The sequence below is a fragment of the Canis lupus genome, chromosome 34 (genome assembly GCF_048164855.1).
Source record: "Canis lupus baileyi chromosome 34, mCanLup2.hap1, whole genome shotgun sequence".
Classification (NCBI taxonomy): Eukaryota; Metazoa; Chordata; class Mammalia; order Carnivora; family Canidae; genus Canis; species Canis lupus.
In genome coordinates this window covers 15,595,436-16,113,644 of record NC_132871.1, presented here as the reverse complement: position 1 = coordinate 16,113,644, position 518,209 = coordinate 15,595,436, and the positions used below count along the sequence as shown (strand labels likewise).

The following is a 518,209-nucleotide window of genomic DNA, read 5'->3' as shown; positions in this document are numbered from 1 at the left end:
GGGAGACTGCTTATCGCTCTATGTCTTTATTATTTATGTCTTTATTTATTAGCCTCTCTTTGTCTCTCATGAATAAATAAAATAAATCTTAAAAGAGAGAAAAAAAGAAGAGAGAAGAAAGAAAGAAAGAAAGAAAGAAAGAAAGAAAGAAAGAAAGAAAGAAAGAAAGAAAGAAAGAAAAGAAAGAAAGAAATGCTCTAACAATCAGGGAAATACAATTTAAGAGCATAATGAGGGATCCCTGGGTGGCGCAGCAGTTTGGCGCCTGCCTTTGGCCCGGGGCGCGATCCTGGAGACCCGGGATCGAGACCTGGGATCGAGTTCCGCGTCGGGCTCCCTTTGTGGAGCCTGCTTCTCCCTCTGCCTCTCTCTCCGTGTGACTATCATGAATAAATAAATAAAATCTTAAAAAAAAAAAAAAAGAGCATAATGAGATACTATTCTAGAGAGCTGCATTTTGGCAGTACCTAGCAAAGATAAATGTACATACTTGGTGATCCAGCTATCCCAACCCTGGATACATATTCCAGAGAAACATTCTGCACAGGAGATGGATAGGAGGTATGCAGTGTTTTTTTATTGTTCATCACCGAAGAAAAAGATGGATAAAAAGTAGAAGATATACATTGAATAAACTCTGCAACAGTTAGAAATAATGAACTAGATGTCCACACAGCATGACAGAGAATTGTTCAAAACCATGGTGTCAGGTGGAAAAAGAAGAAAAAAATCTATGGCATAAATAATTTGTATAAATTAAAATTTTATACACATAAAAAAACTATATAATTTTCCAGCTTTATTGAGGTGGTATAATTAACAAATAAAAGTTGTATATATTTAGATGCACAATGTGACGTTTTGATACACATATAGATTGGGAAATGATTACCACAATCAAGCTAGTTAACATAGTCATCACCTCACGTGTGTGTGTGTGTGTGTGGTGAGGACATTTAAGATCTACTCTCAACAAAGTTTGAGTATACAATTCAGTATTACTAACTATAATCATCCTGCTGTCCATTAGAGCTCTAGAGTTTATTCATCCTGTATAACTGGAACTTTCTACCATTTATAATTTTAAAGAATACATTAACAGCCAAGATAATCACAAGGGCATTCTCTAGTTACCTATGTCTGGGCTAGGGGGAGGACAGAGAGGGAAATAGAGGAATTACAGTTGCCAAAAACAAACAAAAGATGGGACTTGTGTAGATGGGGAGTTATCCCAACTCTCTGGCCCTAAGACCACCCATCCCCCAAATAAAAGCTTTGTAAGGAAGATTGGTGTTAGCCATTGTAACAACACTTACTGTCATTGATAGGTAATAATGTGAGGAAAATTTAGATGAGGATGATGCAAATTTTATGAAACAAAAATATTTTGTAGGGATCTAATCATCCTTGTAAATTAGGTGAAGTTAAGCATTTCTCGAATCATTTGCCTAATGTTTAATCAGTTAATGGCAAATACAAACTACAATTTCAAAATGCAGTTTTATAAATGTTTCAAGACATGATAGCACTCTATATTTTCCTTTTATGTTTATCATTATTTAAAAATTTGTTATGGAGAACATAGAAAAGTATACAATTCATAGTTGTATATTCTAGCGAATGGTCACAAAGTAAATATATCACCCAAGGCAAGAAATGCAATAGTACCAGAGAAACCAGAAATCCGTTTCCCAACCCCAAATACTACATCCTTTCTCCTCCCCAGTGACATTTCTGTCTTCTAGCGCCATAGCTTACTTTTGCCTCTTTTTGAACTTCAGTTTAACACTTTTAAATGCCTTCGTACAGGGGCACCTGGGTGGCTCAGTTGGTTAAGTGTCTGCTGTCAGCTCAGGTCATGATCCCAGGGTGTTGGGATTGAGCCCGACATCTGGCTCCTTGCTCTGTGGAAAGCTGGCTTCTTCCTCTCCCTTTGCCCCTCTCCCCTACTTGTTCTCTCTCTAACTCATATAAATAGATAAAATCTTTTTTAAAAAATGAAAAAAATACCTTAGCACAGCAGGAATTTGAAAAATAATCTAAGGCTAAATATTAAGTTTATACCCAAAACTTCATTTTATTAGTGGCATTTAAAATTTTTTGAAATTTTTTTGAATTTTTATTTATTTATTCATGAGCGATAGAGAGAGAGGGAGAGACACAGGCAGAGGGAGAAGCAGGCTCCATGCAGGGAGCCCGTGGGACTCGATCCTGGGTCTCCAGGATCACACCCCGAGCTGCAGGTGGCGTTAAATGGCTGCACCACCGGGGCTGCCCCTTGAATTTCAAACTATTCATTACTAATGTATAGAAACCATTTTTATGTGTTGGCTTTGTATCTTATCAAACTCACTTATTAGTTCTAGGAGCTTTTTGTAGCTTTCTCAGGATCTTCCATGAGGACAATCATGTCATCTATGAATGGGGATAGTTTTTTCCTTTCTCATTTATATGCCTTTTATTACTTTTTAATGCCTCATTGCACTCACTAGGATGTCAAGTATGGTATTGAAGAGCAGTCATAAGAGCAGAAGTCTTTCCCTTGTTCTCAATCTTAAGGGGAGAGTAATTAGTCTTTTCACCTACTAAGTAGGATGCTTAGCCATAGCCTTTTTGTAGATGTCCTTTAATAGAAGTTCCTTTCTCTTTCTAATTTGCTGAAAGTCTTAACTGTGAATAGATGTTAAATTTTATCTCATTCTTTTTTTCCATCAGTTGTTACCATCTTCAGATTGTTGATAGGATGGAATACATGGAGTTTTGATTATTGAAACCAGCCTTACATTCCGAGCATAAACCCTATTTCGTGATGGTGTACTATTATTTTAAAATATATTGCTGGATTCAATTAGCTAATATTTCATTGAAGATTTTTGTATCTATGTTTATGAGAGATATCAGTCCGCAGTTTTCTTGGACTGTCTTTGTCAAGTTTTGGTATCAAGATAGTGCTGGCCTTATAAAATGAGTTGGGAAGTATTCCTTCCTCTTCTGTTTTGTGGAAGACATTTTGCAGAATTTGTGTTATTTCTTTAAACACTAGATGGAATCAAGCAGTGATACAATCTAGGCCTGGAAATTCCCTTTTCAGAAAGATTTTGACTATGGATTTAATTAGTTTAATAGTTTTAAGACTACATAGATTACTTATTTCATGTAGGGTGAGTTTTGGTAGTTTGAGGTTTTTGCAGAATTACTTCATTTTGTCCAGTTTTTACATGTATGAGCATTGAGATGTTCATAGTGCTCACTTACCCTATTAATGCATATTTAATCTATAGTGATGCCCTCATTCCTGATCTTGGGAATTTGTGTCTTTGATCATTTTTCTTTTCAAACTTCTAAGATGTTTATCAATTTTATTGTTTTTTCCAAAGAACCAGCTTTTGGTCGTATTTTTTCCCCACTTATGGTTTAATTAATTCCCACTCTGATCTTTATTATTTCCTTCCTTCTGCTTCCTTTAGGTTTATTTTTCCCTTCTCTTTTTTGTTTATTAAGGTGGAAACTTAAATAATTGGTTTGAGATCTTTTTCCTTTCTAATATAACCATTTATTTTATTTATTTTTTATTTTTTATTTTTTACTTTTATTATTTTTTTCTAATATAACCATTTAATGTTTGGAGAGTTTCCTGGTTTTTCTTTTAGTTATTGACTTCTCGTTTAATTCCATTATGGTCAAAGAACATATATTGTATGAGTCAAATTCTTTTAAATTTGTTAAAGTTTATTTTATGACCAAAGATATGGTCTGTCTTGGTGAATGTTCTTTGTGTACTTGAAAGGAATTCATATTCTGCTCTTGTTGGATGGAATATTTTATGAATGTCATTTAGATTAAGTTGGCTAATGGTGATTGTTCAAATCAGCAATTATATAATCTTGCTGATTTTCTGTGTTCTGTTTCAATCAATAACTGAGTGAAGAATGTGAAGTCTTCAACTATAATTGTGAATTCACATATTTCTCCTTTTAGTTCTGTTAGTTTTTGCTTCATGTTTGAAGCTCTGCTGTTTGATGCATACATATTTAGAATTGTTATGACTTCTTGGTGAAATGATCATCATATTTTAATAGAATTACCCTCTTTATGCCTAATCACTTTCTTTGTTCTGAAGTCTACTTTGTCTGTAATTAACATAGCCACTAACTTTTTTTCCTGTTTTGAAAATGTGTACATGGTACCTTTATTCAATTTTTTGCTTTAGATTTATCTATATCATTACATTTGAAAAAAGTTTCTTGGGTATAGTATATAATTGGAGCATTTAAAAAAAAATCATTCTGTGGCACCTGGCCCTCTGAGTCTGAAGAGCATGAGATTCTCAATCTCAGGGTCATGAATTCAAGCTCCACATTGGGGATAAAAATTACTTAAATAAAATTTAAAGAAATATTCTGATATCTATATTTAAACCATTTACATTTAATGTAATTATTTATATGTTTAGATTTAAGTCTATAATCTTAGTGCTTGTTTTCTGCTTGTAAGTCTATGTTTCTGTTTTCAGCTTTGTGAGATCCTGAGCAGAAAGCCTAGAAACTCCTTTCTAGGTTTCCTAGGTTTCTGACTTACAGAACTATGAGATAATAAATTTGCATGCTTTTAAGCTGCTAATTTTGTAGTAATTTGTCATGCAGCAATAGAAGATAAATATAGGTCTTTTGCCACATAGAATCAGTGTTAGCCTGTATGACCAATAGAATATAGAGGAAATGACAGTGTATTACTTTGAAGTCAACCTCATAACAGCTCTGTGAAGAGGAATGGAAAAAGCTAAGCCCTCCTGCCAACAGCCAGGATCATTTTCTAGTCATATGAGTGAGCCACCTTAGAAGTGGATCCTCTAAACCCAAACAAATCTTCGGATGTCCGTAGCTCCAGCTGACATCTGATCACAACTTCAAGAGAAATCCTTAGCTCAAATCATTTAGCCAAGCAACTCCTGAATTCCTGACCACAGAAACAGTAAGAGAGAATAATAAATGATTATTGTTTAAGCCACTAAATTTTAGGTCACCTTTTAATGCAGCATTAAATAACTAATATATGGCCTATTGTGTGCTAGGCCACTGTTCTACATGATAGGAATATAGCAATGAATAAAGCCAAGTGCCTTCTATCATGGAGTTTATATTCTACTTTAAAGGAAGAGATGGAAAATATAAATAGATGAACATATGCTTTGTCAGGTTTTAATAAGTGATGGTAGAAAAATAAAGCAGAGTGAAAAGATTGGAAGTAAGGGAGAGGTTTCTGTAAGATGGTCAGGAACACCTCTTTGATAAGTAGAAATTTGAAAGTGACCTGAAGTGAAAGATCAAGCTACACAGATATTTTGGGGGCAGAACATTCTAACAGGTGGAGCTTCAAACATAAAGACCATGAGGTGAGAGTGTCCATAGGGAGTGAACATTCTAACAGGTGGAGCTTCAAACATAAAGACCATGAGGTGAGAGTGTCCATAGGGAGTATGAGGAAATTGCCAAATATGTGAAGAGTTCTGTTTCTAGTTTTTTTTTTTTTTTTTAAGATTTTATTTATTTATTCATGAGAGACACAGAGAGAGAGAGGCAGAGACACAGGCAGAGGGAGAAGCAGGCTCCATGCAGGGAGCCCGATGTGGGATTCGATGCCGGGACTCCAGGATCACGTCCTGGGCCAAAGGCAAGCGCCAAACCACTGAGCCACCCAGGGGATCCCTGTTTCTAGTTTTAATTGATACATTTCTAGAATGTTTGGAATGAGAGTTGCCAGATTAAATACCTGATTCCCTGTTAAATTTGAATTTCAGATAAATAATAATTTTTGTTTTTTGTATAAGCATGTCCCAAATATTACATAGATATATTTACTAGAAGGTATTAATTATTTATCTGAAATTCAAATTTAACTAGACATATCTTGAATTTTTATTTGCTGTATATGGGAGTCTTATATAGAGCAAAGGAAAATCTGAAGACAAGCCGCTAAAATGATTACGAGGATGGAAAACACGTCTCTTTGGAGGAATGATGAAGGAGTTCCTATGTATATTCTGTAACAGGGAAGGCTAAGAGGATGCTCTCTTTCCTACCCCTAAATTAGGGCATATATCAGGCCGGCTGCTCAGCAGGGAGTCTGCTTCTCCCTCTCCCTGAGCCACTCTCCCTGCTCATTCTCTGTCTCTCTCTCTCTTACTCACTGTCTCTCAAATAAATAAATAAAATACGTAAAAAAAAAAAAAAATAGGGCACACAGTAGAATAGAAAATGCACAGGATGGGGCACTAGTATAGTTAACTACCTTCTGGATAGCTTCTTTCAGATGTTTTGAAGGTACTGGAAACTAAAACGTACTAAATCTATGTATGTCTTTGGACAAGCATCTTCATAGGTCCAGTAAAACCATAGTGCTGGGTTTTACTGAGCTGGGTGGTTCAGTGGTTGAGCGTCTGCCTTTGGCTCAGGGCATGATCCCAGATTCCCATATCGGGCTCCCTGTGGGGAGCCTGCTTCTCCCTCTGCCTATGTCTCTGCCTTCTTTCTGTGTCTCTCATGAATAAATAAATAAAATCTTAAAAAAAAAAAAAAACATAGTGCCAGATAATATCTGCAATCCCTTTGTCTCCAGTGCTTTGAGATTCAATGAATGGATAGAAATTGCACAATAAGTTGTTTTTTTCCATCTCCACAGAGAATAGCGCAAAGTTGATGAGTCTTGCAATGAGAGAATTGATTAAACGTAAGGAAGAATTTCTTAACTGAGAGACAATTAATCACTGGAATGGCTTTTAAGGGAGGCTATGGAGTCTTGCTCCCAAGTGATCTTCAGGAGGAGGTAGCAGCTGTTATGGGCAGCACAGACTCACAGAACACCATCTTGGAGTGGGATGACTCAACCTGCTGGCCTCTTGAGGTCCAGATCTTGAGGGGATGATTCCCTTTTGGTCTAGAGAAGTAGAGGGAAATGACCCTTGATTACTCTTAGGAGTTGTACTGCTTCTCTAAGACTCATGATGTTATTGTAGCCCTCAAACAGGCTTTCAAAAGTGTCCTTTAAAAAAAATATTTAAGGGATCCCTGGGTGGCGCAGCGGTTTGGCGCCTGCCTTTGGCCCAGGGCGCGATCCTGGAGACGCAGGATCGAATCCCATATCAGGCTCCCGGTGCATGGAGCCTGCTTCTCCCTCTGCCTGTGTCTCTGCCTCTCTCTCTCTCTCTCTGTGACTATCATAAGTAAATAAATAAAAAAAAATTTTTTTTTTAAAATAAAAATAAAAATAAAAAAAATATTTAAATTCAATATAGCAGCATACAACACCCAGTGCTCATCCCATCAGGTGCCCTCCTGAATGCCTGTCATCTAATTATCCCATCCCCCCAACCATCTCCCCTTGTGCAACCCTTTATTTGTTTCCTAGAGTTAGGAGTCTCTTATGGTTTGTCTTCCTCTCTAATTTTCCCCACTCGGTTTCCCTCCTTTCCCTGATAGTAACTTTCACTATTTCTCTTATATAGAAAATATGCATTTTGATAAGTTCTCCAACTGGTCCATATGCATACTGCAATTTGAGAACCACAGGCATTTAGAAATGAGGAGCTTTCTTGTTTTACTATGAATAGGCCTTTGAGACATATATAGTTTTGCATGTGGTGACTGAGATCCCTGCCTAAGCTTATTTCTGGAGGGGAAATATATATGCTAAGAATGGAACCAGACAATGGAGATGCTAAATGATTTAAAGAGGATTTTGGTCAGGACATTCTAGGCCAAGGGGAAGCATAGATGAGAGGGAATGAAACAGGAGTTTACTTAATCTTAACTTTTGCCAGGCACTCTCATTACAATAAAAAACTATGTCTTGAAACTATTTTTGTCCCTCTTTATCTTCTTGAAATTTTCTATCCAATCTTTTAAAAAAATTTTTGAATAGTACCTTTTTTTAAACCAAAGAGAAGGGTTTTTTTTCCCCCCCATTCTATAATCAGAACAGATTGAGGACCCAGAATATCCCAAGGAGCCATGGGACGGACAACCATCTCTTCTTAAATTTTTTGGAAAGAACCAATGGAGCTGGTAAAAATACAATAGAGGAAGATCTCAGGGTCACCTAGGAGGCAATTCAATGCAATTTAATATTATGAAAAGAATCCAAAGGCACACAGCATTCCCAAGTTCCACTTTGACCCTGTATTTTAAGAGTTGTTGCAAAAGTCCTTGGTGAGGAAGAACTAGGAAGGAAAGACCCAAATGTAGAACATTCCAGATTTCCTCTCCATGCCAGTGTTTACTGTTTAAGCAATCTCAATGAGGCAGTTAAGCCCAAATAGAGTAAATTCATCTTTTAGCCCACATCCACAAAACTTGCCCCAGAGTGGGCTGCAGCTAGTCTTTGCCTATAGTGACTCCAAACTGATTCTAAACATATCTTCCAATAGATTTACACAAAATAAATTTTTCCCTTGGCAGAGCAGCTTGGTTTGATTTGGGTTATTTGACTACAAAAGCCCAGAGGCCAAGCATTTGTTTAGAAATATTAGGATCAGCAGCACAAATGAGCTTTTTTTGTGAAAAGTTAAAGATTTCTCATTTAGGGAGGGAGTTCACAAAAGACCCCATTAGCCAAGCCTCACCAGTAATTAGTCTGATTTCTCAGGCAAGAGGCAGGCTAATTGTCTGCCATCCATTCCAGAGGCCTAGAGACACTTTAAAACCTACCACCCATTGAAAAATATCTTTGGAGAACTTCCTGCTGTGTCTAAAGTTTTTTCTATTAACTAAATGTTCAAACTGAGATCAATATATGAAAATATTAACAAAATGGCTGATTATAAAGTGTCTTTTCAGATGGCAGATCGGAGGGCCTGTTATGACACTCAACTATAGAGAAGTAGGAAGGGGCTGCTACTTGGTAAACGATACTGTGTAACAAATGTCATTATCCAAATTTTTTTTTTTTAAAGATTTTATTTATTCATTTATGGTAGACACACAGAGGGAGAGAGGCAGAGACACAGGCAGAGGGAGAAGCAGGCTCCATGCACCGGGAGCCTGATGTGGGATTCGATCCGGGGTCTCCAGGATCACGCCCTGGGCCAAAGGCAGGCGCCAAACCATTGCGCCACCCAGGGATCCCCATTATCCAAATTTAATACCAGAGGAAACTGACGCTCAAAGGAGGTAGATAACTTTCCTGAAGTCACACGATGAGTTCGTGGCAGCGCCAGGATTCAGTGAACCCAAGGGAGCGTGGTTTCCACAGCCCAGCTTAGGGTCAGCAGCAAAGCAGCATGGACCCAGGGGTGTTGAGGCTGGCTCTTTGCCGGCTCTCTACAGACTTGCAGGATGGTCTAGTTGTCATCACGTGATATCTCAGGGACGGAGGCCCTTAGTCGGGTGGGTGTACCCGATAAGGCCAGTGTGGAAGCCAGTGTAGATGGGCCGGCTTGGGTCAAACATGGCTCAACTGAGAATCTGGACTCCTCTCCTCAGTGGCCCCTCTGGGTTGTATGTGCGGAAGCACAGGGCATGTGGACTCAGAACAGAGTCCTTGCGGGGAAGAGGCTACATTTAAACTCCATGCAGGAAGCTGCAGCAGCACTGGTGCCGGACACTTCAGAAACGCCCAGAGATTTCTCTCCAAGTATATGACGCGAGACATTGGCAGCTCTGGTGTAGACAGCTCACTCACTTGCTACCCCCAAAACTTTCTTCCTGATGCATTCAGGGGTCCCCAGGCTGCAGCACAGCACAGTAGGCAGACAGCACTGACCGCACGGCCACCCTCTCTTCTCCTGACACCAGGGGGTGGCGCTGTCAGCCTTGGGTGGCTGCTTGACTCTGCTCTTGCTCCTCCATCGCAGTGCCTCATGACCTCTGTACTTCCTCTCACGCTGCACCCCAATGCTGGGGTGAGGTGAATCCCCTTCGCCTTCTCTTGTATTCCCAAAGCTCCAGCAGACCTCCCATTTCTTAAAGAATTTTCATGGGCTGTGCTCTCTGTCGGTACCTCCTTCAGTCTCATGGGCTACGGAACCCCACAGAAATGGATCCTCGATGGGCCTCTCCTGCTGGCCCCTCAAAAACACCCAGATGTGTCTGAATATGTAGTAGAGTATGAGGCAAGTGTGTGCGTTTTAGACGATGGGGGATCTAAGACTTCATTATTAAAACGCTGATTCCAAGGCCTTAGCCCCAGACGCTCCGATTTGGTGGGTCTGGTGAGCTTGGGCCTGGAGGCTGCATTTTCAATACGCTGCTCAGGGCCTCGGGCACAGAAGGCGTTTGCGCTGCAGCTCTGCCCCGGGTCGGCTGTCCGCGTCCTTCTGTCCGGCTGGGTGCCCAGCTCCTGGTGGGCAGGGTGATGGCTCGTTCTCCTCCACAGCTGGGTGTCTGTCCCAGTGCCGGCACACAGGGGACACCTGTAAAGGCTGCGGCGTGGGTGGGTGGAGGTACTGTGTGAGGGGGCCAATCCGGGTTCCAGAACTGTCCGAGGCATCCTCCTGTCCTTGGTGCCCTGCGGTGGCGGCAGGCCTCCCTGGTTCCCACGTGCTGAGGGCAGGGTTAGACGGCGGGGAAGAGAACTTCAGGAACGGAACCAGCGCCCAGGAGGCAAACGCCGTCGGGGCACAGGCATTTAAGGCCCGGACCAGAATCCGCGTTGGCTCGAGGAAGTGTGTCTGGAATTAGGACGGAGAGGGCGTCAGGCAACCCCAAAGACCGGGCAGCACGCGGCTGCGCGATGGCCGCACTGCAGGAGGAGGGTGTCGCCCTCCGCCCCCCGCCTCCGGCCTCGCCCCCGGCCTCTCCACGCCTTCAGGGGCTCCTGGCGGGGCTTCATCATTCAAGGGCACACTCTAGATTCTTCCCGGTGCTTGTCGGACACCGAGACGGTTGACCCAAGCGGAGGGATCGGTAATTCTCATACAGAGATTCGGCCTTGCTGCTAAAACTGTCCAAATCGCCCTGCTCGGTGACGCCGCAGAGCTCCTGCGTGTGCGTGTGCGTGTGCGTGCGTATGCGTGCGTGTGCATGTACGTGCGTGTGCGTGTGCGTGCGTGTGCGTGCGTGTCCCGTCCTGACCACACAGGGGAGGAAGGCCTGAAGGGACCGTGGCTCCCGTCGGGGACGCTCCCTGGAGCAAGCAGGCCTAGTGCCGGTCTCGCGCTCAGCCTTCCTCCCATGGAGGAAACCCTCTGGCGGGCAGAAGCCGGCTGCCCTCCCGCCCTCCCGGCCAGGATGCCCGGATGCCCACATACCCGGATGCCCGGCCCTCTGGCTCCCAGGCCCTTGGGACCGAGGCGGCGTCCGGCGCAGCTGAGTGGGCTCCTGGCTCCCGCTGTTGCAGGGCCCTCTCCGGCCTGCGCGCCTCCCCGCCACGCACCTGATCGCACCTGATCGCACCTGATCGTTCTCTTCCCGACGGCCCTGCCCCCCGCAGGGAGGGACGCCGGCCTCCGCGGTCGCCGCTGACAGTGGCGGGGACCCCTTGGCCCCGGGGCCTTCGACCCCGCGCCCCGCTCAGTGTGGACGCGGCGTGGCGGCTGCCGGTCGGGGCCCTGGGAGGCCGCCCCGCAGGACGCCCGCGGGACTTGGGGGACAGCGCGAACTGCGCCCCGGCTGCGGGGCCTGGGCCTGCGAGGCTTCCCGCAGCTGAGGCCCCCGCGCCCCGCCGGTCCGGAAGGGTCAGGGACTGCGTGAGAACTGCAAAAACTGCAGCTGTGTTTTTGAACATTTTGTTTGGGAACAATTTCAAACTTAGGAAAAAGTCGCAAAGATAAAAACAGTACGGGACGGACGCCCGGGTGGCCCAGCGGCTGAGCGTCTGCCTTCGGCCCAGGGTGTGATCCCGGGTCCCGGGATCGAGTCCCGCGTCCCGGGATCAAGTCCTGCACTGGCTCCCGCAGGGAGCCCGCCGCTCCCTCTGCCTGGGTCTCTGTGTGTCTCATGACTAAATACATAAAATCTTTAAAAAGTACAGGAGCACCTACCTGGCCTTCGTCTAACCCCACTTGCTTTATTGTTTGCATGTTTCTCCTCCACTCCATATATATGTACATTGATGTAAATGGTTCAGAGAAGATGTCATATATAACATGTATCTGTACTGATTTATGCCTCTAGCTGCACACAGGAATATATGTACAACGTAGTTTTTTTCCCGAACCATGTAAAAGTAAGGTCCATAATTCATGGACTCCTGAACATGCTGCTGTCTTCTGTGAATAGGGGCATCCTCTTACATAACCATAGGGCTGACATAGTGCTTTTATCTGCTCCACCCGCCACACGCCACTGTTGTTAGTCGACCAGTCCATGTCCTTTTCGGCACCTGGCTCCAGGCTGAGGGCTCACGTTTGGCTGGCCTGTCTTTTTAGCCTCCTGTAATCTGGCTTGTATGAGGTCCATCCCCTGTGTCTCCCTCACACCATTTTTTTCCCTCACAAATTTGTGCGTCATCCTTGTGCACGGGCTTTATTCCGACTTGCGTCTATCTGCTGCCCAAGAGAGTAGCACATGCCGTTTTGTTTTGTAGCACGTTCCTCATTATGTGTTTGGTGTTTCCTCTGGTGAGATTGGCTGTACAATCTCAGCCAGAAAATGCTGGCCAGCTGAGATGTGTCCTATCCCCCACACCTGGAGCCACATGATGTCATCTGTCCCACGTAGATGATAGTTTGGACCATCCAGTCATTGGGTATAATGTCTTCGTTGTCTGCTCGCTGGTTTTCTTCCTTCCCTTGACGCTAGTAAGCAATATGTGGGGAGTCACTGCCACATGCGGAGTTGGTGAATACACGTGAGGTTTGGCGGGGGTGAGGTGCAGAGCTGACGGCCAAGAAAGAATTCTTGAGACGTCTTTGGTGCAAAAAGGTGGTTTTATTAAAGCACAGGGACAGGGCCCGTGGGCAGGAAGAGCTGCTGGGCCTGAGGGGTGGCTGGTTATATATCTGGGAGGCAGGCAGGTAAGAAAAAGGGAGATTTTCAACAACTTTTTAAAAAAATATTTTATTTATTCATGAGAGAGAGAGAGGCAGAGACACAGGCAGAGAGAGAAGCAGGCTCCACGCAGGGAACCCAATGTGGGACTCGATCCCTGGTCTCCAGGATCATGCCCTGGGCTGCAGGCAGCCGCTTCAACTGCTGAGCCACCTGGGCTGCCATAAATTTTATTTTATTTTATTTTATTTTATTTTATTTTATTTTATTTTATTTTATTTTATTTTATTTTACTTTATTTATTTACTTATTTATTTATTTAGACACTGATTTTTTAAAAATATTTATTTATTTATTTATTCATGATAGAGGCAGAGACACAGGAGGAGGGAGAAGCAGGCTCCATGCCAGGAGCCCGACGTGGGACTCGATCCCGGGACTCCAGGATCGCGCTCTGGGCCAAAGGCAGGTGCCAAACCGCTGAGCCACCCTGGGATCCCCTTATTTTTAAGTAATATCTACACCAACATGGGGCTCAAACTCACAACCCTGACATCAGGGTTCTACTGACTGAGTCAGCCAGGTGCCCCTCAATCAATGAATATTTCTTGAGTAGCTACTATGTACCTAGAGAGACAGGACACTAAGCTGGAGATAGGGAGGGGGAAAACTTCCTAACAATAAAAGGAGAAACAATTCTATTCTGATTGGGTGAATAGATGAAATATTTACTTTTCCTATCACTAAGAAAACATATAGCCTCTAATGATGTTTAGAACTATAGGATCTAAGGGCACCTGGGTAGCTCAGTCGGTTAAACATTTGCCTTTGGGGGCAGCCTGGGTGGCTCAGCAGGTTAGCGCCACCTTCAGCCCAGGGTGTGATCCTGGAGTCCTGGAATCAAGTCCCACATTGGGCTCCCTACATGGAGCCTACTTCTCCCTCTGCCTGTGTCTCTGCCTCTCTCTCCCTCTGTGTGTGTCTCTCATGAATAAATAAATAAAATCTTAAAAAACCGTCTGCCTTTGGCTCAGGTTGTGATCCTGGGGTCCTGGGATCGAGGCCCGAATCCAGCTCCCTGCTCATCAAGGAGACTGCTTCTGCTTTTCCTTCTGCTAATGCGCTCTCTCTCTCTCTCTTTCAAATAAATAAAATCTTAAAACAAAACAGGATCTAGTCTCCTAAAAGAAAATAACTTTTTTCTTTTACTCTAGAGAAAGAAAATAAAGAAACATAGGCTGATCTTTAATTACAATTGATCACTAAATCTGTGAGATATGGGGCTGCTAAAAGGGTGGTATTTTACTTTGACATTGGGCTTTATAGCTGGACACACTGCAAACCCTAGAGTGATTTGGTGCTTTCCTATGCCCTCTGTCTTGAGCTTGTGAAAAATAGGTCAAGTAAGCCAGAAGCTGCTCAGAAGGAAGAGGCTGGAAAGAAGCTCACAGGCCAGCCTGTCTGGGGAGGAGAAGGGGGGCGGCATGAGATGCAGGCTCCAGGACGAGAACCCCTGCCTCTCCAGGGGACCCCCCTACAACCATTGTGCTAACAGATGATGGATGCCTCAGCTGTCCTTTGCCAGTGGATTTTTAGGGAATGGAAGCAGCAGGGCTTTTTCTGAGCCAATGCACAGACTCCTGGGAACAGTTGAAGTTTCTGCTGTTTAAGGAATTAAATGGTTGGAAGCTCACTCATCCATTAAAAATGCTCCCCAGGATTATACTGAAGTGTTGGGCGGGGGTTTTTCCTGGTACAGAGAAATTCAGAGGCGGATGATGTGCCACAGAAGAGGCTCCAGAGAAAAAGCCCTGCTTGCGAGCCATTTCTGTAGGATGGGAATATGGTGTCTGACAGCCTAACTTCCCCTCACATCCAAACCTATGGCACAAAGTTTCTTCTTCCAATAAGGTCCGACACAAAAGCTCATGCTTTTAGCAATTCTGGCTATATTTTCAGCCAGGCGGATCCCCATGATGATATAGAAAGAATGAAGCACAACAGAAGCCTAGTCTCAGTCTTGGGAAACCTACCATTTTGTCATCCTTACCAATACAGGACAGGGCCAAGAATCACAAAGTAAGAAAAATGAAATAAACCAACCAAACCTGAGAAGCCAGAATTGATGTTACACAATGTTCCATTGGTTTGTTTATACCCTATTTTCAAAAACAACATTAGAGCAACTTTAGGTTGTTTACTTGTGAAATCTTTCAAGGCCCCATTCAGAATCCATTTACATTAACTTTATACATTTTTCTCATCCATCATCCAAACTCTCATATAAAAAGCAATAAATAATTAAATGTGGAAGAACCTACTATAGCAAATAGTAACTGACAATAGGAAATGACAGGTGCCAACAGGATGGGAGACACAAAAACTATAATAGTGTCAAGAACTTAAACCAACCATGTGGACTCATTTATTGTAGGGTTAAATAACCCTTGGAGTCTTTTTTTTTTTTTTTTTTTAATTTTTTTTTAAGTTTTATTTATTTATGATAGTCACACACAGAGAGAGAGAGGCAGAGACACAGGCAGAGGGAGAAGCAGGCTCCATGCACCAGGAGCCTGACGTGGGATTCGATCCCGGGTCTCCAGGATCGCACCCTGGGCCAAAGGCAGGCGCTAAACCGCTGCGCCACCCAGGGATCCCCCCCTTGGAGTCTTAAATCTATATAGATTAGGCCATTTATGATAGTTTTATGAGTAACCTGGAGTCTCTAGGAAAAGAAAAAAAATTATGTTCATTTTGCCTTGTTTAGGAAATTGAAATATATTTGTTTAGGAAGATTTTTGTCTCACATCATTAAAATTCTAAAGTTTTCTGTTTAAATGATTAAACATTCAAGTATTGGAAGACTTAGTCATCTAGAAAGACTCATGGAACAAGGCTCAAAGAAGCCCAGATAGCAAATTTTTGGCTTGAACACAAGTGTATTTGGTGTTTAAATCAGTTAATTCTTGGTGCAAATTATGCTTCTCATCTTGAAAGGTATAATTTGGGACTTCACACAGACCTCTCTGCAAATAGCATTAATATGATTCATACAGTGATGAATCAGAACCTCAGGATCAATTTTTCACTTGGAATCCATATGGGCTTACAAATAGATTCAGTGCCTCTCTAAATTAAAAAGGAAATTTAGAAATAGAATTCAAGGTGTTTAATCTACTACACCTGTGTATCTTTTTGGTTTGGTTGGTTATGCCCTGGACCCCTGAAATTGGCTGAGTCTTTGGCACACTGGTCATAGTCTTTGGCTTCTAAGAGTCTATCCCCCTTCTTACTTGGAATTTTGGTGAGAAGATAGGCCCAAATATCTTTCCTAGACCATAAGGGTATAGGCATATGACCCAGGATTGACCCAGAATTGACCTTGCCCCTTGAATCCACAGGGAGTGTGCTAATAATTGGTGAAGCCTACACTCTTTTAATAAGATAGGGAAGGATGTTGGGGGAAATGACTGCCCTTGGAAAAAAGCAAGGTAGCTTGTAGGGCCAATTGCCTGTGATGTAATGTGATGTGATGTGTGACAGAAGGACCCCTAGTGTCATACCTTGAGGTATGAGTGATAGTGAGCCAAGGGAAACAGAGATAATAACAGAGAGAGACTCTGGATCTGCCCTAACATTTATATACGAGGGTGGGGCATGTGTTGGATCTAGTGATACAAAAAGTGAACATAATTTTGAATATAATAGTAACAATAGTATCTAATATTTTCGAATGCCTATTGTATGCTAAGGAACTAGCATGAATTTCTTATTTAACACTCATTGTTAACATATGTGGTGCAGCCTATTCATATCCCTGCTTGACAACATCAATCATGACTGCTATCTTGTCAAATCCAGGGACCATTCTTAAGTCCTCATTTTGATCTTTAGTGGCATAGAATATATTAATCTCTCCCTTCTTTGGGAGACTACCTACTTTGTTTTCTAAGACATTATATTCCTTGGTCATCCCATTTTCTGGCCATGCTCTTTCTTTTGTGATCTACACTTTCTCTGCTCTCATCAGTTATGTAGGGGAATATCTTGTCTTCCTAAGCCCTCACATGCTGTATAGGCAATCTTGTAATTTATAATCCCACCTATATATTGATAAAGCTCAAAAAAAAAAAACAATTTACTGAGTAGTTTCTAGATTTCAAAATCTTTTCTAAGTGTTTCACTATAATAACTCATTTAATGCTCAACATCTTGAAGTAGGTCCTATTATCATCCTGGTTTGATAGATGGAGAAATGGAAGGAGAGAGGCTACTCAAGGTCACAGTGGTAAGAGGAGGTGGAAGCAGAATTCCAACCCATGTGGTTCAGCTCAAGTGAGTACAGAGCTGGAGATTATACAACAATGGAAGCCTTCTTTAAGAAAAAGAATACAAAATTATAAGTAAAAATTAAGTAGAAAAGTGAACATGTATTTAGAATGAGAAAAGAAATCATAATAAACTGAAAATTTAAAGGGCTGGCAGAGGGTTCCACTTTTGGCTAAGATGGAATAACAGGCACCACATTTGCTTCCTACCATATACAACTAACATTGCCACAAAATAAGTGACACAATGTTTTTTCAAAAGATTGGATATCAATCAGCAAAGGACACTAAACTCTAAGAAATGGGAAACAAATGAAATAAACCTTACAATTGCGCCCAAATTACTTCATTGAGTATTTCCAGGCTATAAGACAAAGAAGAAAAAACTAGGCAGAACCAGATTGATTCCCTGGATAAGAAGGCTGAACTGAGGGTCTGGGGCAAGGCAACTGAAGTTCACAGAGTACTGGAGAGGACAGAGCTGCACAAAGAATTCCAAAGAACAGATGGTTCCCTTTAAGTATTTGGCAGAGCACTCATCAGTGTGTCAAAAGGACCAGAAGGAACAACGCCTGGAATTTGTACAAGACCAATAATAGTATCTCCTCCCACCACACAGACTGGAAACCTCATAATTTTCAAAACATTAGGTAAAATTCTCAGAGGCACATTGCCTAAGTAGTGGGAAATAATTAACTCTAGACTGAAGACTGGTCTGCTCTCACCTAGGAAATCTTAAAAACAAGATGAAAAAGAATCAAACTGTTTCCTAGTAATACAACTGCGTCTCAGAAAACAGCCGATGATATTTATAGCAATTAAAAAATATCCAGCAGCCAACAAGAAAAATCCACAACTGGCATTCAATAAAAAATTATCAGGTATCAATAGAAGCAGGAAAGTATGACCCATAAGGAAAAAAAAAATTTATAAAAGTCAACCTGGAGGGATCCCTGGGTGGCTCAGCAGTTTAGTCCCTGCCTTCAGCCGGCGTGATCCTGGAGTCTTGGGATCGAGTCCCACATTGGGCTCCCCGCACGGAGCCTGCTTCTCCCTCTGCCTGTGTCTCTGCCTCTGTGTGTGTGTGTGTGTGTGTGTCTCATGAATGAATAAATAAAATCTTAAAAAAAAAAAAAGTCAACCTGGAACTTATATAGATGTTAGAATTGGTGGGCAGGAATGTAGGACAGTTATTATAACTGCATGATACATATTTTAAAAGGTAAGTAAAGACATGAAAGTTATTAAAAGATCCAAGTTAAATCTCTAGAGATAAAAACTATAATGCCAAAATGGAAAAATATTAGAGAGACTTAATGGCAGAAGAATTGATTGCAGAAGAAAAAAGTAGTGAACTTGTAGACAAAGATATTTGTCAGTTCTGAAATGATGTAAAGAGAGAAAAAATAATTTTTAAAAAGTGAACAGTGCATCTATATACTAACGGACATCTTCAAGTGGCCTAATATACAAGCAATTAGAGCTCTGAAAAGGAAATGGGCAAAGAAAAATTATTTGAAGAACACGGGTCCCCAATTTCTCAAATCTCATTAAAACTACATGGAGCTTTAATGACCCCAACCACAAAAAATGAAGAAAACCATACCAAAGCACATCATAATCAGATTTCTGGGAAAATCTTAAAAGTGGCTTACAGGAAAAAGGACAATTACACTCAGAGGAACAAAGATAATAATGACAGCAGGTTTCTCATCAGAAAAACACATATACACGCACACAAGCAAAGCACATGACAGTGGAGCAACATGTTAAAAGAATCGAAAGAATAAAAACCTCTGTTAATACAAGATTTTTATACCCAACAAAAATAGCTTTCAAAAAGTGAAGCAAAATAAAGACTTTACTGACATAAAATGGTGAATAAATTTATCATTTATGGACTTATAGTACAAGAAAGTCCTTTCTTTAATTTAAGAAATTAAAGGAAGTCCATCAGGCAGAAGAAAAATGATACTGGATGGAAATAAGGATCTAAAAAAGGCTAAAGAATATTGAAGGTGATAACTACATGGGTAAATATATATGACTTAATCTTATATTTAAACTTAGTTTTATAGATGATAATTAATTGGTAAATGCAAATCAAAACCACAGTGAAGTACCACCAGGACAGCTATGGTCAAAAAGACAAATAGTTACAAGTATTGATGAGGATGTAGAGAAAATGGCACCCTTATAATTGCTAATATGAGTGTAAAATGGTACAGCTGCTCTGGAAAATGGTCTGGCAGTTCCACAAATGGTTAAACGAGAGTTGCCATATGACTCAGCAATTCTACTTGTAGGTATATACACAAGTGAAATGAAAACATATATCCACACAAAAACATGCACGAGTGTTGTTGACCCCTAAAAAAAGATAACCAGTTATTTTACCAGTAAAATGAGTTTATTTGGAAATACCATTTTACCAGTAAAATGAGTTTATTTGGAAATAGCAGAGAATTGCAATTTGGGACATCCAACTATGGGGAACTATAGGCAAGGTCAGAGAATAGAGAAGAGGGGTTTGCTTTTAGGAGGGAAAGAAAAAAGCTGGGAGGGGCTGTTACAGCTTCTCATTGGCTGGGCTGTTGCTGGGCAAGGAGGAATTCTTCCTTCTTCCTGATGGAGTATGTAGAGTGAGATTCTTTCTGCTGGGGAATGTGAGCTATGCTTCTCACAGTGAGTGGTAGTGCTTGAGAGGTAGTACATCAGAGCTCCTGGCTCCAGTGTAAATGGGGTTTCCTTTATTTATTTTCAGAGTGTTCATACTAACAGTATTCATAACAGTTCCAAAGTGGAAACAACCCAAATGTCCATCAACTGATAGAGTATTTAGAAAGTAATATATTTATATATGGAATATTATTCAGCAATTAGAAGGAATAAAATACTAATACATATTACAACATGAATGAACCTTGAAAACATGCTAGGTGAAAGAAGCCAGTCATTAAAGACCACATATTGTATGATTCCATTTATATAAAATGTCCAGAATAGGCAAATCTATAGAGACATAAAGAAAATTAGTAGTTACCTATGGCTGGAAGGATGGAGCATTCGATAGATATAGGCAAAAGGGGTTTCCTGTGATAAAAATGTTCTGGCATTAGTGGTAACAATTGCACAATCTCGTGAATATACTAAAAAATACTAAATTATACACTATCAAAAGGTGAATTACATAGAATGTGAATTATATCTCAATAAAGTGATTATAAAATGATAACTATTTAAACAAAAGTAATAATTAATTGTGAGTTTTGTAACATATATATAAGTAGGATGCAAGAAACATAGTATAAAGGCCCAGAGGGGGATCCCTGGGTGGCGCAGCAGTTTGGCGCCTGCCTTTGGCCCAGGGCGCGATCTTGGAGACCTGGGATCGAGTCCCACGTCAGGCTCCCGGTGCATGGAGCCTGCTTCTCCCTCTGCCTGTGTCTCTGCGCCTCTCTCTCTCTCTTTGTGACTATCATAAATAAATAAAAATTAAAAAAAATAAAATAAAATAAAAAAAAATAAAGGCCCAGAGGGAAGAACTGAAAATACACTCTTGTAAGGTTCTTATACTCTACATAAAATGATATAATTTTACTTGAAACATATCATGCTATATTAATGATGTAGAGCACAGCCCCCAAAAGCTAACACTAAAATAAGAAAACAAAGAATCATAGTCAATAAGCCAAATAAGGAGATAAAATGAAATTGTAAAAAGTACTCAATTGAAAAGAGGTAGAAAACTAGAGGGAAAAGAATAAAGAACAGATGGGTCAAATAGAAAACAAAAAACAAGATGATAGGGTTAAAGCTAGCTTTATCAGTAATCATATTACATACAAATAGTCTAACACTCCAATTAAAAGGTAGAGATTGTCAAATTGATAAAGGAAGCAAGAACTAATTATGTGTTGCCTGCAAGAAATGCACTTTAAAGACACAAATAATATAAAAAAATGCAAAAAGTTTACTGTGTTAATATCATTCAAAATAAAGCTGAAATGGCTATATTTATATCAGACAAAACAGATTTCAGAGTAAAGAGTATTGCCAGGGATACAAAATGACATTTTCTAACGGTGAAAGAGCCAGTTCATTAAGAAGGCATACAAATCCTAAATATTATGCTGCTACTAACAAAGCTTTAAAATACATGAAGTGAAAACTAACAAATGTAAAGAGAAATAGACAAATCTTTGATTATAGCTAGAGATTTCAATACCCCTCCCTCAATAATCAATAGAATAAGTAGAGAAAATAAGAAAATCAGTGAGGATATAGAAGACCACATCAACACTACCAGCCAAGTAGACCTAACTGACATTTAGAGAGCTTGCCATCTAATAAGAGCGGAATGAATACACATTCTTTTTATAGTCCATTTACTAAGATAGACCATATCCTGCAGCATAAAATAGTCCCAATACATCTAAAAGGATTCAAGTCACTCAAAACATGCCTTGTAATCATAATGGAATTAAATAGGAAACCAAGAAAAGAAAGATCTCTGGAAAGTTTCCAAATCTTTAGAAACTAATGAACATACCTCTAAATGGATCAAAGAAGAAATCAAAAGGAAAATTAGAAAGTATTTTAATCTGAATGCAAATAAAACCACAACCTATTGAAGAGCAGGTAAAAGCAGCTTACAAGGAGTTATAAGGGGTCCCAAGGAAAGTTCTGCGTGTAATAACGGCTATATTCACTATCTTAATTGTGATGTGTGATTCACTCTCTTGAGGATGATAATTTCATGGGTTTATAGAAATTTCAAAACTTACCAAATTGTATAGTCTATGTGCAGTTTATTCTGCCAATTATATCTCAATAAAGTTGTTTAAAAAGTCATTTAAAAAGCTGTCAGATCCTGCAAATATAAAATAATCCAGAAAATAACATATTTTCATTAATTAACCTTCTGACACATCTCTGAAGTACTTTTTTCCTAGAAAGTTTTGCTGAGTTCTCTTTAATTGCCTTTCTATAGGGCAAAGATTTTGGAACATTATGTCCTACAGCTAGAATTGAAAGAATTCAGTCTTTCCTCTATCATTGTTAATCAAAATTTGTATTTGAAAAAAATTTGTATTTGAGAAAAGCTTCAAACTATTTTACTCCACTGGTGATACTTATGCATTCTGCTTGGGAAACATTAGGCATCACCAGTATAAGGTGAATCAGACACCCTAAGATGAGATTTGCATATGTCTTTATTGATGATGTACTTGCTATTTTTAGTGCTTCTCTAAGATTGGGCCCTATTAACCCAGGAGCTTTGATATATTCTCTTTTGTGCAATTTCAATTGTATAAGCTGCATTTTAAGTAGAATTACTGAATAGGTAATTAAATAGGTACCAGGCACTGTTCTAAGTACTTCAGGCATAGCAGCAAATGAAATTAGCAAAAAAACCCAAAATCCTGGTCTTCATGGAGCTTACATTTTAATGGCAGGAGAAATAAAGTAATAAAACTCAAAAGGTATAGTATGATATACTATACATTAAGTGCTATGGCAAAAAATAAAGCAGGAAATGAGGATAAAGGTGGAATTTTTTACAGCAAGGTTAGAGGAAGCCTCGCTGAGAAGGTGACTTTTGAGAAAAGATCTGAAGAATCTCAGGGTGAGAGCCATGGGGATATCAGGAAGGGGAGAATGTTCTGTAGAGGGACAGCATGTGCAAAGACTTGAGGCTGGCGTGTGTGGGGAGTAATGGGGAGGGGAATGAAGTGGCTCCCGCGGGGTGAAGAAGGTGAGAGAAGTAGGAGAGGAAATCAGAGAGATATGGCGTCCAGAACTGTAGAGAAGTGCAGTTTTTACTCAAGGGTTGATGGGAGCCATTGCAGGATTCTGAGCAGATGGGTGACATGACCTGATTTGTGTTTTAATGCTATTGCTGTAGTGGGTTGAATAGTGGCCCCTAGAAGTTTTTCATGTCTTAATCTCCAGTCCCTGTGAATGAGAACTTATTTGAAAATAGAGTCTGTGGACACAGAAACACCCAGAGACATGGAGAAGAAGACAATGTGAAAACGGAAGCAGAGTGATGTGACTACGAGAACCAGGGAGGCCAAGGATTGCCTGCAATCCTAGAAGCTAGGAGAGAGGCGTGGAACATCGAGATCCTCCCTCGGGAGCCTGCGGAAGTCAGCGCCTCTGCTGACACCTGGATTTCAGACCTCTGGCCTTCAGAACCAGGAGAGAGTTCAATTTCCATTTTAATCCACCAAGCGTGTGGTCATCTGCTACGGCAGCCGAGCTAATGAGTACAGTAACGTTGGCTTCGGTGTGGAGAGCTGACTGGAGGGTGAGCAAAGGAAGCCTCTCAGGAGGCTGCTGTGACAGTCCAGGTGACACAGCGTGTGCTTGGAACACAGCGGTGGCGGTGCAGTGGTGAGAGCAGCCACGTTGCACAAGTAGTTTAAAGGGAGAGCCAAGCGGCAAGTCGGAGGTGGGGTGTGAGAGAAGGAAGCTTGGTGGGAAGGTGAGTGGAGGCTAAGTCGCTAAAGAGGTGGACTGTGCTGGTTCTTAAGTTCCTGTTTCTCAGCTCCTGTCCCCCTGCAGACCGCCTTTCAGCTGTGCCAGCTTGCTCCACATGAGGCTCTGCCGACAGGAGGTGCTGGAGGGGACTGCCAGCCTGAGGAAGGAGGGGGACATGTTCCATCATGTCCCTGTCAGTGACACTGCAACTGTAGCCGGTTCCCATTTCCTCACACAACCAGAACCAGCCTCACTGGGCCCCCTCAGAGGTACCAGTGCCAGTTGCCTTTGGTTCTCTCCTCAGAGGTCTAGCTCTGTGGGCCCCTCCTATGGGTTCAGATAACCCCAACTCTTCTTTCTGTTGGCCAACCTCTTAGGGTAGTGGCTGCTTCCAATGCTGACCACCATAGTGCCACCTCAAGGGTCCTCTTTGGCCTTTTCAGTTAACAACAATTTATATTCAACTCTCTCTGTTAAAATACCTGTTGTGGTTCAAGTTCCCAAACAGACTCTGACTAAAGCCGAAGGCGTCAATGATGCCAAGAGGCCGTGGGAGAAGGTCTGGAGTTTTGGTTTGGACAACTTCCTATTAGACAGCGTGAGGTATCCAGGAGCAATTTGGCTCTGAGTTTTGAGTTTCGGGGAGAAGTCTGGGCTGGGGACAGCAATGTGAAAGTCACCAACACAGGCACTGAAAGCCACAAATCGCAAGCCTATCTGGAGACACTTTGGTCTTGTTTTGCTTTTTGATCCCAGGGTCTCAGCACAGATCTTGGCAGAGAGAGAGGCTTCGTAAAGATTTGTTGAATGAAGGATGCGTGGTTAAAAGAATCAGCGAGGGCCCTGGGTGGCTCAGTCGGCGAAGCATCTGCCTTCGGGTCAGGTCATGATCCCGGGGCCCTGGGATGGAGCTCGGAGTCCAGCTCCCTGCTCAGGGGGGCCTGCTGCTCCCTCTCCCTGAGCCCCTACCCCCTGCTTGCACTCTCTCTCTCTCTCTCTCTCTCAAATAAAATGTCAAAAAAAAAAAAAAGAACCCACGAATGGCTTAATGGAGTTGCTGGGCCTGCAGTAGTAAGCTGCTTTGAACATAAAAGAAGTTTCCTAGAAGTGGCCGCTTCTGGGACACGGGGATCATGCTGGACTCAGTGTCCACTTGCGCAGGCTCAGGTGCGAGACCGGGTGACTGGCCCCAGAGAAGAGGTTCCCTCGAACAGCAGGTGTCCCCTTGGAGTTTTTTGGAAACCAAGGCTTCATTGCTTTTGGTCCAAAACCAGCGTTTGGCAAAGGAGCCTCCAGGCTGCAGCAGTTTACGGCAAGGCCGCGCCTGGGCTTCCCTCCGGATAGAACCTGGCCTTATGTTCAGCCTCCCTCCCTTCCTTCCTTCCTTCCTTCCTTCCTTCCTTCCTTCCTTCCTTCCTTCCCCTCCCCGCCCAGCTTAGGTTCCCGTGAATTATTCATTATCCATCCCTCCCAGGCCTTTGTCGCTGGAGCCGCTTCCTCCAGGCTGCTCTGCCCTGCGGTCTGCAAGCCATGGCAGGTAAGGGCCTGCTCCTCAGCCCAGGAGGGGACAGGCTGCCTGGTCCCGGGTCCCAGTGGCCAGGAGCGCGGGGGACAGGTGTGCCCAGTCCTCAGGTCCCCGCGGCCAGGAGCGTGGTGGGACAGGTGTGCCCAGTCCCGGGTCCCGGTGGCCAGGAGCACAGGGGGACAGGTGTGCCCGGTCCCCAGGTCCTAGTGGCCAGGAGCGCGGGGGGGACAGGTGTGCCCGGTCCCGGGTCTTGGTGGCCATGCAGGGGGTCAGGTGTGCCCGGTCCTCAGGTCCCCACAGCCAGGAGCGCAGGGGGACAGGTGTGCCCGGTCCTGGGTCCCCATGGCCAGGAGCGCGGTGGGACAGGTGTGTCTGGTCCTGGGTCCCAGTGACCATGCGGGGGGACAGGTATGCCCGGTCCTCAGGTCCCTGCAGCCAGGAGCGCGGGGGACAGGTGTGCCTGGTCCCCAGGTCCTAGTGGCCAGGAGCGCGGAGGGACAGGTGTGCCCAGTCCCGAGTCCTGGTGGCCACGCGGGGGGACAGGTGTGCCCGGTCCCGGGTCCTAGTGGCCAGGAGTGCGGGGGTGGGGAGGGGGGGACAGGTGTGCCCGGTCCCGGTGCGGGCCGCGGGCGTCCAGGGCCCGTCCCGATTCTGCTTTCCCGCCCATCCCCTGCAGCAGCGGCGCCTGCGCCGAGCAGCGAACGGGACCGGCCGGATGGGAACAGCCCGGGGTAAGAGGCCGAGGCCGCAGGGCCCGCTCCCCGCCTGGGGCCTGGGCGTTTGCTCTCCTCCAGAACTGTCTCCCTTTTAAAAAATAACCCAGGCGGGGCCGCTCACCACGTGACCAAGCTTGGGTCGGCTGCAGCGCAGAAAACTGCACGTGAGCCGGGGGTTTGAGTAAATTCGATTTGAAATAGGATCGAAAAGTGCTCACTGTGCCCCCTCCGCGTGTATTTCTGTTGAACGTGATCTTGTGAGAAATATGCTGAGCAACAGCTGTGAATTTTAGTGCAACTGTGTCTGCAGAGTGAATATGAAATGTTTGCCTTCCTTCTGCTTGGGTCCTTTGGTGACCCGATGTTTGCTGTGCTGGCTGTGTCCCCTGCTCTTGGGGGGAGGGGGTCCTGCTTTCCAGCCCTCCCTTCCTCAGGCTGTGGGAGGCCTTGCCTTGCAGGGGAGCCCTAGGAGCATGCAAGAGGGGGGGGTGTCCACGCCGGAGGCGCCACAGACCCGGTGCTGGGGGGCCGGGGGGAAGGTGGGAAGCGGGCAGGCTGCTGAAATGCTCAGGAGGTCTTGCTCTGTCTCAGGGCCTAGAGGAAATAATCTATTTGTTTTTTCCTCTCTGGTCCCCAAATCTTAGCCTGCAATCAGTCTCCCCACGTTTTGGGAGGGCACCGGAAGGTGGTGGAAGGAAGGAGGCCTTGTCCCTTCTCTGTTCAGGAGAGGCTGAGCACCCTCCTCCTCCCCATCTCCCATGGGGCGTCTGCAGGGCAGAGGGGCAGGTGGCCCATGGACGACCACGTTGTGTCATCGGGAGAGGAGGGTGAGAGGACAAGATTCAGGACAGTGGAGCAACAGAGAGGCGGTGGCTTCCCTTCCTCTTACCACAGTCCCTGCTCCCAAACTGATAGGTGCCCTTTGGCGGGCCGCGAAGCAGGGTGGGAGCACCCTCCTGGCAGCTCACCTGTAGACAAGGGGAGATGGGGACAACCAGGGGCCTGTAATCAGGAAGCATTCACAGCGAGTCTCCTGCCCTCCCAGGCCCTGTTTTAGTGTCCACACAGCCCACTGGCAGGCACAGCCTTTCTTTGAGAATTATATTATGATTTTTAAGTGACTACAGAGCGTGTCCTATGATCACAGACGCATCAAGAACTCAAGGTGTTCACCTTTGCTAATGTTTAACAGAAAAGTGGGTAACTGGGCCCATCTCCCTTCCTGTGGGGAAGCAGAAGTAAATTGAGCAAGAACATTTTCTTCTGAGGCAGTGGGCTCTGTGAGAGCCAGGGGCGGTGCTGGCCCTCGCCTGGAACATTCGGTGCAGTCAGCTGGGAGTGGTCCTTCCCAAGCAGATGCTTCTTCTCCTGCGGACCTGAACACTTTGTCTTCTGGTCCCCAGGACCCCAGCCCATCCCCAGACCCTCAGGGGTGTCTCCTTCCGCTTTTGGGAATGACTCTTGGTGTTGTCAAGCCCTGGGTTGGAAACATGAAGGATGCTTTCTGGGAGGATATCCAGGCAGGTGGGGGGTGGTGGGACCCCTCAATGGGGGTTGTCAGAGACTTTGTTCTCCTTTTCAAAGGCAAACAGTCATTCACATGAGATCAAAACCTTTGCTAAAGAGTGAGAAATAAATTTAGTTGTCATAAGGTATTTTTTGTATCATAAGGATTTTTTGCCTGAAAAGATGATATATTTTGGTATCTTGGCTCTGACACATGGCTTGGGTGTATTTTTAACCAAAAAACATTCACTGTAGTACATTTGAATGCCATCAATCTGCTTTTCTTCAGTGATGACCTTGGGCTCAGCCAGAGTCTTTGGCTGGATTGAGATTGGGTACTTTCTTTCCTTTTTGCCAAGTAAACCCTTTTAATGTCAAAATAGGAGGTAATGTGACAAGTGAACCAGGTATTGGAATATAAGCATAAAGAAAAGCCAAAGAAATGTGTAGTCAAAAATTCATAATAGAAATTATTAAAAATTTTCCAACTCTCTATACACTGCTAAACTCATAATTCCTTTAAAATTTTAAAAAAATAAGTATTTTCTTAAACCAGTCAGGAAGCAGTGATGCTTTTTACAATGAATAGGCTCAGTGTAAATTTTTAGAGGCCTTGGGTTTGTGGGCAGGTTATTGCAGGATTGGGTTAGTTTATAGACACAGCGTGCTTGGAAGGACAAGCAGCATTGAGGCTTTGGGCTCATTAATTGGCTGGCCCAGGACCCTGAGAGTGGTGGATCCTGGAGCAGAAGGAGACCTACACTGATTTCAGGGAACCTGCCTGCTTGCCATCTCTCCCTCGCTGTTTCTTTGCTTTAGTCACTCTGTTTCTTTCTGTTTGTTTCTGTTTCTGTTTCTCTCTTTTTGGTAGACTTTACAAAATAGAGTATATAATTGCAGACACACACACACTGAAAAACTTCTGGGAATATATACCCCCTGATGTTTTCACAGTTACCTCTGAGTGAGAGGATTACATAAGATTTTACTTTCTCCTTCATATGTGTCTTTATTTCTCAGGTTTTTTTCCAGTGAGTATATATATCTTTTTTCATCAGAAATTTTTGATAAAACCAAGAAGTAGGGATGTGAAAGAGCAGGTTGCCCAAGATTCTCCCCCCACTCAGCTGTGATATCTGTTTGGGGTAGAGACAGCAGTTTGTTCACTGTCAAATCCACAGGCCTGGCATAGTGGCTTTCACGGCATGGGCTTCGACATGTGTTTGTGGGACGAATAATTAGAGAAGGAACCAGGATGAAAAGAAGGTGATTTTGGAGGAAGCAGCTTACTGGTCAGTGTTCAAATGATGCTGCCAAAGATTCAGTCTGTTTGACATTAAAAGGACAATGGATTGAAACTAAAATGCTCTAATTGGATAGAACTTACAAAGGATCTAATAACACTCTTCATTTTAAGCCCTGTAGTCCTTTGTTAGAGAGAATATTAGAGACGAGATCCAGACGTGGTTGTTGCTGTAGAAAAGAAAATCTGGCATATATTTTTTAGCCAAGAGAGCCTTTTGTTGGAATCCTAAATACCAGTATTTGGTCACATGCTAAAAATATCTATAACAGCAATTGTGGGATGAGGGGGAAGCTCCATCCTCTCTGAGTTTGACAAGACTGTTTCTTTCAAGGGGAAATAATGGACTTAGCTGGTGCCAAGCCTGCTTGTGGAGGGAGGAAGCTGACCTTACAGTCTCCCCATTCCACACAATCTGGGTGTTCAGCCAGCCGGGACTTGAGGTGTCTGCCTGGCTCAGCAAAGTGCCCTTGCAGGTAGCTCCCAAACTCCCTGGAAGCAGGCGGCTACAAGTATCTGATCTGGAGACTACAAAAGTTTAGCCACTTAGGAAACATTAACCTGCTTCAAATGGGAGACTCACCCCAGCTACAACTCTAATAGGATGTTAAAGGTCTGCCGAAGGATCTTTCCAGAAACTCCAGTTCTACAGCAGAACACTCTGGGGTTTTAATAGTAGAGAATCCACATCCACAGTCTTTCTCCTCAAACCACTTACCTAGTTGTCCTGTCTCCTCACAACTCAGTTGTCACTCTGGTGTTTTTAGAATATCTTTTGCTGAGTTGCTTAGAAAAAAAAGAAACAATCAGTAATAACTCACAGAGCTTCTGTTGGTGATAATTGTTTAAGGACTTGGGTGCAATTCTTGCTTATCAAGTGGTCACTTTGCTTACTTGGCAGGACGAAAACCATTTTGTGAGCGAGTAATTTTTATTTATTTTGGTTCTATAAAAAGACCTCAACTTTTTTTTTCAGGGTGAGTCCAAAGCAAATATATTTTTAATATCAAAATAATTAGAAAACAGACTGAAATTTCAACAAAGGGATTTCTCAAGCACCTTGTATGCGGGCAATCTGTGGTTTGCTGTCAGTCTATAAGCTGATGTGTCTAAGATCTCCTGAGCACTCATGGAAATATGACTGCCTGTGAATGGTCTTTCTCCTGCAGATGGATACCTGCTGGGCATGGATGGGTGTCCTTGTGTGTCCCTGCTGCCATCCTGCTGTGCTTATTCTAAACTTCTCTTCAGCCTTGCAACCCATTTGAAAAACCAGAGCCCTCAGAATGGAGACAAATGGATTTAGAAAGGCCCTGACCTTCTAAAGCCTTTGTGGCCACTCCTGGCCAGCTGGGAACTGTGAAAAAATGTCCATTCATCTTCCCTGCCTCCCACGCTCTCCCTGTCTCTCCCTATTCAAATATAAATTTGCTAAAATGGTTAAAAGAGTAAGTGAGTAAGTAAAAACAGTACTGCTTCCTGTGCAGAAATTACATGCTTGTTTTGATGAGGGCCATTTATTTCTTAGATGCTTTGCTGCGCATTATATTGTCTTTGCAGTCTGCTGAGCCACCTTGATTAGAACTGGGAGGAAATTATTTCTGAGTGTAATTTTGTGCTTAATTTATAGATTTGATGCCCATGTTTTTATCATTATTTCTGCTAGCTTTTAAAACCCTATTAATACTTTAATTATGAATTTTCTTTGTTTTTATAGCCTGAGGCTACTTGATGGGCAGGCAGAGTTTTATAAATAAGTAGATACGGTTCACTTACAGAGAAAAAGAAGAAAATAATCGGAGAAAGTAAGCTATGTGGGGGAGTGACTATTATCAGTTTCCTAATTTACTTTTTTTATTTTTTTAAGATTTTATTTATTTATTCATGAGAGACAGACAGAGAGAGGGAGAGACACAGGCAGAGGGAGAAGCAGGCTCCATGCCGGGAGCCTGATGTGGGACTCGATCCCAGGTCTCCAGGATCATGCCCTGGGCCGAAGGTGGTGCTAAACCACTGAGCCACCCTGGCTGCTAATTTAAAGGAAGATCTGCCCATAGCACAGAGCTTTGCAGACCTGGTGAGACTGGCTCCCTGAGGTAATGAGCCTTCAGGAGCACCTGTTCCACCCCATGCTCTGGACACAAGTCCTGAGCCCTCGCGTGTACCTGATATGAAAAAGGAATAAAGTGGCACAGAAGCCTGAAGGCCTGGGATGCTAGTCTTGACTGATATTAATTGGTCATGTGAACTTGGGCCAGTTGCTTTCTCTAAGCCTTGGTGTCTACATCTACAGAAGTGTCAATAATAATATCTGTTTTTCCTGTCATTATAGGAGCTTTATTTTTTTAAAAACACAGAGAGAGAGGCAGAGACATAGGCAGAGGGAGAAGCAGGCTCCCTGTGGGGAGCCTGTTGAGGGACTCGATCCCAGGACCCTGGGATCACAACATGAGTTCAAGGCAGACGCTCAACTACTGAGCCACCCAGGTGTCCCATTATAGCAGCTTTATAAGGGAGAAATGACATAACAGATGTGAAACTACTTGTTAAACTGGGGAGAGTTGTGCAAATACGAGGCTGCAGCCACAAGCCGACAGCTTCCGGGCCAGGTACCAGCTGTGCATTGTATTTGGCCAGCACTGTATTTTTAAAAATAGACCTAGTATCTAAAAATAGAACAATTTGTGGAACATTTTGGGCTTCTGGCTTCGCTTGAAAAACCAAACCTTGTGACGACCTGCACCCCATTTCTGTGTGGCAACAGTTGGCCTGAGTTGAATTGTGACCTTCGCTTTAGATGGACCACATGCTTTCCAGTTCCCTTCATCTCTGCTCTTTGCTGATGACGGTGACAACACCAGGGGTTCTTTTTGCTATTTGTGTGCCTGTCTGGCTCCTAAGTGGGGTGTCCGTTAGAGTTCATGACACTTGAGGAAGATGTTGGACAGGCTGCTTTGATTTTGTGGCAAAAACCATTGGATTTGGAGTGTGAAGATCAGAGCTAAAGCCACACCTCTGGTATTTTTCAGCTGGGACAACTTGAACAGGTCACTTGACCTTTCTGAGTTTTTTTTTTTTTATATGTATAGGGGAAATTGGCAACTGCCTCATAAGGTCTTATTAAGGCTTTACACAAGAGGAGGACCTGAGCTTCTAAATAAGAATGAGCAATACATTTACATCCATATTAGTAGCTATATGGGGGATTTATTACCTCAATGAAGCATTATGTTACAAACAACCACAAAAATCTCAATGACCTCTAGCGATCTACACTATTTTTGCTTAGAAGTTTATAAGTTGGATGGGTGGCTCTGCTGATCTTGGCTGGGCTGTCATGTGTCTGGGGGCCTTTGCTGAGATACGTGTGCTGATTCAGCTCTGGTCCATGGGTCTCATCCGCCAGCAGGCTAGCCTGGGCTTGTTCTCATGGCAACGTCAGAGGAACAAGAGGGAGAAAGTGAAAATGTGTCGGTGCTTTTTCAGGTATATGTTTGTGTTATATTTGTTAACATCCCATTGACCACAGTAAGTCTTGTGGCTGAACCCAGAATCAAGTGTTGGGACAGAAAACCCCATCGAGAATGAGAAGGCACTGCGAAGTTATATAAAAAAGAGATCCAGGGAGGAAAGAGGATTTGGAGCCATTTTTACCATCAATCTGTCAAAGGAAGGGTAAGCTACACTCCTGAAACAAATAAATTCCTAAGCCATATATTGGTTCAAAAACATCATTCTTTAATGGTACAAGTCCTGGCCAGGGGGCAGCTCTCCTCACATAATGATCCAGGAATCCAGGCACCTTCCACTGTCTAGCCACATCATCACTTAGGTCCCATCATTGTCACTGTCAACCCAGGATATCAGGGGTTGACAAACTCCTTCCTAAAGGGCGAGGTAGTAAATATTTTAGAATCTGGGGGTCATATGATTGATTTCTCTTGCAACTATTCAATACTTCCCTTATAGTGCAAAGGAGCCATAGACCATGTGTAAAGAAATGAGCATGAGTGTATTCTGATAAAACTTTGTTTACAAAAATGGACAGCAGGCCAAATTTAGTCCAGGAGTCAGAGTTTGTTAGGCCCTGCCCTAGAGCTATAGGCCTGGTAGATATTGGGTGAACCTTCTAAGTTAATGTAGGCGATAGTTTTATTAAATATTTTGGCCACAGGACAAGAGAACTTTCTACTAATCCATCCTGCTGTATCTATTTCTTTGCTATCTTGGACTGAACCACTAAATCAATTCTCACATACACAGTTTTCATACAGCAGCTCCCCACTTCAAGATACCAACTTCTGTGTCAGTGAAGATAACTTAACTGCTAGCACCCCACTCCACCCCAAACCCCAAGATACATAATAGCATGAACACATGCTATTCATGTGTGTAGGAAAATATGTATGTAACAGTTAAGGCAGGAGTTCCTGGTTGAAAAGTCTCTGTCCTTTGACGTGGACATTCAAGATTGTGAATCTACTTCCTTTCCCTCTTAGGGCCTTCCCACCCTTTCATTTTGGCCTGCCTCTAATGGATAAAAGAGGAAAGAGCCTGGAGGAAACATATCTACTTCTTAAAAGCTTTGATCCTCAATGGCACATGTTACTTCTCATTTTCCGCTGTGGATAATATAGACACGTGACCACACAAAAGTGAAATAGAGGCTGGGAAATCAGTCTAACCACATACCAAGCTACTATCACATTCTTTCTGTGAAAGAAAAAAATAGCTTTGGGTGGACGGTAGTGTTCTTCAATTCTTACAGAATGATTCTTAGACCATAAATATCCTAATGCCTAACATAGTGCCAGGAATAGAATGAATGTTTGGTAAATGCTTATGGAAGGAAAGAAGAAAGGAAGGGAGGGAGGGAAGCTCCAGTGTATGTGGATGCCTGTCCATTTACCAATAGACACATCTATAATGTGCTTCCCCGTTTGGCATCATGGTTTATTCTTTTCAGCACTAAGTAATTATTTGTGTCCCTTGATTTCTATAAATGGTATACCACAACTGTACACATGTTCTCTTTGACTTTTATAAACCTAGGGGGAAAAGGATTAAACATTATTCATTTAACTTAAGGAATTAACTCATTCAACTTGTCAACTAAGTGTGACAATATAAAAGCAACTGAATCACAGCCTCCTTCAGTAGCTGGGGTCAGAGTCATTGAGGGTTCACAGAATAGTGAGAGTGTGCCTGTGTCTTTCCCTTGCACCTTTAAAGTATATCTAAGTGGACTTTATTGAGGCCACCTTCATCACAAGCCCTTGAAGGAACCCAGATGGCATTCTCCAGGTGCTGCCCAAGTCTGGCTGAGGGTGAGGCCTCCAAGTACTTTTCTCTCTGGCTGCACATATGCCACTGCTCTGCTCAGTAGCCTTTCACTACCTTCTGCTGTTTTGGTGACTGTGTGGGACTGTTCTATGTTGGAATCTCAACAGATCCTGGCATCTCTACCATTGAGGACAGCATTAAAGGCCTAGGGACTGAGAGATCCTTGGCATAATGCTGAACACAATTAATGTGGGGAGGGGAGAGAAGGCTGGAAATCATGGTCACCACCCTACCTTGCTCAGGGAGAGGGAGAGCAGGAACAGAGAGGTCTACTGGTCCAACTTAACATGATGGGAAATGGGCTGCTATCTGCTTTGGGCCGTGCCTCAATGTGCCCACTAGACTAAGGGTCTGAACTACTGCCTTAGCCTCACCTTTTCTCAGATGGTTGACTTCCAGTGGTAGGTATATACGGTCTGCAGTGAGGCACAGTGAGGACTGACCAACGATGAATGATCCTTTGGCTGGGGCTCCCAACTATGAATGGTGATGACTTATTAAAACAGTGCCACAGGCCCCACAAGCACCACATCTAGGTAGGGTATGTGGGTCTACAGAGGAAGGGATAGTAAACCTTTAAAAAAAAACAACAATAATAACAGCAAACCAATTTCCAGATAATATCAAATCTGAGCAAAGAACATAACACCCATCTAATTACTTGAAATAAATGGCCCAGGAAAGAATTCAATATTTGTCAGTCTGGTAGTGCAAAAGAAAATTTATTTTTGAGCATTTTGACATTGGCATTCTAGCCTGAGTGGAAAGGATGGGCCACAGGCTCTATATCCTGTGTTGTTCATCCCAGTGCATCCCACCACATCTTTTCCATTTCATGACATAAGTTCATGCTGAATGCTTCACAGTCCTCTTGTGTCTCTTCAAGTGGAATGCTGGCTAAGCTGTAATCACTTCAGCAACTACCAAAAAAACTACACAAAGATATACAGTGAGAAAATACATGAACAGACTTAAATGGAATACTAAAAAATGTTCAAATAACCCAGAAGGAGGCACAGAAATGGGAACTAACTGCAGCTAATAGTAATTGAAAGCAGAAATTGTCAGACTGAATGAACACACGCATCCATACACATAAGAACAAGAGAGGAACTAAGTAAACAACCAGAAAACAGTAAAACAGAAGAGACCCAAATCCAAACTTACCAATAGTAATGTTTATACCCATCACCTACATCTTGTCACTTCAAATATAGTCATGCAGGGCAGCCCCAGTGGCACAGCGGTTTAGTGCTGCCTGCGGCCCAGGGCGTGATCCTGGAGACCCGGGATTGAGTCCCGAGTCGGGCTCCCTGCATGGAGCCTGCTTCTCCCTCTGCCTGTGCCTCTGCCTCTTTCTCTCTCTCTGAATAAATAAATACATAAATCTTAAAAAAAATAAAAAAAAAACAAATATAGTCATGCAGGTACAGGATGGGACAAGATTGTATTAGCTTTCTGTGCTGTGTAACAATACAAATTTAGTGGCTAAAAACAACACACATTTATAATCTCACAGTTCCTGGAGGGCAGCAGTCTGGGCGTGCCTGAGCTGTGCTCTCTACCTCAGGGTCTTACCAGATTGTACTTGGCTCTACGCATCAGCAGGTTCTTTGGCAGAATTCATTTCTGTGGGACTGAGGCTTCAGTTTCTTATACACATAGATTTATCATCTTAAAAGAAATGGGCTAGTTAAAAAGAAAAAAAAAGAAACTAGCAAAACTAACCCAAGATAAAATAGATAATATGAATAGTCTTATAACTATCAAAAGTAATCAAGTCCATAGCCAAAACCTTCCAAATACCAGATGGTTTCACTAAGTCCCACCAGATATTTCAAAGAAGAAATAAATATTACGTAATCTCTTTCAGAAAAAACAAAAGAAACACTTAACTCATTTGATGAGGCCAGTACTACCCTGATATCAAAACTAAATTAAGGCAGTATAGGAAAATACTCCACACCCATATCCTCATGGACACAAGAATCCCCAACAAAATATTAGCACATCAAATCCAGCCATACAGAAAAAAAAAAAAAAAAAAAAAAGAATACTACACCACAACCAAGTGGGATCTGTCCTGGGAATGCAAGGCTGGTTCAATGTTTAGATACAAAACAACATAATCCACCCTATTAGCAATTGAAAGGAGAAAAAGCACAGGATCATATCAACTGTTGCAGAAAAAGCATTTGAAAACAAAATCCAACGGTGATTTGTGATTAAAAATTTGCAGTTAACTAGGAATAGTGGGGAACTTCTCCACCTGATAAAGGGCGTCTACAAAAAGTCTCAAATGTGGCAAAACCAATGAAGGCTGCTTAGATCCTGGACAACACTGCAACCAGACGAGGTTGCTTTCCTCATCCTACTGTGGTCCAGCGGTAAAGTCCCAGAAAACACCACTTCCAGAATTGTGCTTGTTAGTTCTGACAATCCAGAGACTAGTGGTTGGTGAGGACAGAAGTGCAGCAAAAGTGAGCTCTGCTCCTTATACCACGTAGCATCGGCATCAGGACTGCACACTGGGTGTCATTCGTGATGACATTGTGCAGGAAGAGCATGGTGAAGACAGCATTAGGCTGGTGGAGAAGCAGGTTGCTGACCAAGGACAGAGGCTCTGTGAACAAGGCCACGCGGTGGGAAGCTGGCAGGGCAGCTGAGCCTGGGCACGGCCTGGAAGCTAGAACTGGCAGTCAGCCCCACCCAGGGAAACAGCAGGGACTTAGAAGTGAGAGTTCTGAAAGTCAGTAAGTAGTTTGGGGTTGAGTCAGAGCAATAGAACCAGCTGGAACACAAAGTAGCACCAAGCAACAAAGTGCCAAGAAAGGGGCTAAGGAGACCAGGGAGAAAAAAATTTTTTTTGGTAATGAAGGGACTCAAATAAAAAGCTTTCTTAATTAAAGTTACAGCCTGCCAGAGATTCCAAACAGGAGAGTCATAAAGAGAAATGTCTCATGAAGGTTATCCTCGTGTGCAGATGGTGCATTCAAATCTGTAGTCAGGGGATCCCTGGGTGGCGCAGCGGTTTGGCGCCTGCCTTTGGCCCAGGGCGCGATCCTGGAGACCCGGGATCGAGTCCCACATCGGGCTCCCGGTGCATGGAGCCTGCTTCTCCCTCTGCCTGTGTCTCTGCCTCTCTCTCTCTCTCTGTGACTATCATAAATAAATAAAAAATTAAAAAAACAAACAAACAAACAAAAAAAAACAAATCTGTAGTCAGGCTCTTTTGTTTTTGAGCTTATTCCTGTCAGCCACGCTTCCCATACTTTCTTCTTAATGACCTGGAACTTCTGACTTTTCCAAGCTCTTCCTTGAGAAGTTCTGTCTTGGGCAGCCCGGGTGGCTGATCGATTAGCGCCGCCTTCAGCCCGGGGTGTGATCCTGGAGACCCGCGACCGAGTCCCACATCGGGCTCCCTGCATGGAGCCTGCTTCTCCCTCTGCCTGTGTCTCTGCCTCTCTCTCTGTGTGTCTCTCGTGAATAAATAAATAAAATCTAAAAAAAAAAAAAGTTTGGTCTCTCAGTTGGTTCAGGCAGAAAAAATGAGAAGTTCAAAGATGAGGCCAAGGTGGAAGTATAATTTGGGGGGTTCTAATGTTTGGCACATGACTCAAAATGGGTATGGGATATCTTTTTCTTCGTTCTACCAGAATTGCTAATGAAATGCTTCAGTTTAATTGCTCGGAGAGTGTGTCAAAGGAATGCTTACCTGTAGGCCTACAGTTGAACTTCTCTAGTTCTCAAGATGCTCTAAACAAAGAGAAGCATAGACTGTTGCAGAGGAGAAGTGGTGTGGAAAAGCCTCCAAGAGAAAGCAGCTCTTCTCAGAGGAAACCTCCCAGAGCTCTCAGTGGCCAACAGAACCCCCAAGTCCTTACTTGGGAAGCGTAGCCTGGGAGGCAGTGTGGTGTGGTGGAGAGCACCCCAGCCTGGGAGTCCGAGAGCCCGGGTTTCAGATCTGTGCTTGCTTCTGTGGGCTAGTGGTCACGGTGGGCTCTGGAGTCTGGCAGTCTGGGTTCAAAGGCTGGATTTGCTGTTTTCTCCCTCTCTCTCTCTCTCCCTCTCTTTTTCTCTCTCAAATAAACAAAATTTAAAAAACATTACGTGGTTCCTAGGGCAAGGCCCTCTCTGGTGCCAGTTCTCTCCCTTGTAAAGGTAGAGGGCTGGGTTAGGACATTTTTCTCAAAATGTGGCCTGGAGACTTCTAGCATCAAAATAACATAGGGTATCAGTTTAAATAAAACCCCTTAGAATGGGGCCAAAAGATGGGTATTTGAAAATGCTTCCAAAGTGATTCTTAGGCATGTTTATTCAGTTGTCGCCTTCTGTATGCAATTAAACAAGCAGTAGTGGGCATTGAGGTGCTGTGGGAGGAAGGAAGGGTGTATGCCCTTCAGGGGGCAGGTGCCCCTCTGACCCGTGAATGGAAAGCCAGGCCAGAGCAGGACACAGGCTGTGCCAGTTCCTGCTCCCTTCAAAGTGGGAATTACAGCTGTAGATGCATGTGCAGCCTTTTCTATGAATGTTCAGACTGGTCGTGAAATCATCCATGCAAAGTCCCCTTCCCACTTGTATGGACTCAGGTGAACCCTTGAATCTTGGTGACAGTTGCATTTTAAAAAGTCACTTGTTGGGCATCAGAATGAATTGCTCCCTCATCTATGCCCCCATCTGCATTATTTCTGCCCTATTTTAATTTGTGTCCTCCTGTGTTACAGTGAGTACCACGTGCCTCTCCCCTGGAAACAAGCACCCCTCAATTCAGGCCAGCCTCTTATCCATCTTCGTGTTCCTCTCTCCTCGCTTGCTCTAGCATTTAGCATGGTGATTTGCACATGGTCATCATTTTATAAATCTTTGTTGAATGAATCAGCAGAGGACCCAGTTTGAACCGAGTCCCTGGGATGGAGTTTCCCAGCCTGTGACCCCAGCACGTACGCTGTAACTGATGAGACCCACGGACACAAAGGCAGTGGAAAAACCCTGCCTCCATCACAAAAGCCTTTGCAATATTAATACAGTGGAAGATATAAATCTTAATTAGTAGCAGGAAAAAGTGATGATGTCTCAAGGTTCTCAAAATGTCAGCTGGTGGCTGGGCAATCCATTCATTTGCAGCCACTAACCATTGCACTGTGATACTGAAACCAATACTGCTCATTAAAGGTGTAATGACAATCAGCCAGATCGCTGCTAATTGATTCTTAATACTTCAATTACTTGTTTTTATGCCAGTTGAATTTCATCAAATGGGGTCAGCAAGTACAACGGGGCTTATAATTTTAAAAGGATTTGCATGTATCAGCTTTTATGTGTATCTTTTACACAAAATCCAAGTGAAAAAAAAATACCTCTATTTATATATACTTTACTCCCTCATTAAAGCTTTTGGAAGGTGAAGTTAAATTTTTGATGACAGATATAAATGTTTCATCAACAAGAGGGGAATTTTATTACTTTTAGATTTTGGTTCCATATTCTATTTCTTTATCATATGCTTGAAAATAATCCTAGGTTGTTTCCTACCTTGAGAAAAACTTTTGGTTGATCATGGAGCTCCCTTTCTCCATCATCTTGTTTTTCCCTTCCTGTCATTGATAGGTGTTCACGGGAAAAAGTGGTTTACAGCCTCTCTTCACCCCTGCGATGTGGTTTCTTCTTCTGCTGTTCAGGGTCTTTGAAAGCCACCATTAGCCTTCACTAGCTAAGTCAAGTGGCTGTTTCCTGTTCCTCAGTCTCTTGGTAGCCTTTATCACTACTGACCGCTCTGTCTTCGAAACCCTGCTGTCTATGGCTGGGATCCCCACTAATCCCTGTGCCAGAAATATCCTATGGAAGTGAGTTAACAACCTGCTAGTCAGGCAGGCAATATGAGCGCAGGGCCTACCGGCTTAATAGGGCAAGGAAAGTTCTGAGGCAGAAGTGGTGGCTTCTTTCCAAGAGAAAGCCAATGGCCAGGTGGGTTAGAACCCCCTGGAAGGGATCCCTGGGTGGCGCAGCGGTTTGGCGCCTGCCTTTGGCCCAGAGCGCAATCCTGGAGACCCGGGATCGAATCCCACATCAGGCTCCTGGTGCATGGACCCTGCTTCTCCCTCTGCCTGTCTCTCTGCCTCTCTCTCTCTCTGTATGACTATCATAAAAAAAAAAAAAAAAAAAAAAAAAAAAAGAACCCCCTGGAAAAGGAAAGGCCGTGGGAAACTCCAGTTCAATTCTGGGCCCACATCAGTATTTAAAGGAGCAGAATGAGAGCACGTCTCTGAGAAGGTAGGTAGATATGGGATTTCAGATGCAGAGCAGGCTGTGTGCAGTCAAGTCTCCAGAGGTAAAGAGAGATTTCTCCACAGAGAAACCCAGCCCTAGAAATAGGATTGGCAGGAAGAAGAGAAAGCAGGCCCCCACCTGGTTTCTGTGGTACGAGACCCAGGGCAAGTCCCTATGTGGAGTTGATTGGAGAGCCCTCAGTTGGGTAATGATTTAGAAAACTTTCCCGTTTCTCCTTTACTATCACTACTTACCACATACATGGCTCTTCTGACACCAAATCTGTGGATTTTCCACACCAAGCAATTCTGATACTAACCACTTAGAGTTACAGCTGACCTAATAGGTTAAGGGCTGTGACTCTCCCCCCACCACACATGCACACTTCGGACGCCAATTGTAAGTAGTAGGCCTTTAGGTTACTCATAATTTTTGTCCACCTTGGCTACAAAACTGAGGTTCCCATGACCTCCTCCTTGGAGCATCTGCTGGAATGCTTCATAGAACTCAGGGAAGCACTTACTTACACTTACTGATTTATTATATATAAAAGATATGATAAAGGATGCAAGATGAAGAGCCGAATGAAGAAATACATAGGTTAAGGTCTGGAAGGGTCCCAAGTACAGTAGCTTCTGTCCCTGCCTATGGAATCAGAGTGTACCACCCTCCTGGCATGTAGATGCATTCACCAACCCAGAGCTTCACCATATAGGCATGATCAATCATTAACTCAATCTCCAGCCCCTCTCCCTTTCCTGGGAGGATAGGGGGAGGGGTTGAAAGTTCCAAGCTGCCAATCATGGCTTAGTCTTTTTGGTGACCAGCCTCCACGCCGAAACTAGCCAGGAGCCCACCAAGAGTTGCCTCATTAGAGCAAAAGACACTTCTGTATCACCCAGGAAATGTCAAGGGATTTAGGAGCTCTGTGTCAGGAACCAAGGTTAAAGTCTAAATATTGGAACAAAGAATGCTCCGAGTGTTTTTGAGGATTTAGGAAATTATAATGTTTTAGGAGCTCTGTGCCAGGAACTAGGTACAGAAACCTATATACAGATTTTCTTCTATTATTTCACAGGTAGACTATGTGGACAAGGCCACTGCTGACCAGGGTCTTCTCCTCTTTTGACTTTTGGACATTTGAAGAACAACCCTGCTTGCCAGCTTATACCTACAGTTTGCAGATGGCAGCCTGTAGGAGCAGAATGAGAGCATGTCAAGATACTGGGGAAAGCCAGACATTGCCGTGGCTCTGCTTGGTCTCCTTTTCCCATGTTTATTCTTCATCTTTCTCTCCCTCTCTGGTATTTTGGGCTTGATGATCTGGTCTCTCTAATAGCTCCAGTTGGAGAGACCATAGACTGTGGGGATTGAGTTAGGCAGACCCACTCTGGAAAAGCTGCCCCCTACTGAGCTGTTGTAGGTCACAGTTTCCCCATCTGTAAATAGCCTTACTTGGTTGTTGTGAGAATTACATATAATAAGGCATTAGAAAAACCCAGAACAGTGGCAGTCACATCGCTTGGTCATTGCATTTTAAGCTCTTCCTTTCCTCCATCCCCATATCCACATTCTCCAGCCATGAACTCATCCCCAAGCCCTGGGTTTCATACCTCTAGTGGACTGAAGGCATCAAATGGATGACTTTCTCTTTGTCAGATACTCTGCTAACCCCTGATTTAGTTACTGGGATTGTTCCATTTCAAACAAAGAGAGACTTACAGATTGTATAACTTGCCCAAAAGTCACACAGCTAAATTCAAAGTCAGGTTTGTTTGACTTTAAGGAACTCATACTTTTCATATCTACATTCGAACTCATCTTCCCCAACCAGACTTCCTCCTCTCCAGAGGAAGCATACAGATAAAAAAATTTCAAGTTCTCTTTGCCTTTTTCTTTCTTATCACTTTTGGCATCACCTCCAACCCCTCATTCAACCACTCATCACTTTATCCAGCTCATTATACTTCTAGTATGTCCCTTCTCTTCTCCTTCCATCATTGACCTGACTCAGTGCTTAGCTCCCAGGGTTGGGATTCTTAATCCACTTACAGGAGGTACATTGTCTCCTGGTTCCTTGCAAGGCATAGCACTGCAGTTCACAGCATAAACCCTGGAGATGGACTGCTGGCTGTGAATACTGGCTCTGCCCCTTACTAGCTATGTGGCCACAGGCAACTGCTCTGTGCTTTGGCTTCCTAGTATCTATCTTGAAGGGTTATCATGAGGGTCAACTGAGTCAGTGTTTATACAGCAATTAGAACTAGGCTCAGCAGTTGAGCATCTGCCTTTGGCTCAGGATGTGATCCTGGAGACCAGAGATTGAGTCCCACATCGGGCTCCCTGCATGGAGCCTGCTTTTCCTTCTGCCTGTGTCTGTGCCTCTCTTTCTCTCTCTCTCTCTGTCGCTCATGAATAAATAAATAAAATATTTTAAAAGGGTGGGGTGTGGGGGGGAACCTGGGTGGCTCAGCAGTTTAGTGCTGTCTTTAGCCCAGGGTGTGATCCTGGAGACCTGGGATCCAATCCCACGTTGGGCTCCCTGCATGGAGCCTGCTTCTCCTTCTGTCTGTGTCTGTGCCTCTCTCTCTCTCTCTCTCTCTCTCTCTCTGTGTGTCTCTCATGAATAAATAAATAAAATCTTAAAAAAAAAGAACTATATCTGCTACATAGTAAGCAGTATACAAAAATATATAAATTGTGACCAGATGAATGGTCCTCGAATGCTGATTTTGGAATTCTCTTAAGAAACTTCTTAACCGGGATCCCTGGGTGTCGCAGCGGTTTGGCACCTGCCTTTGGCCCAGGGTGCGATCCTGGAGACCCGGGATCGAATCCCACATCGGGCTCCCGGTGCATGGAGCCTGCTTCTCCCTCTGCCTGTGTCTCTGCCTCTCTCTCTCTCTCTGTGATGACTATCATAAATAAATTAAAAAAAAAAAAAAAAAAAGAAAGAAACTTCTTAACCCTAAAGAATTCAAGGCCAGGGTTATCCTGAGATATTTAGCTAGGCTGACCCTGCTGCTCCCCCAGAAGAACTCTCTGCTGGCTCTCATTGATCAAACATCCCTCGAGCTTTCCAGCTCTGAGCCTCACATACCTGATTCTTAACCTACCCTTCCCTCTCCTGTTCTTATGCATTTATCCAGGTCCCCTTCAGGATTCTCCTTTTCCATGCAATCTTCCAGCCCATAGCACTGGGCCCTGCTGGGACTTAGGGTGTATTGCACTCATTTTGTAATTCCTTGTGACCTCCCAAGTGATATGTCTTATATTCCATTCTTCTGCATTTTAATTTAATTTGTCACAATACTTATGTTTTGCCTACAAGATTTAATTATATATTTTACAGAGGTAGAGACCCTACCTTTGGCTTCTTTATGTTCTCCACTGTTTCTGGGAAAATATCTTGCATGTTATAGATGTCCTGTAAATATTTGTTGATTGCATCATGAACCATTTTAAACAAAAAAGGTAACATGAAATTTAAAAATAAAATCAAGTGTTACTTGATTTTTAATGAGATCTTTGTTTCATTTTTAAGATCTGAAAGTCTTTAATTAACAATGCATCTATCTTATTTCAGTAGTTTGAAACAGAAGATGTTAGTGTTATAGTACTTTATTGTTTTCTTGGAGTGTTACACAATGTGTAAATAGAATAGTGTTTGACTAAATTATTTATAGTTGGATATTTTAGTGCATGAAGGGAACATTGTTTTAAAAATGGCCAAAAGTGAAGTGAGAAGAATATAAATTATCACCTAATTTAATTATAAGATTACATAGAAAACCTCAAGAAAACTTAGCATCATTTAATTCTCCTTGCCTTTGGGAAGAATCAGCAATTTCAAATCTATCCATTGAATCTATAGTTTGTTTGTTTTTTCCCTCTATCTCCTTCTCCTCTCAACACTCAGCTCACTCTAGTAACCATTTAATTTCCAATGCATTTCCCTAGTAGAATTTTATCTATAACTTTAAGATTTTAAGATACCCTAAATCCAGGGCACCTGGGTAGCTCAGTTGTTTAAGCATCTGCCTTCAGCTCAGGTCATGATCTCATGATCCTGGGTTGGAGCTCCCTCCACCCTCCCCCCCCACCCCCCCCCCCGCTCAGTGGGAAGCTTGCTTCTCTCTCTCTCTCTCTCTCTCTCTCTCTCTCTCGCTTTCTCTGTCACTCTCTCTCTTAGATAAATAAGTAAAATCTTAAAAAAAAGATACCCCAAATTCTATCAAAAGGCAGAGTAAGAAGAGAGGGGGGAAAGAAGGAAAAATAAAATAAATACAGTTATTCTTACATCTGGTAGAACTCTAACATTGCAGATCAGGACCAAGTCATGTCTCTGGTACAAGTCATTTATTTAATCTTCTTAATCTTTTCTTTGCACTGAAAAACTCTAGATTCTTGAGCTTTTTTCAGGAACTTATTCTATAGCACTTTAATTTTATAGTTCTCTTTTCACCTCTCTACAGTTCCACACAAAAGTAACTAAATGGAGTTTCTGATACCCAGTACTTTTTCTAGAAGGAACTTGCTTCATTGGAATCTATCCTCCTCCCATTTCTTTTAGTGTAAAGATGAATTGTACAAGAACTAAAGGAGTCGTGGGGTCTGTTCATTATCCTAAATTAGCATGTGTCTGTGTATGTACTGTTCTCTCAAAAGACCTAACTTTATCCAACATCAATAAGAGATGCCCAAACTCTCCTCCAGGACTGGGGCTTGGGTTTCTGGGAACCTGGCCTGATAGAGAAAGTAGAATGGGCTTATGGTGAAAACATGGCTTATAGCATGGCAATCTTAAAGACCATTTAGTCCAACCTCTTCTAGTTGACATCTGTTGTTTTGCCCATTCAGTATCTTTTCTCCTTTCACCTAGGAACACAAGTCCCATTTTCCTAAGTGGAAACCATTCCAAATGGCTTGAGTGGAACAGACCCTGCCCTCATCTCGCAGGAGTGGGTATTTACTAAGGCCTGGCCAATCAGAGAGCTCCATTTCTTGATTCATAGTGATTGGTTCCGGGCTGGACACATGACCCATGCCCGACCCAGCTAGGTCTTCTTGAGACATTGCTCTTGAGCTGTTAGTCCACTGAGGGGACTACAGATGGGATACCCTGGGTTGCTGGTGGCTACCTGGTTTTCATGAAGAGATATCCTGTTAAAAGGAAAACTCTGATCAAATCTTTTGAGTGATGCCTGAAATCCATCTATCACTGGACATTTCTGGAATGTGAGCCATGGAAACAACCTTTTAAAAAAAGGTAGCTTAACTTCTCCCCTCTTTTCTCCTTACCTTTACAATGACTACCAGTAAAATTCTCTAACTGATCACAAAATAATTCTGTAAAAAAAATTTTTTTTACCATAATGGCTACAGAGAAATGCATCTTCACCATCACCTGCAGTTCTAACCATGAGAAAAAGAGGGAAAAAAAGCTTCTTGAAGTTATGTTTCTGTCACTTATAAATGGTATCCTAATATAGGTCTCATTTTCATACATGAGGACACTGACAGCCAGACAGTTAAAGTGACTGCAGTAGCCTCTAACTTAGAATTCTTGCCACCAGGTTGAGATCCCCGCCATCCTCCTTCCAGCCTGCTTCTCCCCTTTTCTCTTTGATGCCAGAATAATCTTTCTAAACCACATACATGATTGTGTTGTCTCACTCCTTATGGTAACCAGCAACTCTCCAGTTGCCTATATTTGCAGCATGGCTCATAAGACCTTGTGGAAGTGGGTCTGTCTATGTCTCCACACCCCCGCCTCTGCTTCTGCTGGATGATGTTTAATGCTCCAGCTAAGGTACTTGTGCTTTCCCAAGCATGTCATGCCAGTTTATGCTTCCTTCTTTTGCCACCTAGAATTCCCTTTGTCTGGAATGCTTTTTATGTCCTATGCAAACTTTAAGCTTTTATTCCTCCTTCAAAATTAACCCAATACAAAAATCAGCCCAGTCATCACCCTTTCCCTGAAGGGGCTCAGTACCTAATTTGAATTCAGGTAACTTCCCCAAGGTAACTCGACAGGTAGCCAGGAGTAGCACCCAGGTCTTCTGACTTCCAGCCAAGTGCTTTCCTGCCCCTCATGATCTGGAGCTGGAAAAGCGGTGAGCCCTTAATTCTGCACTGTTTACAAAAGCACATCAGTGGCACAATCATTCCCCTCCCCGACATCTGGGACGGGAGCAGCAGACTTCATTTTACAGGATTTTTAATGTGCTACCAATTATTGCTCTCTTTCAGATTATGCTAATAGTATAAAATGCACAATGCTGCTCATTTTTCTCTAATCTGTTCGTACATAGTGGTAGCTCCTGGCTCTAAGCATCTGGCCTGCTAACTGCATAAAATATAATAGTAAACATGCTGTAAGTTGTAATGAACTACTCGAATGAAATTGTTTCTGTATAATCAAGACACTATTGTTGTTATTAATAATATCTGCCATTGTGAACAGGTGCCTGGTCCCCTATCTGGCCCAATTAAATAAGAATTGCTGAGGGTAGAGCCAGGTCTTGTGTTTTTAAGAGCTCCTGTGGTGATTCCAACATGCAAGCAGAGTTGAGAACCAAGGAGGTTTGGGGGGCTATCTGGCTAGGATTTACAAACTTTTTGAGCTATGGAACAAACAAACAAAAAATTATAAGGAGAAGATGTGACCTATTCTAAGAGTTATGAAATAGATTTACTTTTTAATTGCTGAGGCTAGATATTGTCTCCACCCCCAAACACTTTTTCTTCATTTTCATATTTTTTCCTCATTATCTTATTAAAATATCCTCATAATATGCAGCCTTATTGCCAGGACAACCTGGGGGAAGGGGGGGTGCGTGGGCAGTTGACCTAGTTAATTCAACCTTTCATGAAGACTTTGTTCTACTTGATCATACGTGGTGTTCCTGACTCTTCTCATTCTGGCAGTGGGAAGAATTTTAAAAATCTATAAAAAGGATCTGGCTTCTTTTCCCTCTTCCCTTGGTCTCCTCAAGGTCTCATTGGCCTGTACCTTCTTATCTAAATGCATTAATTGAATCATTTTGTTTCTATATCTGACTTCTCTTAAATAATAGATTTCTCCTTAAGAGAGAAATGGGTTAAGGTAACCCATATCTAATGATATTTAAAATTAAAAAATAGTTAAAAGATAATCCTCATTTGATTTTGCTATTTGCCTGGTATACATAGAGTCAGGCTCAAAGTATTCAGAGTGTATATATGTCTTGGCAAGTGGCAACAGGGCTTTCCTTGTTTTGAGACCCACATATGGAAAACCAAACCAAACTCCACAGAGCTGTTCTTGGGCTTATGAATACTGTTCTATATTTACCCTTTCTCTTGTTCAGACTTCATTATTTCCACTTCTCCAGTTTTCCCTTGCATTGGAGAAGTCAATCCATGTTCTCCTCCCGTATTCCCTACTCACAGATCTCAGAGCCCAGGACAGAGCAGTATCACAAAGGGGCAACAAATCTTTGAGTGCCTCCAAAATGAGTTATTTAAATCAGGCACAGCCTGTGTTCTAGTGCTTGTGAAGAATAAAAATGGAATTCATTTAAAAGTGTTCCTAAATTCATAGTAACTTATGACTATGTGTTTCTCCAATATCAGATGGTAAAAGTGGAGGGAAAAATTTATGAAAATTTTTGGCTCTAACCAATGAGACTCTGTCTCATTTTCACTGTTGTGCATCCAGATGCTGGCACAACGGTGCTCCTCTTGCTCTCACTCTCCTGGCTGTCTGTGCCCACTTTACAATCATCAATTTGGTGAATTTAGAGCAAAGTGCCTAAATTTGAGGGGTGCAGCATTCTCCCCTCAAAGACAAGGGTTATGCTGCCATGATTCTCAACCAGTTATCTGTGCTCTCCCAGGGAGAGCAGATGGAATCTGGGGGTGGCATGGGACATAGCACAGGCAGAGATGACTTGAAAAGAGCCACAGTGATGTCTGATATTTTTACTCCTGCTCAGCTGCTTGAGGAGTGTGATTTGAGCATTGGAAGGTGATCACTATTTGATGGCAAGATCTAAGAGGGTGAAAGAGTTGGGTGCTATTTCATCCAGGCTCCTCTTTTTGTTTAGCCAACTACTATTCGTTCACCGAATTTTCCTGAGTTGCTCACAAGTGCCGAACACTGTATTAGGCAAACAAGAGAGAAAACCAAAATAAATATAAAAAAAAAATATCAACAACTCCATCTTGGAGTATGGAGAATAATTATGAATGGAGAAGGCTGAGCAAGCCCGGATGGGGCAGTTCTTTACCTGCTGGTTCTGGTCTTCTATTTATTCAGATCCACAATGTGTGTTTTCCAGAACCACTTTGGCTTCCTCCAAATGGCTTTGTTTTATATATTTTCCCACAACTCGAGCCACCTCTTTTTATCTTTGCAAAAGAAATGTTATTTGCAGTGGCAAAAAAAAAAAATTTCTCGGGGAGCTGCCTGGGTGGCTAAGTCAGTTAAGCATCTGTGTTTGGCTCAGGTCATGATCCCAGATTCTGGGAATTGAGCCCCAAATCACATTGGACTCCCTGTTCAATGGGGAGTCTGCTTTTCTCTCTCTCTCTGCCACTCGCCCATTTGTTCGCATGTGCTCTCTCTCTGTCAAATAAATAGATAAAATCTTTTTTAAAACTTTATTTTTTAAAAATAATTTATTTATTTATTCATGAGAGACACAAGCAGGCTCCACGCAGAGTGCCCGACGTGGAACTCGATCCTGAGACCCTGGAATCACGCCCTGAGCCAAAGGCAGACGCTCAACTGCTGAGCCACCCAGGCATCCCTCTTGTTTTTCTTTTTTTTTTTTAATGCAAATAGAATTTGCTCTAACAAGTATAAAATGATTATTAATAATTTAGAACTTTTAAAATTATGTTAAATGATAAAGTTCTTCAAGCATATAGAAGAGAGCAAAACATTTAAATCTAAAATGAAAAGAGGGATCCCTGGGTGGCGCAGTGGTTTGGCGCCTGCCTTTGGCCCAGGGCGCGATCCTGGAGACCCGGGATCGAATCCCACGTCAGGCTCCCGGTGCATGGAGCCTGCTTCTCCCTCTGCCTATGTCTCTGCCTCTCTCTCTCTCTCTCTCTCTCTCTCTGTGACTATCATAGATAAATAAAAATCAAAATTAAAAAAAATAAAATAAAATGAAAAGAAATCCTATGATCCATTAACACTATTTCAAGGTATTTAAGAAAGAAAATACATGTCCACAGGAAAGCTTTGTACAGGACTGTTCATAGCAGTTCTACTCATAATAGCCCCAAACTGGAAATAAGACACATATCCACCAATAGGAGAATGGATAAGCTGTGATCTAGCCAGAAAAGGAATACTACTCAGTACAAAAAATGAACATAAACAAGAGAATTATTGATAAATGTAATAACTTGGGTTGATATTTTAAAAAAAATACACTGAATGAAAGAAGCCTAACACAAAAAAAGTACATAATGTAGAATTCCATTAATGTGAAATTTTGGAACTAGCAAAACTCACCTGTGTGATAGAAATCTAATCAGTTGTTATGTCTGAAGGGGTTGAAGACTGCCTGGGATTGAGATGCACTTGACAAGATGAGATTGAATGGTACACATAAGATCTGACCATTTCACTCTAGGTAATTTATGTTGCAATTAAGAAGTAACAAAATTAAAGGAGAAATTTTATAAAAATAATATGTTCCTGTCCCTTTCCCCAGGATCTTGACAGGGTCTTGAGGGAAAGCGACAGTCTTACTCATTTTTTATTCTCTTTTTATTTCAAAGTTAACAACAGAATAAAGATAAAATGTTTGTTGAATGAATAAAGAAGGCTAATATCCTGTACTCATATAGTGGTTTCATATTCACAGTCTTAGTTAATCCCTGTAGTCACCCTGACTCTACAGATAAGGCTCAGAGAGGTAATGTGAACCACCTGCGGGCACATAGCAAAAGCGTGGAGGAGGTAGAGACTTGTATGTAGGCCTCCTGATAATTATAATCATCTGACTCCAAATCTAATACTGTATCCATGACAACCCAGTTTATGACATTCAAATATTACTGCATTGTTTTCTTTACTGTCTTGTCAGCTCAACATATATTAAGCACATGTAACTTCCACATTAAAAAAAAGTATAACAAAAGTTAAGAGGTAAGATTTAGCATTGTTTAATAGTCCTTTAATATGAATTCCACCATATTTAATCTTTTTTTCTGCTGATTTCACAGGTGATTTTGGTAACTTCTGGCTATAAATATCTCACCTAGGAAGTAACTGAGAATGAGAGATAAAGAGAAATCCTTTCCGTTGTTTTAAATCAGGTTGTCATTTAAGCTCCTGAGTAAAGCAGATTTTCAGGCAGCCCTGCCAATATTTAACAGTGTTGGCTAACAAAGAAAACCCAGAACTGACTGTCCATCTTTAACTTTCTGGGCCAGAGGAAACCTCTCTGCACTGAATTTAATAATAATTAACCTCATGTCAGTACAACAAAAATCAGCATGCAGTTGATTTAATGCTGCTGTGCCCTTTTAATGTATAGGTAAGAGGAATTGACTTCAATTTATTCAACACCTACTGTGTTGGGAGCCTGATGCATTATGTTTGTTTTGTCTTTAATGCTTGCAACAATAAAATGAAGTAGGTACTGTGACCCCATTTTACAACTGGAAAAAAATGGAGGCTCTGAGGGTTTAGTATGCCTTATTCTAACTGGCCAAGATCTTACAACTAGTAAGTGGCCAAAGCCAGGATTCAAACTCTGTCCTCCTTCACTCCTAAAATGTGTTCCATCTGCTATGTTACTTCTGTGCTGCAACTCCCCTGGATACTGCTTGCTGCTAACTGCCAGCCATAGTTTTTAGAAAGGGTGGCAGATAGAATTATTAATAGCTTCTCAAAGATGTCCATATCCTAATCCCTAGAACCTGTGAATGCTACCTTACATGGCAAAAGAGACTTTGTAGATTGATTAAATTAAGGATCTTGAGATGTAACGAGCACCCTGGATTTTGAGGTGGGCCTAATGTAATCACAGAGATCCTTGTAAGGAAGGAGGGTTCGGGGGTTAGAGTTAGAGAGATTTGAAGATGCTATGCTACTGGCTTTGAAGATGGAGGAGGGGCCACAAGCAAAGGAACGCAGGTGGCCCCTAGACACTGGAAAAGGCAGGGATCCTCTACCAGAGCCTCCAGAAGGAACACAGCTCTGCTGACATCTTGAATTTAGCCTACTGATACCTATTTCAGACATCTGACCTCCACAAGTATAAAGTAATAATTTTGGTTTTTGTTAATTTACAGTAGTGGTAGGAAATTAATACAGAAAGGCAGAACAGTTATGCAGTACAAAAATTATCTTGACACTTTAAGGGAGCAAATTAATGCTTTTCTTTTAGTAGGCTGTATCTTGATTAGGTATCCTTATGGCTGATAACAAATTAAAATATGCTTATACCATAAAAACATTAGTAAGATAGAAGAAACCACACTGTCGAGGCTTCTCTATAGAAATGGCAATAATAAACAAGGTAGGTTGCATTAAAATTCATAGAGTACTGAAATAATTTGCTAATCTATTACTTTCTCTACCATGGTGGACTCTATCTCTTGCCATCTTAATTTACAATATTTATTACACTCATTCATCATTCACTTAGCAATGACCAGGTGCCTACTATGCAGCAATAATCATACAGATATATGTGTAGGGATAGAGATAAGTGAGTAGATAAACAGACACAGGTAGTGCCCTGAGTTCTGACAGGCAGATTTTCATTTTCAGGATTAATTCACTTACCATCTTTGAATTAGGTGGATGTATAAATGTTTAAAAGTTTATCAGGTATCTGGTTACAAGAGAATATAAATAATTCAATATAGAAAATTACCTCTTTAGAATTGATAGAAGTGGCAGGTAATATAAATTTAATATAATATAAATGAGGAATTTCAATTTTATACTAAGTTGCTTTGATGATTAATCTTTTTTCGAAAAAGGAATTAAAACTCCTACCACTGAAAGAACACTCTGACATCTATTAGATCTTATAAAAGTTTGATTTATTTCTTTGCTATCAGAGTTCATTTTGAAAGTTAGGAGAATATCTTGGTGTTAAGTGATATGAAAAATCATTCGTGCAATATAATGACTCAGTTGGAATTCAAAGTCTCAGTCAAATTGCAGAGCTGCTCACTTATCATTACACTTGCTTAGCAGGGGACCAAACGGTTGGTCCTGATGGTTATGAGGTGCTGTTTAGAGCCTAGATTAGTAGAGAATTTAACTTACATCTGACTTTGGCTTAAGAGTGCTATTCTAAGAGTCCAGTATTCTAAGCCTCTTTTTTCCCTATTAAATGAGGACATGTTTTCTGAATCCTTTTCAACTGCTAAAATGGTATTTGATCCTAAAAGACTAAACCATAGTTCAGTTGGGGTTTCCCACCACCATCCCAATCCCAAAGTAGTTTTAATAAAAGTATCAATTAATTATCAATTAACAATATACCCAATCTAGTTGATGTGTAGTGATAGGACACCTCCATATTTAAGGACTTTGCTACCTGAGGTTGGGGAATATGAGTAAATAAAAGACGCAGAGGACCCATCCAGTGTTTTTTGTGTGAATCATGAAAGCTCTGTAGCTTTGTGAGCAACTGTACTTTTGTGACCATTAGAAAAGTTTTCCTTTTCTCTGGATATATGAAGCCTCATGCCAGGGCACATGTGTTTCACCTCCCTTTTGTCTCCTCAGCTGGGTGACTTTGGGCAGTGTACAACCTCCCCAACTGTACTTAGCAACCACATAAGATCATCCCCACTTTATAATCTAATTGGGGAGATGATACTACTCTGTATTCAGTTCTTATAAATTACTTCTAATAGGTGCATTGCTAATTCAGTTTGGATCAAATCAGAGGAACTAGATTTTCATTCTTAACAGCTCTTGTGAGGAAACCACCATATGGCTGTTTGCAAACTGTTTTGTCAAGTTTGTTTTTAAATATTCAAAGTATGAATTTTACAAGCCTTGCATATAAAAGAGAGGTTGCTAAATCTCATCTATTCATTTAGCAAACATGTTTTGAGAACTGCTGCCAGGCACTGGGAGAATGGCAGTTGATGGTAAAGAAGACAGCCACCATTTCTGGCCACGTGGATAAATGGTCTTGGGGGGTGGGGAAGTAACAAAATAGAAACACTTCAGATCCTGAAAAAGAGTCTTGTTGTTTGCTAATATCAGCGACCTAGTGAGCAGGAGTAGTTGGGGCAGTGATTTAGATGGTTTCCAAGGAAAACTTTTCCAGCTGAAAAAAAAAGGTGTGGAGCTATGGGTATGCAGATATGTGTATCATCGCACTTAGCCTTTCTTCTGATTTAGAAAAAGAAGCTGTAGGCCTCCCCTTGAAGAGATTGGATAGGCAGTTAGAGAATGCCAGCCATACTTAGAATTAGGAAGGCTAATGTGTTGGTCTTCCTGAGAAGACGTAAGCAGGTAGTTAAGACTTCAGAGGCTTCTCCCGGGGAGAGCTTCCCCAGGGGGGCTGTGTGCATGCGTGTACCATGGACAGTTCTGAAACCTGAGTAAGAAAGAGAAAGGTCTATGGCTGTCTTTTATTTAGAAAAAGAACCAGCGATCGAAAAAAAATGCCATTTATGCAAGAAATATTCTTCATATATTTAAGTATTTCTATTTATTTTGATCATTCTCTAGTCTATGCTATTATGTTTTCCCAAAAATTTATGCATAAACCTTGAGAACAAATTCTTTTTTTTTTTTTAAGATTTTATTTATTTATTCATAGAGACAGAGAGAGAGAGAGAGAGAGAGAGAGAGAGAGAGAGGCAGAGGGAGAAGCAGGCTCCATGCAGGGAGCCCGATGCGGGACTCGATCCCAGGTCTCCAGGATCACACCCCCAGGCTGCAGTCGGCGCCAAACCGCTGCGCCACCGGGGCTGCCCAAGTCAAATTCTTTGACCCAACAATTGATCCAGGGTGTTAGCCTAAGATCATCAGGTATGTATACAAGAATGTACCTCACCTGCAACGTGTTAGAAATGTACATTCTGGGGCTCTTCCCCACAACTAATGCCTGAGATTCTGGGTTTGGGGCCCAGAAATCTAAGTTTTACAACTGTTACGGGGAATTCTGATGCACTTTAATGTTTGAGAACCACTGCCCTATAGTGATGATTCCTAAATTTTCCTGCACATTAGACTCATCTGAGAAACTCTTAAAACTGTTGGTGCTCAGAGCTACACTCCAGAACAATTTAATCAGAATCCCTAGTGGTGGGACCCAGGAATCAGTGTTTTAAAATGTCCCAGGTGATTCCAATGTGCAACCAAGTTGGAGAACCCACCACCTCACAGGATGCATTATCTGTGTGTCTAGGCCACCTGCACTATCTTGTATTTTTTTCTGTAACACTCATGAGCACAAGGAATCTGCTTTATGTCACCAGGAACTATTACACCCTGGTACCACTGAATGGTGACAGAGTGAATCCAACTGTGGTGTGTTAGAAGGATTAATTTAAAAATACTAACACCAAAGGATTTCAACATGGTGTTATCCAAAATATGATTGGGGCAATCTCATATTAGTTCATGATGAAGGAAGATGGTCCTTTACATGACAGAGGTTTAAAAGTGTAGGAACGACTCCCCCAGACACCCCCTTCACCCATGTAGATACTTGACCTACATCAAAACCACTGTCCTCAGTCTTCGTCTTTTTTTTCAGCCATTCTTTCCTTCATGTTTTTTCAGACACAGGTGAACTGTGTGTGTGTGTGTGTGTGTGTGTGTGTGTGTGGCAAAACAGGTGAACTCCAAGCCCCCTCATTTTTAAAATTTCAAGTTGAACGCATTATTTGCAGCCAAGTGGCTGCTCCACTTGGGACAGACTTAATATCCAGAAATCCTATCTCGTTGTTACCATCAAGATCTACTTTTTTAAAAAGTACCAGCTGATGACTTTGGCTAGGTTCTCATTTGCTTAGAATGCCATTTGGAATTGAGGGATAAAACACATGAAATGAAAATATGGATATTAAAATAGAGCAGAAAATGGATTGTTTAATCCTGCCAAAAATGCTTCTGTTTAGAGTAAAACTTAATAGAATGTTCCTTTGGAAAAATTATCCAGGGGAAGAAACCAAAAAGGTAGCTTTTTTTTTTTCCCCCTCTTGCTTTGCAATTCTTTTTTTTTTTTTTTTTTTTTGCTTTGCAATTCTTTAACCACATAGCGTAGTGCCTGGTACTCCATAAATAGATTGAAGAGACTAAAAGGTTAATCTGCAGCAAGTCATTTTAAAATGTTATGCTTTGCTAGTTTTGAAAGAAAGAATTTAAAAATTAAAGTCTTTCTTTTTGATGTACTTACCTTCTGAAAGTATTTTTACTTGTGGTGTGTGTACACTTGTGTATATACATGGGCACATATGAATGGACATGACAACATTCTTGCTATTTCTAGGTTTCTGGAAAAATAAATTTTATGTATAGATTTTTAAAGTATGTTTATTGCCTTTGATACATAAATAAATTACATTCATTCTTCCATCCTTCATCCAGTCTGTCATCTCTTTCAACATTATACAGCCACAACCAGGCCTTATGTGAGGTCTGGGGTATGTGACCTGATAGGCATCGTCCCTATCAGTGTATCGCTGACCACGTAGTGATGTCAGCACCTGCAAAAGTCATTTATGACATTTTTTTTTTCTGGGTTCTTGAGTTGTTGCTGACTTGATACATGTATATCTTATTTTTGATATTATATTATTATCAATACTATTATCATCTTGATATCATTATTATATATTTTTGACACCCTTTTTCCCCTGCCACTCTTAGATGAACTTTTTAAACAAGCTACCTTCCAATCTTATTCCAGAGCAACTGACAGTCCAGAATCAGTTGGTGATTCTACAGTAACACAAACTAAGTGTCCATTCTGCAAAACGTCTCCTTGGAGAGAACAAGCGTTAAACTACATAATTCGTGGATTTAAAATCTTCATGGTGCTTTATTATTTACCTGCATTAAAAAGAGCAGCTCAACAAATTTAAAATTAATAGATTCTATCAGGTTTGCCTATTGTTATTTTTGAGGCCTGTTACAGAAGAGAAATTATGCAAATGGCTGTGAGGCTGCTGCTACTGCACTCACACTGGGAATGCATTATATATAACTCGTTTCTTAGAAACACTTATCTGGAGCAGATCAAGCTCTCAGCCATTTGCAGGGGCATGTCCCTTCTTTCAGATGGTCCACTTTGAACTAATAAGTATTGTTAGAGGGTTGAGGTAGGAAGTAGGAGGAGGGGGGGGAAGGAAGGCAGGATAAATTACTGGCACTCCATAATCTGGAAGGGCCAGGGGAAAATCCTTGGTAAAGATATTTTAGTCAGTCTCCTGAAAAGGCTGTCAATGACCTTTGAAACTATATCCTGCTGGTCTTCATGTTCTGCTCTTTCTTGAGAAAAACTGCTAGCGTCAAATTTTAACCTTCCAGGCTGCCTGAAAATTCCCCCATCAACTGATTCCTGTATACCGATTCAACTTCATCTCTTGATTATGCCTATGACCCTTCTAATGGAACCAGGTCTTTTTCATATCCTCTTCATTTGTTCATTCATTTATTCATCTGGCAAACAAATGGGATGACCAGTAAGTTCAGTCCAACTATATGATGCTATATAATTGTATAAGCTATAATGTGAGCGTCTATTATGTGCACTGTGAGGGATACAAGAACACAGAACATATTATCCTTATTCTTAAGATTCTTAATGAGAGTAAATGGAAACACAAAAGGTTGCCCTGACCAGCAGAGGAAGATCTTCATTCTCTAAGCCATGCTCTTTTTTGAAAAAAAATTTTTAATTAATTAATTTATTTTTGATAGTCGGAGCGGGGGAGGGCAGAGACACAGGCAGAGGGAGAAGCAGGCTCCATGCACCGGGAACCCGATGTGGGATTTGATCCCGGGTCTCCAGGATCGCACCCTGGGCCAAAGGCAGGGGCTAAACCGCTGCGCCACCCAGGGATCCCCTAAGCCATGCTCTTATAACTGTATCCTCTGAGCACTGACTCTTGGCTGATTTCCTTCCTGCCTAGTACACTAATCCTTTTCACTTCTTCCTTCAAAACCATACCTAAATTTACTCCAAGAAGCATTCCCACTGGAGTCTTGGTCCTGGGTTGAAATGGACTCTTCTTCAGAAATTATGGATGCGCTAATCCAAAGTTACTTGGCTCTTGCTGTCTGCTGCTTTGCAATCTTCATTTTATTCCACATGGGCCTCCATGCCACCTTGACTGACCAGAAAAGAAGCTCGCTGCAGGCAGGAAGGCCCTACCTTCCTGTTCTTAGCTCCTCCTCATCTTCTTAGCCTGCTGCTCTGCACATAGCCCACATGCTACTGAATGCTGTCTGTCGACAGTCACTTTTCCTTCCTTGGGAATCGAGATCAGAAACTCATGGAATGTTCCCTGGGTGCATTTGCTGCTCACAAAAGTGAACCTGCCTATAGGCTTTGTTTAGCCCTTTGCTTAGAAAAAGATGATTAGTTTGATTGTGCCATGTCTAGAATGAATGGGTGATGCAACCTAAAGTTGGGGGGATATAAAATTGGGAGATACTACATAATGTGCAAGTGGGACCTGGGAATATGGGTTTGATTCTGCTGCTTCTGCTGGTAGGAGACACTAAGTAGATCATTGGGTTCACAACCAATTAGCATCATGTTCATCTTGACTCGCAGGGAAGCAAAGCCACCGAGGATTTGGTAGATTTATCAGCCCCTCCCACAGAAGCTGTCTGAGGCTAGCCACTTGGAACCTGGCAGGAAAAAAGTCCTCTGGTGACAATGTGTCTGTCATACATTCTGGTCCGTGTACTCCTCGAAGACACCATTTTCTGGGCATGAAGTATTCTGCTGCTTTTTGGAGTGAGAAACCAATCTCGGATAAGCCGGATTCAGAAAATAGGTCATTGGTGTGAGTTGCAATTATTTTCCTTCCAGCTTTCTTCTGTGCTTGCTTTAGATTGCTTTTCTGCAAAGGGCAGGCGCAGCTGGCCTTGGCTGGTGTGCAATAGAGGCCCCAGACACCACTCCAGCCTCAGGCCTTTGTGAGGCACCACCCAGATTCCTGGGGCCTCAGCGCTAGCATCTATCTGCCTTTTGTCCGGGCCGTTAAATTCCTATTAAAGTCGTGAACAAATACCCTCTTTGAGTATTGATTTTACACACACACAGACACACACACAGCGTTGTTCATAGCCACTTGATTTGCCACCTGCAGTTTGTAATAGAACGGACATGTGGGATTATAAACCACTTTATTCTGCACAGAATTTCTCAGCTTGGGGCCAAATTGAAGGGCATTAGTCATCAGTAATTTGCAGTTATTTTTAATGTATTTCACTCGGAGAGGTTTAAGGCAGCTAAAGCTAAGATAAATTTCCTTACACTTTGGTGAGGAAGTGAAAAATCTGATCATTTAGTTAATCATGTGTCATAGCTGCGCTTATGTATTGTTCCTAAGTGAGTGCAACATCGTGACTGACTTGTGATTTGGTAACATGACAATTTGAATGATTAAATACATTCAATTATGCCACGACTCTCCCCCGCCCCCCCGCCCCCCCCCCCGGCCCAACCCTCAATATTTGTATAGGTTTAAGGTTTAAACTTCACAGAACACTAGAGAAGGGCACTTAGAGAATCACCCTGTGAAATGCCAGTTCCTGACCTGTCTTGCCCCGAGATTCAGTGTCAGCGGCCCCCGACTTGGGCTAGGGCAGTGAGCGGCGCCTGCAGCCAACTCTGGGAAGCAGTGAGGAGTTCAACCACCACCTTCTTCAGAAGAGGAAACCGAGGCACAAAGAGATGAAGAGACCTAAGATATTTGCCAGGATCCCAGAAACAGAAGCCTGCCGCCGCAGGCCAGCTGTCCTGCTTCCCGGTTCAACGCATTTCCCACCAGCCAAGCGAGAAATCCTTTGCTTCTCGCGCTCTGCTGGGGAATTAGCCTCGCACGGTGCGGCTACCTGCCGCTTCCGCGGGCGCGGAGACCTAGGTCCCTCCACGCGCACGCGCAGAGCGCAGACCTGGTTCCCTCCATGCGCACGCGCAGAGCGGACGGGAGGCCTTCCGGTCGGCCCCGCGGCTGCGTCCCGGCCTCCCTCCTGCCGTCCCTCTCCCTGCTCCCTCACCCTTCCACGGCCACCGGCCCAGCTCGAGGCTCCGGGTGAGATTCAACAGCAGAGAAGCAGCCCACAAACCAACTTTCCATGTCCTCTGCTGCCGCTTGGCACTCGGCACAGCGGGCCCGCCCTTCGCCGTGGCCCCTCACAAAGCCGGCCTCCCCTCTCAGGCGGTGCTCCTCCTCGCTCCTGCCCGGGCCGCAGCCTCCACCAACGCTGGGGATGCCTCGCTGACCCCCGCTCACCCGCGCCTCAGGCTTCCCCGAGCGTGAGCGCGGTGGTTCCAGAAGTTTCCGCGGAGGCTGAGGTAAGCAAGCGTGCCCGGAAGGGAGGGAAGGTGCTGCCAAACCGCCTGGCCGGAAGGAGCAGGAGAACACTTCTCACCTGGGAACAGCACGGCCGACCAGACTGGCCCGCAGGCCGGAAGGAAGGGACGGCCAGGGCTGCGCCCGACGGCAAGATGGCGGCAGCGGGCGCGCGGGGAGTGGAGTGCGCGGCCAGAAAGGGAGAGAGGCACCTCTCCGCTCTGCGGCGGAAGGGTGGGCTCTGTTCTGGGTGCAGTGGCATTTCGTACAACTTTGAAGAAGACCCCACGTGGGCGGCCTGGGTGGCTCAGCGGTTGAGCGTCTGCCTTTGGCCAAGGGCATGATCCTGGGGTCCTGGGATCGAGTCCCAAGTCAGATCCCCGCAGGGAGCCCACTTCTCCCTCTTCCTGTGTCTCTGCCTCTCTCTGTGTGTCTCTCACGAATAAATAAAATCTTAAGAAAGAAAAAGACCCCACTCTTAGTGTGGAGGACAGACTGCGGTGGACGGGAACAGAAGCCATTGGCCAGAGGGAGACTGAGGCTGTGGGTGGGAGACGCCAAGGTTGCGCGGGGGTGGGGGGGTGGGGGAGGGGCGGAGAGGCAGCAGGTAGGGCCCTGGTGGAGGTGCCTGGCTGAGGTGGTGACCGGTTCTTTTTCTCATTTGCTCAAATGGCTCTGTGGTGGCTTGTGGTGTCCCCGGTAGGCGTTGTGGTTGTGGCAGACCTCCAGATTCAGGAATTTATTTTTAGAGTAGAGCTGACAGGACTTATTGATTGTCCACGAGGAGTGCCAATTAATTACTTACATACAGGTAAAATAATTTGGAACTTGTTAGAAACAAATCTCAGTAAATTTGAAACTTTTTCTTCCCATCCATCTATCGCCTTCAATGAGAAAATCCTGTAGTTTTCCATTTTGATGCACGATACAGCTTGTTGACTGTCTTTTTTTTTTTTTTTCTTTTTTTTCTTTTAAGATTTTCATGTATTTGTACCTGAGAGACACGGAGAGAGAGGCGGCTCTCTGTGCAGAGCCGGATGCGGGACTGGATCATAGGACCCTGGGATGGCTACCTGGGCTATCCAAGCCAAAGGAGATGCAACCACTGAGCCACGCAGGTGCCCCTAGCTTGTTGACTGTCTTAATCAGTTTGGGCTGCTACAACACAGTGCCATAGACTGGGTGGTTTAATCAACAAACTTATTTCTCATAGTTCTGGAGGCTTGTAAGTCCAGATCAAGGCCCTAGAACAGTTGAGTTGTTCCAGAGCCTACTTCCTGGTACACTTTGTCCTCACATGGCAGGGAGATGGCAGTCATCTCTCTAATGTCTCTTCTTATAAGGGTATGAATCCTTTTCATGAAGTCTCCATTCCCATGACCTAATCATCTCCCAAAGGTCACACCTTCAAACACTATGATATTGGGGATCAAGGCTTTAATATATGAATTTTGGGGTGACACCTTAGGTAAAAAGGTCTCATTTACCGGCCTAAAAATAGATTTCACTTGTGGAAACAATCATACTTTACAAAAACCACGAATAGCTGAAACAGCATTAATAAATAGAACACATTCTGTAATATCCTTGTTTTTACTTAGAAAATAACTTTATTTTTCTGTGGTGAAATCTTATGTTCCACGTTGAAAAGTCATTGCTCATACTCTGGAGTAAATCAATTGTAAATAAAGAAATAGATACGAAAATAGTGTCTGTAGCAATTAGTGCTTAGAACAAATAAACAGGATTATCTGAGAATAATAGAGGAAATCACATGGGGTGGTTTTTAACTCCTCTCTACCATTGTTTCTCAAAGTGGGTGTGGAGCTGAGTGGGAAACTTTAAAATTACTTGAAGGTCCTTGATAAAAATATAGATTCTTCCACCTACTATTGATTCAGAATTGCTGGGGGGAGTGGGCCTAGAATAGGCATTTTAAATAAATTGCTGGGGGATTTTTTATGGGTATTACTAGGTCCTCCCAAACTCTCCCAACCCTGGTTCCCATCCTAAGTCCTTCTTTTTCCAGCCTCTTCTATCGCTCCATCTGCCTGGCAAGCCTACCCATCTGTGTGTAGCCAGCTCCAGCTTCCCCTTAAGGTCCGTCCAAATCAGATGCCATCCCCAGATCCTCCTGGCTGGATGGACGGTCTACTCCCCCATGTTGGCTCTACTTAGTATATAGTTTACAATCTATAAGTATATAGTGTAACTTATTACTGAATGGTACTTATTACTGAATGGTAACTTGCAATTGAAGCTGTATCTTTTCACTGTGTGAACCATATGCCCACTGAGGTCAGGACCGAGTCTGATTCATTTTAAAGTTTATCAGTGGCTTGCTCAGAGTGGGTACTCAGTATGCATTTTGTGGAATTGTCTGGCTAAGCGTAAGCCTACTGTCTTTGGACTTTGGATTTCTACCACTTGACCATGTACTAAGTGTCTCAATTGTAGCAGGCCAACTTTGTACTAAGATTGGACAACCGGTTCTGTGCTAAAGTTCATGTTGTAAAATGAAGGTAACACAGGAATGATGAGTGAGAATGCAGGCTCTGCCAGCTGCGGTGGAGGCAACCTGACAGAAAGGCTCCCAGTTGCACTATAATTGAATGAGGATTCCCTACAACCGATGTATTCAACAAGACATCATAAAGAGAGTGGAAAGACATCCCAAGTGCTTTGCTTGGAAAACTTAAAAAAAATCCATTGTGGTCATACCTGCTGGAACTTAGGAAGGCATTGCTCCTTTTTTTTTTTTTTTTTTTTCTGCTAATAAACCTCCTACAGTCTACTATCTGCATAGCCACCAAAGTAACTTGTTAAAACATAAGTCAGGGTTTGCCGAAGTGGTTCGTTGGTTGAGCGTCTGCCTTTGGCTTAGGGTGTGATCCCAGCATCCCAGGATCAAATCCCACATTGGGGTCCCGGCAGGAAGCCTGCTTCTCCCTCTGCCTATGTCTCTACCTCTCTCTGTGTGTCTTTCCTGAATAAATAAGTAAAATCTTTTTATTTTTTATTTTTTTTTAAAGAAAAAGATCGTGTCAGATCATGTCCTTACTGCTCCTATCCCACCAATGGCTTTTGACCTCAGTCTCAGTAAAAGCCAGTTCCTTAACTTACAAGGGCTGATAAAGACCTGTGTGGTTTATCTGCTCCTCTCCTGTCCCATATCTCTCTGATCCCACCAGCAGTATCTCTCTCCCTTGCTTATTCCAGTGCAGCCACAACTGGCTTCTTGCTATTCCTTGAATATGCTAAGTAAACTCCTGCCTCCAGGCCTTTGTACTTACTGTACCCTCTTTCTGGAACAGTTTCCCTCCAGATTTTTATTCTTCCATGTTTTTCCTGTCATTTTTCAAACATCCTGCTCACCTGGTCCTGCTACCACCCTGCCTACCACCCACTCTGACTTTCCAGTCACCTTTCATACTTTATTTTTCTCATAGGTGTTGATCTCTACCTATCATCTATATATGATGCTCATTTATTTTCTTAATTGTCTATCCCCCTATTAGAATATAAGCTCCATGAAGCCATGGTTTTGGTCTGTTTTGTTCATTGTTATATTTTCAACACCTGAACATGCCAGACATGTAGCAGATGCTCATTAAATATTTATTAAATCAATGAGGCAAAGTGGGGTAAACAAAAAGATTTAAATCCTGGCTCTAGGCTTAAATTCCTTAACATTTCAGTGGATCAGTTTTTTTATCCGTAAAGTAGAAATAGTAATAGTGCCTCATGGATATATGACATCTGGTATAGCGTCCAACATCCAATATTTACTCAGTAAATGTTCCCTATGACAGATGGAGTTTTACAAGTCATGAAAAGAGTGTCTAGTGGTGATCCTATTTTCCAACTAGCAGATTTTTCCAAGATGTAGTAATAATATATTTTGGAAAAAAATAATGTATTTTGTGCTTTCTGTTTGCTGGGACCACCGCACAACTTTAAGGGATGAGTACTTTCATTATTTCCATTTTATGGATGAGGAGACAGAGGCACAGAAGGGTTGAGCAATTTTTCCCTTGCCAGTAGTAAGTGTAAAAGCTGGGATTTGATCAAACTCAGGACTAGAGACCATGTTCTTTACCTTTTTTTTTTTTTTTCTCCACTGCTTCTCACTGAGTGAAGCTGTTGGAAAAGAGAAGAAAAGGAGTGGTTGTCAGTTGACTTACTTCCTCCATAGTAGCATGAGGAGTTCAAAGATAGGTGGTGTTGGTTGTTCTTTTCACCTCTTTGGTGGAAGTAATTCTTTTGCTCCAGCCAGATCCTGTCAGGACTCATTAATTCCCTCTCCAGCTGCCCATGGTCTCTCTGCAATGCTTTCAATTAATCCTTCTTACCTGAAAGCAGTGCTGGGGATGTCTTTGTCTTAGTGGAAGGGGGCTTGTACGTAGTAACCTGGACACAGAATCCTGAAATATATGGAACCATCCTAGATAATGATGGGCTTTCTTTCTTGAATTTCTTTCACACAAATCCCATTCTACTAATCGAAGGCATATACTTTCTTCAGGGGTCAGCTAAAGTCATTGCTTTGAGACTCCTAAGATTCAGCGCTCTCAGTTTAACTATATTCAATCTTCTTTGTTTCACAAATGTTTGTTGACTGATAGCTCATGTAAATGCAGAGGGGACTCCTATGACTTAGTCTTTTCCTTTAAAGTGCTTGGGCCCTCGTTTGGCAATTGAGGTTTATTCACAGGGTGACACCACAGGCCAGCTTATCATATATGAGCACTATAAAGTTTCAGGGGAAAAGGAGATGCCTAATTGTGCAGGGATAAGGGAACATGAGCTGGCTCTTGAAGGGCTGGTAGGATTCGTGATTAATGGATAGGGTGGAATGAGCACTTCTGTTGGTAGAAATCATTTGAACAAAATTAAAGGTACTGACATCCAAGGATGATTCAGGAGGTGGTGAGGGATTTGGTTGAAGTTCATCATAAGCTTGATACAGGGAAATAAAAGAAGTTGTAAGATAGTCTTAAATATCTGACTGAAGAATTTGGACTATAATTAATCTAGCAGTAGGAAGCCATCATAGGTTACTCATTTAAGCAAAGTTGTGACATGAATGGATCAATGGTTGTATGTGTTTATCTGCAGTGATATTTACAGTTAAAAATGGTTATGAGTTGGGATGGTGGGATTTTGAGTGTTGTAGTATTCATTCATTTTTCTTCATTTTCTTAATGCTCTGTGAAACTACAACTCTTGGGATCCCTGGGTGGCGCAGAGGTTTAGCGCCTGCCTTTGGCCCAGGGCGCGATCCTGGAGACCCGGGATCGAATCCCACGTCAGGCTCCCGGTGCATGGAGCCTGCTTCTCCCTCTGCCTGTGTCTCTGCCTCTCTCTCTCTCACTGTGTGCCTATCATAAAAAAAAAAAATAAAAAAAATAAAAAAAAAAAAAGAAACTACAACTCTTGTGTTTTAATTAAGATGATCTTATTGGTTCTCAAAGTTCTGTTTTTTTTTTTTTTTTTTTAAGATTTTATTTATTTATTCATGAGAAACAGAGAGGTAGAGACACAGGCAGAGGGAAAAGCAGGCTCCATGCAGGGAACCTGACGAGGGACTCCATCCCAGGTCTCCAGGATCATGCCCTGGGCTGAAGGTGGCACTAAACCGCTGAGCTACCCAGGCTGCCCAGAGTTCTGGTTTTCAATCTTGTATTCACCAAGAATTTATTGAGCACTTATTATACAATGGGCATTTGCCTATGAGGCAGAAAAAATTATGACGGCATGGCCCCTGTACCTTAGGGCCCACCGGTGGAGAAGACCAACATGTGAACAGTAAATGTCAGGCAATGTGGTAACTGCTAGAAAAGAGTACATGATACAGTGAGACCATAAAGGAAAGGTCACCTCTAATGGGAAGATTAGGAAGGCCTCCTACAAGAGATGACATCTACACTTACTTGAATGGGTTCTGTGTGGCCATGTGCAGATAGGTTCTGTTTGTTAAGGCCCTAAAGATTGGCCTAGTCTCTTACCAACCTTTACCATTGTATCACACACTTGCTTATATGTTAGTTTGGAATTATACTGTAGTTTGTTAATGCTTATATGATGTTTTCTTATTATATTTAATATTTGTGCAAATTTCCCCTTTCTCTAAACTTGCACTGTTCACTTCTCAGATTTCTTTTTAAAAGCTGTTCTCTAGGTTTAAAAGCATTCTTCCATGATTTGTAATTCATATGGAGCATACTATAACATTTAGACAAAATATTCTGAATAACATACTCAGAAATGGAATTCTTCATCATAAATTTTCTCTCAGGTAGAAAATGTTGCTGGACAAGTTTCTATTTAAATCATACTTGCTAGGCTTGACTGATTGCAGGAGTTCACAGGGTACATGCTTCAGACTGCTTCATTTTCAGCAAGGTAAGGCTGCATCTCTACTATGGAGTAATGCAAGGTATTCAAAAAGGGTAGGCCAGGCTCCTTCAGGGTTGTTAGGAATTAAAACCAGCTTGTGAGGGTCTTAAGTTGGCTTGTGAGAAGAGGCAGTTTCTTAGAAGAATGAAGTAAGAAACTTCATGGACGTCCAAGGACAGACAAAGCTTATCAAGCCTCAGAAAGCCTGGATATAGAATTGGTAGTAAATCCATTTGCCAGTCCTCTTTTAAGCATGGTCCTTTTGATTTCTTCCTTCTCTGCTTTCCTCTTCTCAAGATGGGCTCCTGCAGCTTTATATGGTGTCTGTTTTCCCATGACCTCAGCAGGTCTGAGTGAGAATAATCTCCTCTATAGAGATCTGTTTGCTAAAAAGAAAAAAATTATTTTACTTTTAAAATAAAATAATACATGCAATAGCCAAAAAAAAAAAAAAAAGTAGTATAGAAAGGTCTAAATTTTCTAAAAATCATATTAATCTCCCTTTTCTAATTTCTCTGACTCCTGATACCTCTTCCTAAAGTTTAAGAGGTTTTTGGGTAGTTTTCTGGAAAATACATATATAAAGATACACAAATATAGATACACATACAAGGGCATACACATACAATAGCTATAAGTGTAAATATTCCTTTATTTACATAAAATTCTCATCTTTACAAACTGTTCAATACTTTTAGAAAACCGTATTTATTTTGTTATTCTTTCCAATTAATTGACACAAAACTTATTTTATTTCTTTTAAATGGTTACATGTTAGATAGTATTTCATTTTATGTAATTATTATGATTTGTTACATAATCTTTTCATAATGATGGACCTTAAAGTTGTATCTGGTTTTCTATTAGAAACAGTTCTACAATGAACATCCTTGTATATTTGTCTACTAGAAGTTTAATAGAGTTTCAGCTTTTACATTTGTTCTGTGATCAATTGAAGTTAATTTTTGCATATGAGAGGAAAAGGTGGAGGTTCCTCTTTTCTTTCTGTATATGGCTATACAATTGTTTCAACATTGTTTATTTGTTGAAAAGTTTTCCTTTCTAGTAATATAGAAATATGATTGATTTTAAAATATTCACCTTGAATTTTATAACTTTGATAAATTCACTAATTCTAGTAGCCTTGTTATAAATGTCCTCAGATTTTTTATGTAGATGAACATGTCATCTGCAAATAAAGTCCATTTGCTTCTACCTTTCTAATCTCCAATCTGGTTGCTTTTCTTTTTCTTGCCTTATTGCACTGCCTCCCCTACAATGTTGAACAGAAGTGGTGAGAGCAGACGTGCTTGCCTTGTTCCTGATTTTAAGGTGAAAGCATTCTGTTTTTCACCATTAAATGCGATGTTAACTCTAGGTCTTCTGCAGTTGCATTTATCAAGTTGAAGAAGTACACATATATTTCTGCTTTGCTGAGCATTTAAAAAAAAATCCTGGGTGGATGTTGAATTTTGTCAGGTGCTTTTTTGTGTCTATTGAAGTGATCATAGGGTTTTTCTTTCTCAATCTGTTAGTATGGTGAATCTAAATTTCCTCCTCTGATTAGAATTAAATTTAAAATTAAAAGGTACTGGGAACCCTGGGTGGCGCAGCGGTTTAGTGCCTGCCTTTGGCCCAGGGCGCGATCCTGGAGACCCGGGATCGAATCCCACGTCGGGCTCCCGGTGCATCGAGCCTGCTTCTCCCTCTGCCTATGTCTCTGCCTCTCTCTCTCTCTCTCTGTGTGTGTGTGACTATCATAAATAAATAAAAATTTAAAAAAATTAAAAAAAATGTAAAAGGTACTTGGAAAAAAGTTTTATGTTACGTATGTACTTTGATATATATATATGTTGGGTTAACTATATTGATTGTATGTATTTCCTACTATTTTGTCTTCTTCTGTCATGATTGGCTGTGTCTGTTATTATTGTTTTGTTGGTTCTAGGTGTTTTTTTATGAATTTCGACAGTTTTTAGTGGTGAATGATTTATAACATACACAAACACATTATTGATTTAAATTCTGGAGATTTCAATAGTGTATAGAACATTTCCTGGTGCATAATAATTGCTTAGTATATTATTATTATTATTAATTATCATGTACAAATAATGCTTTATGTTTTTTAATAGTTTTTGCCTTAAATTTGCTCTTTTGTGATATTAATACTATGACTCTTTTTCTTTTTCTTTAACATTTGCCTGGTTTATCTTTGATGTCCTTTTTACTTTTAACCTTTCTGAGTTAGAGTTTCTTGGAGAGTTTTATTATATTTTTAAAGATATTTGTTTTTCTTATTTATTTTTAAAGATTTTATTTATTCATGAGAGACACAGAGAGAGAGGCAGAGACATAGGCAGAGGGAGAAGCAGGCTTCATGCAGGGAGCCCGAAGTGGGACTTGATCCCGGAACTCCAGGATCATGCCCTGAGCCAAAGGCAGACACTTAACCACCCAGGCATCCCTTGGAGAGTTTATTTTATTTTATTTTATTTTAAGATTTATTTATTTATTTATTCAGAGAGAGAGAGAGAGAGGCAGAGACACAGGCAGAGGGGGAGAAGCAGGCTCCATGCCGGAAGCCCGACGCAGGACTCGATCCTGGGTCCCCAGGATCACACCCCGGGCTGCAGGCGGCGCTAAACCGCTGTGCCACCGGGGCTGCCCGGAGAGTTTATTTTAGATGTGGATCTGTACAGATTTGGTTTGTTCTGTATTTTGGTCTCATTAAGAAATGTATGTATTTTAGGATGAATGCTTCTTAATTTACATTATATTTTCTGTTTTATTTTTAAATTGTTTAAAAGATTTTATTAGAGGGAGACAGCACAAGTGGGAGTGGGGGAGGGGCAAAGAGAAAGGGACAAGCTGACTCCCCATTGAGCAGGAGCCTGCTGGGGGGCCTAGATCCCAGAACCCCAGGATCCTGACTTGAGCTGAAGGCAAATGCTCAACTGACTGGGCCACCCAGGAGCCCCAAATTTTTGTTTCTAATGATTTCCCCATTCCCAACCCAAACTCATCTTTTAGCCATGGATTGTCTTTTTTTTGTATGGGTGTATGAATGTATGCGTCATATAAGAGTAAGTGTACTTTTTTATGATAATGTCAAAAATGGTCTCTCTCTTTTTTTTTTTAAAGCAGTTTCTTTTATAAATTTACATAGTGGTTTAATCTCTTTATCAATTAACTGTTGCTTACTTACTGAGATGGATAAGAAAATTATCACATACACTTTCTCCTTATTTTTGCTAATGTTGTCATTTAACTTGGTTAACTTTATAATTTCAGATAGTATACTTAATCCTCAATTTCTTGATTTATAATCTTTAGTAAATAAAGAAATGTGAGAAAATTCTAACTTTATTTTACCCTCTACCTCTCTCCAAACTGTTGAATTTGGTTTATTATTTTTTATTGTTGAAATGTTTAACAATCTGGTGTGAAATAAATGTACTTCATACTGTTGTTTAGCCTAATTTTAATTTTTTTTTTTTAATTTATTTATGATAGTCACAGAGAGAGAGAGAGAGGCAGAGACACAGGCAGAGAAGCAGGCTCCATGCACCGGGAGCCCGACGCGGGACTTGATCCCGGGTCTCCAGGATCGCGCCCCGGGCCAAAGGCAGGCGCCAAACCGCTGCGCCACCCAGGGATCCCTGTTTAGCCTAATTTTAAATGTATATAGGTTCAGTTCTCCCTATCATACTTTTTCCTAGAATTCCACATTTATCTCTTGGTTTGCTGGATTTGGGGCGCAAGTCATTTTTTTTTCCAAGTGGGACTTATGGAGTCATTGAGCTGTTGCATGTCTGAAAATGTTTGTTGTCTTTATGCTTGAACAACAATTTGGCTAAATATAAAAATATTTATTCACAGTTTTTTCTCCTTCAGAACTTTGTACTCATGGGTTGTGTATTTTAGTGTATTGAGTATTGAGTGATGCTGTAAAGGGAAGCCTGAGCTTTCGTTCTGTTTTGTTGCTTTTGGTTTTGTTTTGGGGGGTGTGTGTGTGTATGTGTGTGTGTGTGTGTGTGTGTGTGTGTGCGCGCGCGCGCCTGTGTTGGTTCTGTATACCTGACAAATTCTCCCTCTGCTGTGGTATTCAGTAACTCTATCAGGAAATGTCTGTCTCTCTGAGGCTTGTTCATTTTGCTCCCTGATGTAGATAGAGGTAGTAGACATTAGGCGCAATCATGTTTTATGGATATTGATTTTGTTCTTTTTGAAATATTGTTTCAAATCCTGAATTAGAGTCATCTCACCTGGCAGGAGGCATCTTTCCTGCATATCTTTGGAAATGCAATCTGCTTTAGAATGGAACCTGGTTATTTCTTCCACTTCTTTTAATGACCCTCAGAGCCTAGTTTTGAGTGATTATGCAATAGTTTCTTAATGAATTCTTATTGAAGGCATAAGTGAATGAGCCTTGATTCATTTCCCTGCTGCTAATTCTCCCTCTCTGATTACTTCTTTTTAAAATATGGAGTATGCTGAGGTTTTTCAGCATTTTGTCCATTCACCATCTCCCAAACCCACCACACTTCTGGGAGAAGAGCTTGGTTGAGAACAGCAGTGACTGTGAAGTCTTCCATCTCTCACTTTCTCTGAATGCTGCTTTTCAAAGATTATGGCAAGAAAAAATGTATCATTTCTTTTGTTTTAATTATTGCTAATATATTTTTGTTTTGTTTGCTGGATTTCAACCTTTTTGTTATTAATATTGTTCATTCATAGTTTTAGGAAAACCTGACTTCACTGTTCCATCTTGCCCCAGAAGTCATAAGGGTTTTCTTTTTTTTTTTTTTTTTTTTTTTTTAGATTTAATTATTTATTTATTTATGATAGTCACAGAGAGAGAGAGAGAGGCAGAGACACAGGCAGAGGGAGAAGCAGGCTCCATGCACTCCATGCACCGGGAGCCTGATGTGGGATTCGATCCCGGGTCTCCAGGATCGCGCCCTGGGCCAGAGGCAGGCGCCAAACCGCTGCGCCACCCAGGGATCCCGTCATAAGGGTTTTCTAAACAAGTTTAGAACCTCAAGAGCAGAGTTGAGTTTGTTATTCTAGCCTATATTTGTCATAGAACCTAATCTAGGGCTTGCATACATTTAGCATTTAGAAACTATTTACCAAATGCACAGTAAAAAAATTTTATGGTAATTTTGTCTAATCTCTGACCTATTGTTGAAAGAAGGCGAGATGGTATATAAAAACTAGGTCACCAGGTCTAGTTTTTGATTAATCCAAAGAAGTGACAAAGCACAGGGAAAGAGCCATAGGACATGGAAGAAATGGCTACACTTCAGAATGAGGATATTTAGTGCTCACTTCAACCCTGGAAGAATTGAGTTCATCTATTTGTTTTTAACCCCATGTTGATGTCAGCTATTAGAGCCTCTGAAAGGACACAGGTGAATGAACAGGGAATTTATCAAGAACATTTTCCTCCTTTGGATTAGGGTTTTTGTTTTTGTTTTTTTCCTTCTTCAGTAAATACATCAGTTTTAAGGGGACCATGTGGAATTTGTTCCATGGATTCCTTTTTTTTTTTTTTTTTTTTTTTTTTTTTTGCCAGAGTCAAAGCTCACTTTGGACTATTTTTTGTTTTCCTTCTAGGCCTTTCACCAGCTGCATAGGGGCTGCCTACCCAGCGTGCTCATGTGTATTACTTTCTTCTTTTATGTGTTTTTAGCCTTGGGCAGATTCAACTTTATGCCATTGGACAGTTTCTTTTTCAGGGACATGATGAGAAAGATTATAGATATTTGTGGTGATGAGTCTTTTTGCTCATTTCAGTGTCTTAAATTGATGTTCTTCCTCCAGGAAGAAAGAATAGGAGTTGGATGGACAGAAGAAGGTCACTTGCCTTCTTCTGCCTATTGATTTTCCTGTGCTGTTCAGCGGTTCATTAGCTTCTTCTAACTATAGTTCTGTGTTTAATGGCAGTATGGGCTGGGACATCAGCCACAGAGGGCCACTGACTGTGCCTCAGTCAGCTAGAGGTGGAATGAGAAGGTGACTTTCTGGCAGTATGAGTGTGGGTGCTTTAGAGTCAAATTCTGGAGTATGTTTTTGTTGGTTAAAGGTTTATTGTTTCTTACCCAAAGTGCTAACCTGCATGAGACTGGGAGACTTTTTCGAATATTATTGAAGGTGAGATGGTAGGGAAACTCTTAAGGGAGGTAGGATTGACCAGGTGTATAAATCCCAGAATATCCACTGACAATCATTTAGTTACACTAAATTTTTAAAAACTTTTTATTATGGAAATTAAAAACATACAAAAGTAAACAATATAATAATGAATCCCCCATGTCCTCAGCTTCAGTAATTACTCCTCATGGCCAATGTTGTGTCAGGCATGCCCCTTCTTGTTTTTTCCTCATATTGTTGTACCTGTAAATATTTCAGTGTAAATTGCTAAATGATAAGGAATCTTTTTTTTTTTTTTAAATTTTATTTATTTGAAAGAGCAAGCATGAGCAGGGGGGAATGGCAGGCAAAGGGAGAGGGAGAAGCAGACACTACCCGACTGAGCAGGGAGCCCAATCCTTGGCTTGATCCCAGCACCCTAGCATCATGACCTGAGCATTAGGCAGGCGCCTAACTGACTGAGCCACCCAGGTACCCCAAAAAGGAACCTTTTTAAAAAACATAACTACAAACAAAATTAACAATGCTTCCTTAATATTATTTAATAGCTAGTGATCTGAATATCTTATAAATGTTATAATTTAATGTTTGTTTTTTGTGACTCCTCACTTTATTTCACATTTGATATGTATTTTAAGCCTCTTTTAACCTCTGTCTCAATTTATTTTTATTTGCAACTTATTTTTTGAAGAAATTGGATCGTTTGTCTTGGAGAGTTTCCTGGGGAGATTTAGAGTCTGGATTTGGTTTATCATACACAGATGGTATTGTGTACCATGTACTTTGTCTTTTTGTATTGAAATATAGTTGACATACAATGTTACATTAGTTTCAGAGTTACAAATAGTGATTGACAGTTTTGTGTATAATGAAGTGGTTATCCTGCCCTTTTCTCTTCCTGTAAATTGGCAATCCAGAAGCTTGATTAGATTCAGTTTAATTTTTTTGGTAATACCATTTCTTCCATTGGGAAGCCCAATGTCTGACTTTGTGTATGTATGTGAAATTAGAAATCTATGGAATCATGTTTGACAAAACCTAACTATAGTGTATTCTGTGGCTTATTTTTTAAAGTATGCTGTCTGCTGATAGATTGAAACCAAAACTCATAAGGAAGTCTAAACATTCAATCCTGATAAGATAAAGCAGCAGCTGTACTATTAGTTTACAGCCGTATGTGCAACTCCTCACTGCAGTGTGATGTGTAACCTGGGCAAGCCACTCCTCTCTTGTGAGAGGGATCTGGAACTGAGCTGCTCTCTGGTGGTGTGAAACCTGCCCCTGCTGTTAACAGCAAGCAAAGATCATGTTTGGTCCATTAATACTTATCAACAGAAAGAATATTCTCAACCACAATAAAGAGATATGGCTTCTGTCCTCTAGGAGTTTGCCTTCTCAAAAGAAAACAAAATAAGAAAAATGACAGTTGTTCTTAACTTCCAAGGGACTGTGTTACCATAAGGTTAAAGTCTCTTACTAAATTACTAAATCAATCAATCAATCTCTCTCTCTCTCTCTCTCTCTCTCTCTCTCTGCTTAAATAATGAGGAGTTTGGCTGTTTCCTAGATAATTGGCTAATCATGTGTGACAAAGATAGGAAAATATTCCTTAATGTTATATAACCCTTTTCACACAATGGGGATATCCTTCCCAGGTGATGTCATCTTTGCCTTGCTAATAGATATTAGCAAGGGTTTGGGTACAGTAGGAATAAAGGGGACAGCAGAATCTTGCTCTGAAAAAGTAGTGACTTTGATGAGAAATCCATTTGTGTTATCGATTTACATAATACTACTACATACAAAAAACAAAGTGTTCATCAAATCTTTACTTTAGAGCAACTGCGCACATAGACGTGTCTAGGCTGATAGGACTTCTGATTGGTTTGTAAACTGCTCAAGCTTACCCTGCGCTGAAAAATGTATCATTTTCTCTGCCACAACATAGGAGTCTGTTTGTCGTTCAAAGAGAGTAGCCTGTGTAACCTGAGTTTTGTAGCCTCCTGAGGTTACTCCTTCATTTCAAGTCCAAATAAAGGATGGGGTTCCTATTTCAGGAATTGTAGGAAGCCCAGGTGCCTCCACAGAGACATATGAGGTTCTGCAGAGTCCTGAGGTCTCAGATTCATCCTTTTACTTCAGACTGCCCCTGGCTCTTCTTTGCTTAATCCTGACTATTTCCATGAGGTCAAGCTCTGTCTATCTGGATCCAGGCACAGACTGCAGAAGTGCAATCTCCCCCAAGGTTAACATTCTGAACAGGAGCAGCTTTTTGGCTCTCAGAAGGGCTATTCCAGCTACCTCCCTTGAGCAGATTATCACTACTTTTATAGAGCAGTAGCATAAGCAGCTACTATTTGGTCTGAGTATTTAATCAAAATCATCAGGGAGTTGATAAGGTCAGATACTGATTTTAAAGTGAGAAGGACTGGCAACCCTGTTACTGTGCATCTGTTGTGTTACACCTTTATTTAACCTTATCTCTGGATCCCCAGATGGACATGATGGGCATGGCAGGGGAATCTGATCTTCCCTCTGTTCACCCATCTTTTTTTTTTTTTTTTTTTTATTGGTGTTCAATTTACTAACATACAGAATAACACCCAGTGCCCGTCACCCATTCACTCCCACCCCCCGCCCTCCTCCCCTTCTACCACCCCTAGTTCGTTTCCCAGAGTTAGCAGTCTTTACGTTCTGTCTCCCTTTCTGATATTTCCCACCCATTTCTTCTCCCTTCCCTTATTTTCCCTTTCACTATTATTTATATTCCCCAAATGAATGAGAACATATAATGTTTGTCCTTCTCCGACTGACTTACTTCACTCAGCATAATACCCTCCAGTACTTCTTTTTTTTTTTTTTTTTAAATTTTTATTTATTTATGATAGTCACAGAGAGAGAGAGAGAGAGAGAGAGAGGCAGAGACACAGGCAGAGGGAGAAGCAGGCTCCATGCACCAGGAGCCCGACGTGGGACTCGATCCTGGGTCTCCAGGATCGCGCCCTGGGCCAAAGGCAGGTGCCAAACCGCTGCGCCACCCAGGGATCCCTTTTTTTTTTTTTTTTTTTAAATTTTTATTACCCTCCAGTACTTCACTCAGCATAATACCCTCCAGTACTTCACTCAGCATAATACCCTCCAGTGTTCACCCATCTAACTGTAGATGAGTCCCTCTAGGTGAGTCGCTTTTGTTCTGGCGGGGACCAGAGTGACATCCATTAGGTCAGTGGGGGTATTTAGCTTCCATGTGATTGGGAGTATTTCCATCATAGAACTTTTAAGTATTTGGTGCATTGGTGAGACAGTACCATTGTTAACCAGCTAAATCCCTTCATTCTATTCTGTGGAACAAATATCACAGGATCAGGCCTAGGGAGGACTGAATTGCCTGTAAACGCTTGTGACACCAATCTAGGTTTTATTTTCTTCATTTGTAAAATTGGAGTGTACTGGTTTGCTAGGGCTGCCATAACAAAGTTCCCCAGACTGAGTGGCTCAAAAAACAGAAACCTATTTCCTCACAGTTCTGAAGGCTGAAGTCTGAGATCAGAGTATTGGCAAGGTTGATTCTTCTTGGCTTTTGCATCACCATCTTCCCTCTGTGTCTTCACATAATCTTCCCCTTGTGTATGTCTCTGTCCTAATCCATTATAAGGATACCAGTCACATTGAATTAGCACCCTGCATATAACCTCATTTTCCTTAAATGCCTCTGTAAAGGCTCTGTCTCCAAATGTAGTCATATTTGTAGGTACTGGAGGTTAGGACTTCAACATATGAATTTGGAGGGAGGATAGAATTTAGTACATAACAGGGAGTAAGGGTGGGGTGGGGTGGGGGTGCTTAAACAGTGATTTTCTAATAATACTCTGAGAAGGACTCAAAGACTATCTCAGTTGCTCAGTTCTGAGAGGTTTCCCAGGACATAGGATTTTCAGTGCTGAAAGTAAGGCAGTCCTAGGCGAACCAGGATAGTCAGTCACTCTGCGTGTCTCCCATGGGGCAAAGGGTCCCCCAGCCTGCCTCAGCCAGACCTGCACTGCTTCTTTCAGCTTAAACATCAGCATCCTAAGTGAGATTAAATTTAACAAAAGGGTTTTGTGGCTCAAAATCATTAGAAAACCACTTGATTCAGTGGCCTCCAGGGTCCTTTCCTGATGCCACATTCTGTGATTTCATTTGCATACACCAAATCCCAGCCATTTGTCTGAAACTATTAACTGATTGGAGTAAAACTAATTTGATTCTCATTTAGTTCATGGCTAAAAGTGAGATAAAACAAAACAGGAAACTGTTAAGCTTTGCCTATTCTGAAGTAGAACTTGGTACTATGCTTTTATGATGGCAGATGCCCTCTCTGGGCTCTAATTATGCTCACTTTATTCTGTCTCCATCTCCTAATCATAGTACCAACTCTGTAAAGTGGATTGCATCACTAGTGGCAGCAGTTCCATGATGCAGATAAAGAAATCAAGGTACAGAGAGACAAGTAGCCAGTTCACATATCATCATTGGTCAGGGAAGGGCCAGGATCATGCAGACAATTTGACTTGAGCACTACTGTCAGACCACTGAACCCAGATGTGAGCATCTCTGCTAGTGGGGGAACTGGCAAGTGTAGGGACTGCACTGGCAAGTATAAAGTAATTCCATCTAGCTGATGGACCCGATTCTTCTCTCCAGAAAGCACATCTCAGTATCCTCCCCTAAGCCCCCCCCCCCCCCCCCCAGCCTGTCTGGCCCTGACCAGTACCCCTGGATGGTCTAACTTTTTACTGTTGTAGAAGCTAGGCCTGTAACAGTTCTTCAAAAGTGTCAAGAGGTTTAGGGGATCTCACAATAAAGAACACTGAAACACATAGAGACAGAGTTTCCTTGCTCATTCTTTTTCTGGTCTTCTGATAATGTTAAGGAAAATTTTGTGTTTGTCTATAATTCCCCTCTATCATTTGATGATCTATCCCCCCACCTTTTTTTTTAGAAAGAGAGAACACTATCTGGCTGTGCTCTACAAAACACTTTCCTGTTTTGTAGCAGTATCTGGTTGAACTTTTGAATAGCTCTTTATTGTTTCTAGCATAATCATCTTTTTTGCAGCTAATTTTGATGTTTGGCAAATGATACTGGTTTTCCATTTAGGGTAAAGAAAAAGTGCCTTAAAAGATATTTATTCATATGAAAAAGCAAGTAAAAGATGAAGAAGCAAATAATTTAAGCATATTTTAATAAGTAATAGCATAGGTAATGTACAGATGGCAAAAATAGTAAAGATTGTGATGAGAAAGATTGATTTTGTAAAACACTGGCCAGGAGGAAAGGCTGGAGTTTGTTTGAATCTTGAAACCGGCAGATGAAAGGCAGGAGTTATTTGACCAGCCAGTCTTTTGGGGTCAGTTCCTCAGCTCTTGAGGTGCTGACTGTAGGTGACTGTAGGCTCCTTTGGAGCCTGCCAGGTGAACTCTGGAAAGACAGGTTCTTTCTAGCATCAGCCCTACAGTCATTGGGATTCTATTTTGTTTTGGTAATGGTTTTCAGTATCTTTGAAATGCCCCCATCACAAAGGGTAGGAATAGAAACCAAATTCTTGTGCCAGGTCAGAAGGCTGCACCTTGGGAAGATGCAGTATAGAAAATAATTAGGATTACAAGTGCAAATTGAAATGCCCAGGATGGGACAGAAATGCTCACACTGGGTGGCTACCAAGCCACTTTGTGAGGATCGGATGCCATGACTCTTGCTGTTGGAGCCTAATTGGCTCCTCCCCTGTGGTTAGAAGCAGACTGGGTTTGGGACCCATCGTCAAGGAGCAACTGATCTTAAAGGGGCGTTTTCATGGAGTCAATCTTGGGTGACTTTATTTGCCTGTCAAGCTTGCTACCGATACTTAAAGTACGTGAACTTCCACAGGGCTGTGTTCTTAGTAAATAGGCAAAGTGAGTTTGCAGTCAACAAAGTGAGTTTGTTGACTACTTAGTGTGATTTCCACACGAGGCTGTTCCTGTATGGATGGAGTTTGAGCTTGGCTAATCCTTGCAGGACCCAAGACCTGGTCAGCAATGAGCGCTATACTTTGATGCCTGCTAGAGTCACAAATTCCTCCTACCTAGCAGCCTAGACTTTGCACATGGAAGTTGGAGACTGGTGTACAGCGACCATCAGGGAGGCCTGCTCGTGGTTACCAGACCCTGAGCAGGAAGATCTTAGATCTTTAGCTTTCAAACACTTACCTCCCACCCCAGCAGCAACCTAGAGAACTGTCCAGTCATGACCAGACATCCTCTTTGGCCCTTTTGCTCCTTCTTATAGTACTTGTATAATCTCCTCTTTTAGAATCATGTTTTAAAAGGTATTTCAGAGTCATATTGCCCATTCCTCCACCTTCTACCCCCATTACTTAAGAAGGTTTCAAATACCTTTTTAAAAAAAATCTACTTAAAAGAGGAAAATGAAAAGTACCATAATGCTGCTAATTAAGAAATAATACTCTTGTTCAGAGAGGTGCCTGGATGGCTGAGTGAGTTAAGCTGACTTCACCTTAGGTCATGATCTCAGGGTCCTGGAATCCAGCCCTAGTTCGGGCTTAGTGGGGAGTCTGTTTCTTCTTCTCCCTCTGCCCACTCCCCTGCCCCGCCCCTCATGCTTGCTCACATGCACGCTCTCTCAAATAAATAAAAATAATTTTTTCTTTTAAATTTTATTCATGAGAGACACAGAGAGAGAGAGAGGTGCAGAGACACAGGCAGAGAGAGAAGCAGGCTCCCTGCAGGGAGCCTGACGCAGGACTCGATCCTGGGTCTCCAGGATCACGCCCTGGGCCAAAGGCGGCGCTAAACCGCTGAGCCACCTGGGCTGCCCAAAAATAATTTTTTTTTAAAGAATATTTTTGTTTTGAAAGCCCACCGCCCCTAATCTTGTGGTACATTGCACATAACGAACTTTTCTCTCCATCAGGAAACATCTGTATGGATTGTTTCATTACAACCACACAATGCTTGGACTTGAATCACTTCCAGATCCTACTGATACCTGGGAAATTATAGAGACCATAGGTAAAGGCACCTATGGCAAGGTCTATAAAGTAACTAACAAGAAAGATGGGAGCCTGGCTGCAGTAAAAATTTTGGATCCAGTCAGTGTAAGTAATGGTAGTAAATTGCAACCACAGTGTAATGTTTTGTGGACATTGAGTTTTCAACTTCTTTCCTCTAGGGATGATTTTCATGAAACCTGGCATGAAATCTCAAAATGACTCATGATTTGTCAGCTCATCTGAATGAAGGGACTCCATTTGGAGTTAAAAAAATTCCTTGAATTTCTGTTTCTTGTCCATATTACTGTTGTTTTTGTTTTGACCTTTTGGGTTCTTCAAAAGTTATTTTCTTGGAAAGAGTAATGTATTTCATTCCCTTATATAGAGTCTTGTGTTTTTGTAAGTTACAAAGTGATCTAGACTTGTGGTATTCATTCATCTTAGCCTGGCATCTTTTTTCAGAGTGCTGAACACCTAGGCTAAGCTGGGTTGGGTCCCTTCAAGCTACTTCTCCTTAACTGCTTTGAAAATTCAGACATTTTAAAGTAAAAATAAATACTTATAATGGTATTATTAAAGAAGAAAGTAATAATTGATATAATAATTAGACGGTTTTAATTGGGATATGAATGTCCATTGTTAAGTATTTTCAAGATACAGTAATGATGACATTAAAATTACAGAATAAATATGCTTTATTAAGTGATATCATACCTGTATTCTTCCTCACATGTTAGACTTAATCCAGCATGCATTTTTTACCCTGTATAGGATATGGATGAAGAAATTGAAGCAGAATACAACATTTTGCAGTTTCTTCCTAATCATCCCAACGTTGTAAAGTTTTATGGGATGTTTTACAAAGCGGATCACTGTGTGGGAGGACAGCTGTGGCTGGTCCTGGAGGTAAGAGACTCCCATTGGGTAACCATCCATTTAAACAGAGCACCAGGGACAAGCAGATGCATTGTTGCCTAAATAGTGTAAGATACACACGTGAGGAGTTGGTCCCTCCTGTGCATCACAAGTACCTTACCAGATGTGACTTTCTCCTCTGTGATTTTTACAGGTAGGCTGTGTACAGAAAATGTTCACGTTTCTCTGCTGCAAAAGTTTAGTAATCTTTTCTTCTCATACAGAGTGTATATAGGAATGCAGTTGGAAAAGGATAGTTTTTCCTTAAGCTGGGAACATTTCATAGAAAACATGTTCCAGTTGATGGCAATTCATTTTCAAAAATTGCTAACCCAGGGTTTATTTGGCGTGGCAAGTTTGGATTAGCCCATTCATGTCCATTAATCTTCATTTTAGATTGGGTTCCCTTAAAACAGACTCTTGAGCATCACCTGTGGCAGATTTATTGGCGAGTTCTTGGAGGAGCTAGACCTGGAAGTGAGGAAGGCAGGACTGGGCAGGGGAGACATGGAATAGCAGTGTGATCACAACAGAGGCCTCTGCCCATTCTCCAGAGATGGAGAGCGTCCTGGATTGTATCTCTGCATCAGCCGGTCAAAGCTATGTGCCGCCTTGGGAAGGGGTGTGACTTAAGGGGAAGCAGTTTTCTGTAGCTGGTGGAAATTCCTAGTGAGTGGTACCGCCAGGAGCTGGGAGCAGGGAACAGCCAGTATTCCAGGCAACGTCTGCTCTAAAGAGAGAATCTGAGAGGAGCACCACTGTATTCACTGTAATCCTGCCTTTTTGCTTTTTTATTAATGGTAATGAATGTGTGTATCTGGCTGCAAAAGAGTCCGTTCCCTACAACTCTATTCCCATGAGACTTAAAGTGGCAAAGATGTAATAATGACAATATATGAAATTAGTATATTAGGATAGGTCTCTTGCCTCATGCTCACTAGGCCCACCCTCATTTGTTGTGAATTCTTCTCTGAACAGAGATGCTTCTATGCCTGACTTCACATATGCAGCACAGGAGCATGTGTACACATGAGAAAGCTTAAGAGAGAAGCACTAAACAAGAGGTCAGGCCTCGATACATCATCTAGCCTCTAGTCCACATCTTTTGCCTGGCTCTGAAGAGGCCTGGGCATGGAACAATATATACTGGCTGCCATGGCAACCGTGTGTAGGGAATTCATTTGTTATATTCAAATGGGATAATCTTCAGGGAAACCAGTTGGAACATTTCTGTCATATCAATTGCCTTCCTCAGAATATAAATATGTAACGGGTTTTGGTTTGCAGAGATCATCTTTGTCTGTTTGGTTGGCTGGTTGTCATATAACATATTGTTATAGTATCTTCTTTTGGATTTTATTATTCCCTACCCTCTCCCTGAGAATGTATCTTTTATCCTGCTGATGAGCTCTAGAATGACATTAATTTTTAAAATGCTGCTTTTCTTGGGACATGGAAAGTATGGTTTCTAGGGTCTCTGATTATATTCTTCTTCAGCTCTTTAAGATGTTTTAAACCTCATTACAATTTAATAATGGAAGTACAGTGATAAGAAATCTTAGATTCAGTTGGTTTTTACCCCCTGACTGATAGAGGCTCTGTATTCAAATGTGGAGAACTGGAACTTCCAGGAATTTTCTGATGCCTTAAAAGGGGCCTCTCCCCTTGATGTGACCAGGTAGGCAGATGGGCTGCTCGTATCTGTGGTCACTTGGAGAATAAATGGCTTTTCCTGATGAGGAGTGCTTGAACATCAGCCCCTCAGGTATGGGCAAGTCAGCCAGAAAGGGCTGGGCATGGCCTTGAAAGATGAGAAGGAGCCCGGAACTATGAACTAAGCCTCCTGCAAATGCTCCCCTGCAGACTATCCTTTGCTTTTTTTAGGATGACCACAGGCAGATAATGAGGCTGCCCTGAGATACTGAATTATTCATATCTCAGCAATACAATATGCTGACATTTGTACCTTTTTCAAGTTGTTTCGGACCATGCCAAAGTTGGTAGTGCAGGGAACCAGATGTCCAGTGCAATCTTTTCTTGTCCTGGAGTGGGATGTCTTTGCCATGCTGCTGGGTGGTGAGGGATGTCCAGAGCCTACAATATGCTTATAGAAAAGGGACTCCGGGGCTCTTAGAACTGCCTGGAACTTCGGCCTTTCTCAGGTCAGCTCCCTGGTATTCATTTGAGGAACAAAGGAGTTCCAGGGAAGGAGTTACGTGGCAGAACTGGGTGGAGAACCACACTTCAGAACCTTTCTTCCATCATGTGTTGCTACTGCTATGCATCATGTGTTGCTACTGCCTATGCATCTGCTGGGTCCTTGGAACACAGACTCGGCTTCTCTGGCTGGGATCAGCAGTTTCTGGACACACACACACACACACACACAAACACACACACACACAGCAGGAAGACCATGATGGTCTACATACCACCTTGACCATTTTGCTTTATTTGCTGTTTTTTTAAGGCATGCTTTAGGAGACTTACACAATAAAATTATGGTCTGTTTAATATTGTTCTTCTTGCTGTGTATATGGAGATTAAATTTATGTTACTTTTGTTCTTTCCTTCCTGAATAAGTTAGAGGACCAGTGCGAAGCTATTCTAGAGGATAGAAAAATGTTATTAATAACCCCCTTAAATCACCACAACTCTGAAAAGAAAAGCAAATAAAAGTGTCATTTCTGAAATTCATTACTAATTATTAGCAGAAAGTAAACCAAAGCTTTCTTTCATGACAGATACCTACTACATTAGAAAGGTATGGAGAGAAAACACACATCATAATGTTTTGGAAAATTTGTGAATAAGTTTAAAATATATTAAATTTTAAAAATCTGTAAGTCCTGTTATTTCTCACCTAAATTAAATATAGGAATTTAGACCTTTAAGAAAAATATAATACTCAGAAAAAATACCTAGTGTGTGTTAAGGCATAAACTACTTTTCTCTTTTTTCCTTTTAGCATAAAATGTTCAGCAGATAGGAACTATTAATTTAAGCACAAATCACATGTTCATCTTAAATGGTTTGGAGTTGAGAGCACATAAATGAGGCTGTAAAGTAAAATATATTTTTTTTAAGTAAAATATTTTTAAAACTGGATAAAATAAATAGCTTTTTTAGAAAAATCAGTTTTTTTTTTTTTTTTTTTTTTTTAAATCAGAGACCTGTGTATAAGTTCAGTAACTAAGCCAGGTTGAAGTGGGGGAAGACACCTTTGTCCAGTTTTTGCTTTATTTAAGGGCCTGTGTTTAAGTCCAACATAGGCCTGAATATCATTGTAAGTGTTATACTTTAAACCATTTTCATCCACTGATACTGTGGCATGAATCAAGTTTATCACCTTAACAAAACAGGGTTGTAGCAGGGCTCTGATGGATTGGGATATAGGACAAGTACGTTTTGGATGGCCAGAGATGGTTAGCAAGCACTGCTTCAGATGCTAGCTTCTGGCAGGGTTCTAGAATGAGAGTCACTGGATTGCTGGGGATCAGGAGGAGAGTGTAGAACCTTTGGGAGTGGAGAAGAGGGGGACCTTTGAAATGCAGCAGAGTTGCCTCCTATGCACATGTACTGTGCTCAGCAAAAGCAAGAGAGAATTATAAGCTGAGGAGTGGGAGTGACTCTGCCCACCCACCACCCTCCTCAATAAGCATGTGACCTGGAGAGAGATGATATGGGAGGTGAGTCTCCGGGCCCACCTACCTCTTGGGGTGGTAGTGACATAGCTTTCATTGTAGGTGCAAGCCATTGACTTCACCTGGTGTTGGCAAAATGAACACTATCTGCCCCAACGGTGTGGTGGAGAAATATGTTGTTCTGGCCTTACTGAGAGGTGGACAGTGTCCAACACAGTACTTTCTACTGTTATACAGGGCTCTTGTCTCACAAGTTGAAGAATAAATCTTGCAGACACAAAAGGGTGAAGCAAAGTGAGAGTTTACTAAATGAAAGTGAAAGCAGAACAGAAGGAAAAAGCTCTCTAGAGTGAGAGGGGTTCTGAATGGGTTGCCATAAAAAAAAAATATATATATATATATATACACACACATATATATATATATAAATGAATGGGTTGCCATTGTGGGCTTTCAGTGGCAGTCTTTTATGGAGAACTGACTGGGAAGCTGTGGCCTTGAGATTCTTGTGCTATCTGGGTTTGAGCAAGTATTATTGATAACATCCTTATTGGCTTACTTCATCTTTGAGATCTTGTCATTTTCTGTGATTATAATACAACTGTCAAAAAAAAAAAAAAAAAAAAAGTACTCTCTAACATTCAGGGCCAGTAGTTTGTTCCCATTATCCCTGGGTTTGTCTGTCTCAGCATTTCTCCACTTCTGAGATTGCTGTGAGCTTGGTCAGGTAGCCCCCTGTGTGAGCCAAGTCAGGGGGGTCAGGAGCCTCCTATCTCTCTCTGTCTAGACCTTAACCCTTTCCTTACTCACTAAGGCATCTTACTGAATAATTTTGATGATTCTTGACCTTGCTTTATGTCCTCTATAACCTAAAATCCTTGAAAGATTAAAATCCATTGAACAAAAGGGCACTGAAAAGAAATTCCTGTTAATTCTGCAGTCTGACTAGGTCAAATCAGCATGCCAGTACAGAATCTACTTGAAAGTTGGAGCTTTGACTAGAATAAAGGTCTGGTGATTATAATGCATGGGCCATTCTTTAATAACATGGAGGAAAGTTGATGGCTTATTGAGCAAGGAACATTTTATTGCTTGAAATTATGGCCATCTTAGCAAATGCACATACTGTGATTGAATCAATATTCAACGGTGTTTGGGAAAATAGATGTGGTACATAAATGATTTTTCTATTTTTCTTGGTTTGGAGCAAAATGCTCATTAAATTCTAGATGCATCCAGCTGCCACATTTCCTCAATGTGAAAGCCGTACGAAAGAAAGCAGGGATGGAGACACACCTCTGTTTTTGAATCTGCTGGCTGGCAGAGTAGGTGGGAATGAAGGGCTGCATTTGCCAACCTTCGGGGTGGGGCAGGGGGGGTTCGTTGCCTTCTTACAACTCTAAGGGGATTATTTATTTGATGCATTTAATTGTAATGTCTTGTCATGCTTTTGAAATGTTCATTTCATTTCACTGAACATTTACACAGGTAGGACAGTTGTCAGTGTGTACCTGCTTTCCTTTTTTTTTTTTTTTTTTTGTACCAGGTACCCAAAATCCTTCTTCTGTAACCCGCAGGGCTGCCCTTTAAAACTTTACTGGAGGGCTTTTCAATTTCACAGGACAGCTTCCTCTAAAGGTGCTGTGAGCCGTTTAATTATATGTTTTTTTTGTGAATCACAGGAAGTCACACAGTTCTTAAACTCTGACATTTAGTGAACAAAAGGTACCTACCAAGTAAGATCCTTTTGTTGTTTTTAAATCCACAGCTTTGTTTTGATCCTGCTACCGAAATGGCTGCTCTTAATCTCCCTTTATAGGTTCTAGGAGCTATGAAGAGAGTTTCTAAGTTGGCTACCTATATAAGATATCGTTGAGTAGGCTTGTGTTGCAAAAGTGGCCACAATTAAAGTAGGGCAGGAAAGACTAAAATGAGGTTTTGGGGGAAAATTCCAGGGTTGTGTTAGCTTGGATCATCACCCAGCATTTAATTTAAATTTTCTCTTGTAGAGTTTTATAGAGTACTTGCAATTCAACAAAGCATATGCCTCCAGGAGACAGGAGCCAGGCTGAGGGGAGGTCCTGATGAAAGTGTTATAGTGCCTCGCATTCCTATTACTGCTTTTGATGTGGTTTGAAGTGGTGAAGTTCAAAGCCAATGGCCGAGAAAGAATTCTTGAGGTGTCTTTGGTGCAAAAAGGCCATTTTATTAAAGCATGGGAACAGGACCTGTGGACAGAAAGAGCTGCACTGGGCGTGTGAGGTGTGACAATTATATACGATTTTCTATCCTTGGAGGGGAGGGTGATGTTACAGGTCTCCAGGAAATTGAGTCTGTAGTTTTCCTGAGATTGCTTTTTTCTTGTAAATCATCAAGACAGTTGCAAACTGATGGAGACTCCTGTCCTGCATGATTGCGATCTCTATCAGTTAACCATTTGTTTTTCCCTTTCCTTTGTTGTAGGGCAGCCATAAGTGCATGAGGAATGTTACATATAAACCACTGAGGGAGGGTGCAGGGTGTTAGCTTGTGCCTTGCCCTCAGCCTGCCCTCTGCTCCCTCATCACTTAGGCTTTAGAGGATCAAAGAACTTTATTGATATTTCCCTTAGTCTCATAAGATCCCTGGGCTCTCTGTCTTCTTCACTGTCTGCATCCAGTTGGCCAGAAATTATAGCAGATTCTATCTCATAAAAGCCTCCTGTATCTGTCTCTGAATCTTCATCCTCATGACTCTTGACTTTTTGACCCTTCCTTTCATGACTTCCTTTCATGCTTCTATACCTCCTAGCAGGTGTCCATTTTCTGTTGTCTTCCTGTTCTGTGTACTCTCCAGTCTGCTGTACAGGTCTTTCAGACTACAAATCTGAATAGAGACCTCTTGCCTTAAACCTGCCGATTGCTTACCATTCCTGTCCTGTGGTATTATAATACATGTGTGTATCATAATAAAATCTGTACTCCTTAGCAGGGCACACTTGTCATTTCCTGTTCCCCATCTTCCTTCTCCATCTCCCTGCGCTCTTTGTTCCAACAGTAGCTGATTATTTAGAATTCCCCTTCTTGTCCATCTACCATAAACTCATTTGTCTTTTAAATTCATTATAAATGTTACATGCTGTAAGAAGATTTTATAGTCTGTGTCCTCCTCACCCTGTCTCAGCAGAGGCCACCATTCCCTCTTTAGTGTCACCACACTCCCTTAGGCACACCCCTCCTTCCTTATGTTATATCCTAATTACTCGTGTCCGTTACTGGTAGTGAGCTTTTGGAGATCAGGGACTGTGTTGAATTCATGAATGACTAATAAGTCATAAACTGGACAGTCACAAACTTAAGAACAAGGAGGTAACTTTGTTCAATAACTGAACTTTGTTCTTGAGCCCCCAGCCTACCTAGAAGAGACAACTGATCTTAATTCATTCTGTTAAACTTAGTTCAACTGAGTGACTTCTTTGATAAGGGGCAAAATCTACTATTTATATCCCATTCTCAGAGTCTAAGTCAAAGCTCAACCTTTTGGGTAAAGGATCAGTTTGTTTATTTTTATTTTTATTTTCTTGTATATTCTTTCATTAGAGTTCGATTTGCCAACATATACCACGAGTGCTCATCCTGTCAATTCCCCCCCCTTAGTGCCCGTCACCCAGTCACCCCATCCCCTCACCCACCTCCCCTTCTACTACCCCTTGTTCATTTCCCAGAGTTAGGAGTCTCTCATGTTTTGTCACCCTTTCTGATTTTTCCCACTCATTTTCTCTCCTTTCCCCTATGATCCCTTTCACTATTTTTTATATTCCCCGTATGAGTGAAACTATATGATGATTGTCCTTCTCCAGCTGACCAGCTGACTGACTTCACTCAGCATAATACCCTCCAGTTCCATACACATCAAAGCAAATGGTGGGTATTCATTGTTTCTATAATATTCCATTGTATGTATATGTGTGTGTGTATATATATATATACACACCACATCTTTTTCGATTCATCTTTCGATGGACACCGAGGCTCCTTCCACAGTTTGGCTATTGTGGACATTGCTGCTATAAACATTGGGGTGCAGGTGTCTTGGCTTAAGGGTCAGTTTCTTTAGAGCCTCTTCTTTACTCTCCATTTTTCCTTCTCCCTCCCTGGGTGGCATCTGGATCTAGGTACAACAGATGCTCATGTAAAGCTATAGCAGTGAGGACAGGGGCCTTTTGAATTGTGTGGTGACCCCTAAGTCCCTGTACTATCTGACTTTGGTTTCTCCCCATGTCCTTGGTTTCTGATATTCCTTCTTATCCTGAGGTCCTCACTCTCTTTGTCTTTTTCATTTATACTCTAGTCTTGTTCCTGTCCCCAGATGGAGCATAAAGTTCTGAATCTTCTGTAAGTCCTGAGTGAGCTGTAGGGAACTGTTAAAATCCCAGCCTTGGTCAGCCTCGCTCTCTTACTGCCATTTCCATTCAACATGGACACCCCTTTGTTGGCAAGAGGTTCCTGTGAAGAGGTCTCCCCTTAGATTTACAAATGAAAAGAGGGCTATTTTCTTTTCTTTCTTTCACAGAGAGCAAGTGAAGGCAGAGACTCAGGCAGAGGGAGAAGCAGGCTCCATGCAGGGAGCCTGTCTTGGAACTCAGATCCCCATCCCCATCCGGGTCTTCAGGATCCGGCCCTGGGCTGAAGGTGGCGCTAAACTGCTGAGCCACCCGGGCTGCCCTGAAGTTTCTATGATAATTGTGCCCTTGTTTAGAACCCCTCAAGTGGTAGTATTGTCATGTCCATCTTGTTCTCTCAAGCTTTCCAAGCTCTAGGTCACCAGCTCCAGAAGGGCTTTTCTTTTTCTTCAGAACTTCCCTTCTGTCATGTCATGATCATCATTTGACTCTCATCAGTTCTCTAGTATCTGTTCCTTGAAATATAGATTCTAGTTTAAGGAGTTCTGGAAAGTTATTTTTGTCTGTTGAAAGCTTAGCTTTTAATACAGATCATGGCACTAAAAATATATTCGTTGCCGAAGGGGATATTAGATTGAATATTGAATGTTATTTGCATGTCTGGGGTCATGTAAAACATTGTCATAATCAAAAGAATGTGGAATCCTTTGAAGACATTACCCTGGTACTCAGTGTTAGTACCATCAGAGTGATCAGTGTTGAATTACAAGTTGTATCTGACGTTGGTAATTCCAAGGCTAGATTCCAAGGACACTTTAACTGCAAATTGGTGGGACCATCGTAGCTTTCAATACATTTCGCTGCTTTTAAGGTGCCTCCTAAATCATTCCTGATAGTAATTTTGTTGTAGTTTTAAAGATTGCTAATTCTGTATTAGATTTTTAATCATATACTATTACTTTTGATCAATTTAAATAGTAAAAAAATTGGCAGATTCAGATCTAGGTTATTTTGATTGTTAATGTGTATGCAAGGTATCTGCCATGTATGTAGCAGGGAATGATACACAGGTCAAATAAAAACATCTCACCTTTGTTAAAACATTATAGGTATTTATAATTAGACGAGATCGGGCACGTTCAGGGTGGTATGGCCGTAGACGGTATTCATAATTATAGTGAAATAGATCCTAATGTATTATTTGATAAAGAGTTGTCTTCTTTTAAGAAAGGTGCTAATCGGGCAGCCCAGGTGGCTCAGCGGTTTAGCACTGCCTTCGGCCCAGGGCCTGATCCTGGAGACCCGGGATTGAGTCCCACATCGGGCTCCCTGCATGGAGCCTGCTTCTCCCTCTGCCTCTATCTCTGCCTCTCTCTGTGTGTGTGTGTCTCTCATGAATAAATAAAATCTTTAAAAAAAAAAGAAAGGTGCTAATCTGTGTTTATTCATAATTCCTTGTTTATGAAAAGCCAGTTGACTCAAGCAGACACAAACCAGGGGGACCCCCCTCACTGTTCACTAGTTAACTCTCCCAAATCGCAAAGTACCAGAAGGAAACCTAGGTCTAAAGTGGGGTCTTATAAAAGAAAGGATGGCTCTGAGAATCTGAAGAAGGCTCTGAATTTTCTCAGCAGAAAAAATGCAAGATGTGTATACAACATGCTACCTACAATTTCAGGGTATTTACATGTCCTGCTCAAAACAAATAGAACCTTTGATTTAAGATGGCAGGTAGCAAGCCCATACCTGCATATTGACTTCTACAGTTAGTAAAAATTATCCTTGAAAACTCTTAAGTTTCCATGAAAGTATAGTATGCTTGGCTCATCTACTCTCAAATCTCAGTAATGTATAATACTTAAAGAGTAAATATGCAAGATATACTTTTACAGTGTTTTTCATTACAGAAGAAAAAGAAGGACATAAAGTTGCTGAATGCCTAAGGTTGAGTATGAGAAGGTTATATGCACAAATGAGGCAACTCTACCCCATAAATCTGACATATAATGGCAATTCTAGAAAGAACTGCTGTGGGGCTTCTGATGCCTGTAGTGCTAGCCCTGGAGACAGGAGGGTTTGAAATGAAATTCATTTCCTCCCAAAATGTCAACAGCATTCATCTTTGCCTCTTCTGGTCTTCTCTTATCCTTAAAATATGTGCATGTTTTTTTTTAATAGACAATATTCATGTAAAATGAAAAATATCCAGTAAGCCACCATGATTACTCATATGCTCTCTTTCAAATGTCTAAATAATTTGTACTTTTATATTTTACTTGACATGTACTTTCACTTATAAATCATTACCCTGAATAATACACATAAATACACTAGGTTTGACTATATAATGTAAATTTGAAGTTTATTCCAACCTGGAGTTTTGTGATCTGTAAATTTACTACATCAGGTCAATAAGCAGTTTTTCTTCTTAACATCTTTTTCTTTTTCTTTTGTATGTGTTCTCCTGCTGTATCTCTCTCCTTGGCACCTCCTCTTGCAGTTGTGTAATGGGGGCTCAGTCACGGAGCTTGTCAAAGGTCTACTCAGGTGTGGCCAGCGATTGGATGAAGCAATGATCTCCTACATCTTATATGGGGCCCTCTTGGTAAGAACCATCAAACTGGGGATGACATTAGAGGGGGCAATTTGTAATCACTGATCACCATTGTGTATTAACAAGTGGAAATGGCCCGGTAATATGCAAGGTGTATAACAGCAGGGAGGTGTAGCCAAATGTGGATGTTGATTGGATTTTTAAAGGTAGGGTAATTGTTTTAAAATAACCATTCAAATTTCCCCTTTCTCTTTCCTGTTGTTTGGTGGTGGTGCGATACTATGCAGGGTCTTCAGCATTTGCACAATAACCGAATCATCCACCGTGATGTCAAGGGGAATAACATTCTTCTGACAACAGAAGGAGGAGTTAAGCTCGTTGACTTTGGTAATGACTGCTTGTCGTTTGTTTTCATGATGTGTGCACTTTAGCCCAAGGCAACAATTTATTGCAGTCTCAGAAGACTGGGGCCTCTCTGCTATCCCATAGGCTGAGGGACTTTTCCAGTCAAACAGACTGGAGAGTGGGGGGTTTACCAGATGGATCACCCTAGGAGATGCTGTTTGTTAATCTATTTTCAGCTTTAGAAGCAGTTTTATTAAAGATAGAAAATAAAAGTGTTTCAAAAGAAGAATTTGATGGAAAAACTTAGGTTTTCTGGGAAGAATTTTACGTCTCAGGGCTGTTGTCTGTAATTTACATTTCGTCATTTCTTCTTTTGCATATGAAAAGAAAGCAGTTTGGTCTTTCAAATGACTCTTTCTAGCCTCAGGCATTCTTACTCCCAGTGAGCAGAAGGTAAAATAGTCCTTTGGGTCTGGCAGCTAACATCCCTTTAAATTGTGATTATTGCAGCTACATGTGAGGCTGGTTCAACTGGAAACATTAACAGGAAATGGAAGTGTGAGAGGAAATGCAGAGCAATATTACCTAAGGCCAGCGACCTATTAAATATCTCCTTGGAACATTCATATATTGATATTCACAAACCAACAAACCATTTGGTTTTCCTTTATAAATTATTGAATGATCTAATCTTTTTTCTTTAAAGATTTATGAGAGAGGCAGAGACACTGGAGGAGGGAGAAGCAGGCTCCATACCAGGAGCCTGACGTGGGACTCAATCCTGGGACTCCAGGATCGCGCCCTGGGCCAAAGGCAAGCGCTAAACCGCTTGAGCCACCCAGGGATCCCCTGATCTAATCTTCTAAACGTGTTCAACAACAATTAGTACTTCAGTATGATTGTTACAAATAATGAGAAAACATTTACAGAAGCACTTTTTAAAATGTTCTTTATAAATGTAAAATAATAGGAGAAAAGATTGATTTTGAATATCCATTGTTTTATTCTTAAGAAAGAATTCAGTTTTAAAATGTATCAGTGAATGATTTGTTCAGAAGAAATAACTCAGAAATAAATGAAGTTACTTTAGGTGTATTGGTTTATTTTCTAATAGGGTAAGAAAAGAAAATTAGCAGAGGGATACTTTGTTCAAGTCTTATGCTCCTCCTTCTATATAAGGAATGGTGTAACCTATGAATTTGCTGTGGATAACATTAGAGATATATTTTACACTTGATCTGAAGGGCAGTCAATGTATAGTGAGAGAGCCTAGAAGGATGAGGATGGGGATTCATGCTGATTTAATCTACTCCCCAGTTTTGTGGTTTGAAGTGAGTCTCCTAATCTTGCTAGTAGAACATCCTAAACTTCCAGTTGCTTCAAAAGAAATTTCTAGAAATTAAAAACCGAAAAGTAAAGTTTTTTTTTAAACCAAAACTATAGGGCAGCCCTGGTGGCTCAGCAGTTTAGCACTGCTTTCAGTCCCCAGGGCGTGATCCTGGAGACCCGGGATGGAGTTCCACGTTGGGATCCCTGCATGGAGCCTGCTTCTGTCTCTGGCGCGCGCTCTCTCTCTCTCTCTCTCTCTGTCTCTCATGAATAAATAAATAAAATATTTAAAAAAAACCAAATAAACAAAATTATACTAGAGAATTTGGCAAAATAAATTATCCATGGCCAATAGAGTTTAGAGAGCCCTCTTTGGATTTCTAATAAAGAATGTAACGTCCGGCAGCCACCCATCCAAAACAACCCATGACAAATCTCTGCCTGATTCAGGTTTCTAAGTTTTCATCATCAATAGCATTAGTAGCAATGCTTGTTATTCTGTTAATGGCTGCCTTAGATTTCTGCTTGGTGTAAAAGAATACCTTATATTTGTAAAATATTTTATAATTTTTAGGTTATTTCACATACGTTTTCTTATTTGATCTTTTAGAAGAATCCTTTGTGTTAGATGTAACAGGTATCATTATCCCCAATTTGAGAATAAGAAAATTGAGGCTCAGAGTGAGGGGATCTGCTTGAGGTCATACAATTAGGGAAAGGCATAATTGGGATGGAAAATAGGTTTTCTGACTCCTAATCCAGTACATCTTTACTTCTACTTTATTCACGCGTTATATAAAGACAAAAGCTGTCTGAAAACTACGATAGATAAAATACGTTAGAATTATATTAAAATTCAGGTCCTTAGCACTGAGCCCTAGATAATAATATTATTAGTCAACTTCTTTTTCCATTTGGCAAACATGGTTTTCTTGCCAGGTTTCCAGGCCTCAAGGTAAGATAAGGGACTAAAACCTTTTTATGTTTACACTGATGCTCTATTATAGATAACACATGCCGATTTTTTTTCTCCATAAAATGAAGCACCATTTTAAGAAAGAAATCACCTGAAATAGTTTGGAAATATAATAGGAAGATATTTTGGGTTTAGTTTTTGATATTTTCTTTTTTTTTCAAGATTTATTTATTTATTTGAAAGAGTATGCACATACGTTGGGGGAGGGGCAGGGAGAGGGAGAAAGAATCTCAAGCAGACTCCCCTCTGAGCTTGGAGCTGGATATGGGGTTTTGTCTCAGGACCCTGAGGTCATGACCTGAACCAAAACCAAGAATTGGATGTTTAACCGACTGCACCACCCAGGTGCCTCTTGGTATTTTCTTTTGATTCCAGTTTTGTAGCAATACAGATAGGAATGTTCTTTAGCAGAAAAAAAAATTCAAATGATTTAGATAGAGTGGTAAGTGCTCCCACACAGTTATTGGCAAACTTCAGTGTGTCAGCTGAATCTGACCTGCCTCTTGTTATATGACCTGTGAAAGAAGAATGGTTTCTACATTTTTAGATGATTGGGGAAAAAAGATCAAAATTTTCAAAAGTGAAAATTATATGCATCTATAAATAAATTTTTATGGAGACACAGCTACTCTCATTTGTTTCTGTGTTGTCCATGACTGCTTTTTTGCTCTCCATTGGTAGATTTGAGTAGTTATGATAGAGACAATAAGGCTTTCAAAGCCTATTGACCATCTGAGCCTTTATGGAAAAAGTTTGCCAGTTTCTGGTCTAGCATCCTCCTCTGTTCTCTGCTGAATTACAATACCCTTTTCTTATAGGTGTCTCAGCTCAACTCACCAGTACACGTCTACGGAGAAACACATCTGTTGGTACCCCGTTCTGGATGGCTCCTGAGGTAGGCAGAAGGCATTTATTATGTTTGTTGAGTGTGTTGGCACTATTCCTTTTTATGGGAAAGTCATATGCTTCACAGAATTTTCAGAACTGTAAGTTCTGTTTTTGGGGAGTGATAATGAGACACATAATCTCAGAAAAGCAGGGTTAAGTCATAGCTAGCCTATAGGTTACCTTCATGCAATTAGAAAAAGGTATTGCTTCCAGAAAATGCAGCCCTCTCTGGAGACAGGTCATGGCTTGGCAAGTTCACCCAGCCTTTGTGTAAATTAGAAAAGGTCACCTTCCCTGCATAAGTGCAGCTCAGTGACACATGCTTGGTAATGAGAAAGATTTAAGCTCCAAGCGGAGTACAGCACTATATGCAGAGGTGCTGGTTGTTTTTTGTTACCAGGTAGATAGCAGCTTCTCTTGTGTACTTTTTTGGATCTCTAGTAAAACCTGGGATTTGGTTCTAATTTAGTTTTGGCATCTCACCCTCTGTGAGATGATGTATGTAGTAGTTTGGGGAATTTTCCAGCCAGATAAGACTTACCCTGAAACACTGGTACAGCTTTGCTTACCTAGTCAGCATTTAATTCCACAGTACTAAGGCCTGTGCCCTGAGCAGATCTCTGGATTTAAGGAAATGGATGCTTTTAATAAGAGGACTCAGGCAGTCAACCCCCTAGAGGCCCTACCTTCATTCTGTCCCCATGGCTGTTCTTCTATGAGACTGTGCAGGTGGTCTCCTAGCAAAGTAATCAGTTCACACCAACTGATGAAAGTTTGTCTGTGGTCCTCTTTCATACTTGGGTAATGGATAGGCCCATTTTGGGTAATGGATTGGCCCATTTTGGAGAAAAAGAAAAGCCCTGCAGACTCCAGTGTTTATGCAAATGTTAAATGTTTATTTAAGATTCTAAAAACATTAAACTAGATATAAACTCCTTGTGCCTTATATTTATAGAACTATAAAACTAAAAGGAAAAAATTTGTTATGAAAAAGCAACAAACCCGGTATCATTCAAATAAACACTTTTAACTTAATGAGACAAATGACACTATTTTATGAAACTCAGTTGTCCTTTGTAGTATGACTGTATTTTAGAGCATGACAGCATGTATTATTTTAAGTTACTTTGTTATACTTACTACTATGTACCATGTGGTGACCCAGTTCTCCCACCACTTGACTTTATTTCAGCTAGTGTGATCTTTGTTCAAACAGCATCCCTTTGGTCTCTAACTGGTACATTTCTGTTGGCTTATGCCTATTTAATAACTAAACATAAATAGGGGTACTGAAATTGTGAGGCAAATGGTCATCCAGATGATTTGGAATATGTTATCACTGTTCCTCCCATTTTATTGCTAATAAAATTATCATTGCTACAAAAATGTAAACATTTTCATAGGGACTTTGTGAATCCCACTTTGAGAAACCCTGTAGGACAGAATCAAAACTTCTTTGGATGGTGAACAAAGAGCATTTCATGTTTCAGCTTCTCTCTCCCTATCCAGCCTCATCGCAGGTTACTGTTCTCCAATTTACTTGTGCTTAAGCCTCAAGAGTAGTGAACAAACAACAAGTTTACGCCAAATCCATGTTGATAGAACATTCCTTTAAATCCTTTCATGCATTTTATCTTCTTGAGTAGCCCTCAGAACACTGAAACATGCCTCCTCAATCTTCAAGTCTCAGCTCAAATGCATCTCTCTCTTATAGGAAACCTTCCCTAATCCCTGGATGACACTGAAGCTCCTATCCCTAAATTTCTGTTGCAGCCTTTACAGCGTCCATTAGCATACTGCGATCATCCCATTGTAATTGTCAGCAGGGTCTAGGGATGTCCAGCTCTCATCATAGTGCTTGATACAGAATAAGCTCAATAAGCATTTGTTGGATAATTGAATCCATTAGTAAAAAGAAGCCAAAGGAGAAGATGAATTTTGAGGGTAGTTTGAGGAGGCTTTGGTATTAACAAATTTCTCTGTAGATTTTGATCTATCTGTTATTAAAGCATAACTTGATACAGAATAAGCTCAATAAGCATTTGTTGGATAATTGAATCCATTAGTAAAAAGAAGCCAAAGGAGAAGATGAATTTTGAGGGTAGTTTGAGGAGGCTTTGGTATTAACAAATTTCTCTGTAGATTTTGATCTATCTGTTATTAAAGCATAACTGAAGGGTGACATAACACAGAGATGGTGTTGTTCTAACTCACAGGAAGCTGGTGTTCCCAGAATCACAATGTAAATAAGAGAAGACTGCTCTTGGCTTTCTACATTTCTCAAGAGGTGTTTGTGACTTCAGTTTCAGCCAGGTTGAATAAAAATATGTGGAATGTTTCTGTAAGGGGCAGTTTAGTGGTCTGTGGTGAGCCTCGGATTGTCTGGAACCAGTTGTGTTCTCAGCAGGGAAAAGCCAGCATGGCATTCTACTGCTGTAGTGGTTAAGTTGAAGTAGGCAGATGGCAGTGTGGAGACTTGGACAGTGCCTTTTGGCAGCAAGTGCCTGATTGCTCATGCATGCCTCAAAGATTCTCTCAGGATGTGTGCTTGTGCCCGGTATGCTCTGGGTCCTAGCCTGCAGTTCTTGGGACTCAAGCCTACACAATCCTTATGTTTTTTTATGTGTTTTTTTTTTTTTTTAAGATTTTTATTTATTCATGAGAGACACACAGAGAGAGGCAGAGACACACAGGCAGAGGGAGGAGAAGCAGGCTCCATGCAAGGAGCCCCATGTGGGACTCAATCCGGGAAATCTGGGATCACACCCTGAGCCAAAGGCAGCTGCTCAACCACTGAGACACCTACGCATCCCTCATGTTTTTATTTTCTAAATGGAGAATTACTTTTTCCAAAAATGCTTCTTTTTGCATCATAATTCTCCATAAGAATGTCCACAGGAATAATCTTCCATGCAACAGTTTGATTCCACAAACGTTTATACTCTCCCTGGTGAGCAAAGCTTTGGGTCAAAGAGCAGTTCTTGAAAGTAGATAATCAGCAGTGGTTCAGATGAACATTGTCTTCATATAACAGCCTGTACAATATATTGATTTTAATATGCTTTCACTTCTCTAGTGTGAATAAGTGGTGTTGAGATTAAATATGACAACAATGCATGCAGAGCCAGTACCAGTGGAATGAAATCATTGCAAGTGACCAGCACTTTTATTTTGAAAATACAGCTGAAATATCCTTGATTCTATCTAATTTTGAGAAATGGAACCAAATGATTCTTTTCCCAATTTTATTTCCATTTTTATTTCACTAGCTTGAATAGCTTCAATAGGCTATACTCCAAACCAGGTAGGTAATAGAATGTGACCATACCACAATCACATGTTGATGAGCAGTCCAGATGCACAGTTCACTGGGGCAGCTCAAAGCTGCAGCATAAATTGACTCTAGGATTGTCATCCCTCTTCACTTATTCCCTCTCACTGCCCGATTTGGATACTACTAAAGTTGAACAATACTGGGTAAAAGTATCAACTCAGCAATATAAAATAAGAAAAATTCTAGGGGTGCCCATTATGTGATAGTACTTCATACTATGACTCAGAGAAGATAAGAGGGAAAGAAAAACACTCCACATAGAAAACTGTATTTAACAGATTACCTTAAGCAAAGTGACTTAATAGGAAATTAAGTTTCTTGAGTAAGGACAGAGGTTGGTGGTTGCAGTTTGTTGGTTCAACAGCTACGTGAAGCCATCAATAATCCAGGCTGTGACCACTGCAACCTGCATGGCTTCTCTGAGGGACTAACTTGGGGGCAATTGTGACAACCTTGCCTGTGAATATCTGAGGGGCAGTAGTGGCTCCAGCATCCCAGTAACCACCAGGGAAAGTACCCCTGGTACAAACAGACATCCCCCTTTACTTCCATGAGGCTGATCCTGTGTTAAGATTCTCTTCCTGTTCTGGGGTTAGAGGCTGTCTTCTCTGTGTTAGTTTTCTAGGACTGTCATAACAAAGTAGTACAAACTGTGACTTAAAACAACAGAAATTCATTATCTCCCAGTTCTGGAGGCTAGAAGTCCGAAATCAGGGTGTCAGCAGGATTTTGCTCCCTCTGGAGCCTCCAAGATCCTTTCTTGCTTCTTCCTAGTGTCTGGTGGTTTGTTGGTATTCTATGGTCTGTGGCTGCATGTCTCCAGGATCTTTCTTTGTAATCACAAGGCACTTTCCTGTGTCTCTGCCCTGACATGGCCATCATCTCATAAGGACACCAGTCCTTGGTGTACTAAGCATGACAGATTGCCTTCCCACATGGGTATTCAGCAATTCAGCACCTTCAGAATTTTTCTGTCCTACCTGATCTCTAGCCAAGTGTTAATTATCTCCTGAGATGTTTGACTCAGGTTACCTCTCTCAACCCTCTGATTACTTTGAGCCTCTGGTCTCCCTGCCTCTTACTTTAGCCTGTATCTTAGACATACATATATGTATTTTTAGCACCGTCTTCCTATTAGCCATGTTTATTGTCTCTTTTCTCCTTTAATGTCTCCTGATAGCCAATTTCTTATAATAAATAATATGTGTAATAGTATCACACATTTGCTTAGAATTTTTACAAATATATTTTTTTAAATGCTCACACCTATCTGTGAGGATGCCAGGCTAAGTGCCCAGGGACTCTTAAGTGGATAAGTGGATAACTGTGACTAGAATCTAAATGTTGTGACCCACTGAACTAGAAGATTTCCAGTACAGCTTATGTCAGTGATTGGTATTGCTCAGCTAGTATTTGCATTACATGCATGCCTGGTAACATCCTGGTCTATAGCAAAAAGGGATACAAGTCTACTTTATGTGTATTTATGGTGATGGTGGGGGGTTTGGGAAATGGATCCTTCATCTTCCTTTCCCACAATCACATATAGCAAAGAATTAAACGCTGTTTGTAAATGACTAAAACTCAGGAATAAGGACAGAAGTGTCAATATTTTTATTTGGGACATTTGTAGACTGTTAGAATAATGCCTTATAGTTAAGTGATATGCATGGGTGTGGCCAGCCTGATTGGTAAAACATTGAAATACTTCCATTCTGGATGGTAAGTGGCTGGCATCCAGGGCCCCTGGAGTGCTCCAGAGGTGCCTGTCTCTTTCCTTCTGACACCCTAGATCTCCTAATGGTTTGATCACTACGGGTAATATCTGGCAAGCAGGGGACCTCAAGGACCAGCTTCAGTGCCATGAGCCAGCTGAGTGTCACATAGTTTGAATACTGCACCGGCTAAGCAAATGTATGGTGGGAAGGAGACTTCCACTTGTTGAGGATCCGTTAATGTATCAGGAACCAGGTTAAGGGATACTTAACACATTGTCATTTTAACAGCTCTCTATACTAGATGCTATTTTCTCCATTTTACCACTGAAGAAAGTGAGGCTCAAAGAAGTGTATAGGAGAAGTCATGCCCAAATCCACATACCTAGAAAGTACTGGAACTGTTTGGCTTTTCAGAGAGCATGGGGATGCAAGTCCCATTTGACAGATGAAGAAACTAAGACAGGCAGAGGCTATTCTCTGTGCTAGTTGAGAGCAGTCTTGGTCCCAGAATTCAGGCTTCCCAGCCCACCAGCCCCATACTCTTTCACTTTAGTGTGTTCACAAAGGGTGTTCAGTATGCAAAATGTGTGCTGAGACAGCTCAGACAACAGAGACACGCAGAGATGTAGTGGAAGAATGCTCTGAAGTTGAAGCATGAGACACATCACTTTAAAAGACATACACGAAGGACCTATCACCTGTAATTTATAGTTGACTGCACTTTGCAGTCCTACAGTGAGAGAAGCAGCCCATATATTAAGGATCCAATTTACATGGCATCTTCCTAAAACAGCTAAAGAAAGGTCTGTTTCTGTATTCGAAAGCAGACTTGTGGATAAAGTAAACATTTGCTTCTTTTTAGAAAAAAATTTTTTTTTGTTTTTACTTCCATCTGCTCGTTGTTGCAAACAAGAGCTAATCAGCTGAGCAGAGAAACAGATGTGCTGTGACGGCTCCAAAACTGGGTCTCTCTCTGCCTGGAAAAGGGTCGTTGACAGGGGATGGTTGCCATAACAACAAGCTTACACCAATGCAGAAGTATCACAGGCTTTTTACACCACTCTTGCCTTCATTAATTATGCCTTTCCTAGCTAAATGATACAATAAATGCTATTTCCTTTGGCAGTGCCAGGACTAGAGATGACAAATGAGATATTTTGTGTTGAAGGGCTCAGAAAGCCACAAAATGCCACAGAACTGAAATATTATTGTCATTATTACCATTTTGTTTCCTAAGCTCTAGCCAATGGATTTGGTCTCCAAATAAGAGTTAACATTTATTGAATGCTTACTATGTGCCAGGTACTAAGTGTATTATGTTTTCTTTTTTTTAAGAAATGACTTTTCAGGGCAACCTGGGTGGCTCAGCGGTTTAGCGCTGCCTTCAGCCCGGGGCCTGCCTGATCCTGGGGACTTGGGATCGAGTCCCATGTTGGGCTCCCTGCATGGAGCCTGCTTCTCCCTCTGCCTGTGTCTCTGCCTCTCTCTCTCTTTCTGTGTGTCTCTCATGAATAAATCTTAAAAAAAAAAAAATGACTTTTCATTTTTTATTTATTTTTAATTGAAGTAAGTTGACACACAATGTTAGCTTAAATTCAGGAGTACAGTATAGTAATTTGATAACTCTATATGTTATGTTATGCTCACCATAAGGGTAGCTACCATCTGTTACCATACAATGTTATTAAAATACCATTGACTTTATCCTCTTTGCTGTGCCTTTCATCCACATGACTTATTCATTACATTGCTAAAAGCCTGTACCTCCCACTCCCCTACACCCACTTTGCTCATTGCCCCACCTCTCTCCCTTCTGGCAACTACCAGTTTGTTGTCTGTATTTATGGTTTCATTTCTGCTTTGTTCTTTTGTTTTGTGTTTTAGATCTATGAATAAGTGAAATCGTATGGTATTTATCTTTCTTTGACTTATTTTACTTAGCATAATACCCTCTGGGTCCATCTGTGTTGTCACAGATGACAAGTCTTATTCTTTTTTATGGCTGTGTGATACTCCATTGTGTATAAATACTACATCTTTATCTGTTCACCTACTGGTGGACACTTGTGTTGCTTCAAATCTTGGCTATTGTAAATAATGCTGCAGTAAACATAGGGGTGCAGATATCTTTTGACATTAAGTGCTTTTTATGAATTAATTCATTTATAATCCTGACAATAACTCCTTCAAGTCAATGCTATTTACTAGTCCAATGTTTCAGATAAAGTAAGTCCTAGAAAGTACTGTTCTTGTCCTTGGACAAGGTATTATGATGTTACCAGGATTTGAACCCAGCTATTTAGCTTCAAAATTCTTGCTCTTAACTACTATACTAGAGCAAACTGTGACTACCAGTGTACCAGGTAAGATATAAATTTTTTCAGTTTTAAAAATATTTTAGATAAGAATTATCCTTTCTAATATGTTCAGGAAAATGTAATAATTCAACATGACACTAGAAGTCAATGTAATTAGTGCCCAAGGGAAGGATCTGAAAAAATAAAATGACAGAGTTCTTCAGAACAGAATTTAGGATATTTGGATTTTAGTTTTAGCTCTCCACTCATTTTTAGAAAGTGGTTGTGGTTCCATTATTTTAATATGGCTTCAGTTTGGGTAGGAAAGTTAACACAAATTTTAGAGTCAGACCTGGGAGCAAATCTGAGATACCTGCCTACCCATCTAACTGTGGACGTCAGGCAAGTTACTGAATATTTGTGATTAGTAAGATAGGGAGAAGTTAAAAGAGGTAGAATGAGAAGGAAAAAAAAAAAAAAACAGCTTCAAAGGACACAATTAAATGACATCCTGAACATGTTTTGTGTAGTCCCTAGCATAGTAAGTACTTTAAAAAATATTGCCTGAACTTCACTCCTTCCTAACTTGTTCTCATCTGTAAGAAGAGATTGGCTTGTGTGGTTTCTGCCTCCAAGCTACTCCCTATTTTTCAGAGAATATTTATAGTTTCTAGGGAGAAAAGCCTTTTCTAGCTTGCATATTCCATTGCTCTGGTATTCCTCTGATAATAAAGGCTGGATCTCTCCCAGCTCTCAGTAAGTGTGATATGATGAAAAAAGGTGAGAACATTAGAATCCATTTTTACCTGTTTTAAATGGCTGGGGCCTATTGGGATTCCATGTACCAGTCATATCATTGTAAGGGATGCAGGTTCTGTTTGCTCAAAAGATTCAAGTGAAGGGTTTAGAACCCAGATCAATGGCCAGAAGACCTATGTGTCTTCCCCCAGGACATTTATTCCTGAGATTCTGTAACCATTTGCCTTCCCTGATTCCCTCCAGACTCCTATGTCAGCTTCTAAGAGACAGAAGGAGTCCCTTCCTTCTTGTTTTGGGCTGACCCTGCCCACATCCCCACAGTGGTTCTGCCTTGAATGGCTCTGAAGCACAACCCAGGTACTTGGGGTCTTGTGGGTGAAGGGCCCAGGGCAAGGGTGAAATGACTTGAGTGCAGCTCTAGCCTTTAACCTCCCCTCAGGGACCTCTCAGCTGGAGCTTTGCAGGGAAGTTGAGTCATGTGTCATATGTTAATGCAGAGGTGGGGGGCTGGCCCTGGAGGTAGTGGTGACTTGTCATCTCCTCCTAGTGGATCTAAATATAGAACTCTATCTGAGGGCTTCAGCTCCCACATGTGCAGAAGCATGTGAGGCCAGGAGCAGAGGCCTCATATCCTCTCTACCCCCACCTTCCCCCACTCAGTGCTGAGCAAGAAGTATCAAAATAATGGCTCCTGTGAACATTTGGAGCTTTCCAGGCTGTCTTCCCACTCCTCTCGGGTGGTGAGAAGGGCCAAACTGTTCTCTCATAAGTACTTGCTGAAGGAATTTCAGACCTGGCTTTGGCTCTTCCTGAGCTTTGAGACCTAGATTACCTGGTAGCTTCTTTCCATCAATGCCTCCATCTGCCCTGCCCAGGGCCTAGGGGCTCAGCCCCATGAAAGGGAATTCATGCCTAGACCAAACCCTGCATTTGGTCTGATGGTCCCTGAGCTGGAGGAGAAAGCAAAGGGAGGAGGGTATTCAGCCTTAGGAATGGGATCCCAGAGGAGCCTTGGATGGGGGTGAGGCAGGAACAGGCAGTGCCTGGGGAGACTAGTATTTGTGGTGCCCTATTACGTCCCGGTTTTTTTCCACACCTTCTTTAGTTTTAGAAGGTTAAAAGAAATCACTTTTTGGTAGGAATGTATGACATTCCCAAGGGCATCCTGTTTTACATGGTGACATCAGCCTATTAGAGGACAGAATCCAGAGACTACTTGCAAATAAAGGGCTATGCCTATGTTGAATTGTTCAGATATTCTGTTTGATTTGCTTCCCCTCCTATTTTTCAGATGTATTATGGAGGAGTAAAAGTTTTTTTCTCCTCCATTAGCTTCTTATTGTGGGCTCATGCTTCAGTTCTATTACCTACTAACTGTGTGACTTTGGAGAAGTTTTTTTTTAACCTTTCTGAATCTTTCCTTTCTGGGATAATAAAACCTGATCTAACAAGCTGTAAAATGAACTGAATTGTAGAACTGCTACTCATTCTTTTCCTTGAGTGTACTCTGGTAGAGATGGAGCACTAGTTGGCAAAGAAAGGGAAGGGGCAGCAAGGAAGTGAAAGGTGGCAGTAAATCCACCTGCTTAAGTGAAAGGTGTGCTTACATACTCCCAGTATGGAAATTACTGTGGCTGTGGCTTATGGTATATGAGATCTTTTTGATGATGACCCAGCATTCCCTGTTTAATAAGAATTCCCAAGAGATTCCTCACTCAGGAGGTGATGGGGAAACCATGGAGCTTGCTCCTGGTATGGCCACAAACCAGCTTTGTAATTCTGGACAAGTCACCTCCACACCCCCACCCACCAACTCTGGGACTTCATTTTCCAAGGGGGAATGAATCCAAAGGTCCCTTCGAGCATCCATCTCTGGTGTGGGGAAGCTGCTGCAGCAGGGGAGGGCAGTGGGGTTACCCTGGGTTTCCAAGCAAATTTGCTCCTTTTGAGCCTTTTTTCTTTTTTTTAAATAAACAACAGACATTTATTTCTCATAGTTCTAGAGGCCATAAGTCCAAGATCAGTGTGTCAGCAGATTCAGTGTCTGGTGGGGCCTGCTAGCCTCCTGGTTCATAGACATCATCTTCTCACTGCATCCTCACATAGATTCAGAATGTTTTGAGTACTAAAGACACATACAGAAATTTGGGCACACTAATTTACCTTTCACAGAGGAGTTCTGTGAATACTGATCCTGAGTTCAAATATGGGGCTTATCACATAAATAAGAATAAGTGACACATTCTTGGGGCTTTGGGGAATTTAAGTACAAAAATCAGTGTTGTATGCTGGCCTCAAACCCAAAACCAGTCCCCCTCTAACCTCCACTACCATTGTGGGAATTGGTATGGTTCAAAACAAGGGTTCATTAATTTGAACCTTGTTTTATTTCTCCAAAGGCATAAGTTGAATGTTAGCAATCCTGAGAAAAGTCTTATAGAACATTGTATTTTAGTTGGAAACCTTCCTGAATTTCATAAGGCTAGTATAATTTAAACTATATCTGGCCATTTCTCAGTATACAAAATATAGATTCAATTCTAGCTTTGAGTTTTATGAAAGAACCAAAAAAAAAAAAAAAACCCCAAAAAACTCCAAAACAAAACACCTCAACTCCATCATTTTAGTTCTTCTAGTCCACCTCCCCTTTGCAAAAAAAAAAAACAAAACAAAAACAAAAAAACAAACAGGCAAATCTCATATATATATCCTCTCTTGAAGTTATATTTCATCCAAGGGAAGAGACTTCATTTGTTTATTCAGTATCTCAGCTTGTAACACTTTATGATGTTTGTATGTAAAACTGATGAATAATATTTGCTATTAGAGTATTTATAACTGAAACGTCCAATTCCAGAGAAGTTCTATTTTAAAAATCTTTAAGATCAATAATATATATCAATTATGCTGCATAAAACGCATAAGCAAAACTAGGAATCCTATTTGCCTGCCTATACCTTTCAACATCTTATTTGCCAGTGTGTTGACTACATTTTTGGGCTCAAGGTCAGCCAGGGATTAATAGCTTTAGGTCTATTTGCCTTGCCGATTTTAAAGCTGAATTTAGCTCTTGAAATAACAGCATTTTGCCTGCGTACTTGAGTGAAATTTTAATATTGAGCTTTGGTTATAATTTTGGATCACATGATCAATTCTAGTAAGGTGAGAAATCAGAACATGTAAGGCAAACCTAACTGCAGTTTTAAGATATTTTAAAATGTTAGTGGGAAGATGAGATAGTCTGAATAACATTTATTGTTTTTTAAGTTTGGTAAGTTATTTTTTATAAGTATAAAAAACATTTTTCCTTGTTAGATGGTGCTCCTATAATACTACTTGCATGAAAGTATTGATTAAAATCACATTATTAAAAGAGTTTTCAGCCTACCAGCTCTTTGATATATAACTTGATAAATGGTTTAAGTTAAATATCTTGTTGGAGAAATCTAGGTTTTCTGAATGCAGGAGCTCATGTGTTACTGTCTTTTATCCCCTTTATATCTAATCTAATACAGGTGTTCTTTTCAGATAATAAAGACCTCGAGATGAGGAGAGACTGCTTTGTCCCCTCAGGTTCCTATAGCCCAAGTCTTTTTGCAAGAGATAGAAAGTGGATCTTACTTCTATCTTCAGAGCTTTATCAGCAAGCCCTACTCGTGTTCTAGGCTGAAATGAAACTATAATCATGGAGCACTTCAAGGGATTGTGATAGCTTGAGAAAGTGAAAGTATTACCTGTAGCCTTGTGCTTACAATAGAAAGGAATATTGTTGGGAAGGGAATTTCTTTAATTCTTCTTGTATTAATCTCATGGGAACCTAGTTTTATGACTGAGACACTATCTTTAACCTTCTAATTTGTTGATGAAGAATCTCAACGGCCAGCAAATACTCTGGATGAATGAAATGATGAATGAAATAAATCCTTGAAAATTTAGGCAAACTTTTCAATACTTATTTACATTTTCAAGACAAAAAACCAGATATTTGCTTTTTGTTATAGAAATAATTCATGCTCCCTCTAGACACTTTAGAAAATGCAAAAAGGGTTAAAGTAAATGAGATAGATATTACCCATACATCAGTGACCCAGTGATGTCTACAACTAACTTTTGATGCCATAGAAAAAGCTGGATAACCAGCATTTTCACAAGCAATATGTCAGACAAGGCCCAGGGAAAGGGGTTGCTAGGTTTGCATGGGAAGAGGTACAGGGAGATTAATTTGCTAAAGTAATCTAGTAAGGGGATAGCAAAACCAAAATGAAAATGCCTGGCTCTGGGATTTTCTTTTATCAGCCAGAAGTACAAACCTTTTCTACAATCCAAGAGGTACTAACAGTTGTTTTTCTTTGCCATTCCCTTGGTAACTGAGGAAAAGGTCAGCCATCCTCAACAAAAATCAGCTGACCACTCCCAAGGGTAGATGAGGAAATGATATATATCAAAGCAGTTGTATTATCAAGTTGTGGATTTAGTTTTACCCCCTTAACTCCTTCAGGAAAGGGGAGAAGGTGCTCCCTCTGTGGGGTGGGAAGGAATGACAGGGCAGATTGAGAGAGTCTGGAACTTTGTTAGCCCGAAGAAAGCAAAGAGAACTACCCTAACAAGGAAGATTGACTCTGCTCCAAAGACCAGTAGAACTAAACTGTTAGTGAAAACTTATTTCTTGTTCTCATGCCCTTCCAGAAAGAAAAGTTTTTGATAGCCAAGGTGGTAATGACTGACATTTGGGAGGCTCAGGCCCACCTCCTGGTAAAATAGCTATTGCCATTGGGCAGTATGTCTGCTAACGCATAGATATCGCTAGTAATCCAAGCATTAGTGCTTTTCTTCTTCCTAAAATAAGCACCAGTGTAGTTAAGTGTACCAGAAAAGCTGTAAGTTCCCATTTCAAGGTATGAACCCAGACATGCTCCATTAACCAGCATCCAAACAATTGCTCTGTCACTGAAGCTCATCTTCCCTAACAGAGGCATTATCACAGCACCAGCACATCTTTTCATAGACCTAAAACCTTTTACAAAATATTGGCAATAAAATCTCTAAGGTGCCAGCCTTCTGGTTCACATTCCACAATAACCTGTTTACTCTAGCCAATTTGCATGGAGAGGTTAGCCTCTCTGAGATCAACACTAAGCTTACTTGGAAACTGTAAAGCCATAAGAGAATAAGAGCTGGAAGGGATAGCAGAGATCATTCATTCCCATCTTTTCATTTTATAGATGTAGAAAGTGAGAGCCCTATAACTAGAAGTCTCAGCTCAGAGTTTTTTTTTGTTTGTTTTTTGTTTTGTTTTTTTTTTTCAGCTCAGAGTTTTCAAGGGACTTTCCCAAAGGCACTCAGCTGGTAAATAATGTAATTCAGACTTTCTGATTCCAATCTGAAGAGTTTTCAACACAGCTTCTTTGAAGTGTGCCACAAATTGTTGTGAACAGGAAGGGAAGAAAGATAAGAAATAATCCTTACCCTGGGTTACTTACGTTTACTTCAGGGGTCAGTTTGATGATATCATCAAGGCTCTGGCCCCTTTAAAACATTTTTAAATGGGGATCCCTGGGTGGCTCAGTGGTTTGGTGCCTGCCTTTGGCCCAGGGTGCAATCCTGGAGTCCCAGGATCGAATCCCATGTCGGGCTCCCAGCATGGAGCCTGCTTCTCCCTCTGCCTGTGTCTCTACCTTTCTTTTTCTCTCTATCATAAGTAAATAAATAAATCTTAAAAAAAAAGATAAAACATTTTTAAAAATGATGAGGTTAATAGTAGATTAACACCAAGTGGATAAAACTATTAAAACTCAGAAATAATATAAATACTCAGTGATATGCCAGAGACTTGAGGATTGTTAAAAGTGGCTCTGCAGAAGTATGTAAGGATTTATATAACCCTGAAACTCCTTGAGATTCAGATAATATTTTAATCTTGGAGCCATTAGGGCACTAGCAACTACTGCACTAGGACTCTGTCTCTATTTTGATTCATCTAAGGTTATGCTCTTAGCCTTTGCCAGGTACACTAAACATTTTGTAACTGTCCATATACATGTCTCATGGGACACTCTAGAAGGCACATTCTCTTCACATCAACCTCCCAACATGCAGTAGGACTTTGAAATCAACTCTGGAGAATCCATTCTTTATAAAATTAGCAGGTTTTCTATTCACAACACTGGATTAAAATAGATACACAAATCTGTTAAAATTCATGGTAACCTGATATCTGCTTCTGGTACTTACAACTGTGTTTTAAAACTACAAATTTTGACTAGTTGTGTTGGCATTTGACAATGGGAAGATTACAACGTATAGAGTTCTGAAATGTAAGATATACTTACTAGTCACTGAAAACATGTATTTTATTGTTACCCTTTAGCATATATTCTGCTTCTGATCTTAATAGAATTTTGCTTTTATTGCATTTACATGTGAAAAAAAAGTGAGTTCCCAAGAACACAAGTGATTTTTCTGTATCTGGAGAGGGGTTGAACTTGTTATACTGTTTGCCAAACTGACTTCTCTTCCTGATATCCCCAATGGCACCATCATTCTTCTGATCACCCAGGATCAAAATGTCTTCCTGGGTGCATTCCTTTCCCTAACCTCCCATATTAAATCCCTCTCCAAGGACGCCTGGGTGGCTTAGTGGTTGAGTGTCTGCATTCAGCTTGGGTTGCGATCCCGGGGTCCTGGGATTGAGTCCTGCAACAGGCTCCCCTCAGGAAGCCTGCTTCTTCCTCTGCCTTTCTCTTTGTCTCTCATAAATAAAATTTTTTTTTTTTTAAATCCCTCTCTGTATTAAGTCCTGCAGGTTTTCCCTTGAGCTCCCTCTTACACCTATTCTATCCTCGCTGTTCCACTGTGACCCACATCATTTAGACTCCTATGACTGAAGCAGACTCCAGGTCAAGGAGCATGTCTCCTTGTGGTGGTCGAGGTATGAGAGAATGAGGTGTTGGGGGTCCTGGCCCTGAGTCCATACCATCTCAATCTGTCTCTGTCCACTCCTTCAATATGACTTACAGAACCTGGGAAACTTGGTCTCAGCGCAATATACTTATTTGCCATTGTCAGGCTCCTTTTCTTAGTAGAATATTGGAACATCTGATTCAGAGAGCACTTTGAAAGGTTGCCTTCTCCTTGAGGCAAGGGAACTAAAGACCAGCGGACTATCTAAGCATTCTTAACTCAGCTTTATTTTGCCTAGAAATAAGAATGCTGTGCTAGGGAGAATGAGATGACTTTTTCTCATTAAAAAATAGTTGTAGATTTTGGTGTTAGTGATAAGGAACTAGATCCAGGATGTGTTGACCTTAGTCATGATGCATCTATGAATCCCATCACGCATGTAGCCCACATAAAGGTCTTTTACTTCTGTGAAGGATTGGTCCTACCAGAGACTGCTTCTGAGGATATGGGAGTTTAAGTGATAAAAATCTCAAGAAACCTGGTTAATTTATCCAAAATATGAGTGCAGAAGCTAATAATTATTTTTTTTTTAATTTTTAGAAGCTAATAATTCAACCATTCTTTGGACTTAACCTTTATTGTGTAGAACACTTACCATATTATAGTAATTTGTTTACTTGTCTCTTCTCTGCCTGGGTTCAAATTCTGACCCTGACAATGACTAGCTGTGAGTAAGCTGTTTAACTGTGCTATCCCTAGTTTCCACATCTTTGCAAAGTGATGATAGCACCTACCTCACAGAATGATTGTGAAGATTAAATTCAGTGTGGATTTAACTTTCCCTAGTACCATGCTGACTCATGGGTACTCAATAATTGTGAATTATTTTAGTAGGAAATTTTTCTGTAAACTTCTTTGGAAAGCCAAGCTTTTAAAGAATTTCTTTATTGTATTACAAGAGAAATTTTGGGAAGAGAATTTTCCCAAAAGACACATTTCTATTAATCAGATAGAACTGAAGATAATGTCTGTCTGTAAAGAGAAGTTGAAACCACATAAATGTTTTGAATATTTTATGACTGCATTTATGAAACGTTAGGATATCTCCATTCCCGCATTTGGATGGGTTCTTGGAATTGCCTTCTGTGTCCCATCCACAATGGCTAGAAGCTGATTTGAATTTTCTCCCAGAAGGTGTGGACCTGGGGCACTAGATACTTTTTGTTGTCTTGTTTCGCCTGGCATGGTCTCCCTCCAAGTATCCCAAGCATTTGGAGCTCATATCCTTTATTGTACAATGTGTACATGCTAGTACACATTGTATTAGGACACTTAGAGTTGACATGGTTTGTCATTTACTTATTATAGGTTCACTTTAAATTGTAATTGGCCTTAGCTTTTGTTGGGGAAGGACAGAGTCTTATTTTTCTTTCCCTCATAGGAACATGTAAGAATGGTGAGCTATTTGCTGATTGATAGGTCTAAAATTATGTTTGTTCCACATGTTTAGAAAAGTCATTTCTGAAAGGGAAGGTGTTGAATAGCCTTCTCTGGCAATAAATAGTGGTGTTTCTCACCTGATTGGGGCATGAAAGTGAGGTTTTGGGGCGCTTATGAAATAACTTCTGCTTCTAAAGTTGGAATTATTTGAACTTTAATTTGAATGCACATTTGAAAATCACGCATTTGGGCACCTGGATGGCTTAGGGTTGAGCATCTACCTTTGGCTCAGTTTGTGATCCTGGGGTCCTGGGATCAAATCCCACATTAGGCTCCCGGCAGGAAGCTTGCTTTTCCCTCTGCCTCTCTCTGTGTGTCTCTTATGAATAAATTAAATCTTTTTTTTTTTTTTTTAAAGAAAGAAAATCATGTATTAAAAGTATGGCAGGATATTATGTCAGGCTAGTCTGTTCAGAGGATGGAGCTTGTATCAGACCAGGGATGCAGGTACATGAAAGAATGTACTTCAGTTCTTCCCTGAAGAAAAGGTGGAGGACAATTATAGTAGCAAGAGCACCAGCTCTCAGGCAAGATGGTAGGCATATTTGGCATTGCAAGTCCAATTAAGTGGGTCTGGCAAAGAGCAGGTATATAATAGTTTTCTGTCACTGCCATTATAATATTGCACACGTGAGGCTTAAAACAACACACATTTATTCTCTAGGTCAGTCGGTATGAGACTTACCTGGCTAAAAGGAACTTCTCCATCTGGAAGTCTCATAGGCATCTCAGACTTAACCATCTCTTAAATGGACATGCCTTTTAATCTAAAGCTGCTTCTCCTTCTGTCTTCCCCATCTCACCATATACCAGTTCCATTCTGGAATTGCTCATGTCAAAAACTGTCAACTCGTTTTCAATTCCTCTTTCTCATAAGCCCCAGTCAGCAAATCTAGTTGGCTCTACCTTCAAGATGATATAATCAGTCTGATTATTTCTTACTGTCTTAGTTTGGATTCTTGTAGGAGCATTTTAAGTGGTTTTGCTTCTTCTACTCATGTCCCATTTTAATGTATCCTCAGCATAGCAGCCAGAATGATCTTGCTAACATGTAGGCCAAATCTGTCACTCTGCTCTTATAGCCAGTTGGCCCATTTTACTCAGAGTCAAAGCCAAGTACCTTCTGGTGGCTGGACAGGGCAGGCAGGCTCTTCACTCTGTCCCCTCAGTGCTCTTCACTGTTGTCATTTGCCTACCTCATAGGCTGTGTGGAGCAGTACATCATCAGACCTTCACAGTGTCCTACCTGCCTATAGCCAAGGGTCATCCTTGGTTGAGGAGGCAAATTTTAGGTCAAATAGGGAGGGACACCTGGTTCTTCGACATTCTCTGGTTCACCTCCGCCTTCTTCCAACCCCACGTGACAGCCACGAGTCTCAGTGGAGGGGTTTTTTCTGTCTATCAAAAAGTTGATAGAGATTTCCCCACAGGGTTCCATGTTCCCCAGATCCAGGGACAAGCCCAGGGGCATTTTCTGGTTCTGCTGCTCTTGTACACAGTAAGGCCAATAACTGAAGGGGTAGCTGCTACTAAAATACAAACCAGTTGTTGGAGTTTGAGGAGGGGCAAGTGTTCTTAGAAAAAAGGGATGGGAGGGAGTGGTTCCTATTTTATGTTTAGCGCATCAGTCTTCCAAACATCTTTCTGCTCAATTGGCCACACTCCTGGGGATTTTGTGCAGGAAACAAGCATCTTTGCAAACTGTTCCTTGCTGTTGAATTCAGCTGCTGGTAATGAAGTGAAGGATGCAGACAAAGCCTTTCCGTAAGAAATGTCAGAGCAGGCTGAGTGAGGTATCCACTCTTGTGCCTCTACCTGCATTGTGCTTGGTACCTAGAGGGTTCAATGGATGTTTGTTGTACTGAAATGACACATTTTTAAAAAGTTAATGAGCATACTAGATGATAAGTCAGTCACACAAATAAGGTCAAGATAATACATACCTTATTTTCCCCGGGATTCACTCTCAGTGTAACCAAAGGAAATAAGAGGGGGCTAAGATCATGCAAGGGCCTTTTAGGACATCCCAGGTACCAGTTGGGGTTGATGTGTTTTGCTTTTGTCTGATAGGTCATTGCTTGTGAGCAGCAGTATGACTCTTCCTATGACGCTCGCTGTGACGTCTGGTCCTTGGGGATCACAGCTATTGAACTGGGGGACGGAGACCCTCCCCTCTTTGACATGCATCCTGTGAAAACGCTTTTTAAGATTCCAAGGTAGGACACAAGATGGCGCTCTTGGCTCATTAGTTCTTTGTGAGAGGGCTGCTTAAGAGGGATAATAAATAGTTTGTAAACAATTTCTGGCCAAACCTGAGAAAGCCTAATTGTAAAATGTATTTCTTTTGGGGAAAAGCTGGGTGGGGTGGTGGAGGAAGAAAGAGGATGGATATTCCCAAAAGATAGCACATCCCAAGAAATAAAAGGACTGTGTCGTAACCATTGCATTTATTTTCAGTACTCTGATTTTTCCGAGATACTTGTTCACTATGCTTTGCAGGACTAAACATGCGATTTTGGATTAAGTAATCTGTCTAAATACTAGTGTTTTCTTTTTAATTGTATAATCACATCTGATCGTTGTTTGAATCTTTCTCGAGTATTCAAGAAAATTTGAGGATAAAAAACATGTATTATATTTTCATATCCACTTGAGAGCACTAAAAAATGTCAGAAAAGTGAATCAGTTTATAAGACCTTGTCTCCATCCCCTGATTTCCATCTCAATGGGACATTGTGCTGAAAGAGGTCTGTTTGGAGGGTATTTAAATACCAGTATATTTTCTATTGTATGTATTCATTAGGGGTTTGTACAAGAGGTTTGGTGGTTTGTCTTGCAGCAGAATCAGGCTGCTGTTTGGCTGCTTAAGCCTCTAGTTACAGAAAACGAAGCAATCAGGGAGTTCTGTCCTGGCCAGGTTGCAGATTAAGAGATTTGTACCCTCCACATTTCTCTTTCAAAGGAAGACTCTGGGCAGGCTGAGCCGGAGCTGGAGCCTGAGCTGTTTAACTACTTTAACAATGCAAGTGTTAACCTTTCGTTATCTGCACAATCACACAGCCTTTAAAAATTTCTTCTGATTGCAATTTGCATTTCTGATTAGGTCTATTTATATGCAGATGAGGCTCTGTGGCATTCATCATCATAATATTATCGTTTTATACCTAATCCAGATGTGAATAACCACCCACCATTATTCCAAAAATGATTCTCACCCAAGTCTGGGTTGGTCTTTTTGCCTTTGCCAAAGTACAAAAACAAGTCCAGGCAATTAGAAGAATAGATGACAAAAGCAACTGACTTAAAATTAATAGTATGGTGATCATTCAAAATGACGTAAGAATGCAGGACCGGGACGCCTGGGTGGCTCAGTTGGTTGGTGTCTGCCTTCCGCTTGGATCATGAACCTGGTTCCTGGGATCAAACCCTGCATAGGTCTCTCTCTGCTTGGCAGGGAGCCTGCTTCTTCCTCTTCCTCTGCCTGCCATTCCACCTGCTTATGTGCGCTCTCTCTCTGTCAAATAAATAAATAAATGAATGAATGAATGAATGAATGAATGAATAGAATAGAATAGAATAGAATAGAATAGAATAGAATAGAATGCAGGACCAAGAACAGTATTGTATGCAGTAACATGTCAGAAAATGAGAAATGGAATTTGGGATGATTTGTGTGTATGCTTTAATATTTTACAAATCATTTACTTGTCATCATTTATTTACTGTGACCAAATAATTTCCCAAAGAACAGAATTAAGGTGTGGCTTCTAATTAGCAAGATATATGTACTTTTGATAAGAGATCATCTACATGGGTGTACTTTTCTATGTTTTTAAAGTATGTGTTTGTGTACAGACCACCTGTTCAGAAATTTCATAAGGTAGTAAATATGAAGCAGCTTAGGAGGTGTGTGTGTGTGTGTGTGTGTGTGTGTGTGTGTTTAAATAGAATCTTTATCTCCTGTGACTCCTCTGAGCTTCTGTGCCCAGCCAAATCTCTGATCTCTAGTAATCTCTACACCTCACTTCTTCCATTTTGGGAGAAGCTTCTAGAGCTGAAGTACAAATAACCAAACCCTCCCACTGCCTCCCTCAGGACAGAGTGAACCCCAGGAACAGGACAATTGCTAGAAAAGGATCTTAGGGGCAACAAGGATTCTTATCCTAAGATAGGTTGAAACTTTCTTTTTCTCCTAATGTAACCTCCTGCCCTTTTACCATTTCTTGGTCTTGCACAAGTGATGAATCAGATTGAATTAGGTAATGTCAATAATAATCAGTCATCAGATCCTCAGTGTGATTATATGTGCTGAACACTTGAGTTGTCCCAGCCTTAACAGCCAACTTGACATTCCTAGGCAGAAAGAATGGAGGTAAAAAAAACAAAACAAAACAAAAAAGGTAGCATAATTGCATATACTACACAGCTTTTTATACTCATCAAGTTATTTGCTTAAAAATTACCCTGTCAGAATCATGCAGTTCTCTTATGAAGTATTATGGATTGACCAAGCATGTATGTACACGTGTATACTATTTTAATTTTGAGTGCTAAAAATGTACATTTCCTCAGAAAAGCTCTTTGTTAGAGATTAGAGAAATTAAGCATTTATATATTTTAAATAGGCACTCAGATTATTTACCTGTGTGTTTCATGGGGTTCTTTCTCTTACTCTCCTTCTCTCAGCATTTCTCTTCTGAGAAAGAAAAGAAATTGACAAGTAATGACAAAAATCCTTTGAATCCGTTTATTTTTTTCCTATTTGGTTATGAGTGCTTTTGGTGTTCTAGAATTCCCTTCAGTTGGACAATGAGGCCCAATCCCAGAGTATTCTGGGATTCTGAACACTGAATGTGGCTTCCTCCTTTGGCTTTCCTTACTTACTTCTTGCTTACAGTCTCCTTTACTGGAAACAAATTGAGTAAATTACCAAAATAAGGGAAGAAAAGAAAACTTTTACTGAGTTAGGGAAGATGTGACTTTCACAGGTTACAAAGGACTTAGGAGTTAATGAAGTGCTTGTTACATGTGAGGTGAAAGCCTCAGATGTCAACAAAGCAGATAATTCTATAGGTTCCCTGGACGCTATCAGGAAATATGAAGCAAGACCTGCCTGGATGTGGTTGACTTGCCTGCACACAGATCTCCTTGCTCTTTCTCTCTCTGCTTCCATTTCTTTTGGAGCACCTTCTTTCTTTTGACCTTCACATTAGAAGATGACACATGGAGTAATCGTGACCTGTCTTTGAAATACTGCGTGACTCACAGTCTTTCCTACATCACAAACACATACAAATTATCTGCTGACTGTGACAGCATCCACTATTTGCTGAACCTGTCAGTATGTGTCATCTTGTCTAACGCCTTTGCTCCAAAAAAAGTCACCCTTCTCTGACAGTCGCTGCTCTGTTGGCTGCTATTTTTTTCTAGGAGTTAGAAGAAAAGAATGAAAACCATTTCTTTGGGCATCTGTGGATTTGACAACGTCTCTCTGGTGACTCTCTCCTGAGGACTCCTTTAAAATTTCAGAGACTTAGAAGGATCTTGCAGATGACCTGGATATATTTTCCACTTAAAAGGACATCTGTTTCATAGATGTAATTATAACAAGCCATAGAGTTAGAAGAAATACACAATTATGTTGTCTCTTGGCAACCAGATATCTTTCCTTAGTTTGGAATCTTTGGCTAATGACCTCTTTGATCTCCATAGATGGGAGTCAGAAAGGCAGTGGGGATCAGTGTGAGTGTATTTATTGGACAAGGACTAAAAGTTGTGTTGCCAGTCCATTTATTTGGGGCCAAATACAGGCTGACTATTTCCACTGTCTTCCCACACATTGAGTACTTGAACTTTGTTCCTTGTAGAAAAATGCAGAATATTTTCAAGATTCCTAGCCAGGATGTCTTCTGCTGGGAGTGGATGGGACAGAATGGCCTGAACATTCTAGTCCCCAAAGCCAGTGATTTTCCCTTCCTAAAAAGAAGTTTCCCTGCAGTACACTGAAAAGAGAACTCATGATAATTACCAACTCATGTTTGGACTTGTTTTCATCACCAAACTTAGGTTGTTTCAAACTGTACCTAAACTGTACATTATTTTCCTAAGCTTCCATAACAAATTGCCACAAATTTGATGGCTTAAAACAACACCAATATATTCTCTCACAGTTCTAGAAACTAGAGGTCTGAAATCAAAATGTTGGCAGAGCCGTGCTCCTCTGAAAGCAAAGAGGAGAATCCTCCTTTGCCCCTTCCTACTTCCAGTTACTTCTCGTATTCCTTGGTTTGTGGCAGTATAATTATAATCTCTGCCTTCATTTTCATGTGACTTTCTTCCCTGTCTTTTTATGTCTTTTCTATCATGTCCTATAAGGACACTTATTGGTTTTAGAAAAACTCATCCTAATCCAGAATGATCTAATCTTAAGACCCTTGTCTTAATCATATCTGTAAAAGGCCCGTAACTCAAATGAGGTCACATTCTCAGGCTCCCAAGTGAACAAATCTTCTGGGGGCCACTGTTCAACTCACTATACCATCAACTTTCATGTTGTCTGAATTTCCTGAGAAACTAATTTGGGGTAAAATCTAGGATAGCTAAACTATGATGAAAAAATAATAGATTTAGGGCTATTTGGCAGGTACAGTGCTATGTGTTTCACAAATATAAATGCATCAATTCCTACAGTGACCCTGTGAGGTAGATACTATCACCAACCACCCTTTTTTCTGGAGGAAAAAACTGGAAGCTCAGGGAGAAAGCCCCTGGTTATGTACCTATAGAGGAAAATGGTTTGAATCTGAGAACTTTGACTCCAAAGCCCACGTGTTTTGTGACTACAGTTGATTCTTGGACAGCATGGGAATTAGTGGGAATCCATGGTTGAAAACCTGTATTTAACTTTTGAGTCTCCCAAAGCATAACTACTAATAGCTTGTTGTTGACTGGAAGCCTTACAAGATAACATAAACAGTCATTTAACATATATTTTGTATGCTATATGTATTATATACTGTGTCCTTACAATATAGTGTCCTTACAGTATAGTAAATGAGAAAAGAAAATGTTATTAAGAAAATTATAAGGAAGAGAAAGTACATTTACAGTACTGTACTTTTTTTTTTTTAATTTTTATTTATTTTATGATAGTCACAGAGAGAGAGAGAGAGAGGCAGAGACACAGGCAGAGGGAGAAGCAGGCTCCATGCACCGGGAGCCCGACGTGGGATTCGATCCCGGGTCTCCAGGATCGCGCCCTGGGCCAAAGGCAGGCGCTAAACCACTGCGCCACCCAGGGATCCCCAGTACTGTACTCTTTATTGAAAAAACATTTGTATGTAAATAAGACCTACTCAGTTCAAGCCCATGTTATTCAAGGGTCAGCTGTACATTGAAAAGTTAAGGCCCTTTTTAAGTTATACTTATTTGTTTGATGAATTACGAGGTAAGCACTTAGGGGACTGGAGCATACAGAATTAAATAGGACACCCCAGTCTTTAGGAAGCTTATAATCCATCATCATTCTCCTTGTTCCCAATTTAAACTGTCACTATAAACCTGAGATCATTTTATTAGCATCAATGATTGTGTCAGCCATGAAGTTAAAGAACAGAAATCACGAGTGTCATCACAGTTGAACATAGGCCTTCCTTGGCTCATTGATTGATTTATGACCCCCAAACCAAAAATCCCTTCCTTTTCCAAACTTCCTTTTAAGTAACTGCCTTCTAGTTCCTAATTTGGAACACTTAAGACAAGTATTTGAACTAAAGAATTGTAGAACGTAAGTTATATAAAAGCAGAGAGGCATTTCAGATTATCATTACTGGTACCCAGAAGTTCCTATTGTATCCTAACCTCCTTGGAAAACCTGCACCTGCCACATCAGGGCTATTTCTTTTTTTTTTTTTTTAATTTTATTTATTTATTCATGAAAGACAGAAAGAGAGAGAGAGAGAGAGAGGCAGACAGAGACACAGAAGGAGAACCAGGCTCTATGCAGGGAGCCGGACCTGGGACTCAGTCACTCACGCCCTGGGCTGAAGGCGGCGCTAAACCCCTGAGCCACCCAGGCTACCCAAGGGCTATTTCTAATATAGCTAGAATGCCCTCCCCTTTGACCTTCCTTTTTTTTTTAGTGGGAAAAACTCACTTCGGTTCTGGAGTAAATGGAAATCTGTTCCTGGCATCCTCTCATATATTCTCTCATGGAAACTATTTTAAATGATTATTTAGGAGGAGGCAGTGTAACACCTGAAGTTTTCACTTTGCATTATTAGACCCTTGTGGCCAAGTAGAGTTTTATGGTTCAGTTTGAGGAGTTAGCCTATCTCTAGAACTTTATGCTTATGGGAAAAAAGCTGTCTAAGCTCTAAACTACCCATTCACAAAAGTGTTTTGGAACACAGTGTGCTGGGAATTTGGGGATGCCTATGTCTTCTAACCTAGGACATCTCTAACTGTTCACTCTGATTTAGGCTCCAGTTGAACGCTTAAATTATAAGGCAGGGTTTTTGTTTTTGTTTTTCTCTCAGGAAGAATGCACTTTTACTGTATTCTTCCCTGTTCACTGTCAGAGGTGGAAAGGGAAGAAGTTGGATAGCAAAAAAAGAAGAACAAGGAGGGGAAATCTAAAAGGATATTCCTGAGGTTCCTGGATGATGTGGGTGGTGGGCTCAGAAAAGATAAATTCCCAGTTGAAATATTTGTGAGTTTAATTGAAAGGTTTCGTCAGGGATCCAGTGCCTACAATTAACTCTTGTTCTGAGACAGAATCCTTGGGCTGAATTTTTATCAAATTTCATTTGAATTTCTATCATTTTTTAAAGGTAAAGATTCTTTTTATTCTGACTTTACTAATTCACAAGCCAAATTGTTCCGACGTGGGAAGCCTGTTCCTCAGCTGTGAGAGGATGCAGAGGCAGCAGGGAGCCCTGAGTCACCAGTAATTGTCTTACTATTACAGAATTGTCACAGGACATTTTCCCTTAGGGCTGTGAAATATAAGGAAAAGAAATTAAAACTAAACTATTGTTGTTGAAGTGTAATGAGTGAGGGGGGTGAGTGTTTAATGGCACAGTAAGGCTAGATTTGCCACAGGGAATTTTGGTTTCTCTTCACCAACCCAGGTTACTTAGCTATTGGCCTTTTGAGCAATGAACTCTCACAATCTCGGCTTCACTCATAAAGCAAGAAAAGCTAGAAGAATTAGCATCATTTAGCATTTATTGAGTGCCTAACAGGAAAAAAAAAAGTTTTGAGATACTCCAGTGGAAAACAGTAGTCTTTTATGAATCTTTTTCTTCCCCCCCCTCCCTTTGGGAGATGTCTAGTCCCATTTTCAGTGGATTGTGGTCCCAATCCCTCAGGATGCCTTAGGGGTGCCCCTTCTCCCCCTGGAGTCTCCTCTCCATTTCCTTAGGAACACAGTAGCTGGAGGCAGCTGGAAGAAATGCCCCAGAAGGCTTTCACTCTGTGGAACATGTTTCCAAACTCTTTTTTAATTTGAGTTGAGCAGCTGGGGCTGTTAGTTCCTGTGGAGGTGCAGCTTGCTGCCCCCCTGTATACTGGCAGGCAGAGAGAGTTCAGCTTTACAAGGTTTCATTTGGGGATCAGGTGGCAAAGCAGAAGCGTGCCTTCAGGGACTGCTAGTCCCTATCCATGTTGAGTAAGAAGCTTATCCTGAGAGAAGGGAAAGGCTGGAGAATGAGAAGTGTTGATTTACAGCACTACCCATGCTTTCTCCCTCATTACCCTGAGTTCATTATTTTGGCACCACCAGTTTGACTAATTCCAGCTTAGCTCCTAAATGATGGAGAGATGAACAAAGACGGTAGACAAGGCAACAGAGCTCAAAATAGTACCAAAGGGTTTGAAGTACCCTAGTTTCCTCTTGATTCCAGAAATAAAATGAAGGCGTAAAGGTGAGAAATATTTATAAACTGCCTTCATAGGTTGGCATAGTGGTAGGGCAGGGCAACACAAGTATGAAGAGAGATAAGGTAGCAATATGGAGGAAGGCTTGTCACAGCTGAAGCTGTCCATTCCAGGAGAGTCCTGGAGTCAGATGACATCGGTGTCATCAGAAAGAAAATATAGCCTAGTGGTCAAGCATTGGTTTATCAGTTATCTACTAGAATGTAACAAACCACCCCAAAACTTAGTTGCTTAAAGCAGTAATCATTTATTATTTCTCATGAGTCTACTGAGTCTCAGGGTGGTTCTGTGGATCTTGGCTGGGCTTACTGTGGTCAGCTGGGGATTTGGCTGGGGATTGGCTGGTCTAGGATGGCCTCAGCTAGGATGTCTTGGCTCAGCTCCATGTGGTTTCTTATCCTCCAGTAGGCTAACCAGGGCCGTTCTCACATTGGTGACCAGGTCCCAAGCCTAGATATGGGAAGGGGTAGAAGATTGGCCCATTTTTGCAATCAGTTTACCACAGATAAGTATTCTACCGTCAGTCTATGTGGGTTCACATACCAGCTCTACCACCTTCAAGGTGTATGAACTTGACCAAGTTACTTAACGTCACTGTGCTTCAGCTTCCTCCTTGGTAAAATGGAGATGTGAATACTATCAGCTACACAAAATTGTTGTGAGCAGTTAATCAATATAAAGTGCTCAGAACAGTTTATAGTAAGCATTTGATTTTTGCTGGGTGCTACCAAAGGAAAAAAAATCTTAAGGCTATACTTGTACCTTATATAGGTTGAACATCAAGAATTGTTCCCTTGTACCTCAAGAATTGAAAACTTCTATTCAAAAGAGCAAACCATGAGATCAGTCATTTGAAAGTTTAAGTGATTGATTGATGATTATCTGGGGAATTGAGGGAGAATGAAGACTGATTTTCAGTAAATCCTTACTACTTCTAGCCTGTCTGAAGCACTTTGCCATGAATACCCATTGTCAGAACTCTTTTGGTAATAGACACGCTCCTAAGAGATACAGACTCCCCTCCTACCCCCATACACACCCATGAATGTGATGACAGCAACTGCTCATTGGAAGCAGAGCTGGCCTTAGTATCCCCTCCCACTGTGTCTGCAATGAGTGGTGGTGCTGTCATCCTCTGAAGAGAACTGAGGCCACAGTGCTTTTCTTTTCCTATTAATTCCATCTTTGTGGTGGCTTTGTGCTTGGCAGATGAGTTGTGTGAAGGGGATTTGGCTGCCTCCCTCTACAATGTCCCTTTAGCTCCCTTGATAGGTACAAACTTCCCCCAGGTTCTGGAAATTTCTTGTCCCTGGGTAAAGGGGCAGGAGTAGGAGTTCTAGGCATCACAGAGTCTAGATTGGGTTCCATTTTGCTCCCATTTTTTTTTTTTTCCCACCAAAGAGAATGACTGTTTTCTGTCCCAGCCTGGAAAAGCTAAAAAACATTGACAAATGGTGATAGAAACCCAAGCCTGTGAAGAGGATTGTAAGGAGAGCACTTAGTTGTTTCAGATGAGTTCGGGTTTCTTGGCTGGGAGGAGTGATACCTCAGGTACTGAGAGAATGTACAGGTAAGACTGCTGATCCCCCCTGTCAGTGATCTTGAAAGAATTCTGCAGAACAGGAACAGCGTTTAAAGACTGGGGAGGGAGGATATGATACCATTCTTCAAAAAGGGGAAGAAGGCAGGTTCTGCAGATTACCATCTGGTGAGCTTGACTTTCATTATGGGCTAATTACTAAGATTTTTTTTTCTTAAATAGTTTGTGAATTCTTAGAAGAAAAAGTTGTGATCACTAGGAATTAGCATGGGTTCACCAAGACATGTCAGATTAATGTCCTTGTTTGGCATTATGGTGAGACTGGTAAAAAATAGAGACTGTTTTAGACATACTACATTTGTAATTTTGCCTTTAGGCAAAATCTGTTTTGATATCTGTGGTCAAGAAGGAGAAAGATAGGCTGGTGGATAGTGGTAGTGATGGATCATACCTAAGAAAGATTGTATTAAGGAATACTGAGTAATGGTGTCAGTGTTAACATGGCAAAGGAGGTCCTGGAGGCCTTGGGCGGGGTCCTTCAGACCACCTTTCCTGTTGAATATTTTAAAATTTGTAATGAGTTGGAGGACATTGGTAGCCTGTTGGTCACATTCATGGAAGGGCAGCTGGTATGTTGGATGACAAGCTTAGAACCCTTAAAGATCGCAGTTGTCAAGAACAATGAGGGTTTCTAACAAGCAACTCAGAAACCCTGGTGAGCTCTACAGGCTGAAAGCCATGACTTCATAACCCAACAGGGGAAAAATGAATTTAATTGTGGCTGTAAGCCCGATAAGAGTCAAACAGTAAGATAATCCTACATGGTTAGCATAAGGCTTAATTGTCAGAACAAATACCACCCCACCCCCACATTGGCTGTGTCCCAGTCAGAGCCCCTTTGGAATGATGGCTTCATTCTGGGCACCACACTCAAACTATTACAAGACAGTCTTACCCAGGCAGAACTCTAATGGACCTGAAACTGGCATTTCAAACTGGAGTGGACACCTGGGTGCTGTTTCTGGTCATGCTCTGTCACCAGTCCATAATTTCATCCCTCAGAGGGACAGAAGTGGCACCACCCTTAAGCAGAATGTTTTGTACTCAGATAAGTGGGCCTATTTAAACAGCTTTCTTCAGTATCCTCCCTGCATTCTGAAGGAACTCAGTGCAGAGGAATGTGAGTAGTCCACCCAGCTGTATGGGTCTCTATAGCAGTTCCCTGCAGGAGTGAGTCTCACCCAGGACAGAGTTCCTTCATTTTAGCTGTAGGTTAGAATCCCCTGAGCACTTTTAAACAATACCAACAGCTGGATATCACTCCCAGAGATTCCTATGCAATTGATCTGGGATCAAGAGCAGTATCTATATAAATATATGATTAATTTGCACAGATACATATTTATAATAACATGCATATTGTTTTATATTTCAAAGTTTCCCCAGATGATTCTCAAATCAAATTTTTTTAACATTTTATTTTTAAGTAATCTCTACACCTAATGTGGGGCTTGAACTTCCAACACTGAGATCAAGAGTTGCATGTTCCACCAGCTGAGATAGCCAGGCACCCCTCCCCAGATGATTGTAAGGTGCAACCAGGATTGATAAAATCCTTGCCCAGAAATAACCATTAGACTGATGTTTGTTTGTTTATATTTCAAAGCTATAATATCTGCTGGGAATTCTGGTTCCTGCCATCTCCATCCCCACTCTGTTGTTGAGAGTTGCAAAAGACAGATGATAGAGATGAGAATGTATTGTATGTTATGAAGAATGTAAGAGCAGAAAAGAGAATTTCTGCAGAATAGTCAACTATGACTGCTTTGGACTGAATTGTGATGTGTCCCCCACAAAAAGGTACCGTAAAGTCCGAACCCTCCAGTACCTCAGAATATGACCTTATTTCGAAAATGGGGTCACTGCAGATGTAATTAATTAAGTTAAAATGAGTTAAAATGCTTCATACTAGAGCAGAGTGGGCACTTCATCTAATAGGACTGGCATCCTTATGCGAAGAGGGAAATTTAGACATGGACACATACACAGAGACACATGATGATAGAGACACACAGGAAAACAGCAGCACTGCCAGATGCTAAAGAATGCTTAGGCTACCAGAAGCTGAAGAGGCCAGGAAAGAGCCTCTCCTAGAGCTTCAGAAGGAGTATGGTCCTGCTAATGCTTTGATTTTGAACTTCTGGCCTCTGTAATTATGAGGGAATGAATTTCTATTGTTTTAAGCCATCTAGTTTGTGGTATTTTGTAATAATAGCACTAGGAAGCAAATACAGTAATTTTACTAGTTTTGAGTCCCTTGCTCTTGGAGCACTGACAAGGGCATGATTAAGAATGGGAGTTGGAAAAAGCATAAGATACCTAGGAATAAACCTAACCAAAGAGGTAAAGGATCTATACCCTAAAAACTACAGAACACTTCTGAAAGAAATTGAGGAAGACACAGAGAGATGGAAAAATATTCCACACTATTATTCTACCATAATGCCATTCCACATGGATTGGAAGAATTAATGTTGTTAAAATGTCCATGTTACCCAGGGTAATTTACACGTTTAATGCAATCCCTATCAAAATACCATGGACCTTCTTCAGAGAGTTGGAACAAATTATTTTAAGATTTGTGTGGAATCAGAAAAGACCCTGAATAGCCAGGGAAATATTAAAAAAGAAAACTATAGCTGGGGGCATCACAATACCAGATTTCAGGTTGTACTACAAAGCTGTGGTCATCAAGACAGTGTGGTACTGGCACAAAAACAGACACATAGATCAGTGGAACAGAATAGAGAATCCAGAAGTGGACCCTCAACTTTATGGTCAACTAATATTCAACAGAGGAGGAAAGACTATCCACTGGAAAAAAGACAGTCTCTTCAATAAATGGTGTTGGGAAAATTGGACATCCACATGCAGAAGAATGAAACTAGACCACTCTCTTGCACCATACACAAAGATAAACTCAAAATGGATGAAAGGTCTAAATGTGAGACAAGATTCCATCAAAATCTTAAGAGGAGGGGATCCCTGGGTGGCTCAGTGGCTTAGCATCTCCCTTTGCCCCAGGGCGTGATCCTGGAGTCCCCGGATCGAGTCCCGCATCAGGCTTCCTGCATGGAGCCTGCTTCTCCCTCCACCTGTGTCTCTGCCTCTCTCTCTCTCTGTGTCTCTCATGAATAAATAAATAAAATATTTAAAAAAAATCCTAGAGGAGAACACAGTCAACACCCTTTTTGAACTTGGCCACAGTAACTTCTTGCAAGATACATCCATGAAGGCAAGAGAAACAAAAGCAAAAATGAACTATTGGGACTTCATCAAGGTAAGAAGCTTTTGCACAGCAAAAGAAACAGTCAACAAAACTAAAAGACAACCTACAGAATGGGAGAAGATATTTGCAAATGATGTATCAGATAAAGGGTTAATATCCAAGATCTATAAGGAACTTATTAAACTCAACAGCAAAGAAACAAACAATCCAATCATGAAATGGGCAAAAGACATGAACAGAAATCTCACAGAGGAAGACATAGACATGGCCAACAAGCACATGAGAAAATACTCCGCATTGCTTGCCATCAGGGAAATACAAGTCAAAACCACAATGAGATACCACCTCACACCAGTGAGAATGGGGAAAATTAACAAGGCAGGAAACAAATGCTGGAGAGGATGTGGAGCAAGGGGAACCCTCTTGCACTGTTGGTGGGAATGTGAACTGGTGCAGCCACTCTGGAAAACTGTGTGGAGGTTCCTCAAAGAGTTAAAAATAGATCTGCCCTATGACCCAGCAATTGCACTGTTGGGGATTTATCCCAAAGATACAGATGCAGTGAAACGCCAGGACACCTGCACCCCGATGTTCATAGCAGCAGTGTCCACGATAGCCAAACTGTGGAAGGAGCCTCGGTGTCCATCGAAAGATGAATGGATAAAGATGTGGTTTATGTATACAATGGAATATTCCTCAGCCATTAGAAACGACAAATACCCACCATTTGTTTCGACGTGGTTGGAACTGGAGGGTATTATGCTGAGTGAAGTAAGTCAATCGGATAAGGACAAACATTATATGGTCTCATTCATTTGGGGAATATAAAAAATAGTGAAAGGGAATAAAGGGGAAAGGAGAAAAAAATGAATGGGGAATATCAGAAAGGGAGACAGAACATGAGAGACTCCTAACTCTGGGAAATGAACTAAGGGTGGTAGAAAGGGAGGTGGGTGGGGGGTGGGGGTGACTGGGTGACAGGCACTGAGGGGGGCACCTGATGGGGTGAGCACTGGGTGTTATTCTATATGTTGGCAAATTGAACACCAATAAAAAATAAATTTATTAAAAAAAAAAAAAGAATGGGAGTTGGAGGTGGAAGGGAAGTACTCTGCCTAGGAGAGTCCTGGAGGTGAGGGAGGGTTAGATTGGCCAGCCTGCCACTCCATTAGCCCCTAGATGATATTTCTGTAGAAATCAAGATATTCTAACATAATGTACCTAGCATGCCTCAGTGTGCTTCTAGATAGGAAGTGGGTACATGAGAGATTCCTCTTTCGCTCGTTCTAGACCATTGAGTCAAGAACTCCTTTCCTCATCTAGATCTGCCTGGGCAGGGAAGACTCCCTTCCTTCCACAGTGATCAGTGTGGAAAGAGAGCTCTGGATTTTTTCTCTGAGTTCTTTCCTAGACTCAGGATTTCTGGAATGACAGTGGAATGAAAGGAGATGGTTCTTAACCATCAATCTTCTATCTTAGAACAAAGGGAACTACGTGGTAGAAATAGTACTTGGACATTCAGAAGTAGCTGTGGTGGCCTCTCTGAGGTGCTGTGAAAATCCAGGTGTCCACCTGAACAGAGCCAAGCACTGGGGAGTATGATCGAAGGAGCAGTACCATCTGCTTTTCATGTCTTGAAGGGCCGCCTTCATGTCTGCACAGAGGACAAGTGGGCATCTCAGGATTATGCTTCATACTGGAGTGAGATATGGGCATTTTTTTTTTTTTTTTGAGATACGGGTATTGATCTCCACCAGGCTTCACCCAGGTTTTGTTCTTTAGCTTTGCACAAAACATGTGGCCAGTTCAGGGAATGGTAGGCATATGGGGTAGGATAGAGGGAGTCCTTCTGGACCCTTCCACCTTATTGCTTCTTTTGTATCTGAACCCTTAGCTCCCACTTACTTTGGTTTTGTATTTTTTTTTTTTTAAGAGGGGGAGAGCATGCCAGCATGAGTTGGGGAAGGGGGAGAGGCAGAGGGAGAAGGAGAGAGAATCTTAAAGCAGGCTCCATGCCAGTGCAGAGCCCCATGTGGGGATCTCATGATCCTGAGATCATGGTCTGAGCTGAAATCAAGAGTTGGGTGCTTAACCAACTAAGCCACCCAGGTGCCCCAGGCCTTATATTCTTGTTGCAAATCCTATCTCTGCTCTCTGGACTCCTGATTCCTCCTCCTTTTCTTTGTATGCCACCTGTCCCTTGGGCCGGAAGCTCCTGCATGCATGCTACATTTATTAATCAGTCCTGATGGGTCTGGCCTCATCTGGCTGCCCTTAATCTGTAGTCCACACCTAGGTCTGATGAAAGTATCCCTTTCTTTCCTTCTTCCTTCCAGAAGAGTGAGGGGATGAGAAGCATAGTACCTGAAGGGCTGAGAAGGTGTTTGAAGTTAGTCACCTCTAGGCCACCAAGTCACAGGGATCCTGGCTAATTTGCAAATTTCTGGAAGACATTCAGCATCTGCATGATAATACTGCTTTATATTTATGTGTTTTTAATGTCTTCAGGCCCAGTTCCAAAATAGCAAGACCTGAGTTGCACATCCCTTGTGTTAACTTCATATTGCTACTATAACGAATTATCACAAACTTAATGGCTTAAAACAACACCAATTTATTATCTTACAGTTTTGAAAGTCAGAGATCTGACCTGGGTCTCACTGGGCTAAGATCAAGGAATCATCAGGGCTGACTTCCATTCTGGAGGATCTAGGGGAAAATCTATTTTCTTGCTTATTCTAGCTGCTGGACGCATGTCCTTGACTCATGTCTCCTTCTTCTGTCATCAAAGTCAGCAGTGGCTGGTCAAGTCTTTCTCACATTTCATCAATCTGACACTGACCCTTCTGCCTCCCTCTTCATGATTTGAGGATACTGGTGATTACACCAGCCCCACCCATGTGATCCCAGATAATCTTCCTATCTTAGGGTCAGGTGATTAGCAACTGTAATTCCCTCTGCAACCTTAATTCTCCATTGCCATCTAACCTAACATAGATTCTGGAGATTAGGACATGGCATCTTTGTGTCTGTTATTCTGCCTGCAGTATCCCCCAAAGTATTGCCCAGAAATTCTTAGAAATCCTCAAGAATGTGCTCCATTTGTGCCCACAGCCATTTGAGGCACCATCATTATGTGGCTTCTGCCATCTTATTTATCTTCTGACTCTTCTTTGCCCTCATCTGTTGCTCATTCAGTCACCATCAGAATACCCTGCTTGTGGGGCTGCTGGTTCTGATTACTCTCAAAGCCTCCAGTTTCAGGATGTCAAAGTGCTACTCAGAGGAAGGGAAGTACCCCTTTCCTCAGCTCTGAGCCACACTCCCTGAGCAACTCTACTTGTGCCCAGAACCTTCCTATTTTGGTCAGCTTCTGACCTCTTCTCTTGCCAGAATAGCATCAAATCCCTCCAGAAAAGCAGTTTCTTCTATTTTTGTCCTTATTATTTTAATCAGTCTAAGGAGCCAAAGAGGAAAGAAACCCATATTACTACCTCCATTTTCTTCCATGTTTTCCCACCCCAGACCTAACCCTTTTGGCCTCATCAGTTACTTATGTACTCATTTGTGTTAATGTACACTTGAGAGAGAAAAGGAATAAAGGAGAGATACTGACTGTTCCAGTATTCTTCAACATGGGAGCATACAGAACAGTTCGTGAGGGTGCAGAGAGAAAATACTAGGACTTCTATACCTTTTTATTTTTTACCTTGTAAAAAGGTATATTTTTATTCTTATAAAAAACAAGAAACAAATTATACTTTCCTATTACTACATATGAAATTCAACACTAGTGTGTTTACTCAGTCTAAACATTGGAGGGTTTTGTCTGGTTGATCTGCAGATGAATCATGAGGGAGTTCCATCAAGGGACTGAGGAGGCCTCATTTGTGGGTTCAATTTTAGAGTCTTGGAAAGCACTGAAGTAAAAGGTGCCTTGTTAGGTGGTTATATGGCAAATGCCATCTAGTTTTCAGCTAAATAGATCTTCGCAAACTGGATCAGTGGCTTTAAAAGATTTCTTCAACCTCAAATTGAATCTAATTTTAATGTAAGTACAAATGAGCAACAGAAAAAGTGGCTGAGATGATGACACTTATCCTCCTGGGACAAGCTCTTCATCAACCACATCAGGTTAAAAACAATGACAAGCTAATCATATTTGCAGGAAATACTTTTTTAACATTCAAAATTACCATGAAGACTACCTGAACTATGGATTTATGTTTACTACTGTTAATGATGAACCTCTTCCTTAGTGAATATCATGCAGGAAGTTATTAGTATGATACCACCAAACCTCTTCAGTCTTAACTGCAGAATTTTTTTTTAAAGATTTTATTTATTTATTCATGAGAGACACAGAGAGAGAGAGGCAGAGACATAGGCAGAGGGAGAAGCAGGCTCCATGTAGGAAGCCTGATATGGGACTTGATCCCGGGACTCTGGGATCATGCCCAGAGCCCAAGGCAGATGCTCAACTGCTAAGCCACCCAGGCATCCCAACTGCAGAATTTTTTAAATTTAAATTCAATTAAATATAGTGTATTATTAATTTCAGAGGTAGAGTTCAGTGATTCATCAGTTGCATATAACACCCAATGTTCATTACATTACATGCCCTCCTTAATGCCTATCAGCCAGTTACCCCATCTGCCCACTCCCTTCCCCCACAGCAACCCTCAGTTTGTTTCCTAAGAGTTCTTACAATTTATCTCCCACTCTGATTTTGTCGTATTTCATTTTTCCCTCCCTTCACCTAAGATCCTGTCTTGTTTTTTAAATTCCACATGTGAGTGAGATTGTATGATAATTGTCTTACTCTAATTGACTTATTTAGCTTAGTATAATTCCCTTTAGTTCTTTCCAGGTCATTGCAAATTGTAAGATTTCAATTTTTTGATGGCTGAGTAATATTCCATTGTGTATACCCACCCCCACACACACACCCCTCATTTTCTTTATCCATTCATTTGTTGATAGACATCTGAGCTCTTTCCATAGTTTGGCCATTGTGGACATTGCTGCTATAAACATTGGGGTGCAGATGCCCCTTCGGATCACTATGTTTGTGTCCTTTGGGTAAATAGTAGTGTAATTGCTGGGTTGTAGGGTAGCTGTATTTTTAACTTTTTGAGGAACCTCCATACTGTTTTCCAGAGTGCTATACCAGCTTGCATTCCCATCAACAGTGTAAGAGGATTCCCTTCTCCACATCTTTGCCAACATTTGTTGTTTCCTGACTTGTTAATTTTAGCCATTCTGACTGGTGTGAGGTGGTATCTCATTGTGGTTTTAATTTGTATTTCCCTGAAGCTGAGTGATGTTGAGCATTTTTTCGTGTGTCTGTTTAACTGCAGAATGTTTTGGATAGCATTAAAAACTATTTCATCTTATCCATCTTTAAATTCAGTAACACCTGTACACAATTGATAAGGAAGGAAATTGTTACCAGTGGGTGTACTCAAAAAATTTCTTGCTGATAAAACGTATAGCCAAAAAAATAGAGACCCCACTCTAAACCAGTATCTTTGGGCCCTATTTTTGCTGCTGTAAATAGGTGTTTTTTACAATCTTTTGTCCTTTCACAATTTACATTTACTGCCATATATGTCATTTCTTTAAATCTTCACTGCAACCCTGATAGGTAGAGTTTTGGAATTGAGCATTGAGAGCTTAAAAAAGTATGGTTTGCTCCAAGACATATAGTTCATAAAAACTAGTAAGTGGGAGGGGCTGAGCTTCAAAGGGTCTGTAAACTCCCCAAGATTGAATGCAAAATGGACTATTTTTAGGAAGATGATTGTATTCAATGGATTGAATTGTGTTCCTCAAAAAAGATATGTTGAAGTCCTAACCCCAGTACTTCAGAATGTGACCTTATTTGGAAATAGGGTATTGACAGGGATAATGAAGTTAAAATGAGATCATTAGGGTAGCTCCTAATCCAATGTGATCAGTGTCCCTATAAAAAGAGGTTAATTTTGACACAGACATACAGAGGGAAGACGGTATGAGGTACAGAGAGAACAGCACGTGAAGATTGCAGTTCTACTGGGAAGCCAGAGAACATCTGGGGCTACTACAAACTGGAGAAGCCAGGAGGAATCCTTCCTCTGAAGGTTTCAGAAGGTACATGATCCTACTGACACCTTGACTTTGACTTCTAGCCTCCAGAGCTGTGAAATAAGAAATTTCTGTTGTTCTAAGCCATGCAGTCTGTAGTGCTTTGTTATGGCAGACCTAGGAAACTCATACAATGACTTATAGCTCTGAAAGGGGCCCTGGACCCCCAAACATTTAAAATCACTGATATAATCCAATGCAGCTACCAGCAGAGGAAGAATCCCAGAGGCTGGGAGTGGATTTTCTTAGCATATGGCTAAGTAAGAGAGATAAATGGCTGAGTCCCACACATTCTGACTCCTATTCAGCTTCAATGGCAGGAAGGCTAAATGTGGGGAAATTGTCCTGTCCCCTTCATCATTAGATTTGGTATCAGTCCTGCCATAGTTTGGCACAGCTCACCATTCTTTCAATGACTTTAAAGGAACAAAGGGAAGGTGCATTGCATCTTTGCCTTGATGCATGTTCCTGGAGATCATAGCCCTTTTCTGGCCCCACCCTTCACTACCTTCCCAAAGTTCACATGCCAGCACTTCTGTGTCTAAAAACAAAAACAAAAACAAAAACAAAGACAAACCGTGGTGGGATGAGGACTGTAACTACGTATGTACAACAACAAAAGAGAGTCTGTTGGCTTGGTAAAGATACACTCTCCAACGGGAAAGTGATTGAAAAAAAAATGAATACACCTGGCATAAAATCACAGGTAAGGAAAGCATGACCTCAGGGTAAGAAAAGTTTGCTAAATGAGTTTGGCAAAAAGTAAGAGCTTCTTAACAAACTGTTTCAGGTCTTAGGGAGCATGTGTGTAAGTAGTGACCTACTTAAAAATGAGGTTTGAACTGATGCTTGGAATTACTATTTAATCATTTGGTAAGCATTTATTAAGCATATGCTGTGATCAGGCACTGTATCAGACAAAGCAGTGAACAAAAGAAATTCCTTGTCCTCATGGAGTTTATATTTTGAAAGAGGGAGAGAAATAATAAAGTATATATTATGCTAGGTGGTGATAGGTGCCTGACTAAAGAAAGTAAAGTGGGACAAGGGGAGTAGAAAGTGACAACTGGAGTGGGATTTACTATCATATAAGGCACTGAGAGAAGGCCTGTCTGATAAGGGAAAGAGAAGGGTCTAAAAATGAATGAAGGAGCAAGCCATGCCTAGGGAAAGAATAAGAGCAAAGGCCCTGAAATAGGAAAGAGGAGGGCACATCTTAGGGATGGTAAGGAGGCCAAGGCAGCTGGAACACAGAGAAAGGAAAAGACGTAGGAGATGATGAAGAAAAGAGAGTGAGCTGGGTATAGACCACGCAAGGCCTTAAGCCTCCATATGATTTTCGACTTTTCTGTGAATGAGGTAGAAAGCCACTATTAATTTGGAGTAGTGAAGTGACATAAAGTGACTTCTGTTTAAAGTGATCTTCTGGATACTATATGGAGAATGGAATTTTGGAGAATAGGAGGGGGGGTGGTAGGAGTAGAGGCAAGAGAGAAAGGTAAGAGGCTCTTCTCTGTAATAATCTAGGTAAGAGAGAATGGCAGCTTGGATCAAAGTGAAGGTGGTGAGAGCTAGTTGGTTTATGGATATAATTTGAAGGCAGAGTTGATGGAATTGCTGATGGATTGGATATTAGGGGATGAGAGAAAAATAGTACATAGTAAAAATGTCAAGGTTGTTGGCTAGAGAAACTGGAAAGTAGGAATTGCCATTTTATAAGGTGGGGATGATTGTAGGAGGAGATGATATGTCAGGGCATAGGGCAGGAATCAAGAATTTTGTTTCAGACATTAGATTTGAGATGAAAATTTGTCATCTAAGTAGAGATAATGAGAAAGCAGTGAGACACAGGGTCTGGAGTTCCATGGAGACATCTGGAGTGGAGGCATAAATGTAGAGTCATCAGAGTGTACATGATATTTAATACTATGGGTCTAGTAGTCTTCACCCTGGTAGTGAATGTAGATAAAGAAGGTAAGAGGACTTGAAGTCCAGTCCTACATTTAGAGATAGAAAAGTTGGAGAGAAACTAGGAAAGGAATTTGAGAAGCAGTGGCCATTGAGACAAGCGAACAACTGAAAAAGGGCGGTGTTCAGGAAGCCAAGGATGGAGTTGAAAGAGAGAGAATGATTAACTCTATCAAATGTTCCTGGGTCAAGTAAGCAGAAATTGAGAATTGACTAGAAGAATGGTAGCAGAGAATTTGTAGCCATCTTTAAACCACCATTCCAGCTTCTGGGATTTGAATCCCTGGTCTGCCACTTGCTGGTTGTGTGATTTGGCGTGAGTTATTTGAATTCTCTTAGCTGAGATAATATCAATATTATTGGGTGCTATGAGGGAAAGAAATGATGTGGCAAAGTGCCCTAGCATTTAGTTGGTGCTCAATAAATAGTAGCTACTATTATTACCACTGTCACATGTACTTAAAAGGGTAAAATATAATGAAAATTGGGAGAAGCGTGTTTGTTGATTTGACATTTAGGAGACCTGTGGTGACTGCCTAATTTTGCAAGACAAGAGTGGTGGGATGAGGACCAGAAGCCAGTGGCAAAAGTTAACCTCTAAGTGGATTTGAGGGCACTGAGCACAGCTTGTCAGTGAAAGGGCCTGTCATGTGGGAAAATCAGGTTAGGCAGAGGGGCAAGTGGAGAGTAGAAAATGAGGATCTCTGAGAGGAGATCATTGAGGAGGGCTTTAAAAAGCCTTCTTAAGATTTTACAGATTTATATTTAGAACGCTGTGATTATAAACTAGAAAGCCATTGGGTTTTGCTGTCAGATCAGGACTCAGTCTCTTTATTTAACTTTTTTGCCTCCTGATGGGGGGGCCATTTTGTTCTCACCTCTGAAAGCGTTCCTCTGGTTGGAGATAAGACACTTAAAGAGTATGTAGCTCCTCTAGATTTTTAAGTCTTGGCCTTAATTTCAGAGAACTGTTAATTCTTTGCCTATAAATCATACCACTGGGGACTCCAACACACTGAAAAGATTCATACGTACCAAAAAGATTCTAAAAGAAAGCACTTTTCTGTATAGCTTGGAAGGCAAATGTGATAAAAACCTGCATCATATGTGAATTTGGGAGTAATTATAGTATGGTTGGGCCAAAATCAGCAAATTAGACAGTGACTCAGGTCTCCATGCCAAGGTAGTCACAAGCAGAGGGCAGTCAAGGTTAGGTAAGGCAGGGGGCAGGAAACAAAGTGAAGGAGCTGACAAGTCAGAGATGTCAAAAACAGGAGCTTCAAGGTAGATAGAGATAGGGAGCTAACAGACTTTAGCCCCCTGGTTGGAAGGTAATGCCAGGTTTTGTAGCTTGAACAAAATCTGTGATTCTGTTAAAGGTTTACTTACAGCTTCTACCCTTATACCTTGATTTCTCTCTTCTCTCTAGTTAAGTATCCATCTCTCCATTACTTGGTCATTTCCAGAAGTATTTAAAACCATTTACAAAAACACAGACCTGCAACCAGATGAAATATGTGAGGAAAGGAATTTTACATAAATAGAAAACAAAGATAAGAAATAGACTTAGCCAAGGCAAGGTTGATAAACAAAATGCACAACTGAATTTCTTACTCATTCATGGACTACCCATTTGCTTCTGAGCTTTCTAGCTGCCAAGCCAAAAAGCAAAATACAATCAGTTGCACAATTTGCAGTATTCAGAAGATTAAAAACAAGCAGTGTGCTCAGGATGAGTAACATAATAGACAGTGTTTTCACTATCATCTTTATGATAAATCGAACAACAGTTTTTCAATGTAGATTGGCATCATGACTATAAAGAAAAATTCAGTTAAAATTAATAAAACAAAAAAAATTAATAAAACAATGCAGTTTACATGTACAGCTTTCTGGTGGGTTGGCCTGATATAAGATTAACTTCTGGATTTTATAGAGTAATTGAATGCCCACCTTGGGCTATAAAAATATATTGAAAGTCAGTAAAGCATTTAATTTTAATTTTTTAAACTATAATCTATTTAATCCATTTCCTGGTATCCTTGAGTTAAACAAATGGATTTCTGGGTAACTAATCAATTTGGTTTATTGCTGGTTATAAACTAACTATATTTTTGTGGTATATCCTTTGCTTTTAGAGTACTTTCAAGTAATTCTTTTCTAAAATTTTTTTAAAAGATATTTGAGAGAGAGCGAGCATGCACTCATGTCTAAGTGGAGGGGGAGGGGTAGAAATGAGACAGAAAATCTCAAGCAGACCCTACACTGAGTGTGGGGCCCCATGTGGGGCTTGATCCCATGACCCATGAGATCACGCATGACCTGAGCCAAAACCAAGAGCCTGATGCTTAACTGACTGAGCCACCCACAGATGCCCCTCTTAAGTAATTCTTTCTATGGCTCATCTATTTCTTAACAGTTTTTATGTTGGGGAAAAAAGTCAGTGCTCTGTGCATAAAAGTATGCTTACCATCCTTTTTTTCTGTGATGAGGGAAGTAGAAGGACTGATACAAGTAAGAGAAAGAAGGCCCACGCTTTTTAGGGAAGCATCATAACAACTAGGGATCTCTAATGAGTTCATAATTCCTGGTGTATGACATTCTCATTCATGGAGTCAGAAATTAAAGGCAGGTCTATAAAGCTTTAAACAGTCTTACATGGTTCTTAAGTTTCTTCTGAGAGTAGTCATGTAAAATAGTGGACATGGACAGAGTGTTTGAAAGAAGGAATCCTAATGGAAACTGCTCAGAGTATTAAATATTGAGTAATATGTAGTTATGTGCCTAAGACTTTGCTTTTCTGTATAGTAATTCATTCAATTTATTGAACATTGAACTATCTGTAACTCTACTACAAACTGGGGGCTGGAGGGGATGAGGAGATATATTTTAAAATGTAAGGCACACTTACTGCTCTTCAGTCTTAAAATCATCTAGTTGGAAAGACATATGAAGCAGTAAATAATATGAGTATATAAAGGAGTGCCAAATGAGCAATACTCAGATGGAAAGAATATATTTGTAATATGCAGAACATAAAAATTAATGTCCATAATGTAATAAAGAACCCCTTCAGATAAGAAAAAAATAGTCCGACTGAAAAAGGTGAAGAAATTGGCATTCTACAGAAGAAATACAAATTACCATTGAAAATTTGAAAATGTGCTGAAAATGTTCAAATCACTATACATAAAAATCAAGAAAATGTAAATAAAACAATGGCACACACTTGAGCTGCTTCAAAGGGGCACATATGTAGTCTAGGAAAAAGCCTGCTGAGTTGTCCATATTTGGAGTCAGTGTGTAGGTCTCCAAAGAAGCATATTCCTCAGAGATCTTCAAAGTAATTTTGATTAATACATGATTTTCACCGTACCACTTCAGACCTTGCACTTCTCCTGAACCCCCAGGTAATATGTGATTTTACTGTGCCATTTTTGTTTTACTTGTTAGACTGGTAAACCTGAGAAAGACTGCTAATAACAAGTATTGGTGAGAATTTAGGGAAACAAGCCCTACCTTTTTTTTTAAAAAGATTTTATTTATCTATTTATTCATGAGAGACACAGAGAGAGAGGCAGAGACATAGGCAGAGGGAGAAGCAGGCTCCCCACAGAAAGCCTGATGTGAGACTTGATCCCAGAACCCTGGGATCACAACCTGAGCCAAAGGCAGATGCTCAACCACTGATCCACTCAGGTGCCCCAGTGCTACCACTTTTGATGGGAGTATTGATAAACACTTTTGGGGGGCAACTTGACAGTATCAAAATCTGAAAAAAAAAAAAAAACCCACTTTGGCACAGAAGTTCCACTCCTAGAAATCCATCAATAGATGTACCACAGAAATTCATGATATGAATGTTCATTGCTATAGTTTTTGTGTTAGGAGAAACTATTTGTCAGGAAGACAGTGGCTAAGAATCTAGGATACCTATAGTCTGCGGAGTAACATGTATCCATTAAAAAGAATGTGGGGATCTGTATGTCCCAACCTGGAAAGATCTCAAAAGTAGAGGTTCTGAAACTTTAGTGTGCATTAGAATCAGCTGCAGGACTTGTTAAAAGATTTCAGGGCTTCCTCTTTGAGTTTCTCTGATCCAGGAGGACTGGTGTTGGGGGCAGGACAGAAGAATTTCTGTTTCCAAGCAAGTTTCGTGTGGTAATGATGCAGCTGGCCTAGGGTCCTCACTTTGAGAACAACTGTTCTAAAAAACTCAGTATTAAATGGAAAAAATCAAATTGCAGATTATTAAGTACAGTATGGTCCTAGTTACTATGAATCTCTGCATATTTTAATGGACATGAAATAGAAAAAGGCTTAAAAGGATATACATCAAACTGTTAACAATGCTTTCCTCTGAGGAGAGGCAGCACTTTTACTTTGATTCTATACTTTTCTATTATTTCAGGTTTTTACATGGAGGATATATTTATATATTACTTGTGTTAAAAGAGAAATTATAAAAGGAAAGAGAACTACTAAGTCTGTTCAGGAGTTGTATAGCTGTAAGAGACACAGGACTAGAATTTGGATGAGAAAGACTGACAATGATAGGGTGATGGAGCCATAAAATCAAGTTTTCACTCTAAATGTTGCTTATTATACACTCTGGGCACACAGCTGCTTTTAGATCTGAGGCACCTGTTTATTTCTCCCTGAACCTGTTTTCTCAGATTTTGGATGACTTTTCTGTTCCTTGGTCTTAAACCCAATGCTGTTTTAAAATGTAGTATCCAACAACTCATACAATGTAGGCTTCTGTCCTTGTGGCCCTGCCCTGCGTGGAAGTCCTGCATAGCCTGACAGTCACTGCTAGAGCCACCACTTTGTGTTGCCTCCAGTAGTTGCAAAGTTATTGGAATGGCAGCTGAGGACTGAACTTGGTGGGGTCTGAGCTGTGGTCCAAGGGAAGAGGATACTCACCTGGGGAGCTATAATTAATGGCTAGCTATTGCATGAACTTAGACATTTGGTAACTTTCATTGTATATTTCATCACCCTTTCTTTAGCTGAGCTTGTGTGGTAAATGTGAGAGAAGAGAGAAAAATATTTTACTAACTCCTACTACTGTTTCTACAATCCTGGAATTGTGTAATACTGCACCACTTATAAGCTGTATCAACGTGAATTTATTTATTTATGGAAGCTTTTTTTAATTTTTTAAAGATTTTAATTTATTTGAGAGAGAGAGAAGCAAGCATGAGTGGGGTCAAGGGCAAAGGGAGAGAGAGAAACAGACTCCCCACTGAGCAGGGAGCTTGACATGGGGTCCAATCCCATGATCTGAGCTGAAGGCAGACACTCAACCAACTGAGCCACCCAGGTACCCCATCATGTTTTTATCTTAGTTAATTCTCAGACTCTGGAAGGAAGTGTATTTATTTTCCAGATACAGAAACTGAAGCCCATAAAGATTGCTGCTGAGTAGCAGATTTGGAATTTATACCCAGTCTTACAAGCTCATGTCCTTTCCAAGAGTTTTGAAATGAGGAAGTCGTCTTCCTTTTCTCCTTAAGGCATTATTTTGGTATTTGTTAATGGGGTAAAGAAATGGATGGAGTACTGGGAATGTAAAAGTGGTGAACATGTTTTAGCTCTAAAGCTTCTAATTGGAAAATGGCATAATCTTAAAATAAATATTATCATTTTGTTTCTCAATGCACACATTTCCTTTCAACAAAATAGAATTATATAGGTAGCTCATAAATCTCTTGAATAGGGGGCCTCCGGTGCCTACAGATATAGATAAATCATGCTGAGAGGACGCTGAACCATGAAATGATTCTGTTAACATGTCATCTGTCTGGAATATATTTTCAAATGTCCAACAGAAGGGTCTAAATTATGAAGGGAGGTGGCCTAGTAAAGCTGATATTTTTGATATTTGATACTTTCAACCTCCTCCGTCTGCTGCCTCTGCTTGTGTTGAGTCTGGCTCAGTGGATAGAGTACAGCATGGGCCTAATGCTGAGAGTCAACGGAATTAACCATTTTAACAATGAACCCCAAAATTCTTTAAAATGAGTTAACTTATGAAAAGTGATGTATTAGTGCTACTTACCTGGTCTTACTAAGAAATTGTGAAAATTGCTAAGTCATAATGAGAATTTTGACTACAGAGAAGCCAGATTTAATAGATTTATGGCCAGTGCTGATTCTGATACTACCTACAATGGGATTTGGAAACCTTCCTTAAAATGACTTTTGTTTTCAAGTTACTTTGAATGTAGTCTCAGAATTTGGTGTGAGGACTGGTATTTGGGTGACAGTTTGCACTGGGTTCAGTATATAATGTGACAGTAGCTTTTTGTGTCTAGGAACCTTGCTGACTGGTGAGGGACTATTAATGTTCTACATTTTATCTGCCCCTAGTACAAAGGAAATACCACTTTTCTAAATGGGGACAAAGGAAAACACTGCATTTTTTACTTAGTGCATGAAATGTGCTCTTTCAGTAGTTCTCAAAGCTTGGTCCCTGTACCAGTAGCATCAGCATCACTTGGGAGCATGTTAGAAAAATGGTATCTCAATTCCTAACCCAGACCTACTGAATCAGAAACTCTGGGGGTGAGTCCCACATATCTGTGTTTTAACAAGCCCTGCTGGTGATTCTCATGCTCCCTAAGGCTTGAGAACTCCTTCCCAGGCCTGTACTACTGCTTTGGTATGGTCCCTCATCGACATCCCACCCAAGCCATTGGAACAGCACTCAACTGGTCTCCAAGTCTCCAGAGTCAAACTCTGCAATTCATTCTTTAGATCACTGTCAGCCTTCTTCTTCTTCTTCTTCTTCTTCTTCTTCTTCTTCTTCTTCTTCTTCTTCTTCTTCTTCTTCTTCTTCCTTCTTCCTTCTTCCTTCTTCCTTCTTCCTTCTTCCTTCTTCCTTCTTCCTTCTTCCTTCTTCTTCCTTCTTCTTCCTTCTTCTTCCTTCTTCTTCCTTCTTCTTCCTTCTTCTTCCTTCTTCCTTCTTCTTCTTCTTCGTTTTTTTTTTTTTAAAGATTTTATTTATTCATGAGACACACACACACACACACACACACACACACACACACAGAGGCAGAGACATAGGCAAAGGGAGAAGCAGGCTCCAAGCAGGGAGTCCAATGCAGAACTGGATCCTGGGACTCCAGGATCATGCCCTGAGCCGAAGGCAAGTGCTCAACCGCTGAGCCACCCAGGCGTCCTACTATCAGCCTTCTTAATGAAAGACTGATTTAATCTTGTCACCAGTGAACCCTCAACATTCTCCAGAAATTCCAAGTTTCCCCTCTTTATTCCATTCACCAACAAGGAGTGGGGCCCAGGCAGCACATGCAATAAGACCACAGTTAGTGATAGAGCCATGTGGGGGAGATGGTAACCATTATGGGAAGGAGCATTGGGTAAACTACTCTTTTTCCCTTTTCTTTTAGATGGGATGGTACGGTGTATGTATTTCCCTTGGGATCGAATTTATTTTGCCATCCAAGAAGTAAGATCAAGAGGGTCAAGATTTAAAAGTAGCTCTCCAGGAAGGATCCAGAGAGGTTACTCATCCTGCTTTGGGTGTAGGCTAGAGGGCTGCCCTGGAGCCAAGTCAAAAGGAGTCCTCTCAGCTTTCTGAAGTCTGGCCCATCTCACTCAGTGACTATCCTGGGGTTTGGGATCAAAGCCTCAGCTGGTAATTAACAGAGTGATTTAGCCTGGAGCAATTTTTCTGCATTTCTCTTTTGGGCAAAGGTAGGGATCTGAGAATTCTGGGACTTTGGGACTCTGAGTTCTTGCTGTTGATTAGCTCGACAAATCTAGGGTCTTTCTCTTGCCTCAAATCTTTGAATTGCTTATAGGATGAAGTTTAGATCTCTTGCTATAGCCTATAAGGCCCGTCATATTCTGGTTCCTATTTTGTTACTCTCCAAACGTACTCTGCTCTCCAATTATATCAGATTAAGTTCCCTAAAGAAGATATGCTCTTGCATGGTTCTTCATGTTTTTCACATACTGTACTGTCAGCCTCGAATGCTCTCATGTACTCCATCTTCCATGTTACCCTTGGACCCTACCAGTAGCTACATTGGTGACCATCTATTAAAACCCAGCTCATATATTAAATTACCTCCTCTGTGAAATCTTCAAACCCACCAAGCAGGATTGAACTCTTGAAGGCATTTACCAAGTAATGTTGGTCTAGTAAATATTTTTGTGACAATTGCCTTATAAAAATACCATAGATTAGGTGGTTTATAAATAGCAGAAATTTATCTCTCACAGTTTTGGAGGCTGGGAAGTCCAAGATCAAGGTGCTAGCAGATTCAGTGTCTGAGGAGAGCCTACTTCCTCATTCACAGGCAGCTGTTCTGTTGCTATGTCCTCACATGGTGGAAGGAATGGGGGATTTCTGTGGGGTCTTTTTATTAAAGGCACTAATCCCATTCATGATTTTTCTGCTTTCACGACCTGTTCACTGCCCAAAGGCCGGCACACTGGGAAAATTAGATTTCAGTATATGAATTTCAGGGGGGAGACACAGACATTCAGTCTGTAGTGATATATGAGCTGAAAGGTTGGAAAGAGTTGGGGCTGGGATGGCCACATTATATCAAGATGGATAAGTAGAACAAGTTGGGAGGGAGAGGGAGTAGGGGAGAGAGAGATGATAGGTAACATTAAGAGTTGATGAAGCGATGATACGGTTTAGGGATCCAATCCAAATTTCTTGCCTTTTCTGTTCCCAACCTGGTTCACTTGGGGCCTGTTTTTTTTTTTTTTTTTTCCTTGGGGCCTGTTTGAATGTAATTTTTTGTTTGCAGGTTCAGTGGAGTGCTATAGCCTTAAATCTTTTACTCAAGTTATTTGGAACAGGTTTTTCTCCATGCCACCAGGAGAGCTTTGACTAACTTATCTCTGGGAGTTTTCTGAGAGAAAGCACAAGGCTTCTTCCCTTACATTCTCAGTTCCATATAGCACAGTGCCTGGTGTTATTAGGCATTCAGTAAATATTGAGTGAATCCTGCTGCAGAGTGCCCGGGAAATCATTCCGTAGAATTAAAATGGGGTGGGGACTGACTACAGTCACCAGATGACTGTGGAGTGATGGAAATGTTGTGTATTTTAATTCTGATACTGATTACATGAGACTATATGTTTGATAATGCACAGAACCATACAACTGATCCTCAAGAGGATCAGTTTTGCCGATGTCAATTATAACTCGATAAACTTGATCTAAGAAATAAATCAATCAAAAAAGAAAAAAAAGCAAAGGAAAATAGGATTCTCTTCCTATCACATATTAATTTCCTAATAATAAATCTCAAAACTTTTTTAAATTTTTTTTAAAGATTTTATTTGTTTATTCATGAGAGACACACACAGAGAGTGTGTGTGTGTGTGTGTGAGAGAGAGAGAGGCAGAGACACAGGCAGAGGGAGAAGCAGGCTCCATGCAGAGAGCCTGATGTAGGACTCAATCCCGGGTCTCCAGGATGACACCCCGGGCTGCAGGCGGCTGCCCCTCAAAACTTTTTAAAGTTTAGTTTTACTAAACTAAAGTTTAGTTCTCTTTATTTTCTTGTGACCGTAGGCTCTGGATAGCAGGGATGTTAATTGTGGGACATGATTTTACTTTTTGGCATCAAAAGATTGCCAAAATAGAAGTACTATTTCTTCACTTTTCTAGTTCTGAGTAGCAATTGAAACAGAAGACTATGTTCAAAGAGAAATAAATCCACATCCTAAGCTCCAGCCTCTGCTAGGCCCTCATTTAACATTTTGCCTATTAACTATTTGAGAGCTTTAAATAATACTGATTATATTAGACTATCCTAAGCCAGAATCTCCCAGAATTAAACATTGGTTCACAGAATGTTTAAATAGGCTAATTGAAAACCACAATTATGACTTATGAAAGTCCCTGTGATCAGGTACATCGGGGACATTTAGGTTTAAACAGGGTAAACAGTGTTTTTTTGGTTTGTTTCAGGATTTTTTGATATCTTAAGGTAAGAGTCCACCAAGTGAGACAGTGAAAGTTGCAAGTGTCTTAGATTACCGTCAATCCTGTTCCATCCCAAATTTCCAAATGTGATCATTTCCTTCTTACACCTTTACTTTGGAGCGTGGTTTAATTTAGTCATTGCTGTTACTATGACATATTTCATGTGTACTATGTCCTATATATACTGGGTAGTTGCATCCATTTTATTTTTATTTAGAAAGACATGGAGTTAGGGTCTTTGGAACTTCTTATTCACATACTAGTTTAGTACTACCTTATTTTAAAAATAAGTTTGGTGTTTGTAAGTAGTATACATCGTCAGGGCAAGAATGGTTTTCTTGCCTTTTGTTTTGACTTCTGAGGCATGTTTATTAAGGAATTGTTTCATGCTTTGCAGAAACACATAGTACTGTAGAACTAGTAAAATCTGCAGAAAACAAAAAAATGGATTAAACCAGTTATCTGGCATTTTATGAGGGTAAAGGAAGAACTTTTCACCTTAAATAATAGTGTTTAAAAAAAATAATAGTGTTTATATATTGTTCACATGGGACAAGCAAAGAAAAACAAAAATAATCACCTCTGAGTATCTGCATAAAGTTACAGTGGTTATGAAGCTTTAAATAATCTCCATCATTCATCCTTTTTTTAACATCAGAATTTTTTATTCTTTGCTAAATCCAAACTGCTCTCCTCTCTGCAATGAGTTAAGACTTTGGAGTTGCAGTTCCATACTTTTTCATGCTAGCCAGCATCATTTTCTGGAAGAAGTCATTCAGAGATCACTAATGAATTTTACTCCTGGAATAATTATTGTCACCTTAGACAAATGAAGTTGTACACAAAGAGCTGGTATAGATTTCCTATCTGCACCTACTGCCACAGAGGGAGATTTTTGCCCAAGTCAGGAATGGGTGATGCAGAAACCAGTTTGGGATCAAGTCCTGAATGACCTATTTCTAGTATGATCCATTGAAATAGTAAATAAAATGGTCACTTAGAGAACCTTGGAGCAATATGAATGAGTCCTCTGTTATTTATAGACTACTTATTCATAAAACCAAAGCTATATTAATTCTGGTCTTATGATATCCTTTCTAGCTTTCTAGCTTTTTAGAGTTGAACCTGTATGCTTATGGTTATCTAAGAGCTTCCAGAATCGACTTTGATAAAATGAGAAAACATTTTATATAGTGTGCAAATCCTGTAGCTTAACAGTTGTGTTATCTTAATTGTATAGTTTGTAGCAGTAATTAGGTTGTAAATGTGTGGGTAGTCACGTACATGGCCAATTATAGGAAGCACAAAAATAAATCATTAAACCATTACTAGAGTCTAAAGTGATGACTGTCAAAAGACAATTAGAGTTAGTATTCAGTTCCTCACAGGTGGATAATATAATGCCTGCCCACTATATCCCATTGCTTTTCTTGTAAATATAGTTCTTTGATCTCCATTCTCTTTTATACCTGCAGTTGCCTATGTAAATTTCACCAGCAGAAAAAGAATCAGGACTCTGTGATACAAAGGGCTATGTTTTTGCTTTATAATTAATTTATTTTTTGGATCAAAGTTCCTATCTCCAGTTTCTGTATATTTTAGTCTAAAAGATAAAAGATTGTTCTGTGACACCCCCTCCCTGTCCCCACATGTGGGCCATTTTATACATTATAGGGTAAATGGGCTCGAAAGAGAAACTGTTACTATGCAAAACCTGCTGCTTAGGCAAGCAAGGGCAGCTAAGATACAGTTAGCACCAATGCTGTTTTGCTCTAGTGGAAAATGTCCTGCTGGCAAGGTCACTGCTGGAGCTGGGTGTCATCAAGCAGCACAAGGCCCTTGCAGCACCTGAAGAGGTCCCTGCTCTGTCTGTTGTGGGTTGGGTGAGAGTCTGAGATCCGGGGCTCTAGCTGCTCCTTAGAAACTCAGTAAACCAGTAAACTACTGGTTTACCAGTAGGTTTGGTGGCTTTGGAAGTACAGATACTCTGTCCTAATGATTGTTATTGTTAATGACATTATTACTAGAGTGTTTTTTGAGTATATTATGTTTTAAATAGGATTTCCCAAGAAGCTAAAATTTAATGGTGTTTTTCATTGACCACAGCTGTTCTGTGGCGAGCTCTTGGGCAATCAGCATCTATGGCTCACACACATAACACACAAGCGATTAAATCAGTATACATCAAGTGTTGATTTTCAAAGAGATTCTTGACTTTTGCAAAATGGAATAGTAACTGTACTGTGGCTGAGTGTGATTGCACAAAGAACTCACTGGGCACTGCTTTTACAAATGAAAGCAGGTCAGAGGGAAATGTGACCTTTATAAATGGCTTCATTTATTCATTCAATTTAGGAAATCATTTCTTTTTGGCTGAGAATTTAAGGATAGCTCTGCTGGGGACTAGGAATTCTGTTTCACCTGTACTATTTTATCTGATTACAAAAATAATATATGTGGACTGCAAAAAAATTCAGATATTATAGAAATGTATGTTTTGTAGAGAATGAAAGCCTGTCTTCATCCTCCCCCCTCACTGAGGTAAAGGTGCTGCACATTTTTCAGTATTTTTCATGCAGAATACACACACATACACACATATTTCTGCAATTTGCTTTATTTAGAGGGAAATGTATTTTAGAAGGAAATTTTCTGATATAAGAGAAACTAACTTTTCTATATGTTAGATTTTTCAAATTATGTTTGTGTATCTGAAATAGCTTAAGACAGAGGCATTTTCAATGCCTATTTATCTCCATAATTATCCAAAGTCCCTGAGAGGCCATGGATGGTTTATTAGATAGATTTAGAAAGAGTAACTGCAGTCCTAAGCTTTTTCCTACAGAGTGGGCTTCCAATGTGCAAAGCATTACAATTATTTGGAGACAATCTGTAGCCTTGGAAACAATATGGCAGTAGTGACATCAGCAGCAATTATGTGTAATTTCTATCCCCAGTTTATCACCAAGGTAACCAAAGCAGGTTTCCCAGCTTGAAATTTTAAGAATGTCATAGTCCTATATACAGTGAAGATGTAGGAAAGGATTATACTCACAATCCCTTCTACAATTATTCCATTTCCCTTATAAAACAGCTCTTTAGAATTCAAAGAGCACACATTCTATTTTAGGCAACAGCTGCAAGCTTTTGAAGCTGTTAAATAAGATTCCAAATAGCCTAAATACTAAAAAAGAATTCATTATAATGTTTAAATTTTATGATATTTTTCCTTGTTAGAATATTTCCTTTTGCTTTGAACTGCAGTTATGGGACACAGCCTTCTATAGAAACAGAAGAAAGGAAACAAGCGGACTACTATCCTTTGGTCCTTTGTAAAAGCAGGCACAAACTGGCTCATTCCTGAAACCAGTTGCCACTAACAACAATCGTAATTTCCTCTTCCTGGGTTGAAAGATTCTGGTCAGTTTTCTGTGCAGATGTCTGAAGGCTGAGGAAGAACAATAATTGAAGATGGCAGTTAAAATGGCACATTATCTTTGGATTCTTGGGTTGTTCCTAATAAGTTTGGATAACTTTTATCTGATTCTGAACAAATAAATAAGTGAATGAATGAGAAGATACATAAATGTGCATTTTCATGCATTATTGCAGCAGTACACTGGCTCTTCAGTTTCCCAAGAATCCCTTTTGCTCTACAGCTGAGCAGTTCTTGTGAGTTCTTTGCTCACATAGTCTAATCCTAGCTCCTTCCATAAGTAGAACTCTGTGAAGCAAAGACCACAACAATGGTCTTTGACCAAATCACCACTGCAGAACTCCTTGATGATATAAGGTGGAAAAAATGTACCAATTATCTATCCTTTTAAATCTAAGGGGAAGAGATTTAAGAAGAGGCATAAAAGAAATGCCTGTCCTATGGAATCAGTTCAATTCACATGACCACTGAGCATCCCTGTATGATGCCCCTGCATAATGCAGTAAATCGAACATGGATACTCAGGGGGCCCAGAGTCTGGTAGGAAAGGCAGATAGCTAAATGTAATTTTCAGTGGAACCATATGCCATTCCCAGTGTTAGAATGTTTTTGACCTAGAAACAGCAGCAGTCTTTAGTGATTCAGCACAACAGCAGTGTGGTAGCTCTGATAACAGAGAAGGGTGTGAGTCCAGTGGGTGTTCCAGTCAGGGTGCAGAGGAGGGAGGGGGATAGGCAGACAGAATGAGGAGTTAGTGAGTTTTTTCCAGAGGAGTTGAAGCCTATACAGGATTTTGATGAATAATGGAGAGAAGAAGAAAGAGAAAGGAATCTTTGGGAAAGATGTTTATAATAATATATTCCCTGAAGACAGTGGCTTAAGTTTTTAAATTTTGATTTAATTATTGGGTTAAACATTAAAACATGCAGAAAAGCTTAGAAAATAATGACACCTGGGAACCTCCCACATCTGCCTAAATTATTTGTTTTTAATGAATAAAATGTAATAGATAAAGGTAAAGTACCCCTACCCATCTGATTCCTCTCCTTCCTAAAGGTGACCATCACACTGAAATTGGTATGTATCTTTCCCATGCATTTAAAAAAATTTATTACATATGCATCTGTTGATAACCTAAAACATTGCTTTAAAATGTTAATAAACTGTCTCATACTGTATATGTTCATTTGCAGCTTGCTTTTGTATGCTAAACATCATGTTTTTATCCATGTTGATACATGTAGATCATTTGTTCATTTGATCTGTTGCATAATATTCCATTATTGCACTGTATCATACTTTATCTGTCCTTTCCTTGTGGATGAGCATTGCCATTGTCATGACAAGCAATATTGTACTTCTTGTGTACATGTATGAGGATTTCTCTGGAGGACACACCTAGAGGTGGAACAGCTCTGTTATTGGATATGCACATCTTTAACTTAATCAGATAGTAGCAACCTGCATTTCAAAGGATTTATTAACTGCATTAATTTATAGGAATTATATATTATAGCTTATGGATACTGATCTTCTATTATTTTATATGTTGTAAATATCTTCTCCCCTGTGGCCTGTATTGTAATTTCCTTTATGATATTTATTATTGCGCAGAAGCTTTTAATTTTAGTGTGGTCAAATTTCTCAGTCTTTTTTGTTTTTCATTATAGAAATCACTACCTATACAGAAGCTATAAAGTTATTCTCTACATACTTTGTAAAGTGTTGCTTTTCTTAACATTTAAGGATTTTAATTCATCTAGAATTTTCAAATTTTATATAATGGGAGAGAGAAACCTATTTTTTTGTTATATGGAAAGCCAGTTGTTCCAGTACCATTTGTTAATTTGATCTTTCCGCTGTGACTTACAATGTCCTAACTACCATATGTCTAAATCTTATTATATGTAGACCTATTTCTAGACTCTCTTCTGTTCCATTGGTCTATTTGCAATCCTGGTATGAATATCACAATAGTTATTTTACAGTGGCCATAGGGTTCTTACTGCATCAGCACTGGGGCAATTGGCCTCTATCTATACCTGTACTGTATGGTCTGGAAAATTTCCCACTTATGCCTGTTTTAGGGGCTCTCCCAAACAGATCTAGTCATGGCTACTGCATTCTTTCTCTTCCTTTTTCCTCTTCTCAAAAATTATTATGGCTATTCTTGGCATTTTGCTTTTTCATGTGAAATTTAGAAGCAATATGTCAAGTTCTAGCCTATTAGGAATTTATATGGAATTGCAAATATTTAAAGAGTAATTTGGGAGGAATGAACTTCTTTAAGATATTTAGTCTTTCTCTCTGTTAAAATGGTATAACCCTCCTTTAATTTTGGTCTTTTATGTCCTTCAGTTAACTTTTATATTCTTAATAAAAGTTTTGCATATTTAAAAAGAGGTTTGTTTTTAGATACTTAATATTTTTGTTGCTATTTTAAGTTGTATTTTTGCTTGTTTGTTTTAATACTTAATAGTTATTGCTAGTTTTGATGCTTATTCCTTATGTTGAATAGAAGTGATATGGACATCTATCTTGCTTCCTAATTTTGGAGAATAGTTACACTGTTTTATAAATATTTTTTGGTGGTAGTATTCTCTCAGATTCTAAATCTTTTCTGACTTTGCTGAAAGTTTATTTTTTACTTATTTATTTGTTCATTCATTCATTCATTCATTCATTCATGAGAGACACTTAGAAGAGAGGCAGAGACACAAGCAGAGAGAGAAGCAGGCTCCTTGCAGGGAGCCTGATGCGGGACTCAATTCTCGGACCCAGGATCATGCCCTGAGCCAAAGGCAGACGCTCAACCATTAAGCCACCCAGGCATTGCCAAAAGTTTAGTTTCTAGAATCATGAATAAGTGTTGAATTCTATCAAATGTTTCTTAAGCATTTATTTAGATGATCATGTATTTTTCTCCTCTAATTTGTCAATATAATAAATTCAATTAGTAATTATAATTTAATAAGTATATTAATGAAACTAGCTTTTCAGTCTTTTTTTCCCTCTGTTCTTTAGACTGGATAATTCTCTTTAAGTTCACAGACTTTTTCCTCTGTCTTCTCCATTCTGTATTTAACCTCTCTGGAGTTTTAAAATTTGATTGATGTATTTTTCAGCTCAATTTTTAATATATGTATATATATATATGTGTGTGTGTGTGTACATATTTTATTTCACTGCTGAAAGTTTATTATTCTTTCCATTCATTTCCACAATGTTTGCCCTTACCTTTTAGAATATTTTAATAATATCTGCTTTAAAATCTTTTTCAGATAATTCAAACATCTGTGTCATCTTAGTGTTGATGTCTATTCATTGTCTTCCCATCTGAATCAAGTTAATGGTTCTTTGTGTGCTGAATAATTAGGATTGTATACTCAACATTTTGAGTAGTGTATTTTAAAATTCTGAGTCTTGTTTAATTCTGTGGGGAACATTGATATTTTTGTTTCAGTAGGCCATTGACCTGATTAGGTTTAGGCCAAAAGTTGCACCCAGCCTTCTGTGAGTTGTGATTTTTACCACCGGTTTCAAAGCCCTTAAAGTATCAATCAGATGTGTTCAGCATGTACACCACCCCAGTGGCCAATCTGGAGCCTGGGTAGTGATTTATCTTCTACTTTAGTTTTCAGAGTTTTTTTGTATGCTGTTTAGGATCACATCCACATAGGCAAAATTTGGGAGTGTGTTCGTTAGGTCATAAACAACTTTATGGGGTTACTTTCTTAAGCTCTTCCCTCTCTGTGATCTCCATGGTACAGTCTGGCTTCCTGGAGTTCCTGTTTTATTTTATTTTTTTAAAATTTTTATTTATTTATGATAGTCACACAGAGAGAGAGAGGCAAAGACACAGGCAGAGGGAGAAGCAGGCTCCATGCACCAGGAGCCCGATGCGGGACTCGATCCCAGGTCTCCAGGATCATGCCCTGGGCCAAAGGCAGGCGCCAAACCGCTGTGCCACCCAGGGATCCCTGGAGTTCCTGTTTTAATTAGCCAGCCAGAAATGTGGGAATTTATTTACCTTTCTCTGTTAACATACTTTCTATGACTGCATATATATCTGGGGTCAAGTGACTGGATGATAGAGAAAAAAGAACCAGATATTCACTCTACCTCTCTGGGGCCAGAGCATATCTAATCAGAGAGGGAAGTTCCTTTCTTCTTTCTTCTTTCTTCCTTCTTTCTTCTTTCTTCTTCTTCTTCTTCTTCTTCTTCTTCTTCTTCTTCTTCTTCTTCTTCTTCTTCTTCTTCTTCTTCTTCTTCTTCTTCTTCTTCTCTTCTTTTCTTCTTTTCTTCTTCTCCTCCTCCTTCCTCCTCCTCCTTCCTCCTCCTCCTTTCTTCTTCTTCTTCTTCTTCTTCTTTTTTAAAGATTTTATTTATTTATTCATGAGAGAGACAGACAGAGGCAGAGACACAGGCAGAGGGAGAAGCAGGCTCCATGCAGGGAGCCCGATGCGGGACTCAATCCCGGGACTCTAGGATCATCAGGCCCTGGGCCCAACGTGGCGCTAAACCATTGTGCCACCCAGGCTGCATGGGAAGTTCCCTTCTTTTCAGAGTTTCAGGTGCTAGTTGCTTCTAGGAGTCCCTTTTCTTGCCTTTCAAGCCTGAATTAGAGGTAGTGTCCTGGAGTCTTCTCTGTCTATACCAATATTCATTTCTGGGTTTTAGGCTGTCTTTAGAACAGTCTGGAGAATATGGAGGGGAAAAAATGATTAATTCACCACTGGTTGAGTGCTACTTAGAATTGGAATCATTTTTCCCAATCTACCAGCTCCCGTTTACTTTTCAGAATCCTCAAATATTGTTCTATAAATTCTGTCCATGTATTGTAGCTGCATTCAGTGTGAGACAAGATTATGTGTCTTTTTTTGTTTGTTTGTTTCAAAAAATGGCTTTGGTTTGGCCAATCCTGTTATTTGTTTTCTATTTATTAATTTCTATGCTTACAAATAAAATTCCCTTCCTGCTATTTTATTTGGGGTTATTTTGTTATTTTCGTCTGTAATCTTTTATTGAAGGCTTAGGTCAATCTTCCTGTTTCCCTTCTGTTACACACATAAATGCAGCATGTCATAAAATTTCGCCTAAAAGTTGTTTTTGCTGCATTTTACAACTTTGAATAGTATTTTCAGTGTTCTAGTTACTAATTTCTATTTTTATATTTTTCTTTAGTGCCTAAATTATTTGTAAGTTTGTTTTACTCTTGCAGAAAATAGTTTGCTATATTTTAAAAAATTGAATTCTGGTTTTACTGTACTATGTTATATACTGTGGTTTGTATGACCTCAATTTCGTATCATTTATTGAGAGTTTGTGAACCAGTTCATGGTCATCTTTTGAAAATAATTCATGTATGCTTGAAAGGAATATGTGTTCTTTAGGTATAAGGAGATCCTAGATATTACCATCAAATTAAGCATATTAAAAATTCTTACACTGACTGGATTCATTTTTCCTTCTAATTTTTTCAATTTTTACAAGTACAGGACTGTTGTTTATTTCTGATAGCTCCCTTTGTTATTATGTAATCTCTTATTAATTTTGTACTTTAATGGTATGTCTTATAATAATATCAGTCTGAGACTCTTTCATTGGCTAGTTTATTCTGTTTATACTCATAATTTCTGGTAGTTTTGGATTTATTTCCACTTTTTTTTATTTTTCATACTTTCCTTTTATTGGATACATTATATTACATTGATTGAATTTCTTTATTGCTTGCTTTCTCTCCTCTGTATCATTTGGAAATTGTATATTAGATTTATATTTTAGTGGATACCCTTAAATTTTTAGGGGGTCAAGGTCTAAAGATAATATATATCTTTACCTATTCCCTAAACAATAAAAGAACCTTAAAAGATTTAACTATACATCTCTCAGTTCTTCTCTATGTATTATTCTGTATTTTATTTTTAATCCTCTGAATTAGCCATTGCTATTACTTGTTTTTAAAAATGTTACTCATGTTTACCAAATCTCTTTGTTCAACACAACTTCTTATAGCCCATTTTTTCTTTTTTCTTTTTTTTTTTTTTGTTTTTTTGTTTTTTTTAGCCCATTTTTTCACTCAGGGTCAAGGTACAACCTTAAATAATTCTTTTGTAGTATTTGAGTATTAAGCTGTCTGTGTCTTTATCTTTCTAAAATATCTTTATTCTTTACTATAAAACATCTTTACTTTTGACGAATAACTTAATATGGGAATGGAATTCCATGTTAAAAGCTATTTTCTCTCAGTATGTTAAAGACATTATTGCAAAGAATCTTGGCCATCTGCTCCAAGCCTCTATCTGAAGCCCACTCTAGACTTTCTAAGCCAATGGGCTTTACCCATTTTGGGAGTCCTGGGATTATAGGAGCCTGCTGAAATTATATAACAACCTATTTAGAAATTGGATAAAATATTGCCTCTTAATTTGCGAGTTTATGGAGCTCAGAAGCTCATCCTTGGTCTCAAGTTAAGAAAACTTGTTACAGCCCTTCCAAAGGTGGGAAGTCTTTCCAACTAGAAGGTAGGCCCTATATCTTTTCATGTAGAATTTTGGTCTTAAACTCATCTCTAAGATCCCACTCTGATGTGCAGAGTGCTGGACTATGTGTGGATCGAGAACTTCTCTTTCCAGTATGAGGCTTAGCTGAAAGAGAGAAGAATGGTAAAAAGAAATTGAGCAGCACATCTGGGTGGCTTACTTGGTTAAGCATGAGACTTCATCTCATGGAGGAAGTCTCTCTCTCCCTCTGTGGTACCCCCTTTCCCCAACTTGTGCTTGTTCTCTTGCTCATAAACAAACAAACAAACAAAAAACAAACTTAAAAAAAAAAAAAAAAGCTGGTCCAAAGCAAAAGAGATCTCTCTAAAGGCCATCCATGTAAAAGCTAAAGTTGAAATATTAGTTGCTGGGATGTTAGTAATCTGTGTAACCATTGGTAACTAATGGTACAGCTCCACCTGCGTGGTTTACAATAAAGTGGTATTCAATGAGCTTTCCAATAGGATTACTTAGATGTCTCCACAGCAATGCAGACCTGTTAAAGAAGATTCTTATTACCCAAGTATTGAGGAACTGCAAAATGGCATTGTGTGGGATTAAAAGGAGGCTATAGAACTGAGCAGGGCCTTGTAATAGGGAAGTATAAGGTCTTCATGGGTCTTGAGCCACTCTTCATAGCCCAAAGGAGCATAAAACCTTTTCACCAACTGCTTTCCTTTACACATTGAATAGGATTATTAATGGGAGGTTCACAAGAAGATACATAATTTTTTCTTTATCTTCATTTTCAGCAAACTTATCTGGCATCCATTGTGGCAGAGGCACTCACTGGGTACTGGGGTCTAAAAACTCACCCTAGGAAAATAATCATTCCCCGTTCCCTGTCTCACATTTTGTAGGCTGAAGCAACAGCCCCTCCCCTCCACATATCACATTGTTGCCACAGACGGTTAAGAACATGTGGGTGTTCTTATACCTTATAAAATGAATTGAACTAAATTATAGCTTCCCATTTATAAAACAGTGGTAGTCTAAAGCTGCAGAGTGCAAAATTCAGAGATTGCCATAGTAACTCTGCTTTTCTCAGGAAGTAATTGAAAAAAAGGCACTTTTAACAAAAATAGAATATTGATGTTCATATCTATAAAGGAATTAATTTACTGACTGATAGAGGGGAAAGACGAAAGATGAGCCATCGAGCTGCATTTGAATATGATTGTGATTATACACAGGGTGGCAAGCAGCTTAAACTTGTTCTTTTATTTTTGCAGCAAAGAGCACATTTCTTTTCAGCTTGGCTTGTATATAGAAATAGTTTCCAGAAATATATAGAATAATAAGGAATTAGAGAGCACATCTGGTAAAACACTGAAAGGCTCCAATTTGTTTCTTGCCATTATCAGTTTGATGAATGTTAAAATTGCTTGCAAGATATTTAATCACTGTTCATGATTAGTAGAGCAGCAATACTATAGGAATAGCTCATAAACATGCTTTTAACAATTAGGAAACTCTGACCTATCACAGGTGCCATCATGAGACCAAAGACACGACTATATGAAGGAAAAATGATTAGGCAAGGAAATAATAATGATGATAATCATGTTCTAGAAATACTATTTGGAGAGTTGATAGAATTTTGATGAAGGCTTATAAATGTGTGTATTTATATCTGTGTGATATAAATATATGCTATATATATTTCAGGGCTTATTCTCAGGGAATTTTTATCTAGAGAATTAGAATCATTCTAAAAGTAATTTGTTTTATTTCCAAATCAGGTCCCAGGTGCCTAAAGAATGATCCAAATGAATGAACCCTAATGAAATATTAGGTCCTATGGCAGGATCAGGCAGGATTAGTTTGAGGATAGGGCCCTCCCAGAAACCAGCCAGATCATATCCATGAATGAGTTTGGTCCTGGTTGGCAGGAAGTGAGAATGTGATTCTTCCATGAAGGCAGTTTTCATTTTAAATAGGTAGATCTTTACGCAGAAGGACTAGAACTCTTGGCATAAAATCTCAAGCAAGGTGATCTGGCATGGGAGTTCTGGATGGTAGCGACTACGAGACTATGTTGGACTCCACTTAGGATTTATATGTCTCATAATGTTTCTTGTGCTCTGGAATAACAGTAAGTTTATGCATCTTCTTCCCCTCCTAGATTGTGAGCTCACAGAGGGAAGACTAGTTAGTGTCTTAATTATCTCTGGAGTCATAGGCCTAGGATAGTGCCTGGAGTAGAAAGAATGGTAAGTGCCTAAATGATTGACTAAATGAATGACTACTCCACTGAGGCTTCAGGTCCTATTTTCTAGGAGCATCCCTACTCCCTGGACATTGCCACTGCCTTGGCAGACATAACAGTTACCTTTATTGCTACCATGGACTTTAAAATAACAGTTTCTTTTCGCTTAAAAAAAAAAAAAAACACAGTGTTAAAGGAATGCTTATGAGCTAGGCACTGGGTTAAGCACTTTATATATTATTGTGTACATTTATTCCTTTCAAAACCTCTGGCAGGATAGGGCTGTTAATGACCCCACTTTTCACAGGACACTGAGACTCAGAGACTCAGAAAGAATGGCTACAAGCCTTACTTTTTTTTTTTTTTTTCTTTCTGCCTCAAGCTTTATTGTTTCCCTTTGGTCCAGGGCTTGGGAGAGGGCTTCAGGTGGTCATAAGGCTGTCTGGTGGCTGCAGGAAGAGGCTCAGGCTCTATCCCAGGCACCAGGGGATCCCAGAGGGCTCCTCCCCTCAACCCCCAAGGCTGCTGGCCTCCAGAGGCTCCTGGTGGTGCTGCAGGTGAACTGTTGGAAGAGGTGCTTGCCCAACCCCCTTCCCCCCGCCCCCCCCCCCCGGGCGGGGCCACCAGCCTGCACCGGGAGTCAGGGGGTGGCCCACCTTCTGGATGCGTTTCCCTCCCTAGGAGCTCAGGGTGCTGGGGGTAGGCGTGTGCAGAGCCTGGGGCTGGTGGCCCAGGAGGTGGGGGCGGCTTCTCCTTGGGCCCTGGTGGCTTCTGGGGTTCAGGATCCCCCGCCCGCTCTCCTTGGGGTGCTCCTTTATGTCCTGGCGGAGGCAACACTGGTGCCCTCGCTCTCCCCACAGGTGGGAGCCGTGGTCTTGCGGGGTCACAATAGAAGCGGGGCCGCGGGGGGAGGCGGCCGCAGGGGGCCTGGAGGGGGCTTGGCAGCTGCCTCCGGCCCCTGGAATAAGTCCCACAAGCCTGGGAGCTCGCGGTTGGTCCGAAATTAGGAGATGAGCCCCCAAAATGGTGTTGGCTGGTCCTGAAGGCAGAGGATGGCTAGAGTGTGATTCTGAAGGGAAAAGAGGTTGGTGATCATAGGCTGGAAGAAGGGGCATCTCCTGGGTCTGTTACACCCAAATACTCTTTTTTTTTTTTCTTCTTTAAGATGAATTTATTTTAGAAAGAGAGAGAGGGAGAGGAAGGGCTGAGGAAGAGAGAATCCCAAGCAGACTTCCAGCTGAGCATGGAGTGCCAGGCAGGGCTTGATCCCAGAACCCTGAGATCAGGACCTGAGCTGAAATCAAGAGTCATTGGCTTAACTAACCAAGCCATCCAGGCCCCCAGCCCAAACACTCTTGAAGCAAGGTGCAGATCCATGATACTGCCAGGCACACTACTGGCTAAGACTTTACAACTAGCATATGTTAGGGCCAGAATAGCAACCAACTGGTTTATCTTCCATTTTGTCCCCCTCTCTTCCCAGTGCAGTGAATATAAATGGAAATGAACCCAATTCTGGGATCTGAGAAATATGGGTAAAAAGATTTTTAGTGTGGGGAAGGGGCAGTATGGGAAAAAAAAGTACATTATTAGATTACAGGAAGAATTGTATGGGTACTCTGATGAGATCTAAAGACCTAGGAAGCATCTTCTGAATGCCAGAAAACATGCTTATATTGTTGGGTTGAGATTAGCCAGTCTCAGTGTGGCAGAGGTCTTGAATACTGTCAGTGAGTGGTGTGGCACTCATCAATAAAAGAACTCGCTGTTGGATTGGGCTTGCAGTTTTACAAAGCACTTTCATATCTTGTTTCATCTGATCCTCAGCCCCCTCTGAGGTATGCAATGGAGGCATGGTAATGATTAGAGCTGGTCTGTATTCTAGTTCCCTTCCTCCAACATTGGGTTAGATTTTATTTGCCTACACTTTCGAAATTGGGTCTGACCTTGTGAGTTGCTTTGGCCAAGGAAATGTGAATGGAGGTAACACATGACATTTCTCTGTGGTTCCCACGTTCTCTTTCCCCTGCTAATTTGATGGACAACATTCTTGGTAGTTGACCTTTTTAGTCTTTAGGCTGGAGTTCTGATATAGGGAGGACTAGCTCATATTAAAAGAATGGAGTCATTATCTGCTTATCAGCACCTCTCTTATTGCCTACCATAAAGGTGATTTAGGGCCACAAGAGAAGATTCATTTCCAACCTTCACTCTAAGGATTCTAAATTCTTTTCTAAATTCTTATATTGTATATATTATTCCAACCCCTGTCCCCAAGTCATGTCCTTCTGTGGAGTAGTAATATGGAAAGTACTAGCTTCTTGGGAGGTTGGTAGTCAGGCATAAGGGCACTTGGTGGCTAGACCAGAATGGTAAGATAAAGGACTTAGTGCTGCAGATGCAGGCATATACCTATTTCTCCTTTTCTCTTTACTACTGGGACTTAAAAAGTAGAGGGTCAGGCCTTAGAAGAAATTAACAGTGACAAGATTGAAACCAGTTCCTGCTGGCTGTTTTCATCCTGACTCATCTAATCTACAACCAGCTTCAGCTAGTGGTTATGAAACAAAAATGAGATATATGCGGGTTATTTTTCTGCCTTTTTTTGACGTTTACCGCATTACACCTTAAATGACTTGCTTGGTAAAACTTGAGATTTAGTGTTTGTTTTTATGGTCCTCTTATCTCAAAACTAGCTAAAAGTGAAGATGAAACAAGTTTCCACACACCAGGTCTCTGGGAGAATCAAAACAAATCTGGAGAAGAGGTACTAATTACAAAAAGAGGTTTGTTCAGTTAGTTGACAAACCATGGTGGGTGCTGGCATGTAGGCATATCAGACTTTTTACAGGCTAGTAGCGTCTGTGCAGGCTGCCTGTTGAAGAGACATCCCAGCCTTGGAAAGATGTTCCAATAGATAGGGGAGCTGGAATCCACTGATGGCAATGAGAGTAATTTCCCTGAATGTTAAACCATCTGCTTGTCAGTGTGTGCTGGTCCCTCAGCCAAACAGTTAAAGACCACAGGACCCTTAATTATCTGTACCAACTTCTCAACGGGGTTTTATTTTGGTGACTGAAATCACCTAGTTGACTAATGAAGATACCCTTGACTGAAATGAATCCTAACGATATAGTCAGGTGTGCAATTTGAGGATGTTGATATTTTTGGTTACTTTATACATCAAATGCTTATCTGAAATTTGAGGGAATGAATCATGGTCCCTCGAATTGATAATAGTTATAGATTATTCTAATTTTATATTCTTGGCCCAAAGCACAGTCACATTAAGGTGGAATGTTACTAATTTCTCACATTCATATGCTTCTGCTGAATTCAGTTTATGTTTAAAATGGTCAGATGAGGAAAGAGAATCTTTTAAAGAGAATGCCCTTGTCAGAATCCCAGCTTCCACCAAGCAAACAAAACAACAGTTGGAAGTTGCTGGAGTGGTTTAATGGCTAATCTTCAATAGTCTACTTGCAATAAGAAATAATTATCATGAGTAATTGTTTCCTGATTGTATGGTACACAGTCATGCGGAAGGTGATGTTGGGGACGCATGGCCCACTATTTCAGTGCCTTTTTGTATGTCAGGGTCTGTGCAGGATGAGAAAGCCTACAGGAAACAAGCAACATAGAGTGAAGCAGGAGGCTGGATTTTCCCTCCCAGGCACTGGCTAGATAATTAGAGCCAGCAGCAGGAGGCAAATGAAAGCCTTACTGGAAAATTCTAAATAGCTAGGTGTTTGTGAGCTTTGGATACTTTTCTGAAGCCCTGAAGCAAGACTGAAATGTGGGAACAGGCATCAGCAAGTCTTTCCACCAAGCTGGTTGTATCCTTCAGCAGCTCTCAAAGTTCCTAAAACCCTCAACACTGCTACAGAGAATGAGATCTGTGTGACTTCTGATTTTAAAACAGGAATATATATACAATGAGTAATAACAGTTTCGATTGAAATTCTGTGATAAGAGTTATTTTGTATGTGGTCTTGTATTTCTTTAATTCTTACTCCACATGGTATTTTCTCGTAGAGTTAATATATAATCATATACAATTGATACCTAGTTAATATGATTATGAAGAGTTTTAAATTTTTCTAATTTTTAAAAATGATTACTATCATTATTTTTAAAGTAGACTCCATGCCCAACATGGGGCTTGAACTTAATGACCAAGAGTCACATGCTCTACTTGACTGAACCAGCCAGGCACTCCCAATTATGAAGAGTCTTAAATGGGGAGAAAAGCATTATATGGAATGGAGGTACTTGCCTTAAATGAGTTAATTATCTGTTTCCCACAATTGAATGAGTCCAGCTGTGTTTGGGACTGTACAATCAGCCTAAAGTATTACTGCCCATGTAGTGGCAACAGCCCCAGTTTCACCAGGGGATTTCATAACTAACTACTCCCTTAGAGGAGTGGTTGGCAACCTTCTTCCTGCCTCCAAACTCCTGAAGGGTATAAAATACTCCTGTTAGCAGGAGGGACTTTTTGTAGTTGTGAAGTTCATTCTACTGAAAGCCTAGATATGCCGTGGTCAGGTAGGGGTATGGGTGTTATCTGCAGGGCGTGAGGCACATGTGGTTCTAAAATATTTACCCTCCCTCACTGAGATTGTAGCTTTAGAGAATGAATCTTGCAAAAACAACTGTTGTGCTAAATGACCTCTCAGATATTGAGCATCTTATAGGAGAAAAAGCTAAAATATGGAGGTATTAACCAGGAGGCAAGGATAATGGCAGCTTTGCTGTCATGATGCATCTACATAGAGAAGATGATTTGACCCATTACTCTCCTTTTTTATCACTTGATTCCTTGATTGGAAAGGACTGTGATAGGTTTTGTTATTACAAAGATTTTGCAGTTCTGACTACTGTGCGTCTATTAGATGGCGCTACTGATTACAACTTGGTTTATATTTTTCTAGACATTTTTTCTCTTTTCTGGTATATGTGTATATGTATTTGTGTGTTTGTTTACACACATGTTTTTCTTATGCGCCTATTATATATATTTGTACAACACACTTATTTATAAATTTGCTTTTTTACCAAAACATGATCGTAACATTCATGTTTTATTCACTTTTTTTCTTCACTTAGAAATTTTATCAAAGATTTCTTTCCTTGTCAGTACTTATATAGGCCTACTTTACTCTTTTTAAAATGACTGTTTTGTATCACCTAATAGAGGAGTTTCATAATGTAGTTATTCTCTTATATATGGGTATTTTGGTTGTTTCTTTTTTATTATAAACTAAGCCTCAATGAGTATCATTATGTGTATGTTTGATATCTGTGTGTTGTGAGCATTTCTGTAGGATAGTTAATAAAAAGTGGAACCCATGAGTGAAAAAGATGCATTTATTTTAAATATTGAGACACATTGCTAAATTATTTTAAAAGATGGCTGTGCCAATTGGTATTTTTCTCCAACTGTGTATGAGAGCACCCATTCCTCTACGTTTTTGTCCATACTGGATTTTATCAGTCTTCGGCATTTTTTCCTGACATGGTGGGTAAAAATAATTTTATTTCACTACTTTGATTATTGGCAGAGTTTAACATATTTCTGTGTTCTTGGTCATTTGTACTTCATCTAAGTGAATTGTTCTTTCATCCATTTTTCTAATGGACTTTTATATATTTCTAGTAATTTCTAGATGCTTATAATATGGCTCTTAAGCCTTTGATATATATAGCAGATATTTTTTCCTGTGTTTTTTTGGGGGGAGGCCTTCTAATTTTATTTAAGATATCTTTTTCTGTATAGAATTTGAAAATTTAATGCAGTTAAATCTCAAATTTTCTGTTTATAGCTTTTGAATTTTATATCATACTCAGGAAGTTCTTTTCTATCTTTAAAATTTTTAAAGTTTTTAATCTTTAAAGTTTTATATTTAGATAATATAAATATTTAGATTTTTAGATATTTAGATTTCTGAGCTGAAACTTGTTCTTATGATTAATTCAAGTGGAAAGGTAATTAGACTTATTAAAATATGAATAACCTATTGTCCCAATACCACTGGACACATTGTTCATCTGCTACCACTCTAAAGGATAATTCATCCTTTCCCATTGATTGAAAGGTCTGTTTAATCTTACGCTAAAATATCACATACACATGGGTCTTTTTATGCACTTCCTATTCTGTTCTGTGATTAAAACAGCACCACACTGTTTTCATTACTTTAATGTGTGTCTTTTTAGCTGCAAGGTGAATCCTCATTCCCCCCCCCCCCCCCGCCAAATATTTCTGGCTGTTTATATTTACTATTCCAGAGGCTGTTCGTTGTAGAATGTGGCAGTGATAATGTCAGAGGCAGTTTCCTTGAGACTACATACAATTGAAGTGTGAAGGCAAGACCCTTTGTGACACAGATGGAGAGAATGATTTGTCTCAGCTAAAAATGAGAAGTCATTCTTTTCAGTCTCCCATGTCTGGCCTGCTTTGGCTCATGGTAAGTACTCAATAAATATTTATTGAGTGAATGGCTAGGGCAAAATGATTTGAATGTACTAGCCTCCTATTTCCAGCCTTTTATTTGCCCTATTGAACCCCATTGTCTCAGAACATACTATGATAATAGTTCTGGGAAAACATGAATGTTCTGTTCTTGCAACATTGCAAGGAGATGCTGTAATTGTTGTAGGCGGTACCCCTTGGAGGCCTTTCTGACATGCAGAAACCTGAAAGCAAATATCAAAGAAACCATTGCTTCCTGTAATTATTTTTGTAGTGGTGTTGCTTAGTGTGAGACATGTGCACCTCTCTTGTCTTTCCCTGCACAAGGGCACTCCCCGTGTCTGGTGGGTATAGATCAATTCTCCATGCCCAGATTTGTGTCAATGAATGTGCAGAAATCACTACTTTTATAACAGTCTTGACTTGTGTAAGGATCATGCTGCCTTCTCCTTGATCTCAGATAGGGTCTTTAGTTCTGGGTATATGTGGATCTCTGTGCTTCACAATCGCTAATTTTATTTTTTTCTATATTAGAAATACCACTTTAATTCCGTATTAGGGTTAATGAAAGACCTCTTCCTACATTCCTGCATACCTTTTTTGATTAGACTATCATACTCCTCTCCTCCCCAGCCTTTAAAAAACACCACCAAAAGGCAACCAAACATACCCTGATAAGCTTGTTCTTTTTGGGGTGGGGCACAAATTCAAATGTAGTCAAAGGCCAAACAGAAAGTAAGAGAAACATGTTAGTAAGAAGAGGGGCTTGGGATTAGACAGGAGAGGTCATTCAGAATCTTAGTTTTAAGGCCATGCAGGCCAAACAAAATATATTTTGTGGCCGAATCTGGCCTTACTAAAGATTTACTCTCTCTGTTGAATCTACAGGGCCCTGGATATTCTCAAGGGGGACCTCTTGGGGATCTTTGAAATCATATATACCACCATGGCATATAATTTCCCTCATAAAATGCCACAGAGTATGTGAAAATTTTAAGTGGCCTCTTCAACAATAAGTGAAAATGGGGTAGTGAATATAACAAAGTTGACTAGGGTCACTCACACAGTCACACAATTTGAATTAGTATCTCTGTAAAAGTGTAAATTACTACATTTAAGAAACCTGTGGATGGCTTGCAAATAGTCAAAACTGTTACTAATAAATTTTTCACATGCCAGGGTTGTACTGGCTTCCTTTTTGGCTCTACCACAGGATCTTTGCATGCCCTGTTTCCATGGAATGGACTGTTTTCTCCACTACTGCCCCAACCCTTCCTTCCTCTCTTCAGTTATTAACTCTAACTTAGTTTTTCTGTCTCAACTCACTTCTGACATCTTCAGAGAAGCCTTCCCTGATCCATTCATTCATGGTGCTTATGCTTCAAGAAAATGATTATTTGATTAAGGTCTGTCTTTGTCATTAGACTGGCACAGGTGTGCTCACCATTTCCTCCTCAGCATAGTGCCTAATACATCATAGTATTTCCCCATTGGACCTGTTGTGGAATGAATGAATGAATGAATGTTCTGAACACACGACATAAAATTAACCATTTTAAAGTGAGCAATACAGTGTATATATTTTAGTATATGTACAGTGTTAGTGCAAGTACCACTTCTATTTTCAACACATTTTCATCTCCCCAAAAGGAAACCCTGTGCCCATTAAACAGTTATTACCTATTTCCCCTTTCCCCGAGCCCCTGGTGACCACCAAACTGCATTCGGTCTCTATGGATTTACCTATTCGAGATATTTCATACAAATGAAATTATACAATAAGTGGCCTTTTGTGTCTGGTTTCATTCATTTAGCATAATGTTTTTGAGGTTCATTCACACTGTAGTCTATCAGTATTTCAATCCTTTTTATGACTAATATTCCATTGTATGTATGTGCCTTAGTTTATCATTCATCCATTGATGGGCATTTGAGCTGTATTCACTTTTTAGCTATTGTGAATAGTGCTGTTGTGAATGTGTATGTGCATGTATTTGAGTACCTGTTTTTAATTCTATGACCATTTTATGTTAGGCTTATTGAGGCACCACCAGACTGCCACAGCAGCTACCCATTTCACATTCTCACCAGGAAAATACAAGGGTTCCTATTTCTCTGCATCCACATCCAGCATGGAACCAATGCAGGGCTTGATCTTACAACCCTGAAATGATGACCTGAGCCAAAATCCAGAGGCTGATGCTTAACCAACTGGCCACTCAGGCATCCTGTTATTTTCCCCTTTAGAAAAAATTAAAGCCATTCGAATATGAAGTGAAGTACCTAATTGTGATTTTGATTTGTATTTCTTGAATGATTAATGATGTTGAATGTATTTTCTTTGGGGAAGTGTCTATTAAAGTCCTTAGCCATTTTTTTTTACAAGTTAACTTTTTGTTGTTGAGTTGTAAGAGTTTTATATGTAAGTATACATATATATGTACATATTTACATATATATATATTCTGAATACTAAACTCTTATCAGGTTCACAGTTTACAAATATTTTCTCCTGTTTTGTGTATTGTCTTTTTAATATCTTGATGGTGTCCTTTGAAGCACAATTAAATCTATTTTTTCTTTTGTTGTTGGTGTAAATAGTCCCATATTTAAAAATCTATTGCCAAATCCAAGGTCATGAAGATTTACTCTTATGTTTCCTTCTAAGAGTTTTATGGTTTTAGTTCTCCTATTTAGCTTGTTCATCCACTTGAGTTGGTTATTGTATATGGTTTGAGGTACAGGTCCAGCTTCATTCTTTTGCATGTGGCTATCCAGTCATTCCAGCATCCAACAGGAGGAACTGTTCTTTACCCTACTGAATAGTGTTGGCACCCTTGTTGAAAACCAGTCAGCCATGGACATATGGGTTTATTTCTGGATTCTCAATTCTATCCCATGTATCTATTTGTCCTTAGGCTAGTACCACACTATTTTGATCACCATTGCTTTGTACTAAGTTTTAAAGTCTGGAAGTGTTCGTCTTCTAATAGGTTCTTATTCTTATTTTTCAATATTGTTTTGGAATAGGATAGTTTTTCCCTTGCAGCTGAGCCTGTCATATTTCTTTGCACATCCTCTTCTCCATCCTTTCCACCACTAAGACAGCCATGTGTTTTAATATGCATATTTCTTTAAGTATTCATCTTTTTTCACAGTCACAAAAATTTTTCCAAGGAGAAGTTAGGGTTTGCTGTGGTTTTATAATGTGAACACATCTAAGACTATATAGAATAGGATGAAATGATACCAGGGAGCCAAAATCTGGTACAGCATCTTTCTGTGACCCATATAGCGGGACTCCCATGCAGCATTTTGTAATGGTCCATCTACTTATCAGTGAATGATCGGTAAGTAATTGGAACATAAAGAAGGCACTCCTAATATTTAATACAACTCCTGGCCTTCAATAAAAACTTACTACGCATACTTAGTATGTTACTAAATAAAGAACCCACACCAGGCCAGTTTTTAAATTGTGATATATGTTTGATCAAACCCAACGGGCAAATGCCATTAAAGCAAATCCTGCATGGAAGGCTGGTGGTAAAAAGTGGAAATGTTTATTTTGCAGTTAGCTAAAGATATGGGAGACTTTTCTGAATATTTTACTCAGCAGCTCCATATAGTCCATGCAGACCACTGTGCTAACCAGCTTCACTGGATGTTAAAGGCCTATTGATATCCCTTCCATCCTTTAGGAAAACTATGCCTACCTGTGGTTTGGAGGGCATGTTTATCTACAATTACTGTCTAAGTTTTAGGAGCACTTAAAGCTGGTGAGTTCCCCAGTGCCTTATATGGAGTGGAGAGTTCATACCCACATATCTACAGTTGCATATAAGTTACACATAGAGGAGCTGTCCATTTTTCATTTGTGGTGTAACTATGTTGTTTATTTATTTTTATTTTTATTTTTTTTTGTTGTTGTTGTTTATTTTTTAAACCACTATGGAATTGCAGGACTTAGACAACGGGATATCTGTTTTAGAGAAGAGTAATAAATATGTTAGCATTGTTCCCTCCACTACTTGGCAGTAATTGTCATTCTTGCTTTCCAAATTTTTAGTTTTTGGATTATAATAGAAACAAAATACTGCAGAATATTTTGTTAATTAAAAATAAAATCTTTTATTGTACTTCTGCATCCTTGATGCCTAGTCTGGGCTGCCTCTTACTTTGATATGCTATTTCAATAAGGGGAATGATTGAATGAAATACTGCAGGTACATTGCATTTAGCCTGAAGGATGACTATTAGCAAGTGAAAATGTATTTGTCTTTACCGTCCTTCCATCTTATCGATGAGTTTTTAGCAATCTAGATATATCTTTCCTATCCAAGTGAAGCTGGAAACAAAAGAATAAATGGTTCTTGGCCAGGCCCTAAAAAATAAAATGCCACACCTGCCAGTTAGGCCTGTAACCTGCATTCACTCCATAATATCAAGAAAAAGTTCAAATGTGGGCCAGTTGTTCCAAAACAGGGTTTGTTTTGTTTTTGTTTTAATCACTTTCTTATTTACTTTTGTGAGTAGGAGGCTAAGGTATAATTCAGTTAGGAGATACTCTTGAGTGGATTAAGGAAGACTTAAAAGATCTCCTGTACCCTGAGGAGTGTATGAGAATTCTTATCTCTTGGTTCTCTGATACCCAGGTTTGTTTGAAGATGTCTGACTCCTTGAATAAGCTCTGTCTATACCTGTGGTCTTTATATATTTAAAAGGCACACCCCCTTGCATTGACAATGGGAACGAACTCATAGTTAACACTCATGCTGTACCACCAGTGTGCCCTAGCCTACCCTTTTGAAATGTTTTGAAGTTGTAGGGACACAATTGCAGGTGTAGTATGTGTGGGATCGCATAAACAACCCAGAGTCTGGGCTAGTCTGAGTCAAAGTGGGAAGTAGATTGAATCTGTCTTTGCAGCTCAGCTTTGCCATTCTTTCCTGAGACCTGCCCTACTTGTGACTGTCCCCCATATTCCTCTTACAGCTCCTACCTTTGTGCTTCAGTGCCCCACTGAGACCCTTCTCACAGAACCACACCCAGTGCATAGGGCCTTTCTTGACCTCTCCTCTTTTGTATGTACCTGTTCATGTGTCCTACACTCTGGTTGACTAGTCCTTGATAAGAGGATGATAGGTTCAGTAATAGGTTCTAGTGGCCTGTGAGATAATATTTCAGGGGACCACAGAACCTTGTGACTGGATGAAGGCTCAGCATTGCACTGTGGGTGGGAGACTTCTTTTGAAGTTGATCCACTAGGGTTGCTCACCCTGACATTTAACATCCATAAGCTAGTTGTTTCACCTCTGAATTTCACTTTCTTCTTCTCTAAAGTGAGGGTTATGACTGTTCCTTCTGAGAGGAAGTGGTCTGGATTATAGGAGATATTTAGATAATGCATGGGGCATAGTGGCAAGTATATAGTATTCAGTAAGTAAATGAGAGTTCCTTTATTAAAAAAAAAAAAAAAGGTGGAGTGGAAGGGAATATAGAAATTATCCAATCTCTTGGAGAGACATATCAGCTGTAACCCAGTAAAGTGATTCCAGATGTAGAGGGAGAAACGTGCAGCTGAGCCCTTTGATTCAGAGCTGTGGGCTGCATTTGTCCTCAGGACCAGCCTCGGTTCAAGTGTGATTTTGCTTCTGTATGATCCAGTGATAGCATCTTTGGACCTGAAGAACCAAAATGTTCCTGAAAGAGACCTACTTCCCACAGATATGCAGCCAGCCACCTGGACATCAGATTTGTTTTTAATATTAGCAACCGTGATCTTTTAAAAATACCTTTGAGGATATACTAAATCCATCTTGTATGGTTTCCTCCTCTCCTGACAGGGCCTCTCTTTTCCCTACACACCCACCTCTTGGCCACCCTCTCATCCTGGCAGCTGCAGAGAAGATTTCTCTCCAGCTGTCTATCAGGTCTTCAAAAGCCAGCCAGAATGTAATTGTAATCTATTTTTCCACCCCTCAATAGTAGTGGGTAAAAAACACACACACATTGCTCAAAATTGCAAGGAGACAGGAGCCAGAGCTGCCTCGTGACTCACACAGAGCCCTGCATGGATAATTACTGCCATTCATTACTGGCCCAGGAAAGAAAACAAGGGTCCAAGTGGGTTTTAGTGAATTAGAAGCCTGATGGATAAGGGGAAAAAGGGGCCTGTGCTCCCTCCCTACTGATATCCCCTTATCCAATGCATACTCATATGCCATTCTCAGAAAAAATAACATCCTGCTGGCTATTCCCCTCCCAATTCACATCTTTTATTATGCTTATTATTATGTGCAGTTTAGAATTGGTATTGTGGCCAGATTTTGCCAAGCACTTCTCTCTAGAAGGCCCCAATAACCTTGAGCCAGGACCCAACTTGCCCATTTTCCTGGATGAGGGGTAAATGGGTTCTATTTCATTAATTAATTCAACCAACAGTTATCATGAATTCACCACACAGTGCTAGATTCAATAGGAAATGAAGTTGCATTTCTCCTGAAGAAGTGTTCTCCCCGCCCTGCCCGCCCCCCACCCCCCCCCACCCCCCGGCCAACCTGCCTAGTAACATTTCTTGCAGACAGGCTATGATGCCATTTACTGGCTCCTGGTCAGTGCATTCTCTCCCTTCCCTAAATTCCTTCAGTTGTGCTGTTCTGTCTTGTATTCTTTCATTGGATCTTTAACTTGCCAAGGACAGAGAATATAGCTAAGAAAAGAGAGAAATATATATACAAAAATACATCAACATCAGCTCTGAGCACAGAATTTTATATATTGTTATGTATTGTTTGTAGGCCCTCAAGCAGTATTGAATGAATGAATGTTCACATAAGGAACAATGTATTTTAAGCTAAATGTCTTGGGATGGCTGTGGGGAGAGGCAAGTTCTAACAGAAGAGTAAGATTTCAGTCAATTCATAGAGATAGGAAATCCTTGTAGAATGGGAAGTGTAAGGGGGCACCTGGCTCACTCACTTTGGAAGAGCATGAAACTTTTGATCTCAGGGTCATGAGTTTGGAGCCCCATGTTGGGTGTAGAGATTAGATAGATAGATAGATAGATAGATAGATAGACAGACAGACAGACAGACAGATTAAGAATGGGAAGTGTTGGGCAGCCCAGGTGGCTCAGCGGTTTAGTGCTGCTTTCAGCCGGGGTGTGATCCTGGAGACCTGGGATCAAGTCCCATGTTGGGCTTCCTGCATGGAGCCTGCTTTTCCCTCTGCCTGTGTCTCTGCCTGTGTGTGTGTGTGTGTGTGTGTGTGTGTGTGTGTGTCTCATGAATAAATAAATAAAATCTTAAAAAAAGAAAAAATTAATGGGAAGTGTTGAAAGAAAAGCATGTCCTGCTGGAAGTAAATCTCTGGAAATAGAATGTGTAAGCCTGCATTAGTCAACATTATTCAGTTTTGTCTCCAGTTAGACTCCTCAAGGGTGGTACACTGATATCCATGTATTTCCTTTAACATTAGCCATTTCTTATAGGAACTCATTAACTATGTGGAATTTGTATTAGGTGGCTAAGGCCTTGAGTGATACTTTTAGTACAGTCAAATTTTGCTACAGATCATATACATCTTGTTGTCCCTGTTTTATTGTTATTTTTGGTACTCAAGATTCATAAACTGCACATAATTCCTCATCTGTTCTGATTTTGAAAAGACTGAAGTTTCAGGAATTAGAAGCAGCATTTAACTTAATGATTCCTGGGAGTCTGCTTTATTTGTAGGCAGAATCACTATTAATTGTCATTGAATTTTTAGGTGAAATAATTTCCTAAGTATTCCATACTGAGAACTCCAAGCATTACAACCTTCATAACTCTAAACATACATGCACATGTTTATATATACATACATACATATATTCATGTGTGTGTGGGTATAAATGATGAGGTAGGTTGGATTTAAAGTTAATTATTTGAATTCTTTTAGGTGTACCAATCCACTGAACTCTTTCCTAGTTGCTCCTAAACCAAATTATTCCCAGGAAAATCAAATGAAATTCTTCAAATGATCTCTAAGTGGATCATTTACTCTTCCAAAGAGCTTTTATGTTGTTGTTCCCAAGAACAATCTTCTCTAACCGCATCTTCTGAATACTCATAGAATATCTATTCTGAAATCTGAAAAGATTTATCTTGTATACTCACCTGTGCCTGGGCAGGAAATTATCTTAGAAAATTGTGTTTCAATTTATAATAACTTGTAGAGTATACCATACTACCTCTCTTGGCAGCTTATTGCCATTCCTAATAATCTAGATAGTCAGCAGATATTTCCTGATGTGCAGTCCACATCTCTCCTGCTGCTTTGGCTGTTCTATTTGATTGTTATGATACTGATGTTATCCTATTCATGGTCCTTTTCTCAAGTCTGGGCAATCACAGCATTTATAACTGAGTCAATAGTTATGGTCACATTCCAGTTTCCTTAAGTGCCCCATCTTGAGCAGCCCTCTGAGTCCCAATTTTTGTAATGTGGCTGAGGAGCTGTGAGAATGCCATCTGTTTGCAAGAATAGGGCCATACACTTGACTCTAAAGATGACACTCCTCATCCAAATCAAGATTTGATACTTAAGGAAGCTTGCTTGCACAGCTAGGTTGACCCTCACTTTGTAGGGAGATGTGGCCATTTGAGAGTAATTGAATGTAAGATGAGCCTGGCATGGTATTTATACAGCATTTTTGTTTATGGAGTATAATTGCTATACTCAGCTTCGTATAAAGCATGGGAGTAATAGGATCAAATTAAGGAAAGCTACTTATCTGGAATAGCAGGGAAGTTCCCTAATGAAGAGATCTGATAGACCATGGAATAGTCTTCCCCAGGAAGGCTGGTCTCATTGAGATGTGGTTACTTACCATGGAACTAAATCGTCCCCCACTGGATGCATCTCAGGCCCTTTTCATTTTGGTTTGTGACTTTGATTTAATTGGAAAAGTCTCACATCTGTTGTTGACTACCAAATGCTATGCTTTTCAAGTTCTAGTTGTGGCACAATCACCTAATGAGCTTTTTAAAATGTGAATTCTTGGGCCCCATTCCCAGAGATTCTGTTTTATCATGTCTGTGTATTATCTTAGGATTTTCATATTTACCACATTTCCTGGATGATTCTGATGTACGTGTGTTATCAACTCCATTTTGAAAACCCATGAGTTAGGGCCACTTTGGGAGGACTCCCAATCTTCTAGTAAGTACATCTGTGCATTTTGATTTGTTCCTTTTCCTCATTCTAATAGTCTACTTTGTCCCACCACCAGGGTCCCTTTTTACTTACAGAGAGGGATCATGTTTGGTGGAAGAAATGCTTGGTGAAAGGCTAGAGATTGCTCAGAGATGTTTCCTGCTCCAAAGAGCCCCCAGCCTCAATCTGATCTTCCCTGCCTTTACTGTGAGGCAGCCGGGTATAGGGCACTCTTTCCCAAAGTTCTGTGGCATATTAACAGTTATTAGAAAAGGGTGAGTGTGGGTTGGAGTCTGATGACAGCTAGCACCTATAAGCATGAGAGGTCCAGGCCTTCCAGAGAAGGGGCTAGAAAAATCTGTGTCATGTCCTAAAGTTCTCACTAAGTGGGTAGAGCATTAGCCTAGTGATGTAACTATGGTGTAATTTTAGAGAAACCCAATTATACCAGTGGAACAAACATAGTGGAACTGGAACTTGGGAAGAATAATTAAAGGGATCACCTACATGGGGCTTATTCCTCTTACACAGGATTTCAGATGTGCAATGTAAAACTAATTTCAGACCGTATCGGCTATTCATGACCAAACTCCTACATCAGCAGTAGTTATAATAGCAAAGAGTTATTGGGTGCTTACTTAATGGAAGGCTGTGTTCTAATCATTTTATATGTAATATATCAATTCTCAAACTGCTCTACAGGGTAGGAGCTGTTAGTATATCCATTTTATAGATGAGAAATTCAAGATAGAGAAGAGCCAAGTAATAATGCCTAAGGTCACACAGCTAGTAAATGGTGGTGAATAGACTTGAATTCATGAAGCTTGACTCCAGAGCTATGCTCTTTTCTACTATGCTAGACTGCTTCTATTCCACCACAATGATGGTGAAAAATATAATAATTAAAATGACAGTCACTTGAACTCAGCAGATTTAATATGGTAAAAGAAAGAATGAACAGACCTGAAAATAGGTCAGTAGAAATTAACCAGTCTGAAGAACACAGAAGAAAAAAAAAATCAAGGAAAAGTGAAAAGACCTGCAGAGAACTGTGGAATACCATCATAATTTCAACAGACACATAAAGGGAGTCCAGGAAGGAGGAAAGAGAGATAAGTGTTCAGAAAAAGCATGTAAGAAATAATGGGTGAAAACATCTCAAGTTTGGTGAAAAACATTAGTCCACATAAAACAAAAGCTCACTAAACCCAGAGTAAGATAAATACCTATACACATCATAGTCTGTTAAAGAGGAAGACAAAATCTTGAAATCAGCAGGGGAAAAAACAACTGACAGTGGACAGAGGAATATCAATATGATTTATGGCTAACTTATCACCTGAAAATGGTAATCAGAGGGTAGTGGAATGACATATTCACAGTCCTAGAAGAAATTATCAACCAATAATTTTATATCTAGCAAACCTACCCCTCAAAAATGAAGGCAAAATAAAAGTGATCCTAGATAAAGACTGAAATAATTTGTTATTAGCTAACTTGCTTTTGTAAGAAATACTAAAGATTGTCCTTCAGGCTGAAAGGAAATAACAGATGGTAACTGAAATCCACAACAAGAAATAAGTAAAGAAATGGTAAACATCTAAGTTAATGTGAAAGATTTCCTAAATACATTTTTCTTATTTTCTCTCAACATCTTTAAAAGAGAGAAGATTTTGGGCAGCCCGGGTGCTCAGCGGTTTAGTGCCACCTTCAGCTCAGGGCGTGATCCTGGAGACCCAGGATTGAGTCCCATGTCGGGCTCCCTGCGTGGAGCCTGCTTCTCCCTCTGCTTGTGTCTCTGCCTCTGTCTCTCTCTCTTTCTCTCTGTCTCTCATGAATAAATAAATAAAAATTAAAAATAAAAAAATAAAAGAAGATTTTAATGAAGCAATAATTACAGCATTGTGTTCTTAATATTAGACAATATTGAATCCAGGACCCAAACATTAAATTAGTCTAAGAAGTGCACCTTTTAATAAATGCTATTTGTTTAATGAACATATAAGAAGTATATTTATGGCATCATACTTATAAAATAGAAACTACAAACTACATAAATTACAAGGAGATATATGTGACCGCAGAAGTTATTTATTGAACTTCTTTCAATCTATGACAGACATAATAAGTAAAAAAACAATGGTATAAGTTTTTGTGAAAGTTTCAGAGGCACTTTTAAAGAGCATTCTCTCTTCATAAGGGGCAAGGTTTGATCTATATATTTTTATATAATTGTGTAGTAATACATATGTATATTACATATATAAATGTACTATACATGTGTATGCTCATTTAAAGATATATACTTATTTTTATCTCTAAAAATAATCTAAGAGGAACTTGAAGAATATATAGAACATATTATCAGAATACTATATATCAGAATTAAGGAGAAATAGTTAAAGCAGGGATTAGAGGCAAATTCATAGCCCTAAATACTTATATTAATAATCAAGAAACAATGAAAGTAAATAAATTAGGCTTCCCATCCAAGGAATGAAGAAAAAAAATTAAGCCTAAGTAAAAGCAAGTGGAAGTTAATGAAGAAAATATAGCAGTTATTTAATAAAATAGAAATGAAAGTTAATGAAGTAAAATATAGGAAGCAGTAGAACTAATATGTAAATCTTGAGCTTTTGGGGGGAGTAAAAATAACAAAATAGATGACTTGTTAACTAATATAATCATGAAAAAAGAAAGTTTAAACATGGATAATTTTAAAAAGAAGTAACCACAGACACAGAAGAAATCAAAAGAATCCTGAGAGGTACCTTTTTTCATTTCCTTGCAAATAAACTTGACTCCTGAACAGAGTACATTATTTTTGTAGGGACATATAATTTAGCCAAAGAAAGGACACGAGGCAAAAGAATGCAGCATTATCCACTAGTCACTCAACAACTAGGATGAAATGAGAGAGATTATAGACTTACCTCAGGCAGGGTCTGAGACCTTAAGAGAGGACAAATGGGCATTATGTTTACTCAGTAAGTTTCTGATGATATGATGTATTTATTCATCTTCATTTTTATTAATATGCAATCATCATATACCATTTGCTGAATATACTGTATAAATATACTTGCTGGCACTGTGTTCCTGCTAGGAGAGTAGCAGCACTATGATAATATCATATAGCCCCTCACCCACATGCACCCCAGGAGGGAACAACAGATTGATTTTTAAAAAGGAATCTGTGAAATAAATACAAATTCACTCATCAGTTATGTCTCCAGCATCCTTCTCCCATATTTCTGTTCCTTCAAAGGTTGCTAGGCAACCCAGTAGAAAAATAGCCAAAGCCCTTGTAAAGAGAAGACATGCTTACAATGTCAGAAAAATAAATGTGGGCTTGCTCACATGGGGTTGCTCACAAACTGCCAGGACTTGAGTCATAATTCATTCAGTAGCAATGATTGTAATTGATCTTAAGGATGGTGAAAACAATTGACCATAATCTACCCAGAAGAGACATGACTCAAACCACCCAGGTGTGAGAGGGGGTGCTGCTCTGGTGGTACCTTTTGCCCTTGAAAGGGGATGAATGTCCGTTGGTTCCTGCTGGGGCCAGTCTCTGCCTAAGTCTGTGTGATTCCATTCTGCAGTTAGCAACAGTCTCTATAAAACCTCTTTATTTTTTTAATTTTTTTTCAAATTTTTATTTATTTATGATAGTCACAGAGAGAGAGAGGAGGCAGAGACACAGGCAGAGGGAGAAGCAGGCTCCGTGCACCGGGAACCCGACATGGGATTCGATCCCGGGTATCCGGGATCGCGCCCTGGGCCAAAAGCAGGCGCCAAACCGCTGCGCCACCCAGGGATCCCCTATAAAACCTCTTTAAAGCTCACAATTGTTAACACTCAGACATCCTTAGGAACTGCTGCTTCATCTCCCCTCGCGTTTAGTACATCTACTTGATTTTAAGTGGAGCCTACTTCTGTGGGCGTTGGCATGCATATTGTCTCTGGGGGCCCAGGCTCAGATTGCTCTAAGAAACTACACAGCCTTCCTACCTGGTGTGTGTGCCAGGATCTGCTCACAGTGACAGGTGTTGATATTCAGCTGTTAATTTCCCCCATTAGAGACAATGTGGTAGGGTCTGATGATACAATCTGTTCATCTGAGGTCTGCCCTGGTTTTTCCTATCTAGAATATATTGCTAACTTTATTGAAACAATAAAAGAAGGAATAGATTTGCAATCTGCCCTTTAAATGGTTTTGCTTTGCTAGGAAAAAAAATCCATAGCAGTCAATTTCTTTTTGTCTATTATAAATTTATTAACAGTGTTGTAATTAGGTGCATGGCTTTGCCTTAGAGGACAAATGGTGCTTCTTGAACTGTGACATTAGTCTGATTGTGGTAAAATGACCCATTTGGTTTTACCAGCTGTGACTTTGGAGGGAGCTGAATGACAGAGGATACATAAAACTCAACAGATGAAAATCTTCTCAGCTCATACTCCTCTAATTACTGATCCTTCTGCATCTCAAACAAAACATTCTTTGGGTTTGCTTGCTGATGTCTTGGTGATCTGAAGAGTACTATGCTTGAATTGACTTACCAATTGGGCCCATATTCCCCCATTAATATGATGTAAATTGCTCTGGCTGACTCTAAAGATGTTGTGTTGTCTAATTCAACTGAGAGAAATTCCCAAGTGGGGAAGCAGAACGACGCAATGATTGCAGTTGTGCTCTCTGGGATCAGGCTGCCTGCATTGCAAACCTTCTAACTTCTCCAAAACCCTTGGTTTCTTTATTTCTGAAACAGGGAATTGTGTAACATGCCTCACAGAGTATATGTGAGGGTTAAATGAGTAAATTCTTAGCACAGTGCTTATACATAATAAGCTCTCAAGAATTAAGGATAAAGAGCCCAGGTATAATATTAGACTCTGCAGAAAAATGGGTCCAGCTGAAGAAAAGCCATGGGTTCCTGACTGGGGTTGAGAGAATAGGGAGAAGAACCGTTAACAGCTCCTTTGAGCCAGCTCACTATCTCGCACTTGTAACTATGTTGGTAGGAAAGGGGGACCCAGAAGAAAAGGAAATTCTCCTCTGTAGCCATTATCCTGGCAAAAGAGTTTTGAACCACACTTTCATTAATTCTTTTCTCGTCTAAGAGAAATCTTAGAGGCAGAGAGACAGGAAAGAATAAGATGAAGTGTCATATTACTTGACTCTTCAATTTTCAGCTCACAAAGTTGAAACCATGGAAATGGAAAATCACAGATTAAGTCTGTTTGTCGTCCTGTACCCTCACTGGTTTTTGTCTTGCGTACTTTTTTCTAATTTTTTATTCTTGTCTTGCCATTTATCCCAAGTAAAGCTTTGGCCAATACAATTTTACAATAAGATGCTTTCCAGAACATTCCCATTTCAATAAGGAACTTCTGGGATAGAAAACAGTGAGTCTTAATAAGGAAATTTCATGCATCGTGCAAAACAGATTTTTTTTAAAGATTTTATTTATTCATGACAGACAGACACACAGACAGAGGCAGAGGGAGAGGCAGGCTCCATGCAAGGAGCCCAATGTGGGACTCGATCCCGGGGCTCCAGGATTCCATCACGCCCTAAGCCGAAGGCAGGTGCTAAACCACTGAGCCACCCAGGGATCTCCCAAAACAGATGTTTTAAGTGGGGGAGGAAGAGGTTTCCATTATTTCTTCTTTACCTCTGAAATATATCTAGCAAGTGCACCTAAGGTCAGATCATACTGAACTCATTCAGTTGATGATGGCTGGAAGTAGCCGATTGCAAGCCTGAAATAGAAATTTCCTTAAAAAATTTAGTTTTATCTAAAAATAAAACAGACCATTGTAACACTCCAGCATCTGTGTTTTCATTCATTTCCTTCCTGTACCAGTTATCAATTTCTTGCTTTTCAGCTCTGACTCTACCCTTCCTTGCCCTGCTTTGTGATACTGGAGTAGCCTCCCTAAACATTCCTCCTTTGCCATATGGGAGATGTTAGACTTTGTCAGTAGAGGGCACTGGAAGGCCACTGCAAGAGGAAAGGGTCCTCTTCCCAGTTTTGGTGTACTTTTTTCTGGCAACTGTGGCTTTTGCCTCCCAGTGGCATTTGGGACCCAGTGGTGCTCACCCTACAGCAAGTTTTACCAATACTCATTGAGCAGCTTCCCACTTAAGAGTCAAAGGCATCCTGGCAGGTGGTTTCCTGTTTGCCAGCCAGGCTTTTCTCACCTCAGAGAATTTCACCATCCCTGGGCCAGAGTCACATCCTTTCCAGTGAGGTATGAACCTAGGCCTTGGTTTTGGGTCAGGGGCTCTTCTAAATTAGTTTCTTCCTTGGATATTCTGTGTCAGCTAGAGGTAGTAGCTCTTTTCCAGTATTGCTCTTCTTGTGCTTATTAGAGTTCTTTACTCCTCAGTATCTAATCCTGTATTATAAGTAATTATTTATATTACATTTTCCCCATTCTAGTTAATAGTGTTTTTTCTGCCTTCTGATTGAACCCAAATTGACAGATCCTTAGAGGATCAGGTGTGATGTAGAGAGATGATGAGTTTGGGGAGGCATGTCCCAGCACCTTTCCCTTCTCCCTTCTCTTGGGAGTTAGCCTGCCCTGGGTGATTGTTCTCAGGCGGCAGTCAGCTCAGTGGCCAAGGCTCTGCCCCTGAGTGAAGACCTATGGTGGTCCAGCCCTGGGCCCAAGGCCTGCCAGGTAGGTTTGTCCAGCTCTGTCTTTCAGTTTTAACTTTTTTAAAGATTATTTATTTGAGAGTAAGAGAGCATGAGCAGGGCAGGTGAGTAGAGGGAGGAGCAGACTCCCTGTTGAGCAGGGAGCCTGACATGGGGCTCTATCCTAAGACCCCTGGGATCATGACCTGTCTCTTTAGTTTTGCCTATCCCCTGGACCACTGCCTCATCATGGTGATTTTTCATACCAATGTATAAAGCTGTTTTTTCTTAAAATGCCATCCTAATTGCGGCATGGTTCTGTATCTCCAGAATGCTTAGACATACTATAATATTCACCTTCAATGAGTGGGACCCGCAGAACACACATAAACAGTCCCAGAATTTGGTGATAGGAAAACATTTAGAAAATTACCTGATCTGATTGAAACACATCTCTTTACAATCATGAATGACAGATTATGCATTTAAAACTGTGGGAGAAAAATAGACTTGCGGCTTCTACTCTGTGCATGAAGGACCACTGAGGAAAAGGATCATTAGCCAGCCCTTGGGTAAGGTCTACTTCCCTGATACATTGGACACTAGCAGTTGATGGCATTGCTGAGTTCTTGTTGAAGGAGGAAATTGAAGAACCAGATGTCAGCAAATGATCACATTGGCTCAGACCATGAGCCACACACCACTTGTCCCCTCCATCATCTCTGTTGACATGGCATATTTTATTGTCCTTGACTTTCTCCTGTACTCTGCATGCATGGTTGAGTTGCTTGTGTGTCATGTGTGTTTGCATAAGGAGAGTACAGTGGAGAGAAAGGTACTCCAGTGTGTTTTAGAGAGAATGAAGAAAAATGCAACTTCTACAAACATTTGAAATGTTGGTGTAGTGGCAAAAGATTAATAAAGCTCTATAACACATCCTAATCTCCAACATAGGCCAACATCCTAATAACCTCTGACTTGGGGAACATAATGTAATCTTGAGATTCTGAGATGACCTTTGAACAGATTCTTACAGGGCTAAAAAGCCAGAGGAAGTGAGTATATTGTCACTTACTGGTGGGAAATGGTTAAGAATGGGTTTGTTATGAGCACTGTAATTTGATATGGTAACTTTCTATTTTAAGAATTACAGCTTAACATTGCAAATAGTGTTATTTTAGAGATAGGGTCAAATTAGGTCATTAAGAATCAGAATCAGGAGCACCTGGATGGCTCTGTCACTTAAGCATCCAGTTCTTGATTTTGGCTCAGGTCATGATCTCAGAGTCATGAAATTGAGCTCCTCCTTGGGTTCTGTCCTGGATGTGGAGTTGCTTAAGATTCTCTCTCTCTCCCACTGCCCCACGCCCCACCCCAAATTGTGCACTCTCTTTTTATTTTTTTATTTTTTTTAATTTTTATTTATTTATTTATTTATGATAGTCACACAGAGAGAGAGAGAGAGGCAGAGACATAGGCAGAGGGAGAAACAGGCTCCATGCACAGGGAGCCCGACGTGGGATTCGATCCCAGGTCTCCAGGATCGCGCCCTGGGCCAAAGGCAGGCGCTAAACCGCTGCACCACCCAGGGTTCCCTGCACTCTCTTTAAAAAAAAAAAATACTAGCATAAAAACACTTAAGTTTAGCCATTTCTTCAGGTCTGTATTTCCTTATAAAGGTTCCCATGTCATGTAAAATGTCTAGTAAGTGAATTTGTATGCTTTTTTCTTATTACTCTGTCATTTGTTACAGAGGTCCTAGTGGGGAACTTAAAGGGTAAAGGAAAAAGTACTTTTGTTCTATGTACACCTCCTTCCAGACACCTCCTTGTCTGGTGTTCTCCTTGCAGACCTTTTCTTCTCTTTTTTCCCTGCTTCAAACGATTGACTCTGATTGGGAAATGCCTTTATGGCGATTAAGCACTTAGCATGGATGTCTTTTCCAACCTGGAACTGTCTTTCACATTTATGGAGAGTGCAGTGTATAGAATTGTGATTCCAATTTCTGTGTCATTTTCATATCATCCGTTTTCTGACTTTAAAGAAATATCTTCAACTATTTAATTTTTTTCAAATGATTCCTCTTTAGCAGATTTATATTATATGTATATTTTTCATATCATCTATTTTCTGACTTTAAAGAAATATCTTCAACTATTTAATTTTTTTCAAATAATTCCTCTTTAGCAGATTTATATTTTATGTATATTTTGAATAAATCTTGGTCTATGCCCCATATGTCAAGGTAATTACCCAGAGATACTCACTGTTCAAACCAGGTAGCAGATTCTTGTAAGTGGCAGAAGGGAATCCAGCAACAGTGTTCAAAGCTTGGTACTGGTGGAATTAAAACAGTTCAGATTTCCCATTCACAGTGTATGCTATGGAGTGGTGATTTAGGGGCACTCTTCACAATCCTACCAGGCCTTTTCATGGTCATTTCCTCCTCTGCTCTGGAATTTCTTACTGGGCCACCTATAGAAGATGAGTCAGTCAGTGCCTACTCTCTGCATTTAAGTTATGTAACAGCTTCCTAAATGTTCAGTGTTCACTACCTAAGAAACCTTTTAAACGGTCTCTAACTTTTAAAAGTCAGAAATCACACATGACATATGGCATGTGTAGACCATTTCAGCCTTCATTTTAATAGTGAAAAATATAGAAACAGCCTGAATATCAATGACTGAATGGATAAACTGTAGTATTGCCCACATTGTGGAATGCTATTTATGTATCAAGTTGGCATGAGATGATCTTTTTCTTTTCTTTCTTTCTTTTTTTTTTTTTTTTTTAGATTTTATTTATTCATAGAGACAGAGACACAGGCAGAGGGAGAAGCAGGCTCCATACAGGAAGCCTGACATGGGACTCGATCCCGGGTCTCCAGGATCACACCCCAGGCTGCATTAAACTGCTATGCCACCAGGGCTGCCCAGCAGGAGATGATCTTTAAACCATATTCTTGAATGTAAAATCTAAGTATCAGAACACTTATGAGTAACATTTAATCCCATTTCTTCTGTCCCCAATGTAAGAGTATTATAAAATTTATATTGTATCTATTAATTACTTAAAGCATAGCAAAACAGTCTGTATATATTTATAGAAAATATTAAAAATACATATAAAAAGGTCTGAAAGAATACAAGCCACACTGATACGGGCAAGAGTCTGAGATTGGGGGTGGTAGTGAAGAGGTATTTTGCTTTTTGCTTTCTACTGAATGAGTGTAGAATGAGATGCCCCAGAACGTGCCACTTTGGCATAAAGATTATTTTGAGTTAAAAGTGATCAAACCCCAGTAGATGCAGGAAAAGCTTTCTGCCTCTCCCTTATATGCCTCAATTTACACTGGAAAAAAAGAGCAGTATCAGGAAGAGAGCTGAGAACTGAGACTCTCCCTTACCTAAGAAATGGTCTGCATAATGGGGCAAACGTTTGTTTTTCCAAACATTTCTTCACCTCCCTGCTAATGGTCCTTTTTCCCTTTGTGTTTTCAGGCTCCTACCCCTCTTCTTAGCTCCTGTAAGCTTCACGTTGCCTCATTAGGATTCCATGTCTGTGTGGATTCCCCATAAATATACTATTAAATTTGACTTTCCCCCTATTAATCTGTCTCAGGTCAATTTGATTCTAAGTCCAGCTAGAAGGACCACAGGACAGAGGAAGGTCTTCTGCCCTAACACTATGTCCTTGCATTGAGGAATTTTCTACATTAAGATGGAGTCATGTATTACTAATAGATAGAAAATAATTTTAACTAATTGATTTTGAACAATTAAGATGTGACTTAGGGAGAAAAACAACTTTGGCTAGGGCTAGGTGGTGATACTTAGGGATGAGACACAGACACATACGTAACCATTTAATCTCATAAGTGAATCTACCAATTGTAGATCAGGATGGCAGCTCTGCTGCTGTGGTTAATACTCTCAGAGCAGTTAATTGTGCTCAGCATCTTACTTTATTACTTTTATGAGTAAATAAGTAGAATACCATTTGAATACACTGCCAAGAGTTTATTTAACCACATATTAATGATTTATTAGTTATTATACTAATGTTTTATGTCATCCTCTCTATACTTCCTCTCTTTCCTTAAAACCCTTCTCCCCTCACCAACTGGTGTATGTACCCTGTTTAGGACCTGCCTTAAAATTCACAACTTCCAGGAAGCTTTTCATAATTAACTCAGCCTCACTGAGAAATTTTTTACTCAGCATCTCTTTGGTGAGTGTGCCTTAGGTTTGAGGACTTCAGTTTGCACCTTCCAGAGGTGTTACTTGCTAATTGTTTTTCTGTCATTTTTTGCATATTTATTCTCTTAATTCATCTTCCAATGTAATGGACTCTGCATGAGATAAAATATAGAAAACAGTGAGGAGTATGGATATTGAGATAGAAATACTTGTTTAAAACCTGATGCTTCTGCTTTTTGTTAGATGTTTTAAAGAAAATTTCTTGTAAGCTGCATTTTCCCCACCTGTGAAACTGGAGTAATAATTTCTATTTCATAGGATTCTTTGGCAAGGAGCTTGGTGGTAGTTAGCACTCAACATGTGGTAGTTATTAGTATTGATCTCTTTCTATCTCCAACCCACCATGCATATGTGTATAATGGTCCTAACATCAGATAATGTCTGTGATGAGATTTTAATCATGATTTATTTCCTTTTTTTGGTCAGATATGTTCAGGGATCTGGGGATGTTTGGGCTTCAAAAGAATAGAGATGAGGCTTATATTGTCAAATCCAACTGATGTCACCACCAAAGGGGACTCCTTTGTCCCTCAAACCCTGCTTGTATGAATAATTTAGTTAGAATTTGTTCACATCCAAAGGAGCTGTTTCACTTTGTCTAATTTTATGCTGCTTTGGGGACTAAGCCATATTTTGCTCTGGCATCATTTCTTGGCTTACTTACAATAGATGTATGTTTGTGTGTATTCATTCATGTAGTCATTCATTGAGCAAAAATTTATGGAGTGCTTCTGTGCTGAGTACTAAGGATACACATGAAGCATGAGCTAGAACATACAAAGTAGACAAATTGAAGATAGCATTCTAAATGAAAGGTACAGCAGATGCAAAGACCCCGAGGCATGAAATAACAGGACCTGCTTTAGGACCTACAAATACTATACAATACATTCCTGCAGCATCAGGTGAAAGGGGGAAGTGGTTTGAGATGAGATTGGGTAGATGGACAGGCAAGGCCATTTGTAATATCATGCAGAGGGGTTGAGATTTTTATCATGCTGGCAGTGTGGATCTACTGAAGAATTTTGAACAAGAAAATAACAAGATCAGATTTGTATGTTACAAAGAAATTCTAGCTGCCAATGCAAGATGGATTAGAGGGAGATGAGGATAGAGGGAGGGAGAAAAATAAAGAGGCTACTGTAGTAGTTTGGGTATGAGATGATAAGTGACTGAACTAGGACATGAAAGAAGGGATGAGGTGATTAGAAAGGAATTTAGGGGGTAGAATTGATAGGACTTGGTCTCAATTGATCTATTAGTTTTTTATTGCTGTCATAACAGATTACCACAAATTTAGCAGCTTAACATAGCACAAATTTATTATCTCCTAGTTCTATAGGTTAAAAATCTGACATAGATCTCACTCAGCTAAAATCAGAGTGTTGGCAGGGCTGCAACTCTTTGAGGAGGCTTTAGGGGAAAATTGGTTTCCTTATTCCTGTTTTTAGCAGAATTCAGTTCCTTGCAGTTCTAGAATTAAGGTCCCCAATTCTTTGCTGGCTATCAGCAGAGGCCCATTCCTATCTTTCAGAGGCCCATGCATTCTTTGACACCTGACACCCTTTCCCCTGCCTTCAAAGCTAGCAGTGGTGAGTAGAGTCCCTTTCACACTTTGAATCTCTCCTGCCTCTTCTTTCTGCCTCTCTTTGCTGTTTTAAAGAGAGATTAGGGGCACCTGGGTGGCTTGTTGGTTGGGTGTCCGACTCTTGATTTCAGTTTAGGTCGTAGTGTTAGCGTCATGGGATTGAGCCCTGTGTCATGGTCCTTGCTCAGCGGAGAGTCTGCTGGAGAGTCTCTGTCTCCCTCTTCTTCTGCCCCCCACTCAAATGAATAAATAAATAAATCTTAAAAATAATAATAATGGACTAGAGGTTAAATGGAGTCCATCCAGATAATTCAAAGTAATCCTTTGCGTCCTTAACCTTCACCATGTCTGCAAAGTGGGAAGTAGAGTGTTCAGAGGTTCTAGGCGTTAGAATGTGGACTTCTTCGGAGGAGCCATGATTCTGCTTTCTCCAGGTGGATGTGGGGTTATGGGAGAGGGTAGAACCCAAGTTTCTGGTTCCAACAACCAAGTAGAGTGCAGATTTAGGGGAAGAAGATAAGTTTGGTTTTGAACATGCTGACTTTAAGGTGCCTCTGGGAAATAAAAGGGGTAAGATGTAGTAAGCAGTTGGATGTATTAGCCAAAAGGGAGAGGAGAAATCAAGGCAGGAGATAGAGATTAGGGAGCTGCTGACACACAGTGAGCCCTCGGGGAATGTGTAGAATGGGAAGAGAACAGAATGCTGGAGCCAGTGATATTCTGGGTACACCAGAGAGTGAAGCACTCACGGAAGGAACTCAAGAATAGCCTGTGGGGTCTCAGTTTCTTTGTGACTCAGTTCTTCCTTTCTCTGCTACCTAGCTGTTTTCTCCGCATTCCCTGGTTTTCTGCCTGCTAGTAGTTTCTGCTTCCTGAAACTTAAGCTTGCACACTGTGCTCTTTGGCCTATCCCATCTGCCTTGTCATCATGGATCTCTTAGCTTCAGCTCTCATTACTAAACTCCTTCATTCTTTGGTTTGTTTGTTTGGTGTGTGTGTGTGTGTGTGTGTGTGTGTGTGTGTGTGTGTGTTTAGTTCAAGGTGGGGGAAGCAACTAAAGAGAATCAGATTGACCCAGATTATCATTTTACATCATGCTATGGCATACACCAACAGTTTAAATTAGGATTGGCTATCCAGAGGCCAGGTGCCCATGTCAGTCAGACGCTTCTCCATTTCAGGAACTAGAATGGATTCAGTTCAGCTGTTCAGAAAATCAGTTTATTAGGCTTTGAGGGAAGAAGAGAAGGTTAACTTGATCTCCATTATATTTACTGGATCCAGGTAAAAAATAGGCATATAATAGGTTCAGGACTCTCTTTAACATCACCCCATTGAGCCTAGCCTCATGTAACCCTAATGGTGTCTGTGCGCAACAGATCATCTTAATAGAAATTGAATTTGGGGTCCAAGTTACAGGAATAAAATCCAGGCAGGCAAAACTCCGATCAAGTACAAGTTTCCCCTGCTACCCAAAAGTAGACTATTCTTATGAAACCTTTCTTGAGCCAGAATAATGTAAAGCAAAGAAGCAATTGCCATTGATTTATAGAAACATTTTTTAGCATTCCCAGCCCCAAAAGATAACCTCTTTTAGGTTTTTCTGATACCTTAGGACACATATTGCTAACGGATGCACAAAATAAATCAAGATAAAGTAGAAATGCTCACAGACACAATTCAAGGCTATGGCAGCTTGATGCTGAGAAGTTGAGTGTAGTTCCCAGGGAAGGAGGTTGGTGGGGCCTCTTTTTCTGCTTGGGCTTTGCACTGCCCCAGTAATGGCTTGCTGCAAAACAAACATTGAACACTATTTTCATTTTTTGCCTTTTTCTTGTAAAACCAAAATATATATGTTTATAAGCATTATCTAAATTAGAGCTGGTTATTTAGATTCACAGCCCTTCCAGCCACTCACCATTCATATATTCTGCAGGCTCTTGGCATCCATACACATAAGTGAGTGATGCCTGTTTGTCTCTGAATCATAGCTATGCACTGACTCTCCCATCACACTGAACATGAAGCATCTCATCTCGTTTTGGAGAGAGACTCTCTGGGCAGAGTTGCCCATCTTGCATCTGTAGTGTTGACAGCCAACAAGGTTTCATCGTTTTTATTTGGTGCTCTTCCTGGATGGCGAGAGAACTGGAATTTATATTGCCAGTGGAAACAAAGTACCATAAAGCCTTCAAATTCCTTTTAGTTTTCATTGCACACAGATAATAATCTTTCACAAGATCTCTATTTACTGAACCTAAGTATGATGGATCAACTCCAAGAAAAACCGGGCACCTACCTACAAGGTCAAATAAGCTTCTCTGAAACCAATTTCATATGATGCCAAGCTTCAAAGAAGATGTTTCCTTGTGTGAGGTTCATGTGAGGCCAGTGGGGGTTGGTGATGATCTGAGTGAGTGGTGATCCCTTGCTCCCTCCTCCATACCCTGCTGCAGAGTTTTAGGCCAGCTCATAAACCATCACTCTGGCCTGTAGTTCCTGCTGATAACCACACTGAAAACGGGAAAGTGCAGTGTTCTCTACACAAGAGTGGACACTTGCCATCCATTTCTCCAGTGGAACCTTGCTGGGTCATTCTTTAATTGTAGCAGAGGGATGAACTTTCATTCTCAGATGGCCAGTGTTGAGCCTACTAAGGTTGTTTTAATCAAGTCTGTTTATTTTGTCTACAGATGACTTCTTGGTCATGGTTAACTGCTTTAGGGGTGAATTAAATCTATTAGTTAGTAAATTGCTTTGAGCAGCTCTTCTCTCTGGAACTGACCTCAGTGAGAACAGAATGAGCAGAAAATGTTAGAAAAGCATGGGAAGTTCAACTTTTGGAAAGGGCTCTAGGAAATGATGTGGGATAATCTCCCTGAGAGATGCCACACTGAGGCCTACAGCTGGGGCCTCAAATAGCTGGAGCCAGTAATAACAGATCAGCCAAATTAGCACTGAAGCCAAAGTTATGTGATGGTACTTTTATTATTTAAAAAAATGCAAAGGAAATATGAAGGCAAATATTATTTAATAAAATGAATGAGATAGAGGCAGTCTCCAAAATAATCGAAGGGCAACCTTAAGGTGCTTTTTCTTTCTAGCTGGGCACACAGAGAATTTTCATTTGGGTCTTTGAATCAGAAGATCCGAAGGATAATTAAGTTCTTAATGCAGAACACAGAAATCATATACTTCTCTCTTATCACTGTTCTTCCCTCCTGCTCTCTTTCCAGATCTGAAAGAATCATGTAGTCTAGCCTCAGAAAATTACTCATGTTCTTTGAACAGCCAAACTTTTTTACACTTTTGTGATGTGGTACATTTTGTTTTTTGAGCCTGTTGTTGCTTCCGTTTCCTTCTCTGTCTTGAAAAATCCATCCTAATCTTCAGGGGTCAGCTCAAGTTCATCTTCTTTATAAAGTCTTCTGGGTCTCACCAGATTGGGCAAGTTGTTCCTTAATTGTGCTCCCACATATCTTCTTGTGTATATTTCTGTATCACTTACCAACTTATGTTCTTATCATGTAATAGGATAATACTCTGAAATATTGACTTGTTTAGGATTAATTGCATTATACCAATGGCTTAAAAAGGATGAAAGTTTGCCTCTTTCTCCTATTAAGGAAGACTAAGGGGAAACAGTCTAGAGCTGGTATGGGAGCTTTGCAGTGTCATCATGAATCCAGTTTCCTATTGGTCTTCTTTGCCATACTCAGCTTATAGCTCTCATTTTCAAGTTTATCTCATGTTCAAAATGGCTGCTCAAGCTCCAGCCATCACATTCTTATTCCAGGAGGGAGCAGAGAGGGGAAGAAGGAAGATGGCACGTCTCCCCTCTTGTATGAAGGCTCCTGGAAACACCACTGAGCGATTTTAGATACATATTGGCCAGAACTCAGTCAAATGGACACATCTAGCTGCAAAAAACTCTGGAAAAAGTTGTTTTTATGCAGCACTGTTAGTGAATAAAAGTTGTACTCAAAAAGAAAGAGAAGAGAATGAGTATTAAGAGGCAAATTACAATCACATTATCTAATACATTTTAGAATTTGTCATCCTCGCTGCTTCCCATTCTTCTACCTATTGAAGGTAAGCAATCTGTGGGTTTAGAGGCAGTTAGAACCCAGGTGAAAACAAAGATAACACATGATGTGTTTAAGATTACACTCATAACTCGAATATACAGAAATGGAGCTTTATTTGCTGAAATTCATTTGCCTAGGAACCCTTACTTCCATTTATGGCTAGGAAAAAAGCTCTTACCAATTAAAAGTAATATCAGTTCTGTTTTTAAATGTACTCTCTTTGGGTAAATATTTAGTCAAATGCAGGGCCTTTACCTTCCCCTTAGCCTACCTGTTCACCAGGAAGTGGTCTGGTTACTAGAGTTTTCCTGCAGCTCACTAGTTCTCTTGGACCTCCAGTACTTAGCTATGTTAGATGTCTGTCACCCTCTCTACCCAGGGACCCCATAGGGTCTGGAACATTGTCTTAGGTGTTTTGCTTTCTCCAGTGCCTGTTGCAGAAGTTGACATGCAGGAAATAGTTAAAAATTTGAGGAATTTATGTGTACTTTTTTTTTTTTAAGGGTTTATTTATTTATTCATGAGAGAGAGAGAGAGAGAGAGGCAGAGACACAGGCAGAGGGAGAAGCAGGCTGCATGCAGGGAGCCTGATGTGGGACTTGATCCCGGCACTCCAGGATCATGCCCTGGGCTGAAGGCAGACACTCAACCACTGAGCCACACAGGCGTCCCTATGAGTGTACTTTAAATGCATCACATAATTAATTCACATGGTAGCATAATGATCTGAAAATTCTTGTAAAATTTCTCTAAAGTCCCTAGCACTAGGTTTATAGCTTTCTTTCTTGTGGAATTAATAATACTCAGCTCTCAGTTCTAGTGGTTCTATGCTTGCCTCACCCCTCATTAGTGTCCGCTCCCTGAGGAATATTCCTGATCTGTGTAACTCTTACAGGTCCTACGGAAAACCATGGACACAGTAGGCCTTTAATCAATGAGAATGAAGGACTAAATGAATAGGGGCTGGCACCTTGTAATTTACCACTAATGAATGACTCCCACCCGGGAAGAAACAGAATGGATTTTATCAGAGCTATTTAGAACAATATCAGCGAGGACAAGTTGATATTTTGCCTTTAACTAAACACTTTTTTTTTCAATACTTTTTTTTTTTTGGTAAGAAAAATATTGCTTTTGTTTTTCAGAAATCCTCCACCTACTTTACTCCATCCAGAAGAATGGTGTGAGGAATTCAACCACTTTATTTCACGGTGAGTATTTCTTCCACTAAAAATTGCTTATCCAGCAGGGCCTTGAATAGTGATTGGAAATCCAAGCTATTGGATTTACTTGGTGCTAGAAGTTGTTATGCCTTTTAGCATGTTATGACACAGAATTTGTTCTAGTAAATGATAGAAGATGCCTCTGCAGGATTTGAAAAATAAAGGAGTTCTATTTGACTTTTGACTGTAATCAGTCCTCTTGGTCATTTGGGTCACATTTATCTGAGAATCTATTCACATTTATCAAATCTACTTGTCCTGGGGCAATTATTGCCAGTGATCTTTTTAATTTGGGAGGAGACTGAATGTCTGAAACTGAGAGCCCACACTAGGTCCTGGGAAGAGACAGAGTGTAGCAGCCTTTCACAGGGGTCTTACAGCTTAGAAGTTGGGCTTTGCTCTAGGATCTTTGGGGTCGGAACACATCTCCAGTTCCCAAGATGGTTGAGGGGCAGAGTAGGATCTCAGGCCTGAGGCACCAAGGTGAACAGCCCCAGCCAGGGCTCAAGGCAGGGAGAACAAGATGAAAACCCAAGTGATGGGTGGTATATCCTATGGGAACTATGTTACTGGGAGCTAGGCAAGCTAGAATGGGACTAAGATAGGAGAGAGCCAACAGTAACACCAATAGGATGGTGACTCAGTTCTGGGAATGTGAACTTTTGGGCTGGCCCCTAGTAGAGGACCACACTGGTCCTAGATCTGCAGAGGATCTCAGTGTGCTGGAGGGGACTGTGTGGCCCCAAACTAGGCGCCTGGTGAACTTTAGGGGGAGAGGTCCAGACCAGATGTTACAAGGCCTATCCAGGAACAGGGACTGGGAAGAGATGTGTTCATTGTCTAGTAGATCAGACAAGGTGTTCAGAGGTCATGGGAGGAGAAAAGAAGTGCCTAAAATAGGCAATAAACAGTAAGTAGGGAAAGGTCAACACAAATTTTTCTAACTTATGCCTATGGGCAGACTAGCTTCTGCAAAGAGGCAGGGTAGTGAAAGAAACTGGGTCCCTTGATCATCTTCCTTACTCATTCATAATACTGATCAGTAATTCCTATCTACAATTCTAGAATCCAAAGAGCTCTGAAAAATGAAAGTTTTTTGTACTTGACTCATTTAGCTACAAGCCTGGCCTTATGTGAACTGATTTGGTGGCAACACATGACCTAAACTGAAGTGAAGCTATTTATAGTCATTATTTATCTCACTCAGTGTGAATATTCATGTGAATTGCTGCAGTTATATTAATCTGTTTGATTACAGTGTGCTGCCCCAGATCCTGCTGGGGAATGTTATATAACATACAGTAAATGTACTGTTTTACTTCTCTAAAATTTGATAAAATTCTGAATTCCAAAACATACTTGACCCCAAGGATTAGTAGAAAGAGCTGTGAACCTATATTTAATTTTTGTTTCAAATGCATCACAGTTCAAGGTCCCTGAAATTGTTTGCTTATCCAGCTCCTCCTGGATTTGTTCCATATTCCCCAGGAGAGAAGAGTGGTAAATACTCCCAAGAACTCTACCAAGCAAAGCTGTATTGAAATGTGACCATAAAGTTCAAGGCCCAGGGTATTTTTATCACCCCTGTAGTCCCCACTCTGGTGTTTCTACAAAGCCTGAAGAATGTAGAAGCAGTCACAACTCATGGTGGCAATGTCAGGCAATGGTGAGAGGAACAACAGATAGAGCAAGAGGGATGATGCTCACATAGGAGCAGAGGAAGGGGTACTTCTGGGATTTGGGAGCCACAGAGGGAGGTAGAGGGAACTGGAGAACTAAAGATAGCCTGGTGGCTGGGAACATACCCCAGGGAGAGAAATCCAGGGCCTATGGATTCCAGTGATTTTGTTAGCAAAAGCTGGATTTAAAGAGTTTTCCTTTTCATTCCATTACTGCATATAGATTTCCTTGATTGACCTTCTTGAAGCTGTTGGCCTAGAAAAATCCGTTATATATTCACAAATATGCCTTCCTATACCAAGCTCTTGTGATGCTTCTAAAATGTGACTTGACTCACCAAATTTTATCTTCTCTATATTTTTTCAAGAATGTATTTAAACTGTGTTCTTGGTTTGAACTTGTCCTTAAACCAAACACAGTATTGCTTAGATAGATTTGGGAATAAAGGTACTTAATTGATGATGGAGTTGGGACTTTCAGGGTTAAACAGTACAGAAATCCCTCCCTACTATTGATTTTTCCTTATGGCACATACTATTATATGCCCATTTAAGTCTGCTTATGTTTTCCCTAACACTGAAAACTCTAGCTGCACTCATTCTGATTTGCTTTAGACTTAGAGGGTCTTAATACTAGAATGGAAGACAAAACACAAAAAACAATGCCTTTAGTATGCTACACTATCAGGGGCAAAAGCAAAAGCATCTTGTTGAAACCACAGGAGAGGGAGAATCTGAAAAGGTTCTTTTTTTTTTTAAATTTTTATTTATTTATGATAGTCACAGAGAGAGAGAGAGAGAGAGAGGCAGAGACATAGGCAGAGGGAGAAGCAGGCTCCATGCACCGGGAGCCCGACGTGGAATTCGATCCCGGGTCTCCAGGATCGCGCCCTGGGCCAAAGGCAGGCGCTAAACCGCTGCACCACCCAGGGATCCCTGAAAAGGTTCTTATAAACCAGTGAAAGTAAATAGAAATCAAATGATTGTGTGCTTTACTAATTTAGGATATGGAAAAATGTCATCAATTTTGTTTGTTTAATGAGTTGTCCTTAATGGTCTTATTAGTGAAAAAGTTACATATTATACTTGTTTACAGATTCTTTCCTGACTTCAGCTCCCAATCCTGCTTTCTGCATACCATCTTAGATTCCTCAAACATGAGTTCTTTTTTTACAAGATTTTTAGGAATATGAGTCTCAAGATTAGGGATTAATTATTATATTTTATATCTTTAGGTAGAAACCTGCCCACTATTCCCAGAGAATAACCTTTGGTTTCATAGATGAGCTTGCATACCCTAGACTGCCTACCAAGTGAAACTTGACTTTACTATTTCATTCTTTTTATTCAAATTTTTAATGAAATACAAACAATGACACTCACTGGGTTAGAAATGTCTATTTAAAGAGAGAGCCTTGATTTGCTTTTATACTTATCTTGCTCATATTGGGAAGAGGATAGAGGATTAAGGCCTCCGGATTATAAACTTTTCATTATTGATGGGACTGGGGTGGGGAAGAAGATTTTCTGATAATTTCGGGAAAGGTGTCTTTAGCTTGATTATTCAGATGATTGCTTCAATTCCCATTGTAGACTGAATAACAGTGCATTGTAGTAAGGTAAATAAACTGATTCTCTTTAAGAAATAAACAGGGTTAGAAATACTTTAACAGCTTTAAAACTTTTCATACCCTATCCCCATGTGACTGTTAAACCATAGCAGAGGTGATTCAGTAATTTTGATCTTTCTTGGTCCAAAGACCTGTATGACTTCTCCTTGATTGCTATGGTGGTCCAAAGGGATTGACCTGGCTCTAGCCTACTGATTATAGTTGTGTAAACTGGGGACAGGGTTGTGTGTGTGTGTGTGTGCGTGCGTGCACGCGCGCGTGTGTGTGAGAGAGAATGAGCATGTGTGTGTGAAAGAGAGAATGAATATGAATGTGCATGAGGTAGGAGGGGGTGAGGGACATGCATGCTGGGAGGTGGCTTGGTGTTTTCTCAGGTTTCTAGGCTTCTTAATTTGGAGATGCTAAGAGAGTTTTAAGAAGTTTTGTAATCTTATTAGTAAACATATTTTGTGGTTAAAAAAAGAAACAGCATTTTGGTTTTGAACCTTTGGTTGTTAGTGATAATTGACTCATTTGTATGTGTTAGTTATGTATTTGTCAAAGCATGACTCCTGACAGCTTAGTTATGATAAATTAAGCACGATATGCTCACATAAATTCTACACTGCTTTTTATCCGTATGCTGGGACCCTGTCTGATGTTTTTTGTCACCCTTGTAATGTGTAGTTGGCTTTATAGAGATTTCATTATCAGCCCTTTCCCCTATGGCTAAAGCTATTTGCATAACAAGTTTATCTGGTTCAAGTTTCAGCCAGACTTCTGTTTTGTCAGAAGACTCCATTCAGAAGTAGCCTTTTGACAAGATAACAATAATTTTCCTATGCCAATTTCATCTTTATCCTAAAGGATGTCACTTTTTTTCAATTCAAACTAATTTCAGGTCTTTAGACTAAGCTATAATACTTTACCAATCATTGTGTTAAAGGTATCTGTGAACCATGCTTTTTCATTTTGCTTTTAAAACTTTCAGGGTTTTATTAGGAAATGGGTTTAGGACTTTGTCATCAATGGCTCTGAGCTGATTAGAGAGACAGTAAAAAAGAATTTCTCTTAGTAAGGGTAAATCTACCAGGAGGACCATGGCTTGCTCAGTTTAGGATTTAGTGATGACTTACACTATATGGTCTCTCACACACACACTGCTTTCTTGGGTTGGCTGGCTTGAGCAGCTAAGCATGCAGGTGTATCTGTTTCCCAACGTGAGCTTTGTGGCTGAGCCTTGCCATTTAGTCATGTAATGAAGAGGCGGCCTTTCCTATCCCTCCAGATAACATTCAAATGGCTACAAGCAGTTATACTGCATGTTAACAAGGTGAGATCACTGTGAGCTACAAAACTGCTAAAACTAATGGGCATTTGCATAAATTTATTCCTTGAAAATGGAAACTCAGAGCTGGAACTTTTGCTTTTCCCTAGTCCTGAATGTTTATAAAGGTAATCATTTTAGGGTGTTCGCTTCCTTCATATTGATATTGATTGTATTTCCTTCAAGGCAACCACTCTTAGCTCTTTACCATCCCCCATTTTGTTTCAAGGTGGTTTTATTCTACGTGATTTTATAATGTCCATGAACAACACACTTGGAATGATAAATATCCTAACTCCGTGATTGATTAAGCTCCACAAATATTCTTGGCTTTTTAATCTTGTTAGATTCTCAGGTGGCCATGCAAAGGGTTAATACTTCTGGAGTGGAAGGATACAATAACCTTTATTTACATTACTTCACAAATTGGTAATTTTAATTAAAATGAGCAGTGGTATCTCCAATGACAGACTCTTTCCATTTTAGATTTATTTAGCCAATGATTAGCTATTATGGCTTCTTGAATTAATTAGCATCTCTTGAGCTACCGGGAATTAGTGAATTAATAAAAAACTCATGGAGAAGCACAAAATTAAAAAAATTCTAATTTAAAACCCCCTAAATTCTTCTCTCTCTTCTTAACATATATCGATCAATATACTTATGAATGCAACCCAACTTCTTTCTCATTTTGAAAAATTGGGATTTTCTTTTTCCTTTTCGTGAAATGAACAAATAAAGCTGTGTGTTTCAAGGTTATGTCTCCCTGAAAAGTGTCTAATTTAGATTACCTAATAAATAGATCATCTAAAGATACCAAGGTCCCGATTTGATCTCACTTAGACCCTACTTATAAACTCAGCCAGTAAAATCTGACTTTTTCATGGTGTAAACCAAGAAGGGATTCAGTGTGATTTAAAGTTTGAAACATGGTACAGTGTCCACATATCTCTGAAATATACTGCTATCATAGGAACTTTGGCCTTGAGGGTTTTAGCCTCATCCCAAAGAAGCAAGAGGCATAGTAAAGGGGCTAATCCAGATTCTAGGCAAGCAAGCATATTCTTATTTATTTCCCAACAAAAGCTGGGTTTGGGTCTGGTGAGAAACCAGATCTATATATGTCATAGTTTCACATTAGTGCTTGTAGCACATTATATCAGGTGACATTTAGATAGAGTTATCCTAGATGATATTCTATTCCATTTACCCCATACTGGTCGGTCCGTTGCTTGGTGGTTCTGTCTGTCTTTTTGTTTTTTTTTTTTTAAATTCATACTTGAATTTCATACTATAAATCAAAGAGTGTCTGCAATTGAAGTAAACAGAAGTGATGATGAGCTCTGTGTTGTGTGTCCATGCACATGGTGTGTAGGGGCTGGGCCTGGGGGAGGAGTGCATGACTCCTACCTCTGTCCACAGTCTGTTCCCCTCCACCCTTCCCCAGAGTACTGCCTGGTTTATCAAGAAGAGCTGTGTGTGCATTCAGCTGTGTCACTTACTATATGTGCAACTCTGGGGAAGATATTTAACCTCTCTGACCCTTGGTCCTCATTTGTCAAGCTGGGGGAGAGAAGACCTGACTCATAGGGTTCCTGTAAGGATTAAATTATATAATGTGTCTGTAGAACCTGGCAAATAACTCTTACACATACCAGCCTCTATTCTCTACATGTCCTGTAATTCAGGTAATTCTCATAGCCCTATGAGACAGTTCTAATATCTCCATTTTACAGAGAAATGAGGTAGAAAGAGATTAAGGGTTAAGACTGCAGCTAATAAGTAGTAGAGCTGGGATTTGAACCCCAAAAGACTTGTTTCAGTGTTCATAGCCAGCAATAGTTATTATCTTTTTTTTTTTTTAATTTATTTATGATAGTCACACAGAGAGAGAGAGAGAGAGAGAGAGAGAGAGAGGCAGAGACACAGGCAGAGGGAGAAGCAGGCTCCATGCACCGGGAGCCTGACATGGGATTCGATCCTGGGTCTCCAGGATCACGCCCCTGGCCAAAGGCAGGCGCTAAACCGCTGCGCCACCCAGGGTTCCCAGTTATTATCTTTATTATTCTTTGCATTTGGCCTATGTCACTGTTCTGAAATTGCTTTTTGAAAGTGTCACTGGCTCTCCCTCCTCTTTCTGGACTGAACCATCATGGTGTGTGCAGTTGACTCCATTCCTTGGTATATCTTCTCACAAGACTTTCAGAATCAAGCATTTCCTGGCCAAGAAACAAAAGCAGAATCATTCCATTCCCCAGTGGCTTCAGATGAAAACTTAGAATAAGATCAGTTACAACTCTAAGAGGAGACATTAGAAAAGAATGAAGCTTGATCTGTAAGGAATCCTACATGAGATACCTACATATATTTATGCTATAGCAAAGTCACTAGCAGCTTACTACATCAAACTACAAACATCACTGCTCTCTGGACAATTGGACATGTTTTATTGGGAAAATTACCTCTCCCTTTGTTTTTTTTGCTTCTGTACTAGTAGTTTTAGTAATAAATATATGAGACCTTTTGTTCAGAAAAATAAGTGTCAATGACCTCATTTTTAATACCTGTGGAAGATTTTAATCTGCCACTTACTTTCTCTTTATTTAAGCTTTAGCTTACTGACTTTCACAGCTCTGGCAAAATACATGCACACACACTCCACTCCACATACACACTCCTCCACTCTATTCTCAGCGGCAACGGTACCATCCCCTCAAACTCAACCTGAGACAATCTGCTCCAGCAGAGGTCAAACCAGGAGCAGTGCCTGGTGTACACACTTATCTTTACTTCTCTGGCCCACAAACAGCTCTACCTTCCCAACCTATCCCAGGGCACGTCTTGTCCAGACTGAGTGGCTCTCTCTCTACTGTCAACCAGCCCAAGTTTCTTCATGGGAAAGGAGCAGTGGGACAGGAAATGGATGCCTGGACCCAAGGAGGCAGAATCTGCAGTGTTTGACAACTAATGATGAAAAGAGACAGGTGCTACAGAAAAGGAAGGTTAAATATGGGGACTCCAGTATTTTCAGCATGGGAAAGGGTCTTTTAGAGAATATATGTTGAGAGATTAAGAGCCCTAGATCTGAAATTGAGTTGTATTCTAGCATTGCCACTTAGATTTTTGACCTTGAATAAATTACTTAATCTTTCTGAGCCTCAGTTTCCTCATCTATAAAATGAGAGTACTAATATTTATATAATAACCACTTGGGATTAAGATAAACTCTGCTGTGATAGAAAATCCCAAGTAACAGTGGCTTAAATAAGGTAGATTTTAATTTTCTTTTCACATGAAATAAGCTGGGAGGTAGGCCATAGAGGTACTGCCGATATGGCAGGACACCTGGCAGCCACTGAGGTTTCTGCCCTTGTGCTGCCCCATTAAGTGTGATTTCCATTTCCAAAGGCACCTCATGGGCCAAGATGGCTGCTGTAGCTCCAGCATTTACCTACTTGTTAGAGCCAACTGGAAGGAGAGAAAAACAAGTTTCCTTACTTTAAGAAGACTTTCTGGCAGTTTCATGCCGCATATCATTAACTACAACTCAATCACACAGGCACACCTACCTACAAAGGAAGCTAAGAAATACAGTCCTCTAACAGGGTGGCCTTGGGCCCAGGACAGTATCAGCATAATATCTTTAAGTAGCATGAAGAGTGGATACATGGGTTAAGTCTGCACTCATGCTACCTTATGGTGTTGCAAGAATTAAATGAGATACAGACTGACAGCTCAACAAATGTGAATGATAATGATGAATATTATAACTCAATAGCAGTATCCTCAAAAGAGATATGAGAGGAAGGAGGGCCATTATGATCCATGGGGTGATGAGTCACAACAGAATGGGTCACGAGGGGCAGTCATGATCCCTGCTGATACTGATCGAGGGCCTGGGAGGGATGGGGAAAGAAAGGACAAGGTGGGGACATGAGTAGCCAGGTTGACACCCTTCCTGGATCTTCTCTTAAGAGCTGTGATGTTCTTCTGGTTCAGTGCTAAGCTCCCCGCTTTCTGCTTGCTGGTCTATTCCCTGGCTACCATAGTTTCCACTGTGGAATTTCCACAGGCTCTGGTGCAGAAGGAAACCTGGCTCTGGGTCACTAAGAATTTTAATTAAAAATGGAAATGAAGGCTCATGTCACCAGTACTACATTCTTCCAGCCCACTGATGATTTCTGGCAGGGATAAAAATAACAGACATAGCCTGTTGGCATTAATGAGAAAAGGGTTGCTTTTTTTTTTAATAGATTCAAAATTTATAACAGCGATATTAAATATAATGAGCAATCATAGATTCTCTTGGTCTTCCATCTCCTTTTAGGTATGTATGCAGCTTCCAGCTGACTTTCTAGTATTATAATTTAGAACCTCCTAAGGAAATAAGGAACCTCATCAAAAACATGATATAGGCATCATACCAGGTCAGTGAGCTAGAGGGAAAATCCCATAATTGATTGTTTTAAAGATCTTATTTGAGAGAGAGAGAGAGAGAAATGCAAGAGCTGGGGGAGGGGCAAAGGCAGAACCAGGCCTCCCACTGAATTAGGGAGTCCAATGCGTGGCTTGATCCCAGGACTCTGAGATCATGAGTTGAGCTGAAAGTAGATGCTTAACCCACTGAGCCACTCAGGCAACCCCCTCCCCCATATTTGGTTTTGAATGTGAAAGACTATTGAATTTTTTTGAAAAAAGAATCTTATTTAAGAAGGCTATATTTTAGTGAATAGTGGGAATTCTTTCCTTTAAGGGAAGCCCAAAGCTTAAATCCTTAGGCTCAAGCAGTGCTCCGCATGCATGTACAGAATGTTTGGCTTTGATGAGCCCATGTTATAGGTTGAATTGTGTCCCCTAAAACTTGCTATGTGGAAGTCCTAATGCTCAATGTCTCAGAATATAACCTTATTTGGAAAAAGCGTTATTATAGATGTAATTAGTTAGAATGAGATCATACTGGAGTAGAGTGGGCCCCTCAACCAGTGTAACTAGTGTCTTTATATAAAGGAGGAAGTAGGGACATAGACATGCACACAGAGAGAGTGCCATGTGAATAATGGAGTTATGCTGCCATAAGCCAAGAAACAACCCAAAGCTAGGAGAGAGAGGCCTGAAACAGATCCTTCATTAGCACCTTTGACAGAGCATTGCCCTACCAACCTTGAGTCTTGATCTCAGATTCTGAGCTTCTTGAGTTGTGGGACAATAAATATTTCTTGTTTAAGCCACTGAGTTTGTGGTACCTTGTTACAACAGCCCTAGGATATGAATACAATCCAAGACTTGACAGCTACAGGACCTTACCTCATTTGATTTCTCCAGAACTCTGCTTCCTTAGGTGTGGGTGAGAATAGCAATGTCCACCTGTCTACCAGTAAGGATCAAATATAAAAATTTTTATTTTTTAAAGATTTATTTATTTATTTATTTATTTATTTATGAGAGAGAGAGAGAGAGAGAGAGAGAGAGGCAGAGACACAGGGGGAGGGAGAAGCAGGCTCCATGCCAGGAGCCTGACGCGGGACTCGATCCTGGAACTCCAAGATAGCGTCCTGGGCCAAAGGCAGGCACTAAACCGCTGAGCCACCCAGGAATCCCCCAAATATAAAAAATTTTAATACCGTGGAACATCATCACAAGGTCAAGTATTAGTATTATACCATAAAGCCATGGCATTTTCTTCCTTGCTTGCTTCCTTCCTTTTTTTCTTCCTTATTCCTTTTTGTTTTTTGTTTTTTTAAATGTCTTAAATGTCAAGGGTTTATGTTAAATTCCTCCCAAGCATAGTGCCCAATAGTAAAAGAGGGGTATTTCTGTAATCATCAATATTTGCTGACCTTCATTGAGGACTTTAACAATCAAATACATATTCTGTGCTAAGATATCTTAGTCAAATGTGCCTGTCTGAGAGGAACAAATTACATAGAAAGAGATGGCAGATTGGCGTCATCTTGTATCCCAAGACTGATCACTTGATTGCCTTCTTAGAATGCTGTGTTAGAAAAATACTGAGGCTGTGTCCAGGATAGAGGATCATGATGATCTAGTAATAGTTTTTATGACCCTGAACTGGAGTAACTGTATAAAGGTAGCTTATACCTTTGTGGACCTAGAATCCACTTTTCTTTTTATTTATAACGAAGTTCTCTGCTTTGTGAAAATCTTTGTGGCAAAACTCATTTAGCCAAAGAAAGCTCACATTCAGCCAAATCAAGTATAGCCTAAAAGATGCCTAAGAGTTAAAATAAAAATAGTTGAATAAATTTGGGTTGTATTTGTGAGGAGTACAGATAATAACAGTAAGATTTATTTAAGCTTGCTATATGTCACATACAGTGAAATGCACTTGACATGTATTATTTCAATGAATTCGTTATAACTGTGACCATATAAGGTAGGTTACTACTTAGGAAGGTGAACCTCTTAGAAAATAAGTGACTGGCCTAATGTTTCACAACTAGTAACTGACAGAGCTAGGATTCAGACCCAAGTCTGTATCTAATCCAGTACATGTTCTCAAGCTCATGGTGTTGTGTGTGTGTGTGTGTGTGTGTGTGTGTGTGTGTGTGTGTGTATTTAATTTAGGTGAAATTCACATCCATATTGACACATTTTAAAGGAAACATTCAGTGCCATTTAGTACATTCACAGTGTTGTACAACAACCTCTGTCTAGTTCCAAAATATTTTAATCACTCCCCCCAAAAAGCCCTGTACCATTAAGCAGTTATTCTCTGTTCCTCTCTACCCTCTCGCCCCTGAAAAACACTAATCTGCTTCCTGCCTCTATGGGTTTACCTATTTAGTATATTTCATATAAATGGAATCATACAGAAGGTGATTTTTGGTGTTTATCTTTCACTTAACATAATATGTGGAGGCTCATCTATGTTGTAGCAGGTATAAGTATTTCATTCCTTTTTATGGCTAAATCTCTGTTTTTGAGGCAAAATGTCAGCAATTACTCCATTACACTTTCCACTTGGAGACATGAAGAGAACCCAAGTTTGGTGGCTGAGATATCTTTTCCAGTTTTCCCTGTCAGGCCCCACATCATGTGATAGGTGAATAGACTGAGTACTGTCTTCTTCTTTTATACGCACATAAGTAAGGAGCATTTGGACATGATCTTGATCCCCTTCATATCTGGGGCCAAAGCACCTAGAGGCTGTAGGAATAGGAGCAGTGGCTATAGCCAAAATATGTAGTTTCCCTATTCTCCCAATTTAGGATAATAGTTTTGCTATTGGGCTTCTTTTGGGTGCCTAGAACATTCCATTGTACAGGTGTCTGGTGTTCTTGGGTGATGATTCAGCTCTTACTACAACTAGAGCAACAGCTTCCATATTACTATTTATAGTTCTGCAACTATAATCACTGTAAACCACCTTCCGTAAAACAGTGAAGCCCAAACTGATCGAGTCATGCCCTACTTGTTATTAGGCTGTGGCTATGGCTATCTATTGCCAGGACACACTTGAAAGGCTTTAATAACATACAAGGTCATTTAATATATGGACTCTGTATATGCAATAGTATTTTCTCCTCCTTACTTGCTGTATACATTCTAGTAAAATTGAATTAAGTGGTGTTTCCCTTTACTTCCCCAGGAAGACTCAAAGTCCCTTTCCTTCATGCTTGTGTGTCAGCATGGTGCCTTTTACAGACATTTATAACAAAGTGGGGGGCAGAGGAGAGTGGGTCTAGCTATCCTGAAATGGTTTATACATCAGTTTCCCCACTCAAACTGTGAATTCCTTAAGCACAGGAATTATATCTTTTTTGCTTTTATTCCCAATATCTGGCACAGTTTTTAGCTCATGACAGGTTTCAGTAGACATCAGTACATTTTGAAGAACCAAAAATTGTAGAGAGGAAGTGATAGCCTCAAAATCATACATAGCATATGATGGATTTGGGTTAGAAGTTGAATGTCAGTACTCATGGTCTTTGTAAATCTTTCCTAACTGCAAACATAGTATGAAGGAAAAGAATGTGAGGTTTAAAAAAAAAAAAGTGGACAGCCCAGGTGGCTTAGCGGTTTAGTGCCGCCTTCAGCCCAGGGCCTGATCCTGGAGACCCAGGATCAGGTCCTGCGTCGGGCTCCCTGCATGGAGCCTGCTTCTCCCTCTGCCTGTGTCTCTGCCTCTCTCTCTGTGTAATAAATAAAATAAATACTATAAATATTTAGAAAGAAAGAAAGAAAGAAAGAAAGAAAGAAAGAAAGAAAGAAAGAAAGAAAGAAAGAAAGAAAGAAGAAAGAAAAGAAAGAAAGAAAGAAAGAAAGAAAGAAGAAAAGAAAGAAAAGAAAGGAAGGAAGGAAGGAAGGAAGGAAGGAAGGAAGGAAGGAAGGAAGGGAGAAAAGTGGTCAAATGCACTCCCCAACACACTTTCCCAAAGAAAAACTAAAAGTTTAACCATCAGAAATATGATAAGTTTGTTAAAAGTGAATGATGTAGCCATAGTTAGCTGTGAATTCTTTTTTTTTTTTTTTGGTTGCTTTGAATATATGAAAATGATATCAGGGGATCCCTGGGTGGCGCAGCGGTTTGGCACCTGCCTTTGGCCCAGGGCGCGATCCTGGAGACCCGGGATCGAATCCCACATCAGGCTCCCGGTGCATGGAGCCTGCTTCTCCCTCTGCCTGTGTCTCTGCCTCTCTCTCTCTCTGTGACTATCATAAAAAAAAAAAAAAAAAAATTTAGAAAATGATATCAAAACAGGTCTTTCCTGGCAGTCTCAGTGGTTATACCTTTCCAACAGTTTCTGCATATTCCGCTCCATTTCCCCCCATTCTCCCTACCCTGCCACCCTACTTTCCCTATTTTTCACACCACCTACACTATCATCAGGTTCAGAATTCCAGGGAAAGGTTGAAGAGGAGACATTTCTGAACCTGGGATTAAGATAAAGAGCTATGTCTTCATGGCTTATGATGTTTCAGGACCTCAGTCAATGACGTGATCTTCTGCAGGGCTGGCAATTTCCTCCAAATGTAAACATCATGCCAAGGCTGCCTAAGGGGCAGTATGCAGGTGTGATGGATGAGAATCAAGATGTGGAGAATTTTGAAGCCTATGATCTAGACTTTGTTTCCTCTCTATAAAATAAGAGCAGGGGCACATCTCATAGTTATGTTAATACATTCTTCACACCAGTAGATATTACCAAGGGAAAATGATTTAGGAAGATGGTAAGCAGAAGATTATTGGATAACTTTGAGGGATTTTTGCCTTTAAATGTTTCAATGCAAGAATTTCTGTGAAAGGGAATCTTTAACTTTATACTTCTCCAAAAATGTAACAATGACAGGCCACATATAAAAAGGAAAGGCCAAAAATACTACTAGGGAAGGAAGGAAGGAATCTAAATATTGAGGCAGATCAGAATGGAATACAGAATGCTCAGCTGGGCTGAAGTCATAAGTCTGCTGGGATCAGAACTAAGCAGCAATGGCTTTAAGTGTGGCTCCTGTGGATAAAAGGACTAAGAGGGCTCCAAGCAATATAGCGTCCAGAATTGAACTCCTGCCTGAAGCCAGTGTATGGGGTAGTTCTTGTAGGCTGAGGAAAAGAATGGAATAAGGGAGAAGTCATATGATCCTGTGCTCTAACTATAGCAGTTTCTTCTGTGTTGTTCTCTAACACCTGGGGAAGTGCTGACCATCACCTGGGATTGTGGCTTTCAGCCAGCTTCTGGGTGAGAGAGGTAGGATATATAAGCAGCTAGACCTTCTGCTGCCACAATGATGAGCTCTTTCATATACCTAATAAAACCTTGGGGCAGGAGCACAAAATGGCATTCTAAAACCTGGTTCTGAGCTAGAGACTTAGGGAGCCAAGAAGACACAGTCCCAAAGTAATTACATTAAGAAGATGAGCACACAGAGAGAAAGGAAGAGAGAGGGCAAAATTCTCCTCATCCTCCTCAAAGTGAGCCTGACAACTGAAATTTCAAAACATAGCAAGAACTCTAAGGCTAAGAAAGACAGCTCACCACCACAACGAATGAAACATAAATTCATTTGAAATGAAATAATTTCATAGAACAGTCTGAAAGGGTAAAAAAAAAAAGTAACTTTTGAGTATAAAGAAGGAAAATGATTTGGGATGAATTATAAACAATCATAAAATTCAGGGGGGGGAGTGCATGGTTAAGGCATACGTAGATTCTTTTGCTCAAGAAGAGGAGAGAACTACTGGAAAGTTTATAGTTAAGCAAATATTTTGAACATGCAGGATAATGACTAAAACTATAGGAAAACAATGTCTAGTTTCTGAAACAGAAGGAAAAAAGGGTCTACTAGAAAATGTTATCAATCCAACAGAAGCCAGGAAATGAGAAAAAGAATTAGATGGGAAAGATGATAAAAAGATTTCTACTGATATCACAGTGCTTTTGAATTATCAGGCAGTCAGTTTTTCCCAAGATCTCTAGTCTGTGAGCAGTGATATTTAACAACTGGCTGAGTGGGGCAAGGGCGCTGATTCATATCATTTACTGATTTTGTGGTATAAATACCCCCACCGTGGCCAATTTCAGGCTACCAGTGTAACATCAATCGGTTTACAAAATTCCTGAAAATGTAATAATAATGTCTAGGGAACTTGTATATACTGGCTCAGTACACCACTATTTGGGATAGACAGGCTTTTTCTCTATGGTCTTCATTCATTCATATATTCTGCATATAACTTTTGATAATAAAATAAAAATTAAGAAAAACATTCTCTGCATTTAACTTCTCTAACTGAAACCATATGGAAATTTATTGGGAAAACAGGAGTTGGTGGCATTTTGTTATTAGAGTATTTATCATACAGTTATGGAAGGTTAGTAATTTATGATCCTTGCTTGCAAAGCCAGATCAATACAGAGATAAATGTCCTCAGCACAATAGAATTTATATCCTCCACATGATAATTGACCATTGTGTCATACATTCAATTATTCATCTCATTATGTGATATAATGAGCAGGAAGTTCAATATATATGTGATTTATTAATATACAATATAGTGTGAAACCCATGGCCTATCTAACCCATTACCTGTCCTTGGCAACATAGTATACAGTTGTCTTCTCCAGCAATAGGATCCCACAAGGAGGATGATCCACCCCTTTTAACACTAGACATTTGCTTAATTAGAACAGATGGGGGAAATGCCTGAGCTGACATTATTCCCTCTCTTCCTTTTTTTCTTTTCCCTTCTTTCTAATTATGGGTTTGTAGTTCTTTTCTTTTCTTTTCTTTTCTTTTCTTTTCTTTTCTTTTCTTTTCTTTTCTTTTCTTTCTTTTCTTTTTCTTTTTCTTTTCTTTTCTTTTCTTTCTTTTTTCTTTCTCTTTTCTTTTCTTTTCTTTTCTTTTCTTTTCTTTCTTTTCTTTCTTTTCTCCTTTCCTTTCTGTTACTTCCCTTCTCTTTCCCTTCTTTTCCTTCTCTTTTTTGTTCTGTCTCTCTTTTCTTTCTTTCTTTTTCCTCTAGAGCACAAGTGGCTCATCCCAGAGTAGGGTGATGGGTAAATGGTACTGAAAGAGCCTTTCATGTTTACTGATTTACAACTTTGAGTATATTTGGCAACACGGGTCATTCTGCATCACCTGTCTGTGTATGTCACTGAGTTAAGTAACTTAAAGCTTGGGACACAGATAGTCCTAGAGCAGGGAATAGGACATTCCCAGGAGAGAGAATGAACAGGGAAAATGAAAACAGAAAACTAACCACTTAGAAACCTATGCATAGAGCTAGTTTACTAACAGTGGGAGTAGGAGCCATCCCAACCCCCACCCCCCTTTCTTTCTCAACCCCTGGGAACATTTGTTGCCTGTAACGTCTGTGCTTTGCTTTGCTAGGGTTAATCAGGGGGCCTATTATTCAGCAAATTAAAGGCTTGGCTGCCTGAGAGTTCCTTTCAGAAAAGATTAGGGTCTCTGATGAGGCTTTGATGTAATAGATGGAGCAGTTCTGCTCCTTCATATTAATGGAAGAGTGTTAAGGACTCCCCAGGCTCTCTTTGGCAGTTGGTGTCTTTACTCATTCCCTTGCCTAAAAAAGAAAAATATTTTATCTTACAAAAATTTAGTGCTTCAAAAAGGCACTGGATTGACATCTTCAGGGGGTAAAGTGTTCATTTCTTGGCCTAAAAGCACAGAGGCTCAGCACTAACTGGCTTCTTTGGGTGGCCACTTCCTCAGGAAGAGCTGTCTCTCCAAAGTGCAACAGAAGCATTTAGGTCTTGTAGTTCATTGCCCTTGAAAGCTTTTTTTGCTCAGAAGTTGGGCAGAGGGATGGGGTGGTGACAGGCATGATGATGGTTTGTGTTCTTAGGCACATAAACCAAGGCTGCCAACAGCTGTGCAAAATCCTGATTTCCATGACGTTTACAGTAGTTATTACCTGACAATATTTCCTTTAGGCTTTTCATTAGTGGTTAGGTTGTCAATGAAAATCTCATCTAGTTTATTTTCCCCAATTTAATTTCATGCCACCAATAATATTCCTATAATTGGCAATCAGCCAGTGTTTAGTCTATGTAAGTCTTTACCAAAAAAGCACACATTAAGGGAAGGATGCTAAATGTGGGCACAGTGTCAGCCAGACTGTCGAAACTCTTGGCCATTATTCTTCTCAATCTAATCTTCCTCCCACCTCCACCTCCACCATGTCCTAGGGCCTGAAATTTTAGTTGGGACTATTATTGTCATTATTTATTTATTTATTTATTTATTTATTTATTTATTTATTTTTTTAAAGATTTTATTTATTTATTCATGATAGTCACACAGAGAGAGAGAGACAGAGAGGCAGAGACACAGGCAGAGGGAGAAGCAGGCTCCATGCAGGGAGCCCGACGTGGGATTCGATCCCGGGTCTCCAGGATCGTGCCCTGGGCCAAAGGCAGGCGCCAAACCACTGCGCCACCCAGGGATCCCTATTGTCATTATTTAAAAAGCAAATTTGACAGTCCTATTGTTTCCATGCCCATTTGTGTAATGTTTCAGTCCTCTTCTTGTCCTTTCCCAAGCCCCACCTGTGGTATTAAATTGCTTCCTCCTCTGAGGAAGCTTTTCACCCATGGGCTAAATTTTTTAAGTAGTTTTCTTTTCATTTTTTGCAATGAATAGTTCAGTTGACCTTGAACAATTGTGAGGAGGGCGTTGGAAGCACCAACTCCCCATGTAATTGAAAATCTGCATATAACTTTTGATGTCCCAAAACTTTACTAATAGCCTACTGTTGACTAGAAGACTTACTGTTAACATAAACAGTTGATTAATACATATTTTCTGTTATATATATCATATACTGTATTCTTACAATAAAGCTAGAGAAAAATGTTACTAAAATATAAGGAAGAGGGCAGCCCCAGTGGCTCAGCGGTTTAGTGCCGCCTTCAGCCCGGGATGTGATCCTGGAGACCTGGGATCGAGTCCCACATTGGGCTCCCTGCGTGGAGCCTGCTTCTCCCTCTGCCTGTGTCTCTGCCTCTCTCTCTCTCTCTCTCTGTGTGTCTGTCATGAATAAATAAATAAAATCTTTAAAATATATACATATATATATGGAAGAAGAAATATTTATAGTATTATACTGTATTTATTGAAAAAATCCACATATAAGCGGACCCATGGAGTTCAAATCCATGTTGTTCAGTGGTCAGTTGTATATGGTATCTTGTCACCCTGCCTTTCCTTTCCTTGATGGATACCAGCATCTGTGGGCACTGCACTCAGCATTTTAAGAATCAAGGGACAGGACTAAAAACTTACCAGGTTGTTGCCAATAGAATTAGCTCTGGCTTAAGATCAGAGAGCTCTGTGCCTCCTTGCATTAGCCACTCAGGGAGAATTTTTTAAATAGCTAGTTCTTTGATAGTAGAAGACATCAGTTGGGATTGAAGAGTGTTCTAAGAAGGAGCTGTATGAAACTCACGGCCATGTTTACTGGAGGGAGTTAGTATTCATTATGTTATACAGAGTAATTTTTATGAAATCCCAGGAAAGCTATATCTCTAGTCTCCTTGGCAGTCATCATCATCATCATATCTTCATGGTTCTACAAGCAGAGAGTCTGTTTTTGTATCATGGATTTTAATAAATACAGAACAGGGGCTCCTTAGTGGCTCAGTTGGTTGGGCATCTGACACTCTGATTTTGGCTTGATTTCGGCTAGGGTCTTTAACCCAGGGTTGTGAGATTGAGCCCCATGTTGGGCTCCCTATTCATGCACACTCTGCCTGTCCCTTTCCCTCCTTCTCTGCCCTTCCCCCTGCTCCTTCGTGTGCTCCTTCTTGCTCAAATAAATAAATAAAATCTTTTTAAAAAGAGAAATTTAGAACAGATTGCATTTTCCCATTCATGTTGTCTGCTAGAGAACCCAGACCCAAATTTGTGGCCACTGCTACTAAAGTAATTTATTTGGTACTCTAATTTTCCCTTTATTTCATTTTTCTAGTCTGCTTGTAATTATTTTTTATCTTATTCCATGTACCTAAAACATGTCATTGTAGAATGCCTTAAATTGTTTCTAAACAAGATGAAGTTTTAAAAATCAATTATATATACTGATGGTGGGAATGTAAATTGATGCAGTCACTTTAGAAAACAGTCTTCTAGCTCCTCAAAAGGTTAAACATATAGTTACCATATCCACCATGATCCAGTAATTCTACTCCTAGGTACATATACCCAGGAGAAATGGAAACATACGTCCACATAAAAACGTATATATAAATGTTCATAGCAGCATTATTCATAATAACTTAAATGTGGAATTAACCCATATGTCCATTAACTGGTGAATGGATAACAATATATGGTATATCCATATGATGGAGCATTATTTAGCAAACAAAAGGATGCAGTATTGGTACATGCTGTGACATGGATGAACTTTGAAAACATGCTGAATGAATGAAGCCAGTCACAGAAGACCACATATATAATGTGAAACATCCAGATTCAGCAAATCCATAGAAACAGAAAGTAGGTTAGTGGTTGTCTGGGACTGAAGATGTTGAGGAGAAATGGGGAGTGACTGCAAATGGATACAGGGTTCCTTTTGGGAGTGATCAAAATATTCAGAAAATTGATTATGATAATGGTTATACAATTGTATGCATATACCAAAACTTTTTGAATTGTATGCTTTAAAAGGGTAAACTGTGTGGTATATGAATTATATCACATTAAAGCTATTATAAATGTCATTTGCATTAACTGATCAATTATAAACTTTGGGGACTATCTTTTGCTGATTTTCTTCTTTCTTTTTTTTTTTTTTTTGCTGATTTTCTTACACTTTTTATTTTCACTTAGTGCCAGACATGCACAAAGTAGTTAAGCCCACTTATTTTTAGCAGAATCTGCAGACTTGGAGATTGTGAATCTCTAAGAATCGGGATGTCCATCTCCAAAGGATACAAATCCTCTGCATGTTACCTAGTTCAGTTTATTTGATCCCGTGGGCAAAATCTGTTTGTTCAGCAGCAAATTCCAAGCCTGTGGGCATAAATGCTATCATTTTATTTCTACACCTTTTTGTCTTTGCCTTGCCTTTGCATACCCTCTCTCCTCTCTTTTGTCATCTTATTCTACCTGGTAGTGAAAATAAATGAGTAAGAGTGGCCAGAGAAGTAGGAATGAAGAAGAGATTTAGCATCGCACCAGGCACAGAAAGAGGAAGTTTCAAGAAGGTGGGGGCAGGTCAAAAGTAAGCCATCAATGACAGCATGAACATAGAGATGAAATAGAATGAAAAGTAAAAAAGAGACCACTGAATTGGTAATGTAAAGACTTGGGTTCCTTTGAGAGAGATTACATTTGGGCAATGAATATAAAAAATAGATTAGAATGTTCACCAAGGTTTAGCTGCAGGTACATCCTGTAAACTTAAATTTAAGTTGGCCAAAGATTTTACTAGTGGCCCCTTCTTTTTTCTTTATATACTCCTGACTTCAAGTTTCACAGCTACAACCAATACCTTTCCCTTCCCATTTCCTTAATTCAGACTGATGCTTCCTAAAGGACTCCCCTCTTTCCCTCCCTCTGGCTTACTCCATAATGTGACGCCTGTTCATTTTTTAAAGCAGAGATCTAATTGTGTTATCTCCCTGGTCAAAAAAGCCAGTTCAATGTGGCTAAGAAAAAAAACCTAAGTTTACCTGTTTACCCTCTAGGCCATGCATCTATACTCTATCTAGAGTCTGGATAAGATGTTCCCACCTCTCCCCCATGGCACTGCTCCCTCCCCATGTACCTGGCCCACCCCCCATCCTCACCCTTGTCTCTATTACAGCTGCATTATTCTGTTCTGCTTTGTTCCCATATGAGCCATCCATTTTACCAGTGGGCTTCTCTTCGTACTATACCCTCCATTTGGCATGCCCCTCTCCTACCCATCTGTCAATATCCCTTTCACCTTTAAAACCCAAGAGCCATTTCTCATGTGAAACACTTGTTCTTCTAGCTAGAGTTGTTTACTTTGAGCTACTCTGGTGCTTACACTTCTTGGCCTTTGTTATTATTTACGTTCATGTTTATTTTACTACTTGTTTATAAATTCCATGAAAACCAGCATCTCACTCTAGGCATCTTTTCCCCACAAGCACTTGGTGGAGTGCTATTCATAGTAAATACCTAATAAGTGTGAATGAATAAATCAATTCAATCCTACCTGATTCACTAAATATTTCATATATGTAAGTTTAGTATTACCCTGGAAGATACCTTTCTAATGGAGGCATATAATATCTTTTGTTTTTCACTCTCCTAGCTCTTCCACCCCCAGTCCTGAAGAGTTCTGAGCTTGTAATAGTCATGCACTGTAGTCATTCATTTCTCATAGGGGATGACTGGGTACTGTCCATTGCTTTTCTTATAGGGAAAAGTGCATACAAATGGGAATTATGGGGCATCCCTGGTGGCCCAGCGGTTTAGCGCCGCCTTCAGCCCGAGGTGTGATCCTGGAGACCCAGGATCGAGTCCCACCTTGGGCTCCCTGCATGGAGCCTGCTTCTCCCTCTATCTGTATCTCTGCTTCTCTCTCTCTCTCTGTCATGAATAAATAAATAAAATCTTAAAAAAAAAACACACAAAAAAACCAATGGGAATTATGGATTTAATTCTGGGCAGGGTAGCAGATAGGATCAAGGGAAGGATTAGAATTCATATATCCCCCAGCACTTAAGCCTGAACTAAGAAGCAGACCATAACTGTTTGTCAAAATGGTAATAGATTCTTAAAGAAATAAGCCAGACATTCAAAATCAGGAATGCCTAAGGGCTTGAACTCGAAAATGCCAGAGTTCTTTGCTTTTGCTGACTTGTGAGACCCTCAAAGTCCCTTCCTCCCCTAGAACTTTGTAAGTTCTGATCAGGATATCTATCAGACAGGAGTTGTGTCCATAGTGGTAGGAATTGCAATGAGAAAAAGTAGCTAATTTGTGGTTATAGTATTATTCAAGTCTAACTCAAGGAGCCATTGCACCTGAACGTTTATTTTAATAGCAGTCATCTCCTGCTTGGAATTGGGTATGCCATGGCTGTCTTCCCCAATGGGCTGACTTACTGTATCCCTAGCACCCCAGTGACTGGCCAATATAGCTGGCATTTATTGAATGCTCATTATGTGCCAGGATTATCTCATTTACCCCCCACAGTGACATTACTGCTTTACAGATGAAGACACTGAGGCCCAGAGAATTTTATTAACTTGTATATCAACACATATCCAGGGATCCCTGGGTGGCTCAGTGGTTTAGCGTCTGCCTTTGGCCCACGGCGCGATCCTGGAGTCCCACATCGGGCTCCCGGCATAGGCCTGCTTCTCCCTCCTCCTGTGTCTCTGCCTCTCTCTCTCTCCATGTCTATCATAAATAAATAAATCTTTAAAAAAAACAAACACATATCCATAAGAAGTAGTTAAGTTTGACCTTGATGACCGGCTTTTAACCTTTATATATTACTGCCCCAATACAAGGCACCAGATTTTTTTTTTTTTTTTTATGTCATGCTTGGGAGAATGATGGTTTTGGAGATTAAGGAGATTATTATTTAAATAAGTCAACATACTAGTTTAAATATTTAAGATTGATAATATTTGATATATAGCTATATATAGGATATATGAATGTATATTATGATAATAATAAAGTGTAGTATCTTTTTAAATGGACTTGCTAACACCTAGATTATTTTGCCCTGATTCACCCACATTTTCCATAACCACTTCCTTCTGAGTTCAGCCATCACTTCCCTCTTTTATTACTCCTCATCTTCTGGAGTGCTTCAAGCAGGTATTTCCTTAATTTTCACCTGAAGCAGAGACCTTTAAAGAAAATGAAGGTCTGTGCCTGGTTTGCTGGCTGAGTCTAGGGCTGACCTGCGGTCAACATCAGCCCCTTACACAGGCTCCAAAGGAGTGCATGGCCGCTGTAGGGGACACTCAGTAGCACCTGCAGGACCAGCGAATGCCCAGATCTTTGAGAACTGACAGCACGGTAGCCTGAGAGATGGAGCCATCCCAGGATTCCCATCACCCAGAGATAGAGGCCTTTCCCAACCCCTTTGAATCAGAGGGTGGGATTTGAACAGATTATCAGTCCAATAAACTAGTCACTGAGCTGTGCAATGATGTAACAGTTCATTGTTTTGGAGGCACCCTGACTAAACTACATGGATGGAGTTGCCTGGAAAAATATTTAATTGCAAAGTGCTTTTCCCAACCAAGGAAGAAAGAAACAAAACAAGAGCAAGAAGGTGGTGAGTTGGGGCCACTGGTTACAGTTCTTAAGATTGCCTTAGTTGTAGGACACAAATATTGGGATCTTTCTTGGCTATGGTATGTCCAGTGGAGGGCATACCCATCCTGGTCTTCTGCAGCTGCCATATGATACTTCAGAAGCACAGATTAAACAGAAAGAAGTGTTAATAACGACTATAATTAAACTACCACTTCTGCTGTCACACATTCGATTGGCTTCTCTGTGGACAGCTTTTGTGTCCCCTGAGCTCTATCTAGACTTGATCTTTTAGCTTTGGCCTAGTTCCTCTTGGCCCCCTTCTCCTCACTTTACCTCTTTGCTTGGCACTTTTGTTCCTTTTTCCTCCTCCCACAGTAGTTCTACCTACTGTCCATAGTATATATTATCCTCCCTCCATCCCTGCCAGCTGTGACTCCCAGCTAGTACCCTAGACAAGCAGTACTTGAGGATTCTATCTTTTGGCTTCCAGCCACCTTATGCTTTTTCCCTAGTTGAGCTTTCTCTGGGTGAGAAAAGTTATTTCTCTCAGGTTCCAGGAAATGTAATGTTTTCCCCCTTCCATTTCCTTCCTGGGTTCCCTTGAGCTCACCTTGGACCTTTAGTGCTGCTTGCTTTATCTGAAGCTTAGGCTGACTTGCTAACTTTCTAAGCCTGCATCTGGGTTCCCTTGCCCTGGTATCTCAGGCAAGGTGGCAGCTGCCCTGTTGTCCTGTAGCCTGCCAACACAAATTCTGTGTGACCTTGCCACACAGAATCTGCACCTGTTACACATCTCAAAAGCAGACTCAGCTTCCTGTCTGAAAACGCTCTGTCCTACCAGGACTTTTTTCCTTTTAGTGAATACTATTTCTCTCTGATTGATAGCCACAGACCCTCCCTCACTGACTAAAGTGAAGGCAGTTCTGGTTCTCACTTACCTGTTTCAGGTTAGGACCTCACTTTCTTTTTTTTTTTTTTTTTTAATTTATTTTTTTATTGGTGTTCAATTTACTATCATACAGAATAACACCCAGTGCCCGTCACCCATTCACTCCCACCCCCCACCCTCCTCCCCTTCTACCACCCCTAGTTCGTTTCCCAGAGTTAGCAGTCTTTACGTTCTGTCTCCCTTTCTGATATTTCCCACACATAACTCAAAATGGATGAAAGATCTAAATGTGAGACAAGATTCCATCAAAATCCTAGAGAAGAACACAGGCAACACCCTTTTTGAACTCGGCCATAGTAACTTCTTGCAAGATACATCCACGAAGGCAAAAGAAACAAAAGCAAAAATGAACTATTGGGACTTCATCAAGATAAGAAGCTTTTGCACAGCAAAGGATACAGTCAACAAAACTCAAAGACAACCTACAGAAAGGACCTCACTTTCTCACCCTAGGTGTGGTTAACATGCCGTTCCAGTATTGCCAGCAAGACTTTAAAACACACCACATGCAATATTTGTCAACTTCATGAAAACTGAAATGCAGTTAAACATTCCACCAAATGGAGAGGTGATGTTTCACTAAAATAACATATGCATCATCAACTTTCTCAGCCTGTCTTCTTTTGAGGCATTAGTCATCTTGGGAAAGTGCCTGTGTTTATCATAGTCCTGTCTTCCAGAATGGAAATTTCCTTCCAAGACAGAGCACCATGGGCTCCAATATTTAACCTATAATTAGTATATCCCCTAGAGGATTTTCTCCTTTTGATGCAGAGGCCTCTTTGTCACTCAGGCTTCTGTCTGAGAATGATAGGAACTGCAGGGCAGCAAGATGCATCATGAGGCAGGCAAATGTTTGCTCAGATCAAAAATGTTTAGATATTCTGTACCAATGCAAACACTTCACAATCTAAACCCATAAGAAAACAGCAGAAATTATAAAAGACAGAATATCAAGGAAGAAATGCGAAGAGACATAAATCCCAAGTTTTGATCTAGTTTTGTGTGGAGCAAGATTGCTTACCCTCCTGCTTTTCTTACTCAGTTCTCCCATATTTTTAGTTTTTGACTTTTCAGCTGCTCTTTATCAAGTGTGTTTTATTCATACAAACATCTGCCTGTGACTCTTGATAAATAGCTTCCTCTTGCAGGCATCTGATTTTTTGGTTATGAAATGGCAGTTTGCAGCGACAAGGCAGCTGTGTCTCGACAGTGTTATCGTTTAGGAATGGAAAGAACACAGGCTGCGCCAGCTTCAGAGTGCAGCGCACAAGCCCGACCTTGTTTCTTGCTAAGAAACATCTCCTTTTTGCCTGTCTCTGGCAGAAGCTAGGCTGGGAGATCACAGCAAACAGCTGCAACAACCTGTGTTTAATGTGGTGACACTAATGAATTCTGAGAATTAATCTTCAGCCAAGAAAATATGATGGAAGGTACTAGAATTTCAAATTAGGTAATGGATTGATTTCCTTCAAGACTGGAATTTGCTTCCATTTTCTTCTGGTGGATTTCTCTATCCTATTAAAACCACCCACCATGGCCTTATAAATCCAGGGTAAATCCAGGTAGTATATCTCATGGTAGTTTTAAATGTTTAATTTTCTTGTTTTGTTCTGTCTCTTGGCACAGAGATAACTACAGCCAAATCCAGATTTTTAAAAATAATTTAAAAAATCTGGAAGTGAAAGAATTACTTATGAGTTTGGAAGAAAGCAATATCCCTAAATCTAGTCCTTATTTACCTTTTTCCAGAGTAAAGGACTCTGGGAAGAACTGAACTTGGGGAATGTATTTCCTGTTTGAGACACTGATTTCTATAAAACCGCAGCCTACAGGTGTCTCAGATGTGCAGTTGACGGTCATAGGCTTTATGTATCTCCCCTCAGTCAGCTGAGATGAGGACTCTGCTAGCATGGTGGGGGCCTACTACTGACTTCTCACAACAGCTTTTTCAGGGGTGTCATTTGCAGAGTCCTGGTTCCATTGACACCAGAAAGAGTCAGGGGCCAAGTTAGTTTGGAAACATCGACTTAAACAAGATCAAGCTGTTTTCTTTGCCCTAGAGGCTCTAAGAACATTTAATATGCTCATGTACATTATAAAACTCCAGACTTTTACTTGGTTAGACAGTTACCAATGTTTCCCAAACCTTTTGACTGAACACTAGTTGTATTTTTCAGTGGAATATGTTAGGTGCCTAGGGTTTCACTCAAGTCACCTTATGTTGGTTGGCCCACATTTCCCATTCATTCTATGCATTCCTTTATAAAAACTGCTCAGTCCCTGGCTGGGGGAAAATATTCTGCATCTGGAATTTGCAATTCCTGTTTTAGAAAGCAATCTTGAAATGAATAAGCATATTATAACTCCTTAGGTTTTCAGTGTTTGGTCTTCAAGTAGGTTGGAGGATTCTGTCATGTTTTCATAAAGGACATGGAGGCTGTCAGGTGTTCTTACAGACCCCAGGAGTCCATTCTGTCTTAATCTACTAAATTCCTGCCTGAAAGGAGAATAAGACGGAAATGGCAAGATGCCAGATATAAACAGCATGAGTTTAGAGTCTTAAGCAATAAAGAATGTACCCTAGTTAAAGTTGGAAAAGGGACTAAAGGAAAGAATTGTTGGTAGGCTTTCAAAGGGGACAGTTTTGGGGGTGCAGGGGGTTGTCCTGGTGGCCTTTTGAGTTCCCAGCTACACAGCTTGCCTAGTCTGGCTTCTTGCATTGCCCATCCAGTTTCCCGACTTTGAAATCTCTTCTACCTCTTCTTCACCAATTGAGTTCAGTTTAGTCCCAAAACTTCCTCTCAGACCTTCCTCACTTCTCACCTCCCTAGCTAAGGCCTCCCTGACTGACTCTCCCTGCCCTACCTACTGTTCTAGGCTGTTGCTTCTGTGCCATTTAAGAAAACACAGTGCAGAGGAAGAAGAGCTCTCTCATGGGAGTCAAAGGATTGGCCTCATCTCTGTCAGAACTTGACCTGAACTTCCTCACCCCATGAAAAATGGGGTTAGAACAGAAAATCTTATACCCTTAGCTCTGAAGCCCTGTGCTTTTGTGTGATTATTTCTTATTCTGAATATAGAAGCAAAAACTGGCTTTTGTTGTTTCCTATGTTTCTCTTGTCCTTCTATCTTTCCAATTAGAATGTAGTTCCTTGAGTAAAAGGGTCTTGATTCTTTATGAATTAATTTATTTTGGGTTAATTCTGGCTGTGTAATAAATGTTCGCTGAACAAATGAAATTATTGATATATGATTCCAATGACTTGGAGTCTAGTAATTGCATGACTTTTAGCCATATCTGTTCCTAAGGTAGTACTGTCCTCTATCAGTAAAATAGTAATTCCATTTCAGTCTGGCTGTTTGCTTCCCATGAGAAAAAGTATGCAAAAGTGTTTTAGAATAAGGCTATCCCCTCAAGGTCTTTATGCCCTTCTCCTAAAAATCCTCCAGTGCAGCTGGATATGTCACAACTCTGTTTAGCATTCTTCCCATATACACTCATTTTCAATTTTGCTGACCCAATGATATGACATTCAGCCCACTCGATTCTTACTGAGAGAACTAACAAATCTTTTTGATCATTGCTTCCAGAGAGTAGATTACCTACCATCTTCGTTTTTAGGGATCTTCAAGAGACAACAGATTCACTTTAGTTTCTTCCCTGCCTGATTATCTTACTTCATTATTTAGTTGCCATTTCTTACTCCCTCTGTGATATAGAGCGAGCTCCTCTCCAAAATATCAAATGATCTGGCAACCTCATTGGTAGGTAGCCTTTTTCCCCCACCAGAGGCTGAAATTATGAAACAAGATATAGCACCTTTAATTACATCCCCAAACTCCAGTAGAGACTTATTTTCATAAAACTGGAGTATGGGTTTCTTGGTCTCTGTCAAACCCTATCCAAAGAGCTTTAATTATTACAGTACCAGAAGGACCTTATTTGTAGGCCTCATCTGGAACACTGTCCCAAGGCCTCTATCCTGAGGAGGAAAGTAGAGACAGTTACATCCCAATTTCCCATTCACATGCCATGAATAATTTTCTATTAATGGATGTGACTCCCACCTTCAGTCTCAGCCCCAAGTTTACTCATTTGAAGTGTTGGCACTAGTCATCAGGCATTGAGGATTGCCCTTGTACTTTTGCTCTATGCAGGAATGATGTAGCATGACCTGCCCCAGGTCACTGGGCAGGCTTGATTCCTGGACTTCCATCCTATACATGCCCTCTGATGTAAGGAGTGTGTGAAGCTACCAATGGCATCTGTAGTAGGAACTCTCAGGGGACACAAACTGTTTTTTAGGAGTTTTAGCATACCATCCCTCAAGGCAAGAGGACAGGGCCATTACACCTGTATTATTCACCGTATAACTACCAAGAGGTTCCTTATTTTCCAGATGCTTAGGGAAAGCACATTTATTTTACTTCGGTTGTCACGTATACATAGACAGATGAATAGACATGGAATTCAGGGAAGATGGCTAATAGAAGACATGAACATAGTATTTTTTAAGACTGCACTGATTTATTTTTGGTAGGAAAAGTAATAGATTATACAAAAGTCTCCTGAACCCATGAAAGTCAAATGATTGATTTCTTCCCGTGGCAAACCAGAGGTGGTATTTATAGTCGTGCAGGCAGCAGAATGGAGATAATCTAGGTTCTTTTGGCTTTTCTAACTGAAAGCTCCAGTTCCAATAGATAGGAAATCCCTTGAATCAATTCTAAAACTGACTGGGAAATTTACTGAGTATCTTTTCAGGATTAGAAGGTGAGGGATGTGAAAGTGGCTTGAAATGTAAACGACAAAGGTTAAAGCCATTTTGTAAATCCAACAGTTAAGGATTGTTTAAAGAAGTCTGCTTAAATGTTTGAAAAGATGTTCAAGATGAGGCTGATTTTTTTTTTTTTTTACCATTTGTGAATGGATTTCATTATTTAAAATATGTCATGTTTTAGATGTTGCTGGCATGTTCACTATTGGGAAAACTGGAAACATTTGTTTTATACAGTGGGCAGAATGGCATTTAGCCTTTATCCTAAGCCTCCAAAGTGAGCTAAAGACTGATAGCTTAAAAGGGCAGTTGTTGATATTTCCTTCTCCTATCAGGGGCAGCTATTCAGAATGGAAATGCAGTGGTAATTGGAAGGGTATTCATCAGATTCAATTTCACTAGAAATTTCCTTGTATCAGAATCATCTTGGATAACATAGGGGATACAGCAAAATGTACAATTGTTGTTTTCTTTGAAAAGGGCATTTAAATCTGAAACAGAAAGTGGTTACACCAGTATGGTTTTAACCAATTAACTACAGAGGAGCTTAAATGCAACACAGTTTTTACCATTTTCAATGGACTTTTTGTTCCTTGTTTGCATAATTCCATTCCAGTTCATCTCAATTATATTGTGGTTACTTCCTGTTCTGAGGTTTTTCTGCTTCAGAAATCATTAGAAATCAAGGTGCTGAAGTTTTTCTGTGAAGGTTTCTTTATGATTAGTTTCTTTCCTTGCACACTCCTGAATGTTTTTCCCTACCATCAAATAGTGGACATTTCATATACTAGGATTTTATTTGAAAGACAGTATATAATTTTATATGTTTCTAAGATACAAGACTAATCAACTTGACTTCACTGTAAACATTTTCCTGTAGTGAAAGTTCAGACAGAAAATTCACATTTTTTTTTCTCAGTGTTTTGAGTACTTCAAATTCAATTGATGGCAAAAATTTATTGTTTTCAACATGTACTTAACCCAAATTAAAATAGATTTTTGATGTACTGATTAATTTGGCCAGCAGAGAATTATTATTCTTTTTTAACCCTCTTGGCACATATGAATAAAGAGCTGTGTAAGGTTAGTGATGAGGTTTTATAAATGAACTTCTTTGCCTCTCTCTTGTATTCACAGAGGAACCAGGTATCTAAGGTTGTACTTTGGATTGTTTGTTGATTTTTGCAAACAGGTGTCTTATTAAGGATTTTGAAAAGCGGCCTTCTGTCACACATCTCCTTGACCACCCATTTATTAAAGGAGCCCACGGGAAGGTTTTATTTCTGCAAAAACAGCTGGCCAAGGTCCTCCAAGACCAGAAGCATCAAAACACTGTTGTTAAAACAAGGTATGGTACTTGGTGTCTTCCTACTTCCTCTCTCACGTTATTTATAAAAATGGCATGTCATGTGTTCTGATTTGTCTAGCATTAATACTGGTAATTATCACATCCCTGCATTTTTGAGAGTTTCATTTACATGACATTAAGTACTCCATACTCAATGGATGAGATCTAGAGAGCTTTAGAAACAAGCTGTCCATTTGTCCTCCTACGGTTAATATCTCTCAACTGTGGCTAAAAGACTGCTCTGCCCTTATGTTCTAGTTAAAAACCAACACACATATATATTTATATTTAATATGAATGTGGATTTTTTGTTTTTAACCAGTAAGGTTAGCTGTATGAAAACAGCCAGGGATGAGATTGTGTGAAAAATCTTTACTTGGCCGTTGCTGATTAGAAAGAAGAAAGTAGACTATAAAAAGTGATTTTGGAAAGATTACAAGTTAAACACTAGAAGATGTTTCTCTAATGTGCTCTGAGACCCTATTCTTTAATTAAAAATTCCTCAGAGACAATTTAGTATTTTTAAATGATTTTTTTTTTCCACAGGTGATGTCTATGCTATCCAAAACAACTGTGATTCTCCCTCCCTGCCTCTTTCTCTAAAGTGTAGATTTTAAGAAATAAATATTTATTTTCAGGGCCAGTTTCTTAAAATGGTATTCCATGGTGGTCTCTAAGAAATAGACCTTTGATTTCTGTCCAGATGGTGGCAGAATTTCTCTTTAAAAATATTTTTTTAATGTAAATAAACCTGCTTCCCAGCTCAGCAGTTACTTGGTTTTATAAAACTGGCCAGGATGCAGATAAGCTCTAATCCATTATTATTAAAAGAACATTAAAAGGACTGGAGGTGAAGAAAATAAAATTTCACTAGTCACAAGTTCTGGAAATATTCATGTATTCTGTGGAACATTGTTTACAAGTCAAAAAAGCATCGGAACTCTTGGAGCTGGAGGGATAGTTTTAAGGTGACTGTATCTTGCTGATTTTCCCTGCCACCACCACGTTCCCTTTTGAATAGCTCGAAACAAATTTTTTCCTGCTCTTTTCCCCTTTCCACTGTCATTTGTGTTTCTGTGGCTTACATAGGTAGAGAAAGTCTTATGACTTGGTACCTTTTTAAAACAGTAAGAACTTGCATTTAAGCCCTGGGGAACTAAAATCCCCTTTCTTCCCCTGTTTCTGTTCTTGTACACCAGTCACTTCCCCAAAATCACTCACCTCTCCCTCAGCACACACAGCACTAGCACCAGAAATGAAGATGAAATCAAATCAAACAGACAAAACAAAACGAAACAAAAAACCCAGCATTTAAATGCTCTAAGTTGAATCAAGCCTTTCCTCCTTTTTACAATGTTCTGAAATTTGCTGCAGAACAGTTTTTAAGACTTAGGTTGCAAAGTTATTCAGCTTTTCACATTTGCCGGACTCTGCCTGTCCAGAGGTATGTTCTCTTTTTAAAGACATTCCTTCTTTTTGTATAGAATATCAGACTCCAGTCTCTCTCACCCACTCTCTCTCATTTCTCTTTATCTTTTTAACTTCTTTGCTCTCAAAAGCCTTATATGGTGGCAGAGACTTCTTACAGAGTCTTTGTAATCTTCAGTTTCACTCAGGAGTTTGTGTTTCTTTGAAAGTCTTTAAAAAACAAACAAACAAAAAAACCACACAACCAGCGGTGCCTGGCTGGCTCAGAGTAGAGCATGCAACTCTTGATCTTGGGATCATGAGTTTGAGCCTATTTTGGGTTTAGAGATTACTTTATAGATAAATAAATAAAAATTAAAAACCCCTGCAACCTTAAAAATAAGAATAAAAACTTTAAACAGTTGCTTCCTTAAGAGGTAGGACAGTTGCTTCCTTAAGAGGTAGGAAAATTAATTCTAAAGGAAACACAGTACCTGTGAGACACTTAACCTGCCACTTCTCCCATGTTGTTACTTCCTGTTACTTCCTCATAGCAGCTGGCAATTATGGTTGGCTACATAAGTGTTTTTAAAGCCCACCCAGAAAAACTCAAATATCATTTGATGCTGGTGACTCAATATATCTAAAGTTGTGAGTTTACAAGATAAGGTTGGAAAAGAAAGAACATTTGAGGCAGTTACATAGATGAGTGAGGCAGATGCCCCACCTACCACTTTCTTGTACAATTATGGTCACCCAGAAGGCAGCCCAGTGTGGTGGTTAAAGCCACTAGCCCTGCCAGAGTTTAATCCCAGCTCCACCACTCCGGGACAGGTTGTTACATTGGTCTATTCAGAGGTTTCTTCATCTATAATATGAGGATTCTTTTGAGAGTTAAATGAGTCCATATATAAAAAATAAGTAGAATAGCTCTTGATACAGAGTTAACAATCACAGTATTAGCAGTGTAGTATATGGGGGGTCTATTTAATTCAGAGTTCTCCATTTCTGTTTAATACTACCTACTTCTTGGCTTTAATTTGTATAAATTCATCTCTTTATCATATAACATCATGAAAATAAACAGTACTTAGCTACTGAATGTTAAAAATAACAATTTCTATCTCATTTAAAATATCATTTATTCATTTATTTGTTTAAGAGACATTTATGTGTGCATGTGACAGGCCCTCTGCTGAACAGAAGGACTACAAAGGCAAATCAGATATAGTTCCTGATAAAGTACTAATAGCCCAGTGTGTGAAACAGACAAGAATCAGATAAGAACAATTCAACATTAAAAGTACCTGGATAAAGGGATGCTGGGGAACACCTGGAAAGAAAAGACCCCTGGAACTGGTGGGGAGATGATCTTTGTATCCTGAAGAATGAATAGAAGAGGAAACAGATTATTCTGGGTAGAGGAGAATAATGAGCAGTGATCAAAGGGCAAAGGTACAGAGGCTGGAGAGAGCTTAAGGAATTTGGTGAACATTTCGTTGGCATTGCTGGAGCTTGGCATGGAACAGGGAGAGGGAGAAACCAGGCAGGCAGGGGCCAGGTCATGATGGGCTACAGAGCTTCCATTTCTTTCTTGGGAACTCAGGAGCCAGTGAAGGTTTTTAAGCAGGCATGTACTCCAGGAAGGTCCTTCTGATTGCAGTATAGAGAATGGATTGGAGCTGGGCAAGGCAGGAACAGAGAGACAAGTGAACAGATTGTGACAATTTGCAAATAACAGACGATATTAAGGACTTAGTGGTGGATTTGATGAGAGAGAGCAGAGACAGAGAGAGAAGTGTTACAGGGTCTGTCCAAATTGGGCTGCCTCTCTGCCATGGTTAAGACTGCAACCAAACAGAAATTGTAAGACACTAAGGGACCCAGATCAGTAAAGAGATTATGCTTCCTTTTCCTAACCTACCAAATGCAATGCCAGGTACTTCCAGATATACACAAAGTTTTCAGCTTTCTTTAAGGGTTCTGCAGTGTTCCAAATGGCTCTGAGTCCCTCAGCTGGAGAATTGTTTAGTTTTGAGAACCAAATGCAGAGAAATGAAACCTACAGACTGTAGGGAAAACTGTCTTACTGTTCCAGCAAAGTCAGGGAATGTTCTTTCCACTTTAGTATTTTCTCCAGGGGAGAGAGAAGTTGATGGTTTGAGGGGAAGACGGCAGGTTCTTAAAGAATGGGGCAAACTTGGACAGGTGAAGTGGAGGATCTTACGTAGAGGGACACATTGAAAATAAAGAGGGAGAGGAGGTAATAGAGGAAGCAAGAGGAAGTGGGAACAAGGGCCTAAGAGAAGGGTTGACCTTAGGAAGAACCTCTAGATTGAGAAAGACACAGAAAGATTAGATGAAGATATCTGGAAAATTTGAGGGGTGAGAGTGGGATAGGGAAAGGGGGTCCTATGAGGCAACTCATGTTGAATGCCCTTTATCTTTCAAAAAAAGTAAGAAAGATGGTCTCAAAGTTGGGAGTGGGCTGTGGACACCAGGGAAATGTTAACTCTTTGGAACAGCCACTAGGAGGAATATTATAAAGGGTCCATTAAAGATGGACATGATGATTGCTCAATAGCACAGAACACCCAAGAGGAACTTAACTGAATAGCATTCCATTGTAGTGAAGTTAATCACCATTTAAAATAATGCATGTAGAGCATTCAGCACCAGAACCTCTAAAAAAATGTACCTTTACCACCACTGCCTTTCCTATTATCTTTTGCAATTCTTAGTAAAAGGGTAGGAGTAGAGGAAGCAGATACTCTGGTCTTCAGATTGGAGGCTAACTTGATGGACATGATGGGTGGACAAGGGAGCAGAGGAATAAAGATGAGGAAAGTATCCTTGGGATCTTTTGGGGATTTGGAAGAAAGTGAGGCCAGAAGTGGCTTTTTAACCTTTGAGCCTGGTCTAGGTCAAGAGACTGGCAGTCGCAATGCAGATAAAGAGCAGATTCAGTGAGTGGTTGGTGAGTGGACTGTAGTAGAACTGAGATCTTGGGAACTTTTGAAAAATAACTGGGAACTAGTCATGGCTGAACTTGTAGAGAAATTCAGTGGAGTTAGAAAAGTTGTTGGAGAGTTGACAAGTTGAGGAACCCTGAGATCAGTTTGTGGAAAGAAATAACAAAGTGGTTGATCAGGGGTGGGAAAACCAAAGACTGATACCAGGGGAATAGAGAGAAAGGAAAATGGAGGTCAAGTGCTGGAGGAAATGATATACAGGAATGATGTGGCATTTTTAAAAGGTGAAAGATTGGTTAGGGAGAAGTATGGCTGAGAAATGCAGAGAGGAGCAAGGAAGATGCCCCTTCTGCTACCTTCTCACAGTGAGTAGGTGGAAAGTGAAGTTGGGTCAAACGCCTTATGGGGCAGTGATCTACTTCAGTTCTGTTGAGATGAGTACGTGTTCAAGAGAAGGCTAGGAATCATGGGAGCTTGTTCACTATAGACGAGGAACTGCTTGAATGGTGGTGTACATGAAGTGTGCATGAAGAATGACTTGAATGGTGGTGAAACCCCATCTCCCCTCTCCTGGATCTAAGCAGTCTAGCTCTTCAGAGTGATCTAGTTGTGTGGAAAGTGAAGCCACGATCCATTCCCCCTTTTACATCATGTATGTGAGGCCCCTATGAAGGAGCAACATTGTGTTGAGATTTGATACCCATTTGATACCCAATGCTGACTATAGTGTATGAGTGTAACTGTTGGAATTTAAGTTTTTCCAGTAATTCAATAATTTTGCCATAGCATATATTTGATTCAGGTATGATAGAGTAGTTTTGAAGCCAAGGCTTACTCTCTCAAAGGAGGTTAAAAAGCCCTAAAATCCCCTGAACAGTAGTTGGGAGCTTTATTTTTTTACTTAATCATCAGGGATGCTTTTAAGCAGTTTGGCCATTTCCTTTACATCAGCTCCCATTTCCTCGGCCTTCAACACGACTTTTCCCCCCAGGGATGAAATCCCTGACTTCATCAACTGTCTGGAATATGAGTGGAGGCAGGGAAGATGCTGGGTAGGCTGTGCTATGATTCCCTCCTGCCTTCCAACCTCCCATCATGGGCCCAACTGCAATCCTTAGTAAAATGACAAGATCTAACATGTCTTTCCCTTGTGGGTGGCTTGGGCCTAACTGAAACCACAGATTTTAAACCCTCAAATGCCAGGGGTCTACTGTAAGTAGTATTTGGTAGAAGAATTAAGTTGCTGGTTGTTTTCTGCTCTGTTTAATGGATTTTGATTCTACTTTTGCAGTTTGCCTGAGGCTGGTTAAAACAATTACCTCAGCTTTTCTGATTTTCTTTTCAATGTGCAGCAGTGACCTTTAAAAACAGATTTCTCACTGCTTAATTGTCTAGCCTTCTCCAGTAAGCCTTGCTCATTTGCTTCCTCTTTTACCTTCAAACATGCATATATATTCACATCTAACATAATACATACACTCATGAGCTCCTGGACTCTTTATGTAAATGAATGAAATTTTTTTTTTTTTTTAAGATTTTATTTATTTGAGAGAAAGAGAAAGCATGAGCAGGAGGAGGGGCAGAGGGAGAAGCAGACTCCACTGAGCTAGGAATCAAATGAGGGCCTCCATCCCAGGACCTTGGGATTATGACCTAAACCGAAGGCAGATGCTTAACCAAATGAGCCACCCTGGCACCCCTAAATGAATGACTTCTGAATGATTACTTTATCAAGTGCTGAAGATACATGACACAAAAGAGATTAAAGCGCTTCCTGTTCTCCTAACAGACAAGAAATAAATCCACACCAATATAATTAGTATCTGCTATCTATCTATATGTCTGTAACTGAGTGAATAAATTAATATTTAATTTTCTGATGTAGTCACTGATTCTTGCTGCCTAGAGAAGGTGAGTATATCAAATTTATGACTGATGATAAGATGCTGATTGATTGGAATTCTGGCCAAAATCATGCTTAGATGAAAAACTGGGAGTTACGATGATTTCCATCCAAACAACTCTATTTTTTAATCAATGTATTGTAATGTTTGCTTGATAGATAAAAACTTAAGTTCTAGGTCAAGATAGAGCTCATGTAGTTAAAGTTATCTAGGTGGTATCTCTACCCATATTTGACTCTCAGTAAAATGGTATCACACCTAGATGGTCTGCCATTGTTTTTTCTCATTTTAGGTCCATGATTATATAGTTACAGTCAAATAAAAGTTTCTCTTTCATTAGCTCTGCTATCAAAGGATATATTGAAATGTAAATAATGATTTGGAAGAAATATAATAGTACTACTTCTCCAGTTTTGAGTAATAGTTTCCTCACTATATGGGTAGAATGCATTGAATGTGGTGATAAGGGAGTTCCTCTGAACTTTCAGGTTCCTCTGATCTATCCAACTTGTCAAGTTGTGCCTCAACTCTGTCCATGGCCACCAAAGCCTTTGTCTTAGAATCTTGAGGACCACCACTTTTGAGCCTGGACCTTTTTTCTTACTACTTCTATTCTTTCCCCCTTTTTTCTCCACCTTCAACAGATTTTACTTCCTTTTGTATGTGGAATCTGATGGAAGAGTTAGTCATTCTCCATTCCTTCCAGTTCTACTCTTGGATGGAGGGGAGGGCTCTGAGCCTGAGTGTGGAGGAACTGTTGTAGAGGTATCCTTCACAATGGTCCTGTCACAGCATGACTGTTCCTAAAATGCCATCAGACATTTTTCAGTACAGCATTGAATCTCTGTTTACTAGCATATCTTCTGTAATTAGTAGGCTAAAAAGTTTTACTTCCTTCCCATCCTGAGTTATGATTTAGAGGGTCTTCTTTTGCTTTGTTCTTCATCATAGTTGGTGGTAAAGGGAAGAACGCATCCTGCTGCACCTATGTGAAGCCCCATTTTGACCTACTTACATGGAAGTCACTGCTTCCATGGGCATAGTTAACAGATGGGAAGAGGCTAGGGATTAAGGAATTACTTTCAGACAAAATATATAATATTTGTCAAAATCTTCCTATGGCCAGCAGCTTGAACAGAGAAGTCTGTAGCCCATTGATGAGATATTAAAGAGTATCATACACAAATGAGGTTACCCATAATGCAGGCATAGAGATGAAACTATAGTAAAGGCAACAGTACTTCAGGGATTTATTCCCAGAGAACAATGCCCCGTGTCTGAACCAGCTTGGTACCCTCTACAGCTTGTTTCTCACTCATGGGCTGGACCTAAGACATTCCAAAGTATCTCCCGTCTTCTACCTCATCTGTGCCTACCCTTGTCTTATAGGAACTGTTAGCCTCTGCCTATCTCACCTACTCTTCAGATCCAGTTCTTAATCTCCACCCATTTCCTTGGACTTGATGTTTCAGACTTACCCTTGTTTCCCTCTTACCTGAGCCAGGAATTCTGACACCAATCCTCCTTTTCCTGATCCCTGAAACCTAAGGTCAGTCCTACTCATTACCTACCAGCTCCCACCAACCCCAAATTCCAGGAAACAGCCCAACCCAGAGTTTTGAGTTTCTTCTTTTCTAAGCTTTACCCCCACCCTCCCACAAACTCTATTTGTCTAGGAAGTCAGGCTTTGCAGCCAACATATTTAGAGCTTCATAAAAACAAGTAAGAATCTAGCAAAAAGCAGTATGGACTTTGCTGGGATTTGAAAATGTCTTTTGAGTCGTTAAAACTTATCCTTTTGATTTAATAGAATGCCTTTTGCTATTCATCCATCCACTTACCTATTTATCCATTTCTCTGAGCTTTGAAACATTCAATCCAAGTACCTTGTAGTTGGAAATTTGTAATTTTCACATTAAGAATTCTTCAGCAAAAATTGATAATAGATGCTATTTTCAAGTAAGGCACTAGATGGAGCATGTGAATTTAAAGGAAATTTAAGCTGGTAATGACCAGTGATGACGACAAATCATTTAATGAAAGAAAACTAAAAAATTTAAACCAAATTATTTTTATTAGTTTCAACTAGAAATAGACAAATATAAAACAACATAATACTTTTTATTAATATTATTGAAAGTCCAGGATAATTTTTTAAAAACAGGTAAGAACTGGAATAAGTAATTTTTTGTCTTCAGAAGACTCCAAAGGAAAATGAAGCAGGTGGCAGTTTCAGAACACTAGTCGGGGAAGGCAGAGATGGGGCTAAGAGATATTTTTTTTCCACTGGTTGAAAAAATGAATCTGTCTTGATAGAGTGGAAATATCTTGCACCAACATCAATTTCTAGATTGCCTGCTTCAATTTTGGAAGCAAATAAGTCTAAGGAATTTGATTGCCAACAAACGTGGGAAGAGACCATATGTGGCTAATCATAGCAGGTGAAATCTTTTAAAAGTTGTTTATAAAATATTAAAAGGGGAAGATTTTTATGAGAATCAGGCTCAGATTTTCAGACAGTATCTGCATGATTCCTGGAAATTAAATCTGTACTGGTATATAGACAATCTGCTGCAAGATTCAAAAGATGACAGTTTTGATCCTGGTGGTATTACATTGTACATGTTCACCTTGAAAGTCACAACTTTATTTCGAGTTTATTTATTTGTGATATTACAAGTGAGGTTTTGTCAGTATTTGCATTTTTGGTTGGCTATAAAAATGTCATCTAGTATGAAACTTGACATCCCTGTATGTGGTTCGGGTCAGGAGTTCCTGGAGGAAAAAAATAATCCGTGGGAAACTTGCCATTGATTCAGTGGTATTTGAAATTCTGATTTCCCCAGTCTTCCTGTTATGTTTACTTCTGAAAGGCCTGTGCTTTCTGTCTAGGATATTTAGTTGTATTCAGTAGGAAGGTAGAGTGGAGAGTGCTTACTCCATCTTGACTTGAACCAGATCTGTGGATGATTTTTTTAATTCCTCATTTTCTTTGTTGAAGATGTATAGAATAAACTCTAACTTAGCCTATTTGATACAATTGTAAGGTAAGGATTTAGGAAGATTAATTAGATGTATTTATTAATATGTTGAAAATTTAGTTTTCTTAAAAAATGTGTCATGATATTTCATGATGAGCTTCAAGGAAAAAAAATGCTTAGGTTTTACATGAAGGGGATTTGGCCGGAAAATATGCACCCTTCTGCTGTTTTATTTAGCAAAGTTGCTAGCCAAAAGCAGGCAGCAGTTGAGTTTTAGTAAAAGTTTGTATTTTAGTTCAATCTGATTTCTCTTTGACATCGCTATTATATATTACAGCACAGATGAATAAACCCTTCTGTTTAATAATTTTAAAATGCTTAGGTTGTACGTTTGATTTTATTAAATAAAATTAAGCTTCAGCTATTTTGGATCTCTATATGAATTAGCAGCAAAACTGGCTCCAGCACTGGAAATGACTAATACCATGCTTCAAATACCCCTTCTTCAAATCTATCAATTATGGGAATTGGGAAGTAAAATTTAACAGGCAGGGAGGAAAAAAGTGTTTTCTTTGCCCATCTCTATCATATTATAAAGTCAAGATTTAATATGTAGAGCTATTGAATTTGCTTCTTTCTTTTTACCTACTTCTGTGAAATGCACACAACAAGGGACAGAGCGCACAAAAGGATGCCATGATGCCTACATGGTACTTACAGCAAAATGTTCAGTAAAACTAACTTCTGGGGCCTGGCAAAATAAAACTGGGTCCTGTGAAGCTGTGATGATGGTGAGCATAAAAGGTGACAGTGACATACTGTGTGGTGGTACTGCTGAACCGACGGTACCTCGAAGGCATTTTACATGTGATTTTGTTTAGTTATTGGTATTTTGAGTAATATGTGGAGTTGTGTAAATTGTTGATTCCAAATTTTGACAAGGTTGTAACAGTAGTACTTGGTACATTTTTTTTCAACTCTTTTGCATTTGTATATCCATGACTGTATTACTTTCACAGCACCACCCCCCCTCGCCCCGAGCCTCCCCCATCCTACCCCACGAGATAGATACTCATGAGAGGTTCTGTTTATAGATAGCAGCAAACTGCCATGCTGGCTGTTAAGGGAATTGCTAAGTGGCCCACGAGACATTCCGCAGAACCCTGAAACAAGGACCCAGAGTTTTAACTTCCTAGCTACCTCTTTCCCCCTATACCACATGGAGTAGTGATACCTTTATGCAGAAATTATGGGAAAGTCTACTTTGACTTGAACTAATTTTATACCTTCAAAAACTATATTTTGGTTTGCCAAAGGAGATTAGTGTTGCTTGCCAACTAAGTTTTTTATTTTTATTTTTTATTTGTGCCAACCAAATTTTTTAAATGTCTGTAGAGTAATGCCCTCTCAGAGAAAAATCTCACATATATAGACAAGGGTATACATATAAAGATACTGAGTGGTGTTTTGTTTCTAATAGGAAAAAAGTGGAATCAATCTAAGTGTTGATGATCACAGGACTGGGTAAACAAATTGGCATATATTCATATGGTGTAATATATATAACCCAGTGATTAAAGAGACTGAAATATGGATATGTATGTGTATGTCCATGTATAGAGTTAAAAAAATTACAACATTGAGTGGGGAAAAAACAATTTTACAGAATGAAACAGTATATCATTTTTATAACTAACATAGAATATGTATTTGCTCACATGTATGACCAATATTTTAAAATAGATTGGAAGGATACTCAACAAATAGTAGTCATTCAGGAAAGGGGAGTGGGATGAAATATTGGTAACAAAGGGATTTCAAATAAATAAGGTAAAATATAAACATTTTGATTCCTTGATATTTGCTATATTATTCTCTAAAATTTTCTGCAGTTTTAAATATTTTTCAAAAAGTTGGAATTGATACTGGTGGATAGCATGAGAGGACCTCAAGGATAGTACCTGGGTGAGAACTATATACCTGACCATTAACAGAAAGAACATGAGATATTTATTTCTGGAAAAGCTGCTTTGCATTTAAGAACGAATAGAAGTATTAGCTGGGCCCATTTGGCAATATCCCTCACTGTAATAGAAGGCAGGCTTGAGGTCTGGAGCTCACCTTACTCCTGATAGCTCTATAGCAACAGGGAGAGGGCCCTGCAGCTTGGGGACCTGGACTGTGCTTGCTCTTCCTCTCCCCATCTCTGAAGTCTCTGACTGAGCATATCATGTGGTAAGATTATGAATGAAGCATTCTCATTGTCTACATTCTGCTACACTTTATACTGTGTTAACTGTAATATTCTCTGGATAAATTTCTAGGCATGAAAGAATGCATACCAGAAGACCCTATCACGTGGAAAATGCTGAAAAATACTGCCTTGAGGATGATTTGGTGAATTTAGAGGTTCTGGATGAGGTACTAAATATTTAGTAGGCAATTCTCAGCGATGACATTTGTTTCATGTGAATGGTCTGACCTTTTTCTTGTAGACATGCTCTCCTAAGGTCACTTGAAAATTTAATTGTTTGTATAGCCTTGGGGTGAAGCTGAGGGAGCATTTGGTTGCTGTGACTATGATTCCATGTTGTGTTCATTTATAGTCCCCCAAATGTCCTAAATGATGAAGAGGAAAGGATTTGCATTTTTTCCAATAAAGCCCTTTATATTGTGAGCCTAAATTATTTATTAAATCACCAGAAATTATTTTCTGTTTTAGAGAAAGTGCAGTTTAATTTTTACATCAAGATAGTTGTGTGTTCTTCATAAAGAGTAGCTTTATTTAGGGAAATAGTGAAGGATAATATAGCTTGAATTTTGAATTTGAAAACTGTGATAATCCCCATTTAAAGTATGCATGTTTAATAGAGCTGTTAATTGCACTGGAACTGCTTTTGCTGATTATAACTCTAGAGACCTGTAACTACAATGCATGAATCACTAAAGTGTAACATGGAAGTGTTTAATTCCATATTCCCACTACATAAATTTCAAGTGTACTGCTTTGAGAAATGAAGTTGCTGTTTTTTGCTATACTTTATCAATAGGAATGGCCTATCAAATAAAATTCTAAGTAGAACATTTTGTTTCGGGTAAGACAGGTTTTTCATAATAACAAAACCTTTGTTGGATATCTCAGTGTCCTTTAGCAGGTGCTAAGTGGGCCTAATTCTTTCAGTATATTCCTATTTTTTTTCTTCTTCCAAAGCAAATATCTGCATTTAGGATCCTTCGGGTCATAGTATGATTCAAATTGACGACTTTTATCTTTTATAAGAAAGCATTCTCATAAGACTAAATTTGTTATTTTTTTAATTCTTTCTTGGTTGGAAATAATGTTTACTCTCAGTACCATTTATCCTCCTCTTAGGATACAATTATTCGTCAGTTGCAAAAGCGTTATGTGGACTTGCTCATTTACACCTATGTTGGAGACATCTTAATTGCCTTAAACCCCTTCCAGAATCTAAGCATATATTCTCCACAGGTAAGAAGTGCTATTAGAATATGTTGCTTCTTAATAGGAAATTAAAAACCACAAGGGAAAATGAAAAGGGAAAAGTGAGAACAAACGTATGCTACTTTAGCGGTGTTAGCCCAACCTGCAGATAATCAACACAGAAGAAATTCTTATATTTCAGGGGCAACTTTTTAGAGCAAGATACGACAATAATAGCCAACATTCATTTAGTGCTTGCTACCTACCAGGTACTAGCTTATCTCACTTCTCATTATCCTGTGAGGCAGGCACCATTATTAAAGCTGTTGGGCAGATGAGGAGACTTAGCATGGCAAAGTTAACTTCCTTGCAAAAACTCATGAAACTAGTCAGTGAAGAACTGGAAATTGAACTTAGGCCTGCAGACTTCAGAGCCTGTGGCTCTACTCCCTTCCTGATACTACAATTCCCCTAACAAGTGACAAAGCCTTGGTTTCATGGGCAACAGGTACTGGAGCATTAGATATTTTCTTTAAATTAATAATTTTTTTCTTCAGTTTTCCAGACTTTATCATGGGGTGAGACGTGCCTCCAATCCCCCCCACATATTTGCATCAGCAGATGCTGCTTACCAATGTATGGTTACTTTCAGCAAAGACCAGGTAAAACCTCTCCTTCCTTTCCTGCCAAGTTACATAGTGGAATGTATTCTTTCTTCCTTTGCAGCTCTTATGTTTTCTGGAAAACTCCATTCTTGTTGCTGGTGCTGGTCCAAGGAAATAGGACATGAAATAGTAGGTAGTGAAACAGGAACAGTGATAAAGTTAGAGCAGCTGGAGAACATGAAAATTCTTTTGGGTAACATGAAAAATTCACATCAAGAGCACTCATTTTCCCTGATAAAATGTAATAAGAATGTTTCTAATATGAATATGAGAACATAGAGCCAACACAAACCTGATTACATGGCAATGACTATACTAAAAACAGAATGTAGAATGACATAAATGAAATTCCTTCTTATTAAGGTTTCAGAATTTTCATGGTTCAGTCCTTTTTGTATGAAATACTGCATACAGGTTGACAGTGATTGAGCCCCACACCATTTAGCTGCTGAGAAATCGTGGTGGATTTGGTAAAGACTGAACAGATTTTAAACTTAATTCTAATTAAACCCAAACCTCACCTATACAGCTTCCTTTTCTGGACCTTCAACTCAAGGTGGTAACATATCCAACCGTTGATCCTTCCTTTACATTCAGTATGTGTATTTTCCTTTGTGTGTTTAAGTCTGTTTGAGATATAAGTAATAAAGTTGATGGGAAAATTTTATGTGAGAGTTACCATGTGTAAGTTTCCTGAGACCTATAAAGTCCCAGCTTTGGGTTTGCTGAGGAATAGTTGAAACTATAACACTGCAACTTACAAAATAGAAAACATGGATTGACTATAGGTTAGAAACTTGGCTTCTCTAAGTTCTTACCTTTCCCAGAAACTTGTGAAATGACCATGGATTCCATAGAGAGGAAGTCAGTGGAGAGAGATACATGTATTTCTCAAGTTGAGAAGTTGCCCTACTGTGTTCTTTTCTGACACTGAAGGTTGTGTCTTTTCCAACACCAACCAGTTCTTTGATTCTGCAACAGCAACTGGATGTCTACCAATTCAATTTCATTCAATTCTAACACTCACCTCCCAGAGTTAGCACAAACCCCATGGTTAGGGCTCAGTCCCAAAGACTGCCCCCATTTCAGATGCCAGCCACAAAAAGGGTGGCACACCAGGCTACCCACACTTCTGCCAGTCCACAAATTCCAGAGTTTCCACAACCACCCGTGGGTCTGACCATTTACTAGAATGACTCACAGAACTCAGGAAAACACTTTTTTAAACACTTAAATTTGCTGGCATAGTATAAAGGATATAACTCAGGAACAGCCAAATGGAAGAGATTACACAGGGCAAGATATAGGGGAGAGAGGTTGTGCCAAGCTTCCATACCTTCTCTGGGCATGTCCCCTCCCAGCATCTCAAAGTGTTCATACCAGAAGCTCTCTAAATCTTGTTGTTTAAGAATTTTTATGACTTAGTCAATCTCTAGCCCCTCTGTCTTCCCAAGCAGCTGGGATGATGGAGCTGAAAGTTTCCACTCTCATCATGTATTTGGTCTTTCTGGTGACCAGCATCCATTGGAAAATTATCCTGGGTCCTACCTTGAACCATCTGGTTAGCATAGGTTTGGTTGAAAGGGACTTTTTTTTGTAAATTACAAAAGATGGTCCTATTGCCCCTATGATTCAGGAAGTTCCAAGAGTCTTAGGACCTCTGTGGCAGGAACCAGAGACAAAGACCAAATACACGGTTTTTTATTCTGCCACACCCACTAATCCTCCTGATACCTAAAGAGCTGCTAGGGAGGAATGATAAAAAGTTCAGTGTTACAAAAAAAAAAAAAGAAAATTGTCCAAGGATATGGGCTGGTCACAAAAAAGAAAATATGAATAATTTTTTTATGAATAATTTTAAACATATGAAAAGATCTCAACCTCACTGATAATAAAAGAAATGCAAATTAAAACTACTGAGAGACCATTGTTTTAGGTTTCAGATTGGCAAAAATCCAACATACCCTATTTGTGAGACTGTAGGAGAATAGGCACTTTTACCAATTGGTCCAGTCCTTAAGAAAGCAATTTGGTACTATATCTAATTTACAAATGTCTTTATCTTCTAGTTCAACAACCCATTTCTAGGAATTTATTCTACAGGAAAACCTACATGTAAATATAATGCCCTATATATAGGGTTATTCATTGCAGTATTCCTTGTAATAACATAAGGAGTATCTGTCAACATGAGACTGGTTAAATAGACTGTGGTGCATCTGTACAGTGAAACAAGCAGCTGTGGAAAAGTGGAAGAAGCTCTCAGTGTATGCAAATGGAAAGATTCCTATGATACCTCGTCCAGTGAAAAATTAAGGAGTAGAGTAGTGGATATATTGTGAAAGCCATCGCTGAGCATACAGGTTGTTTACTGTGCTATGAATGCTCCACTCTCACTCCCATTTTCTATACCAGTGCATTGTCATCAGTGGAGAAAGTGGCTCTGGGAAGACAGAGAGTGCCCACCTGATTGTTCAGCATTTGACTTTCTTGGGAAAGGTATGGACTCCCTGCTTTGTGTGTCATGGTTCAAATCCTTGCAGCATCACTGCATATTTTATAAATGGTGGAAATGCTGGTTTTCATTAGTGGTAACATAAAAACCTCCCATCTTTATTATGTTTACTTCCCGATAGCTAGGCATCTTAAGATGTCAGCATGCCATCCTTCTTTCACATAGTGAGGAAAATAATGCCAGCATGAATTTACTAGATTATCAGAAATTAATTTTTCATGTTTTGAATGTAATAGAAACATTTAGCCATTAAGTAATAAAAGTGGTTAACCACTAGGAACAAGATCAAGGACAGCCACTAAGGCACTTAAAGGATTGGAAAATAGAAATCTTTGAGCAAACATTGAAGGAAAAATGGAAATTTTTAGCTTGGTGAAATGGACATTGAAGGACTGACCTGAAAAGTGGTCTAGCAGTTACTTATACTCAGAACTAGTGTATTATGAGACTAGGATAGCATTTAAGGAGTACTTTTTAGAAATAAAGTTTATTGAATATTATAATGGATGCCTGAGAAAAGTTATGGGATCTATTTAAAACTCTTTCTAAACTGTTTGGGCATTTTATCTGTCAAGGATTATAAGTGAAGTGTGGCTGGATATAAAAATTGATTACCTGGGACACCTGGGTGGCTCAGTGGTTGAGCGTGTCTGCCTTTGGCTCAGGTCATGATCCCATGGTCCTTGCATCAAGTCTTGCATCAGGCTCCCTACAGGAAGTCTGCTTCTCCCTCTGCCTGTTTCTTTGCCCATCTCTCTCTCTCTCTCTCATGAATAAATAAAGCAATTTTTAAAAAAAAATTGATAACCTAATCTGGCCTCATCTGATGCCTGTGCCCCTGGGGAGTTGCTCATCTGAGAAGACAGTGCTGGTGGTTGGTGCTAATTTCCCCAAGTTCTTCCCGAAAGGATAATGTGAATTCTGGGGGTAGGGAGGGGTCCCTGGCAATTTTGCTAAGGTAATATTTCTGGAAGCTCCTTTTGACTGTTGTCTGTTTGGCACAGGCCAATAATCAGACCTTGAGAGAGAAAATTCTGCAAGTCAACTCTCTGGTGGAAGCCTTTGGAAATGCATGCACTGCCATCAATGACAATTCGAGCCGTTTTGGAAAATATCTGGAAATGATGTTTACACCAACCGGAGCTGTGATGGGGGCAAGAATATCTGAATATCTCCTTGAAAAATCCAGAGTTATAAAACAGGCAGTGTAGGTGCATTATTTTATGACTCTGTTTTTGCTTTGCAAGGTAGACCAAGAGGCTTTGGTAATCTTTTTCTTTTTCTTTTTCTTTTTTTTTTTGGAGGCTTTGGTAATCTTAATGGCTCCATTTCACCCTTGTTCTTAGCATCCCTGGCCCCATCCCCACCCCCAAGCTGCCCAAGAAAAAGGAATTATTTAATTGAAGGATAAGTGGTAATTTTTTACCTAAAAGATGTTTGCAGGCCACATACAAAGGGTTGGGGTGGGAGTACTCTGGGATTAGCACACTCATTTCTTTTGAGTTGGCTGTACTAGGTAGAATTTAACAACATTGTGAATACTTTTAAAAATCATTAGGTACTGGGGCACCTGGATGATGCAGTTGGTTGAGCGTCCAGCTCAGGTCATGATCTCAGGGTTTTGAAATGGAGATCCGAGTCCAGCTCTGTGCTTGGTGTAGAGTCTGCTTGGGACTCCCTCTATCTCTCTTTCCTCTCCCTCTCCCCCGCCCATAAGTAAATAAGTCTTTTAAAAAATTCATTAGATACCTTAAAATTGAATTTGTTTATTAAAAAAAACACTGATAATATTCCACATACTTATTTTTCCCCCTAGATTGAAAAAAGAAAAAAATGATTTTAAGTAGAGCAGTCTAGCATAGTAATCAATAGTATGGAGACCTCTGGATTCAAATGCTGGTTCTCACATTTGCTCTCCTTTGTTATGTCACTTAACCTCTCTGTGCCTTATCTGTGAAATGGAGATGCTAGTAGTGCCTACCTCATGGGTTTGCTGTGAAGATTAATGAGTTCATTTATATAAAATTACTTTAAGGGGATCCCTGGGTGGCTCAGTGGTTTAGCCCCTGCCTTTGGCCCAGGGCGTGATCCTGGAGACCTGGGATCAAGTCCCACATCGGGCTCCTGCATGGAGCCTGCTTCTCCCTCTGCCTATGTCTCTGCCTCTCTCTCTCTCTCTCTCTCTCTCTCTCTCTCTCTCTCTCTGTGTGTGTGTGTATGTGTCTATCATGAATAAATAAATAAAATCTTAAAAAAATAAAATAAAATTACTTTAAAAAGTGCCTTGTATGGTATGTGTTATTAGGGGGCTAGCCATGCTTTTTATATTTATTGCAGGACACCAGACTTTCTCAGGAGCTTGGTCCACCATGTATTATTCAGTAATTATCCCCTGAATCCTTATGGTATGCTAGTGTTGTACTCCCTGCTTGAATTGCGAGAGTAAGCAAAATAGACAAGGTCACAGTACTCATGGAGCTCAGAGTAAATGGGGGATGGAGATGACGGAGGGAGGATCACAAACATTAAATAAATAAACTTAAATGTAGAACCATTAGGATAAATCCCAGGAAACAATATAAGGTGCTATGAAGGTAAAATAGAAGGAAGGGCACACAGCCTTGTCCAGGAGGAGAAGGGCTTCCTGTGTATGAGATAGTTAATCTGAGACACAAAGATCACTAAGAGTTAGCCAGCAAGGTGGTGCTCCTTCCAACCAGGGAGATAGGCAATGATGAGCCTGAGAGCAGATCATGCAGGCTGGGATTTTGAACCATATTCTAAAGGCAGGGCATGCTAACCCGTGGCTCAGCAGTTTAGTGCTGTCTTCAGCCCAGGGCGTGATCCCTGCATGGAGCCCGCTTCTCCCTCTGCCTGTGTCTCTGCCTCTCTCTCTCTGTGTCTCTTCATGAATGAATAAATAAAAAAATCTTAAAAAAAATAAAAGTAGTAGGAAGCCATTTACTGTTTTCAAGCAGAGGAGTCACAAAACCCAAGTTGCATTTCAGATGATTGCTCTGGCTTCAGTGGGGAAAATGGATTGGAGGGGATGCAATAGGGATCGTGTTGGGACCATTAGGAGACTGTCTGTTGCCAGATCTCTGTGAGATAGAATGTTGGTCTGGACTAAGTTATCAGCAGTAAAGAGAGAAGTGGAGAGAAGTTGATGAATCTAAAAGCTACTGTGTAAAGAGAATCCACAGCACTTTGTTCTGGGGTAGGAACTCAAGCATCCTCCTCTGTCATACATTTGCAGTGTCCTCACAAAGTAGGGGCTGGCATGCAAATTCAACAAATGAAAAAAAAAAAAAAGACAGTTACTTTAGCTTCCCTGTGGCTTCTTAGTTAATTTTTATGAGGTCCCTTGCTTCTTTCTCCCCAAATTAGGGTGGTTTTAAAGTTTACAGAGCTACCTCTGACAGAATGGAAAATACAGTTTTCTGTGTTCAAATGTAAACTGTTCTTTTATAAAGAAAATGTGAAGAGGGTTCCAATCAGAGCTATGTCACTTATTGTATATGTCACTTAATATAATATCCTCATACCTTATGTTCCTTATATGCAAAAAAGGGCATAATAAAGTCACCCGTACAGGGTGGTTATGAGAATCAAATGAGATAAATGATTTATATCAAATATAGAATCTGAAACATAATAGGTATCTAATATACCATACATTATTATTATTAAATTTATTCAATATGATAGCAGTAATGAGGTAAAATAAACTGGAAATATTGAATGAGGGGAGAAAATAGGGACTTGTGCAGGTCCTGTTCACCTAACCCTTTCAGTCTGCTCCCTTTTAGGCACATGTAGAATTATCCTTTTAGGTACTCTGAGGTTGTGAATGTGGTCATATGACCAGTTATGGGAAATGAACAATGGCAAGACCCTCTGGCAAAGTGTAAGATGGTGGCTACTGTATCAGCCTGGGCCCATGAGTGACATTGATGAGTTCACCCCCTTCCCTTTGCTGATCCTCAGTGGGACATGTATTCTGAGCAAGAAGTAACCACTAAGTTGAGTTAAGCCACTAAGATCTTTGGGATGTTTGTTATTGCAACAAAACCTAGCCAAACCTGATAGATACAGGGATGAAAACTAAATCTAATTTATGCTAAGGAATGGGTATTGGTAGGCAGTGTTCAAAAGAATTGAGAACTAGGGAAATCTGCAAAAAAAAAACTATAAGAAGGCAAGACCAAGATGGGTCCAGCTGAAGCCTGCACATTTATCAGAGTTAAAAAAAATAAGTGATATTTGTACTAGGCATACTGATTCATAAAGCCCTGAAGGGGCTTTACTGTCTTAAAATTATGCCCTCATCCCTGCATGCTCAGGTTAGATACCTAGGAGGTAGACTCCAGACCTCTTTCCCTCACCACCTTCATTCATTCTCTCAGGATGTTCTTTTACTTGTTCCTCCAAATATATCTTTAAGCTTACTCTTGTTCTCCATTATCACTATCATTGCTACCTATCCAAGTTACTTGCTTTCTCACCTGGATCTCCTAATTGATCTTTCTGCATCTATCCTTCTTAGAGTCTAGTCCTCATCCTGCAGCTAAAATGCACCTGGTTAAATACGGACCTACTCATGTCATGCACTTATAGTTCACCGTGGTTCCAGTTTAAAATGCTGCAAAGAATTCTAATTACTTAATCAACAAAGTCCTCATTATGGCCTGACAAGGCTTGAGGTGGGCTGGCCCTGCCTACCTGCCCAGCCCTTCTCACTAGCATTTTTTGTTGTTGTTCTATGTGAGCCCTTGTGTATATATTGCTCCCTGTCTTTGGAATGCTTTTTCCCTTTCTTTCTGTAGCTCCTCCCAGCCCCCACTCATGTTTCAGTGTTTGGCTTAAGTGTTATTTCCTTAGAGAGTCCTTCTGACTTGACATAAATAGCCCTCATCTCCCAACATTATTCTTCATCTCAGCCTTGTGTTTGTTTCAAAGCCCACATCACAAGTTTCTTTGTTTCTTCTCAGTCTGTCACTAGAAGAAAAACTCCATAGGGCATGAATCCTCTTAGACCTGTATCCCTGTATCATCTGGTGCAGTGCCCACCATGACTGGCACTTGGTAAATTTATTAGTTAAGGGAACAAATGAGTGAGAAATGGCAAGGAGAGGCATCTAGGATACAGGGCAGGAATAAAAATATACTAGAAGAGCGTTGACAGGATAAATGGCCAAAGGAAAACCAAGATACCCAGGAGAAACTGAAGAAAAGAGTGGGGCCCATGTCGCAGAAGGGAACAAAGAATAAGTAGAAAGATTTCATTCCACAGAGCTGAATCCGCCAGGGTGAGGATTTGCCAAATCCCGGGGTAACAACAGAAGAGACTATCCTCCTCTGAGGAAGGAAAGGGATCCAGAACAGGGCTTTTTAAACTGTCTATGCTGTAGGACCAGTTAAAAAAATTCGCAATCCGTTGTAAACTAATACCTTATAAAACATAATGAATTGTCAAAAAATTATTATATTCTTGGATATTATGGCAATGTCATTTGCTATAAAATGTCTAGACATGTACTTTGAGTTCCTTATCTCATCATAGGCTAACAACAGGCCATAGACCACATTTAGAGGAGCACATATCTGAAAGGACCATGGCCACAGTGACCTATAAAAGGGTGGACAGCAGGATACTAGGGGATGGTGGATATTGCTTTAAAAGAATACAGATTTGGAAGAGTGGAAACCTCAGCTCTGGGACCAGTTCTGCTTCCTAACTCTTCCTGTCTGGGGCTCTAAAAGTAGGGAGATTGCCCGATATCTCTCTAAGCCAGATATCACTGTCTCTTAAGTCACACAGACTCCAAACAGAAAGCATGTGGCACAGACACATAGTCACTTGGACTATACTAGAAAGATCTGTAAACATGTGTAACCTGAGCTGTTATGTATGAATGTTCCATTCTCTAAAACCTCCTTCTGTGGAAAGTTAAGTGTGTGCAATCATGTGACACTGTGACAATTACTCTACTAATCCTATCACTATTACTATTCTGTAATTGGGATGTGGCATATTTAATTTGCATATTTGAAAATGCAAATTTGCTATAGGATAATATTTTTCACAGGAAGGAAAGGCTATAAATTACTTGAAATGGGGAAAGAATGTTATTAATATCTTCTTTCCCCTTTTTTCAGGGGAGAGAAAAATTTTCACATATTTTACTATATTTATGCTGGTCTTTATCACCAGAGGAAACTTTCTGAGTTTAGACTTCCTGAGGAAAAACCTCCTAGGTAAGTATCAGGGATTTTAGTTGATTGATTGATCTATTTATTTAGTTGTTGACTTTTAATGAATGTGTAACTAGCCATGGAGAAAACTTAGAAATAAATGGAACTTTTTTTCCTAACTGGGCACTGATAGTCTCTTAAGTTGAAGTATCCAGGAAGAGATGGCAGGAACTACATCTCAGCATTTTCATTTTCTGGAATGTTCAGAAACTTAACTGTAGTCATTTTACTCAGCCGTGTGCACCATTATTCCACTTGAGCATTAGATTGAAAGGGAAATGCCCTTGTAAGGAAGGAGCCCAGTGATGCCCTGGTATTTGGAGGGCTATTTGCCAAGTCAGTGCTCATTGTATTTGGTCATACTCCATTTAGGTATATAGCTGATGGAACTGGAAGGGTGATACACAACATAACTTCCAAGGAGTCTTACAGAAGACAATTTGAAGCAATTCAGCATTGCTTCAGGACTATAGGGTTCACTGACAAGGTAAGTGATTGTCAAAAGAAAAAGAAACTCCAGGGTTAATATTCTTGGGTCAGTGTGAGTAAAGATGTGTATGTTACAACTCGGAAGAAGATGCTCTCTTTTCACATGTCATCTGATCATATGTAAGTTCTTGCCTCAAAGCATGCTCAGAGGACGTGGAAGCTAGTTAGGGCACTTGGATGGCTCAGTCAGTTATGTGTCCAACTTTTGGTTTTAGCTCTTTTCAATATCGTAGGGTCATGAGGTCAAGCTCCACATTGGGCTTGCATTTAGTGGGAAGTTTGCTTGAGATTGTCTCTCTCCCTCTGCCCCTTCCTGTACCACACATACTTTCTCAAATAAATAAATATTTTTTAAAAAAGAAAAAGATATGCAGGTCTCAAGAAAAATAAAAGGGGGTGGCGCCAGGGTGGTTCAGTCAGTTAAATGTCTGACTCTTGATTTTGGTTCAGGTCGGGATCTCAGGGTCATGGGATGGAGTCCTACACCAGGCTCTGCGCTGGGTTGGAGCCTGCATAAGATTTTCTCTCCCTCCTCTCCTCCTCGCCCTCCCTCTCTCTAAAAGAGAAAAATACAGGCTTGAGACTTTCACATACATCTCAGCTGAACCAGAATTTGAATTTTAACAAGATGTACAGGTGAATTTTAAAGCAGAAATACTGTTGTAAATGCCATGTGCCTGCAAATTGTTACTATTGTAGTCAGTTCACTACAGCTATGATAACGAAGTGAATTGCGTAGTAGAAATATAGGGATATGTAGGTTACACCCAGCTACAGAAATTATTTATGCAAGTAGCTCCTCGCGTACCAAAACAAATTAATTTAAGCCCCTTCAACTTTCTTGCAGTCACTTCCTTCTCCGTGGTATACAGATGCACATTATTACCTCTAGCTCTAAGTACTGTACTACTCTTATCTCACTAGATACAGGCTGTCTCTATTATATATATGCCAGGAGTGACAGAAGATATTTATAACTCTAGGTTCAAATATGATTCTGTGATACATTTATGTCATAGTTTCTGGGCTTCATGCCATCAATTTGGCAAAATACACAAATTCTTTTGCTTTTTCAACAAAAGGTGGTGAATGATTAGGAGTTAGGTGAGAGTATTAAATCTTAAGGGATTAGATTACAAGGCACTCCAGTTACCCTGGGACAGCCACTCTGGGTAAAGGATTGCTTCTGTAATCTAATGAGTTTGTCCAGCCCTTCCCTCCCCAGCATGGCTGATTTTAGTCATAATAATAATACCTTTCTTTTTCTAGCCAGCTGTTAATTTTCTCAGTTGGAGTTGGCCTCCCACTGACTTTAGACTGACAGACAATGGAAAATCCCAAAGGTCAGATAAAAACAGAACTCTATATCCCTTGGCTCCTTAGAGGAAAGCAATTAAACAGGTTCCAACCTTATTAAAGGTCCTTTATGGTTATTAATTTATGGAGCTGGTTATTATCAAGATGCATCACCAGAAGAGTCCAAGCGTGGTGGAGATGGCAGTAGAGTGATTTAAAGTCACCTGGGTCATGCCAAAGTGTTTTAGGGGCATGCTACCTTAAAAGGGTACAAGAACAATAGAGAAGAATTAGCCATAAGGTTAATAATATATTGTTTTGGGGGCGCTTGGGTGACTCAGTTAAGCATCTGACTCTTTGTTTTGGCTCAGGTCATGATCTCAGGGTCATGGGATCAAGCCCCATGTCAGGCCCTAAGGTCATTGTGGAGTCTGCTTGAGATTCTCTCCCTCTCCCTTCCCTTCTCACTTGTGTACATGCATATTCTCTTTCTCTAAAGCAAATAAAATCTTTAAAACTATAATATTTTGCTTTTGATGAATATAAGGATGGTTATAAAATACCGTAAAGAGATTGATCCTAGTTCTAAAAGAAGGTATATAATGGCCCTGTTCTATAATAGAAAGGTACTGCAAGTAATAAACAGATGCTGTTTTAAGATAACAAAATCAGGGGATGCCTGCGTGACTCAGTGGTTGAGCTTCTGCCTTCAGCTCAGGGTGTAATCCCGGTCTGGAGATCAAGTCCTGCATAGGGCTTCCTGTGAGGAGCCTGCTTCTCCCTCTGCCTATGTCTCTGCCTCTCTCTGTGTGTCTCTCATGAAAAAATAAATAAAATATTTTTTAAAAATAAATTAAAAACAAAACAAATTAAATATGCTAAGTATGTGTCATTGAAATAAGCCATGCCATCTCTAACCCTTGTGGAAAAAAAGTAGGGTAGAAATGGATGACTGCATGAATAAATATGAACAGAAAGAAATGTAATAGGTAGTAAACATAATTAATTTGTGCCTGATCTGGACTGTCAAATGAATAACCAAAATGTAATTATATGTATATGCATCTATGTTCACCATGTCCCGTAAACAGTTCAAATTGGAAATAAACCAACTTATGTCAGCACCTTTGGAAATGGAAGGAAGAGACTAGCTTTTATTCCTCTGACCCTAAATTCTTTGGTTATATCTTTGTATCTCAATAGCCTATTTTTGCTGAATTCATTCAATTCATTTTATAAATTCAGGGTAGTTTGACTAAATTCAGAAAGATTTAGTTGAATGTAGTTGGGGCAGATGCCAAATAACTGATGTATCAGAACTATTAAGTTTATCTGAGGGACATTTCTAGACAGGGCATAAATGAACTGGTCAATTTAATGAAAATTATGGTCACCTTCCTTTCTTATAATGTCATTAGTTTCCTGCAGGAACCTTCATATAGTAATCTTTAGATTGACCCAAACTCTTATAGCAAAATTTTATGAGTAGGGAACCTTAGTGTGGAGTCAGGAGCATGAATTTTAATTCTGGGACACCTGCCAAAAGTATCTGAAAGAACACTTGACCCTGACTTTATTCTAAAGAAACCTCCCTGGTAGAAGGAGACTTCCACTAACAATGATGATTCCTTGCAGAGGATTGGGCAGGGATGGGGGTGGGGTGATGTTGTACCTAAAACCCTTTTATGAAGATCCATGCCTTTGGAGTCCTATTTTTTGAGTCAAACCATACCATTTTTGTTTAATATTATGCTTGTCTTACTGGGATAAGAATTACCATAACATATTTATATTTAATACTATGTGAAAACATTTTTGGCAGATTATCTGCATGATGGTCAACATTGGATATTTACTGCATATCCCTTGATGAAGAGGTTAGGGAGAAGGCTTTGAGATTAGGGCAAAATTTTTTCCATTTCTTCAAGTTAGATTATGAATTTGGGAGAATATTGCTGAAGAGAGACTGAAGGGTTATATGTTAAAATGTAAGTTAGGGATTTCCAATACCTTAATGACAGTAGGACTTACATTGACTTCTTTTTACACTATATTGATGCATGATTGATATACCTCCCCTCTCAGGTATTTTTCAACCAATCATTGGCTTTCAGGATACAAATATTGTGAGCCTCTGGAAAGGAACTGAAGAAAGGTGTTGGAATAGAGCCCATAAGGGAGAAGGCTCGTTATTGGGCCTTATGTGGTGCTTGGAGCACAACTGGTTAAAAACAAAAACCAAAACTTAGAGGCTTATAAAAAGTAAACAAGGTAAAGATATACTGAGAGGGCAAGTCAATTCCTAGGAAGGTGCCCGGAAAACCACTACCATGAGATGCTTATGAACCAGGCTAGGAGCAACTTCCTTAAATTAGCTCCAGGCTAACAGAAAACCAAGGACCTTTTCAATTTTCTGCTTATCCTCAACTTTATTGAGAGAATACCTGCATCAGTGAAAGGAGTGTTTTCTGAGAAAAAAAAAGAAGCAAAGACCATATACATCCTGTATGGGATGGAGAAAGCCTCTTTCTTCCCCACTTCTGCTGATGGTGAAAATGAATTGGGAAGCCAGCTGGAGGAGTCGTTAATTTTCTTGATAGTATTTCCTGTCCTGAATGAGCTTATTTTGTTTTTTCATAGAGAAAGTTGGAAACATAATAAATAAAAAGAAAGAGCATCATAGTAGGATTTGGTAGTAAAATCAGGGATGCCAGAAAAGACTGCATAGCTGGAAATCAGGCAAGAGGAAATGAGCAAAATGAGGAAGGTGAAAATCCTCAGACTAGCTATAGGGAGAAAAGAAGAGACTTGATCAAGAAGTTCTGGGGAGGGAGGTGTAACCCCACAGGTGAACACACTACTGATTGTCCTCTACCATGATTGTATGGGTGATGTGTTGACTTGAACAAAAAAGGTAGATGTAGGTTCCTAGCCCAGAAAGGAAAAGCTAATTAATACAAGGATAGGACTAAAAGAGGTGGAATGGCCTAGAAATGTCACATAAAGAGTACCCTACGTCTAATTCCTCCATAATGAGGTCAACATTGGACACCTTTCTCAAGTTCCCTTTCTGAACCAAGGAAGGGTATCCCAGCCTATCATGAACTTCAGTCATTTATGGTGTTTGAACCCCAAAGTTTTCCCTGAAGGTCATGGGTAGTTTTCTTTTTTAAAAGAGGAAATGTCTGAGCATTGTGCTGAAGAGAATATTGCCAGAGAAACAACCAGGGGAGAACTGCCATTTCCTTTGGGGATAATCTCCCTAGTGGTGAAATGCCTGGAAGCTCTATTTTGGGAAGTTTCATGGCTTATACTGATATAATAGGGTGTAAATGTGTGTTTTAATTAGAGGAAATACATTTCTTTTCTAAGAATATTGAGAGTTTAGGTAACTTTTTGAGAGAACTGGGGATAGAAAGAACAGATACAGAGCTCACTGCTGTAGTTTCTGTTTACCCTCTGGGAAGTTGCTTGTTTGTTGCATTTTTGAGCCTCACATTTTATTGATTAAGGTAATGAAGTGCTGTCATGTTAAATCCACACCAGCCCCAGAAAACCCATTTGGTAGATGTTCTCCTTAGCCAGTCTTAAGTTGTATGATTAAAACAGTAATTTTTGACATCAAAAACATGACCTCTTGCCTTTGATTTAGAAGTTTGAAGAACAGTATTTATAGTAGAAGCCTGGTTTAAAATCCTCATTTGTCTTTGTAGCATTATCAGGTATCCAGCAGATGTCACTATTACAGTCTGTTCAGTTGTCAGCTTTACTGAATAATGTTCACAGGAAGGCTCACTTTGGGAACAATGCTTCACCAATGGTCTAATGACAGTTCCTACTAGTTTGCTGCTATGGATAGTACTAAATCAAGTTTCTCACCTGAGTATTTTTTTGTGGAAGTAGCTTTCTCTATCTATAGGCATAAGATGCAGAAGTTTCCTGGCTATGTATTTGTCTCACCTATAGGAAATGCATAGGTTTAAATAAATATACTTTATTTTTTTTTTTTAGTGTTAATGCTACTTATCTATTTAACTTTCAATATAAAAAAGGACTTAGGTTATCTATTTTTACTCACAGTACTTCTGACATCAAATGCATGGAGTTTTTTTTCTCCTCACACCAACCAATTCTCCTATAATTCAGTTTACTTCTGATACTGTTTACCTAGAATTAACATCAGATCACACAGGTTAGGGGCTCAGTTCCACAAGACTGCCCCCACTTCAGACACAAATTGCAAATCCTAGGGTTCACCTACTAACCAAGCAGTTACAAAGTGGGAGATCTTGGGTCCCAAGACCCCAAATTTGATCATTGGATAAAAAGACTCAAAACTTGGGAAAACAGTTTACTTACTGGTTTATTATAAAGGATACAACCCAGGAACAACCAAATGGAAGAGATGCATAGGGCAAGGTAATGGGGAAGGGTGGGGGGGTACCACCTCTCACAACCCAGAGGTATTCTGAACTTCATCAATTAGAGGTTTTATTTATTTATTTTTAAATATTTATTTATTTATTCATGGGAGACAGAGAGGCAGAGAAATAGGCAAAGGGAGAAGCAGGCTCTTCATGGAAGCCTATTGAAGAACTCAATCCCAGATCCCAGGATCATGACCTGAGCCAAAGGCAACCGCCCAGCCGCTGTGCCACCTAGGCATCCCAATTAGAGATATTAATGGAGGCTCTGTTACATAAGCATAAATGATTAAATTATTGTCAGTTGGTGATTAACTCAATTTCCAGAAGGCTCCCCTCCCTGGAAGGATTCAGCTAAAAATTCCAACCCTTTAATCACATGTGTGGTCTCTCTAGCAACCGGCCATATTCTTTTTTTTTTTTTTTTTTTAAAGATTTTATTTATTTATTCATGAGAGAGAGAGAAAGAGAGAGAGAGGCAGAGGGAGAAGCAGGCTCCCTACAAGAAACCCAATGTGGGACTCGATCCCAGATCCCGGGACCACTCCCTGGGCCAAAGGCAGACGCTCAACCGCTGAGCCACCCAGGCATCCCCCGGCCATATTCTTTAAGAGTTACCTCAGTGGCACAGACTCAGTTATGGTTGAAGGTATTAAGAATAACAGAGGATACTCCTTTAACACCTGTCACTTATAATTCCAGGGGTTGTTTAGCTCTTGTGCTGGAAATTGGTATGAAGACCAAATATGTGTTATTATATCACAATATCACAGATAATTTCTAGTGAGTCTGAATATTTCCTGACCTCATTCATAATTACATATTCCTTTATTGAACTTCAAAATGTTCAGTGAACCATCAGTGAATGCCTTGATAACTATTTCATAAAAGCTATATTCAAAAGTGGTTAAGGAAACCTCTGCTTTCTTATTTTGAAAAAAAGAACATACCTGAATTTAGAAGCTGGTTTTAGTTAGAATAAATGGATAAGTGGCTTAAAGAACAAAGATCAATTGTTCTTATGGAAGCATTTCAGAGTAAGAGGTTCATGTTGCAGTACAACTTTGTTCCATGTAGCATTGGTCTTAGGAATCCTAGTCCTGCATAGCTGAGACTGGGTTGTTGGGAGGTTCAGCTGGCAATAATGGGGGAAAAAGCATGGAGGAGGCATGCTTGCTTCTATAAGGCTGGACTCCGAAGTCACTCATATCATTCTACTTGCTTCTTTGTTGAGAATTTAGTTCCAGTGCCTAACTGCAGGGGAGGTTTGGAAATTTGTTTGTGTGCCCAGGATAGGAGGATGTTGGATTTTGGTGGATAACTACCAGTGCTATTGGTTTGTTGGTTTGATTGGCAATGACCAAAATGGTTCTTGCTGTCCTTTTCAGGAGGTGCACTCAGTGTATAGAATTTTGGCTGGAATTTTGAATATTGGAAACATTGAGTTTGCAGCTATTTCCTCTCAGCATCAAACTGACAAAAGTGAGGTCCCCAATGCTGAAGCTTTGGAAAATGGTAATTGTTTGATGTCTGTGCATTGTGTAATCAAAATGCATGTGTCTTTGACTTTGGTAGTTTCTAAAGATGCTGTAAAATATAGTGCAGCTGTGGCTGGTCCCTCTGCCGGCTCTGGGTGTTTTTACTAACTATGATTTCCCAAAGGATGTCTTGTAGAACATCAGTGTTCTTTTCATGAACTGCAAATAAGTGCTCTGCAGAAAAGAATTCCATGACAGATAGCTTTGGGCCATGGTGTCAACACTGGCTACTTTTGAAAATCATCTATAATTTTTCGAAAAAAAAAAAATACAAGAGGTGGATCCCTGTCTGAATCCACTAAATCAGCATCTGCAAGGGATAGTCAGGCACCTGTTTATTTCTAAAGTTTTATAGCTAATAATGGTGACACAGGAATGAGAATCCTGAGTTCAAAAAAAAAAAGTGATTTAAATAAACACCCGTTGTGTTAAAATGCAGCATCTTTTACTGTTTTTAATAAACTCGTGTGCTTCCTGGCTCTTGAATATAATCCCCAGCTATTTGACCAAAGACTATCTTCTCTCACTTTTTCTCATCAAATGCCTGTGAAGAGCTTTCAGAGTGTTTGGGGGATACTGTGTCTGTCTGGATACTTCTTGGGGTTAGGGACCTGGCTTGTTTACCTTTGCATCTGAAGTGCCTGAATAGAACTTGGCACATCGTAGATGTTGAGTCAATGCTGGCTGAATGAATGAAAGGATGAATGGGTGACTGTATTCTCTGTATCATCCTTACTCTTTATTGCAGCTGCCTCTGTTCTCTGCATCAGCCCCGAAGAACTCCAAGAGGCCCTTATCTCACACTGTGTGGTCACCCGCGGTGAAACCATCATCCGTGCCAATACTGTCGACAGGGCTGCGGATGTCCGAGATGCCATGTCCAAAGCCCTGTATGGGAGGCTCTTCAGTTGGATTGTAAATCGCATCAATACACTCCTGCAGCCAGACAAAAACATATGGCAAGTTCCCTTGGGAAGCAGAGGCCTTGGGAGAGCTGTCAGCGATCATGGTGTCTCTTAGAGTTTGCAAGAGGAAGTGTTTGGTCCTCTCCTGAGTTTCCTTTGGTGAAGCTCTGAGGTCTTTTCCTTTAAAAGGAGAATGGGATCTAGGAGAATGGAAGAATCACATGACTGAGCCATAATATGTAGTGTTTAAGAGAACAGGCTTGTCCAGGAGCTGGGCATACTGGGTTTGCATTTAAGCTCTACAGTTTGACCAGACCCATATTCCAAGTCATAGTTTTCTCATCTGTAAAATGAGAGTAATTAATATTCCTCCTCATAGTGTTTTTAGAATGAGACATCTCATGAAAAGTTTTAAAGCACCATATCTTATAGTATTATTGCTGCTGCTGCTACTGACTTTTCTTTCCTAAGCATTAGTGGTCTCTATATTGTGGGAAAATGAACAACAACAAATTCTAAATCGTATTCTTCCAATTAAGCCTAATGGGTGGGAAGGTAGAAGAATGAATGGGCAGCAGTTCTAGTCTTTTCGAACAGAGTACCTCCTCTCTAATATCTCTCTCTATGGAACTTCTGAGGGAGATTTTAAAGGGTTCTACTGCTTAAAAACAAAAAAAAAAAGTTGGAACTACTGTTGAAAGATTGAAGGAATGAATGACTTAAAACACAAACTATTTCTTCTCTTAGAGGCAGCTGAATGCTGCTTTCCATAAGTGGGTACATATATTGGTAAACATGTGGACACACATATTTTCATCATCCTGAGATAAATGTTTCTTCCACTAAAAGATTTTTTTCTTTACTCCCATGCAGTAGTGCAGATGATGGTATGAATGTGGGGATTTTGGATATTTTTGGATTTGAGAACTTTGGGAGAAATTCATTTGAACAGCTCTGCATAAACATCGCCAATGAGCAAATCCAGTACTATTTCAACCAGCATGTTTTCGCTCTTGAGCAGGTAATAGTGAACTCTGAAGTGATTAAATCTGATGGGGAAGGTGTCTGCAAGCTGCTCACAATTTGAAGCAGAAACCCTCTTAGGCTAACAGATTCTAAGGAAAATCCACCAAAGAAGCAGTCCTGTCAAAATAAATAGCCTAAAGTTAGCCTGAAAAAAGTCCTGATTTCTGTGGAAAGTTACATTTCCTCACTTGAGTGGAGCTGATGACAAGCTAGTTATTTAAATATTGCTTCCAAACTATTTCACGCACACTGTCCAAATTATTACATTCTCTTCTACTTTATTTAACAAAAAACATCCATGATTGTGTCCAAAATGACACAGGATGATCTTTAATCAGGGCACAGGTTCTCGTTCTTAACTCCCAAATAGGGCATCTCCACCCCCCCCCCCCACCCTCATCTCCTGCACACCAGTTCCCACAGTAACTTGGAAGGGGGTATGTCTCCAGGGCAGGAGTAAACTATGTTCTTGGTTTTCTCCAAATGGAAGTCATTCTGCAATGAGTTTAATGGTAAGTAAAACAAGATGTGAAGCTGATGGGCCCAAAGGCTAGGGGACCTTCCCCTTCCACCCCAATTTCTGTCCCAAACCCAAGACTATCCTGTATGAAGTAGTGCAGCAATAAAACATTCTGACTGAGCCTTTGCTTTAGTGAAGACACACACGCTGTACTGTGATTACATAAACACAAAAACAGGAAGAAAATCTGTATTGTTTTTTTTCAGTGGAATTGGATAAATCTGTATCACCCTCCTCTCCCCTCCCACTCTGCACAAAATTTGACCTCCTTTCACTCAGGGCTCCTTGCATTTATTTCCCTGGGAAGTCTGGAGTTTTCTAGTTTTGCAGTCTGATTCCCTTGCAGAATCCTAGAATGTAGAAGTCTGCTTTTTTTTCCTGGTTTAAGCCATGTTTTATTTATCACTAAAATAACTTTTTCAGCTTCCTTTCTATTCGATGTCAGTTTCTAAATTATGACTTCCCAAGTTGGTTTTTGGAAGACAGCACTGGCCCTTCTTTTGCTGGCTTCAGCTGCCTGCCGCAGGTTGCCTATGGGTCAGACTTAAACCCAAAGTTTTAGCAGTGTTGTATCAGGAGAATCTTTGACTACACACATAAAACTGCCTGTATTCCACAGTCAGTGTTGTAAGGCTATAGAAGGCACGTGCCAAAGCAGCCTGGTGCTATGTAGACCAGTTTTGGGCTTAAAGAGATTCACAATCCATTTTCCTCCAGATGGAATATCAGAATGAGGGCATTGATGCTACACTTGTGATGTATGAGGACAATCGCCCACTCTTGGACATGTTCCTCCAGAAACCTCTGGGACTGCTTGCGCTTTTGGATGAGGAAAGTCGATTTCCCCAAGCAACTGATCAGACCCTGGTTGGTAAGTGTCTCTTGGGAAAGGCATAGTACACTCAGGAGAGAACTTGGTTCGTTGGTATTGTAAATCGGTATTTTGGCCACTTGGTAGTTTATGCAAGTGTAGACCCTGTTTTTAATGAATTGAAATTGTCAGCAAATGTCCTGATAGATCTTTGTCTTAAAGAAAACTCATCACCAAACCCTCCTCACTTTCCTATTGCTGCCTATTTCCTATCATTTTTATACCTTCAGCTCCCTTATTTCCTATAACCAATGCTTGCTTCCCCTCCTTTTTCATACCCTTCTCTCATATCTCTGCTTGGATCCCATCCATTTCTAGTCTAAATTTGTATAGAAGACCCTTCTGGTTTCCTGGCTTCTAGCTTCTTGCTTATCCCCTCTACCCTAGACGTCCCAGCTAATTTAGTCTTTCTAAAGCCACCTTTTCATTAGGTTACTATTGTCTATAAGATGCCGATAAGACACTTCCTCCTGACACTAATGGCCCCCCAATCCTCTATCCTTGTTCCTCTTGACCTTCTTCTCTAATCTTCAGTGTTGCATACAATCCCATCCCTTACTTAGATTGTGAGATATTTAGGGCAACAAAACCCCAATAATCTTTGTATCCCTTTAGTGCTTAGCACAGGGTGGAACAGAAAGTTTCAAGCCTTTTCCCCTGATAGGAACTTGATTGGTGGGAAAGATTCACTTCTAGGAGTTAAAATTGTCACCCTCAGTGGTTTCCTTTTACCTACAAAGTAATCAGAAGTTGCCGTGATAGGTTTATACCAGGGTTGTTTGCCTTCCATGGGATCTTCATGGTTCTTAAGCTAATTGGCTAGAGTTCTGGTGTCATCAGTGTCCATGCTGGGAGTTCTTAGAACAGAACAAGAGATCTTAGGGTATAGCCTGATACTAAAGACAACACAAAACAAGTAAATGAAGACTTGATTGTAAGCCCATTTCAATGGAGCATTTTTCTCCTCTGTTGTACGTATGATGATAGTATCAGGCTGCCCTGAAAACCCTTACTCTGGGTTACTCCTGGCTCAAGGAGCACCTCTTTGTTTGAAGAAGCAAACAGTTCTCATTGTAACTTTTACACATGAAAATCCACGCAGATAAATTTGAAGATAATCTACGATGCAAATACTTCTGGAGGCCCAAAGGGGTGGAGCTATGCTTTGGCATTCTGCACTATGCTGGAAAGGTAAGGCAAGTGTGATTTACTAGGCCTGAATTTGACAAGGGGTAAGTGTTCATACTACCCTGTCTGTGCTGCTCACAAAATTGCTTGAAGATTTCTTTCTCTTTTTAATTCTTCTGAACACCTAATCATAATTCCCAAACTTTCTCAGTGGTTCTGCTCACAGAAAGTCGCCCCTGGTAAAAAAGCAGTTTCTTGCTGGGGTGGCTATGGAGCTTCCATCTGCTTCTCACCTGAGGTTTGTCCTAGAAGTGACAGCTCTCCAGAGAGAAGATACAGTGTAGCGTTTGCAGTGGTTAGTGGACAATGTGTATATTCTGAAGTCCCTTGGAAATGTGCAGGTTAACAGAGGAGGGTTAATATCATAGTGGGGCTCAGTTTTTAGCACTTTAACTATATGTGGCTACAGGGCACCAAAACTGTCTAGATAAAAAGGGAAAAAATTCTCTTTGATGTTAAACTTGTATAACACTAACTGAAATTTCCATCTTTCTTAATTTATGCCTCAGTTTCATTTCAAGTTCCTGAAGCAGAGGAGTGACTAATTTAGGAAATTCTCTGGTTCTGCAGCCAATAGCTCTTTGCTCAGAGTTACTCTCAAAGGAGTCGTTGGAATCATAGCTCATTGGTTCTGGTGGGGTCTGCTGAGGACCTGGGTCCCACAAACAGGGTAGGAGTCCAACAAAAGGCATTTGGGATTTTGTTCATTTAAGATTTGTTGAAGTTGTTTTTTTATATTCATATCATGGTGTTGAAATTAATTTTACCTGACTGGAGGTTGGTTGAAAGGCAGTTCTAATATAAGCAAAGAAGATTGTGTTTCTCCCCACATAGCGTATAGTATCTGTTTTGAATCTTTGTTGAAATTGCAACTCAATTTTTAACTATTTCAGACCACCTCAGCACTGATGTCTGACCATATGTTAATGTCCCCCATGTCTGGGATACCCGCATCTATCCTGATCTCCACCTCCCATTCCTGTCCTCTTCCTTGCACCTCCCTGTCTCTCTGTCTTTTTATACCGATTTCCTGTTCACCCATATTCCCTTTCTCCCTTTTCTCCTTCCTTGATTTTAAGGGGAAAAACAAGATCGTTTTCTTTGTGGGCTCAGTGCCCTTTCCTGAATTCATTATTTCTCTGGAATGTTCCTTAAAATTCCTCTGACCTGGATCCCTTCTGTTGTGAGAACTGAAAATGACTCTGCATCCCTAAGTGATCACTCACATGTTGTGAATGCCTTCGGGAGCAGCAAGAGTACAGTTGATGATGAGCACGGAGCCCAGACTGCCTGGGTTTGGAAACCTGCCTGCTACTTGTGAAATATGTGACCATGAGCATATCATTTCAGCTTCTTGTTAAGCCTCTGTTTGCCCACCAGTAAAATGGAGATAGTAATAGTATTTACCTCATAAGGTGGGTGCTTTCCGCATAGTGGCCAATATATAGTGCTCAGTCTATTTTCATAGTTATTCTCACGTGATGTATCTTTGATATGCCTCTATTCCTCAAAAAGCACCTGACCAAGAAGTTAAGATAAATTGGCCTGTCAAAAATTACAGTTTTTTCCTCCTTATCTCATGGTCTGGATTTAAAAGCGTGGCTGTGTCAAGATAATTTCTCTACATTGGTCGATTAATGACTAACCTCAGACAGCTTTTCCAGTGTCACCAGCAATGGATGATACTGGCTAGTTTGCTATTTGCTATTCATGTTGCAGGTATTATACGATGCTTCTGGGGTTCTTGAGAAAAACAAAGACACTCTCCCTGCTGATGTGGTTGTAGTCCTGAGAACGTCAGAAAACAAGCTTCTGCAGCAACTCTTCTCAATTCCCTTGACCAAAACAGGTACTTGGAACCCCCTGACCTCCCTGGATCTGATGCTTCTACAAGCACTGCTGGAGTTTTCTTGTTAGTATCTGAGTACTTTCAGGGCTACACTACTACCATTTTTAACTTTAAGCAGGGGTGAAGGTCTATTCAACTAAATTCAAGAAAAGGAAAGTGATATTTTCTTTTGCAATTTAATTGTACAACATTAGTGTATATATAACACAGAGATACTTTTATAGCATTAACTCAGACTTCTCATTTTCTCTGCTTGCCTCTTTTCATTCTTCCAGTTATAAAACCGTATATTATCATTAATTCATGCTAAGCCCTCTACAGTGGTCTCAGTTTACCTAGAATTTTTGGGAAGATTATTTCTGTTCACATTCGATTCTAAGTGAAAGGAATGTGGTAAATCCAATGGTCGTCCAGTCATGGGGTCCTCAGAAATCACCTGGTCCAATTCACTACCCAGTCAGTGACCCCACCCCACCCCCCACTCTCTTGACCAACTTAGAATAGGTCCATCATCACTGGCCTACCTGCTTGGCCTTTGCCCACTCACAGTCATCTTCTGCTTAATGGCTTTTGTTAAGCTGCTCAGTCAGTTCTCAGGATTAGAAGCAGGAAATCAGGGCCAAAGAACCGAACTTCCCTGTCTTTGCTGTTTTGCCAAATAGATTCCCATTCTTTTTTTTTTTTAATTTTTTAAAAAATTTATTTATGATAGTCACACAGAGAGAGAGAGAGGCAGAGACACAGGCAGAGGGAGAAGCAGGCTCCATGCACCAGGAGCCCGATGTGGGATTTGATCCCGGGTCTCCAGGATCGCGCCCTAGGCCAAAGGCAGGCACCAAACTGCTACGCCACCCAGGGATCCCCTAGATTCCCATTCTGTCAAGTTCCTTTGATTTACCTGAGATCTGCTGCCTTTGGTTGGGCAGCTCACTAGGTCTTCTCAGAGCTTTCCTCTCAAGGGCATTCTGTTTTGAGGGTTTGTCTGGAAACAGCTGCGGGTACACTTTTGTGAAAGAAGGAGGAGAAGTCTCTTTATTATTGTTCATAATTTCCTTTTCTTTCGTCCCATATCCCTCTTGAAATCATTGGAAACCATGTCCAGTTTGGGGCCTTTGTATCCTAAAAGGGAGTGGCTGCCAGGTCTGATTTTTAGCAACATGCAAAGGAATGAAAAGGTTGGCTAAGAAAGAAGCCACAGTCTGCAACCTTTGCTTCATCTTAATTTGGAAAGAAAGATGAAACCAGTTCTTAACTTTCTTCAAACATGCTCCTTTAAACAAAAATAGTAGGGTGCCCATGAGAAAGCTTCCTCTACCTTTCTTTCCAGACCTCCCTTGGGCAGAGCCAGGATTTGATTCATTATCTCCTTATGAAGATATTTACCCTCAAACTGGTTCTAATGAGATTGTGCATCTTACGATGAAGGTCAGAATATTAAGCTTCTAAATTTAAAAATATCTGTATTCTATATTTTTTGGTTTTAATGTAGGAGAATTTTATTGGACAGAAGTAGTTTGTTTTGTTTTTGCAGAAATTACAAATATTTGTTTCAGAGTGGCCAGATGTGAGGAGTTCCTCACCAGACACAGGTCTTATCAGGCATCTTATGTACAGGGCAAAGATACAGCCATTATTAATACCCCTAAAATGTACTCTTTGAAGTAGAATATATCCAGATGACCTGTCAGCTGGCACTTAAACTGTCTCATAAATATGAGTAACAATTTGTCAAAAATGTTCAAAACCTTGGAATCTCCAGTTTTTCAGCTGTTGGCAAAATAAAAACAATTTCTCAGCTTGGGCCACTAGGTGGCGCGAGGCAAGAAATCAAGCTCTGCAGCAAGCCTTGTGTTTGCCCTTGCCCGCCTAAAAGGGGAAGGAACAGAAACAAAGAGCTAACCTCTGCCTTTTTTTTTTTTTTTTTTTTGCTTTGCTTTTTACTTTTCGCTTTTCCCTGAAGGAGTGTTCCTGCTTTCTGAATCGTGTAACCTTTTCTGAATCTTGTCTTCAAACGGAATTCCACACCTCCTGGCGGAAACAAAGTGACAAAGAAGATTGGAAACAAACATGTTTTCCTTCCTTGTATTCCTGAGTCACATTTTGTGTATAATAATTTTTTTTGAAATTCATTTGAAATAATTTATTTTGAAATCCTAAGCTTTATTTTCTGCACATTTTGAGTATAGCTAAGAAGCCAAAGAAACACATCAAAACTAATAAGCATGATTCTGTTTTCTTTTTCTGAAAGTGTTCATATAAAAATGCCTTCAATCAACATGTATAGAACAGCTTCTAATAATAAGACACCAAGACAACAAGGAGGAGATAAAGATAAAATGGCTTTGCCCTAAAGCACCTGGAACTTGCCTTTAGCTTTACTAGAATCTATGTCCTTATGTTGATACTTGCCCTCAAAACATCAGTTCTAAAGAGATTGTGCATCCAATGTTAAAGGTCAGAATATTAATTAAGATGCTAAATTTTAAAGCATCTATATTCTGTATTTTTTGGTTTTGGTATATTACAGCCTTCGAAGTTGGGAGAACCTTACTGGACAGAAATAGTTGATGCTGTTTTTACTGAAATTGCAAATACATGTTTCAGCACGTGTCCCTTATGAAAGCAGACATGTGGGGTGGCACCTGGGTGGCTCAGTGGTTGAGAGTCTGCTTTCGGCTCAGGTCGTGATCCCCGGGTCCTGGGATCAAGGTCCTGGGATCGAGTTCCGCATCAGGCTCCCCATGGGGAGCATGCTTCTCTCTCTGCCTGTGTCTGCTTCTCTCTGTATGTCTCTTAAATAAATAAAATCTTTAAAAAAAATGAAAGCAGACATGTGTATATCTCAGCATTCTGACTGGAAGTGAGGTCCCACACATCCTGGCATTTTGAAAACAAATGTGCCAATATTTTCAATGCATGAGAAACCATTTTCTTGTGTTTTTTAAATTTTTTATCCTGCTTCAGACCCTTAAACACTTGTCTTATTAAAATTAAATGGATCACGAGTTCAATGAACATAGATATAGGTATTTTACAAACTTCTTCAGGAGATGAATTACAAAGAGGAGGGGAAAAAAATCAAAGTTTGGAAACTTTGGAGGCTGATAGCCCCAGACTTTAAAAAGAGGTCCAGGGATCCCTGGGTGGCGCAGCAGTTTGGCGCCTGCCTTTGGCCCAGGGCATGATCCTGGAGACCCGGGATCGAATCCCACATCGGGCTCCTGGTGCATGGGGCCTGCTTCTCCCTCTGCCTATGTCTCTGCCTCTCTCTCTCTCTCTCTCTCTCTCTCTCCCCGTGTGTGACTATCATAAATAAATTTAAAAAATTTAAAAAAAATAAAATAAAATAAAAAGAGGTCCATTGTTGGACTCCTCAGTTTTGAGATAACATAACTCTCTAGGATGTTGGCAGTGCTCTGACTTCTGGTCCCCATGGTAGTTACATGTATGTTGGTTTATATCTGTTATGTTGAACATTTGTTTCCCACACTTTTCTGTACATGCATTCTGTTTCACCGATAGCACTGTTATTTTCAAAAAGAGAGGATGTCTTAAAATGCAAAGAGAAACTTTCTTTTTCCTAGATTTCCTGTTCCATAAAGTTGAGGTTTCCTGGTAAACTACTGCAGCCCTTTGCTTTCCCAGACAGGTATCAGAGAACTGCCATTCCTGTCTGGTTAAGTTAGCCTCCTCTCTGGGCTGCTGGGCAGGTAGCAGTCTCTCTATTAGTGTTTATAAAACAGAAGTATTGGTTCTTGGTCTAATCTATTTTTTAATTTTTTAAAAAAAATATTTATTTATTCATGACAGACACAGAGAGAGAGAGGCAGAGACACAGACAGAAGGAGAAGCAGGCTCCATGCAGGGAGCCTGATGTGGGACTCCATCCCTGGACTTCAGGATCACACCCTAAGCTGAAGGCAGGTGCTAAACCACTGGGCCACCCAGAGATCCCCCTTGGTCTAATCTCTTAAAGAGGTTGAAAGGATTAACCTCTGTGTCTTTGTGTGAAACCATAATATAAAATCAGTGCAAGGAATCAGGTTGACATTCTCCTAGTTCCGGTACCCACTTTCCTGTTCATGTTGTACATCCCAAACTACTGAAAAGGTTAAAAAAAAAAAAAAAACGGGACGTGAAGTCAGGAGGTGTAGAGTCATCAGGAGACTGGGCTCCTCCCAAATCCCTGTAGCTCCCTTAGCAGCAGCCTCTTCTTCTGGCACACAGCGGCATGTGGCAAGAGAGGTGCCTATGCCTGACAGACTGACACACTCTGGTTCCAAGGCACTCACTGGCCATCAGGCACACGGAGGCAGCTGCAGACAATAGGGATTCTCAGACTTACAGGACCACTCTCTTGCCTCTAGATGGGTCACTTCAGACGTGCTGAAATTTTCTTTGTAATCCTTCCTATTGATAGGAAGTTCTCTGAAGATTTCATGTGTGAAAATTTGATGTGGCAGCAACATTGCTTTCTAACCCTTCAGCTGGGACTTTTCAAACTGAATGATCTAGGTAGAAAAACATTAAAAGGAAAGATGTTATAACAAGGTTTCATCGCATATTTTCTTGTTTGGAGAACGTTCTGCTTGCTACTAATAAACTAGAGAAAAGTTCAAAAGGCTCAAGGAAAGAAAGAGAAGAAATTTCAAAAGGAACTTGAAAAGTCCATTTCTGTCTTTGAATCATGAATTCTGACTTCCAAGGAGGGGTTTGGAGTTTTAAAGGAGTTAGGAACTTGGGAAAAAGAAAAAAAACCAAGAGCAGTGCCAGAGTGAATATTTTCTGAGCTTCCAAGACTGGTTTTGTCTCAGAATCTAGAACTGAGTTTGGTTCTATTTTCTCCTATCCAAGCTCTCCCAGGTAGTTTCCTTGGAATTTGATTTGAAGTGAAAATCAGCAGCAAATTCTCTTTGACTTCCACTGGTTCCCCTTTTTATATGGATGAGGGGGGCAGGATGAGCCCTCACATTATATCTGTAAAGGACTAACACCATCACTGCTGAAATACTTGATATTGCTTGTTCCTGGTTCTGTAACTCCCCAAATTGAGCATTCATCTCTTAAGAGGATGTCATTTGGTAACTGTCTCTGAGTTTTCATTTTCCACTTATGGCTTCTCCTCCATACTGGCAGTTCAGAAATGGGTCTAGCAGGATGAGCTGACTCTAAATGAAAGGTTCCAGGGTCACAGACACGGATACTGCTTGCCTCCTCCTGAAACAGCAGCTTTAATGAGCCAACCCGGTCAGGAAGCCCTGAGGGGTGAGTTCCTCCTCACACGGAGACCTGCTTCTATTTAATTTGACAGTGTTTTTCAGTCAGTAGATAATTATATATTCAGGGTCTGTCTGGATACGGTGTTGTGCATAGGTGCTTTCTAGAAGGAATAAAAGAAAATCCCAACCCGAATGGTCAGGGACATATAGTACGAATCCTAAAATGTATAAAGTATGCACAAAATAATGTAAATTCTGAAATAGGCATGTAAATCAATAAATGAGGACAATATAAGCACTGAGTCTATGTAAGTAAATATAGAAGAAAAAAGTCACAGAAATACATGTCAGTGTGCAATAGAACATCTTTTAATTATAAAGACTTCTTAGGAGAGTTTTTTTGTTTTCTGTTTTTTGTTTGTTTGTTTTAATGGAGAATAGAGAAAACTGAGCAGTCTGGGAGTAATGAGGCATTCTGAGCCAGGGCCTACAGCACTGGAAAGGAGAGCTAGGCAGTGGGATATTTAAGTGACTAGGACGTGAGGAAAGGACTCGGAGCAGAGGGAAGGAAGCAAGATAGATAAATGATGACAATCTACTGAGCTAAGGTTGGGCTTCCAATGCCAATCTGAAACACTGTGGGTAGTCAGGATGATCTCCTGAAGAGAAAGGTTTCAGGGTGAGAGAGGAAAACTTGTGCAGGGGTGTTAAAGACTGACTAGGGAGAACCAGGGTACACCACACATGTCTGTACGGAGCCGTGTATGAGTAGATGCTCAATAAATACTTTTACATTCTATATTAGGTCTAGCATCCATTTTGAGTTCATTTTTTATGAAGTATGAGGTTGAGGTTCATTTTTTTCCCCATTGATATGTCGGGTTGTTCTAAAACTATCGAAATGATGGCCCTTTCTCCATTGAATTGCTTTAGCATTTGTCAGAAATCAGTGCTTATATTTGTGTGAGTCTGTTTCTTTGATCTGTGTACTTAATTCTTTGCCAATATCACACTATCTTTACTATTATAGTTTTATGGTAAGTCTTAAAAGAAGTAGTATGATTCCTTCTACTTTATTCTTCTCTTTCAAAATTGTTTTGGCTATTTCGGTTCCTTCACCTTTCCATACAAATTTGCAAAGTAGTTTGTCTATATCTACACAAAATCCTGCAATTTTGATTGGAATTGCATGAAATCTATAGACCAGTTTGGGAATAATTGACATCTTTATTATGTTGAGTCTCTCAGTCCACAAACACAGTTATGTCTGTTTGTTTGGATCTTATTTGATTTCCTTAATCAGTACAGTTGGCCCTTGAACAACATAGGTTTGAATTCATGGATCCCCTTATACGCCAAAGTTTTTGATAAAAATAGTACCATACTATAAATGTATTTTTTCTTCTTTTTGATTTTCTAGTAACATTTTTTCTCTAGCTTACTTTATTGTTAATATATATAACATACAAAATAGTATGTATTGTTCATATTATTCAATAAGGCTTCCAATCAACAGTAGCCTATTAGTGGATAAGTTTTGGGGGATTCAGAAGTTATTAGTGAATTTTTGATCATGTAGGGGTTTGACACTCCAGCCCGTGTTGTTGAAGAGTTACCTGTATTTTGTTTAAGCATACAGATGCCAAGCATGTTTTGTTAGATTTATACCTAGGTATTTCAACTTTTGGAACTAGTATACATTTTTTGTTTGTTTTCAGTTGTTTAGTTAGCACACAGAAATACCACTGACTTTTGTGGATTGACCTTAATCTCCCATAACCTTACTAAACTCACTAGGAGTTTTGTTTTTGCTTTTTTAGATTCCTAGGGATTTTGTACATAGATAGTTATGTTGTCTATAAACAAGAACATTTATTTTTCTTCCCATTCTTAATGCTTTTTATTTCTTTTCCTTGCCTTATTTCACTGGCTAGGACTTCCAGTATAATGTTGAATAGAAATGGTAAGAGGGGAGACATCCTTGCTTTGTTCCTGATCTTGGGGGGAAAGCATTGAGTCTTTCACCATTAAGTATGGTGTTAGCTTAGCTATAGGTTTCATGTAGGTGTCTTTGCACTTGCTGTTACCTCTATCTAGAATATTTCCCCCAAGACATACCCATAGCTTGCTTCTTCATTTTCTTTAGGTATTTTATAAAAAACCTGCCTTTCCTGTTAAAATTTTAACCTACTTAATATTTTATATACATATTTCCTGTTTTATTTTCCTCCTTAGCTCTTATCACTACCTTATATAGCATATACACTTTACTTATTTATCCTGTTTGTTGTCTGCCTTCTTCCACCATAATGTAAGTTCCAAGATGACAGGGATTTTTGTCTGGTTTGTCCATTACTGCATCCTACCTGGCATATAATAGCCATTCAGTTTATGTTTACTGAATAAATGATAGATAAACCAAATCTCCCTGTCCACCTGCAGCTGTTACCATTTCTGTCCCATCCACCCGCATCTGTTGCCATTCCTATGGCAACAGAACTATGTCTGCCCTTATTACAGGCCAGCTCTCTATTTGTCCTATTTCTCCCCTTTTCACTTTCACAAGGACTTTGATCATGCAGTTATTCCTCTTTTCTGCATCATCTGTTTATCCCTCTTAATGTAATCATTCTCATCAGCATAGTGTCTTCCATGTTTTTGACTCCTTGTTATATGTTAAATTGTGTTCCCTGACCACCATCACCAAAAAGATATGTTGGAGTCCAAAGCCCCAATACTTCACAATGTGACTTTATTTAGAAATAAGGTATCTACAGAGGTAATCAAGGTAAAATGAAGTTATCAAGGTAAGCCCTATTCCAATATTACTGCTGCCATTATGAAAAAGAAAAATTTGGACCTAGAGACACCACACAGGGAGGATGCCACGTGAAGATGAAAGCAGAGAGCAGAGTGATGCATCTACAGCTTCTCTTACCTGAACCTCTGAAATAAATTCTATTTCTTTTACACCCTAACAGCTAAAACTACAGTCTTTTCAAAAATGTAACTCTGATCATCTCACTTCCCTGCTTAAAGCCTCCAATGGTCCCTCATCACATTTAGAATAAAGTCCAAACTCCTGGGAGACCTGGGTGGCTCAGTTGGTTAAGCATCCAGCTCTTGGTTTCAGCTCAGGTCATGATCTCAAGTGACCTGAGAATGAGCCCTGTTCAGTGGGGAGTTTGCTTACCCTCTTTCTCCCTCTCAAGCTCTCTCCCCCCTGTTCATGTACTCTGTTTCTCTAATAAATAAATATATCTTTTAAAAAGTCTGAACTCCTTTCCTTTTCTACAAACTCTTGGGGCTCCTGGGTGGTTGAGTTTCTGCCTTTGACTCAGGCCATGATCCCGGGTTCCTGGGATCAAGTCCCACATTGGGCTCCCTGCAGGGAGTCTGCTTCTCCCTCTGCCTATGTCTCTGCCTCTGTGTCTCTCTTGAATAAATAAAATCTTTAAAAAAAATACAAACTCTTACATGATCTGTGCCTGCCCTTCTCTCTGTCCCCATGTCTCGAACTTTACCCCCTCACTTTCTGTCTTCCTTCTATTCCTCAGATATTCCAAGCCTTTTTCTGACTCTGCAACCAGCTTCTCAGTCTGCCTGGAACATTCTGTCTCTAGATCTTTACAGGTCTGTCTCCATATTGTGATCCAGAATCCCACTCAGATATTACCTCTGAAGACAGGCCTTTTCTGTTCACCCAATGGGGAGTGGCCCCACACTTTCATACTCTGTTACATTACCCTTTTTAACTATCTCCATTCAGATATAACATTATCCTATCTATCTATATATCACCGCCTTCCCCCATCCCCAATGCTAGACTATAAGCTCCTTGAGAGCAGAGACCTGATGGGTCTTTATTCACCCCGGTATACCCAGGACCCAGAGCAATACCTAGTACATAGTAAGCTCTCAATAAAAGTTTGTTAAATAACTTGGTAACTCCTGTAAGGTAGAAGCTAAACCTAAAATCCAAATCTTGACTCCCAGTTTAAGGCTCTGTATTAATTTACAGGAGCTACCATAACAAGGCACCACAAATCAAAAATGGCTTTAACATGAGAAATTTATTGTCTGACAGTTCTGGAGTCTAGAAGTCCAAGATTAAAATGTTGGCAGATTTGGTTTCTTCTGATGCCTCTCTCCTTGGCTTATAGATGGCTGCTCACATGGTAACCCCTTGGTCTGTGTGTATATTATGTATCTTGATTTCTTTTTCTTATAAGGACACCAACTATATTGCATTAGGATTCACCCATTTGACCTTAATCACCTTGTAGAGGTCCTGTCTCCAAATGCAATCACATTCCAAGATACTGGTGGTTAGGACTTGAAATATGAATTTGGGTGGGGAATTCGATGCAACCAGTAACAGATCACTAAGAGCTGAGGCAGCTGTTTGATATGAGCCCTTACCTGTGGGACATGTTGGGGCTACACCTTTCCCTAAAAACCCCAGGGGCAGCTGTGACCTGCCAGAGAGTGTTTGTAGCCTCACCCAGTCAGGGAAGGAGAGTTCTGCTCTCTCCCCTTTCCTTTCTCCCTTTTGCCACCCCAGAGAACATCTGGAGAAGAGAAAAGACTCCCCCAAGCCATGAAAGCCATCAGTCTCTGGACTAAAAGGGAGAATGGGAAAAAGAGCTTTGAATTGGTATGATATCAAAAGTTAAATAAGAATGAATCTTTAAAACCAAAAGTAATCTTTAATAACAGAAAATATCTGAAAATCTATGAACTAGGGCAGAAATATGGTTAAGGGAACTGAACTGCCATCCTCACAGAAAGATGGGTCAGTGTGGGTGAGGGAAATGACAGGAAAAGGCAGGTATGTTTCTTGTTTATCCCCAATAAACTGAGATGCCTCCATATGCTGGTTTTCATGTTCTAGGCACAGCAGAAAACCACAAAGTTTTCTGCACATGTGACCCTAGGAGGCTGGCAGTTTCCATCACTACCGGAGATTCCTCCCAGCCCCAGCTTGGAGCAGGTGAAAGTCAGATTTTTGTTTCAGGGATAGGGCAAGTGACACTCAATAGGGCTAGTTACTCATGAATAACAGAAATAGCGAATGTTAATTACATGGGCTCTTCATCTCCAACGATCTGTAATCAGAATTGCAGTTCAGTGCTTGGTCTACCTAGCTATGCAATTCTGTCCCATGTAACCATCTTGTCTACCTGAGAAGACAGCTCCATGAGAACAGAGTATGTCTTCTATTTTATATATAGAACATGTAGTTGGGAGTGTTCACAGTACTTCACAGTTCATACCATTGTCCACATGAGTTCCACTTTCAGGAATTACTTCTGTTCCCCAACCCCACACTCATCATCACACCTTCCATCCTTACCCCTCTCCTGCCTCCTAATCCTTTTTTTTTTTTAATCTCCAAAACTCAGTTCTAGCCTCCCCTCCTCCAGGAAGTTTTGAGTTGGGTCCAATCCCTTGCACCACTGGAATGTAAATTCCACGAGGATAGGATTTTGTCCATGTAGTTATCTCCACTTTCCAACTCCTAGAGAAGCCCCTGGCACATAGGAGGTGCTCAGTAGTCTCTCTCTTCAGGCATGGAGTACTATTTATGACCAGAATTTCCTGTTAGTCCTGAGAGCACTAGAAGCACATCAGAAATATTGGACCATCCTGTGATTTATGGTGTTGGTGGGAAGCCCACTATCATAGGACGTCTATTTTAACAAGTTGTGAAATTCAGAGAAGAACTTCATGTAGAATTCCATAATCTGAATCTAGAACAAGTGTGAAGCCTTGTTTGGAGTCAGGTACCAGAGAAGTACAGGTGTAATTGCAGTTATATCTGGCATCTGAAATAGATTGTTAGCCCCTTTCCAGCTGGAGTGGGCTGTCCCAGAAGCAAACAGCATACACAGAATTAAAGTATAGATTGTTTCAGGAAGAGTGAGATCCATGTACTTGCTCAGAAATGTGGCCATCCTAGGGGCTGTGGGTGATGTGTGGCTAAACTCCCTTACCTTTCTGCCACAACCTCTGCTGCCTCTGTGAGGTTCCAGGAGACAGCGTCCTCTTTTGCTCTCCGACAGGCTAGAGGAGGAAGCAAAGTGTCCCGGAAACAGCTGGACAGCCCTGGGAGAAACTTCACACCTTCTTACCTCATCCTTTGTGAATGGTTTTCAGCTAAAAGCCTTACTGATGACAAAATGTATGTGTAGTGTGGTTGTGGTGGGCAGAGAGCGTCTCTTAGAATTCTCCTAGTTTTTTTCTCCCTGTCCCTGAATGCTTTTAGGTTTTGAATTTACATTTTCCAAGTACTATTTTCTTTGTGCTTAAATGTAAGCAGCGTAAGTGTTTCTTTCCTTTTTAAAAGTTGGCCTTGGGCAGCCCAGGTGGCTCAGCAGTTTAGCAGCGCCACCTTCAGCCCAGGGCGTGATCCTGGAGACCAGGGATCCAGAGTCCCAAGTTGGGCTCCCTGCATGGAGCCTGCTTCTCCCTCTGCCTGTGTCTCTGCCTCTCTCTTTCTCTCTCTCTCTCTCTCTCATGAATAAATGAAATCTTATTAATTAATTAATTAATTAATTAATTAATTTTTAAAAGTTGGCCTTCAGTTTCTTCTATCCCATCAGCTGTGGTGGAGTAAAGAGCCCTGGACCATAAGTCAGGATACTTAGATATAGGTTGCTTATATCCCTTAGGTGTAACTCTCTGAACCAGCTTCCTGTCTGTACATTGAGGGGTTTGTATGAAGAACGTCCCCCAATTAGATGGAACCTCAAGGTCAAACAGACAAGCCCCTAATAATCTCTCATCCAAACCTTCAGTCTGGAGTTTGAAAGCTTTCACTGGGCCCTCTTTTGTTTATTGGTCTGTAGAACTATCCAGTCCAGTGTAATATAAAATGTTCTATTACTTTAAAATGTAAAAAGAAACAGGTTGTCTTAGTCTGTTCAGGCTGCCATAACAAAATACCATAGACTGGGTGGCTTATAAACAACAGAAATTTATTTCTTCCAGTTTTGGAGGCTGAAAATCCAAGCTCAAGGTGCCAGCAGATTCGTGTCTGATGAGAGCCCATTTCCTGGTTCCCAGAGCCTTTCTACTGTGTCCTCATATGATAGAAGGGTTAGGGGAGCTCTTTGAGGCCTCTTTTATAAGGACAGTGATCCATTAAGGGCTCTCTGCCTTCATGAATCACCTAATCACCTCTCAAAGGCCCTACCTCCCTTCTCACAAACATGGTCATGCAGGGGGCTTTGGGTGCATGTGTATATCATCACATTGGGGGTTAGGATTTAACATGTACATGGAGAGGGATATAAATGCTCTACAGCACAGGTGAAGATGAAATAATCTTAATAATGTATCTTGACACAATATATCAAAAATAATGTCATTTAATATGAAATCAATATAAATCTTGCTAATGTGATATTTTACTGTGTTGTACTCCGTTCTTGAAATCTGGTATGTGTTTCATGCTTATGGCACATCTTAATTTGGACTAGCCACATTTCACATGCTCAGTAGGTACCATATTGACAAGCTGTAGCTCTAAAGAATCACTACCATGGCCACAGAAGTGCCTCGTTCCTGCTTTCAAAGAAAAGTGCAGAAATGACATAGAGCTCTTCTTGCTTATCCTCCCAAGGAAAATAAAGTCTTGTTTCTTCATTAAACAATATTTTATTATGTCCAGATTTGACTTGTGACTATTTTCCTGTATTATGAGAAAAATCACTCTTCTGGATTTGCAAAGTTCCATCCAGTATAAGCCTTTAAAAATTTCCCTTGGCTCTCTTTGCAAAGATAGAAATATTCTTGTATCATCAGTAGTAAGAGCAGTGTTTCCCAAAAGGTGTTTCATGAAGCACTAGGTTTGTGGAAGTGAAGAGGTGTGAGGTGAATGAGAGATTTTCATGCTTGGAAAGTGTGGGGAATACTGATTGTGAAAATCCAATACGTATCTTTATTGCAGAAATACCAAGAGATGCCTCTCTAATGTACAAGCTTCCAAAACCAGGAAAATGCTTTTTGTGGAAAGCATCTTGAGGGTCAGGAGTCAAGTGGGACCTGCTGAGGCAATGCTGATCAGAGAATTTTCTCCCTGACTTCCTTTTCCAGGGCAACCTTGTCATGTGGGTTTTAAATCCATTCCCAGAAGTTCCTTGTGCTTTCTTTGCTCCAGGGACCCTGTTGATGCTATGCTCTTGAGAAGGAAAAACTGAGCTCAATAATGAGTTGTGATAATGGCTCTAATATTGGGAACTATTGGTATCTATTGTGAATCAGATCCACAATCTTTCCTCAACACATACTAATAGTTCTTTCATAGCTCCTAAATGTGACAGTGACTGTACATTTTATTTTAAAGTGGCAGTTCAATTTAGAGACATTTTGTTTTATTTCTTTAATGATCCTGTCAAGTATAGCAAACGTGGCAGCTGTGATTTTCTTTTTAAATGGTCAAAAATGCAAGAAAAGTAAGTTCTTCTCTCAGCATCCTTCTCATTCATAGAAAAGAAATATGTTCCCATTTAAGATGAAAGGTTCTTTGCTTTTATTCTATAGCTCATATTGGATAAAAAGTCTCAAGGCCATTTACAGTTTATTAATTTATCCTACTATAAAATCTCTTTATAATGGGGCTTGCAGGTCATTTTAACCCTCCTCCTCCTTTCCCTTACTAAAAGATAACTCCAGGCACTTCAAATCAAATGAATTAGAAACAAAGCCATTATAATTATAATTATAATCTCTCTACTTAGAGATGGATCACAATTTAACACTTTTTCCCCAGGAATTTGGGTCATATTAATAGAAACTGTATTTTTCTCTTTAGAATACAAGACTAGCTTCTGACAGTCTGGTCCATATGTTAGGATCATATAAAAGTTAATCATTTTGCTATGGTGCCAGCTTGTGTGCAAAGAAAAGCTGTAAACCACAGCTGTATGGAGTAACAATTGTGAACTTTACTGGCTTGCACATGTGAGACATCAGTAAACTAAATAAAATGTCACTTAACTGAACTTGAGAGTTGGAAGCAGGAGAGAGGACCACTAAGGTTTTATTAAGGTTTGTCTTTAGTAAAGTTGTTCCAGTCTTTGAGTTTCACACGGGTAGTTCAGGTTACACAAAAACTGAATCAACTGTTTTCCAGATGATTAAGTTTGGCTTAGCCATAACAATAGTAATTGCTTGGTAATCAGTGGGATCACTGGGTGGTTGACCTGGTTTGTTGTGTAAATGACAAAAAGAAAATCCAGACATCATCTAAAATCAATTGTGTTCAATCAGTTTGGCCAGGAGTAGTCCCATCAGTTTCTCAGTGGTCTGCCTTGGATATGATCAAAAACCCCAAAACTACTGCAAAATCTTAAATTAGGCCATCCCAGTTGATGGGCTTTCTTAATGTTGACTGCTCAGTGCACTGCACTGCTGATATCCAACCTCAGGCAAGAAACTTCAACACTCTTTGCCTCAGTTTCCTTTCTTTATGTATTGGGACCACAGCTCACAGGATTGCCACATTAAATAATTCATTTCACACACTTAACACAGTATCTACTACACTGTAAACATTCAGTGAATGTTACAATTCTTGTTTTTATTTTTTAAGATTTTATTTATTTATTCATGAGAGACAGGCAGAAGCAGGCTTCTCACAGGGAAGACTCTGTGATCTTACCCGGATCATACCCTGAGCCAAAGGCAGATGCTCAACTGCGGAGCCTTCCAAGTCGTCCCGAATGTTAAAATTCTCAAATGAATTGTTAACTCTTTTCTGATCTGGAGCTAAGTGATGTGTGGGTATAATCATTTCATTTTTTGTTATTTCTTGGATGAATATTCATTTAGGGATAAAACAAAAATATAGGGTAAAATCAATGGATTTCTTCATTTATTTCCTTATCTCTGGTGCATTTTTTAAAAAGACGGTAATGTTACATGGTACTGTGGTCTTTCTTTCTGTTAAGAGTTTGTGATTTCTGTGTTTTGAAAATAATATCTTAAACAAAAGAGAATAAAATAAACCCTCAAATCTTAAATCCTTAGTTTGTTTGCTTTCTTCTCTAGTCAGCCAACCCAACATTTAATGAGGCTCTAGGCAATAGAAAATTGGATATTCTATAAAACTCTGATTAACCAGAATCCCTAATTAATAACATTTTTGTAAATCTTAAAAGGTATGCTGAAGAAATTGTCATTGAATCAAGTTATTTGGCTTTAACTAAAACTCCTTGGCTAACTAGGACCTCTAGGGGTTCCATGTGGCTCTAATCAAATCCCCTATACCAGCAACATCTGCATCTCTACTCACCACTGAAACTCTGTTAACTATAAATTTAACAGGAACACTTTGTTCCCAAAGCTCAATAAACATTTGTACAGCCCTCTGGATGATAAAACTCAGAAACAAAGAAAGTAACTCATTCAGGCACTACTAACCAGTAAGTGGCAGAGCTGACACAAACCCCAGGTGGTTTGACCCCAGAATTCACAATCTTAACTATTTCACCACTGCAATCCAGACCTCAAATAACTTCAGCAAAAGGTCTGAAATAGGGGATCCCTGGGTGGTTCAGCGGTTTAGGGCCTGCCTTTGGCCCAGGGCATGATCCTGGGGACGGGGATTGAGTCCCGCATCAGGTTCCCTGCATGGAGCCTGCTTCTCCCTCTGCCTGTGTCTCTGCCTCTCTCTCTTTCTCTCCCTCACTCTGTGTGTGTGTCTCATGAATAAATAAATAAAATCTTTAAAAAAAAAAAAAGGTCTGAAATATGAAAAGAGTATGGCATGGACAATGGACAAAGACAAGCAAAAAGGTCAGGGTACGTGGAAGCAAATGAGATGAGTCCTCTTAAGAGTGTTGGATATAATGTTGAATAAAACTTTAATGCAGTTTATTCACTCATTCATTCAGTATATTTGCATGCTTACTCTCTGCTAAATATACCACTAGGTATAGAGTGATAAATAGAATACACCTAGTGTCCTCCCTTATGGAGCTTAGACCCCAGTGAGAGGACACAGTGTTAATTAGATTCATGGGTAGCTTTCAGTGTTACATTAAGGAACATCTTTAGCTTTGAGGAGACATTCTCTAGAAACATTTAAACCATTAATCTGTTTCAGATTCATTACTCATCCATGGTGCTACATAACTGCAAAATGGTTCACGGTCAATTGCTAATCTCCTTAGGATAATGAGCCATGGCATTCTTGGATGACTGAAGAAAGAATCTGATACTGAAGTTTGACAGGAGATGGTAGATATGATCTATCTCTAGAAGGCAAGGGTAGAAATAATCTGAAATGTTCTGGTGCATTGGAGCATCTTCAGTGAACAATTTTCCTTTAGCATCTACTATGTGTAAGGTACTTTGCAAGTCTTTAGCAGGTGGTAAAGAAATATTTCTTGATGAGACATTCTCTAGAAATATTTAAACGTTGATTGAGAATAGAAATACTGCCTGGCTTCAGAGAGCTTATAGTCTTTAAGAAATCATTCCTAAACAAAAATACCTGTGTAAGGTAGAATATTTATATATTAAGTTGAAAGGACTCAGGCACTTTCTAGCTGCAGCCTCTAGAATTAGCACAGAGTTGTGATGCTTGTAGAGTTACTTCATCAGAGAAATAATCTTTTTTGCTGACCTTTGTTCTTAATAGGTTCTGTTCCTTAAAAAAAAAAAAAGGTCAATAATTATGGCATCCCAAGGTCTGTATCATAAGGCCAAGATCTCAAAAAGGCTATGCCTGTACCTAAGAAATAAAAATAGATTAATTTTATCCTTCAACACCATGGCCCATATAAGGTTCAGTAGAACTTTCTGGGCACTGCCATTTTATGAATTGGTAACAACAAAAAATCATGTATATAAGAGAGAAATGTGGGTATATATGTAGATGTTCAGAAAACCCATGGCAGTATAGCTTAGGTATGAATAATGCTGGCCAATTGGGCATGTTGTACGTTTTGTTTCCTGCAGAAGGTTGCCTTTTTCTCAGTATTCCCTTCCTTATTTTCTGGATTCTGTAGTTTTTTTCAAAGATGTGCACTTTGCATGTTCAGACTGGGTCCTTTAAAAAAGGAGCTAGGTGATAGGGAATAGTCATTCCTTGAAATAAAGCAAAATAATTGGTAAATGTGAAAAATAGAATTGGATAACTACAGATCAAAAGTTAACCATGGTTGCTTACAGAGACTCAGTAGAAAAAAGATTTACATACGTGATGATTACATTCATATTAGTACCCAGTTTTTCAAAATGGTGGGTATTTACTAATGTCCCATCTGAAAGAACCTTGATTTTTTTTCATAGGAGAATATATATTATGAAGATGTTGAAGATAAGCACATTGAATTCCTTAATCTTAAAAACATTGCAGGGAGGGAGAAATACCTATACTTCTGTGCCCTCTCTCATGTATTAAGAAGAGTGATATAAAAATTGGAGATCCGAATAAGCTCACTGTAGCCACAGTAGCAAAGTGAAGGAGGAGTAACTAAAGACATGACAGAAACAGAACCATTGCTAGTTGCTCAGGGTGATCAACTATGATGAGAGTATTGACAAATTATATATCCAGGCCTTGGTAAAAATCATTTATACTTGCTCCATTTATCTAAGCCATACTGTCATCACCGCCCGCTCCTCCTTCTGTTGCCTATCCAACTGCTAAGAAACAAGACATTGTGCAGATTTTAGTTCTGTCCTCTTTATCTTGTTCGTTCTTATTTTCCCCATCTCAGGGTTCTTTTATGATTTTACAACTGTAGGTAGAATTTCAGAGCTGAATGGAAGCCTAACACTAGTTAACCTTTTTTTTTTTTTTTTTACTGTAATTTGCATCCACAATTGTTACTCATTTACTTGTTGGTCAGCATGATGTTGCTTTTTAAAAACAAAAACAACAACAAAACTACTTTTTAAGAGCAATTCCCTTCACAGTAACCTTGAAGGGAAGGAACAGAGATTTTCCCTATAACCCCTGCGCATACATCTATAAACTCCTTCACTATCAGTATCTTCCATCAGAGTGGTACATTTGTTACAATGGATGAACTTATATTGACACATCATTATTATTCAAAGTCTATAGTTTACATTAGGGTTCACACTTGGTGTGACAAATGTATAATGACATGTATCCATCATTGTGGTATCACACAGAGTATTTTCACTGCCATGAAAGTCTTCTGTGCTCTGCCTATTAATTCCTTTCCACAACTCTTGACCTTTTTTCTTTTTTTAACCCTTGATCTTTTTATTGTCGCCATAGTTTTGCCTTTTCCAGAATGTCATATAATTGGAATCATACAATATGTAGCCTTTTCAGATTGGCTTCTTTCACTTTGTAATGTGCATTTAAGGTTCTTCCAAGGCTTTTCATGACTTGATAGTTCCATTTCCTTTTAGTACTGGATAAATATTACGTTGTCTCGATGTACCTTAGTTTATCCATTCACCTGCTGAAATACATTTTGGTTTCTTCCAACTTTTGGCAGCAGGGTTTTGTGTGGACATAAGTTTTCAACTCTTTTGGGTAAATATTGAGGAATGGGAGTAGTGGATCATCGTGCTAAATGTATGTTTAGTTTTATAAGAAACTGCCAAACTGTCTTCCAAAATGGCTATACTGGGAGGCTCAGTTGGTTAAGCATGCAACTCTTGATCTCTGCTCAGGTCTTGATGTCAGGGTTGTGAGTTCAAACCCCATGCTGGACATGGAGCCTACTTTAAAAAAAAAAAAAAAAAGATAGCTATACTATTTTGAATTCCCACCAGCAGTGACAGTTCCTATTGCTCCAAATCCTTACCAGCATTTGATGTTGTCAGTGTTCTTGATTTTGGCTATTCTAATAGGCATGTGGTCGGGTCTCATTGTTATTCTAATTTGCATTTCCCTGTTGACATATAATGTGGAGCATCTGTGTATATGCTTATTTGCCATCTGTTTATTTTCTTTGGTTAGTTCTCTTTTTAAGATCTTTGGTCCGTTTTGGGGTGCCTGGTTGGTTTAGAAGACCATGCAACTCTCAATCTTAGGGTTGTGAGGTCAAGCCCAACCTTGAGTGTAGAGATTACCAAAAAAATAAAGTTTAAGGGAAAAAAAGTCTTCAATCCATTTTTCAAATGGGTTATTTTCTTAATGAGTTTTAAGAATTTTTTGTATATTTTGGATGGTAGTCCTTAATCCGGCATATCTTTTGCAAATGATTTTCTCTGATACTGCTCTTTGAGCAGTATTGTTTATTGCCCTGACCAGGTGTCTAGTTTATAGCCCAGGTAAACTTCTCATATGTCCTGGCCACAGATGTCACACAAGCTTTTTGGCACCAGGTCGACATTACACAGTTCTTGTAGTTCCCTCTCGAAAAGGTTCTACCCCTCTTAATACCACATTGCCTGGCACTGATCTGCATGATGCTGTGTAAGCACAAAGGGTTTTGCTCCAGGGGCGCCAGGCAGAATGCTGTGGCATACAAATAGAAGACCACTAATATACTCCAAGTCCTCATTTGACATATAATATAAGTGAGTCCCAGAGAGTAGAGTGATCTAAAGTCAATGGCAGGCCTGGGATAGGAATCTCCATTTCTCACTTTCAAGTCTAGCAAACTTTTCATTGCTTCCCTGCTGAAGAGGGAGAACCAGAGAAGCATTCATAGTTTTCAGTACTCAGTTGTTACCCTGCACAATGGGAGTTAACAGCATCTTATTTCCTAAAGCCATGTGTAGCTTTCTCAGTCCTGAGAACACAAGGAAACAGAAGTATTGTGCTTCATACAAAGAAAGCATGCAACAGATGTATCATCAACAAATAAGGTGTATTGACCATAACTTCTAGGGGGTGATTTTTAAATCTGTAGTGATCAGTTTATTCTCTCCTGCCTGGGCATTTTATTTTGGATTCCAGTCTTCGATGTAGAATGTCACTTTTCTCTGTGCAACTACCTGATCCATATGAGATTTTACTCAAGACTTTGGCCTCATTAGTACTTTTACCAACTAAGTGAGATGAGTCCCCTACTGGCTTATATCCAAACCATCCAACCAAACCATCCCCTACTGAGTCCCCTACTGGCTTATATCCAAACCATCCAACTTTGGCCATACCAGTGGTAGAGTACTCTACCTGAAGGCCATTGGAAGAGCGAGATAGCAGAGACTTTGTCCATGTTTGCAGTGACTTGCAATGCCTTAGAAAACCTTTCTTTTTCCATGTTTTTCCCCCAGAAATTGCCTTCATAATTAGTATTTTCGTTGGTAGGAAGGGCAAGTAACTTATGTTTATGCTTATAAGGATAAAAAAATAAATATTTTTTGCTATTATTATATGTCTAACATAAAAATGAGAAGCCCCTTGGGAGTTAAATGTATAGAGTTCTCTGGAAGTTTTATTTATTTACTTATTTATTTTTAGTTTTTTATATAAGTAATCTTGACCTAACATGAAACTTGAACTCATGACCCCAAGATTAGGAGTCACGTGCTCTTCTGACAGGCCCATCCAGGCACTCCAGTCTCTGGAATTTTTTTAAATTTTATTTATTTATGATAGTCACAGAGAGAGAGAGAGAGAGAGAGAGAAGCAGAGACACAGGCAGAGGGAGAAGCAGGCTCCATGCACCGGGAGCCCAACGTGGGACTTGATCCCGGGTCTCCAGGATCGCGCCCTAGGCCAAAGACAGGCGCTAAACCGCTGCGCCACCAGGGATCCCTAGTCTCTGGAATTTTTAAAGATTTTTCTTCTCACTAAGCTTTCTGCATCTTCCAGATAGATCTGTTCCCTTTCCTGTCAAACTCCTGTTAATCCTTCAAGATATAGCTCATGGATTGCCTGCTCTTCAGCCTTTTTTTTAAATTTTATTTTTTAAAATTTATTTATTCATAGACACAGAGAGAGAAAGGCAGAGAAACAGGCAGAGGGAGAAGCAGGCTCCATGCAGGGAGCCCGAATATGGAACTCGATCCCGGGTCTCCAGGATCACACCCCAGGCTGCAGGCGGCGCCAAACCGCTGCGCCACTGGGGCTGCCCTGCTCTTCAGCTTTTTTCTCATTCTTGCAAGAAGACTTGGTCTCCTACCCTCTCATGTCACTCTTTTAAGGTTTATTATAACCCTTTCCACTTCAAATTGCACTGACTTATTTATATGTCAGTCTTTTCCCTTTCCCGGTAGCTTCTCTGGGCTGCCCAAGACCTGAGATGAAGAACATCTTTGGAAGAACCATAGGATGCTCTTCATGGCTTATTTCAAAGCATGAATAACTTGAATACCATTAACTGAAAGAGCCTCTACTTCCAAACCATCCTCTGACCCAGACACTGGACAGTCTATAGGTACCCAACCTTGCCATCAACAGATTCATTCCGTAAATATTTTGTTCCTAGAATGCTTCTATACTATGCACATCTTACCTGAATGAAGTAATACATTTCTCTACCCATGAACAAATGAGATCTGGATTAGTTGTCCGAGAAGAATAGTAACCTGAAGATTTGGAACATAGGAGAGGTTTGATGGAAGAGGTCTCGACTGAGAGAGTTCAGGAGTGGGACAAGGAAATGGGAACGGGCCGCTGGAGTAAAGAGGAGATACAGCATTAAAGCCATGTTGCAGCTGCAGAAGTGGAAATGGGAGTGTGAAAAGGAGTGTGTGGAACTTGAATACATCCTTTGCCTAAATTAGCGTTTCTAGAACCAGTATCAGTTGGACTAAAGCCTGCTCTGCTGCACATGGATGTTTCTAGGAGGCTGGAATAAGCAAATCTCACATGCCAGTGATGAGTGGCTTCTGGCAGATACATGTATGTGAATTTCTTTCCTTTTTTTTTTTTTAATACTAAATGGGTCAGGTTTTCTTTGATAGATATCAACAGTCTAGGCTCCAGTACTTTTGTGAACACATCATGTCATTTACAAGCAAACTCCACCAGAAAAAATGTGGGGAAGGCAGGCAATCCTCAGAGCTTTTGTTTGTTTACATGGCTCTGCCTATAGGGAGATTCTTGTCATGAGGATAGATTGAACTGGCGCTTCTGCCAATGTGGCAATAAAATGCAGAAAACAGAGCGCCTCAGCTCCACTGTTGACTAAGTTAGGAGAGGGAGGCCTTGTTAACCTCCTTGAGTTCTGATGATTCAGGACGGTCCTTTGGTGGGCTAACATCCTGTTTATGAGCTTTAAAGCTTAAAGAAGGAAAGAAGGAGTCACTGTTTTTCCTCAGCTCTACAATTTTGAAATCGCTGGGTCACCAGTCTTTAAAGCTGTAGTTCACATTCTAAATGAAAACAGAAAAAAGCAGCAAAAGCATTGGTTTGGCTTCCTTCAAGCAGATAGTCCAGAAGTGTTAATTATGCAGAACTTCCTAAGATGCCAGACAACTGCCAATTAAAAGTCAATATAGGAAGGAGAAACGGGTTTCTTTTGGGCTTTGAATTACCCATGTGTGTGTTAAAGGTTGTGCACTCAGAAAAGAGAGTGAATTTGTTATGTGAGCATCTTTCTTCTATAAAACAGCTGGGAGGACAGGCTGGTGTTTTATTTACTAATGTTGCCTGCCCTCCATGAAAGTACAGCTCACTCGATATATTATCAATGTTCTTTTCTTGAGAGATTAAGTGGGCTGGGAACCCTCCCACCTCCCTCTGCCCATTTATTGATGTTAACACACAAAGCCATAGACGAATGCCAGGGGAGAAAGTTAAAAATTTGCAGAAGAAAGTCTAACAACACACTTTTTCTGTTGGCCTCCAGAACTGTTTCATATGTTTTGTAGCTGTTTTAAGTTACCTCAGTGTATCAAATCTAAAACAAATCCTTATTATATTTAGTATTGACAAGTATATAAAAACAAGCTTTTTTGCATACAAAATGCTATAGTATATTTTCTAAAACTACAGAATTTGACTCCTTGCATTTTTATTCACTATGGTGTTGTTAATGGAAATTAGAACACTACAGTCATGGCAAGTATCACACCGCCATGGGTCTGTCCCACGCTGACTTTGTAAATATCACCCTCACAACCTATTGATGAAACAAACTGGAGTTCATTATTTACCACAATAATGGAAACCACCACCTCTCAAAGTTTTGGCAGTGCCCAAGAGAAGGAAAAGCAGGGTCAGAATTTATTGAGAGATAAAGTTCTTTAAGATGAGTCTTTCAAAGTGAGCAGGCTTAATAAGGGTTGGGTAAAGATCACAAAAAACAGAAGTGTATGACTGGTGGAAAAAGCAAGGTGAGGATTTTTGGGCCCAGGGGTTCACAGAATCCTAAGGCCAATCACTGTTGGTATTTTTTTTTATTGAAGATTTGATGGTCTTAGGTCTTTCAGGAAGTTCCTGTGATGAACAATGAAACCATTGCCTGGAAAAAAAATTATGCTAACGGAGATAGGGTGGTACAAGGTTATTTTCCTGTAGACACCATGTTGTGTTTAGGTTCTTAGCATCCAGACTGATTTTTGGATCAATGGTTTCAGTTCTCAGGTCTACTCAGATAACTTACTCTGGTAATAGGTGAACTGAAACATCTGATTTTCTTTATTTGCAGCTTCTCTTTTAGTAGCAGTTTGACATGAGACTTTTACATTTCAGCATTGCTTTGCAGTAATTTATTAGTTTATGAGCCTATTCCTTGTGTTAGGGAAAATTAAAACAGGAAAATTTTCTAAACAAATACCTGCTAGCAGTCACCACTGGAACCCTGCAACAAATTCTGTAAACCCAGAGAGGGCAGCAGAGGGAAGCCAAATTCTGTGCGTGATTATTTAAATAGCAACCATCATTTTGGACAATTCTTAAGAAGCAACTGAAGATGAAATCATGGGTCCTGGTTGCTTTCCAAGAGATGAAATCCTCTAAGCAGGCAGGAAATTGCCATTGTTAAAAGTTCCAGCTCTGTCTTCAGACCGCTTGTCTCTTTCTCTTTAAGTTGGAAGCAGAGAAATTGTGTGGGATCACTGTAAGCTCCATTGCAGATTCTTTCTTAACCCAGTTCCCATATTGGATATAAATTCCACTAGATGCCTCTGTCTTCCATTTTCCTTTCCCAATACACATCAGTACTCACAGTTTTGGGAAGCACAGGAGGGTGCTCTGGGGCAGTGAGGCATCCTTAGCCAAAGAGGCTGTCTAGGGGTGAAGCTGAGAGGATGCTTTGAAACAAATATGAAAGCTATATTTACATTTAAATTAAAATGGAAACTTCTTATAGGTTAGAAAGGTGTGTGTAGTGCATCTGCTGAGGTCTATTGTTTATTCATGCTGTAAATCCTTTGAAATGTGTTAAAATGCTTCCCACTCATTATAAAGCTCCTGCCACCCCTGGATTATGACTTTGATGTCACCAATCCTGCTTCAAAGGGTTCTTTCTGGGCTATTAATCACAGTTTAGCCTCTGAAGATATCGCCAGAGAAAACATTTGGACATCTTTGTGCTAGACTTGCTAAAAACTTTGAAATCTTGAGTGTCTTGCATATGCACAAATTGGAGCATTTCCCTTCATTGATAACTTTTTATTTTGCCACAGAATCAAATGACATCGTAGGTAAAAAAGCAAACAGAAATCTTCAAGCACTTAGTTTGGGAAGCTAAGGATGGGAGAGGAGATTAAGAGTAGGTGGGTGGTAAGGGGAGAAGAGAGTCTGAACAGGCCACTCAGCTCCTTCAAAGGTAAAAAGCATTGGGAATCAGTGTGGCGGTTCATGGAGGTTCAGAGGCGGGGGTGGGTGGGGGGTGGCCTTATCATTTTTTCTCATCTTTCATTTGTTTTTTGACTGACCAGTGCTCACAGTAGCAAATTAGTAAGATTCCTTAGTGTTCTCTCACCTTCTTTTCACTGTTTTGAGACATGTTTGAACACTCTTCATAGCAAATAATAGTAATATGATTATTAATACTATTAATAATCAATACTGGCTAACATGAATTGAGCACATGCCTTGAACAATCCCCATGTTGACAGTGCTAATCATGAATTACCCTCATTCAATGCCCATAATGACTCAGAATGAGACAATACTGTCTTCATGTTATAGACAAGGAAACTGGGAGCTCTGAGATGTTAACTAACTTGTCCACACCCCGGGCAAATGCAAAAACCCATTAGTCCCCAGGATTCTGGCTGATGCCCATGCTCTCTGTGTCCTCTGGTTCACTGCATGGCAGGCTTTTTCCCTGTGTGCTGAGGGACCCATATACCAGATCTGCCAATCACTGTCTGTGTCTTAAACCTTCACAGTGGGGTTCTCTGTTGCCCAATTTCTCTTTTAAGAAAACTCCCAGCTTCTTTTTTCTTGCTATTTATGTCTTTCAAAGACTAACAGTGCTCTATTTGGAGACTTTTTTTTTTTTTTATGGTGGTAAAAACACGTAACATGAAACCTACCCTCCTAGCACATTTTTAAGTAAACAATACAATATTGTTCACCATATGCACATTGTTGTAGAGCAGACTCTGAACTTTTTCATCTTGCATTACGGAAACTCTATACCCATTGAACAGCAATGCCCCCCTTTTCCCTGTCCCCACAGCCTCTGGCAACCAATATTCTAGTTTCTGCTTTTATGAGCTTATCTAAGACTGGCTTATTTCACTTAGCATAATGTCCCAAGTTCATCTATGTTGTCTCAAATGGCAGGACATCTGGCTGTATAATATTCTGTTGTACATATATACCGTGTTTTCTATATCCATTCATCCTTTGATGAATATTTAGTTTGTTCACTGCTTGGCTGTTGTGAATAGTGCTTTGATGAACATGGGAGGCAAACACCTCTTCATGATTCTGTTTCCAGTTGTTTTGGATAAATACCCAGAAGTGGAATTGTTGGATCACATGGTATTCTATTTTTAATTTTTTCAAGAATCTCCACACTGTTTTCTGTATTGGTTGTACCACTTTATATTCCCACCAGCAGTGAGAAGTTCCAGTTTCTCCATATCCTTGCCAACACTTGTTATTTTCTGTTATTATTGTTATTGTTTTATATAATGGCCATCCTAAACAGTATAAAATGATATCTTGTTGTGGTTTTGATATGCATTTCCCTGACACTTAGTGATGAGCATCTTTTAATAAAGTTTTTGGCCATTTTTATGTCATCTTTGGAGAAATACCTATTCAAGTACTTTGCCCATTTTTATTTTTTTATTCTTTTTGTATTAAAAATGTAATTAGGGGACCCCTGGGTATCAGCCGTTTAGTGCCTGCCTTCAAACCAGGGCGTGATCCTGGAGTCCTGGGATCGAGTCCCACATCAGGCTCCCTGCATGGAGCCTGCTTCTCCCTCTGTCTATGTCTCTGCGCCTCTCTCTCTCTCTCTTTCTCTCTCTGTGTGTGTCTCATGAATAAATAAATAAAATCTTGAAAAAGAAATTTAAAATGTAATTAGTTATTTTGGAGAAGAAGCACGTGTGTGTACACACAGTGAGGAGGGGCAGAGGGGGAGAGAGAATCCCAAGCAGACTCCCCACTGAGCATGGAACCCAATGTGGGCCTCGATCGCACAATTCTGAGATCATGACCTGATCTTAAATCAAGTGTTGGACATTGAACCAGCTGGGCCACCCAGGAACTCCTCCTTTGCCCAGTTTTAAATCCAGTTATGTTTTATTTTATTTTATTTATTTTATTTTATTTTATTTTATTTTATTTTATTATTTTATTATTTATTTTATTTTTTGCTGTTGAGTTGTAGAAGTCTGTATAGATCTTGGAAATTAACCCCTTATATGCTCTGCAAATATTTTCTCCCATTCTGTAGGTTTCCTTTTCCCTCTGCTGATTGTTTCCTTTCCTGTGCAGAAGCTTATGATTTGATGTAAAGCCTCTTGTCTATTTTTGCTTTTATTGCCTGTGCTTTTGATATCCTATCCAAGAAATCATTGCTAAGATCAGTGTCATGACGCTCTCTCCCTATGTTTTTTCCTAGGAGTTTTATAGTTTTAGGTCTTACATTTAAATCTTTAATCCAATAGGAATTGAATTTTGTATAAGATAGGGTCCAGTTTCATTCTTTTGCACGCAGATATTGAGTTGTCCAAACACGATTTGTTGAAGAGACTACCCTTTCCCCATTATATAATCTTGACACCCATTTTAAGGATTACTTGACCATCTATGCATAGATTTATTTCTGGGCTCTATTCTGTTCCATAGGTCTATATGTTTGTCTTTATGCCAGTACCATAGTATTTTGATTACTGTTGGTGATTAATACATTTTGAAATCAGGAAATGTGAAGTTTTCAGCTTTTCTTTTCCTTTTCTTTTTTCTTTTTTCTTTTTTTTTTCTTTTCCTTTTCAAGATTGCTTGGAGCTTTGGGTCCTTTGTGGTTCCAGATGAATTTTAGGGTTTTTTATATTTCTGCAAAAATGCCATTAAGATCTTGATGGGGATTATATTGAATCTATAGATCCTTGTGGGTAGCATGGACATTTTAACAATATTAGATCTTTCAATCCATAAACACAGTAAAGGGTAGCAGAGTATGCCACCCTAAAATATGCCACTTTGGCATAAAGATTATTTTGAGCTGGAGGTGATTGAGAAGAAGATATAAGAAAAGCTCTCTGCTTTCCCTTTGTTTACATAAAAGCAAGACATAAATTTGTAGAAGTATCCCCCCACCCCTCTCTACCAGGAAGGACAGAAGTTAATCACCAGAGAAAACTCTAGACCCTTGTCTGCCCAGAGATAGCACCAGAGGAATCTGTATAACAAAATTTTACTAACTAGTCCTTACCTTCCATTAGCTTCCTCATATATTTACCTTTCCATAATTTACTGCTCCTAGAAATTCAAACATCTTTTGTCACTTACCAAGAAATTTATTATTGTTTTGTTAAGATGCTTTGTGAGCCCAATTCTAACCACCCCTTGAGTTACTTATCACCAAGTACTCCTGTATGTATGTGTGATGCATTAATAAACTGCTGTTTGCTTTTCTCTTGTTAATCTGTCTTCTGTCAATCTAATTTGCAGAGCCCCAGGAAATGAACATGAGATGAGTAGAGGAAAATGATTCCTTTCCTTCCCAAGAACAAAATACCTCTCCATTTATTTGTGTGCCTTCTTTAATTTCTTTCAGGAATACTTTGTAGTTTTCATAGCACAAGTCTTTTGCTTCCTTGGTTAAGTTTATTTCTAAGTATTTTATTCTTTTTGATGCTATTATAAGTAGGATTTTCTTAGTTTCCTTTTCAAATTTTCATTGTTAGTGCATAGAAATGCAACTGATTTTTCTATGCTGATTTTATATCTTACAAATTTGCTGAATTGACTTACTAGTTTTAGCAGGGTTTTTTTGTAGGATATTTAGGGTTATTTTTAATATACAAGATCATAGCACCTATGAACAGAGATCATTTTACTTCTTTCTTTACAATTTGGGTGTCTTTTATTTCTTTTTCTTGCCTAACTGCTTGAGCTAGGACTGCTAGTTGAATAGAAGTGGTAAGAGTGAGCTTCCTGCTCTGATCCTGATCTTAGAGGAAAAAGCTTTCAATCATTCCTGTTGAGTTGTTAGCTGTGGGCTTTTTATATGTCCTTTTTATGTATGGCAATTTTCTTCTTTTGCTAGTTTATTGAATGAATTGGAAAGTTTTTTTTATTGTTTCTGTTTTGCTTATGAAACTAATATAAATTCAATTTATATTATAAATTATAATTTGTTTATATCATTAAAGTTTCAAAATCTAAATTCTTCCAAATTTTTCATATTCAGAGCAGATTATTTGGAAAATTAATAAAAATGCAAAAACATAAAGACAAAAATTGTCATAATACTATTCCTTAACTTTTCCTTCACTTTAACTTTTTTGTCTTTTTTGCTCAGGTAATTTGGCCCAAACAAGAGCCAGGATAACAGCAGCCTCAAGATCTTTGCCTCCACATTTCAGTACTGGGAGAACCAAGGTGAGTAGCAGGTTTGTACTCAAAATAATGTGGACAGTGGGGTGCTTGCTCCTGCCTTTGGGATAATCCTAGGGTAGACAACTTTAGTTTATCCAGCCCACTGCTTGGGTAATCTGGTAAAGAGATGAAGGCATTTAGGAAATCAGCAGTTAGGAAATTTGAAACAAAAACAGTGTCATGGAATTCTTAAAGTACTGTGTCAGGGGAGAAAACTTTTCCTCTACTCTCTTAACTTCAGTTCTTGGGGGTACTGAATTAAACTCAACCTGAAAGTTTAACAGGAGAAAAAACAAATTTTAATTATGTGCATTATTAGGAACTCTCAAAAAAGTAACTCAAAGAGATAATTAGAATTTGAGGCTTATATGCCATCTTAATAGGGGATGAATGGGGCAAGAGGAGGGAGAGATGGGCACTTGTGGGAGAACAGATGACTTTTGGGAAAAACAAATGGTCCCTTAGGAGAATAGATGGGAAGTATGATGGTTCTGTGACAGTGTCTGGTTAGGCAGTTTCTTATCCCAGTGTTCATTTCTCATCTGTGGTGATAGCAGTCAGTCTTCCATAACAGGTTGTGAAACTGCCAGGGAGGAGATTTATGACAGTTGGATTATTTTGAGAGGCCCTGTTTTTAGCCAGATAAGGCGAGTTCAGGAAAACCTCTTCTTGCAACTGTTGATTTTCAGATGTCTTCAGCTCAAAATAATACCTATGCCAGTGTGGCATATTCTGGACCCCTTCATTTGTGAGTCTCAGAAAGACAACTTAAGATGCAGAACAATGACACTTGCACATAAAGCCTCTCTAGGAAGAGATAAAGCACTTTTCCTAGAGGCCATCACCAACCTACAGAGGAGGCTAACAGGGACCAAAATGGAGTTAGCAGAAAGGAAAGAAACCAAACCATTTCCTGTCATTCTGTTTTGCTCTCTGAAAAATGAGAGGTGTACTTCTCTGTGCAAAGGGAATGTTAGAAAGGTTAATAAATATCCCACCGTAAAGTATTTTTAACTTATATCCTTTGAGCTAACGTTTAGCAAGGATCTCAAGGATTGGCTGGCTAATGCTCTCTGTATATACTAACACCAAAACCCAGTTATCTAAAAGGTGAAGCTGTAATAAAATAAATAGATCATATCTCTGAATTTTCATATATTTTATTTACATTAAATATTAAATTATTTAATAAAGAATAATAAATTCAGCCACATAGAATACTATTGAATACTATCTCAAAATTGATACAAACATACATATTCAAATTTTCTTTGAAAATGAAAGACTTACCTATACGTAATAAGACTCAGATCATTTTTGTTAGCAATAATTTTTATACCCACATTGCTATTATAACCACATGTATTATTCTACTTTTCTACTTTTCAGTCTTGTGAATTCGTGGCAAGATATTAGGACTATATAACATGGTTTATACAGGTCCCTACAAGAAATTTACATCAGAGTTTTAGTGGTTCTAAGAGCCTCTTGATACTATTACATGTAAAAAAATTTAGTTGATTCTTAATTATTCATGCAATCACATTCTATAAAGTTGCTGTGAATACTGAGTCAGCAAACACTACAGCATTGCTCCTAGGGGAAATATGTGGTTAGGTTCCTGAAAGCCTCTACTCGCAGCCTCTACTCGCAACATTGTTGTCAACCAATTAGTGCACAATCTTGTTTGATGTGTTTTTCTATTTAAAAGCACATTATTTAATGTATATTTCTTACAAATAATTATATGCAGTATTTCTTTGTATAAAACAATATTTTATTTTTTAGAAGATTTATTTATTTATTTTAGAAAGAGAGAGAACTAAAGCAAGAGCAAATGTGAAAATGGAGGCAGCAAAGGGAGAGGGAGAAAATCTCAAACAGATTCCCAGCTGAGCATGGTGCCCAGCACAAGTCTCAATCTCAGGACCCTGGGATTGTGACCTGAGCCAAAACCAAGAGTTGGACACTTAACAGACTGAGCCACCCATGACCCCCTAAAATAATATTTTAATTGCAGTATTTGTGTCATTGAATCCAAGGCCAACAGCACTATAACTCATGCCCAAATGAAGTTTGTCTAATACAGGTATGTTTCCCAAGAGGTATTTAATAGCTTTCTTGCACTTAGGAACACTAGACAACACTCCAGCACTATGCTTGGGGGCTCTTTTTAAACAGTGAAATCACTAACCAAAAGTACAAAAATGCAAAGCACATGGCACTTAAATAAACCTGGATTATAGCATGAGAGCTAAAACAGAAAGGCGGAATGTCATCTTGTTCAACCTGAGCTAGAAACAGGTATATTGGGTAATCAGTTTTCACCACTCTGTATGTGTGTAAATCATCATGAAAGCACTGCAGGAACTGATTTGGGGTTTAAAAATAAATATTAGAAAGTAGGTACATTAACAAATACAGAATCCACAAATAATGAGGATCAACTTGTCTGTGTTTTTTGGAGTCATTGGCTCCCACTAGATTCTAAAAGAGATCATGACACAAAAAGATTAAAGACTCCTGGGTAATATTCTCATCAGGCCACATTACCATCCTTTCCTCAATTTGCTGTTGTGGCTGTTGGATTCTGCAAGGACTCCATTCCCCTGCCTTCCACACAGAATACCGGCACAATGTTACCTTTCTCTCTACACTGCATACTGTTGTTCAGGCCTTGTGTGACAAGTGTGCCCTCTAGTATGTGGCATATATTTACATCATCATAATAATGTATATAAATGAGATGAAAATGACTAGTGATTTGTTTTCATTTGGAAGAGAGATGAGTTGAAAGTTCTAGTTGAGGCATCAGAAAATAAGTGTAACAGTAATAAAAACACTCCAGCAGTTTTTCTCTGCCTTATCCGAGGTAAAAAAAACACAAGTGATCTTATAGGAAGCTGACCTCCAACACATTCAGCACCACCACATTGATGATGTCAATGCCAGTCTTGCTTTTCCATTCAGGGCTTTGAAGGCTTTGAGAGGAGTGATGCTATATAGGGTTTTTTTTCCTTAAGGGGTGGATGGATTACTTGATAGCATAAAAATTCTTGACAATAGATGATGTCAAGAAGATAAATAATAAGCACTTTTGAGGTTTTAGAATCCAAATAGTGGGTACTTACTGAGACCAGGAACAAAAATCTTTCCATTTTTCACTTATTGTTGAAACCTAGGTGGTTTTTAAGACTTCTGGAATCTATGTCTTTATCCTAGAGTAAATTTAGTTGACAGATAAGGCAAGTCTTTTTAATAATACCATGCATTTAGATTGATTTTATAAGTTCTATCAAATCACATAGAAAGGCAGTATATATAATGTTTAAGAAGTAAGGTTTTGGAATCAGACAGAACTGGATTTAGATGTAGGCATGGCCAATTACTAGCTAAAAGACCCTGGAAATTTTCCCTAAAATCTCTTGAGCCTTAACCTCTTCGTATGTACCATAGGAATAATAACAGTACTTAACTCATAGGGTCATTTTAAGACTTTACTGGCATAATATGGGCAGAGTGGTTCCTACAGTGATTTTTACTTTGGAACAATGGATGCTTTATTACTCGTGTTTTGGTAACCATCTAAAACTTCATGTGTGGAGTCCATACGTATACTGAAGCTTGCTCATTTCCTGTGGACTTGGAGTTTATATTACAATTTGTAAAGCTTACTCAGGACTACTTTGAACACTAACCGGCACCTCTCATAAGAAATTGGGCAGGACATTTGTCATGTGGGCAGAAAGCAGCCTTGCTCAGCTCCAATTGACTTGTATTGTTATATAAATTGAAACTGGAAGAGAAAGGATACTGGGTTAGACAGACAGTGGTTGGATCTAGAATATTGGTTTTACTAATCATCTTGAAATTGGTTTCATTGAAAGTATTTTCTTGGGCAGCCTGGGTGGCTCGGCGGTTTAGCGCCACCTTTGGCCCAGCGCCTGATTCTGGAGACCCAGGATCGAGTCCCACGTCGAGTTTGCTGCATGGAGCCTGCTTCTCCCTCTGCCTATGTCTTTGCCTCTCTCTCTCTCTCTCTGTCTCTGTCTCTAATGAATAAATAAATAAAATCTTTAAAAAAAAAAGTATTTTCTCTGCCAATAAGTTAAAAAAAATCTTGCTGTGTTGCATGGGTGCTAGTACTTGCCATCTGCCATTGAAGAAAACCCTGCATCATTGATGTTCATCACTAAACTAAAACTAAATCGAGCGTGGTAATCATGGAAGGGAAACTGATATACTTCTTACATGTGTGCAAGGCAGTAGCTTTTAACCAGTTTTCTTAATAAGGAAAACAGGTTTTGAGAAGCAAAGAGTCCAAGTCCACACAGGTTAGTTAAGTTGAATGGCCAGGATTTGAACCAGGTGTGTCCATTTCAGAAACTCTGTGTTCTATAACATATATCCTCTAAGCCCAGGAAAGCTTTTCTAGTGTGTTTTCCCCTATCTGCGGTAAAAATGATAAGATACTCTGGGGAAAACTGTTTGTTGTGAATTCCCCACCTTTGGGAAGGACTAAATGCTAGCTGGTATCCCTAATGAAATCTATTTTCTGGATTCTTTCTGAAAAAAAATTTTTTTAAAGTAAATGAAGCTACTTTTAACTAAATTAGCACAGGATGACAGACTTTTAAATCAGACAACAACCTTCATTTATGTTTTTGTTTGAATTTTTTTGGAGTTTCTTAGAGTTCATAGTAGACCTAGTGCAGACAGAGGTGAGGTTTGTGCCTAGTCTCCTAGTTTGAAGGACCAAGAGATTCAACTTCTGGTATATCCCTTATCCAAAATTTCCTCTTTCAGATCCATTCCATGCTCAGGAGAACTTTGTGACTATACAAGAAGTCCTTGGCCAAAACAAAACATTTCCGAATTCCTAAATTAGAAAATACCTCAATAGCATGTTATTTATGTAGTACTAAAATGTAGTACTAAATATGTAGGTGATAAACTGTGGACAAGCATTAGCACTTCCAGGCTGTATGTAATAGCAAATAGGTTTTTACTTACTTTCCCAGAGTTATTCTGTATGTGAGTAGGACAGAACTCGGTCATGCTGGGTGGTTAGATAGGGGAGCCCACCAGCCTTATAACTTTTAGAGTGCAAATTAGTGCTTCATTCTGTATTTTTCCAGTTTGCTGCAGAGGACAGGTACTGATCTTGAAAACAATATTTATTGTACCTTTTAAATTATGTCCCATCCATCAAGGATTTTCTGATCACTAAACTGTTAAATTCTCAAATGCTAAGAGCCTATTGTATATTCTGAGGGGAGTTAACAGGTGAATTCTAATAGAAAAATATGGATGAGTTTTTAAGCTGTCCTTTTTACTGTGCCCTAGAGCCCACTGAGTCCTTTGAATAAAAAGGGAGGGAAATGAGGGAGGAAAAGCAAGATTCAAAGAAAGATAGGATTATTCAGAGGGGATCCCAGAATAAAAGGAAGTTATAAGGAAGTGGTGGAGAAATTTCCAAGTTTAGACTGTGTGTGTGTTTATATGAAGGTCAGATTGAGGGGAAAGAAAGTAAGGAGAAAAAGTTCAAGAAAACGTAGAATTTACAATTCAACAGAAGGCAGAGCCTAGCAAGATCCTCTCTTCTGCAGTTCTGATTTGCTGGCCCCAAACCTCAGCAGCTCCATCCTCCAAACAGGGATGAGATGGGGGAAGAGGACCTTCAGTGGGTCCTCGCAGATGCCCATGGAAAGAATGCAATACAATCTCTTCAGATGTGGTGGGTTTGTAGTGTTGGTTTTCCCCTTTTCTATATTAGAAAAGCCTTCCTGCTCAACACCAAGCTTTCATGTCCTCCTTTCTCATTAAAAAAAATAATAAAGTTAAAACCTACAGGCTGTACCATAACTTTAGCTGCATGCAAATAAACTGATGGCTTTGGGAATGCATCCAACATGCAGCCTAGAAAAGGAAGCTGCACTGCCCCCTGATATCACTTCATGCAGAGATAGCCTCATATTCCTGCTCACTATTTAGGTTGCTTTTCTGGCTATTGAAAACTTAGCTCCCCGTTTATTCCCTTTCTTAAACTGTTTTCTTTAAGCCAATTGAAGCATTTCCTTCCATTTTGCACAGTCTCCTAAATAGCCCTTGAGGTAGGGCCTCATTATTTGCCCCTCATGCCCTCAACCCTTCTAGCACCCACTTTGCACTTTTGTTGAACAAGGCTGCAGACATCCTCACCCCATGGGGAGGTGGCCGCCTGGACAGCAATTCACCAAGCAGAACACACTTGCTGACAGCAGCATCTTCCAGTTTAAACATTCCTGCTTCATACTCTTGCCACCTGTTCAGAGCAGATGGGAAGCTGCCATGGCAGAGGCTGGTGCTAAAATGCCACTTGTGCACTCTGTAAACCAAATAGCTTGTATGTGCAGGAGCAGGGTTTTTATTGTTAAGATATGATAACAAAGCAGGTTGTTTCCTACATTTGTTTTCATTCATAAATTTCTTCTAGTCAGCCCAGGTAGTTGAGATAGATGATTGGGAACATGTGTATCTCAAGCTCTGGGCTACAGTGACCATGTGGGAACTGTGGGGAGTGGGCGGAGTAGCAGCAGGGTTTGATGGCAGGAAGGTAACTGGAACCCATCTAATTCCCTGAGATCCAACATGGGCTTTGGGCCCATGTCTTTTTTTTTTTTTTTTAATTTTTATTTATTTATGATAGTCACACAGAGAGAGAGAGAGAGGCAGAGACATAGGCAGAGGGAGAAGCAAGCTCCATGCACCAGGAGCCCGACGTGGGATTCGATCCCGGGTCTCCAGGATCGCGCCCTGGGCCAAAGGCAGGCGCCAAACCACTGCGCCACCCAGGGATCCCTGGGCCCATGTCTTTATAATCATCCAGCTTCATGGGTGGTTGCCCAGTTTTCTTTTGAAAAACTGTTTGGGGGCACCTGGGTCGCTCAGTGATTAAGCCTCTGGCTCTGCCTTTGCTCCTGTTGTCATCCCAGGGTCCTGGGATCCAGTCCTGCATCAGGCTCTGGAAGGAGTCTGCTTCTCCCTCTGCCTATGTCTCTGCCTCTCTCTGTGTCTCTCATGAATAATTAAATCTTAAAGAAAAGAAAGAAAAAGAATGAAAGAAAGGAAAGAAAGAAAGAGGAAGAAAAAGAAAGGAAGAAAGAAAGGAAAGAAAGAAAAAGAAAAGAAAGAAAGAAAGAAAGAAAAGAAAGAAAAAAGAAAGAAATTGGTTTCATGCGACATTATTGGAGAACTTAACAGGGGACCATTAGAACATCAAAAGATATAGAAATAATAGTGATAGGTACTTACACCAAGATCATATGGTACTTTGCAGAGTGTGGTTATTCTCAAGTGAGTGGAACAGCACAAATTCTATTTTTCTTTTATATGTCTTAAAACTTCTCCTGTAGTATTCACTGTCATGTTCAAAACATCAAGGTCCCTCAGGTATTGAACCAAACAGATTTTGGAAAAGCCAGAAAATGTCTATATCCTTAAACTACTTCCCTCTGCCTCTACTCTAGGTGGACACTCTGGAGGTGATACGGCATCCAGAAGAAACTACCAACATGAAGAGGCAGACCATGGCTTCTTACTTCCGGGTATGGAGTCTTTTTAATCTCTATTCTGCCTATTTCTAAAAAGGACTCCCAATCCTTCATATAAGAGGCTCAAATATGATGGAATTATTGAAGAGCAAAGCACAAGAGTCAGTTAAGAAAGGTAGGAGTGAAGGGAACCTACCTCTGTTCTCTGATTTCAGGAAGATCAGATGAAATCCCATGTGTCTACAGAGAGGACCCTCTCTGTCACTGACACAAAGCTTTGTCCATTCAGTGTGCTGATTCTATTAGCATTTGACCCACTTCCTGGCCTTAAAGCTACTGGAACCAGCTGCTTTCCCAGCATATTTACTGAAAAATAAAGTATTTAATAAAATTCCAGAAGGTCGCTTATTAATTTCAGATCCTGAGGGAATCCGTCTTAGTTTTGACTTTATTTTTCTGGATCAAATTGACCCAGACCCAGTTATTTCCCATCTCTGCTGCCCCAAGTCTTGATATTTCATCTAGTAAAATGATTCCTTTGAGTAAAAACATTGTGCCTAGAAAGGCTCTGCTTAGATGCACATTATACCAATTCACATAGATTTATCTTCACAGTATAAAGCACTAGGGTTAGAAACCCCTTGAGATCATGAACCACTGGGAGCTAAGGTCTAGGCAGCTTTGTGGTAGAGAAGCTATTAGGCTATAGATGATATTACTGATCTCAGGTTGTAAGGTGGAGTTGCAATTGGAAGGAGCTCAGTAGGGATGGGAAGCCAGGTGGTCATGAGCTGGGGTTGCACCATGGGTGGAAGGCTCCATGGAAAGCTGGCAGGTTCAAGAAGGACCCAAAGCCAAAAAGTCTGATCTAGTCAGCTGTACTTCAGAAATAAACTAAAATTGGGCTCTGAGGGTATGAATTGGGCCCAGAGGCCTTTGAGTCCAGTATTCCATCCATGCAGTGATTCTTGCCACAGCTTCTCTGACAGGTGGACAGTCAGCTCCTGCTTCATCACTCTCATGGTTGGACATTTCTGATTGTCATTTATTTCTTATCTTGAGATTTACCCTGGTCCTCTCCCCTTTAGTAGCTGTATCTTCCTAGTGTCTTGAGGGGGCAGTGTGTCCCATGGGATTTGGAGACTCTGAAGAACTGTGTGATATCATCTTCCAGATCCTAGAATCCCACTTTCAGAAGAAGCCACCTTTACCTTACGATTTTTCAGAAATGTATCCATGACAATCAGCTTGGTGTCCCCCAAATGTTAATTCTGAGAAAAAGAATGCATTGACAAGCCAGGTAATACCATTTTGGGTCAGTGGTTATGAAATAACGGGACTGATTTCTTGTGTGGCTTGTAATTGCCCCTGAAGCTGTGTCTAAAAGAGAAACTCCAAAAATGGATGCCCCTGAGGAGCAGCTGAGGCTATTCCCACACAAGCAGGGCTGTGCTTTTCCATGTGCCCTCTTGCTGTGAGAGCCCCCTGCCAGTCATTCTAAAGATATGGGTTGATCTTTACTATAATCAACTTCTCTCCAATTGTCTTGTTTTCTTTGCCCTTTTTCTATCTGTTTCTTCTTTTTCTTCTGCTTCATTACCAGTACTATCAGTAAGATTTGCTTAGACTTTCTGGTTATTCTTGGGCTGAAGAAACAACTGACCCCTTTCCTAGTAGCTAGACGTTTTATTTTATTTTTTAAAGATTTTATTTATTCATTCATGAGAGAGAGAGAGAGAGAGAGAGACATAGAGGGAGAAGCAGGCTCCCTGCAGGGAACCTGATGCGGGACTCTATCCTGGGACCCCGAATCATTCCATGAGCCAAAGACAGACGCTCAACCGCTGAGCCACACAGGTGTCCCAGTCAGACATTTTAAATTACAGGCAGAGTTTATGGAATACTACCTTAGAGTCCTAGAGACAAGCTAGTTCTGGCGATAGAGTTACTGGGTAACCTAAGCATGTCCTTAGCTAAGTTTTTGCCATAAGGATATTGCTTGGCACTAGGTGATATTTATTTATTTGTTTGTTTGTTTATTTATTTATGATTCATCTATTTGTTTTCTTTCTTTATTTTTAAATATTTATTTATTTGAGAGAGAAAATGAGAGCACATATGACCTGGGAGGAGTGGTTGAGGGAGAGGGAAAGGGAGAGAATCTCAAGCAGATTCCCTGCTGAGAGAGGAGCTCAAAGCAGGGTTCAATCGGATGATCCTGAGATCATGACTTGAGCCAAAATCATGAGTTGAATGCCTAACCAACTGAGCCACCTAGACACCCCTCATCTATTCATTTTAGAGAGAGTGTGTTAGTATATGAGCAGAAGAGAGGGTCAGAGTGAGAGAATCTCAAGCAGAACTCCCCCTCCCCGCCACCAAGCTGAGCAGGGACCCCAACAAAAGGCTCAATCCCATGACCCCAAGATCAAGACCTGAGCTGAAATCAAGAGTCAGACACTCAGCCAACTGAGCCACCCAGGCACCCTGGTACTAGGTGATGTTTAAGGAATGCTTTTGAATCCACAGGCAGCTATAAGTATTCATTAGAACCTATATTATCACCCTGTATTACTGGCTTCTTTTTTGGCCTCAAAAAGGTCTGTGAGTTGTTTACAAGCCAACAAACTGCTCTAGAGGCCCCTGTAGGCCTCTGTTGTAATTATCTATTATGTTTGTGGTAACCTCATTTCATGGGTATTTTTTCCCCTGATAGTACTCTCTGATGGATCTGCTCTCCAAAATGGTGGTTGGACAGCCCCACTTTGTGCGCTGCATTAAACCCAATGATGACCGAGAGGCCTTGAAGTTCTCCCGAGAGAGTGTGCTGGCCCAGCTCCGTTCCACAGGGATCCTGGAGACAGTCAGCATCCGCAGGCAGGGGTATTCCCACCGCATCCTCTTTGAAGAATTTGTGAAAAGGTCAGGTGGCATCTTGGGAAATACATTATGTTAAATATAGCTGTGCTGTGGCTGTCCTAGTCCGCTGGGATTGTTCCTCCTGCATGTTTGCCTCCTAACATGTAATTGGCTGGTTACCAGCTACCATTTACTTGCTTAAATGTTTGCATTTTTATTGTGCTTCAACTAAATTGCAGTGCTCTGGAGGACAGAGTAAGCACCCTTCTTATCGCTTAAAAAAAATAAAAACGTCCATAGGTATTTATATAATGTATATATCCTTGGATTTCAGAATTTCCAGATATTTAATTGATATTTAATGATGAAAGTGTTCCTCCATAAGTGGATCAAGATTCTAGTGGGTGTGAATACACCCAGGCACCCAATCCTTAGGCTAAAAAAATGGCATGATACAAAAGCATAGCTGATATTTGCAAAGCACCTAGAATGCCCTAGGTGTATAATCTCATTTGATTCATAGAACAGTCCTGTGAGCTATACTCTATTATTATTCTCATTTTATAGATGAGGAAATTGAGGTGCAGAAAGAAACGTAAGTGACTTTCCCAAGGTCCCATGCTAGTGAATGGTAGAGCAGACATTTGAACCTAGAAGTCTTCATCATACACTTTTATCTCCTCAGTTCATTGCAGTCAACCAATGTCTATTGAAATAAATTGTTTTGGAGCTTTTTAGACCTAGAAATTGACTTTACCTAGGAGTGAAAATCTGTTCCTTTTTATATAGCGGCCATAGAGATGCACTGTGTATCATGTGATTACAGGTAGAATTTTTACAAAATTTTCTGAGAGGAAATAGAGGGCAATGTTAACAAAAAGCCACCTGTGAGATGCATTGCTATCTGAGGATGTCCAGAGAGAAAAATTAAAACCCACTATAAAATCTGCACCCCGTCAGTTTTCTTTTTACCTCCTTTCTGAAACTTATGCCCAAGGTCATTTTTCCAACTTTTTCTCTGGAAGAATGAATTCTAATACAGTATTTTGCTTCATCGAATCTTCCAAATGCCACTACCTTCCATGGAAAAGAAAGGGCAAAAAAAATTTCCTTGCAGTGAGAGTTTTTAAATTAAAAATAACAAAATGGCTTTTAAAAAGGAAGTGTCTTTGAGCTTCTTTTTCCTCTTAAATTTGGAGGTGGAACAAGAAAAAAAAAGACTATTTTAGCACATGAATGTGACTAGTCAAGTATTTTTAGCCACTGAGTGTGAAATACATAAAAATATTTAAGAAAACAGGTCAAATGCTAAACAGATTGGCACTTCTTTGTTCGTAATCAGAAAGCCATTAGGCAAGTATGAACAAGAATTTCAAAATGTCAGTAAATCTGAAGGTATCAAAGATTTCTGAGCCAGCAAGTTAATTGGTATTTTGATCCTTTTGAGCAATTTAACAACAAAATGGATGAGTTAGCAGTTTTCTTCCTTGATGTTATTCAACAAATAGGTGCACCTCTTATCTTCCTATTGGGGAGTGCTGTTTTGTAAACTCTTAGCGGAAATATGCAGACAAGACAATCAAAGGCAGGGGAGTCATTCAGGGTTTATCCGGTAGAGGTAAATAAAAGATAAAGACTTGTTTTATGTTACTTTTTACCTTTTTGTATTTTCTGGCATTTGGGACTGAATCCTGAAAGACAGTGTTTGGGGCATTATGTTGTAGAGTTCCTGAGTAGGAAAGTATTTCCCCAAGTCACCCAAATCTGCCACTTGGCCAAACCTAAACTGCTTCCTCAATCCACCATTTTTTAATTTTTTGGCAAAATGACTTGGAAGTGCTCTTCCTATTTTCCATTTATGGAGCCTTGTGGGAGAGAGGTTGTTCCCAACACCTTCTCATCAGTGAGCCAGGTGAGTTGGCAGTATTTATCTCTTCGCAGATAGGTATGAAAGAAGTCACCTGGCAGTGCTAGGCAGGTAGCTGAAACCTCCTGAAGTCATACTGTTGAGGGACATCACAGAAAATGACTGAATATCAATTGGCTTCATGGTCACTGGGCTCTGAAGTATAGGCAGCAGAAAGTCTCTACTGGGGTGAACATAGGACAGTGTGTGTTTGTGTTCTGGCAAATGTCTATAAAATAGGACTGCACATTCAATTCAAAGTCTTATAATTTGTTTATTAAATTATTGAAGTTTAATAGTGCAATTTTGTAATGAGTTCAGAGTTCTGATCTGCTTTTGGATATAGTATTTGGCAAGTAACTTGACATTTCTGTAAAATATATTTCCTTGTCTGCATGAAAAGGTAGGAATACACAGAACCCACATCTTGAAGATTTTCATGGATTACATACAGATTCCTTGGCCTTAGTAGGCTTTAAGTCTTCCAGAAAGGCTCACTTCCCCCAATCAAGCTCATAGGGGGGAGAACTGTATCTCCCAGGACCCAATTCATAATAGCTATTAAATCAGTATCTGTTAAACAGAGTAACATTCACTCTCCTGACCCAGGACTTCACAGTTTTGCACCTCATGATGTAGGGAATTTCCACTTTAAGAAGATTACTTATCTTTCATGTGGAATTTTATATACTGTAATCCTAGGACTATTTGAGATCTCCGTAATGTACATAACACCTTAAATTTTCTTTAAGATCTTCCCTTTCAATAGTTTACTATTTCTCATTATTCTCTTCCTATGTTTTCCCTTTGTAATTAAAATGAAATCACTGAAGTATTCTAAATTTGTGGAAGTCCCTGGCAGTGGGATAGATAGAATATACAGTGACATAGAAGAATTTGAGTCTAAATGTTTGGTTTAATGGAATAGATATTAGTTTTTCATAATCATTGAGGGTGGAGGTGATCCTCTCAGCAGATGCAGAAGCAAACATACATTATTTCCAACAAACCGTGCTGTTATTCAAAGTATTTTTTATTTGGAGCTTCCTTCAGAACTAAGCACACAATTATTTTATTTGACTTCTGGGAACACCCAGTGTGACCACCTTTTCTATTAGACTTGGCTCTCAATCTTAGCTGTTTCTGAAAATTAACACACGTACATGACAAAAATTTACCAACTTTGAGGCTTTTATTTATTTATTTTTATTGGAGTTTAATTTGCCAACATACAGCATAAATACCCAGTGCTCATCCCATCAAGTGCCCTCCTCAGTGCCCATCGCCCAGTCACCCCCACCCCCTGCCCAACTTTGAGGCTTTTAAATGGAAGTTCAGATATAGATTCTAATAACAAGTCGTTGAAATGTTTGTGGCAAAGAGACCCTTCTTAGAAATGTAATGTCCCAAGGAATTGGAGAATGAGTAATCTTTAAAAGGAACCACAGGGCAGCCCGGGTGGCTCAGCGGTTTAGCACCGCCTTCGGCCCAGGGCCTGATCCTGGAGACCCGGGATAGAGTCCCACATCGGGCTCCCTGCATGGAGCCTGCTTCTCCCTCTGCCTGTGTCTCTGACTCTCTCTCTCTCTCTGTGCCTCTTATGAATGAATGAATAAATAAAATCTTAAAAAAAAAAAAGGAACCACATTTATTAGGACCTTTATATTAGTTCTGGTGTGACTTTTTTGTGAATGAGTTACCCGATTTTATAACCTCCTTCCAAGTAGTACCAGAATCTCTAGCAGCTACAGAAAAGCCTTGTGAATGCCAAGGATTATGGACAAAATTGTTGTTTTTGAACATTTGTGAAGAATCAAAGTGCCCTCATGAGAATTGTCTTCTAAAAAGTCATATATACACCTCTGCCTTTATGTATGTTTCCATACCTCTAGTAGAATGCCTGGCACAGAATAGGTGCTCAAACCTTCATCCCCTTTAACAAAAGTGCTTTATTCCTGTTGCTTTTTTTTATTTACCGCTTTTATTTATTTATACTCTAAGAAAAAAGACACACAAAACTCCTCATTGAGGGCATCACCAGAGACGATGAATTGACTTCCTTGGATACTAGAGCAATCCTTTGAGACCCAGATGTTTTTGCCAGTGGATGGTCTGGAGTGAGTTTAGAAATCCAGACATTTTTTACTCAGTCACTTCTGGTGTCGTGCTTGGTATATAATGTGTGTTCCAAGGTGTATGTTTAGTGTTTCCCAAATGAGGGAATGTATCAGTCAGGAATGCATTTGACTGTGAATAACAAACATTTTCAGTGCTTGAACCAGGGTTTCTCATTCTCAGCACTGCTGACATTTTGGATCAGATAATTCTTTGTTGTGGAAGACTATGTCTGTGCCTGGTAAAAAGTATAATGTATCCCTGGCTCCTACCTATTAGGATGCCAATAACCTCACCCCCCACCCACAGTCATGACAGTAAAAACAATGCCTCCAGAAATTGCCAAATGTCCTCTGGGGGGCCAAATTGCCCAAATTGAAAACCAGTGGCAAATAGGTTTGTTTGTTAGTTTCCCACAAAAAGAAATTAAGAGGTAAGCTATTTTTAATATTAGTTCAGCTGTTCAGTGATGTCACTAAGGACCTGAATATACCTTCTGACCTCCTTCCATTCCTTTTTACAATCTTTACTTATGTGGGTTGGCTTATAGTCTCATGGTCACAAGAGGCTGCTGCCTCTCTAGATCATGTCTATATTCAAAGGGAGAAAGGGGCAAGATGAATGATGAAGCCAGCTCTATTTGCCCCACCCTTTATTGGGAAAGAAAACATTTTCCCAGAAGCCATTTCACATTTCTTTGGCTTAAACAGAGACACGTAATCATTCCTAGTTACAGAGAGGGACTTAGAAAGTAGGGAACAGGGATCCCTGGGTGGCGCAGCGGTTTGGCGCCTGCCTTTGGCCCAGGGCGTGATCCTGGAGACCCGGGATCGGATCCCACATCAGGCTCCCGGTGCATGGAGCCTGCTTCTCCCTCTGCCTGTGTCTCTGCCTCTCTCTCTCTCTCTGTGACTATCATAAATAAATAAAAATTTATAATAAAAAAAAAAAGAAAGTAGGGAACAGGGATCCCTCTCTCTCTGTGACTATCATAAATAAATAAAAAATTAAATTAAATTAAAAAAAGAAAAAGAAAGTAGGGAACATGACTGGGACTGGGAACATTCTCACCCAACGGAAAACTACTGATCTTTTAGCTAGGAAGAAGTGAGAATGGAAGTGAAAGATGTTAACTATGCTTATCACAGAAAAGAAATCTCTTGTTTATTAATTGAATGAGGGGAGGGAGTGACTGAATAACCAAGAGGCTAAGTGAATTTGAATAAATACTTCCAGTTGCCTACAATTCTTTGCTACTCAGCTGCTTCTTCAAGATTGTAGTTTAAGAATTAGCAAATACAGAAGTGCCTGAGTAAAAACAGTCGAGAAAGATATTCAGAACCCTTTAATTCCATTGCCATGGAAAGGTATATTTGCAGTTTTGAGCCTGCAACAAATTCTTTTAGTTCTTGCAAAATGAACTGAATATCATCAGTTACCACTGTGAAAACTTCACCTGAAGACAGGGTCCCTGACATTCCCTTGAAGAGACCCAAGGTTAGCACTGGCTCATAGGACAGGAATTGAGAGAAAAACCAACTCACAGAAGAATCCACACATCTCCAGAGAAGCTAAAATCCAAGTTTCAGTTTTCAAAGAATAAAGCTTCTACTTTTTTCTTTGAGTACTGAGAAAGCACAAATCCTCCAGGAGCTAGGATGGTGATACCAAGCCTTGTCTCTCACAGGACATTCCCGGATTTCCTTTGTTTTTACCTGTAACTACATACGTGAGAGCCTGACATAAAATAGATCCTAATGTGCCATTCAGATAAACTGGTAGATTTGCAGCAAAGTGAACAGAATCCTTAATTCCCTACAAATTGATTTGCATGCTAGTGAGGGACACATTATGAGAGAATATGTAAGGAAGAGAATGACGAGCTTCAACATTGTGAGTAAACATACTACATGCTTATGTGAACAGTCTCTGCATTTATCTTCTAAGGGCAGCAGTAGAGTGGTGGCATTCTCTGGGAGGGGGTCTCGAACAACTGCTGTCTTTGTATACTATCATTCCTGCCCATTGTTCTTTGTTTAATTGAGGGAATGAGTTGGCCACCCCTCCCCAACTGTATGTGTTCATGCCTTTTCTGTAGGTGAGATCTTGGATGACTTCTTTCTCTTAATTCTAACATTACCATTTTTATAATCTTCTTAGTGCACTAAACAAAAAAATAAAAGAAAACTTTAAAATCGCCTTTTGTAGTATCATTGAAAGACTATAAGAGTACCTCTAGGAGGTAGCCTGGTCCAACTTTCCATTTCATAGATGAGGAAGCTGAGGCTAGAGAAGCGAAGCAGCTCTCCAAAGGTCCCACCTCTAGGAGTCTCTATGACCTCCTCTCTCTATTCTTAGGGAGCAGAATGGGCTCACATTGGCTTTGCCTAGGCTGTGAATTCTTCTCAACTTGCCTAAGGCTATAGATGATTCAAAATCTCAAAACCCATTCTTTCAAGGTCCTGCCTTTCTCACAGAGCACACATTGCTGACAGCTGTCTTTCACTAGTCAAGTATCGGAAAAATCATTTCTGTAGTTGATAGCTCTGCAAATTCAGCCTGAAATTTATAGTGGTGATTTGAGAAGTTGAAACAAGAGGTAATATCAATCACACTGTTCTCCAATGTACTGAGTGGAGACAGTTATGATAATAATAGGCTGTCTTTCCTGATTTTTCTAATTCAGCACTGTGGGCAGACTCATGAGCTAATTTAGTTACAGGAAACAACCCAGGAGGACACAGGAACACAGTGGGCAATGGCTATGCTGTGGCAACAGTGCAGGAAGAAATAGCAAAGGAAAACAAGAAGAAAGATGTTCCAGAGGTGTTAGACATTATCGATGCAGTTGAGAAGACTGCCAGTCTGGAGCCTTGGGATTGGCTGCCCAGCTTACTCTGAAAATCAGTGGCTGAATTAAAACTCTGTTTCCCTGCTTAGAGGTTCCTTAAAACAATTTAGTAGGACTACATTATGCTAGATAATGATAATGATGGAGCAGCAAAAACAAACAAGAATAAGGACAATAATGAATGAAAAGGAGAGAAAGCAGAAGACAAGAAAGGTGAATGTGAGGAAACCTAGCACAGAGATGACAAATGAGCACCATGTCTCTTCAGCCCCAGCTGCAGACTTGGCTCCTCAGCCAAGGCATATTGCCTTCATGCCCAGATGCGGCCCTGGAATTACCCTAACATGGTGCCCTAGGAAACCACTGCCCGCAGTTGACCTCATACCCATTCTAGCATGTTCTGTTCAATTTAAATATCTGCCCATCCCAGAGCATCATGGACTGGGAAAAATTAATAATTTTTCTTACTGTAAAATAAACTAATCAGTATAAAGTTTAGCTTTCTATTACAAATTAATTAATGAATAAACTCAGCCTCAACCTTTAATTCTTAGTGTCTTTTAAGACAGTCCTCATTTAAAGCTTATGAGGAGTCTGCAGCAGCATGTGAAACATTTATTAAGTACCTACAGCTGAGTGCTGTAGTAATATTGAATTAGAAGGAATTTACAGTCTCAGGACTTCTGCAATCTAATAGCACAGATCAGTCTGACTTCTTACTCTAAGACCCAAATTTAGGAGTCTTCCTAAAAATTACTTCTTTTTTTTTTTTTTTTTTTTGGTAGCAGATGGTAGCCAGCTGTTCTGTCTTTACTGAAGGCCAAACACGAAGGAAAAATTAAAATAAAGGGGCTTATGGTAAATATAAGAAAGAACTTAAAAAACTAAATCTGGATTTTCATACACACTAAAGGGAAATGGGCAATTGTGAGTAATTATCAAATTATCCAAGCCAGAATCAGTTCCCTCCATTATCGACCTAAGAGAAAATTCTTTATATGGGTTGAATTGTTCAGATAATTGTCCTGTATTTTGGATATCTGAGTAGACAATCTGGGTGGTCACTAATGTTGATGGAGGGTCCCTCAAGGAATATTTTTTTTCAAGGAATATTTTTAAATATGAAAAGGATTGATATATTTGCTGCCTAATTGGGGATATATCCACTTAGGTGCAAGCAATAGTGATCAAATTAGTAGATACATGATTCTTTGACCAGGATATAGGCAAATTGTAATTAAACCATAATAATTTTTATTTATGTTTGAAATTAACTTTCAATTGCAAAAATAAAGTGTGAATAACTTTTCCTGTAAAATTTTTAAATACTGCATATAAGACTTAAGTCTTTTTTTCTGCATTCCAAATTCCATTTCCCAGTATTCTGCTTGCATCGTGGCCCTTCCTGGTAGTTACTATTATTCTTTCGGTAGTGTTAGCCTCTCAGAATACACACATACCTGTATACACACACAGAGGGAAAGAAAGAGAAAGATCAAGAAAGGGAAAGAACCCTACATTTTTGGTCAACTTGAATCACATATTTTATACCATTTGGCAATTTCCTTTTCTATTTTAACAGTATATATTAGGGATAAATCTATGTTCTTTCATAGCTCCAATGCATTTTTTAAAAGATTTTATTTATTCATTCATGAGAAACCCAGAGAGAGAGGCAGAGACATAGGCAGAGGGAGAAGCAGACTCCCTGCACAGAGCCTGATCCAGGACTTGATCCCAGGACCCCCGGATTACAACCTGAGCCAAAGGCAGATGCTCAACCACTGAGCTACCCAATGCATTCATTTTTAACTCCATTATTAAAATTGGTAATGTTCATGTACCCATTCTTCTATTGGTGGATATTGATATTGTGTCCAGTTGTTTGCCAGCAATGCTCAAATTATCTTACATATTAAACCTGTGTGAGAATTTCTTTAGGGTGGATTTTGCAATTAATTGACTTTCAGGGAATCATGATGTGCTCCAGAAAGTCATTTATTCCTAACAAAGAGAAAAGATGATGAAGAGACATGGGAGCCAGTGTCTTTCCTCAGATGGATTGTGTAACTGTAGGCAAGTCACTTCACTTCCCTGGGATTTTGCTTCTCTAATAAATTAATGGTTCTTCAACTTTCTCATGTATGAGAATCTCCAGAGGCCTTGTTAAAACACATATTGCTGAGCCCTACCTGCAGAATTTTTGGTTAGTAGGGGGCTGTGTGTGCAGGTTTCCAGGTAATACTGATACTGCTGATCAGGAGACTAATCTGAGAGCCATTGTTCAGGTATGTTGAGGAGACTATCCTGTGAAAGAGATCATAGTTGAAATTCTATGAGCCCCAAACAGACTATATAGGGAAATTTTAAGTCCTGTATTTTACTCAGTTATAATGTTAATAACTGAAGACTTGCGCTACAGTAACAGTATAGTATTGATGATACACATCAGTTTTATATTTTTAAATTTAAATTCAGCCAACATAAAGCACATACTTAGATTCAGATGTAGTGTTTATTGATTTATCAGTTGCGTATAACATCTAGTGCTCATCACATCACATGCCTTCCTTAATGCCCATCACTCAATTATCCTATCCTCCCACCTACCTCCCCTCCTTCAACCCTCAGTTTGTTTCCTATAGTTAAGAGTTTCTCATGGTTTTTATCCCTCTCTGATGACTTTCTATTGTTTTTACTCCCTTCTCTTATGATCTTTTTTTTTTCTCTTATGATCTTTTGTGCTGTTTCTTATATTCCATGAGTGAAATCATATGATAATTATCTTTCTCTGATTGACTTATTTCACTCAGCATAATATCCTCCATTTCCAACCACATTGATATAAATGGTATTTGTCATTTCAGATGGCTGAGTAATATTCCATTGTGTGTGTGTGTGTGTGTGTGTGTGTGTGTGTGTGTGTGTGTATCTCACATTTTCTTTGTCCATTCATCTGTGGATGGTCATCTCGACTCTTTCCACAGTTTGGTTATTGTGGACATTGCTGCTATGAACATTTGGAGTGCCAGGTGTCCCTTTGGATCACCATATTTGTATCTTTGGGGTAAATACCTAGTAGTGCAATTGCTGGGTCACAGGGTAGCTCTATTTTTAACTTCCTATGGAACTTCCATACCGTTTTCCAGAGTGGCTGCACCAGCTTGCATTCCCACCAAGAGTGTAAGAGGGTTCTCCTTTTTCCACATCCTCATCAACATTTGTTGTTTCCTGTCCTGTTAATTTTAGCTGTTCTGACTGGTATAAGGTGGTATCTCATTCTGTTTTTGATTTGTATTTTCCTGATGCCAACTGATGTAGAGCATTTTTTAAAATCAGAGAAGCAATTCTTTAGGCCAAGAGATAAGTCAACTTAGCATCTTTGGTGGAAGTAATCCTAAAGGGCCATCTAATTCAAGTACCAAGCTAAAATTAGAATTTCTTTGGCAATATTCTTGACCTTCCATCCACTTCCCTTTGAACAGTCTGGGGTCTAGGAATTCACTCTTTGACTCCTGAGACAATCTATTTTGTGGTTTTTTTTTTTTTTTTTTTTTTTATCACAACTGTCCTTCCTAACCTTGACCAAAATCATCTTCTAACTAGTATTGCAATTGCTGGGTCACAGGGTAGCTCTATTTTTAACTTCCTATGGAACTTGCATACCATTTTTCAGAGTGGCTGCACCAGCTTGCATTCCCACCAAGAGTGTAAGAGGGTTCTCCTTTTTCCACATCCTCGTCAACATTTGTTGTTTCCTGTCTTGAAAAAATTGGCTCCTTTCTCTATTTGAGTCAGTTATCATGTTCCTCCCAAGTCAGCAGTTCTCAAACCCTATGGTGCCTCAAAATCACCATAGAAGCTTATTAAAATATAGATTCCTGATTCCCAGCTGTAAAGATTCTGATTCTGTGTCTGGATATGACCTGGAATCCACATCTTTTATGAAATCTCTCAGTAGATCTGATGCCGGTGGTCTGACATAGTTTAAGAGACTAATGGTAATGGGGTTCAGGACATACTTCTACAGAATATGATACCTTGGCATATCGAATATTTCAAGCTGAAGGAATTTGCGAAATGACATGAGCAGGAAGGACTTTCTGTCCATTCTCTGAAGCAGGTCCTATACCCTCATGTGAGAGGTGCCCTCCCTTTACCAAAAGGAAAGAAATATCCTCATCTCTGAAGACAATGGATACAGAGAAGGATCTGCATGACCAGTCTTGTTAAGTTCCCCCCCATTTACCACATTTTGTTCCTGCCTTTGTCCTATCACCTCTTTCTGTGGCTCTCTACTCTTCATCAAATCCACCGTTAAAACACCCAGGTTTAGCCATCTCTTCAGGTCTTCATTTCCTTCTGAAAGCTCCTGTGTCATGTAAAACTTCTATTAATTGACTGTGTATGCTTTTTCCTGCTAATCTGTCTTTGGCAGTCTAATTTTTAGACCCAGCCAGAGACTAGATCTAGGAAAACTTTTTTCCTTTCTTATAAGGCCCAGTTAAGTCTTCCTTTCTAAACTCAATGCTCCCAGTATTTTCAACAGTTCTTCATATGACATGGCTTAAGTTCCCTCACTGTCTTGGTTGCCAAATGCCACCTGCCAAAATACACTACAAAATATACCCATAAACCCCCCACTTCCTTATCCTGACTTAATATTTTTCGTAGCACTTATCCCTACCCAAAATGATGCTCTTTATGTACTTAATATTTGTTTCCCTGACTAGAATATATGTTTCATGAGGGCAGGGGAATTGTCCACCTTACTCATGGTATTCCAAGTACTTTCATCAGTACCTTTTAGGATTGCTCGGTAGCAATGGATCTACAAACATATGATGACTTTCTCCCTCAACCTGCCCATGTGTTTGTGCTTCTTTCGGCCAGATGTCTATACCCTAGGTTTTGTACCTCTTTCTTACCCTTGTTAAAGATAATTTTCAGAAGGTAACATCATGATTCACATAGAGATATAAAGATGAATGTGTTTAAAGAATTTATTTTATTCATATGAGATGAGGGAATCAAGTAGATAGTATCATAGGTTCAAAGGAAAAGTCAAAATAGCGCAAGCTTTATATGAATTAAAAGAATGTTGAGGTGAATTGCAAATGGAGATAAAACTGGGCTTTCCACAGTGGGAAGCCAAAATCATCACTGGACTGGATGGAGTTTATGTATCTATCAATTACATAATTTACAAAGAGATGCAAACTAGCTCAAAGAAGATGAGCAGGGCTAGAACCCGATAACACAAAAGGATGTGCTAAAGATGGTGTACATAGTTTTCCACTGAACTACCAATGCTTTACTGATAAACTAGTCAAAATAGAATATTGTTGGATCCCCCATACATGTGTCAAGGATCACATGACAGCTGGTATTCAGATGTAGGAAATCAACACTTCTCCCAAGCCAAAAAGCCAATATTCCAGATCACTATAGACACAAGTTCCAATGAGCTGAAAAGTGCTAGAGTACCAAAGGTCCCTCTTAGAGAGTCACAGATACTATCAGGTGTATACAGTATGAACTAAGAGTAGATACAGGTTAGGCGAATGTAAAAAAGCCTAAACTTAGGAGTTAGAAGACATGGGCAAGCCTCCAGCCTCCACTTACTGCTCTGTTACCTTCAGCCAATTCTTCCTCTCTGGCTTTCTCTTTTCTACAAAACAAGAATTTTTATTGATGACTCTAAGTTCCTTTCAGGATCTAAATGTTTATTAGAAGAGAAAGCCAGTCCCTTCTACAGCTGGCCCTGTGGGAATGCCCAGGCATGAAGAGTTTTGACAGAGGGCAGGGCACATTTGTTTGTGAACATGAGGAAGAACAGCTGGACAGGGGGTCCTAGATCCCCGGTGTGCAGTGCAGAAGCCCCAGCATCTGTGCGAAACTTGGAAAATTCAGCGACAAAGGGAGAAGAAATGTTACAGAGGAAGTTACTAAAGAACAACCTGCACCGTTATAGGAAGTATATCACCAACATTGGCTCTGTCTCCACTCAAAAGGGAACTAGTACTGTATTAGGGTTCTCCAGAGAAACAGAAATGAGAGAGAGGGAGAGGGAGAGAGAGAGAGAGAGAGAATACTGAAAGAAAGGGACTTATTTTAAGGAAATTGACTCATGTAGTTGTGGAGGCTTGCAAGTCTGGAATCTACAGGGTAGATTGGTAGGCTAGAAATTCCAGCAGGAATTGATGTTACTGTCTTGTGTCCAAAAGGACTCCAGAGGTGGTATCCTCTCCTCCCCAGGGGAACACAGCCTTTCTTCATAAGGCTTTCAACTGATTGCATGAGGCCCACCCACATTATGGAGGTAGTCTGCTTTTTTTTTTTTTTTTTTAAGATTTTATTTATCCATGAGAGACAGAGAGAGAGAGAGAGAGAGAGAGAGAGAGGCAGAGACACAGGCAGAGGGAGAAGCAGGCTCCATGCAGGGAGCCTGATGTGGGACTCCATCACAGGTCTCCAGGATCACACCTTGGACCTAAAGGTGATGCTAAGCCGCTGAGCCACCTGGGCTGCCCAAGAGGTAGTCTACTTTACTCAAATATTAACAGTATTAATTTTTCTGACTTAAAAACAGAGCATCTTTCTCCATTTGACTAGGTTGTCTTTAATTTTTCTTAGCCAGTATTTTGTAGTTTTCATTGTACAGGTCTTGCGCATTTAGTCTCGGACTTATCCCTATTATTTCACATTTGTAGTGATATTATTTTAAATTTCAATTTCCAGTTGTTTGTATATAGAAATACAATATATTATTTTTATCTTACAACTTTATTAACCTCACTTATTAGTTTCGATATGGGTTTTTTTGACATTTGGATTTTCCACACAGACAATTGTGTCATCTTCAAATTAAGACAATTCTATTCATTTTTAGTAGAGATACTTTTTCTTTCTTTCTCTGGTCCTATTGCACTGGCTAGAGTCTCTGGTACAGTGTGGTACAGTGTGGAAGTTGTAAGAGTGGACATCCTTGTCTTTTTCCTGATCTTTGGGGAATAAGCATTTAGTCATTCACCATTAAATATGTTAGGTTTTTCATAGGTTTGTCATTATCAGGTTGAGGAGGTTCAATTATTGTATAAGTCTGTTGAGAAGATTCTTTTTTTTTTAATAGAATCAGATGTTTGATTTTGTCAAATGTTTTTCCTCATTTATTAAGATCATGCTTTTTTCTTTTGGCTTGTTAATATGACAATATTCATTATTATCCCTTTAATATTTGTTGACTCTATAGAATATCACACATTATGTAATATTATATAATTTGTATCTTCTTTCCTTTCCCTCCCAACCTATATAGCTAGAAGTTTACCAGTTTTAACCTTCTGAAAGAACTGCTTTTAATTCAATGTTTGCATATTTTGTTTCATTGATTTTTCACTGATATTTTTCGTGTCCTTTCTTTTGCTTACTTTGAGCTTAATTTGGTCTTTTTCTAACATGATGGGGGCTGAGCTCATGTACCTGAGAATGTTCTTTTATTTCTTTTCTTTCTTTTTTTTTTTAGATTTTATTTATTTATTAGAGACACAGAATGAGAGAGAGAGAGGGAGAGGCAGAGACCTAGGCAGAGGGAGAAGCAGGCTCCATGCAGGGAGCCCGACGTGGACTTGATCCCTGGTCTCCAGGATCACGCCCTGGCTGAAGGCGGTGTTAAACCACTAAGCCACCGGGGCTGTCCTCTTTTTATCTATTATAGATGTTTGATAGTATAATTTTCTAAATACTACTTTAGCAGTTTCCCATTAATTTTGATAGATTGTTTTCATTTTCATTTGATCAAGAATGTTTTTAAATTTGTCTTTTGATTTCTTCTTTGACCTATGGGATATTTAGAAGTCTTCTCATGAATATTTGGGGATTTTTCAAATATCTTCCCATTGTTGATTTTTAATTTAATTCTGCTGTGATCAGAGAACCTACTTTGTGTGATTTGAGCACTTAATTTATTAAGTCATGTTTTATGGCCCAGGTATGTCCTATTGTGGTAAATGTTTCTATATTCAATTGGAAAGAATGTATAGTCTGTTTCTTTTTTGGCTGGAATGTTTTAGAATTTTCCAGTCAAGTTTGTTGTTTAAGCCCTCTGATTCCTTGATGATTTTTTTGTCTGCTTGTTCTAACAATTATTGGGGAGGGTATTGAACTCTGTGAGGATAATTGTGGATTTCTCTGTTTCTCCTTGCAAATCAGTTTTAGCTTCATGTTATTAGGTACAAAAATGCTTGGGATTCCTAGTTCTTTTGATAGATTGACCTTTTTATCACCATAAAATAAATATCCCTGGTAATATTTTTTGCTCTGAATTCTGTTTTAGTGTTAATATAGTCAGTTACTATAGTTTTAATTTGATAAGTGTTAGCAAGGTATATCTTTTACTTTGAACTTACTTGTGTCTTTATATTTGTACATTTTTTTGTAAGCGGCATATAGTTATGCTTTGCTTTTTTATTCAGTCTGAAAATTTCCACCTTTGAATTGGGATGTTTTGGCCATTTACATTTAACATTATTTGTTTGGCTAGGTTCAATAATTTTGCTATTTATTTCCCAAACACATTTGTTTGATGGGTTCTTTGTTTCCTCCTTCTTCTTCTGATTTTTCTGTAAATTATTTTATTTCATTTTATTTTAAGTAGGCTCCACACCCAATGTGGGAGTTGAACTCATGACCCCAAGATTAAAAGTTACATACTCCAACAACTGACCCAGCCAGACACCTCCTCCTTCTAATTCTTTTAGATTTTTGAGCATTTTATATGCTTTCACTTTATCCTCTTTGTTGACCTATTAGCTGTAGTTTTTTTTTATTACTTTGGGGTTGTTTTATGATTTACAATATACATCTTTAACTTCTGCAACCTATCTTCAAGCAGAATTATTATGTCACTTCACAAATAGTATTAGAATCTTACCATAGTTTACTTTGTTTTCTGAATCTTTTAAAAAAGAAACATTTCTTTATAATGGAGATCATCTGATGATGACTTCTTTCAGCTTTTTCATGTCTGAAAAAGTTCTTTATTTTGCCCTTATTTTTGAAAAATATTTTCACTGAGTATAAAATTCTCTTTCTTTTAGTTCTTTAAAGGTTTTGCTCCATTATCTTCTCACTTACATTGTTTCTGTTGAAGACTCTAATGTCATATTTATCTTTGTTCCCCTGTATGTAACTTGTCTTTTATTCTCTGGTTGCTTTTAAGATTTTCTCTTTATGACTGTTCTTGAGCAATTTAATTATGATATCCTTTGGTGTAGTTTCCCCCAAGATTTATTTTATGTGTGTGTGTGTGTATGCTTGGACTTACATCTGTTAGTTTGTAGTTTTCATCAGATTTGGAAAATATTTAGCCATAATTTCTTCAAATATTTTTTCTGTATCCTTTTTTCTTTCCTCCTCTTCAGGGACTTTTAATTTCATGTATTGAGGCCACTTGAAGTTGTCCCATAGTTCACTAATGCTCTTTTTATTTTTTTAAATTATTTTTTCTTCTGTGTTTCATTTTGTATAGTTTCTTTTGTCATATTTTCCATTGTCATGTTTTCAAGTTTACTAATCTTTTTTCTTCAATGTCTCAATTGCTGCTGTTCTGCATATATATATGTGTGTATATGTGTATACACATATATATATTTGATTTTTTGGTCTCAGACATTGTAGTTTTCATTTCTAAAAATTCTAGTTGGGACTTTTTTGTATCTCTGTGTCTCCATTTAACTTTTTAAACATATGGAATACAGTTAAAATAAATGTTTTAATGTTCTTCTCTGTTAATTTTATTATCTGTGTTACTTCTGGATCCATTTCAGCTAGTTGACTTTCTCCTTATTATAGGTCCTATTTTCCTGTGTGCCTGATAATCTTTGACTAGATGCCAGACATTGTCAGTTTTATCATTTTGGGTGCTGGATATTTTCATGTCTCTATAAATATCTTTGTGCTTTGTTCTAAGATAATGTTAAATTATAGGCATATTTTGTTTTATTGCACTTTGCTTTATTGTGCTTCACAGATACTGTATTTCTTACAAATTGAAGGTTTATGGTAACCCTACATCAAGTTTAAGTCTAGGGCACCATTCTAACAGCATTTACTTGCTTTATGTCACTGTGTCACATTTTGTAATTCTCACAATATTTCAAACTTTTTCATTATTATATTTGATATGGTAATCAGTGATCACAATTTGTTGAATGCTCAGATGATAGTAACATCTTTTAGCAATGAAGTATTTTAAATTAAAGTATGCACTTTTTAAAAAACATAATGCTATTATACACTAGTAGACTACTTAGTAGAATAGTGATCTATAACTTTCAAATGAACCAGGAAACCAAAAAGTTCATTTGACTTACTTTATTGAAATAGTCAATTTATTGCAGCAATCTAGAACTGAACCCATAGTATCTCTGAAGTATGCCTATACTTGGAAATAGTTTCATCCTTTTGGATCTTGTATTTAAGATCTGTTAGGTAAAAGCAGAGCCATGTTTAGGGCTAATATTTCCTCACTACTGAAGCAACACACTTCTGAGTACTCTCTTCAGTGTAGTATGAATTATGAGGTTAATGAGTCTGGCTGGTAGAAACAGGCACTATTCATAGCCCTCTATGACCATCAGGCACTAGTCTCTCTAATTAGATGGTTTTTTTTGCCAGCCTTGGGTAGTTTCCCCTCTTGCATGTGCTAATCAATACTCTGCTGAATACCTGAGAGGCCTTCCACAGATGTCCAAGGTTCTTTGTTAGCTCTCACCTAGTATTCTGTCCTATATATTCTAGCTGCCTTGGTGTCTCCCAACACATGGGGGTCGGCTTTGAAATACAATTGGCCAGATGTAATCCCTCAGTTCTGCCCACATTGTGTGTGGAAGAGTTCAAGCCTGGCTCTTTACAAGAAAGAAAATAACCTCACTGGCAGCTGATCAGGAACATGCAAAAATTCCAAAATTTCTTTTCTTTTGCAATTAAGGTTTCTTTCAGTAGGCCCAGAGCCCATCTTGAAGGAAGTCTAGGACCATTTCCATCTTACTCCTTCTTTATAGTCTCCTCAGTCTTTTCTGCCTTTCTGTTCTCTCTGGAGGATCCTACTCCCTCTGAGGGAAGCCTAGAAGTTCTTAGGGATTTTATAGGCTTTTGTTCCTGGCTCTACCTGGCTCTACCTTAGAAGTACATTTGGCCATTATGGTTTCCAAGACATACGTCTCTCACAGTTTTCTGAGTGCAACACAAACGAGAAAGCCTTTATCTTGCTTATATGGACCAGGTCTCCTAGGACAACTTTGCTGTATTTAAGTCTGTGTTTCTTTACTCTGTCTTACCAAAGACTTTGTCAGCCTGCACTAAGGAAGAACACAAGAAAGGAGAAATGAGGAAAATAAAAAGCACTGTTTTGCCTCAAAGGGACTATTCTTTTTTTCTTTAAAGATTTTATTTGGGATCCCTGGGTGGCGCAGTGGTTTGGCGCCTGCCTTTGGCCCAGGGCACGATCCTGGAGACCCGGGATCGAGTCCCACGTCAGGCTCCCGGTGCATGGAGCCTGCTTCTCCCTCTGCCTGTGTCTCTGCCTCTCTCTCTATCTCTCTCTCTCTGTGACTATCATAAATAAATAAAGAAAAAAAAAGATTTTATTTATTTATTTATTTATTTGAGAGAGAGCAGAGCTAGAGAGAGAGCACGTGCATGAATGGGGAGGTGGGGGTAGAGGGGCAAAGGGAGAGGGAGAAGCAGGATAACCACTGAGCAGGGAGTCCGATGCAGGACTTTATCCTAGGACCCTGGGATCATGACCTGAGCCAAAAGCAAAAAACTGACAGAGCCACCCAGGTGCCCCTCAAAGGTACTATTCTTCATATTAAATAGTTTAAATAGGCTTTGGAGGTCAGTCTAAGAAATTCACCACTATTGATTTGTGGGGATGTATCTACATTCCAAGCAATAGCTTTTGTTGAGGGCTTTCTGCAGAGAGCATGATTTTAATACGAAAAAACCATTGTACCTAAATAGATAACAAAATTTAAAAAGACCAATTCTTCCCAAATTTGTAATGTTTTTATGTAAAAAATTTTTATCTTTATGTAGGCAAATTTATCAGTCTTTTCTGATGAGAAAATGTATTCCCTTTACTCTTTTTTTGTTTCTCCCCCTTACATCAAAAACTAAACTTTATTAACTGGATTCGCATCAGTTTTTTTTTTTTTAAATCAATAACATGGAGGTCCAAAGACTTAAATAATAATCTTAGCCTTTGTCATATATTTGTTGTCATCTTGGACAAATCATTTCATCTCACCAAGAACAGTTTTCTATACCAGTACAACAAAGATTTAATGTTCTATAGAGATTCTTTGTGGTAGTTTAAAAATATATCCACAAATTACTTAATATTCTTCCCTTCAAGAGGTGGAACTTAATTTTTCTCTCATGGAATGTGGTATGGACTAAATGACTTACTTGTAATGAATAGAAGATGAAGGAAGTGATGGTATGTCACTTCTAGGCCTTGGTCATAAAAGGCATTGTGGGTTTCTGCTTGATCTCTCTCTCTCTGGGATCCCTGCTTCTGAGGGAAGCCATCTATGTTATGAAGTTACTGAAGCAGTTCTCTGTAGAGACCCATGTGGCAGGGAACAGAGACCTCTTGCCAACAGCCAATAAAAGACTGAGACTTTCTACCATTAGCCAAGTGAGTGCGCCATCTTGAAAATAAATCATACAGCGTTAGTCAAGTCTTTAGATGACTGCAGCCCTGGTAGACATCTTGACTATAATCTCATGAGAGATTCTGAGCCAGAATTACCCAGATAAACTGCTTCTAAGTTCTCAATCCTTACAAACTGAGATAACAGTTGTCTGTTTTAAGACATTACATTTTAGAGAAATCTGTTGTGTAACAACAGAAAACTAATGTATTCTTATAGACATTATAACCTTATAGATACTCCCTGTTTATGATCCTATAATTTAAATGCAGGAGGATGTATCTCTAGTTGCCTGTTGCTTTTACTAATAGTTTACAAACTGCTTAGCCTATTATAATTTAAAAACTCTTCCTTGAAGAGTCTGTATTCCATATACCATTTTAGGCAGAAAACTAAACATATTTGAGTAGAAATATTTTCCAACTGGATATTTATTTTAATAGCTTATATATTTTAATGAGATGAGACCTGGGGAAAATGATCACTTTCCATAGAGTTCTAAAGCAGGAAAGGGCTCTTCGGTCTTTGGAGGGCCATCAGGAGCTATGTAGACCCCTTGCAATATGTTAAGAACATTTCCCTAAGAGAGGTAGGTGCCTGGGTGGCTTGGTTGGTTAAACGTCTGCCTTTGGCTCAGATCAGAGTCTGCATTAGACTCCCTGCTCAGCAAGGAGTCTGCTTCTCTCTCTGCCTCACCCTTTGCTCATGCTCCTACTCTCTCTCTCTCTCATAAATAAATAAAATCTTTTTTGAAAAAGAACATTTTCCTAAGAAAGAATATGGATTCTTTTTACTAAGTTTTCAGAAATTCTTCCCTGCCCCTGTCCCCCTAGAAGAGTTTAGAACTACTTATCTAGTTTCATTCCCATCTCTGGGAATTCAGGTGCAGAGAGGTAAGTGATTTAGGATTACCCAACAAAGAGCCTCTCACTCTTAACTCAGTGTTCAGGCTCCAATCTGAGGCATCAGTTCTACCTACAAGAGGCATCTCAGGGCCTGGTCTTTGCAATGCTTTTAAGTGCCTAGACCCTCAGGACTTTAACAAGATATGCTATTACATATCTCCTTATTTAATTCATCAAACTGCTTCAGAAGTGGGTGTGAAATAGATCTTCCCCAAAAGATCCCTCTTGCTGATAGATCTTTTGTCTTGTTTCCTGTCAGTTTTGCCCTTATATTGAAGCACACAGGAGCTCAACCAAAGTACTTTTTTTTTTTTTTTTTTAACCATGGTACCTTCCAGAATTCAAAACTACTCTATGAGGGAAATCTATTATACTTATCTGACCTGATTACTACAGACATATCACTTATATGTTTCTTCAGTACTTTTTAAAACCTTTACTTCTTTGCAGGATTGTTACCCGTCACTTTCTAAACTAAACCAAATGTGAATATTATAATAAATTAAGAGATTTGGGTTGAAGGACCAGGTATCAAAGTTGAGTTTTAATATTTATGTTAGTTCTTAATTCATTCTGCCTATCTTTTATTAAGATTTTATTTATTCATGAGAGACACACAGAGAGAGAGGCAGAGACATAAGCAGAGGGAGAAGTCAGGCTCCTCATAGGGAGCCTGATGTGGGACTCGATCCCTGGACCCTGTATCATGCCCCGAGCCGAAGGCAGATGCTCAACTGCTGAGCCACCCAGGTGACCCTCATTCTGCCTATTTAGAAATTAAAGATTGCTAGGAACCATCTATAGACGCCTAGAAAACAAGTAGAAATCCGTGTTTGAAGAGCTGGAATATATCTTTCATTCATTTTATATCTTGCACAGGACTGGTCATTCATTACATTCTCTTTAAATACTTCATCATCACTAGTATCAAGTCCGAACTGATTAAAGCTAAGGGAGCTCATGCTATAAATGACTAGTCCTAATGGAAAGAATGTAGAAATTCTGGTTTTACCTCTGACTTTTATACCTAAACTACCTGTACTTCAGCTTTCCCAAAACATTCACCTATATAGATTTGCCATCCATTCCCACCATCCCCATAAATTCCAGAACACAATCTTTTTACTTCAGCTAGAGCCAGATCAGAGAAACCACAACTGAAAGTACAGTCCTGAAAAAAGTGAGATTGAAGAATCTGTGAGAATGCCATGAACTGCCCAGATAGGCCTACGCCTGACTCCCAGCTGTCCCTCCTCCCGCCTAGCTCCAGTAGGTATCTTCTGTGAACAGGTTCCTGGGTTTGGCCAAATGACCTAGCATGGTCCTGGCCACCATTCAGGGTTCTATGAGAGCACTACTCCTTCTCCTCGATGGTGGAAACAGAGACTCAAAGCCTTGGAAACATTCCCCAAGATCTCTGAATGCAAATGTTTCTAGCAAATTCAGCATTATATCCTAACTTGTAAAACAGTCTTGTAGCACAAAGATAAATGACCAAAGTGCTAATCAACTATGTTTATTTTTTCCATAAACAGAAAGATATGGGAATATTTGGCAAGTAAAAGGGTCATATTTTGTATTTAGGTGATTTAAAAAAAACCAAACAGCTCTATACTTAAAAGTACAGTAATTCCAAAATAACAGATCAGCCTTGTCTGAGGAATGGCAGGAAAAGCCTTTGACAAGGAAATGAAGTTTACTTTTAAACTTCAAGGGGTTGAGTTTAATTATAGATGGCAGCAAAGAGCAGAGAAAAGATCCTTGAAAGTTTTTTCAAGAAAAACTAAGGTAAAGTATCTGTTCTATAAAGACTGTATGTACCACTGTGTGTGTGTGTTTTAATAGGGAGAATAAAGAAAAGGAGAGGGAAAAAACTCTTTGTGGTATTTTTTGAATTTATCCAGAAGTATGGAAGTTCATTAAAATGAGTAATTTGGGAAGACAAATGTGTTTTTGGTGATGACATCAAAAAATATACCTACTTCAGGGACACCTGGGTAGCTCAGTTGGTTAAATGTCTGACTCTTGGTTTCAGCTCTAGTCATGATCTCAGGAGCCCTCATCTGGCTCCACGCTCAGTGCAGAGTCTGTTTGTCCCTCTCCCTCTGTTCCCTGCCCCCTGCAATAAATAAATAAATAAAAATTTTAAAAAAATACCCACTCTGTACCTTGAGATGGACATGTAGCTCAGCAGACTGATTCAGTAGTATTAGGCTATGATCACTTTTGCTATCTACAGATTGCTTCAGAGGGGACTTTTCAAAGCACAGTCAAAATTTATACCATGGGATTACAAATTATTTTGTAATAATGCTAAAATAAAATGATGACTTTCACTAGAATTCTAAATTTAAACTGTCTAAATTTCAGTTTTATTAAAGGATTAGGTTCTTTGATTTTACATGCAAAAGACACCAAGTATTCATGAACATGAATTATAAAGCAGTATTAAAAGGGAAATACTCATAGCAGAAAATATAAGAGCCAAGTTAAGAAGCATTAATTATATACCTTTCACTACCTAGTGTGCTAATATTAGTGCTCAAGAAATATTTACTATTAAAAAAAAAGAAATATTTACTATTAAAAAACAAGGCATCCCAGTGGGTCCAGAGCATATCTACTATACTGAATCAAATGATAACTAAAAATGTTTCATTTTGCTCTTTTATTTTGTAGGTATTATTACTTGGCATTCAAAGCACATGAAACACCTTTTGCTAGCAAAGAGAGCTGTGTTGCTATCTTGGAAAAATGCAGATTAGATCACTGGGTGCTGGGAAAAACAAAGGTAGTTCTTTCTTTTTTGTTCAGGTTGTCACCCATGATGCTCTTCTGTGTATGTTTGTCTCTTGTCAGTGATATGAACGGCTTTGTAAGTTGTGTAGCTTAGCAGACGACACCCCAACCTAACAATGATCTTTGAGGGTGTTGGGTCAGGAGTCCTAGAACCTCTGGACAAGAAGGGGAGTGTTTGCCTCCTGTTCTGCATGTAGAGTGAGAGAACCATTTAGCATTTCTAGAATGAGAACTTTGAGCTCATTTTAAAGGTCCCTTTTTAAAAAAATAACAAAAATTAAAAATGTCCTTTTTAAAATGTTGCTTATTCCAGCATCTCATGGAGATTCACAAATCTTATTAATGACAATAATGAGTATCTTTTACAGTTTTGTCCATTTTTCATTAGACTCATGTTGTGTTTTTTACTGTGTACCCTGACTAGCTAGTAGCCTCATTGTGTATAGCTTTTCATTTAGGGAACATCTCATCCTGCATCCCAGGTTTTTATTATCCATTCTGAATTGCTGTACAAAGCCAGTCTTAGCCTTGAGTGTTGTGGCCACACCATTGTTCCTCAGCAGGAATTAGATCACGGTGGGTCATTTGGTTGTGCTCCTTCCAAACTTCCACTGCTGGCTATGGATCAATTCTGTTGGTTAGTGCTTCCATTAGAGGCTGTGGCGATAGACAGTAGAAATCCAATTGAGAAAATAGACCTCCTGGCAGATATAAAGCAGGCTTGGAGAACATTTGGGGTCTCCTAAATTCCATTAACCTCACCATCTGTTTGTATCAATAATCAAGGATTGGCTCAACCTTAGAAAAGAGGTATTGTGTTTGCTCCCAGGAAGTCAGTAATGTTAGCATAAAAGAAGTCACTGTAAACTTTATGTAGATAGTGGTTTTAATATTTTTATTAAGAATACTCTGGAGTAGACTGAATCTGTTTGGGAGCCCATATGTAATGCTAAAACTAATATGTCATTTCAGGTTTTTCTCAAATATTACCATGTTGAGCAGTTAAATTTGCTGCTGCAAGAAGTCATAGGCAGAGTGGTTGTGCTGCAGGCATATGCCAAGGGGTGGCTTGCAGCCAGGAGATACAAAAGAATCAGAGAGAAGAGAGAGAAGGGGGCTATTGCCGTCCAGTCAGGTAAGTGCTCCTGAATCTTGCATTTCCTCAAGTACTGGGGCTTTTCTCAGTGGCTTCTTATCTTCTTCCTACCCTTCCTCTCTTCTTCCTACCTTTCTTCCTTGCTCCAGCAAATATTTATTGAGTGCCGGTTGCAGGCCCTGTGCTAGATGCTGGGTATAAAGCCATGAGTAAGACTACCATGGTCCCTCTGATGTTCACATAAGCAAACAAGCTGTCACAACACAGTGTGATGAGTGGCAAGGTAGAGGTAGTGTGAAGTGAGTAGAGGTAAAAGCCAAATCACACAGACCTGCATCCCTTTTCCCAGATGACTGATGTAATACACACCCCAGGCCTGTTACCAAGTTCTCAGCATCAGAATGACTAATGCTATTTCCCAAAGGCTTTTCTAGCACAGAGAGAGCTTATAAACCAAGGGAACAAATCACCAGGCTCTCTGATATGCCCAGCCCATTCAGTGTCTCTGCATGTGTGTGTGTCATTTATATTACAAACAGCACCTGAGTTCTATGCCATTGTTGAGTGGTTATGAAAACATCAGATCTTGAACATAGTGGACTATTTCCTTTGTGTTCTCATAACCCATATTGTCTGGACTTCATGACCATATTCAGCAACAGGGAGAGCTGTGATGCTAATGGGAGGGAGAAAAGGTGATGTGATCATGCTCCTAGTGGGCAGCTTAATGCCCCAGTCCTCTATCTATAGGACTCAGAACACCCCCAGAGAAACACCCCTTTCTCTTCTCATCCATTTTCCTTGCCTTTTGCCTTAGTGTTGCGTATTTTCTTCTCCCAAAGCACAGTTTTTGGCACATGGTTCACTCTCACCAAATGCAGGTGTTGTGATACTAATTATTTCCTTTGACTCCCTTCTTTATTTCATTCCTTCAAATTCCAGGTTCATATCTTCCTCCCAAATAAAAAAAAAATTTGAACAGGTCAGGCTATGCCAGTTCTTCCTACCAAACCACCCTGCTCCCAAGTCCTGAACCACAGCTTCCTCCAGGGATTGGGATAACAGGGAACTGTCTCACCTGGGATAGAGGTCCCCAGTGATTCATATGTAGAATCCAGAGTGTTCTGGAAACTCACTGCCAGAACAAAAATAATTCCTTCTCAGAAGCATCTTGGAGGCCCAGCTAAGTACAGAGAGGCCTCTTGTTCCCCACCATCGCTCACGTATCTCTGCTTATTTTGTTCAGTGAGAAAGCAGGAGGGAAGACGAGAGGGGTAATAGATTGGAGGGAAAACAGCTTATATCAATTCACTGGCACGTTCCTAAATTAATGTCATTCCTAGCACATGGTTTTATATTTTTAGCCTGGAGAGGATATGATGCTCGGAAGAAATTTAAGAAAATAAGCAACAGAAGGAGTGAGTCTGCGGTTCCTATTCAAGCAGGTAATTAAAACATCATTTTCATAGCATCCACTTGAAAATATTCTGTGATTGAGTTCATATGATTTTAGAAAGCTGAGAGGTTAATAATTCAGGAGCACTGGAGTAAGAGTTAAGAGTTCTAGTTGGGGTTCTAGTGCTTGCGCTGACACACCCCCTGTATGATGATCATAAGGCTGACAGTGAGCATTTGCTGCTTGCCATATTTGTGTAAGGATGCTCTCAGTAAGTGCTCTTATATTCTTGAGTTTATAGAGAGGGAAACTGTCATAGAGAAGTGCAGTAGGTTGTCCACAGTCACACAGCTGGTCAGTAGCAGAGTCAGCATGTGTGAATACAGGCAGTTTGGATAAAGTCAACTTCATTACTCCCAACTGAACAAATTTCTTTCCTTCTTGGAGTCACAAATCTGTCATTTGTGAAACTAGAGCACATGCTCAACTCTAGTTAAGTGGGAAGGTGTCTAGTAACCTTGGAATTCTCTGATCAGATGCAAAACCCGTCTTTCAGCATCACAGAGATAAGAATAGCTCAGGGACTTTCCCAGCAAATGGAATTTCCCACACCCTGGGCTGTAGGTGGCTAAGGTGCTCCTCTGTACCTCATGGGGTTACCCTGTGTTGTGGCTCAGCTTGGGCCTGGCCGCCTGAGTGCTGAGAGCTCTGGTTCTTGCCTCATCGGACCTGTCCTTAGCTTCTGGGTGGCTCTGCTCTTCTGCAAATGGCAGTATCCACGGTGGCTGCCCAGCTGGGTTCCCTTCATCATTTGAAGCCGTATGTGCCTAATTGAGGGCCTGGAAGAAGTAGGCCCCAGAGCATGCCTGGAGCTCTGAGAATGTAAAAAAGTGGAGACAGAATGAGAGAGCAGGAGCTAGTCTCTTGTACTCCACAAGCCCAAAGAAGGATAGGGTTTCAGATACTGCTGCCTTGCGGCAAACTCTTAAATACAACAGCTGCAACCTTTTTGAGGTCGTCCCTGCCCAGAACCTGGCTCCAGGAAAGCTTCTCAGAACTCTCTTCACCAGCCGCTTAGAGACCTGACATCTTCATTCAGAACCAAAATATTTGGAAGAAAGGGATGTCATTTAGATGTAAATGTGCAAGTTTTAACACCACCCCCTAGGAATTTTAAGCTCTACAACTTCAAAGAGTTCATTGGAAGAGGGGTCCAATTCTAGTTGCAGCTTAAGGAAGATAACTCAAAGTGCATTTGTTCCCTACTTGCCCACCTCCACACACCACAGCACACAGCACATGCATGCAAAGCCCCCGCCCCTCCCAGTCTGATTTCTAACCTTGCAGTTTGGCTCAAAGCCCAACATATGTTTTAAAATACAAACTTTGGGTTATATATTGTTGATCCACTGAGTCCAGTGTGAAGGATCATAAATCATATTTTCCCTCTCTGAAAATGATCTTTAGAGGGTTCCCTGTTTACACTCTGTTATTGCCAAATGAGGGCTGCATGAAAACAGAGACAGGTTTGCTTCATCATCCTATCAGGCCAGTCATGATTGCATCTTTTAGGTAGAGCACCTATGTGGTAGGTACCACGGAAGGATAATTTTGTTTTGTGGAACTGGAGGAGAGAACACATATCTTCAAGGTGCTTCTTTTTTTTTTAAGCTTTGCAAGCACCACCTCCCCTCCACCTCTTTTTTTAAGCTTGGCAGCTAATGTTCCTACTTATCAAGTGGCATTGGGAACTTCCATTAATCGAGTCTACAGGGGCTTGGGCAGACATGAGGACATTGAGGGTGGTACTAATGCCACCTCTCCCTCTTGGAAGTAGTGTGGCAGCCAGAGCAAAAGCAGAGTCTCTCTGCCCTTCAGCTAACACCATGGACAGGAATTGAGGTGCTGGCTTTGTGTTAACAGAAAAGATGCCTGGATAAGGTAACACCATTTACAATTTTATGGACAGTTTACTTTGACTTGAGAATGTTTTTCTGATTTTTATATTGGAAGGCATGGTTGTGTTTATCTAAAAAGCAAAGCATCTCATTCCAACTTCTCTGTTTTGGGGTGTGCTTTTCCCAAAGCATAATCTTCTCATTACAAGCTCTTCTTCACACCACTAGGATGTTTCCAAGTAGAACAAGCCCCAGACCCAGCAGTTCCCTTACTTGTGAAACCTGCAGGAAGTGGCTTAGGGACGTTCATTAGCATAGCACAACCATTTATGATTATTTTCAAGATTTACTCTCTAATTTTTTTTTTTCAACAAATCATTTCACTTGAAATTTAGATTCTGTGGAATGCATTTCTTTGTATTTCGAGTTCCGGCCCATAGCCTTTTTTTTTTTTTTTTTTTTTTTTTGTGGTGTTGCTAAGATATGTTATATATTTTTAAAAGAGCAGCCCTTGAAATTTAGGAAGCATTTGGCCTACATGTTGCTACAGAGCAGCGCATATTGAAATTTGTTTTCCTTTCATCTCCTTCCCAATAAAAGCAGCCGCACAGCTTATCCCTTTAGCTTCCTCAGAACTTCCTTTCAGAATTCCCGATCTATTATGGCACGTTCACATACCAGAAACAAGATGCCTTTTCATGCTGTCAACCTTTTTCATCTGAAATGTAAATTAATTCTTGCTGGTATGCCTTGACAGAGATCAAAGTCCGGGTATTAACCTTCCTGGTCTTTTCCAGGAACCCATCCCCAGGACTGGGCTGTGGCTGCTGAGAGGCCAGTGTCCCTATTATAGGGCCCTCCTCCAGGCAGCCCTCGGTCCAGGAGCCACTATTTCAAAGATGCAGAGTCCTTTTGTAACTGACCTCATCATTACTTTAAACTGAGTGAGAAATGATCTGCCTGGCTAATTCCTGAAAGAGAGAGGGAAGGAGATATACATACACAGTCCTGTTCATTTTAATTGTGGGCCCTTCACTCAGATTCCTGGAGCTTGTTTAAGTGGTTTTGACAGCGAGTGATCTCGGTTTGATAGAGGGAGGGACAGGGCTCCAGATTGGAAACCTCTCCCCTTGCTCAGTGGGTCATTTCTTGCCTGTCAGTCTTTGAGGTAGGCCACATTTGCATTTTCAAAATAAACAGATGCCTTTCAAATACATGAGCTGGTAGTCTAGAGATCTCTGTGGGCCCAAACAGTTCACCAGCCAGTGATCAAATGCTGGAAGAGAAAACAAACGGAAAAAAAATACCCTAGGTACATATGCATCCATTTCCTACGTGTATAACATTGCACGTCAATAAAATGCCTCTATGAGATGTGAGGAATCTGAGAGAGAGAGGAGAGCTGGAGAGCCCCAAACAAAAGTGTAGTTTACCAGTTTCCTTTTCTTTTTTTTTTCTTTTCTTTTCTTTTTTTTCTTTTTTCTTTTCTTTTTTTTTCTTTTTTTTTTCTTTTCTTTTCTTTTCTTTTCTTTTCTTTCTTTTCTTTTCTTTCTTTTCTTTCTTTCTCTTTCTTTCTTTCTTTCTTTCTTTCTTTCTTTCTTTCTTTCTTTCTTTTCTTTCCTTTCCTTTCCTTTCTTTCTTTTTTTTTTTTTTTTGCCAGGGGAACAACTTTGAATGTCATCTTGGTGAGAAGTGACATGTTTTGTGTGTTTTTATTATTTGTTAATGTTAATAATAAGCTCCTGCCAAAGGAAAACATATTCTTTTAAACACCAAAGAATTTAAAGTTACATACTTTTTTAATCAGAAAGTTAAGATTCACATATTTTCAGATAGATGGGGTATTCTAAAAGTGACAGCTATATGTGTCATTCCCTTACTAAACTATTATTTTTTTAAAGAACTTCTTCTGTTAGAAAGTGGATATATAACTAGATTTGTTAAAATAAAAATGCCTACATTCTTCAATAAATACTATCAACACACATAACCTGCAGGGGTTTTTAAGAGGTCTATAATATGTCATTCTTTCTAGTTTTTGGAAGCACTGGTTTTAAGATTGCTCCTCTAAATTCAAGATCTGTTTTTTAAAAGAGAACAAAGTAGTGAGCTTCCCCATCTCAGGGAGAAAATGCCTCAGGTTGGTAATAGTGGAGCCCTAGGGGCTGGGAACAGAATGTCGAAGAGTGTCTCTTCTTCCAGCCTCCCTTTCCAGTTCTCCCCCAGCCCCCAGGAGCAGAAAGAGCCCATTGGTTTATAGCACATTTTCATCTAATTGCTTCAGTGCAGTGGAAAATGTTTCCCCCTTTCTCCATGTCCTCCATCAGCTTTCCACTTACTCCCCCCTCCCCAGCCCTTGCAATAACAGAAATAATGACCATTTCACCTTCAGATGCCTTTTAGGGTGCTTTTTGGAGCCTTAGCCATGACTCTGCCAAAGTGCAGGCTTCCTTGAGCCTGTGAACAGGTATTTTAAACCAGATTCAGCTGGAACCTCTGGGCATATCATGTGACATGGCCAATGAGAGTTGCTTTAAATGCTGTTTCCAGAGGGGAAAGCAAGCATCATGTCCAGATAGGTTCCAGCACTCTCAGATACGATTTCAGATAGCAACCTATCAGAGGCTATTGTACTTCTTTTAGAAACTTGACCCTACTTCTAACAAAACCAAATTTCTAGTGTTTAAAACTGCTGAACTTTTAAGCCTGTGTCAGGTAAGGCCTCCTTTTGGTCTTCTCTAACTTTAAAAGGTTGGTTCCTTTAGCACTGTTGATGAGTTGGCAGTGACTGGGTGGTTATAGTAATTTCCTGGAATGAGATCTCCAGAAATATCCCTAGGTGTGCAGAACAACTATATTTTAAATTTAGAAATTTCTTTCTTCATTTACTATTTATTAAGTATCTGTCCTGAGCTACCATGGTAAACAGTGAATTTAATTTGGAGCTTCATATTTCCCATCTCCAATATAGAGGGTGATAAAACATGCTGTTCCTCAGAAGAATGCTGTTTGTATAAGTCGAGTACTCTATATTATGTCAACACATATTGGGAGAGAGTTCTGTAAAACTCCAGTGCAATACAAAGAGTAGAAATCATTATAAAATATAGCTGAGGATATACATTGAAATAACCCATGTTTCTTGAAGGTAAATATGATTACAGGAGATATTTTTCATTCAAACAAAGCTGTGCATAAGCAGATTGTTGATCACAAGCCAAATAGAGGAAGGTCAAGTGAATGTACCACTGAAGGATGAGGTCCACCTTGAACTAACAAAAGGAGATCAAGCACGCCTTCGATCACTCCACCCCTTCAATCACTCCCCTCCTTTCTTCTCTCTTTGCTATTCTACCTCTATTCCATTTCTATCTCTTAGAAAGATTTCTGGTCATTTCACATAAACACTTCCTCAAAATGTGAGAGAAGACAGATTCCAAGCTCTTCTGGACAGTTGGGCAGGAGCCAACTGTCTTTTCTTTCCTGTTGTTGTAGGTCATACCTACACAAGAATAAAGCAGTGTCTAGGGGGAAGTGTTAACTGATATATTCAGGCTTGAGATGAACTATGAGGTGCACATTGGCTCCACTGCCTTCTAAACCTTTCTTTAATTGAAAACAGCGTACCTTCAGGTTTATGCAGAGAGTCCGGCCCAGTCCACCTGCACACTGCCTAGGTTTCTCTAACTCTCTGTAAGTAAAAAGTTGGGACTGATTTCTGACAGCTATAGGCTTAACATTTTGGAGGGGAAAAGTGTTTGTGGGGATAGATGTTGTGCTTTACTTTAGGAAAATATGTCCTGTTTGTAAGCAGGACACATAAACATAGAAGACATACAGGACAGGACATACAGAAACATACAGAAACACTTCCTCTAAAACAAGCTTCAGGGGCTATCTGAAGCTTGTTTTAGAGGAAGTGGTGCATAGCAGAGAGAAGGCCCTGGCCTGTGGCTTCAAGGTTTCTGTCAAGACATGGGCCCTGCCAAACCTCACTTGGGCATAAACAGTAGAATTCTTGCCATGAAATAACTTGGAATGCGTAGGAATGTCCTTTGCTATGAAATCAAATTATTGTCCACGTTAGAATTAAATGCCTAGAGTACTATTCACCTAATGCGCAGAGAGGAAGCTGTGAAGAGCCAACATGGGCTTGAGGTCTGTTTGGGACTGATACCATGTTGTCATGGCACAGAACTGCTTCACATGAAACTTTGGTGTAGCAGTCTGCACCACCAGGACTCAAGATTAAAATTTCAGAGGAAGTCCATGAGTACTTCAGTTTTGAATCAGCTCCTCCATTTTGGACTTCATATAGAGCTCCAGAATCTGGCTGTAAAGAGGTGCTGCTTGAAGTGGCATCTTTACCACCCCAACCTGTCAACTATACTCAACATGATCAATAATGCACTTAAGTTGCCTTTATTCTATTATCTTTAAATTTTTTCAAGTTTCATTTTTTTTTTTAAGACTTTATTTATTCATGAGAGACAGAGAGAGGCAGAGACAGGCAGAGGGAGAAGCTGGCTCCGTGCAGGAAGCCTGATGTGGAACTCCATCCCAGGACTCCAGGATCATGCTCTGAGCCAAAGGCAGACACTCAACTGCTGAGCCATCCAGGCGTCCCTCAAGTTTCTTCTTTTCATATGGAATCATAATTATTTAAGTTATATACACGTAATAGTAAAGAAACATTTAGGAAAAAAAATTAACTGCTCTGACAAGTGATTGGCCTTCTTTTTCTCAAAAGACTCCTGTGTGTAGAAAGGCAGATTTTGTTTTCCCCCTTAACAGATGAAACAGAAGCACAGAGAATTATGTGTTATGAGCGTAAGAATTGGCTGGGGTGGCTGAGGTGCGTGGGTGGCTCACTTGTGTAAGTGTCTGACTCTTGGTTTTGGCTCAGGTCATGATTTCATGGGTTATGAGATTGAGCCCCATGGCAGACTCCAGCCTCAGTGGAGAGTCTGCTTGAAGATTCTTTCCCTTTGCCTCTCCTCCCTTGTATGCTCACTCTGGCACTCTCTCTCAAATAAATAAATCTTAAAACAAACAAACAAACAAAAAAAAACAAGAATTGATATCAAAGCCCTCTTCTCAGTCTTTATCCAGTGCTCTTTCCAGGAGACCACGTTCTGTCATTAGTTTTCATCTTGGATATGGCACATGGACACAGGGTACCAGTCAAAGCTTTGGGAAGAGTTTCATATACCAACCTAAGCAAGTGGACTTTGGAGTCAAAACAATTTAACCAAAACCCCCAAAAATCTGATTAAAAAATGGGCAGAGAACCTGAATGGACATTTTTCCAAAGTAGACATATGAATGGCCAACAGACACATGAAAAGATGTTCATATCACTCATCATCAGGGAAACACAAATCAAAACAACAGTGAGTGTCACCATACATCTGTAAGAATGGCTAAAATCAAGAAGACAAGAAATAACAAGTGTTGGCAAAGTACATGGAGAAAAAAGAACTCTAGCACTATGCTAGTGGGAATATAATTGGTGCAGCCACTATGGAAAACAGTATGGAAGTTTCTCAAAAAGATAAAAATTGAAATACCATATGATTCAATAATTCCACTACTGGGTATTTATTCAAAGAAAATGAAAACATTAACTCAAAAAGATATATGAACCCCTATGTTTATGATAGCATTTTTTACAGTAGTCAAGATATGGAAGCAACCTAAATGTCCTTTGATAGATAATTGGATAAAAAAAGTGGTGGTATATATATACAATGGAATATTATATAACCATTAAAAGGATGAGATCTTGCCATTTACAACAATATAGATGAACCAAGAGAGTACTATTCTAAGTGAAACAAGTCAGACTGAGAAAGACAAATACCATATGATTTCACTTATATGTGGAACATAAAAAACAAAACAAATGATAAACAAAAAGTAGAATCAGACCTATAAATACAGAGAACAAACTGTTGGTTGCCAGAGGGAAGAGTAATAGGAAGATGGACAAAATGGGTGAACAGGAGTGGGAGATACAGGCTTCCAATTAAAACATGAATAAGTCTTGGAAATGAAAGGGAAAAGATACAGCACAGGGAATATAGTCAGTGGTATTGTAATAGTGTCATATGGTAACAGATGGTAGCTATACTTGTGAGCATACCATAATGTACAGAGATTTTAAATCACTGAAACTTATTATAATATTGTGTGTCAACTATACTCAAATTTTAAGAACAAGGAAAGAAAAACAAAAAATCAACTTTAAATCCCTGCCATGCCATAATTTGTCATATGGTTTGGAGGGAAGTTACTTAACTTTTGAGTCTCAGTTTCCTCACCTGTAAAATGGAACTCATTAAGGTCTAGTCCTCAGGATCATTGTGGAGTGATTACAGATAATACGTGCAAAGCATCCTGCATGGTTCCTGGCATGTGGTAGATATTCAGTAAAAGTTAGTTCCCTCTCTGTATCCCCTTCCTGAGTATTAACTCCACTGGGAAAGAAATCCACGTGTATAGTCCTTTTCAATGGTAAGCATAATAATAATATAACTTCAAAAGATGAAACCATTTCTCTCACTTTTGGAGAAAAAAAATAGTACCTGTCAAATCTTAAAGGCAGTTAAAGAAAATTTTTATAAAAAAGAATTTTCTAAATCTTATGTCTTGCTTATCTAACGGGAAAATTAAAATACAGTAATATCCTATGAAAGATTCTTTTTGTTTTTGCAAAGAACTGTGCTCCATCATGCCAACAGCTTGATTCATTTGTGTAGATAAATTTTTCACTGGCCTCAAAGTTGTTAAGATTAGGTGGTATGCTACTGACATCATTTTTCCCACTCACTGGCTTGAGCCCTTCTGCAACTTGTTCTGTAAAATAGTAAGTCCCCCGCCCCACCACCAAACCCCCTTCCATGAAGTTAGAAATTCTAAAATCCAGGAGTTAAATATCACCCAGATTTGCTGCCTGCTGGTGTGGAAAGCAAGTCGCCTTTCAGATGTCTAAGGAGTTGGAAGATCTCAGTGTGCATATCATGTTTAACCCACAGTGACGGGTGATTGGCAGCATAACAGCTGAGCGACAGCCATTTGGCTAGGAGTTCAAAACCCAACACGAAGAGCCATAGCAGGATCATGGCTTGATTTGCTGTGGCCATGAAGTCTAAATCACCAAGCACAGAGGTGGAGGCAGAGGTGACAGCTGGTAGCCATTCTCGTCAATAAAGTTGTGATGGTTGAGATGTACAAGCAACCAGAGCCTGCTAATTTCATAGCCTTTGAGCCAAGTACTTAGTGTCAAAACCAGCTATGGTCAATGATACAAATGGCTGTGAAGGGTCCCTTGTCAGCAGCAAGGCTCTCCCAACCAGACACTTTCCACCTAGTGGGTTAGAAATGGTTGGATCCTGCTTTCCAGGAATAGTCAGTTTGAGAAGACCTTATCTTTTCATTTTTTTAGGTTCTGGTAATTTTTTAAAGGCCTATTTATTGAGGTATAATTTATATACAGTAAAACTCAGTTTGATAAAATTGGATGAATACAGTCAGGTAACCCCCTTCACAATCAAAAGGAAAAAAAAAAGAAAATTTCCAAAAAACTGTCTCATACCCTCTCTGTTACCAGTCTTCCCCCACTCTTAGCTCCTGGTGACCACTAATAGATTTTCTGTCCCTATAATTATGCCCTTTCCCAAAATGTCATAGAAATGGAGTAATATAGTAAGTAGACTTTTGCATCTGGCTTCTTTCACTTATAATTTATCAGTGTTGGTATATTTAACAGTAATTTGCTCTTTTTCATTGCTGAACAGAATTCCAGAGTATGGATATACCACAGTTTTGCCAATTACTAGCTAAATGACATTTGTTTCCAGTTCTTGATGACTATGAATAAAGCTGCTATAAACATCTAGAATTTTATCTTTTTAGGCAAGATTTATAGAAAAGTAAATAACTTTGATTTACAGGAAACCAGAACTGTATAAGCTGGAATGATCATAGAGGTGGGAGTTATTCCCTTGTTGATTAACAGAAATATTTATCTTCTTAGCATGCTATTCTTTTGCATAGCAATTTCCAGTTGATACAAGGCAGTTTCACTCACCTTATTTTTGTAATTATCACAGTAACCCTGTGACGTAGGTTGGGGATCTTACCCCATTTTACAGATGATGGCTAAGAAACCTCCCTGCAATCCAGACTGCCTACCTTCTGATCTGGTATCCTTCCTCCAAACATTTTCTGAATGTCCTCTCTATGCAGAACACTCACTAAATGCTTTTGCAGTAGCCACACAAGCAACATAAAAATGTTTTTTCCCATCAAGAGGGGACAGTCTGTTACTCTCTATCATATATCAGTAGGTAAATGTAAATTAAAACAACAGTATACTGTTACACAACTATTAGAATATCCAGTGACAACAAATGCTGATGAGGATGTAAAACAACAGGAACCTCATCCATCGCTGATGGGAATACAGAATGGTACAGCTACTTTGAAAGACAGTGTGGCAGTTTCTTACAAAAGTAAACATACTTTTACCATATGATCCAGTCATCACAATCTGTTATTTACCCAAAGGAGCTGAAAACTTATGTCCACACAAGAACCTGCACACAGATGTTTGAGGCAGCTTTATTCATAATTGCTAAAACTTGGAAGTGACCAGGATGTCCTTCAATGGATAAATAAATAAACTGTAGTATATACAGCAATGGAATATTATTTAGTGCTAAAAAGAATTGAGCTGTCAAACCATGAAAAGGCATGCAGGAAACATAAATGCCTATTACAAGGTGAAAACCAGTCTGAAAAAACCATGGACTGTATGATTCCAATTATATGACATTCTGTGGAGACAGTACAAAGATCAGTGGTTGCCACAGGTGTGGAAGGGGTTAACAGGCAGAGCAGAGGATTTTTACGGTAGCGAAATTATTATATGATATCATAATGATAGATACATGTCATTATAACTTGTCCAAACCCATGTAATGTACAACATCGAGAATGACCCGTAATGTAAACTATGGGTTTGGGGTAATTGAGAAGTGTCATTGTAGGTTCATCAATTGTAGCAAATGTACTGCTCTTGTGGGAGGTGTTGATAGGTATACATATGTGGGAGCAGAGAATATATGGGAAATCTCTACCTTCCCCTCTGTTTTGCTGAGAATCTAAAACTGCTCTGAAAAATAAAATCTTTTAGAAAGGAGATGGGAGCAATAGTTCCTCAAATGGAACCAGGATGGACACATCTGCCTCAGGTTTTTTTTTTGTTTTGTTTTGTTTTTTAAGATTTTATTTATCTACTCATGAGAGACACAGAGAAAGGCAGAGACACAGGCAAGGGAGAAGCAGGCTCCATGCAGGGAGCCCAATGGAGGGCGCTAAACCACTGAACCACCAGGGCTGCCCCTGTTTAAGAGGAGTGCTAAGCTAGATCCAACTAACACAACCACAAGAAGCAAACAATCTATGAAGCTTCCTACAGTCCTTTTTGGAAACAGGCAGGGCATAAATTTTAAGAAGTAAATGCCATCCAAGAAGAGAACAGAGTGGCAGTTCCTGGCTGCTTGAAGGCAGAGGGGAATTCCCCAAATGGTGATATTCCACGGCAAATAATAAACGGATCTCTAGGATAAGGGAAAACCTTCCTCCTTAGTCTCCAAGTTAGAGAAAGCAATTACCAGACAATGCTTTCTTTGAACTCAAAGTTTGACCGAGATAATGACTGGAATTAAGTACTGGAGAATCAAAGTAGAAAGTGTTCTTGTAGGCCTGAAATTACCAGAATTGTTTCATGTGGAGACCAGAATATCTGATGTGGCTGTTGAAAAAAACAAAAAATCTGTCCATGAGATTCTATTCTTTAAAAAAAAAAAAAAAGAATTTTACTTTCTCAGTGCTGCTTTTGGCGGCATTTGCCTGTCAGACCTCCCACAAGTTGGCCTCTTTATATTCTGATAAGATGGCTGCTGACCAGCTGTCACTCCAGCCAGAAATGACACAGGCTCCTTGTGCAATTGGCCAGCAGAGGTTAGGAGGAGAAGGTTGGGCTTTTGCGCCTCATCTGTATGCGCCTTCCCTGCCAGATACAGTAGGCACCATTTGCCAGGTCCATTATGAGGGCAGGAAAGCCCAGATCCCCAACCAAGAAATCTACCTAGACAGTGCTTCTGCTGGAAACCAGGCTTCTGGGTCTATCCTCTGGGTGGGTCATCAAATGCCACGCCAGGCTGGGGCCTCCTCCTATAGCAGCTGATCTGTGGGAACTTAAAGACCCAGACATGTGAAAGAAATAAAATCTGAATTTTTTTTTTAAGATTTTATTTATTTACTCATGAGACACAGAGAGAGATAGAGACACAGGCAGAGGGAGAAGCAAGCTCCATGTAGAGAGCCCAATGGGGACTCAATCCCAGGACTCCAGGATCACACCCTGGGCCGAAGGGAGGTGCTCAACCACAGAGCCACCAGGCATCCCTAAAGTCTGAATTTTTATTTCCACTTATAAAGGAAAGAGTAGAGGTCAATGGTTTTTAAATGTTTACATAAATGGGGCTGCATTGTGTAATATTTAGGAATTCAGACTTTAGGGCAAAGCTGCTTGGGTTTGAACCCTGGCTCTAGGGAATCCCTGGGTGGTGCAGCGGTTTGGCGCCTGCCTTTGGCCCAGGGTGCGATTCTGGAGACCCAGGATCGAATCCCACATCGGGCTCCCGGTGCATGGAGCCTGCTTCTCCCTCTGCCTATGTCTCTGCCTCTCTCTCTCTCTCTGTGACTATCATAAATAAATAAAAATTAAAAAAAAATTTATGAACCCTGGCTCTGCCACTCTTCAGCTGTGTGTGATTCATGGGCAAGTCATTTAAGCTCCTTGGGCCTCAGTTTCCTTAACTGTAAAATGGGAATAATAGTGGCCTCAATCTTTTAGAATTACTGTGCAGATTAATGAGTTAATTTTTGTAAAGGGCTTAGAACACTGCATGGAACATAATAATTCATACATTTGTGTTTTTAAATGATAATAATGGATATTTCTCTAACTCTTGTTCTTAACACCACCACCAATGCTCCAGCCAAATCAAGCTGAATACATGTACCTAATCTTTTCCTTCTATTTCTGTTTTAACATCTGTCAGCTTTACTTCTTCATATAGTTCCCTAGGGCTACTACAACAAATTACCCCAAACTTCATAGCGTAAAACAACAGAAACCTTTTCTCTCATAGTTCAGGAGGCTGGAAGTCCAAAATCGAGAAGGTTGGTTTCTACTGGAGGCTCTGAGGGAGAATTCTTCCCATACTTCTGGTAGTTCCTGACAATTCTTGGCATCTCTTGGATTATAGACCCATCTCCACTCTTAGCTTTCATTATTACATGCATTCTCCCTGTGTCCATGTCTTCACATGCCCTTCTTATAAGGATCATTGGACTTAAGACCCACCTTAAGCTAGTATGACCTCATCTTAAACTAATTACATCGATTTCCAAGTAAGGTCACATTCTGAGGTTCTCTATAGACAGGAATATTGAGGGGACCCTCATCTATCCAGCTCACTCCCTTAAAACTGTTAGGGTATTTTTACATCTGTTATCTCTTTTTATTCTTACTCTCTCTGTATTAGAATGTAAGCTGCATGGGAGTAGGGACTGTACCTCTTTAAGTATAGTCTGAGACAGCTTGGCACTGCTTAATGTGGGTTTGCTGGGCCACCGCAAGGGAATGGAGAGATGTGATGCCACCAGGCTGGGTGTGGGAAGGTGGTGTTTGAGGTAGTAGAGTCACTCAGAAGGAGAGAGAGGGATAGGATGGGAAAAAAAAAATCTCATCCAAGAAAATAAAAAAAGAGAAAGGTCAGAGATCCCAAATATTCTAATATAGTATGTCTGGAAGTACTGCCAGCAAATTAGAAATAGCCAGAGTCAGAAGGAAGGTGCAGGATGAGAGAGAACAAGGTTTATATCACAGGTCAGAAGAAAAGGAGCTAGGACAGTTAGTTGACTGCCTCAGGGCAAAGCCTACAGCATATCTCCTCTGTGAGGGAGGAGGGGCCCTGCTGCCAGTGTGGTTTCTTCTAGAGCCAAGGGATCCAACTGGAAAGAACCAGCCCTTAGATACCTGAGGTAGTCTGAGATGGTGGAACATCTTCAACCCATCATGCCCTCGAGGGTCATGGAGAATGGAAGAAGAGATGTGACAGCCAGGATAGACCCTTCAGTATTTTTCTACTCAGGTCTTGCTTGATCTGTTTTGGTAGAGAAGTATTTAGATATGGATCAACATGAGTTAAGCTGACTGGACAATGAAAAACTGCAATTGTGATAATTGTCAACCCAGCGGAATGTGTAGTCTCTCTTTTCCATGATAGCTTTATTGGTTGTTAATGACCCACAACAGTCAGTGAGCAGGGCTATAAGCTGAAAGGAAAGGACAGATGTGCCTGAGGGGTAGAGATGCGGAGGAAAGGAGGAGACCTTGTCCACCCCCTGGTGGTACAACTGAAAAGGAAACAGGAAAACCAACCAGTTGTCAAAGCAGAAGCCCTGGTCTGGTACACTTAAGACCTCTGTTTGTCACCCAGCTCCGTATTTGACTAATACAGTCATTGAGACAGAGGTCCAAATAACCAAGTCACCAAGTTAGTAGTGAGTCCAATCAGGACAGTTACCAATTCCCTGGTTTTCTGCAGGTACACCCTTTCCAGCCACATTATTAAATCTTAAAAATAAGCACCAAATCTGTTGGAAAGATTTATCACATTGGAACCTCAAACCATAAGACAGGTATGGGTTTCCCTAGCCACATTGTGTCACCCACGTGGGTAATTCATCCAGGTGTGGGAGCATGAACTTGGTAAGTTTCTCCTGTGTTTCATTCCACAGGGTACCCTTCAAACCAAAGCAGTGATCTGCAGCCTACTGTTGCAGGAGATACTAAGGGAAGTGCCCAGGATCAAGACTGCAGCGAGCCCGGTAACCACACAGATGAAATTGTTAGAGGTTTGGGTTAGGTGTCCTATATTCAGGGATGTTCCAGAGAAGGTTCCAGAGATGGAAATGACAGCTTGATATGGGCCCTCTATTTTTCAATAGGAGATAGCTGCTTAAATTCAGGGGCAGCCTTACAGAGGATCCTCTTAGGTGATTTCACAGAAAAGACAGAGATAAGCTCAGCTTCTCTGCAGCTGCCCCCTCTGCCCACTGACCTGTTTACAGGGGAAACTGGTCTAGTTGTGTCTCTCCTTACCAATTGTCTCTCCTCAACTCTTCCTCTTGGAGTAGACGCTAACACATTTCTGTCTGATTTACCTGGGAACATATCAAAGTGCAGCTTCTCAAGAAGGTTGTCTCTCTGTGATCCTGGTACATTGACCTCAAACTGATGGAGAACATTTATGGTAGGGAGGCGCACCAGAGATGAGGAATTAAAACTTGATTATCTGTTCCAAGCCACCCTCCATTAGTTAACATCATTGCAAAATGAGAGCATTAGGCAGACTATATCAGTGGTTTTTAAACATTTTAAAAATATTAGAATCTTCCCTTTTGGTAGTTTGAAGTTTCTAGACTTCTGCTGGAAAAAGAATGTTTTTCAAAAATATGGCCTTTAATGCTAATGCCAGCATTTTCTGAAAAGTTAAGATGGGTTGCCCTGGATTTACAGGAGAGTTACAGTTACAGAATATCTGCCAGGCCCAGCAAAGAGTTTCTGGGCATTTCCCCCTCCTTTGGAATCTGCAGCCCAGCTTCTGTTTCAAGGAAATGCAGAACTGGGACTTTGCCTTGGAGCAGGGAAGTTAGGGAGTGGAAGAGACGGAAAAGAGAGGGGAGCCCAGGGAGCAGCAGCGTTTCTGGAATTTGGGAGTGGAGACAACTACACACTTTACATCTTCAAAAACAGGATGCCTAGCTGTTAACTGACCCATGGTCTAGACCCTTTCTCCCTAGCAGAAGTCACAAATAGGCGGTCTTCCAGGTGTAATCAGCGTGTGGATATGTTTTGTTTGGCCAGATGGAGTTTTAAAAAAAACTTTGCACCCAAATGTCTTTAGGTGGGGCATACATTCTCTGGTTCATCACAAACCCCAGCTCTTTCCACCCACTTTGCCTGACAGTGCACACTTTTTTGTTACCTGGGTGACCCAAAGGCATTTGAGTTTGCACTGCCTGCTCCAGTGTCTTCAGCCAAATGCCTTCCTGTCTGATTCCAAAATGGTCCAGTGGAAGATTAGTTGGACTTTCCTGGGAAATATGAATGGCCCATTGAGCTCAATCTGACTTTGGAAGGATTTTTTTTAAATTTATTTTTTATTGGTGTTCAATTTACTAACATAAAGAATAACCCCCAGTGCCCGTCACCCATTCACTCCCACCCCCCGCCCTTCTCCCCTTCCACCACCCCTAGTTCGTTTCCCAGAGTTAGCAGTCTTTACGTTCTGTCTCCCTTTCTGATATTTCCCACACATTTCTTCTCCCTTCCCTTATATTCCCTTTCACTATTATTTATATTCCCCAAATGAATGAGAACATATAATGTTTGTCCTTCACCGACTGACTTACTTCACTCAGCATAATACCCTCCAGTTCCATCCACGTTGAAGCAAATGGTGGGTATTTGTCTCCTTCAGAATAGTCCCTCCCAGCATTGCTTTATTTCATTGAACCAGAACACTTAAGGATACTTCTCTGAGGAAAGGAGACACCTGTCTGGAGAGGCCTCTATTGCCCTACCTACATGAACCTCAAGTCTGCTATTCAAGCTCATCATTTAATTTTTTCAGCCATGTCACTGGTCTTACTCCTTTTAATTTGATCTATTCACTTAGAATGGACTACCATATTTTACCTTTCTGTCCACATCTTTGTTTCTTCAATCTCCTTGTTCAATTAATTTGCCAAAGAGATGCCAAATGATTCCAGCTGTCACCAGGACATACTTAAAAATATTTGACAATACTGAGTTTTGCCTTGAACTCAGTAGTTTGATGGCCTCTTTCCTGTTTGTGTTTTTACTGACTCAAATCCTTCTCCCTGCTCTTCAGGCAAAGCTGGGGGATAGAGCAAAAGACTCCATCTAAGCTTTATTAAGAATATTCTGTAAGTTTTCTGTTTGATTTTTATACTTCAAATAACTCTTAAAAATCAATATTTTGATGACTGAAGTGTAAATGAATAAGAAACATGGAATAGGTTTTCCCTTCAGTTACATGAACAGAAATTCTGTGGGTTTTTTTTTTATTGGAAACCCAGGCAAAGGAACTGGGGGCATTTGCTAAGTTCCAAGATGTTGAAGCTTCCTCTCTGGTGTTGGACATGGCACCTTTCTCCTGAGAGTCCCAAACCAGAAGAGGCTTGGTGATCTTTTCTTGCTTTACCTTTTCCTCCCTGAATTACTGTTAAATTGCTCCATTTTATTCTGAAGACCTCAGATAGGTGGAGAGGACAGCAATCTCAGCTTTCCACGTGGGTGATACCATTTGGGCTTTGATCAGTGCATGGTAGCTCTTAGCTCTTGCTTCTGCCAAATTGGGCCAGATCACAAGGTTAAAGATTATTCCTGTCAGTGTTCCTTCTTAATAAGAAAACAGAATTATTTGTGCCACTGAAGTAGGCTTCTCTTTCTCCTTTTTAAAGTCAGTTCTTGCTTTTATGTTGCTTATCACAGTATTACAAGGGAGCTTAGGCCAAACAGTGTTTTAGAATCTCCAGGAGGGAGAAACCTGTCTGAGCCTTTTGCTGGAGGAGTTGGTCAAACAGGAGATAGTGGGGAATGGGTTAAATGAAATTCTGGAAGGCTGCAGCTATTTTTCTTGATTTCTTTTTTTTTCTTCTTTCAACATTGTTGTCTCACTGTTTGGTCTTAATGTTTTTGTGTGCAATAATAAAAATGTAATAATGTTCCACTTAAAATTTTATCTTTATTCTTTTGGTGTTTATAGCAATAATAATAACAGCAACAACAGATGGTCTTATTTACCACTGATAGCTCAAAGAATTACATTTCTTTTATACAAGAAATATTTATGTCTAAGGAACCAAACTAATAGAGAATCAGAGCTTACTTTTTCCAGGATAGACAACGTGAAACTATTGATTTCTGTATTTCTTTTTCTTCACTCTATCTTTGTCATGCTGTATGTTCAATCATTATAACTTCAATATTATACATTTTTTTAAAGATTTATTTATTTATTAGAGAGCACCTGGGAGGAATGGAGGGGAGGGGCAGAGGGGAAAGTAGACAGAGTCTTAAGCAGACTCCCCACTGAGTACAGAGCTCCATTCAGGGCTCTGTCTCATGACCCTTGAGATCATGACTTGAGCCAAAACCAAGAGTTGGGTGCTGAACCAACTGCACCACCCAGGTGACCCTAACCTTATATATTTTAATGCATCTTCTGCAGTATGTCACAATTGCTAAGTTTACAGATTATCTTCACTGTTCATATTTTGGTTTGGACCTGAAATAAGGATAGCAAATAGGTGCAGTCTCTCCTCTGTCCCACTTGATCAGTAGTGACTGTGTGAAACTGTAATTCTCAGCCCTGACCACATGTTAAAATAATCTGGAAAGCTTCTTAAAATTGACACCAATCCCACCCCAGGGCAGTTTCAGAATCTCTAGGAGCTGGACTTACATATATTTAAAATCTTCCCCGGTGATTGGAATATATAGCTAGGATTAAAAATCTCTGATGTAGATCAGTGTCTGCCAAACTTCAGCATGGATCCAGGTCACCTTGAGGGCCTGTTAAAAACACAAATTGCCAGCTCACACTACTGGACATTCTGATTCACTAGGTCTTGGGTGGAGTCCAAGAATTTGCATTAATAACAAGTTTCAAAATGATGTTGATGCTTCATGTGTTGTCCTCATGAAGTCATGATCACATGGCATCTGCACCATGGGAACCAGTGATGTAAAGTGTGTTGAGAAGGAACTTGAAGCTGGAGCACATGGGTGGCTCAGTTGGTTGAACATCCAGCTCCCAATTTTGGCTCAGGTCATAATCTCAGGGGTTGTGAGATCAAGCTTGAGTCGAGCCCACACCCCTCCTCCATGGGCTCTGCACTCAGTGGGAATCTGCTTACGATTTTCTCTCTGTCAAATAAATAAATAAATCTTTTAAAAAATAGGAAATTAAAAATAGGAAATTGAAGCTGAATTAAGATTTAGTGGGAAAGAGGGGCATGATTGGTTAGTTATGGCTGGGCAGACATAGTCACAGAAAGGAGGAATCATATTTGTTACTCCTTAAGAAACTGATCAGTAAACTGCCCTCATTCACAGTGTAGAAATGAGTTACTCCAGGAATGATTTCCTATGTATAGTTTGTCCTACCCACATTGTGACAGTCCATTCCCTGATGTACATTCTGCACCAGGCAGCCCCACCCTGCCCAGCTGAGATTGGAAGTTGGTCTGCTGTCTAGCCCAGTGCCATTCCAGCTCCTGCATGCCACCATTGCAGTTGACCTTACTTAGGGGCCTCTAATCTCTGTCTACTATCTCAATCTATTGCCAGAGAAAGGTAGCTTGTTTTCACATAACTATGAATTATTTTACCCACTTGCTGGCTGGGATCACAGAACAGGTCAGTCTTGATGACATGTGGTAGACAAAGGCTGCAGAACAGCATGAGGGCAGGAGAGAGCTGCTGCGGAGTATGGTTGGGTGCTAAAACCTAACCCTGCCTCCGAAGCTCTCCATGGATCCCTAAGTTTTTTGTTTGTTTTCTTGTTTCCTCTCCATTCTGAGGGCCTCTATAGATCATAAAAGCAGTCTGCAAACAGAATTCAGCAGTGGCCATGGACAGACTTCAAGCAACTCTCTTGCTGTCACTGAGAAAAATCGGTGAGTCTTATCCATAGTGTTCCCAGTCTTAAACTGAGTTGTTCTAGTGGACAATGGACAATGAAACAAGTATTTCTAACAGTGTGTTATTTTGGTGAGTTGGAGAGAGTAGAGCCAAAAAAAATTTTTTTAATCAGATTCTCCCAGGTCAGAGGTCATTACTCTGTGGGTAGAAGTCTTTATTCTATAGGGCAACCTGAACAGAGTCCTGCTTTTTGGGTTCTCCTCGTGGTAAAACAGGTATGTGGCCTCATTAGGTTAAAGCAGTTTTTCTCAATTGGGGACAGTTTTAACCATCTGCCCCCTGGGACATTTGGCAGTATTGGGAGATAGTTGTGGTTGTCACAACTTTAGAGGGAGGAGTTGTGCTAATTAATGTCTAGTAGGTAGAGACCAGGGATACTGGTAAACATCCTACCACACAGCACAGCTCCCTCACAACAAAGAATTGTCCAGCTCCAAATGACAGTAGTTCCAAGGTTGAAAAACCTTAGGTTTAAGCTAAAGAAAAAAGGGAATACCATTTCCTATTTACCTGCAGTTTCTAGTTAAGTATAATTCAAAATAAGTAGAGTATTATAGCTCTAGGCCACCGTGCACCATCTTCAGTGTAGATTTCACTGCTCAGGTCTAAAGAAAAGAATGCTCCTGGCTAAATGTAGGCTTGGGTCGCTTTAAGTCAGGCCAGGCCTTGATATCAAGCACTGGAGACTCAAGGAACTCCTAGGCTTCCAGTTCTCTAGGGATACCTCCATAACCTACATTCTCCCAGAAAAGGTATTTAGGGCTTGTCATACATGTCACCAGGAAGAGGACAGAACTACAGGAAGGAGTAGATCATATCAAAAGTCCCTCATTGAGAATGGAATGAAGCTTGCCTTTCTTATTTTCCTCTAAATCATTTGTAAGAACTTTTTCCTTAAAAGGACGTGGAGAAAGAAGCAGATCATTAGAAAGTTCTGTGTATCTTTACTTGGAAAAAGAAATGGTTTTGATTTATAATTTTTAAGAATATTTCTTAATTTTTAAAAATTTCTTATGAATATTTTTGAGACCTGACAAATTACATTATCAGTACTTTTCTAATGGTATCAAAGTGTTGTTGGACTGCTTATAAAGGAGACTGCTTTCCCAATAGAATAGCTCGTTCAAGGGTACTGGAGGAAATATTATGGGCCTGTCACCTCAAACTAGAATAATAAAGTGTAGAATTTCTGATGCAGCAGAAAGACCACTGAACTTGGCAGGTGGAAGACTTGGGTTCTGGTCCTAGAGCTGACATTTTCCAGCCGTTTGACCTTGGACAAGTCAGTGAACCAGTCTGGTGCATGGCTCTGGCTCCAGCCCAAGCCTGACCCCCCCCCAGCCTCAGCTGGTGGCTGACTTTACGCAGTATCAGGACAGTGCTGCGAGCAACTGCAGCTTCACTTCCCTGCATTTCAGACTTGCTCTTTCTCTTCAGCTGTTCTTTCTTCCTTTGCTCTCATCTCAAAAGATTACAGGTCCTTTCCTGGCACAGGCTAATGCCTTCCTTCATGGTCCTTTCCTCCAGCTGCCTCCTTCCCTCACCTGCCCCTCCCTCCTCAATGCTGAAATCTGATCTGGGCCCTCCCTGTGTCTCTACAACTGCTCTCCCAGGTGTTAGAGCCTCGTCTTCTACATACTTTGTGGCATCAGCTCCGAGGGCTATGCTGGCGTCAGATTGCCCTTTTCCTTGGGTGTCTGTGGACCTGCAGGCTTCAGGCTCTTCCTCTAAGACATTCTTGGTCTCTGTCTTCTCTGGCCCCGTCCTCCTCAGCTGCCCACCATTGAAATGAGGCAGTTCTCCAAGTCCTTGACTTTCTTCTTTACTTACTCCTTACCTGGATGATATCCTCTCACTGGTGTGTTCTGGTACCAACTCCCAACTCACTGAGCACAGTTCTCAGGTCTTTTCTGAAGCCCTCACTTCCACTTCCAACCCTCTTGGCCCTGTTTGTTTGTTTGTTTCTTTCTTTCTTTCTTTCTTTCTTTTTTAAGATTTTCTTTATTTACTCATAAGAGACACAGAGACAGAGACATAGGCCGAGGGAGAAGCAGGCTCCATGCAGGGAGCCTGACGTGGGACTTGATCCTGGGTCTCCAGGATCAGGGCCTGGGCCAAAGGTGGCACTAAACCGCTGAGCTACCTGGGCTGCCCTGGCCCTGTGTTTCTGATTGATGCACCAGGCCCTCAGCAGGAAAGTCCCCAGCAAACCACCTTCTGTGCCTGACCCTCTCACTGTTGTGGGTTGTGTCAACACTCTAGTGACCTAGCCTTGAAACCTGGCAGTCATTTTTTTTCTTTCTGGCAGTCATTTTTGATCCCTGCTTCTCATTTAACCTCACCTTCAGTCATTTTCTTAGCCTCCTTCCAAGTCCAGGCCTGCCATTATCTTGTTTTTTCTCTCTTGTGATTTTCTTCTTTATAGACCAGCTTTTATTTCTGACATCTGATCAATGGTCCTAAAGCATATTCTGACTTTTCAAAGAACTTTAATGGCTTCCCATTTTAGACCAAAAGAAGTTCAGACTTCTCAGCGTACCATATCAAGCCTCTTTCTCCAACCTTGCTGTACTCTGTCTTCCAGACTCACCTCCAATTATGCCCTGATATGCCCCCTGTGTGATCGACTTTTTTTTTTTACTAGAGCACCTACCTCTGCCTTTGCTCCTGCCTTTCTGTTCAGTTCTTAGCTATCTCATCAAGATATGTTGTCATATCCCTTTCCTCCATGAAGACCTATTCTCTTCAATGCTCCTTGAACCTTTTTATTTCATTTTAACATAACTACTCGAAATGCTGGTTCACGACCAGATAATGAACTTATATCAGAATGTAAATCAACCCACTGCTTTCTTCATCAAGAAAGTCTTGCTATGAAAAATATATCAGCTCAGCTAAACAATGTCCTTGGTGATAAGTTGATTTACATTCTGACACAAGCTCCTTACGACATTGTGAGCAGTAATGGCTCATAGACAGGGTCCTCGGACCACACTTCGGTTTATCACTCTCTGTAGCTCTTCATGTATTGCCCAGTGTTGTGGTTGACTATATGCTAGCAGGTCAGCTTCTCAAAGGTGAAGGCTGAATCTTCTTCCTGTGTCCATTACATGCAGTGGGTACTTGATAAGTTTATTGAGATAACTTCCAACACCACTCTAAAGGCTTAGATTTTTATGAAAGAAATATTCTCCTTGTTCAATCTTTGGGTGATGGCAGTAACGATAGGATCTGGATTGATTCATCAGATAGTCCATCAGGACATGCCTATTCTGGGGAGCTAGGGGACTCATTTATTTGTGCCCTCTGTGTTTGATGGATCAACTCAGGGGTTGAGAGGAAAGAAACTGGGGGGAGGAGGAGTGACAGGGAAAGAGATGAGCAGACCAAGAAAAAAGCTAAGTCATGCCAATGATGATGCTCTTAGCAATTAATATACCGTCCAACTAATATGTTTAAGAATCCCTCAGGATAGAAGTCTAAACACAAAAGTTCCAGCACTGGCTCAGTTGCTCAGGGATTCATTAGGGATATGGGCTCTCGTCATCTCTTTGCTACTTTCAGTGCATCAGCAATGCCCCCACTTACGGTCACAAGGTGGCTGAAGCAGCACTGAACCTTACTTCATGTGGAAATGTCAAAAGCAGGAAGGAAGAGGTGGATGGCCAAGGTGCCGTCCTCAGGAGTCTGTCTCTGTTTCCCTAAAGTCTCTAGGACACTGTCCTCACATCTCACTGGCCAGTGATTACCAATTTGCCCAGGTGGCTCTGCCAAGGAGCTGCAAGGAAAGCTGGGAATGTGAGCATGGGCATTTGCAGCTTTGCGGGAGAGAGTAGGCAAAGAAGAAAGGGGTTGCAGAACCAACCAACACCGTGTGCCAGAAGAGTCCTGAAGGGGTAGTGATGGGAGTAGATAGGTACCAGGGAAAGATAAAGGGAAGGCAAAATCAAGAAGAGGTCTTAACGAAGACCCAAACATGACAAGAAATATTGCTGAGAACAGAACAATATAATCATTCAGACTTACTCAACATTTGGGGGGAGGAGCAAGATGGCGGAAGAGTAGGGTCTCCAAATCACCTGTCTCCACCAAATTACCTAGAAAACCTTCAAATTATCCTAAAAATCTATCAATTCGGCCTGAGAATTAAAGAGAGACCAGCTGGAATGCTACAGTGAGAAGAGTTCGCGCATCTATCAAGGTAGGAAGACGGGAAAAAGAAATAAAGAAACAAAGGCCTCCAAGGGGGAGGGGCCCCGCGAGGAGCCGGGCTGAGGCCGGGGCGAGAGCCCCGTCCCGGAGAGCAGGAGCTGCACCGACCTTCCCGGGGGAAAGGGGCTCGCGGGGAGTTGGAGCAGGACCCAGGAGGGCGAGGATGCCCTCGGGTTCCCTGGGACAGTAACAGAGCAACTGCGCGCCCAGGAGAGTGCCCCGAGCTCCCTAAGCGCTGCAGCGTGCACGGCGGGACCTGGCGGGACCCGAAGCAGCCAGGAGGGGCTCGGGCGGCGGCTCCGCGGAGAGGGCTGCGCGGCCCCGGGAGCAGCTCGGAGGGGCTCGGGCAGAGGAAGAGGCTCCGTGCAGAGGGGCCTGCGCGGTTCCAGGAGCAGCTCGGAGGGGCTTGGGCGGCAGCTCCGCGGAGGGGGCTGCGGGGCGGGAGCGCGAATCCAACAGCGCAGGCTCCGGAGCACAGAGCGCCGGGACACAGCCCAGGATCCGGCCTCCCCCGGGACAGGCAGAGGCCGGGAGGGCCCAGGACAGCAAGGAAGCACCTGTCCCGAGCTGAGCAGATCAGCGGCCCCGCCCCGGAGCCTCCAGGCCCTGCAGACCGAGAGCTCCGGAGTTCCTGCGGGGGCTGAATCCAGGTTTCCAGAGCTGGCCCCGCCACTGGGGCTGTACCTCCTGCGGCCTCACGGGGTAAAACAACCCCCACTGAGCCCTGCACCAGGCAGGGGCACAGCAGCTCCCCCAACTGCTAACACCTGAAAATCAGCACAACAGGCCCCTCCCCCAGAACACCAGCTAGACTGACAACTTCCAGAAGAAGCCAAGGGACTTAAAGTACACAGAATCAGAAGATACTCCCCCGTGGTTCTTTTTTTGTTTTGTTTTGTTTTGTTTTGCTTTTTGATTTGTTTCCTTCCCCCACCCCCTTTTTTTCTCATTTCTTTTTCTTTCTCTTTTTCATCTTTTTTTTTTTCGTTTTTTTTCTTCCTTTTTTTTTCTCTTTCTCTTTTCTTTCCTTCTTTCTCTCCTCTCTTTTTCTCTTTTTCCCAATACAACTTGCTTTTGGCCACTCTGCACTGAGCAAAATGACTAGAAGGAAAACCTCACCTCAAAAGAAAGAATCAGAAACAGTCCTCTCTCCCACAGAGTTACAAAATCTGGATTACAATTCAATGTCAGAAAGCCAATTCAGAAGCACTATTATACAGCTACTGGTGGCTCTAGAAAAAAGTATAAAGGACTCAAGAGACTTCATGACTGCAGAATTTAGAGCTAATCAGGCAGAAATTAAAAATCAATTGAATGAGATGCAATCCAAACTAGAAGTCCTAACGACGAGGGTTAACGAGATGGAAGAACGGGTGAGTGACATAGAAGACAAGTTGATAGCAAAGAGGGAAACTGAGGAAAAAAGAGACAAACAATTAAAAGACCATGAAGATAGATTAAGGGAAATAAACGACAGCCTGAGAAAGAAAAACCTACGTTTAATTGGGGTTCCCGAGGGCGCCGAAAGGGCCAGAGGGCCAGAATATGTATTTGAACAAATTCTAGCTGAAAACTTTCCTAATCTGGGAAGGGAAACAGGCATTCAGATCCAGGAAATAGAGAGATCCCCCCCTAAAATCAATAAAAACCGTTCAACACCTCGACATTTAATAGTGAAGCTTGCAAATTCCAAAGATAAAGAGAAGATCCTTAAAGCAGCAAGAGACAAGAAATCCCTGACTTTTATGGGGAGGAGTATTAGGGTAACAGCAGACCTCTCCACAGAGACCTGGCAGGCCAGAAAGGGCTGGCAGTATATATTCAGGGTCCTAAATGAGAAGAACATGCAACCAAGAATCCTTTATCCAGCAAGGCTCTCATTCAAAATGGAAGGAGAGATAAAGAGCTTCCAAGACAGGCAGCAACTAAAAGAATATGTGACCTCCAAACCAGCTCTGCAAGAAATTTTAAGGGGGACTCTTAAAATTCCCCTTTAAGAAGAAGTCCAGTGGAACAGTCCACAAAAACAAGGACTGAATAGATATCATGATGACACTAAACTCATATCTCTCAATAGTAACTCTGAATGTGAACGGGCTTAATGACCCCATCAAAAGGCGCAGGGTTTCAGACTGGATAAAAAAGCAGGACCCATCTATTTGCTGTCTACAAGAGACTCATTTTAGACAGAAGGACACCTACAGCCTGAAAATAAAAGGTTGGAGAACCATTTACCATTCGAATGGTCCTCAAAAGAAAGCAGGGGTAGCCATCCTTATATCAGATAAACTAAAATTTACCCCAAAGACTGTAGTGAGAGATGAAGAGGGACACTATATCATACTTAAAGGATCTATTCAACAAGAGGACTTAACAATCCTCAATATATATGCCCCGAATGTGGGAGCTGCCAAATATATCAATCAATTATTAACCAAAGTGAAGAAATACTTAGATAATAATACACTTATACTTGGTGACTTCAATCTAGCTCTTTCTATACTCGATAGGTCTTCTAAGCACAACATCTCCAAAGAAACGAGAGCTTTAAATGATACACTGGACCAGATGGATTTCACAGATATCTACAGAACTTTACATCCAAACTCAACTGAATACACATTCTTCTCAAGCGCACATGGAACTTTCTCCAGAATAGACCACATATTGGGTCACAAATTGGGTCTGAACCGATACCAAAAGATTGGGATTGTCCCCTGCATATTCTCAGACCATAATGCCTTGAAATTAGAACTAAATCACAACAAGAAGTTTGGAAGGACCTCAAACACGTGGAGGTTAAGGACCATCCTGCTAAAAGATAAAAGGGTCAACCAGGAAATTAAGGAAGAATTAAAAAGATTCATGGAAACTAATGAGAATGAAGATACAACCGTTCAAAATCTTTGGGATGCAGCAAAAGCAGTCCTAAGGGGGAAATACATGGCAATACAAGCATCCATTCAAAAACAGGAAAGAACTCAAATACAAAAGCTAACCTTACACATAAAGGAGCTAGAGAAAAAACAGCAAATAGATCCTACACCCAAGAGAAGAAGGGAGTTAATAAAGATTCGAGCAGAACTCAACGAAATTGAGACCAGAAGAACTGTGGAACAGATCAACAGAACCAGGAGTTGGTTCTTTGAAAGAATTAATAAGATAGATAAACCATTAGCCAGCCTTATTAAAAAGAAGAGAGAGAAGACTCAAATTAATAAAATCATGAATGAGAAAGGAGAGGTCACTACCAACACCAAGGAAATACAAACGATTTTAAAAACATATTATGAACAGCTATATGCCAATAAATTAGGCAATCTAGAAGAAATGGACGCATTCCTGGAAAGCCACAAACTACCAAAACTGGAACAGGAAGAAATAGAAAACCTGAACAGGCCAATAACCAGGGAGGAGATTGAAGCAGTCATCAAAAACCTCCCAAGACACAAGAGTCCAGGGCCAGATGGCTTCCCAGGGGAATTTTATCAAACGTTTAAAGAAGAAACCATACCTATTCTCCTAAAGCTGTTTGGAAAGATAGAAAGAGATGGAGTACTTCCAAATTCGTTCTATGAAGCCAGCATCACCTTAATTCCAAAACCAGACAAAGACCCCACCAAAAAGAATTACAGACCAATATCCCTGATGAACATGGATGCAAAAATTCTCAACAAGATACTGGCCAATAGGATCCAATAGTACATTAAGAAAATTATTCACCATGACCAAGTAGGATTTATCCCTGGGACACAAGGCTGGTTCAACACCCGTAAAACAATCAATGTGATTCATCATATCAGCAAGAGAAAAACCAAGAACCATATGATCCTCTCATTGGATGCAGAGAAAGCATTTGACAAAATACAGCATCCATTCCTGATCAAAACTCTTCAGAGTGTAGGGATAGAGGGAACATTCCTCGACATCTTAAAAGCCATATATGAAAAGCCCACAGCAAATATCATTCTCAATGGGGAAGCACTGGGAGCCTTTCCCCTAAGATCAGGAACAAGACAGGGATGTCCACTCTCACCACTGCTGTTCAACATAGTACTGGAAGTCCTAGCCTCAGCAATCAGACAACAAAAGGACATTAAAGGCATTCAAATTGGCAAAGAAGAAATCAAACTCTCCCTCTTCGCCGATGACATGATACTCTACATAGAAAACCCAAAAGTCTCCACCCCAAGATTGCTAGAACTCATACAGCAATTCGGTAGCGTGGCAGGATACAAAATCAGTGCCCAGAAGTCAGTGGCATTTCTATACACTAACAATGAGACTGAAGAAAGAGAAATTAAGGAGTCAATCCCATTTACAATTGCACCCAAAAGCATAAGATACCTAGGAATAAACCTAACCAAAGATGTAAAGGATCTATACCCTCAAAACTATAGAACACTTCTGAAAGAAATTGAGGAAGACACAAAGAGATGGAAAAATATTCCATGCTCATGGATTGGCAGAATTAATATTGTGAAAATGTCAATGTTACCCAGGGCAATATACACGTTTAATGCAATCCCTATCAAAATACCATGGACTTTCTTCAGAGAGTTAGAACAAATTATTTTAAGATTTGTGTGGAATCAGAAAAGACCCCGAATAGCCAGGGGAATTTTAAAAAAGAAAACCATATCTGGGGGCATCACAATGCCAGATTTCAGGTTGTACTACAAAGCTGTGGTCATCAGGACAGTGTGGTACTGGCACAAAAACAGACACATAGATCAGTGGAACAGAATAGAGAATCCAGAAGTGGACCCTGAACTTTATGGGCAACTAATATTCGATAAAGGAGGAAAGACTATCCATTGGAAGAAAGACAGTCTCTTCAATAAATGGTGCTGGGAAAATTGGACATCCACATGCAGAAGAATGAAACTAGACCACTCTCTTTCACCATACACAAAGATAAACTCAAAATGGATGAAAGATCTAAATGTGAGACAAGATTCCATCAAAATCCTAGAGAAGAACACAGGCAACACCCTTTTTGAACTCGGCCATAGTAACTTCTTGCAAGATACATCCACGAAGGCAAAAGAAACAAAAGCAAAAATGAACTATTGGGACTTCATCAAGATAAGAAGCTTTTGCACAGCAAAGGATACAGTCAACAAAACTCAAAGACAACCTACAAAATGGGAGAAGATATTTGCAAATGACATATCAGATAAAGGGCTAGTTTCCAAGATCTATAAAGAACTTATTAAACTCAACACCAAAGAAACAAACAATCCAATCATGAAATGGGCAAAAGACATGAAGAGAAATCTCACAGAGGAAGACATAGACATGGCCAACATGCATATGAGAAAATGCTCTGCATCACTTGCCATCAGGGAAATACAAATCAAAACCACAATGAGATACCACCTCACACCAGTGAGAATGGGGAAAATTAACAAGGCAGGAAACAACAAATGTTGGAGAGGATGCGGAGAAAAGGGAACCCTCATACACTGTTGGTGGGAATGTGAACTGGTGCAGCCACTCTGGAAAACTGTGTGGAGGTTCCTCAAACAGTTAAAAATATACCTGCCCTACGACCCAGCAATTGCACTGTTGGGGATTTACCCCAAAGATACAAATGCAATGAAACGCCGGGACACCTGCACCCCGATGTTTATAGCAGCAATGGCCACGATAGCCAAACTGTGGAAGGAGCCTCGGTGTCCAACGAAAGATGAATGGATAAAGAAGATGTGGTTTATGTATACAATGGAATATTACTCAGCTATTAGAGATGACAAATACCCACCATTTGCTTCAACGTGGATGGAACTGGAGGGTATTATGCTGAGTGAAGTAAGTCAGTCGGTGAAGGACAAACATTATATGTTCTCATTCATTTGGGGAATATAAATAATAGTGAAAGGGAATATAAGGGAAGAGAGAAGAAATGTGTGGGAAATATCAGAAAGGGAGACAGAACGTAAAGACTGCTAATTCTGGGAAACGAACTAGGGGTGGTAGAAGGGGAGGAGGGCGGGGGGTGGGAGTGAATGGGTGACAGGCACTGGGGGTTATTCTGTATGTTAGTAAATTGAACGCCAATAAAAAATAAATTAAAAAAAAAAAAGACTTACTCAACATTTGTTGTGAATCCAGGTCTTTTCCCATAATCATCTCAATATGATTCTCATTCTAGCCTCTTGGGTGGCATTACTGACTCCATATTATTGATAAGTAAACCAAACCAGACAAGGCTGAGATAAGTAGGTCCCAAATGGTGGCCTAGAAACCAGTCTTCTGAGTTGAAGATATCCGATTTACCTACTCCTGCCCCTAATTAGCTAATCTGGAAGTTCACCCATGTCACAAAGAGAACAAATGGCAAGTCTGGGTTTGAAATCAGAGCTTCTCTCTCCAACAGTAAAAACAACTAACATTTGACACTTATTAACAAATTCATGGGCACTGTATTAAGTGTTCTACATGTGTTACCTTATTTAATCCTTATATAACTATGCTATGAAAGAGGTACAGATTTTATAATTTCTGACATTAAGATATTACAAGTAATTTGCTTTCTGGTGGTGGAATCTGGAGAAGACATGCAGAAATGGCACCTCCAAAGGGAAGGAAGAACAGGTCATCAGCCTTGGACCTCAGGTAGCTAAAGGAGAGAATGTGTTTGGTATCTGACACATCTTTGCATTCTTCAATGACACTTCTGTTCATGTCTGAAACCATCTGCCATGTGACTGGTGGGATGAAGGTGAAGGCTGACCCAGATGAGTCCTCTCCCTATGCTGCCATGTTGGCTGCCCAGGATGTAGCCCAGAGGTGAAGTTGCTGGGCATCACTGCCCTCCACATCAAACTCCAGGTCACGAAGGAAATGGAACAAGACCCCTGGACCTGGGTCCTAGTCGCCCTTAGAGCCCTTGCCTGTTCAGGAGTGAAGATCGGGTGGATTGAGGATGTCGGCCACATCCCCTCCAACAGCACCCACAGGAAGAGGGGGTTGCTGCAGTTGCTGTTGATGAACAGGAGTCCTCAAGTTATTATTTTCTATTAATAAATTGCCTTTGTGGAAGCTTTAAAAAAAAGATATTACAAGTGATTTGCCAACGTTGTTTAGTAAAATGATAGAGTCAGGATTTGGATGTAGGCCTTCTGAGTCCAGAGATGACACTTTTTAAGATACTAGTACATTCTGCTGCCAATCTAGGTTCCAGGCTCCAGATACTTAGCCTATGGCTTTTTTTCTGCTCTGTGCTCTTCATAACTGTCATTGTAACAAATCTTAAATCACAGCCAGCTAAGGAATAAACCCTAATTGGCATAAAACTGTTATCCTGTGATTGGTAGAAAAAATAATTCCAGCACGGAAGTCTCGGGATAAAGCTTCATGGAGAAGTTGCTCTCATCTGCATATGGTGAGGTGGGAGCTAACTTGGCTAAGGAGAAGGCAATCCAGGTTGAAAGTAGAAATCAGGGATCCCTGGGTGGCGCAGCCTTCTCGCGCCTGCCTTTGCCCCAGGGCGCGATCCTGGAGACCCAGGATCGAATCCCACGTCGAGCTCCTGGTGCATGGAGCCTGCTTCTCCCTCTGCCTATGTCTCTGCCTCTCTCTATATATATATATGACTATCATAAATAAATAAATAAAAATTAAAAAAAAAGAAAGTAGAAATCAGTGGTTGGTATGGCACTTCTCTGCTCCACTTCCTACATTAGCCTGTAACTATGTACAGTGAATGACAGAAAGGAAATAGTCTTTTATGTCATGGGGCTTTGTTCCTATGATGGTAATCCTGTATTTTAATGCTGGTAAGTACAATGGTGAGGATTATGCTCCTTAATTTAATTTGGCCTGCATATGGCAAAGCCATCACAAGGCTTTTATTTGACATTCTTTAGCACAGCTAGCCTATTGTTGTGTAAAAAGAAGCCCCTACAAGGGAGGCAGGAGATTGATAATGCTGGTGCACATGTTTTTACCCGGCAGCCTGTATGTAACATACCTCCAGAGAAGCTGCTTCGTGTGGGCCACTTCAGTGAGGATTCAGACTCAGAGTGATGGGAATCTTCATGACTCAGGCAGCTCGAGAAGAGCTGGCACCTTGCAAGAGGGGAAAATGAGCACATATTTCTCCCGTGTGTCATCCTTGCAGCTCTGGGGCTTGGAGCCAATTGGGCTGACCTCAGAATCGATGAGCCAGAGAAACAGCCTCCCAGTCAGGGCCGACTGTGGGCCAGATTTTCATGTGGGCTGTGAAAGTACAGATTGCCACATATCTTGACAAACATTCTGCGTGGGGGGTCATTGCAGAAATATGGGGCACAGCTAAGAAGATTAAACAAAACAAAATTTTTCTTACGTATCAGGAGGACCTTTCCTCTCCCAGCCTTCAGTCCCCATGCTCAGTTTTCCTTCCACTTCCATTTCACTCCCTCAGGAGGCTAGTGCCCTCCAACAAACTTTCTACCACTGTGGCCAAATCAATGCACTAAAGCATTAGAAGACCTCATATGGACCCTAGAGGAGGTAGGCAGGAGGAATGAGAGCAGTGGTAGAGATGGTGGCCTTCTTTTATGAAACACCAACAGTGTTACTCTTTGTGTTACCTCATTTGGGTAGAAGCAGATGGGCCTCGGTGACAGTCCCAGGTTTAAATCTTAGTTCAACTCCTTATAAACTCTGAGTCTTTGGTCAAGTTCCTTCATCTTTCTGATGAGTGTAAGGATTAGAAATGATCTATGCAAGGGAACTAGCATAGTTCTAGATGCATAATGAATGCCCAAGGGTTGATGACAAGCTGCTGTTGCTTGTAGTAATAGAAGTGGTAGCAATAGTGGTAGTAATAGTGGTATTTAAAAGGTTACTGTGAAGCTAACCTGATATGAAGGGTCAAAACTCCTCTGGCTTTGCTCTAGGGCTTTAGATTAAAAATAAGCTTCGAGGATTCCAGCACTTTAAAAACTTTGAACAATGATCACTTTCTGCTTTTAACTTGAGAGCCAGATTTTATTTTCTTGTGTTCCTGGCTTTTATCTCAGGAATAAATCTGAGGTTGACTTTGGACCTGACTCACCCTTGCCAATATGGCCAGGATTCCACTGGCACACCCTCACATGATAACTTTTCAGAGCTTACTCGATTATTAGGGCCTTCTTAGAGTTGCTTGATTTTTAAAATATTAATTGGTCACATTTATTTTCAAAACCTTTTTGAAGCCAGAAACCTTATCACCAGCTGAAAGGAGCTTCAGTGAAAAATCTGTTTTGAGTTATATTTTTCCTTGTGGATTTGCCTATGGCTGTACATAAATATTTATCTGAACTATTTCAACAAACCTTAAATCATCAGTGATCCTTATGCAAAGGAGCCTTTTAGAAGGATTGTGGATGTCAAGAATGTCAGCAGTCTAAATTTTCTTTATAGGACCAAATTCCAGAGATTGGAGGCCTCTGTTAAAATATTTGGAGCTGTTTGGTGGTTTTTAGTAGGTCTTTTGTTTTCCAGTTTCTGTATATCTATTTGTGCTATTCCTTTGGAATAGAATTTCCTTGCCAGTTCTTTCTTTACCTGTTATATTTTACCCATCTTTCAAGGTATCATGCATGTGGCACCTCCTGCAGGGCCTTGAAGCAGACTAGAGGTAGGAGAAGAACATCCCAGGTGGGAGAAAAAGTGAGCTGTGGTCCAGCCGTGAGACAGGATGTTCAGGGGGTGTTCTGGGAAGGTGAGGTGTCCAATGGGATAAAGGCTGAGGGGGAGAGGGGTGGGAGTGGCATGATGCAGAGAGTACTACAACAGGCAATAAGGCAGGTGGGAGCCAAGACATGGGAGACTTAAAAGATGCGCCAAATATTTTGGACCATATTCTATAAGCTGAAAGATGTACACATACAGTCATTGAGTGGAGGAATATGGTCTGCAGACATATTTTGTTTGGCCTGCACAATGTTTTTGAAATTTTTAATTAGTTTCCAACATATAAAAATAAAAAGATTTCATGGAACAATTCAGATTTTTGATGGCTTTTGAAAAATTGGAATCTAGCAGCAGTCTGCTGGAACTGTGTAGAAGTTGTCTTTCATTGATACCTACTCATGGCCTGCTTAATTCATGGCCTGGCCCCAACAGTATCTGAGTCTGATTCCTGTCCAGTGTGTGCAGAGGCACCATGCAGGCAGAGGAAGCAGTTTAGGCTACAGACTCTAGAGCCAGATTGCTTCCATCTAGGCTCAGGTCTGTGTCTGACTAGTTCAATGACCTTGGGCAAGTCAAAGCATATGTCTAATAATAGTGTCTTCCTCGTATGGCTGTTGTGAGAATAAGCTATAGGAAATGTTTAGAAGACTACTTAGCATGTAGTAAATGCACAAAAATGTTAACTGTTATTACTATATGAGATAATCAACTCCAGGGTTGAAACTGTCACTTACTTCTGGATAGCTCAACTAAATCTGGATCTAGAATCATGGGCCATTATAAGCATAAAGGTAATTGATGAATGGAGTAATGAATGTGTGCTCTTTGAATTTTTATTTCTGTTGAATCCAAAAGTAAATTTTATTAGTTTGACCTTAAGAAATGATTCTTACTTACATTGAGTTTGACTTGAACATAATAATTGATTTTTAATAAATTAGGAATCTGGCCTTCTCAGAAACAGCACAGAGCTAAAAAAATAAGTGAAGAGAAATGTTAACATTGTCTCATTTTTCTGTGATGGATCTAACTGCCTAACTCAAAAATAAGACACAGATTTGGGGAGATGCTTAATTATGTGTTTTCCTTTATGAAGCTCAATTATTGGCAGGTAACTCTCTAAGATTAATTTATCTTAATTTAAGGATGGTTGAGGGGTGCCTGGGTGCCTCAGACAGTTAAGCATCTGACTTTGGCTCAGGTCATGATCCCAAGGTCCAGGGATCAAGCCCCATGTCAGGCTCCCTGCTCAGTAGGGAGCCTGCTTCTCCCTCTCTCCACCCCCTGCTTGTGCTCTCTTGTGCGCACGCTCTCTTTCTATCAAATAAATAAGTCTTCTTTTTTTAAAGATTTTATTTATTTATTCATGAGAGAGACAGAGAGAGAGGCAGAGACACAGACAGAGGGAGAAGCAGGCTCCATGCAGGGAGCCCGATGTGGGACTCAATCCTGGGTCTTCAGGATCACACCCTGGGCTGAAGGCGGTGCCAAACCGCTGGGCCACCAGGGCTGCCCAAATAAATAAATCTTAAAAAAAAAAAATTTAGGGTTGGTTTCTAGAAACCAGATATAGTAAACTTAAGCAGAAATGACGTTAGAACACATTTTTTACTTAGGTTCTCTGACCACTGTCCCCTCCCCCACGCCTACATGAAATCCACACTTCAAGGCAATGTTTTATGCCTCGTGTATCAGACAAACATGCAGCATCTTCAGAAATGATTTGGACAGTTTGGCATGAAAACCAATTTCTGATATGTTCAAAATATCTTATGTATAGCTGAAGTTACACCACCACCCCACCAAAGCCTATAATGTAAACACCTGAGGACACGAATACATTTGCCATCAGCAAATAAGGCTGTCAGCAAATGATGGCATGAGCTCTGCAGAGTGGACCTGTAAAGTTGGATCACTTTCTAGAAAATGAACATTTACAGAAAACTTTGGTCCAGTGACATTTAATTTTATTTGCATAAATATCATCTAAAACTAAATCATGTGTTCAAGATTCCAAAAAGTCACTTTTTTTAAAAAAGATTTTTATTTATTTATTCATGAGAGACACAGGGAAAGGCAGAGACCTAGGCAGAGGGAGAAGCAGGCTCCATGAAGGGAGCACGATGTGGGACTCATCCCAGAACTCCAAGATCACGCCCTGAGCCAAAGGCAACTGCTGAACCACTGAGTCACCCCCAGGCGTCCCTAAGAAGTTACTCTTTAACTTTGTACTTTATATGTCAAATAGCTCTCTTTTTTTAAAAAAATCGTCTTTTTAGAATGATGATGCCTCTACTTTTTTTAAAGAAATCTTTCTTTAGCTCTCTCCTTTTTCTTCTTTCTTTCCTTCTCTCTCTCAATATCTCTGTCTCCTTACACAGTTAATACCTACACCTCTAAAGTTCTGGTTTCCAATCTAAGGACAATTTCAAATAATGACAAACTGGCAAATTCTTCTGACTATTTCATTATCCCTTGTTCCCATCCTACAGTGTCAAATTTTGTGAGTATAGGAATTTCTAGAAATTCAGTATATGTCTGATAACCACTTTGCTTGTATCCTCATCCATTCCCTTGTTATATACAGACTCAGAATGAGTTTTTGACAAAAATACCTTTTCATATTGAGCCTATTAGAAGAAAAACACTTGGAGTAAAGAAAACTTGCTCAAATTGAAAATATTGCAGGAACAGAATTTGTGTAAAAATGAATTGCACAAGAGTGTTTTATCATCAACACTTAAGGAAACCTAGATTATAATCCTGCGGGTTGAAGGAGGATTAACTTTTTACATTTCCACAACTTTACTAACTTTATTTCATTTTCTTCTCTGGGTTAAAAGGAAAAAAATATTAGTGTTTCTGCTCCATGTGTAAAGTTTTGTGAAATCAGTGGCTTCTACCTGAAGGGTGCAAATATTCCAGTATATTTCCCATTAGCATTGCCCTAGTCACTTTAAACTAAGAAGGAACCAGGAACATAAGTAAGTGTTCGCCACAGAAGCTGTTGATGGTAGTAATGCCACACTTTTTCTCTGTGTATCTCAGTGACTTCTCAGACTTGTCTCCTTGATGAGTAGACAAAACAGGAGGAGGGTTGAAGTTTTTTCATCTGAATGGTTTAGGTCAGGAAGACAGGAATAGAGAGCTTTGGTGAAACAGGGCTCTAGCGACCACTGTGATTGGGAAATTAGATAATAAACAGACCCTGTTACCAAGATTCTAATGGCCTAAAATCAACACAGTCTGGAGACGCAGGCAGGAATGGCCTTCCTTGCTCTGGCCCAGACCTTCCCGGGAGAGCTCTTTGTGTCAACAAGAACAGCCAGCGCTCCTGGCTGGCTCCCAGCACTCAGAGTGGGGCTATCATTTTTGTTTGCTTTGCAAATATCTTAATGGGAAGTGGTTCAACACCACCTATGGGTTAATCTGAGGGGTTCTGCTTGGCAGCTGTTAGCTCTGAGAACCACATGGCTGCTCTCGGGTGGAGGGAGTCAGGCTTTACGGTTAACTACCCAGCGCCAGGTTGAGGCATCTCCTTTGCTTATTGGATTTACTGACTGGCAGGAAGCACCTTGTTGTCTTTTATTTTTAGTTTGTTCCTCCTGGGAGTGTGAGGATGTTGTTCTCAGATCCAATTGTTTTTCTCTCTAAGGCAGGGCAGTTGTTTACATTAGTTTCACTAGCATGCCACATACTTTTTCACCTAAGTATGTTCTCATAGAATATGAAGCTTGATATTAAAAGTGGTGATGTGGTGGTGGCGGAAGCAGTGATACTGTTGCAGGAGAAGGATCTGGTATGTTAGCCTGCCAGGAGGACAAAGCTATAGCCCTGTCTTCACCTGGGATCTAAAGACTCGAATACATACTACTTTCTTGAGAATCTCTGCTCTACTCTTACCTTAGTTTTCTCCTCTCTTCTTGAATTTGACTTTCTCTTGTTTTGTCCCATGGGTATGCTTCCCTGGGTGACTTGGCCAACTCATGTTTTTCTGGATCTATATCAATTGACATTGGCAAAAATGAACTCTTTCTTTATGCTTTCCTCACTGGATTTCAGGCAAGGGTGGACAGTTTCCATGGTGCAGGTTAGAGAAGGTCCTGGACTGATGATGGACTTGTAGACAGTTTCCAAATGCCCCATTTATAAAAAATGCAAAAAGTTCAGATGACTTTATTAAATCCTGGAACAAATGTCCAGCTACCCCAGTAATAGTGCAGACTTGCTTCTAAGATTGTTTCGTTTCCTGAAGGTTTCCTCACTTACTTGTAGGGCTGCCTGGTGCTTGAGAGCAGGGGCTCTCTATAGTCCACTAGACATGCTACCACTAAGGGTAAGACCTTGATGAACTTATTTTCTCCATTTCCTCGTCTTTAAATGGAAGACAAAATGGCACAATGTCTACCTCACCAAGTCAAGAAAGTTCAATGAGATAATATATATATAAATATACAGCATCTCACCTAATGCCAAAAAAGCACTCATAAATAGTGAAGAGGGAGTTCTTGTTCTTCCAGAGGCATTCACCTTTCTCTGTGTAATTTTTAGTGTTCTACTTTTCTGAGGCATTCATTTTGAAGCCTGTGACTCCTAACCCTTTAAAAATAAGCCAGTGCCAGGGGTGCCTGGGTGGCTCAGTTGGTTAAGCATCTGACTCTTGGTTTTGGCTCAGGTCATGATTTCAGAGTTGTGAGATCGAGCCCCATGTTGGGCTCCATGCTGGACATAGAGCATGTTTAAGATTCTCTCTCTGACCCTCCGCACCCCTCTCTCCCACCGCCCCCCCCCAAAAAAAATTAAGGCAGTGCCAAAATGAGGACAATTTCAGTATCCAACAGTATCCAAGTATTCAGTATCCAAGTAGATAATGATAATAAAAGAATATAATGTATTGAATAAAATAAGAGTCCATTAATTTGCATTGATTGAAAAAAAAAAGGAAGAGAGGAAGAAAATGTAAGAAGGAAGTGGGAAGGTAGGAGAGAGAGAAAGGATGAAGAAAGGAAGAAACAGGGTAAACCCTTGCAATAAAATGTGAAATAATATGAAAGGAATGATGAAAAACATAATCATTGGCAACTTCCAAAATAATCATTGTTTTAGATAAAAAACCTCAGTGGATGCTAGAACTAGGTGAAAGTCTAAGGAGTCACAAGCTTTTTACATAGTCGCAGAGTAAAGCTCCATGAGATACTTAGTAATTAGGAAATGGCAGTGGGACGATCTGGCAGCCAGCACTTTAACCAAGTGATGAAAGTTAGCATCACCAATAATTGGACAAATTGACAGCATGTGCCTCCTGAGAGGATGCACAGAGAAGAACACAACATCACTTCTGTGGATTTCCTGCCAAATGTGCATAACCTGAATCTAATCACGAAGAAACAGCAGACAGACCAAACAGAGAGACCTTTTCCAAAATTTCTGACCTGTAGGCTTCAAACTGAAAGACGAAAGGTGACTGAGGAACTATTCCAGATGAAAGGAGACTAAAGAAACATGACTACTGAAAATGCAGTGTACAGTCCAGAATTTTCCTTTTCAATAGAAGACATTATCGGGGCAGTTGGCAAAATCTGAACATTATATACGTTGGATGATAGTATTGTATTAATGTTAATTTCCTGATTTTGGTTATTGTACTATGGTCACATAAGAGAGTGCCTTTGCTTTTAAGAAGCATGCACTGAAGTATTTAGGGATAAAGAAACATCAGGTTCAATGGACTCTCAAATGGCTCAGAAAAAAATTACATGTGTATGTGTTTGGGTATCAGTATACATGTACCAAGAGAAGGAGAGAGCAGAGAGAAAGGATAAGGCACATGTGTACACTGCTAATATTTGGAGAATCTGCTCCAAATATAGATACAGAATCTCTTCTGTTATTCTTTCATCTTTACTATAAACATGAAAATTAGGTCAAAATAAAAAATTAAAGAATAAAGTCAGTGTCACTTTCCTCCTTTTGGCTGGGCAGTTCATCAGCCACTTAGTCTTTAAATCCCACTCCCTCTCAATCCATACCTAAATGTGTATTCACATCAGTATTGCCCTGCATACTGTCTGCCCTTGAGCTTCTCCACTGTGAAATTGCTGACTGCACAATCTTGTTGAGGGATTTTCACCTAATTTTTAAAAAATTCCTTGAATTGTTTCTCCCTACCCTCCCTATCCTCTCTCTCTCTTTTTAAGATTTTATTTATTTATTCATGAGAGACACAGAGAGAGAGGCAGAGACACAGGCAGAGGGAGAAACAGGCTCCATGCAGGAAGCCTGATGCGGGACTTGATCCCTGATCTCCAGGATCACACCCTGGGCTGGAGGCGGCGCGAAACCACTGAGCCACCCGGGCTGCCCTCCATACCCTCTCTCATCTGTCTTTGCGCCTCGTTGTTTCCAGACATGCTCATCATGCACTTGATATCAGGATTTCTTGCTTTTCTTTCCCTGAACTGGGCATTGTTTTCAGAATTCAAAGAGGGAAACTAGGCTAAATAATATCTTTTGAGGGTGTACTGGTGACGAGAGCATCATCCAAAATGTAGATATGAAACCCGTCTCTTCCTCTGACTTATGTGGACAAGTCACATCAGCCTTTCTGAGCCTCAGTTTTCCTAGTTACAGCATGAAAAAGATGGGTAATTTCCTGTGCCCTGGCCTAATTTAGGCTTTCAAGTGTAAGTCAAGCTGTAACTCAAAATTAACTCAACCCAGAGGCCACCTTGTAACCCTGCCCAAAGGAGAGACAGGGGTTACAGAAAGGAAGCCACCCCAGATACCTATTGTTATCTTTCTCCCATCTGTCAAGCCCAAGTGTCCCAGTTCAGGGATTCATCTTTCAGAAGCACAAAATTCTAAACATGAATATAACGCCTTGCTTTGTGTGTGTTTCTAATTTCTGACCATGTATATATCTCTTAAGTCCTTAAAAATCCTACTATCTTTAAATTTATATTTTATTCTGCCTACCTAAAAGCAAAAATGGACTCCTTTCACCCGTTTGGCAAGAATTTTTGTTTATATTTTCCTGATGAAGAACCTGCACAAGTTAGGGTTGCCATATTTAGTAAGTAAAAATGCAGGATACTCCAATCTGAATTTTAAATAACCAGGTTTTTTTGTATATGTCCCATGGAGGATTTGAAAAAACTTATACCAAAAAAAATTATTGTTGTATACTTAGAATTCAAAATATACCATTAGGTGGGTGTGTTTTAGTACTAGCCCAGGTGCTTTGGAACAAATATGTCATGAATATATACACATATATCATAAATACATATCATAGGGTGTGTTGTTAAACCTTCACCAAGTGTTTACAGTAGTTGTCTAGCCTCTACGTGCTATAATGTAATGTTTTTTACCCTTTAGGAGCTTTTGCTTGAAAATATATGCAAAGACATCAATTCCTGTTTATTTATTAAGGGCTTATACTCAAGTATCATTTCCTGCAGCCATTCAATCTAAAATTGCAGACCCTGCCTCCAACACTTCTTATGCCCCTTTCCTGCTTCAATTTTCTTCTTTGGCAGTTCTGCTTAATGTGCTAGCATATTTACTTATTTCTTTCCTTTGTTGTCTGCATTCCCCACTAGAATGTAGGTTCTTAAGAGCATAGGAATCTTAGATTTCCTTGTCACTGCTGTATCTCCGATAACAGCAAGAGACAAAGGTTCTCAGTAAATGTGTAATGAGTGAATGATGTCTGGGAGGCTGTTGTTTTTATAATTATACAGAATCTTAAGTCTTTCCACCAAGTTAGAATCTTGAGTGTGATACAGTGTACTTCATCTTAATATTAGTCCATGGATACAAGGTAAATAAAAAGTCAGTAGGTCAGGGATCAAGGAATATCTCTAGATACAGTTGAGCTTAATATAATTTACTTCCTGGCAAGTTTTCTAGAATTAAATGTTAGTCGCTCTAAGCAACATTTATTAAGTTTCCCAAATATGATTGTGTGACTGTCTGGAAGAGTCCAATAACAAAATGGTGCTGGAGGCTGAGAACACAGGTCCTGTGTCCACTGGATCTGGGTTTAGATCAGGATGTCCAGATGCTACCTAGGCAGGTTATAAAATCAGGCCAAGCTTCAGCTGTGAAAAAGGGACTCAAGTAGGACCAGTGCTGCTAGCACTGACCTGAGGATTAACCAAGATGATCCAGTCAGATTCTCAGCACAGTAAAGTGTATTCAGCTGCATTGGCTGTGCTGTGGCCCTTAGCCCACGGTCATGCATTTCTTTGGGTCACGGTGTTCTTCCTCACCACTGCCTTTGAATCCCATTTCTGGATCTGAGGCTGGTTTTCTCTTAGCTCCTTTCGTTGCTGACAAAGAACTGAAGTTTTATAGGTTACATTAAGTATAGGTTATTTTAAAAGCTCTTAGTTGAGTGTCCTTTCCCAGTAAGGCAAGCTTTTTCAGCAGAATGAAAAAAGGCCTCCTACCCTTACCTTAGACTTGACACATGACAGCTGCTTGCAATAAAGTAGTAAAGGATAAAATAAAAAGAAATGAGATATAAGAACTGACAAATTAAGGCTGTATAGGCTCACGTTTGGGGAAAAGCAATGAGACAAACAAATATCAAATTTAAAGGACTCAGTGGGACTTGGGAAATTAGCATAAGTACATATATCTAACTAGAGTGTTAACTTCAAGCAATGGCATTATGAAACATTTACCAGGCTTTTTGAGCCCTTTTGATGAATTTGTCCTTGAGCCATGTTCTAAAACTTAAAATAATTATATGTCCAAGAACAAATTCATCTATTTAAGTATAACTTGCATATTCAACTTATTCAGCAATGATACTGATGGGGATACTAAGAGACAGGATATGCCTTTAAAATCTTTATAAAAATTACCAAGTAGCCAAACCTAGTGAAAAACAGATAATACAGAAGCTGTGATCATTCTTGTTTGCTTTTTTTTCCTGTGATCTCATTTTGTATGATTTTACTTTCACTTCTTCTGTACTCCTTATGTTTTCTTCATGTCATATATCAAAGCCCAGGAATAATGTTTTCCTTGTTTAGGAATCAAAAAATTCCTGAAGTGTCCCAATTAAACTAATAATGAGGAACATCCCCCCCTTTTTTGGCCAAAGAGGTAAACAAAGGTTAAAAAAAAAAACTGGTAATACCCAGTGTTGATGGTATGAGGGGAAGTGAGGGTCCTTTGGCACTTTTATAGGTATGAATGTTAGTTTTTGTCACCTTTTAGAGAAGATTTTGGTGATATACTTCAAAAGCTTTAAAACAGGCAAAGAATTTGCTCACTCTTTGACCCAATAGCCTCAAATTAAGATTTACCTAGGAAAATAATTGGATGAGTACTCATAACTGTATGCATAGAATAATTCATGATCCATTGTTTATAATGTCATAAAATTAGAAACAATTTAAATATCCAAAAATAAGAGATTAATTAAATCATTCATGATAATCACCCAGTATAATATTATCAGCCATAAATATGATATGCACATTTGTGTATGTGCATATTGTGCACAAATATGTCGAAAAATGCTTGTTACTACCAAACTTAAGTTAAAATAGCAAACATATAATGAGCCTTTGTTTTTTTAAATATATATTATATACATCTGAAAAGATATATATAATATTATATATATTAGATATTAGATATATGCATCTGAAAAGATATATATCACGATATTAATTGCAGTTATATCTGGATATGGAAATTATCCCTGATTTTTATTTTCTTCTCCTTGAATATCTATTTTAGATAGTACAACAGTGAATATATGTTATTTTTTAATCAGAAAAAAAAGGAAACATTTTGCCACCAGTTATTTCAGTCATTTACCTTGGGGAGAAAGTCAAAGATCACTACACTTTCATTGATTAGTGATTGGTGAATATTCAGACCTTTTAGGAATTTGGAGTGTTTTCAGCAACCAAAATATAAAGAAGAAAAGATAAAACTGATGAACACAGCAATAAGAACAGCTCTGATATCTCAAAGCCAAGTGGCCTGTTCTTTGCTCTCCCTCCCTTAATCAAAATTTGATAAAGCTTACCCTCTGTAGATGATGTGCAGTCACTTTTAATTGGTCAGGATATGGCACCAGATGAGTTAGTTACAGTACCAAGTTTTCAGAGTGGTTAGGCTCAGCAGATTGTAGAAATGCACTAGGGAGCCTCCAACTCTGCCCAGAGTGGAAGAGGTGTCCAGGGTGGGGATGGGGCAAAAAAGCTCTTCCAAGAAGCTGACATCCAGGCTAAAGGATAAAGGTGCAATGGCCAAGTGGGCCAGAGAGGAGAAGACATTCCAGGCAAAAGTATAAAAGTATGAATAGAACCCTAAGGAGGTTCAGTGGGGGCTTGACAAATGCTTATTTGTTGTGGTAGTGGTGAATAGAAAACAAAAGCATTCTAGGGGCACCTGAGTGGTGCAGTCTGTTTAGCATCTGACTCTTGGTTTCAGCTCAGGTTGTAATCTTGGGATTGTGTGTTTGAGCCTCATGTCAGGCTCCATGCTCTGCGTAGAGTCTGCTAAAGTTTCTCTCTCCCTCTGCCCCTCTTCTCCTCTCTCCCTCTCCCTCAATAAATAAAAATCTTTTTTGGCGGGGGATCCCTGAGGTTAAGTGCCTGCCTTCGGCCCAAGGCATGATCCTGGAGTCCCGGGATCAAATCCCACATCAGGCTCCTTGCATGGAGCCTGCTTCTCCCTCTGCTTCTCACTCTCCCTGTGTCTCTCATGAATAAATAAATAAAATCTTTAAAAAAATCTTTTTTTTTTAAAGCATTCTAGAAATCCTAGCTTTCCAAGTTTTATAATATGCACTATCTTACACATTCTGGGTACCTTTAAATTTAACATGATAATTTGTGTTCTTTAAAAAAAAAAATTGTGTTCTTAGGACATTTTCTTATCTTCCAATCCTCTGTGCCTTCAAAGCTGTTTAAATAAATATAAGTAGCAAAAAGAATATATAGTGACACCTAGTTGATGCAAATCAGGGAAAAGTAGGTGCATAGTGACAATAAGTGGACATTCAGATCTGGTAGTGTTCCACATTTATAGCCTCAGCCCTCACAATGTTCAGATTGCATGTAAGAACTAGATAAGAATGCTTCACTTGCCAGTTGGGGTTTGATCTGAGACCAGATTGTATAGACATCCTGTTAGCACTCAGGTTAGCTTGGGATCTTTTACAAAGGACAGTGTCTTTTCTCTGATGTCATTTTTAAAATGGTTTATCTACCTTACCTTGAACTTACTGAAACCATTTACAAAGATGTTTACGTTTTCTATTATCCTTCATGGTAATTTCCGTAAGGAAAGTTGTATGACTTGTTTATCTAAAAGGTGCCTCCCTCGTGATTCATGGGGATCCTACTATGTTGGTCTGGGCATATCTTTTGCAGAGTGGATTGGCTGCTACTACTTGGGAACAAGAAATTGACCTCTTCTTAAGAGCTCCATATACAACAGATTTTTTTTTCCAGAGCTATTAAAGAAGCAGGAATAAATTTGCTTGGTTATGCTGATTAGCCTTTCTCCCAGGGCTACCACGGAAGACACGAATTTACAATTAGAACTAGTCCCAAATCTAGAGACAGCAGGAAGCTAACAGAAATCAACCCACAATGAATTAGCTGAAACCTATCCTGTTTTGAAATTAGAATATGCTGTCAAGTGTGAACGACTAATGGGTTTCTTCATTTGTCTACAAGCCATTCTAAATTATAATTGATAAAAGATAAGACATAATCTGGCAAATTTTATCAAAGTTTAATAAAAACTGCAAAAAGGAATTTAAGTGAAGTTTATAAAATGGAGGGTCAGAGTATAACCAGTGTGTCTCTACTCCCATCCAAGCAAGAAGTTACCAATTCTAACCCTAAAGTAAAAAAAGGTCAGTTACAAGACTAGATTGGTTGATCAGTGCTCCAGGAGTACTCTGCTTCCTTTGTTTTAATTCTAAAATATATAAATCTATCTCTAGATTATTTCAACCAACTAGTGAGGGGGAAGCAAGGGGGAGAGTATAGTCCAGATAATACTACTCACTGTAAAATCACACGCTGGTATTCTGCTTTTCAAATATGACTCTTCTAAGTTTGGTTAATACAACTCCACTCTGAAAAAATCATCACCCCTCAGTGAACTGGCAAACTGAATTTTGGAGCCTATCAAAGCTGAGACCCAGTTTTGGAGTGTGATGATGATGACTTCACCTAGTGCTGCCAGCCCAGCATGACAAAGCCAGCTGGCCTCGTGAATCTTTGCTGTAGAGGAGAGATGCTGGGGCATTCTCAGCAGCCATGTACTTGAGAGCCAGCATGCACCCAGCCTCTCATCCCATCACATTGGGATCAGGGTTTAGAAAGAATTAGATGTGAGTTTCATTTTGGGGGGCTTTTTCAGGGCAGATGCCCAGCAGAAGTGCTGTCAGTGAGGAGTTAGATTTTTGTGTCTCTCCCAGAACTCACAGCTGAGTGAACTGACTGAAGCAACGTAGCAGAGCTGCCGAGCCCTGGAGGCGATCTGCTTAAAACTTTCGTCATGGATTCGGAGAGGCTAGAGGAGCCCTTGGAATATGCAGAGAGTCATATGTAGACAGAGACACCTACCTCCTATTCACTGATTCTGCCATTTAGCATGTGATTCCTAATGGAAGCTAAGGACAGTATTATATTTTTAAATTTTCCTACAGATTCAAAATAATATCACACTTTAAAAATGAATAATTCCTGGAGCACCTGACTGGCTCAGTCAGTAGAGCATGCAACTCTTGTTCTTGGGGTTGTGGGTTCAAGCCCTACATTGGACATGGAGCCCACTTAAAATAAAATAAATAAAAATGAATAATTCTTTAATATCATCTAATACTGGGCAGCCTGGGTGGCTCAGCGGTTTAGCACCACCTTCAGCTCAGGGTGGTATCCTGGAGACCCCTGCTTCTCCCTCTGCTTGTGTCTCTGTCTCTGTCTCTCTCTCTCTCTCTCTCTCATGTATAAATAAATAATCTTTTAAGAAATATATCATCTAATACTAATTCATAGTCAAAACTTCCCAGTTGTCCTAAGAATGTTCTTAACACCTGTTTGTCCAAGCCAGGATCCAGTTTAGGTCATTACCTTGGATTGAGTTGTTATGTTCCTAAATCTCACTTAATACATAATACTTACTTTCTCATTTTTAAGAGATTGAGCCAATTATCCCATAAAATAGCTCACCTTCTGTATTTGTTTGCTTGCTTCTGTGTGGTCTTAGTTTGTCCCTCTATACCCTGCGTTTTAGGTAAACTGTGAGGTTTAAAGCTTTGATTACATTCAAGTTCAATGTTTTTGACCAAAACAAAAAATATAAATGTCAAACACTTCGCATTGCCTCACATCATAAGACAATGTTGTCTAGGCATCAGTGGTGCCAAGACTGTGCTGTATTAAAATATACTGTTACTATACTGTTACCTTGTTCCCCTTGTGACCTGAAAGAAGGACTCGATGTGCTGATGCTTTGACACCATATGAATGTCCTATTCACCACCAACCATTTGTCTGAAGTTTTAATGAGCGCTTGATAATCCTTGTGGGAATAAATAATTTCCCTGTGGAGTCTCCTTTTTCTATGTCAGCAGGCTTTATACTGTAGTATATTTTTTAAGTTTTTATTTTGATTCCAGTTAATATACAGTGTTGTATTAGTTTCAATATACAGTGTTGTATTAGTTTCAGGTGAACAATTTCATACATTACCAGTGCCCATCAGGACAAATATACTCTTTAATCCCCATCACATATTTAACCCATCTTCCCACCCACCCCTCATAACCATCAGTTCTCTTTTCTTTTTTTTTTTTTTTTAGTTTTTTTTAAGACTTTATTTATTTGACAGAGAGAGAGTGCCATGTGCACACACACAAGCAGTGGGAGTGGCAGGCTCCCTGCTGAGCAGGAAGTCCGGTGTGGGGCTGGAGCCTGGTGTGGGGCTTGATCCCAGGACCTTTTTGGATCATGACCTGAGCCAAAGACAGATGCTTAACTGACTGCGCCACCCAGGTGCCTCTGTTCTCTATAGAGAATTATAATTAAGAACGTTTCTTCTCTCCCTCCCTCTCTGTTTTTTGCCCCTTTACTCATTTGTTTGTTACATTCTACATATGAGTGAAATCATATGGTATTTCTCTTTCTCTGACTTATTTTGATTAGCATTATACTCTCTAGCTCTATCCATGTCATTGCAAATAGCAAGATTTCATTTTTTATGGCTGAGTAATATTCTGTTGTGTACATATGCCACATCTTCTATTTCCATTTTTCTGTCGATGAACAAGTACATCCATAATTTGGCTATTGTAAACAATGCTGCAATAAACGTAGGAGTGCAGGCATTCCTTTGAATTAGTTTTTGTATTTGGTGGGGAAATAAATACCCAGTAGTGCAATTGCTGGATCATAGAGTAGTTATATTTTTAACTTTTTGAGGAGCCTCCAAACTGTTTTCCACAGTGGCTATACCAGTTTGCATTCACACCAACAGTGCAAGAAGGTTCCTTTTAGTCCACATCCTCTCCAGCACTTGCAATTTCTTGTGTTTTTGATTTTAGACATTTTGACAGGTGTGAGGTTTTAATTTCCCTGATGAGTGATGTTGAGCATCTTTTCATGTATTTGTTGGCCATCTAGATGGAAGTTGAGTTGTAAAGTTCTTTATATATTTTGGATACTAACCCTTTATTGGATATGTCATTTGCAGGTATTTTCTCTCATTCCATAGGTTGCCTTTTAGTTTTGTTGATTATTTACTTTGCTGTGCAGAAGCTTTTTATTTTGATGGTAGTCTCACTAGTTTATTTTTTATTTCATTTCCCTTGCCTCAAGAGACATATCTAGAAAAGAGTTACTATGCCCAGTGTCAAAAAGGTTACTGCCTGCATTCTCTTCCAGGATTTTACAGTTTCAGACTTTACATTTAGGTCTTTAATCCATTTTGAATTTATTTTTGTGTATGGTGTAAGAAAGTGGTCCAGTTTCTTTCTTTTGAATGTGATTGTCCAGTTTTCTCAACACCATTTGTTGAAGAAACTGTACTTTTCCTGTTGGATATTCTTTCCTGTTTTGTCAAAGATTAATTGACCAGATAGTTATGGGTTCACTTCTGTGCTTCTGTTCCATTCTATTGATCTGTGTGTCTGTTTTTAAAACAGCACCATACTGTTTTGATCACTGTAGCTTTGCAATATATCTTGAAATCCAATATTGTGATGTTTCCACATTTTCTTTTTTAAGAATGCTTTGGCCATTCAAAGCCTTGTGGTTCCATACAAATTTTAGGATTGATTGTTCTAGTTCTGTGAAAAATGCTGTTGGTATTTTGGTAGGAATTGCATTAAATGTATAGATTGCTTTGGGTAATACAGACACTTTAACAATATTTGTTCTTCCAGTTCATGAGCATAGAATGTCTTTCCATTTCTTTGTGTCATCTTCAATTTCTTTCTTCAGCATTTGATAGTTTTCAGAGTATAGGTCTTTCACCTCTTTGGTTAGGTTTATTCCTAGGATTTTATTAATTTTGGTACAATTGTAAATGGAATTGTTTTCTTAATTTCTCTTTCTGCTGCTTCATTAGTGATGTATAGAAATGCCCAGATTTCTGAACATTGATTTTGCATCCTGCACCAGTACTGAATTCATTTATCAGTTCTAGCAGTTTTTTTGCTGGAATATTTCAGGTTTTTTTTTTCTTTTTTTAAAGATTTTATTTATTTATTCATGAGAGACACACACAGAGAGAGAGAGAGAGAGAGAGAGAGAGAGGGAGAGGCAGAGACACAGGCAGAGGGAGAAGCAGGCTCCTTGTGTTGCAAGGAGCCCAACACAAGACTCCATCCTGGGACTCCAGGATCACGCCTGAGGGCCGAAGGCAGGTGCTAAACCGCTGAGCCACCCAGGGATCCCCTCTTCCAGGTTTTCTGTATGTCATATCATGTCATCCGCAAATAGTGAAAAGTTTTACTTCTTCCTTTCTGATTTTAATGCCTTTTATATCTTTGTTGTCTGATTGCTGTGGCTAGAATTTCCAGTACTATGTTGAATTAAAAGTGGTGAGAGTGGACAACCTTATCTTGTTCCTAACTTTAGGTGAAAAGCTCTTGGTTTTTCCCCATTGAGGATGATGTTAGCTGTGGGTTTTTCATATATAACCTTTACTATGTTGAGGTATATTCCCTCTCCACCTAATATGTTGAGGGTTTTTATCATGAATGGATGTTGTACTTTGTCAAATTATGGTACACTCTTTATGCACTAATTATGACATGAACCAAGTCATTAGCTTCTTGATCCCTGATTCGCTCACCTGTAAAATGAGTATAAAAAAATGTAACCAATTCACATGGCTGTTGGAAATATTATGAGATAACCATTTATCCATTCTTTGGCCAGTGCCTGATAACATACATGCATTCAGTAAGCATTAATTATTTTTTGTTATTGGGCTTTTTTTCTTATTTCAGCAGTGACAGCTTATGGAACATTATCACATTATCATTCACTGCCAGTCTCAGGTCCTTGGAGCAAATGACATCATATCTGATAAATTGCTGCAACGAAGTTGAGGCAGTTAGACTTTTAAGAAAAACTTATACCATTTTTTAAAGGCAGATTGGAGTTTGTTTTAAATAAGTGTTGCTCAGATTAGATTGGTTCCTAAGGCAGGTTATAGAAACCAATAGGCCTCCATCATGCTCCTTGGGAGAAGAATGCCATTGTTAAGATAACATCTGGGAAATACTGTGTATTGTTTACAGCTCGTGAGGTTTCATTGTAGATGGTATTAAGCTAAAGGTTCTGGAAAGCCTCTTGGGAAAGAAACCTGCTTTAATCAAGTATTTGCTTAATCAGGTATTTTCTAATCTATTTGTCTTTGGACATTACCCATCTCACCTCCACTTTTATAAAACCAAGTAATACATATAAACATTATATTGAGCTGCCTTAGATTCTTCCAAAGGTGTGAATGGAGACTCAAATTGATGACCTGACCCTTAGTGGAAAGTTGGAAGATATCTGCCCCTGGCTTTTGGATCCTACAAAGCCATGCAAATGAGCAGAGTTCTTAAGAGATTTCATTTCTATATTGGGGCAGGTAGGGCAGAAATTAGAGAGCCCATCGTAATGTGACAGCTAAACTCTCTTCCTTAGATTGTCTCCAAACCTTACCAGGACTCCTGGAGGACCTCAGAGTCCATCTCTCCTTTAGGTGTTCCAGAACCATTGGGACTTGCCTAGGCTGACAGGAATGAGTTCCTTAGCTTGATGCACAAAAACCAAAGGGTATAAAAGATGTCAAGTTTCAGAGGAAGACAGAGGATTTGAAGTCAGGCTAACAGGCGTCAGTGTCTTCCCTCTGCCAGGTAGTCACCTGATCCCTGGCCACATCCCTCTCCCTCTCTCAACAGTTTCTTTATCTAGATAATAGGGACAATCAAACCACTTAGATCAAAATTTCAAACGGCTGTGAAATTCTCATTAGATATATAAAAGCATTTGAAAAAATATGAAGTATTATATAAAAGCTCATTAATTTACTGTTAACATCAAGGGTATTATTGCTAATCTGCAAGGCACATACTTGAAGGTCCATGAGTCATTCTTTTATTCATTCGACTTGTCAAATATTTATTGAGCCCTTTACAACATACCAGCCCCTAGGGTTAGGTGCTGATATAGAGTATAGAATTAAGCAAATCCGATCCCTGCCTTCTTGGAACTTGCATTCCATAGTGGGAGACATAAGATAAATGTATCCATTTATGGATACATGTATCCATTTCCATGTATAAATGTACATGGAAATATATGTATCATTATAGTCCCCTCTCCCAGGGTATTGATGTGATATTTTTTAAAGGGAGATATTTCTTATACCTATATATAGATGCATTTTGAAGATATTATCTGTGAACTGTTCACAGAAAAATCAGAAAATGAATTTATCAGTTTAAATAAATGATAAGATTTTTTTCACATAGAACTAGAAGAGACCTTAGTAATAGTTTATCTCAATTCCTTCATTTTGCAGATGAACCCTCAATACTACAGAAATTTCCCCATTTGGTATGTGTGTGTGGGTGAGAGAGAGAGAGAGAGAGAGAGAGAGAGGGTGTGTGAGAGAAAGAAAGACACCAAGGATCTTGAAGCAGGAGTTAGAACCCAGATTTCTCTTCCCCTAGTCAGTGCTTTCTTTTATTTTATTTTATTTTATTTTTTTGGGGGGTACAAACTGGACTTTATTTGAGCTAAGAAACACCTTTTTTCAAATATCTCCACACCCACTACAGCAGGCCCTTACTGTCTGGCCAGCCTGGCTAACATCCTCCTTCCCAGACAGAGCATCCGGGCGGGCCCTGACAGTGAAGAGGGGAGCCCCAGCTGAGCCCTAAACCTGCCCAGAGTGGGTCCTGGTCAGGCCTCCTCATCCACGTAGGGCCCGAGGGCCTCTGGCTTTTAGTCTCTTGTGAAATAGTGTTGTGCCTTAGTCAGTGCTTTCTATTCTGCTGGGGTCCATCTAAAAAAGACCAGCTCATATTTTAACAGTGAGTAATAATTATTACACTTTTATAAAATGAGTTTCAATTACTAGAAATTGGGGACACAGCACAATCGATTTTTCCCATCTCTGCTCCATGAAACATTAATATTTTAATAGATGTTAGTAGGTTATCACTTTTTAAGTTGCTTGGTCAAATTAGTTTAAGAAACACTGCACCCACTCCGCACCCCCCACTTTAGGAATCTGGAAATGAATATTTTGATTATAAAAGATCATTCCTGCAGTATGGAAGCCTCTTAACTATGTAAAACTCCGCATTTTCCATACTTATTTGACTACAGAATCTATTTTGAATTATCTAACCATTAATATGATTACGATGTGCTGGTTGGGAAGTACCACCTTAGTGTCAGTTTTGTTGGCTTCTTAAGTAAAGTTTGTGAATGCCTAATAGTAAACCAGATTATACTACACAGCTTTAAAAAGGGCAGCTTCTATGGTCTTAGGACCTCAGGCTGTGAATAAAGCAACAGCACTTAGTAGGATGCATTTTCTTAAGTTGACCATGTCCTTTTAATCAAGGACTGGAATGGGAAACAATGGAAATTCAGTAACAGTGTGTTCTGATATATCTTTGGAGAGAAAAAATCTTCAAGTTCTTAAACATTATTTCAGGCCTTTTAAAATTTATTATTTTTATTTTTAGGCATCCACAAGCCCAAGGTTCTCCAAAAGGGTGTGATGTCTCCGTAGGACATCCAAATAAGGTAGCTGGACATCTTCTGGAATGACTGTGTATCTTTATTTCAGACTTGTCCAAGTCGATGACTGTGAAGCTTGTCTGTGACTGCTTGGTCAGGTCATCCAAACATGAAACTGTTAGTGATATTTTGAAGTCTTTGAGACAAAAGCCCAGCTTGCTAAAGAACTTTGGTTCAGCAGAGAGACAGGGAGGTACAGTGAAGAGAGAATCAAAAGCCTGGAAATTTGCTGCTGAGAATAAATGCTAGCTGCTCCCCGAGGTGATTTGTCTGTGCACTCCACTCTCTACAGATGTTAGAGCCTCTTTTTGAGTAAGGACCCGAGGTTCTTTGGTAGCACTTTGATATCCTGCTCGAATTCAATATGTGAAATGGAGGCGTCTCTCTGTGACTTGGAGCCCACAGCAGGCTTTGAAGTCTGATCCAATTTTTGCTGCCTACTATTTGATGTTGAAAGGATGAAATGAAGAAAATGTACAGTTTTTGCCAGTAACTCTGCTGAGCATATGTAAGATTAAAAAAACAAAATCCTTTGGATGATGTACTTAGAAATGTTAAGTAGATTAATACCTTCCTATAGGTTTTCTTTTTTCTTTCTTAGGGATAAAAATTAAGCATAGGAGAAAATCAGCACATAGCTGTTTTTTTATATTCTGGACTATAATTAATTTAAGAGGGGGCTAGGTTGACTTGTTCAGAGGAAGAAATTAATGAATTAAGCAAAAGGTCCTGAGACTTTGCTACTAATTGCCCTAGGGAGAGGACCTCCACTCAATTCTAATGCAAGACGGGGGCAACTCACAACATGACCCCAGTATACTTACCTTCTTCTCCATATCATCAAGGTTAAAGGTCCCTTAGTTAAATGTAAGCTATGTCCTTAAGGCTGCTTCATCAGAAGATAAAAGTATGTTTCTCCTATTGGGTCTTTCTGAAGCACTCCGTTTCTGGGACTGATCTGCTGTCTTCTTGGACATGCCATGCTGCCCCAGGTCTCCCAGGACCAAGTCCCTCGAGGGGAGCCCCTGCAACACCTGGTAAGAACATTTTGAATTGCATGCTACTTCTACTTTTTGCATGCTTGTGTATTTTTTGATGAGTTGTTTAGGCAAAACTGTCCAGAAGGTAGGACTCATATAGTAATATGATCTAGTGTTAGCAAAAAGTTCAGATTTGTGCAACCATAAAGGTTGGAAGCAAAATTTGTGTTAAAGGAGCCATTTACTGCCTTCTCATCCCACTCAACTTTACTTCTCTGAGGGAAGAGAATAAATATCAAAGGCCATTATTTCCCTTTAGCTCTTAAAACCTCAAATTAGGGACCTGCTTCACAATATCATTTCGTGAAAGGAAAGATAAACAATTGACCCAGCTTTCAGTAGAACAGATCATTTTGGGTCAAAATCTAGGAGTTGGTAAGGAATATGGATTTAGAGAGCAGTTGTGCTCTTTTGGCAACACTACCATTCTTTCAGCAGGAATACACACATCTTGCCATACACTCCTTTGGGAAATAGCTTTTTATGTCCCCTTTCTAAATTCTTTTCCATAGAACATTGTGAAAGTTAGTTTGGGGGTTTATGTGTGACTATAATCAACATTCTAGAAGACAAAATAGAAGCATGATCATAAGAAATATATATGAATCAGAGGATACTAAGAGTAGTGTGGACCATTCCAAAGAAAGAATGCATTTCAACTTAAAACATGGACATTACACTTAATGTCAACTTCACCTATTTTTCTGAAATATGCAGTAGATATAGCCTTTCCTGTTGCACTTATTTTTTCCCTCCAGTCTAGATGGTTTTCTCTTTGGTCTGCCACCATACCATCACTATTACTTTTCCTTTCACTCTTGTAAATAGCATCCTAAGTAGTCTTCCTGCTTCCATTCTTTTCCTCCTCCAACTTATCTTCTGCAGATACCTGAGGAGTTTTTCTAAAGCATACTCTGATCTTAACATTCCCTTCTTCCATACTCCTCCATGGCTCCCCATTGCTTCAGCATCAGCTGTAAACTTCTTGATGTGACATTCAAGGCTATCTCTCTTATGGTCATAATTTTCCTTTCTAGCTGTATCTTCCACTGATCTCTCTTTCTCATTCTGTGCTTTAGAATATCCAGACTGTTCTATATTCTCCAAGTATGTCTAGTATGTCTTTTCTCTCCTCTGTGACTTCGCTCACATGGTGCCCTCTGCCCCATCTATCCTTCTTCCCTGTCCATTTTCAGTCCTCTCCATTCTCTTTTTGTTTTAGAGAGCATGAGCATAGTGGGGGGGGGGGGGGGGGCGGGGTCAGGGGCCTACGGGGAAAGGGACAGAGAGAGAGAATCTTAAGCAGGCTCCATGCCCAGCACAGAACCTGATGCAGAACTCAATCTCAGGATCGTGAGATCATGACTGGAGCTGAAATCGAGAGTCAGATGCTTAACCCACTGAGCCACCCATTCTTGATTCCCCGTGGTTCCCTCTTCTGTGCCCTTTGACTTCTCTTGTAGTACTTACCATATCCTGCCTTACATTACATTTTCATTTACCTACTAGATTGTAAACTCTCTGGGCTTACATCTTTTCATTTCTGTATTCTTTCTCCCAGCCTAGCCTACACCCTCTAACTGAATTCTTGAGCATACCAAGTCATGAAGAAATATAATGGAAGCAAGAATGTAATGAAGCTCTTGAATGAGTCAGTGAAAAGTTTTATTTATTTATTTTTTTAAAGATTTTATTTATCTATGAGAGACACACACACAGAGAGGCAGAGACATGGGCAGAGAGAAGCAGGCTCCCTGTAGGGATCCCAATGCGGGACTCAATCCCATGACCCTGGGATGAGGGTCCTGAGCCGAAGGCAGACGCTCAACTGCTGAGCCACCCAGGCATCCCTAGAAAAAAGTTTTAAATGTGTTTCTAATAATCCTGGAATAAAATGTCTCTTAGTCACCCCCAAAAAAGGTATAGAACACCAGTGGAACAAGCTAAAATGATCCAAGCTGTTTTATTTTTTTATTTTTTTTCTAGTTGTTTTATTTTGTTGCTGTTGCTTTGAGTGGCATTGAAGGATAGGTTTAGGCAAGACAATGCATTATGTAAATCAAATTCTCCTTGACCTTAGAAAGCAGCAAAGAGAGATTGAAAAACAAAAGCTTTCCAGTTTTATGTCTTCAAGGTTATCAGCTGCCGAAACAAGAGTATATTCTGTGAGACATATTTTAACAAGTTATACCTTTGTGTTTAATTTTTTTGCCTTGAATTAGCCATTATTTCAACCTATATTTCTGTGAAAAAAAGAGAATATTGTGATCTTTTCGGTGTAAAAAAAAAAAAAAAACCCACTAACATCCAACAAGTTTGCTTTGTAACTTGCAATGGATGCTAATAACTTCACTGTTGTATGAAGTTGTCTGGTGGGGTGGGGGATGAAGGGAAGCAGGGAATAAATCTAAAGTTAGGCCAGCTCTGTTCAGGGCAGGCATGCAAAGAAGTATACAGATGTGGGGCTTGTACAAAGGCTGTCTTCAGCCCGTTAGTCAGGGAGTCTCAGAAGTGTCCTTAATTGGTACATTTGAGCCTGACTCATTTTCGCATAGGAGAGGAAAGCACAGTACACTCAGGAAGTGCATAGTACGAATCACTTTGTGACTAATCCAAGTAGTGAAATTATTTAATTAGACTGATAGGCATAAATGGACCTGATTTTCCTGTTTAAAAATGTGTTCTTTAGACCTTTGTCCTTTTACTTATTTCATCTATTTACTCAACAATTATTAATAGTTACTAAGTGCCAGGAACTGTCCTGTTCTCACACTTCTCATGCTGTTTTAAAAGATCAGTTTTAGCTTGATTGTTTTCATTTCCAATTTGCACAGTCAGATATTTTTGTGAATACAATAAAAATGAATATAACTGATCCTTCAACAATGCAAGGGTTAGGAGTGCTGACCTTTGCACAGTCAAAATCCATATCTAACTTTTGATTCATCAAAAACTTAACTACTCATGTTGATCTGAAACCTTACTGATAACATAAGTAGTTGATTAACACATATAATGTATGTTGTATGAATTATATACTATATTCTTACAGTAATACCTAATTTTTTCCTGTTGATCTGAAACCTTACTGATAACATAAGCAGTTGATTAACACATATAACGTATGTTGTATGAATTATATACTATATTCTTACAGTAATACCTAACTTTTTCTTAATTTTTTCAGTATTTCTAAACTGTGCAGTTCATCTGTTTTTTCAAATTGTCACAAATCTTATAAAAATTTCCAATATATTAATTGGAGAAAAAAAAACATGTATAAGTGGACCTACCCAGTTTGAATCCATGTTTTCAAAGGTCACCTACTAGATACATAACCACATATTTGGATGTTGTGTCAATACCAAATTGATCTAAACTTTTCTTAATTTCTTTCTCTAAATTAAATTACTCTTTCTTTACTAATCTTGTTGGGACAAGTAGCAAGTCAGACCACACACCACACACCACACACATCACTAACCCTGTTCTAGACATATGTGATCTATCAGGGCACAACAGTACAAAATTCCTGTCCTTGACGATGCTATGTTCCAGCAGAGGGAGATGACAATAAATAATAAGCATAGTACAAAAGTCAATTGTATAGGATGTTAGAAGAGTCAAGTGTTATGAGGAAGGAAATACTGTAAGTGAGATTAGAGGTGGCCAAAGTAGGGAAGATGGGTTTGGGGGATGGTTGCACTTTTAAATGGGGTGGTTAGTGTCAGCTTCATTGAGAAGGCTTGAAAGTGGTGACCTAATTAGCCATGCAGTATTTGGGAGAAGAGTATTCTAGGCAAAGGGAATACCTATGGCAAAGGCCCTAAGAGGAGAGCCTGCATGGAATAGGTGAGAAGGAGAAAGAACCCCAGGTGATGGGAGCTAGGAGAGCAAGAATGGTAGAAGTTGAGGAGCCAGATGATGCAAGTAAGTACTTCTTTTTTTTTTTTTTTTTTAACTTTTACTTATTAAGTAATCTCTACCTTCAGCTGGGGGGCTTGAACTCACAACCCCATGAATCAAGAGTTCTATGCTCGGGGCACCTGGGTGGCTCAGTTGAATGTCAGACTCTTGATTTTAGCTCAGGTCTTGATCTCAGGGTCTTGAGTTCAAGCCCCACAGTGGGGCTTGGGTGGGGGTGGGGCCTACTTAAAAGAAATTTTTAAAAATTAAAAAAAAAGAGTCACATGCTCTACTGACTGAGCCAGCCAGGTGCCCCGTCAGTACTTAAAATGAAGACTCTGATTCAGTAGGTCTGGGTGGCACTAAAGATTCTGCAACACCGGTGAGCTTCCAGGTGGTGCCAGTATTGTTGCTCTGAGGCCCACAATAGTAAGAGTATAAACTTAGTGTGTGAAGTTGGCTGAGCATTTTTAGCTTAAGAGTGATATGAACTAAGTTGTATTTTAAAATGATTACTCCAGCCCCTGGGTTGAGGATAGACTACAGACCTCATCAGTGAATGAAATATTCTGGCTAAGTGTCATTTTCCAGGTAGTTGAAATTTTCTAAAACCTATGACTTCCTTTCATACTAAATATAATGAACATAATTCTTTAGTGTCTCAGGACGTGATCACTAACAACAATTATCACACCGGGCTATAATGCAGAGTCCTGGACACCATTGTGAAATGGGACCACCTACCCTTTCTTGTGGTAACTCACCTAAGTGAAGCAGTTCTTCCCTTGGTTATCTTCTCATCTACAAGTAGTATAAATTATTCATATTTCTTTTTTTTTAATTTTTGAAGTAAGCTCTACACCTAGGGTAGGGCTTGAACTCATGACCTCAAATGAAGAGCTGCGTGCTATACCAACTGAGCCAGCCACATGCCCCCATATTTCTCTTTGAAGGTCAGAAAGTCATTGCACTTGCTACATTGCATTTTAACTACATTGGCTCTTAAAAATGGAGCATGGCACATTTGTAGGGAGCTGAGGAGCAAGTGGAATTGCACTGGACTCCCAAAGGAAGCCCAATGGCATTGCACTGTGTTGGACGGTGATAGAGCCCTCAGAGTGTCTAATGTCAGGTTTAGTGATCTGATTTCAGATCTGAAGTGGGCTGTCCGCCCCATACTTCTACCCAGTCTAATGCCATCTCCCTCATTTTTCTTTATCTTTCTTGTTGCTCATTACTGTTATTGATATTGGCATTAGTTCAGCTAGCAGAAAGCAAACTTGGGCTCTATTTTATCCTTGAAACTCTTGACCAAACATCTCCGTTTTCCTGGAACTGAAGGGTTTTCCAAGATGTGGGGTTTTGCCTGCTAATGCTAGGACAGTCCCAAGCAAATGGGGACAAGTTGGTTACCATATTACAATATCAGAAGTTGAACTTGCTTTGGGGAGGAACTGTTTTTTTCTTTGAAACCACTGTTTCAGGCAAGACAAAGCCTTAGATCCATGTGATAGAATTGCCTCCCACTGCCTGCCTGTGTTTGGAAGGGGTTACAAGCAGTTTGCCATACCGCAAGCACTGTGACGATAAAGGGCTGGGGTGTCATCACCCATTTGACAGAAAGAGTGTGTTCCTAGAACAGAGTCTCAAAGGCAACATAATCTCTCTTGAGAAAGACATGTAAACCAAACCCTATACAGAGGGAAGGCTACTAGGCCTCCCTTACCCGCATCCGATGCCCTTATGGAATGCCACACACAAGACTTTGAGACCTCTCATATATGTGTAGTCTGTGGTACTCTGAATCCCTCCTCTTTTGGGCTCCCATTGGCCTGAGATAGCTTTTCTTCTTGCCCGGGTGCCACAGAATTCACTGTAAACCCTCATCAAGGAGACTGGTAAAGCCTGTCTCAGGACTTTTCTTGGTGAGATAGTAGAGGAATTACAGGCATGGAATTCTTATTCTGTTAGCATGGGAAGTGAAAAAAATACCTCCTTGTTAAAAGACCTTTTTTGATGAGTAGTGTTCAAACTTCAGTGTGCATCAGAATCACTGGACCCATTCCACAGCCTGATTTGGGGTAGAGGAGAGGGGGATTTTGCATTTTTATCAAGTTCCCGGGTGACACCACACAGCTGATCTGGGGGCTACCCTTTGAGAACCACTGCTCTAGATGTCCCCTATCTCTATGATATTACATTGAATCAGAGAAAGTGAACTGTACATGTACAAGGCTTTCTATTCATTCAAAAAACAGTCATTGAGCACCTACTGCACATCAACCACAGGCCAGGAAGTAAAATAAAACACTTAGAGAGTAATGTATTTCTAATATCTTGGTTTTTGCAGCTGTTGTTTCCCAAACCAGGTTTGGGAAATACTTTAGTGTCCTTATTTATTTCCAGTGGTCTCATTAAATTCTCAGGAAGTTGTCAAGAACAAAGTTATATTTACTTGTAACTTTGCTATAGAGGAGGCAGAGGGGAGTGTTCCAGGTTTTTTATAATGTCTCAATTTCTAAAATTATTAGGAATTATTGCTTTTAAAAGATATTCTACTTTGCAAACTCTGCCAGCCTTTGCCAGCTTCCCTTAAGGCAAAATTGCTCTAAACTCCACCACATCTGAATATTTGCACAAATCTCTAATATGTATGTCATCACTATAATCTTTGTGTTCTGGTTTTTTGCAAAAGAATTTAGGCAAGGCCAGCATGAGGATTGCATGGTTTGAGGCTTGTGGGCATAAGGGTAGAGGATGGAAGGAGAAGGAAGAGAGGAGATTATAGCTCTCCTAATCCCAAACCTCAATTCTAATTTAGCTCAATTTATAGTAATCATATGCCTTTCTTGTTTTTACCAGATCTGGATTTAGGGCTCATTTGCTTTTATTCTGCTTTTTTTGTAATTTTGGAGAATTCAAATGGAGTGCTGGCTGGCAGTCATGGCAACTGAGGCTTCTGTCCAAAATTATTACTTTCAGGAGGAACTTTGTAGGTTAACTACCACGAGGAGAACATCCATTTTGGTACCTCCATTTTCCCTGAAATTTGGGGTTCTGGATGATAAGGAGACATAGGTCAGCACCATATCTACTTCATCAGCCAGTTGAGGCAGTGAGATTCTGACCCTGCCAGAGGAGTTGAGGCCAGAGGGGAAGTGGCCACAGCCTGGGAGGTCAATTGTCAGCTACCATTCCCAAGGCTGCATGGCTCAGGGAAGGCCTTGTGACAGTCTGTTCTCAGTCCTGCAACTCATTAATGCACATTATGAAGTTGCATAGTTTGGGGCCATTATTTCTGCTTAGATTGTGACTGCAAACATATCTGAAGAAAGTTCAGCAGGAACTTTTCCGGTGCTTTCCTGAGTGTGTCAGGTCAGGATGCACTTTTTGCCGATGCCAAGTGAGGTTCTGGCGCTGACCCAGGACATCAGGCGTGCAGCTGCCAAACAACACAAGGCGCGGGATGTGGGAGGCGAGTTAGGGTACTTGGCTTCCAGAATGGGATGCTGACGGCATGGCTGTAAAACGTGCTGAGAGGAATTTTATTTTTAAATTCTTTTCTTATTTGAAACAGCACATACTCTATAGACTGCCCTGTTAACCTTGACTGCCTAGTTTATTTTATTTTAAAGGATTCTTCTAACTTTACAATTAAACATAGAGTTATATAGTCATGGGAGTAAGGAGTGGAGTGGCTTTTCTTCTTTTTACTTTTGTTTATTTTCCAAGATTAGAAGTGATACTTTTGTGTGTGTGTAATTAGTAGATTTTTTTTTTTTTTAGTAGTAGTTTTGGGTTTTCAGAAAATTGAACAAAATGCAGGAATTCTCATATAGCCCCTTACTTCTTACCCTCCTGCAAGCTTTGCCCATTATTAACACCTTGCATTATTGTGGAGCAGTTGTTACAATGACAAGCCACTGTTGATACATTTTTCACTAAAGTCCACAATTCACATTAGGGCTTACTCTTTGTGTTCTACAGTCTGAGTTTTGACAAATGGGCTGACATGTATCCACCACTACAGTATCATGCAGAGTAGTTTCACTTGCCTAAAAATTCCTTATGGGCTCCAACCTATTTATTCCTCCCTCCCTCCCCATAAGCTTGTGACAACTACTCTTTGGGGGGTGAGAGTTGCTATTTTTCGTTTGTTTTTGTTCTTTTACCGTTTACAAGTTTTCCCTTTTCCAGAATGGAAATATACTTGGAATTATACAGTAAATAGCTTCTTCAAATTGCCTTCTTTCAGTTAGCCATGTGCATTCGAACTCTTCTGTGTCTTTGCATGGCTTGATAGTCCATTTTTTTTTAATCCTGAAAATACTCTGTTGTGTGGGTGTGCCAGTTTGTTTATCCATCCACTTCTTAAAGGACATCTTGATTGCTTCCAAGTTTTGGCAATTATGAATAAAGCTGCTATAAACATTTTTATTCAGGTTTTTGTGTAAGTTTTCAACTCTTTTGGGTAAATACCAAAGAGTGGGATTGCTACGTCATATGGTGAGAGGAGCTGCCCTACTGTCTTCCAGAATAGCTGTACCATTTTGCATTCCCACCAGCAGCTAATAAGAGTCCCAATTGCTCCACATCCTCACCAGCATTTGGTGTTATCAGTAGTTCTATATTTTAGCCATTTTAATAGATGTATAGTAATATCTCCTTGTTGTTTTAATTTGTATTTCCCTGATAACATGTGATATGAAGCAATTTGTCATATGCTTATTTGCCACCTGTATGTCTTCTTTGATGAAGTATCTATTTAGATCTTTTTCCCATTTTTAAATTGTTATTTGTCTTCTTATTGTTAAGTTTTAAGAATTCTCTGTATATTCTGAATACCAGTCCTTTGTCAGTTATGTTTTACAGATGCTTCTCTCAGTCTGTGGCATGTCTTTTCATTTTTTAAAGTGTCTTTAGTAGAACAGTAATTAATTTTTATGTGTATATAATCAGGGAGAAAAATGTTTTCGAATCAGCCTAACTCCCATCTTGGCTTAGCACCCATTCCCCATCCAAAAAAGTAAAAGCAGTCTGAGAAGAACAAGGTAATCTGTTATGTAGAAGTTGAACATACGAGAACATGACACAAGTGTGTTCCCTAAGTTAAATGTAATCAATTTTAAGTGCTGTAGGGAGGCAAGACAGACGTAGTCCAAAAGTAAGAAAAAAAAATCTTGGTTATATGACTATATGCAGAACCATACTAAGATTTTTCTCTAGTTTTCATTTTTCTGTGAGTTTCCTATTTCGTTTTACTTCTTAAGTAATTAGAATTCCTAAAATGACCAGGTAAACTCCAGTTGTCAGCTTCTAGTAAAAACTATTTAGCAGAAGAAAAATTAAAAATTGTTGGCTTAAAATTAGAGAGGACTGGCAGAGAGTGAAATGCATCCTTATTACTCATTCATTTAGATATTCTCAGCAGTGTTTTATTGAGTACCTACTAAGTGGCAGGCGCTATGTTGGATGCTGGTGTACAAAAAGGCAGCAGGATCCAGGCTTGTCTTTGTGAAGTTTACATTCCAAGAGGGAAATAGACAAGGAACTCCAATATCAAGTCTCCTTTCACTGAGACGTTACTAAGAGTGAGCGCTGGATCTGAGCCACAGCAAAGATCCTGGGCCTTGGAAGAGTAGAGAAGGGTCATACAGGCTTAAACCAAAGCTGAGAACTGAAAGGGGGGATCAAGAATTGGCCAGGCAAAGAGGGGAGAAGGGTGTCTCCAACCTTCTGACTGTCCCCTCTCCACTAGGAAAAGCACACGTAGGAGATATAGGAGATCTTGGTTGTTCTTGTTTTTATAATTTTTAAAATTCTGAAATATGCATACAGAAAAAAAATTTAAAACAGAGATGGGCAGTGTAAGAATTATTATAAACGAATCCCACACATAATCACAACTGAGATTGCAAAGAGAACTTGTCCACACCTCAGAAATGTTCTGCACACCCTTTCCTGATTATGACTCTCTTTTTCTTCCAAAGTATGCATCCTAAATATCATAGTTCCATTTTTGCCTATTTTTAAACTTTGCATAACTAGAATCATACAGCATGTATTCTTTGATTTCTAGCTTCTTCTTCTTTTTTCTTCCTATCATTATATTTTTTAAAGATTAACTTATTTATTTTCATTGCTATAGAGTATCCTTTATGTATCCAGTCTTCTGTCACTAGGCATCTGGGTTACTTCCAGTTTGGAGCTCTTACAAAAAAGAAATGTCCATGGTTAATGGTCTTGGCAGTATGGCACAACATGCTTTGGAGTCAGCCTTAAATGGATATCCCAACACTGCCACTCTAACAGTTTTGTGACTTTGGGCAAGTTACTTAACTTCTCTGTGCCTCTTTCTTCTCATCTGTAAAATAGGAATAATAAAAATACCTATAACATTGGATATGCATGTAAAGTGCTTAACACAACACTTGGCATATAGTAAGCATTCAACAGAGGTTTGTCCTGCATGGGGTTCTGTTTCTTACTCATGGGAACATTTCATTTTTGGGAGGGTAAGTTATCTACCAAGTTTATATGGCCTGATTTCTCTGGATCTAGAATTCTAGAAGCCTTTGAGATGCATCTCCTCCACCATCTTATTTTACAGATGAGGAAACTGAGCCCCAGTTGGTTAATACAGAGCTGGGATCTTGGGAGAAATCAAGGAAATGGTGCCTCTGGACCACTCCTATGGCCCAAAGTATTCTTGATAATAATTATTTCTTTAGACAGCCACTTTAGCTTCTTACATGTATTTTCCTCTTTGTTCTACAAGAGAACAGGGGAAAAAAGAAAGCTCAATGGATTGAACAGTTAGCTCTGTGTATAGCAGTAGACTGTGAAGTCTGTTACATTATGTCCAAGCTATTTGATTGTGTATTGGTCAGAGTTTATGATTTCTATCCTGGTTAGGTTCAGAGGCAAGCAGGCAAAATAAGGAACATGGAACCATGCCTTGGGGATTATTGGCATTAAGTATAGGTGCTTTGTTGAGCTTGGAATGCTGTCAAATTCACATTAAAATTACTTGTTATCTTTTTAAAGGAATAGATGCATTTTCTTATTAAACTGTGAAGATGAAGTTGGGGTAATGATAGGAAGGAGAAATTCAAGATAAAAACTGACATTAAATGAGTCCACAATTTACTTCCAAGCAAGAACAATTCACAGTGACTTTCTGTTGCCTTGCTTCAAGTCTGCATTCTATCTTAAACCTGAGCGTTGCCCATCACCCCCGCCCCTCCCCCGGCCCAGACCTTTCTAGTCGCATATTTTACCTGTCTTTCCAGGACTTTACTGGTTAACCCCTTTATTAGCCTAAACTTCCTTGGTCACTGACCCACATTCCGAAGAATTTGTGCACATGTATGTGCACAATGTGTGTGTGTGTGTGTGTGTGTGTGTTTATATGTTTGTGAGCTCTGGCAGCTTTGAAGGAACTTGAGGTCAGGACTTGTCCTTCAAAAATAAGGCTCCAGGGATCCCTGGGTGGCGCAGTGGTTTAGCGCCTGCCTTTGGCCCAGGGCGCGATCCTGGAGACCTGGGATCGAATCCCACGTCAGGCTCCTGGTGCATGGAACCTGCATGGAGCCTGCTTCTCCTTCTGCCTATGTCTCTGCCTCTCTCTCTCTCTCTCTCTGTGTGACTATCATAAATAAATAAAAATTAAAAAAAAAATAAGGCTCCAGATCATCAATTTAATGCATGAGAATAGAGCCTGGCACAAGGTAAGCACTTAATAAACATTTAGCTGCTGCTGCTGCTGCTGCTGTGATTTCTTACCCCTCAAATGAGAATCCCTTCTGAAAGTACCATTTTCTTTTTTTCTTTTTTTCTTTTTCTTTTTTTTTTTTTTTTTCTTTTGGAGCAGCCCAGGTGGCTCAGCGGTTTAGCACCGCCTTCAGCCCAGGGCCTTTTTCTCTTTTTTTTTTTTTTTTAATTTTTTTTTATTTATTTATGATAGTCACACAGAGAGATAGAGAGAGACAAAGAGAGGCAGAGATACAGGCAGAGAGAGAAGCAGGCTCCATGCACTGGGAGCCCGACGTGGGATCTGATCCCGGGTCTCCAGGATCACGCCCTGGGCCAAAGGCAGGCGCTAAACCGCTGCGCCACCCAGGGATCCCGTGAAAGTACCATTTTCCAAGTTAACAGCTCCTCCTTTCATTTCAAATTGTCAAGACTTATGGACTATGCTAGGATTTCTGTAAACTGCTCTTGGTTTTTCCTTGATGTCACCACAAGTCTCAAGAGTTTATCACTTTGAACTTTTACTGCATTTAAGAAGAGTAGGACTAATTTGTTGGTATTTTCTAGGTCTGGCAATTTGTGTAATGGGAGGAGTTCTGTTTCCTTAATCCACCTAAATAGTATAAGGACTATACCCCTCCCACCAACTCAGATCTCCATTTCCTTTCTTCACTATCCAAAAGGGTCTGTTCAGTTGCTTAGCAGTGAGCAATTAGAACAGCCAGTCTACCTAGACATTAGGCTGGGTTTGTCTGACATATACATGAAGACTCAGTGTTCCCAAAGGGACTCTTCGTTTTTAAAGAAAGAAATTAATGATATCCCTTTTCATTAAATTGGTGCCAGGTATTTTTTCTAAGCAGCCTATTTAAAAGAACAAATTCAAACAGGTCCAAGAAACAAATGTAAGAGCTCTACAAAGCTCTTAAGGGATGAGTTTACATACTATCCTAATTTCAAAGGATAAGTTTTTATGCCCAGACACAATAGCTGGGCTCTCCCAGTGGGCACACACCAACTTTAAATGTCAAACTCTACATTTGTGCAGAAATCAGATAAGTGCAAAGAACTCTAGGCTTGTTCTGTTCTTAACTGATTTGTCCTCCAAAGGACAGTTCATATGCTAACTCATTACACAAGGTCTTGAATGTTTGGGGTGTGGGTGGGGGACAGAACATCCAACGATCCACTCCAAATCTCCAAGGATCAGATTACAAAGTGTCTATTCCATTTGTCATTCACTGCTATATTTACCCATGCTTAGGGTAGTTCAGCCCACAGCATCACACTTGTACCCTGCCTTCTGATTTTCAATTTGGGTTGCCATTTGGGGACCAGAGTTCTTCGCATCTCTTATGGGCTGGCCATTCTTTGTTCTACACTGCATTCTTAATCACTGTTTCTGTTTAACACTGTGGGAAGGCACTGGGAAAAAGTACATCCCATTGTCTCTCCTCTCGGGGAGTTAGCGGAGATGCTCCCTTTAACCTACCACTCTGAGCAAATCAACCCAAATAAGCATAGGGGACACCTGTAAATAACTGCTGAGTGATTAAAGGACAGAACACACCCTGTATAAAGGCTTTGTTTACATTATCTGTAACTTGCAAATTATAAACATTGACCTTAGAGGGATTATATCTTCAGTACTCTTGACAAATGTCATCCAGGATGATTTCATACATTCTTTTGCAGACCTTTTTACATTGTGAGCTTCTTGGAGAAGCTAATGGAATCCATGCATTCTGACCCTAGAAATATGTTGCATATGACATCAAGGACTCTGAACACCTTCATGTTCCCATCAGTGTCTTCATCCCAGGTTAAGAATCTCTATACTAGGGATCCCTGGGTGGCGCAGCGGTTTGGCACCTGCCTTTGGCCTAGGGCGCGATCCTGGAGACCCGGGATCAAGTCCCACGTCGGGCTCCCGGTGCATGGAGCCGGCTTCTCCCTCTGCCTGTGTCTCTGCCTCTCTCTCTATGTCTCTTATGAATAAATAAAAATCTTAAAAAAAAAAACAAAAAGAATCTCTATACTAGTGAGAGGAATTGGCTAATTTTGAAGACTATCAATTTCATGATTAGAGAGCTTAATAGAAGGGTTTCTTTTTTCTTCCCAATAACTGAACAAAAAAAATGGCTACTTCTTTTAACATATGGTAGTTCTTCAAATATTAGTAGGTTGCTATAGCTTTTTCTCAGACTTCTCTTTGAGTTCTTTGGCTCTGTAATTCATCAAATGACCCTTAAAAGCTCTGACTGCATCAGGTAAGTTTTGTGCCAGGATCTAAGGCCTGGGGACTAGACTAGAAATGTACATGCCATCTAAAAAAGTATAGAGCTGTGGCTTCTCAAAAATGCCAAGGGAGGTTACTATAGTCTTTTCCTTCTTCATTAATAAAGAAAAAAAATTGATCCCTTTTAAAAAAATTTAAAAACTCCAAATTCTTGAAAAGACCAAAACATTGAGCCCTGTATTTATTTCTCCATCATATTAGCCCTTTTTTTAAATAAAAAAAATTGCTCATCTGTTGGTCAATTTTTCATATTTAATAGAGAAGGAGGATTCTTAAGAAAATTCTAGAATGAAAAAAAAATTCTAGAATGAAAGTTGGAACATAAAAATTGAGATAAAATCATTTTACGCTTTACTTTGAACTCCCTACAAAGTAGAGTTAATGTTTTCTGAGCTACTTTAAATGCTCAAATAATTTATGTGCAACATATATTAGTATTGTTGTTCTCCTTGAAAGCAGTTTTTTCCTGATCCTTATTGATACCAACCTGAACTTAGATGCTACCCTAGGACTTATTAGGCTACTAATTTTAATAAGAGCAATAGTGGTCCCCCAAATCTCATACTGTGTTTTGTAGATTTAAAATTGTCTTTCGTTTTTCTTTCATTTAAAGCTATATTGTAACTATGTTCTTCAGAGAAGAACCAGGACATGGTGGGGGGGACACAAAACTCTTTAGACCCCCAAATAACAACAACAAGCCTGACTGAACAACTAGAGATAAGGTATTTGGATTTGGTTTTAAGCAGTAAATTAGCCCTTACAGAAAAATGAGTAGGTTGGACCAAGTCATGCCTGAATTCCCTAACATTACATGATTCTATAATGGGAAGATGCCAAGGGTGAATAATGAAGTTCTGTGCATTGACAGATATTTATCATCTTCCCCACCACCAGTAAAATCATTGCAGTCTCTGCTAAATCTAAGAAGTGTTTTTCAAGACTTGTGATCCCCACTTTTCATTTTACACACTTCCTTCAAGTCTGCTCACCCCCTAAAAAGTGTTTTCCTCCCTGTCCGGTTACAGTTGACTCTCTTTACCTTGACGTGGAAGCTGGCAGGTATGGGCCTATGCCCTTTACTCAAATATATATGTATGTTTGTATATGTATGTATGTGTGTGTGTGTGTGTGTGTATAAAACAAAGAATGTATCAGACAGAACAAATTAGGATAAATTGGGTATGGTTAAAGACATTGTATTAAGAGATTATGGGCAGGAGTGGAACTGTTACCACATATATGTACCTAAAGGGGCCAAGAAAGGGCACAGCATCTGGGACCCAGAAGGATAGGGCCACGTGAGGATGGGAGATGACTTTCAGCAAAGGACATATTCAGCACAAAACACCACAGAGAGGGACCTGGGAAATAAGAGTATTTTCTTTCTTTCCTCTCTTCCCTCTGATTTCTTGTTAGGGCTGTTTAGCTGCCAAACCATCAGGAAACCAGAGTAGTCCATTCAGGTCAGCTTCTGGGGCAAAGAATATGATAAGTATGGATGGAGAATGGATCTATATGGATGGAGAATGGATCTATAAGGAAGGAATGCTACATCATTTAAAAGGACTCTGTATAGGGGTGCCTGGGTAGTTCAGTGCATTAAGGGTCCAACTCCTGGTATGGGCTCAGATAATGATCTCAGGGTTGTGAGATCAGGCCCTGTGTCTGGCTCCACAAGCTGGATATGGAGGCTGCTTAAGATTCTCTCTCCTCCTCTACATCTGTGCCTCGGTGCCCCTCCCACCAAAAAAAGGACCCAATATAACTTCAATTCCTAATACAAAGTTCACATCATGTCCCATAAAATGAAAAATACTTATCTGGAAGATTTTTTTTAATAGTGCATCAGGAGTTGTTCTCTGCTTTAATAAACACTGAAATATAGTCACTTTGATAGACAAATGTTTGTTTTCTTTATGTCACCAGAAGTCCAGGGAGGTAGGCAGTTTCTGGCATTAGTTCAGAAGATCAAGAATATCAGGCAAGGCCAAGCCTCTGCAACATTCTTGGCTTTTCTTACAGGATCTCAGGAAAGCTGCTGGAGATCCAGCCATCATTGTTACTTTCTTTGCAAAAGGGTAGAAAGGATTTTCCTGGATACTCCACCCAATGACTTGTGTTTACATTTCATGGGCTTCCTTTATCTACATGAGAATCTGGAAAACATATTTAAGTTGATCACATTGTGCCCCATATGATATAAGGGTTCTATTGGAAAAGAAACAGGGAAGGAGGGAAGTTGAATAGACAACTAGTAGAACTTAGTCATCCATCTGAGGCACATACGCGTAGGACATTGTTTTATCCTAGTTTCTAAACTTGGGAATTCTCAAGTCCTATGAATTAGACACTCCCTCCTGAGTGATCAGATTTAGCCTCAGTTCCTTCATGGAATGTCAAGGCTTAAAGGCAAGAAAAAGGCCACTTATAAGAGATGGTTTTAGAATTCCAAGGTACATAATCAAGTGTCTCGTGGACAAAGTTTATGCAAACAAAATGAAGCTATTTCTGGTGGAATCTAGAAGTAGGAGAAATGAAAAAGACATTTGATTAGCATGCTGGTGGAAGTATAAAGGAACAATTTTTGTCCAAAATATTTTGCATTAGGGGGATCCCTGGGTGGCTCAGTGGTTTAGCTCCTGCCTTCGGCCCAGGGCGTGATTCTGGAGACCCAAGATCAAGTCCCATGTCGGGCTCCCTGCATGGAGCCTGCTTCTCCCTCTGCCTGTGTCTCTACCTCTCTCTCTCTCTCTCTCTCTCTCTCTCTCTCTCTGTGTCTCTCATGAATAAATAAATAAGATCTTTAAAAAATATATTTTGCAGTGTATATTGAGAACCTTTAAAAAATTGTTTAGATCCTTTATCCCAATAATTCACTTGGAATTTGCCCTTTTAAAAATTCCAGAAAAAGTTAAAAGAACATTTAAGTAAATTTGATACCATTCTATTGTAGAATAATATATGATGATTAAAAACTACATTTACAAAGCGTGAGTTGGTTTTATTGTCATAATAGCCTAAGGTTCTGCTGTGGTTTTGCCCGAGTATTCCAATCCTCTACGTCTCCCGTTCCTTTAATATCCAGCTGGAAGGGCTGGAGTCCCCATCCTAGTAGGATTTATGCTTTCTACTCCATTGCTACCTGTCGCCACCTCAAACTTCAAGAAAAAAACTAAACACTTCTTTTTTTTAGAAGATTTTATTTTTAAGTAATCTCTACACCCAATGTGGGGCTCAAACTCACAACCCCAAGATCAAGATCACATGCTCCATTAACTGAGCCAGCTAGGCACCACCAAACACTCCTTTAGAAAGAAACTGATAAAGAACTTAAAAGACAGTTCATAAAAGGAGAAAATGTAAATGACTTATGACTATATGCAAAAATTTTCAACTTCAAAATTTAATATGAGAAATGAAAAATTTTTTTAAAGATTTTATTTATGAGAAACACAGAGAGAGGCAGAGACACAGGCAGAGGGAGGAGAAACAGGCTCCATGCAGGGAGCCCAATGTGGGACTTGATCCCAGGACTCGAATCATGCCCTGAGCCAAAGGCAGACGCTTAACCACTGAGCCACCCAGGCATCCTGAAAATTTATTTTTTGCCTGTCAGTTTACAATGGAAAAAAAAAAAAAAAAGGTGATGCATGGGCTGTCCAGAATACAAGGAAACAAGCATTCATAGCATTGTTTGTGTCAGGGCAACAACTTCTTTGGAGGCCATCTGCTAATATTATCGTTTGGCCTAGCAATACCTGCTTTATAATCTTATCCTTTATACATGATTGAATAAGAATATTGGAAGCTGTGCATACTGTTCTATGACTGGCTGTATTTATGTAAAAATGCAACTCAGTGATGTTAATTCTTGGCCACTGTCACTCAGAGGATGATGGTATGAACAGAGAAACAGAAATATGCTTGACATGGGACATGGTATCTAGCACATAATAGGTACTTAGTAAATATTTATCAAGTGATAAGCTAATTCAGATGCAGGAAATTAGTTTTGTTTCAAAAAGCATCTTGGATCTTGCAGTTTAGTTGCATGTTGTAAATATTTCTCGTCAACAGTTGTAGCCGTGGGACTAGAGCTTAGGAGATGGGGCCCAGCCATCTGTCCAGAACAGTGGGAGACTTTAAGAAATGATTTCTTTTTTTTGTCTTTTTTTAAATACAGTCAAATTCATTTTGAAAATGAATGCAGGGCAGCCCCGGTGGCTCAGCGGTTTAGTAACTACCGCCTTTCGGCCCAGGGCCTGATCCTGGAGACCCGAGATCAAGTTCTGCGTCAGGCTCCCTGCATGGAGCCTGCTACTCCCTCTGCCTGAGTCTCTCTCTCTCTGTCTGTCTCATGAATAAATAAAATTAAAAAAAAAAATGAATGCAGTCTCCAAATAAAACTGGAGAAAGAGATTAGTAGTGGGCCTTGGAAAAGTCTGTAGAGGACAACCTGATTCAGTCTAGAATCAGGTTGCTCTGTAATTTGTTTAGCTACATCCAATGCCTTGGATGAGAGGAAACTAAACTGGGTCATCTAATTGGGAAGCATAATCATTTTAGATAAATTTAGCATGGTCTGGAGAGATGGTCTCAGGCCCTACTAAAAGGAGGGTGTAGCTGGCTTTAAAGTCTTTTCTCCCCCTCTGCTCAAATATTTTTCCCACAACACCTGAAAAATCCCCAAACCTCTGTTGCAAAAGAATTTGGCTACAGTAATCAGTGAAGACAACTTGAGATATTAGTCTTTACATCAGCACATTAAAATACCCTTGGATTTTAATGATGAAAATATGTTGAATTAGAAACTTCTGCAAGTTTCATTGTTTATTTTCTTAATAATTCCCAACAGAGTGTGTTCAAATCACTTAATATAAGAAAGCTCTAAAATAGGTTAAGAGACTTATGCTTAACTATTTCTCTTAGAGAAGGACGAAGTAGTGTTTTTCAGTAAGACTCTGGACAGAAAATACCATTAAGGCACATAACATGGTGACTAAGAAAAAATGAGTTTTATTTGTTTATTTTTCAATTTTTTTTTCTTTTTTTAGAGAGCATACATTTGTGAGTTGGTGGGGGAGAGGACAGGGCAGAGCAGAGGGAGAGAGAGAATCTTAAACAGACTCCACACCCAGCCCCGGGCCCAATGTAGGGCTTGATTCCATGAGCCTGAGGTCATGACCTGAGCTGAAATCAAGAATCAGACACTTAACTGGCAGAGTCATCCAGGCGCCCCCCCAAAAAATGAGTTTTTAAAGTATGCTTATAGCATTATTATTTTGTTGACTGTAACACCTGAGAATTTTTACCATGTGAATTGTATAAGCAATAATGTTAAAGCTTACATTTTAGTCTCATTTTAAATATACATCACAGCTAGAATTGTATCACTCGAATTTTTCTAAGCTCTGCTCATCCCAGCAACTAAATATTATTATCCATCTTATAGAGGCAGTTATGAGTGGCCAGTAAGAAAAATTCTATTTCTTTGACAACATTTTTCACTAATTTATTATTGTTATCTGCACAAATCTTACTAAAAATATTGAAATCAATGGCATTATTAAATCAGGGTAGTGAAAGAAAGCTCAATTTTTAAAAAATTATGCACCAAGTGTGAATGGGTTTAGCATTTTGAAAAGGGTCTCACTCTCAGTAAGTAAATCTTCTTCGTATAATTCTGAAGTTCAGATGTTTCTGATTAGTGTCCTGCTGTCTTATTGGTACCTCCTGGAAGGCAATAAGATTAGTAGCGTGCATGAGTTCCTCATATCTCGGCATGATTGAGTCCAGGTTTGAGAGTGAGGCAGTAACCCTGATGAAGAACTGCAGCATTCTGTATGTAAGTCACAGACTCACGTCCTTAGCACTTTAACGTGGGTGTTTGTCAACCATCTAACCTTTGATATTGACAGTTTTAAATGAGACACTTAGCCCTTGGCATGTGGGAAACAGGTCATACAATTTTTGTAAGCAACCTTCAGTTAAAACAACAATTTGAACAGTATTTATTGCATTTATTGTCATGAAGAGGATGTATTACCTTTCCAGTGTGTTTCCTTTTTTTTTTTTTTTAAGATTTTATTTATGTGTTCATGAGAGACGCAGAGAGAGAGGCAGAGACACAGGCAGAGGGAGAAGCAGGCTCCATGCAGGGAGCCCAATGTGGGACTCAATCCCAGGACTCCGGAATCATGCCCTGAGCCAAAGGCAGGTGCTCAACCACTAAGCAACCCAGCACCCCTAAAGTCTGTTTCCTAAGAGTAAAATTAGATGATGTGACAGAGGGAGGAGAGGGAGTGATTTCAGTTATAAGCTTAATGTTTAATTATAAATCTGATTATCATACTATAATAATACTATATTTGATATAATAAGTGTAGGGCGACCCAATCAGGTGGAGGCTGGCAGCACAGTGATGAAGGAATTCACCTGAGGCAGAACAGAGGCAATAGAAGTTTATTGAATACACTGCAAGGGAGCAGTGGGCAGGATAGCAGAGGAGAGATTGTGCTAGGAGCAGTGGTAGGGGGCTGTAGTTATGGGGGAAGTAAGGAGTTATGTGAACGTATGGAATTCTCCTTTTTTGGTGCCTCTGTCTGGTTGTAAAGGAGCCCATTGGTAAGCTAGGGTTATGGATATCTTGAGGTGGATCACTGAAACAGCCTGTTTGCATTCTGGCTGGTGGTCACTGTGGGCCCTCTTATCTTACTCAGGTTTCCATTGCTCAAGCCTGATACCTAAGAGCAGCTTCTACAATAATTATAGTAATACATTCTACTGAAACTGTCATTCTGATCCCAAAATCATAACTAGAAGAGTGTTCACAAAATCAATAAGAATTTCAATACGATCTTTGTGAATTTAAGTTTCTCGATTGGAAATGTAACTTTTTCCCATACCAGTGGATTTTAGGTGATTCTAATGAAAAACTAGGGAAATTCAAAGAAAAGGACTTATAGAAATATTTGAAGCTCTCTTTGGACCTAAAAATATGACATTCCTTTGTGTACGTAAAACGTCAAATAATGAAATGTTTAAGACCGTCAACAGGGTACAGCTCCAGTCGGAGGGACAAAGAACAAGTCACTGAGCTTCGCTTCTGATCAACATAGGCTGTTTTGTTTGGGGCCTTTGGCTGAGGTTGCAAGGGAATGGTCTGCTAAATGGCTCCACTATTAATGCTGAAAGGCCTCCAGGCAGAAAGTTCAATGGAAGAAAATAACACACAGCCAGAGTCACAAACAGAATGTCACTGTAGAAAAGCCACCTTTTTATTGTTTCTTACAGGGAACAGAAACAACTACAAGTATTTGGAAATAGGGTCTTAAGTAGTCTTAACACAGCCAAGTCGTAAAAAACTTGATGAGATTTAAGAGTGGGATGAAGAGTCACGTACATTTTTATGTGATTTCAAATTAAAATTTCATATTTCATTTAGCAACTTTTTAAAGAAGTAATAGTATTAACATTTCCTGGAAACAAATACATTTTACAGTAGATCTCCAAGTGCTGCATTCTGGTGCTCTGCTGGGCAGTGGATAAATTATGGTTATACCAAGATACTGAAGCAGTCGGGCAGAACCGGGCAGTCTGCACGCTCTGTCTGCCTGGTTGTGCCATACAAATAGTATAACTTTCTGTGTGTGTCATGACATGGCAAAGACTACACGCTAGAAACCTGCTTTGCAAATATGCCTTGTAAAATCCCTGAATTCTAAAAGAAAGAGCATGTTAAATTATCTGATTATCATATGAGTAAATACACAGAGGCAGAGAGAGTATAGTGTAGCTTCCCCAAATAGAATGCACAACATGCATGGTGATAACAGGGCACAGTATGAAGGAAGGCCAGTGGAGGAAAGCCAACGACTTCCCATTGGGCTTTTTTGCTTCCTTTGCTTGACCACACTGACTTTCTAACAATAAATACTCAAATGTTCTAGCAAATGTTGGGGAGTGAAGGCATATGGAGTGTTTGATTTTGTTTGTGTTTAAAATATGGTTTCCACACACATGGCATTGGTTTAGCTGTTGTGTGACTTTATTTGGATCTTCTTTTGCTCAAAAAAGAGATGAGAACCATAGCTCTTTGAAACGTCCAGCTCCCAGGTTTGTCTTCTGTAGTTTGCTTTACCACATTTGCAGAGGCATAACTTTTGTCCCTAAAATATCTTCATTTGTGAGATTACAGTGACTTTCAACAGTGATTTCAGCTGGGTCTTGGAACATTAGGATTAAGGCATAAAAGGAGGCTGCAAAATTTCATGGATCATGGATTTAAATATTTAGATTTTTAGATTCCAGAGTACGGTTACTGTAGCAGGAATCTGGCCTTGATACTAGAGCTGATGAAGGCAACTATTTCTTTGAAAGGTTGGATGTCCAGAGACAAGGTCTACAAAAATGAATTCACTGACATATGTGTCCTATTAAATGAGTTGGTGTTTAATATCCAAAGATATTTTTAGATATCCAGTCTTCCATTTTTCTCTTTCAACCTTGGGGAGGACAAATGGGAGGAGAGAAAAAAACAAAAAAGAAAATCTTAAAATACTAGAAATTCATAAAATTGTGACTGTCACTTTTTTTGTGTGTTAATCATTATACCTACACTTTTACATGACTTGGGGCCTGAATATTATTGCAGAGAACACTAGAGTGCTAGCTTTATTTCCTCTTGTCTGTATTTAGCTTTCCTTTTGTCTCTATTCAGCTTTTCCTAATAGCTCTTCACCCATCTTTCCAAAAGTAAGCTAAAGTCAGTGTCTCACTTCAGCATTTCCCCACGGAAAAAAATGCAGCTTCCAGCAACATTCAAGTAATGTGTTTTTCTCTTCACACCAATGTGGTATCTTAGGTTAAAACAATTCTATAATAAGACACCCCCTTAAATCAACACACTTACATCAACAGCCTCTGAAGGATTTTGCAGTAGAATCCATGAAGCTGCACTTGAATTGTGTGTTAACCCATAAGCAGAAGAGCCATTTCCTTCCTGGAACCTAATGAAAGAAAGAGAAAGAGATACTCTGTAAAGCCAATATGGATTATCTTCTCAAGATTTAAGTTTTGAATTGTGGTCCATAGAAAACAGACAGAGTCATGGAAATGTTTTGCTTATATTTCCTAAATCCTAGAATTCAGGTGACTTTGCCAGGTTTTTTGTTTTTTGTTTTTTTTCCTGCAGGAGCTGGTTCTTTTAACAATGTTAAAAGGTGGTATGGATTATTTGAACATGAGAGTATTTAGTAAGTGCTTCATCCACCTAAACCTAATTTAACTAACTTGGAAGAGGATTAAGGAGACTCAGACACTGGTATGATTGTGGGGGGAAGATCCAAAATTAATCTCCTGAGCTGCCACAACCATTGTTTCAAATGTTTGGAAATTTTCTTCAGCATTTCTTCTAAATGAGATTTAGATCTCATACACAATCTTGGCTGAAGACAAAGGGTTTTCCCTTTTGGAGAGAGAACCGTCTTCTCCCAGCTGTTGCAACTAGTTTGTGTTTCAAGGAGCTGTGGTGTTTAAAGGAAAGCATATATTGGTTTGAAGGGTTGAACTTGAGTTGGTTTGTCTTTTTATTTAGCTTCTACTCTCATGCCAGAAAACCTTACTTTCCTGGAGATAAAATTAATATTTTTTATATTAGATCTTTGTGAGCAAAATAACAGAATGCCCCCATTTCACAGATGAGGAAACTCCTGCTTCTAAAGCTTAGGTGCCTTGTCCACACTCATGCAGCTAGGAAGTGTCAAAGCCAAGATTCCACACAGACTTTTCTCACTGCCAAGCCTGGACTCTGAACCACCATGCTTGGTTGTCTTCCATGGCAACTATATTTTATTCTACTCAATGTCATAAGATATATCTTCATCCATTTGGGCTGCTATGACAAAAATACCACAGACTGGACGGCTTAAACAACTAACATTTATCTCTCAAAAGTTCTGGAGGCTCAGAAGTCCATGATTAATGTGCCAGCACAGTGTTGGGTGAGAGCCTCTTTCCTGGTGCACAGATGAAGGTCCTTCTGCTGTGTTCTCACATGACAGAAATGATTAGACAGCTCTCCTGCATCTCTTTGCTAAGGGCACTAATCCCATCCCTAATCACCTCCCAAAGGCCCATCTCCAAATATACACTGGGGAATAGGATTTGAACATACAAAGTTTGTGGGGGGGACACAAACTTTTAGTCTGTAGCAGACGCCTACCCCTGCTTGCGGTGGCTTTCCTTAATCATTATATGGCTGGCTATGCTGATTTTCTTCAGCAAGTGACTATTCTGATTATTTGTCCTTAAAGAGACAACCACTTGTGTATTATTCTGGCTTAGTTTTTGGATACTTCATTTGCAGTTCTTCTTAATGGTTTTGCAGATCTCCAGGCAGTTCTTAATTGTTACTTAGATATCAGTATACATATTTATTCAAATTAGTTGCTACAAATTAGCAGCACCCCAGAAATCTATCTGTAAATGAAAGGCAGGAATTTGAAGTTGAAGTCCAATAGCCTTATCCTTAAACCTGTTGCTATCCTTGTTCCCTAATATAGTGCTAGCAACATAGTTGGGAGTTGTTATAGTCATAGTTATAGTTATAGTCATAACCATAGTTCCTGACATAGATGTCTACCCCATCATCCTGAAAGACTCACCAATAACAGCTCCCTTACTGATTTAGAATTATCTCCTAAAAGCCTGCTGCTAACATAACCTTACATTTCTCAAGAAAAGGTAATACTTAGATCTTATTTATCAGACTAGCTAGCTGGCTTTCACCTAGCGATGTGTGATTTCTGAAGGAATTGGAGATGTTGGCAGACATTTTTGAGCAAGAACAACTTAAAGGCTTGTTCATTTCTTGAGTATACATTCAGTCATCATCTACTGTGATCCAGGCCACAGAAGTAGAAAGATGACTATGATTCTGTACTGGCTCTCAGGTGGGATCATTGTTATTATGTTGTTATACACAGAATGAAATGGGAGCCCAGTACTAGGGCATTTAACTTGGACTTGGGAGTTAGGGAAGAGGCCAAAAGATGAGTCTGAGCTGGTTCTTACTACTTGTCAGGGCTAGCAGATGGAGTTGTCATGTTGAAGTGGAGACAGTCCTGAGGAGCAGTTGGAGATGAACTGGAGAGGTAAGTGAGGTGTCAGATCAGGAAAGGCTGTGTGTGGTGAACTGGAGAGTGCCATCTTTGTTCTGGAAATTATCGGGAACCATTGAAGATATTGAGTAGAGGATGACATGCTCATTTAGAAAATTGCCTTTGGGTACTATGTAGAAAATAGAATGGGGCAGACCTGAAGATGAGACTAGAGAGAGGCAGTCGCTGTGATCTAGGCAAGGGTTGATAAGGCCTGAATTAAAGCAATGAGATAGATGGAATGATTCCCACAGTGGGGATAGATGTGGAGTGTACAAGGCCTGGTGACTGATGTATAGTGGGACTAGCAGAGGGAGGAATCTGGAATGGAAAGCTTTGTTTCCGGATTGTGCTGTTCCTGAACACATTATAGAAAAATGGTGACTTCTCAGCAATTTTTTAAGGCACTGAGTTTCAAAGGCAGCTGAAGATTATGATGAAATGATGCTGGAGAGGTAAGTTTGAAAACAAGGGCCAGTCTTTTGATAATGAAATGAAACACTGCTGGTCAGGTGGTAGAGAGGTGGAAAAGGTTGTCAAAGGTTGGCATTTCCTCTGCCCACCAACAGCACAGGCCCCACCCTCATGGCCAAGGTTGGCACTTGCTTACAGTGATGCATCCCTGGTGCAACATGACAGATATTCCACTGGGTGATGCACTTGCCTTTTTTTTTTTGAGATTGATTGATTTTAGAGAGTATGAGTACAAATGGGGGGAGGGGCAGAGTGAGAGGGAGAAGGAGAGAAGCAGACTCCCCACTGGGTGGGGTGCCCAATATGGGACTGTGTCCTAAGAGCCTGAGGTCATGACCTGAGCTGAAATCAAGAGTCAGCGCTTAACCAGCTGAGCCACCCAGGCACTCCTGTGTGATGCACTTCTTGAAATAATTTCAACAAACATAAATATCTATAAACATACGGCTTAATTGGAGAAACAATGTAATATGTGTTGTAAATCTATGCCTGGTTCTCATTTTTCTAGGTCAAACTATTATGAGAAATAATTCATGTCACAGTTAGTTTTCCTCTAGATATTCCTGGCCCTTTTATCCCTTAGTAATTTGCCATATAATTTCCAATCTTTCATATTTGATATCCCAGCCATGCCTCACACAGTTGGTCTCTCTCTGTTTTATTAGTCAGGGATAGGGCTCAGGTGAAAGCTTTATGTTTTCTAGACTAGATTGTAAACTGTCTAACGCAGAACCACTCTCTGTAGAAGATACCTGTTATTCTAGGAAATACTATATGTACGTAGACATATTTGTTGTACCAACAAAGTTTGCCTAAATTGAGAAACTGCATTATCTAATAACTAGTAGAATGTAGGATGCTTTTCAAAATACAGAAAGTATAGAGTAGCAACTGAAATTATTAATTCAAAATGAACACATGACTGCATTCTTCCAGAGAGAACTACATCTGGGCTTAAGAACATAAACCTTGCCACAATCCAAGAAGGCTATCAATTCTGAGTCTGGGAACCTGTTTATTTTTTGAAGTAAAATGAACAGCTGGCAAAAGGCAATTAATCTTGTAAATAAGGAATGATTTCTTGCATTTTGTGGCATGCAGGTTATAGACCTTTGACTGACATAAAATTCTCCCAAAAATTTTTTGTATCATTAATTGAATGAGCTCTAAGGGAGGGGAATGACTGTCCTAGCATACACTAGGAAAGTATTTCAAGTTAAGAGGTGAAAAGATAATGCCAGTGTATTTTTCACAGTATATTTTTTTTAAGAAAAGAGAAAAGTCTAAATGACTCAGTGTGCTCATCAGTGGATATAAGTGGATATATAAATGGTCCTACTTAAGAATAATTTCTACCAGCCAGTGGTAGTTGTCTTTTCCCCTCTCTAGTTTTTCTTAATTAGTAACTATAGTCCCAGTTAAGTTTAAAGTTCCTTTAAAATATGTTCAATAACTGCCTTGTAATTGTTTCTTGTTAGTGATTAGAGCTGGAATATGTCTTAGAATTCATTAGACAATCATCCCATTTTATGGTGGAAGAGACTAAGGACCAAAAAAGTGGAATGAGTTACTACTGCTCAAAACAAACAAAAAGACTTTCAGAACACTGAAGCACTTCGTATAGCACGTATATATTTGTTAATCAGAATATCTTCCTTGTGTTCTATTTACTGAAGTGAAGTAAATTACAAAGCCCGAACTAGTTTTATTCAGAAATGTGACCATCTTGATGATACACACACGGTGGGCACTCATTACCCTTTGTCAGGTTTAAGCAATATTTAATTCTAATTGACTTCACTTTCAGTTGGCCATTATTTAATTTATTGAGATTGACCAGTGTAATATATGGTTTTCAGGATTTCAACACAATTTGGGGATTTTTTGCAATGCAGATATTTTCCTTTTGCCCAGGGCAATAATAGACAGGGATGCAAACACTGCTTTAAAGAGGGTGTCTGCTGATTTACATATTTTAAAAGTATTAAGATCAAAGGTAATGAGAATTTAATCCATATGGCATGCAGAAGATAAATAAGAATATTAATACTTATCAAATACTAATTAAAAGAAACACATGGATCTAATTTTAAGAATGTAACACAGGGATGAAATACTCTTTGTAAAGTTAAGACCTGATTCTTTTGTAAAGAGGACAGTTGTGGTGAGTTGGGTTTTCCCCCTCAGGGTAAATGACTGGCTGGTTCATATATAGAGCTTTAATAGAATCATGATAATAATTATGAGATAGTGATTGTGCTGTAACAGTTTACAAAGTGCTTTCACATCTTTTTTTCCTCAAAGCAAAACTTTTAGTTCCTAGAACTCTTACCCCCATTTCAGTTTAGTGGAAATAGGCTCATAGAGGCAAATAACCCTGGACCTAACATCAGTCTCAATCATCTTCTCCCTCCATCTTCCCCATGCCCTCTTTGCTCTTCCCCATGCCTTCTTTGCTCTAATTACGATTACTCAGAAGGATACAGAGAAATAAGCACTTTTATTCATGGAGAGTATTGGGTGTGTACATTGGTACATTTTTAGAGTATCTGTACAACTGTATACTTTATGCTAGTCATCTCACTTCTAGGAAGCTAATTTTAGGAAATAATACAGTCAAATATTAATGCCAAAGGATGTTTGTGGCAATTTTGAGAAATTTTAATAAACCAAATGTCCAACAAAAGAGTGTTTCGATTTTAGTACATCTTACATGATGTAATATCAGGGAGCTGGTAAAACCTTGTTTACAGGGATCCCTGGGTGGCTCAGTGGTTTAGCACCGCCTTCCGCCCAGGGCCTGATCCTGGAGACCCAGGATTGAGTCCCGCATTGGGCTCCCTTTCTCCCTCTGCCTGTGTCTCTGCCTCTCTCTGTATCTCTCATGAATAAATAAATAAAATCTTTAAAAAAAAAAAAAAATTCCTTCTCTTTCTGCCTGCTCCTCTAGCCCCTCAAAAAAAAAAAAAAAAAAAGAAGAAAATGTAGAACACATAAGGTAAGAATATTAAAGTAGAAAATAAGTACCTCTTATAATTTTGTTATTCAGAGGTAATTGACTATTTTAAGGTATTTCTTTCCATAACGTAAATTATAATACTCTTGGGCCAAACTTGCTGTTTTTGTATATGGCTCATGAGCTAAGAATGGTTTTCATATTTCTAAAAGGTTGACTAAGATCAAAAGAGTAATAGTTTGTGGCACATGAAAATTACATGAAATTAAAATCTCATTGTCCCTAAATAAGGTTTTATTGGAACATGGCCATGATTATTTGACTATGTACTAGGTGGCTTTACAACAGCAGAGCTAAGCAAGAGACCCTATAACCCACAAAGCCTAAAATATTTACTATCTGGTTCTTTACAGAAAATATTTGCTGATCTGTGATATAGATAAAACAAATATAAATATGTGGGTATATATAAATGAAAAATTATGTATCTTATATTCTACTTTTTTAACATTTAAATATAAACACTTGCTGGTAACTGTTGTGCCCAACCAAGATTGCGAATCCGAGAAACCACCAAGGAGCTGACACACGAGGGTTTGTTAACGAGCTCAAGCTTGGGCCCAAATATACCCGACACTGTGGAGCAGGGACTTGGACCCCGAAGTTAGAGGCGTAGCAGTTTTGTAGGGGCCAGTGGCCAATGAGATTGTAACACACACAGAAAGTTGCATAGTCATGTCAGACTCACACGCAGGTGGCCAGTTGAATTACAATTTACCCTAATAGTGACTGTTTGAACTAGCCTATCACTCTGGTCAAAATTGGCATGCAGGTTTGGTGGGCAAAAGGGGAGATTTACATTCTCTGGAGGCTAGAGGTTCCGCATTCCTATATGAGCCGGTTTCCGGTGAGGGTGTGCTCAGCGGCTTGACTAGGGTGGGGGAGTGCCTTAAGCAATAAGCAGGTCGTGTGGGGGTTATACATGAGATGGCAGGTGTAGCACAAAATGGAGTTAGACCTGCTCTGCTTGTCCAGGGGTAGGGGATTTTTGTTAAATTCCTTGGGTACCACAGTAACTGTAAATATTCTTTGTAAACATGTTTGTTTGTTTGTTTTTTAATTTTGTTTATTCATGAGAGACACAGAGAGAGGGAGAGGCAGAGACACAGGCAGAGGGAGAAGCAGGCCCCAGGACTCCAGGATCACAGGCTGGCTGCCGTGCCCCCCCTTCCCCCCCCCCCCCCCCAGGAATCTTAAGCAGGCTCCACCTCCAGCAGAGAGCCCAACACCAGGCTCAATCTCACAACACTGAGATCACTACCTGAGCCAAAATCAAGAATCTGAAGCCACATGGAGGGAGGTCCTTTAAATGCTAACAAGTGTTTACAAAAAATGACGTGTATTCTTTTCTTTCTATTATATGCATACTATTGAAAATGCAAAGGGGGGGATCCCTGGGTGGCGCAGCGGTTTAGCGCCTGCCTTTGGCCCAGGGCGCGATCCTGGAGACCTGGGATCGAGTCCCATGTTGGGCTCCCGGTGCATGGAGCCTGCTTCTCCCTCTGCCTATGTCTCTGCCTCTCTCTCTCTCTCTCTCTCTCTCTCTGTGACTATCATAAATAAAATAAAAATTAAAAAAAAAAAAAGAAAATGCAAAGGGGCCCCTGGGTGGCCCAGTCACTTGACCTACCTACCAGGACACAGCCCCTCCCACCATATGCACACTTAATCTTCTCAACTCTTCTACTAAAGAATTTGGTCTTCACCGTGTCAGGCTGTTTGGGGGAGCTTTCCCTTCCCCCAAATTTTGTAGTAGCCCAGTGACACCACATCAAAGATAGGAACAGCTCCAGTCTTGTTTTTGGTGGCATTGGCCAGCATCTGCTCATTGACCAAGGTCCATACTTTTTCATTGTTGACAGTTGAGCAGAAGTTCTGGTTCCTGTTTAAGTGGTAATGACTCATACCAGCTTTTCCAGAGTAACCTGGGTGATACTTGTCAAAGTTGATCCTGTGATGATGCATGCCACCAGCATTAGCCTGGCCTCCTGGGTGCTTCTGGTGCCTGACAATGCAGCCGTGGCTCACATGGCTCTGAAGTTTCCTGGTCTTCCTTAGTCTGGATGGCATCTTGGCAGCCCAGACAAAAGAGCCACGTTATTTTTTAAAAGAATTTGTCCAAGTTTAACAAATGGTGAGTGGCAGGGGCAAGGTTTGAACAGAAAACCCCTTTCTACCATGCCCATTGACTCCTAGAATCTCCTGGCTAGAAGGATCTTTAGAGATCTATGAATAGTCCAGTCCTTTAATTTACAAAAGGAAGTGAAGACTCCAAAATGTTAACACCTTGCTCAAGATACAAGGCAATCGGTGCAAGAGTCCCAGCAGGCCCCAGGCTTCCAGACTCCCTGACTCCCTGTACAGTGCTCTTTTGACTTCCTCCCAAGGCACCATTAGGTGTAGTAGGCAAGATCAGTAGATTTGCGGAGTTTTTTTTTTTTCAACCTCCAAATCACTTTTATTTTGTATGTTCCCTTTCCTTTGTGGTTTCTTTTTTAAAAAATACCCACAGCCAGTTCTGTAGTCTGATATGTGAAAATACTAGAAGCCAGGTATCCTAATAATCCTTTATAAAAGGACCCCATATGTGGAACAAGGTAGCTAGTAGAAGAAACATTCATATAGTCAGCTCTGTCAAGAATAGAATCAATCTGGAGTGTCTGGGTGCTTCAGTTGGTTAAGCGGTTGCCTTCAGCTCAGGTCTTGATCACAGGGTCCTGGGATCAAGCCCCTCATTGGGCTCCCTACTCAGTGGAAAACCTACTTCTCCTTCTCCCTCTCCCTCTGCCCCTCCCCCACTCATTCTCTCCCTCTCTCTCTCAAATAAATAAATAAAATCTTTTTTAAAAAAATAGAGTCAATCTATGAAGGCTTGGCTAGGTGGTTAACTGTCAGCCCTCCTCTATGAGAATATATCCCTGGCCAGCCCCCCTCCAGGGGAGCTTCTCTGCTGCCTCAGGTACCTTCCAGGTCTTCAGAGCTTCTTCTCATAGTTGGCCTACTCTCTGACTAAAGCCTCACCTAGAAAAAGGGCAGGAAACTAGAACCAAAGGCCCTGGGCGCTGATCCTCATTCTACCTCTTTGCTCTCCAATCCCAAGAATGTTTTAAGGAAAACTGCTCAGCTGAAACTCTCTTGTCCTTCATTTTTATTCACCAGCCAACATTTCCTGATCACCTAGAATCATATCAAGGTCACTTTGCTAGGCTGGGCTGAGGACAGAAGGAAAATTCAGTCACAGCTCTGACTCTTGGTATCAGCAAAGTGTCGGTAACTCCCCTGTCCACTTCTCAGAGAGCTAGGTCTCCAAATTAAATTATCTATATGAAATATTTTTAAAACTCAAACACTATGCAAATGTGAGAGGCCTTTTTTATTAACGTGCCTTTGTTTCTTGCTAAAGAGTCAAAGGCGAGAGGCTAAGGTTTTCATGATGTTTAGCCAGTGAAGGAGGGCAGAGGGAGGCCGTGAGAGAGTTTCAAGATTTCAGGTTTCTAGGGATAAGAACCGACTGGCCTCAGGTCTTTTCCTCCTACTGACCTATCAATATGCTAACATGAAGAGTTGAAGGCAAAGCTGATAGAAGTTAAGTCACTTCTAGGTTGTGATTAATTTAGACTTTTATGTGTCCTAATGGCTCTGAATTCATATCCCCAGGATATTGGAAATACCAACCAAAAAATTTAAAAAACAAACAGATTCCTATGTCCTTATGACCAAAAGAACAAATTTAGAAAATCTTTTCCTATTCAGATAAAGGTTTATGGTATTTTTAGGGAGTAGAGAAGACAGGTTATACAGGACAATTCTAACTGAGATCAAACAAAGGTCAAGGACTTCACCACTTTTAATATTTTACCATATTCACCTTATATGGGCTGTATACCCTGTGAGTAGCTAATGCATATATATAAAACTGCACCTTAAAGAAGCCTGCATGGTCCTTTATGATTACACATATGTTTAATTACAAGATGACTTCATTGTAAGGCTTTCGCTGGCAAGTAATTGCACACCTAACTCAAACTAGCTGAAACAATAAAGAGGATTTATTGGCTTACTTAAACGAAATGTCCTGAGTACGTGGGGTACAACTTGGTCAGGACTTCAGGCTCCGTTCTTTGCAATTCCCTTAGCTCTGCCATCCTGCATGGGTTAGCTTCACCTTTAGTTTGGTTCTTTTTAAGATGGCAAAAAGCTGCCATCTTAAATTTGAGTGAACTACCTCCCCCACCCCAACCACTCCCTGGGGCCAGAGGAGTGCTGTATAATAATTGGCTGGTGCCCAGATTGTATGCACCAATTACAGAAGGGAAGGGAATGGAGTTACTCTGACATGGACCTATTAGGACCCATCTCTGGATGTGGGGGTGGCCTCAGTCTCTCCCAAATAATGACTGCTGTGCATTATGGAAAAGGTGGAATGGACTGGGGGAGATGACAGTGTTCACTGTATCAGTCATGGTCCCATCAGGAAACAGGAACCACACCAATTATTTTAACATAATTTAACAATTCTTTAGTTGTTAACCAACACTTAAGAACTGAAAAAAGTGAAAGGGAGGCACTGCAGTATCCCAGAGATAAAAACTTTAGGAAGTGGGTACCATTCCTAAAGCTCAAGGAGCAAAGAGAAGATCTGTTTTAACTTAGACTTGGGTGAGTGGCCTCATAGAGCTGAAACCCAGACCTCTGAATAGGGTCGTGTCCAGCATGTCAGGGAATCCAGTGAGACTGGTTCCAGTAGCATGAGAATGAGACACTGCAAAATGGAACTAGCCACAACTGTTGGATTCAACCCCCCACTGCCAGAGTGAAAAATCTGTTGCTGTGGATGATGACAGGAAAGAAAAAAAAAGCAGGAAGGATGGGCTCCCTGGGTGGCTCAGCAGTTTGATGCCTGCCTTTGGCCCAGGGCATGATCCTGGAGTTCTGGGATCAAGTCCCATATCAGGCTCCCTGCATGGAGCCTGCGTCTCCCTCTGCCTATGTTTCTGCCACCCCTCCCCTCTGTGTCTCTCATGAATAAATAAATAAAATCTTAAAAAACAAAAAAAAAGCAAGAAGGAAATGTGTATCACTGCTGTAGTCCTTGTTACTGTAAATGAAATGCTCATTAAGATATATGTTGATGTTTATCATTTCCTTATTTCTTATTCTGTGATCTCTTAGTCAAGATCTCACCTTGTTGAGATTCTTTAAGATAAGCCAAACTTCATTCCTGAAGGGTTTGAATCTTCAGTGGCTTTTCATATTTTTGCTTACTGTTGTTTCCCATTAACTTTTACTATTGGACCTGGAAGTAGTGAGAGGTACCCAAAGAATATCCTGGGTCCCAGACAGAGTCCCCTTTGCTCCCATAGCATAACTCCAATTCCCTGATCATCAGGATCAATCCTTCCAGTAGAGTAATCTCCTTCTTCGTCTGGTGATTCAGTGGCATAAGGGGTCCAAAATGCCAACTGGCAGTCTCATCTTCTGATTTAGTAGGACCATTATTGCATCTTCTGGTGGAAGCATCTCTTTCTTGGGTACCTAGACCTTCGAACCAGGAAAACTCAAAGTTGAGGGACAAGAAAGCAAAAATTCTATATAAAACAATTTTAATTATTTAGAGGGTAATAAAAAAATCTAGACCCATTATCTCTGATTTAGTACTCCCCTGAAAATATATTTTTAGGGATGTCATGGCTCAGCAGTTGAGCACCTGCCTTCAGCCCAGAGTGTGATTCTGGAGTCCCAGGATTGAGTCCCACATTGAGCTCCCTGCATGGAGTCTGCTTCTTCCTCTGCCTGTATCTCTGCCTCTCTCTTGCTATTCATAATAGATTATGAATAAATAATTAAAATCTTTTTAAAAAGGAAAGAAAGAAAGAAAACATGATCTCAAACTTTAATTTCCCAGTGGGCAAAGTCTGTGCCTGGTTCGTATTTGTATGTCCATGGGAGCCTCTTATAACACCTGTGTCATGATAATAGGCAGTCAGTAAATGCTGGTTGAATGTGTAGGTAAATAGGTAGCTTGATATGGCCTGATTAGTATCAGAAGATGAAAAGTCTTTTCATTTTCATTTTATTAATGCTAGTGCACACATGAAACCTAAGTTTCTTCAGTCTCTGGACTTAAGTAAATTCTGATATCTGACTCAGCAGCCCCATTTATATCAGTATTGGGTTGAAGATTTACAAGTACATGAGTTTCTCAGAGGAGATAGTAGGTCTCTATTCCCCTCAGAGTCTCATGGCTTTTGGGTAGTGTTTAATACTACTATGCACTTAAAAGTGGAGTATCTTAAATTTTAGAAGATTCATTTTCTTGTATGTGACTTTAAACAGGGAAACATTTCATTAGCTTCTCTTCCCAAGTCCTGAGGAGCTCCTGAAATGTGAACCAAAGCAGTCTTCCACTGCCTGGAGCTCCTCCACAACATCAAACGCTTAATGAAAATGTTTTCCTCAAACCTCAAGCATTTCCAAATATTAAATGTGAAAAGGAAAGATTTTGCTCTAACTGCAAATATTCTACAACTGCAGGGTATGTGAAAATGTGTGTGTGCATGCGCATGTGTGCATGTATGTTTTCCTGTTTAATACTTCAGACATAAACTTAGTATTATGCCCAAATACTCTAAACACAGCCATATAAATACCTGTTTGAGGTATTATCAAGGGTCCATTAGGAAGAAGTGGGAGGAGTATGCATCCTCCCCAAAATACAGGCAAGCTGTCAGCCTGAAAGAAAGCATGCGCGTGCACACACACAGTCATGATGCCCTCTTAGGGCTGTCATGCCTGGAGACCTAACATGGGTTGTTTGGGGAAAGAGACATGGGTGGACAAAAGGGATGACCAAGCAGATTAATTTTGATTAGATCGATTTTTCTAAAGCACAGTTTTAAGGGTTGGCCTGGACTTTAAAACAGAACAGCTGTTCTGCATTTGAAATTTCACCCTCTCCTGAGCTGCTGTGAAGTAGTTTGTTTCAAATAAGTAATATCGAAAGTAGTTCCCTGTGAGGAGGTATTGGAAACTTAGTGAACATTTTCTGTTAAAGGATTTCAAAAGCATCATAAGGTAAATACAGCGAACTCTCTTAATTACTGCTAAAATTTGCATTTTACGTAATTTATACTTTGTTAAAACTGTATTAAATAGCCTAAGCTGTTAATATATTCACTGTATTATCCACAATTTGCACTCATTTCTCTGAACTAACTGCTAAAATATTCACGGTGTTCGCTTGTAAATCTTGCTATGAAGAATAGATGTTATGGTCTAGAACAGAACCCCCCGCCCCCCCCCAATGGTGCTATCGCCCCCTGGTGGTAGCAGGACTGAAGGAGGCCCAGACAGCTTACTGAAGGCTTGGGTCTTTAGTAGTAGCTCCAAAGAGCTTAGTGCTCTCTTAGAGAGAGAACTTTGTTACAGAAATTCTGTGTAGTGTAGGGAACAAGTTAGTGTTTTTAAGAAATTCATATTCTAATTAGTCCCTAAATCTTGGGCAAACTAAAAGTTTATGGTTTGAATGTAACTAACTACTCAGCATGTTTTTAGAGCTCATCACTGTAGAAGCAACTATTCTAATATAAAAACAATAAAATACACTTCTTGGTTGTATAATAAGATGGAGAAACTATGAAGCAAAGAACAGGAGAATCAATATCACAAAATTTAAAGATTTGTAAATAATAAGCAATAATCTTTTTAGAGAAGACCTTTTCAAGTTATTTTTTTTTTAAGATTTTATTTATTTATTCATGATAGACATAGAGAGAGAGAGAGGCAGAGACACAGGCAGAGGGAGAAGCAGGCTCCTTGCAGGGAGCCCGACGTGGGACTCGATCCCAGGACTCCAGGATCACACCCTAGGCCAAAGGCAGGCACTAAACCACTGAGCCACCCAGGGATCCCCCCTTTTTGAGCTATTTGAGCACAGTGAGGGCTTCCCTGAAACAGGTGATAAAACCTTCATGTGAGAAGTGCCCTCCCTTTACCAGGAAGAAAAAAGCATCCTTATCTCCAAAGAGAAGGAACACAGAGGGATCTGACCCAACAAGCTTTGCTAATTTTCCTTAGTTTGCTACACTTGCTTCACCTTTGTCCTGCCACATTTTTCCACAACTTTTCACTCTTCAGCAAACTAAGCATAAAAACAATCAGGTTTAACCATTTCTTCAGGTCTTCATTTTTTTATGAAGGCTCCTGTATCATAAAATTTGTATTAAATGAATTTGTTTGCTTTTCTCCTGCTGATCTGTCTTTGTTATTTTAGTTTTCAGACCCAGCATAGGGACCCCAAGAGGGCTGATGAAATTTTTTCCTCCCCTATAGAATTTACCCTGAATTTACTTGAAACGAAAGAATCTTAGGCTCAGGGGTACTCACTCGCATTGCCTCCTCTCAAGGCCCAGTAGTTGTGAAGGCCACTGTCAAAGAAGCAGCCCTGGCAACAGGCTGGGAGTCTGGAGCAACACCCAAGCCTGGAGTGCATGACCCTGGGGCTACCACGGCCAATCCATGGCCTCACAACTCCCAGCAGCCAAAGATGTTCTGCCTCTGGCTCTGATCTCATCATTGAGATGAGATCATTCAACCTTGGGAGGAGAATCTGTTTCTTGCTTAGGGACTATGGTCCAGGTTGCTCTGGAAGCCCTGCCTAAATAGGTCAGTTGGCCACTCTACTATGCAAGGACAGAAGTGTCAGAGTTGTGATTGCTTAAAGAATCTTTTCTAGTCTATCTTTTCTTTTTTCTTAAGTTTGTTGTTGACCAAGCATGCTAGAGAAAAGATGGAAAATTATCTTTTTATACTTTCTATTAGAAAATATATTAAAAATTGGAGCCAGAGAGAATATCATAAAGAGGTATCAAATTGTTATTAATATTACACTGTTTTTCTGATATTATTGTATTTGTCAGCATTTAAAAATGTATACTTGTAATTTTTTCTTATTCAATATTAATATTCAATTTTGTACCTAGTTTGTGTTTATAATTTTACATTCTTTTTCCTAAAGGAGACCTTCCCCCAATTATTTAAGCTTCAGGCCCCACCAAAGCTTATAAATATATGAAAGCACTTTAAAGAGTATGTGGTTTTAAATTTTATATAAATGCAGAATATATCACTCTCCATGTTTAGTTTTCCCTTTAAGTGTTTGCAGTATTTATCCATGTTGATACATGTAGCACTGTTTTATTAATTTTATGAATGCAACATTGTATCTATTCTCTTTCATTGCCATTTAGGTTGTTCTTGAGTTTCACTTTCACTATTACAAATGAGGCTAGGATGGATATCCATGTTTCCTTATGTATAAGTACAAGACATTTCCTTAGTTATCTGTTTCTCTAGAAACATGTCACTGGGTCACACAAGATATACATCTTCTACCATTCTGAATATTGCCAAATTGTTTTTCAAAATTAAAATAGAAATTTGTACTTACACCAGAAGACTATGAGCCTTCCTTCTCTCTGTAACCTCACCAACCCTAAGGATTTTCAATTTTTTTTCCAATTGGAAACATACAATGTATCATTTTCTTTGCTTGTCTCTGACTAATAATAAAGACAAGCACTTTCTCATATGTTAATGGGCATTGGAATTTCTTTTTATGAACTGCCTAACAAACATGTCCTTTGTCCATTTTTCTATTGGGTTATCTTTCCTTCCTTGATTTATCAGAATTATTTCCATACTGTGGATATTAACTTTTATGTGTTAGATGCACTGCAGATATATTCTGCTGGCCTATGTCCTGTCTTCTATATTTATATATAGTAATTTTTATTGAACAGATGAATTTAATTTTAACATAGTTTTATCAGTTTTTTCTTTACAGCTTGTGCTTTTTGTGCCCTAAGGAATCTCTCTCCAAGTTCATAAAGGTATTAAACTTTTTTGAAAATTTTTAATATTTTGCTTTTTACTTGTTAGGTACTCACTCTACCTCAGATTTATCTTTACATATGACATGAGAGAGTGATCTAGTTTTCTTTCTTTCTATATGGATAACCAGTTGGTCCTACTGCATTTGTTGAATAGTATATCCTTTCCTCTCATTTGTAAGGTAGATCGTATTCTTTTCTGTTGCTCTCACAACAAATTACCACCAGTTTAGTAGCCTAAAACACCACAAATTTTTTATCTTACAGTTTTTGAGATCACAGGGCCAAAATGGATCCTGATGGGGTAAAATCAAGGTGTTGGTTCCACTGCATTTCTGGCAGAGGCACTAGGGGAGTATTTGTTTCCTGTTTTTTGTTTGTTTGTTTGTTTGTTTGTTTGTTTTGTTTTTTTTTTTTTCTAGCTTCTGCATGATTTCTGCATTCCTTGGCTCATGGCCTCATTCTTCATCTTCAAAACTAACAGTAGCCAGACTAAGTCCTTCCCACAGTGCCATCTCTTTGGAACTGACTCTTCCACCTCCTGCTTCTGCTTTTCAGGAGTCTTGTGATTACATCAGGCACATCCAGATAAACCAGGATAATCTCTTTATTCTAAAACCAAGCCAGCTGTTTAGCAAACTTCATCCCATCCAAAGCCTTAAATCCCCTTTAGATGTGACCTAATGTTTCACAGATTCTGCAGAATCAAATATGGACATCTCTGGGGTATGGGTGGGGAGGAAGGAAGGTAGGTATAGTAATGCCTACCTTATAGATCAAGGTTCGAAGTCTGTTTCTGGGCTTTCTGCTGTTCCACTGATTCCTGTCCTCCTGTGCCAGTACCACATTATCTAATGACAATAGCTTGATGATAAATGTTGATATCTGGGAGACAAGCTCCATTGCTTTCCACACACCTGGTGTGATGTTCTTCAGATTTTTCTTGAATATTCTTGCTCTTCTGATCTTCTGTATGAATTTAAAATTCACTCACTCATCAAGTTGCATAGGAAGTGGGCTGAGGTTTTTGCCCTAAATATGTAGTTTAAATTGGAAAGAATGGACACCTGGGTGGCTCAGTGGTTGAGTGTCTGCCTTTAGCCCAGGGCATGATCCTGAGGTCCCAGGATGTGTCCCACATTGGGCTCCCTGCAAGGAGCCTGCTTCTTCCTCTGCCTTTCTCTGTGTCTCTCATGAATAAATAAATAATCTCAATTAATTAATTAAAATAAATTGGAAAGAATGTCCTTAGAAGTAAAGGATATTTATTCAGTTTATTCAGTTTGTCTTTTACATCATTCCATAATGTTAATAGAACATTTTCTTATTAAAAGCCTTTCATATTTTTTCTTAACATTTTTTAATGAATTTTTGTTAAAATTGTTTATCTACTGCTGCCTAATTACCCAAAACCTAGTGGCTTACAATAACAAGCATGTGTTCTCTCACAGTTTCTGAGGGTCTCGAATTCAGAAGCAGCTTAGCTGTGTGATTCTGGCTCAGGCCCTTTCATGTGATTTAAGATGTCAAGGGAACAGTAGTATTTGAAGGCTTGATTGTGGCTGGAGGATCTGCGTCCAAAATGGCTATTGGAAGGAAGCCTTAGTTTCTTATTGGCTCTTGGCAAGAGGCTTCAGTTCTTCACCACATAAGTCTCTCTTTAGGGCTGCTTTTTTAGTGTCTTCATGACAGAATGACTGGCTTCTGGTGACAGGGATCCAAGAGAGAAAGATTGAAGCTACAGTATTTCATGTGACCCAGCCTTAGAAGTCACAGACCATTATTTCTGTGGTATCCTATTGATTAAACCGAAATTCCAGGAAGGTCAGGGTAGGGCTACTGGAGGCCCTCTTAGAGGCAAGCTACCACACTTATATTTTCTGTTGCTATTATAAATCGGATTCTTTTTGTATTATATTTTTGAATTGCCCATTACTGGGATATGGAAACACTATTGATCTTTGTATGTTGATTTTGAACATCAAATTGCTCCACTCTTATTAATTTCAATAGTTTGTAGATTATCTCAGTTTTCCTGTGTGTCCATCATATTGTTGCAAATAATAAAAATTTTCCTTTACGTTTCCAATTATACCCTTCTTTTTCCCTGCCTTATCACAATGTGCAGAAGCTTCAGTTATAACATTGGATATAAGCAGAGTTAATGAGCATGAGTGTCTAGTTCTTGGCTTTAGAATGCTGCAAGAAGTTTCATCCCTAAGTGTGATTTTTCCTGTAAATTTTTAATAAATTTTATGAGGTTAAGTACATTATCTTCTATTCCTAGTTTGATAATACTTGAGTGTTATATTTTGTTGAAAGCTATTTCTGCATCTATTTAGATGAACCACCGAACTAAAGTTCTGCTTTAGAGCCTATAGTTGAGTCCACTTTAACTTTCTAATTAGTGTGGCATGTTGGTATTGTACATTAGTAGACTTTTCAAATGTTGAAATCCTTGAGATCTTGAAATTCTGCTTGATGTAGTGTGTTTTATATAGACAACCAAATTTTACTTGCTAATGCTCTGTAGCACTAGCTATAGTTTTGTAGTTTCTCCTCAGAGCTTAGAATCAACGACTTAATAAGTAAATGTTTTGCAGAGGTTTTTATGCAGAACCCTGCTAGATAGAGCTGTTGAGTGCTCTCTCACTGTGATGCTTTCGGGCTGCCAGAGTACATGTACCATCATCTCATTATTAGTCATTATACTGCAGACAACTTGCCTATGGAAGAAAAGCAGTCAAACTTGTATCCTGTGTCCTTAGGGGAGAAAAAATATGTAAGCTGGAGCTATAGAGGAGAACAAGATTTGGTACTCAGAGATTGAGTTCTTTGTATGCATTCTCATAAACAGTAGCTAATATCTACAACAGTAGCACTGACCCATGGAACATTGTTCAGTATTAAGAGAACCAGAAATTGGCAAGTTCTGGTTTGGAATTTTTTTTTCTTAGTTGTTGCTGATGGGATTTAATTTGTGGTACTTTAATATCTACACACACATATACACTCTGGCACTTAAGTAATTTTTTTCCCTTTCCCTGCCATAGGAGCAACTATTATGTGCTAGGCATGAAGTAGTAGGCTAATGGGACATAGTTATAAACAAGACAGATAGTCCCTGCCCTCATGAAATTTACAGAAAGGAAGAAAGGCATTTAAAAATTGTAAACATGAAAGGAGAAGTCCAGGAGCCAATGGGAGCATATATAGCAAAGTAACATAGCCTAGCCCACAGAATCGAAGACTACCCTAGGAAGGCTAAAACTCAGGTTAGACTTAAAGGAGGAGTAGAAGTTAGTGTCGTACAATATAGCAGGAAATCTGTTTTAGGCAGAAGGAATGATGCAAAAGCACAGAGAAAAAGAGAAAGAGAATATATAAGGAACTGGAAGGACGGGAGAAAGTCCAGTCCACCTGGCACATAATGTACCATTAGCCTGCAGAGGTAGGCAAGGGACAGGTCTTGAAATCAGGCTAAGGATCTAGGATCTTATACTACAGGCATTTTCTGTGACCCTTTAATAGGGCACCTTGCTTGCTCTTAGATACTAATTAACGTTTGTTAGAGGATTGAATACGAAGGTCAGTTAGATTTCCTTCTCTCTGTGCATCTCCTTAGTAAATGGAAAATTTCAAACACTGCCTCTCAGTGTTTGCCTCATAGCCACGGCCGTTGAGGCTCCAGAATCCCCACATGGGCAGATTGTAGGGACTGCAGGCTGGGTAGAGAGCTGCTAAAAACTAACCTTAAGGCTGTGTTACATGGTAGGCACACTGCTTCTACAGAGATTGTGTGTTGACCAAGGTGGTTGTGGAAGGGGTGCTGGTATGGAGGGGGGCCCTGAAGCTGTGCCAAACCATCATTTGGCTCTGTGATTGGCTGAAGCATCCTCTGCAAATTTGGATTTTGCTCAACCATCATAACTTTAGTGACATAACTTAACCTTTTGTATGATTTATTACAAAAGCTAATATTTATGTATAATAATAACATTGTGCTTCTGATGGTGGTGGTATATGTTAATGAACTGTCTTTTCAGGCAAGAATCTTTTGTGGCAATTTTAACCAAGCTATAAAAATACATTTATGCAGTGGGAAAGAACTGGAAAATGTGTGCATTATAATAAGTTCAAAACAGCCTGAAAAGTTTAGGATCATATTAATCTAAGATATACCCCAAGATTAGGCAGTCAGTCATTGCAAAGCAGACTGTTGATTTCTAAATTACCTTTTATACACTTTTCAGGAAGAAAAAAAAAATCTTTGCAGGGGCAAAGGCTGTTTCACACACCATAACTTTGTGAAGAAGTTCTAGGGCTGTCATCAGATTCAGTTTGTAATGGCTGGAGACATACTACCAATAGGTCTGGAAATTTCCCAGTAAGCAAAGGGACAAAGAAGGGAGCTTCTGGGATTTGATGTCACTCAGAGAAGCAGTTTGGGAAAAGTTGAGAGTGAGGATGTGCAGTGCAGTATATAACTGGTGCTTCCTCTCTTAGAAAAAGAGAACAAGGTATGGTTTGGGGCAAATGTGTGTGGGTTGGAGGCAGGTCTTGGAAGAACACTGTTTTTGAGGGAAGAACACCTCATTACCCTTCTCTCTAGTCCTTTGCTCACTGCTGGGGTCACTGCACTCAGCCACATCTTCCCTAGTTGGGCTTGCTCAGAACCATGCTAGGATGGTAGCTCCACCAGGGTGGCCCCGACACACAGGCACCCAGTGAGGACTCCCTACTCTCCCTTTGTCTCTTGGCCTTTCCCCACAGTTCCCCCTTCTCTCATTCTGCCTGTGTTTCCTTCTCCCCTTCTCTTCCTCTTCACATTTTTCTTTAAAAAAAAAAAAAAAAAAAAAAACTAGGCAGGAGTCATGACCAATATGTCCCCCCGAGAAAAGTGAAATAAGTACCCCGCAATGGGCATTCAACATTTAAGCCTTCTGTCAAGAAAAACAGTTGTCTCTGTTCTCTCTTGGGGCCCAGGGGAGAGAAACAGTGGAACTTTCTCTTTCACAGAATTCTCTTACAGAATCCCTTCCTGAGCTTGTTCAACAGACCCTTTTTAGCAGCAGCTTGCTTCAGAGGGTGTAAAAGTCACCGGTTGGTCAGGACACACAACCCCTCTCCACAGCTGCCGAACTAGCCCCGGCCAGAGGATTGGGAGCCCAGCCTTGCCCAGGGCCTGCAGGGCACTCCCGCCACACTGCAGAGCCCTAACTTGGATGGACTCCAGCTTTAGTGTTTGAGCAGATCCGTGTGTTTAACTAACACTTGTCTCCCCTACCAGGTTGCCAGATTCTTGAGAGTGGGGATCAAGTCTGGTTCCACCTCTGGTCCCTGCTGAGTTCTGAGAAGAGGTCTCAGCCTCACCTGTGGTCATGTGGCAGAGACCCTCAGCCATCTACTCCCTCCTTACACACTCTTCTCCCACGGGGCCCTGGGAACATTGTTATCTGTTCTAAGTTTGGCTTCACCATACCACTGGCAACACTCAGGATCTCCATGAGAAACGGGAATGACAGGTCAAGGTTGAAGCATCACTTTTCTGAATTTTCATTTTATTTAGAGTCACTGGTCTCTATTCACATCTGAATCCAGGTCTTTGCTCCGAGGGATCCATTTTTGAAGAGTTAATTTCTCCCTAGAAAAATCAAGATAAAAAGAAAAATCAAGATGGGTTCTAGGCTTATCTACACAGAGTAAATAACAACAACAGCTATTTCATGAGGATTTTATTCTATGCCTGCACCTGGGTTAAATGTTTTTCCACAAAGCGTCTTAAATAAGAAAACATCTTTTTAAGTCCCTGATAGGGAGGGAGGCTTAGAAGCTTGCCCAAAGTCACACAGCTGGCGAACAGTACTGCCTAACCTCTAACTTGGAGCTTGTAGTGAGGAGGGAAAATTTTCCATCTGAAGATGTTATTTTTTATAGAGAGCAATAGCCTTTGAAAAAATTAAACCTCAAAAAGGAAGCCGATTTCCAAGGCACCTGTTTGGTGTTCAGCGTAGCCTAGCAAAAAGCCATTTTCATCTCCTGGGCCTGTCTTACTTTCTTTGCCTCCGCCTGCTGTCATAGTCACACAATAGTATGCAGCTGGTCCAGGATAAAAATGTGACAACACCCAGATGAAGGATATCTTTTTTACCTGCTACCAGGCATTGGTCAAATGAAACGAATCTGGATTTTTTAAGCTTGATTTTAAATTTCTCATTGTGGTCTCTATTTTTGTGGTATATCTCCCTCTAACAAACTTGGAAAATATTATAAATTGAAGTGGATGATATGTGGACACTGCTACCATAGCTAGAGATAAGGCTTTTTTTTCTGGTTTATTTTTTCTCAGACTCTGTACACCCGTCAACCATTTTCATGAAGTATTTATTTACCAATTAGTCAGCACTATGAACTGGTTCATTTAATGATCTCTCCTATGATTTATGCATAACTTTTATTAATTGAGCCTGTGGAGATGAAGGGCAGATATAAATTAGTGTGGAAAATGTATCACTTGTCATTCCTTTAAGCAAATACAGTTCTCTTCTGCTATCTTTGCTTTTTCCCATTAAGTTTCTTGAATTTTTAGGTAAAGGGGTACATAAGTACCAGGGAATACTCAGGGGTTTGGTGTTGGTTTGGACCTTTCACACTTGTTAACATGGTTAATGAGACCTTTTATTGATCTGTAACTTGATTCTTAATAGTTGCAGTATTTCAAAGGGAAGAGGCAATAAGCTAAAGTTAAAAGGCAACTTAGAATTTCCAGCATTGCCATCAGCCAAACAGGCTGCTGATGAGTTATTTTTAGGCTGTCTGCCTTTGATTCTGACCCTTAGGAGGAAAAGTGAAATGAGTTTTCAGTAGACATTAGGTAAGTTACTCTGGAAATCTGGGATGCTTTCAACAAGTCAGCATAACTGAGAACGTTTCCACCCTTCTCAGCTCTGAGCCTCAGATCCATGCTCCTGACTGTTCCTCCTATAACACAGTACTTCTCAACCTTGACTGCAAATTGGAATCATCAGGGAAGCTTTAGAAAGTATCCACCTGCCTGGGACCCACCTCCTGAGATTCTGATATAATTGTTCTGGGTGTGGCTGGTCACTGGGATTATTTCAGAGTTCCCCAGATGACTCTACTGTACAGCCAAGGTTGAAAATTACAGCTCCAAGAACATGCACAGAGAGGAAGCCTGATAAATAAGTCTTACACATAAATTCCAACATGTCCTCAGGTTGCAAATGTTTCTGCGAGCCTGAATAATACATCCCAGGTGAACAGTGTATTACTCCTAGTGATTCTTTGTGTCCTGAGCCAAGAAGGGTTTTAGGAATCACTTGGGCATGTCTTTCTTTTATGGAGGAGCAAAAAGTATCTGTTCTTATACCTGGCTCAGCTCTGGAAAGCCCAGGACAGGAAGGAGTGGCATGTATGAACAATCTGTTTGCTTTCACCACCTGCCTGCATTTTAGTCTTAACTCTTACAGAACCGCCCTCACTTTTGCATACCCTTCCATGGTTTTCCAGGAGTGAACATTGGGCACAGATAGGCTCTCGGGACTTTGTGTCATGTGTGAGATGACCAGCCAGCATTAGGGGTACCATTTGCGGGCCACAGAATAGACCCAAGCAATCAGAAACCTATAGCTGTGACCTCATCAGCAGTTGGCTCTGAACAAACAACTGAGTAAGGAAATAAGTAGGGTCACAGCTCTTGGAGTTGGGAATCATGTTAAGAAATCACACAGTGAAAAAAAAAAAAAAAAGAAATCACACAGTGTTCAGGGAGTGGTTTTATTATCTTCACTTAGGAAAATGGCCCTGTTGTTGAAGTGAATTTACTAAACAGTGGAATGAAAACTAGAAACTAAAAGCAAGTCGTCTTCTAATACAGACTTTATCTATAACCCGGTTGTAGATCTCTGCATGTCTTTGGCCTTTGACTTTGTAGTATGCAGCCATTTGTTTTGTTCCCTTTACCTAGTGACCTAAGGTTCATAGGCCCAGTGGATTTTCAGTTCCTCTGCACTAGACCTAGCAGAAATACCAGGCAGAGAGAAGTACTTTCACAGCAGGCCGAGCCTCACCAAAGTGATTTATGTGTTTTTACTTGGAGACTATATTTTAATGCCGAGATTTTTCTGATTATCTCTTTGTGTGCACCCGCTCACCACATGGGCTCTTAATTTAGAAAATATTCAGCAATTACATGTGGAATTGATACTTTACATAAAAGCAAAAATGGTGCCTGTTATGTATGTTACTGAAAAATTTCATGTCTTTTATTTTTCTGGCAATAGAGATATGTGACCCAGAGAAATTGCTCATTATTTTCCATTTTCTATGAGATGAAAAGTTCTTAATTTAAAAATAGAGCTGCCCCTGAATAAAGGTCACATGGTGGAAATTTTGGTTTCAGTGGCCCTGAAGACTTTGCCAGGCACCAGAGATACTGCTGTGTTCTCATAAAATGTAATTATTGATCTGATGACCTTGAATCAAATCTAAATTTGATTTAAGCTAAATCTGAAATTTTTGAAATTAATTTAGATGTCAAAAATCAGGTACCTCAGGGGCCTTCTGGCTGGCTCAGTCGGTAGAACACATGACTCTTGATCTTAGGGTTGTGAGTTTGAGCCCCACCTTGGGTGTAGAGATTACTTTAAAATAAAGTCTAAAAAAATAAAAATAAGTTAAAAATAAAATCTTTTAAAAATGAAATAGATTAGCTTCATAGAACACAATTCTTCTAGGAACTACTACTTTGACACTTGATTATCCAAATATTTAACAGTTTGTGTAAGCAACACTTAAGTAAAAGCTTTGGTACTCAATTTGGATTTTTTTTAATGAATGAGTATATGTTTTTCTCTGCCCAGTGCCAAACAAGCTGAATGTCAGCATGTTTGCTGTAGGGGCACTTTGTGATGCAGAAAAGTAATATCAATCAACTGGAACAGAAAGCATTTAGATGGCATTTCCCAACTACAAAACAATGTATGACATAGGTCTTTAAAGTTGTTTTGTTGAATTCACACTTACACAGGTAACAGAAAGAAACAAATACTCCCAAACACAAAACTGCAAAGGATTTATGTCTTTATTAGGTTGGTCAAAATATAACTCAAACTTGTCATTTTCTGTAATTAACATCCTTATCACAACCACTGTCCAAATTATGGTGAACTCAGAGGCAAAAGATATATATACACATATCTGTGTGTGTGTGTGTGTGTGTGTGTGTGTGTGTATAAAATACATTATTTCCTTTATATATAATTATATGCTTTTATATAAATTAAAAGGAAATAGGTTTCTTTTCTTTTCTTTTTTCTTTTTTTTTTTTTTTTGGAAATAAGTTTCTGTCCAGAACAAAAATCTTTGTAGAGTTACTTTCTTTGAAAACAACCAAAAGGCATAGGAGAATAAATGTTTCCTATGAATAAAAAGACCAAGATGCAAAATTTGAGGGCTTTTTTTTTTCTCAAAAGTTTCTCTTTTGAGTATAAGAGTTGATACCCAAGCTGTTTGGAAACAACTGGGAATACTCTTCTATAATTTTGTTTTATATCTAATGAAATTTCTCATTATACCCCCACCCTCACATTAACATATTTCATTTTTACTACCTGTATTGAGGGAGCCAGACACAAAGCAGATGGCAACTAACCAAACACTACTCCTTTCCTCACATCAGCTAAGGTTGCTTTCTTTAAACTTTGTTCCAAACATTTCCATTTCTAATAGCAGAAGTAATTCACTCTATGCACTCTATGTATTTTTTTTTGCCCCCAAACCCTCTGAATCAATACAATCTAATAACCTAACATCTTTCTTTATCTGTACAGTTTCCTCCATAAAGGACAGGACATGGAAAAATCTAGCTTAAAGGGAAGAAGTAAAAAGGAGGGGATTAAAAAAAATTAAGAAGTCTGCTGTCTTTTAAAGGCAGGCAAGGAGGATTGGAGGGGGTATTAGACTTTTGTCTAACTTGCAAATTTAGAATTTTCTGGAATGTGGGCTGTAGTATTCAAAACGACTTCTTTAGCACCAGGATTCTACAGGGAAAAACATTGGGCAGAACTGCTCTCTTCATATCACAGCCCCTCAGACTTTTGACTTTGCCAAGGTGTCCATGTCAATTAACTTGAGAGAATATGTCTCAATATTCAGAGGCCACAGATTCCTGCTCCATTGGGCTGGTAGAAGAAAAAGGTCAAATTACCACCTTTGCTCTCAACATTTATAAGTGTGAACATCATCAAACTGAGCCCTTGGATACTTTATTATTTCTCCCTCCCTACTCAGAACTTTTATTTTTTCCCAATAGCCTCAGGCATGATAATTTTCTCTTTCCTTAGCGAAATCTATTGATACAATTATTTAATTTAGGTTTTTGATTGCTCTCCTTGGAGCACCAGCGGATTCCTGTGGATTTAAGAGCTTGAATCGTGTCAATATGTGCCTGCAATTTTAGACCTTCACAAATGCTAATCTCATTCCCAGAAGGCCTAAAATTCTTGGGTCTCTGTGTTAGAGGTACATAGGGCCTCTGTTATTTCCCATGATGATGCTAAATGAGTTCAAACCCCATTCTCTGAGATCAAAAATAAAAAATCAAAGAGGTGTTGGGCTGTAAACCACACCTTTTCACATTTCAGTGGACGAAAGAGATTTTCTATGAAAACGTGAGTTTAATGACAACAGAGGTCAGTGATACAAAGGATGGCTAACAGTTGTCAGTTGGCAGATCTAGTGTGGGAAGGGAGAGTGAAGCAGAGCAGGACAAAAGCCTTTCTTTTTTTTTCTTTTTTGGCAAATTTTCCCAGAGATTTTCAACAAAGCCCGGAATCATAGAACTTTAGAGTTAAAAAGGATCTTAGAGGTTATCTAGTACAGCTCTCTTATTTCACAGGTGAGCACCATACACCATACACTCTGGTTAACTTCCTTAATGTCTCTTCCTCTAGCTTTTGGCTAAAAAAAAAAAAAAAAAAAAGTATATACAGAATACACAAATTTTATGTATTAAATTTATTAAAAATGCACTAAGCTTGATAGCATAAATTTAGAGCTTTACTTCCCAGCAGAAGTCTCTTACATCTACCATTTTGCAATTAACATGCACTTACTTCTCAGGGTAGTATATTCCATTTTCTAATACTCACTCCACACCAGGCATGCTCCACGCCCCCCCCACACACACACACATTATCTTATTCAATCCTCACAGTGACCCTGTTGAAATAGATTATTTTATTCCCATTTTATATGTGGAAACTGAGGCGTGAAGAGGTTAAATCATCTAAAATCCCATAGCTAAGTGCTGAGATTTCAGCCACACCAATCTGAACCAAAGCCCTATCATAATCACACTGTATTGTAACATCACTCTGACATATGCTTTTCTGTTGATAGAGGTACTTTTTGAGGACTTTTTTAGGTGGGGTGGGGTAGAAATATCCCTAACAAGTTTGCTAGTGGGGTCAGGATGATGGTGCAGGATCAGCTTTACAACAACAATGAAGCTGCTCTTCAAAGACAGGACTCAAGTAGTAGGCCCCAGTGAGATTCCCTTTAATAATCCCATTCTCTGTGCCCTAGGTAAGAGGAAAGGGAATCTAAGATTTGCAGAGCTTTTAGAGCAAGAAGAAACATCAAAAGGTCTCTTCACCCCCTTAATAAACCCATAAGAAAACTGAGACTCTGAGAAATTAAGAAACTTGATACCATTTTTAGGTTTAGATAAGATGAGTAAATGAATTGGTAGGGGAAGGGAAGGCAGCTCATGTTTACTGAGCACTTACTATGTACCAGGCTCCCGTGTCAGGTGCTTTTTAAATATCATTCCCTTTCATTTCTATCCCTTCACTGAGGGCAGGGATGCTATTTATCCCATCTAACCTTGATGCCCCTCACACAGCCATAGTAGATGCTCAATAAATATCACTTGCTGTTCAAATATCACTCGCTGTTCAAAACCTCCCCAGTTTTAATGATAGCCTCACTATCCATTTTACAAATAAACAGGTTCAGTGATCTACATTCACAGTTTATCCACTGACTCCAGAGCCCACAACTCCTTGTACCCGTTAGTATAAAGGTACAACTCCAAGCAGATAAACAGATCTGAGTATCAACTTTCCCTGCCTCTCTCCCACTTCTTAGCAAGAGCTGGAGAACAAGAGATCGGAGTAAGGTCTGTTAGTCCTATGATGTCATTATTCTCGCAAAGTATGCTGGGATCCACTTATAGTATGCTGTGAGGTATCATAAATAATTAAAAGAGAACTGCACATCTTAAAATAAATGAGCTCCATACACTTGAACATGATGCAGCCTTGGATTTCCACTGTTTTGTTTCCAGCTCTCTCTCTTGTGCACCCTGGTAGTCATTAGTCAGGAGCATCTGTAAGATTTTCCTATGTCATGAGACAGCTGACCATTTTTCATGGAAAATCCGTATTATTTCATGGGGCTCACTGAAATACAGTGTACATGGTGATAGTCCTAATAACACTGTAACTAACAACTGTTAGTGTTGCCAGCTCAGCATTCCTTCTCCTTCCCTTCTTCCGAAGTCACCTTCTTTTGGGAACTTGTCCCCTCACACACATACTTCATGTGGTTCTGATGAGGCTCTCAGGCAAATTATGCTAACTCCTGGTCAGCATGTTGGGTATGTGCCCCAGGACTAGTCTATCAGAATTGCTTATCCCCCAGCCACTGTGATTGGTCCAGGATAGGACATATGCTTCAAGTTAGGCCTGATATTTTATATATGCCTACCTCCCAGCCCCCAGATCACATCCTCCCACCACCACCACCGCTACCAAGTAGAGAAAGGCTGTATAAAGTAAAAGAGAGCATTGTCGATGCATAGGAGGGAGCAGAGCTAAGAGATGGAGGGTATGTAAGGGACAGTAGGGCATGTAAGGGACAGTAGAACAGAGAAAACCCAGGTTACATAACTTAAACCCCTGGAATCCTGGAAGCCAGCTCTTCCTCCCAAGACTATTCCATCAAATGTTTCCGGTGTTACATAAACAAATTTAAGATTTTTTTTTTTTAATCACTAAAGCTAACAGACGTCCAATACATTTTCTAATACCCGATGTATTTGGGGAATAAACAAAATAGCTAAATTTGTGCTATGAAATCATTACCCTGAGGATGGCAGGTCCCAAGCAGCCCCCTGCTCTCCCATCAGCTATGTGTCAAGCTGACCTGCCCCTCCTACACCAACCTCAGGGCCACCTGTGTCTCAGCCCCACCTCCTCCTTGCAGCCTTTCTTACTCACTTTTCCCTGTTGCTTATGGCTGTTCCACACACATGCACTTTCCCAGCACATACGCATCGTCATTGCTGAACTGGATTTATACACTGTCACTTTTTCAACTATTTTCCTAAAAGTAGCACAGAAGGTATTAAATCCTCACAGGCTGCTTGACTCAGCTAAAGGGTGGTATAAGAAGGCCTGAGGACAGAGTTGTGCCCCAGGCTCCAGAATACATGTGCAGGAGAGTTAAAAGGGTTCTGGTGCCTAACAATCCCAGCTGCTTCAGCATTCACTAGCTGTGAGATCTCAGACAAGTCACCCTCCCAGAAGCAAAGTTTCATCTGTAAAATAGGAGTAATAAGCACCATCTTACAGGGTTGTGGGAGGAGAAAGAGAACCAATGCCAATCAGGCAATCCAGCCCCTAGCATGTAGGTGTTCGAAAAATGAACCACTGTTGTCTTACCTAAAGATAACCACATGGTTTATGAGAATAGCATGGTCACTAGGAGGATAAGCTGTCTAGCACAGCTTTAGACCAGCAAGACTAAAGATTTTTTTTTTAAGACTTTATTTATTCATGAGAGACACAGAGAGAGAGAGAGAGAGAGGCAGAGATACAGGCAGAGGGAGAAGCAGGCTCCATGCAGGAAGCCCGACGTGGGATTCAATCCCTGGTCTCCAGGATCACACCCCAGGCTGCAGGCAGCACTAAACCACAGTGCCACTGGGGCTGCCCCAAGACTAAGTTCTGAAACCGTTCTTCATCCGGTATCTCTGCATCCCTTTAATTTTGCCCCCTTACTGTTTACTGTTATTCTCTAAGGGTATTTCTGGGTCTCCCAGCTCCAGAAAACACTCCATTTGGGCCTTCATAGGTCTTCCTTCTCATCTTACCCTAACCAACCCCTACTCCTTTCTCAGCTAGTCTTATGAATGATTGAGGCTCCTGTGGTCACTATTGGTAATTAATTCACTCTTCCCAAATATAGTTGCATTTTAGTGGGAATCTTTTGCAGTAAAATTGCCTGAATCTAGGTGTTTGCAACATTTTTGCCATTTTTAACAACCTTATTCTCTTGTGCCATATGTTGAAATGTATATCCTCTCCTAAGGGTATAATTTATTTACTAAAATTAATTTTCTCACTTTATTAATTTTAGCAGTGCTTGCCATTAGAGCTTAATTCATCAGTGTGATGCAGTCAGTACTACTACATTGAGTGAGTTCATTTCAGGCCAAAAGGAAAGAAATTTGAAGTTCCAGTTAGCCTATGATTTTGGCTGGGTTTGTTGTAATATGAAAATAATCCGTGAAGTCCCAATACAAGCATGCTGAGCAGCATCCCTATTTTATTTAAGATTTTTATTTATTTATTTTTTAGAGACACACACACACACACACACAGAGAGAGAGAGAGGCAGAGAGGCAGAGGGAGAAGCAGGCACCACGCAGTGAACCCGACGTGGGACTCGATCCCGGGTCTCCAGGATCACGCCCTGGGCTGAAGGCAGAGTTAAACTGCTAAGCCACGGGGGGCTGCCCAGCATCCCTATTTTAACCACCCCCATATCCCCCACCCCCCACCAAGAAAGCCATCATTTCTGGTACCAGGCCCTTGAGCCCCTCACATCTTTCCTCCTAGGTGGTCCCTCTGTGGACTGTTACCAGCCCCTAGGGCTCCCTCTGCCTTCTCTAACATCTGAGCTCACTTTTACCTAAGTTCAGCTGTGCTTCAGAACACAACGTAAATCGTGCAGAACACTGTTTCTAGCTGTTCCACATACCTAAGCATTATGGCCCATTCCTAATTGGACTTGATTAGGCCATGAAATTCCTTAATTCTGACTACATGTTTTCTCCCACCCAAAAGATTCATAGGAGGAAGAAGGACTCATTTTAAATAAGTATCTCTTCTTCTATTCTTTGTTTCTCTCCTCTATGCTGCCCCACCCACCAGGACCACACCATCTGCTCTTCAGGGTGGGGCAGGCCCTTTAAGGGGATAAGAAACAATGCATTTTGTAGAAGGCAGTCTCCAAGCTAAGTAGGCCTGAGAAGCCATTGTTCTTAACACACATTCACCAGCCAGAAGCCTGTGAAATAAGTTTACATTTCTGCAGAAATGAGCCTCTTTCATTTGCCAGCCCCAGCTCATTAGGTGCTGTGATCAACCTTTGCCTTGGATTGACCCTCATGGAATTGTTTTTCTGGCCACACATTTTTCTGCTTAGATAGGAAAACATGACTGGAAAATGAAAATTGATCTCCGCTTTAGGAGCGTGGTTCCAGAATTTTTGGTTGTCTAGTGTTGACCTTGCCTTACCCTCAGCATCCTCATCTTCCTTGGGGAATTTCCCCACTGTCTAGATAGGAAGTAGGAAAATACCATTCTCTCTTACACTATAGAGTGGCCATAATCAGCCCTTAAAAGAGGCCCTCCCTGACAGTGGGTGGTTCAGTCAGTAAAACGTCTGCCTTCAGCTCAAGTCATGATCCTGGAGTCCCAGGATGGAGCTCTACATTGGGCTCCCTGCTGGGGGGAGGGGGGGATCTGCTTCTCCTTCTACTCCTCACCCCGCTCATACTCACACTCTCTCTCTCAAATTAAATAAAATCTTAAAAAAAAAAAAAAGAGGCAGCCCAGGTGGCTCAGCAGTTTAGCACCGCCTTTGGTCCAAGGCGTGATCCTGGAGACCCAGGACTGAGTCCCGTGTCGGGCTCCCTGCATGGAGCCTACTTCTCCCTCTGCCTGTGTCTCTGCCTCTCTCTCTCTGTGTGTGTCTCATGAGTAAATAAATAAAATCTTAAAAAAAAGAAAAAAGAAAAGAAAAGAAAGAAAAAAAAGAAAGGAAAGGAAAAGGAAAGGAAAGGAAAGGGGAAAGGAAAGAGGAAAGGAAAGGAAAGGAAAAGAAAGGAAAAGAAAAAAGAAAAGAAAAGAAAAGAAAAAAGAAAGAAAAGAAAAAAGAAAAGAAAAGAAAAGAAAAAAGAGGCCCTACCAGGCTGGTGCTCCCCAGACTCTTAAGCCAGCCAGGCAAGGACATTACCTGGCAGTTAGCCAGGCTTCTTTCCATTCTCTGGTTCTCCAAAGTGCCCCTTGATCCTGCCTCTTGTCCAGCTCTCTCTCTCTGCCTTCCCATCAATTTTGTGAATCCTTGTCTTCATTTCAGTAAATTCCCTTTTTACTTAAGATGGTCTCCATTGATTTCTGATGATTATATATCCAAGACCCCTGACTTATTCTGGTACTAAGGGTTTTGGTGAATCAACCTTCTGGTCAAGTATATACAATAGTACCTATTAGTGATGGTTTTGCTGCCAACATTTCTGGCTTTGTGGTTCTGCTGTTTATTGCTCATCAACTAAAAAACTTTGATTCTGATATAATCAATTATAATAAGATGCTAGACTAGAGAAAGATCAGGACAATGTTGGAATAGAGAACAAACAATTTGAAAAGGGTCTAATTGTGCAACTTATTTCTCAACATAGCATCTAAACATCATAATCATAGCATTTGGGAACAGCAAAAATGATTGATTTTGCAGAAAATATTTGTTGTTTAATTACAGGATCATATGGGTCTTTTGGCAACCAGCAGATGCCAAAACAGACTTTAAGCACCATCTTAAGAAACTTGTGATTTGCTTAGTGTGCTTTTAATTTAAAGCATATGGCTTCACATTCAACTGCAATGTCCAAAATGAAGACATTAGTAATGAATCACTCTATTGGAGAAAACACAGTGCTCCCAGATCAGGTCTTTTGGTCTGTGTACTCAAATGGTTCTGTTTAGAGGCATAAACACGAAGCAGCTCTCTGCTTTAGCTGGGTGTTCCTGGGATGCATGTGACATCAAAGGGCCTCACAAATTCTCCTGCAATGTACAGTGCTTGGCACCAGGGCCCGCCTCCATCTGAACAAAGTACAGTTTGGTCACTAGAAAGAATGCCAAAAAGACCATTTAGTTTATGTGGTCTTTCCTTTTTCAGTCTGTCAGACTACTAGCTTACCCTGAAGCTTTATGGCACTTGGGGAATCCAGCTATCCTGTATGGAAATTCAGAACTGCAGCCCTTCTAAAGATCACATTTGTGGCTGCAGACAGAGGACCTCGGTTCATTGAGACCACATGTGGCCTACCTACTGGTAAGGGATGGCCAGGGAGGAAGCATAAAGCATAGTGGTAAAAACATGGGCTCTGCAGTCAGATTTGAATCACCTGGCCATTTTCTCGTCATGTGAATTTGAGCACAGCATTTCAGTTTCCAATCTATAAAATGGGGATAATACTGTCAGTCTTACAGTGTTATTGTAGGATTTAAATGAAATAATCCATGTCTGATCTAAACTAAAAATCTGGTACCTAGGAAGCTGTAATAATGTAAGTAGCTATTATTTTAATTGTTATTAAAGGCAGAATCTATTTCATCTCTGCCTCTTTGCTTCTAGTCATGTCATGCCTTTGCTTAAATTCAGTACATATAAATTTAAGAAAGTGCCTACTGCAGCCTGGGTCCTTTATTTAAATGCTGTTACATCTTTCCCAGTGTGTTGTGTTGCTTGAAAAATACTTAGTATTCTACTGATTTTCTTCAGTGTTTCCACCCATCCTGCCTTTATTTCACCCTACAAGACCTTCTCCCCTACCTCTGTGGCATGTTCCTTAGTCACCCTCTATGTCCCTACTACCCAATAGAAAGGACTATATCAAGCTGAGGCATAATTCTGTTAGCACTGGGAGTAAGCATTTGTCCGCACTCTGGGCAGTTGTGGCTGGCTGCCTTTACATCAAAGGAGAGACACTTCAGAAGGTGTATCCAATCTGCTTTATTCTCCAAAGGGAGCTTGGGGTAGGAAAACAATTGCTCACAAAGATTTATAATAGCTCGTAGTTATCTGTTGTTAAATATAGATGTTACAAATATTTTCCACTTTATTTTTGCCTTTAGGTTTAGTTTTTGTTTCTGATTTGGCGCTATTTTTGTTTATTTTACTGTTAAGGGTTCCTTGGGTTTTTTTCTCTTTTTAATGTAGTCCACTAATATTTTCCTTTAGATTTTGGTCTTTCTTATTCTTAGATCTTTTCTGCTCCCATCATTATATATTCACCCGTATCTTCTTTTATCATTTTAACAACTGTTTTTAATATTTAGATTTAATATAAATAATCCTTGCAACATTTACCTTTAAGCTATCAGAATTTACCTAGCACAAATGATTAACTTCGTAAATCAGTCATCATTGTTGACTATTTTCCCTTCTTGGTGGTCTTGCCTTGCTATTTTATGACAGTGATGGCTCATGGAAGGCACCAATGAAAGGAGGTAAAAACTGGGATCCCTGGGTGGCACAGCGGTTTAGCGCCTGCCTTTGGCCCAGGGCGCGATCCTGGAGACCCGGGATCGAATCCCACATCGGGCTCCTGGTGCATGGAGCCTGCTTCTCCCTCTGCCTATGTCTCTGCCTCTCTCTCTCTCTCTCTGTGTGACTATCATAAATAAATAAAAATTAAAAAAAAAAAGGAGGTAAAAACTAAAAGCATTCCATCCAGTGTGCACACTAGAAAGTTCTGAAGACAATCACTTCCTTGTTTACGTATAATTTAGTGATTTATTGTGACACACTTAAATGGCTTAGCATTTTAAGTGAGTTTTCTGCTGCATTTATAATAAAAATTTTAATACAGAGTGAACAACTGTTAATTAATGGAATTTGTTGTACTTCACAAGGGTGCTGGAGCAGAGAAAGAGGGTCAAGATCCATACTAGGTCCTTTTTACTTTTTGTTTCTGCTGTTCTCACTCCAGCCAAAGTTTTCATCACCTTAGCTTAGACTATTGCAGTGTCCTTTCTTATTCTTCCTTTAGTCCCTCCCCCAATCCATTCTACGTGCCACTGCCAGTACTATGTCACTCTCCTGATCAGAAGCCTCAGCATGTCCCCAGGGCCCAATGAAATAAAAGATAAAAGCTTTAAAACTGACTTCCAAACCTTCACAACCAAACTTTATTTTATGTATTTCCTTTTTTTTTTTTTTAAGATTTTATTTATTTATTCATGAGAGACACAGAGGGGGAGGGGGCAGAGACACAGGCCGAGGGAAAAGCAGGCTCCATGCAGGGAGCCCAACGTGGGACTCCATCCCAGGTCTCCAGGATCACAACCCGGGCTGCAGGCGGCGCTAAACCTCTGAGCCACCCAGGCTGCCCATTTTATGTATTTCCAAAGGAAAATCTCCACTTCCCTGCCCCCGAAATACACCTTCCTAATTAGTGGTGATTCTAGGGGAAGGCCTGCAAGCACTTTGCCTCCATGACACATTAATTAGGTCCATGTAAAAGCTCCCCCAAATAAAAGTAGTAATAGTAGTATTTGAAATTGCAAATACTAATTGTCCATGTTCTATAAAGTGTGAAAAAAAATATCTTTAGAAACTTGCCATTTTGAGAAAAATCTAATAGCATATTATCCAAGAAAAAATAAAACACCAAACACTTGCTACATAAGCCATTTGATAATCCATATCTCTTTATTCCAAAGGATTATTTTTCTAAATGTCTTAAAACTTTCATACTCATTCTCTTAGTATTCCTATGGCTTATGCATATTATTCCTAATGGCCATGATCACTGATATCCCCAAATTTCATAGATGAAAGAGTCACAAAACACCAGCTATCTTTTATCATAAACTGTATAAAAATCACATTTATTCCCAATCTAACTTGCTTTGGGATTTAGACTAACAATTGTTTAATTACTATTGGGTAGAAGTTTTGTGTATTCACTTAAGTTTTAAAACTCACTTGGTTTTAAAATGCTGCAAAATCCTAGGGGCACCTGGCTGGCTCAGTTGATAGAGACTCTTGATTTCAGGATCATGAGTTCAAGCCCCACAATGGGTGTAGAGATTACTTAAAAATAAAATCTTTAAAAAGATAAAAAAATAAATGCTATGAAAAACTTAAATGGTCATCAGTGGAAACCTTGTTAAATGGCAATGGAGTCATAAAAAATGGAGCCACAGAGAAGAGTAAGGTATATCTCTATAAATGTCAAGTAGCCTCCATGTTACATCAAAATATGAGAAAAGCAAGGCATAAAGTATAGAAGTATGTTCACATTTGAAATTTTATTGTGTTGTGGTTTTGTTTTAGGGACAGGAGCTATAGAGCCTTAGGATTATGTCTACATAGACTTTCACACAATACAGCAATGGCAGTGGTTGACTCTAGAGCAAGGTCTAGGGTTCTGAGAAGGACTTATTTTTCATTCTACAGTATTTTGTGCTATTTGACCTTTTTTCCTATTCCTAAAGTATGTGCATTTTTTAATTAAAAATATTAATTAAACATTTTTGACTAAAATTTCTAAATTTTTTTTAAATTTTTATTTATTTATGATAGTCACAGAGAGAGAGAGAGAGGCAGAGACACAGGCAGAGGGAGAAGCAGGCTCCATGCACCGGGAGCCCGATGTGGGATTCGATCCCGGGTCTCCAGGATCGCGCCCTGGGCCAAAGGCAGGCGCCAAACCGCTGCGCTACCCAGGGATCCCCTTGACTAAAATTTCTAATGAAATTTTACTCTCATTTAACAACCCTTAAGCTAACAGGGAAGTGAACTATACCAAGAGATATGGAAATCAACTAGGTCAGCACTTTTGGAGTTAGAGTGGAAAAAATAAAAGTCTTAAACAGAGGAACATTCTCCAATGATGGCGTATTTTCCAGAACTTAAGAGACAAAATAAGATCAAGCAAGGATTGAAAAGCTGTATTAATTAAAGTGACCCAAACAGACTCCTTCGATATATAGGAAAAGAAAGTGGAGGATTTGACACTTGTGGAACATGCATGGTATTGCAGGGAGGCCACATAAAGCAGATGTGCAAGATTATAACAGTTCAAACCTACATTTTTGCTGATAATGGAAAAAAATCCGGTAGCTTCCAGGTAAACGCAATCATTTCCAGGATTTTTTAGAATATCTCTTTATTAAATACTGTTATTTCTGGGCTCTCCTCCCTCACCCTTTTTTTTCTGATTCTCTTCTTAGCCAAATTTTAAAATATTTTTAAGTATACCTATTGCCTATATTCCCTCCCCTGTAGAATCTCTTGGGCCTATCACTCTCTTGAAACACACTTGTCAAAGTGACTAAACCCTCCAGGCTACCAGACCCAGAGGACCTTCTCTGTCCTTTCCTTACTCTACCTCTCAGCAGCTTTTGATAAAGCTGACCACTTCACCCTTTGTAAACCACTCTCTTTTCTCAGTGCCTGTGAAGATCACCCCAACCCCCCCGAGCTGTCCCCCAGCCTCATGGCTGCTCTGTTTCATACCAAAACCTCGAAATGCTAGAGTTCCTCAGGCCTCCAAGAACCTTTTTTCTTCTCCCTCACCGTTTATTCCCCAAACCTGGTCCATTAATGGGTTGATGACACTCCAGTTCATATGTCCTGCCGCGATTGTTTCTCTGGATTCCAGACATGCTTCCCACTTGACACCTCCACTCAGATGTTTCTCAGACATCCCACACTCAGCACGTCCAAAACTGAACTCCTGATTTCCTCATGGCCTCGGAAACCTTAATCTTCCCTTGGTGTTTCCTAGTTCAGTAAATGGTCTACCATCCACCCAGTAACCCACACCAGAAATCTGGATGTCATTATTAATTATTGCCTTTCCTTCAACCTCCACATCCAATCCATCAGCAAGTTATGACTTCCTACACATATCTTCATTTTGTCTACCTGTCTCCCAGATCAGCAAAACCTGGTCCAGACAACCATTGCTTCTGACCCACAGTAGCTGCCTCAGTGGTCTTGTTTCCATTTTTGTGCCTCCACTTGTATGGGACTCCCACCAGAGATAGTGATTTTTTTTAAGAATTTATTTATTCATGAGAGACACAGAGAGGCAGGGACATAGGCAGAGGGAGAACCAGGCTCCCCGAGGGAAACTTGATGGGAGACTCAAACCCAGGACCCCAGGATCACAACCTGAGCCAAAGGCAAATGCTCAATCACTGAGCCACCCAGGTGCCCCAAGATAGTGATCTTTGATAAGAAATAAACTGTCTTTGTCTTTTCTCTTCCCATTTTCCTTCAGTAGCTTCCCATTGACTTAAATTTCAAATTCCCTCCATGGCCATCAAAGCCCTGCATGACCTGTCCACAGCCCATTTTTCCATCTTCATTATGATCCCTTTTCTAAACCTCATAGTCCAGCCTGGCTGGTTAGATCTGATCTGCCTCCGGGTCATGAATATGGTATTTGCATATGCTATTCCTTCAGCCTGGAATCTCTCCAACTCTCTCACCTTTACCTCTTTTCACATGGCTAGCTGCCTTCATTTATGAGGCCTCACCTTAACTGTCACTCTTTTGAGGGGCTGTCTCCTACCACCCTATCCTTTTGTCCCCTTTCCTATGACTGAAAACAACCTACTTGTTTCTTTGTTTGCACTTATCATGAATTATAGCAGCTTACATCTTTACAGTTGAACACCATCACTAGAATGAATGAAATCTCCATGAAGGCTGAATCATGTTTGTTTGCTCACCAGTGCATCCCTAGGAACTGACACATGGAAGACTATCTCTCAACTGATTATTGCTCTCGCTGTGGATTTAGGAATGTGTATTTTTTTGCAACCCCTTTTCTAGCTCTGATACGATCTTTTTAACAAAAAGAATAAATAATAAATATGCTCTTCTCTGAGTACTTATAATTTGGAAGAAAAAGCATACAGGAGTAGGAATTTATATTCCAATATTTCTCTATTATAATAAATTGAATCATATGAGATTGCTGCTGTTAGATCATTTTTTACTACCAAATGGAATGTCATAAGGTTCAAATTAATAAATAAATAAAGTATATATATGTAGTTTAAGCTATTGGTCAAAAGAGCTTATATTATGCTGCAGAAACAAACATCCTTCACATTTTAGTAGTTTGTCACGGAGGCTTATTCCTCACTCCTGCTATGCCACTCTAGCTATGGCTCTGCTCTATGTCATCTTCACTTTGGAACTCAGGCTGATATAGCAATTTCTGTCGAGATCATTGCTGTAGTTGTGGCAGAGACTTGACCAATTATATCCTCTCTTCTACCTAGAAATACACACATCCTTTTGAGATACATATATTTCACTGGCTAAGGGATGCCACATGATCACTCCTGAGTTCAGCAGGGTGGAGATGTGAATCTTCCTGCTGAGAGAGGCACTTTAGTGGTAGCAACAGGAATATTTGGTATAAAAGTAACACTGTCTACTACAGTCATTCTGAGCAACTACTGCTTTCATTTGACCATAGGTACCTGAATTTCAGACGTATATCCTAGCAGTAGATAGGACCAGATTTATGCCATTTTGTCTATTAGTAAAAGTAATATTACAAGTAAAAATGTCTACATTAGTGTTCTGACTTGTACCTCACATTTTATAAGTAATAATGTAGGTTTGTTGTATTTAATGAGAAGCTCTAGGTCAAGGCACAAAGCAGGTAGAATCAGAAATTCTAAGAGTGATAAATCTACTTGGCTTGCTGATTAGAAAGATGTGGTTTGTGAAGGGAAAATTATATAACTAGAGGTCACTGATTTCTGATGTACTACTTTATTGTTTTTTAAGATTTCATTTTTCAGTAATCTCCATACCCAGTGTGGGACTCGAAACCACAACTCCCAAGATCAAGAGTCTCATGCCCCACCAACTGAGCCAGCCAAGCTCCCCCTGATGTACTGCTTTAAACCTGTACACCTTTAAAACTACCAGTAGACAAAATCCAAGGATGTTTAAGGAGTTGCCTGAATTCGGAGGACAGGTGCCTTTCTAGAGGCTTTCTATTCCGCTTAGTCCAATAACACAGATAGTTAAAAGGCATTAGGTTGTTTGGAAGCATGTAGGTTCTGGGCTAATTTCCATTCTTACCTGCTGTTCTTTCTCTTTCTGCAAGATACAGATACATATAGTGTGTAAGTTCCACAGACTTCTCCGTACAGTCCATGAGCCACAAAATAACAGAATCAAGTAATAGACATTAAAAGGATGGCACTTTGTGGGCATTTGAGTTTCCAGTGGGATTATACAAAACAAAAGGATCCAAAACTCACCGAGAAGTTTCCACAATAAACAGTATTTCTTATACTTCAGATTCTTATGACTATCTAAATGTCCTCTACATAGAAGCTCTTGGAAAAAGATAGCACCCAATAGAAAAAAAAACTCATAACTTTTCTTTTGGCCTTACTGTGTTCTGACTGGTTCATTCAAGCCTGAAGTGTAATTTTTTTTTTCAGTGCTTCCAGCCTCTTATGAAATCAGCCATTGATCTGAAAGTCAGAGATGCAAATCCAGAGAAAACTGGAAGCATTCCAGGGCCCACAAATAAAAGTTAATTACCTAAGGAAAAGTACAAGAAAGACTTTTGTTTTCCACCAAAATCTCCTCCCCAGGCTATTAGCTATGTCGTACATGGGCCCGATCAATATATTAGCGCTTGAGAACCAAAGTCCCTTGGAATAAATTAATCTGTCAGGGAAAGAAATAAACAAAGAACAAATTAACATGTTTTAAGACATTGCTTAAATTTTCATAAATATAGACCTTGAGATGGGATGATGAGTTCCCAGGAGCCAGAGCTAATATTTGGTTGTAATTAAGAGTTGCTCTTTCATGTTTTGTCTGATGTAGGTGGGAAATCACCCACGTGCTTGCTGAGTTCCTCGCTCATGCTTCCTCACAAATGCCTCTGTTTACTTCATTAATAAGAAATGGATGTCTCACAAATTACACTGGCATGCTTAGCTTGTTTTACCTCTAGCTAATATTAAAATAATGAAATGCTCTACACACACATACACACACCATCCAAGCGGGTGTTCCTTCAGGGACATCCACATACTAATTTTTAGTGGCTCAAAAGGACCTAATGACCTAATCCATGATACCCTAGACTTGTCTGAGAGGCTAAGGCAAAGGACCCCAGTGTGCTCCTCATTGGGTGCAGGTGTGGAGTATCAAAGCTAATGATTATCAGGAAGGGCAATACTATGTAAGTTACTCATTCATAAAAACTATGGAAGGATTCATTTAGATGTGAGAACCAGAAACCCATCTCAAATTAGTCCAAAATGTAATTGATTGGGATTCAAACAATGTCATTACACCTCTCCCTCTCTCCTCTCTTCCCTCCCCTCTCTCCTCTCTCTCTTTCAGTGCTGCTTACCCTTTTGAGCTATTATTTTTCAGTGCTAGTAAAAGGGTCACTGACAGCCCTAATCCTGTCCCAAGATCCCAAAGAACAAAGGCACTCTCTCTTCCAGTACCTATCTCAGGTCTCCTAGAGGAACTTCAACCCTGCCTGGCTTGCATGCCCACTCCTGAACGAATCACTGTGGAAGGGAAAGGGGAGGTCTGCTGGACCAGGCCTGGGCTACATGTTCAACCTGACTTAGGAGGGGAGATCAGCCATGTGCAAATACCTCAAATGTGTTCCTCACAGTAAAGAGGAAGCTCTCTAACCAAATCAGAGGGCAAAACAGCGTCCACCTGGAGAATTTCCAGTTATATTTGGCATGCTCTGTTGCTAAATGTAGCTGATTTTCAGAAGGGGAGACCAAGGCAGAGATCTCTCTGACTGTATAGCAAGTCTGACTTCTGTTGACAAAGTTATTGCCCTCTATCAGGTGGTCAGTAATTTTCTGTCAAGTTCTAAACAAAAACTCCCTGGGGATCTTGAATAACAGAAATGAAACACCTAAGGGCACCTGGGTGGCTCAGCAGTTGAATGTCTGCCTTTGGCTCATGGTGTGATCCCAGGGTCCTGGGATCGAGTTCCATATCGGGCTCCCTGCAGGGAGCCTGCTTCTCCCTCTGCCTATGTCTCTGCCTCTCTCTGTGTGTCTCTCATGAATAAATAAATAAAATCTCTTTTAAAAAAAATCCCACCTGCATGCATTCCTTTTTCCAGCTATGGTAGCTCTGTCAAAAAAATTAAAATAAATGTCCTTTTTACTTCCTGCAACATTTTTAATTGTTCTACTTTTGTTATTGCTCTACTTCATGGAATATATTGGCTCTAAATATCCAGTACTTACTAAGTTATGTACAGAAAAAAGTAGAGTATAGTACTTTTCTATCAGTTGAGAATTTTTTAAATGTTAATTTCTATGTTTGAATAATTTCCTAACTCAGCACTCTTGAGAATTTTGCATTTGGGTAGTAGATAAAATCTGAATTGCATATTTTGATGTGAGATGCTTGCTCTAATTATTGAGCAATTTATATATTGTGAAGCTAGTTTATATAATTCTCAGTACAAGGATCCAGAGGTGGAAATATACTCTTCAAAGCTGTATTGTCACAGAAAAGAGACTAAAGTCTCTGAAGCAAGTAGTTGCAGGTATGGGAGGTCAGATAGAGTCACTGAGGCTATTTGCTTTTTAGGAACGGGATAAGCATAGCTTGCACTTTCCTAACCTTCATGTAGGACTCGCAGATTAACCCCAGCTAACATCATGGCACAGTCATCAGGACTGCAAACAGCATGTTCTGGAATGGATAGAATTAGCAGGTCAGCCCTGCTGGCAACTGAATGAAGCACCACCTAGATCTTTGAAAAGCAGAGATACGGCTGATTAAAAACATTCTGCCTCAAAATTACTTACATAACATCACATAGACATTTAACCCATAATCGGGGAATCTTATTTTAAGGAAAGGTCCCACCAACAAATGATATGTCTTCAATGATTATGCTTTTGGGTTTATTTTTTTAAGGACAAGGGCCAGGGTCATTCATTTAGCAAAGTGGAATCCCCAATAACCAGCTCTGGGGATCACATTTATTGTGGCAAAACTGTATTTGCACAAAACGAGAGTGTCAAGGACATTAGAACCTATGAGAATTCTACAGATTAGAAATGGAATAGGAGTAATTTAGTGTTTCCTCTCTGAGGGCTCCATTCCTAGGGATGGAGGAAGACAAAGCAGAATTCTAAAGCCTGCTATTGTTGCATTCAATAAAATAAATAAAAGAAGGCACACTAAAGAGAACAACGATGACATCTTATAAATCTTTGAAAATAGTAACCTTGGGTATAGCACAGTTAACTTCCATATACCTTCCCCTGTTTGTAGGAAACATGTCAGAGTCTCCCTCCCTGTAGCTTCAGTGAGGGGCGTATGGGTTTTCTTTGCTTTGCTACAAAGAATGTATAGATTGAAGCAGAGTTTCTTCTTCCTCTGTGGACTTCCATTTCAAATTTCATCAATTGGTTTTTGTGACTCTCATTTCCTCATTGGCTCAAGGATCCTTGAAGAGCAGAAAAAACATGATGTCATTGGCATCCTAGTGGATCCCCAGGGTACTGAGTCCCACCCAGGTAGCAGCAGTGGGTTCCTGGCTGAAACCTTCCCTGGATACCTGAACAGGAAAGAAAGCCTGAACTAAGCCACCCCTTCCCTACAAAGCTGCGCTTCCACCAGGTAGCATAGATACCAATACGTCATCTTCTCAGTCACCTGGTCCATAACTTTGGTCCAGCCCACATGAGCCAAAAATTTTACAAGAGAGAACATATGAGGGCAGCCTGGGTGGCTCAGCGGTTTGGCACCTGCCTTTGGCCCAGGGCGCGATCCTGGAGACCCGGGATTGAGTCCCACATCGGGCTCCCTGCTTCTCCCTCTGCCTGTGTCTCTGCCTCTCTCTCTCTCTGTCTCACATGAATAAATAAATAAAATCTTAAAAAAAAAAAAAAAAGAAAGAAAGAAAGAACGAACGAACATATGACTGGCCAGGTGAAGCCTGGTGGAGAAAAGGTTACCTGTGGTGTATATTTGCATCCAGGGGTTTGTGGGAGTGTCATCAGACCTTGGGGAAAGGAAGTCTAGTAGCATTAGGGTTCAGGACCTTAAGGATAATGGGCTAGTCATTGTGCCCTGCCCTATTATTTTGTCGTTGTTAATAATCTTCATAAATTACTAGCATATACCATATTATTCATTATTCTTTGTTATGTCTCCCCCACTACCAACTGGTGAGTTCCTTCAGGGCAAAGACTTTTGTTCACTGCCACATCCCCAGGGCCTGGCACAGAATAGGACTTGAATAAAATTGAATAAGCAGTAAGGGACAGATTTCACCTTCAGGGAGAAAAGGACATATTTACACTCACCAGCAGTGCCAGGGGTTAGCAGGGAGTCATGATTCTGGGTATGGCATGACAACTGATATTTGAACTCATCTCACTGCACCAAGACTTGTGGCAGGCACTGTTGATGAGGAAGACACCATGTTTAGGAAATGAACATGAGACCTTGTTAAATTCCATAATACTTAAGGACATCCAACAACCCCTTCTTAGTCAAGCATGACATGAGTACCTCATTTCTTCCCCCTTCTCACTTGACAAAGGGTAGAGTCCCACAGAGCAGTTGGGAGTGGTAGCCACATCTCAGGCTGGCTAGATGGCACTAAACTGGTAATGGGATAAAAAGGGTCATGGTCCAGCCTCTCTCTCTACCCACCTGGTCATCAGTGTTTCTCTTCTCTTTTTCTTCTGCCCTCTCATTTTTTTTCTAAGTCCCACAAATTAATCTACTGGTAATAAATCAATCATTATTAATCTCACTCCCATACTCAGTATCTACTTTTCAGGAGTATGAAAATAACCTCTCATCAATCAATGGTCTGGAGCACTGGACCACTCAACCTGCTGGCACTTAGTTTCCATACCTGCCAGGGATCTAAGTTCACACTGGCACTGATGGAACTTCACAACAGAGGTTATTCCATTTGATACTTAGGCTGACTTTCTCCTGCCCGCCTTGCATGCTGGTCACCACTGGCTACTGCTCAAAACTCAGGCCACCCTAATCACCCCATGCTGTCATTGCTTATCCCATTGTTTTCTGGGTTTCCTCTCCTCTGAGTTATCCTTTCTACTGGCCACCATTTCCCCTGAGGTCTTGAGTGGAGCCCCATCAGCAGGACCTTGGGGTGGAGGAGAGGTCAGGGATAAAATCCACATCCTGCTAACTTGCCATTGCTATATATGTTCCCTTCAATCATCCTTTGTTCCCGCTGTTTACTGACCATATCCTGGTCACTTTACATTCAATGAGTGTTTGGGTGTTTATCATCTTCTCCATTCCCAAATCTCACCACCATCTAGAGAGATTTTTCCACAGCCATCCAACCTATCCAATTCCTACACTTTACTGCTCCTTACCCCTTCACACCAATTACCTTCATCTCTTTTCCACCCAGGCATCTAATTCCGTGGCTAGAGTGACCCATCAAGAGCAGTTCCCCATAGTACCACCGCCTCTCCTTCCAGCTCTCTCACCGCTGTCTCAACTGATTTTCCACTGTCTCCCAAGCTCTGCTGGTTTCCCTTCTACCTGCCTAGAGTTCAGTTACTCTGACAAACACTAGGTCCTTCCGCCCACCATGTGGAATACCCAAGCTGCAGATTAGTCCTTCTTCCTCTGTCCTACCCTTGCACTGTAAAGATTTATTGCTGAAAAGCCTACCCAGGCAGTTTTGTGCCAGTCAAAAATAATCATCTCCCATCCTAGCTGGGCCTATAATGCACCCCAAATACCAGTCCCAGACCAGGACCCACTCTCATTCCATTCTGCATCCATTTCAAGCTTTTTCCACTCTTCTTCAATTCCCCTACTCTTCCACTCCTCCCACCAATAAAGTGTAGGGGAGCAATAGGCCATAACAAAAGGGGCATGGCCTTTGGTGCCTGTTGAATCCTGAGTTCTATCTACTCTCTGCTTCTCAGATGAGTAAACTTGAATAAGTTTGAGTAACAATCTTCCATACTAAACCAGTGTGCAAATATTTTATGACATTTGTATGTGAGATTAAGCAGTAGGCATCAAGTTTGGATATTTTTACTGAACTATTTAAAATAAACCCCTCATATCCATTCCCAGAGACCCATAACTCTAATCAGTACTGGGTTTCCATGATTTGAAAGTCATGTTCACATAGTCACACTTATATACCTAAGAAAACTAAAAGCTTGTGGGAGAACTGTCAAAATTAGCCTGAGCTCAACCAGAATACCTTAAGAACAGGATTTATCCATGCCTTACACCCACAATGTTCTCTCTCTCTGGGGATTTGTATGTCTCTTTTTAAATTCTGTTCTTTGTGACTGGAGCTTTATTTAAAACTGTATTTCTGATAGGCTGGCCAGTAAGATATAAATTTATCCAAAGTTTAGGATAGGATAATTAAAAATCATTGAGATTCAACTCTGAGAATTGTGCATTTCTGCTGGTCTGGGACCACCTTGATTTCTACCTGAATCAGCAGCCAGTGTCATCACCACCCCCCTCACATGACTCTAAATCTGAAAGAGTATAGTGTCCTAGATCTTTCCCATTACTTTTTCCCTAGCCCAGGCATCTAGAACCTTGCCTAAAGCTTCATGAGGATAATTTTAGCTACTGTTCATTCTTAACAATATTGGGAAAGTACATTCACCATCCAAAAACAAATACAAGCCTGAGCTGTTTTCCTTGCACTGGCTGCTTTGTACTCAGAACTAAAGATATCCTGAAGATTAATGTTAAAACCATACAATAATGAGCTGGAATGCAAATTCCTCTTATGAATTCAACTATAATATTAGAGATTCCTACAATAAGAATAGCAGCTCATTCTAAATTAATATCGTAATACATCTTAAAGTTCACATTGTAAGTTGTCTTTGTTCTGTAAGTCTAACAATCTATGATCAAAAGAAATAAAATTCTGTACTTTAAACATTTTTTCTTTCTTACATATGTAGTTAAGGAGGAGAGGCACCCAAAAGTCTAAAAGGAAAAAAGGAGAGAGGCAACTTAATAACATAAGCCTGGTCAGCGACCAGATATATGCAATATGTGATATCTATGACTGCCAAATCTTTGTACAGATTATTTTAGAATGACCTTAGAAAGTGAGTCCCAGTTTGTTTTTAAATTTTCATTGTGTCAAAAATTACAATTTAAATTATCAACTTGGAAAAAATAAATAAATAAATGATCAACTTGGTCACATCCTAAGTAAAGCTATCTGGTTTTCTCCTTTTAATTACGGATCATACTATAGTGTGTAGAATACAGCTAAATGTGTTATTTGGTGTGAGCCCTGCCCCTACACTTCAGGCTTCACACATGCCCATTGCCTCATTGTCCAGCATGGATGTTCTGATTACTAGCCACTATCACACCATTAGAGTTTCCTGGGCTGGTCCCAACTCAGGCATCAGTGAATTGTCATTATGGACAGAGATTGATCTGAAAAATGTGGCTACCTGGCCCAGCTCTCAAAAATGAAGGACCCACCTTGAAATCAATGTTCATGTTTGTTTCTTCAAGAAGGGGTCTTTATGAAGTTTTTTTTTTTTTTTCTTTTTTTTTAATCCAGCTTTGACAGCCTCTTTCTTTCCAGATGGTGCATGGAGCCAAGCCTGTCAGAGACCCTTAGTCTCCTGCTGCCTTTTAATGCTGGTCCTTGATTGCTAATGACCCCCAGCTGGACTGGCTCCCCAACCCATTTAACCCCACTCTGCTGGGTCCCCATCTCATGCAGGGTGAGAAGCAGTGAGAGCTGGAAGTGGGAAGGTGCCAAGTCAGCCAGGACCTCCCGCCCTTTGAGAGGTAGTGGCGCGTTTCCCGGCGCCATCACGGATGTCCAAGATCACTCCAGTAGAGCACTCCTGTTAATATGATTTTCCCTATATTGTCAGATAAATGCTACCAGGTTTCAGATCATTAATATTTTATTTGACTAAGCCAAGATAACAGAATACCTGAGACAGTGTTTTCTTTAGGGTCCAAGGGATGAGAACTGCTGATATAGATCCCCTAAAATTTGTTAGTTTGGAAACTTAAAATTAAATTCACTGGAACTGTCATTTAAGCCTGGTCAAACTAGTGGTTAGAGCAGCTCAAATGTGTCAGTATACAAAGTCACTGCAAAGAAGCCTGAGTGAAAATGATAATTAATTTCCTTGTCAAGGCCTAAATCATTGTATAACACAGGAGATACCCATTTTCAGATATGCTGGTAACAACTGTATTTATTAAGCTTGGTTTGTTTTTTTATGACATGCTGGAAAGTGCTTATAGCTATACTAGCCAAGTGACTCAGAGATGTGGGATTTAAACAGAAAAAAAGGTTGATGACATAAATTTGTTGAGAGATCCTGAGTCCTATGGAGAGACAGACTCATGTCACTTATGACCTTCTCATGACAAGATAACCTCCCATGAGAGTAAAGGGAAAGGGAGGGTATGCGAAGCCGTCAATCTGTATATTGTTTCCATAATGGATTTTCATTAAGCTCATCTCAGATTGTAAGAAAACAAGGCAAAGAAACTTAGTAGTTCTAGATGACCTGGAAGAAGTAGAGTCTAAACTCTTCATCAGAGCAAAGAAATGAGACCTCTGTGTCTCACTACTTTTATAAATCTTAAAGGTGTACTGGATAGTTAGACCAAATTTAATTTACAGTGTACTAAGGAAATTTTTTCCAAAGTGAAGCACAGAAATAGGACAATAACCCAAATTAGTTATTTTCTTCTTAATTTTATTTCCCCCAGATACATCCTATTTTATTGGTTTCTGGAAATTGAAAGAACCAGAGTAATCTAATTTTTCATCACTAGTACTGCATTGATTCCATTTTTGCATCTCATTAGTTTAATGCAAACAAAAATCAGACCTGTGATTTCATTCGGGTCTGTTATTCTATTCACATTCTTTACAATTTCACACACAGTTGCCAATCATTTGTGCATATACTCTCCCCCAAACCAAGTCCATCAGGCTAATGACTATTCACTACATGAAAAATATCTTAGAATTTGTGAACCCGTGTAGGTGTTTGTACAGCTGTACAGTATTAACCTGTACATTATAGTTTTTGTTCATAGCTGGGAAGGCTGGGTGAGATTAAATGTTGTCTTTTAGTCCATCAGTAATCAAATGACCAAGAAAGGGGTTCGGATGAGCACCCCCTTGTGCAGCATTGTTCTCTAAATGAATTTAAAGAGCATCCTATTATGATGAAGTTCTGGTATAGTTACAGAGAACTTTTCATCCTGAAGCCTGATTGTATTTTGATTGGTCTTCTTTAAATGTCTTTTTTTTTTTAATTTTTATTTATTTACGATAGTCACAGAGAGAGAGAGGCAGAGACATAGAGGGAGAAGCAGGCTCCATGCACCGAGAGCCCGATGTGGGATTCGATCCCGGGTCTCCAGGATCGCGCCCTGGGCCAAAGGCAGGCGCTAAACCGCTGCGCCACCCAGGGATCCCGGTCTTCTTTAAATTTCAATGAGGCCAATAGGGTCAATAGTATTTATGTCCATTTTGAAAATGAGTGGCTGGAACTCTGCAATCAGAGCATCTTAAAGTTGGCAGAGATCTTAAAGAGCCTCTTGGCTAACAGTTTTCTCTTTTCCTGCTTTCACACAACAAACTCTCATCGAGCACATCTTGCACTACACACATGCACTGGCACACTGGGAAGGAGCATGACTTCAAGGATAACAGCTAGGGTCTCTGGGCAAGAACATGTGCAATGTGCCACGCCACCACCCTTTGTCAAAAAACCAATCTGTCAGTTCAACTCCTTGTTTTACATACAGATAAAACATGACAGCCAGAAAAGTAAGCAGTTCACCTGGGTCACAGACTAGTAAATTCCAGAAATTAAACTATGCCCAGGCCTTCTGACCCCAAGTCCAGTGTCGGTTTCTCTACTGCTGACCTGCCCTTTGCGCACTAACAGCAAGAAGTGGAACCAGGTCCCCAACTTAGAGAGCAAGGCAGAGCTGGAGATGAATGCCCCAGGATCCCCTGCCATAAGGAATCAAAGAACCAGTCACAATTAGTTTACTAAAACCAGCACTATCTGGTGTCCCATATCCTCAAGCATTTAAAATGTCGTTCCAATCTTCAAAGACATTCTTTCGTTCCATTTTTATCTGCTTTTACCCAGGACATTGTTTCCTAGCTCCCGACTAGTTCACTAGGTGATTTGCATCTCATTAGGAGCTCCAGAAATGACATCTCCCAGCCTGCCGCCTGGCATTGTGGGCTGCTAAGCATCAGATCAGGTCTTAGATTTTTTTCATGTTGACACTTTTGAAAAAGCTGAATTAATACTGTTTTTCACTGGGCAGAGATTGGGTGGCCATTTTGGCCTTAATTCCTGCCCCCAGCCCCCAACAGGGCCAAAGTTAGGGAACAGCCATGGTTAGGGACAGTACAGACGAAGTCAGTCATCTCCACAGGAGTCAGTCATCTTCCACAGGAAGACACCTGGCTAGAAGAGAATATTGCAAGACCTCAGAATAAGCAGTTTAAAAACTCCTAAAAGCAGAGAGATAGGACATGATACTAACATGTATATTCTGAATATACTATGCAAAGTAAAGCTAAAAGAAAGAAACCAACAGCAACTCATTGCTGATTCTGTATTACTAATTCTAAGCTTGTGCCTTTTAAACATATTTGACTAGTTCCAACCCTCCCAACACCCCAGAACTTTTGCCTACGTTTATGTCTGATTTAAAAAGAGTTTAGTAGGTCAGAATGGCTTTTCAGCTTTGTCATTCATTCATACGAAAACCTGCTGAAGAGCACTGAGCAACATCATACCTCTGGAAACCAGAGATAATGTTTCCATGGTCAGCAAAATTGTTCTCTTGGAATAAGAAAAATAATTTTCCCAGTGTCCAGGGAAATTAGCGTTTTCTTGGAGCTCAAGCCATCTGATGCAACTTCCAGTGCAAAAGCTAATACCAAACAATGCTAGGAACCCTCCTGGAGCTGCTGCCCAATTGAAACTTCTCTGACCCCATGCCAACTTTTTAAGATGGCAGCTAGTTGATCTGCAAAATCAATCTAAGTTTTTAAGAGAGGTTTAAGCTCTTAGTTTTTCCAAACCTGGCTATAAGTTAAAATCATCTGGAAGGGGATTGGGGAAAAGGGGTGGTGGGGTGGTGGGGTGCTGTTTTTAAAAGCAGTAATACTGGAGTCCTCCTACCCTTGACTAACTGAATTAGAACATACAGGGGTAAGACCAAGACATCTGTATTTTTTATAATTTCTTCAGAGGATTCTAATGTGCAACTAGGATCGTGAACCACTTCCACATAACAAAAATTATGATAACCCCTTACGAGCACCTACTCTGCCTCGGGTGCCCAGGTTTTCTCTCTTCATACATTATCTGACATATTTACCACAACCTTAGTAGGGTTGTCATCATCACCAAGTTCAGACTCTCTAATTAAAGTGCTAGAGGTGGGATTCATGCTGTACTTTTTCTAAACCTTGTGGGGTTTTTTCTTCCACAACACTGATATTTCTCAAAGTGTGGGACATAGGCCTCCAGTGGTCTGCAAATTGATTTTAGACAGTGTGTGGATGTAACCTTAAGTAACACTGAATCATGTAAAAGAAGGTTACTCCTTCTTCAATTCTATTTAAAGTCTTCATATTGAGGAGAAAATCGTAGCTATATTAATATGTCTTAAATTCCTCTCACACTTACCTCTCTTTTTTTAACAAGCCTTCTAAAGAAGCCCAGAACATTCTGTTGGAAACACAATCAACAGAAACCAGTTCAGGTGTGATAGTACTGTTTTGTTTTCATTGTATTTACTTTATGATTTACTTCTATTTGTGGCAAATGACACTGGCTTTCCATTTAGTACACCAGTGAATAAAAATTCATTTTTAAAGAAATGTGTTTAAGTAAGAAAAAAAAGTACTTGATTTTAAGAATGCTACATGAAGAATAGTTCAGGTATCATAAATATAGCAAAAAAATGGTGGATGACGACAGAAGTTTGAGAAATGCTTTGCTACAGTATGCTAATTTTCAAAGGAGGTCTCTCGACACCTGTTAGCCAGTGGGAACTCTCATCTATCATCCCATCACAAACAGGCAGGCAAAGCTTGTTCCATGCAGGTTAGGCCCAGCCAGGAACTATGAACTTTGCTACTGCTTTCAGCTCCAGAGGAATCCTGAAACACAGATGGTAATAAACAGGGAGAGGGAAAAGCTAGACAATCCTCCTTTCAAGTAATCAGTGAAATGCAACTCAAAATACAAATGATGTGCCATTTTTCACCTATTCAGTTATCAGACTTTTTCTTCAAGATGCTGTCCCACGCTGGTGAGGGCCTCCAGAAATGGACAAATCTCAGGTTCGGGTGCTAGAAGTATATTTGCTGTATACTTTCTGGATGGCAATTGGGATGAATCAAATGGCCATAAATCATAACTTATAAGAATATATATACCTTTTAGCCAATAATTCAACCTCTAGGAATTTATCTTAAGAAATTAATGTAGATTATTATCAAAAACCAAACTATGATATGTTCCTTATAATACTGCTTATAGGAAAACATTGGAAACAAATTTCATGCTCAATATAGGAAATGATATAGGTTAATCATGCATCATTCATTAAATGAAATACCATACAACTATTAAAAATGATCCCATTTAAACCAATCAGGAAGACAAGAAACTGGTTCCAGGATTTACTACTATTTTAAGGATGGGGTCATGGGATGCAGAAAAAAGATGGACTTTTTATTGCTTAATTTATTTGAACATGATGTTCATTTATTACTTTAAAAATGTAACTCAAGGGCACCTGACTGGCTCAGTAGGTAGAGCATGCAACTCTTGAACTTGGGGTTGTAAGTTTGAGCCCCATGTTTGGTATAGAAATTATTTTAAAAACCAAACCTTAAAAAAATGAAACTCTCAAAGAAATGTACTATTTTTCAAGTAGGTTAATATGGAAAATATGACTTTCTTGTTAAGTAGGGGGAGAAAGCAGTAACAAATAAGTGACTGAATTTTTTGTTGTTAAGAAAAGTGAGGGGCATCTGGGTGGCTCAGCAGTTGAGCATCTGCCCTTGGCCCAGGGTGTGATCCTGGAGACCCGGAATCGAGTCCCACCTTGGGCTCCCTGCAGGGAGCCTGCTTCTCCTTCTGCCTGTGTATCTGCCTCTCTCTCTTTGTCTCTCATGAATAAATAAAAAAGAAAAAGAAAAGTGAATGCAGGGATGCCTGAGTGGCTCAGTGAGTTAAGCATCTGCCTTCAGTTCAGGTCATGATCTCAGGGTCCTGGGATTGAGCCCTGCCACTGGCTCCCTGTTCAGCAAGGAGTCTGCTTCACCCTCTGCCTCTACCTCCTGCTTGTGCTTGCTCTCTCTCAAATAAATAAAATCTTTCAAGAAAAAGAAGAAAAGTGAATGCATAGTCCTAGAAAAATATTGAAAAGATATTAAGAAAAAAATACTAATCAACTTTGTTTTTAAGAGGCTGGCTTCATCTCTCTCCTTGGTAGACTAAGTTTCCCAGAGATGTCCTAGGATAGGAAAGGCCCTCTTTCCTATTGGAAGCCTTGGCAATAATATCTTGATTGACAGAACCAAAGAGTGGGCCACATAGATGGAACAGATCTTAAGAATAGTGAATGGTCACTATGCATTCATTCATTATTTGTTAAGTGTGTGCCAAGCCCTGAGCTATAAAATAGTTTTAGGGGAAGTTATTTCCACTTCCCTAGCTAGTAAGGAGAAGATTTCACATAGACAATTTATAACTCCACCATCTTCCGCAGGCACTAATTTAACTCAGGGATGTTTTCTTTGTAGCAATTTTGCAATTTTGAAGAAGATTGTTCATGACATAACATGGCAACTGGGAAAATTTGTAGCTTTCCTTTCATCTTAGAAAGGAAGATCTGAATTACATGCACCCCAGGAGAAAATCTCTCTTTCTGGTTGTGTGTGTGTTTTACAAAAGCCCACTGAATTCCTTAGTCCCTCCTGAAGTTAGACATGGTGAGGTGAAAACTTACAAGAATGTCTCAGTGAAAGAACAAGCATCATTGTAAAGGCCCTGGCCTAACTTTGGGATTTTGAGTCAAAAGACCTGAATTCTAGTCCTGTCTCTGAAGGGAGACCAGCAGAAGGGCCCTGCTCCCTGGGCTCAGACGACTTAGATATAAAAGGAAGGGGGCTAAACCACAGAGATTAATCATCCTTTATGTCATAGCTTAAACTTGAAAATCTGAACTCCCAGGGCATCATATCTTCCCTCCTATTCCCTGTCAAGGCTCCAAGCATCCCCAAATAGCCTGTGCCTCGGGGTATATCAGAAACAAGCGGTTTACAACATGTTGAGAAGATTCTTCCATAGACAGCATTCTTAAGGTAGTACAGATTATTGCAGACTCTGCCAGTGTGATTCTTATTGGTAAGGAAAGATTTCATGTGATCTAGTATAGTGGCTCTCAACCCTGGCTGTACATTATAACCAATCCAAGGAAATTTTTGTTTTTAAATATCAACACCTAGGTCCTGATCTGGGCACCAGCATTTCTAAAAACTGAACGACTGGTGTAACGTAAAGAGAATGACCCACAGGAATTTGCAATTGAATTTTCAGTTATACTTTGCCTCTAACATGCTTTGCAATCCCTTATTCTCCCTGTGTCTCTGTTATCTCTTTGGGATTAGTGTCCTTTCCAAAATGAGATGAAATGAAGATAAAGCTACTTTGTAAAACAAGATTTGATACATAAAAATGAAATGGTAAGTAGAAGAGCCAGAAAAAAGTAATCTCATTGGAGGCTATTTCATTAAGTGTCCACTGGAGTACCATGTGGCATGATCAACCATCACTGAGGAGAAAGATTATCCAGCTGACAGCTAGGCTACTGTCCCCCCCCCCCCCAGTTGCCCTGAGAACTTTGGTAATAGAAATGATGTACCTCCCTTTATGCACAGAGTTGATAGAGCTCTGTAAGTTATTTGCATAACTCTAATGCTATTTCATGCTCCAGGGATATATCTAGTAACCCCATATGGGATTTGCCATCTGTAAATCTAGAACACTGAACACTGTTTGCTTCAAGGGGATGTTTTACTTGGCAAGTCACCCTGGGAATGCCTCATCCACAAAATGGCAATCAGATCAGCAGTCTAACCACTCAAAACATATTCCTGCCTGCTGAGGGCCCACCGGGAGGGTACATAGGACTGTGGTTCTCCCAGTATGCTCCTCATTTTCCTCCCAGGAACCCTGCCCACTGCCTGTCCATTCCTTAGGGGTCCAGAATCCATACTGTCCCATCAAGCAGGGGAATATTTGGGCTGTATGCCCCATCCTACCCTCCTTTGCAGTTATCCTTTCCTCATTTGATCCTGCTAGAAAATTGATCAGAATGGCACATTTGTAAAGGGTGAAAAAAGTATTTGTAGCCAAAATAGCTGTAACCCAGCAAGTCAGAGTGAGGAAATAGTTTCCTTCTTCATCTCTGAGACCCTAAAAGGAAACAAAAGATCTTGTTTGTGACTTGAAATTGTGCTTGAATTAGGGTTGCCAGATTTAACAACAACAAAAAAGTACAGAACACCCAGCTAGATTTGAATTTCAAATGAATAACTGATCACTTTTTAATACAAGCATGTCCTGAATATTGCACAGGATTTTATTAGATTAAAAAAAGTATTGGTTGTTTATCTGAAATTCAAATTTAATTGGGTGCTCTGTATTTGATCTGGCAACTCTAGTGTGGATATACCTGCATGTTCAATAAAGAGAACTGAAATATGAAATCTCCAAACCAGTTGTTTGAAGTTATGTAACGATGCCATCAACTGAATTCAGCTGTTTGTCTCTCACCAAGGGCTTAGCCAGTTGTGCAGCCACACAGTGTGATGATTTGGGGTTAGGGAGCAAGGAGTATGCCTGTCCTGGTGCTCCTAATTGAAATGCCATTTACATTTCTTGCATTTTGCAACAGATTTATCTCCAGTTTACTATAAAGTTCTGGGAAAACTCAGAAGAAAAAGATGTGTTCAGGTCTCAAATATGAAATAAAGAGGCACAAGGGGAAAAGGTGGTGCAGGGATTCTTGAAAGGGAAAGAGACCTATGTTAAAACATACTCATGGCATAAGATACTTTCAAAAAGCTTTGTGAGGAAGTAGCACGCAGAGTACTGCAAATGGGAGAGTTTGGCTTGGCTTACATAGAAATAGGCCACTTTCAGAATATGAACATCACTGTCTTCAAATAACACATAAACTAATGTTTATCTTCAAACTTGAATTGCCCATTTTGTCTACATAAACTAGTCAAACGAACTAGTTTGGCAATTGCCAGATAATCCTATTGTTTTGTATCTCTTATAAGCAAACTATTGGCTCAGAAGTCAAAAAGATAAGGATTCCAGCTTCCACTCTACCACGTTTGAGAGTTAGCTTTCTTAGCCATGGTGTCTTCATCTATTGGAAGAAAGAATAATTTTTGTCCTACATTCCTCATTGATTTCTTTTAATTTTTTAAAAGATTTTATTCATTCATTCATTCATTCATTCATGAGACACACAGAGAGAGAGCCAGAGACATAGGCAGAAGAAGAAGCAGGCTTCCTGCAGGGAGCCCGATGTAGAGCTCTATCCCAGGACCCTGGGATCACACCCTGAGCCAGAGGCAGATGCTTAATCACTGAGCCACTCAGGCATCCTGATTTCTTTTAATTTTTAAAGAAAAAAATTCATGATGAACTTCTCAGTGTGCATACATATTTTTTATAATAAATTTATTTTTTATTGGTGTTCAATTTACCAACATACAGAATAACACCCAGTGCTCATCCCGTCAAGTGCCCCCCTCAGTGCCTGTCACCCATTCACCCCCACCCCCCGCCCTCCTCCCCTTCCACCACCCCTAGTTCATTTCCCAGAGTTAGGAGTCTTTATGTTCTGTCTCCCTTTCTGATATTTCCCACACATTTCTTCTCCCTTCCCTTATATTCCCTTTCTTTTTTTTTTCTTATATTCCCTTTCACTATTATTTATATTCCCCAAATGAATGAGAACATATAATGTTTGTCCTTCTCTGATTGACTTACTTCACTCAGCATAATACCCTCCATATTTAGAGTTAATACATGTTCTATATGCTGCTTTGTATTTTTCTTCTCTTTCTGGATTTTGAATTTTTATCTATCAACAGCATACCTTAAATTTATCTTTTTTGTGCTTTCATGGTATGATATTATGTTCATATCTCAGAGTTAACTTCTCCCTAGTTATTAAATATTTATCATGTTTCTAGCTTTTTTTTCCTACTACAAAAAGTGTTATCATAACCCATCTTCATACACATTGTCTTTTTCTCTCCTTCTGGTTTTCTTCATTAGGACATGTTTCTTGGAACAAGTTGCTTAGCTTTCATTATTTATTGTCAAGTTGCTCTTCAGGAGAGATGGAGCTTATGGACTCATGTGTATGTGAGGCCACTTCCACATTGTCTTTTGATCTTTGATTTATCCTAATTAATAGAAAGGCAGTAGTAGTTGTTTTAGTTGAAGCTCTTTGTCAGGATGGCTAAGTATTTTTCATTATCTCATTTCATTAATTGTATTTCAACATGTTATAAATATTTCTCCATCTTTCTCTTGCTTCAGCCTTTCCACATTATGGATAGTGGACTTTCCTGTGTCTATGTTTTTAAATTTGTTTTTATCTTTCTGTTGCATTTCCTTTCATCCTAGTTTCATTACTGTCCATCATAAGAATATTGAACTCATCCTTGTCATTAATATCTTCTTGCATAGTTAATTAAGATAGTCTATTTCATTCCCCTTTAAGGCTTTTATAGGAATACTTAAAATGTTTAACTATATAAGTCATCTGGAATTTATTGTGGCCTGCAAGAATCAAAAAGCATATTGAGAAAAGTAAACAATTTAGATTTTTTTTAACTAACTTGAGTCCAGCAGCACTCTTATGATAAGTCACTTTTTTTTTAAGTCACTTAACCTCTTAAGACTCTGTGCCCTCTACTAGACTGAAAACAGGGATCTTATCTTACTTCTATTTGTTTTTCCCCACAGTATCCAGCAAAGCACCTTACGTATAGCATAAATTTTATAAGATCTATACTCAAGTCATATTTTTGCATATAACTATCAAATTGTTCCCACACCATTTATTTTTTTAAAAGATTTTATTTATTCATGAGAGACAGAGAGAGAGAGAGAGGCAGAGACACAGGCAGAGGGAGGAACAGGCTCCATGCAGGGAGCCTGACGTGGGACTCGATCCCGGGACTCCAGGACCATGCCCTGGGCCGAAGGCAGGAGCTAAACCACTGAGCCACTCAGGGATCCATTTATTTTAAACAATGACTCATTTCCCAAATATTTGTTTGGTTGCTTATTATTGATCACATATCAGTGATACTCAGACTTGTTCCAATAGCAAAACACTTGGAAGTTATGGCATTCTGCAGAACATCATGAAACATGGAGATATTTAAGTTAAAATAATGAAAATTAAAATTTGATGCTATATCAGATACCAGTTTACAGTAGATTCTAGTATACTATAGATACCATCAGACACCAACAGTTGTTTTTTTTTTTCTTAACTTATGGGAGAATTGTTAAAATTGAGAAAATTCTACCCAATAATTTAATTCCTACTAAGAATCTGGAAAATAAACACCCAGCCATGGAAAAGCAAGTTCATCAAGAGCAAAAGTTGAGAGCCACATCTTATATTAAGCATACCCAGTGGAGAATATAAATAAAAGCTTCTGATCAAATGTGAACACTACATGAAGTCCAGCTGAACTGGGCTGAACTCCAGCTGAACTCAGAAACTATTTAAGATCAGTCTTTTGCATTTCCAAGGTTGGAATTCCCGTAATATTAGGAAATCTAAGGGAGAATAGATGTTAGATCCCCAGTGTGTGTTCACACCAGCAACCTTAACTCTAGACACTTCTATTCATTAATCTATAAATCAGAGGAGATGACACAAGGTACCTTATATTCTACCATATCACAGCATATGGATTTCACAAAGCAAGCAGGAGATAGGTATGTTGGAACTATTAGAAAGTACCTATTTCCATTTTGGATTCCTTGTACTCTGAGGACAGTGCTAGCGCAAGAGCTGAAATTCCTGTCCTTTGCAAAGATTTCCTGAAGATGTGGGCAGGGAAATCTTTAAAGACTACTGGAGCCCTCTGCAAGCAACGTCATCGTGCTGTGCTAATTAATATGTTTTCACAGAGCTTACTTTTACTTAGACCTCAGCTTCCAAAAAAATAGTTTCAAAAAAAATAAAAATAAAATAGTTTCTTGTTAGAAAGACAATATGCTATAATTTTAAAAAGAACACTTCTAGAACAAGAGGTAAGAGTCTAGGGTTGCATCCTCACTATGCCACTTCATCTGGGATGAGTCATTCAGCATATGTGGGCTCAGTTTTTCTCCCCCTGTCCCCCCAAAAATGGGTATTTAGAATAAATGATTCCTAAAGTCCTGTATGGTTCTTATAGTCTTATTCAATACAGATGTGTTCCAGTTCAAGAAAAGTAAAGATACAAAACTTCACACTTAGGAAACTGATAATTTGCTATTCAGAATGGTCCATGCTCAGTCATTCTTTACTTAGAAAACTCCCCCCAGAATTTCCCTAAATAGTAAGAACCTCTAGTAAATCAAACTATGATTCCAAGGACAAATCTCCTTGGAAGAATATGCTGTACATACAGTAGAGGAAAGTGCTATCTTTTCTCTGGACAATGAATGTCACAATATTCATGAACAATATTCTGTGGCAGCTCTGGGGTATGTGCATGTGTGTTGGCAAGAGGTTAGAACTGCTAAATCCTGATTCAGATATAGTGCCAAAAGGACAGCAGATTCCATGAAAATCATCTGCTTGGACGGGAAATAAATCATGACTTCATTGGACACGTGGTTTTTTAATCTCCAGTTCACTCTTGGTCCAGGGTTCTGAAATCGGGACTAATACGGAGAGGCTGCTCTGTGAAATCATGCAATTATCTTTTCCCCTTCTCCTTTACACTATCTCCAGAGATTGCATGGATCAATGGTATTGTTCAAAGCATTTCAGTAAATACTAGTTCAAGCCATTTTCCCTCCGAAATGTATCCCACCAAAAGGTTTGCTTCTCATCTACCCAAGAGTGTGTGTGCTCCAGATGTCTTTGAACCCTCACTGTAGGATGTGGTGCAAACTATCCCAGATTGCCTTCATTGTCCTGAGTTATCCCACTAAGATAGGGCTCTGTACTCTACAAAGGCTGACCACCAACCTCTACTTCACCAGCATGGACAAAGCAGTTTGTTTTCTGTCACTCTCGACAGCTGATTTAGCTAAGAGAGACAAAGGCAAAGTTAGAATGGCCCTTGTTTTTACACTTAGCAATTCCTATTTGTGTGCATGTGTTTTAGGATGACATCTCTGCCAATATTAGCAGAGTTCCAACATACCTATTAAAATGGGACACAGTTTCCACTAAGTGCATTTATGTAAAGAGCATTTTTTTCCCAAATTTTCCCAATACCTCGGATGGTTTACAGTAAAGTTTTGCTGTCTTATCACAGTTTCAGAAAATGGTCATATACAGAAGCAACGAACACCTCGCCGAAGATGTCAGCAGCCCAAAATGTTGAGTAGCCCTGAGGACACCATGTACTATAACCAGTTAAATGTGAGTTCAAAGTGGCCATAAAGCTGTTTCACTGGCTTTGTTTCCAGTTAATAATTCTGTTATTAATACCTGTTCCAGCCCCTCCAGCCCCACCCCCACTCTCTTATGCTCTCTTCTTGAACATGTGCTTAGGCTCTTTATCTGTTGCTTTCATGTCAGGATGTCTGCCTTCACGGTGAATAATTGATGTGGTTTATCAAAGACGAGCAAGATGCATGCTTCATCAGGCTCACTTGAGCCCTTTGATCAAAAAAATTATGCTGTGACTTCTGATATTATCAGCATCTGCTTGCATTCAACACAAAATCACTTTGAATTAAAAATTAACGACTTGCTGCTTTGCTTTGACTGTGTGTTCTTGGCCCTCTCCACAGGGAACTCTAGAATATCAAGGGAGCAAGAGGAAGCCAAGAAAACTTGGGTAAATATCTGTCTTCTTAGTTCTAAGCAACTGTAAACAGAAGGGGTCCTTTGTGATATTACAGAAAATGCAAAACTTTCCAGAGAAGCTTCTAAAAATATGCAAATAGGGATATGGCCTCTATTATTGACATTGGAAACTACTTTTCACAGTAGCAGCTATATAAAACTTGAATCTATTCTGTCCGAAAAGGCTGAAATTGCCACCTCAAGGCAAATGTTATTTCTCACAATTATCCCAGGAAATTGTGGTTTCCCTTATAATTGCAGATGTAGCAGATTGTATAAAACTCTCCCACAAATAAGAGCATTGCACACAGTGCAAATAGGCCTCTTCCCACATCACCCTGCCCCTGAGCCTTAAAGGTACACAAAGGAAAATCTCCCCCAGTGGTTAGACAGAGGACACTGTCTAAGGAGTTTGTGGCTCATCTCATTGTTAGCCACGCAACTGAGAATATAGTGACACAGGTTACTGGTACTAGTTTGAGAACCGGAGGAGGGCAGGAAGGGAACATTCTCATCTAGAGGGAACCAAACAGGGACAGACCAGTTAATTCAGGCAGACAAGTTGTAATATGATCACAACTTCCAGACACCACTAAATTGAGCCTGTGATCAGCCTGTGACCCGGAGGTGAAAGGCTTTGTGGATCAGACATCAGTTCCTCTGTTCTAGGAGACCCTGAGCTACTTGCCCTAAGCTGTCCTTCCCTTCCATGGGGGAACCCAACCCTGTTCTTAATATTCACACAATTTCAACTGCTCCAGTGATGACTGTGGCCTTTGTCCGCTTTTTCTGCTAAAAACTCTTTTCTTTGTTGCAGCCAGATCAAAGTGCTTGATGGGGAAGATGAATATTACAAATCCTTGTCACCTGTGGACTCTATTCCCGAGGAAGACAGCCCATCCTGCCCTTTCTTTTCTTCCTCATCCTCGAAAGGAGCATCTTTTGCTCCACACTGAGCTGAACTTCCTGCGCCCCATGTCTGTTGAGGGTAAGAACAATCATGATAATCAACTGATTGTCATTTAATAAGAAAGTACTGCAATGGGGTCAGCTTCTTTGGACCGGTAGCCTGGGTCTGAGCCTTACTGAATAATGTTCAGATTCCTAACCATTTCTCCTACTCATTGCCCTCCCCACATCTGCAGTGCAGCCTGAGCTGGGCAGTTTTCCCTTTTCTCATCTCATGGGTACCTGTGGGACCCTGAACACGTCTCAGTGCTGAACACTACAGCAGGAAGTGTCATTTGTGCCCTCAGTGTCTAAGAGGGTAACAGATAATGTCGCCATAAGCCATTCATGAATGCTGATATTTATTTTTCCTGCCACATCAGGCCATGCAAAGTTTGCCCCTGCAAAAATCCAGGCCTCCCTTTACACCTCACTTCTCTCCTGCATTCCCCTCCTCCTTTGAGAAACCCTTCAGGCCTCTTTCCAGAGTCAGAGTTCTGCAGCTGAGTGTCCCCATCCTGAGGAAGTGCATTAGTCAAGGTCTCCAAGGACAGGATCATTTTTTGTGTTTAGGAGGAGAGGCCTAAATCTTGCTGTAAGGCAGATGAACCCCTCTCTTGCTAAAGCCTTTGCCTCTTTACTCCCATCACCTTAGGAGTGGAAAGAAAGGAGTTAGAGGGAAAGAAAATTTGGACCTGCCATAGTCTATTTCACATGGTTTAGTACATTTCCATTCTCTGGGAATTCAGCAGTGTTCACTAGGCTATGAGTGATTGTAGGCAACGGATCTTGTCTTGCCTTACTTTGTGAGCACAGAGCCTACAGTAAGTAGTTCCTGGCACAGAATGGACATCCAGTAAATGCCCTTAAGTGAATGGAGAACTTCACTTAGTCACACTAACATTTGTGACAGGTAAGTATCTTTCAGTTCTGTGTTCTACATGATTAATCACTTTTTTTTTAAGATTTTATTTATTCATGACAGACACACACACAGAGAGAGAGAGAGAGAGAGAGAGAGGCAGAGACACAGGCAGAGGGAGAAGCAGGCTCCATGCAGGAAGTCTGACGTGCGACTCGACCCCGGGCCCCCAGGATCACACCCTGGGTTGAATGCAGCGCTAAACCGCTGGGCCACCAGGGCTGCCCAATTAATCACTTTTCTTACACCATAAGCTCTGATTTTTCACTCCAGGTTGGGCTAGTCCTATTATAATAATGTTATACCATTTATTATAATACTCAATATGAGTCAATACAACAAACATCTTTTGAGCAACTACTCTATGCAAAACAATCTATGAGATTGCTGTGTGATGTGAAAAGCCCTATAAGACCTTTTCTTTAGAACAGATGTTCTCAACATTTTTTTTTTTTACTTTAAAATGCTTGGCAAATCAGACATGTGGGAGTACCCAGATTTTGAGAAAAATTAACTAGAAGAAATAGAAAAAAAATCATTATCAGTTATAGAGGGGAGAATTATGTACATTTTATAAAGATAAAATAATGAAATGAGGCATTTAAAGATCTCAGAAATTATATTTTATAAGAAAAAGAAATAGAAAAGGCTAATTATTCAATAGTTAAACTTTACTTTTTAAAAAAAATAAACCTTGAATTTTTTCTCCTCACATATTCACCCCAAAGGTAATGTTTCTTAAGATACACAAATAGAGCAGAAGAAACACAAATAAATTTTGTTATTTAAAAAATATCTAGTATAGGGGCACCTGGGTGGCTCAGTAGGTTAAGCATCTGACTCGATTTTGACCCAGGTCATGATCTCAGACTCCTGGGATTGAGCCCCACATCAGGCTTCCTGCTCAGTGAGGAGTCTGCTTCTCCCTCTCCCTCTGTCCCTCCTCCCTGCTCATTCTCTCTCTCTTTCTCAAATAAATAAACAAAATCTTTAAAGAAATACCTAGTGTAGATTTTTAACATTTTAATATAAGTATTTTAGTTTTGTAGTATAGTCATACAGCATAGTGGTTCAACAGTTTAATGCATAATGCAATGTTTACTACTCTAAGTGTAGTTACCATCTGTCACCATACAACATTATTACAGTATTTTTTACTCCATTCCCTGTGCTTCACTTTTCATCTCTGTGACTTATTCAAAACTGGAAGTTGGGCTGCCTGGACGGCTTAGTTGGTTAAGTATGTGACTCTTGATTTCAGCTTAGGTCATGATCTCAGGGTCATGAGACCAAGCCCTGCATTGGGCTCCATGCACAGCATGGAGCCTGCTTAAGGTTCTCTTTCTCCCTCTGATCCTTCCACCTCCCCCAAAATCAGTCTAGAAGTTTGTTATCTCTTAATCCCCTTCACCTATTTCCCCTATCCTCCCACCCTCCTCCTCTCTGAAAACTACTCGTTTTTTTCCCTCTATTTATGAATCTCTTTCTGGTTTTTGTTTGTATGTTTGTCCATTTGTGTGTTTTGTTTTTTAGATTCCACATGTAAGTGAAATCATACAGTATCTGTCTTTGATTTATTTCACATAGCATAATACCCCTCTCAGTCCATCAATATTGTCACAAATGGCAAGACCACATTCTTTTTTATGGGTAATATTCCATTATGTGTATGAATATGTATTTATACACACACATACACTACATCTTCTTTACCTATTCATCTATCGATGGATGCTTAGGTTGCTTCCATATCTTAGCTGTTGTAAATAATGCTGCAATAAACATAGGAGTGCATAGATCTTTTCAAATTGGTGTTTTCATTTTCTTTGAGTGTGGAATGGAATTACTGGATCATATGGTATTTCTATTTTTAATTTTTTGAGGAAACCCATACTTTTTTCCACAGTGTTTGCACCAAATTATATTCTAGGCAACAGTGCATGAGGGTTCCCTTTACTCCACATCCTTTTGCCAACTCTTGCTATTTCTTATCACTCCATTCTGACTGGTGCAAGGTGATATTTCTTGTTTTGGAAGTTTTACTCTTATCATTGACTTGTCTACTTTTGATTTGCTAATATTAGCTGTTTTTCAAACTGTTGAGTAAAAATTTGTCTGTGTACAATGTAATAAGTATCTGCCTTGTCTCTAATTAAATATCTCCAAAATCATCTCAAAAAAATTTCCATAAATAAGTCAAAAGGAAACAAATAATTATAAAATTATTATTTAGAAGCTCTGCAATAATTAGTCGTTGCTACAGCTATAACTCCTAACAGTAGTTCAGAAATGAGGTTCTCGGGATGCCTGGGTGGCTCAGTGGTTGAGCGTCTGCCTTTGGCTTGGGGTGTGATCCCAGGGTCTGAGGATCGGGTCCCCCATTGGGCTCCCCATGGGAGCTACACCATCTACATATTGTAGATTTTATTCTTGGACTGGTCATATTGTCACAAACTCAAGAAGTAAGTCTTAAGTGAAGTATATGAGAATGATGCAACCTGGAATCTCATAAATGTCCTGTTAGATTTATCAATGTAATATGCACATAGCAAAAACAAGACAAAAATCAAAGAGTGTAAAGGGTTTATAATGGAAATTGATCTTCTTTTCCCTGTCCCTACTTTAGTCCCTCCCCCTAGAAGCAACCATTTTTTATTATTTCTAATTCTAATTCCCTTACTGGTTTCCATCATGTGTGTGAATAATTTACTTCCATCTTCTTGGTTTATCATTTTCAATAATATTTACTCTCCCCTCTATGAAAGATGGGCACTTATTTCAATTCTATCTTCATTCTCATACTTCTTCCAGTGCTTACAATTGCATGTTTTAAGTTTTTGTTGATTACCTTTTACACTTTAAATTATATAATTAAACACCTATTTTTGTATGTCATTCACTTTAGAAAGTATCTCTGCAAGGATACCTGACATGAAGAAAACCAACAAGCTGAAAGATACTATCAAGACAAAATAACTGACCCTGGACAAAATAGAAATCATCCTAGGAATAGAACAATTTTTAAAAGCTTCACTGCAAGCCCTTGGTATTCATGTTGTGAGCTGCTGTTTTTCCTTAGTTTTGGTTCATCTGCAGATATGCCTCCATCTACTTTAACTTTCTTTTTAAATGTCATACAAATACAGAAAAGGACACAAATCAGAAGATTCAACTTAATAAGTTATCAAAAAGTGAATATCCATGTAACTGTCCCTACCTACAGTCAAGTTATCTATGTAACCACTCCTATAGTCTGAAAAATTATTAGAAAGTAATGTTCCAGTGGAACATTGTCAGCATGTTAAAAGTCTCCCTCTTGTCCATTCACAATCACTCACCTCCCCAAAGACAAGCACTCTCATGACTGTTGTGGTGAATACTTCCCTTGGTTTTCTTTATAATTTTACTACTTATACTGTAGTTAAATTTTGCCTCTTACAGTTAAGTTCTGGGAACTTTATATAAATGGAATCATGTAGTATATAATCTTTAGAGATTTGTTTCTTTTATTCAGTGTTACATTTATGAGATTCATCTGTGTTGTAGAATATAAATGTAGTTCATTCATTTCCAAGACTATTTAGCATTCCCGTATATGAATATGGCATAATTGACTTAGCCATTCTGCTTTTGATAGACAAATGTGAATTATTTCCAATTTGGGGTTATTCTGGACATTGCTACTGTGAACATTGTTGTGTGTTTCTTGATGTCTATTTGTATGCATTTCTGTTGGCTGTGTTCCTTGGATTAGGATTGCAGAGTTCTAAGGTACCTATATCTGCACTTTGGTAGGTGATATAAAACTGTTTTCCTAAGTGATTTTACCAATTTACAGTCACACCTGCGACATAAAAGAGCTTCCATTGTTCCATATTCTGTCCAATGCTTTTTATTTTCAGTCATCTTCATATGGGCACTCTGATGGGTATACATTAGAATCTCACTGTTGATTTCTAGCTTACATATTTCTGATTAATAATGATATTGAAGTCAATCCCATTTACAATTGCACCCAAAAGCATAAGATACCTAGGAATAAACCTAACCAAAGATGTAAAGGATCTATACCCTCAAAACTATAGAACACTTCTGAAAGAAATTGAGGAAGACACAAAGAGATGGAAAAATATTCCATGCTCATGGATTGGCAGAATTAGTATTGTGAAAATGTCAATGTTACCCAGGGCAATATACACGTTTAATGCAATCCCTATCAAAATACCATGGACTTTCTTCAGAGAGTTAGAACAAATTATTTTAAGATTTGTGTGGAATCAGAAAAGACCCCGAATAGCCAGGGGAATTTTAAAAAAGAAAACCATATCTGGGGGCATCACAATGCCAGATTTCAGGTTGTACTACAAAGCTGTGGTCATCAAGACAGTGTGGTACTGGCACAAAAACAGACACATAGATCAGTGGAACAGAATAGAGAATCCAGAAGTGGACCCTGAACTTTATGGGCAACTAATATTCGATAAAGGAGGAAAGACTATCCATTGGAAGAAAGACAGTCTCTTCAATAAATGGTGCTGGGAAAATTGGACATCCACATGCAGAAGAATGAAACTAGACCACTCTCTTTCACCATACACAAAGATAAACTCAAAATGGATGAAAGATCTAAATGTGAGACAAGATTCCATCAAAATCCTAGAGAAGAACACAGGCAACACCCTTTTTGAACTCGGCCATAGTAACTTCTTGCAAGATACATCCACGAAGGCAAAAGAAACAAAAGCAAAAATGAACTATTGGGACTTCATCAAGATAAGAAGCTTTTGCACAGCAAAGGATACAGTCAACAAAACTCAAAGACAACCTACAGAATGGGAGAAGATATTTGCAAATGACATATCAGATAAAGGGCTAGTTTCCAAGATCTATAAAGAACTTCTTGAACTCAACACCAAAGAAACAAACAATCCAATCATGAAATGGGCAAAAGACATGAAGAGAAATCTCACAGAGGAAGACATAGACATGGCCAACATGCATATGAGAAAATGCTCTGCATCACTTGCCATCAGGGAAATACAAATCAAAACCACAATGAGATACCACCTCACACCAGTGAGAATGGGGAAAATTAACAAGGCAGGAAACAACAAATGTTGGAGAGGATGTGGAGAAAAGGGAACCCTCATACACTGTTGGTGGGAATGTGAACTGGTGCAGCCACTCTGGAAAACTGTGTGGAGGTTCCTCAAACAGTTAAAAATATACCTGCCCTACGACCCAGCAATTGCACTGTTGGGGATTTACCCCAAAGATACAAATGCAATGAAACGCCGGGACACCTGCACCCCGATGTTTATAGCAGCAATGGCCACGATAGCCAAACTGTGGAAGGAGCCTCGGTGTCCAACGAAAGATGAATGGATAAAGAAGATGTGGTTTATGTATACAATGGAATGTTACTCAGCTATTAGAAATGACAAATACCCACCATTTGCTTCAACGTGGATGGAACTGGAGGGTATTATGCTGAGTGAAGTAAGCCAGTCGGAGAAGGACAAACATTATATGTTCTCATTCATTTGGGGAATATAAATAATAGTGAAAGGGAATATAAGGGAAGGGGGAAGAAATGTGTGGGAAATATCAGAAAGGGAGACAGAACGTAAAGACTGCTAACTCTGGGAAACGAACTAGGGGTGGTGGAAGGGGAGGAGGGCGGGGGGTGGGAGTGAATGGGTGACGGGCACTGGGGGTTATTCTGTATGTTAGTAAATTGAACACCAATAAAAAATAAATTAAAAAAAATAATGATATTGAGCACATTTTCATGTTTAAGTGGTCATTTTAGATATCTTCTTCTGTGAAATGCCCATTTTTAATTGGGTTAACTATATTTTTTCTTTTAATTTGAAGAACTGTGTTATATATTGTTAGAAGTGTTGCAATATTTTTTCCACTAGATAGTTTGTCCTTTCATTCCCTTAAAGTATCTTTTGATAAAAAATTTTTATAATGTTAACATAATTCAATTTATCGGTCATTTTCTGTTTGATTAGTACTTTTTTATAGCCTATTAAGAAATCCTGTTTAGCCCCCAAAGTCATAAAGGTACCCTTAGGATTTTCTGAAGGCATTATTGTCCTGCCTTTCATATTTAAATCTTCAACCCATCCAGAATGGATTTTGTGAATGCTGTGTAGTAAGGGCCAATTTTCTTGTTTTCTAATAATGGATATTCAGCTGTCATAGGCTCATTATATAAAAAGGCCATCTCTTTTCTACTGTTCTAAAATACTACCATTTACATAAATCAAGTAATCACATATCTGTTTCCAGATTCTCTATTCTGTTCTGCTGATCTATTATGTTTGCTGTAAATCCTATACCTTTCTTTATAATAGGCTTTGGTTTACGACAGAGCAAGTCTTCTAATGTGGTCTTTCTTTTACAAGAGACCTTTGATTAGTCTGGGCTCTTTGCATATTATATATTCAAATAGTCTACTTATGAAAAAAAATGTTGGTATTTCTTTGGAATTACTTGAATCTGTAAGTCAATTTGGAAGGAATTGTCATGTCTGTAATATTGAATTTTGCAAACTATAAACATGGTATATCTTTCTATTTATTTAGTTATTCTTTCTTTTCCCTTAATAATTATAATTTTATGTGAGAGATCTTACACATAGTTTAGTTTAGTTTATTGGTATGCACCATATATAATTTTATAGTATTTAAGTTTTTTTTTAATTTTTAAACTGTTTGTTGTTTGTTCTAGATTATGCTTAAATCTAATTCCCAGTGTGATGGCATTTGTTGGTGGAGCCTTTGGGAAGTGATTAAATAATGAGAGTAGAGCCCTCATGAATGGGATTGGTGCCCTTTCTAAGACTTTGCTTGCCTCCACCACATGAGGACACAGTGATAGGATGGTTTTCTGTGAAACAGCAAGTAGACTGTCATGAGACATCAAATCTACTGGCACCTGGATCTTGGACTTCCCACACCTCCAGAATTGTGAGAGATAAATTTCTGTTGTTTAAGCCATCCATTCTGTAATATTCTGTTATGGCAGCCCAAATAGACTAAGACATTGCCGTTACATGAGAGTGCAGTTGATATTTTATATTTGAGAACCATTGACTTTGCTAAGTCATTAATTCCAATAATGTATCTGTAGATATTTTTGGATTTTCTACATATGCAATTTTACCCTCTCCAAATAAGTGTAGACATTTTCTTCCTTTTTCATACTTCATACTTTCTTTTCTACTTTGCTTTTTTCTTGACCCACTGTCTGTTTTATAATGTTTTTGCTGCATTATAAACCACCCCAAATTAAGCACATATTTCTTACAAGTCTTTGGTTGGCTGAATATTTCTGCTGATTTGAGCTAGTCTTGCCAGGATTCATTTGTGCATCTGCAGTTAGCTGGAGCTAACATCAGCTAAGCACCTTTGCTGATGTTGGCTGTGTTTCTCCCGTATCTAGGGCCACAGCAAGGATAGCTGGGCCAACTTTGTTCTATTCAACATGTTTTCATCCTCCAATTTGTTATTATTCCCAGTGGCAGTGCCAGAGTCTCTGAAAAAGAGAGGGAAAGAGGTCTCTCTTTCTCTCTCTGGCACATTGTCAATTTAACCATATTCTTTTAACCAAAGCAAAATATAAGGCCAGCCCAGATTCAAGAGGGGCTTCAGAGTCCAGTTACATTACAAAAGGTGTGAATACAAGGAAAAGTAGAGAATTGGGGTCTTTTTTTTTTTTATTATTAAAATGACACACTGACCTGGCTAAGATTTCCAGTACAAGGTTGGTTAGGAGAGCTAAAAGAAGACACTCTTGTCTTTTTTGCAATCTCAAAGAGGGAAAGCATTCAGTATTTTATCATTAATTATAATATTTGTTGTTCCTTTCTATTCTCAAGTGCGTTTTTTCCCTTATAAGTGGATGTTAGGTCTTATCACATTTATTTTTTATGTATCTAAATAATTCTATGATTTTATTCCTTTATTTTGTTAATCTCCTGAGTTATGCTGGTTTTTTAATATGAAAGCAGCCTTGTATCCTTGCAATACATACAACTCTATCATGTTACACTATCTTTTTACATTTTGCTGCATTTGATTTGTTAATTTAAAAAAATTAATCTGTGCTTATGATGAAATTAACATGTGAATTCTTCTCATAATATCCCTACTTGCTTTTGGAAGTAAAAGAAGAGTTGTATAAGAATGACATTAATTCTTTCTTAAAATTGTTTTAATCCACTAGGGGAGCTGTCTGTGCCTGCAGTTCTTTATGAAGGAAAGTTTTAATTATGGATTAAATTTCTTTAATAACTTATGATGACTTGTATCTTCTATTTCCTCCTGTGTCAGTTTTGTTAGATTTTAGTTTTCTAGAAATTTGTCCCATGTTTCCTCCATTTTCAAATTTGGTTAAAATTGTTCAAAATATTTCTTTTTTTAAAAGATTTTATTTATTTATGAGAGACAAAGAGAGGCAGAGACATAGGCAGAGGGAGAAGCTGGCTTCTCGCAGGGAGCCTGATGTGTGACTCAATCCCCAGACCTGGAATCACACCCTGAGCTGAAGGCAGATGCTCAACTGCTGAGCCACCCAGGCATCCCTGTTCAAAGTGTTTCTTTTTTTTTTTTTAATTTTTTTTAAATTTATTTATGATAGTCATACAGAGAGAGAGAGAGAGAGGCAGAGACATAGGCAGAGGGGGAAGCAGGCTCCATGCACCAGGAGCCCAACGTGGGATTCGATCCCGGGTCTTCAGGATCGCACCCTGGGCCAAAGGCAGGCGCCAAACCACTGCGCCACCCAGGGATCCCTCAAAGTGTTTCTTAAGATATTTTTAATATTGTAGAATTGTAAGATCCCCTTTTTTCATTTGCATTGGTGATAATTTGTGTTTTCTTTTTCCTTGATTCTTCTTGCTAGATCTGTCAATTTTATTAGTGTTTTAATGGAAACAACTTTTGAATTTGTTCATTTTTTTTCATTACCTATTAGTTTCCTACTTCACTAACTTTTGCTCTTAGGCTTATTATGTTTTTGCTTTAAATTGGCTGTTATATTTTCTGATTTCTTGGGATTTTAAGACTTCTTTTTTAATATATTCCTTTAGCTACAACTTTCCCTCTAAGTGTGGAATTAGCAGCAAGCAGAGTATTTTTATTATCATTCAGTTATGATTTTTTTGACTCATAAGATTTTCAGAAGTTTATTAATTTCTAAACATACATGAATTTTCTCCTATATTTTTCTTGTTGAGTTCTAGTTTAATTATTCTTATGCCCAGAGAACAAAATTCAGTATCATTATTCCAAGACTTTGATATTTATTGAGACTTTATGACTCAGCATATGACTTTTTTGGTAAAACCTTCATGAATATTCAATATATACTTAGAAATAAGGTATGTTCTGCAGTCTTCCATATATGCAGAATGTTTGTTAACAGTCATCTTTTCCAGGCTCACTGATATTTTTTTGCTGATTCTTCTATCAATTTAGAGAAGTTTGTTAAAATTTCTCACTATGATTATGAACTTGTCTATTTCTCCTTTTAGCTTGGTGTGTATATTATATAATATATAATATTAATCTATGCATATTAAACCTATATTATTAGGTACATATACATACTTTTACTTTTTTTTTGCTACTCAAGAAATTACAGGGCAGCCTCGGTGGCTCAGTGGTTTAGCACTGCCTTCGGCCCAGAGTGTGATCCTGGAGACCCCGGATCAAGTCCCGCATTGGGCTCCCTGCATGGGGCCTGCTTCTCCCTCTGCCTGTGTCTCTGCCTCTGTGTGTGTGTGTGTGTGTGTCTCATGATTAAATAAATAAAATCTTAAAAAAAAAAAAAAGAAATTACAATGTGCATCCTTGATTTAACCAAAATCTAATATTACTGAGTACTTTTACCCTCTTCTTGGACAATTCAAGAATTTTCAAGAATTGACAAGAATTCCGGGACCTTAAAACACTAACAACATCTCTTTCTATGTTATATATACCTCCTTGATTATATTGCCCCTATTGTGGTATTTCTTTTTTAAGTAGACTCTACACCCAACATGGGGCTCGAACTCACAACCCCAAAACCAAGAATCACATACTCTACCAACTGAACTGCCCAGGTTCCCCTATTGTGGTGTGTTTTAATTCCATGTATATTTTAAATCCCACAAGATATTATTATTGTGCTCATTGCTCTTCATTTCTTCCCACATCCCAGGCCTTTATTCTGAGATCCATTTCCTTCTGCCTAAAGAGCACCCTTAACGTTTCCCTTACTGTGAGTTTGCTGCTGTAAGTTTTTGTTTAACTAAAAATGTCTTTATTGCATCCTAATTCTTGAAGGATATTTTTGATGAGTGTAGAATAATATATTGGCAGTTATTTTCTCTTAGAACTTTAAGGAGCACTTCATTATCTTCTGGTTCTCATTGTATCTGATGAAAAGTCAACTGTAATTCAAACTGTTGTTCCTTTGAAGGTAATCTTCTTCCCTGACTGCTTTTAGGGTTCTTCTTTTCATTTGGTTTCTAGCAGTTTTATTCTGATGTGGTTCTCATTTATGTTTTCTTATTCTCTTGGTTATTATTTATTGCATATTGGAAATTATAGTTTGAAATTGTTTGTAAAGATAATTTGAGGCCCAGGATAATACTCCCTTCCTCCATAAAACAGTAGTATTTGCAGGGAGCATTAATAAATCAGGACCACTTTAATCCAGCTGCAGAGCCTATAATGATTTGAAACTGACCTGCAATCCTTATAAGAGCAGCCTACATCTGGTTCACTATTTCCTAGAGTAGAGAGCTCTTTGCCATCCCAAGTCAGGGTGTGTGTGTGTGCGCGTGTGTTGGGAAGGTAGGTTTTTAAGACTCCAACTTTTGTCCCCTTGGCTGCCCCTGCTGCTCAGCCTCACAGCTTCTTAGTTGCCTCTTCTGGAATTGGCAAATGCCTCTCTGAAGAAAAGTCCCCCCACCCCCCCTGCCCCGTGTCAAGCTCTTCTCTCAGAATTTCTGTTTTCTTCTAGACTTTGATTCAATATTTTTTCATTCTCTTGTTAGCTTTCCAGTATATTTCCAGGAACACTATTTGACTCAAAAAGAGGACAGTTTGAACTACCTAGTCCTTTATTACTGGAAGCAGGTGACTTCTATCCATTTTTCATCTTCTAGGAATATATTGAAATCTCTCTTCCCTTGATTATTCTTCTCCTATTCTCATCATTATTTTGACTGTATTCTTTTTAGTTCTACCTTACTGCCACTTAAATGAGATCTCAGGAAATAGGAGATACAAATGTATGTATGGTATATCTGCCATGCTGTAATCTATACTGCTTAAAATTATTACTAAGTAAATAATTTACAAATACTAGTTTTTGAACTATTATTATAAGAGTTTTATTGAGATATAAGTCACATACCATACAACCCACCCTTTTTAAGTGTACAATTCAGTATATTTGAACTATTATTAATAATAAATTATTCGTTTTGCACAATTACTTTCCAGATATTGCTGTTTTAAGACATTATCGGGATGCCTGGGTGGCTCAGTGGTTGGGTGCCTGGCCTCGGCTCAGGTCATGATCCTGGGATCCGGGGTCGAGTCCCACATCAGGCTCCCTGTGAGGAGCCTGCTTCTCCTTCTGCCTATGTTTCTGCCTCTCTCTGTCAGTCTGTGTCTCTCATGAATGAATAAATAAATCTTTAAAAAAAAATAAGACATTATCGTTGAGCAGATGTAGGAGTTTACAATATAGAAGAGGAGATGTGATAATACATAGATAATTATAGTAGAAAATGGCAGATTAAGTAAGAATAGAAAGGAAGCATAAAGAAAATGTTTTGTGAAGGAATCAGCATTTAACCTGAATCCTGAATGGTGGGTAGAGCAGAAATGGGCAAAGGTAAAATAAACTGGCATCCCATAAAATAAAACAAAAGGGCAGCTGCTAGCCCTTGATGTAAATTAGGAAAAAAAAAAAAAAAGGTGCCTCTGCCCCTCTGCATCCCCATTCTAAGTGCCCTTGTGGAACTAGAACAACTAAGTGTCCTGGAAGAGCCCAGTCGACTGAAACATCAGGAAAATTCAGGTCCTTTTCTGGTTTGACTGGAGCATAGAAAGTAAATAAAAGGTAAAACTGGAGAAGTTGACTGTGGAGGACTTTGAATACTGTGCTAAGAAGTTTATACTTTATTTACTGCAACAAGAAACCCTTGGAGATTGTGTTCAGAGGAATGCCATGAACAGCTGAAATTTGGAAAGAGCTTGTTGGCAGTAGTGCAAAGGGGTAAGAAGTGAGAGGCAAGGAGATCAGTTGGAAGACCTACGCAGTGGTAGTTCAGCAAAAGATATTAAAGACCAAAGCTAGAATGATGGAAGAAGAATAAAAGAGGTATGAAATCAATACATTCTGTAAAAATATGATTTGTAGATTGTGTTGTAAGGGCTTGGGAAGTAATGGGTGGAGGAAGGACAAATTAAAGATGATCCCTTGCAGAAGAAATGAGTTGAAATCTGGAATTTATCTGTAATTTATCAACCAGGTGACTGGGACAGTCACTTTAGTTTCTTGTGGCAGCTGGCTGATTTTCCATAAACTTCATGGTAAAAGGAAGGAAAGAGGAGGAAAGGTGATTCAATGGGGTTATAGGGTTGGTCAGATTTGTAGAATAGAAACAAGATGAAGAGAAGGATTAGGATTAAGGTTTACGCTGAAGATGGGCAAAAGTAATTTTTTTTGTTAATGAAGTGGCTAAGAGTCAAAAGTTAAATAAGAATCAGTGTAGTAGTTGGACTGTAGACACTTGTTAATCATTAAAACAGTTTTGGAAAGGCGGTTTGCTGAAAGCTGCTGTTTGTTGGTTTTTCACACTGCCAATGTTGATTTGTGAGATTTCATAAGGTATTTATTGTCAGTTCCATGATGACAGTTAAAATAACCTTCAAGAGAAAGAGACTGTTGTATATACTATCTTTCACATATTTCAAAGTTCAGTGACTATTCCTAAAAAAAAATGTGGGGGGATCCCTGGGTGGCGCAGCGGTTTAGCGCCTGCCTTTGGCCCAGGGCACGATCCTGGAGACCCGGGATCGAATCCCACGTTGGGCTCCCGGTGCATGGAGCCTGCTTCTCCCTCTGCCTATGTCTCTGCCTCTCTCTCTCTCTCTCTCTCTCTCTCTCTCTGTGACTATCATAAAAAAAAAATGGGGATTCTTTTTTTTTAATTTACATATGTTGCTACTTTTCTGTGTAGCTATTTTTGAATTACATTAGTCTTCACCCTAATCAAATTTGTGTGAAGTACAAATTTTAGAAAGATACTGATATATTTTCTCTTAAATATTTTATTTGTATCCATGACTCACTCACAGTACCACATCTAATCACACCCAGTGGTTTGAATCATTTGATCCATTGATGATTTCTCAGTAAGGCATGAACTGATTATTGATCAGGTTAATAGGTTGAATGACTAACCTGATCATCAGTTCAGCTGTGTCTGTGTGTAAACACTAGATTGGCAGTTTAACTGAAGTGCCCAGCCAAATCATGTTTTTAGTATATTCAACTTACGATAAAGGAAGAGAAGGATTTTGTGCATTTATATATGACATACATGAACCAGTGATGACTTAGGAATAAAATGAGTTGGGGAGGGCATGCAAAGGTAGCTATAGGCACGTAGCATCAAGAGTGGCCATAGACAAAGGGAAGCTGAATGGAGAAAGGGAAAACTCTGGACGAAACTCCGCTGGCTCTCAATTCTGCCTATAGTTCTGACTCTAAAAAACCGAAACTAAAAAACCCAGTCCAATATCCAACACTATACTAATGTAACTCTAAATATACAGTGTCTCTATTTTCAAGTCTTTCATTGAAAATAGGATGCTAGGGATCCCTGGGTGGCGCAGCGGTTTAGTGCCTGCCTTTGGCCCAGGGCGCGATCCTGGAGACCCGGGATCGAATCCCACATCAGGCTCCCAGTGCGTGGAGCCTGCTTCTCCCTCTGCCCGTGTTTCTGCCTCTCTCTCTCACTGTGTGCCTATCATAAATAAATAAAAAAATTTTTAAAAAAAGAAAAAAAAAAAAAAGAAAATAGGATGCTATTCCTATGTCACATAATTTTCAACTAATAGTTGCTTTCACTTTCATTCACAGAACATTCAGACCAAAAAAAAAAAAAAAATCAAGAATGTATCTCATCAGCCTTTCTCCTCAGCTATCCAGTGTTTAATATCTGGGTAGAAAAATAAATAATACCAAATCTCTCAACTACTGAAATGCAGAAATTGTTCCTAATGTTGGCCATGCAGGGAAATGGCGTTTCTCAGGGCTAAATTTTGACAAACTACAGCATAAGGGGTCACTTCTGTCTCATAACCTCTTTTTATGGATAAAGTTTTATTGGCACACAGACACACCCATTCATTTGCATATCATTCATGGCTGCTTTCACCCTACAATGGCAGGCCCAGAAAGCCTATAGTGTTTACTATCTTGCCCTTTACAAAAGTTTGCTAACCACTGCTCTAGATTGTTACCTAGAGAACTGGAGGGAAAACGTTTTTTCTCACCACTTTCCAGCCTTTCTCGGGGGACACCAAATAAGTTTGGCCTTATGGAAAATCTTTGAACAAGAAGCCTAGTAATATGGTTCTGTTTCCTTTTTTTTATTAAGTTGCATGATTAATATTATACTATATAAATGGGATTATAGAATATGAATGAGCCCATGATGTAATCCTATCTAATGAACCATGTATTGGTCAATAACTGTGGGAAGAAGGAAGACAGTATGGGATGCTTAATTGATCACCAAGAACCCTTCAAAAAAGGGGGAGAAAACATGGTCAAAGAGACCAGAATCCTTTAAGAGTTTTAGTTCCCTCACCTATCAAGTTAGGGCATTAGGCTTCTCCATGGGTCTCTGTCTGAGTTTCCAAGGACTCTCAATTATTAGCTTACTTGGCTTTTCCTGAACCATTATAAAATCCCAAGACTTTATGTCTTGAAATCCATAATCATACATTCACTCCCAGATTTAGATGTGTTCTTGAATGGCACCATCAACCATCATCAAACCACTGAAGCATCCGTTGCGTATGCTAGGTCTCTCCAGTCACTTACGTGTAATATGTCTGTGATTTAACAACTTTTAATTATTAGCAAATATACATCTTTTCACCAATACTAATACATAAGCTTAATATAACAAGATATTATTCTCATCTGAGCACTGCAAGACTCCAAAGTTCTATAAAACCTCAGTAGTATATTCTTAACAACTAATTGCAAACTAACCTATCCATTTGGGGTGAAGTTAAGAGCATCTAATAATGCAACTGGGTAGCTAAATATTCTTGACAATTATGGCAAGTAATTATATGACCAAATAGCTCAATTGAGATTGGAAAATTGTCATAGGTCTCTGAAGAGGTGTAATAGAAATTGTGTATCACTTATGTCTATATTATGCAGCTGAAAATAGGGCTTGAGTTCATTTTTAAAATATATTCATATATTCAGCAAATGTGTGTTAAATGACTATTCTAGAGGCACCTGGGTGGCTCAGTTGGTTATGGGTCCAACTCTTGATTTCAGCTGAGGTGTGATTTTGGAATCATGGAATCCAGCCCCTCATGGGGGTCTACACTCTGCAGAGTCTGCTTCTCTCTCCTTCTGCTTCCCCGCCCACACTGCTCTCTCCCTTTCTCTCTCTCGCTCTAAATACATAAAATCAAAAAAAAAAAAAGTTTTTAAATGATTGCTCTATGCCAGGAATTAAACTCACACCTCCAACTATGCAACTACACATATGTGAAACCCTTACACTATTTTGTGTTTCTTTTATTTCCATGTTCCTGTTAAAATAAGCCACACTAAGCAAGTTCTGTGACTTTCCCGCTAAATACAGAGATGTCCACTTGAGATTTTCACACAAACATCACAGGGGGGAAATCACTTCCTGCAAGGACATCAGGGGCATTACTCACTTTCTCCTAATGGCTTTAGCTCCAGGGGGTCAGAATGTCACATCATATTTAAACAATACTTCAGTGATAGTGCCCACTTTTTCCCATCCCATTGATAAGTGGAAAGGAAGGTGGCATGTTTAGCTTCAGGATATGTATGAAAGAGCCATGAGAATGAAAAACAAAAGGGATGAGGGGGGTCATAGAAGCCTAGTTGTCTCCTTTACCTCCAGAGAGTGGAGAGAAGTGAACCACTTTTCCTTCTTCGGAAATAAAAGAGAGATCAGAAGTAGTTCTTGGGGCCTAACCCATCCAGGAGACATCAGAATGAGAATTACAGGGCAGCCCCTGTGGCTCAGCAGTTTAGCGCCGCCTTCGGCCCAGGGCCTAATCCTGGGGACCCGGGATCCAGTCCCATGTCGGGCTCCCTGCATGAAGCCTGCTCCTCCTTCTGCCTGTGTCTCTGCCTCTCTCTCTCTCTCTCTCTCTCTCTCTCTCTCTCTCCCATGAATGAATAAATAAAATCTTAAAAAAAAAAAAAAAAAGAATGAGTGCTACAACGGTACTCTCCAAGTAACTCTCCAGAATATCAGAGTCATTGTGGGAAGCTTGCTAAAGATCGCCTTTTTCTGGGGCCCACCCAGACCTGGGTGAGCAGAACCTCTGGAGGTCACATGAGGAAAAATTTCTACCCCGGTGACTCCCATGTACAAAAAAGTATGAGAACCTTGTTGCAAATCTTCATAGATTGAGTTCATTTATGAGTCCTGAACTTTGAATGAACTGAAACATTGATTTAAACCAGTAGGGAAGATACTAGAATGGAGTTTCTTAAAACTCAAGTCCTCAAAGCACCATCTTGAGCAACAAAACTTAATGTTGGACTGGGGATCTAACTTTTTCCCTTCCCACCCTCCTCTTTCCAAATTCCTTCTCTCTCTCTCCCCATTCCTCCATCCTTCTGTTCTTCCTTTCTTCCTATAGGAATAGGCCTTAGCTCTAACAACTGAACAACTGTAGCAGCAACCAAAGACTAAACATCAGATTAAGAGCAAGAGTAAGCTTTTCTAACTCAAGGCTAACAAAATATCCCTGGCAAGAGAAAGAACAGAGGAGGCAAAGCCTTTGCATTTCTGTTGTAAACATTTCCTCACTATTTAAATATATACTACCTTCTATCTGTAAAAAATCACAGGACTGGAAAGCTTATCCCTAAAATAGAACTTCCTCCAAGATTATCTCAGAAACTCAACTTCTTAATAATTATTACAACAGTGTGTGCTATAATCCCTACCATGAGAACAGGATTTTCCCTCAATCTCTCTCCCTAACATATTCTTGGGTTGTCTAACCAGACTGACACCCAGTAGTCCTTTCCGTCCTCATTCTGCTGCTCTCAGAAGCCTTTTACTCCATTGGCAACTCTTCCATCCATGTCCAGGTCCTCTCTCTACCTTCCTAACGTAACCTATTGTCCCTATGTTCCTTCTACACACTCTGCCTGGTTTTAGAAAGAGAGACACCTTCCAATTTCATGCCATCTACAGAAGACAACTGTCAAAGACACTCCAATCACATGTTCAACTGTAAACAGCTCTTTCTGGCCATGCTTCCTCTTGTTCCTGTCTCTGTCCCACCTTTAAGTGTAAAATTTTTCTCCCAGGCTCTTTATTTTTCTTCAAACACAGTCCTTTCCATATATTACTGAAAACATTTCCCAAATGAGACAGAGCTCCCTTTGGGGACATTGGGTTAAACAGAAGGCATTTAATGATAAAGTCATTTGAAATAATTACTTAAAGTAAGTACAAGTGCCACCTGGGCTTCTAAGAAAGGGAACAGTTGGCCTAACAATATTGTCTTATGGGGTAACCTGTCAAGACAAGTTTTAAATTACACCAAAATAAGGGAGAGAGATGAATGGGAGAACAATGTAAGAACTTATGTTTAATCCTGAAGAACAGGCTTTCCAATGTTCCTCCTGACCATATGGAAAATCCATGTGGGTATTAAGGTAGATATTATATATATATGGTAAAGTGAGAAAAGTAAATGGAAACTATGCAGGAACTAATTCAGCATGAATTATTGGTTAATACCTGAGAGAAGAAAAACACTAGGGAGAACTTTAAATCAGACCATGAGAAGGGTATCTATAAATTAATATTTTATTTATTTTTTTTATATTAAAAACTGGCTTTATTTTTTTTTATTTATTTATGATAGTCACAGAGAGAGAGAGAAAGAGGCAGAGACACAGGCAGAGGGAGAAGCAGGCTCCATGCACCGGGAGCCCGATGTGGGATTCGATCCCGAGTCTCCAGGATCGCGCCCTGGGCCAAAGGCAGGCGCCAAACCGCTGCGCCACCTAGGGATCCTATAAATTAATATTTTAATCCATGGCTCCCCAAAAAACAAAACCTATATAAAAAAATAACAAAATAGAAATAGAATAAAATAATAAAACCATAATAGAAAATTATTATTTTCCATATAGTAAATAGAAAACTTTTTCTACTGAAAAGTGAAATTGCTCTCCAAGTTAAATGAGTCCACATTTATCCATATTAATTGTTAAAAAAACAAAAAACAAAGAAACATCCCAAAATGGAGTCACTTGTGCTAAGCCTCTTGCCAGCAAACCAAGACTTGATACCTAACCTAATTGCAGTTGGGGCCTCCCCAGGGGTATAGTATTAACCAGTCATTCTGGAATAACTGAGTCAGTGCTGTTGAGGTCCTCTGCCTGATAGAGCCCTGCCCTCCTCCAGTGGAAGGTGACCTTGCCTAAATAATCCACCTTCCTAGAATAACACTCTTGCCCCACCTTCTTTGGCCTATAAAAGTCTCCCTTTTGTACAGCTCCTTGGAGCTCCTTTCTATCTGCTAGATGGGATATCGCCTGGTTCATGAATTGTTGAATAAAGCCAATTAGATCTTCAGATTTACTCAGTTGAATTTTGTTCTTTAACAGAAGGAAAATAGCACATCAGCCTATTGTGCCAATCAAAATAGCATTACTGTTAGACTTTGGAATATATTTTGAATTATTATTTTTAACAGGGATTGGTGGGTGTTCTGAGAATTCACCAAATTCCAAATTACAGAGTCACTGAATCAGGAAACAGCATATTCTATGTATAGAACATACAACAAAGTGCCATGGGTGTGGCGGAGATTCAGAGCCTTATGAGTTAGCTTAGAACGCTTTTTCACATTTATATAACATTTTTCCCCAAAATAAATTTCATGTATTTATTCATTCAGTGTATTCATCCATTTATTCTTCAGTTCATCGATTCAGTGAATCTTTATTAAACACCTACTATGTGCCAAGCACTGACTGCTCTAGGCCATGGGATATACCAGTAAACAAATAAATAAAAACAGACAAAAAGTTCTGCCCCTTTGCTGCTGTGGAGCTTCAGTTTGGGTTGAGGGACAGCCAATAAGCAATAAGCATAATAAATAAATCAATTACATAGTGTATCTCGAGTGACCAAACATTCTGGTTTGCTCAGGAGAGTCTCAGATTATAAATATTAGTCTGCCCCCCTCCAGTTCCAATTAATGCTCCCTTTCACTTTCAAAAGTGTTCCATTTGGTCAACAAATTGTGTGGTCACTCTAAGTATGTTTGAAGATGATAAGGACCATGGAGAATGGGGAGAGCAGAGTGGATTGCAATTTAATGGGTGGTCAGGGTGGGTCTGATTGAACCAGAGACATTTGAGCTAAGATTTAAAGAAATGTGGGAGTTGGCCAAGAGCGTATGATTTTAAAAATCTGTATCCTTATTATAAAACATTGAAATAATATACACATTTCCATGCTTTTCTTTAGCATATATAAGCTTTGAAAACATACATTATGTCACATTGCACATACTATATGGTGTTTTTGAATCAATAACTTATTATGGACAGGTTCACATCAGGGTATACACACAGTAGTCCACTATATAGTCCTACTCCTTTCCCACTTCTACACATCTCTACATCTAAATGAATTCTGCTCTAGTAAAAGAAGGGAATGGCAGTTTTGGAAAAGAGAGAGAAGGGGGCCAAGGGTTAAACCTTTCTTGGTAATTGAATCTATGCTAAGTTTCCATGCTTCTTGCAAGGTACAGCAACTTTCTAGAGTAAAAATATACAGAGATAGCAAGGGTGAGCACAAAGCAAGCAAAACAGATTAGGAATGCTTTAAGAGTAATATTTCTCCAAAATGTAGAAACTGATCATTTCTTGGGGCACCTGGGTGGCTCAGTCAGTTAAGCATCTGCTTTCAGCTCAGGTCATGATCCCAGGGTCCTGGGATGGAGTCCTATATTGGGCTCCCCACATGGCAGGAAGCCTGCTTCTCCCTTTCCCTCTGCCTGCCATGCTCCCTGCTTGTTCTCTCTCTCTTTCTCTCTCTCTAATAAGTAAAATATTTTTTTTCTTTTTTTTTTATTGGTGTTCAATTTACTAACATACAGAATAACCCCCAGTGCCTGTCACCCATTCACTCCCACCCCCCGCCCTCCTCCCCTTCCAACACCCCTAGTTCGTTTCCCAGAGTTAGCAGTCTTTACGTTCTGTCTCCCTTTCTGATATTTCCCACACATTTCTTCCCCCTTCCCTTATATTCCCTTACACTATTATTTATATTCCCCAAAGGAATGAGAACATATAATGTTTGTCCTTCTCCGACTGGCTTACTTCACTCAGCATAATACCCTCCAGTTCCATCCACATTGAAGCAAATGGTGGGTATTTGTCATTTCTAATAGCTGAGTAATATTCCATTGTCTAATAAGTAAAATATTTTAAAAGAAGAAGAAAAGAAATTGATCATCTCAACAAAAATGCAATCAGTCAGTGAAGAAGTCTTTGAGAGATTTCATTGGAATAATGTGAAAGCACTTGGTTCAGTTCCCATCTTCACTGGGGTCCATTCCTTTCCCCCTACAAATAGGAAAGGGACAGGTAGGTGTCACTGACAAAAAGGATTAATTTCTATTTTGTTTCTCCTCCTTCCTGACCTGTCTTCCACCCGCATCTGAAGGTTAGAGCCATCCTGATGACACCAAGCTAAGGGTATCCTTAGGGATAAAAGGCTGGGAATAAGGTCATTATTTATGACAGAAACACCTCTCCCTGACCAGCATATTGTAAGCTCCAGTGGATCAAGTTGTGTCATTACAAGTTAAGTGTGCAGTTAATTTCTTTGAGGGATATAAGTTTGATGACAACAATACATCTTATGGTACAGTCTGTCACCAGGCACTAGTTTGCTAAAGAGGCTATATCACTAAGGCATGTAGATCCAGATTCAGAATATTGTAGCAATTGATTCTTCTCTTGGATGACTTATTATTGTAGAGGCATACAAGCTGGTACTTGGGGTTCCTAACTTTAAAACTATGAGACTAAGAAATGAAAAAAATCTATCACCTGGACATTGTAGCCTATTATATACCCCAGTCATCATCAGACTTTTTCCCAGTAGTGTCAACATGTTCCCTGTGTCTCAGGAGGACAGAGCTCCGGGACTGGCACCCCTATTTGTCAGTCTTGTGTTTGGGGCAGACAGACATAGCCCATTATAGAACCATAGGAAGAGAAGGGAAAAGCATTTAACAAATGACATAAATCCTTGTTAAATTTTACTAACTTAGAGTATATAGGACTGTCAGTAGTTCAAGTAAAATTCCCTCTGAACTGTCAGGATCTTACTTATTCATGAATAAGAAGAATCTGATTAACTTCAGTAGCCTTCCCAAATTAGGAGTTCAGGGAAGTAAGCCCTGCCCTCCAAGTGTGAGTGCAGCAAGAATTCATTCTCATAAAGTAGTGTGTTTACTAGTTGGTAGTATAAGTCTGCCATGAACTAGAATGTAGCTTTCATTAGTGACTTAGTTTTCCTCACTAGAGTCTATTTTATATCAGATGGTATCTTATGTATACTTTTCTTGAAAATGTATACAATTTCAGCCTCATACAAAGTCAGCCTGTCTATAGTGCACACACACCCCATTCTAAACTAGTGAAGTTTGCCTGCAGTCGCACCATTACGCAGAGCAATGTAAAATAGCACAAGTGTTTGTGTGGCTCACAAGCTAAAACTACTTGGGAAATGGGGGGGGGGGGCAAAATGGGTGTCTGTCCCTCATTCCTCATAGTAAATGTCCTTCCCTTTGGAACTTTCTCTGTTATTAGACAAGAAGAGAGAGATCAAGGTGAAAATAACAAGGAATAAGAACAGACAAAGCTAAGATAAAAGAAAGTTTGTCAAGCACCTGCCAGATGGGAAAATCCTTACAGTTTACGAGCACCTGAATTGCCCAAGATTTTTTACAGAGAAACAGAAGTTCTACATAGAAGATAAATTGCCTGAGTCTCAGACTCACAAAATCTCTAAGACCACCTAATGCTATAAAAAAAAGTATGAATGCATGTATCTCCATTTTTACTTCATAATCTGAGCTAGAGAAAATTTACTGCAGCATTATCATCCAGGCCTCATTACCTCGCAGTTAATTAGCTAACATTTGTAAAGTGCTTTGAAGATGAAAAGCATCATATAAATGCTAAGAATTATTAAATAATATGAGAGGAAAATCATAAAATAGATACATTGTTAACATTAATTTGTATTTTATCTTTCCTTATTATCTGCTCCCCAGAATTTGACATTTGGGGCTAAACTATCTATAAAGGCTGAGGGAGGGGGACGCCGGGTGGCTTAGCGGTTGAGTGTCTGCCTCCAGCCCAGGGTGTGATCCTGGGGTCTCGGGATCGAGTCCCACGTCGGGCTCCCTGCATGGAGCCTGCTTCTCCTTCTGCCTGTGTCTCTGCCTCTCTCTGTGTGTCTCTCCTAAATAAATAAATAAAATCTTTTAAAAATAAATAAAGACTGAGGGAGTTGCCCGGTTTTTTACAGCCCTGAACTAGGGTATTAAACTAGCTCCAAATTAATACCTGGCAAAACATGAGTTCCCAAGTAGAAAGAACTGTCCAGAGAAATTCCCCACTTGTACTAAAGAGGTACCTAGTTAGATATTCGTCCCCTCCAACAGTTGAAAAGGGAAGATGGGGATCCCTGGGTGGCTCAGCGGTTTAGTGCCGCCTGCAGCCCAGGGCGTGATCCTGGAGTCCCAGGATCGAGTCCCACATTGGGCTCCCCCCATAGAGCTTGCTTCTCCCTCTGCCTGTGTCTCTGCCTCTCTCTCTCTCTCTCTGTCTGTCTGTCTGTCTCTCATGAATAAATAACTAATATCTTTTTGAAAAGAAAGAAAAGGAAAGATGTATTAATTCAGAGGCAATTAGTAAACGCTTCTGCTTTATTCAAAACAATGCACAACAGACTAATGAATGGTAGGGGCAGCCAGGCCGTTTTGTGTGAAACATATGATTCTACTTTGCGCCCGCGCTCCAGTCGCAGAGCCTGCTGAATAGCTTAGGACGGTATATTATGTAGTGTTGACTGTTCCCTACATGTTGCTGTCATCAAAGTGAGTTAAACTTTTCTCGAAGCGGCAGTTCCACTCCCTGTCATCTCACCTCCTCCTTCCCCAACCCTAAATGGACAGAAGGACAGACAGAAGCAAACCTACCCTACGAAAGTCTTTGGCAGCCTGCCAGGGACTCATCCACAAGGAAGAAAAAGCTATAGCCAAATATCCTTAAAATATGCTGTATCATGAAAGCTTTCAGCGAAACAGGAAATAATAGATCAAGTGCATTCAAAGTATTTGCAAACTGTTTAATTGGGGAAAGGCAAGTCAAACCCTTCTCATCGCGGCAACGTCGTTATCGGAAAGCTCACTTCAGTGATACTAAAGTTAATCCCAAATCCTGTTACAGGAAACTTATCCTTATTAAAGTAACATTAAGTGCTCCTTTTTTATTGATCTTCCCCTTCAGCTTAATGATAGAAACTTACTGATGTTTTAATAATAACCTCACAAGCTTTCTCTCATTTTACTTTGCGTTGGTACTAAAAGATGCGGTGGAAACTAACTTAGCATAAACATTTTGCAGATGTCTTTAAAGGCCAGGGGGAGGTTAAAAAAAAAAAAAAAAGATTCAATTGAGCTGAGTGTTAACAAAGATGGCTGAAAAACTAAAAGATAAAAGAGAGGCTCCAGTGTGAACATCAAAGAATTGTTAATGACAAGAAATACCATTAGGGTTAGCATCTCCTTTGTTTCAACCCTTTCACACCTGCAATGTGTCGTGAGCTAAGCCTTTGTTCCAAAATCTGAATTACCTCCATTAGCATTTATAGAAAAATGGTTGCAAAACAAGGGAAACATACTTTTGGCATTCCCCTTTTGCTTGAAAAGTCAGAAATGAGGTATCTGTGGGTTTCCTTCTTGTGGCTGGGTGTAACTATACAGACTGTAGAGGTGTAAAGTCATGGGTTGCAAATAAGCTTGGTTGAAATGTGAGAATAGCTTTGTACCTAAAAAAGAGAGGTAATAGAAACAACATGGAGAAGCTACATAAGCAGCTCAGGCATTAGCAATAGCAAAATCAGAGCGTGAAATTCAGATTAGCCCTCCCCAGGCTGTGAGAGGAAGGGGGTATGGCGAGACTTGGCATGGCTAAAGGTGTAACCTGTTTTATTTGGCCCCTGAAAAATTTTAACAGATGGTGGGACCAGCTGTCTTTTTCAGCCATTTAATAAACTCTTCGGTGGTAACAGTTTGGAAAGTGGGGGTTTTTCGTTTTAGGCCAGAGGAGAAAATAAAGAAATCTGTCCCAAATTGTCTTTGCCAAGTAGTAAAGCCTGGAAACATTATGAAAAGTTAAAGGGGAAAAATCTAATCAGCTATATTATCGTCACTGTATCTTATAAGGGAACAGCAACCAAAACAAATTCCTCTCTGCCAAATTAGATGACTAACTACTGGCAAAATATATTTTGTTTTGGTGCCTTGTCTGTGATTGTGTCCTTATCTGGGATTTTAATTTCGATCTTTCAAAAAGAGATGCCTGGTTATCGTGTTTGAGGCTCATTGACAAATTAACAGCACTTTAAGGCAACTATCCACAGCTACAAAAAGAAGCAAACTAAACATTTATTAGAAGTTAGTACACATAAACAATAAATACTTTGTTGTAATGAATGAAGGAGTAAATTCCTTCCAACTTACATAATTAGTCTGAAATGGCATACAACCCTCCTAATCGTGTCCTGTAAATTAGAGAGCCCAGCTCCAGACCTTGGGGAATGGGGAGAAAAAATGTTCATGTCAAGTTCCTTTCAGGACAAGACTTAAGAGATTTTGCTTTTGTGCCTAAAATATTTTGTGAAATTGGCATTTTTCCCTACCAGTGAAATAGCAACTCTCAATTAGGAGAGAGACAGAGTTTATTTACAAAACTTCTCCCGTGATTGGCCGCAAACACAATTCTTCTTGCAAATGTCGGGGATTGCTGGCTGAGGGACAGCCGCTTCCATTGACAAAGCTTCATTCTATTGACAGGCCTATTATAGACCTGAGAGTGTTTGCACTAAATAAATAAATTTTTTACTAAAGATTTTATTTATTTATTCATGAGAGACAGAGAGAGAGAGGCAGAGACACAGGCAGAAGGAGAAGCAGGCTCCATGCAGGGAGCCCTACGTGGGACTCGATCCCAGGACCCCAGGATCACACCCCAGGCAGAAGGGGGCGCTAAACCGCCCAGCCACCCAGGCTGCCCAAATAAATTAATTAAACAATAAAATATCAACTCTTTTAAATTGGGAGAAATTACACACACCTTTTTAGATGCCTAAAGCATGTGCAAGTCTTCATTATATGTAGTAAATTTTGCTTAGCTTTCAGCTTGCCTATTTTGGGGACAGCTGGTGATGTGTGTCTTCTAAACAGAAAGGTGTACGTAATGGAGAAAGGAATAATACAGAGTAAGTCATCTGGAATAAGTTAGTTCAGTTATCAGTCTAGTCTCCAGAATTAACCGAATACCATTTCCCTAATTGCCCCTAATTTGTGAAATGCCTTAGATAAGTTAGAGTTCTTCCTTGGAGTTAGAGTTCTTCCATTTTTCGCTAGTCTAACACCACACCGCCACTCGTTCAACGCATTTTTAATGAGCACCTACTTTGGGCCAGGCTCTGTGCCGGGAACTGGAGATACTGAGGTGAACACGAGAGACAACACTCCGGTGCTCTGAGAGCTTGTATAACCTCCAAACTTCGTCACTGTGTAAAGAGTGAGAAAAATGCTATAGACGTAAAGCCTTCCACCCCCAGAAGGTTTAGGCTTGGTCTATCCAACTAAAAGAATATCTAAATGATGCAGATGAGTCTGATAATTAAATATAGGGGAGGAGGAAATTGCTCTCCGCTCTCAGTGGAAAGCCACTGAGGAAGGGAGATAGAAGTAATAGTGGGCTCTTTCCGGCAACCCTTAGCAAACCTCTTTGCATCATTTTTGTTTTCCAGTCACTGGTTTCACACCGATGTCATTAGCCCCTCACTGAAGTGTGATCTTCCCAGAAATCCTATGTATTATCCTTACACAATAGAGTGCTTTTCTAAATTATTAAGACAAAACAGTTTCAAGTGGGGAAAAAATAAAGAAATGGAGCTTTAACTGATAGGAGCATTAACACTTTCTGAAAACTAGGCTGATGTCACGGCTAGAATGTGGATCATCTTGCCGTCTAATTCCAGCACCTACCTCCAAAATTTCAACATCTTTATTTCTGTCTTATGAGCCACCTACAGGAAACACAGTCCATTTAAATACTGTCACCAATTCATCAGAGTTTCCAGAATGTAGAAATGTAGTTCACCATGAGTAAGGGAAAAGAATGAACAAATTCATGAATTTTACATGTGCAAGATAATTCACGTTTTTCTATAGGGTAGTATACTTTTATTTTTCTTTCAATAGGATCAGGTGAATAGGTGATAGGGGATTAGTGAACGACACGGGATCTGGGACTAGTGGCCATTTTTAAATGCCTAAAAGTCAGGATCCCTGTCAGTGAGGGGAGCATCCGAGCTTGCTGCCGCAGCCATGGCCTTAGATACCTACCACCAGGGCTGACCATGTCACCTTCACAGCCACCAGGCAGGGCCCCAGCAGTGATCAGTGGAGCAGCCCATGGAAAAGCAGGTACCAAAGGCAGCAACCCCAGGAATAATCTCAGTGACACTCGAGTAGCAGTTGTGGTAATAAACTAAGTCCCCGATTTTATGCTGCTTCCGTAAAAGGTTTTCCCATCAATAAATGCTATATTTGACATCTTTTTTTTTTTTTTTCTTTTTTTTAACTGAGACATCTCTCCTGAGATAGTGAACTGGAACATTCTTAGCAAAGACAAAGCAAAAGTTTATTCTAATGAAAAACCAGGAATGATGAAACAATGAAACCCATTAAAAGGAATAAGAATAAATTGTGACCTCAAAATTTTCTTAGGATTGTCAAGAAATGTCACTAATTTCAGAATTCTCCAAATATCCAGGAATCTCTGGAATTAAAAACAAATGAAAACAGTGCAAGAACCCCTTATGTTTATAAAAGGCATTTTCTTTTTTTTAATTTATTTATTTATGATAGTCACAAATTGAGAGAGAGGCAGAGACATAGGTAGAGGGAGAAGCAGGCTCCATGCACCGGGAGCCCGACGTGGGATTTGATCCCGGGTCTCCAGGATCGCGCCCTGGGCCAAAGGCAGGCGCCAAACCGCTGCGCCACCCAGGGATCCCCTAAAAGGCATTTTCTAAGAGGAAACATTTGTTTCTTTAATTATGATCAGTAACAGTTAAATTCTTAACATTTAAGGGGATAGTTTAACAAATTAGTGAACAAATTAGAAGTGCTCGCAAAAACTAAACTATTTCCAGTTTGTTACAATTAACAAAACTACAAACATCCAAAAGGGACGAACTACTTGACTGATAAATATAACCCAGTGGCTTTCAGAATGTTTGAAGTCAAGAGCCTTGCCCTCTCGGGAAGTCACAGGTCTGTGCAGCGCCAAGGGGGGCCTCACCCCCTCCCGTGCCCACCCCACCCGCGCCCGCACCTCTACTCAGCACCTCGCCTTCAGGCAGCTGAAGCTTCGTCTACCTAATCGACAGATGTGTACAACACGATACCGTTTGCTGTCAGTGGAAAAGCCTCCTCTGCAAACTCTAGAAGGTCAGATGGGGATGCCTGGGTGGCTCAGTGGTTGAGCACCTGCCTTCAGCCCAGGGTGTGATCCTGGAGACCCGGGATCGAGTCCCACATCGGGCTCCCTGCATGGAGCCTGCTTCTCCCTCTGCCTGTGTCTCTGCCTCTCTCTCTCTGTGTCTCTCATGAATAAATAAATAAAATCTTCTAAAAAAAAATACAGGTATTTATTTAAAAAAAATACAAGGTCAGGTGACCGGGAAGGACGGGGCGCAGTAAGCAGACCTCTCCAAGTCGCGGCTGGGACCACCTGCATCTGAACCTGGTCGGGGGACCCGGTGCGTTCAGAGCCTCCTGCCCGCCGGTCGGAGCCCGCTGCCCGGAGATCTGTTTTTCTAGAAGGCAGGCCACTTGTGTCGGCGCCAGGGTACCGCCTCCTGACCCACCAGAACTCCCATCCTTGCCGATTGTCTCCGAATTTGGCCTCGGCCACCATGGTCCTCTGACCCCCGCACCCAAGTGCTCTCCTGCTCTGCGGGCCGCGTTCACCGGGACGGGGAGAAACAGGCCGCGCAGCCACGCAGGTAATTCTTGGTAGTTGAGAGATGCCCACAGGCGCACCAGTCTCAGATGAGTTCGTGCCATTTCTATCTCAGGGGGCGGCTTTCTTACCAGGTCACTAGTTTGGGCCGCACATTCTACTGAAAATCTCTCATAGGAATAAAATCAACACACTGAACTTGAACTCCCAATAGAAAACTAGAGCAAGAGGCCTCAGAACTCCTTTCCTTCTGGCATTCTCTCTTCTTTGACTGAAGTAAAAACTCCTAAAGAAAAGGTAATGTCCAGGGCACTGCTTTTTTTTATTTCATTTCTGACAGTAGGATCCAGAACCTAAAACTTTGCATTACATCCCTCTCTTGATCGTAAAAGGGATGCCCCGTCGTGGCAGATGGAAGGAGGCCGTGAACGTGCCGGCAGCCGTGAAAGTTGCTGGATTCACCTCCCCGGGGCCCAGAACTTGCCGTTTGTCTGCAGCACAGAGGACAGTGGGGTCCCCTCGGCCTGCCCGGCCTCCCCTTGCGGGGCTGCGGGTCCTCACCCGGGGCGCCCACCGCAAGGATGGCTCTGGCTCTCGGCCGTGCCAGCTGGACTGTACCCCAACTCCCGCCACGCGGCCGCGAGACCCCCATCACCCGGGAGCACCCTCGGGCCCCCCGAGCGAACCGGTTAGGTGGAGGCCGCGGGCTCCTGCGAGGCCACCGACCAGGCCTGCCCGGGGGTGGAAGGGTGAGCGCGGCCGAGCCCGCAAACGGCCTTCTTCGGGAGGCCTGGCCAGCACCGTTAGCCACACGGCTTGGATTTTGATGGTCACGACAATCCTGCCTTCTCGTTGTATTTATGTGTTTTTTGAATTTTTAATCAACATTGATTTTATGCGTTGTTCTAAGCCTTTTACATTCATGACCTGTCTTAATGATCAGAACCCTGTGAGGCGGGTACTGGGACTGCCTCCTGCTGCACATGAGAAAACGAGGCTCAGAGAGGCCAAGTAGTCAGCGCCCAGGTGGAGGCCGCACTGCGACGCACACCCAGGGCCTGGGCTCCGGAACTGGCCCAGGCGACCCCCTGCCCCGACCCCCGTCACTGCCTCCTGACCCGGGGCTGCGACGTTGCCTGATGGCTCCGAGTCACCCAGCGTGGCACTGCCTCTCTAACCCGAAGCCCGCGCCTTCCGTTCTGATGGCCTCTCTTGTCCGCATCACCCAGCCAGTCGTGTGCAGCGGGGGGCCCCCAGCGAGCCCCAGCTAGCCCGGTGACTCCCAGCGGGGGGCGGGTGACCAACTCAAGGCCCTGCCTTCTGCTCCAGCTTCCTTGGCCTCCGCCGCCCTAAGGAGATGGGGACCTTGCCGGGACCCGGCTGGGGGCAGGTCCTCTCCTGCCCTCGAAACAACAGAACCCTTGGTTCGTTTATTTGTACTTTCATTCAATGTGTATTTCATGAGGGACAGACTGACAGACATGAGGCTGGGCCCTGGAGATTTGACAGGTGAGCAAGGCCGACTCCAAGGAGCCACCACGGAGCCCGCAGTGCTCATCCGGTAGAGGCTGCATTTGGAGGCAGGGGCGACATCCCGCAGAAGGTGTCATCAGAGAGATGGGGGAGCTAGGGTGTCGTGGAGGGCGCTGGGTGCCTCACTTGGTTAAGCGGCTACCTTCGGCTCAGGCCATGATCCCGGGGCCCGAGATCGAGTCCCACATCCGGCTCCTGCTCAGCGGAGGATCTGCTTGTCCCTCTCCCTCCGCCTGCTGCTCCCCCTGCTTGTGCGCACTCTCGCTCTCTCTCAAATAAATAAAATCTTGACCAAAAAAGAAAAAAAAAGTGAGGGTGTTAGGGAGCTCTGTGGGGGGCAGGAACCAGTGGGCAGGGCTCGGGAGGAGGTGCCACCGCTGTCACCTCAGCACAAGCAGAAGGTCCACAGCAGGAGGAGGCAGGCCAGCCTGTAGGGTGAGCGGGGGGCGCCGCGGTGGCCCTGGAGCTTTAAGCCGGGAACCCCTGTGACCCACGTTCACTTCCTGGGAACGGTAAGTGCTGACATTTATGGAGCTAGGAACATGTTCTAAGCCTCTTCACGAATTATCCTTGAATTTTATTTCTCTTAGTCAGCTTTGGCTCCGTAACAGCGTATGAGTGAGCTTGATTTCTCACAGCTCTGGAGGCCGAGCGAGTGAGGTCAAGGGCCGCGCAGTCTGTTCCCGTGGGAACTCTCCTGGCCTGCAGAGGGCTGCGGTCCAGGCCATCCCCCAAGGCAGACACGGGGGAGCAGCTCCCTGGTCTCCTCTTCCGGGAGCACCAGTCCCATGGCGGGGGCTCCACCCTCACAACCTCACCTCCCCAGGGCCTCACGCCAGAGCATCACGTGGGGGTTAGCGCTTCAACAGATGAACTGGGAGGCACACGAACACCCCCTGCGGGCTCACACCACTAGCAGCTGGGAGTTACTGTCCCACTTCATAGATGTGCGAGCGAGACAGAAGCCAAGCCCTCGAGTGGTGGAGCCAGAGTGCGAGTCCAGGCGGTGACAGCAGCCCGCACGCTCCTACTCTCCTAGACCCCCTGCCACACAGCACAATGTCGCGCAGAGTATCAAATGTTTGAGACCTCCGGGACACTTTTTCACCTTCCCCTGGTCCCAGGGCTCCTAGCCCTGCTCCCCATTGGAATGACCTGAGAAGTGAATGGAAAAATTTGCCCCAGAGAAGTGAACACTACTGTCTTCACAAAATCCTGTTCATGAATTTTAGAGCAGGCTTATTTGAAATAACCAAAATCTGGACACAACCAACATGTCATTTAAGAAGTGAGCAGATAGGGGCGCCTGGGTGGCTCAATCGTTAAGCATCTGCCTTCAGCTCAGGTCATGATTATGGGGTCCAGGGATCGAGCCCCGCATTTGTCCTCCCTGCCCGGTGGGGAGCCTGCCTCTCCCTCTCCCTCTGCTTCCTCCCACTGCTTGTGCTCTCACACTCTCTCTGTGTCAAGTAAACAAATAAAACCTTAAAAAAGAAGATGTGAATGGTTCAGTGCAGCTACATCCATGCAATGGAACACTACTCAGCCATAAACAGGAGCCACCTGCAGATAATGTGCAACAGCTTGAACAGCTCTCAAGGGCGTTATGCTGAGCGCAGGAGGCCAATATCAGAAGGTGACGCGTTGTGCAATTCCACTTATATAACACTCGCAAAATGACCAAATTAGAAAGCTGAGGAGCAGATTGGTGGTTGCCAGGGGTTGGGGAGGGCCCGGCACAGGGACCAGGCTGGGCTATGCCGGTGGCAGGAAGGAGGTTTGTGATGATGAAATAGGTGTGTATCTTGATTATCGTAGGGGGGTCACACAAACCTACGCATGTGACACAGTGACGGAGAACGACTCTCACACGTCCAGCGCCGGTTCCCTCGGTTTATGCACTATGGTTACGTAGTCGTCGGGAAAATTGGATGAAGGCCAATGGGACATCTCTGTGCTATTTTTGCAACTTCCTATTCACCTGTAATCATTTCAAAATAAAGGCTTTTCTGAAATGCCAATGGCTGAGCCCCACGGATTCCGACTTCATTAGTCCTGGGTGCAGCCCACGTCTCCATATGTTGGGAAACTTTCCAGAGGATTCTCACCTGCAGCCAGAGGTGAGCACCTCCCAGCCCGAATCCTACAGCCGGAGGCATTCTCTTAGCGGAGATGCCGCCTTCGAGAGCCCCCAGAAGAACGTAGGAGGAAGCAGATGAGATCCCCTGGCTGTCACCCGACAGAGGCCGTGTCCCCGAGAGACCAGGGCACCAGGTGAATCAGATCCGCTGGATTATGGGGAGAGGGAAGGACGTCGGAGAGCAGAGGGAATGAGTGGCAGCAGCACGAACCCGCAGTTCTGGCTGGCTGGGCTCCTTGCGGGTGTTCCTTCTGGAAGTCTGAGCCCAGATGCCCGCAGACGGGCCTGAGCCCCAGCGACCAGGTAGGGGCTCAGGGCCCCGTCTATGCAATCCTTCCCCACCGCCTCCTAGCAGGGGGCGCCGGGGCCCGGCTGGGAACCCAGGTCCACAGGTGGCCCGCCGTCCCTGGGACAGGGCGCTCGGGGAAAGGTGCCCAAGGCCTCTCGCCACCTTGCAGCCCGGCACCCGGAGCGCTTTCGAGGGGGTCATGGGCTTGGTGCGGATCAAGCGCAGGTCAAGAAGTCCGGGGCTTGTGCTTGGCAGCTGGCAGGCGGGGGCCGCTGAAGTCCCCAACCTCCAGCTAGGTGTCAGCCGGAGGAAGGAAACAGGAGCTGGGCCCGAGGCTAGAGGGGGGCCACGTGCGCCCCTCGGAGCTCAGGGGCCACCCACCGAGCCCCGCAGGAAGGAGCCCCGGGAGGCAGGTCAGGGGTAGGTGCCAGGCACGGGCTGCGGTGGGCAAGGGGGGGAGCCGGGGGGACCCCCAGGGCCAGGCCGAGTCCCAACGAGCCGCTCTGTTCCCTTCAACACTGTTGTCCTCCAGCTCACCTATTACCGTGAATAACTTGCTAATTTTGGCCATAAAAACAAGTTCCTAGACTATCTCCAGTAATGTGCCTTTTTATGTGGAGCAGGGGAGTATTTTCCTGCCTCCTCTCTGTTTGATATGGAAATGAGCCTGGTGGCTTTATAGCCAGCCTGCAGGTAGAGCTTGGGACAGACCGGACTGCGACCGAAGGTGGCTTCTGCCCCTGCCCGCAAGTCTTTGAAGAATTAGTGCTTAGAAAACAAAGGCTCCGAAACTAAATGAACATGGAATTGCAGCTGTCAGGGGTGCCGGAGCGCGGGCTCGGCGTCCACAAAACACACGCTACCTAACACGGCCCGATCCCGCTATTTATGAATCGCCTGGGACAAAGCTTCCTTGTGAAAGGAATAACTGGGTTGAAAAGTAAAATCTTCACGAAGTCTGTGAGCTTCTGGGCTCACAGTCTCCTGTTCTGGTCAAGGCAGATCTGCCCCCCGAATCCCCAGGCCCGCAGCATCTGCGAGCAAATGAGGACACGGGGGCCCCTACTTGGGGCCTCCCCTTTCTGTTCACTCTGCCACTGATTCGGCCCTTTCTAGAAATCCCCAGCGGCTCCCCATTCCCAAGCAAGAAACTTTTTTTTAAGATTTTATTTATGAGAGACATACAGAGAGAGGCAGAGGGAGAAGCAGGAGAGCCAGATGTGGGACTCGATCCCGGGACCCCAAGATCAGGCCCTGGGCTGAAGGCGGCGCTAAACTGCTGAGCCACCCAGGGATCCCAAGAAAATCTGATGAAATCACTTGCAGTTGTTGAAGGGTTCGTTGTTGTACTTTAAGGAGCAGAGTGTCAATCGCTGTGTTCCCTAATTAGGCATCTGCAATCTAGGACCTAGAGCCTTGATTCTAACTTCAGGCATTTTGAGCACACGCACCCAGGGGTGTGGGGGTGCAGGGGGACAATAGCCAACCTCATGATTTGTCACTAACCTTAGATGATTGGAGGAGGTGGGCCTGAGATAAACTTGATTTAGATGCTCTAGGGCAGTGGGATTTGTCTTTATTCACTAGCTTTTTTTTTTTTTTTTTTTTAATTCATGAGAGACACAGAGAGGCAGAGACACAGGCAGAGGGAGAAGCAGGCTCCCTGCAGGGAGCCCATTTCTGGACTTGATTCCAGAACTCCAGGATCACACCCTGAGCCAAAGGCAGACCTCAACCACTGAGCCCCCCAGGCGCCCCTATTCACTAGCTTCTTTAAGGTCTGGGACCCGCCTGTCTCTAGGTTCCCATCCAGCTCCTCCCCTCCCCACCCTTCCCCCCATTCCACTGCCCCCTCCCCCAATCAGTCTTCCCTCTCCCTCTTCTCCCCCATCCCCTGCTCATGCCCCAACCCCTTCCTGCGCCTCTGCCCCACATTCCCAGGGGCCTGCTTTCTTTTCCAGCATAATCGATGCTCTTTTCCCTTCTACCTAATGCTATTTTAAACCCCTTCACTTTTCTTTTAGAATGTCCTGGGGGGATCCCTGGGTGGCGCAGCGGTTTGGCGCCTGCCTTTGGCCCAGGGCGCGATCCTGGAGACCCGGGATTGAATCCCACGTCGGGCTTCCGGTGCAAGGAGCCTGTTTCTCCCTCTGCCTGTGTCTCTGCCTCTCTCTCTCTCACTGTGTGCCTATCATAAATAAATAAAAATTAAAAAAAAAAAAAAAAAAGAATGTCCTGGAACGCAGCCCCTTATCTCCTGTGGTGGAAGGAGTGCTTGGTGCTGCAAGTGCACAGAGCCCGAGCTCTGGCCAGGTCTGCTAGGCTAAGCTGCAGGGTGACCTTGCAGGAGTCACTTCTCTAGGCCTCAGCTCTCACGCCTGTAAAATAATAGATTGGATTTCAAGGCCAATCCCTCTCTTAAAATTTAATGACCTTATCTACCTTCAGACACAAGTTTTCTTTAGAAAAAAAAAAGTTTACTGCAGCAGACTAAAAAAGCAGGAAAATCTGGCATATGCTACGACATAGAGGAATCTTGGGAACAATAAGCTAAGTGAAAGAAGCCAGTCCCAGAAAGGCAATATTGTATTATCCTGCTTACATGAAATATCTAGAGTAAGCAAGCTCAGAAATAAGAAGTAGAATGGTGGGGGCATCTGGGTGGCTCAGCAGTTCAGCATCTATCTGCCTTCCAGTCAGGTGGGGATGCCAGGGTCCTGGGATCGAGCCTCTCAGGGTCCTGCTTCCCGGTCAGCAGGGAGCCTGCTTCTCCCTCTGCTTCTCCCTCAGCCTCTCCCTCTGCTTCTCCCTCTTCTGCTCCCTCTGCTCCTCCCTCTGCTCCTGTGCATGTAGGTGCGTGCTCTCTCTCTCTCTCTCTCCCCCCCCTCTCAAATAAATAAGTAAAATCTTAAAAAAAAAAAAAGAAGAAGAAGAAGAAGTAGTAGAATGGTGGTTGCCAAAGGCTAGAGGCATGGGGAGTTGTTGAAGGTGTCCAGGATTTCGGTTTTGCATGATGAGAAAGTTCAGGAGATTGGCTGCACAACAATGTGAATGTGCTTAACACTACTGAAGGGTACACTTGGAAATGATTAAGATGATCATTAAATGTGTTTTTGTCACAACTAAAACAAACCAAAAACAACTTCTCAGATTTAATGTAGCCCCCCAAAAATGTTATTATTCTGTATTGGAAAAACCAGAAAGAAAAGTAGAAGCAAAAATAAATAAATAAATAAAAATCCCTTAATTCAGGAGTGAAAAAAATGAGGCCCAGAGTAGTCAAGGCCCTTTGTCCAGGGTCCCAGAGCTATGCCCAAGTGCATGCCAAGGGGCTGGACTTCTTACTCTTTTGTAATCAAAACAGGAAAATTAAAGAACTCTATGTTTCCTTACACTGCTTTTAGAAGAACATGCATGGTATTATCTCTTTGTGTTATGCCAAGAGAGCAGAGAAATAATATTTTTGTCAATTATTAGTTAGGTTAATAGAGAACAAATTACAGAGGTATTTTATATAGTTCTTCATTTTAGAATTAAATTTAAGCCAGCAAATTCTTAAAATTTGGTGAAGTTTGAAGAGTGATATTGCCATTATGACAAATAACATAGAACATTATTAAAACCCTCTCCTGGTGCTAGAATGGAGTCCAGGGCACCACCCACTCAGCAGAGGCTCCCTGGGGAAGGAGATGGTGCCCTCCCCAGCAGGAGAGAGGGCTGGGGGTGGGTGACCTTCCTAACATGGGCACACTGAGACGACCCAGGCTGGACTTTCTGCTTTGCCTCTGCCCCAAAGGCATCTGCAGTGCTTCATGATAATGCGGAGACCTGAGGACACCGTCCTAAAATATCAAGAGAAATTAATACTTCCTGCATCCTAACTAAACAAGCATAAACTATTGTTATTATGGGTGAAATAATAATTATTCTAAAGGGACACTGAGTTAGGAGAGTGGCCCAAAGGTACTCAAAAGTCACTGAATCCAAAACCAGGCAGCAACGCCCTAGTTTTCATCATCTATCCCTGAAACAGGTAAAAAAAAAAAAAAAAATCCCATTTATTACTGTCAGATAAAAGTAGTTATTGAGTAACTGAAAAAGTGCTTCTGGTAAAGAATCCAGGTTTTATATTTAAAATAGAATGTTTAGATTAAGTAAATATTAACTTCAAAAATGTCCCAAGTTTAGTAGGGGTTCGCTCTGTGGTTATGAGTGAGGGGAAATAAACCCTGTTGACATGGACACATAGCGCCACACATAAACATCATCAAAGCTCACCTCTTTTACAGGCCTTGCAGAAGGCTGTGTTCGTGAGCGCAGCGAATCTAGCACATGCCTAATGACCATCCAAGTAGAAAATTTAGCTGGCTAGATTTAAATTTTTTCTCTCTCGGGCATTTCTCTAGCTCATTTGATATAGTGCACTACTCTTAATCTTGGGGTTGTGAGTTTGAGCCCCATGCTGGGTGTAAAGATTACTCTAAAAAATTTCTCCCTCCCTCTTTCTCTGTATCTACACACACACACACACACACACACACACACACACACACTAAAGTAGTCTTACTTATCACAAAGTGTATAATATTAGAGTTTTATGTATTTTATTTGTATGAACTGAATGATATGGGGACTAGTCATAACTTTCTTTAAGCTGAGTGGAATTTCATCAGTTGATAGTTATTCCCATATCCTCCTTGGCCAGAGAAAGAACAGTGAGAAGGAAATCCCTCATTGGATTGATGGTGTGTACAGTTGGCATATAGATTAAGATGTCGCGACGAGGGGATCCCTGGGTGGCTCAGCAGTTTAGCACCTGCCTTTGGCTCAGGGTATGATCCTGGAGTCCCGGGATCGAGTCCCACATCAGGCTCCCTGCATGGAGCCTGCTTCTCCCTCTGCCTGTGTCTCTGCGCCTCTCTCTCTCTCTCTCTCTCTCTCTCTCTCTGTGTCTCTCATGAATAAATAAATAAAAAATCTAAAAAAAAAAGTCATGAGACAGAAAACTAGGCCTAGTTTGAGATAAAACACACACACACACACACACACACACACACACTACACACTACACACTCCAAAATAATTAGAGCCCTAAAAGAATTAGCTGCTAGAAAGAAGCAGAAAAGGCTATGCTGGGATACCCTTCCCAAAAAAACCTTCCTGCTGCCAAATCATTTATGATCTGAAAAATCATTTTCCAAGGAGATTGTATGTTGGTGAAGATACACTATTTGTGTTGTTTGTTGAATATTTTACTGAAAAAGATCCTAAGAGATCATTTGACCCAAGCCCCTTAATAGAAAGAGATTCATCATTGCTTCCTTGCAACTCAGGAAATGATTGAGCCACCTACCATATGGGGCACCAGGAGAGTAGAAAACCAAGATGCATTGTAATTTTATGGTAGTAGATTGCGTGAGTTTCAAAATACTCAAATCAAAATTGCCAAAGCTTTAATTTAAGATTCGGTGGGGAAGGAGAGATTAATTAGAAAAGGAAATGCTAACGAGATTTCTCAGAATAGCGTTGTCCAGTGGGCTGTGGTGACTGAGCACTAAAATGTGGCCAGAAATAAATAAATTAATTAATTAATTAAGTAATTAAATAAAATGTGGCCAGCAAGACTGAGGAAGTTGAAATTTAATCTGCGGAAGTTGAAATGTGACTAGCACCATGGGGCTACTGGCTACCACACTGGACAGCACAGTCTTAGAGAATGTGAGATTGAAGCTGGGCCTCGAGAAAGGATAGGTAGGAGTTTGAGGGAGAAAATACAGATTCTAAGTAAAACCAGTGCTCATGACCGTTCACAGAGGTACAAAAGCTTCAGGCGGGGCCAGGTGAAGACAGAATACGTGCTAAGACTGGAATGAAAGGTAGTTTGTGGGTTAAAGTGGAAGCTAAAGCAGGAAGATTAAAAGCTATGCTGCATCTTGAATGCCAGCCTGGAAAACATACAATTAATTCCATACTCGATGGGGAGACGTTTAAGGCTTTTGAATCCAGCAAAAATATAAACTGCTCCATGTCTTAGAAAAGTAATCGTCAGATTACATTACAGAGCCATATGGATTTGAAGGCTCCTTTGGTTACCTATTGCTGAATAGCAAACTACCCTACATGAAGCGGAGTAAGACAACAGTCATTTCATTGTGTTCAAGGATATTCTAGGTCAAGAATTGGACAGAACCCAGAGAGGATGGCTCATCTCTGCTCCATGATTTTCTGGCACCTCAGCTGGGGTAGCTCAAACAGCTCAGGGATGGAATCACCTGCAGGCTTCTTCACTCACATGTCAGCTTCTGGGCTAGGATGACTGGACGGCTGGCTTCAGCTGGGACTATTGACCAGAGAACTTACAGGTCACCTCTTAATATGGTTGGGCTTCTCACACCTGGGTGGTTCCAAGAGGCAGTATTTCAAGACAGGGTAGTGGCAACTGGAGAGTGAGCATTCCAAGAGAACCAAGTAGAAAAGCCCGTTGGCCTTTACTGACCTAGCCTTAGTAGTTACTTCTGCTGCATTCTATTGAGTCTAAGCAAGTCATTAAGGCTAGTCAGTTTGTAGGACAAGAGATCTCGTTGGGATCATCTCTGGAAAATATAGTCTGCCATGAAAATACATTCTACGGTCACAAGGACCATGTAATGGGAATTAAAGATAATGAAAGCTTCAGCCAGGAAAATGGAAGTGGGAAAAGGAAAGAGAAGTAAGAATTGGTTAATAGCATGGAAACAGAACTAACAATGTTGAAGTGGGGAGGAAGGAAGGAGGAAGGCCAGGGGGGGTTGGACCTGGACCGATTCAAAAATCACAAATCAGAAATCTTGGTAAGATGTGTTGGTTTGAAAATTGGGAAGAGGGGTTGTTTCCTGGGGATATATTTATTTTGGAGATTCGATGGGACATTCTTGAGGAGGAAACATCAAGGGAGGGCAGTTAGTATCCAGGCTGGAGATCTAGAAAAGGTCAAAGCCAATGCTGGACACAGATTTAGGAGTCATGATAGACGGAGATGATGGAGGAGTGCATATGGTAGGAATCCAATAAATACTGATTGAATGACTTCACCCCACTGTAGCTGGGACCAGAGTAGCTGGACCAGAATCAGTGTTTGTAATGAGAAGAAAGAACATATTAGTGCCTGGGTCCTAATGGAGAAGTAAGGGTCTAGGAAGGAGAGCAGGAATTAAAGAGCAGCAACTTCACAGTCAGCAAACGTAGCACTATTTGGATTGGTCCATTCAGTAGCTGTCCCAATCTCTTTCGAGGTCAGAAAGCTGAAAATTCTATTTTCCAGACTCTCTTGCAGCTAGGGTTCTGCGGTGTGTGATTTCGATTGAGCCAATTAGATGCAGCATTCCAGATTCGGAAGACAGAGGTAAGCAGGTGTGAGGCAGGAACTGCGCTCCTGCTGTCCCTACGAGGAAGCACAATTGCGGTACATTTGTTGTTTCTATGGCAGCTGTGACAGAGGTCCTACTGTCACAGCCCTACGTACATAGTTGTCAAGAAATAAGGTACACGGTAGGGGTGGCACGATTCTGAAGCTGGGAAGCTGCCACTGTGGCTTCCCAGGAGGCAGGCAGCTTCCTGATTCGACAGCCTCCTGATGGGGGGGGGGGGGGCAGTGGGTCCCTTGTCAACCAAGGCCTGTGGTGCGGCTCTGGGAGTCATTCCTAAAAGCTCAGCTGACACTGTTTCTTCAGCTCGCCAATCTGTGAGACCTTTGAATACCTTGCTCACCAGTAAGCAAGAGATCCTGGTGTAAGGGCTGGAGCCTCTCGTCGCAGCCACCTAGGAGAATCTTAGAAAAGTAACAAGTGAGAAACGTTTCAGGGAGCAGCCATTAAGGGGTTAGAGAAGGAAAGGAGAGCAAACAGAGAGGGAGACCAGATAGCACAAAACGAAGCATCTAAGTCTGAGTAAAAAGAACAATTCCAACTTGAAACTAAACTGTGATCCTAGAACCCAAATAAAAAAAGGGCTGTGTTTCTTAAGACCAAAAGACCCATAGGTGAGACTTTGGCCAGAACTATAAGAAGTAGAGGTGACCTTTCAAATGGAACTGGGGGCATGCAGACACCTGACATTTGTGTTCGTCTGTCCTCAGCTGGACCCCTAAAGATATGGACTAATATTTACCTATATCCTTAAAAGTGGAGCCTTAAAATTTCCAAGGTAAAGAGCTGATTCTGTGTGCCCCCTGGTGGCTTGGGATAAAGGTTAGGGGCAGGGAGAGAGAAAAGAACATTCTAGAAATGAAAGAGTCTTAGAGCTGGACTGTAATGCCTGCAGTGAAAATCCACATTTCTCCTTGGGTAAACCAGATTAAAACATCTCATGTAGAACTGACGTTCTTACAACAAAGCAAATAGCACCCTGTGATGTGGCCAACGAATGATCCCGACTTCTTATTTAGTAGTATCACTGCAGGGGGCACCTGGGTGCAGTCGGATGAGCATCTGACTCTTGGTTTCAACTCAGGTCATGATCTCATGGGTCCTGGGATCGAGCCCCAGGTCAGGCTCTGTGCTCAGCCCAAAGTCAGCTTGAGGCTTTCTCTCCCTCTCCCTCTGCCGCTCCCACCCTCAAAAATAAATAAATAAATCTTAAAATATATATATATATCACTGCAGGCCCGCATACCCTTTTGTGTTTCCAGTGATCCAGTGATAGAGATTTTCCCTCACTCAGGGAGGCACTCCAATGTGATGGTTAAAAGGTTGCCTTCTGGAATAATATTTAGCTAGATCAACTCCAGTAACAAGATGTGGGATCTTGGGCATATTATTTAACCTCTCTGTGCTACAATTTCCCCATCTATAAAATTGGGTTACTGAGAGACTTGGTGAGACTCCTTCGCATTGTGATTGGCCACAGAATCAGGTCCTCCAGCCACGTGGTCATATAAGCACACCACTCAGTGTGGGTCTGTGTGTTCAGACAGGGCTACCCCAAAGACTACTTCCAGGAAGCCAGAGCAGACCCATGATGCCAACCCACGACCTCCCGCTAAATTAGCCGACGCCACCTCCCCTCATCCAAGAGGGCTGGACTTGGAGGGCTGGAAATGAAGGGTCCAGAGTTTATTTGCATTTCTTGATATGCACACAGAATCTTTATTGGGCTTGGATTCAAAGTAAATGTCCTAGATATTGGGGCATGTTTTTATTTTATTGCTATATCCATTTTATTGGTACATTTGTCACTTTTGTCTCTTTTAAGGGAATATATGCCACCACAAATGGGTAATAAATCAAGGAGAATCTTTCCCTACAGTGCTCCCATTCCCTATCAGCAGAGAGAAATAACGCACAACTCAATTCTTTCGCTGTTGTACGATCACTTCTCCGGGCCTCACTACCTTAATCAGCCCTCCATGTCCTCCCATGATGCTGTGACCCAACCGTGTCTGCCCTCTGACTGCTCTTCCGCAGCTCTGGATTCCAAACTGTCCAAAGGGCAGGGTTTGTCCTCTGTATCTCGGGAGTCCTCCGCAAAGCCTGTGCTCAGTGACCAGATGTCCTTTATACTCCACACAGATTCGGTTCCTGGTACCTGGAAGGATGGAAGCCAAAGCCACAAAATGCTATCTAGAGCTTCTGCAGGCGCCTGCTGGGACCATCAATCCTTGGACTTGTGTGTGCCTTTATTTCTTCTGTCATCAAATGGTTCTTGTGACCAATCAAAACATAGCATTGAAACATGGATATTAATAGATAAAATAAGTAGGAAAAGATAATAAAGAAAGTTTGGCATACCTTTTCTTAAGATGTGCCTTCTGGAAGGGGAACTTGTCTGTGCCTAAAGATGACTTAGAGCAGTGCTGTTGACAGCAAATTTTTTTTTTAAAGATTTTATTTATCCATTCATTCATGAAAGAGAGAGAGGCAGAGACACAGGCAGAGGGAGAAGCAGGCTCCATGCAGGGAGCCTGATATGGGACTCGATCCCCGGTCTCCAGGATCTCGCCCTGGGCTGCAGGTGGCGCTAAACCACAGAGCCACCCAGGGATCCCCGACAGCAATTTTTTTTTAAGCTTTTATTTATTTGAGGGATGCCTGGGTGGCTCAGTGGTTGAGCATCTGGCTTGGGCTCAAGGTGTGATCCCAGGGTCCAGGATCAAGTCCCACATAAGCCTCCTTATAGGGAGCCTGCTTCTCCCTCTGCCTAGGTCTCTGCCTCTTTCTCTCTGTGTCTCTCATGAATAAATAAATAAAATCTTAAAAAAAAAAAAAGATTTTATTTCTTTGAGAAAGAAAGAGAGAGAGAGAATCTGAAGCAGACTCCCTGCTAAGCACAGGGCTCAGAGCGGACTTGATCTCACAACCAAGAAATTATGACCTGAGCCGAAACCAAGAGTTGGACATTTAAGAGACTGAGCCGCCCAGGAGCCCCGACGGCAATTTTATATGCCCCCCAAAACATGTTTATTTGGGGGCCTCCCTCTGCCCTGCATGACAACCCCACTGCAGGACATTAGCTCCACGCTTCTCCTTAGGAGCCTGGGAAGTAAGGAGGGGAGCCCCGTTGTCCTCTGAGGAGTCCAAATGTCAGCAGCGTGAAGGAGAAGACAAGCCTGAGGTGTGCGAGGCTTGGATGTGGTCAAGTAAACCATGTAAGACGAGGCTGGGCGCAAGCAGGTGTGAGCCCCCGGGTCTGCAGCCAGTTGCCAACCGTACTTTTAACGTGGGGCCTCCGCGCACTTCCACTCTCAGCAGTGACTTCGCCTGTACTTCCAGATGAATAAAGAAGCTTCTCCAGGGAGTTTTATTTGGCACCGGCCGGTCAGAAGTTCTTCCCCCTATAGTTACTTGGCCTGGGCAGGAGAGCTTCCTCCCCTCATTAGAGGGAGGCCCCGCACCTCTGCTGCCACCTGCGGGGTTCTGAGCTCCCCGCCTACAGCTGCCCCTCTTCCTCCCGGTTCCTTTTACCACGTCCTGCAACACAGATGCATGTAGGTCTGGACCTGCTGCCTGTTCTAGCTGCTTCTTAAGCTCATCATCGGCTTCCCAGGCCCACCTCCATGCCAAGGCAGGTCCTCAGAGCCTCCCCTGCACCCCACCCGTGGCCTTGGACATGTCCCGTGCTCCTGCTCTTTCTCCCACCTCTACTTTTTTTTTGTTCCCTCTTGCCTCTCTTTCTCCTTTGGCTACTTTGGTGGCTCCTCTCCCTCTGTCCATCCTCTAGCGGAGGTTTCCGCTAAACTTCTATTGTAGCTTTTCTCTGCCTGCTGGATCTCCACTGACTCCAGGAGCTCACTGACTGGGCCGTCGCTACTCGCCCAGAGTTCCCAAGTCCTTATCTCTAGCCCCGCGACTCCTGCCCTGCCTGCTCTCCACACTTCCAACTTTCTGCAAACATGTCCCTGTGAACATCCAGCCAAAAATCTTAGACTCAACAGCCCCAACCTGAATCCAGTGCTTCCACTCAACTCCAGGTTGCCTCCCTCCCTTATTCTCCTACTTTTATAACAACTGAACCATTTTTGCTGCCTCACAAGCTAAAACATTGGGGTCTTTTTGACATTTTTTAAAAGGTTTATTTATTTATTTATTTATTTATTTATTTATTTATTTATTTATTTATTTATTTATTTCAGAGTGAGAGCGAATGAGAGCGAGAGCACTTGGGGGCTGGGGGTGGGAAGGGGAAGGGCAGAGGGAAAGAGAGAGAGAGAATCTCCAGCAGACTCCTTGCTGGGCACAGAGCTCAACCTGGCTGGGCTGAGATCATGACCTGAGCTGAAATCAAGAATCCAACGCTGAACCAACTGAGCCCCCCAGACCCCCCTCTTTTTGATATTTTTTTTAATCATGAAAAAATTTATATTCAGGTTTATAGCCAGCTGGACTCAGTTTAGATGATCCCAATTTTGTTGGCAACATCCAAAGCATCATAGTCAGGACCCAGTCAAACATATGCTTTCTTCTCTCCATCAGGCCTGATCAAGGTGTTGACCTTGGCCACATCAATGTCATAGAGCTTCTTCACAGCCTGTTTGATCAGGTACTTATTGGCCTGGACATCCACAATGGACACAAGTGTGTTGTTGTCTTCTATTTTCTTCATGGCTGACTCAGTAGTCAGGGGGACCTTGATGATGTCACAGTGATCAAGCTTATTTCTCTTGGGGGTGCCTTTGAGGATATTTGGGCTGCTTCAGAGACACAAGGTCTTGGGTCTTCGGAATGTAGGTGACATGCGGATCTTTTTCTTGTGACTGTGCACCACTTTCAGCACCACTTTCTCAATTTGCTTTGGCTTCGGCTTTGGGAGGTCCAGGGGCTTCCTTCTTCACCTTCAGTGCCATCTTCATGAAAGGGATTTCTTTTTGATATTTTTAAACAACTTTATTATGTGTCATACAATTCATCGATTTAAAGTCACAGAGTTGTACAATTATCACCACAATCAATTTTTGAATATTTTACTCTCTCCAAAAGAAAAAAGCAATCCCAAAGTGATCATTCCTGATTCTCCACTGACCCACCCTCCTTCCCCCCCCACCAACCCACCCCCCTCCCCTCCCCACCCCCTTCCCCTGCAACCACTAATCTACTTTCTACCTAAGAGTTTGTCTATCCTATTCACTTGATACAAATGTAAACATGCTATATGTGGTATTGTGTGGCTGGTTTCTTTCACTTAGCAGAATATTTTCAAAGTTCATCCATGCTGTGGGGCGCCTGGGTAGCTCAGTCGGTTAAGCATAGGACTCTTGGTTTCCACTCAGGTCATGATCTCAGGGTGCTGAGATTGAGTGTGGAGTGGAACTCTGGGCTCAGCACAGGTCTGTTTGGTATTCTTTCCCCCTCTCTCTTCCTCCCCCTCTGTTCCTCCCCCATTCGAGCTCTCTTTCACTCTCTCTCTCAAATAAATACATAAATAAATAAATAAAATCTCAAAATTCATCCATGTTGTAACATGTACCACCATTTCATTCATTTTTACAGCTGAATAATATTCCATTGTATAAAAACAACACATTTTATTTATCCATTCAGCAGTTGATGAAACTTTGGATTGTTTCTACCTTGTGGCTCTTAGGAGTAGCACTGCTGTGACATTCATGTACAAGTTTTGGTGTGGACACATGTTTTCAATTATCTTTGATATACATTTAGGAATAGAATTATAACTCATGTTTAATGTTTTGAGAACTGCCAACTGGTCTTTCAAAGTGGCCGCACCAGTTTACATTCCTACCAGCAGTGTATGAGCCTTCTGGCTCCACCACATCCAAAGCTATCTTGCTCACCAGAGCCATCCTAGGAGATGTAAACTGGTGTCACGTTTGCTTTTTATTTGTACCTCAGCAATGGTTGATGATGTTGAGCCCATTATCATGCACTTATCTGCTTTCTGTATGTGGAAAAATGTCCATTCAGATTCTGCGCCTGTGTTAAAGTTGGGTTAGTTGGTTGTCTTTTTATTGTTGAGTTACAAGAGTTCTTAATGCATTACAGATACACATCTCTTATGAAATACCTAATTTGCAAATACTTTCTCCCATTCTCTGGGTTGTCTCCATTTTCCTGATGGTGATTTTGGAAGCCCAAAGGTTTAAATTTTTATGAAGTCCAACTTATCTATTTTTTTTTCTTGCCACTGTACTTTTCGTGCATCTAAGAAACCACTGCCTGACCCAATGTTGTGAAGACTCACTCCTATGTTTTCTTCCACACATTTTATAGTCTAACTCTTCATTTAAGTCTATGGTCCATTTAGAGTTAATTTGTTATGTACGCTGTAAGGAAAAAGCCCAACATCAATCTTTTACGTGTGGCTATCCAGTTGTCCCAGCAACATTGTCAAAAGAGAGATCTTCTTTATTTTTCCTTTTATCTCTTATTTCAAATTGTCATCAAGTTTTCCTCTTTTTCTCTTTAAGATGGCCATTTGACTACCACACCAGTTTCCAGTCCAGGCCATCACTATCTCACACCTACATAACTGCATCTGTGTCTATCCTTCCAAGCTCTCAGCAAGCCAACCCTTCTCAGAAGGACACTGAAAAACTGGAATTGCTTCCACCAGCTTAGGGGTCTACACTTAATTCATGTTACGATAAAGCATCAGAGCCACGATCTCCCCGATTTCTCTGATCTAGCCCCACCCTGTCTGTACCAGTATCTAAGACTTCATTTTCTGGGGTTAGCTCCTCACTGAAGAGGGAATTCTCTTTCCTTCCTGTCCTTTCCCTCCTCCAACTGTCTTCCTTCCTATGCACCCCATTAAAAAATCCCATAGGTCCTTAAAAGACTCCTCCAAACCCCAACTCCTTAGTATGCCTCCCTTAACTACTCCAGCCCTCATCAGTGCTCTCTTTAAAAAAAAAAAAAAAAAAAAAAAAGATTTTTATTTATTTATTCATGAGACACACAAAGAGAAAGAGAGGCAGAGACACAGGCAGAGGGAGAAGCAGGCTCCCTGCAGGGAGCCCTATGTGGGACTTGATCTGGGTCTCCAGGATCATGCCCTGGGCTGAAGGTGGGCGCTAAACCGCTGAGCCACCCACCAGTGCTCTCTTCTGAGTTCCTACTGTATTTGTGTGCTCTGTGACACCAAACACTATATAAATGACACTGGTACACACAATTCCATCCTACCACCCAACACCAGTGAGCATTTATTGCAGTTAACCGAAGTTCACAGCCCTGTGCAGGCATGATACATCACCTACACTCCGTCTCCTGCCATCAACTGAGGGAGTCCAATTGGATGAGGTCAAGGACCCCCTTCTAGAATTCCACTCCTTCATCCATTATATACTGATCCAGTTTTGAAGTTTAAGCTTAAAGTTAACTCAAGGTTTCCAGGTGAGGAAATTTTCTCAAACCACGCCAGCGTTTTCCAAAGACTCCCAGCATGGTGATTTCTTGCGACTGAACGCGCACTCCACTGTGTCAGTGATCAGCCCCTGTCTCAGACGCAAGCTTTGGAGAGGCTGTGATTTGGTCTGCAGCTTATACTGCGAGACTCCTCCAAATCCTCAAAGTTAACTTCCAGAGAGTATCAGATTGCAACCCCTTCCCCCACCACCATTAAAAAAAAAAAAAAAAAAAAACCTTTCAAATTGAAGAGGCAAAGTTTGATCCCTTCCATGTTGAGAGCTGAAAACAATAGCAGCTTTCTGCTCTAGCACGACTTCAAAAGGCTGCCGAGTGACTGCTCTAAGAATACTTGGTTGTAGATGACTGAAGAAATGCACAAGGCATCCTCCTGCGACTTAGTGCCCCATTAGCACGAGGGAAACGCTGACCCTCCCCTCCCACCACCTTTAATAAAGCAACGATTGGTACTGGTATTAACTTGGTAGATACGGGCAATTGGAAGATTGAGCCTTTAGCGAGGAACTGGGTGTGTGGGGGCGGGGGGGGGGGGGAGAAGGAAGTAGAAGGCGGTTAAGCACCACCCTGCTGCAAAAAGCCAATGATTAAGAATTTGTTGAAGTGTCCTCAATAATGCATCGATCTTAAAAAAAAGAAAAAGAAAAGAAAAAGAAAAATCAACTGGAGATGGGTGACCCACTGGGTTGAGCCCAGAAGCTGAGTCCCCGATTGTTGCAACAAAAAAAAAAAAAAAAAAAAAAACCCACAAAGCCCGATCCGAGGCACCAGGCTCGGGCGCGCAGCAGCCAGCCAGAGGTCCGCCAGCACTTCCTTGCCGGAACGCAGCCGGAGCGCGCCGAGCGCGGAGCGGGTCCGCAGGCCGTGCGAGAGCCTGTGCGGGCGCAGCCGCCCGCCTCTCCTCGGGGGCACCCGGTGGGCGCTCGCAGCCCGCCCGCCCGGGAAGAAGCTGCGCAGCCGACCTGGCGGGGAGCCCGCGTCAACCTCCCTGCCCCCCGCTGCGGAAAAGTTTGCTCCCCATTCGCCGCTCCCCGCCCCCGCCCCTCCGCCCTGCGGCCGGGGGACCACGGAGGAGTTAGTGGGTCCTCCGCGCACAAACACACCCACCAACAAAAGAAAGCCCATTAAATCTTCCCTCCTGTGAACTCGCGCCGCAGCGGAGGCCTCTTTGAACTGACCCCCGCCCCGCAGCCCCCGCGCCGTCTGGGGCGCGCGGCCCCCCCGGGCTCACTCCTCCCCGCCCGGCTGCGCACTTTTGCAGCGCGCCCGGCCTTTGATGTTTCCCTACACGATGGCGCAGCAGCCACACTCTCTTCCCGGGCGCGGGGCTTTGTGTAACGGAACTGACATTTGGCCTTGATACCTGTATCTCTTGGTGATTGCAACAAATTTCTAAAATAAATATTGTACTTTGATCTCCTGGCATTGCATTTTTAATGGACGCTCCGAACATTACTTCATTAAGAGTTAAGTTTTTCAGGAGCTCGGCTGCAAAGGGAGGGAAGCTCAACAGCAGCTAGTGAAAGTCTCTCTCCAAACTTCAGCGCGTGCACGGGAGGCTGCCGTCCCCGCGGGTTTTCCCCAAAGGAGGGGAGGCCGACAGCAAGGACTCGGAGCAGTCCAGGGAGGGCCTCCTGTGCGCCCCAATGCCCTAGAGACTTTGCTTATCTTCTCTCTCTTTTTCTATCTTCTCTCTTTTTAAGGCTACAAACACCCCACAAGATGAGCACCACCATCACCCCCATTTTACCAATTGGGAAACTGAGGCACAAAGAGGTTGCGTGACTTGCTTGCCAAGGTCACCAACTAAAAAGAGGCAACTAGAAAATCTGGGTTCGGATTTTTTTTTTTTTTAGTCCGACCCCTTAACCACCAAGCAACACTACTCTCTGCCGTCTCCTGGCCACTGGTGGTGGGTTAACGGGCTAACGGGGGCATCTTGGAAGAAAAAGTTCTCTCCTATGACAACTACGCAGATGTGAATTGGCTTTTCTCGCGTTTGCGTTACGATAGCGAACAGGGTCAGCAAATGAGATGCTTTCCAGCCTGCTTGGCCCAGCCCGGCCCGGAAAGAACGCCCGTGAGCCCCAGACCCGGGCCGGACGGTTCGGGGTGTGCGTGCTCCGTGTGCGCCCCCGGAGTCCCGGCTTCAGACTTGAGTCCGGGGAAGGGCGCCCCCGGGTCTCCGGCTTCACAGGCCCGCGACCTGTGGATGGAGCGTGGGAGGGGGGGGATCGCCAGGCCTCGGAGCAAAACACCAAGTCCCCTGCCCTTCCCCGATTCCAGAACAGCCGGTCCTCGTCTTCAGGAGCCTCGGCCCAGCGAGCTGTGTGGTCCCTGCTCGTCGCTTCTGGGATGGCACCTTGGGGGTGGGCCGAGCCCGTGAGCCGCTCCTAGCATTTGGACCTCAGGTGGCCCACGCTTCTAACGCAAGACGCTGCTATTTCTCTGGCAGATCCCAGGCAAGTGGAAATGTGGGCTTGGTGGCGGGGACCCCGACCCCTGACGGCAGTGCAGAGGCCACCAAGGTCCAGCGCAGCCTGCAAATCCGAAGCCCGTTGGAGCGGGGTTAAGCGCTGTTGGGCCGCAGGCTCCGTGGTCCCCAGGCAGTCGCCGCCGGGGCGCGGCCTCCAGCTTGGGGAGCCCCGCACGGCCCGCGGCCCCGGAGAGAGGAGGCGCTGACTGCGGGGAGGCCGGGCGTGGCGCGGGGTCCGCCAGGGTCGGGCCTGTCCAGGCGGCCCACTCGCTCACGTGGCCGCGGGGGGAGGCCTCGGCCGCCCTGCCGGCTCCATCCCTTCCAGCGCCGTGAGGACCCCGCGGCGCCCCCCTGCCTCTTCCTCCGGCCCGCGCCCCCCCGGGGGTGGGGAGGTCCCCGCGTCCGCACCGACCCCGCAGGACCGCGGCCGGGCGTGCGCCCAGCGAGGGCTGGGGTGACAGTTTCCTCGACGCGGGGCGCACGCCACGCGCCTCTACTTTCTTTTCTTTCCAAAGGTGCCAGGAAGCCCACTTTGTGTTGGCTTTTCTTTCCGGCTGAAGGGCCTCCCTCGTACAGTGTGTGCTGTGCTCAGTGACAAAAGGCTTCCTCGACCGCGCCTTACTCTTTCCAAGTGGCTCCCGGCAGGTCTGTGCGGCTCGCAGAGAGCGCGCACTCGCTGGAGGGGCCCGGATTGCCCGCCCCGGCCGGGCTCCGGGGGCCTAAGCGCAGTCAGCCGCCTGACCGACCCTCCGCGGCGTCCCGGGCTGCCAGCCTGAAGACGCAAGAGCGACGTAACATGTTTCCCCCCCTCTGCTGTGTATGATGGTTGGCCCTGGGTGTCCCGCCAAGCTTAGCTGTGCTGGTAAGCGCGGCACGGGTGCTTTTCCCAGGCTCACTATTTGCAAAAGTTGCGGCCGGAGAAAACTTCCAGGTCGCCAGCAGGAATGTCACCAGAGGGCCACAGTGGCTTGTCGGGCAGGCGGCCCGGGAGCGTGCGCGCCACCCACCGCCGCCATGGGCGGCCGCCCGGCCCCGCCCCGGGTCAGGGCCCCGCGGGCGGCTGCGGCGCGACAGGCGGGGCGGTGGGGGGGGGGGGGCACGCGGCCGGGCGGGCGGGCGGGCGAGGTGCGTCCCCCGCCCCGCCCCGCCCCGCCCGGGGATTCCCTCGGGTCCGCGGTGTGCGCGGGCCGCTGCGTGTGCTGCGCGGGTGTGGGGTGTGTAAGTACGCGGCGAATCACCCTCATCTCGGTCTCAGGGTCCCGCGCCTGGAAGCCAAAGGCAGATTTCTCTGGAGATAACAAAGACACTTTGTCACTTTGGGCGCTGCCTCGGTGCAAATCTTTAATTGCAAAGGAGTTGCGGGGGGTGGGGGTGGGGGTGGGGGGATCGAGTGTCTCCAGCAACCCCAGCGCGGGTCTCCAGGCGGCAAGGCCCCCTTTGATCAGGAAAATCCAATTATTTGTGTATATACATTTCCCACATAGTGATTACTTCATTAATTGTCCCGCCTTTATCTCCTCCCTTCCCATCCCCCCTAATAATCAGTTCTTTTATCCCGACCAACAAACACACCATAGGAGCTTTGTGGATTCAAAGGATTTGCTTTCGCTTCTGAAAGAGCCGCTATTCTTTGATGATTGGGTAGCGGCAAACTTCAAAGCCATAAATCTTCCCTCTGACTGGCTGGCGGCCCAGCAAAGTCCTTATCAAATTCTTGGAGGTGATCCTGAAGCGCTCAGACCGCGCGCGGGCCGAGCGAGCGGGGTGCGGCGAGGGGCGCCGGCGGGGAGGGCCCCGGAGCGCGGGGAGGGCGCGGGGGGCGCCGCGCGGCCGTGCGCCCTCGCCTTCGGGCCTCCATGCCTCGGCGGCGCCCTGCTCGGCAGCCAGCGGCCCGCGGGCAGTAGCGATGGCTGCCGTGGCCGTCCTCCGGAATGACCCTCTGCAGGCCTTCCTCCAGGTCAGGTCTGGGCTCGGAGGGGGCGAGGGAAAGCCGGGGGGAGGGGGCGCGTCCGGATCGGGGCACCCCGAATTCTGGGCACCCGAGTCTCAAAGGGACCCCGGCTCGGTGGATGCCGCTAGCGCCAGCCCGGGGGGTGCCCACGTCAACTTCGCACCTAGCCTGGGTGTCTGGAGGGAGCGTGGCCTTTGGGGGAGGGACGCGCGGATGGGGCGGGGGCGGGGGCGGGGGTTCGGCCTTGCGCGCCGGGCTGAGAGCCGGGCCCGGGCTCACCCCGGCGGGCCCTCCCGCTGACTTGCAGCCTGGGGCGGGCGGAGGAGGAGCTCGAGAGTCGCGCGGAAAGAGCTTAAAAGATGGGAGGGCGGGCGGCCGGGCGGCGGGGCTGCGGGGGTTTCCGCCCCCCTTCGGGCCGCCGAGCCGGGCGCGGCGCGGCCGACCCCTCTCCCCGCCCACCCTGCGCCGGCTCTCGCGGAGGCCGGATGGCGTCCGTGTCCGTCCGCACCGAGTAGTTTCACGGGAAGCGCCCGGGCGCCCCGCGTTCAGGTAGCGCAGGCGCCAAAGTTAACCGTCCGGGCGGGTGCGGCGCGGGTGCGCTGGCGGGGAGGGCCCCGGGCCGGGGCGGGCGGCGCTGCAGCAGCCGGCGTGGGGGCGTGGGGGCGTCGGGCCGGCCCGGAGACCGCGCTCGGAGCGCTAACCCTTTGTCCCTTCTCCGCCCTCCCCGCCGCCGCCCATGCAGGACCGCACCCCCAGCGCCTCCCCGGACCTGGGCAAGCACTCGCCCCTGGCGCTGCTGGCCGCCACCTGCAGCCGCATCGGCCAGCCCGGAGCCGCGGCGCCCCCGGACTTCCTGCAGGTGCCCTACGACCCCGCGCTGGGCTCGCCCTCCAGGCTCTTCCACCCTTGGACCGCAGACATGCCGGCGCACTCCCCGGGCGCGCTGCCGCCCCCGCACCCCAGCCTGGGCCTCACGCCGCAGAAAACGCACCTGCAGCCGTCCTTCGGGGCGGCGCACGAGCTGCCGCTCACACCCCCTGCAGACCCCTCGTACCCCTACGAGTTCTCGCCCGTCAAGATGCTGCCCTCGAGCATGGCGGCGCTGCCCGCCAGCTGCGCGCCCGCCTACGTGCCCTACCCCGCGCAGGCCGCGCTGCCTCCGGGCTACTCCAACCTGCTGCCCCCGCCGCCCCCGCCCCCGCCGCCCACGTGTCGCCAGCTGTCCCCCAACCCGGCCCCCGACGACCTCCCCTGGTGGAGTATCCCGCAGGCGGGCACCGGCCCGGGGACCTCCGGGGTGCCGGGGAGCAGCCTCCCGGGCGCCTGCGCCGGGGCCCCCCACGCACCCCGCTTCCCCGCCTCCGCGGCCGCCGCCGCCGCCGCCGCCGCCGCCGCCCTGCAGCGGGGCCTGGTGCTGGGCCCGTCGGACTTCGCGCAGTACCAGAGCCAGATCGCGGCGCTGCTGCAGACCAAGGCCCCCCTGGCGGCCACGGCCAGGAGGTGCCGCCGCTGCCGCTGCCCCAACTGCCAGGCGGCTGGCGGCGCCCCCGAGGCGGAGCCCGGCAAGAAGAAGCAGCACGTGTGCCACGTGCCGGGCTGCGGCAAGGTGTACGGCAAGACGTCGCACCTGAAGGCACACCTGCGCTGGCACACGGGCGAGCGGCCCTTCGTGTGCAACTGGCTCTTCTGCGGCAAGAGCTTCACGCGCTCGGACGAGCTGCAGCGGCACCTGCGGACTCACACGGGCGAGAAGCGCTTCGCCTGCCCCGAGTGCGGCAAGCGCTTCATGCGCAGCGACCACCTCGCCAAGCACGTCAAGACGCACCAGAATAAGAAGCTCAAAGTTGCCGAGGCCGGGGTCAAACGGGAAGACCCGCGGGACCTGTGAGCCCCCCCACCCCGGGGGGCGACTCGAGGCCCCTCCCGCCTCGGACTCCCGACCCGGCACCTCCTGGGGAGGCTCCGGGGCGCTGTGGGCACCTGGCCCCGGGCAGACCCAGCCGGCGCCTGCGCCTTCCCCGCGCGCCGACGGGGACCCTGTGCCCGGGAGGAGCCGGGGAGGTAGGGTTGGGAGCTCCGCGTCCCCCAAGGGCGGTTGCGAGCTCGGACCCATTGCACCGCCTGGGAGATCTACAGTTTTGGGGGACCACACTGGGCTGACCTTGTATATATAGGAAACACTGCTGAGTTAAAGCGGAAGGACCTTGGGAGATTTGAAATAGTGCTCGGGTTTTTTTGGTTTTTGTTTTCTTGTTTTTGCTAGGACCAGGCCGGGCTTTGTACAGGTTATTTAATAGCTTTGTTAAAAGAATAATTATAATAATTATGACATTAATAAAAATGTTACTTTTGTTCTCAGCTCCATGCAGAGCTACACAGCATGAAATGTCTCTGTAAAGCAATCAGCAGTTGCGTGAAAATAAATACTTTAACTCCAGGGTCAGCTCGAGACAGTCTCATTTGATCTTTTCTTCTTCTTCGGGGAGGCTTATAAACCGGTCAGGTTTCACCTCGAAGACAGCTCCTGTAGGCTGCCCCTACGGAGGTCTCTTTGGTTTGGAAGGGTCTGGGCAAGTGTGTCGGGTTCACGGATGGAGGAAGTAAGTAAGTGGGGCAGGGTCAGATTTGTGGGAAAGAGGATAGATCATGCGGCCTTTGGACTTGACCGGCTTCTCTTAAAATTTTGATACCTGCTGCACAAACAATGCACGTTCTTTTATCTGGCGAGTTCCCTGCGGCTTTCCATTTGGTGGTACTGTGGGAAGAGAGGTCACTCTAGAGCTTTGCTTCCTCCTGGCAACGGGTTATGCTGGTGTCTGGAGAGGTACTGGAGACCCAAGGATCTGTTCACATTTGCGATTTTGGACAGTTACAGGGAAACTGGGGGCCCTCCTTCAAGTTTGGTCTTTGCTGGGGGGAAGAAGCTGTTACCTCAGCCCTGTTGTCTTGCTTGTTTTCTTCTAAATCATTATGCTGTGAAAATCTTAACAGTCTTGCTTCACAATAGCCACTTAGGGACTTTTGGCTGGGTCTGGAAGTTTAGTTCCATTTCGTATCTTGGGGTTTTATTCTTTTGAATCATTGAAGTAGACCAAGATTTGCTCAGGGAGGAGCCAGGAATACTACCATCTAGGTTTCTTGCCTGCCTCTTAAAAAAGTTTACAGTTGTTTTTTCAAGTGTCTCAATTCCACTGGCTCCTTGATGTTGGTTAATATATTTTTTTAAAACCTGAAACTGAAATCTTAAACTTCTGATTTAGAATTATCAAAGAAAGAAAATTATCAAAGAATATTTGTTAATATGTTAAACTTGCATCATTAATGCCAGATTTCAGTGGAACTGAATAGTCTTTTCATGGCAGTGGAAGTGTATATAAATTGATAGGATTTCACAGTTTACAATTTGTTGTTACCTTTCCTTTTGTTTGAAGTCAAACTGAATGGTAAGGTCTTAAAAGCTAGGGGAAGGTTGTGCTGGAGACTTACAGAATTAAGTAAAACACAAACATCAATATAACAGAGATGAAATTACCTTTGTATTTCTAACAAATAGCATTTTACTCTAATATGAGACAAGGTAGTAGAAGAATATTAGGATTATTGGGGAGATAAGCCTTAGAACCAGCTGCTCTCATTAGAGATTTTGGAACTATCTAGTGACAGATTGGCATATGAGTCTTCAGAGGTCTTTACCTGGGAAGGGCAGTTTGGTTAGCTAAATTTTCAAGGGTGTGATGGTTTTGCAAGCAATAGTAATAAGAAGGTTGCTACACAGTTACACTAAATACATCTAAGTGTGTAATCTTAATCTAAATCAAGATTCTTAAGAATAATTTCTATGAAGGGTTGCAGAAACTCATCTGAACCCTGTCCTGGAATGGGCTTCAGGGCTAGGAAAGGTTTTTTTGGCAGATGAGTAAAGAAAGAGAAATCCTGGTGGAGGATTTTCCACCAGAAAAATTTTCTCATTTTCAACTCAGAAAAGTTGAAGTGATTCTCTCATTGAAAGAGAACGCCCTTGGCGGGAAAAGTGGCAACTTTGAAATAAGTTTGCGAGCTGTTATTAACAGCCATAATCATCTAGTGTCTAAACAGATAAAATGTTGAAAATAAAATTTCCCTGTAAGTTTATCTTTATGATTATTAAGAGAAGAACTAGATAAAATATATGGCATTTATGTAAAAATACAATATATATAATTTTTAAAAGCAGAGCAGTCATTTGATGACAAAATGCCTTTCTTATGTTTTCACTTATAATTAAGGATTAATAACCTGCAAACTTAGAAAGTATGGTAAAAGTACAGTTTCTAGGCTAACTTGGTACAGTTGAAAGACTGTTCCTTACTGTGCCACTGCAAATTTGTGTTCCAATTACTTTAGAAAAATTATCCAAGTGGAAGCCAGAAAGCCACAATGATATGATATGATATGATATGATATGATATGATATGATATGATATATTATTATCCAAATGTAGGAAACCATTTCATGTTTATACTGAAAAATAAGCTAATAAATCAGAAATAGAAGTTTGACAGTGCAGAAATGTATTTGATTTTATAAGCTGTTAAAATTTGAACTGCTACCACATGCTGTTTCATAAAACTGCAACCAGTACCACTTAGAACTTTAAAAACTATTTACAATAAATCAATATGCCAGAAATAATATGCATAAGTGATATATAATTAAGTACAGTTAGCAGAAAGTTTTTAAAAATTCAAGTTAAAAGAAGTTCAGAAACATGACAATTAAATGTAAACTAAAATTTATTTTTTATTTAGAGTTTTGCTAACATCAAAAAAGAAAGTTTAATCTACCAACTATATTCAAGGCTTTACTTAAAGATCCTCACACACAATTCATTAAGTTTTAAAAATGAATTGAAAATATGTTAATGATGGTCTTATGTACATTTTTAAAGCAACTGTTTTAGTAGTGTGCAAATATAACAAAGTATATTTTAGAAAATTCTAAAATTAGTGTGATATGATTGCTTTAAATTTAACAATTGATAAATGAACCATTTTGATCAAGAACTTAGAACATGGAGAAATCGAGTTAATCAATGATTTAGGTGATTTGGAATTATGTGTTTC

General features: G+C 40.5%; 2 protein-coding genes, 2 long non-coding RNA genes and 1 pseudogene across 18 annotated transcripts in view; 2 read left to right on the top strand and 3 right to left on the bottom strand.

The window, feature by feature from the left end:
* Positions 1-34,833: 34,833 nt before the first annotated feature.
* Positions 34,834-37,002, bottom strand: LOC140624219 (uncharacterized). Its single transcript, XR_012023721.1, has 2 exons — positions 35,298-37,002; positions 34,834-35,062 (listed from the first exon to the last, which is right to left on the bottom strand). It is a non-coding gene; the product is annotated as an uncharacterized lncRNA (long non-coding RNA).
* A 22,557-nt stretch (positions 37,003-59,559) lies between these two features.
* On the top strand, positions 59,560-485,328 carry MYO3B (myosin IIIB). 13 transcript variants are annotated; one of them, XR_012023941.1, is made up of 38 exons: positions 59,560-59,923; positions 60,898-61,039; positions 79,431-79,614; positions 80,281-80,415; positions 90,950-91,054; positions 91,291-91,390; positions 94,472-94,548; positions 113,120-113,265; positions 189,477-189,542; positions 219,829-219,984; positions 231,573-231,669; positions 232,622-232,738; positions 233,248-233,352; positions 235,771-235,854; positions 236,875-237,077; positions 242,030-242,128; positions 242,498-242,612; positions 249,723-249,849; positions 250,621-250,831; positions 251,651-251,798; positions 253,041-253,194; positions 254,297-254,385; positions 256,102-256,231; positions 285,285-285,364; positions 292,870-292,947; positions 295,610-295,815; positions 318,928-319,039; positions 320,020-320,182; positions 321,508-321,588; positions 336,317-336,406; positions 341,203-341,287; positions 374,446-374,506; positions 375,438-375,537; positions 458,819-458,925; positions 459,300-459,346; positions 460,172-460,342; positions 482,247-482,386; positions 483,401-485,328. XR_012023941.1 is itself a non-coding variant. In XM_072811357.1 (37 exons), the coding sequence occupies exons 2-36, from the start codon at positions 60,987-60,989 to the stop codon at positions 460,308-460,310; spliced, it is 4,050 nt and encodes a 1,349-aa protein (XP_072667458.1). In that variant the 5' UTR covers positions 59,560-59,923; positions 60,898-60,986; the 3' UTR covers positions 460,311-460,342; positions 483,401-485,328. The 13 variants fall into 13 exon arrangements, 9 of the variants coding, with proteins under 9 accessions (XP_072667458.1, XP_072667459.1, XP_072667457.1 ...); XM_072811357.1 differs by lacking the exon at positions 482,247-482,386; XM_072811358.1 differs by lacking the exons at positions 374,446-374,506; positions 482,247-482,386; positions 483,401-485,328 and adding exons at positions 449,925-449,982; positions 464,130-465,315.
* On the bottom strand, positions 111,362-116,655 carry LOC140624470 (uncharacterized). Of its 3 annotated transcripts, none has more exons than XR_012023945.1 (5): positions 116,182-116,655; positions 115,692-115,745; positions 115,267-115,402; positions 112,993-114,563; positions 111,362-112,910 (listed from the first exon to the last, which is right to left on the bottom strand). It is a non-coding gene; the product is annotated as an uncharacterized lncRNA (long non-coding RNA). The 3 variants fall into 3 exon arrangements; XR_012023946.1 differs by having other exon boundaries at positions 114,265-114,563; positions 116,182-116,628; XR_012023947.1 differs by having other exon boundaries at positions 111,362-112,882; positions 114,265-114,563; positions 116,182-116,628.
* On the bottom strand, positions 397,818-406,219 carry LOC140624444 (large ribosomal subunit protein uL15 pseudogene; annotated as a pseudogene).
* Positions 485,329-512,557: 27,229 nt separating the features above from the next.
* The window catches only part of SP5 (Sp5 transcription factor), a 7,375-nt gene continuing 1,723 nt past the window's right edge, over positions 512,558-518,209 (top strand). Inside the window, exons 1-2 of the mRNA XM_072811040.1 lie at positions 512,558-513,112; positions 513,849-518,209. The exon at positions 513,849-518,209 is cut by the window's right edge and continues 1,723 nt beyond it. Of these exons, the coding sequence (XP_072667141.1) occupies positions 513,062-513,112; positions 513,849-514,994 (1,197 nt within the window). The 5' untranslated portion in view covers positions 512,558-513,061 and the 3' untranslated portion in view covers positions 514,995-518,209. The remainder of the gene's footprint in view (positions 513,113-513,848) is intronic.

Excerpts from the sequence above, each read along its gene's own strand:
- MYO3B (XM_072811357.1), top strand. The coding sequence starts at position 60,987 with ATGGCTACCTGGGCTATCCAAGCCAAAGGAGATGCAACCACTGAGCCA. Across the intron at positions 80,416-90,949 it reads AGCTGTGGCTGGTCCTGGAG|TTGTGTAATGGGGGCTCAGT; the intron begins GTAAGAGACTCC and ends CTCCTCTTGCAG. Across the intron at positions 458,926-459,299 it reads TGTACTATAACCAGTTAAAT|GGAACTCTAGAATATCAAGG; the intron begins GTGAGTTCAAAG and ends CCCTCTCCACAG.